The sequence below is a fragment of the Schistocerca serialis genome, chromosome 7 (assembly GCF_023864345.2).
Source record: "Schistocerca serialis cubense isolate TAMUIC-IGC-003099 chromosome 7, iqSchSeri2.2, whole genome shotgun sequence".
NCBI lineage: Eukaryota > Metazoa > Arthropoda > Insecta > Orthoptera > Acrididae > Schistocerca > Schistocerca serialis.
In genome coordinates this window covers 192,664,463-193,118,289 of record NC_064644.1, presented here as the reverse complement: position 1 = coordinate 193,118,289, position 453,827 = coordinate 192,664,463, and the positions used below count along the sequence as shown (strand labels likewise).

The 453,827-nt window shown below is 40.4% G+C and overlaps 1 protein-coding gene across 1 annotated transcript; it reads right to left on the bottom strand.

The window, feature by feature from the left end:
• Positions 1-101,855: 101,855 nt before the first annotated feature.
• On the bottom strand, positions 101,856-449,280 carry LOC126413328 (unconventional myosin-IXa-like). Its single transcript, XM_050083235.1, has 31 exons — positions 448,396-449,280; positions 428,043-428,292; positions 420,408-420,683; positions 376,029-376,123; positions 375,735-375,897; positions 357,879-358,208; positions 343,385-343,560; positions 329,584-329,784; positions 329,276-329,415; positions 316,373-316,567; positions 311,755-311,818; positions 288,765-289,046; positions 280,014-280,278; positions 278,061-278,218; positions 268,497-268,722; positions 240,274-240,492; positions 234,533-234,681; positions 234,350-234,454; positions 232,245-232,375; positions 226,170-226,313; positions 220,528-220,789; positions 210,996-211,201; positions 204,277-204,585; positions 199,348-199,613; positions 182,973-183,146; positions 170,001-170,283; positions 153,695-153,921; positions 152,616-152,896; positions 142,426-142,681; positions 133,252-133,477; positions 101,856-106,053 (listed from the first exon to the last, which is right to left on the bottom strand). Exons 1-31 carry the CDS (start codon positions 448,695-448,697, stop codon positions 105,869-105,871), a joined length of 6,546 nt encoding a protein of 2,181 aa, XP_049939192.1. The 5' UTR covers positions 448,698-449,280; the 3' UTR covers positions 101,856-105,868.
• Positions 449,281-453,827: the final 4,547 nt, after the last annotated feature.

Below are 453,827 nucleotides of genomic sequence, written 5' to 3'. Positions count from 1 at the left end.
GGTCTGATTTAGGGAAATCACAGGAAACCTAAACCTGGTTGCCCAGATGGGGATATGAACTGTCATTCTCCTGATGTGAGTCCAGTGTACTAAACACACTTTTGAACATAACGGCTAAGTACTGATTAGCTGTTTCATTTTAATGACTGGGAAAATACTGCACTGTGACTGGTTGTCTCATTTTAATGGATGCCATTTTTTTTAATTTCCCACCAGCACTATTTCTCCCACCACAGCTGTCTAGCATTTGGTTTTAATCCTCTATTGGCGCCATCTTTTATTTTTAAATTTTACACCACTACCATTATGCATTTTTAGTTTTCTCGCCTGCACCAGCTTTAATTTTTAAATTCGCTGCCAGTGCCATCTTACATTTTTAAAATTCCCACCACGGCCATCTTGATGAAATCATGCATTCAAAGTCATTGATGGCGTCCTTGCTCCTGGAATATTGGTAAGCCACGCTAACACTTGTATCTTCCAAGGTCATTTAAATACCAAGTGGTCCAGAGTTCTCATAGATCAGGTACTGACCTAGTAGTATACACTAATTTGAATAAAACATTCTATGTATCATGTGTGAAATTTTTATTGATTATGAAGTCAAGTTTTTATCCAGTTAATACTGGTTTATGTACCGTTTGTCATTTTTGTTTTGAAGTTCAAGTTACGAAGTTGTGCTGAATTTAAGTAATTGAATTTTCAAATGTGATTTTGATTATGGTTTGTTACCCAATTTTACTCTGTCGTTTAAGCCTGCTGAACGAATTTATAAATGCTGACTGTAGCCATACGGTATTTTTGTACGATTTTTTTAATGGGAGTGCTACTTTTGCTCGTAGAAAAAATAACACACGTTTTCTTAACTACAATGCATCAGGTTGAAAAGTGTTTTCTCATATTTTCACTAAACTTTGGTGGAATGTGCAGCAGTCATATTTTATGATATGTAAATGGTATGTAAATCAAATGTTGCTGCTTTGCGGTGTATGAATCACATCATTCATCTTAAATTAAGATGCTTAAATTCTACATTTGTGTGGCCATATTGTCCATAGTTTTTACAATTCTTGAGGGTATTTTCGTTCTGTCGTTGAAACTCAAAATTGCGGTTTTTTTTCTCTAGGCTCGTTTCATTTTATTGAGGTAAAGCATCATCAGTGATCTGTAAGTAAGTTATTTACATTTTGATTTGCTTTTAAGATCGAAAAACTGTTCGTTAACAATATGCTGGTTTTTACTTACGCTTATTTCCGCTTTATTTCTCTCCTACATTGTGAAATGCCATCTGCTAGCACATCATTGATGTTTTCCTTCTTGAGACACTGATATTTGTGGTCTAGTTTTTAATTTCACTGCTGCACAATGCGTTTCTTCTGTTTTACACTGCACATTTTTTGGCACACCAATGTTTGTGTTTATCTTCACACTTCTAAGTATTTATTGAGGTTTGTGTTTCGTAGTGTTGCCAACTTAACCTTGCCACTAGTTTGTCTTTCATCTATACTCTTTTGTTTTAGTTTATTATATTTCTATAAGTCTATTTAATAATGTGGCCATGTATTTATATACTCTGTTAAGACTAGGGAAGGAATAGTGATGGAGTTTTTTTGGGGGGGAGGGAGAAGCCAAAAGATGAGTGGACATAAGTGTATAGTAGTGTGATGGAGTGTGATTTGGAGAAGTAGGTGAGGAGCAAGAGTGAAATGAAATTTGGATGGGGGGTTGGGTGGGAGAGGGTGATGTATGGAAAAGGCTCTTTTCTTTTTCATGTACAAGGTAATTTCATCAGTTATATTATATAGCTCCTGGTTTCCAATATTTATTTGCTCATTGAGCAACTGTTTATTTTGTGTTAATGCTTTGTTATGTGGAAATTTTCTTGGAAAGGGAGGAGGTGTCTGTCTTTACTGATCTCTACAATGTTCATATCTTTTTGAATGTTGCTTGGTCTGTGGCGTGCTTGCTTTAGATGACCTACAAATGTTAAATGGTTTGTAGTGCATTTAAATGTTCTCATATGTTTTTTATATCTTGTATCGAATGTAGAGCCAGACATTCCAATGTATGTCTTTTCACAATCACTGCAACTGAGCTAATAGATACCAAAATGTTGGTATCTGTCTGGTTTGGATTTCAGTTTTGGGATTTGCTTTTGTATAGAATTGTTCATTTTGCAAGCAATGTTTATGCCTTGTTTTTTGAATATGTTACCGATTTTATGTGAAAATTGTTGTGGTAAGTCAATGTACTCCCCCATGAACCATGGACCTCGCCGTTGGTGGGGAGGCTTGCGTGCCTCAACGATACAGCTGCTGTACCGTAGATGCAACCACAATGGATGGGTATCTGTTGAGAGGCCATGCAAACGTGTGGTTCCTGAAGAGGTGCAGCAGCCTTTACAGTAGTTGCAGGGGCCACAGTCTGGATGGTTAACTGATCTCGCCTTGTAACACTAACCAAAACGGCCTTGCTGTTTTGGTACTGCGAACAGCTGAAAGCAAGGGGAAACTACAGCTGTAATTTTTCCCGAATGCACGCAGCTTTACTGTATGATTAAATGATAATGGCGTCCTCTAGGGTTAAATATTCCAGAGGCAAAATAGTCCCCCATTCCAATCTCCAGGCGGGGACTACTCAAGAGGACATCATTATCAGGAGAAAGAAAACTGGCGTTCTACAGATCGGAGCGTGGATGTCAGATCCCTTAATCGGGCAGATAGGTTAGAAAATTTAAAAAGGAAAATGGATATGTTAAAGTTAGATATAGTGGGAATTAGTGAAGTTCGGTGGCAGGAGGAACAAGCCTTTGGTCAGGTGAATACAGGGTTATAAATACAAAATCAAATAGTGGTAATGCAGGAGTAGGTTTTATAATGAATAAAATTAGGAGTGTGGGTAAGCTACTACAAACAGCATAGTGAACGCATTATTGTGGCCAAAATAGACACGAAGCCCATGCCTACTACAGTAGTACAAGTTTATATGTCAACTAGCTCTACAGATGATGAAGAAATTGATGAAATGTATGATGAGATAAAAGAAATTATTCAGGTAGTGAAGGGAGATGAAAATGTAATAGTCATGGGTGACTGGAAGTCGACAGTAGGAGAAGGAAGAGAAGGAAATGTAGTAGGTGAATATGAATTGGGGAAAAGAAATGAAAGAGGAGGCCGCCTGGTAGAATTTTGCACAGAGCATAACTTAATCATAGCTAACACTTGGTTCAAGAATCATGAAAGAAGGTTGTATACATGGAAGAACCCTGGAGATACTAAAAGGTTTCAGATAGATTATATAATTATAAGACAGAGATTTGGGAACCAGATTTTAAATTGTAAGACATTTCCAGGGGGACATGTGGACTCTGCCCACAATTTATTGGTTATGAACTGTAGATTAAAACTGAGGAAACTCCAAAAAGGTGGGAATTTAAGGAGATGGGACCTGGACAAACTGATTAAACCTGAGGTTGTACAGAGTTTCAGGGAGAGCATAAGGGAACAATTGTCACAAATGGGGGAAAGAAATGCAATAGAAGAAAAATGGGTAGCTCCGAGGGATGAAGTAGTGAAGTCAGCAGAGGATCAAGTAGGTAAAAAGGCGAGGGCTAGTAGAAATCCTTGGGGAACAGAAGAGATACTGAATTTAATTGATGAAAGGAGAAAATACAAAAATGCAGCAAGTGAAGCAGGCAAAAAGGAAAAAAACGTCTCAAAAATGAGATCGACAGGAAGTGCAAAATGGATAAGCAGGGATGGCTAGAGGACAAATTTAAGGATGTAGAGGCTTACCTCATGAGTGGTTAGATAGATACTGCCTAGAGGAAAATTAAAGAGACCTTTGGAGAAAAGAGAACCACTTGTATGAATATCAAGAGCTCAGATGGAAACCCAGTTGTAAGCAAAGAAGGGAAAGTAGAAAGGTTGAAGGAGTATATGGAGGGTCTATACAAGGGCGACGTACTTCAGGTCAATATTCTGGAAATGGAAGAGAATGTAGGTGAAGACGAAATGGGAGATACAATACTGCGTGAAGAGTTTGTCAGAGCACTGAAAGACCTGAGTCGAAACAAGGCCCCGGGAGTAGACAACATTCCATTAGAACTACTAACGGCCTTGGGAGAGCCAGTCCTGATAAAACTCTACCATCTGATGAGCAAGATGCATGAGACAGGTGAAATACCCTCAGACTTCAAGAAGAATATAATAATTCCATTCCCAAAGAAAGCAGGTGTTGAGAGATGTGAAAATTACCGAACTATCAGTTTAATAAGCCACAGCTGCAAAATACTAACGCGAATTCTTTACAGACGAATGGAAAAACTGGTAGAAGTCGACCTCGGGGAAGATCAGTTTGGATTCTGTAGAAATGCTGGAACACGTGAGGCAATACTGACCTTATCTTAGAAAATAGATTAAGGAAAGGCAAACCTCCGTTTCTAGCGTTTGTAGACTTAGAGAAAGCTTTTGACAATGTTGACTGGAATACCCTCTGTCAAATTCTAAAGGTGGCAGGGGTAAAATACAGGGAGCGAAAGGCCTTTTACAATTCGTACAGAAACCAGATGGCAGTTATAAGAGTCGAGGGACATGAAAAGGAAGCAGTGGTTGGGAAGGAGGTGAGACAGAGTTATAGCCTCTCCCCGATGTTATTCAATCTGTATATTGAGCAAGCAGTAAAGCAAACAAAAGAAAACTTCGGAGTAGGTATTAAAATCCATGGAGAAGAAATAAAAACTTTGAGGTTCTCCGATGACATTGTAATTCTGTCAGAGACAGCAAAGGACTTGGAAGAGCAGTTGAGCAGAATGGACAGTGTCTTGAAAGGAGTGTTTAAGATGAACATCAACAAAAACAAAACGAGGGTAATGGAATGTAGTCGAATTAAGATGGGTGATGCTGAGGGAATTAGATTAGGAACTGAGACACTTAAAGTAGTAAAGGAGTTTTGCTATTTGGGGAGCAAAATAACTGATGATGGTCGAAGTAGAGAGGATATAAAATGTAGACTGGCAGTGGCAAGGAAAGCGTTTCTGAAGAAGAGAAATTTGTTAACATCGAGTATTGATTTAAGTGTGAGGAAGTCGTTCCTGAAAGTATTTGTATGGAGTGTAGCCATGTATGGAAGTGAAACATGGACTATAAATAGTTTAGACAAGAAGAGAATAGAAGCTTTCGAAATGTGGTGCTACATAAGAATGCTGAAGATTAGATGGGTGGATCACATAACTAATGAGGAGGTATTGAATAGAATTGGGAAGAAGAGGAGTTTGTGGCACAATTTGACTAGAAGAAGGGATCGGTTAGTAGGACATGTTCTGAGGCATCAAGGGATCATCAATTTAGTACTGGAGGGCAGCGTGGAGGGTAAAAGTCGTAGAGGGAGACCAAGAGATGGATACACTAAGCAGATTCAGAAGGATGTAGGCTGCAGTCGGTACTGGGAGATGAAGGTGCTTGCACAGGATAGAGTAGCATGGGGAGCTGCATCAAACCAGTCTCAGGACTGAAGACCACAACAACAACAATAACAAGTCAAGGTATGTCATTTTTAGTAGTAGTGCAGGTTGTAAGAGGTGATGTGTTTTTATTATTTTTGTCTTATTTTTCTGTTAAGTTGTGTACCATTGTTTCTTTCTGTCCATTTGTTAATGCTATTTGTTTTGTCTTTTTGGTGATCAGAGGTGTTTAGGGGGATCCTGTTCAATCTGTTTAGCATATATCTGACTGCATCCTGTTTGTAATTCTGCAGGTGGTTTGTTATTTTCTTTTCTTATGGCTAAATCTAGAATGTTTCCTTGTTCTTCTTCTGTGGTGAACCTTGTGTTTTTGGGTATAGTATTTATGAGTTTGTGTAGTTACAGTATTCTATTTTCAGGTCCATGTATCATTCATATTACGTCATCCACCTATCTGTACCAGTAGATGATGTAGATTTTCTTTGTTTATATGTCTTCAAATACTAATTTTTCTATATGATTCATGAAAATGTTGGCTAATGTTCCTGAAATAGGTGAACCGAAAGGTCACCCTTCTTCACGTATGTAGTATTCTTCATTTAATTGCAAATTATTTTGTTGTATTATTAACTATAATAATTTTATTGCTTTATCTGTGTGTTCATGATGTAGCTAGTTGTATGTTTTAAGTTATCTTCAGTTATTTTTACAGTTTCATTACCAGGAATTCAAATTTACACACTTTCTAAATTTTAGGATAACAGTGCTGCTGTGCCAGGGATTTTAATGTCTGTATGTTCTATCAGTTGTGAGAAATTTCTGATTGTTCTATCATTTTCTGCTTTATAGTACAGGGTGAGCTGCTGTGACTACATTTGTTTTGCTAGCAGGTATGTAGGAGCTGCTCTGATATTCACTATTGGATGGACTGGATAATTTTCTTTATAGACCTTTGGTTGACATCTCATGTTTGGGGCTTGAGGATTTTTTGTACAAGTCTGTTTCTCTCTGCTGTAAATGTATACTCTATGTTTTTTAGTGTGTTTTAACATGTGATTGAAATCTGTTAGTTGTATTTGATTTTAACCCTTTTATGTTGTTTTTGCTGTTGCTTCCTTCTGTTTTTTCTACGAATTCTTCTGTTTTCAAGAGGATGATACTATTACCTTTGTCTGGTTTTGTTATAACGGTGTTTTCTGCTTGCAGTTTTTCCTTTAGATTTTTAAGTTTTTTCAGTCACAGCTATTTTTTAATTTATTGTTTTCTTTTCTAACTGTGTTGCTACATTTCTTCTTTTAATAACTGCCCAGGTTAGCCCTGTGTTCACATTACTGTTGTCATTATTTTCTTCTATAGTGCGTACACATTCAGATACTATAATGAGATCTTCTGTTTTTTATTCATTTGCTGGTGAGCCAACATTGTGTTTTAGACCTTTTCTGAGAGCTGTTTTTCTTTTTCATCTAGTGTTATATCTGTAAGATTGACCACCCTACGATGCTTTAGTCGCATTTTGTTTGTAGCTCTGCATGCTTACTTTTCGTTTTACCATCCCAAACAATTAGGAATGATTAAATCAGTATTGGTTTTCCTCAATTATACAGTACTTCAGTCGACTCAACGATCATATTCTGTGACTGACCTTTGTGACCAGAGTGAGTGAAAGGAGCGACGATGGCAGATGAAACGAATTTTGAAGAATTTGTAACTGGTAGCCATCTCTGAAGAATATTTTCATATTTTTGAAACAATCACACTCTTATAACAGTCAATATGGCTTTAAATAGTATCAAACACAATACCAGCTCTGCTTTTAGTTCTTAAGAACGCTGAATAGCTTCTTGTTTTCCAAAAATGTACTTTCGCTTAAAACGTTTCGTACTCTCAGGGCACATCTTCTGTATTTAACTGTCCCTGCTGCGTTAATATGTGTAAAAGCTGCTTCTTCCTCATGTCTGTCTAACATGTTTAAATAGTTAAACCCAGGTGATTTAATATCTGGATTCGTGAGAATTTTCAAGAGGGATTTATAGAAGATAATATAGTTTTTGGTGTATTTTTGGAATGACGAAATCGTTGGATTTCTTGCTTCTCTACTACTTTTTAAACACTCAACAGAAAAAAGTGCAAGAACTATACATCAGTAGCTGTAACGGTCTAAAACTGATTGCTTTAACTGAGTTTGAAACAAATACAAGGACGCTTTCATAAAATTCCTGCAGACAAGATGCTTGGCAGCGTTAGTACAAGGAAACAGTCTGAGCGTTAAAAATTTCACACCCCCGTCAGCTGTGTGTAATTGAAACTGCCCGCGACTTCTGAACACAGCTTGACTTTGCACATTGTCGGCCAGAACGCCATTAAAACTTTTGGGATCAGGAAACCACCACCGCCGTCCTAGGGGTCGCAAAACTAAATTGCTTTTGACCAACTGCGATGGAAACGGCTCTTTCTAGCGCCACGAACAGAACGCGTGTTCTGAGGCACTTTTAGTGTTGCTGTTAAGTTTTGTGACAGGAGCAATTTTCTGCGGTACACTTAGCTCCCGAGATGTTCCGCTCTTCCATTGTTCGTCGGATCTACTATTTTCTCTTCTTTTATTATTACATTTCGTGTGGCGTCCTTCAAGGAGACGAGCATTCTAAATACACTTTCACAATGTAAAAACGAACTTCGTAGTTTCGCCTCCTGAATATTCCGTGAATGGTTCTGGATATAGAGACGTTAAAGCAACTGTTTTAATGGAGTGTTACACTTTTCTAACGACGTACGAATCCTCTTAGTATGACTTTTTAAAAGTGTAACCTCCCACCTGACTTTGTATTATCATATTTATCTTTTGTACTATCCAGATTTCGGTTTTTATGCTATTACTAAGACAATGCTAAAAGTTGTTAGACTATTATTAAGTCGTATATGTTACAGCAGTCCAGGCCAGTACCTGCTGTGGATTGCCTTAACGGATATAACTTAATAACGGTCTAACAACTTTTAGCATTTTACTTGATAATGGCGCAAAAACCGAGATCTGATTCTACAAGAGAAAAATTAATACTACGCAATCAAAAGGCGCTTTAATCTTTTAAAAAGTATTGCATGACCGTGGCTCAATGCCACAGAATACTCTTATAGCTTCTGTGACTTTTCCAAAGATAACAAGATAATTTTCTAAATACAAGGAGAAAATAGGACGTAACACATCATAATACAGTCAGGATCGATTAGAGAACATTTTTCCAGGAAAAATACATATCATTTGGCGTCCCTCCCCCCCCCCCCCCCCCCGAAAGTTCCTCCTTTCCCTTTGACCACTTCGCTACAAATTGTGATATGCACATTATACGAATTTAGCACTTATGCGTCCCTCTATGCTTAGCGTCCCAATCGGCTTTTCGTGTCGCTTGGGACTTGATTACAATGAAAAAAGCGTTTTCCCTGAACTGTAGATTTCATTTCGTCAAGGATGAGTAGGAATTAGATGGCTTTTACAGTGGAAGCAGCATGTAGCCTGAGCCAGTGCAGCGGCACTACAACTAAGAAGCTGGTATGAATATTTGAATTGTTACTGTATCGTTTCCCACGTTATTGGCCTCTTTTATACACGGTCCCCATAGGGGTTATACAAGCCAGCAGGAAAAACGCTGTCTGCCCTGTGCAAAAAAAAAGAAAAAAAACGTACAAGCCAGCAGGAAAAACGCTGTCTGCCCTGCGCAAAAAAACAAAAAAAAACCGTAAGCACCGTTGAACAGGGCTTGGTGTGATACCAAAAATGTTGCGTCACGTAGGACAATGTCATGCCACCAACCTTGGAATTTGTATCTTGAGACTTACGTAACAGTAATTTTTTTGTGAACACTTCAGTGTAAACGTTAAGTAACGCTGAGGCACTGAAGACGTCTGAACTCCACTTTCCAAGTCTCCAAACACGTTGAAAAAGTATATCGTTCCCTTTTAAAAATAGTTTGTAGTTCAGTACCTTGTTGCAGATACAATACCTATACAGCGAATTATTTGCTCCTTTGCGCACTGCCACTTAATGGAAATATCGTTTCGATGCTTTCAATTAGTAGTCTTTACGAAATATTTGGGGCGCCCAATCTACGGACTTCGTCCTGCATTCGCAAATTAAGGCCATAAACAGTTCATCACAATCTGAGAAGATTATTGATGTCCTCAAGTTCAACGCTAGAAATAATACCTTTAGTACTCGTTACTGCAGCAATAAAAATCCTTGGTCATTTGCGCAGTAATATAAAATACCTGAGAGATATCAAAGCAAATTTTAATTCTAACTTGTAATCATTTCTTTTGGACAACTCCTACTTCGTGAACTTGTGCTTAACTAATCACTGGCAGCGTGCTTGGTACAGTAGACATGAATGTTTATTTTGTTACTGGCTGAAAAGTACCTGCCTCACTTGCTGTTTTTTTCTGTATTGGAAAATAAATGTGCAGTTTATCATCTCATTTGTGCAGCATGTAACTTACAGACAAAGTACATTCTTATAAACTACGTTTGGTGTTTTGCTTTGAGGTGGAAAAACGAATATATTTTGTGGTTGTACAAAATGCAAAGTTGTCCGTTGGAGAAACACGATTCTTTTACACTCATTCTGCGATACTGAAATGTTTGCCATTGTGCTTTATTGGGAATCATATGTGCGCTAATACTACCTGAAATCGGAGCGTTTCTAAACCCAGTGGTAAGTGGATTGAGCTGGATTTTGTGGTACTGACTTGCCTTTTTTTAAGTTAATACTTTCGCTTTTCTGATGACGTTTAGAAGCTTTTTGCGAGGTAACATTGGGTACATTTGCAAATTGTGTTGGAAAGTTTACGCTTCCGTCTTGGTTCTTAACAGTATCAGCGTATTTAAATTGAGGGGCTCGGCAGTAAACAATGGTAAGAGACAGTCTGCCAGAAACAGATATATTAATTGTAAAATGTCAGTGATGGCATGGTTTATTCACATTAGTAAAAAGTTCCACGAAAATCCGGTAGAAGCCACCACTTTGTCAACTTTCAGATTTTCACTGTTGATAGCTTTTTCGATTTGTGTCCAAGCAAACAATGGTAAGTGCCTAAAACATGGTGGCAAGTGATAGCGAAGCGTCCAATGTTCGTGTCAAAAACAAGTTTTCCGTGAGTTTTTGAATGAATGTGGAGATGACCTGGATACTTATGACTATGATAAAGACCCGGAATAAGCTCCTGAAGATGAAAGTACCTCCAGAGTTGTTGATAATCAGGTATATATGAATATTTATTTCTGCCCTCCAAGACCCAGGCTATCATCACAGGCTGCACCACCCATTCCTTCCGTCTCCATGATTTCTACTCAGTCATTTATGGCGTTCCTCATCCACCTCACACCTACCCTCAAATACCTTGGCCTCACCCTTGACCGCCACCTCACCTGGACTCACCATCTCCTTACAATCCAACACAAAGCCCACAACAGACTCTGCCTCCTGAAACTCCTGTCCAGCCAGGCCTGGGGACTGCATCCTTCCACCACCAATCCTTGATCCGCCCCATCCTTTGTCATACCAGCGTTATTTGGATTTCTGCCCCTTCCAGGTTCTATAAAGCCCTCCAAATCCTAGAACGCCATGCACTCCGACTCGCCTTCCCTATCCGCCTTCCAACCCCCAAGCACATCCTCTACAACCTCATCCTCTTCCCCCACCTTCTCCTTTTCCTTGAACACGTCAACACCCTGTATATTATCTGCCAACTCGATTCCCCCCTCCCCCTGCTGCCTCCCTTCCTCTCTGCCCCCAGCCTGTTGCCGCGCCTTTACTGTTGTGTCCTGTCATCTCTCCATCTCTACACCCTCCACCTCCTTTCCTAATGCAACTTCCAGCACCTACCCCTCCCAGATGATGAGTTTCGCCATGACGTCTACCCCTCCTTCCAACTCTAACCCCACCTTCCTCCTGCCTCCTCCTCAGGGCTCCTTTTCCTCCCCCTCCCTTCTCCTGAGTGGCTTTCCCCCTCCCACACTCCCTCCCTCTCCTGTGCTCCCCTTCAGTGTCTCTGCACTCCCTGCTGCCTTGTGTTACCTCTTCATCTCTCGCCCTGGCCGTCTCCTGCCTCTTGTTGCGTCTCCTGCCTCCTTTTTTTCCTCTTCCTACCACCTCCCACCCCCCACCCCCCTACCACCACACTTCCTCCCTTCTTCTTTTTCTCTCCTCTCCAGGCTCAAGTCCCTTGGCAGGTCGCTACCAGCGGTTTTTTATTCTTCATGAGTGCTCTGTCGTTTCCAGTGTTTTTTTTTTACATGTCTTGCTCTGTGTGATTTTTATCCTGTGGCTGACTTTTAACTTGTGTTTGCCTCCAGTGTTTTTTAAGTGCTCTTTGATTTGCCAGCTGTGTTCTACTAACTTTATGTCGACTTCTTCACTGTCCCCCAGTGCATGTGCCCATCTTAATGTATATTTTAACTCCCATCATCTCCATTTACTGTGTTTTTATGTCCCTCTTTTTATTCCCCCTTTTTATGAAATCACTCTTCTGTTTTTTTGTAATGGCAATTGGCTAAAGAGTGGAGGATAGTGCAGCTGCCAGCCCTCCCCTGCCCATGTGGGGCAGGGGAATGAAATTACAATAAAGAAAAAAAAATTATTTCTGCAAGTAAACAGTGTTAAGTTGCGTCCCTTAACATTATTTACATGAATTTATTTAACAATATGGTACCAGTAATGTTAAGGGCTACCCTTAACACTACTTACTAGCCGTAGTGAGAAATCCAGATTAGTTTTCTATGAAGTATTACCATATATGTAATTGTGGCTATGTGTTAAAACCTACCCTTCTAACAGCAATCGGTATTAAGCTATGGATCTGTTATTATGGAGTTTCTCTATTCCACATGCTTATCTTTTTCAAGATTTTTTCTCTGGAGGTGTGTGGGAGAATGTCAGTGTATATGTTACATAATGAAAACTACAGTAGATGTACAGTTTTAGGCGTTTCATTATTCTTAGAACTGTGCAGAATGTTAATCTTATGACTCTGATTTTTTTGTAGGTTCATAGGCTTCTTGGAGGTAGATGTTCCTCCGAAGAATCGTGCTGTAGTGACAATGATAACGCAGATTCTAACCGTGTTAATGATCAACAAAGCAGATGGAAAGGACGAAAGAGGCTAAAACATGACAGTGTGCAAGAACAGATTAAGAAAAACCAGAATGAAGAAAGTAGTATACGAAGTACAGATGTAAGGGTTTTCATGTAAAAAAAATGTTAAGTAAGTGTGTTTTTTGAAATTTTAAAAAGTTTTTTCGGGTTGATATTACATACTAAAAACATGGAACTACTGACGCTGTGTAATAAAGTAGCGCTGTACCCGAAAAAATATAATATTGTATGTATTTCAGATATATGATTTATGTGATTTTATTAAAATATTTGTGGTGCGATTTCTCAGAACTACTGATTTGTCTCTTACGATTTTTTAGTGCCGAGCCCTTCAATTCTTGTTCACCAGGCATAATATTCATGTTCTGTAATAGTTGACAATACCAGTATTGCCCATGTATTTGTTTTGCCATATTTCTATTACAAACTGGAAAAAAATTACTTTGTTTGTAATGTATAATCGAAAAAATTTCATTTCCATGTATTCGTGGAAACACCTTTCTAATTATGAAACAGTCGTAGAAAGAAATGTGCCTAATCTACAAATGTATAAGTACCGCTGTTCGGGTGTCTACAACGCAGTTTTGTGAACGTCTCTATGGCAATGCCACTCCATAGTTCTATTGACAGCTGCTGTTTTCGCCTACAGACGGTTGCGCTTCGCCGTTGAAAGCTATCAAAAGCGCTGCCACGTGTCAGAGATTTCCTTAAGCGGACTTGAATATAGGAATGTACTGGTAGTAAAGAATAAACGTATTAAAACTTCACACATGATGCGACATTTTTTCATATATGTCAGTGTTTATTGCGTCATATCTCCTGAACTACAATAGGTAGATGATTCTTACCAAGACAGCGATTGTTGCCTGACAATAAGGAATGAGTGCATCGAGTTGTGTGAAATCAACCCATTGTTTTAGGATGAGATGTAGAGCATGCACACACACATACATACATTCTTATAATATGTGAGAATTTGTTTGTTGAATTATGATATCAGTTGTTATTAAAATTGTTCACCCACACAATCACTCTTTGTTTGCGTAGTTTCTCTCTGTAAGGGGAACACTTTTTCATAAGTTGTTCATCTATCTTTTATCATCTGTCTTCATCTATCATCTATATTACGTTACACAATTCATCTGTTAAGATTTTCCTGGAATACAAATCAACACTGTAAGCTCCATTACCAAGTTGCATTGTAGGACCTTCGAAAGCATTATGGAAAATTTGAAAACTTTTCTCTAATTGTAGAATATTCGAAGAAACTTGATCACAGTGTAGACAATGTCAATTTTTTCCTTCAAAATACGTTGACGAGAAAGAGATATAAAATATCCTGGGAACCACCACGATGTCGTGGTGCCTCATCCAAACACTCCTATCTCCACAACAGCTGTCTCTGCACAGCCACCATAGTGCACAACGATAGGAAGCGAGGTGCAGCGCTAGACACAAAAATCTGTAATTGGTGGTGGATGCTTTTGCAGATACCGTCATCTGTATACATTAAATTTGTGTTTCACTAGTAAAATGACTAGCGGCACAGATTTATTTATTCGTATTTGTTAGTGTACAATGCAGAATTCCACCACACACAAAAAAGCATGAACAGCTGTAAACTGACTCCTTCCACATAATTTCGATAGTAGTAATGTATACGCAACTAACTAAAATGTGAGTAAATGGTTGTTCTCTCTCTCTCTCTCTCTCTCTCTCTCTATCTCCTCCTCCTCTTCCTCTCTCCCTCTTTCCCTTGTTATCTACATCTGAATTGACTGAAGCTGATATAAAAAAAGGTTAGCTCATGTATTCGGTTCATTTACCACACACACATTTACTTCGCAGAAAATCCTTCTGTTTCTATTTAATGAACTCTCTTAATGCAATGAAATAAAATGTGGTTGAAGCATGCAGTCTGTAACGGACATTGACGTGTGTATTTAAATGCAAATTGTGTTTGTTCACCTAAAATTGTGTATCTATACTGGTAAAAGTTTTGAGCTTCGGTATTTTACTATCGGCGACATTCTGAACGAGAAGTTCAAACAATGTTCTCCACCTTCTTCGTCTTTCATTCCCCGCAAACCTTTAGTTTTCTAATCCAAACACTTCCACTATGCACTTAAAACGGAATACTACGCGAATAAGTATCAAAAAACCTGTTTTTAATTTTTGTCTTATAAATTTTCTGTAGTTTCCTGCACACGATAAACGAGAAAATTGTACTGACGAAAGCCCCAAAATTATAGAAAATTTAAAGTGTCTGCACTCATCAAAATGCCCACATGCCACACAGACAACTCTGACATAAACAGAATTTTGTTCTCACTTGTTTATTTTTATGAATTTTTAGTCTTAGTTACACAACATTACTAGAGACGTAATTACATGGTAGGACTCAAAACTTAAACGAGAGTTTTGACAACTGTATAAGGGAACGGATACCTAAATTTGAAAATTAAAGACTTTTTGAAGAAAAATTATGAGTTCATTCCTGACATGTTTGATAATTATTAAATGTATTTTGAACCATAATTTATGACAGCAACATATTCTTAAAAGTCTGCTTTAAACTTAATAGTGTAAAGAACGTCCAGAAAAAACATCAAGCTTATACTTTGTTTTTATTTCGAGATATGTGAACCTATGCTGTACATCAATAATTAACGTGCTTTATTTCACTTGCAACACAAAGTATAATTTAGAAAAAAGTGTTAGACCAAAAGCTATGGTTCAACATCAGATTGTTCCCAAGAGATCTGTTAAACGATTGTAAGCATTGCATGTGATTGCAACCCTTATTCTTCGAACTACACCATTTAGAAAACTGACAAGTTTTTCAAGACTTCCCCTTGTGTTCCCGAACCAGTCCCCTCAAGCTAGCGCAAGTTAGTGTCAGCGGACTCTACACTTCAGTTCACCTGCAAGAATTTTATCTGCAAAAACTATATGTTTACTAACCAAAGTTTTCGTCAGGTTTGTCTTCCTCCATGTTATGTGTTTCTATTTCTCCAGTTTTGCCCACCGTGAATAACAGACCCATGGCTCCAAAACTTAATGACCTATACACGTTTGGCCACGCTTTATCTTAGGCTCATGCACCCGTTGATCATTCGTTACTACTAGATATGCAAATTAACAGAACATTTCAGCTCCAAATGAAATCACTGTAAGCACATATGGCCTGCCTCGTGAAAAGTCCATTACCGAATTTCAGCAATCGACAGAACAGGGTGCAACCAGCTGCAGCTCTTGGCACACGGTGGAAAAGATAATGTGTGTCGTCTGGTCCCTGATGTCATATTACATACTTGCTTTCTTCCAGAAACTGGCGTAGACTTCTGAGAAGACCAGCCTTGATCATGGAGTTTTAAGGAAGATCAAAATTGCTTGCTATTAGTGGAACTGTACGGCTACAGTACACCACCGTATGGTACAGTGGTGAAGTGGTGAAGAGGCTTCCAGTGTGGTCACAAATCCCTGAATGACGAAGAACTAACGAGGAGAACGTGGCAAGGGACATAATCTGATTTCCCAGAAACTTAGTTCAGTGAAAGAGGGATCAAAATAAGCGAACACCTTACCTATAGATATTCGACCGTTTCTAAAAAAACGACGGTCGAAGTTTTACAGGTACTCTATGTGCCTTTCAGCGCATAGTAATTCGACTGCAGCGGTGGCACAGTGGCTATAGTTGGTACAACATAAGAAGAACAGTTTCTAGCACTGTTGCCAGCTTTCAGCTATGGAGCGCTAATAGCTTCAGGAGAAAACAGTAGCCGTCTACAGAGCTGTGACTTTGGCGTTGCCATAGAGACTTTTACAAATTCCATTATGTTATCGGTTGAGGTAGGCCTGCAAAACTGTTGCACCCAGCCCACTGCAACTGTCAGAGATGAAAATATGCCGGCTGAACTATAGCGTCGACACTACAAACTTTTGCGCCCCATTATATTTTGTTTTTATTTTTGTTTCCGCTTTTCATTTATCTGTTTGTCGAAATCTCTATTTTTCGAATGTTTCTCGGATGGGAATGCACCAAATCTTCCTGCAGAATAAACATAAGAATAAAATGCAACAATTAATATAAGAATTGGTATAAGAATGAAATAAAAGAATCTGAGAATTTGAAAAGATTCTAACCCCTGGAAATACCACATACACATGTTGTTGTTGTAGTCTTCAGTCCTGAGGCTAGTTTGATGCAGCTCTCCATGCTACTCTACCCTGTGCAAGCTTCTTCATCTCCGAGTGCCTACTGCAACCTACATCCTTCTGAATCTGCTTGGTGTATTCATCTCTTGGACTCACTCTACGATTTTTACCCTCCACGCTGCCCTGCAATACTAAATTGGTGATCCCTTGATGCCTCAGAACATGTCCTACTAACCGATCCCTTCTTTTAGTCAAGTAGTGCCACAAACTTCTCTTCTCCCCAATCCTATTCAATACCTCCTCATTAGTTATGTGATCTACCCATCTAATCTTCAGCATTCTTCTGTAGCACCACATTCTGAAAGCTTCTATTCTATTCTTGTCTAAACTACTTATCGTCCATGTTTCACTTCCATACATGGCCACACACCATACAAATACTTTCAGGAACGACATCCTGACACTTAAATCGATACTGGATGTTAACAAATTTCTCTTCTTCAGAAAGGCTTTCCTTGGCATTGCCAGTCTACGTTTTATATCCTCTCTACTTCGACCATCATCAGTTATTTTGCTCCCCAAATAGCAAAACTCCTTTACTACTTTAAGTGTCTCAGTTCCTAATCTGATTCCCTCAGCATCGCCCAACATAATTCGACTACATTCCATTATCCTCGTTTTGCTTTTGTTGATGTTCATCTTATATCCTCCCTTCAAGACACTATCCATTCCGTTCAACTGCTCTTCCAAGTCCTTTGCTGTCTCTGACAGAATTACAATGTCATCGGCGAACCTCAAAGTTTTTATTTCTTCTCCATGGATTTTAATTCCTATTCCGAATTTTTCTTTTGTTTCCTTCACTGCTTGCTCAATATACAGATTGAATAACATCGGGGAGAGGCTACAACCTTGTCTCACCCCCTTCCCAACCACTGCTTCCCTTTCATGTCCCTCGACTCTTATAACTGCCATCTGGTTTCTGTACAAATTGTAAATAGCCTTTCGCTCCCTGTATTTTACCCCTGCTACCTTTAGAATTTGAAAGAGAGTATTCCAGTCAACATTGTCAAAAGCTTTCTCTAATTCTATAAACGCTAGAAACGTAGGTTTGCCTTTCCTTAATCTTTCTTCTAAGATAAGTCGTAGGGTCAGTATTGCCTCACGTGTTCCAATATTTTTACGGAATCCAAACTGATCTTCCCCGAGGTCGGCTTCTACTAGTTTTTCCATTCGTCGGTAAAGAATTCGCGTTAGTATTTTGCAGCAGTGACTTATTAAACTGATAGTTCGGTAATTTTCACATCTGTCAACACCTGCTTTCTTTGAGGTTGGAATTATAACATTCTTCTTGAAGTCTGAGGGTATTTCACCTGTCTCATACATCTTGCTCACCAGATGGTAGAGCTTTATCAGGACTGGCTCTCCCAAGGCCGTTAGTAGTTCTAACGGAATTTTGTCTACTCCCGGGGCCTTGTTTCAACTCAGGTCTTTCAGTGCTCTGTCAAACTCTTCACGCAGAATCATATCTCCCATTTCATCTTCATCTACATTCTCTTCCATTTCCAGTATATTGTCCTGAAGTACGTCGCCCTTGTATAGACCCTCTATATACTCCTTCCACCTTTCTGCTTTCCCTTCTTTGCGTAGAACTGGGTTTCCATCTGAGCTACTGATATTCATACAAGTGGTTCTCTTTTCTCCAAAGGTCTCTTTAATTTTCCTGTAGGCAGTATCTGTCTTACCCCCAGAGAGATCAGCCTCTACGTACTTACATTTGTCCTCTAGCCATCCCTGCTTAGCCATTTTGCACTTCCTTTCAATCTCATTTTTGAGACGTTTGTATTCTTTTTTGCCTGCTTCATTTACTGCATTTTTATATTTTCTCTTTCATGAATTAAATTCAATATTTCTTTTGTCACCCAAGGATTTCTACTAGCCCTCGTCTTTTTACCTACTTGATCCTCTGCTGCCTTCACTACTTCATCCCTCAAAGCTACCCATTCTTCTTCTACTGTATTTCTTTCCCCCATTCCTGTCCATTGTTCCCTTATGCTCTCCCTGAAACTCTGTACAACCTCTGGTTTAGTCAGTTTATCCAGGTCCCATCTCCTTAAATTCCCACCTTTTTGCAGTTTCTTCAGTTTTAATCTACAGTTCATAACCAATATATTGTGGTCAGAGTCCACATGTGCCCTTGGAAATGTCTTACAATTTAAAACCTGGTTCCTAAATCTTTGTCTTACCATTATATAATCTATCTGAAACCTGTCAGTATCTCCAGGCTTCTTGCATGTCTACAACCTTCTTTTATGATTCTTGAACCAAGTGTTAGCTATGATAATACACTGAAGCGCCAAAGGAACTGATAGAGGCATGTGTATTCAAATACAGAGATATGTAAACAAGCAGAATATGGCGCTGAGGTCGGCAGTGCCTGTTTAAGACAAGCGTCCGGTGCAGTTGTTAGATCGGTTACTGGTGCTACAATGACAGGTTATCAAGATTCAAGTGAGCTTGAACGTGGTCCTACAGTAAGAGCACGAGCGGTGGGACACACCATCTCCGAGGTAGCGATGAACTGGAGATTTACCCGTACGACTACCTCACGAGTGTACCGTGAATATCTCACACATCGCTGCGGCCGGAGAAAGGTCCTGCAAGAACGGGACCAATGACGACTGAACAGAATCGCTCAACGTGGCGGAAGTGCAACCCTTCCGCCAATTGCTGCAGATTTCATGCTGACCCATCAACAAGTGTGAGCGTGCGAACCATTCAACGAAACATTATCGGTATGGGCTTTCGGAGCGAAAGGTCCACTCATGTTCCCTTGACGACTGCACGACACAAAGCTTTACGCCTCGCCTCATCCCATCAGCACTAACATTGGACTGTTGATGACTGGAAACATGTTGCCTGGTCGGACGACTCTCGTTTCAAATTGTATCGAGAGGATGGGCGTGTACGAGTATGGAGACAACCACATGAAACCAGGGATCCTGCATGTCAGCAGGGGCCTGTTCGAGCTAGTGGAGTCTCTGTAATGGTGTGGGGCGTTTGAAGTTTGAATGATATGGGACCCCTGATACGTTTAGGAACGATTCTGACAGGTGACACTTACATAAGCATTCTGTCTGATCCCCTGCATCCATTCACGTCCATTGTGCGTTCCGACGGACTTGAGCAACCCCAGAAGGACAATGCGACACCCCACGCGTCCAGAAATGCTAGGTAGTGGCCCCAGGAACTCTCTTCTGAGTTTAAACACTTCCACTGGCCACAAAATTCCCCAGACATGAACATTACTGAGCATATCTGGGATACCTTCAGAAGAGGTCTCTATGCCCTCGTACTCTTACGGATTTATGGACAGCCCTGCAGGATTCATGGTGTCAGTTCCTTCTAGCTCTACTTCAGACATTAGGCGACTCTATGCCACATTGTACTGCGGCACTTCTTCGTGTACACAGGGACCCTACACGATATTAGGCAGGTGTACCAGTTTCTTTGGCTCTTCAGTGTAAATGTATGACACTTATTGCGAAACTCAGTTGCAATTTTACAGCTAAAATGACGCTCTTGTATCCTGTAATTTGATATGAAACACTTGTGTAGTAACCTTCCACGAACATGGGCAGATAAATGAAATAAAATAAAATAAAATTTAAAAAGTGGAGATTCATGCACGAGATGCCAAAAGTGAGATGCCGTGACACTAGCCACCATGCCACCACCAGGTGGCATCTGAGCTACGTAGAAAACTTTGACAGTATCTATGAATAACATAAAACATTTTCTGCTTGTTTGGACTCCTCTTGCACCTAGCGAAGTTTCTGGGAAATCGATTATGGCACTTGCCATGGTCTCCCTGAACCGCGTTGCGGCTCGTATTGTTGCTGTTAATAGGTTGGCATCGTGTAATAGGTATAGTGGCGTCTCGTTTTCTTCTTGTGTTTACTGGCACCACTACGTTTGCTAGTATTGTCTGTCTGCGAGTGGCAGCAGCAGCAGTTATCGATGTCTAGTACGGCGGTACTATCTTTGTAAGGACGTCAAGCGTTTTCTGGGTCGGAGTGTGTCGGGTAGTTCGGTTGGGACGGAGCAGCAGTGAGGTCCGGCAGCACGAGGCCATGCCGGGACCGCTGGTGGCACGCAGGCACTGCCAGATCGAGGGGCTGCAGTTGCGAGGGCCACAACCTCGCTGTCCACCGGACCCAGGACGTTTGAGTTGAGTGAACATTGACTCAGTAGTGAAACCTCCACCATTTTGAGATCACGCCATTTTTTCGCGCGTTGCTGCTCGCAGGGTCGCTGAGACGAAGACCAATGAGTGGAGTGTTTGGAGTTGGCGAAATTAATTAGCTGTCCTCCACTTCTTATCATTAATCATTGAATTCCTTGTGTTATAATTGGTGAAGTTCAATCAGCTTTATTTTTCTGCCTAGTGGCCACTAACACCCCAGTTACTTGCCCTGGAGGTTAGCATATTTTCGCGGCAGTGTACCTTTCCTCGCCTTGCTGCTGCTGTTCGGTAAGGCATGTAGTTCGACAGCCTTCTTGATTGTGGTTCGGATATTTTGTTTCTTTTGGGCTACTTTGGTCGTAGTGGTTCCTTCTGCTTCTGGATGTTCTAAACACTGGATTCTGAAGACGCAGTGCTGTCCGCCAGTTCCGCCTTGCCTAGGTTATTCCATCGTTGTATTGGCTATCAGATGTTAGGTGGATTTTTCAAGAGTTTTGGTCTGTGTTTAAACTGTCACAAGTTTGAGTTGCCATCTGGTTAAGTGAATACAACTCTTGGCTGCCTGTCTGATCGCTTACAAAGTTGAGTTACTTTCCCATGTCGATCCTTGGAGCACTGAGGCCCACTTCTCTCTTGATTTGGTCAGATTGTGATGATTTTTTTAATACTTTAATTTTGAACTATTACTGTTTGGTCCTTTAGCCGACAAAGAGTTTGAATTTCTTGTTAATAAGGCCTTCAGCTGTCAGTGTAACTTGTCTTAAGAAGTTTTAATTAGACAAAATATCTTAACACTGAAATGTTGATGATTGTTCTTCAGATATCTCTTGAAGAAGTTTAATTGCTTCTCAAAAATTTGCTATCCAGGCCTTCAGCCGTCCAACCGTTTTTTGAGTTATTACTATTGGGGCTTTCAGCCGTCAAATAATTTGAATTTCTTGTCAATAAGGCCTTCAGCCGTCAGTGCAATATGCTTAAGATTTTTTTAATTAGGCATTGTGTCTTAACAGTCAAGTTTAATAATTGTTCCTTATTGTCAACCTTATTTGCAACTGTTTCCAAATAAAGTGTACATGGCTTTAAAAAGACTGAATAACCAACGGTAACTGATCACGGCGCCGTCCACACCGAATCCTGCCTTTCCCTAAGTACCAGGTCTCACTCCCCCCGTCAGCGACTGTGCCGGACTGCAAGTGCATGACGAGCGTTACCGCCACCACTGGAGCCGCAGCCAACAATTGCGAGACGGCCGCCTGCACCTCGTCTCCGATGTCCTTCTGCCTCGGCCACTCATCAGCGTTATTTCTTCCACCTACGGTAACTGTTTATAATGTACCATTTATAATGTACCAATCCGCGACAATCACGTACCCGAGAAACGAGAAACAAGTGCCCAAACGTTTACCATGTTTGGAGCCAAAGCGACGCATTTCGCTCCCACACAGCAGAAACCGAAGCATCGCCCAAAGTGGCTTCTCATGCAACAAATAAAGATGTAATCTCAACGCACAGTTTTTCAGTCAACCCTCCAGGAATTCGCCCCCTTGGCAAATACTCGGAAGTAAAAAATAACAATGCGAAAAAATACTTAATGCAGACTAATGAAATTTCGGGAATACATTTGTCTGTGTAACGTATTTAGGTAATCAACATTGCAGGATCACAGGTTAATGTAAGCATCAGATAAACCATTGCAAATGTAAATTGCTGGTATGTTAATAACCAATGTAACCGCTAGAATGCTAAACGCAAGCATGCAAACTTGCATGCAATGTATATATGAAGATGGTATCATAGTTAAGACTCACCGGCCATTTGACCATCTTCTTCTGTGTGGCTGCACAAACAGCGCCAGAACTCTTGCGGGAATCGGCAGTAAAGCCGCGAGTAATGAGTATAATGGGCAGGGCCACTATGAATATAGTGCGGGACAATAACTTGCGAATGTGGGTCTCACGGGGAGCGTGCGAGTGATAAGTCCCTGCGGTTGCACTATCCTCTGTATCCTCGGTGACTCAGATGGATAGAGCGTCTGCCATGTAAGCAGGAGATCTCGGGTTCGTGTCCAGGTCAGGGCACACATTTTCAACTGTCCCCGTTGACTTATATCAACGCCTGTATGCAGCTAGTGGTATTCATTTCATTGTAATTGCATGCAATGTGTTGTACGGGTGCCGGAAGTCAGTTTGTGGGATGGAGTTCCATAGCTGTTGCACTCGATCGGTCAACACAGGGACGTTTAATGCTGTTTTTAGATGACGCTAGAAGTATCGTCCGATGATGTACCATATGTGGCAGATCGGAGACAGATACTGTGATTGAGCAGGCCAAGGCAACATGTCGGCATTCTGTAGAGCATGTTGGATTACAGCAGCGGTATGTGGAAGAGCGTTATCCCGTTGGAAAGGAGAGAGCTCCTGCTGTCATACGAAATCTTACCCCAGACCACAACTTCAGGTGTAAGTCAAGTATATCCAGTAAGTAGAAAGGTTCGTTGCAGGCCCTCAGCTGGCCTCCTTATAATTAACATACGGTCATCACCGACACTGAGGCAAACCAGAAAACATAACACACCTCCACCCTGCCCTCCGATGAGCTCTCGCTTGACACCACTGAAGTCGAAAATGGCGGTAGTTTGGGGTCAGTGGAATGCACGCTGCAGGGCTTCTGGATCGGAGCTGTCCTTGAAGTACCCCATTTGAACTAGTTCGTTGTGTCACTGCGGTGCCAACTGCTGCTTAAATTGCTGCTGCAGATGCAGTACGATGCGCCGGAGCCCATGCGCCAAACACGATCGTCTGCCCTCTCGGGAGTACCATGTGGCTGTCCGGAGATCGGTCTTCTTGCGACGGTACATTATAGTGAACACAGCTGTCAGCAATCGTATACAGTGGCTACATTCGTGCTAAGCTTTTCTGCAGTATTGCAGAAAGAACAATTAGATTCTCGTAGCACTATTACACGACCTCATTCAAACTCACTGATGTGTTCATAATAGCGTCTATGTCGCCTTAAAGGCATTATTGATTAACATCAACTCGCCACGTTCAATCTCAAAGTAACTAACGCTCACGACCTTTACAACACGTATTTAAATCAAACCTGATTTGCGTCCTCATAGTGGCGCTACTAGCGCCTCTCTTAATCGACTGGCGCAAACTTGGAATACACATCATCATTCAGATGTTGCACAACTCCTCCTTGGTGTTGGGATTTTTTTCGTTAGGTTAAATCTCTTCAGGTATCTACAGCTACACTCACGCTCATAAATTATGGATAATTGCAGAATGTGGTGCCACACAACGTGGCACTACACAAAAATGGTGCTAACAGCATAGGCATATACGGAACACACACGACACTGATCTGTAAGTCCACGGTATTGGTGATAAGTTGAGAAAACCGTCCCGAAACACATGTGCTACAAAACGCCACTGTTTCCTGCACATGTACCCCGACATAAATATGGGAAATGATCACCATGCGCACGTACACAGGTCGCACAATGGGTTTGCATGCTCTGGATCAGGTGGTCGAGTAGCTTCTGGGATACAGCCTCCCATTTTTGCACCCGTGCCTGTCGGAGCTCCTGAATTGTCCTAGCGGTTTGAAGACGTGCAGCGATACGTCGACCGAGAGCATCCCAAACGGGCTCGATGGAGTTTAGGTCTGGAGAACAGGCAGGCCACTCCATTCGCCTGATATCTTCTGTTTCAAGGTACTCCTCCACGATGGCAGCTCGGTGGGGCCGTGCGTTATCATCCATCAGGAGGAAGGTGGGACCCACTGCAACCCTAAAAAGGCGGACATTCTGGTGCAAAATGACGTCCCGATACACCTGACCTGTTACAGTTCCTCTGTCAAAGACCTTCAGGGGTGTACGTGCACCAATCATAATCCCACCTCACACCATCAAACCACGACCTCCATACAGGTCCCATTCAAGGACATTAAGTCATTAAGTGGTTGGTATCTGGTTCCTGGTTCATGCCAGACGAAAACCCGGTGAGAATCACTGTTGAGGCTATACCTGGACTCGTCCGTGAACATAACCTGGGATTACTGTTCCAATGACCATCTACTGTGTTCTTGACACCAGGCTCTCCTGTGATTAAGGGTCAGTGGAATGCACCTTGCAGGTCTCCGGGCGAATAAACCATGTCTGTTCAGTCGTCTGTAGACAGTGTGTCTGGAGACAACTTTTGCAGTGACTGCGGTAAGGTCTTGAACAAGGCTACCTGCAGTACTCCGTGGCCATCTGCGGGCATTGATGGTGAGATATCGGTCTTCTTGTAGGATTGTACACTGTGGACGTCCCGTACTGTAAAGCCTAGACACGTTTCCTGTCTACTGCAATCGTCGCCATAATCTTGAGATCACACTTTGTGGCACAAAGAGGGCCCGTGCTACGACCTGTTGTGTTTGACCAGCAGTCGCCCTAGTATTCTACCCCTCATAACTTCATCAATATGTATTTCTTAAGCCATTTTCAACACACAGTCACCATTAGCAAGTCTGAAAACGTCTGCACACCTATTCGCTGCACCGTACTTTGACATGCAGCAACACACCTCTGCGTATGTGGACTGCTGCAAGCGCCAGTGCGACCACCGCAGATCAAACGCACCGCATGGTCATACCCCGAGGTGATTTAAACCCAGAGTGTTGTTTCACCATGTATCAGCATTATCCTTAATTTATAAGCGCGAGTGTAAAATGTGACCTCTGGAAAGCATTAAATGGGCGACCGAAGTTTAGTCATTTCTCCCTCCTGCGTTTCTGGCGAGTCTCCCGTCTCCACAAACGCAATTCTCACGCATGGCAAGGGCGTCCAGCCGATAGCAATCGCTCTGGCGCTCGGTAAAGCACCGGCCAGCAAGTACCGTATTTGTTATTCCGAGGCCGTCGACTCTTAGTGCGACTATAATCTCCCCTCCAAGGCAGTTTCTACGTAAACGGATGCCGACTTCCCCTTTCCACTCATCCCTACAGCTCGCACGGAGATCCTAAAACTATGAGACAGGTGGAGTTACTAAAAACATGCACTAATGCACTTGATCTAAATCCACTTGGAAGGAAGAGATGAGGTGAAATGGCAGACGGACCATTCAACCACTCACAGATCTCGGCGAACCTGTTTAATCATAAGCACGAGTTAACTGGTTTCGAAATTAGCATATCGGCATTAAGAGACAATTTGATATGAGAGGAGGCAGCCGAGCCTCAGGCTGACTTCTCCCAACATTACGAGCAGTGTCAGGAGCCCTGAAAACGACAAAAAATCCAACTGGGAACAAAAAGACGGGCTTGCTAAATACTATATGCGGAGTACCGTAGGTATCAATGTTAAAACACGTATCCTTGCAGATGAAACGTCGTCCGCCCCGATAGCTGAGTGGTGAGCTTGACGGATTGCCATCCTACAGGGCCTGGGTCGATTCCCGGCTGGGAAGGGGATTTTATCCGCTCAGGGACTGGGTGTTGTGCTGTCTTTATCATCATTTCATCTCCATCGGGCGCGTAGGTCGCCAAATGTGGTGTCGAATGTAATAAGACCTGCACCAAGGCGGTCGGAACTGCCCTGCAAGGGGCCTCCCGGCTAATGACGCCAAACGCTCATTTCCTTTTTCCATGTGAAACGTCGAATGAAATCTATCATACACTTACGAAACATATCACAAAAATGCAGATCAACACAATACTGACTCACTTGGAAAGCTATAAAACTTTGAAAATGATAGAAATATACCATGATGTGTCAAAAGCCACGGGATATCTTCTAATATCGTGTTGCACTTCCTTTTGGCCGGCGTAGTGCATCAACTCGACGCGGAATAGTCACAACAAGTCACTGGAAGATTCCTGCTGAAATGTTGAGCCATGCTGCCTCTGTAGCGTCCATAATTGCGAAAAAGTTGCCGGTACAGAATTTTGTGCACGAACTGACCTTTCGATTATGTCTCATAAATATTCGATAGGATTGATGTCGGTCGATCTTGGTGGACAAATGATTGGCTCGAACTGTCCAAATGTTCTTCAAACCAATGGCGAACGGCCTAGTGACATGGCGCATTGCCATCCATAAAAATTCAATCATTGTTTGGGAACGAGAAGCCTATGAATGGCTGCAAATTGTCTCCAAGTTGCCGAACGTAACCATTTACAGTCAGTGATCGGTTCAGTTGGACCAAAGGACCCAGTCCACTCCATGTAAACACAGTCCACGCCATTATGGAGTCATCCCCAGCTTGCAGAGCGCCTTGTTGACAACTTGGGTCCATGACCTCGTGGGGTCTGCGACATACTCTACTGTCATCTCTTACCAACAGAAGTCGGGACTCATCTGACCACGCAACGGTTTTCTAGTCGCCTATGATACGACCGATATGGTCACAAGCTCAGGAGAGGAGCTGCAAGACATGTCGTGCTGTTAGCAAAGGTACTCGCGTCTGTAGTTTGCTGCCATAGCCCACTAACGCCAGATTTAGCTGCTAACGCATACGTTCGTCGTACGTCCCACATCGATTTCTGCAGTTATTTCATGAGGTGTCGTTTGTCTGTTAGCACTGACATCTCTACGCAAACGTCACTGCTCTCAGTCGTTCAAAGACGACCGTCAGACACTGCGTTGTCTGTGGTGAGAGGTAATGCCCGAAATTTGATATTGACGAAACAGCATTGGTCACAAGGACAACAACGTTGGAAAACCTGAAATCAAGACTTCAATCTGAAAAAGATCAGATGAAGAAAAATAAAGAAGAATTACAGGTTGTATTCAAAAGCTACAGCCTGCAAGAAGAAAGATGAGAATAGAAAAGTTGAGGCATCAGAGAAGTGCTTTGGATGTGGAGGTTCAGGTTAATATGTCAGTGAGTGTAGAAAGAACCTTAGTGCTAACAAGAACAAAATACAATGCTCTCCGTGCGGTAAATATCATCTGGAGAGTGTTCGCCAATAAAGGAACTTCCTCCATGTAAATACCGCAAAAATACAAATCATCCAGCCGAGAAATGTTACTACAAAAGGGAACATGAGGCGACGAAGAAAGCATCAAAGGTAACACTTGCGATAGAAAAGCAAGAAAAGAATATTGATAAAATAGATACCAAGGTTACTGTAGACAGAGGCAGTAATGAGCATATGTCACATGAAAGGAAAACTATGCCAAACGTAAACACCTGTAAAGATACAAAAGATGCAAAAAAGAAGGATATAGTGACTGACTATACAATCAAACGGTCTCAGCAATTAAATGGTAAGACAGAAAGAATTAATCATACTATATGATCGAAGTAAGGGCCATGTTGTTTGATTCAAAAGTTGGAAACAAAATGTGGGTCTATGCAATTTTGATTGCAGCTTATCTCATCTCATCTGCATCTACACGATTACTCTGCAATTCACACGTAAACGCCTGGCAGATGGGTGCATCGAACCACCTTTAAGCTACTTCTCTACTGTCCCACTTTCGAACAGCACGCGGGAAAATCGTCAAATCTTTCGGTGCGAGCTCTCCATCCCTTATTTTATTTTGATGGCCATTTCTCCCTGTGTATGTGAGCACCAACAAAATAATTTAAGACTCTGAGGAGAAAGTTGGTGATTGAAATTTCACGAGAAGGTCTTACCGCAACAAAAAACGCCCCATTCGTGTGTCATATCCGCGGCACTCTCTCCCTTATTTCGAGGTAATACAAAACGAGATGCCCTTCTTTGAACTTTTTCGATATCATCCGTCAATCCCATCAGATGTGGATCCCACACCACACAGTAATACTCCAGAAAAGGGCAGACAAGTGCGGTGTAAGCAGTCTCTTTAGTAGACCTGTTACATGTTCTAAGCGATCTGCCAAAAGATCACAGTCTTTTGTTTGCCTTTCCCTACAACATTATCTATGTGATCGGTCCAATTTAAGTTACTCGTAACTGTAACTCCTAAGCATTTCATTGAATTCAGTGTCTTCAGATTTGTGTGATTTATCGTGTAAATGAAATTTAGCGGAATCCTTTTATTACTCGTGTAGATGGCTTCACACTTTTCATTATTAAGAGTCAATTGCCACTTTGTACACCATACAGATATGTTGTCTAAATCAGTTTACGATTCGTTATGATCTTCTGACGACTTTACAAGAGGTAAATGACAGCATCATCAGCAAAAAAATCTAAGAGGGGTGCTCAGATTGAGATACATTGAGACTCTGCCAGCACTTCCGCTTAAGCTGTCGAAGATGAGGAAGCCAAGTCAATGGGGCGTCGAAAACCAGTCCTAAGAATCGATATGTCTCCACTACAGTGAGTGGATCGTCATTAAGGTAAAGCTCTGGCTCCGGATGAATGGTACGACGCCGACAGGAGTGCATGACACTCGACTTTGAGGCTGAAAACTGAAAAAAATGGTTCAAATGGCTCTGAGCACTATGTGACTTAACTTCTGAGGTCATCAGTCCCCTAGAACTTAGAACTACTTAAACCTAACTAATCTAAGGACATCACACACATCCATGCCCAAGGCAGGATTCGAACCTGCGACCGTAGCGGTCACGCGATTCCAGACTGTAGCGCCTAGAACCGCACGGCCACACGGGCCGGCTAAACTGAAAACTGAAAGCCTTGGTCTAGAGCCCATGACTGCGCCTTGTGGATGGCTCCCTGTAGGCACCGCTCAGCAGCATCAGTACTGGAGGTGTAGTAGGAAATGCAAAAGTCGTCTGCATACAGAGAAGGTGAGACGGACGGCCCTACAGCTGCTGCTAGACCATTAATGGCAATTAAACATGGAGATACACTCATGACAGAGCCCTGCGGGACCCCATTCTCCTGGATGTGGGTGGAACTATGGGAGGCACCAACTAGGATACGGAAAGTACGGAGAGAGAGGAAATTTTGGATAAAAGTAGGGAGCGGGTCTCGGAGACCATACTCACATAATGTGGCAAGGATACGATGTGGCCAGGTCGTGTAGTAAGCTTTTCGTAAATCAAAAAAGACAGCAACCAGGTGTTGTCGTCTGGAAAAGGCTGTTCGGATGGCAGATTTGAGGGACACAAGATTATTAGTGGTAGAGCGACTCTGGCGGAAGCCGCCCTGACATGTAGCCAGTAGATCACGTGACTCCAAGAGCCAACACAACGGCCGGCTTACTATACATACAAAGAACGTTGGTGAGGCTGATCGGGCGATAGCTATCCACATCAAGTGGGTTTTTAGCGGGTTTGAGCACTGGAATGATGGTACTCTCCCGCCATTGTGGGATCAGGAACAATAGAGGGCCTATAACACTTCCTTGGGAAACGTCAGATATTACTCCTGTTTTACTCGACGATCTTCCGTCAATTATTACGAACTGTGACCTTTCTGAGAAGAAATGAAGAATCCATTCATACAACTGAGACGATACTCCATAGGCACGCAGTTTAAATAGAAGTCGTTTATGAGGGGTGGTGTCAAAATCTTTCTGGATATCTAAAAATATGGGATCAATTTGACGTCCCCTGACGACAGCACTCATTATTTCGTGAGAATAAAGATATTTTCTGAATCTGTGTTGGCTGTTTGTCAACAAACCGTTTTCTTCGAGGTAATTCATAATGTCAGAGCACAGTAAATGTTCCAAAATACTGCTGCAAATCGACGTTAATGATATGGTCTGTAATACAGTGGATTTCTCCTATTTCCTTTCTTGGGTATTGGTGTGACTGGTGCAGCTTTCTAGTCTTAGGTGCCAATTTTTCGAAGAGTGAGCGGCTATAGATGGTTGTTAGTATGGAACTATTGTAACACCATACTCTGAAAGGAACCTGACTGATATACTATCTGGAACGGAGGCCTTGCGTTTCTTCTGTATTTTAAGCTGCTTCGCTACACCGAGGACGTCCACTTCTAAGTTACTCATGTTGGCAGTTGTTCTTGACTCGAATTCTGGAATATTTTCTTCATCTTATTTTGTGAAAGAATTTCGGAAAACCGTGTTAAGTAACTCTGCTTTAGTGGCGCTGTCATCAATAACATGACCATTGTTAGCGCACAGTGAAGGTATACTTTATATACGACCACAATCTCTTTGGGTTTTTTGCCAGATTTCGGGACAGAGTTTCGTTATGGAAACTATTAAAAGCATCGCTCATCGAAGTTCTTACTAAATTTCGAGCTTCTGTAAAATTTCGCCAGCCTTGCGGATATGCGTTTTTTTAAGTTTGGAAGGCTTTTTTCGTTGCTTCTGCAACACTGTTCGGGCATATTTTGTGTATCATGAACAATCAGTACCATCTCTTATTAATTTACGCTGTGTATACCTCTAAATGGCCCTCGGTACTATTTCGTTGAATTTAAACTACTTCTGGTCCACACTTGCATAGTCAGATTGGAAGGAGAAGAGACTGTCTCTGAGGAAGGTATCAAGCGAATTTTATCTGATTTTTTTAAATAGATATATTTTGCGTTTATTTTTGATGGGTTTGGATGTTATGATAATCTAGCTACAACCACCTTGTGGCCACTAATCTCTGAGTCTGTCATGATGCTCCATATTTGCTCATCATTATTTGTTGCTAAGAGGTCAAGTATGCTTTCGCAACCATTTTTATACTTCGAGTGGGCTCCTGAACTGGTTGTTCAAAATAACTTTCTGAGAAGACATTCAGTACGATTTTTCAAGAACGTTTTATGCCTACCATCGACTTTAAACATTTATTTTCGCTGACATATCGTGGGTAGATTGAAGTCATCACCAACTGTAACTGTGTGAGTGAGGTACCTATTTGAAACGACACTCGTTTTCTCTGCACTGGATCAACTGAGTAGAGGGGTCGGTAAAATGAACCCATTATTAATTTATTCCGGTTGTCACACATAGCTTTTACCCATATTAACTCGCAGAAACTATCTACTTTAAGTTCGGTACAAGGTACATTACTTCTGACAACAATAAACATTCCACTAACAATTACATTTAATCTATTCCTTTTGAACACGGTTAGGTCCTTTGTAAAAATTTCGGGCGAATTATTTCCGTCTTTAGCCAGCCTTCCTTACCAATAACGATTTGTGATTCAGTGTTTACTATTAGCGCTTGGAGCCCCGGTTTTTTTCCCAAAAAGCTACGACAGTTTACAGTTACAATATTGATCGTTGCTTTGTTTACAGTCTTCCTTTGTTCGTACTGCACCGTTTGAAACTGAAGCCCTCTAACCTAAAAAAAAACTGCCCAGTCTTCTTCACACAGGCTCCGTTACCCCTCTAGCTGCTTCCTGCGTGTAGTGGACTCCTGACATGTTTAGTGGAACCCAGAAAACCACCATCCTATGGCGCCAGTCGAGGAATCTGCAACCTACACCGTCTCAGAATCGTCTGAGCCTCTGATTCTGTACCAAAGGACCACAATCGGTTCTGTCGACGATGCTACAGACGGTGAGCTCCGCCTTCATCTCACAAGAAAGAGTGGCAGTCTTTCATTTAGATGCCCGAAACCAGAGAGAATCTCTTCCGACCAAAAGCTACACACATCGCTAGCATCAACATGAGCCACCACCTGCAGTTGGCTGCATCTTGTGCTCTTTATGGCAGCCGGAAGTAGCCGTTTCACATCTGGAATGACTCCTCCCGATATGCACACAGAGTGCATACTGGTGTCCTCCCCCTTCTTCGCAGCCATATCGCTAAGGGACCTGGGACTGATGACCGTAGCAGTCTGGTCCCTTTAATCCCACAAACCAACCAACCAACCTAAGGGATCCATTATGCGCCTAACACTGGAGCTCCCAACTGCCAATAATTCTACCATGTGTGAATGCTCAGACCTTGAGCGTGGTAAGTATTCCTCTGGAACACGGCGAGCGACTTTATCTGACTCAGATATATCGTCAGCCACAGAAAGCACATCAAACGTGTTCGTCAAATAAAATGAAGAGGCCCTCCGACCGGCCCCCTGGAAGTTTTTCACTGACGGCCACGTCTTGGAACGACATCACACTCGACAACAGGTGAGGAATCGACCTCACTGCAGGTAGTATCTGGGGTGGCCATGCCGGCCGAAGTGGCCGTGCGGTTAAAGGCGCTGCAGTCTGGAACCGCAAGACCGCTAAGGTCGCAGGTTCGAATCCTGCCTCGGGCATGGATGTTTGTGATGTACTTAGGTTAGTTAGGTTTAACTAGTTCTAAGTTCTAGGGGACTAATGACCTCAGCAGTTGAGTCCCATAGTGCTCAGAGCCATTTGAACCATTTTTGGGGTGGCCATAGTAGTGGACTAACTGGGGGTCACATGGGTCGTGCTGGACGTCCCTCGGATTGACTCACCCCCCTCTCCCCCTTTCCATAGTGATGCCCATTCAAAACAGCGTCAGGTTGCATGACCAAAGTCAACACCACCTGGAATTGTGAGTGAAGGGTCACCAACTCAGCTGGCATCTCAAACAGGAATCATGGTACCTCACCATGAACAGAAATCCTGCTACAGCTGTTGATTTTACTCCAGCTAAAATGTGATACGGAAGAAGACGAAATTTGTCAAGACTGGCTATTTTTGGATCTGTGGTGTTCACAAAACAACTTGGATATTTAAAAAAACTGAGTGCAAGAAAGTAAAGAAGTGATCTTGTAGGATATAAAGACAATGGGTATGACGTATGAAATCCAAATACTGGAAAATTTTCTGAAGCAAGAGATCTTCAGTTTATCCACTAACTTGAAAACAAAAAAGAGGAAACCAAAGAAAAAGGAATAAATCTAACTGCAGAAAACCAAAGAATGAGGAGAAGAAGAAGAAGGAGAAGAAGAAAGCAGAGAACATTTTCATGAAGACGAAGAAGAAGAAAGTAAGGAAGATTAGAAGGTCCAGAAGAAATAAGAGAAACTCCAGATGATCAGAAACCAAAGTGTCAAATAAATTTTCCAAAGAGAAATGATGTTTATGCTCATATATAAGGAGTGCATTGAAGGTGAAGACAAGCAAAACTGGATAAAGACTATAAATGAAGAAAAAGAATCATTCAACAAAAATGAAACTGGATTCGGGTGGATAAAGAAACTGCTTGTGGAATAGAAATAACTACAGGTATCTGGATTTTCGAGAAAACGGTTAACCGAAAGTGCAAAGCTAGTTTAGCTACAAGAGGATGTCAACAGGTTCAAGCAAAATTGGATTTCAAAGATATTTTTACTTCTGTTGTACAAATTAGTTCCCCAATATCCCTGTTTGCACTTTCTACACAAGAAGATTTGATAATTACGACATTTGATGTCAAAACAGACATTTTTAATAGTTGTCTGGAAATACAAGTTTTTATGGAAGATCTACATCTATACTTTGCAAATCAGTGTGAAGAACATGGTAGAGGGTACGTCCCTTTGTACCAACTATTAGTGTTTTCCCATTCCATTCACATGTGCAGTTAAGATTAACAGAGCTAAGATTAAAAGAGGATACAGAAAGTATAAAGAAAAAGGCAGCACGAAAGTCCCAGGCTTATTTAACCCATGGGAGAATGTCACAGATCTGCTGAAGAAACTGAACTGGCAGATACTCGAAGATAGATGTGAACTATCGTAAGAAAGCCTACACACAAATTTTCAAGAATCGGCTTTAAATGATGACTCTGGGACTATACTACAACCCCCTGCATTCCAGTCCCACAAGGATCGTTGGGACAAGATTATATTGATTATTGCACGCACGGAGACATTTAAACGATCTGAGGTTTGTGTTAATATCGTCTGCAAGGTAATTAATATACGACAGCAAGGGTACCAGTAAGCTTCCCTGGGGCAGACCCAAAGTTACGGGCACTTTTGCATCTGTCGATGGCTCTGCATCTAAGATAATGTGCTGCGTACTCCCTACCAAAAATTTCTCAATTTATTCACAAATTTTGCTTAATGTCCCATGTGATCGTACTTTTGGTAATAATCGTAGATGTATTATTGAGGTGAAATATTGCATCTATCAGACTGGCTTGAGACAAAGCTTTCAATATTTCATTTGAGAAAAATCGAAGTTGGGTTTCACATGATCGATGTTTTCGCAATTCATGCTGGTTGGCATGGAGGAGATCATACTGTTCAAATTATCTCATTATGTTTGAGACCAGAACATGTTCTAAGATTTTACAACAAAGGACTCCAGGGAAATTGGAAGGTAGTTTTGTGGGTCACCTGTACTGCACTTCTTGTAGGCAGGTGTGAACTGTACTTTCTTCCAAGTATTGGGCACGGTTTTTTTTTGTTCGATAGATTATAATTTTAAAAGGGGCTAATTCAGCTCCAAATTGAGTGTAGAATCTAATAGAGATTGTATCAGGCAGTGGAGCTTTGTTTCATTTTAACAATTTCAGCCGTTTCTCAGCACCACTGGTAGGAATATTTATTTCGCTCATCTTCTCAGTGGTACGAGGATTACATTAAAGCAATTCTCATGGGTTTTCTTTTTATAGGAACATTTGCCTCCCCCCCATGAACCATGGACCTTGCCGTTGGTGGGGAGGCTTGCGTGCCTCATCGATACAGATAGCCGTACCGTAGGTGCAACCACAACGGAGGGGTATCTGTTGAGAGGCCAGACAAACGTGTGGTTCCTGAAGAGGGGCAGCAGCCTTTTCAGTAGTTCCAAGGGCAACAGTCTGGATGATTGACTGATCTTGCCTTGTAACAATAACCAAAACGGCCTTGCTGTGCTGGTACTGCGAACGGCTGAAAGCAAGGGGAAACTACAGCCGTAATTTTTCCCGAGGGCATGCAGCTTTACTGTATGATTACATGATGATGGCGTCCTCTTGGGTAAAATATTCCGGAGGTAAAATAGTCCCCCATTCGGATCTCCGGGCGGGGACTACTCAAGAGGATGTCGTTATCAGGAGAAAGAAAACTGGCGTTCTACGGATCGGAGCGTGGAATGTCAGATCCCTTAATCGGGCAGGTAGGTTAGAAAATTTAAAAAGGGAAATGGATAGGTTGAAGTTAGATATAGTGGGAATTAGTGAAGTTCGGTGGCAGGAGGAACAAGACTTCTGGTCAGGTGACTACAGGGTTATAAACACAAAGTCAAATAGGGGTAATGCAGGAGTAGGTTTAATAATGAATAGGAAAATAGGAATGCGGGTAAGCTACTACAAACAGCATAGTGAACGCATTATTGTGGCCAAGATAGATACGAAGCCCACACCTACTACAGTAGTACAAGTTTATATGCCAACTAGCTCTGCAGATGACGAAGAAATTGAAGAAATGTGTGATGAAATAAAAGAAATTATTCAGATTGTGAAGGGAGACGAAAATTTAATAGTCATGGGTGACTGGAATTCGAGTGTAGGAAAAGGGAGAGAAGGAAACATAGTAGGTGAATATGGATTGGGGGACAGAAATGAAAGAGGAAGCCGCCTGGTAGAATTTTGCACAGAGCACAACATAATCATAACTAACACTTGGTTTAAGAATCATAAAAGAAGGTTGTATACATGGAAGAACCCTGGAGATACTAAAAGGTATCAGATAGATTATATAATGGTAAGACAGAGATTTAGGAACCAGGTATTAAATTGTAAGACATTTCCAGGGGCAGATGTGGACTCTGACCACAATCAATTGGTTGTGACCTGTAGATTAAAACTGAAGAAACTGCAAAAAGGTGGGAATTTAAGGAGATGGGACCTGGATAAACTAAAAGAACCAGAGGTTGTACAGAGATTCAGGGAGAGCATAAGGGAGCAATTGACAGGAATGGGGGAAATAAATACAGTAGAAGAAGAATGGGTAGCTTTGAGGGATGAAGTAGTGAAGGCAGCAGAGGATCAAGTAGGTAAAAAGACGAGGGCTAGTAGAAATCCATGGGTAACAGAAGAAATATTGAATTTAATTTATGAAAGGAGAAAATATAAAAATGCAGTAAGTGAAACAGGCAAAAAGGAATACAAACGTCTCAAAAATGAGATCGACAGGAAGTGCAAAATGGCTAAGCAGGGATAGCTAGAGGACAAATGTAAGGATGTAGAGGCCTATCTCACTAGGGGTAAGATAGATACCGCCTACAGGAAAATTAGAGAGACCTTTGGAGATAAGAGAACGACTTGTATGAATATCAAGAGCTCAGATGGAAACCCAGTTCTAAGCAAAGAAGGGAAAGCAGAAAGGTGGAAGGAGTATATAGAGGGTCTATACAAGGGCGATGTGCTTGAGGACAATATTATGGAAATGGAAGAGGATGTAGATGAAGATGAAATGGGAGATACGATACTGCGTGAAGAGTTTGACAGAGCACTGAAAGACCTGAGTCGAAACAAGGCCCCCGGAGTAGACAATATTCCATTGGAGCTACTGACGGCCGTGGTAGAGCCAGTCCTGACAAAACTCTACCATCTGGTGAGCAAGATGTATGAAACAGGCGAAATACCCTCAGACTTCAAGAAGAATATAATAATTCCAATCCGAAAGAAAGCAGGTGTTGACAAATGTGAAAATTACCGAACTATCAGCTTAATAAGTCACAGCTGCAAAATACTAACACGAATTCTTTACAGACGAATGGAAAAACTAGCAGAAGCCAACCTCGGGGAAGATCAGTTTGGATTCCGTAGAAACACTGGAACACGTGAGGCAATACTGACCTTACGACTTATCTTAGAAGAAAGATTAAGGAAAGGCAAACCTACGTTTCTAGCATTTGTAGACTTAGAGAAAGCTTTTGACAATGTTGACTGGAATACTCTCTTTCAAATTCTGAAGGTGGCGGGGGTAAAATACAGGGAGCGAAAGGCAATTTACAATTTGTACAAAAACCAGATGGCAGTTATAAGAGTCGAGGGACGTGAAAGGGAAGCAGTGGTTGGGAAGGGAGTAAGACAGGGTTGTAGCCTCTCCCCGATGTTGTTCAATCTGTATATTGAGCAAGCAGTAAAGGAAACAAAAGAAAAATTCGGGGTAGGTATTAAAATTCATGGAGAAGAAATAAAAACTTTGAGGTTCGCCGATGACATTGTAATTCTGTCAGAGACAGCAAAGGACTTGGAAGAGCAGTTGAATGGAATGGACAGTGTCTTGAAAGGAGGATATAAGATGAACATCAACAAAAGCAAAACAAGGGTAATGGAATGTAGTCTAATTAAGTCGGGTGATGCTGAGGGAATTAGATTAGGAAATGAGGCACTTGAAGTAGTAAAGGAGTTTTGCTATTTGGGGAGCAAAATAACTGATGATGGTCGAAGTAGAGAGGATATAAAATGTAGGCTGGCAATCGCAAGGAAAGCGTTTCTGAAGAAGAGAAATTTGTTAACATCCAGTATTGATTTAAGTGTCAGGAAGTCATTTCTGAAAGTATTCGTATGGAGTGTAGCCATGTATGGAAGTGAAACATGGACGATAAATAGTTTGGACAAGAAGAGAATAGAAGCTTTCGAAATGTGGTGCTACAGAAGAATGCTGAAGATTAGATGGGTAGATCACATAACTAATGAGGAAGTATTGAATAGGATTGGGGAGAAGAGAAGTTTGTGTCACAACTTGACCAGAAGAAGGGATCGGTTGGTAGGACATGTTCTGAGGCATCAAGGGATCACCAATTTAGTATTGGAGGGCAGCGTGGAGGGTAAAAATCGTAGAGGGAGACCAAGAGATGAATACACTAAGCAGATTCAGAAGGATGTAGGTTGCAGTAGGTACTGGGAGATAAAAAAGCTTGCACAGGATAGAGTAGCATGGAGAGCTGCATCAAACCAGTCTCAGGACTGAAGACCACAACAACACAACAACAGGAACATTTGAAAACTGAGTTAAGTATATCAGCTTTTGCTTTGCTATTCTCAGTTTCAGTTCCTTTTTCATCCTCGAGTTCCTGGACGCTAACTTCGGTGCCACTTGCAGTCTTTACGTATGTCCATTCCAAATTTCTTTGGGGTTTGTGAAAGATTGCTTGGTAATATTCTGTTACAGCAGTCATTGAAGGCTTCACACATTGTTCTCTTTACAGTCAAACGCGTTTCATTCAGTATATCTCTATCTATAGCCTCAATGCTTTGTTTTACACCTATTGTGCAGTAGCCTCTGTTTCCTTCGAAGTTTCTTTATAATGACTGCAAATCATGGAGGGTCCCACCCATGATGAACTTTTCTACTGGGAACGTATCTCTCCAGTCAAGTATTCTTTTAAATTTGAGCCACAGTTCCTCTACTTTCCTATGCTAAAAGTTTCAAGTTCCTCATTGAGGTATGAACCTACTGCTTTTTATCTAGTTTTCGGATCATATTATAAATCTTTTATACTTCTTTTAGTTGCTCTTTTGCTTGCGTAATCGTTGTTGCTACACCTGCCTAATGGTCACATATACCTAATATATATACATAAATAAAAGTTTGGAATATCATAGAGTTTACTATTATGACTTCTTATAGTACACCCACTGATGTTTGTACAGTACCTTCTTAACAAAATAAACTTAATTCCTTCTGAAAACAGGAACGATTTTGGTTAGTTACAAAAAAAATCATTAGAAAACAAAGAGGGAACTCTCCTAAGTGTACATCTTAAAAACAAAAACAGTGAAAATCTTTATCTCATGATGATGAGTATCAGCTTTTAGTAGTGATTGTATCATCCCAAACAAAGATGAATTCTTCCAGTATGGGGCGCGTGCTCTGGATGGGACTATCAAATTTATCTTGAGTGTGAGGTCCCTCTCCTCAATGGCAGCTTCACTGAGGTCCTGAAGATTGTCAGATGGATTCTGAGGTTGTGCAGTATCCTCCTTCAACAGACCTCAAGCATGCTCAATTGCATTTATATCTGTGGACTGTGCTGCAAATGCATTCGGTTGATGTTTCATCTTTGAAAATACCAAGATACTGCTATTGTGTCCTTACAAATTTGTCTGGGGAGGTTACAACCTTTATTAAAAAGTGATCGGTTTCGATCATCACATGATCACCTCCAGATCTACAACCATAATGATGGACAATGTGTGTGCATGGAACAGGAACTGCTGAATGACGATAACAGTTGACTACTGCCATTCAGTAGTTCCTGCTGCATGCACAGCCATTGTCCATCAATATGGTTGTAGAATTGTCAAGAATGTTCTTCAAACCATTCGCGAACCATTATGGCCCGGTGACATGGCGCATCGTCATCCATAAAAATTCCATCTTTTTCGGGAACATCAAGTCCATGAATGGCTGCAAATGGTCTCCAGTTACCCGAACTCTACGGTTTCCAGTCATTGATCAGTTCAGCTGGACCAGAGGACCCAGCCCGCTCCATGTAAACACCGTTCACATCATTATGGAACCACAACCAGCTTCGCGAGTGTCTTGTTGTCAACCTGGTACCATGGCAACTGAATTCGGTACTCATCTAACTAGTTCACAGTTTTACAGTCGTCTATGGTCCAACCGATCTGATAATAAGCTCGAGAGAGGCACTGCAGGAGATGTCGAGCTGTTAGCAAAGGCACTCATGTAGGTTGGCTGCTGCCGTAGCCCATTAACACCAAATTTCGCCGCACTGCCCTAACGGACACGTTCGTCGTACGACCCACTCAGTGTTGCTTGTCTGTCAGCACTGACAACTGCGCAAACGCCGCTGCTCTGGATTGTTAAGCGAAGGCCGTCGGCCACTGCGTTGTCCGTTGTGAGAGGTAATGCCTGAAATTTAGTATTCTTGACACACTCTTGACACTGTGGATCTCGGAATATTGAATTCCAACTACCACTCCGCTTTCAAACTGTTAATTCGCGTCGTGCGACCGTTAATCAAGTCGTAAACCTTTTCACATGAACCACCTGAATACAAATGACAGCTTCACCAGTGCACTACCCTTTTATATCTTATGTAGGCGACACTACCGCCATCTCTACATATGCAAATCACTGTCTCATGATTTTTGTCACCTCAATGTATATATTTCACTGATCGCACCGCCTCATGCTTACGTGCGGTTGAGCATGTGAAGCAATTGCTGCGTCATGTGTAAACGCTTAACGATTCATCTGTGCGTGTGCAGTGGGATTCGGAAAAACCTGCTTCAAAGGGCTCTGAGCACTATGGGACTTAACATCTGTGGTCATCAGTCCCCTAGAACTTAGAAACTACTTAAACCTAACTAACCTAAGGACATCACACACATCCACGCCCCAGGCAGGATTCGAACCTGAGACCGTAGCGGCCACGCGGTTACAGACTGAAGCGCCTAGAACCGCACGACCACTCCGGCCGGCAAGCCTGCTTCCTTTTACATAAGCCTCTTCTGTTCTACTCGGCAACTGCTCTGGTCCAAAACTGGCTGATACATGTTAGTTCTACTAACAGTCTATAGCAGTATGGTGGTTGATACCAGACGCAGATTTAATACGTTTTGAAACTTCTTGGCAGATTAAAACTGTGCACCGGACCGAGACTCGAACCTGGGACCTTTGCCTTTGCCGGGCAAGTGCTCTACTAACTGAGCTACCCAAGCACGACTCCTCCTCACAGCTTCAATTCTGCCAGTACCTCGTCTACCACCTTCCAAAGGAGACGAGGTACTGGCAGAATTGAAGCTTCGCGCGTCGGCCGACTAGTTTGTAGTTCAGCCTCTACCGTAGCGTTGCGTGTTTTCCTCGTGTCCGTTTAGTGTCGTGTTGGTCGCGGCGTCATCATACAGCTGTAATACAGAGATTTATCTTTCACAGATAATTTATAGATTTCTACAGGCAATCTGTTACATATATTAATTTTTGACCGTAAATTCACCAAAAAAGGGTCAGACCTATTATCTTTATATATTTCTTTTTAATAATTTCATATGGGTAACTGTATTCGTCTTTTACTGTATCACAGTTGGTTACTATGATAGTTATCAATATTTAAAAGTCTGCTACATGTATTTTACCTAATGTCTTTTATCAGATTATGTTTTTTGCGTAGATGATGACTACATCTAAGCCTACAGTAGCGACGTCTAGGTAGGATGTAGGCAAACAGATTTCTGGTAGCTACTGTACTTCAGTAGCCAGCAGCAATAATGGCTGTGTGGACGCTGTGGCCTATTCTACACCTTATTTTAGATCTATGTGACGATGCTATGCTGACTATATTTATATGTTTTGAGAATGCCTTTATGGCCTTATTACTTTACGACATGGTGTAGAAAAAGTACGTTTTACCGTATTTTGTCTGTACATTGGCCGGCCGAAGTGGCCGTGCGGTTAAAGGCGCTGCAGTCTGGAACCGCAAGACCGCTACGGTCGCAGGTTCGAATCCTGCCTCGGGCATGGATGTTTGTGATGTCCTTAGGTTAGTTAGGTTTAACTAGTTCTAAGTTATAGGGGACTAATGACCTCAGCAGTTGAGTCCCATAGTGCTCAGAGCCATTTGAACCATTTGTCTGTACATTTCCCAGGTTTTATGATGATACGTATTGCTGTATTGTGTTGAAATACACGACACACTGCTCACCAGGTGTATTTATTTGTATAGTGTAGATCTGAGGATGGTCGTTAAGCACTGAAACCGGTCATCGTCAAAAGAATTGATGTTGTGATCAAAGACTAGATTAAAAAACATTTAATTTGTTGATTTTCTTTTTGCAGCTGGGATTAAATGATGATTTGACTATGGTTATCTGATTTTCATGAAAATATCAAGTCAATCTGATAATTAAAAAAAAGTTGGTAGAGCACTTGCCCGCGAAAAGCAAAGGTCCAGAGTTCGAGTCTCAGTCCGGCACACAGTTTTAATCTGCCAGGAAGCTTCATATCAGCGCACACTCCACTGCAAAGTGAGAATCTCATTCTTAATACGTCTTAATTACACATTTGGTGTAAAATGTTCATTGACGTAGCCGGTTTCGTGTCTCACATATAGTTCGGACAAAAGGAAAGCAGACTGTTAGCTACTACACTAATTCGTAGAGTGTTAAATTGCCCTAGTGCAGTAATTACACAATATAGTCCAGTGGTTCAAAACGATTCACATGTGGCAAAAATTTAACATATCAGTTCACCGTATCACTGTCCTTATACATATTTCAGGAAACTGAAATAATTAACCTCGCCAACACTGCTCTGCTAACTAATCATTGTTCATAGGAGTCAATAATCACTGTGTTCCTCCAACAAGTTTTCACTCGGAATTAATTAGTAATTACTGTCATAGGAGTCAGGAATTAAACCCACGACTGAAGAAAACGAACTGTACGCGACATTTGCGAAAACTTCAGAGACACAGGAGTTGCTCACTTTACTCTCAGCCGCAGACCGCCTGACCTTAGATGTGCTAGGTCCATATGCAGTTTCGCCTATGAACTATATGTTTTCCGCTACTCATTACTGACGGCAGCCTCATTAAATAAAATATTTTGTGATCCTCAAAATATTAAACTTTCCAATTAGTGAGTTAATTAACATATGCTGCACTTCAAATGAAACATAAAAAGGTATATCAAGAAAATTATAATTCCGAAGTTCAGAATTTAGTTTTAATGTTAATTAATTCGGTAGATAACTAGTTTCATGCAATTTTAGGTTCCTTACGGAAAAGTTGGGGGTATTGCTTTCAAGTGATAGACGTTAATATGCCCAAATATGTTTCCTACCGCTCACTAAATATGTAAGCCCGTACTGCATTAATCTCTTCAATTAACAATATTTCATAGTTAATAAAGTTTCTTAGTTAACTAATTAGATCACTGCAACTATATTAGAAATTAGTATATAATGAACCATGAAATTCAATGGTACTAAACACATTTATGGATCTGTAAGACCTAAGTCGAAACAAGGCCCCGGGAGTAGACAACATTCCATGAGAACTACTGACAGCCTTGGGAGAGCCAGCCCTGACAAAACTCTACCGTCTGGTGAGCAAGATGTATGAGACAGGCGAAATACCCTCAGACTTCAAGAAGAATATAATAATTCCAATCCCAAAGAAAGCAGGTGTTGACAGATGTGAAAATTACCGAACTATCAGTTTAATAACTCATGGCTCCAAAATACTAACACGAATTCTTTACAGACGAATGGAAAAACTGGTAGAAGGCGACCTGGGGGTAGATCAGTTTGGATTCCGTAGAAATATTGGAACACGTGAGGCGATACTGACCTTACGACTTATCTTATAAGATAGAGTAAGGAAAGGCAAACCTACGTTTCTAACATTTGTAGACTTAGAGAAAGCTTTTGACAATATTGACTGGAATGCTCTCTTTCAAATTCTGAAGGTGGCGGGGGTAAAATACAGGGAGTGAAAGGCTATTTACAATTTGTACAGAAACCAGATGGCAATTATAAGAGTCGAGGGGCATGAAAGGGAAGCAATGGTTGGGAAGGGAGTGAGAGAGGGTTGTAGCCTATCCCCGATGTTATTCAATCTGTGTATTGAGCAAGCAGTAAAGGAAACAAAAGAAAAATTCGGAGTAGGTATTAAAATCCATGGAGAAGAAATAAAAACTTTGAGGTTCACCGATAACATTGTAATTCTGTCATAGACAGCAAATGAGCTGGAAGAGCAGTTGAACGGAATGTACAATGTCTTGAAAGATGAATATAAGATGAACATCAACAAAAGCAAAACGAGGACAGTGGAATATAATCGAATTAGGTCGGGTGATGCTGAGGGAATTAGATTAGGAAATGAGACACTAAAAGCAGTAAAGGTGTTTTGCTATTTGGGGAGCAAAATAACTGATGATGGTCGAAGTAGAGAGGATATAAAATGTAGACTGGCAATGGCAAGGAAAGCGTTTCTGAAGAAGAGAAATTTGTTAACATCGAGTATAGATTTAAGTGTCAGAAAGTTGTTTCTGAAAGTATTTGTGTGGAGTGTAGCCATGTTATGGAACTGAAACACGGACGATAAATAGTTTGGACAAGAAGAGAATAGAAGCTTGCGAAATGTGGTGCTACAGAAGAATGCTGAAGATTAGATGGGTAGATCACATAACTTATGGTGAAGTATTGAATAGAATTGGGGAGAAGAGAAATTTGTGGCACAACTTGACTAGAAGAAGGGATCGATTGGTAGGACATGTTCCGAGGCATCAAGAGATCACCAATTTAGTATTGGAGGGCAACGTGGAGTGTAAAAATCGTAGAGGGAGACCAAGAGATGAATACACGAAGCAGAGTCAGAAGGATGTAGGTTGGAGTAGGTACTGGGAGATGAAGAAACTTGCACAGGGTAGAGTAGCACGGAGAGCTGCATCAACCCAGCCTCTGGACTGAAGACCAAAACGACAACAACAATTACTATGCACTCACTGGGTACTAGGTACTCTGCCATACTGCCATTCTCACAGTTTAGGAAAAAACTTAGAAAATCTTGGGAGGCCGTAAAACGTAGCAGATGAGATTGGATACTCAACTTGCTGCGCCCCTGGATGAGTAATTTTTTTTTTTTTTTTTCTGTGAGGATACCTACGCATTCGCCTGCAACTGCCATGTGAGCTGTTAGAGAGCAGCCTGCCTTCGACAGCAATGTTGAGCGGTTATAGTAGGATTGCAACTTGAACGAATTTAGTCGCCAGCCGACCGACAAGCTTGGGGTTGGCCCGCTGCGTTTCCCTGTTGCGCCGAGAGCGAAGCTGGTGCTCTGGCCTTGGTCGCTTTTATTCTCGGCCGCCGGCAAAGCGCTGGCCGCGGAGCCCGCCGAACAATACAAGGAGCTGGCGGATTAATCCGCAGGCGGGCCACGCGTCTTGCAGCCGCCTCAATTTGTCACGGCCGAGGCCGCGGGCACTGTGCGGAGAGAGGCGCGTTGCTAGCCCGCGGGTCCCGATCCGGTCGTACTCTCCTCTAGGCTTGCCTTCTTAACTCCCGTACACTTTGAGACTATCGTTGACAGCCCAGTCCGAGACGTTTTTCGGGCGTGGCATCCTACATCTACATCTACATACATACTCCGCAATCCACCATACGGTACGTGGCGGAGGGTACCTCGTACCACAACTAGCATCATCTCTCTCTGTTCCACTCACAAACAGAACGAGGGAAAAATGACTGCCTATATGCCTCTGTACGAGCCCTTATCTCTCTTATCTTATCTTTGTGGTCTTTCCGCGAAACGTAAGTTGGCGGCAGTAAAACTGTACTGCAGTCAGCCTCAAATGCTGGTTCTCTAAATTTCCTCACGAAAAGAACGCCTCCTTTCCTCTAGAGACTCTCACCCGAGTTCCTGAAGCATTTCCGTAACTCTCGCGTGATGATCAAACCCACCAGTAACAAATCTAGCAGCCCGCCTCTGGATTGCTTCTATGTCCTCTCTCAATCCGACCTGATAGGGATCCCAAACGCTCGAGCAGTACTCAAGAATAGGTCGTATTAGTGTTTTATAAGCGGTCTCCTTTACAGATGAACCACATCTTACCAAAATTCTACCAATGAACCGAACACGACTATCCGCCTTCCCCACAACTGCCATTACATGCTTGTCCCACTTCATATCGCTCTGCAATGTTACGCCCAAATATTTAATCGACGTGACTGTGTCAAGCGCTACACTACTAATGGAGTATTCAAACATTACGGGATTCTTTTTCCTACTCATCTGCATTAATTTACATTTATCTATATTTAGAGTTAGCTGCCATTCTTTACACCAATCACAAATCCTGTCCAAGTCATCTTGTATCCTCCCGTACACCATAGCATCATCAGCAAAAAGCCGCACATTGGTATCCAAAAGATCATTTATGTAGATAGAAAACAACAATGGACCTACCACACTTCCCTGGGGCACTCCAGATGATACACTCACCTCCGATGAACACTCACCATCGAGGACAACGTACTGGGTTTTATTACTTAAGAAGTCTTCGAGGGACTCACATACTTGGGAACCAATCCCATATGCTCGTACCTTAGTTAGGAGTCTGCAGTGGGGCACCGAGTCAAACGCTTTCCGGAAGTCAAGGAATATGGCATCCTTCATCCATGGTTCGCAAGATATCTTGAAAGCCGTGGATCAAGGTAATCTAGTCGATGCAGGATTTCTTGGCTTCCGGGAACCATTTGACTCGGCACCATTCCAAAGTTCACTCACAAAGACACGAACATATGAGGTACCAACAAACATTGGTAAAACCGTCCACACACGGGACGAGGCAACTAACGTAGACTTGGACGCGGACAGGACGTCCTACCTCACGGGACACAACGCCGTCGGCACACTGGACGAGCTGGTTAATGTGATTTTGCGCTCTCAACGCTCTCCAGCGGCAGTTGTCGGCTTTATTGGGCTCACAAATCACACAGTTTCTTTACGGAAACGGACGCGCATAAAATAGCTGCTTTAACTCTGATAGCGATTATCGAAGGAGAGCGAAGAAAATCATGAATGAGATTCTGGAGGCCGGCCGCTGTGGCCGAGCGGTTCTAGACGCTTCAGTCCGGAACCGCGCTGCTGCTACGGTCGCAGGTTTGAATCCTGCCTCGGGCATGGATGTGTGTGATGTCCTTACGTTAGTTAGGTTTAAGTAGTTCTAAGTCTAGGGGACTGATGACTTCAGATGTTAAGTCCCATAGTGCTTAGAGCCATTTGAACCACTTTTTAGATTCTGGAGTCGGCGATTTCTTGGTAGTGCAACATTAGATAACGCTGTATAAGGATGTGAGACGCATACCGGCAGAAATTATTTGTTAGTTTGACAGGTGTCATGTATAATTTTGGTATCTGAATCGACTGTGAGCGAGCAGCAATGTTGTAAAGCTGTATCGCAAAAGTTAGGTTATTGTCTTTGGTGTGTGCGAAGGTGCAGTAGTGGTTAGCTGTGTTAAAGTGGGGAAGCAGCTGTAATGTTATGTTTCAAATGTACAGTCCCAATTTAGCGATGCGTTTAATTAAGATGATTATGTACGAGTAATGGTAACTGATCTGATAAGGAGGAAGTGTAATGGAATCTTTTATTTACGTGAAGAGAAATTATAAGGTAATTTGTTTGAAGTCACTCTTTTATTATTGCAGCGCCATTTTTCACCCACCTTCCTCTCACAATTTTTAATTGATCACAGTTTTTTCAAAAGTAGAAAAGGAACCAAGCGTGTTCCGAAAATACTTCGATTTGCAACTAACAGGGAACTCATTGCAACTCACGAGTGTCTCTGTGTAGATACAATAATTTGCCGTTTTAGCATAGCGAAGTGCAAGACAGAGCAGTACTGCAACGCGTTATCCAGATTTGCGCAGAATGAGGTAAGGACGAAATATTTTGATGTTACTTTTTATACAGTCAGGCCAACTTATGTCATTCAGAGACAGTTAGATTTTCTGTGTTGTGTATCAGTTTTAGTTCTGGAATCTGTGATCAGTTTTACAAAACTAATTATCGTAGGTTTTATCTCAAAGTTCATTATTCAGGTAGTTTATTCTGTTCAAAATTCTTGCAGTCAGATTGTTAACCTTTACAGTATGAAACACTTCCCTTTACCTTACGACAATTAATTATTATTACACGGAAACTTTGCCCTCACATTACGACACCAAAAGTTTCATTACGACAGTTCATTTATTGTTACAGCTCAGATCTTAAAATCAGAGACAGTACTTCAGTCTTATTTTGTTTATTTAGATGACTTTCAAGTCAAGTTGAATTTCCATCCTAATTTCGGCTTTAAATTTAATGTAGTTAAGGTGTGTGGTCTAATTTTAGCCTGCACGTGCATAATAACCACATTCTCGATGTTGTATTGACTATCAACACTCTGAAGGAACGTACTTCATCGCCAGGATTTCAAGATCGAGATTCGTCTCGTGATTTCATTTGCCTGGAAGAGAAGATTTTTTCGAAGCTGTTGACCATCACTGAGAAAAATATTTACCAGCAAGATACAAATATAACGCAGTCCACAAAACCGAGAAATAGGTATATATGTTTTACACGAAGTTCCCTAATAGCAAAAACTTCCAGTGCGTAACTTGTGTTTACTTCCTAAGATAGACTAGAAGTCACGTTAAGATTTCTGGGCACTGAGGAAACGTTCCAGCCGTTGGCCTATGCAACAAGATTTTCATCAAATATATTATTTACAATAAATAACATCCACTTCGTGGATATACTTCTATTAAATGAATAATAAAGACCCAGAATCATTTAGAAACCTAAAGGTGGGAAAAAATATGGAAGAAGGTGGACACAAACATGCTACTTTTCTCTTTCTGGCTCATAGCGCTATCAGCTACGACCACAGCTTCGATCTGGCAGCCAGGCCTCCACATATTGTATACACTGTGTAAATAACGTGTTTACAGATGTCATTATTTGATTTTTAACTACAACAAACTGTACCAAAACGACTCTCTTTTGATAGATCATCATTCTGCCGCAGCACTGAAACGGTGTACTGTCATACCACACAAGTCATAACACTAAAGACATCAAACATACGAATCTGATATTTAGTTTCCTGTCATTTTATTACAACAAATCGTATCTAAAAAGGTGCGTTTTTGCGAATCCTCGATTTGTTGATACTTAGAAACATGTAATATTCGTAATACGAACTCTATAATGAAGGAACCCACCAAATAACGAAATTTAACTTCATACAACATGGCGGCTCCTAAGTTCTGCTTGTGACGTAAAAACTACGTCGCATCTCATTGGCCACGCTCCTCTTCACAAGACAAAAACGTGATACGCACATTCTTCATTTCAAGCTACTCAGTGCAGTGTAACGTGGAATTCCATGCTGTGACGCCACCAGCTTCTTGTCCATGTGCGTAAGAGGAAGGCTTAAGAGACAAAATAACACCGTCTGTTCTCGTGCAGAGTAGTGGGTTTTGCTATTTTCCGAGTATACATTATCTTACATGGCGACCATCTTCCGTTCAGGATGAGAGGTTAGTCCGCGTTTAATGTGCTAACATCCTGTAAGGATTACATGAAGGGCTTATTTCAATAGTGGTACTAGTCCATTTTTGTTCACATTGAGATACAGAGTCCTAAAGTTAAATGAACACTGAAAAATCTGCAGATGAGATACCAGAAATATTCACGCATATGGCTTCTTGCTAGAGATGAACCTTTCTTTCTGTTTGTTTGGCTCATTAATTTCAGAAGCATTATAGACAGAAAAGTGGAAATAATGGACTTGTACCACTATTGAAATAAGCCCTTCACATAATACACTGAAATGTTACGCTTTCCGCACATGACAAACTGAAAGCCATGGATCAAGTCAATCTAGTCGTGCAGGATTTCTTGACTTCCAAGAAGCATTTCACAGGGTACCATTCCATGGTTGACTAACAAAAATACGAGAGTATGAGATATTAAATAAAATTTGTGACTGTATTGAGGACTTCAGTAGGGAGGACGCAGCATCTTATCTTGGATGTAGAGCCATTGAAAAAATGTAAAGTAATCGACAAAATAATTCAGGCATGCCCCAGTGAAGCATATTAGGATCCCTGTTAACCATATTGGAAAGTAGTGACCTGTCAGACAATATTAATAAAAATGTTCAAATGGCTCTGAGCACTATGGGACTCAACTGCTGTGGTCATTAGTCCCCTAGAACGTAGAACTACTTAAACCTAACTAACCTAAGGACATCACACACACCCATGCCCGAGGCAGGATTCGAACCTGCGACCGTAGCAGCAGCGCGGCTCCGGACTGGAGCGCCTAGAACCGCACGGCCACCGCGGCCGGCCAATATTAATACATTCAAGTGATCACACGAGGACTGTGAAACTTACGTAACTTCTCAAAGTAATCTCACTGTAGGTGTACACATTTTTTACAACAACAATGATGCCATGGCGGCTACGAACGCTTCTTTAGAACGTGATCAGGAACTGGAATCGCGAATTGCGAATACAGCACCACAACAGCTATACAATTTACTGGAAACGTATGAAAAATTGTGCTGGACTGGGACAAGAACCCGGTTTTCCAGCTTGTCGAAATAACTTCGGCTATCTGAGGACGCTTCCAGGACCGCATCAGATCTCCATGTCCCAGTGTCTGCTTCCCACAGTGCTCGCACAATGATGTCATTCTCACACGCGGAGACACTTACTTTTCTCGTCAGGTTGCCTTGGCTTTGGCATGAAATTCGTAAGTTAAATTCACCGAGACCCGAAAACACGTATAACCTTTTCGACTGTCAACAATAAACTAAATATTCAAAACTGCTGAAAATGCGAACATACATCACGAGCATGTAGAACGACAAGATAAAAAATGTTTTTGAGAATCGTGTGTAAAAAGTCCGCGAAATTAAAAAATTCCCGTTAGTTTTTCATCACACCTCGTATACCGGAGCCCAGCGATTGCAGTCAATTTCTCGCTAGTCACTGAAGCCTGAGTATCGCGCCATGGAATAGCAGATTACTGTTTCTTGTCCGATTTACGTTTCGAGATTTGTATTTGCCTCTGGACTGTGGTATATGTTTAGACGACTTGGTTATGCCTCGAACTTGTGTTGGTTATTCGTTCACCTCGTGATCTGTCATCCTCCTCCGGAACGGCCTGTTTCGTTCCACCTGTCTCTACGTACCACCGGCGCGTGTTGTTATAAACTTTGTTTCTACCTACGCAAGATTGGATAGAAAACGTGGGACCATTCGTGCCGCCCGTCTCATAGCCTACCTGAATACAAAGCAAACAATTGGCATTCTGAAATAACGGAACAATTTATTGCAGCTACAGGATTACTTATAACACTCTTTCTCGAATTTTTTTTCCATCTTTGTTGATACAGTGCACCCTAATGTTTGTACTTACAATTACCACAAAAAAGAATACCTTAATATTTTCAAAGGGTTACGAGTGGCAGTGACTTTGACTCACATTGTTCAATAGTTCAGTACTTCCTGTTAATCCTATTTGGTGCGCTTCCCATAAAATTGAGTAATATTCTAAGACGGGAGATACAAGTGATTTGTAAGCTCTCTCTTTTACAGACTGCGTTGTCCCAGTATCCTGCCAATACATCGAAGTCTGTAACCTGCCTCACGTACAAGTGAGGCTGTGTGATTGTTCCATTTCATATCCCTACAAAGTGTTACAACCAGGTATCTGCGTGATTTAGATGTATACAGTTGTGACTCTGTCTTTTTCTGTGGATAGGACGACACGTTTTTCGTTTTGTGAAGTGCACTTTTTACATTTCTGATCATATAGCAAGTTGCCAATCTTTACGCCACTTTGTAATGTTATCAAGATCTTACGGAATGTTTATGCAGCTTAGGTAGTTCTTCATTATAGGTAAATATACCATCAGGAAAAGGTACGAGGTTACTAAGAGGTCCAAGCAAGTTGTAACACCGCCGATTTTCTCAGCATTGGAAACATATAGAAATATGCGATTTATTTCAATATACGCTAGCACTCGCTGTGAACGCTTGACAGAGATGGTAGCACTCCACGGCAGACAGACCTCTAACGGAAGCGGCGAGAGTGAGGGCTGTTTTTGATACTAAACAATTTCACGCCGACGCTGTGAACTGTGTTTCTCGGCGTGGTACGGCGCCCGTATTCGTGCTTTCTTTCATCTGGCGGTGTTGCTTTTCCTGTTTCTCGCTGTGGGCGGTGGCAGTATTTAGATGCCGTAGGGAACGACTGACAAGAATGGGGGAATAAATACGGTAGATGAAGAATGGGTAGCTTTGAGAGATGAAATAGTGAAGGCAGCAGAGGATCAAGTAGGTAAAAAGGCGAGGACTAGTAGAAATCCTTGGGTAACAGAAGAAATATTGAATTTAATTGATGAAAGGAGAAAATGTAAAAATGCAGTAAATGAAGCAGGCAAAAAGGAATATAAACGACTCAAAAATGAGATCGACAGGAAGTGCAAAATGGCTAAGCAGGGATGACTCGAGGACAAATGAAGGGATGTAGAGGCATATATCACTAGGGGTAAGATAGATACTGCCTACAAAAAAATTAAAGAGACCTTTGGAGGAAAGAGAACCACTTCTATGAATATAAAGAGCTCAGATAGAAACCCAGTTCTAAGCAAAGAAGGGAAAGCAGAAAGGTGGAAGGAGTATATACAGGGTATATACAAGGGCGATATACTTGAGGAAAGTATTACTGAAATGGAAGAGGATGTAGATGAAGACGAAGTGGGAGATATAATACTGTGTGACGGAGCACTGAAAGGTCCGGGAATAGACAAAATTCCATTAGAACTACTGGTAGCCTTGGGAGAGCCAGCTATGGCAAAACTCTACCATCTGGTGAGCAAGATATATAAGACAGGCGAAATACCCTCAGACTTAGAGAAGAATATAATAATTCCAATCCCAATGAAAGCAGGTGTTGACAGATGTGAAAATTATCGAACTATCAGATTAATAAGACACGGTTGCAAAATACTAACACGAATTCTATACAGACGAATGGAAAAACTGGTAGAAGCCGACCTCGGGGAAGATCAATATGGATTCCGTAGAAATGTTGGAACACGTGAGGCAATACTGACCCTACGACTTATCTTAGAAGATAGAGTAAGGAAAGGCAAACCTATGTTTCTAGCATTTGTAGACTTTGAGAAATCTCTTGACAATGTTGACTGGAATACTCTGTTTCAAATTCTAAAGGTGGCAGGGGTAAAATACAGGGCGCGAGAGCCTATTTACAATTTGTACAGAAACCAGATGGCAGTTATAAGAGTCGAGGGGCATGAAAGGGAAGCAATGGTTGGGAAGGGAGTGAGAGAGGGTTGTAGCCTATTCCCGATGTTATTCAATCTGTATATTGAGCAAGCAGTAAAGGAAACAAAACAAAAATTCGGAATAGGAATTAAATCCATAGAAAGAAATAAAAATTTTGAGGTTCGCCAATGATACTGTAATTCTGTCAGAGACAGCAAATGAGCTGGAAGAGCAGTTGAACGGAATGGACAGTCTCTTGAAAGGAGGATATAAGATGAACATCGACAAAAGCAAAACGAGGATAATTGAATGTAGTCGAATTAAATCAGGTGATGCTGAGGGAATTAGATTAGGAAATGAGACACTTAAAGTAGTAAATGAATTTTGCTATTTGGGGCGAAAAATAACTGGTTATGGTCGAAGTAGAGAGGATATAAAATGTAGACTGGCAATGGCAAGGAAAGCATTTCTGAAGAAGAGAAATTTGTTAACATGAGTACAGGTGTAAATGTCAGGAAGTCGTTTCTGAAAGTATTTGTGTGGAGTGTAGCCATGTATGGAAGTGAAACATGGACGATAAATAGTTTAAACAAGAAAAGAAGAAGCTTGCACGGGATAGAGTAGCATGGAGAGCTGCATCAAACCAGTCTCTGGACTGAATATCACAACAACAGGCTGCTATTTTAACATATTGACTCTACTTTTAATGTGGCATAAGACTATTCTTTTAAAACGACGACGGATCACATAAAATACTTTTACACTAAACTAATAACAAATTATGTGATGTATGTCATTTGCCCAGAAAGCTCTCTCGTTGGAGGGTCACACAAAACTGTATTCGTAGCTATTAGTTGCGCCTGGCTAATAGGTAATGCTGAATGATACGTCAGTACAATGAGGTGACAAAAGTCTTGGGATATCTATTAATATCGTAACGGACCTTCTTTTTCCCGGGGTGATGCAGCAACTCGACGTAGCGTGGAGTCACCAGGTCGACGGAAGTCCCCTGCACAAATATTGAACCATGGTGACTCTATGGGCGTCCATGACTGTGAAGGAGTTGCTGATGTAGGGTTTTGTACGAACTGACCCCATAAATGTTGGATAGGATTCATGCCGGGCTAGCTGGGTGGTAAATTCGCTATCTCGAATTGTCCACAATGTTCTTCAACCAATCACAAACCACAATGACCCCGTTACATGGCGCATTGTCATCCATAAAAATTTAGTCTTTGTTTGGGAACATGAAGCCTATGAACGGATGCAAATGGTCTCCAAGTAGCCGATCATAACCATTTCCAGTCGAAGGTCGGTTCAGTTACGCCAGAGGACCCAGCCCCTTCCTTGTAAACACAGCACACACCGTTATGGAGCCACCATCAACTTGCACAGTGCCCTCTTGAGAACTCGGGACCATGGCTTCGTAGAGTCTGCGCCACCTTCTAACCTTACCATCAGCTCTTACCAAATGAAATAGAGGCTCATCTGACGAGGCCATGGTTTTCCAGTCGTCTAGGATCCAACCGATATGGTGTCGGGCCCAGGAGAAGTGCTGCAGGCGATGTCGTGCTGTTAGCAAAGGCACTCGAGTAGGTCGTCTGCTGCCATACCCTATTAACGTCAGATTTAGCCGCACTGTGTAACGGATACGTCAACGAACATCTCACATTGATTTCTATGGTTGTCTGTTAGTACTGACAACTCTACGCCAACGCCGCTGCTATCGGACGTTAAGCGAAGGCCTTCGATGTCTGTGGTATTTTCATCACACTCTTTACACTGTGGATTTTGGAATACTCAAATCCCTAACGGTTTCCGAAAAGGAATGTCCCATGCGTCTAGCTCAAACTACCACCCTGCGGCCAAAGTCTGTTAACTCCCGTCGTGCGGCTGTAACGACTGGAAACCTTTTCTCATGACTCATCTGAGTACAATTTGAGTACGCATTTGTATTAAACTTTGCCTGAAAATGGAATAAAGTGCAGCATCGCGTTCGAAACTAAAAAAGAGTTTACCAGTGGTAAGGGTCGAGGAGACGGTGAAGACGACGACTGCCCTGGGCGCCCTAGCACTTCAGTTACTCACGGAAATGTGAAAGAAGTCAAGAAAATGGTTCTGGAAAATCGCCGAATCACCATCGGAGGTTGCTGATGATTTCATCATATCCTTTGGCTCATTTCAAGCGTTTTTTTTCTGATGTTTTCGTCGTGAAAAGTGTAGCAGCAAAGTTCGTACCGAATGTGTTGAATTTAGACCAAAAACGACGACACGTAGACATTGCTCAGCAATTGCTGAAAGAAGTCGCCAATGATCCACAACTTCCGAAGAAGGTTTAACAGATACGAAACAGGGGTACACGAGTATGACGTCGAAAGCAAGGCCCAATCGTCCTAGTGGAAACTGCCTGAACAGCCAAGACCGAGAAAAAATTCGACAAGTTCGATCACATGTGAAGCTTCTTCTCACTATTTTCTTCGATTACAATGGGATAGTGCATTATGAATCGTACGGTGAATAAGGAATATCAGCTGGAAGTTATGCGTCGTTTGTGTGAAGCAATCCAAAGAAAATGACTAGATTTGTGGCAAATTGCCTCACTATAATGCTCCCGCTCACACCTGAATGCTTGTTTGTGCTTTTTCGGAAAAAGCAAATACCTTTATGTTTGGGAATTTGTGGTAAGTTCCTATGGGACCAAACTGCCAAGGTCATCGGTCCATAGGCTCACACATTACTTAATCTAACTTAAACTAACTTACGCTAAGGACAAAACACACACACACACACACACACCCAATGCCCAAGGGAGGACTCGAACCTCCGACGGGGGTAGCCGCGCGAACCGTGGCAAGGCGCCCGAGACCGTACGGCTACCCCGCGCGGCATCGTTATGTTGCTCAGCCAACGGCTTCGTCGGGGATGGCCCGCTGCGATTTCTTTCTATTCCCGAAGCTGAAGATAACCACAAAAGGATGTCATTTTGCCACCATTGATGAGATAAAAACAGAATCGCTGAAGGAGCTGAACACCATAACGAAAAGTGAGTTCCAGAAGCGATTCCAGAATTGAAAAATCGATATCAGAAGTGTGTTATATTTGAGGGGGTTACTTTGTGGGAGGGGGAGAAGTTGATGATGATAAGTAAATAAATATACTTGAAGAAAAACTAGGAATGAGAGGAGAAGGGCTAATTGAGCTCTGGAATAAATTTCATCTAGCGATAGCGCATACTCTGTTCAAGAATCACAAGAGAAAGAGGTATACTTGGAAAAGTGCGGGTGATACGGGAAGATTTTAGTTAGATTGCGTTTTTGTCAGGCAGAGATTCCGAAATCATATACTGGATTGTAAGGTGTACCCACGACAGATACAGATTCAGTTCATAATTAAGTAGTGATGAAGAGTAGGCTGAAGTTTAAGAGATAAGTCAGGAAGAGTCAATTCGCAAAGAAGTGGGATACGGAAGTACTAAAGAATGAAGAGAGATGCTTCAAGTTCTCTAAGGTTATAGATACTGCGTTAAGGAACACTCAGTAGGCAGATCAGTTGGAGAGAAGTGAACATCTCTTAAAAGGGCAACTACAGAAGTTGGGAAGAAAATCATAGGTACAAAGAAAGTAACTGCGAAGAAACAATGGGTAACAAAAGAAATACTTCAGTTGATCGATGAAGACAGAAATGCAACTCGCTTAGGAATGAAATAAATAGAAACCGCAGGAAAGCTAGGCGAAATGGCTGCATGAAAAATGTGAAGACATCGAAAAAGAAATGATTGTCGGTAGAACTGATTCAGCATATAGAAAAGTCAAAATAACCGTCGGTGAAATTAGAAGTAAGGGTGGTAACATTAAGAGTGTAACGTGAATTCCACTGTTAAATGCAGGTGAGTGAGCAGACAGTTGGGAAGATTACAATGAAGTCCTCTATGAGTGGATAGACTTGGCTGATGACGTGATAGGAGAAGAAACAAGAGTCATATGGAAGGGATAGGGGATTCAGTATTAGAATCGAAATTTAAAAGAGATTTGGAGGATTTAAGTTCAAATAAGGCAGAAGGAATAGATAACATTCCGCGAGAATATCTAAAATCATTGGGGGAGGAAGTGGCAAGAAAACTACTATTCACGTTGGTGTGTAGGATTATGAGTCTGGAGATATACCATCTAACTTTCGGAAAAGTATCATCCATACAATTCCAAAGATTGTAAGAGCCAACAAGTGCCAGAAGTACCGCACAATCATTGTTCCACAAGATTGCGGGAGAACTGACGGATGTTTGTTACTTCCTGCCACAACATATCGGCTCAGAGTCTTCTGGCAATCTTCAGGTGATACTGGCGAAAATTCCCTGAGCTCTGGTATTTAAGGCCCCTTCGGCACGTGCGTGGTGGATTCACTTGTTGCGCTTGCGCTGCTTGAGTGCGTTCGTTTCTGCTGCGCCGTGCGCCCTCCGTGGTGAAAACTCGCCGCATCGGTATCAATTCAATTGTCTTCTCGCGGTTCCATCACAGAACCACGCCGGCTACGGAGGACACGAAGTTTTTCGACAACTGGATTCCATACCGAATTCATTTGGTAACCGCCGTCACGATTAATAAGAGACTCATTGCCAGACAGCCATATTTCCACGGATTCACTAATAATAGAACTCCAAACGTTAGACGTAAGTGCCACAATTTTTGTCTCATTGAAATTCATGGTTTGACCAGTGTTTAGTGTTTGGCGATGGAAGACTTAACACAGCTGAAGAAAGCGAGTATGCCGCTGGTATTCTACAATGCGATACTGCACACTACGCGTTGTTTGCCCTATATAATATTTGCCGGTTTCACGAGGAATCCTGTAAACACCTGCCTTGCGCAGCTCTAGGACGACTTTGACAGACCCCAACAGCGACAAAAAAAATGGTTCAAATGGCTCTGAGCACTATGGGACTTAACATATGAGGTCATCAGTCCCCTAGAACTTAGAACTGCTTAAACCTAACTAACCTAAGGACAGCACACACATCCATGCCCGAGGCAGGATTCGAACCTCCGACCGTAGCGGTCGTGCGGTTCCAGACTGAAGCGCCTAGAACCGCTCGGCCACACTGGCCGGCCCAACAGCGACGAAATTAATGCAGGAGGGCGAAATATTGCTTTCACTTTACATTTTCTTAGTACTCTGCCTATTTGCGCTGAAATATTACCAATATATGGTAAAAAGGCAATCCAGAATGAGATTTTCACTCTGCAGCGGAGTGTGCGCTGATATGAAACTTCCTGGCAGATTAAAACTGTGTGCCCGACCGAGACTCGAACTCGGGACCTTTGCCTTTCGCGGCCAAGTGCTCTACCATCTGAGCTACCGAAGCACGACTCACGCCCGGTACTCACAGCTTTACTTCTGCCAGTATCTCGTCTCCTACCTTCCAAACTTTACAGAAGCTCTCCTGCGAACCTTGCAGAACTAGCACTCCTGAAAGAAAGGATACTGCGGAGACATGGCTTAGCCACAGCCTGGGGGATGTTTCCAGAATGAGATTTTCACTCTGCAGCGGAGTGTGCGCTGATATGAAACTTCCTGGCAGATTAAAACTGTGTGCCCGACCGAGACTCGAACTCGGGACCTTTCCCTTTCGGGGGCAAGTGCTCTACCATCTGAGCTACCGAAGCACGACTCACGCCCGGTACTCACAGCTTTACTTCTGCCAGTATCTCGTCTCCTACCTTCCAAACTTTACAGAAGATCTCCTGCGAACCTTGCAGAACTAGCACTCCTGAAAGAAAGGATACTGCGGAGACACGGCTTAGCTACAGCCTGGGGGATGTTTCCAGAATGACATTTTCACTCTGCAGCGGAGTGTGCGCTGATATGAAACTTCCTGGCAGATTAAAACTGTGTGCCCGACGGAGACTCGAACTCGGGACCTTTGCCTTACGGGGGCAAGTGCTCTACCATCTGAGCTACCGATACTGCGGAGACATGGCTTAGCCACAGCCTGGGGGACGTTTCCAGAATGAGATTTTCACTCTGCAGCGGAGTGTGTGCTGATGAAACATCCCCCAGGCTGTGGCTAAGCCATGTCTCCGCAGTATCCTTTCTTTCAGGAGTGCTAGTTCTGCAAGGTTCGCAGGAGAGCTTCTGTAAAGTTTGGAAGGTAGGAGACGAGATACTGGCAGAAGTAAAGCTGTGAGTACCGGGCGTGAGTCGTGCTTCGGTAGCTCAGATAGTAGAGCACTTGCGCGCGAAAGGCAAAGGTCCCGAGTTCGAGTCTCGGTCGGGCACACAGTTTTAATCTGCCAGGAAGTTTCAAAAAGGCAATCGTTTTAAAGTCCTCTTCCTTGCTCCGTCGTTTACAGGTCTGCAACGCTCTCTCCACTTTCTGGGGTATATAATCAAGTCAGTTCGTGTATAAAATCTTGCCCCGACAACACTTTCGCAATTATGGACGGCTACAGAGTATGGCTCAGTATTTCTGTAGGGGACTTCCGACGACTTGTTGAGTCCGTGACAGGTCGAATTTCTGCCCTACGTCCGGGGAAAAGGAGGTCCGACATGATATAAGGAGATACCCCATGACTTTTGTTACGTCAGTGTAAAGTAATGAATGTAGAAGTAAGCTACAACCCCTAGCTATCGCTGTCGCAGAGACAGTGAAAACAAGATTAGACCAATTACTGTGCGCACTGGGACTTTTAAGCGTTCATTCTTCTTGTACTCCATCCCTCGAACAGGAAACCGTGCCCAGTAGTTGGAGGAAGGCATGGATCACATCCGTCTACAAGAAGGGTGGTAGAAGTGGTCCACAAAGCTACTGTCCAATATCTTTGACATCGATTTGTAGCAGAATCTTAGAATATATTGTGAGCTCAAACGTAATGCAGTTTCTCAAACAGAATGACCTCCTCAAAGGTCTGGACTGTATGGTGGATGTTCCAGCACCTCGAATCTCAACTCCTTTATTGCGTCGGTTGTCCGTTTGGCAGAATGTGGGTGAGCGTTATCTTGCTGCAGGATGACACCTCTTCACAGTTTTCCATGATGTTTGGATCTGATCGCAGGCTCTAGTTTCGTACGCAACATATCACATCCACCATACAATACAGACCTGGCTCTAAAGCCTCGTTTACGCTGGGGCGACGTCTTGCAACATTATGGCATGCTACGGAAATGTGGCGTGCGTCGTCTTGTAGCATGCTACAACAGGCAACATCTTACGGCGTACGTTGCATGCGGCAGGTTAATTTATACCAAAGCAACAGAATTTGTGCCACACGTGTGTCGGTCTTGCAGTATAATGGATGATAAAGTGATCGCAGCGGCGACCTACTTGGTACTTGCACATGCAGCTAACAACGGAATTGAAAACCAAAGGAAAAGAAAACGATGGTGGAAGAGAAGAGTAATTAAAGAAGGTCCACGAAATAGTATCCTAGGAACTAGAAGCAGACGACGGTGCGTTATTTAGTAATTTTAAGAGAATGTCGACTGAAGACTTTAATTACTTACTGCAGTTAACTACACCTCTTACTGTAAAGAAAGATAACAACTGACAAGACAGTATTTCACCAAGAATTCGATGGGCCATCACATTACGATTTTTAGCCACTGGCGATTCATACAAGTCACTAATGTACTTATTTAAAGTATCATATTCTGCTGTTTCCCTCATAGTGACACAAGTATGTGAAGCTTTTTCATTGGTGTTGAAGAATTACATAAAGGTAAGAACGCAACATTCAATACTGATTTCATTTAAGTAATATTTTATTGACATTTTTAAGCAAATTAAAATGGATGTTAAGGAACTGTTGAAAAATACTTATTTCTAAAATCGAATTAATTCAGCTCTTCTTTTTCCGTTTGAACAAATTCATCACAATTATTATTGTCCGCATATACAATTCCACAGCTAGGTTTTGCAACCAATGTTTCGATGCTAGGAGTTTGCTGTTCATACTCCCCCAAGGCCGCTTTAAAAAGAACATTTGAAAATATGTGCTTGACATATGTGGGAAGTATATGTTCTTCTAGAGCTACAGCGCCGTCATCTTTTGATACTGTGTCCTCTGTGTCATCAGTCTGAAAAAATAGGGAAAGTAATGAGTATGTTTTACTTTTCAGATTCCAAAGGATACTGAAGAATGGCAGAAGGTAGCAAGAAATTTCGAAGTGAAGTGGAATTTCCCTCACTGCATAGGAGCCATATATGGCAAACATGTGCAAATTATGTGTCCTCCGAATACTGGAAGTGAATACATCAACTACAAAAAAACATTCAGCATTGTCCTTATGGCAATTGTAGACGCAAATTACTGATTTCAATATGTAAATGTTGGATGTCACAGGGACAGAAAGAGAGAGGAGGAAGAGATTGACTTAGAGGGGGAGTGAAATTGACCTTAGCGAAGGGGAGAGTGACGGAGGAGATGGGAGGTGATAGAGGAGAAAAGCAGATGGACAGAGAGAAGGGCAGGAGAAGATGGGGAGTGGGAAAAGAAGGAGATGGACATAAGGGGAAGGTAGAAGCATCCGGGCAATGCCGAGTTTATTTACCTCATTTATAAAATTAATAAATCTTCATATGTTGTTAATTAACAACTTTGTAAATGATTCATGTAATATACGATACTCAAACTATACTAAAATACGAGTTGAATAAAATGTAAAATTAAAATTTTTGTGTTGTGTTGTGCTTACTTTTAACACTCTTAAATTAAAAGTGAATGTTAATTTGTTAAATCATCGTATTATGACAAAGCCACAGCAGAGTGTGGCCGATTCCGCTAGTACTACAGTATATAATTGTCATTTTAACTTACAGGGTTTAGTTGAAGAGACGAGATGAATGAGACTGCTCCTGAAGATTCGAGGGTTTGCCTGTTGGTTTGTCAAGGGCGCTATGGTGCTGAGGCTTGATCCACGTTGCTGCAAATTTTTCTGCATCGAAGCAATGCAGTGGAGGTCCATTTATTGAAACGAAAAGTAGATTTGAAAGTGTCGGAATTTCTAAGTGATTTCTCTGACCAGTCAGTGTTAAATTCATAGCACTAAATCCGCGTTCACATTCAGCCGTAGATATAGGTACAACCTCGACTGCCTTCATAAGTTCCTTCACAGAATTGGGCATGTGTTGAGGATTTTCTTTATAGATTCGAAAATCTTTAACTAGTGACGCACACGTGCTTTCACGTAATTTAAAATCCATCTTATTACACAAGCGATAAATTGACATGTCACCATAAAACATACGTTCATAACCATTTGAGGGCCATGTATCTGAATTTAGTACGGCTACACCCGAAAAGAAATCCAGGTCCTCAAAGCGGTTTTTTATATTGTCTACCAAAGACTGAAAAAATTTCTTCCGAAATGTCTAAAATCTGTTATATTCATCACAAGATGGTTCTTTAATTAATACCCCTTTGAATGTGCGCTTTTCCTCCAACTCTTGTACTATCATCCTAATTCGTGGCGAGTCATTTGTTTTCAGTGTTTCAAGAGTTCTTATAGCCACGTCAATTTCCTGTTTTGCTTTAATGACTGAAGAATTTCTGTTCTGCATAAAGAATGATAATACTTGCAGAACTTCTAGGGCCTCATAAAGCATAACTAATTCCATTACAAGCAACCACTTTGTGAGATGTTTTAGCAAACCTTCAAATTTAGATCTCTCCTGAGTTGATCGGGAACCATCATGTCTCAGTTTTTCAAAACGATGGACAAGCTAATTCCATTTTGTGGTTCATACATTGAACGAAGTTAAATCCTTATGTAAATGACTACGCAGTAGAGCGGCTACGCCATTATAAGGTGCAAGCATTGTTGAGGCACCATCTGTTGCGATACCTACAAGGTGGTTTGTTAGTACATCATTTGTAATGCCATACTTTTCAAGAGCTGCTAACAATGTGCTGAAAATGCATTCTCCTGTCGCACTTTCTAATTTAACAATCTCAAAAAAATAATTGCAAGCAACTCCCTCAAAGGACAAACGCAAATATATTACTAAACAAGTTTTATTGGAAACCATTGTACTTTCGTCCATCATAATACTAAAGTTTGTACCAGATTCTACAAGAAATGAGCAAGATTCTTTTTCATTTCTTCTCCTACAAACGTAATGATATTTCGGCATGCATGGTCAGAATGAAACATATTACCGACTGATAAACCATTAAGCTTTTGTAGTTCGATTACTGCAAGATACGATTTGAATGATAATTTCTGTTTAGCTACTACATATGCACACCTGAACAATGAAGCAGTTGCGATTACTTTTTCCTGATGCTGCTTTCCCCACAACTTTTCACTTTCACTCACGCATTTTTCTAAACTTTTCTTCTCTTTTATAATCATGATTTCTACGCACTTCATGTGTGATTTGCGTTTTTCATGGTCCCCGATTTTACCATTTAGTTTTTTGGCGTTATTAGCAGAAACACCAGCTAAAAACGCGTTATCGATACGCACACGTTCACTGCTTTTCACCTTAAGTTCACGAACTTGTGAACACACTGTGCATATTACTAAGTTTTTGTCATTTACGGACAGCCACGGCTTAGTCTTTTGCCAGTTTTGGAAACGTGATAAGGCAACACAATTTCCTACTATAATCTCAAGAATACTGTTACTCCCATTCCTACTTTGAGACGTGTCACAGTTTTCAGTCACCTGAGATTCAGTCTCTTCCCCTGTATTAACATCATCATTACCGTTTTCTTTTTTACATTCACTGTCTATTTTAACTCTTTTAGCACCACTGTTAGTATCCTGACTGTCAGAGTTTGAACACGTATCAGGCTCTTAAGGAAATCAGAAATTTTGCTTTGTTTGAATGACATCCTGAAATTCCGTAGTTCTTACAGGCCCTGATGCACTCAACTCCCTAACGAAGCTACTGAAGCGGGAACGTGTGAAGATCGCCGTGTATTTGGCGGACGCGAGGCAACGAACGAACGGCACCAATTAATTTGGAGTGCGCGATGCTGGGGAGCCTGTGTTAAGCTCCACCCACGTGGTTCGCGGCTAGTGAAGTCAGACTGTCCGATCCCGTCTGACCAGTACCGTTGCTCACTTCGCACTACTTTGTGCTTTCGTCCCAGGCGCGTTAGTACGCGCCATACTGTTGCCAAAACGTGGCCTAACAGTAAATGTTCGCACAGGTACCGGGCCGGTCACCACCCTGTATTAGGGCCCGGAGTGGGTGGAAATTTCAGCCCCCAGCTCACCCAACTCTGCGGTACGACTGCTGCGCTATGAGTGCCACACTACTTCCCTCGCAAGCAAACGGATGGCGCACCTTAGACGAAAGCAACAATGACCATATGATAATGATGATTTAGTTCTAAATGTTTTGAAATGCTTAACTACTACATAACACGTTTTCAAAATTAATAAGCAAACATATTAATAGTATTAATAGTAAGACTGTATTAAAAACTTTCAGTGTTCGGCTCCACAAATTTAAATTATATGTAAAGTTCTACTCCAGTGCGTGGGAAATAAACATCCCAGGTTGGGATGCATAAACTAAAACCAGGGGAGGGGATGGTCTGATGCAGAGGGGGGGAAATTCCCCCCCCCCATCCCCCCCTGCAAATCGCACACTGAGTTATATGTAAAGAAGTACTGTCTGAAAGAAGCTGCATAATTATTCAATCAGACTTTGATAAGATTTCACAGTGGTACAAAGACTGGCAACTTGCTATAAAATGTAAAATTACCTCCGTAACAAAACGCAAAATACATAGTATCCTATGACTATAATATCGATGAGTCACAGCTGGAATCGACCAACTCATACAGAGACCTGGGTGTAATACTTTGTATGGATATGAAATGAAATGATCACACGGGCACAGCCGTGGGTAAAGCGGCTGGTAGACTTCGGTTTATAGGTAAAGTACTGGAGGCGTGCAATCAGTCTACAGAGGAGATTGCTTGAAAATTACTCGTGTGAACCATTCCAGAAATTGCTCAAGAATGTGGGACCCGAACCAACAGGGGCAGTGAAAGTTTATAGAGAAGGAGATTCTGATGAAACTGAACTTGCAGACTTGAAGATAGACGCAAACTACCCCGAGAAAGTCTACAAGTTTCAAGAGCCTGCTTTAAATGATGACTCTAGGAATATACTACAGTCCCCCAAGTATCACTCATATAGGGACAATGAGGACAAGATTAGAATAATTACAACACGCGGAGAGGCATATAAACAATCATTTTTCCCGCGCTCCCTACGCGAACGGAACGGGAAGAAACCCTAACAACTGGTACAATGGGACGCACCCCTGCCATGCACTTCACTGTGATTTGCAGAGTATAGATGTGGATGAAGATGTAGAGACTGAAACGGAAAGAAACCTAAGCAGGTAGTACCCGGCAAAGAACTCTCTGTCACGCATTTCAGTGCATATACACATGTAGATATTCGATCATAAGAAACAAACTATGATCTCCTGCTTGATAATGTAATACAGCAGCGATTGTGACATGGATTCGGCAAGTACTTGGTGGTTTGCAGAGGTCTTTAGCACAAGAAGTATACGCATAGGTCAATTAGTTCCTGTAAATTAGGAGCCGGCGGTCTATGAGTGCGGAACTGGAGGCCATTGGAGGCCCATATGCGTTCCATCAGGTACAGACCAGGCGAATTTAGTGGTCAAGACAATAATGTGAGTTCACTGTCATGCTCCTCAAAACACTGTAGCACGATTCTGATCTTGTGACACAGACAGCTTGCCCGCTGCCACCGCCTTTGGTGAAGACATAAAACAAGACAATATTCACCTAATCCATAACTATTACGCTGCTTTCTCTTACTACCACAGGTCCCACAGAAGTTCAGGTGAATGTTCCCCATAGTAGGGAGGTGTCCCCTACCGGTCTGCGACCGTGGAGTGGTACACGTTTCGATCAGGCATACACTTGGATAACGGTGTATACAAACTCGCCATCAAACTGGTGTAGCAGTTGAACGGAATGGACAGTATCTTGAAAGGAGGATATAAGATGAACATCAACAAAAGCAAAACGAGGATAATGGAATGTAGTCGAATTAAGTCGGGTGATGCTGAGGGAATTAGATTAGGAAATGAGACACTTAAAGTAGTAAAGGAGTTTTGCTATTTGGGGAGCAAAATAACTGATGATGGTCGAAGTAGAGAGGATATAAAATGTAGACTGGCAATGGCAAGGAAAGCGTTTCTGAAGAAGAGAAATTTGTTAACATCTAGTATAGATTTAAGTGTCAGTAAGTCGTTTCTGAAAGTATCTGTATGGAGTGTGGCCATGTATGGAAGTGAAACATGAACGATAAATAGTTTGAACAAGAAGAGAATAGAAGCTTTCGAAATGTAGTGTTACAGAAGAATGCTGAAGATTAGATGGGTAGATCACATAACTAATGAGGAGGTATTGAATAGAATTGGGGAGAAGAGGAGTTTCTGGCACAACTTGACTAGAAGAAGGGATCGGTTGGTAGGACATGTTCTGAGGCATCAAGGGATCACCAATTTAGTATTGGAAGGCAGCGTGGAGGGAAAAAATCGTAGAGGGAGACCAAGAGATGAATACACTAAGCAGATTCAGAAGGATGTCGGTTGCAGTAGGTACTGAGTGATGAAGAAGCTTGCACAGGATAGAGTAGCAGGGAGAGCTGCATCAAACCAGGCTCTGGACTGAAGACCACAACAACTAATATATATATATATATATATATATATATATATATATATATATATAGGGTGAGTCACCTAACGTTACCGCTGGATATATTTCGTAAACCACATCAAATACTGACGAACCGATTCCACAGACCGAAAGTGAGGAGAGGGGCTAGTGTAATTGTTTAATACAAACCATACAAAAATGCACGGAAGTATGTTTTTTAACACAAACCTACGTTTTTTTAAATAGAACCACGTTAGATTTGTTAGCACATCAGAACATATAAACAAATACATAATTAGTGCTGTTTGTTGCACTGTAAAATGTTAATTACATCCGGAGATATTGTAACCTAAAGTTGACGCTTGAAACCTCCGACGTTCAGTTGCGTGTTGTAACAAACATGGGCCACAGTTGGCGAGCAGCATCTGCAGGGACATGTTTACGATGACGACCGTGTTTACGAGTTTGGCTGTAGTGCACTGTTGTGGTTTGGTCTAGCTGTCACAGTGTCCGCATGTAGCGTTTGCTGCTATTGTTATTCTGCATTCGTCCCTGCACGCATACCAACTGTAGTACACCGTGTTACCAGACGTCTGTGATAGTGTAGTGTTGTAGGAACTGTGACCATGGTGTATTCGAACTCTGAAAAGGCGGAGATGATACTCATCTATGGCAAGTGTCGACGAAATGCAACTGAAGCCTGCAGGGTGTATGCAGAACGGTACCCGGACAGAGAGCATCCAATGTGCCGCACATTGCAAAACATCTACCGCCAACTGTATGCAACAGGTATGGTCGTAGCACGCAAACGGGTCCGTAACAGGCCCGTCACAGAAGCGGGTGCAGTTGGTGTGTTAGCTGCTGTTGCCATGAACCCACACACGAGTACACGGGACATTGCGAGAGCTGGTGGACTGAGTGAAAGTAGTGTCATGCGCATACTTCATCGTCACCGCTTTCACCCGTTTCATGTGTCGCTACATCAGCAATTACGTTGATGACTTTAATCATTGAGTGCAATTCTGTCAATGGGCATTAACAGAGAATGCGTTGCAGTTCTACCTGTTTACCGATGAAGCGGGTTTCACAAACCACGGGGCAGTGAATCTACGGAACATGCATTAGTGCTCTGTGGACAATCCTCGCTGGCTCAGACAGGTAGAGCGACAGCTACAGTGGACTGTAAATGTATGGCGTGGAATCATTGGCGACCACCTCATTGGTCCTCACTTCATTGCAGGGGCCCAAACACCTGCAACATACATCGCGTTTCTACAGAATGATCTGCCAACGTTGCTCAAAAATGTCCCTCTGGAAATGCATCGATGTATGTGGTATTAGCATGATGGTGCACCTGCACATTCCGCAATTAACACTAGGCTGACCCTTGACAGGATGTTCGATGGGCGTTTCATAGGACGTGGAGGACGCATAAATTGGCCAGCCCGTTCTCCTGATCTTACACCTCTGGACTTCTTTCTGTGGGGTACGTTAAAGGAGAATGTGCACTGTGATGTGCCTACAACCCCAGAGGATATGGAACAACGTATTGTGGCAGCCTGCGGCGACATTACACCAGATGTACTGCGGCGTGTACGACATTCATTACGCCAGAGATTGCAATTGTGTGCAGCAAATGATGGCCACCACATTGAACATCTATTGGCCTGACATGTCGGGACACACTCTATGCCACTCCGTAATTGAAAACGGAAACCACGTGTGTACGTGTACTTCACCCCTCATGGTAATGTACATGTGCATCAGTGAAAAAGACCAATAAAAAGGTGTTAGCATGTGGATGTAATGTGCTGTTCCAGTCTCTTCTGTACCTAAGGTCCATCACCGTTCCCTTTGGATCCCTACGTAATTCGGTGCTCTCCGATACACACGATCGAACAGCGGAGGAGTGGTACTCAAGCGTCAACTTTAGGTTATAATATCTCCAGGTGTAATTAACATTTTACAATGCAACAAACGGCACTGATTACGTATTTGTTTATATGTTCAGATGTGCTAACAAAACTAACGGGGTTCCATTTAAAAAAAATGCAGGTTTGTGTTAAAAAAAAATACTTCCGTGCATTTTTTTTATGGTTTGTATTAACCAATTACACTAGCCCCTCTACTCACGTTCGGTCTGTGGAATCGATTGGTCAGTATTTGATGTGGTTTACGAAATATATTCAGCGGTAATGTTAGGTGACTCACCCTGTACATAATGATATGAATATAATAGAGGGAAACATTCCACGTGGTAAAAATATATCTAAAAACAAAGATGATGTAACTTACCAAACGAAAGCGTTGGCATGTTGATAGACACACAAACAAACACAAACACACACACAAACAATTCAAGCTTTCGCAACCAACGGTTGCTTCGTCAGGAAAGAGGGAAGGAGAGGGAAAGACGAAAGGATGTGGCATGTGGGTTTTAAGGGAGAGGGTAAGGAGTCATTCCAATCCCGTGAGCCGAAACACTTACCTTAGGGGGAAAAAAGGGCAGGTATACACAGATACACACACAGGTGTGTGAATAAAATCAATATGATTAATTCTTCCAGGTTAGCAGTAACACTTCGATTTCTCGCCATGGGGGATTCATTTACTAGCCTGCAGTATACTTTCAGGATTTCTAAGCAATCTATTGCACTAATAGTACCATACGTCTGTGCAGCACTCATCCATGAGTTACAAGGATATATCAAGGTAATGCATTAACACTGCTGTTTAACTCTTTTAGTTTTGAAAGTTGTTTTATCTTCTTAAATATTTTTATAAATACAAAATTAAACGCATTTTACACAAAATCCATTAAACTAAAGTTATGTTATACAAAATCCGAAAGCTGTTCTGAAGCTATTGATGCAGCAGGAGATGGCTGAGAAGAAATAGGTATCAAGGAATCAGGTGGCGATTATACAGGAGAAGGTACTGGTTGCAAAGTGTGCAAAACGTATTGTTGAGAATGTGTGGGGTGATACACACTTTCTGGAGGGAACTGCCAGTTGTAATGCTAAGAATATGGAGCAGCCCAATCAAAAAACACTTTATCAGTGTTCACAAGTACGTCAAACATGGCACGCTGTACCGATTTCTGCGTTCCAGGCGAATATTTCTTCACTTTTGCAGTGACGTACATAAAAAAGGCATTGATTTTGTTGGGCTTATTACACGCTCTTTCTCCAATTTCTCTGCAACAGTTTGTAAAATGTCAAACACACTCCTCATCATTGAATTGTTACCGTCAGTTCACTTACGCTTAGTATGAGAGTCACTCCAAAAGAAATGTACACTTTTTTTTAAAATCCATCTTTTATTCTACATGCTTGAAAGTTTTACAGTGTGTAGATACATCCTTTAGGAAAAATATTTTCATTTCTCCACATAATTTCCATCCCTCTCAACTGCCTTGCGCCGTCTTGGAACCAGCGCCTGTGTACCCGCACGGTAAAATTCTGGACCAACCTGTTGGAGCCACTGTTTGGCAGCATGCACAAGGGAGTCATCATCTTCAAACCTTGTTCCACAAAGAGAGTCTTTCACCTTCTCAAAGAGATGATAGTCACATGGAGCCAGGTCAGGACTGTAAGGCGGGTGCATCAATGTTGCCCATACGAGTTTTGTGATCGCTTCCAGGTTTTTTTTGTTGAAATGTGGCTGTGCATTGTCGTGCAACAGCAAAACATCCTGCTTTTGCAGATATGGTCGAACGCAACTCAGGCGAGCTTGTAGTTACTTCAGTGTCATCACATATGCATCAGAATTTATGGTAGTTCCACTTGGCATGATGTCCACAAGCAAGAGTCCTTTGGAATAGAAAAACACCGTAGCCATAACTTTTCCAGCAGAAGATGTGGTTTTGAATTTTTTTTCTTTGGTGAATTTGCATGATGCCACTCCATTGACTGCCTCTTCATCTCTGGTTAAAAATGATGGAGCCATGTTTCATCGCCTGTCATAATTCTTCCAAGAAATTCATCTCCACCATTCTCGTACTGTTCCAAAAGTTTGCTACATACCATTTTTCTTGTTTCTTTGTGAGCCACTGTCAACATCCTGGGAACCCACCTGGCACAAACCTTTTTTAACACCAACACTTTCAGTACTCTGCAAACACTTCCTTCCCCTATCCCAATGTAGAGTGACAATTCGTTCACTGTGATGTGTCTGTCAGCAGTCACCAATTCGTTAACTCTCTGCACATTGGCTGCAGTGTGTGCAGCACGAGGCCTGGCACTGCAAGGACAATCCGCAATATAGCCGTGCCCGCTTTCATTACGTAACCTGCTTGCCCACCGACTAACTGTACTGCAATCGACAGCAGCATCTCCATATGCCTTTTTCAACCTCTTGTGGATGATTCCCACTGGCTCATTTTCACAGCCCAGGAATTCTATGACAGCACATTGCTTCTGACAAACGTTAAGTGTAGCAGCCATCTTGAAGACGTGCTGTGACGGCGCCACTCACGGGAACAGGTTGAACTAAGTTTGAAAACAAGCAGGAAGGATGTATCTACACACTGTAAAACTTTCAAAAAATGCAGAATGAAAACTGTATTTTTACAAAAATAGAGTGCATTTCTTTTGGAGTGACCCTTGTAGGTCTGGCAGTAGGTGTTGACCCTGCTGACTCTTGTTGGCTGTCTTTAGAAATGTTGAGTCCTGACAAGATGTCATCTTCAGTTGTAATAATGTCATCTGTCTCCTGTAATTTACAAGTAATAATCAATAGTAACAAATATTAATTATGTATTACTGGTATTACGTGACTAACATAAAAATAGAAGCCTATTAAAAAACATTAAGTCATGTCGTTGGCCTCAGACCAATAACGTAGTAATTAGTTTTCCAGTCACCAAAACAATTATCAGTCCTGTTTTACAAATATAATATATAAACTCAACCAACCCCCCCCCCCCCCCCCCATGGTTAAAGTAAGTTTAAGTATGATTTCTGTTTCAGCCACCTACGATACCTGCAGCTTGGAACACATTGGAATCTGCCTCACTGTGTTGGTGCTCTGAACGAAAACATGTTGTTTTGCAAGCTCCAATGAACTTGGGTACAGAATACTTCAATTATAAATCCAGCTTCAGTATTGTGCTTTTTGCATTAGTGGACAGGAATTGTAACTTTATGTTTGCTGATGTGGGATGCCAAGGAAGAATTTTGGATGGAAGAATTATTCAAGGGAGCAAGCTACATACTATAATGACTGGGAGCACATTGGGACTTCCGGTAGTGGAACTACTGCCGGGGTGTTCTATGCAAATACCGTATTTCTTTGCAGGTGATAGTGCATTTGCTCTAAGTGAAAACCTCATGAAGCCATATTCCGGAGACTTTGCCAAAGGAACTCCTCACAGAATTTTTAATTATCACTTGAGTAGGGCCCAATGGATGGTCAACAACACCTTTGGTACACCAAGCTCAGTGTTTTGGGTTCTAAGAAAACCAATGCTTTTGACACCTGAAAAAAACCGAGGTGATAGTGATGGCAGTCATTTTGTTACACAATTATCTAAGGACCCATTCCCAAATTTCTACACTCCTGCTTCCATTGACCATGAAGAGAATGGAGTTTTAATTGAAGGCTCATGGAGGGTCCAGGGTGAAGATAATCTGTTGTTACCACAGAGACATGTCCCCCGACAATCCATAAATTATTGTCAAAAAATTAGGGATGAAATAGCAGATTATTGTATGAAATAAGGATTCCTAGAATGGCAACACAAATACGCTTGAGTACATCAACATTTTCTTACCGTAGTAAGCCCTTTTCTTGGTATGTCCCTGTCCTCCAGAAACTAGAAAGCTTCATAAGCAAACCACCAGCTTACGTAAAAGTCGTCTCATCCTGAAAAGATAAAATATAGACTGCAATAAAACCCTGTTTAAAAAAAATACAGAACTGTAAAGTACTTGTGACTGTTATTATAAAAGTTTGTATGATGTATGTAAATAAATCACTTTAAAATGAAAATGAAGGTTATTATTTTATAATACCATTCATTTTCTTTACCGAGCGAGGTGATGCAGTGGTTAGACACTGGACTCCCATTCGGGAGGACGACTGTTCAATCCCGTGTCCAGCCATCCTGATTTAGGTTTTCTGTGATTTCCCTAAATCGCTCCAGGCAAATGCCGGGATGGTTCCTTTGAAAGGGCACAGCCAACTTCCTTCCTCATCCTCCCCTAATCCAATGAGACCGATGACCTCTCTGTCTGGTCTCCTTCCCCAAACAAACCAACCCTCATTTTCTTAATATACGGTATTTTTCCCGAATACAAAATTCTTCGAATAGTAATAATGACAGTTGTGATCAGCCACACTGCTAAACTTGTCAGCTAATTAAATTATCACAATTAAGAGATTTAGGTACATAATATCTTTTTAGATTCACAACTTACCTTTTCCTGTTCCCATGCTGTTTTTCAATTTGCCCTTCTCCTGTCGGTATGAAGACAGCAAAGATTTTTTTTTTCTGCACTGATCCGCAGATACATCCATCCCCACAGATATTTCACGCCAAGTATCTGCTTTCATGTGTTTCCTGTAATGATCCTTATGCTGAGGATCCCAAAGACTGGATTGTTTTCTATACTCATCAATTAGTTTAATTAAAGTCACTTCCGACCATTCCATATTTAATCGCTGGCAAATCAATCACAAAAGCCATTTATTGAAGCCTGACAAGATATTAACTAAAATGTGATATTTTAGTTCAACTTAAAAATCCCTCTTTTCTCATTAATATCTTGCAAAACAATATTCACATGCGCACTAAAAATGATAAATCTTTTGCGCTGCCGTCCAAATCTGAACCAAGAACATTCAAAGTGTTCATTGGAAAAACTGACAGGAGACAGATCGCGGTGCGTTGTGCATGCGCAGCACGCTCATCGAGCCCAAATATGGCGAACTCAATGCGCAAGAGCGACGCGCCAGTGTGGACGCACCGTAATGGGCAAGTTTCCTCTATCAGTGCTTCAGATACCTGCAACGGAAAATGTTGTTGTTGTTGTTGTTGTTGTTGTTGTGGTCTTCAGCCCTGAGACTGCTTTGATACAGCTCTCCATGCTACTCTATTCTGTGCAAGTTTCTTCATCTCACAGTACTTACATCCTTCTGAATCTGCTTAGTGTATTCATCTCTTGGTCTCCCTCTAAGATTTTTACCCTCGACGCTGCCCTCCAATGCTAAATTTGTGATCCCCTGATGCCTCAGAACATGTCCTACCAACCGATCCCTTCTTCTTGTCAAGTTGTGCCACAAACTCCTCTTCACCACAATTCTATTCATTACCTTCTCATTAGTTATGTGATCTACCCATCTAATCTTCAGCATTCTTCTGTAGCACCACATTTCAAAACCTTCTATTCTCTTCTTGTCCAAACTATTTATCGTCCATGTTTCACTTCCATAAATGGCTACACTCCATACAAATACTTTCAGAAACGACTTCTGGGCACTTACATCTATACTCGATGTTAACAAATTTCTCTTCTTCAGAAATGCTTTCCTTACCATTGCCAGTCTACGTTTTATATCCTCTCTACTTCGACCATCATCAGTTATTTTGCCACCACAAATAGCAAAACTCCTTTACTACTTTAAGTGTCGCATTTCCTAATCTAATTCCCTTAACATCACATGACTTAATTCGACTACATTCCATTATCCTCATTTTGCTTTTGTTGATGTTCATCTTATATCCACCTTTCAAGATTCTGTGCAGTCCGTTCAACTGCTCTTCCAAGTCCTTTGCTGTCTCTGACAGAATTACAACGTCATCGGCAAACCTCAAAGTTTTTGTTTCTTCTCCATGGATTTTAATACCTGCTGCAAATTTTTCTTTTGTTTCCTTTACTGCTTGCTCAATATACAGATTGAATAACATTGGGGATAGGCTACAACCCTGTCTTACTCCCTTCCCAACCGCTGCTTCCCTTTCGTGCCCCTCGACTCTTACAACTGCCATCTGGTTTCTGTACAAATTGTAAATAGCCTTTAGCTCCCTGTATTTTACCCCTGCCACCTTTAGAATTTGAAAGAGAGTAGTCCAATCAACATTGTCAAAAGCTTTCTCTATGTCTACAAATGCTAGAAACTTAGGTTTGCCTTTCATTAATCTAGCTTCTAAGATAAGTCGTAAGGTCAGTATTGCCTCAGGGGTTCCAACATTTCTACAGAATCCAAACTGATCTTCGCCGAGGTCAGCTTCAACCAGTTTTTCCATTCGTCTGTAAAGAATACGCGTTAATATTTTGCAGTTGTGACTTATTAAACTGATAGTTCAGTAATTTTCACATCTGTCAACACCTGCTTCCTTTGGGATTTGAATTATTATATTCTTCTTGAAGTCTGAGGGTATTTCGCCTGTCTCATACATCTTGTTCACCAGATGGTAGAGTTTTGTCAGAACTGGCACCCCCAAGGCCGTCAGTAGTTCTAATGGAATGTTGTCTACTCCCAGGGCCTTGTTTCAACTCAGGTCTTTCAGTGCTCTGTCAAACTCTGCATGCAGTATCATATCTCCCATTCCATCTTCATAGAGGATATACTCCTTCCGCCTTTCTGCTTTCCCTTCTTTGCTTTGAACTGGGTTTCCATCTGAGCTCTTGATATTCATACAAGTGGTTCTCTTTTGTCCAAAGGTCTCTTTAATTTTCCTGTAGGCAGTATCTATCTTACCCCTAGTGAGATAAGCCTCTACATCCTCACATTTGTCCTCTAGCCATCCCTGCTTAGCCATTTTGCACTTTCTGTCGATTTCATTTTTTAGACGTTTGTATTCCTTTTTCCTGGCTTCATTTACTGCATTTTTATATTTTCTCCTTTCATCAATTAAATTCAATATCTCTTCTGTTACCCAAGTATGCCTATTAGCCCTCGTCTTTTTACCTACTTGATTCTCTGCTGCCTTCACTACTTCATTCCTCAGAGCTACCCATTCTTCTTCTACTGTATTTCTTTCCCCCATTCCTATCAATTGTTCCCTTATGCTCTCCCTGAAACTCTGTACAACCTCTGGTTTAGTCGGTTTATTCAGGTCCCATCTCCTTAAATTCCCACCTTTTTGCAGTTTCTTCAGTTTTAATCTACAATTCATAACCAATAAATTGTGGTCAGAGTCCACATCTGGCCCTGGAAATGTCTTACAATTTAAAACCTGGTTCCTAAATCTCTATCGCACCATTATATAATCTATCTGATACCTTCTAGTATCTCCAGAATTCTCCCATGTATACAAACTTCTTTTATGATTCTTAAACCAAGTGTCAGCTATGATTAAGTTATGCTCTGTGTAAAATTCTACCAGATGGCTTCCTCTTTCATTTCTCACCCCCAATCCATATTCATCCACTATGTTTCCTTCTCTCCCTTTTCCTACTCTCGAATTCCAGTCACCCATGACTATTAAATTTTCATCTCCCTTCACTACCTGAATAATTTCTTTTATCTCATCAATTTCTACATCATCTGTAGAGCTAGTTGGCATATAAACTTGTACTACTGTAGTAGGCATGGGCTTCGTGTCTATCTTGGCCACAATAATGCATTCGCTATGCTGTTTGTAGTAGCTTACCCACACTCCTATTTTTTTTATTCATTATTAAACCTACTCCTGCATTACCCCTATTTGATTTTGTATTTATAACCCTGTATTCACCTGACCAAAAGTCTTGTTCCTCCTGCCATCAAACTTCATAATTCGCACTATATCTAACTTTAACCTATCCATTTCCTTTTTTAAATTTTCTAACCTACCTGCCTGATTAAGGGCTCTGACATTCCACGCTCCAATCCATAGAACACCAGTTTTCTTTCTCCAGATAACGACGTCCTCTTGAGTAGCCCCCGCCCGGAGATCGGAATGGGGGACTATTTTACCTCCAGAATATTTTACCCAAGAGGACGTCATCATCATTTAACCATACACTAAAGCTGCATGCCCTCAGGAAAAATTACGGCTGTAGTTTGCCCTTGCTTTCAGCTGTTTGCAGTACCAGCACAGCAAGGCCATTTTGGTTAGTGTTACAAGGCCAGATCAGTCAATCATCCAGACTGTTGCCCCTGCAACTACTGAAAAGGCTGCTGACCCTCTTCAGGAATCACACGTTTGTCTGGCCTCCCAACAGATACCCCTCTGTTGTGGTTGCACCTACGGTACAGCCATATGTATCGCTGAGGCACGCAAGCCTCCCCACCAACGGCAAGGTCCATGGTTCATGGGGGGAAACGGGAAATGGTTGGTTAAAAACAGCAAAGCATCTCGCAGAATTATAGCAATTCAACATTTCCATCGGCACTTTGAGCAGGAAACGTGTGTAAATAAAGAAACCACCAGGAACTGGATGTTGTTGTTGTTGTGGTCTTCAGTCCTGAGACTGGTTTGATGCAGCTCTCCATGCTACTCTATCCTGTGCAAGCTTTTTCATCTCCCAGTACCTACTGCAACCTACATCCTTCTGAATCTGCTTAGTGTATTCATCTCTTGGTCTCCCTCTACGATTTTTACCCTCCACGCTGCCCTCCAATACTAAATTGGTGATCCCTTGATGCCTCAGAACATGTCCTACCAACCGATCCCTTCTTCTGGTCAAGTTGTGCCACAAACTTCTCTTCTCCCCAATCCTATTCAATACTTCCTCATTAGTTATGTGATCTACCCATCTAATCTTCAGCATTCTTCTGTAGCACCACATTTCGAAAGCTTCTATTCTCTTCTTGTCCAAACTATTTATCGTCCATGTTTCACTTCCATACATGGCTACACTCCATACGAATACTTTCAGAAATGACTTCCTGACACTTAAATCTATACTGGATATTAACAAATTTCTCTTCTTCAGAAACGCTTTCCTTGCCATTGCCAGCCTACATTTTATATCCTCTCTACTTCGACCATCATCAGTTATTGTGCTCCCCAAATAGCAAAACTCCTCTACTACTTTAAGTGCCTCATTTCCTAATCTAATTCCCTCAGCATCACCCGACTTAATTAGACTACATTCCATTATCCTTGTTTTGCTTTTGTTGATGTTCATCTTATATCCTCCTTTCAAGATTCTGTCCATTCCATTCAACTGCTCTTCCAAGTCCTTTGCTGTCTCTGACAGAATTACAATGTCATCGGCGAACCTCAAAGTTTTTATTTCTTCTCCATGAATTTTAATACCTACTCCGAATTTTTCTTTTGTTTCCTTTACTGCTTGCTCAATATACAGATTGAACAACATCGGGGAGAGGCTACAACCCTGTCTTACTCCCTTCCCAACCACTGCTTCCCTTTCATGTCCCTCGACTCTTATAACTGCCATCTGGTTTCTGTACAAATTGTAAATAGCCTTTCGCTCCCTGTATTTTACCCCTGCCACCTTTAGAATTTGAAAGAGAGTATTCCAGTCAACATTGTCAAAAGCTTTCTCTAAGTCTACAAATGCTAGAAACGTAGGTTTGCCTTTCCTTAATCTTTCTTCTAAGATAAGTCGTAAGGTCAGTATTGCCTCACGTGTTCCAGTGTTTCTACGGAATCCAAACTGATCTTCCCCGAGGTTGGCTTCTACTAGTTTTTCCATTCGTCTGTAAAGAATTCGTGTTAGTATTTTGCAGCTGTGACTTATTAAGCTGATAGTTCGGTAATTTTCACATCTGTCAACACCTGCTTTCTTTGGGATTGGAATTATTATGTTCTTCTTGAAGTCTGAGGGTATTTCGCCTGTTTCATACATCTTGCTCACCAGATGGTAGAGTTTTGTCAGGACTGGCTCTCCCATGGCCGTCAGTAGTTCCAATGGAATATTGTCTACTCCGGGGGCCTTGTTTCGACTCAGGTCTTTCAGTGCTCTGTCAAACTCTTCACGCAGTATCATATCTCCCATTTCATCTTCATCTACATCCTCTTCCATTTCCATAATATTGTCCTCAAGTACATCGCCCTTGTATAGACCCTCTATATACTCCTTCCACCTTTCTGCTTTCCCTTCTTTGCTTAGAACTGGGTTTCCATCTGAGCTCTTGATATTCATACAAGTCGTTCTCTTATCTCCAAAGGTCTCTTTAATTTTCCTGTAGGCGGTATCTATCTTACCCCTAGTGAGATAGGCCTCTACATCCTTACATTTGTCCTCTAGCCATCCCTGCTTAGCCATTTTGCACTTCCTGTCGATCTCATTTTTGAGACGTTTGTATTCCTTTTTGCCTGTTTCACTTACTGCATTTTTATATTTTCTCCTTTCATCAATTAAATTCAATATTTCTTCTGTTACCCAAGGATTTCTACTAGCCCTCGTCTTTTGACCTACTTGATCCTCTGCTGCCTTCACTACTTCATCCCTCAAAGCTACCCATTCTTCTTCTACTGTATTTATTTCCCCCATTCCTGTCAATTGCTCCCTTATGCTCTCCCTGAATCTCTGTACAACCTCTGTTTCTTTTAGTTTATTCAGGTCCCATCTCCTTAAATTCCCACCTTTTTGCAGTATCTTCAGTTTTAATCTACAGGTCATAACCAATAGATTGTGGTCAGAGTCCACATCTGCCCCTGGAAATGTCTTACAATTTAAAACCTGGTTCCTAAATCTCTGTCTTACCATTATATAATCTATCTGATACCTTGTAGTATCTCCAGGGTTCTTCCATGTATACAACCTTCTTTCGTGATTCTTAAACCAAGTGTTAGTTATGATTATGTTGTGCTCTGTGCAAAATTCGACCAGGCGGCTTCCTCTTTCATTTCTGTCCCCCAATCCATATTCACCTACTATGTTTCCTTCTCTCCATTTTCCTACACTCGAATTCCAGTCACCCATGACTATTAAATTTTCGTCTCCCTTCACAATCTGAATAATTTCTTTTATTTCATCATACATTTCTTCAATTTCTTCGTCATCTGCAGAGCTAGTTGGCATATAAACTTGTACTACTGTAGTAGGCGTGGGCTTCGTATCTATCTTGGCCACAATAATGCGTTCACTATGCTGTTTGTAGTAGCTTACCCGCATTCCTATTTTCCTATTCATTATTAAACCTACTCCTGCATTACCCCTATTTGATTTTGTGTTTATAACCCTGTAGTCACCTGACCAGAAGTCTTGTTCCTCCTGCCACCGAACTTCACTAATTCCCACTATATCTAACTTCAACCTATCCATTTCCCTTTTTAAATTTTCTAACCTACCTGCCCGATTAAGGGATCTGACATTCCACGCTCCGATCCGTAGAACGCCAGTTTTCTTTCTCCTGATAACGACATCCTCTTGAGTAGTCCCCGCCCGGAGATCCGAATGGGGGACTATTTTACCTCCGGAATATTTTACCCAAGAGGACGCCATCATCATGTAATCATACAGTAAAGCTGCATGCCCTCGGGAAAAATTACGGCTGTAGTTTCCCCTTGCTTTCAGCCGTTCGCAGTACCAGCACAGCAAGGCCGTTTTGGTTATTGTTACAAGGCCAGATCAGTCAATCATCCAGACTGTTGCCCTTGCGACTACTGAAAAGGCTGCTGCCCCTCTTCAGGAACCACACGTTTGTCTGGCCTCTCCACAGATACCCCTCCGTTGTGGTTACACCTACGGTACGGCTATCTGTATCGCTGAGGCACGCAAGCCTCCCCACCAACGGCAAGGTCCATGGTTCATGGGGGGGGAGGAACTGGATAACAAAATAAAAACAAAAATACAATATGTACACAACATACCAAACATTTCCAGAAAGCAAGAATACTCTCTCACACATGCACACACAAAGATAACATCACACAGAAAAGAAGCAGATGGTATACCATGACCTACACACACACAAATTAACACAGAGTAACAAACATGATAATAAAAAAGGGCTTCCAAATAGCATATAAAACCACACAAAGCCTCCAGTCAATAATCAAGAGTGATAAATTCCTGGGATCAGGAATATACAAACTTGAATGTCAAAAGTTGTGATGCAATGTACACAGGAATGATATGAAGGAATTTTAAAGCATGGTACAAAGAACACATCAGGTACTGGAAGTATGAGAAAGAACATTCCACATTTGCAGAGCACTTGAGACACCACAACCACCATGCTACAAACATGGAACAAGATATGAAAATGATAAGAATGCAAGAAAACTACAACATCCAGAATGCCATTTCTGAAAGCAAACGTGTGATAAATGAGAAAATTCACATCAATTTCAGACACTGTACGACACTTAACAAAAGAAATTATAATATAAAACAAAGTTTAAAATGGCAACTAATAAAAGAAGAAGAAGAGCAGCGCCAAAAATGGAACAAATACACAACATTTAGAACAATGTTCATGAAACAACATCATAGAAAAGCAAACTGCCCGAACTGTTTGTAAGCTATACATATATCATCCCAACATGTAAACTAAACAGTATAAACAAAAATATGTGCATGTTCCAGGTCACTGAAGATGCCTTTTGAAGAATGAAGATGAAATGTGTATGGCACAAAAATTGTTTCATTCAACTGTAATCAGACAATCCAAAAGTAAAAATTATCAACATACTGTAATAAAATAGTTTTGTTTTTGTTTGACCTTGTGACACAAATGGCAGTGGATTGTTGACAGCTGAATTCAGCGGCATCACCCCAGATATTTACTACCTCATTATGGCTGTAGCATAAACCCTGGAGCCAGTGCTCTGCTGTTCCAGGAATATCACTCAGCTGCTGCCAGAATGGCAAAGACAATTTCATTGTTCTAAAATATTCACTGAAGCTGAAAATAAGACTTTGCTGCAGCTCTGATATGATTTTAAATGAAACACCATAAACAAATTTTAGATTACTTCTAAATATGTGGGATGGGCAGATGTCTGATTAAGGCCATGAATACAGATATTAACATTTGTCAATGGACGTCTGCTTAATAGCACTTTTGAATTTCAAATCATCTGTATACTAGACTGCTTAAATAAGATATCAGAAGCTGGGCCCTTACATGTTCATAATACAGTTTAGAACAAACAATCCACAATTCAATTCACACAAAACCATCAATCTAAATCCTCTTGAAAAATTAAATAAAATTTCTGTCTTTCTTCCAGCCACAATGTTCACATGAATTTTTTATTTGCTGCTTGAGTGAGCTATGGTGTGACAGTGTTCTTACAATTTGATGGCTGCTGATTCCTGTAGGTTTAATACCTCTTTGGTACCTTCTTCCTCCCATCATTCTGCAATGGATCTTCTTATTTGTGATTTTTTCCTTCATCTCCTGCTGTGCTCTCTCCTTGAGCATCCTCTTCTGGGTCCATTTACGCATCAGTTCTTCCTCTTAGAATACAACAAATAGTAGTAACCACATTGCACCAGTCATCCTCTAAAGCGTTTCATACTCAATTCTTCTTTTCTCGCAGTAACGGCATTGTCAGCCTCAGATTTGCTACTTCTGTTACCCTCCAAACCCATCCTCTACCCAACACTGACAAAACTTTTCTTTTCTTCACAATTTAATGAAACTCTGCCAATTTTAACTGCACCTGCAGCTCAGCATCTCCAGTCTTCTGAGAAACCTTTGAACAGAACTCTCGTCAGCTGCTTCCCTTGACCCATAAAAAATTAATACAGATATATATTTTCCCCCTACCAGCCCAAGCTTCCAGATGTACAATGAGAAGACATAGAAATTACATTGATATAATATTACAACACAAATATCATCAGTTTAGATTTTTCCAGCATAGCAAAATCTTGAATAGTTCTCGTGCATTCAGCTGGATGGCGGCAGCCTACAGGCACCATATTTTGCTAAGTCGACTTCTTGACATCTTCCAAAATGCCTGAAGGTAGTAAGAAGTCAGCTTGCCACAACATTGCACCTCCTGGATGACACCACTTAGCTGAATACCCAAGAACTATTCAAAACATCAGTTTACATAACAATTATTCACTACATTTTCAGACATAAGATCACAAAATGACTCAGTAAAGTTCAAAAGAGAAAAAATTAAGGAAGATATGTACAGTTTTATATTGCCCCCTATGAGATAATGTAGTAGTGGAAACACTGGCACGAAAATACTATAGGGAGGGCCAGAAAACATCTCTCTCATATGCCTCCCAAATTTTAGTAATTATTGTTTATTATTTAGAATCCCAATATTTATTGATTATTATTTAGAATTTGCTATAGCAGTAGCAGGTTTAATAATTAATGTGAAAACAGAAACACAGGTAAGCTGCTATGAACAAAATACTGAACACATTATTGTAGCCAATATACAAACAAAGCCAACACCCACCACAGCAGTACAAGTTTTTATGCCAACTAGCTCTGCAGATGAAGAGACTGAAGAAACGTATGACAAGATAAAAGAAATTATTTAGGTAGTTAAGGGAGGTGAACATTTATTAGTAATGAGGACTGGAATTCAGTAGTAGGAAAAGGAAGAGAAGGAAAAATAGTAGTTGAATATGGACTGCGGGAAAGGGATGAAACAGGAATCTGCCTCGTAGTTTTTCATGCAGCATAATTTAATCATTGTTAACATTTGGTTTAAGAATCATAAAAGAAGGTTCTATATGTGGAAGAGACCTGGAGATACTGAAAGTTTCAGATTGATTATATAATGGTAAGACAGATATTTAAATTGTAAAACATTTCCAGGGGCACGTGTGGACTCTGACCACACTTTATTGGCCATGAACTGTAATAAAAAGTGAATAAATTGGAAAAAGGTAGGAAATTAAGGAGATGGGACCTGGATAAGTTGAAAGAACCACAGGTTACTGAGAGTTCCAGAGGAAGTATTAGGCAACAGTTGACTAGAAGAGGAAAGGAATACAGCAGAAAAGGAATGGGTAGAGATGAAATAGTGAAGGCAGCAGAGGATCAAGGAGGTAAAAAGACAAGGCCTTGTATAAAACAAGAGATACTGAATTTAACTGATGAAAGGAGAAAATATAAAAAATGCAGCAGTTGAAGCAGGCAAAAGGGAATACAAACATTTAAAAAATCAGATTGACATGGAGTGAAAAATGGCTAGATGAAAGTTGTAAGTATTTAGAAGCATATCTCATCAGGGGAAAGATAGATACTGTCTAAAGGAAAATTAAAGAGGCCTTTTGGGAAAAGATGAGCAGCTATACAAACATCAAGAGTTCAGATGGGAAACCAGTCCTAAGCAAAGAAGGGAATGCTGAAAGACAGAACAAGTATATAGAATGTCTATGCAGGGGAGATAAACTTGAAGGCAATATTATAGAACGGGAAGTGGATGCAGATGTAGATGAGATGGGAGATATGTTACTGTAAGAAGAATTTGACAGAGCTCTGAAAGACCTAAGTTGAAACAAGGCCTCAAGAGTAGATGATGTTCCATCAGAACTACTAATAGTCTTGGGGCAAAACTCTTCCATATGGTATGCAAGAAGTACGAGAAAGACAAGATACCCACAGCCTTCAAGAAGAATGTAATAATTGCAATTCCAAAGAAAGCAGGTGCTGACAGATGTGAAAATTTCCAAACTATCAGTTTAATAAATCACAGCAGCAAAATACGAACACAAAATCTTTACAGAAAGTTGAGTAGAAGCCGACCTCGTGAAATATCAGGCTGGATTCTGGAGAAATGTAGGAACATGCGAAGCAACATTACCTTGCGACTTAAAGCATTTGTAGACTTAAGAGAAAGATTTTCACAATACTGACTGAGAAACTCTCTTTGAAATTCTGAAGGTAGCAGGGATAAGACATAGGGAGTGAAAGGCTATTTACAACTTGTACAGAAACCAGACGGCAGTAATAAGAGTCAAGAAGCACGAAAGGGAAGCAGTGGTTAAGAAGGGAGTGAGACAGGGTTGTAGCCTATCCCCAATGTTATTCAGTCTGTATATTGAGCAAGCAGTAAAGGAAACAAAAGAAAAATTTGAGACAGGAGTTAAAGTTGAGAGAGAAGAAATAAAAATGTTGAAATTTCCTGATTACACTGTAATTCTGTCAGAGACAGCAAAGAATATAGAAGATCAGTTAAACAGAATGGACAGTGTCTTGAAAGGAGAATATAAGATGAACATCAACAAAAGTAAATTAAGGATAATGGGATGTAGCTGAATTAAATCAAGTGATGCTAAGGGAATTAGATTACGAAGCAAGACACTTGAAAAAAGTACATGAGTTTTGGTATTTGGGCAGTAAAATAACTGATGATGGCCAAAGTAGAAAGGATATAAAATGTAGACTGGCAATGACAAGGAAAGCTTTTCTGAAAAAGAGAAATTAGTTAACTTCAATTATAGACTTAAGTGTTAGAAAGTCTTACTGAGAGAATTTGTCTGGAGTGTAGCCATTTATGGAAGTGAAATGTGGACAAAAGCAGCTTAGGCAAAAAGATAATAAAGCTTTTGAAATGTGATGCTACAGAAGGATACTGTAAATTATATGGGTAGATTATGCAGGGTGCGATTTGTGCTTTTACCAGTGGGGGGGGGGGGAAATGTCTTAGGTGGTTATTAGAATTATATATGTTACTAGCTTTGACCGTGGCGTTACACGTGGTTAAACAGCTATTTATAAATAGATGTTAATGCCAAAACTCACTATTCATGTGTATTCACTATCAGAAAAGCCATCCCTTGTTATATCTTTAAAAGTACATTATAGGTAAAGCTTATTTAGAAAATCATCTACATACAGGTATACGAGGGGAATTCAAAAAGTAGAGGCATGTTTGTGAAAAGCTGTACTTATTCTGATGACAGAGAATTGAAACATATTAATAGTATTAATAGTAAGACTTATTAAAAACTTTCAGTGTTCAGCTCCACAAATTTAAATTATATGTAAAGTTTTACTCCAGTGTGTGAGAAATAAACATCCCAGGTTGGAACGGATAAACTAAAACCAGAGGAGGGGATGGTCTGATGCAGAGGGGGGGGGGGGGGGAGGGGGGGGGGAATCCCCCCCTGAAAATCGCACACTGAGATTATGTAACTAATGAGGAGGTACTGAATAGAATTGAGGGGACAAGAAATTTGTAGCACAACATGACCAACAGAAGGGATCAGATGATAGGACACATTCTGAGACATCAAGGGATCTCCATTATAGTATTGGAGGGAAGTGCGTATGTGTAAGTGTGTGTGCGTGTGTGTGTGTGTGTGTGTGTGTGTGTGTGTTGGGGGGGGGGGGGGGGGTTGGTTGGTTGTTTTGGGGAAGGAGACCAGACAGCGAGGTCATTGGTCTCATCGGATTAGGGAAGGACGGGGAAGGAAGGCGGCCGTGCCCTTTGAGAGGAACCATCCCGGCATTTGCCTCGAGCGACTTAGGGAAATCACGGAAAACCTAAATCAGGATGGCCGGATGCGGGATTGAACCGTCATACTCCCAAATGCGAGTCCAGTGTCTAACCACTGCGCCACCTCGCTTGGTGTTGGGGGGAGGGGGGGGGGGGGGCTAAAAATTGTAGTGGGAGACCAAGAAATGAATAAGTAAGCAGATTCAGAAGGAAGTAGGCTGCAGTAGTTATTTAGAGATGAAGAGACTCACACGTGATAGAATAGCATGGAGAACTGCATCAAACCAGTCTTTGGACTGAAGACCGTAACTTTCTATTCTCACCATTTTCACTGGTATTGTTGCAGCTGAATCATACTTTGTAAGATGCTGGTAAAGTATATTGAATAAAGTTATGCCTGCGCTGCCACTACCCACACGATTGCAAGATTATTTACAAAACCACATCTAGATCCACACATGCTCAAACATTCATTTCTGCCATCCTCTAGGCCTTAGATTAAGCCCATTTCCTAATCAGCTGCCTGCTGCCTTATTTACAGACATCGAGTGATGTGGCAACTGTCAATCATTTTGACATCTCATACAGCAACAAATGCCATACAGGACCACACCCATTTGGATACTAACATGGCTCTGTAGTAGCTGCTGGTATTCCCATGTGTAGATATTCCACTTCTCCTTTCCAACAATCTGAATATGCATCCACTAATAATCACATATACCTCATTCAGTGACTGTTGTAACTACAGCATATGCTCTTAGTTTCAATGAACTACATTCACACTCTTGCATAATCAGCAACATACGCAGAGAAGTTACAGCAAAAATTCCCCGAAACAAATGTAACACCTATAAATAATGTTGCACTAAATACAATGATGTTACTTCCAACCACAGAGAATGAAGTCAATGGAACTATTCAAAAACTAAAAAATAAAAAGTCAGTAGGCTTAGATGAAGTACCAATGTCTGTACTTAAACAATGCACAGGGATTATACAGGGCCCCTTAACAAATATAATAAATGAATCCTTCACATCAGCGACATTTCCAGAGCAGTTAAAACAGGCTAGAGTTGTACCTTTGCTTAAGAAAGGTGATGCAGAATACATAAAAAATTACCAGGCCATTCCCTGCTGTCAACATTCTCAAAAATAATAAATCAATTATGAAAGACAGATTAATGAATTACCTGAATAAATACAATCTTTTAAGCAGATCACAGTTTGGTTTCCAAAGTGGAAAAAATACGGAGTCAGCCATAGTAGAAGTCACAAAAGTTGTACTTGATGCTCTTGATAAAGATGAGTGGATCTTTCTAAGGCATCTGATACAGTCGACCACAAGATTCTATTAAATAAATTAGAAGCATTAGGAATAAGAGGGGTAACTAATGACTGGTTTTGGTCATACCTAACAAATGGCTCTGAGCACTATGGGACTTAACATCTATGGTCATCAGTCGGTCATACCTAACAGATAGGGTACAAAGAGTAGAGATAACACATATTTCAAATACAATTAAACATTTAGTAAAACATTTATCAGAATCAAAGTACATTAATATAGGGGTTCCACAAGGTAGCACATTAGGACCATTACTGTTCCTGATATACATCAATAACTTTCCCAGTAGTGCTACTCATGGTGAAAAAATTCTCTTCGCTGATGACAGCAATATTATAGCCACTGAGAAAGCAAGAGAACTCCTTGCCAAGAAAACAAATGAAACTCTCAAGGAAGTTTACGATTGGTCAATAAGCAATAAAGTGACATTGAACATAAAGGAAACTAATGCCATGAATTTCAGTTTGAAGAGGAAAAATGACCATGTTAAATTAAATGTAGATGGCACCTCTGTAGACTGTGTAACAAATGCAAAATTTCTACGAATGTATATTGGTTCTCAGTTGAAGTGGTGTGAACACAAAAAAGTACTTGCAAACAGAATGCCATCAGCAAGTTATGCGCTTAGAATCCTATCATCAGTGTGTAACATGCAGTGTCTTTTAGTTACATATTTTTCATATGTACACTCAGTTCTTAGCTATGGTATTAGTTTTTGGGGAACAACTGCAAAAAATATGAGCACAGTTTTCAAAATCCAAAAAAGAGCCATAAGAATAACAACCAAAAATACTAGTTGAGCTCATTGTAAAGATCTGTCCAAAACACTGGGGATTTTAAGTGCTCCATGTGAATACATTTACCAGTCAGTTGTGCACATCAAAAATAACATTGGTAATTACTGCAAAAACAGCTCTGTCCATGACCATGCAACAAGAGATACACTCCTGGAAATGGAAAAAAGAACACATTGACACCGGTGTGTCAGACCCACCATACTTGCTCCGGACACTGCGAGAGGGCTGTACAAGCAATGATCACACGCACGGCACAGCGGACACACCAGGAACCGCGGTGTTGGCCGTCGAATGGCGCTAGCTGCGCAGCATTTGTGCACCGCCGCCGTCAGTGTCAGCCAGTTTGCCGTGGCATACGGAGCTCCATCGCAGTCTTTAACACTGGTAGCATGCCGCGACAGCTTGGACGTGAACAGTATGTGCAGTTGACGGACTTTGAGCGAGGGCGTATAGTGGGCATGCGGGAGGCCGGGTGGACGTACCGCCGAATTGCTCAACACGTGGGGCGTGAGGTCTCCACAGTACATCGATGTTGTCGCCAGTGGTCGGCGGAAGGTGCACGTGCCCGTCGACCTGGGACCGGACCGCAGCGACGCACGGATGCACGCCAAGACCGTAGGATCCTACGCAGTGCCGTAGGGGACCGCACTGCCACTTCCCAGCAAATTAGGGACACTGTTGCTCCTGGGGTATCGGCGAGGACCATTCGCAACCGTCTCCATGAAGCTGGGCTACGGTCCCGCACACCGTTAGGCCGTCTTCCGCTCACGCTCCAACATCGTGCAGCCCGCCTCCAGTGGTGTCGCGACAGGCGTGAATGGAGGGACGAATGGAGGCGTGTCGTCTTCAGCGATGAGAGTCGCTTCTGCCTTGGTGCCAATGATGGTCGTATGCGTGTTTGGCGCCGTGCAGGTGAGCGCCACAATCAGGACTGCATACGACCGAGGCACACAGGACCAACACCCGGCATCATGGTGTGGGAAGCGATCTCCTACACTGGCCGTACACCACTGGTGATCATCAAGGGGACACTGAATAGTGCACGGTACATCCAAACCGTCATCGAACCCATCGTTCTACCATTCCTAGACTGGGAAGGGAACTTGCTGTTCCAACAGGACAATGCACGTCCGCATGTATCCCGTGTCACCCAACGTGCTCTAGAAGGTGTAAGTCAACTACCCTGGCCAGCAAGATCTCCGGATCTGTCCCCCATTGAGCATGTTTGGGACTGGATGAAGCGTCGTCTCATGTGGTCTGCACGTCCAGCACGAACGCTGGTCCAACTGAGGCGCCAGGTGGAAATGGCATGGCAAGCCGTTCCACGGGACTACATCCAGCATCTCTACGATCGTCTCCATGGGAGAATAGCAGCCTGCATTGCTGCGAAAGGTGGATATACACTGTACTAGTGCCGACATTGTGCATGCTCTGTTGCCTGTGTCTATGTGCCTGTGGTTCTGTCAGTGTGATCATGTGATGTATCTGACCCCAGGAATGTGTCAATAAAGTTTCCCCTTCCTGGGACAATGAATTCACGGTGTTCTTATTTCAATTTCCAGGAGTGTAGACTCGACTCACATTTACCAAGAAAAAATAAACATAAAACTCAAAACAACATTTTCTACCAAGGAATAAAACTGTACAATAAATTACCAAAAGAGGTTAAAGAAATTGCAAAAATACACTTATTTAAACAGGCAGCTGGAAAGTACCTGTTGTGCAATACATTTTATACATTGAAGGATTACTTAGATAAAATAGAGTAGGGGTTTGATAAAAAATGTTATACAAACAAATAAATAATAGTAATAATGATTATAAAACATCCAATATTCCACATAACACCTTCACTTTATGTTTTTTCCTTCTTCTTTCCTTTCTAGAAATACTTACCCCCAAGCTATGCACAGCACAATACTGACACCTCTTCCTCTTCCTGACCTCAACATCTCACTCATTATGGAGGGATTCTGACTCAATTTTTCAGGATACAAATGGGAAGTTGCGGTACGGAAAATGGCCCAGAGATCACCAGAGTGAGTGTGAGTGAGTGTGTGTGTGTGTGTGTGTGTGTGTGTGTGTGTGTGTGTGTGTGTAGTGTTATTAAACAATGTGTGTATAGTGACTGACAGTCAGATATGGGCGAACAGTGTGGCATTACATTAATTAGTAAGTTATTTGTAAAAAAAAGTATTGTATACCAGGAGTAAATGTAATGATTGTCTCTAACTAGAAGTCTGTAAATATATGTGTACACAAATTAGATTCTTTTAAATTGATCTAAATTTGTAAATACTTTCACATGTCCTACATCCTTGTAAAGAGAGATCTGCAGATGAATAAAGCTACTACTACTACTACTACTACTACTACTACTACCACCACCACTTTCCTACATTTATGGTCACATATGCTGATTTGGTGACTGATTTGGTCAACATCTCATTTCCACTTTCAATTCTGACCTTTTTCAATGGCATTGTTACAGCTGAATAGTCCTTTGTCCCCCCTGCGGGTCTGGGGTAAGAATAGGCCCGAAGTATTCCTGCCTGTCGTAAGAGGCAACTAAAAGGAGTTTCAACCGTTTCGGCATTCCATGTGATGGTCCCCCTTGGGGTTTGACCTCCTTTTCTCAAAATTCTACAGAAGTACGAGCCTTTTGGGGAAGGACGCCTTACGTGGTGTATCACTGGTCCTCAGTGCACTAAGACCTTGGCACTCAGCATTGTAACGGCGTTGTAACCACACCCACTATTCCTCCAATCGGGCCTAAACGCCTGATGGGTTGCACATGTTCCGCCCATAGTGCGTCCCCATCTGCGCCTGCGATCATGATGGACTTTCCATGGCACCCGAAATCCAGCACGGTAGCCAGCCTGTTGTGGTGGGGTCGTCATGTACCCTCTAGGTTGTAGCCCCCTTACAACACAGGGATCGTACTGCCGATACCTGAGCTGCACTCTCCCCATGTCGGCCAAGGAGTAGATGCCCATCTCCTTGGGGCATCAGGACTCCCGGCAACGGTCATCCCGCCAGGTGGCCCTTGCTGAGGCTGGGTGGCGCCCGTGGGGAGAGCCCCTGGTCGGAGTGGGCGGTATCGGGGCAGACGTTTCGCAGATGAAACGTCAACATGTATCAAGTTGCTCAGCGGCCGAGTCTTTTTAAAAAGAAAGGTACTGTCTCTGGTTCTGGTTCTCCTGCCCTTTCCCCCTTGGCCACTCCCTAGGAGGAAGGACAGGCCTGCCGGCTTGGGGTGAAGTACTTCCCCTGCTATTTAGTCTGTTCTCGGACCGATGGGGGGACGTTCACCACCTCCAAGCCCATGTTCTTTGTCCAGCACATCGAGGACATCTTCGGGGAAATCGAGGCTCTCAGTAAAATGCGTTCGGGGTCCATTCTTATAAAGACCGCCTCCGCCACACAGTCGGCGGCGCTCCAGGCGTGCGACCGACTAGGGGACATCCCAGTGACCATTGTCCTGCATCTGGCACTGAATAGGACGCAGGGGGTTATTTTTCATCGGGACCTCCTGCTGCAATCTGATGAAGAGCTCAGGGCCAACCTGGAGCGCCGAGGCGTGCATTTCGTTCGGCGAGTTCAGCGCGGCCTGAAAGATCGTCACATCGACACCGGAGCCTTTATCCTCGCCTTCGAGGGGTACGTTCTCCCAGAGAAGGTAAAGGTGATGTGCTACCGGAGCGACGTGCGACCTTACGTCCTGCCTCCTATGCGCTGCTTTCGGTGTTAGCGCTTTGGGCACATGTCGTCACGGTGTGAGGCTGAGCCCCTTTGTGGCGATTGTGGACGTCCTCTTCGTGAGGAACATACATGCACCCCACCACCTCGGTGCGTCAATTGTCTTGGCATCCACTCGCCTAGATCTTTAGACTGCCCCGTGTATCAGAAGGAGAAGAAGATTCAAGAATTAAAAACTTTGGATCGTCTCTCTTATTCTGAGGCCAGGAAGAAGTATGACCGCCTCCATCCCATGACATTGACAACTTCGTTTGCCTCAGTCGTGTCCACTCCTTCCACAGTATCCTCACCCCTATCCTGTCCCCCCTCCACCTCCTCACCCCATCTGGGGTCTATGCCTCCACCTCCCAAATCCCTCCCTTCCAAATCCTCCTCCCTCGTGGCCCCTGCCCCCTCTGCCCCAGAGGCCACCCTTCCTCCTCCTCCCCCTCCGCCGCCTGAGAAGCGATTCTCTTCTCAGGCGTCCATCGGGGAAACGTTCCGGACCCCGGCTTCCGAGGTCCGGCGTTCCAAAACGGACCCCGCGCATGATGACCTTTTTTGGGTCTAGCCCACCATCCCTGTGCCTCATCGGACTTCCAAGATGGCCTCCAAGAAGAAATCTTTATCCCCCTCTCCACACCGGCACGTTTCGTCTGACGCTCCATCTGCGAGTCGCTGCTCCCGGCCGTCCTCAGTTTCGCCGGGATGCTCTGCTGCCAGGCGCTCAGCTGGCCTCTCGTCGGCGAATGATGCTGCCCCTCCTACGCAACCCGGGAAAGCGGCCGCAGCTGGCAATGACTCGATGGAACAGGATCCGCCTCCTGCCGGTTGTAGCATTGTTCCCTCGAAACCTGGCCCTCCGCGGCCGTCGAGGTGACCAGCTCTTCACCCGTTTTGTTCCCCCCTTTTTTCTGACTAGCGATGGCTTTGTTACATTGGAACATCAGAGGTATTCGATCTAATCGGGAGGAATTACAACTGCTCCTCCATCTGCACTGCCGCTCGTCCTTGGTCTCCAGGAAACCAAGTTGCGCCCAACTGACCGTATTGCTTTTACCCACTATACCTCGGAGCGGTCTGACCTCACCCCTGCGTACGGTATTCCGGCTCATGGTGGGGTCATTTTGCTCATTTGGGCCGATGTCTATTACCATCCCATCCCATTGACCACCCTACTCCAAGCAATAGCTGTCCGTATTACTCTTTCTGCCTTTACTTTTTCTGTTTGTACCGTCTACACTCCATCGTCATCCGCAGTTAGTCGGGCTGACACGATGCACCTGATTGTTCAGCTTCCTCTGCCGTTTTTATTGTTTGGCGACTTCAATGCCCATCATCCCCTTTGGGGCTCTCCTGCATCCTGTCAGAGAGGCTCCCTCTTGGCAGATGTCTTCAACAATCTCAATCTTGTCTGCTTCAATACTGGCGCCCCGACTTTCCTCTCGGACTCCACTCATACCTACTCCCACTTGGACCTCTCGATCTGTTCTACCACTCTTGCCTGTCGGTTCGAGTGGTATGTCCTTTCTGACACCTATTCGAGCGACCACTTCCCCTGTGTCGTTCGTCTCCTACACCACACCCCATCCCCACGTCCTTCGAGCTGGAACATACCGAAAGCTGACTGGGGACTTTACTCCTCCCTGGCGACCTTTCCGGACCACGATTTTCTCAGTTGTGACAGTCAGGTCGAATACCTCACGGCTGTTATCATCAATGCTGCTGAACGTTTCATTCCTCGTACTACCTCTTCTTCACGTCACGTTTCCGTCCCCTGGTGGAATGAGGCTTGTAGAGATGCTATCCGTGCTCGACGACGTGCTTTATGCACCTTTCGCCGCCATCCTAGGTTGGCGAATTGTATTGGATACAAACGACTCCGAGCGCAATGCCGTAGAGTCATCAAAGACAGCAAAAGAGCTTGTTGGGCCTCTTTCACCAGCTCCTTTAACAGTTTTACTCCCTCTTCTGTCGTCTGGGGTGGCCTAAGTATAAACATTTGGAGGAACAACTAATAGTAATTTTAAAGGATCTATTTGGATCTATTCGAAAACATTTTCGCAAAGCCAGCCTTTAATTAATTCCAAAGTAATTAACAGTTTTGTCAAAAGTATTGTTTGTGTAACTATATATGTTAATTTCATTATTTAAACAACTAATTTTGTTTAACCCTTATAGTAGAAGAAAGTGTTAAAAAGACACAATTTTTTGATGTATTCAGTTAATTTAATGAGTTAAGTTTTAATTGTAATTTCTGTAAATTTCACTTGGACAATTGGTTTCAGCAACTATTATTGCGAGGATATAAGGGCCCGATTTTTGATCATGAGTCAGACGAGTAACCTGTGCTAATTATAATGACAACAATGCTTAAAATTAGCTGTGGATTAAGTGTTAAACAAATAGGCCGTGTGTAAAAACCAATGACTGTCTGCTCCCTACGTACCTGGTTATTCTTCAAGAACGGTGAACTCTGTAGTTACGTTTTACTGTTCGTAGATGTTCAACAGTAAACTAAGCAGTATGGGGAGGTTCGCGTGCAAACTATTAATGAAGCTTATCGAAAGTTAAACAATGGTGCACTGGCTGAATAACTGTGTATTAATGGGGGGTTGTGAACAGTGACATTAAAGTAATGTGAAACGTAGCTGTGCATCTGTCGGCTACATTATTTACCACAGTCAGTGTTATTTACCGTAGTCAGTGTCCAAATTACAAACTCCACCTTCCAGCTAGTGTAGCAACGCAGTACGTCAACACTGAGGACAACAAACAAAGAAAATAAAAGCAGGTGGAACCACTACAACTTTCTCATCAGTGTACACCACTGATATTTCTGGTTTGCTGGTCCCTCGTCATTTATTCAGTGGTTTTTTGACAGATAATTCCACTACCTCCACTGGTGCCTTATCAGGTCTGCGACTGTTCCCATAATCTAGTGTTCCCTTGTTTTCATCCAGGCTTTCTGATAAGGCTTATCAAATAGCAAATAATTTCAAATCTTCATCTTTCATCAACTTGGTTTGTGGAATTTTAAAGGTACATCTCTCCTTCCAATTAATGCAGTTCACTATTAATTCCATCATGTATCAAATTCCTCTTCCTCTGCTTCATTTAAACTGCTGTGCCGTACAAGTCTCTTCTCCTCCTCCTCTTGATCTGAAACTTCTGCCCTTTCTCTTCTTCTTCTCCCATTCCACTTAAGCCTCCTTCTGCTTCATCATCATCATCTTCGTCTGCCTTCTCTTCTGTTTTCCCTCTTTCAGTGCTATCTTCTCTTCGATTTACCCAAGGCATCTTCTCTTCTATCATTCATACCATTCTCCCCCACTTTCTAATCCTCAGCTAGACGACCTCCTTGTTCACTGCCTTTGCTTCGTAGTTGACTGTCACCTTCCCTGTCTTCCTCTTCGCCTTCTTCATCATAAGTTCCCTTCCTTTACTCTTCTCAAATCTGATAGAAGAATTGATTACCATCTTCCAGACCCCTTTGTCTATCCTTTCCTCATCCTTTCTTGATTTCCAGTCTCTTATTCTTCTGCTGCTTCTATGTCTTCCTTGTTCTCTCTCCACTATAGTGACTCCTGCTCCCACACATTCTTCCAAAGCTTGGATTATTAGTGACTTTGCCTCCCATCAGGTCATATCACTTCTGGCTATCAGGTCATATCACTTCTCTCAGTTCGTTCTGCCTCTTTTTTCTGGACTGATCAGAGTGACATCATGCTTGCTGGTGCCAGCTCCTGTTTTGTTGTGTGGCTGACCATGACCTGTCTCAGATTCATAACAAGTTAGCAATCCAGCTTTTCTCATCACTTTTTCAATGGTATGAAAATTCTGCTAAGCACCACCTCACTTAATCAAAAGTTAATTCCTTTAAGGATAGAATCTCCTTTGTCTTACGTATTCACGTTCTTCATCTTCACTTTCTTGTTCGCTGCTATTCTGATCCTCTCTTCTGGCCTCTACAACTTTGAACGATCCTGCCTCCTACCAGTTGCCAGCGCCCATCACCACATCTTTCAATCTCTGCCTGTGTACTATTTTGCTCTGTGTTAATCTGAGTGGCATCACATTAGCTGGTAACAACTTCCAATTCTCCTCTGATAGTTTCATCTATTTGTTACTTTGTCATGACGTCAGCTTCACTGGAGGGGCATCTCTGCTGCTCATGACGCCCCACCCCCTCCCGCTTCACTACCACTAAATTCACTCAATTTGTGCTCATTGTTGCAATTTGCTGTATTCCACACCTCGCTCTTGGTTATTGCTGATATTGCTCAACAATTTCCCCTCCTTGTTGTCCTGTCTTTGTCTGTTTCCAGTATTGTAATAATAATAATAATAATAATAATAATAATAATAATAATACAGGGTCTCTGCTGTCCACACCAAATAGTTGGCCCTGTATGCCAGTTTGTATGTATGCAGACCACTACAAATTCATTTCTTAGTTTTTGAGCCTGTCCTGGTTTCAATATCTCCCTCTTCCTTCTCTCAATAGTATTCGCTCACTGTGTGGGTTTTCCTTGTTTCTTCCTTTCCCACCTTGTGGCTCATTATTATTATCCTGATTGGATCCATCTGTGTAATTTATGCACTGTTCAGGTGGTGAACAATTATTAAACTGTTATTCTGTCCACTGTACTTTCCCCACAAAACTCTCATCATCATTCCCTGAACCTCCTCACACTCTACTTCCTGTACTCCTTTTGGCAATTTCTCCCATAATGCTAAACTGTAACTCACAGCAGGGAATGCCAATGATAGAAGCATGTTCATAAATTATCTCCAGAATGTCTGGTACCAATACCTCCTGCAAATGTTCTATTTCATCAGACTGAAACTGACCTGTCTGAGAAGTTTCACAAGCCAACAAGCGGAATAAATAGGCAATATTGTGCACTGACTGCCTCATCTGTTACACCATCATCAAGGCTGTGCTGACTGCTGAAGCTCCCAGAAATGGTCAGGGTGTTTGAAGTGTGGAACACTGTGTGCAGCTATTTCCGAGTAAAGAAAAGTGTCTCGGTGAGGAGTGGTGTCAGAAGTAATTTGTTGATGCAACCAAATGATAACTACTTACTGCCTGCAGGTGAATGGCCTCACATAATGTATAATGTATAAATAAGATATTCAAAGATATGCTCACAGTACATGTTGATGTTGAAAAGAGAGAGTGGCATACACTATAGCCTGTCATGATATTTGCATACAACTCCCCAAAGCAAGGCACTACTCATTTTCCTTGTAACATGGTCAAGAGGCTGAAACAGTCTGATGAACAAGAGTAAGATTACATCTAAGGTCTCATCATCTGAAATGAAGAAGCAAGACAGCTGACAGGCATACAGACCTTGAAGACCCAGGATAAGGACTGGGACCATTATAGCACCAAACACCGACTTGTTGTAACGCAGGTAACCTGGTGTGGATTTTTACACCTGTGCAGCAAACTGATTTATCAGAAAAGTTATTAAAGTGCCACTTTGTCACACATCAAATCCTATGGGATTCTCCAGATGTCACCTACAAAATTGAGGATGAGGATCATACGTCAATAAGACAAAAGCATAATTCACAATGACGACTCATATTATATAGTTCCAAATAAATAGAAATGACTTGCATGTACTACAAACTTCAAGCATGAAATTCTTACAGAGCCAGGTGAAAAAATTTGATGGTGTCAGCATGTAGGTAAGTTGAACTTCAAAATCTGTAATGATGTGTAGACCTGCAGATACAATTCTAGCATACTTTCACTCAGTACTGTCCTCCAGCACAAATCATCTGGGACAAGTCAGCCAAGGCCAAAAAGGTATTTATTATATAGAAGTGCACAGTACAAAAATTATTTAAAGTTCCAGAATGAGATTTTCACTCTGCAGCATGGGACAAGTCAGCCAAGGCCAAAAAGGTATTTATTATATAGAAGTGCACAGTACAAATATTACGTAAAGTTCCAGAGTGTGATTTTCACTCTGCAGCGGAGTACGCGCTGATATGAAACTTTCTGGTAGATTAAAACTGTGTGCTGGACTGAGGTAGGAGACAAGGTACTGGCAGAACTAGAGCTGTGAGGACGGGGCGTGAGTCGTACTTGGGTAGCTCAGATGGTATAGCACTTGTCCGCGAAAGGCATAGGTCCTGAGTTTGAGTCTCGGTCCAGACACAGTTTTAATCTGCCAGAAAGTTTCATTATGTAAAGTTGCTGTAAACAAACTTCTTCCAGAAGCGCTTTTCAGGGACCTTCAGCATCATGGTATGGGGAAACATTGGGTATGATGTATGTCACATCTGGTAGAGATTGAGGGAACATAGCACAGTGTTACATTACTGATATCCTGCGTCCTTGTGAGTTACCTTTCATGCGACAGTATCATGAAGAACCCATATTTCATCACGTTGATGCTCATCCACACTTGGTACATGTCACTACAAACTGTCTGTGTGATGTTGAGTTATTGTGTGATGATGAGTTACTCCCATGCCCGGCATGATTCTAAGATTTGTGCCTAATAGAAGATGTGTTGGATCACTGGCCAGTGTGGCCGAGCAGTTCTAGGCGCTTCAGTCTGGAACTGCGCGACCGCCACGGTCACAGTTTCGAATCCTGCCTCGGGCATGGATGTGTGTGATGTCCTTAGGTTAGTTAGGTTTAAGTAGTTCTAAGTTCTAGGGGACTGATAACCTCAGATGTTAAGTCCCATAGTGCTCAGAGCCATTTGAACCTTCTTTTTTTTGTGTTGGATCAGCTTCGAAGCACATTCTGTTCAATGCCAGTATCAAGGACATAGAACAAGTGACTACAATTGTGGGCCAGCTTGCTTCAGCAGTGGATGCAACAGCTTTACGACCCAAGCAAGTAAGTGCACGCATCCAGGCCAGAGGGGTGCAATGTCATGCTGATAGGAAGGCATATACTATGGAGTTCTTTGTAAATTTGACTTAATTTGTTATCTTTGAAATAACATCACATACCCTACCCTCTTAACCCATGAAGTTTCATTTGGGTGCTTAATTTTTTTGTCACGCAGTGTATTTGTTACACAGTATTTCAGGCTGGCAAAATCCTTGCTCTGCATATATTGTCAAGCATTCATGCCAAACAAGTCATGTACCAAGTTTACTAAGGAATTTTTGCAGTCTGTACAGGCACAGCATCTAAACCTTTTAGTGTGTGTGTGTGTGTGTGTGTGTGTGTGTGTGTGTGTGTGTGTGTGTGTGTGTGTGTGTGTGTGTGTGTGTGTCCTAATTTTATAAGCTGTTGGATCTGAAGTCTTTACCTCTTTCCAGAGTTGGTCCATTTGTTTTTGTGGTGTTTCTTTGTGACTTTGAAATTGACAATTCTTCAAAGGTCTCAGTGAAGTTAATGAAATTCTGTGACTTATTTATTAATCTAGACATATCTTTAACTTAAAGTTATATATTTTCTACTTTGTACCTATGAAAGTACAAACTTATTTGCAAACTCCAAATTCCTTCATGGTTTAGCAATTATAAGAAAAAATAAGTATACAAGAAATTATAGGCAATGAGATATGGATGAAAACAGTTTTCACTTACCAAGTAGATGCAAATACATGGAGGAAGGGAAATTAGACATTGCTGAGATTGAGTTTGCTTGATTGTCTCCTTTTAGTATACATCATCGCCTCATTTATGTTGTGATTTAATACACTGAAGAGAATCTACATCTAGAAGGCCTGATGAAAACAGTACCTCATTTCTCCACGATGTGTAACTAGTGCTTTGACAACTGTGCCACCTCACTCACTACACAGTAAAGCACCCAGCAAAGACTAGCTTTGCAAAGAAGGTGAAATTCGTCCAACAAAACAGATATTTAGACTGCTGTGCAGTTACCAGAATTAAATTTTCACACTGCACTGGAGTGTGCGCTGGTTAAAACTGTGTGCCAGGCAGAGACTCTGTGCAGTTAAGTAACTAAGATACTCCATACCCCAAATAAAGGAGAAACAGTAACAGTTCCTTTCTGTTTCAAAGATCAACCCATCACTTGTATCTATCTTTGAAGCCATTTGGCTAGTAGTGGTTTCTATATGTATTTCATTGTACTTTTTTATTATTTGACAGAAGTGTCATGAATGTGAGATATTTAAGCTTTAACTTCTGCCTAAACTTCACCACATCTTTCACTTCCAACCTCATAAGTATGTAGTTCCAGTCCTCACCCCCACCCTTCCTTTTTAACTAGGTTTTTAAGACTACAGAGTGTATATTTTAAATATATGACATCTGAGCCCTTGTAACTTTACTTTTATTTTCCTAAATCATTGTTAGCTGCATCTATACCTGTATCAGGATAACGAAGTGATTGACAGCTAGAGGTGTAAGACGAAAGAAAAGCTGTTCAGCAAAATCATACAATGAAAACTCCAGGTTTCCCTCTGTCATGCACCTCATGGTGGTTTTCAGAGTATAGATGTAGATGTAGGAGTTGCTTATTGACAGTAGAGGACAGCTACCATAGCAACAACCAGTTGGAGCACAAGTTTGGTCACACCATCTGTCCAAAGCGTAATCATCATACTGCTCTGCTTCCTCAGCTGTCAGATCCAGTCAGTTGCGGACAACACTAGCAGCTCGTAACGTAACAATGCTGATTCATTTTCACTGTTTGCAATGTCTGTGTAAGGCGTGTTTATTTTGCTTGGCACTTTCAAAAGCTAGTTGCAAAAGTGTGCAAAAAAAAAGTAAGAAGATTATATTATCCCTTTGCTAAGCGAATCCAGTATTACATGTTAACTGGCAGCGTGAATGTATCTAGAATGGAAATGCCTAGCTGTTGCTGCCACAACGATGTTGTGCGCACGGGAAAAATGTGAAAGAACAACATAGCCCCCTCGAATGCTCGAATGTTAATCACTTCATTATTTTGATCGAAGTATAGTCTGTCACTATATATTGCACTGAGGATGTATCCTCTATAAGAGAACTTGCTAACATTTTGCAAGCTATATACATAGACCTTTCTCTACCTTCCATACACTTCAGAAAACGATTGCAAAACTTTTGAGCTAATGATCAACTGCAGCATTTTTTTTTTAATCTTAATTCTCAGAGATCATCCTTGTTAGTGGGAATACAGTTACTCAATACTGCGATCCGCAGAATTCTGTTCACTCCTCATCTCCCCATCCTGCTCACTCCCCATCCTGTTTTTGTCCTCTGCCTCTCTGCTCACATCAAGACTGTAGGTACCCTATCACAATTTTTTGAGCCTAGTTTATACTATACTTTATGGTTCATTAACTACCTCTACACTTTCTTCTATGCAAATAGTAATGAAGTATTGTTTATGTTGGGGCATAAGTCAATGTGGTGATTGTTTCACTGTTCCTACTACACACAATCAAAACCAGATGATTGCATGATGAAATATGAACAACTTGTTCAAGGAAAGGGAAGATGATAAGATGCAAGTTTAGACATTTTAATTCCAATATATATCAGCTGGCACTTTTTAAAAGACCGCATACAATTAAAGATATACATGTACATGTAATTATTGTGTATGTTCATTTGTACATAATTCCTACAAATACAAAATTATTTGTTTTGTGTAAGAATTTTCTAAATTTGTTAGAAATATACAATTTTCTACTATCACAAAATATTATATATCTAGAGCAGATGCTCTTTACATTGCAATTTATGTAAGAGAATCATCTCGTAACATTAATAGACATGAACTTACATTCTTGAACAATGAAAAAGTTTAGAATTATTAAAATACAATGAGGACAAACATACACAGATATGTATACTTTACGATATAAATAGTACTTACAACTTTGTTACAACCACATGACTTCAAAGCTTGAAAACTATAACAGTGTTATATTGATAAACAATATTTACTTCATGGTACACTACTGAACAATCAAAAATGTTGCATACTGCGGAACTCTACTGTCAGTCAAAAGATAACTTAGTCTGTCCAGCATTTCCGAGATCTGCTATAAAGGCAAATCACCAACTCATACTGCACAACAGAAACAAGTTACATATAATACAAATAAAGTAAGGTGTCACAGTAAATGGGCACTGAGATCAGTGCACATGTCAACTAATCACTACAATGCAAGAGTTAAGAGCCTCCAGTAACAGCATAGAAATGTTAACTGTGTGAAATACGTCACTAACTACCAGGTTACAGCAACACAAATTAAAATTTTACCTGCTTGCGGCTGTTTCAGGACTATCTTTGCCCTACCAAATGATATCAGACAAATGTTTCAAATTTGCAGACTTTATATGTTATCACAATATATGAGTGAAAGTTCAAGTTCTGTAATGGTTATGTCTTCCCAGGAACTCAGTTCAAGATTGGAACTTATAATAAATAATTGTCAAAAGCAAATGAAAGTTATATTCAGATGTGATGTTTAACACAAGATTAAATCAATAAAGAAACTGAAAGTACTTATTTTCAAAATCCATTCTTTGAATGTTAGAATCCAAATTGTGATCTTATTATGAACAGTCAATATATATTGCTATACCTGAACAGTGCAAAATAAATTGTTCCGTAAACAAAATACAGAAACTGGGCATTGAGTACACTAACTACCAGAACAATTAATGAAAACGTATGAGTATTATTGCAAGGATACATTAGTACGACACAGTTTATGAGTTTCAGTGCCTTGTCAGTGCCAAACTTACAGATAGTTACAGTATTTCAGCTTAGTTACACCACTACTAAAAATCTCGACAAGTATAAAGCTACAATTTATTGAATATAATACATGGAACCAAATAATGCTAAAAACATAGATAAAACACAATAGACATATGGGAAATTTATAAATATTAAATAATCAGTTCACATTTTTTTCTTTTATAAAGTACCAAGCTACACTGTCTATTACACCGGGTACTCAGTCAAAAGATACCACATGATCAACTATGGTAACAAAATAACTATCAAAATAAGATAAAACTATACAATTAGTGAAAGAAACGTATGTTAAACTGTATTTCACTGTGTGAGACAGAAAAGTAGTGTCAACTTGCCAATTCCAAAATAAAATCAAGGTGAAAAGAAAGATACAGAAACAAAGCAAATGCTCACTAAACTTCCAACTTACAAATAGTTCTTTACAGAACAGAACAATACTTAAAGTATGATGTGTTTAACATGAAATAGTATTTGTACATAATGACAGATAACCATTGTGTATCACTCAAGGCTAGGAGAGAGAAAAATAGCCAGTATGGAGCTGGAAGCACTGATCAGTATTAATTGAGATTCAAATTTCACAGTGCCAACAATTAGCTGACAGCTGAAAACCAAAAAGAAATAACAGGATACAGAAGGAAAAGAATACAAGAAGGTAACACTGAGAGGAACTAAATAAAAGGAAAACTGAGGGCAAGAAAACGTACTCTAGACAAAAAATGATACGTCATGCTTAAAATTTCCTTTATCTTCCCCCCTTTCCTGATTTTTTTTAAAGACAACAGCAGCCTGAACAATTGAGATTTGAGATTCCATGTGTATTATCTCTGTTTTTGTGCTGTCAGGTCTATTGTGGTTGCATCTGAGTGTAATTGGAAGTGGTAAGCTCTCTTCTAGCTCACAAGCTTTTTGCATATTTGACAAAATTCATGCTAAGATATTAACATTAATGATTAAATTGTGAAAACAGAACAAAATTTCTGTGTTGATGCCTCTTGATTCAGCAATAGCAATAAGTCAGCTGTTGCACCTAACTACACAGTATTTGTCACAAAGATGAAGCTTCTTATGTTTCCACAAATGTATACTTTTTTTAAATTCCACTGATTTTGTGAAGACGAGTCATAGTGTTGTTTGTGATTTAACCAGTAGTCTGAAAAAATCAAGCAAAATGCCTCAATGAATTAAAAAGTTCCTTCCTCAACACCTACTACAAAGAGAGGTGCTTCCTCAACATCTACTACAAAGAAAGGACCTACAAAGAGATGATACAGAAATCATGACCAAAATTTTGATTGACTGATTCTATTTTCCTTCACACAAAAGGACTTCATAAATCTTCAGAGAGGTTCTTATCTAGTCAAACCTTAAGGGTACCTACTATAATGGAAGCATCATAAAAGAGGACAGTTAACAAGTACTCTGAAATTTGACTACCTGGTTACCACGAAGAATGTAATAAATATTAAGATATAACTCCTTACATACACAATTCAAAGAAAATAATGGAAGCCTACACAATGATGCAGGAGGAGGCAGAGAGGGCGCATTCATTTCATAGTTTATCCTGAATGCTGGATTTTCAGTTATCATCATTTGCACAGGGGCTCAATTACATCCTCCTTCCATGCTGATGTCCTCTGTGCTGCTAATACAAAGCTTTTTCAGTGAAAAATCATTATTTTTGCCTTGCTGTGAAGCTTTATCTTTTGTACTTCCTTTGTAAGTGGAATTTTCATTGCAAGTATCACAACTAATTCATCGCTTCAGAATCAATGACACATACACTCTGACATGTCCTAAAAAACATTAACAACACATTCTATTTAAATTCTATTTCTGAATTTCATGAATAATTTCAATAATCACATATTTAAACCAGCTAAGAATTTGGTTTTTTATTACAAAATGAATTCATACATTAATAACTGGTACGAGAATGTGGTTTAATCTTTGAGAGAAAACACAAAGAAATGACTCATACAATACCAGCCATGGTTTAGTACATCTTATAAACTATATACAGATTACAAAAATAATTAAAACTGCAGGGTTAAAATATCCAGTCTTAACTTCCATGAAATTTCAATACACATCTGGAATGCACATACATTTACACATATATACAAAGTTTGTAATTTAAGTAACAAAAACAAAATGTTTATGTGCAGACGCTAAGAAGACCAGTATCTCTATTCTCAAATATAAAAATCAATGTTCACAACAAAAACATTTTATTTTCTGCACAAATATTTTAACGCAGCTAATAAAGATTAACAACAGAGCATTTCCTGCAACTATAATAGTTTTGTAAGAAAAACTTGTAAATTCTGTATAAAAATGTTTTACAAATAATGGTATTCTCACATGACATTTAAGTAGTAATTCACATCTCACAACAATGATACCAATTACAACACTTTAAGCGTAGCTTCTGTGTCTACAAAAAGAGACACAGATTTGTAACAAGGAATAAGAGTTTTACTAATTTAACTGCAAATATAATAGTGTCACAGTAAAAACACAGAAGTCAATGAATAAGGCAGTGTTGTTGAGACAGAATAATTATGTACATTTGCTAGCCATACATATGTATATAGTGTTACAGATCTTTCTGTATTTGCAGTATTCACAATCACACGAAACATATAATTTCCTGACTCACAACTACTTTCTTTGACACTGTTACATACATACACAGACACACTATACTAAGAAATAATTCCAAATCACAGATATTCAATACAAAACCCTTCAATGGCCTAATAATACAGAAGTTAGACCATGATGGGATCCTCATCACAGTCTGTGTGTGCAGGTGGTGGAAAAAGAGATACAACACTGTTGTCAGATGATGACTGTCGTTTTAGTTTCCTTGCTGATTCATCATCATCTGTGCCAGATATGGAGTAAGACACAGCAGCAGGATGTTGACGCATACGTCGTATTGTAGGCTGATGAACTGAAATGAAAATTTGGTCTGTCAGTAAAAAAATGAATGGACGAAGACCAACACTTTTTACAAAATATAATACTTCATAATTACTCCTAAACCCACTTTTCCTAATTTGTCAGTCAATTGTCCTTTTTCACATTTCTTTTTTCTTAATAGTGTTTTTGCCCTTTCTCTTTATTTGCTCGTCCTGTTCTCAGTTTTCTCCTTCCCAAACATCTCATGAATTCCTCTACTCCCCATTCTACTGGAAAAATATTTATTTGCCTGATAAGGGATGTATTACAACACACTTTCTGACAATACTACGAAAAGGATACCATAGAGTGGAGATGCTGATTCACAGAAATACTGCTAAACAAGTAAGCTTTCTGCCAAAAGGCCTGTTTCTGAATTAAAAAACATACCCACACACATATTCACACAAACGCAAATGCAACTCACATGCACATGAGCACTGTCTGTGGCGGTCGAAGCCAGAATCTGGCTTTGGCAGCGAGAGACAGTGATCAGATGTGTGAGAGTTGCATCTGCGTGAATGTGTGTTCTAACAATACGAGAGAAGGAAAGTTGCTACTCACCATATAGTGGAGAGGCTGAGTTGCGATAGGCACAATTAAAAAGCTTCACACAATCATAGCTTTCGGCCATTAAGGCCTTTGTCAGCAGTAGACAAACACACACACACGCACACACACACACACACACACTCACCCAAGCGCAACTTGCACACACGTCTACAGTCTCAGAGAGCTGAAACTGCACTGCGAGCAGCAGCACCAGTGCATGATGGGTGTGGCAACTGGGTGGGGGTAAGGAGGAGACGGGGCCAGGGAAGGGGAGGGATAGTATGGTGAGAGTGGCGGAGAGTGAAGTGTTACAGTTTAGACGGAGGGTGGAAGAGAAGGTGTTGAGCGGGGAGGGGGTAAGTCGCGGAGAGGAGAGAAATAAAAATAAAAATGAAAGAAATTAAAAGACTGGGTGTGGCGGTGAAATGACGGCTGTGTTGTGCTGGAATGGGAACAGGGAGGGGGCTTGATGGGTGAGGACAGTGACTAACGAAGGTTGAGACCAGGAGGGTTACGGGAACGTAGGATGTATTGCAGGGAAAGTTCCCACCTGCAAAATTCAGAAAAGCTGGTGTTGGTGGGAAGGATCCATATGGCACAGGCTGTGAAGCAGTCATTGAGATGAGGGGTATCATGTTTGGCAGCGTGCTCAGCTACAGGGTGGTCCACTTGTTTTTTGGCTACAGTTTGTCAGTGGCCGTTCATGCAGAGAGACAGCTTGTTGGCTGTCATGCCTACTTAGAATGCAGCACAGTGGTTGCAGCTTAGTTTGTAGATCACATGACTGGTTTCACAGGTAGCCCTGCCTTTGATGTGATAGGTAATGTTAGTGACCAGACTGGAGTAGGTGGTGGTAGGAGGATGTATGGGACAGGTCCTCACTCATCCAGCCCCCTCCCTGTTCCCATTCCAGCACAACACAGCCGTCATTTCACCGCTTCACCCAGTCTTTTAATTTCTTTTATTTTTATTTCTCTCCTCTCCGCTACTTACCCCCTCCCCCCTCAACACCTTCTCTCCCTGGTGCTGCTGCTCACAATGTAGTTTCAGCTCTCTAAGACTGCACAGACATGTGTGCAGGTTGCGCTTGCGTGTGTGTGTGTGTGTGTGTGTGTGTGTGTGTGTGTGTGTGTGTGTGTGTCTGTCTTCTGCTGACAAAGGCCTTCATGGCCGAAAGCTATGATTGTGTGAATCTTTTTATTGTGCCTATCGCAACTCAGCATCTCCACTATATGGTGAGTAGCAACTTTCCTTCTCTCGTATTCTTACATTCCATCCTGGATTTTCCATTGTTTAATATGTGTTCTAATTCAGAAGTACGCCTTTTGGCTAAAAGCTTACTTGTTTAGCAGTCTTTTCGTTGTGCCTGCCTGCAGCTCGGCATCTCCACTACACAGTGAGTAGTAATCTATCCTTTTCATAATATTGTTATACTCTATCCTCTATGTCCCATTGTTTAAACATTATAATGACAGTATGGCTTCATTTATTTCCCATGATCCACAGACCTTGCCAAGGTGGAGCGGCTCGCATGTCTCAATGTGAGACACAAGATTCACTTTGGTAACATTTTTCTGTGATGTGTTTTTGGGTCAGAGGTCTTAGGTAAAAGCAAAAAGGGTACAAAGTCAAACTCAGGAAGAACATAGCTCTAGTAACCGTCAGTACAGCAGCTGTAAATTGTCGTAGCTGTGTTGGGAAAGTACACAAGCACCAAGCGCTAATAGAAACCACTAATGCTCAAATGGTTATAGGCACTGAAAGAGAGCTGAAACCGGAAATAACTTCAACTGAAACTTTTGTAAAGAACCTGATGGTGTTCAGAAAGGATAGGTTAAATATAGCTGGCGGTGGCACGTTTGTTGCCATTGTAAGTATTTTATTTTGTATCGAAATTGAAGTACATAGTTCCTGTGAGTTAGTATGGGTAGAGGTCATTCTGGCCAACTGGATTAAAATAATAGTAGGATCTTTTTACCGACCTCCCAATTCAGATGTTACAATTCCTGAAAGCTTCAAAGAAAACTTGAGTCTAATTTCAAACACATACCAGACTCATACGATTATAGTTGGTGGTCACTTCGATTTACCCTCGATATGTTGGCAAAAACACATACTTAAATCTGGAGGTATGCATAAAATATCATTTGAAACTGCGCTAAACACAGTCCCTGAAATTTATTTTGAACAGTAAGTTCACGAGTGCATTCAAATAGCTAACAGTTGCAAAAGCACGCCTGACCTCTTAGCAACAAATAATCCTGAGCTAATAGTGAGCATCAACATGGGGACAGGAGTTCATCAACACAGGGTTGTTGTAGCAAGCCCAAATACTGTAACTCCCAAATCCACCAAAAATAAAAATATATCTATTTGAAAAAAAAAAAAAAATCATTTGATGCCTTCCTCAAAGACAATCTCCAAATCTTCCAAATTAACAATGTAAGTGTAGACCAGATGTGACTTGAATTCAAATAAATAGTTATCAACAGCAACTGAGAGATTTATACCAAATAAATCAACAAAGGACGGAGATGATCCCCCACAGTACACAAAACAGGTCAGAACACTGTTTCAGAAGAAAAAAAAAAGGTCAAATTTAAATAAACGCAAAATCCCCACGACTAGCGATCTTTTGTAGAACCTCAAAATTTAGCATGGTTTTCAATGCCAGATGCTTATAATAGTTTCCACGACATACTTGGTCTCAAAACCTGGCAGAAAATCCAAAAAGATTCTGGTCGTATGTAAAGTATGCTAGCAGCAGGAGACAATCACACAATCAGTGCTATGTCTGCATATTAGCAATGGAAATACTGTTGATGACAAGCGCTGCTAAACCAGAGTTACTAAACATACCTTCAAAAATTCCTTAACCAACAAAAACGAAGTAAATATTCCCCCCATACAAAAAAAGCTTTTTATGTATGCAAGCTTTCAGAGGCAGTAGCTCCTTCTTCTGGCAAAGGGGGGAAGGGGAAGGAAGTGGGATGAAGGAAACTGATGAACAAGTTCAGGAAAAGGTGTAGAGTTCGGAACAGTCACCCAGAACACCGGGTCAGGGGGTGAGTAGAAAAGACTGATTGTTGGGGACTGCACCTGGCGGATTTGGAAACCTGACAGCATAAACGTGAAAATGGCTCTGAGCCGTAAGGGACTTAACATCATAGGTCATCAGTCCCCTAGAACTTAGAACTACTTAAACCTAACTAACCTAAAGACATCACACACATCCATGCCCAAGGCAGGATTCAAACCTGCGACCGTAGCAGTCCCGCAGTTCCGGACTGCAGCGCCTAGAACCGCACGGCCACCGCGGCCGGCACATAAAGGTGGAAGATTACGGTAATATGCAAGACAAAAATTGCTGCTAAAACATTATACAAGGGTTAATAACAGTGAAAAGCTAAGTGCATTTTATGTAATAGGAGATGGGAGGAGGACAGCGAAAAATAGACAGGTAAAAAAATGAAAGAGGTAGAAAGCAAACAGAGTGAAGAAAGGAGTGGTTACTGTTAATAAATGTGGAGACAGAAGAAAGTAATAAGTTAAGGCCAGGTGGGTGGCGAGAACCAAGGACATGTATTAGCACTAGTTCCCACCTGCAGAATTCAGAAACTGGTGTCTGGGTGAAGAATCCAGATGGTGCGTTTGGTGAAAAAGGCACCGAGATCATGACTGTCATGTTGCAGAGCATGCTCTGCAACAGGATATTGTGTGTTACCAGTATACACCTTCTGCCTATGGCCAGTCATCCTGACTGATAACTGGGTGGTAGTCATGCCGATGTAAAAGGCCAAACAGTGTTTACACAACAACTGGTGTACAACATGTGTCATTTCACAGGCAGCTCCCCCTTCGATAGTACATCTTTTGCAGTTACAGGTGGTAGTATGAGAGTGCATAGGGCAAAGCTTGCAGCAGGGACAGTCATGGGTGTTAGAGCCATAGGCTAGGGGGAGATGGGTGCCGATGGAGCATAGGACAAGGATACTATGGAGACGGGAGGGCGACAAAAAGCTGTTCTAGTGCTTAGCCTTTCACTCTTATTAACTCATGCATGATGTTTTAGCAGTAATCTCTGTCTTACATATTACACTGCCCTCCAACCTTAAGCTCTCTGGTTTTCAAATCTTGTTTGTTGCAGTCCCAATAATCAGTCTTTTCTTCTCGTTCTGTATGGTAAGTCTTTCCAGACATGGGGTTCTGACTGACTTTTCTGAACTTGACTGCTTTTCCTCAACCTCTCAATTCTTATCCTTCGCTCCTCTTCCTTCCCCTTCAACCCTTCTGCCAGAATAAGGAGCCATTACCTCCGAAAGCTTGCAGATGTAAAACCATTTTTTATATGTGTGTTCTCCTGCCACCACTTGGTGAGTGGATTTTTTTATCAATCCAATTACATTATATTGTTGGATTTGATTATTTTCAAAGTAAATATTCCAGAATTCGAATCAAGAACAGCTACCAACATAAGTAACTTAGAAGTATATATCCTCAGCGTAGTGAAGCAACTTAAATCACTTACTAAAATCAAGTCTTCCTGTCTACATTGTATACCAATTAGGTTCCTTTCAGAGTACGCTGATGCAATAGCTCCTTACTTAACAATCGTACACAACAGCTCATTCGATGAAAGCTCCGTGCCCACAGACCAGAAAGTTGCACAGGTCACACCAATGATAGGAATAAGAGTAATTTTTACTGATAGGCAGCAAGATTTTGGAACATATATTGTGTTCAAACGTTATGACTTACCTCTATTACCATGCATCTATTGACACATAGCATGAATTTAGAAAACATTGTTCTTGTGAAACGCAACTAGCTCTTTAATCAATGAAGAGTTGAGTGTCGTTGACTATGGATTCAAATTGATTTCATATTTCTAGATTTCCAGAAGCCTTTTAACATCGTACTTCACAAGCGGCTCGTAATCAAATCACATGCTTATGGAATATCATCTCCGTTATGCCTTTAATCATGATTTCCTTTCAGAGAGGTCACAGTTTGCAGTAACTGGCACAAAGTCAATGAGTAAAACAGAAGTGATTTCTGGTGTTCCCCAAGGCAGTGTTATAGGCCCTCTGCTGCTCCCTATCTATATAACTGATTTAGGAGACAAGCTGAGCAGCTTTCTTAGGTTGTTTGCACATGATGCCGTCGTATATTATGTAGTAAAGTCATCATAAGATGACAACCAATTGCAAAATTATATAGATAAGCTATCTGCATCCTGTGAAACTTGGCAACTGACCCCAAATAATGAAAAGTGAGAGGTCATCAAATGAGGGGTACAAAAGGTTTCGTGAAAGTAGAGATTCAATGCAAGATGATCCCAGAGCTGGTTGCCTGTTTGCAGCACATACCAATGCAAACATGGAGTGCGTAATATCAGAAGAACTTAATTTGAATATAAGAGATTCTGTTACATTTCAAATACATGATAAATCACTCAAATCTAAAGCCTATGAATTCAACTAAACACCTAGGAATTACAATTACGAACAACTTAAACTGGAAAGAAAACACAGAAAATGTTATGAGGAGGGCAAACCAAAGACTTTGTTTTATTGGCAGACCACTTAGAAGATGCAACAGATCTACTAATGAGAATGCTTACTCTACTCTTGTTCGTCCTATTTTGGAGTACCACTGCACGGTGTGGGATCCTTACTCATAGGAGTAATGGAGTACATTCAGAAAGTTCAAAGACGAGCAGCACATTTTATATTACTGAGCAATAGGGGGGCGAGAGTGTCATCGACTTGACACAAGATTCAGGCTGGAAATCGTTGAAACAGAGATGTTTTTCAATGCAGTGTGACCTTCTCGTGAAATTTCAATCACCAACTTTCTGCTCTAAAGACAAAAATATTTTGTCAATGCTGACCTACTCCCTTTGACAGAAAAGTTCCAGGACAGGTTTTGAGTTTGCAATAGTAAAAAGGAAGAAATGTTGTTTTTATGTTACCTGGCATGTGTGTGTCCCTGAAATAACCTTGGCCATGTTCTGCTCAAACTCACTAGGTGGTATTGCTGTGCTTAGCAACACACTATTTGGATTCTTGGCATAGTAGTTACGGTGACACAAAGGTTGGTGATTGTGAGCAAAAAGTGAACATTAAGTTCTGTGTTAAGCTCGGGAAACTCTAGTGAAATGTGGACAATAATTAAGCAAGGGTATGCAGTTGAGGTACTTTCAAGAAGACATGTTTTTTAAGGGTACAAAAGGTTTCGTGAAAGTAGAGATTCAATGCAAGATGATCCCAGAGCTGGTTGCCTGTCTGCAGCACATACCAATGCAAACATGGAGTGTGTAATATCAGAAGAACTTAATTTGAACATAAGAGTTTATGCAAAGATTTAGAAAAATGAAAACTTAGTGCAAAACTCTTCCTCACACACTAACAGAAACAGGAAAGACGAAAAATTTCTGCCGAACTTCTGGATAGAGCCCAACATGATCCCATATTTGTCAAAGATTATTGCCGGGGATGAAAGTTGATGTTACTAGTATGATCCTCATAGGAAGCGTCAAAGTGCTGAATGGCGGAGTTCTCAATCACTGGCCTTGAAAAACGTCAAACAACAACCTTCAAGAACAAAGACAATGTTGATCGCATTCTCTGACAATAAAGAATCAGTTCACCATGACTATATTCCTTCAGGTCTAACAGTGAACCAAACTCTTTATATCGGAGACATGAAACATTTGTGACAAGCAATGCGACATCGCTGCCCTGATTTGTAGCTTTCTCAGGATTGGTTCTTACTGCATTATAATCCAAGACCCCATACTGCTTTATTTGTTACTGGTTATATATTCTATTATTGCACTGCCATATTCGCCTGACCTCTTGCCTTGCTATTTTTTCTTTTTTCCATGACTGAAAATGCAAATGGAAGGAAAGCATCTTCAAGATCTCACAGGCATCCAACATGCCATAACAGATGAGCTTACAAGCATCACAGTTGAAAACTTCCCTGCTTACTTCCAACACCACCAAAAATGTTGGCAACCATGTACAGCCAGCCAAGGGGACTACATCACAGGAGTAAGTCCAATTTTCTACTTTTAAATAAAACTGTCCTGCAACTTTTCTGACAAAGGAAGTACATATGGAGAAATGATCATCGAAATAAAATAAGGAAAGTCAGAGCTTGCACAGAAAGATATAGACACTGTTTGTTTTTCCGTGTATTGTTTGAGAGTGGAATAATAGAGAATTAGTGTGAAGGTGGTTCAATGCACCTTCTGCCAGGCATTTAAAGTATGATTTGTAGAGTAGCCATGTGGATATAAATGTAGATGTTGCTACGGAGTGTACATGCGCAGTGTTGACTGTCGGGGACATCTGTTGACTTTCGTGGTCTTATCGAGTCTGAGCTCAGTGAGTCTCCCATGGAACAGTTCTCTATCTTGTGCTATTGGAGAAAGGTAACCATGGTGCACTACAGCCTCACAATTTCACTTGGAAGTTGACACCATCATCATGTTGATACGTGCCACCACCTAAGGAATGTTTATATAAAAGCAGTTTACCAATCTGAACTGATGTGACTGGTTGCTGTTCTCAGCGCCGTACATAATTCTACATCTACATCTACATTTATACTCCGCAAGCCACCCAACAGTGTGTGGCGGAGGGCACTTTACGTGCCACTGTCATTACCTCCCTTTCCTGTTCCAGTCGCATATGGTTCGCGGGAAGAACGACTGTCTGAAAGCCTCTGCGCGCTCTAATCTCTCTAATTTTACATTCGTGATCTCCTCGGGAGGTATAAGTAGGGGGAAGCAATATATTCGATACCTCATCCAGAAACGCACCCTCTCGAAACCTGGCGAGCAAGCTACACCGCGATGCAGAGCGCCTCTCTTGCAGAGTCTGCCACTTGAGTTTATTAAACCGCTCTTCTTTGGATCTTCTCTATCTCCTCCGTCAAACCGATCTGGTACGGATCCCACACTGACGAGCAATACTCAAGTATAGGTCGAACGAGTGTTTTGTAAGCCACCTCCTTTGTTGATGGACTACATTTTCTAAGCACTCTCCCAATGAATCTCAACCTGGTACCCGCCTTACCAACAATTAATTTTATATGATCATTCCACTTCAAATCGTTCTGCACGCATACTCCCAGATATTTTACAGAAGCAACTGCTACCAGTGTTTGTTCCGCTATCATATAATCATACAATAAAGAATCCTTCTTTCTATGTATTCGCAATACATTACATTTGTCTATGTTAAGGGTCAGTTGCCACTCCCTGCACCAAGTGCCTATCCGCTGCAGATCTTCCTGCATTTCGCTACAATTTTCTAATGCTGCAACTTCTCTGTATACTACAGCATCATCCGCGAAAAGCCGCATGGAACTTTCAACACTATCTACTAGGTCATTTATATATATTGTGAAAAGCAATGGTCCCATAACACTCCCCTGTGGCACGCCAGAGGTTACTTTAACGTCTGTAGACGTCTCTCCATTGATAACAACATGCTGTGTTCTGTTTGCTAAAAACTCTTCAATCCAGCCACACAGCTGGTCTGATATTCCGTAGGCTCTTACTTTGTTTATCAGGCGACAGTGCGGAACTGTATCGAACGCCTTCCGGAAGTCAAGAAAAATACCATCTACCTGGGAGCCTGTATCTAATATTTTCTGGGTCTCATGAACAAATAAAGCGAGTTGGGTCTCACACGATCGCTGTTTCCGGAATCCATGTTGATTCCTACATAGTAGATTCTGGGTTTCCAAAAACGACATGATACTAGAGCAAAAAACATGTTCTAAAATTCTACAACAGATCGGCGTCAGAGATATAGGTCTATAGTTTTGCGCATCTGCTCGACGACCCTTCTTGAAGACTGGGACTATCTGTGCTCTTTTCCAATCATTTGGAACCCTCCGTTCCTCTAGAGACTTGCGGTACACGGCTGTTAGAAGGGGGGCAAGTTCTTTCGCGTACTCTGTGTAGAATCGAATTGGTATCCCGTCAGGTCCAGTGGACTTTCCTCTATTGAGTGATTCCAGTTGCTTTTCTATTCCTTGGACACTTATTTCGATGTCAGCCATTTTTTCGTTTGTGCGACGATTTAGAGAAGGAACTGCAGTGCGGTCTTCCTCTGTGAAACAGCTTTGGAAAAAGGTGTTTAGTATTTCAGCTTTACGCGTGTCATCCTCTGTTTCAATGCCATCATCATCCCGTAGTGTCTGGATGTGCTGTTTCGAGCCACTTACTGATTTAACGTAAGACCAGAACTTCCTAGGATTTTCCAAGCATGAAAGTAATGCATGGATAACAAAGTTACATTCTTTTCAGAAATGGTGTGCAAGTACCCAATCATTGCGTGTGCTTCATTAGTATTAAAAAATTGAAATGGATTTATTGGCAGCATACTAGTGGATAAGTCGCATCTTCCCTCATCTTATTCACTTTGAACTGTTTATTGACTTCATTTTAATTGATCTGTATACTCATATGAAGACCATTTCTGTAATATAATATTTTCTAGCTACACATACAAAATTATGTGTGTTTTGACATCAAAATAATAAATGCAGTGTCACCTTAAAACTGTTCTGAAACTGTAAAAAGATTGTAAATACTATGTATCAGTGTAACTATGTTAGACATTCCTGCTCATGAATTATAGCAGTAAGTCATATCTTACATTGGTACATTTATTGAAATTTGGAAACTATTCTTGCCTGTCCCTTCTTTGAAAGTAAAAAAGAAACTGCCAACTTCTTACTCATTATTTACATACCATAATTAAGTATTACAAAAAGTACTTGAAATAAGCTTCCCCAACAGTAAAAGCCTGGTGACCGTATGAAGTATGACCCAACTCGCGCAAAAAATTACTATTCACTGCAAGAAAAACGAACTTCCTCCTTTTCACTTTTGAAAGTAACTGAAACAATGAGAAAAAACAGCTGTAGGTACATTCCTGTGCTAGCATCAGAATACATTACACCTGCATATGTATAAAATGTTCTTGTTTGGAAAAGAAGACTCCTAAAATAACTAGCTTGTAAATATTCTTTTATACTTTATAGATGGCCGATACTAATTCACATTTTAATTCTTTTCCAAATGTATCAGTCTTTCTGATGCTTTTTATTTTGTATGGTACTTATCTTGTTTACTTATTTTGAACATTCACTGGCATTCATGTGTTTCATGCTTAATTTGCAAATTATTCACAATTACAACTCACTCCTGGGAGGAGCACTCTTATATGTATGTTGTTGTTGTTGTGGTCTTCAGTCCAGAGACTGGTTTGATGCAGCTCTCCATGCTACCCTATACTGTGCAAGCTCCTTCATCTCCCAGTACCTACTGCAACCTACATACTTCTGAATCTGCTTAGTGTATTCATCTCTTGGTCTCCCTCTACGATTTTTACCCTCCATGCTGCTCTCCAATGCTAAATTTGTGATCCCTTGATGCCTCAGAACATGTCCTACCAACCGCTCCCTTCTTCTTGTCAAGTTGTGCCACAAACTCCTCTTCTCCCCAATTCTATTCAATACCTCCTCATTAGTTATGTGATCCACCCATCTAATATTCAGCATTCTTATGTAGCACTACATTTTGAAAGCTTCTAAACTCTTCTTGTGTAAACTATTTATCGTCCACGTTTCACTTCCATACATGGCTACACTCCATACAAATACTTTCAGAAATGACTTCCTGACACTTAAATCTATACTCGATGTTAACAAATTCCTCTTCTTCAGAAACGATTTCCTTGCCATTGCCAGTCTACATTTTATATCCTCTCTACTTCGACCATCATCAGTTATTTTACTCCCTAAATAGCAAAACTCCTTTACTACTTTAAGTGTCTCATTTCCTAATCTAATTCCCTCAGCATCACCCGACTTAATTCGACTACATTCCATTATCCACGTTTTGCTTTTGTTGATGTTCATCTTATATCCTCCTTTCGAGACACTTTCCATTCCGTTCAACTGCTCTTCAAAGTCCTTTGCTGCCTCTGACAGAATTACAATGTCGTCGGCGAACCTCAATGTTTTTATTTCTTCTCCATGGACTTTAATACCTACTCCGAATTTTTCTTTTGCTTCCTTCACTGCTTGCTCAATATACAGATTGAATAACATCGGGGAGAGGCTACAACCCTGTCTCACTCCCTTCCCAACTGCTGCTTCCCTTTCATGCCCCTCGACTCTTATAACTGCCATCTGGTTTCTGTACAAATTGTAAATAGCCTTTCGCTCCCTGTATTTTACCCGTGCCACCTTTAGAATTTGAAAGAGAATATTCCACTCAACATTGTCGAAAGCTTTCTCTAAGTCTACAAATGCTAGAAATGTAGGTTTGCCTTTCCTTAATCTATTTTCTAAGATAAGTCATACGGTCAGTATTGCCTCACGTGATCCAACATTTCTGCGGATCCAAACTGATCTTCGCCGAGGTCAGCTTCTACCAGTTTTTCCATTCGTCTGTAAAGAATACGCGTTAGTACTTTGCAGCCGTGGCTTATTAAACTGATAGGTCGGTAATTTTCTCATCTGTCAACACCTGCTTTCTTTCGGATTGGAATTATTATATTCTTCTTTAAGTCTGAGAGTATTTCACCTGCCTCGTACATCTTGCTCACCAGATGGTAGAGTTTTGTCAGGACTGGCTCTCCCAAGGCCGTCAGTAGTTCCAATGGAATGCAGTCTACTCCCGGGGCCTTGTTTCGACTAAGGTCTTTCAGTGCTCTGTCAAACTCTTCACGCAGTATCATATCTCCCATTTCATCTTCTTCTACATCCTCTTCCATTTCCGTAATATTGTCCTCAAGTACATCGCCCTTGTATAGACCCTCTGTATACTCCTTCCACCTTTCTGCTTTCCCTTCTTTGCTTAGAACTGGGTTTCCATCTGAGCTCTTGATATTCATACAAGTGGCTCTCTTTTCTCCAAAGGTCTCTTAAATTTTCCTCTAGGCAGTATCTATCTTACACCTAGTGAGATAAGCCTCTACATCCTTACATTTGTCCTCTAGCCATCCCTGCTTAGCCATTTTGCACTTCCTGTCGATCTCATTTTTGAGTCGTTTGTATTCCCTTTTGCCTGCTTCATTTACTGCGTTTTTATATTTTCTCCTTTCATCAATTAAATTCAGTATTTCTTCTGTTACCCAAGGATTTCTACTAGCCCTCGTCTTTTTACCTACTTTATCCTCTGCTGCCTTCACTACTTCATCCCTCAAAGCTACCCATTCTTCTTCTACTGTATTTCTTTCCCCCATTCCTGTCAATTGTTCCCTTATGCTCTCCCTGAGACTCTGTACAACCTCTGGTTTAGTCAGTTTATCCAGGTCCCATCTCCTTAAATTCCCACCTTTTTGCAGTTTCTTCAGTTTTAATCTACAGTTCATAACCAATAGATTGTGGCCAGAGTCCACATCTGCCCCTGGAAATGTCTTACAATTTAAAACCTGGTTCCTAAATCTGTCTTACCATTATATAATCTATCTGATACCTACTAGTATCTCCAGGATTATTCCACATATACAACCTTCTTTTATGATTCTTGAACCAAGTGTTAGCTATAATTAAATTATGCTCTGTGGAAAATTCTACCAGACGGCTTCCTCTTTCATTTCTCTCCCCCAATCTATATTCACCCACTATGTTTCCTTCTCTCCCTTTTCCTACTCTCAAATTCCAGTGACCCATGACTATTAAATTTTCGTTTCCCTTGACTGCCTGAATAATTTCTTTTATCTCATAATACATTTCATTAATTTCTTCATCATCTGCAGAGCCAGTTGACATATAAACTTGTACTACTGTAGTAGGCATGGGCTTCTTGTCTATCTTGGCCACAATAATGCGCTATATGTATACATCATCAAATATTACCGAACATACTTTCCTTAAACTAATATGGCCTCAGACTCTTTTAAAAAGCAAAGGGTAAAAAAAAAAATTAGATATAGAAGGATATGGACCAATGCACCAGATAGTTCCTTTTAACAACCCAATGTTCTAACCACAAGACCACTATAGCACCTTCCAACCTGCACCTCAGTTCAAATGTAAACGCCATGAAGACTTGAACTGCCAGTAATTTTTATCTCATATTTAGTTATAACAAATTATACCAACAGCCATGTTTTTTTGGAAGATCCTCACTATTTGAAGCAGTCTACATTCCTAGGACGTACGTAGTAGTTAAAACCTATTAATATATGGCTTCTTCCACTTCTCAGAACTTGATACAACCACGAAAGTACCTATATGGATGTCCATAACATTCTACACGGGGTGTGTACACAACATAGTGGCATCCAAGACTAGTGTTATCCAGGTGAATTTAGCATCCCCTGTGCCCCAACAATACAGATATCCACTGTGCTGGTGCAACTACAACAGAGCAGTACCTGTGGGAAGGCCAGACAAATCTGTGGTTCCTGAAGAGTGACATGAAGCCTTTCTGTAGTTTCATGGGTAAGAGTCTGGATTGCACTGTGAATCACTGAAGCAAGGGGGACACTACAGCCATTACTTTTCCCGATTGCCTGAAGCTCTACTGCATGGTTTACCTATGACAGCATCGTCTTGGGTAAAATATTTCAGAGGTAAAATAGTCCCCCATTTGGGCTTCCAGGAGCGGACCACTCAGGAAGATATCATTATCAGGAAAACAAAACCGGCCTTCGATGGGGTAGAGTGTGGAATGTAACATCTCTCAGTCACATAGGAAATTTACAGCATGCAATATGGGGAATGGAAAGGTTGAGGTTAGATACAGCAGGAATAAGTGAAATGTGGTGAAGGGAAGAAGAAGAAGAATTCTGGTCAGTCCAGTACAGGATTATCAACACAAAATCAAACATAAGAGTAGTCTAATAACAAATTAGGAAAAAAGAATGCAGATAAGCAATTAACAACATTATAGTCAATGCATTATATGCAATAGCCACACCCATTAAAGAAGTACAATTTTATAGCCCAACTAGCTTTGCTGATGATGAGTAAATTGAAAGAATGTTTGATGAGACTGACTAAACTACTCAGATAGTTAAGGGAGATGAAAGTAGAGGATTGGAATATGATAGCAGAAAAAGGACGAGAAGGAGAAGTAGAAGGAAAACATCCACTTTGGGGGGGGGGGGGAAGGGGGGGGGGGACCTGGATCAGTTAAAAGAACCAGAGGTTTTGAGAGCTTCAGAGGGATTAAAAAAACACAGCAGACGAATGACTCTTGAGAGATGAAATGGTGAAAGGGTAGATGATCAAATAGGTAAAAAGACAAGGTCAAATAGAAACAGTTGGATAATGCATGAAATATAGACTCCAGCTGTCAAAAGGTTTAAATATAAAAATGCAACAAATGCAAAATACCATGTTCTAAATGTGACTGAGAAGTGCAAGAATGGCTAAGCGGAAATGGCTAGAGCACATATGCAAGGTTACAGAAGCATGCACGACTAGGAGAAAGGTGGATGTTGCATATAGGAAAATTGAAGAGACTTTTGGAAGAGAAGCAGCTGTATGGATATCAAATGGCAAGTCAATATTAAGCAAAGAACGGAAAGCTGGTAGGTAGAAGGAATATGTGGAAGGGGTAAAAAAGGGAAATTAACTTTAAGATAAGACAATATAACAGAAAAAATAAGGGAAATATACGATGGTGAGATGGAGATATGCACTGTGAGAAGAATTTGACAAAGAACTGAAAGAACTTAGGTAAATAAAAACCCATGGAGTTGATAACATTCTTTCAGAACAACTGAGATCCTTGGGACAGCCAGCCATGAGAACACTATTCCACCTAAAGTGCAAGATATATGAGACACTTGAGATAACCTCAGAATTCAAGAAGACTGTAATTATTACAATTCCAAAAAACAATGCAGGTGCTGACGTGTGAATATTTCGGAACTATCACTTCAACATGTCAGGGTTGCAAAATACTAACATTAATTACTTACAGAAGAATGGAAAAAACTAGTAGAAGCTGACCTTAGGTCAGATCAGTTTGGGTTCCAGAGATATGTAGGAATATGAATGGCAATACAGGTCCTAAGGCTTACCTTAGACGATACTTTAAGAAAAAACGAACACACTTTAAAGCACGAGTATAGATTTAGAAAAAACGTGTTACAATGTTGACTGTAATACACTCTTTGAAATTCTGAAGGTAGCAAGGATAAAACAGAGAGAGCGAATGGTTATTCACAACTTGCACAGAGACCACACTGCAAGTAAAGGTCAAGGACATAAAAGGGGAAGCAACTGTTGGAAACCGAGTGAGACAATCTGAGCATTGAGCACACAATAAAGAAAACCAAGGAGAAATTAGGATACAGAATTAAGGTTCAGGGAGATGAAATAAAAATTTTATTTGCTTTCAAATCCCTTACCACCTTTGGCAGCAAAGGTAAGGGACTTGAAAGAATAGCTGAATGGAATGGATGGTGTATGGAAAATAGCAAAAGTAAAACAAGGGTAATGAAATGTAATCAAATTAAATCAGGTGATGGGAATTAAATACAGAAATTAAACTCTAAAATCAGTAAATGAGTTTTGTATTTGGGCAAGAAAATAGGTGACAATGACGACATTCAGCAGATAAATAGTGTTTCTGAAAAAGATGAATCCTTAAATCGAAGTGTTAGAAGTCTTTTCTGAAGGTGAACAATAAAAACATTTCAGAGAAGAAGGGAATAGGTGCTCTTTAAATGTGGTGCTACAGAGCAATGATGAAAATCAGATAGGCACATTGAACAGCTAATGAGGATATAATGAACTGAAATGGGGAAAAAGAAATACATTGAACAACAGGACTACCACAACAGATCGGTTGATAGGACATATCTTGAGGCAAAAAGGAATAGTCTACTTTGTAATGAAGAGAACTGTGGTGGGTAAATATTTTAGAATAAGATCTAGTCACGAATACAGTTGTTGTTGTTGTTGTTGTTGTTGTTGTTGTCTTCAGTCCAGAGACTGGTTTGATGCAGCTCCCCATGCTACTCTATCCTATGCAAGCTCCTTCATCTCCCAGTACTTACAGCAACCTACATCCTTCTGAATCTGCTTAGTGTATTCATCTCTTGGTCTCCCTCTACGATTTTTACCCTCCACGCTGCCCTCCAATGCTAAATTTGTGATCCCTTGATGCCTCAGAACATGTCCTACCAACCGCTCCCTTCTTGTTGTCAAGTTGTGCCACAAACTCTTCTTCTCCCCAATTCTATTCAATACCTCCTCATTAGTTATGTGATCTACCCATCTATTCTTCAGCATTCTTCTGTAGCACCACATTTCGAAAGCTTCTATTCTATTCTTGTCCAAACTATTTATGGTCCATGTTTCACTTCCATACATGGCTACACTCCATGCAAATACTTTGAGAAACGACTTCCTGACGCTTAAATCTAAACTCGATGTTAACAAATTTCTCTTCTTCAGAAACACTTTCCTTGCCATTGTCAGTCTACATTTTATATCCTCTCTACTTCGACCATCATCAGTTATTTTGCTCCCCAAATAGCAAAACTCCTTTACTACTTTAAGTGTCTCATTTCCTAATCTAATTCCCTTAACATCACACGACTTAATTCGACTACATTCCATTATCCTTGTTTTGCTTTTGTTGATGTTCATCTTATATCCTCCTTTCGAGACACTGTCCATTCCATTCAACTGCTCTTCAAAGTCCTTTGCTGTCTCTGACAGAATTACAACGTCATCGGTGAACCTCAAAGTTTCTATTTCTTCTCCATGGATTTTAATACCTACTCCGAATTTTTCTTTTGTTTCCTTCACTGCTTGCTCAATATACAGATTGAATAGCATCAGGGACAGGCTACAACCCTGTCTCACTCCCTTCCCAACTGCTGCTTCCCTTTCATGCCCCTCAACTCTTATAACTGCCATCTGGTTTCTGTACAAAAGGTAAATAGCCTTTCGCTCCCTGTATTTTACACCTGCCACCTTTAGAATTTGAAACAGAGTATTCCACTCAACATGTCAAAAGCTTTCTCTAAGTCTACAAATGCTAGAAATGTAGGTTTGCCTTTCCTTAATCTATTTTCTAAGATAAGTCATACGGTCAGTATTGCCTCATGTGTTCCAACATTTCTGCGGAATCCAAACTGACCTTCGTCGAGGTCGGCATCTACCAGTTTTTCCATTTGTCTGTAAAGAATTTGCGTTAGTTTTCTGCAGCTGTGACTTATTAAACCGATAGTTCGGTAATTTTCACATCTGTCAACACCTGCTTTCTTTCGGATTGGAATTATTATATTCTTCTTGAAGTTTGAGGGTATTTCGCCTGTCTCGTACATCTTGCTCACCAGATGGTAGAGTTTTGTCAGGACTGGCTCTCCCAAGACCGTCAGTAGTTCCAATGGAATGTTGTCTACTCCCGGGGCCTTGTTTCGACTCGGGTCTTTCAGTGCTCTGTCAAACTCTTCACGCAGTATCGTATATCCCATTTCATCTTCTTCTACATCCTCTTCCATTTCCGTAATATTGTCCTCAAGTACATCGCCCCTGTATAGACCATCTATATACTCCTTCCACCTTTCTGCTTTTCCTTCTTTGCTTAAAACTGGGTTTCCATCTGAGCTCTTGATATTCATATAAGTGGCTCTCTTTTCTCCAAAGGTCTCTTTAATTTTCCTCTAGGCAGTATCTATCTTACCCCTAGTGAGATAAGCCTCTACATCCTTACATTTGTCCCCTAGCCATCCCTGCTTAGCCATTTTGCACTTCCTGTCGATCTCATTTTTGAGTCGTTTGTATTCCCTTTTACCTGCTTCATTTACTGCGTTTTTATATTTTCTCCTTTCATCAATTAAATTCAGTATTTCTTCTGTTACCCAAGGATTTCTACTAGCCCTCGTCTTTTTACCTACTTGATCCTCTGCTGCCTTCACTACTTCATCCCTCAGAGCTACGCATTCTTCTTCTACTGTATTTCTTTCCTCCATTCCTGTCAGTTGTTCCCTTATGCTCTCCCTGAGACTCTGTACAACCTCTGGTTTAGTCAGTTTATCCAGGTCCCATCTCCTTAAATTCCCACCTTTTTGCAGTTTCTTCAGTTTTAATCTACAGTTCATAACCAATAGATTGTGGTCAGAGTCCACATCTGCCCCTGGAAATGTCTTACAATTTAAAACCTGGTTCCTAAATCTGTCTTACCATTATATAATCTATCTGATACCTTCTAGTATCTCCAGGATTATTCCACATATACAACCTTCTTTTATGATTCTTGAACCAAGTGTTAGCTATGATTAAGTTATGCTCTGTGCAAAATTCTACCAGACGGCTTCCTCTTTTATTTGTCTCCCCCAATCCATATTCACCCACCACGTTTCCTTCTCTCCCTTTTCCTACTCTCGAATTCCAGTCACCCATGACTATTAAATTTTCGTCTCCCTTGACTACCTGAATAATTTCTTTTATCTCATCATACATTTCATCAATTTCTTCATCATCTGCAGAGCTAAACCTACTCCTGCATTACCCCTATTTTATTTTGTATTTATAACCCTGTATTCACCTGACCAAAAGTCTTGTTCCTCCTGCCACCGAACTTCACTAATTCCCACTATATCTAACTTCAACCTATCCATTTCCCTTTTTAAATTTTCCTACCTACCTGCACAATTAAGGGATCTGACATTCCACACTCCGATCCGTAGAACGCCAGTTTTCTTTCTCCTGGTAACGACGTCCTTTTGAGTAGTCCCCGCCCGGAGATCCGAATGGGGGGACTATTTTACCTCCAGAATATTTTACCCAAGAGGATGCCATCATCATTTAACCATACACTAAAGCTGCATGCCCTCGGGAAAAATTATGGCTGTAGTTTCCCCTTGCTTTCAGCCGTTCGCAGTACCAGCACAGCAAGGCCGTTTTGGTTAGTGTTGCAAGGCCAGATCAGTCAATCATCCAGACTGTTGCCTCTGCAACTACTGAAAAGGCTGCTCCCCCTCTTCAGGAACCACACGTTTGTCTGGCCTCTCAACAGATACCCCTCTGCTGTGGTTGCACCTACGGTACGGCCATCTGTATCGCTGAGGCACGCAAACCTCCCCACCAAACGGCAAGGTCCATGGTTCATGGGGGTAATAAGCCAGTTCAAATGGCTGTAGCTTGCAGTAGCTATTCAGAGACAAAGAGGCTTGCTCTGGATAGACTAGTGTGGAGTGCTGCATCAAAGCAGTCCTCAGACGAGAATTACAAGAACAACAACAACAATGTGGCTTTGTAGCTAAAATTTAAATACATGAAAAAAAAATTATACATGTTTTCCTTTAAAATTATGAAACTACTGAGAGTAAACTGCAAATTATGTAAATCAGATTTATATCTTACTGGCACTCAGAGGAATTTAAGAAATAAAATCCAAATTTTAAAGGATATTTATTTTTTATTAGATCACACTATCACGCAACCGATATGACTAAATGGATTACTTTTTTATGTATTTACTCGATAGAGGGTTTTTCTTACATCATATATTTCAGAAATTTTGCAGATGTCCGTAATCAGTGTTTCAAAGACATTACTACCACAGCCTATGTTCCACTTCCAAGCTAGCAAACTACCTTTTTTACTGTTAAAATTATTTTTTTTAAACACGTCAATTGGCTTGGCTGCCAGTTTTGTATGGGTCAAGATATTGAGCAGGATTCCTGCATACAGTCACAAACTACTTCAAAATTAAGTTACGATGTCAGAGAGACAATGGACAGAGCATGACAAAAAAAGACAACCAATAAAGAGTGTGTTTTAGGTGCAATTAATCTCTTCTACTATGAACCCTTTGTAGCCATCTACACTGAAAAGCAAAAGAAACTGGTACAACTGCCTAACATTATGTAGGGCCCCAAGAGCACGCAGAAGTGCCGCAACACAACATGGCATGGACTCCACTGTTGTCTGAAGTAGTGCTGGAGGGAACTGAAACCATGAATCCTGCAGGGCTGTCCACAAGTCTGTAAGAGTACGACGAGGTAGAGATCTCTTCTGAACAGCATGTTGCAAGGCATCCCAGATACGCTCAATAATGTTCACGTCTGGAGAGTTTGGTAACCAGCAGAAAAGTTTAAATTCAGAAGAGGGTTCCTGGAGCCACTCTGTAGCAATTCTATACATGTGGGGTGTCGCATTGCCCTGCCGGAATAGCCCAAGTTCCTCAGCATGCACAATGGACAAGAATGGATGCAGGTGATCAGACAGGATGCTTATGTATGTGTCACCTGTCAAGAGTCATAATTACACATATTGGAGTTCCATATCACTTCAACTGCACATGACCCACACCATTACAGAGCCTTCACCAACTTGAACAGTCCCATGTTGACATGCAGGGTCCACGGATTCGTGAAGTTGTCTCCACACTCGTACGTGTCCATCCGCTTGACACAATTTGAAATGAGACTTGCCCAAGCAGGCATGTTTCCAATCATGAACAGTCCAATGTCGGTGTCGACAGGCCCAGGCGAGTAGTAAAGCTTTGGGTTGTGCAGTCATCAAGGGTACCAGAGTGGGCCTTTGGCTCAGTATGCCCATATCAATGATGTTTCATTGAATGGTTCACGCGCCGACACTTGTTGATGGCTCAGCTTTGAAATCTGCAGCAATTTGCAGAGGGTTTGCACTTCTATTACATTGAACAATTCTCTTCAGTTGTCGTTGGTCCCATTCTTACAGGGTCTTTTTCCAGCCGCAACAATGTCGGAGATATGATGTTTTACCAGATCCCCGATATTCACAGTACACTTGTGAAATGGTCGTATGGAAAATCCTCACTTCATTGCTATCTCGGAGATGCTGTGTCCCATCACTTTTGTGCTGACTATAATACCATGTTCGAACTGACTTTAATCTTGATAACCTGCCAGTTTAGCAGCAGTAACCAATGTAACAACTGTGCCAGACACTTGTCTCAATATATGTGTTGCCTACCACAGCACCTTATTTTGCCTGTTTACATATCTCTGTATGTGAACACACTTGCCTATACCAGTTTCTTTGGCTCTTCATTGTATTTGCTACCATGAAACTGTTTTATCCTTTTGGTAAGCAGAAAACTAATTTACTATTGTCAAATACGTTAAAATGCATCACACCAAGTTCTTTGCAGAAGGAAGCAACTAGTGTTCAAATGGTTCAAATGGCTCTGAGAAATATGGGACTTAACATCTGAGGTCATCAGTCCCCTAGAACTACTTAAACCTAACTAACCTAAGGACATAACACACATCCATGCGCGAAGCAGGATTCAAACCTGCGACCATAGCAGTCGTGCAATTCCAGACTGAAGTGCCTAGAACCACTCGGTCACAGTGGCCAGCTAGCAACTATTGTGGTTGAAGCCTTCAAAATGCTAATACATTTCACCAAAAATCCAACCTCTCACCATTAGCAACAGACCACTAAAACAATGTCACTGCCTTTCATTTTTATCTCCAGCTTAGTGGAAGTACTCCAAGCACCACATGGGCTTTGTCCCTTGGAACTATGGATGCATATATAAGGGGGCATTCAAAAAGAAATGAACCAGAGGCGTAATTACAGAAACTACTACCTGTATGTTAGAAGTACTGGCCCTGTCTGTTGAGACACTTGTCCCACTGTGACTCACGGCGGTCAATGGCTGTCTCATAAAATTCCCCGGACTGCGATGTTAATCAGTTTCACACGTACAGCTGGATGTCGTCGTCTGAGGTGAATTGTTTGCTCCTCAGAGTCTTTTTAAGGGGACCAAAAATGGCGTAATCACAGGAGAGAGGTCCGTACTGTATGGAGGGTGTCCGAGAACCTCCTATTTGAATTTCTGCAATAGTGCCACGACTGTGTTGGCCGTGTGTGACTTTGCATTGTCATGGAGCAGAATGACCCCACAGGTGAGATTGCCTGGTCATTTTGATTTCGTCACTTGGTGCAGGGTGGTCAGCTGTACATCCAGCTGTATGTGCAGAACTGGTTAACATTGCAGCCCCGAGAATTTTATGAGACAGCCATTCACTGCCTTGTGTCACAGTGGGACAAGTGTCTCAGCCAGGGTCAATACTTCTAACATACAGGTACTGGTTTCTGTAATTATGCCACCGGCTCATTTCTTTTTGAATGCCTCTTATACATATAAACCAATATTACTAATTAAATTGGTAGCAAATGGCACTTCAGCTGAAATTAACTACAAATATTCTGTACTGTTAGCGGTCTTAATCATGACAGGTGATCGGGATGATGAATTGGTTTCTTTTCCTGTGTCTTATTTTCCACTTTCGTGCCAATATCTTACAATCCTCAAAAACAACACAGAAATTTCTTTGGCAAAAGTCCATTCAACCATCAAAAATTCATTTAATGGCCAGAAGGGAATCATCAGAGCATTATCATCACCATCAATTTTAGTAACTGTGAGGATATCATCTACTACTGCTGGCTTATCAGTACTATAATAATGCTGGCTTCTTACGATTTACTGGCATGTGCATGAGATGTTCATTCCAGTCAAAGTGGTCCAGTATCTGCAATTCTCATATCTTAATAAGTATAGTTAACCTGCAGTGTCTGTCTTTACTGTAACAGTTTAGTTTTGGAGCACCTCTGTAAACTATTCAGCTTTTGTTTCTGAACCCCCCCCCCCCCCCCTCAACGTTGCACTGCTGATCTTGTATGTTTTAAATCATATAATCTTGTATGTTTTGAATCGTATAATCTTGTATGTTTTGAATCATATGCTTCAGTATTTCTTTAGTTATTATTCCCTCTTCCTTCCTTGTACAGCATTCACCGTTCTATATAATTGATTCTGAACTTAAGTTTAAACAACACTGGCTAACTGACAGAATTGGTATTTGCATATCTTTCTGCATTATAATGCAGTATCTAATTATGACAATACATGTCATCATTCCATCCTGGATTTTCTGTTGTTTAAGTATCTAATTATAATATTTTTGACCAATCATGATATAATTTTAAGCATCTTCTTGATTCTTCAAAGGGTGTACAAAGGTACTGTTTGGAAAAAAAGTAGTTAAAAAACTCTTTCCACTCTTTTCTTCCTTTTAACATGCAACAATTCTGCACCCCTTCCACATACTCCGCTCAAAATAATAATAATTTCTTGAGTAAATAACAGATTTTGGCTCTGTTGAATACATAACTAACTTCCCAATTGTCTATGTATTTTCCCTATCTCATCAAGGCTTATAGTTCAGTAATGTAAGTCTATCCACATGTGAATGATCAAAGCTGAGGAGGACAACACCATCACTGCTTCACTCATAGTATACTACTCTGCTGGCACTTTCTTACCGATAATTATTTTTACATTATCAGTTGCCAGGATAGATATCATACCACAGTCTTAAACTAAACCACTTTCCATTAATCTCTAGCAATCACTTTAGCATATCAGTCCACACAATATTTAACACATTCTTCAATTAGCCTTAAAATTACTAATTTTCCTGCAGAGAAGAGAGTCATGAAGAGAGGAACAGTCACCATCCTGAGATACAGACGCAAGGATCTGCAACCATTCTGCTTTGCTCTTCTAAAGAATCATTCTTACCTTTATTGCAATTAAGGGCACTGTGAAGTTCAATCATAATCTGGTTATCTTTGAACATTCTGCAATCTGGAATCGAAACACCTACTTTCACAGCCTATAATGAAATGACTCACAGAAGGAGGAGTGACATAAGGCAAAGAGTATGCCTAATATCACAATATTAGACCCCAAACCATATGTTATCAAAGACATCAAGATATTGTCCATATGCAGTGGCTTCACACATCCTATTCCACTTTCTTCATGGATATAATTTACTTCATCAGAGGGAATAGCATGACATATAGCACCTGATCTGTGGTTACAGAAACTTTTTACACTGGATGAAAAGCCTGAAGTTGGCATTGATCATGAACTAATATGGGTCAATCCATATGTAGTGGTCCAGCGATGGTTGCTTGACCATTTTTAAATATTTTAATTTTTTATATGTGATTGCCCTACATTTGAAAAGTTCAAAACAGTTTTTTAAAATAATTTGTCTTGCACCTTTACTGGATGGCGGCCATTTTTATTTGTAGGCGCGCAACTATTTTTCAGTCTGGAGACATTGCCGAAAACTTGAATATCTCTGCACTGGGTTAAGTTAAAACATTGCAATTGACATGATTGTTTTCAGAAAAGTGTCCTCTAGAACACTGTCTATTACACAAAATACCCTAAATTCAAAAACAACCAGTCAAAATTACCTCCAAAATTTGGTATCCAAATTTTCAAAAATCCACTTTTTAGGCCCAAAAATAACAAACAAGGAGTGATTTATGAGAGTCTATTTTTTTCCTATGGTTAGATATCATACACTACTAGCCTCATGTAGAGAAAGAATAATTACAAATGTTTCCTTAATTTTTTATGAATTTTTGAAATATGAAAATTTTCATTTTTTGTAACGTTAGGGGTTAGTTATCTTAGGTGGCACTAAATATAAAAATACGATTTTTGCACAGTTTGTGCAGCTATATGATAACAACGTACTGTAAAAATTTCAACAATGATATATGATTGTGAACAAAGATATGAATTTTTGAAAATGAGGAAATAATTCACGTTACTCTACAACTGATCTTATGGCTGTTGCCTATTTAAGTGTGATATTGGCAGAATATAATCAATTATTATTGAAGTAAGGTACTGAATTATATACAAAAAGTGGAAACATCACTGAAATTAACATTTATATTATTTTGACATACTTAAAATAAATATTTTCAATCAACATCCTTCGAGATGCAACTGTTTCTAAACCTGGTGGTGAATGTTAAGAACACTTATTTCTTCAGACAGTTTCTGTGATATAGAATAAGACCTCCCAGTTGCTGTGGTAAGTTCAAGCACTAAAAGTTTCCTTAAAACATTTTTCAACCTTGCACTAGTACATTTCTTGAATGATGTTCTTGGGCCAACAGGGTGGTAAAAATGCACAAAAACATCATTGTTTTCCAAACTTATTCTTTCAACCTCAGCAAGCCATCACTGCCCATCATACACACATGCCACTATGTCATTCAACATTAAAGACAGAGATGTAATTCTGTCAAACAGCATAGCTGCAGACCCTGGCATTTGGTTATTGTGTGGGTTTTTGGCAGCTATTGTTATAATAATATCAGTTTCCCACGTCCCAACACTCTTAAAATAGTGAATCCAGACACTGCCTGCAGGGGAGATAGTGACTATTAGAAATTAAAACTATGGAGCAGCCACCAGTCAGATACAACTTTCCTTTACGAAGGAAAGTCATAAGTAACTGCCGGTTGCACCTCAATTTTAACTCTTAAAATAATTTGTTCCAGCTCTTTCCAAAGTTTGCAGCATTCAGTTTTATCATCATCATCCTTCACATTTCTCTGTCACACTATGTTATCTTCTTGGCTTCATTTTTCTTCTACTACTGTTTCCTCCTTTCCCCTGTGGCTCTCATGTATGTCTATTTGCTGTCTGCCCTTCCTGTTCTCTGATTTTATTACACCCTGTCACTTCTTATGTCTCAGATACCATGAAGTCAGCTATTTCATTGTTGATTTTCTTTCAGTATTAATGTGACTCCCTTGAAAGTGATCCCATGCTGCTTTTGTTCCTAAACATTATTCAGTCTTGTATGTAGTTCTTCCCTGTCTGCTATGGGAAGGAAATAAAAGACTTCAAACCCGATACCCAATATATTTTCACTTCTTCTTCTTCCTCCCCCTCCCCTTTCTTCTTCTCTTCATGTATTAGGTAAACTGCCTGTTACACTACTCCAGCTCTTGTTTGCCCTTCCTACATTTCTTCTTCCATTGCATTTATAACTGAGAACCTTTAGCAGAAATCTTTCTCCAACCGTGCGGTCTCTACAGTCCTTCCACTTTTTTTCATTTAGGTTACATATTCCTAAATCTTTCTTTATATCTTCATTTCTTTTATGATCTTCTCTAGTACTTCCTTCCACTATTCTTAAGTACTTCATTTATTGGGACCATATTCTACTTTATTGGTGTTTCATTGTCAAGCATGCTTCATTTCCATGGGGAAGGAGTGGTACTGCTACAATTTTGTAAAATTTGAGCTATTTTCCTTTCCTAGCTTTACGCTGTAAATTTTTTACACTCCTGCCACATATTAAAGGAAATTAATTTAATTTTTGGTCCACATCATGGCTGCATTCATGTGTGATCCTGCATCCTAGACATTTAAAAATGTTTCACTTGCTCTGCGATTTTATTAGTCAAGATTACTTTTGATCTTATTGGCTGTGAAATGTTGACACTTTCGTTTGTAAAAGTGTTAATCAATCTGCTGCTATTTCATAAAATTTGACTCAAATTTAATACCAAAGAGGTAAACAACATAGACACATAGCATTTTAAGTATTAAATTTTGAAATGGTTTTACTTTTGAAACAAGGAAAAGACACCACAGCTTATCACTGCACTGCATGGAAAAATATGACTGCTTCTACAACAAAAGGATATGTGGTAAGTCTGTAAAATGTTTGTGGCTTATTTATTATTCACATCTTTTATTTAAGTAAGTTGTAACTACTCTGTTCAGATAGCCAATGAAACTTACCATCATCATCAGCTCTCACTGACATATCATCCAGGCTACCACCATCATCAAGATCTGTCGAAAGCATATCATCATCAGAGGTGGTCCTTGTTAGACTTGGGAGTGTTGATGTCAATAATGCCTTCTCTTTTTGTATATCTTCTATGTGCTCCATTAAAAGTGCTTCCTCTTCATCTGTTTTCTTTACTGAATCACTAGCTGGTAACAATTCTTCAGGGCTGAATATCTGTACATCAATTGTAAGAGTGGAAAATTAGTACAACTAGTTATAAAATTTCAACTTAAAAAAATAAAATTAAAGCAAGCATCATCTGTATCTATACCAATTACAAAACCATAAAACAATCTTGTCTGCCTCTCTCTTTGAACATGCCAATCTCCAAAACTGCGTAAGGAAATGATAGATTTCTGCTCACTGTAAAGAGACATGTTGAGTTACAGACAGGCACAATGAAAAGACACTTACACATTAGCTTTTGACCAAAACTTTCATCAGAAAAGGACACATACACGAATTCATTAACACAAGCAAGCCCCCCCCCCCCCCACCCACCCACCCACACACACACACACACACACACACACACACACACACACACACAATTGCACCTCCAGCAGCTCAGACTGGAATGCAGCTGTCATACAGAATGGAAGCAGCAGTCTGAATGGCGGGGGGAACAGGGACCGATAGCAGACTATGGGTGTAGGAAGAGAATAGCACTGTGTGGCAGAGTGCACAGCACCTACACTGTCAACAAGTGCAGTGTCGGGAGGCTGTGGGGAGGGGTGTTGGGTGGAGACTGAAGAAGGGAAGGGAAAGGATGGGGCAGATGTGTTGGCAAGGGATGGCACACAAAGAGGGTGGGAGACAATAATAGGTAGGAGGTGACAGGACAGAGGGGATGGAAACTTTTGGGTGGAGGGTGTGGGTGCAGTAGGTTACCGGGAAAATTTTGTGAGTGGAGAATTTGATGTAAGGATAACTCCCATCTGCACAGTTCAGAGAAAGTGGTTGTGGAAGGGAAGATCCAGAGGGCTCAGATAATGAAGCAGCCATTGAAATCAAGCATTTTACAGTCAGTTGCAAGTTGTGCCACAGGGGTGGTCGACTCTGCACTTGGGCACAGTTTGGCAGTCGTCATTTATCCTGGTGGACAACAAGTTGGTAGTCATAATAATGTAAAAATGCTGTGCAATGGTTGCAGCAGAGCTGGTAAATGACATGGTTGCTTTCACAGGTGGCCCGTCCCCTGTTGGGATAGGATAAACCTATGACAGGACTGGGATAAGAAGTGCTGCGTGGGTTGACTGGGCAGGCGTTGGGATAGGATAAACCTATGACAGGACTGGGATAAGAAGTACTGTGTGGGTTGACTGGGCAGGTCTTGTGCCTGGATCTTCCACAGGGATATGATTTCTGTGGCAAGCGGTTGGAACTGAGAGCGGCATGGGGAGGGACTAGAATTTTTGGAGGTTTGTTGAGTAATGGAGGACCATTTTAGGAGGGGTGGGAAGAATATTGGGTAGGATGTCCCTCATTTCAGGGCATGAAGACCAGTAATCAATTTCCTGACAAAGGATGTGTTTCAGTTGTTTCAGTCCATTTAGTTCTTGGGGGTGGTGGAAGAATTTGGGGGGGGGGGGGGGGGGGGGGGGGAGGCATGGGATATCTTTTTGTGGACTAGGCCCAGGGGATAGTGCATATCTGTGAAGGCCTTGGTGAGACTCTCAGCATACTGGGCCGGGGAATTCTTTTCACTACAGAAACACCATCCTTTGGTGGCCAGGGTGTATGGGAGGGATTATTTGGTGTGAAAGAGATGACGGCTGTCAAAATGCAGGTACTGTTGTTGGTTGGTGGGTAGGCAGAGTTGTAGATGGAGACATCAGAGAGGAGGAGATCAGTGTCCAGGAATGTGGCACACAGGGTTGAGGAGGACCAGGTGAAGCAGATGGGAGAGAAGGTGTTGAGGTTGTGAAGGAATGATGGTAGGGTGTCTTCTCCCTGAGTCCAGATCACAAAGATGTCATTGGTGTATAGGGAGATGGCATCAACAGTGATGAATATGGGTCCAAGAGGTAAAGGGATGGTAGTGATGGAGAATCGGTGAAGGAAATGGTTGGTATCTTTGATGTAGGAGGCTAGATTGTGGGCAATTGATTGGAAGTGTTGGTCAATGATGGCCAAAATTCTTTCCGTGGGGGCATAATTGCCAGATACAATGGGGCATCTAGGATTGTTGGGTTTGTGGATTCTGGGAACCATGTAGGGGGTGGATGTGGAGTGTGTCATAGGGGTGAGAAGGGAAATGAGTTCAGGGGAGAGGTTCTGAGAAGGACCTAACGCTTTAGGCATGAAGGTTATGTTGGACTTCTGGGCTGGGATCACTCTGGCAGAGTTTGTAGGTGGAGGAGTCAGATAATCGGCAGAGGCCTTCTGCCAGATAGTCACTGTGCTTCATAACAATCCACCGTCTCATTCCTTATACACTGTACTAACTTTATCCTAACTATCGATAGCAATGGCATCTGACCACCCCTTAAATTACCCACGCGAAATCCATTTAATAACCATGTCGACCCTGCATCAATGTGGGATGCAGGCACAAGAAAAAGAAGATCATCATCATCATCATCATCATCATCATCATCATCATCATCATTAATGCCCATTGCCTGTTTCTTTACTGTTCATACAATATATTCTTCCTACAGTTTTATCCAAAGCCGGAAGTGACATTTCACTTGCACAATTTTCAACATGTGCCCTAGTGCAGCACCACAGCCAAGATAATGAGCTGACTCTTCTGCTTTTACGTAATTAATGACAGCATAAAAAAAAAGCGTGATGCATCAGACCAAGGTTGGATCATTATTCAAGCTAAATGGGGATACACTTAATGTTTGTGCTCTATGGAGATCCCATGTGTACTATGTGAAAGGATTATTGTAGTGTGTAACACTTTGCTAATAATTTTTCTTTCTTTTAAGGAAACTGTTAAATTTATTTGCCTTTTTTTTAAACACCCTGTAAGATGTGAACTAGCAATAACAAGAAAAATTTCTACAAAAAAATGAAATATGTTCATATTAAACAAACTTTTGAGTGTTTTTTGAAAGTATGTATCTTAAGTGTATCTCTGTATGTAACTTAAGTGTATCTCTGTATGTATCTTAAGTGTATCTCTGTATGTATCTTAAGTGTATCTCTGTATGGATGTGAGATGTGGTCAATAAATATTTTTAACAAAAAGAGAATATAAGCTTTTAAAATGTAGTGCTACAAAAGAATACTGAGGAGTGGATGGATTGATCAATTAACTAACTGAGAACTACTGAACTGAATCAGTGTGAAAAGAAATTTATGACACAACTTCACAAAAAGAAGGGATAGGTTGATGTAGGTCAAATATTCAGAGATGAAAACATTTGCACACAACAGACTACAATGGAGAGCTGTACCAAACCAGACTTCAGCTGAAGACCAAGTCACAACAACAACAACAACAACAACAACTGTAGTATGTACCACAATATTTAAATGTTTATTTTCTCAGTGCTGTGTAATAACAACTAGCCTCCTCTCAGTTGTCCTCACTGCCGGCCAGGGTGGTCGAGCGGTTCTAGGCGCTGCAGTCTGAGAATCCTGTCTCGGGCATGGATGTGTGTGATGTCCTTAGTTTAGTTCGGTTTAAGTAGTTCTAAGTTCTAGGGGACTGATGACCTCAGAAGTTAAGTCCCATAGTGCTCAGAGCCATTTGAACCAAGTTGTCCTCACTACATTTCTGATTTTCTCCTTGTTGTCCTCACAATCCTCTTCTCTTATAGCCATTTAAACAGCTGAGGTAGTGACACCTTATCTTGTATTGTCACTAATGTATTTTGTTCTGGATTTCATTACAACAGATCAGGCATGGGCAAACTTTGGTGACTCATCCATCTGATTCACATATATACATCAGCTTGTGGGCTGCCTCGTCAAGAGACACGATACCAAGACTCCTACCACATGGAGTCAGAACTATAGCTTCCATAACAATGTTTATGGGGTAAAGCACCCACAGGAATGGCACCTCTTTCACAACACGCCACACAAACAAATTATGCCTCACAACACATGGTTTTGGGAGTACATTCATTTTACGTTCAACCTATCCTCAGATGCTCACTTTCATATTCATGTATGGAGGGCATTATTTCTATACTTTTGATGTTTTACAACAGCTCCCTTAAATATTTCTATCATAAAATTCTGAAACGCCATTAGTAAATAAAATGTTCCTTTTACTGGCTGTAATGCTAATAACACTTCCATTATGTTGAGCTCCACATCTACATCACGAACAAAAACTGCTAATAGAACTGTGTCTAACAAATCAGTGGTCTCATCCAAAGTCATCACAAATGCTTTGCATGTGGCAACATGATTAGACAAACCGTTTTTAATGCCATCAGCCACCACACCAATACAGCAAACAACTGTCCATCTCAATAAACTTATTTGTAAATTTGCAATGTCCAAGAAGCATGCCTCAGATTTCGCCTTCAGCAAAAGGCTTCAATGATTTGCCAACTTTCTTACTCATTGTAAAATTAACTATAACTGCATTGTCACACTGTACTCTTAGTTTGGCCAACCTATGCGTTTCCGAAGTAATAATCAATACAGTAAGACCGTGTAATCCGGCACTCGATAATCCAGCAGACTCTGCAGTCTGGCATGCATAAGAAGTTATTCCTTATTTTTAGCTCAGCGCAGTTCACAGTAAATTCGACTCTTTCGAGAAACATCATAACTGTTCAGAGTGGCACCTCGTCACTAACAAATATCTGCATCACTGACTGAGTATATTCTCATCAACATAAGGCAGTTGCATTGTTAGGCCTGGAGAAAACTTAAGCTTAAACTAGTCGAGGTGGAAATCAATGTAAATAAAGATAAGTCGACAGCTGATCACTCTAAAATTGTATGAGTGATAAATTCAAAATCCACTAACAAACTGAGTGCGTTTCCAGCAGAAGGTGTTGAAGACTGGATCAACAGCGACAGAAATTTAGTTAACAAAGACAACCTAACTGACTATGTGATGTTACGAAATGTTTTCAACCCACAGGAGGCACCAGAAACTGAGAATAATGATGAAGAAATTGCTGCAACACACGTCTTGGGCTAGTGCTTCAGAAGCCTTAAACACTTTTGTGAATTTTGCTCAGAACAACCAACAATGCAGCACTTCTGAAGTTATGAATTTGATCATTATACAAAATAATCTCTGTCACAAAAGAGCTCAACCCAAGAAGCAAGTTAGCTTTACTGCAACATTCCAAAGGGCTCAGAAGAGAATTTCAGCTAAACCACCAGTGGTACATATACCAGTCCATCACATTGCAAGCCCTCAACAATGTCAGATATCTGTGCTATTCCTAAAGGCAGTGATTCCAATTCAACTACACCAAATCTTGGTAGCAACTTTTATTAATTAGCTTATTCTTGATCTTACTTAATCTATGGTGCTTATTTTATTTAGTTAATGACATACAGCAGTTACACACGGATACAGAATATTTCTAAAATTTTGTGCCTTAAACTGATTCAATAGCCCGTTGGGATATTCAACTTTTAATTCAGCTTTGTTTTTTTTTTTTACAGGAAATTAATACATAGGCCTCCTATTAATTCTTTTGTGCTGTGCTCCTACCTGTTGTGTTTAATTAATAATAGTTATTTGCCTTTGTACATTAAAACTGTAGCTTTTGCTTATATCCCTTTTCCAAAACCACGTTTTTAAAAATGACCTCGATAAACCAGCATATTTGATAATCTGGACATTGGCAGATCCCCGAGCTGGATTATCAAGGTCATACTGTATTTTGATTTTGTCTTTCTGCTGATGTCCTGTAACTTGTTGCTGAGTAATGTGTTGCACAGAAAAGTGCTTTTTCATATTAGAATCCTTGACAACTGACAGGACTCACTACACAACAAGCAAACATATTTATCTTTGTACAAGGTAAAGAAATAATCCTCCACGCACTTCTCCTGCAATTGGTGACATTCACCATCTACTTAATGCTAGACTTTTGCAAATAGTCAGTAAAGGTGCACATAAAGACTTGCACGAAACTACCAAACAACTAGCACAGAACTTTAAGCATGAACCAACAAAAGATGAAGTTTTTTTAACAAAGAAATTCACCAAACAGTTGTGCAGTTGAGAAATTATTTTATTTTATTTTCACGACCCGTTTCAGCAATTCATTATGCCATCATCAGGCCCCAACACATACCTATAAAAAATAATCGATATTGATATACTGGGGCCATATGTTTCTGGATGTCATGAATTCTCAAGTGCTTCCTATTGTGACAGTGCCACGACATTTAACAGTGCCACCACGACAGTACGCGCAAACGGCGATAAAGGCGCTCCGCAACTCGGCTGAGTGCGGGAGCGCCACCTAGCTACGAACGGCGCCGGCCGCATGTCACGGCACGGCAGTCGAATAGGAGATACTGAGTTGTCATCATGTAACGAGCTATTGTTTCTAAGTGAGTGTGTTTGAATGTCCACGCAATTATTGGTGATTAAAGGTTATAACACTTCCTTTGAAGACTTGACAGCAACTCACACGAGTGTAGTTGCAGTCAAGTCTTCAAAGGAAGCACTTGAGAATTCACGACATCCAGGAACATATGGCCCCAGTATGCCAATATCAATTATCTTAGAGAGGTGCATGTTTGGCCTGAAGGTGGTGTAACGAACTGCAGAAACTGGTAGCAAAAATAAAATAAAATAACTTCTCAATTATGTGGCTGTTTAACAAATTTCTTTGTTAATATTTGACCAGCTGCTGTCCTGTGCCCACAATGGACCAACAGAGACAGGTAAAGATTGATCAACAAGTTATAGCCCCCAATGTCATTGTTCAAAACGGCAAATTTCAAAATCAGTTGGTAATTTTCGTGTCATCCTTGTCTAAAACCAACTTTTGCGATGAATCAATGTCTAGCACAGGTGTAGGCAGTAAGCGGTACATAACACGTGTGTTCAGAATGAAATTTTCACTATGCAGCAGAGTGTGCACTGATGTGAAACTTCCTGGCAGATTAAAACTGTGTGCCAGACCGAGACTCGAACTTGGAACCTTTGCTTTTCCCGGGCAAGTGCTCTACCATCTGAGCTACCCAAGCACGACTCGCGACCTGTCTTCAGAGCTTCACTTCTGCCAGTACCTCGTCTCCTACCTTCCAAACTTCACAGAAGCTCTTCCACAAAACTTGCAGAACGAGCACTCCTAGAAGAAAGGAGTGTGTTGTTTGCACTAATCCAAAGGCATAAATCTTTCTCACTGCATCCCTTCAAGATGCTGAGCTGTTTCCACAGATCTCCGCATTCACATGACCACATAGCCCATACCTTCACGCTCACACTGGAAACATGTATGTTTCAAGACCATTAAATTTCGGGCATGCAGCCATGCAAATATAATTTTTTCCACTGACATTTTGGCCGCGTATTGTCCAGACATCCTCTGAGGATAGTTGGACAATATGCAGCCAAAATATCAATGGAAGAAATTTTTTGGTGCGGGTGCATGCCCAAAATTTAATGGACTATTCATTACGCCATGGAAAGTTGAAAATACACATCATGTTTGTCTCTGTTGTTCGAACCCAGTGGCATCAATATGGCACTCTGAATGCGTAGACTAAGCAAAACTTTCAATGGTCTGCAGCACTGAGCTGCAAACTCCAGGTGAGTTGAGTGTCAGGAGGAACATCATAAAACGTATCACATATTCCAGGTGCCTCCCCCCCCTTCCTTCCCTCCACCCCCCCCCCCCTCCCCACCACCTCGAATTTCTTCCAATGAGCCTGACAAACCAATCGTGGATCAGATCAAGCCGTATGATCAGCGATGCAATACACCACATAACTGCCCAGCAGTTAAAGCTTTATTTCATTTTCTCTGCTATTACGAAAATAAATTTCAGAATGACACAAACTTGGATTATGGTGTAATTCATATTTTTCTGTTCTCTTAAACTCGGTGGTTACAAAAGTCATACCATCTTTAAATGGAAATTCATACTGTATTGCTTGTGGGTGGGAGGATGCAATGTATTTGTTAAAATTGTAATGGGATATTTTGAGAAAAGGCGGCTGTAATCTACAGTTAACAGGAACATGGGAGTACACCTACAATTATTCTCTCACATGCACATATGTTGTTTCCAGGTACAGAGTTGTATCACTAGCACACTACAGGAAAAAATGGGAGGGAGGAGCACAATCAAACTTAGGCTCAACTAATACTTTACTTGATGAGTATAACAACAAAGTATCGCCGTCTGTTTTTTTCTTCAATTATTTTACTATTCCATTACTGGATTCGAACCGCCTAGTGGTTCATCATCAGATGGTACATCTTTATTGTTTGTCTGCAGCAGTGTGGGAGTCATATAGATGTGGCAAGATATATAAAGGAAACATGTATGCACTGAGTGTGGCGAGAATTATTCACATTATACGTTAGATTTTGTTGCTTTACTTACAGTTATTAGTGTCCGTTGGTTGGTTGTTGGTGTACACAGTATGCTGGAAAACATACTGAGTGTTTTCCACTTACGTTAATTGTATTGCACTTAGCCACAGGGAACATGTTTACACGCTTTACAAAACGTAAATAAGCCAAAGAGTATGGCTAAAGTTATGTCAAAGAGTTGTGTTAGGGCAGAGTTTCTCTTTCCTGAGCTCCTGTAATACTTACTTTGAAACCTTTGCCCAACCCCTGCAAGGCTTCCCTTCCTTTACCAGATGTTGAGGGAAACATCTATTTTCAATGTTCGCATCATCTGAAAATTTGCATGTGTTTTTGTACATCTATGAAGTTTTCATTCTTACTTTCTCAAAGGAAGCATTTGACTCAAGTCATTCAGTGACTTCAGATGGTGTACCAGGCACCATTCTGAAGTATACTTTGAGAGAAGAAGAGAGAATGTGGAGAGGTAGGAATTCACAATAATTATCTAACATTTCAGTCATCCAATACTGAACAGTATCAACAACACAAGAAATTTATTAAGAAACTGCCAAATGTGCCCTAAATGAGTCAGAAAAAGAAAAATATATTCTACTTAAAAAACCAGATGCATAAAAGGACTAACATGTACCTTGGAGCTACGAAGGGATGAAAGTCGGTGCGTGGCTGTGTGGCAGGCGCTGTCCAATGTATCGATATCAGCCAACGTTGACTTGACTTTACGTAACTGATCTGCTATGATTGTCTCCACACACTGAGTCTGTCGTCCAATGTCGTGCAGTGAATCTTGTGCCGGAACTGTTTTATTTGTGCGGAGGATGCAGGGTGCAAAAACAATTGCCAGTGAACTTGCATTCATCCGATTTGCGTCTTCATGTGATGCCACTCTACAAAATGGTGTCAGGAAAATAAGAATAGCAAATATGTGTGTATCGTATCATTGAGCACAGGTTGCAATAAGTGAGTAAGTGGAGAATACATTCAGTGCATTACAGCAGTGCTTGCAGTAAAATATGCTACAATGCAATGAATTCACGGACTCAAAGAGAAAGAGAAGAAAGAGAGAGAGAGAGAGAGAGAGAGAGAGAGAGAGAGAGAGAGAGAAATATGTGTGGAATGGATAATTAGAAAACATAACTAGTACGTTAGCTGTTAGTTCACTGTGTATATTATATATTAACTTGACAAAATTAAAATACTGAAAGTTTGCTCACACTACCATTGTGAAGATATCTAAAGATCAGCTATTCCAGAGGATGAAGTCCGATAAGGCGAAAAGTTTACTGAACATCCAAAATCTGTCATTTTTAGTTTAAAAATGACAAAAATTTATTTAATTATTTATTCCTCCAGGGATTATTACACACACACACACACACACACACACACACACACACACACACACACACACACACACACACATTACTGGTAGCATCATCTTCATTATTTAAACAGTATATAACAAAGTAAGCAATAGTCTCCTATAATAATTAAGCACTTTCTTGTTACCACACAGCATAATAGTTTAGAAATTAATGTGCAAAAAAGTAACAAAAATCTGGAATAACAACAATGAAACAGGATATTTGTTAATCAACACTGAGAGGCACCATTTAGCGGCAGGCAGGCACATTCAAAATACATTTAAAAATAGTATCAGATTAAGCCCTGAGGTGACAATGGCCATCTGCGTGTCAGTTGTGCGTGTGCAATTATTTGGTGAGTAGTAATCGATCCTATTTAATTACTAAAGTAAAAAAACATTTTCGAATCCAATTTTATAAAATCCTGGCTGTCTGTCTGCTTATACATTCTGATCAATATATCAGATTACAACAAAAGTATCAGATCTTTAAAAGAATATACACAGTCATTCTTGAAAAATAGTTACATGTTATTATGAAGTAAAACAAATCATATACACCAAAAGCATAGCAGACTTTTACTTCAAGTCAGTTTCTTATTAAGCTTGCGCAAGTGTATTTAGCACTTTCTCTGCAGTTGCTCACTGTTAATTTAATTTTACACTTTATCAAGAGAAACATCAAAGTAGAGGAAGCAAAATCTCTGTAAGCCACACTGTGATGCAAAATATCTAAACTTAAAATATTTAAGTTTAAAAGACCTCTCAAACTGACAATGTTGGACAATTAAGAGAATTTCAACGGTTGGTCGGTTGGTTGACTAGGGGTGGGAGAGAGAGGAGGTGGACACCAAAGAGCAAAGTCATTGGACTCCGATCTGAAGTGATAGAAACTAAGTGAGGAAGAATGTAAACAGCACAGTCCTGTCAACTGGAGAGGAAAATGGCCCAACAAAGTGGCAAAAGGAATGTTTGGACGGCAGAAAGAGTAAAGACTAAATAAGGGGAGGTGGGTGGGCGAAAGCAGGGGGTGCCCCAAAGGCGCTATGCACATTGGGGCACCAGCACTGGTGCTGACCAATCCTGATCCCTACACCATACCACGACCACAACACAACAGGGTCTACACCAGGTGAAGAAGACACAAGAAAAGGAAAAACAAAATGGCATAAAATAACAGACAAAACTTAGGAAAAGGGAGGGGGGAATAGGAACCTCCAGATGCACGAGAAGAACCTTGTCCTCAGATATATTTTACTTCTTCTTCTTTTTCTACTACTACTACTACTACTACTACTACTCCTTCATGGGTCGAGGAGGGCAAGTCTCGGGGAGAGGGGGGAGGGAGGGAGGGAGGGAGGGAGGGAGGGAGGGAGGGAGAGAGAGAGAGAGAGAGAGAGAGAGAGAGAGAGAGAGAGAGAGAGCAGGCTTCAAGCAAGATCCAAAAATGAGATGGGGCGGGCAACCTGGGGTGCATGGGCTGTGGATCCTGTGGCTGAGTTGTGCTGCAAGCTCGCGTATTGCACAGAGAGTGTCATAGTGTCATATTTACAGGAATTAGAAAGCAGAACTGTATAGTGGATACATATTATCACTCTCTAAGAGTTTCACTATGTTAATTTCCACTACTATGAAATGTTTATGGAACTGGTTTTGAGCAGGAGCTTTAAATCAGATTGTCGATTAATGCGACAGTGATTAGTGAATTAAACTGGCTTTGTCTTACCATAGGGTATGTATCTGAGTAATAGACTGTTCGACTTAAGGCAGTCAAATAATTAATTTTCAGTATAAGTTCATCAGAGCTGTGGCCTCTGTTAACTGATACTGGACTTCCTGTGTTTTCTATTGGCTAATTTTATTTGCTTCTCTGCTTTCATTTGCAACAAGTGTAACGGTGTAAATTTATTTTAAACTTTTAATATTGTAAGTTATTGAGTGATGCATTTTTTTAACAATGCAAATTTATTATCTAATTTTAAAATTTTCATTATTACAGCTTTTACTCCTTGGGGTTGCAAAATAACCACAAATTTAAATTACTTTTTGTTGTCCGTTGCATTTGGCTTCTACTGAAGAAGCAGTGTCTTATCAATAAATTCTTGTTGGTGTTTTTTTTATCCAGCTCACTGATTCTGAATTAACACTTTTACTGCTACAGGCATGCTCGTTGCATTCCATAGTGAGCACGACTGTTGTTGCCTAATAGCGCCATATGCACTGGGAGACGACATTCCGGCCACCTTTGCTGAATATTTCTGTGGCACTGGAAATGATGACTTTGTCCGCTGCCCTGGTCCCCTGCCCCCCCCCCCCCCCCCCCGCCCCCCCTCCCTCCAAATACAAAATAAATACAATTACTGTGACAACTTAAGTTTTTTCACTTTAAAGCTCCTCTAAAAATGAATTACAGCATAGACAAACACACAGTTTTGTCAATAATGTTTCACACCTTGGAATTATTTCACTCCTGTAGTTTTTAGTAGGATTAGGTTCCCATGATGAAAGGGACGTGTCACTTAGTGTTCTTTCGTAAATAACTCATGGAAAGGATGAATCTATGTGTGATGTCACTAGCACATCAGCAGTCATTGGGAACCACAGTAATAACTTTTTCACTCCACATATTTTGAGTCAATTTCATGAGAGGTCCTCAATAATTTCATGTACAGTTTGTTTTGTATACAAGAGCATACTGAATACTGTGTCACAGGAAAAGGACAGAATGCCAAGCAATCCACCAAGAAGCAGTGCCATACAATTACAATGAACTACATGTGCAGCACAGCCACATTAAACAAATTCTCAGTGATACACTTGAGTGGACATGCCAGCTTCAGTGAAATACTTATACAATTTTAAGAACACTTTTCAGTGAAAAAAACTGATTCTTTCATATCTTACAGCCTGATATCTTCGCTTGACAGAGGACATAATTTCTTTTCATATTCATTACAGTTATTGCATCAAACTGAATTAAGCATTACATAAAGTTCTAAGAATTTTGAAGAGGTAAAAACACATTGTGTAGATTTTGCATGTGGTTGATTTAAGTCAGACACTGCTAAGTACAAAATGTTGCTAACACATCAAAACTGTGTTTCAAGCTGACACCAGCACGGTATCTATCACAGTTATTGAAATACTGCTTTTTATATCTATGGGAGGGATGCAAGCAGTGTACTCAGTGTTCTGGCCAGAGCAACATGGATCGTGTGGTCATAACACCCATCATATTTGATAAATGATACAAGATTTCAAAACAAAGTTTTTTGTGAATGATAGCACACAAAGAGGTGCGTAGTTTGCTATATGATTAATACTCAAAACTTTTTTATCTACTGAACTACGGGAGCAACTACAGTTCTTTATGAAGACATACTTTTTTTTTCAACAATGCAAAATCCAGGGTGGAATGTAAGAATATTATGACAAGGATAGCTGCTACTCACCATATAGCGGAGATGGTGAGTCACAGATGTGCAAAACAAAAAAAAAAACTGTCACACAATATGCTTCTGGCCAACAAGATCTTCGTCAAAAATAGACGACGACAACACACACACACACACACACACACACACACACACACACACACACACACTCAAGCCAGAAGTATGGCTTCAGCTGCCAGTGACTGTGGTCATGTGTGTGAGTTGTATTTGACTGTGCTGGTGGTTGTGGTGTGGTGTGGTGTGTGTGTGTGTGTGTGTGTGTGTGTGTGTGTGTGTGTGTGTGTACTGTCTATTTTTGACTAAGGCCTTGTTGGCCGAAGGCTTATTGTGTGACAGTCTATTTGTTGAGCCTATCTGCTACTCAGCACTTGCGCTTTATGTGGAATAGCAACTACTCTTTTCATACTTCTTTTAACAGCATTCAATATCTCATCAAAATAGAACACTGTGGTATTACACACAATATTTACAATATTCTATGTGGACTACTTGGCTTTAATCATAAACTGTCTGTAATTATGTCACAAGTTGTAATCACTAAGTAATTAATTATTTCAGTTCACCAAGACTGATTTTTTATTTACAATCTTTAGTATGCTTTATAGCTGCATGTAATGGTATCAGCTTGCCAACTACTCTCCCCAGCAAAACAGTCGAAATGGTCTTTATGCAGAGGCTTCTAATAATTCTACTTTCTCTTCTAATGCCAAGTACAAGGTGGAACTGCATGTCACCATCTTCATTATTTCTTCCTTTGTACAACCAGAACATGTGCCATTAGATGGATTTCCTGCACCGTATCCTCTCTATCCCCAAGAACCAGCTGCAAACAATAACCCCCCCCCCCCCCCCCCCAACACCCAGTATCTACTGAATTCAAATAACTAAACCATATCCTTCGCCAGGGTTTTGACTATTTATAATCACACCTAGAAATGAGGATCATCATACTAATCCCATCCCTCCTATACAGTGTTATTCCGCTGTCCATCTAATCTGTACAATATTTTGGTCAACCCTACATCGCAGTCAGTTCCAACTCCTTGCCACATGTGCCATATTCCTGTTGAAGATACAGCTGCAAAACCAGCCCAATTCACTCACCCAGCTCTGCTGCAATTTCTACACAACTTTATGTCAGCAAGAGCACCAACCAGATGTAGGCCCGAACAAATGGGTATTAACGAACTGTGGCCAAGAGCATAGTTGACCATCCAGAAGAACAAACTGCTGACCACAACACATTCTATTTACACATCCTTTGTTCCTGTAATTCTCCTGATTTCAATCTTCACTAGCCTCCTGCCTTCCAACACTCCCACACTGCCCCAGGATCCTAACTTCACTCATCCTGAAGGCACACTCCAGCAATCACCCCTTCCTCTGCTCTGTCTACTCCTTCCAATCCACTCCTCCACATTATCATAATCATGCACCTCATGGCAAAGTCCTGGTGCCGTGTTGTATTCCTATCCCATACACTTGCTGCCTCTCCTTCCCCCATCAGCCTCCTTCCCACCTGCCTGTTAATCTTCCTCAATGCTCTCTCTCTCTCCCACTCCCCACCTTCTTAGTACCCCTCTCTCACTCCACTTAACACCCACCCCAGTCAAGCCAGACAACTGAAGCTCCAACATAGTGTATTCAGCTAGGTCGCGCGCGCGCGCGCACACACACACACACACACACACACACACACACACACACACACAGTGTTCACTGCCTGTCGACAATTTATCGACCTGCCAGCGCTTTCGTTCGGTAAGTCACCTCATCTTTGTTTATATATATATGTCTGCTTGTGTCTGTATATGTGTGGATGGATGTGTGTGTGTGTGTGCGCGCGAGTGTATACCCGTCCTTTTCCCCTCCTAAGGTAAGTCTTTCCGCTCCCGGGATTGGAATGACTCCTTACCCTCTCCCTTAAAACCCACATCCTTTCGTCTTTCCCTCTTTCCTGATGAGGCTACAGTTTGTTGCGAAAGCTTGAATTTTGTGTGTATGTTTGTGTTCGTTTGTGTGTCTGTCGACCTGCCAGCACTTTCATTTGGTAAGTCACATCATCTTTGTTTTTAGATATATTTTTCCTACGTGGAATGTTTCCCTCTATTATAACCATATATATATATATATATATATATATATATATATATATATATATATATATATATATATATATATATATATTTTCCACCACAACTTTCATTATAACAAACATTGCATTTTCATGTAAGATGACATGATACTGTTAAGTAGTTTAGGACCAGTACATCCTGAACAATGGCAGTGTAGTTCAATAATATGTATCATTTCATATTTAGTTTCAATTGGTCCTTATCAAGACCATTTTCTATTTGTTTTCTTCTAAATGAACATGCTCATATATGCACATATTTACGGCTTCTTGCTTCAGACTGGGATGAGGGAACGATCATATAATCGTCATCTTCATTAAAAAATATTCATTTGAAGAAAATAAAGAATTACACCTACAATTGACATTATACAATTACATAAAAAACAAATTACATAAAAAACACAATACATAATAAAACCAAAGGAATAAAAGTAGATTACCACTGACAACAATGATGAGGCTTCCTTCATTAAATCATGATTTAACAATTACTAAATACTAACATTATCTTACACAAGAGTGAACAAATAATTACTAAGTGCTGAAACAGAAAAAACTGGCAAATTGCAGATCTACAAAACGCTAAAGGCAGAATCTCTACTGTGGTTGGGAGAACTGAAAGTGCTGGCTGGAGAGTCAGGAGTCAACTCTCACTCTCTGTCACTTTCTCATCCTAGTCCTCAGTCAACAGTTATCAAAAGGGTAAAAGAAAATAGCACATTAAGTTCGACATCCTCCATCAATGTTTGCAATCCAACTCTACCAAACTAACAGCCACAGTTTTGTTGGTGGCAGCTATGTAAGTTAAATGCAGTGTTTCCACAGAAAGCATATCAGCATCAGGCTCCTGTTTGGTAATAATTGTTTCATGATGGTCAGATGGTGGCCAAAGTAGATATCACACTGTGACAACATTGTGTACCCACAATCGCAAGCTGAGGATTAAAGCTTCTCACTGCCAACTGCAGAAGAAGAGAACACAAGGGGTTGAAAAAAGTGATTAGACTTCTGGCTGCCATTTTGGTTGCTCCTCAGATAAGGCAAAACTATTGCATCACCTTTGTGAGCTTTACAAAAAAAAGCTTACGAGTCTACTGAGACACAAATCCTATTCTCTACACAAGAAGAATTTGGAGTGGATAATGAACTCATCAGTTTCATTAAATAATTTCTCATGAATACTAAATCAAAAATTAAAATCCAGGCAAAATTTCTGAACCATTTGAAATCAGAAAATTAAGTCTAGCAAGGGGATGAAGTCGCAACTGTACTCTTCACTTGTGTTTTGAAAAGAATCATGATGGATGAGGAAGTGGGCTTCAAAAGGCTGGAGTGAATCAACATATAAACTAGGAATGAGACACAAAGGAATCAATATCAACTGCCTGGCCTTTGTGGATGACCTTGCAGTCCTTGCCAAAGAATACAATCATTAATCACTCAAACCTCCTTACAAGAATATCAGAGAAGGAAGGCCTACAAATCTCAATATCCAAAACAGAACATACGACAAATATTGTAGGTTCCCCCAAATCGTTGAAATAGGATGACCCCAAATCACTAAAAATATATTTTGGAAAAATTAACGAAGTCCAAAACTTAAAAATCATTCAAACCAATGGACTGACCAAACAAGCAAACAACAGATCCCAGAAAATTAATAAATATTTAACACAACTCAAGAAGACATTCAAAACATAGAAAATTTCAGGAAAAAACACCTTTAAATGTTCCTCAGAAACATGGAAGACTCTTCACCAGGTACAAAAACAGCAATTGAGTGAGAGAATAAAAAGTATTCGTTTAAGCTTTGCTTGGTTCACAGTTGGCTGGATTAGATGCACGAAGAAGAAAAAAATTAAGAGAAAAGGCAATAAAAATGGTGCGAACATGATGTGGTAGGAAGGGAGGATAGAAGCCCACACATGCAGCAGCAGCAGCAGCAACCACAACAACAACAACAACAACAATTACGTCTTAAAATGGAGATAAGATAATGCAATCAGAAAGAGTAAGTAAGAGTGTCTTGGTGAAGCCCTCTCAGATAAGCAATATGAATTGAAATCAGAATAAATTAGGGCAAGGTCAATGACGACACGCAAGTGTATCTGGAGTTGAAAAGCAATGTTGCTCAATGATCCTCCTCAGATGGCAATAAATTACCTTCTGATGAACATAATACATGTGTAGTACTATCTCATACATACTAAACATTAGCATGTGTTCACCATACACCATACTGATACAGTACTAGTTAGCTGTCTCCTATTTTTGAACGGCAACCTTCATACACCTAGTGACCCATGAGCATTACATAATGGAGTACCATCTCATACACAGGTTGTCACCATTAGAGAGGAGCAGCCCCACAGTACACCTGGAAGGTATTGTAACTAAAGCCTACATAATCTATTTAAAAAGTTGGGACTCTTAAATCACAAACAAAAGTACGCTGTGTGTTTAAAAACTGGTTGATATTAACCAACAAACCATATGTTTCGTGTATTTATCCACTGACTCTTTCACACTCAGAGGAGTTGTCTTTCATAATTTAAACTGACAATCACTATGCACTGTACCAGTTGCTTTCGTGATTGTCATCGCCCCTTTTCTTCCTAAAAGGTGAATATTTCTACATGCACAAAGATAATGACAAAGATGATATTAATTCTGACACATTACCTCTTATGACTTATGCTGAAATCAACAGTTGACTGTGTTGTTCAATATATTTCTTTCTTTCTTTTGCTGGTGCCTTGTCCCGTAGTTTTGCAGGGTCGGCACAGTTATGAACAGATTTGGGAAGGTTAGTTTTAAGGGGTGGCCGGATGCCCTGCCTGCTGTCACCCCATACCCCCCGGGACAGACTTAAGTGTACCCCAGCTGCCTGTGTCTAGTGTAATCCATGGAATAGTGCAAACATGTTCATGTGTCTGTGAGTTGTGTAACTGAGGCAGAACATGGGGAACAGCCCAGCATGCACCTAATGGGATGTGGAAAACTTCCGAAAAACCACATCCAGGCTGGCCAACACACCGGCCAACGTCAGTAATCCTCTGGGCGGATTCGATCCAGGGCCGGCGTGCCTACCCGAGTCCAGGAAGCAGTGCATTAGTGGTCTTGGCTAACCTGGTGGGTAGGTTGTTCAATATATTTATTTTGTGTTATTTAAGTTCCATTTTGTGTGCCATTGGCCCAAACATTCAGAGTTGAGTTTCTTGTCTTGCTACCTTATCCCCTTATTTTCATCATAGTTCAGAAGGCAGTACCTGGTGAGATAATGTATTTTCTTCGTGGTTCAAACAGCAATGTAGTATCAATTTTTCTGAAGTTATGCAGCTCTGTCCCACACCAGAAGACAACTGGAAAATGCACACAGCTCCCAGGAACACTACTTTTAACATACTGTCCTTGTTTCAAAAAAACTGAAAATTTTATTAGCAGCACTTCACTGAAAATTCACAGGGGTTATACTTTATTACTCTTCTGGAAATCACTTACCTCAGGAAAATACAGTTTGCCTGTCATCTTAAATTTACAATGGACCTGTGCTATCATGGAAATAATCATCTTTTCTATTTTAAAACTGAGTGCTTTTCACAAGTCTTGAACATCATGTGACACTAAATCAAACATTCACTGATGTTGTTAGTAAAAGATATACATGTTTGTGGTAAGTTATGACAGGCTTGCTGGATGCATGTTGATAAAACCTATCTGCATGCAAAGGTTTCTGCAGGGGATCTCCTTGTCAGACAAAAAATTTATGAATCCTAGTACTATACAGATTTCTATTCGTAAGCCAGGAAAGTGTAAATGTAACTGATTCTAAAAGCCAAAATTAGAAAATAAATACAAAAACATACCTTGCAAGATGGAATACAAGCCTCTCAACAAGGTCGAAATTTGGCTTTGGTAACTTCTTAATTATTGCGAAGAGGGTCAACACACGATCATGAGGATCTGTAAGACTGCCAGCACGTAAAAAGTCTTCATAACTATCAAATGTTAACAAAGGTTCAGGCATTTCACGCAAGAAGCTCTTCAATACGGCTGCCAATACATGAACATGATAACTTCCGAAGTTGATATCATCTAGATGTTCATCTTCAATTCTTGCCTTTAATTCCTTCACTTTAGAACTCACCTGTAACAAAATTAACACCAGAAATAAAGACCTCTGACGTAAGTTTACACAGCAGTTTAAATATCAAGTATTTAAAATAAAAAGATTACAGATGATGTGGTCTTCTGATCATGTCAGCCTAAAATGTGGTACTGTATTTACTTCTACCAAAGATTTCAGTGTGATAAGCAAAAACTCAAGTCTCGTTTAGATACCCATCAGAATCCTCAACTACCTTGCTTGGGCATTTTTGTAACAGTATGCAATATTTGATGGCAGAAAGTATTTTATTTCAGTTGCCACAATATTTATAATAGGTGAGATTACAGAACATGAAGACGATAGCTGCATGTAAATTTCTCAAATGAAGATAATTTACTTGCATGAATAATTAACAACAAGAGTCCCTATCGAATCTTGCAGAACTGAACATAAAATACATTCTTCCAGAACAAAAATCCAAAGTTAACCACCTCACACAAGAAGAATAGGAAACAAACAGAAATACATGTTCAGCTGTACACAGATGATCACTGTTTCAATTAAATATCCTAAGTGTACTTGAAGTGTCAACTGATACATTGTCCAATAAACAATCATTGTCATAAGATAAAAACTAGAAGACACTTGGCAACAGCTGAATATTCTCCAAATACTTTCCAGGAATCGCAAAGGACCAATAGTATCAATTCAAATATCTGATCTTTGAAAAAGGTGACACACATCTTAGATTGATTGAGAAGCATCAGATATATGAAGCATCATATTAAGTTATCATTCAATTACACTTTTTTTTTTCTAGTGCTGCCTTATACTCACTCCAGATTTCCGATATATTCCCTCTGTATATAAGCCATGCATTTCAATGGTGGTGATTAAGCGGTCAACAACAGCAGGTACCTTCCCATCACCTGTTGCTAAGAGGTGAAGAGGAACACCAAATACACGACGGCCCTCACTAGTATACCCACTTTCACCATGGCCTTCTTTACCACAAGCCACAATAACTCGTGTATAGCACTTCTTGTGGCATGTTAACTTGCAGTCTGGAAAGGAAGCACACAACCAATTAAAAAAAAGTAAACACACGTATTTCATCCCATAACAGTATGGATAAATTTTGACAGTAAATGTTCTGAATATTAAAAAAATGTAGAAAAAGAATTGATAGCAATGAATAAAAAATTCTGTCATGATATTTAAAACTTTCACTGGGGTGCAACAGTGACTGCATCTTACAGTTCTCCCTGTAAAAATCATTTCTTCTTTGCACTGTTTCCAAATTTACATAATGTTACTGGGATTAACGTATTTCTAGGCACCCTTTCCTGAACTACTCCTAGTACGTTGAAGGTAAAAATTATGCTTTCCTCTTGCATTAAATTATTCACAATCTCATGCTGCACCAATTACTGTGTTGCAGACAATGTAAGGAACAAGATTTGTCAGTGACACACCCCACTGCTGCAAAACCACGTTTCAATTCTATTAAATTTATATCTACAGGGTGTTACAAAAAGGTACGGCCAAACTTTCAGGAAACATTCCTCACACACAAAGAAAGAAAATATGTAATGTGGACATGTGTCCAGAAATGCTTACTTTCCATGTTAGAGCTCATTTTATTACTTCTCTTCAAATCAATTTAATCATGGAATGGAAACACACAGCAACAGAACGTACCAGTGTGACTTCAAACACTTTGTAACAGGAAATGTTCAAAATGTCCTCCGTTAGCGAGGATACATGCATCCACCCTCCATCGCATGGAATCCGTGATGCGCTGATGCAGTCCTGGAGAATGGCGTATTGTATCATAGCCGTCCACAATATGAGCACGAAGAGTCTCTACATTTGGTACCAGGGTTGCGTAGACAAGAGCTTTCAAATGCCCCCATAAATGAAAGTCAAGAGGGTTGAGGTCAGGAGAACGTGGAGGCCATGGAATTGGTCCGCCACTACCAATCCATCGGTCACCGAATCTGTTGTTGAGAAGCGTACGAACACTTCCACTGAAATGTGCAGGAGCTCCATCGTGCATGAACCACACGTTGTGTCGTACTTGTAAAGGTACATGTTCTAGCAGCACAGGTAGAGTATCCCGTATGAAATCATGATAACGTCCTCCATTGAGCATAGGTGGAAGAACATGGGGTCCAATCAAGACATCACCAACAATGCCTGCCCAAACTTTCACAGAAAATCTGTGTTGATGACGTGATTGCACAATTGCGTGCGGATTCTCATCAGCCCACACATGTTGATTGTGAAAATTTACAAATTGATCACCATGGAATGAAGCCTCATCCGTAAAGAGAACATTTGCACTGAAATGAGGATTGACACATTGTTGGATGAACCATTCGCAGAAGTGTACCCGTGGAGGCCAATCAGCTGCTGATAGTGCCTGCACACGCTGTACATGGTACGGAAACAACTGGTTCTCCCGTAGCACTCTCTGTACAGTGACATTAGGGTTATCGTCAACTGCATGAAGAATTGCCTCATCCATTGCAGGTGTCCTCGTAGTTCTAGGTCTTACCCAGTCGCGAGTCATAGGCTGGAATGTTCTGTGCTCCCTAAGACGCCGATCAATTGCTTCGAACATCTTCCTGTCGGGACACCTTCGTTCTGGAAATCTGTCTCGATACAAACGTACCGTGCCACGGCTATTGCCCCGTGCTAATCCATACAGGAAATGGGCATCTTCCAACTCCGCATTTGTAAACATTGCACTGACTGCAAAACCACGTTCGTGATGAACACTGACCTGTTGATGCTACGTACTGATGTGCTTGATGCTAGTACTGTAGAGCAATGAGTCGCATGTCAACACAAGCACCGAAGTCAACATTACCTTCCTTCAATTGGGCCAACTGGCGGTGAATCGAGGAAGTACAGTACATACTGACGAAACTAAAATGAGCTCTAACATGGAAATTAAGCGTTTCCGGACACATGTCCACATAACATCTTTTCTTTATTTGTGTGTGAGGAATGTTTCCTGAAAGTTTGGCCGTACCTTTTTGTTACACCCTGTATAAACATCTCACCCAACCTGCACATAGGATACCCCTCTTTAAGAGGTAGGGGGGGGGGGGGGGGGGGGGGGAGAGAGAGAGAGAGATGAAAACACTGTTGAATTACATTTTGAGCACATACATATATTTTCTTGAAAATGTTTGTAGTTCATACTTTTCGACCACCAAATCCAGAATTACAGGATGTTTCAATTCCTTCTGCTGATTTTTCTTTTTTTGTATTTATAGTTCACAAATAGTATCAAGTTTTGATGTCTAACACCAGTAGACAAGAAGAGTATCTGACTTAAGATCGCATAACTTGCTACATCACGGACAGTTGTTAGCACAGGTGAAGTTGACTGATTACATAAGAATGCAGGCCCAACAACGAAAAGTTCTATGAACATCATCATGAAGTTAAATATCCAAAAACAAAGATGATGTGACTTACCATACGAAAGCCCTGGCAGGTCGATAGAAACACAAATACACATACATACACACAAAATTCTAGCTTTCGTAACCAATGGTTGCTTTGTCAGGAAAGAGGGAAGGAGAGGGAAAAACGAAAGGATGTGGGTTTTAAGGGAGAGGGTAAGGAGTCATTCCAATCCCGGGAGCGGAAAGACTTACCTTAGGGGGAAAAAAGGACGGGTATACACTCGCACACACACACATATCCATCCACACATATACAGACACAAGCAGACATATTTGAAGACAAAGAGTTTGGGCAGAGATGTCAGTCGAGGCGGAAGTGCAGAGGCAAAGATGATGTTGAATGACAGGTGAGGTATGAGTGGCGGCAACTTGAAATTAGCGGAGATTGAGGACTGGTGGGTAACGGGAAGAGAGGATATATTGAAGAGCAAGTTCCCATCTCCGGAGTTCGGATAGGTTGTGTTGGTGGGAAGTATCCAGATAACCCGGACGGTGTAACACTGTGCCAAGATGTGCTGGCCGTGCACCAAGGCATGTTTAGCCACAGGGTGATCCTCATTACCAACAAACACTGTCTGCCTGTGACCATTCATGCGAATGGACAGTTTGTTGCTGGTCATTCCCACATAGAATGCATCACAGTGTAGGCAGGTCAGTTGGTAAATCACGTGGGTGCTTTCACATGTGGCTCTGCCTTTGATCGTGTACACCTTCCAGGTTACAGGACTGGAGTAGGTGGTGGTGGAAGGGTGCATGGGACAGGTTTTACACCAGGGGCGGTTACAAGGATAGGAGCCAGAGGGTAGGGAAGGTGGTTTGGGGATTTCATAGGGATGAACTAACAGGTTACGAAGGTTAGGTGAACGGCGGAAAGACACTCTTGGTGGAGTGGGGAGGATTTCATGAAGGATGGATCTCATTTCATATATATATATATATATATATATATATATATATATATATATATATATATAGAGGGAAACATTCCACGTGGGAAAAATATATCTAAAAACAAAGATGATGTGACTTACTGAACGAAAGCGCTGGCTGGTCAATAGACACACAAACAAACACAAACATACACACAAAATTCTAGCTTTCCCAACAAACGGTTGCTTCGTCAAGAAAGAGGGAAGGAGAGGGAAAGACGAAAGGAAGTGGGTTTTAAGGGAGAGGGTAAGGAGTCATTCCAATCCCGGGAGCGGAAAGACTTACCTTAGGGGGAATAAAGGACAGGTATACACTCGCGCGCGCGCGCACACACACACACACACACACACACACACACACACACACACACACATATCCATCCACACATATACAGACACAAGCAGACATATTTAAAGACACAAATATGTCTGCTTGTGTCTGTATATGTGTGGATGGATAAGTGTGTGTGTGTGTGCGCGCGAGTGTATACCCGTCCTTTTTTCCCCTTAAGGTAAGTCTTTCCGCTCCCGGGATTGGAATGACTCCTTACCCTCTCCCTTAAAACCCACATCCTTTCGTCTTTCCCTCTCCTTCCTTCTTTCCTGATGAGGCAACAGTTTGTTGCGAAAGCTTGAATTTTGTGTGTATGTTTGTGTAACTTTCGACCTGCCAGCGCTTTCGTTTTTTTATATATATATATATATATATATATATATATATATATATATATATATATATATATATATACTGATGAGGCAACAGTTTGTTGCGAAAGCTTGAATTTTGTGTGTATGTTTGTGTGTCTTTCGACCTGCCAGCGCTTTCGTGTGTGTAATATAAAAAGAAACATTCCACATGCGAAAAATATATTAAAAACAAAGATTCCATGACTTACCAAACGGGAAAGCGCTGGTAGATAGACACAATAAAAATACACACAAACACACACAAAATTTCAAGCTTTCGCAACCAACGGTTGCTTCGTCAGGAAAGAGGGAAGGAGAGGGATAGGCGACAGGATGTGGGTTTTAAGAGAGAGGGTAAGAAGTCATTCCAATCCCGGGAGCGGAAAGACTTACCTTAGGGGGAAAAAAAGGACAGGTATACACTCGCACACACACACATATCCATCCACACATATACAGATACAAGCAGACATATTTAATGCCACCCATTCCATATCAAACGGTCCCTTCCCTTCAGCCTAGGCCTTCGTGGCAAACGAAAACCTATACATCGACTCAGCCAATGAACACACAAGTCAACTCCTACCCCAATCAAAGTCCCCAATCTTTCCTTTCCCACATCCACACTGGCTGTTCAGAGCATCCTCCTACAGGCCAACCGCAAATTAGAACAGCATGCCGCCGTCCACCTCAAAAAACTATCCAATCTCCTGGTTTCCCACCTCCCGAAAGGCAACTCACTCACCCTCCACAACCTTTCCAACAAACCTCAACCTCCTCTCATTGCACACAGACCCAGTCTCTCCCATCTACTCAATCTCCCGCTTCCAGCTCCACTCCCCCCAACACCTTAAAATTCTAGTCAACACAATCTGGAACCACAACACCCCAATTCAGTAATTAACCCTTCCTCCAAACCTCTCTCCCCATCCGAAACCTCTGTCCTATCCAAAGGCCTCACCTCCAGCCCCACTCCTAGATTCAACCAAACTGCCCTTGTCAAAGATTTACTGTCCTACACTCGTAGTCTCTGCTGGAAATATAACTTTGCCACGAAGAAAAATAATCCTGATCCCACTCCTAATAATCCAACTCCCCAAGACACTATCCAAATTGAACCCTGCCTGGAACAGTTCCGTCCTCCATCACAAAGGGACCCACCTCCTCTTCCTCAAAATCACCCTCTCCAAACCTTCCAGGAATTTCTCACTTCCAGCCTTGCCTCTCAATCCTTCTTAAAAAACCTTAATCCTACTCCCAACATCACCACAGCTGAAGCCCAGGCTATTCGTGATCTGAAGGCTGACCGATCCATCATCATTCTTCTGGCTGACAAGGGTTCCACGACCGTGGTACTTGATGGTCGGGAGTATGTGGCTGAGGGACTGCATCAGCTTTCAGACAACACTACATACAAAGTTCGCCAAGGTAATCCCATTCCTGATGTCCAGGCGGAGCTTCAAGGAATCCTCAGAACCTTAGGCCCCCTACAAAACCTTTCAACTGACTCCATCAACCTCCTGACCCCACCGACACCTCGCACTCCTACCTTCTACCTACTTCCTAAAATTTACAAACCCAAACATCCCGGCCGCCCCATTGTAGCTGGTTACCAAGCCCCCACAAACGTATCTCTGCGTGCGTAGATCAACACCTTCAACCCGGTACATGCAGTCTCCCATCCTTCATCAAAGACACCAACCACTTTGTTGAACGCCTAGAATTCTTACCCAGTCTGTTACCCCCAGAAACCATCCTTGTAACCATTGATGCCACTTCCCTATACACAAATATCCCGCACGTCCAGGGCCTCGCTGCAATGAAGCACTTCCTTTCACTCCGATCACCTGTCACCCTACCTAAAACCTCTTTCCTCATCACCTTAGCCAGCTTCATCCAGACTCACAACTTCTTCACTGTTGAAGGCCAGACATACCAACGATTAAAGGGAACAGCCATGGGTACCAGGGTGGCCCCCTCGTATGCCAACCTATTTACGGGTCGCTTAGAGGAAGCCTTCTTGGTTACCAAGGCCTGCCAACCCAAAGTTTGGTACAGATTTATTGATGACATCTTCATGATCTGGACTCACAGTGAAGAAGAACTCCAGAATTTCCTCTCCAACCTCAACTCCTTTGGTTCCATCAGATTCACCTGGTCCTACTCCAAATCCCATGCCACTTTCCTTGACATTGACCTCCATCTGTCCAATGGCCAGCTTCACACGTCCGTCCACATCAAACCCACCAACAAGCAACAGTACCTCCATTATGACAGCTGCCACCCATTCCACATCAAACGGTCCCTTCCTTACAGCCTAGGTCTTCGTGGCAAACGAATCTGCTCCAGTCCGGAATCCCTGAACCATTACACCAACAACCTGTAAACAGCCTTCGCATCCCGCAACTACCCTCCCGACCTGGTACAGAAGCAAATAACCAGAGCCACTTCCTCATCTCCTCAAACCCAGAACCTCCCACAGAAGAACCCCAAAAGTGTCCCACTTGTGACAGGATACTTCCTGGGACTGGATCAGACTCTGAATGTGGCTCTCCAGCAGGGATCCGACTTCCGCAAATCCTGCCCCGAAATGAGATCCATCCTTCATGAAATCCTCCCCACTCCACCAAGAGTGTCTTTCCGCCATTCACCTAACCTTCGTAACCTCTTGGTTCATCCCTATGAAATCCCCAAACCACCTTCCCTACCCTCTGGCTCCTACCCTTGTAACTGCCCCCGGTGTAAAACCTGTCCCAAGCATCCTCCCACCACCACCTACTCCAGTCCTGTAACCCGGAAGGAGTACACGATCAAAGGCAGAGCCACGTGTGAAAGCACCCACATGATTTACCAACTGACCTGCCTACACTGTGACTCTTTCTATGTGGGAATGACCAGCAACAAACTGTCCATTCGCATGAATGGACACAGGCAGACAGTGTTTGTTGGTAATGAGGATCACCCTGTGGCTAAACATGCCTTGGTGCACGGCCAGCACATCTTGGCACAGTGTTACACGGTTCGGGTTATCTGGATACTTCCCACTAACACCAACCTATCCGAATTCCGGAGATGGGAACTTGCCCTTCAATATATCCTCTCTTCCTGTTATCCACCAGGCCTCAACCTTCGCTAATTTCAAGTTGCCGCCACTCATACCTCACCTGTCATTCAACAACATCTTTGCCTCTGCACTTCCGCCTCGACTGACATCTCTGCCCAAACTCTTTGCCTTTAAATATGTCTGCTTGTGTCTGTGTGTGTGTGTGTGTGTGTGTGTGTGTGTGTGTGTGTGTGTGTGTGTGTGTGTACCTGTCCTTTTTTCCCCACTAAGTCAAGTCTTTCCGCTCCCGGGATTGGAATGACTCCTTACCCTCTCCCTTAAAACCCACATCCTTTCGTCTATCCCTCTCCTTCCCTCTTTCCTGACGAAGCAACTGTAAAAAAAAGTACATATACTTTGAATTCTCACAGAAAATTTATTTGCTGTTCTACAAGGTTCAATTTCTGGCTGAAAGTAATGTTATATTTCTTGAACACGTGGTAGCAGAATTGTGGATCTCACTACCCAACCCAGTTAGTGACAAGGAAGCTACTTCAACATGACTGGCATACATCTGAACTTTGAAGTCCTGAAGCAAGTAATTAAGTGATACTGGAAGTTTGAGAATATTGCTGCAGTTCAGAGATAGTGGAGAAGTGAGCATGTAGTGCCTCGAGAATTTCGGGGTCTTCAACCCTCTCGAACACTCGATATTTTAAGTATAAGTGTGGGAGATTGGAGCTGTGTCTACCGTGCCACCAATTTATGTGTTTCCAGGAAGGAAGTGTATTGGGAGAATACTGCAATTGTGGCGGTCGATCAGTGGAGGCAAGTGTTTGCCGCTCGCGCCATAGAAGCTGTATGTGACATACAAGGAGCAACCATACGTTATTCTTTGACAGTGTAATGATTGTAATTGTTATGAACAAATGAAATATGAAACTTCCTGTCAGATTAAAACAGTGTGCCGGACCAAGACTCGAACTCGGGACCTTTGCATTTCGCGGACAAGTGCTCTACCATCTGAGCTACCCAAGCACGACTCACGCCCCGTCCTCACAGCTTTACTTCTGCCAGTACCTCGTCTCCTACTTTCCAAACTTTGCAGAAGCTCTCCTGTGAACCTTGCAGAACTAGAACTCCTGGAAGAAAGGATATTGCGAAGACACGGCTTAGCCACAGCCTGGAGGATGTTTCCAGAATGAGATTTTCACTCTGCAGCGAAGTTCTGGAAACAGAGGTAAAGCTGTGAGGACGGGGCGTGAGTCGTGCTTGAGTAGCTCAGTTGGTAGAGAACTTGCCCACGAAAGGCAAAGGTCCCGAGGTCGAGTCTCAGTCCAGCACACAGTTTTAATCTGCCAGGAAGTTTAATATCAGCGCACACTCCACTGCAGAGTGAAAATCTCAATCTGGAAATGAAATATGATTTGACTAGAGACTTTTAATTCAGGTGTTAGACTTGCTAGAAGCAAGAACTGTCTTTGAATTTTTGGTGGTTATTAAACTCACCACATTTTAAATATACTTAATTGTATCTGACGATTAAAGACATAATTGAATTGCAAGTATTTGTATACTTATGTGAGACTTGTGGAAATGGAAATACACCAGAACTGACTGAAAGTATTATGAGAGTGCCTAGTTATTTCAAGAGCAGAGGCGCAGAGAGAGAGAGAGAGAGAGAGAGAGAGAGAGAGAGAGAGAGACAGTCTTTTTTTAATCCCTCAAATTAGCATTATTTCTTTGAAGAAGAAGTTGTGGAGACTGACGCAGCCACGTATCCAGAGAAGAGGATCGACTGTGTTTCAAGTTAGTCAATTGTAATGAAAGAACTCCTTTAATCATAAATGGTGAGACATTTGTACTTATAATGATGCAAAAGCGTGAACACAGATGATAGGACTGAACCGATAAAACATTGTTGCAAACAATGGGAAAATGTTAATTACAGAAATGGGAAAATGAAGTTTCACGATACATTGGAAACAGTCACTGGTGATCACACTCAAATGCTTCAACTGTCTACACAACTGTTACTCATAACATTCAAAGCTAGCTCTCTCTCTCTCTCTCTCTCTCTCTCTCTCTCTCTCTCTCTCTCTCTCACACACACACACACACACACACACACACACACACACACACACACACAAACAAACAAACAAACCAGCACTTTCCAAATAATTAAATGTTGGTTTCAGGTTGATAGATATGAAGACTCCACAGCTGCACAAATGATGAATTCAGGATGCTCAATAATACTGATAGCACTTAAGCAGGAAAGGTCTAAACACTAAGGCAACTTTCTCTCTTTGTGTTTAATGAGAAGTTTGCTGAAGAAAGTTGTAGAAGCACTCTACATATTCAATGAGAAGTGTGCTGGGAAAAGAATTGTAGAGGTTCACAGCTTTACAGCATTGCTTTAGTAATGGCCAGAGCTTGCAAAAAAGATGCACAGACCAATCGAGATTTTAACAATGAAATTTGACAATTAATATAATTGTACTCATTTAACAAAATTTTGTACATAGAGAAATCTTATGATGAGTAGTTTTGAACCAACTTCTGAAATGCTTCCCGTTTTACTTGAGGTATACAATTTTATTACTTCCTGCATCAGTTATTTGTGAAGATATTTGATCATTCTTCGGTTTGATGTTATGCACAGGCTACACTATTTTTATTTAAGAATGGCAAGATAGTGAGTAAAATTGCTGACATGCTCTTGAAAAAAAAGTTAAAGAAAAAATTATTTACATAAAAATGAATTTTTAACACACCACATATTAAAATTGAACTAAAAAGCATAAAATACTTTCTCCTCGGCCCATACAGATACTTCTGAAAATCTGCAATAGCGAATTTTCAATAGCTATGAAAATACAGTGTATAAAAAAATTTTAAAAAATCCAATGTTTAAAAAATCGTAACTATTAAGTTATTTGAGATGCATGCATGAACAATGTACTGTTGGAAAGAGCAAACTCTCGAGTTTTACATGGTTCCCACTAAGAAGGGGAGGCCACAACGTTTGGAATGTGGATTTACTGCAAACTTCGTACACTTGTAGTACTCCATTAGGACAAAAAAATGTTTAAGCAGTAGCGCGTACTTCTCAAGTGTCATTGAGAAAATCACAAGATAATTTCAGTTGTCAAATATATACCTGTGCCGGCCATTTTTACCATGAAGTAGCGGCAGTCAAGTGGTTAGCGTTCAGGCCCCATAATCGCTGGATCAAGTTCCGTTCGTCAGGTATTTTTTTTTTTTTTTCTTTTAATCAGATGAACTTTTGTTAAATTTACAATGTTATTTGGTAGTCTACAAATTTTTATCATCACAAATAATATAATATTCGTAACTATTGACTAGTAAATGACCAAAGGCATAAAGTGATACTGAAAATGTTTGCTTGTCCGTGATCTGAGAAATCCCTTATACCTGGAAGGAGCCCAAAACTACTTGTTACCTGCAAGTTTTGACTGGCACAGATGGCTTTCAAAGAATGAGGGGATGGCCAGGCTGGAACCGGGATAAAATGGGTATCATTTGACAGTTAACTCGCATAGTAGTGAGACCTTGCTTATGTAGCAGGATGAAATAACGTATGTGAAAATTGTTCATGAAGTATAAAACCTTACATCATGACTACAAAAATGAAAGTGTCGAGAACTGCGGACAAGGAATTTCATGAACATTCAATCCATAGTGCAGTTGCAAAACATTGGTTGAAAGATGCATTCATATATTGTGATAGTCTTCTCAAGAAGCGGACGTCGTCGATACAGAAGCATCAGCAATGATTTCTGCAGATGAAATGGTGATTGGAGAAGAACTGTATCGGGCTACCATGGAAACTTTAGGAGAAAAAAATATTCATTTTGATGAAGTAGACGAAGAAGATCAATTCCATGAAGTCGAAGAAAATTCGGCCGACAATGAAGATTATGAGCTAGTGGAAAAGCCGTCAAAAGCTGATTATGTTCCATTGGAGACCAAAATAAAAGTTGTTAAACTGGCGAAAGAACACCCTATATGGAGTCTCCAAACCCTCCAGATAAAAGGGTCTAGAAGTTTGACAAGAAAAGACGAATTGAAGAGATGGGAAGAAAACATAAAATCTGGAGGATCAACGACCGATAAATATTTGCTAATCGATTCATGGACTTATGACTGTTTCGTGGAGTCTCGCCAAAATTATCAGCAAGTAAGTGTTCATTTTTATCACTCTACATCTGTGATTCTTGAGTTTCTCCCGGCGTATTTGATAGTCAAAATATTCACGGGTGTGCTGCCGGTCTATAGTGTCCAATGGTCACAATATTTCGGCGATCGTACATGTCGCCATCATCAGGTGAACTGACGGACTGAGCTCCTGTGAACGTGCCGGCACGGAGATCCGTACGCTATGGCTGCTCAGAGGGCCTCTGAAATCCGGGAAACTTACCACGCAATTATATTACTCATTTTTATCTAGCATCATGCTTCCCTACATGAAGAAAGAAAAATTCTTATTAATAATAGATTATTGGGGGGATCAAAAGAATCATGGTTTGTACGACAAAATTTTCACCGTTGATAAAGGACTTGGAACATGTAGGGTTAAAGTCGTACTTCTGAAATGCATGCCAGTTTCCCAACCATGTGCTGTTTATTTCTGCAAGAAACTCAAAAATTTCACTAAGCATCTTCAAAATTGTTCTTATTTAATTGAAAGAGAACAAGAAATTGCTTCTCGTGAACGCACTATTAAAATACACTCGATACAGCATGATCAATTATCAGCGCCAATATTTAAGGAAATACTGCATTATGCATGGTTTGCTTTCAAATTATTGGCTGAAAAAGAGGTTTTTAAAAATGTTGTTTTTCCATGGAAAACCTCAAAAGACCTTGTGTATGTGGAAACATAGCATTTATTCAGTGTTGAAAGCGACGATAAACTGTACATCTTTCGAAAGCCGTCTATGCAGGTCAAAACTTGCAGGTAACAAGTAGTTTTGGGCTCCTTCCATGTATAAGGGACTCCTCAAATCTCGGACAAGCATACATTTTCAGTATCACTTTATGCGTCTATTAGTCGATAGTTATGAATATTATATTATTTGTGATGATAAAAATGTGTATACTGCCAAATAACATTGTAAATTTAATAAAAGTTCATCTGAACACACATATTTTTCCCATTATATCAATTGTAATATAAATAGTAAAGAATATGACTGTGTTGGGGAGAAAAACGGGACTCGATCCAGCGATTATGGGGCTTAAACACTAACGACTCGGCTACAGCCACTTCATGGTAAAAAAGGCCACACAGGTTTATATTTGATGACCAAAATTATCTTGCGATTTTCTCAGTAACGCCTGAGAATTATGCACTATTGCTTACACATTTTGACGTCCTAATGGAGTACTATGAGTGTACGAAGTTTGCAGTAACACACGTCGTGGCCTCCCCTTGTAAGTGGCAGCAGTGTGCACCCACTTCATTACTAGTAAAAATGGTGTCAGAGCAATAGAAAGTGTTTTGTGGTCTATGTTTTGTGCAGTGTGGGTCAGTAATAACTGTTCACCGTGACTTTTGTAGTACGTATGGTGTGGATCCTAGCACAGCACAGAGCATTAGACGATGGCACGAACAATTCCAAGAAACTGGTTGTTTTTGTTAAGGCAAATTGCCACGCTGTCCCCAAGTGTCCAACACACACGTTGAATGCATCCGCCATAGTTTCACAAGGAGTCCACAGAAACCTGTTTGCCATGCAGCTCGACAGCTCAACATGCCCTCCATGTCCATCTGCCATGTCTTGTATCGACGTTTACACATGAAACCATACCAAATTCAGCTACTGCAAGCTCTTTGTGAAAGTGACAAACAACAACATGTGGAATTCTGTAATTTTGTTCTCGCCAAGATGGAGTTTTTAGTGACAAAGCAACTTTCCATATAAATGGACAGGTGAGCCGTCATAATGTGGGAATGTGGGGTACAAACAACCACATGAAGTTGTACATCATGAGAGGGACTCTCCAAAATTTAATGTATTTTGCGCATTTTCACGGGAAAAAGTGTATGGTAAATTTTTCTTTGCGGAGAACACTGTTACAGGAAGCACGTATCTCGATATGCCTGCAAACTTCCTTTTCCCACATTTGGAGACTAATTTGAATGACTTCATTTACCAGAGCAGGATGGGGCATCGCCACACTGGCATCTAGAAGTGTGGGAATTTTTAAATCAAAGAATTAACAAATGATTGATTGGTTGCACTGGACCAAATGATTCAGCCTTACATTACTGGCCTCCAAGGTCCCTGGACCTGACTGTATGTGATTATTTCTCGTGGTGGTTTATAAAAGACTCCATTTACGTGCCTTCATTACCAACAACAATGAACGAACTGAGACATCACATAACGCAGCTGTGGAAGCTGTAACTCAAGACATGCTCGCTGCAGTGTAGGAACAATCTGAATACTGCATTGACATACACCGTGCATCTCAAGGGGGCACACTGAACACCTATGAAAAAAACTTTCTGAGTTTCCCATTCAACAAAAAACAAAATTCACTGTATACATGAGCTGTTAAAAAAGTAAGGTGTCTTCAAATTGAGCAGGGAGCATACATTCGATTATCGATCTTTTTCTTTGTTATGTTGGTACACATTTCCCGAACATATGCCCACAGTTTCAAGTGTACAGCATACTTAATTTGCTTCTGACAGATAGAAAGGTTAGAAGTGTTGTAATGCGCTCGGTGATTTTCGATTATTATAAAAAATGGAGCAAAGAATTTGCATCAACTTTTGTGTGAAAAATGGAATCGAGTGCTCTAAAACACTTGAAATTTTGACAGTGGCATATGGTGAGTCTTCTCTAAGTAAAAAAAATGTTTACAGGTAGTTCAAGCTCTTCCAAGATGGCCGAGAAGATGCCAATGACGAACCTCTCTCTGGACGCCCTAACACATCAACAACAGATGATAACGTCGAAGCTGTGAAGAAAATTGTTTTGGGAAATCGTTGAATTACCGTAGAGAAGTTGCTGAGGACGTTGGCATATCACTCAGTTTGTGTCACACAATTTTTTTCAGATGTTTTGCGCACGAGACGTGTGTCAGCGAAGTCTGTTACAAAACTTCTTAATCTTGATCAGAAGAACCATCGCATTAGTGTCACACAGGAGCTCTTGACTGACGTCAATGATGATCCTGATGTGCTCAACAGGGTCATAACTGGTGACAAAACATGGGTTTATGGTTATGACTTCAAAACCAAAGCCCAATCTTCCCAATGGAAGCACCCGGAGAGCCAAGAACGAAAAAAGCACGCCAAGTTCAATCAAATGTTGAAATTTTTCTCACTAATTTTTTTTCCTATTACCCTGACGTAGCGCATCGTGAATTTTTACCTCAAGGCCGTACGGTCAACAAGGAGTATTATCTTGATGTTATGCGCCATTTGCGAAGAGCAATATGCAAAAAAACGTCCGGAATTGTGGGAAAACAATTCAGGGCTTTTGCATCATGACAATCCACCTGTTCATACATCAATGCTTGTGAGAGATTTTTTTGGTCAAAACAGCACAACAATCATGCCTCAGCCATCATGTTCACTGGATTTGGCCCCCTGGGACTTTTTCCTGTTCCCAAAACTGAAGAGATCTATGAAAGGGCGAAGATTTTCAACGACTGAGGATATAAAAACTGCATCGCTGGAAGTACTCAGGGTTGTACCAAAAAGTACTTGCGAGAAGTGCTTCGAGGACTGGAAGAAGCTTTGGCACAAGTGTATTGTATCTGAGGGGGATTACTTTGAAGGGGACAACATGAATATTGATGAATAAATAAATATTGTTTCATAAATATATAAAGTCACCTTACTTTTTGAACACACCTCGCATGTTTATTAGTTTCAGAAATATAAACATGCCAAATCAGATGATTCTTTTTGATACACCCTGTATTTCTAAGATTTAAACGAAAAAACATGGGGTGCATGCCATATGTAACTGATGCACAAATAGTTCACCTCTTTATTATTCTCAAAAAATTGAGTTTTTACACTGAATGTGAACTTAGAAACAAAGTCTCAATATTAGAAAGTAAGAATAAAAGTGAGCCAGATGTGAAAAAGAAGGTATCCCCACCACCACCTCTTACTCAAAATAGGTGGAGCTGGAACAAATTACAAAGATCAGCTTTCAAATATCATACATTTCCAACGTCCGAGTGAACAATCTGAGGTTACATGAAGAGGTGCCAAAATTGGTCAATACACTTGGAATCAAGAATTTCTCCACATCTACTAAGTAGATCGACTAACTTAACAAGTGGTATAATGTGGTCTACAAAAGCATATGAAATGAAGAAAATAATGTGAACATAAAAACTACTAGCGAATGGCAAGAAGGTAGGTTAAAAGGAGAGCATTCTAATCAAAAGGCTTCTTCAAAATAAATTCCAGAAAGATAAGAACACACACAAATTATGTATATAACCGAAAGTTATATAGATTTAGCCTGCCTGCTGGAAGACCAATACTGAGTGCAAACTAAGAAAATTTCACCAAACAAAAGCGTCCAAAAGAAGCTATTTTATGTTTAGGACTTACCTTAGATGCAGGCTAACTACACATTGTGTTCCTGAGAACCAAATTAATTTCTACAATAATGCGTCGGATTACCCGTGAGAACCAAAGGCATAGAAGAAAGGTAATATGATTTACCTATATCTCTACAGCAGACATCTTCTATGTCTTTAGCTCTCAGGACCAGTTTATTGTTACCTTTCTTCTACGCCTTTGGTTCTCAGGACCAGTAATTGTGTCTAATTATACACTATTGTGGTTCTTGTGCTACTGAAACACCAGACTGCATTCATTCAGCTGGTTGTCCATATGGACATATTACACCCACAAAATTTCATCTACAACATTATCAATTATACTTACTTATGGTATCTTTAAAGGGTTGAAAATATAGTTATATCCAACTTACTTTGACAAACAAGGCCACGTTCAATCGGCCACATGAAAAATGATGTGCATATTTCACAAGCTGTTGGAATATTGATAATTGTTAAAAGAAAACAATGTCCTGCATAAATTATTGGATCTTCCATCTTCCGCTTCTTTTCTTTTTTCCTCTTAGCTTTGCTAGGCTTTTCTTCAAGATGATTCAGATTCATAAACTCATTCATAAATCCTCTGAATGCATTTACTCCCATTGTTACTGGAAAATCCTCCTTAGTATTTTCTTGGTTACAGACAGTTTGCATTATCTGAAACAAATGAAAAAAAAAATTTAAAAAAATGGGCATCTACAGTATGAAAATCCTTGATATATACAGAAAACTTTTTTTTACAAAAAATAAGAATGCTGGTAATACATTAGAATTCTGCTTCATAGTCTGGTCAGGATATAAAACAAGGTCAGAACTGAGCACTTTTTTTCAAAACTCGATACATGCAAAAAAATTAATTTTTTAGGAAACACATTTTTTTAAATATCATGTGAAAAATACTAATTACATAAATGAGACAATTTAATATTTCCTTGCCTTTTGTAGGCACAATTCCAATTATATGTTTGACTATTCTAAAATATTGTTTATTTCAGAATGGAGGGACAAAGGTACCAATTTTGATAAATGAAAAAAAGGAGGTTAATAGATTTGTTAATATACACATCCAAATTGATTTTTTCACCTCTTTTTTTTCTTTGACATTAATTACGCAGGAAGTTACATTTACTATTTTATTCATAGCTGTAATTTTCACCAACTGTAATGTATATTTTCCAGAATAAAGTTTAGTCATCAGTTGTAAATATAATTTTTATTATGCTTTACTGGTTTCGTATATATTTTCCAGAATAAAGTTTAGTTATCAGTTGTAAATATAATTTTCATTATGCTTTACTGGTTTCGTATATATTTTCCAGAATAAAGTTCAGTCATCAGTTGCAAATATATTTTTTATTATGATTTACTGGTTTTGACAAATTAATTTGTCATCATCTGAAGCTCTCTGCTGTTTTAGTAGATGTGATATCTTCTTTGTAGAAGCATAATGCCATGATATGTCCAGAAATGGACATATGCTTTTACATATGTTCCTTGCTGCTATCACAACAGTGTGACACATACACTGATGTGATTCAGTTACTGTAAATTGTCAACCTGTGTTTACAATAATCATACACAACAGTCATTGTCTTGGAAGAAACGTGAGAGCAATAGAGGAGCAGTGGCCGTGCAATGCCTATGACACCACGGTGACAAGAAAAAACATGTTATACATTCACTCAATTGGAATCTGTTAAATAAGACAGACTATTTGTAGACTTCGTCTTTTTCAATGAACTGTTCAACTCCAGTTATCCAAACTCTGGCTACGTGTACTATTGTTCTTCCCTCCATGAAGCTAGTGTAAGTGCAGCGTGAAGATTACTGGGACGACGAGCCACCGTTGCCAGGTGATAACTACTAGTCACAGTCTGTGTGTTGTGGACATGCTGACTGTATGCATTGTTTTGTTTGTGAGAGCCTTTAGTCATTCACAATGCCTTCCAGAAGAAAACTTGCTGTGTTATCATTAGCAGACAAACTAAAAATTACAGAGCAATCAGATAAAGGAGTTACAGGTAAACAGTTGACTGAGATGTACGATGTTGGTCAAGCAACAATTTCAGCCCTTAAAAGGAGCAAACCTACACTTTTAAACTTCGTGTCATGCTTGGAAACAAAGATGGAAGTTTTCTAGAAAAACAAACAAAAATTTAGTAGATGCTGTTCTCGAGTTGTTTTTGCAGCAACATTCTATGGGAAACCCAATTTCAGGTCTGATTCTTTGTGATAAAGCTAAGACCTTAGTTCAAAAGTTGGTGGTTCATCCTTTAAAGGAAGTAATGGCTGGCTAAGAAATTTTAAGTGCAGGCCTGGTGTCCGTGAATTAGATATAAGTCACAAGAAGTTAACAGTAGACTCCAAAGCTGCAGATGATTCTACTGAAAAATTTAAAGCTGTAGCAGACTCCTACCAACCTGAGTTTTTGTACAATGCTCATAAACCACTCGTTTGAAAAGCTCTACCTAGAAGCACTTTAGCATCTAAAATGGAGTGTAGTGCTACAGAACATAGTGTCAGAAAAGGATGTGTTACGGTACTTACCTGCGTGAACTCTACGAGAAGCCATAAAAAAACCCTTCGGTTGATAGTGAAGTCAAAAGCCAAAGAGTATTTCAAAATGCGAAAAAACTCCTTCTCTTTTATAAAAACCAACCCAAGGCTCGGATGACTGCAGCATTGCTAACCAAGTGGTACAATGAAATTTTCATCCATGAAGTTAAAAAGCAACAAAAATCTCTTGGAAAAAGAGACAGTAAAGTGCTTTTGATTGTTGATAATGCACCAACTCATCTCACTGCAGAATTACTAGAAAGAGGGGATGGCCAGTTTACATAACTCTTTCTGCCAGTCTGTTATCGAATACATGAAACACCATTACAGAAGCAACTTTTAAGGAAACTTTAGGTAGAGAGTGAAGATGAAGGAGGTGTGTTGGTTTTTTTTATTTTTTTTTTTTTAAAAAAGAAGAAGAAGAAGAAGAAGAAGAACAAAGATTGCGCTTACATGGTGGTGGAAGCTCAGAGCTTGGTTAAGGCAGTCACATTTAAACGTGCAGCTGACGCTGAAAGGCGTATCAACTGAAGAAGAGAAGGAAAAGGAGAAAAAGTAAAAAGAAGCTCAAGGAAAGGAATTGGAAGAGACAGGAGAAGATGAGGATGACATGTCACTTGAGGAATTAAGAAACATTCTTTGAAACTTCCTGGATGATCAGAAGTTAGTGCTTAAGATAGAGCAGAATAGATGGTGTGTGATTTGTCAGACCATATGATTTGGCTGCCCAAAAACAGACGAAGACAGTCAAACAGCTTGCTTTGAGCAAGATGTTCAGCAGGAATGACTTTCAGCACCTGTACTCAACAGTTCGCTACGTACCATGTATGTAAAGCTGTTGCATTTTCATTTCAATCACTAAAACTCTTTTTCTTTAAAAACATTTTTTTCTCCCGTTTTCAACATACAGTACTGTACATACAGTACATAATTACTGTAATTAAGATACATCGACCCTTTTTTTTAAAACATGCAGTCATCCAAATTTCTGATTAACCGAATGGGTTCGAATTAAATCAAATAATTGTAGTTTTACTATTATTGTGATGTTCCAAATGACAAAATAGGTTTGCAACAAATGATTATTGTATAAAAGAGCACAACACACGATACTTTGTTTGACACAAGTATCATATTTATTTTGAGAACTGGATTTTGGTCTTGTGCTCTGAACTTCCAGCAGTAACTGCAGCACTCAAAGAAACGAAGTTTAATCAGAAGAGGTTGGCAAGTGTGCCAAAACAATAATGTGAGCAAGACTGAATATAGGAAGTATTGGGTCCTGATCAGACTTTACTGCACCACCCGATATCACGGTAAAGAATAAGTGGAACATTGCAAGCTCATTCTTAAGACTCTATAGAGCGCAATTCAAACTCAATACTTCATGTTGAAGCATTGGTCACAGTAAAATTTAATCCATACTCTAATACTGTTATACAGGGTGGTCCATTGATTGTGACTGGGCCAAATATCTCACGAAATAAGCATCAAACATAAACACTACAAAGAACGAAACTTGTCTATCTTGAAGGGGGAAACCAGACGCCGCTATGGTTGGACCACAAGGTGGCGCTGCCATAGGTCAAATGGGTATCAACTGCTTTTTTAAAAAATAGGAACCCCCATTTTTCATTACATATTCGTGTAGCATGTAAAGAAATGCGAATGTTTTAGTTGGACCACTTTTTTCACTTTGTGATAGATGGCGCTGTAATAGTCACAAACATATGGCTCACAATTTTAGACACACAATTGGTAACAGGTAGGTTTTTAAAATAAAAATACAGAATGTAGGTACATTTGAACATTTTATTTTGGTTGTTCCAATTTGACACATGTACCTATGTGAACTTATCATTTCTGAGAACACACACTCTTACAGTGTGATTACCTGGAAATACAATACCCATTAATGCAATAAATGCTCAAAATGTCCGTCAACCTCAATGCATTTGGCAATACGTGTAATGACATTCCTCTCAACAGCGAGTAGTTCGTCTTCCGTAATGTTCGCACATGCACTGACAATGTGCTGACGCATGTTGTCAGGCGTTGTCAGTGGATCACGATAGCAAATATCCTTCAACATTCCCCATAGAAAGAAATCCGGGGACGTCAGATCCAGTGAACATGCGGGCCATGGTATGGTGCTTTCACAACCAATCCACCTGTCATGAAATATGCTTTTCAATACCGCTTCAACCGCACGCGAACTATGTGCCGGACATCCATCATGTTGGAAGTACATCGCCATTCTATCATGCAGTGAAACATCTTGTAGTAACATTGGTAGAAAATTACGTAGGAAACCAGCATACATTGCACCATTTAGATTGCCATCGATAAAATGGGGGCCAATTATCCTTCCTCCCATAATGCCGCACCATACAGTAACCCGCCAAGGTCTCTGATGTTCCACTTGTCGCAGCCATCGTGGATTTTCCGTTGCCCAACAGTGCATATTATGCTGGTTTACGTTATCGCTGTTGGTGAATGATGCTTCGTCGCTAAACAGAACACGTGCAAAAAATCTGTCATCGTCCCGTAACTTCACTTGTGTCCAGTGGCAGAAATGTACACGACGTTCAAAGTCGTCGCCATGCAATTCCTTGTACACAGAAATATGGTAAAGGTGCAATCAATGTTGATGTAGCATTCTCAACACCGACGTTTTTGAGATTCCAGATTCTTGCGCAAATTTGTCTGCTACTGATGTGCGGATTAGCCACGACATCAATTGTTGCAGGTTGTGGTTGACATTTCACATGTGCCTGAACACTTCCTGTTTCCTTAAATAACGTAACTATCCGGCGAACGGTCCGGACACTTGGATGATGTCGTCCAGGATACCGAGCAGCACATACAGCACACGACCGTTGAGCATTTTGATCACAATAGCCATACATCAACACGATATTGACCTTTTCCGCAATTGGTAAACGGTCCATGTTAACATGGGTAATGTATCACAAAGCAAATACCGACCGCACTGGCGGAATGTAACGTGATACCACGTACTTATATGTTTGTTACTATTACAGCGCCATCTATCACAAAGCGAAAAAAGTGGTCCAACTAAAACATTCATATTTCTTTACATACTACACGAATATGTAAGAAAAAATGGGGGTTCCTATTTTTAAAAATGCAGTTGATATCCATTTGACCTATGGCAGCGCCATAGTGGGCCAACCATAGCGCCATCTGGTTCCCCCCTTCAAGCTAGACGAGTTTCATTCTTTGTAGTTTTTTCGTTTGATGCTTATTTCGTGAGACATTTGGCCCGGTCACTATCAATGGACCACCCTGTATGTGGAGTGGTGCCAACATTTAGAACCATTTTCTGTGGGTAATTTATTTCAAGCGAACTGATTCAGGCTTGCCTAAGAAGTAGCTGTGTAAATACTCTAAACATGTACGAATTGTGAGACTAGTGCTACAGCAATCTCCGAAAGCTCTTTCAGCTAATAAACTGTTGAACTCTGAATTTCAAACAAGAATCTTAGAAGAATTCCAACAATAGATCCATACTTTCATCCTTTTAAAATTCAAACTGTGCAACAATTACTACTAACTGATCTAAGGGAAGCAGGGGAACTGTGTATCAAATTATTGGAAACAAGGTAAAACACAAACCCAATTTGTTCTCGGACAAAGCCCATTTCCTCTCTATGTGATGTTTGAAAACAATATTTTAAACACCATGCTCAAGAAAACCTATGATTATTGTGCCAGACACCTTTACATAACAAAGTTACAACGTGGTGTGGACTTCCTTGTAAATGGAACTCTCCTCTTATTGGTCCGTGACTGCGTAGAACAATATGGCATTCTGGGTCCACATGGAAACAAACGCGGTTTGTTTATTTAATTCAAATGGTTCAAATGGATCTGAGCACTATGGGACTTACCATCTGAGGTCATCAGTCCCCTAGACTTAGAACTACTTAAACCTAACTAGCCTAAGGACATCACACACATCCATGCCTGAGGCAGGATTCGAACCTGCGACTGTAGCAGCCACGTGGTTCTGGACTGAAGCGCAAGAACCGCTCGGCCACCTTATTTAATTCTCCAAACTAGTTTTGGCAAAATATCACCTTTATCAGTGAGTTTTTTATTCTAAAACAAGAAAAATGAACATCATTAGGTACATTACTTTAGGTATATCACATTATGAAAAAACATTCCAGATGTCTGGAACCGGACAGTACACGTTACAATATGTTTTTTTCACAATGTAATGTAAATATGATGTTAATTTTTTCATTTTTTGGAAGAAAGGCCGTATTGCCTGAAACTAGTTTGGGGAACTGAATAAACAAACAGACTCTTCATTAAGACAGACCCAAAATCCTATATTACGGTTTGGACTTCGGAAGATGGCAACAGATACTCTTACACATTACGCAGAGAAATATTCAGAGAAGAATGAAGACCATCTCACTGATGTGTTAAAAAAAGTAACTATTATACAAAATACTTTTATGCAAGCTTCAAAAAAGAGAGAGAGAGAATTGAAATAACCGTAATTAAAAAATTTAAATTGTGTTAAATTACCATTATTAAAAGCTTAAATTGTGTTGTCAATTCGCTGCACTCTGCATCTCAATATATACTTTGACTTGAATATACCATTGACTACATCTATTTTATTTGAAAATCTAGACAGTGGAAGTTATGCAGCTGTTCTAGTTTCATTGTGTATTTCATATTGAGAACAAACTATAGTCTATTTGCTGTCAGAGATCTACCATTGCTCAGGTATTCCTAACCCTTTACCCAAACTATGAGAAATATTCAAACAGATAAGATTTTGCAACACTTTTAGATGTGACGTACAGAGGAATTTTTTCAATCAAAAAGAAATAAATTGTCAAAAACCAAACAAAAGCAAGCACAAGTAGAAAACATGTACTTACCATACAGTAGAAGGACTGAGAGGTAATCTATCACTTTGGAGAAAGTTTTTTGGTTACCCCCCCTCAACCCCCCCCCCCCCCTTTCTCCTCTCTCTCTCTCTCTCTCTCTCTCTCTCAGACAAAAAGGCTAGTTGTGATCTTGAGCAAGCATCTTGTTCTTTTAGTAAGTAAACTTTTTTTTTACTGCAAATTGTGCACAAAATTGTTTCTTTTGTCGCATGTCATTAGAGCGAAAGGGGGCACAGCATATCTGCAAGCCAAGGGGGATGAGCACCGTGCCTCGAGACACTGGTTCATCAGAGCAGTTATACCATGAAAATTCCGTACCACCTAGAAGATTTGCTGTAGACCATGGAACCTCACCGGGCATGACAATGGTCACGATGTTACTTGTCAAGGGAAACCCAGAGAGGATATACGCAACACAAAACACGAAGGCTAATATGTGTTGTGAACTTTGTTAAAGTCGTATGCTGTAGTAAAATCTAACATGTAATGTAGATAACAGAGGTGAACTACATCTACGATAAAGCAGCAGCATGTGAATTTATTCAGTTGTAACTGGTATTTGAGCATGCGAATTTATTTAGTTGTAACTGATGTTTGCATCTTTGAGAAAGGAGTCTGCAGCCTCAAGATATAGATAATGGTACATGTGAGACATTCCACTCCTGCACACTTTGAAACAGGACATCTGGATGGGTCTGTGCCAGCAAAATGAAAAAAATTAAACTAAGGAAAAGAAATAAGTTTGATTTCTTCCAATGCATGGCAGTGTGAGACAGCAACCACTGTTAATAACATGAAGGTACAAACAGTCTTGATTGCAACTTATTTTATTTATCCTCCAATGACACACTTTGCCTTATACAAGGCATCTTCAGATTGGCTGGCAGGGTACGCTGTTAAGCAAATACGATGCAGTGCATACAAATGCCCCAGCAGGAAACCACCATTGTCATAATTTCAAAAAAACATTGTGCAGTGCCCACTGTGTTTCACGAAAATATTGGATTCCTGCTGTCAACCATCCTTCTGAGTTCTTGGTTTAAACTGTATTTCTAACATTGAGACTGGTTTCCCATATGGCGTGTCCCTTAGCTTGCTCAGCACCCCTTGATTCAGTACCATTCCCCATTCGGTGTCAGCCTACACGTGACAAGACAAGACATACTGAAGAACGTTTTACACTATTTCGCCTATATACATTACATTTTACAGTTCTGTCCTCACTAAGCAGTCACTCGCAACAATATTTAAGGTTAATATATGTGACTCTTCCCATTTAAGTGGTTTGTAAATTTTATCACTAAGTATTTTGTTGAACTGACAGTCTTCAGTTGCGTGTGATTTATCATGTGAGCGAAATTCAACAGATTCCTTTAAGTCATGTCACTGACCTCGCACTTTTCATTATTTAAGGTTAATTTCCAATTTTTACAGCATACAGGTATTTTGCCTAAATCATTTTGCAATTGGTTTTGATCTTCTGAAGACTGTACTGGACAGCAAATGTCAGCATCATCCAAAAACAGTCTAAGATAGCTGTTAAAAGTTTCTTCTAAATTATTTGTGTCGATTAGGAACAGCAGAGGGCATTATAACACTCCTTGGAGAAAGTTTTACACAATGACTTTCTATCAGTTACTATGAATTGTGACCTTTCTGACAGGAAATCACAAGTCCAGTCACACCATTACGTCAATACTCCATGGTAATGCAATTTGATTAGAAGCCGCTTGTGAGAAATGGTATAAACAGCCTTCAGTAAAACTTCACCAATCTTGAGGATTTAAATTTCTTTTAAATTTACCATGCTTTTTTGTTGCTTCTGCATCAGTGTTCTAACCCGCTTTGTGTCCCATGGGGGTATCAATTCCATATCTTAATATTACTTGGTATATAAATTTACCAAATGCAGTCGATACTACTACTTTGAATTTAAGTCACATCTGGTGTACGCTTACATAGTTGATTCAGAAGGAATGGAGACTCCCTCAGCGAGGTGTCAAACGAAAATGTATCTGCTTGTGAAACATATATACTTCCTTTATTTTTGGTGAGTTTGGACACTGCAGTATTCAGTCCTGCTACAGTGACCTTGTCGTCACTAATCCCTGCTCTTTATTTGCTTGGAATTACTTGTTGCTATGAAGTCAAGTATGTTTCCACAACCATTTACACTTCAAGTGAGCTACTGAACCAACTGCTCCAAGTAATTTTTGGGGAAAGCAATTACAACAATTTCAGATGATGAAACTTCTTGGCAGATTAAAACTGTGTACTGGACTGAGACTCGAACTCGGGACCTTTGCCTTTCACGGACAAGTGCTCTACCATCTGAGCTACACAAGCACGACTCACGCCCCATCATCACAGCTTTACTTCTGCCAGTACCTCATCTCCTACCTTCCACCAGAACACTTGCCTGTGAAAGGCAAAGGTCCTGACCGAGTTCGAAGTCACGGTCCTGCACACAGTTTTAATCTTCCAGGAAGTTTCATATCAGTGCACACTCTGCTGCAGAGCGAAAATCTCATTCTGGAATTTCAGATGATGTTTTATACCTATGACCAGTTTTGGACATTATTTTTGCCAATATATTGAGCGTAGAATGAAGTCACCACCAACTACAACTGTATGAGTGCAATATGTATTTGAGATGATACTCATGTTTTTTTTTTTAATGTTTCAGCAATTGTATCCTCTGTGTCAGGGACTTGGATCATTTTTGAACACCTTTAGGTCCTTTACAAAAATTTTGTCTGAACTTATCTGAGGTTTCAGCACCTATAACAATTTGAATTTCAGTGTTTTCTATTAGCATTTGGAGCTCTTGTTATATCCCAACACAGCTATGACAATTTACTACTATAATACCTGTGGTTCCTGTCCTGCATTTGACCTACACCCTTTAAGACTGAATCCCTTCTGATTCTTCCCCAACACCATCTAACCTAGAAAACCACCCAGTCCACTCCAAACAGCTCCCACTAACAGTGTATCTGCCTCCTGTGAGTAACAAATGCCTGACCTACTGGGAGGAACCCAAAACCCCACCACCTTATGGTGCAACTCAAGGAATCTGCTGCCAACATGGTCGCAGAATTGTCTGAGCCTCTAACCTTCCACTCAGCTCTGTACCAAAGGTCCACAATCAGCTTGCCCATGATGCTACTAATGGTGAGCCATGCTTTCATTTTGCAAGCAAGGCTGGCAGTGTTCACCTTCAGATATCTGCCAGAAAGCAGAGAGAACCCACTTCCAACCCCAAAGCAACACACTTCAGTAGAACCGACATGAGCTACCACCTCAGGGTTGCCACAAATTTGCTCAAGTGAAATTTCCTGATATTTTCCTTATTTCCACACAAGTTTTAGCAGTTTTCCTTGACAAATTTTGAGATCTCAAGGGTAGTAAACAAATAAGTTGACACAAAAATGTAAGGATTTCTGTATTTCTAAATGTGTGAGCAAAAATCTTAAGTACTAACATCAACATCTTGTGTAATGAACTGCTTTTAGATGGAGAAAGCAAGCCAAATGGTATATACATTTCATTCAGACCACTGATGTTATATATTTCAATAAAGCGAAACACATTTGGTGACAAAAATACGCATTTTGTTGGAGTCACAAGACAGATTTAAAATACTTTCACTGCTTTCAGAAACAGCCTCAGAAAAACGTAGGTCTCTTCAAATAAATGTATAAGGTGGGGAAGATTTGTGAAAACCAACACTGTAGGTGACCGTGAATAAAATGTTGGTTCTACTATGTTCATTATTGTAGGTTATTACCCACTGTGTTATCTCTACTATTTTACAGGTATTGTGTGATTTTTCTTTCAAGAATTACAGGAACGCATAGTGTACAAACTGCCAGTGGTTGCCACAATTTTCTTCTTCTTATTGTCCTTACTTTCTAATATATAAACTACTTTTAAAGTGCCAAAATGTACCAGAATAAATAAAATATCTATAGAACACCGCACTGTACAAATTACTTGTGACAAGACAGTCGCAATTCCTGAAATCCATTGCCCGTGGCCTCTGACCTGCCGAGGAGCACCAAAGTCCTGGGTCCATGGATAAACCATGAAAAACCACAGCATTATGCCACACACAGACAGACCCAGCCTGTCGGCAGATCGGTGACGCTAAATCTGACAGGCAGGACTAGCACGTTAGTGGGAAACTATGGGCTTCACATCGGCTGGCCCAATTCATTAGAAATACCCCCAGAAATGACCTGTGATTTTGGCCCATCATGAAAGTCCACTTGTGTGGACAGTTATTAACATGTCACAGACACCATGTTGATGAAATGAGACTGTAGTGATCACCCACGCAACAGTTAACTTGCGCAAATACTTTGAGAATCAATACGAAAGGGAATAGGTAGCAACTCACCGTAAAGATGATCACTGAGCCACAGACAGGCACACAGAAAAGACAATGACACACTCACAACTAAATTTTTGGCCATAGCCTTTATCAGAAAACGGGGACGCTCACACATTCACACAATCACTCAGACACAACTCATGCACAAATGACCATTGTCTACAGCCACTGTGTCAACAAGTTCTGTGAATCACACCCAAACAACCTACTCGTCACGCCGTCCTGCCTCTCATCGACAGCTGCTAGGTTAGCAGCAAGTAGTGATGGCAGCACTGATTGCAAGCTGAGGGGAGAGATGGGAAGGGGAGAAGCAGTGAGAACGAGAGAGTTGGGAAGCAGTGTACTTACTCAGCTGTGCCCAGCCAGCAACAAAGCACGACACCTCAGTAAACAAACAATTTTATGCTACTGAGACAAAAATTAGATTCTTCCAGTGGTTTTTTTTTTTTTCTTTTTTTCCCTTTCTTTTTACAAATTTCCCTGATATGTTTGAAATTCCCTGATTTCCAGAACTTGTGGCAACCCTGCAACTGCAGTTGGCTACACCCTGTGGTCTTCATGGCATCCGGAAACACTCGTTCCACATCTGGGAGGACTCCTCCCAGTGTGCACACTGGACTTCCTCCCCTCCTTGGCAACCAAATCCCTAAGGGCCCTCTTAATTACCTAACACTGGGGCTCCTAACTAGCAGTACGCGCACCCTCCATAAATGCCCAGATGCTGCAGATCAAGAGGCTTCCTCTGCATCTGGCTCAGGATCTTTATCAGCCACAGACAGCACCTGAAACCTGTTTGTCAGATGAAACAAAGAAGCCTTTCAATCAGCCCTTGAGGAGTCTTTCACACCTGCCACACCATCAAACAAACCTCGCTTGACCACAGGTGAGGGGTCAATTTCACTGCGAGCAGTAACTGAGGTGGCCACGGTAGTGTAACAATCAGGGGACACATGGGACGTGCTGGACAATCCCTGGATCCCTGTGTCCAGCCCCCACAGTGATGCCTTGACAACAGCCTCAAGCTGTGTGACTGAAGCAAATACCATCTGAAGCTGTGAGCGAAGGGTCACCAGCTCAGCCTGCATCCGAACACAGCACTGACAGTCCCTATCCACACTAAAGACGGCAGAATTATACATTAAATTATTACAAATACACAGTTGGTAATCAAAATGGCGATTTATGTGGTTTCCCTGTATTACTAAAGGACATGCTGAGATGATAAGCTAACAGATTATAATGTCCATCCCCTGTTCTTCTCCAACCAGTACCTAACCTTCGTGACAATGACATTAGTAAGCCCTTAAACTACGAACCTAGCTTCTTCCTGGCATCCTAAAAGATAAGGTACCTCACTAACTTCAGCTACATATAAAATCTCACCTTAAGCTCAAATGTTAATAGCACTTGTGTTACAATAAAATAAAAATGAAGAAGAAATTATTTGAAGCTATACTCACATGGAGAAAATTAGCAATCAGATCCTTATACTGAATATTGAATGCCTTATCACCCTGTTTATTTGCAACACTGTATGTAGCCACGAGGTTATCCTTGAATTCTCGAAGTGCTTGCTTGAAGACTCTGTCCACCTCACTTGGTTTCTCGCCTTCTTCACTCTCGATCTTAAAGATCTGTATAACAAGTACATCAATCAGAAAAAGTACTACACAATTGTTATAAATACAAACACCCTTTCAAAAGAAGAGGGCGGGCACAAACATATGGGATGGTTATTCAGATTCAACATTTGCTTTCTCCTTTGGCTTTACAAAGGAGTAACCCAACAAAACAAACTCATGGTCGTTACACACTTCCATCTCCGACACATTCTCATCAAACATACATGCAACCCATTTCCACATGATCATACGTTACTACGTATAACAAGATTTTAGAAAATAAAATTATGCAGAGTAATTTCAAAATACCATCTTTTATATACAGGGCTATTACAAATGATTGAAGCGATTTCATAAATTCACTGCAGCTCCATTCATTGACATATGGTCACGACACAAGATACGTAGAAAAACTCGTAAAGTTTTGTTCGGCTGAAGCCGCACTTCAGGTTTCTGCCGCCAGAGCGCTCGAGAGCGCAGTGAGACAAAATGGCGACAGGAGACGAGAAAGCGTATGTCGTGCTTGAAATGCACTCACATCAGTCAGTCATAACAGTGCAACGACACTTCAGGACGAAGTTCAACAAAGATCCACCAACTGCTAACTCCACTCGGCGATGGTATCCGCAGTTTAAAGCTTCTGGATGCCTCTGTAAGGGGAAATCAACGGGTCGGCCTGCAGTGAGCGAAGAAACGGTTGAACGCGTGCGGGCAAGTTTCACGCGTAGCCCGCGGAAGTCGACGAATAAAGCAAGCAGGGAGCTAAACGTACCACAGCCGACGGTTTGGAAAATCTTACGGGAAAGGCTAAAGCAGAAGCCTTACAGTTTCGAACTCATTGATGGGGACATGCTGCGCCGAGTGTGGGAGGAACTTGATTTTCGGCTTGATGTCTGCCGAATCACTAAAGGGGCACATATCGAACATTTGTGAATGCCTAAAAAAACTTTTTGAGTTTTTGTATGTGTGTGCAAAGCATTGTGAAAATATCTCAAATAATAAAGTTATTGTAGAGCTGTGAAATCGCTTCAATCATTTGTAATAACCCTGTATAAGTTTTGTTTGTTGGGGGGGAACTTTGAACTACGGGGTAAGCAACCAAAACATTACCAGAATATGTGAAAAGTCACAGAAACTCGTTCACAGCAGGTTACACATGCAACTAATTGTTTAATTGATTTTGCCCATAATTCAATGAAACTTGTCTTATAACTAAAAATACACTAAAAATTCAGCTGTAACTTGAATAAAACAACTTTGTGATTAACAGATCACCTGGGTGAACAGGAACAGAAATGTTGCTGAAATGTTGCAAGTCACACTTGAGCCAGTTCTGCATGACAGTTAACACTCGACCAGCTGCAACGTCAATTGCAAAGTTATTTTAATTGAAATACACAGTTCAGGATGCACAACAAGTATGTGTGTGTGTGTGTGTGTGGGGGGGGGGGGGGGGGGGCAGTCTTCTGACTTAGTACAAAACGTATTCAATTCAAGGGCAGTCTGTATTGGAGCACTTCCTATCCTCCTCAAATACCAGCAATCTGTGGAAGCAGGCATGTGATACAAAGAGACTATACAGAAAAATGCTCCAAAGTTACAATTTAATATGAACCACGACAGTGTGGAAGGACCCCACTTCGTCAACAATGGAGTTTACTCTGGCTCCCACTGCAGATTTCTGCTAGCATGAGATGGAAAAGCAAGAAATGGACCAGTAAGATAAGAGCATATTGAGGTGGAAGTTTGAAACTGAAAATATTCAATTTATCATAACTTTGCATGAACTAAATTTTATGTAACTTCTTGGGCCCCACTGATACCTGCTTTGGGTCACGGGTTGAACATCCCAGTTTTAATGCTATTGTTGACTGAATATGACATTTGATGTTAAACCTCAGTCAGGCTTGAATTTTTGAATCAAGTTTAACTGAAATATTTAAAACGGTCACAGAAAATGGTAGAAACATATTTTTTTTTTTCAAAAGCTCTGAAATATATTACAAAAAATGTGCATAAAATATCCCAAACTCTCCCATCCTGGCTGATATTGATAAGAGTTAAATCAGGAAAAATAATAATGAGCATTTATTCCTCCAGGGATTTCATATGTGCCCATTACTTCTCCTTTGAGGGGAAGCTGCACAAACAAACCTGTAGCATGGGCATGGGCACCCATATGACACCCTCCTATGCGAATCTGTTTATGGGCCATCTAGACAAAACCTTTCTAAATCACAAAAAAATCCCAAACCTCTTGTCTGGTACAGGATTACCAATGATATATTCATGATCTTGGCCCAGTGCCTGGAAGTCAGAGCATTGTGGTAAATCTAGATGAGTGACAAGTCTTTTCTTATCATTCGATATCCATTGGTTTGGTATTACCCACTTTCAATCGGGCAAGCACTTGCGAGTATGTTGTAAGAGGTGTGTGAGCTATTCCAAGTGTCTTAACAAAATAGGCAGTTAGCTACAACACAAACCAGTTTGAGGCCCACAGAAGAGCATCATTCTTGCATACACAACAATTACACAGTCTATGTGCACCCGTGTAGCTATGCAAATCACAGAAGTGCTGTGTCATCAGGTGAGGTAGTGTCCATCAAATTCAGCTACTACTGCCAAGCTGTGCAAAGTTTGTTTCCGCTCTCTCTTGCACCCCACTGGCCAGTGAAGCCATGTCAGGCAAACACTTTCAGTGCTCTACGAGGCTTCCTACCCTCATTCCTTCATAGCCTCATTATCTCTCTCCCATTTGTTTCACCTGGTCATCATCCAAACTTGGCATCTTCCTGGATGTCGACCTCCGATTGCTCTACATACGTCAATATAAAGCCCTCTAACTGTCAACAGTAATAAAGTGTGATAGTTGTCATCCCTTCCACACCAAAAGTCACTTCCATACTGTCTTGACCACATGTGGAAGGCACGTCTGCAGTGTCAAAAATTCCTTTGTCCAGTGTGCTAAAGGCCTCATTAAGGCCTTCACAAACAGGCACTATCCCCAAAATATAATAAACAGATTTCCCACGGCATATTCTCAAACACACCTAACCAACCCAACAATCCTAAGAACCACCTGGACTCCCATCATAAAACAATCAACAGAGCTTTGACTGCTTAACATCATGATCAGAAATGAGGAACACCCCATCCACAATCCTTCTCAATAATCCCAGTGGTATTACACTGCCTTGCCAATCTATGTTTTATCCTGGTCTATCCTTCTGCCACACCTACCCACCACATGCCAAATGGGTTGTATCCCGGTGGAACACCCAAGTGCAAAACCTGTCCAATACGCCCACCAACTACTTCATCCTTCTCTTCCATAACAGGCTTACCCTATCTCATTAGAATCCAGGACGTTCCTGAAAGCAAACAACTCTGCTGCAATTTCTGCACCCAGCATTTAATATGGTCCTGACCACTAACCAGCTGTATACCTGAACGAATGACCACTATCAAACTGTTGCCAAGAGAAGAATTGACAAGACGACAGCCCAGTAGAGGAAAACATTGTTGAGCACAACGTATCCATTTCAGTGTCTACTTCACAACTCATGCCATCAGGATCGCCCCCCCAAGTGTCTCTGAACTACATACACAGGAGCCGTCCTTATAGCACATCATTCATTATCACAATCCGCCTGGCCTCAATCTCAATTACCCCATGCCCCACATCCACCTTTACTCTGTACCAAGACACTACATTCATGCCTTCTGCGCCACACCCACTGGCCCAGAGTCTCCCCTTCCTCTATTCTCTCACTTCCTCTCAACCCACTTCACCATGTAATCACCATTGTGCATTGCATGAATTCACTGTTGCTGATGTGCACACCATGTTCTTATCCACGCACCTGCTGCCTCCCTTCCAGCCGTCAGTTACCTTTTTTCATTTTTTAAATGTTGTACCAAGATTTCAACTAACATGTATGCTTATTTGTGAAGAATGGACAGAAATTCCTCTTTTTCTACTTGCCAACAGTTCACAAGTGTTTCTCAAAGAAACAGTGGAAGAATTCTGCAAACTATTACTTTTCTGTCCTTTAGCTTGTTACCCTTTAAGTAATCTGTTTAATGTTTCATGACTAAAAACTCTGTGGCTATATTACAAAAAACCTTTTGGTCAAAGGTATTTTTGTCAGTGTCAACTTAAAAGAAAAACTATTTGACATTTCCTGAAGAAAGACCTCAATTATCTCAAAGGTTTTTGAAAAACAGCTTACATTAGGGTCATAGTTTAACGTCTGACTTTATTAGCCAAAAGAATAACTTCTCATTGTTCCTGAAATCACACATTATGTCCTGCATTTAATATCCCTGACAACGGAGGATATCAAAAGTGGATCAGAGGCATTACAACTCATGAGTGAGGAGTGCAGACGGTGGGTCACCTAGGCTGAACCACTGACAACAATGGGTTAAGCAACATGCCCGGCTCATTCTTGTACAGCATGCCATATGAGAAAACACTTTTTACACCTAGCTGCTTTAAATATACTGACCATACTATAAACCTGGACTTTCTGGATACCGTTACTGATATTCTTGCTGCTTTCTCCTCATAGTGAACTTTACTTTGCTTACAGACTGCATGCTTATTAACGACACAATACTTTAGATGGCAACATGGACTTACCCTATCCTGTTTTTGATGGTACATTCTCAACCACTGTCAGTGATATGGACCCCAAGTTTATGGAACTTTAGAAGCAAGAGCTGCCCGAGTGACAGTCTGCAGCTCAAAAGGCTGCTCTCCAGCAGGTTGTGGCACAACGCCACCCACATCAGTCAGTGGTCGAAGCTTCGCCCCCACCGCTGTTTGCTCCCTTGAATGAATCTTGCGAGAGCTGGGAAGTCTACTTCTGATGTTTTGAACTATACTGTTACAAGCTTAACATTTCCAGTGAGCAGCAATATTATTTACTTTTGTCTACTAGTAGTTGTTTTACGAAGTTGGGCAGAAATTGCAACCCTAGTGGTTTGTCTTTTGAGGACCACTGTGCTCTGTTAAATGAATACTACAGTCAGGAGACACACCTTGTTGCAGCTACACTGCAATTTTGGACTGTCATAAATAACATGGACAGTCTTGCTCAGCACGGGCAGCAGACATGCAGAGCCTCACACACAAGTGCAGTTTCACTTGTCAGAACTGTAATGAGAAAGTGCACATCCATACAGTTCACAGGACCGCTTACAGAGGCTGCCTCGGTCAGCCCCCTGGTGCGCTCTGGTGAGCTACCAAATAAACAGCATTATTTACACAATTGCAAACAAGTGCTCAGTTTATTCTTTACACTGTATTAATGTTGCCTGGTCAATGTGTTCAAAGCTGTGCACACACTGTATTTTACATGTTGCTCTATAAAGTACTATGTTCCATAAATCATGTTTGTTCTTGCTATAAAGAACTTGGCGACCAGAGAAGGTTACGCTTGAAGGTCTCTCGGGCATGCAGCCGGGTTGACTGGTCTTTGTAGAACGAATTTTCGACAGCGTAAGGTGCCATCATCATCATCAGGTTACTCCTGTTGACGGACGTCCTAGGCCGGCGGGTGGTGTGGTATATATACCTGTCGCCTCTCCCCTCCACTGACTCTGCGTATGGACCGAAGGATGTGCAGGCCCCAGTGGTGGGGGAAGCTTGCGCTGACGAGATGACTGATGGGAGTCAGTACGCATGCCACCTTCGGTGGGTGTGGAGCCCCGTTTCCACTGCTCCTGCAGAACTTTCATTGCTGGATTCCACGCTTGGCTAAGTTTAAATCCATTGTCCTTGTTAATAAGGTTCTCGTGCAGCCGGATTTCAATTGCTTCCTTGTATATACAGTCCCAAAAGTGGGATGTGTTGAGCAGGACTTCTGTGTTCTCGTATTTCATACGATGATTTGTCTCGAGGCAATGTTCTGCGACTGCAGATTTTGTAAGCTGTTGGAGATCGGTGTGCCGTTTGTGTTCAGTACACCTTTCCTCGATCGTGCGAATGGTTTGCCCCACATATGCTTTCCCACATTCGCACAGTATGAAATAAACTCCAGATTTCCGGAGTCCTAAATCGTCCTTCACTGTCCCTACAAGGGACTTGATCTTTGGCGGCAGGCAGTAGACGCATTATATGTTATGACATCTTAGAATCCTGCCTATTTTTCCAGATATGTTGCCTGCGTATGGTATGCAGGCTGTCGCTTTCGGTGGATCATCATGAAGGCGTGTCGAATTTGGCGGTCACGTCAGTCAACAGGAGTAACCTGATGATAATCGCACACTATGCCGTCGAAAATTCGTTCTACAATGACCAGTCAACCCAGCTGCATGCCCAAGAGACCTTCAAGCATCTCCTTCGCTGGGAAAATCTATGAACACACATGAGAGAAGGTTACGTTTTCTCCACATGGTAGTGTCAGTGCTAAGTCATCTGATAAACATCTCGATGGAGGAAATACTCCAACGTATCATTGCCCAGCAGCACGCTTTCACAGGACAGCAGCAGGCTCTCACCACCACTCTCAATCACGTGGCATCTGGGTGTTCACGGCAGGTTACTCTTCCATCAGTGCAATCGTCATCCTTTCCGGCATATGATGAATCTGCAGAAGATTGGGACTCTTACAAGACACGGTTACACCAACATGTCCAGTTTTTTTAGCACGGGCAATGCAAACCTGCGTTGGGCTTTCTTTCTTTCCTTGATTTCGCCGCACATTTGTCAGTAGTTGTGCCAACCTGTGCTTTTGTAAGATCAGTCAGCTTATCATTTGAGGAAGTGTATAAGCTCCTCTCAACCTATTACCGAGACAGAATGCATTTCACTGTGATGCATGTAGGATTTTACGTTGTCAGAAACACCCAAACCAATCTTACAAAGCCTGGGCTGCAGAATTACATGGGTTGACCTGTCATCACAACTTTGCCACTAGTACCCCTCACAAATCCAGTGCTGATCACATGGTGGCTAATATTATTTGTCTGGCCCCCGACAGGGAAGTATGCGAAAAAGCACTTCAATGTGAGAATCCAACGTCTACAGATGTACTCAACATAGTACAATCCTATGAAATGTCACAGGTCGTAGGCAATCAGACTGCTGAGCGCACGGAGGTATCGGAAGTTGTTCAGTCAGCCCATTGGGCAAACCGCAAGTGTTCAGGATGACGGGCAAGCCATTGCAGCAGTACAACCTTCAACTCAACATCGTATGGGTCTGTGTCAGTTACAGCCACAACAGCAACAGGCTGCGTCATAGCAGCAGGCACGTGCCCCTTTCTGTCTTGCTGGTGCTGCTTCATCCAACACGAGTGCGCTGCGTGCCCTAAGTGTGAGGCAGTTTGCAACAAGCACTGAAAGAAAGGCCACATTGCATCAGTGTTTAACTCCTCTTCGAACATGGTGGACACAGAAGTACCGATAGAAATAAACTATATCTCTATAATAAAAATTGTTTATTGTCTTGCGTGTGTTTAATAAACCGCTAAAATTGGACACAGGAGATGCAGTGACTTTAGTGAATGCACAAACGTATTTGGCCTTGGGCTGCCCCTCATACAGGTTTCATGGACGTTAGCTACAATAAACATTAGATTACGAACCTGGGTCAGTTCTCTGCTCCTGTCTCTTAAAAATGTGTTGTTTGCCCTTTCACCTTCCTTGTTGTGGATCATTCCCATACTGCAGACACATTCAGGTTAGACGTGTTTCTCCATCACCAATCACGTAAATTGTGTGTCAGATCAAGTTCTATATCAGCAACTGGAGTTCCTCTGCTCTGAGTTTTTGTCTCTGTTTCCCCTAGGCTAAGTTGTGCTACTGCAGGGTATATACACGGACATGGAAAATACATTCCTGAATTTTTCCCGGATTTCCAGGTTAAAACAATTTTTCCATGTTAAGTGAAAATATATTTTCCCTCAGAACTGCAAAGCTTATCAATCCTTTGAATAGTTATGGTTTTATTACAGGCATAGAATTTCCCGGCACTTTAGAAAAAGAAACTCGTGGAAAAAGACATGTTTTGGAAATATCTTTGATGTGCAGTAACATCCACGCTGCATATTTTCGTATTACAAAAGTATACATTGGAATTCCACCAAACACCGCATATTACTTTCCGAATCATTGAAATCTAGATGTACCACACATCTTTCTGAAAAGTCTGAAACATAAAACATATGTGTTCGAGGAAATGTAAGACATGTTATTTTGTCTTAAGTGTTTCAAAGTGCAGTGCCAAGTCTCTTCATACAGCATTCTTCTATTGCACGCCACTGTATTTCGCTCTGTGGAATTGGAATGTGTATATTTTGTAATGGATACCATCTAACTATATTCAGGACAGTGGAAATTGAAATGTCCTGTGGGTGTGTCTCCTGCTCCCAGTCAGCCAGTTTGACAGCCTGCCCCTCCTTAAAAAATTACCGCAATAAACAGCAAATGGGATTATTTGTAATCGGGAGAACAAGAACTCTTCAGAAAATTTGCACTCTTTTATCTCCTATTAGTTAATGACTTGCTGTTTTGTGTGACATAAAATTAAATATAGGATACACAAAGACAAGGGACAAGCAAGAAAGTATACATTTCTTCATCCTTAGCTCTTAGGATTTTTTTCTCTCTATCTTGCTAGAGCTTTACATGGCGTGCTTTCTTTTCTGCCAAAGAATCTATTACCTCATCAAAGTTCATCAAATGTTTTGCTACATGAAAAATCAAAATGTCGTTATCTAATACTGAAAAAGCCGTTAATACAAATAATACCCAAGACTGGTGTGGTTTCTCAATTTTATTACGTCTATTTTGTCACTGTCTGTTAGATAAAACAAAATAGGCCTTTCTAATATTGCAGCAATTTTGTACCACACACCAAATAAATGAAACTGTTTTGGCACAAATGGTCATTTTTATAACAGGACAGAATATAATTCAAGAAGTACCAATATCAAACGCCTATTAGGCCTACTACAAACAAAAAGCTTAAAGTTAGAAAATAGTTTCACATTTCATTCATACGCACCAGTTTCTCAAGTATGAGATTGAAAAGTAGTATTACAAAATTTTTATATAAATTTGGAATCGTCTTATTCTGCCATAATTTGTGTGATGTCCCCGTTTCTTCTCGTTCTAACAAACAACCTTTTCATCATCAATTGTGTAGCTATGCATGACATTGTCAAAATTTGTTCGCCGATTAACTTCACTAACCCTGCCAGAATCACAGATTTAGTTACCCCGCAATTATTCTCCGATTAGGCAATGTTACATGTTCGTACAACACTTTTCCATGTTAATTCCAGAATAGAATTAAAGTGGCTGTTAGCAGGCGATTGTACAACTGGTCCTTACTAGTGTAGCAATCTGGCCAAAAATTTTCTGTCAAAATTTCATTTTCTTGGGTACACTGAGAAGATAATACGTAATCTTTCTCACCTCTTATTCCTGTTAGTCGTTTATTTCCCCATTCCGGTAGTCTGAATCTATGGATTTCGCTAGTAATTAGAACAACGCTGATCATTCGCAAACCCAATCAACCATATAATCAGACAGCGAATGGCATTCATCTGTTCAGTTTTACTCTGCTCAGCTTCATATAGCCCCGTTCCCTTTTGTCTAAGGAAAGTTTATTTGTAGATGCCAAGTCCTGACAGACACATCAGGTACACTACGCACACATTCAAAAATCAACTTATGATTCATTCAGAAATCGACTTAAAATGTGTCCAAAAATGTCCAAAAACCAACAAGGATGCGTTAAAAAACCATATGAATAATCCATAGACCAACGTGCGCAGGATGCTAGGCGCTTTGTGAAACAAGTTTTTTTTCCTCAAGACTACAAATTTGGCGCCCCCTTTTCCCGGTGGCATCTAGCTGCTTGCTGCGACTGCTTGCACAGCCAACAGCCACATTCCTATAGCCAGAAGCAAGAGAATCTACTACTCAAACAAGACTCAACTGCGCATGCGCATGAGCCCGCTCGTACCTGCTAAAACAAATCTAATGTAAACAGTTGTGACTTCACGCTCATCGAAGGCAATTTGTTGTTATGAAGTGTTGCATAGTCTTCCTAAAGCCTTTGACACATTTTGCTATTGGCAGACGCTTGCATGAGCACTGTGTGTCGTTGTTGTATATGGTGCATTTCCTTTGCAATATAAGTTATTTTCATTTTTTTCTCTCATTTATGTTTTATTGTTGAAGTATTATTCTGCAGTAGTGGGATACAGTAATATCCTTTGTTAGAGTATCAGTTCTTACCAGTCAAAATTACAAAAACTTAACAGAAAACCAATACAATGAAAAATTCCCAGAATTCTAAAAAATTCCCAGATTTTGCCCAATTTTCTCCCAGGTGAAAAAATTCCTGGGTTTTTCCCGGATCTTCCGGGTCGTACACACCATGTATTCGTCTTCAGGCCCACATTACCATGTGAAAGAATCCACCCACACTTTTTTTTTTTTTGTGCGACAGGTGCCTGTTGTGTTGTTGCGTGACTCTGTTGAGGCTAAAATATACTGTTTGATGTCACTTAATGTCATTCAGACTATTTCTTTCAGAGTATGGGTTACATCACTGGTCATCGTTAAGACGCCATCGGGTATGATTTGCCTCTGCGGCAACTTCAGTGAAAGGATTAACGCACAGTCCATGATAAATACATATCTTTTGCCCCGCCCAGAGAGTAGCTCGCAAATTTGTCAGGCAGCCACTACTTTTCCAAGATTGATCTGTCAGAAGTGTATCTCCAGCTCCTCTAGCATGACGCCTCTAGGCACCTACTTGTTGTCAATGTACCTTTCAGCCTAACCCATATACGAGGGTCGTCCACAAAGAAAGTTCCATTTCTATTTCTATTCGCGCCAGTGCTACGATCGCAGTTCCTAGCATGTGCAGCAGTTACTCTGACTAAAGGAGAATAAATGTACGACATTTTCAGATCATTGCTGCCGACGTGTGCTTTGTAGTTCTTCTTTATAATGTCAGCCTTAATTGAAAATGCCGCCGCCTGTGAAATCAGACCTGTGATTCGTTTTCTAAATGCAAAGAAAGTTAAGCCAAAGGGAATTCATCGACAAATCTGTGAGGTTTAGGGACAAAATGTTACAAGTGATTCAATGGTTAGAAGATGGGTCAGTCAGACTGTTCAATGAAGGATGTGATGAAGTGCACAGCGAAGGATGAAGTGGACGTCTGCCTGCGGTTACTGATGAACTGGTTCACACAATTGAAGATAAGATTAAGCAGAAACGTAAGTTTACACTTAGGCCCCTGCTATGGAAGTTCTGCAAATCTCACTATCACTCATTCATGAAATTGTTACTAAAAAACTGAAATTTCGATAACTTTACTCACATTGGGTACCCAAAATTCTTACTGAACAACACAAAAAACAACGGATGGGCAGTGCACTTCAGTTTTTGACATGCTCAGATAGCCACGGGGTTTGAAACTTGGGTATCGTATGACACCCCTGAAACAAAGCAGCAATCAATGGAATGGAGGCACACTTCATCCTCAATGAAGGTTAAACCTTAGCAAATCTGACACCTCGAAAAGTCATGCGCACTATTTTTTTTTTTTTTTTTTTTTTTTTTTTTTTTTTTTTTTTTTTTTTTTTTTTTTTTTTTGACAGCAAAGGCATTTTGCTGATTGATTTCTTACCACGAGGCCAAACAATCAATACACATGGTTACTGCAAGACCATTAACAAACTGCACCGCGCAATGCAGAACAAGCACCGAAGATGGTTGAATACACAGGCGGCAACCTTCTATGAAGAAGGCATACAAAAAATTGTGCCACACTTTGACAAGTGCCTACAGAATTTCGGAATGTATGTAGGAAAGTAATTTAACAGTTGTAGATTTTTGTATCATAAATATTTTTTCTGTGTCTGTACACATTTGTTTGATATAACCACACGGAACTTACTTTGTGGACGTACCTCATATCAATGCCTGTCTTTTGGTGTCGCTAGCACACCCACAATTTTTTCAGCATTTTTTAGAGCAGCCAACTGCCTCTGTATCTGGCTGCATTAATTACCTCAGCAATATCATTGTTACACATACTTCCACCAAAGACCACCCAGCAATCTCAAATTTTTGTTTTCTGTTTTTCAGCCTCAAGTGCAATCTTGCCAAATCTCATTTTTTTCAGCCATCAATTGAGTACTTAGGTTTTGAGGTTTCTCACACAGGGGTCAGACCATTGTGTCACCATGTTGATTCAATTGCGGCTGTGCCACGACCAACCTCCATTAAGGAATTGCAGGTATTTCTATGTGAAGTGGCATACTACCATAAGTTTTTACCAAATACATCCACAATTGCTCAGCCACTGCACACAGTTTTGTGTAAAAATGTGCCTTTTTTCTGCTCCTCAGCTCGTGACAGAGCGTTCACTTTGCTTACATCTAAATTTCACTCTGCCCCAGTCTGACCACTTTTCGGCTCGGTCAGCATCTCGCGTTGGCTACAGATGCCTCTCAGCACAGCCTTGGTATGGTGTTGGTGCACAAATACACAGACAGGTCTGAACAACTCATTGCTTACATTTCTAAGACTTCTCCTGCTTAGCAGTGGTATTCTCAGATCGCTCTTTTTTTACCCTTCGGCTACTGCCAGACAAGGCAGCACACTATTTGTAATGGTGGGCTCTCTTCCTCTCCCATTACCATTATCAGATCTGTTACCGGCCAATGGCACAAAATGCCAAGGATGATGCCTTATATTGCCTTCTGAGCAGGTCAGACTCAGCATTCAATTAGGATGAGTTGCTATGGTTGGTGGTTTTCCCACCACTAGAGCCATGACAGTATCGGCTGCACCGCGGATCCTGTTCTTAGTCACATTGTCTCTTTTGTGCAGCACAGTTGGCCAGAAAAACCCCAGGCCGTGCCTTGGATCCCTTGCATAACAACTTCTCCCTCCAACATGCCTTTCTGTGTTTGATGGGGTGCTTTTGTTACAGAGGACGCTGCTCCCTGGTTTGTGATTCCCTCTTCCTTATGCTGCAATGTACTGCAGCTTCTGCATGTCGGTCACTGGTGAACATCTCACACCAAAGCTTTGGTTCACCGGCAAGTGTATTGGCTAGGCATAGGTGGGGACATTACACAGATTATCGCTATTTGCACTTGCTGTGTTCAGAAACAGGTGACCCGCAGGCACCTTTTTTCTCCCTGGCCGACAGCGCAGCACCCATCAGAGTGTTTAAATGTCAATTTTGTTAGGTAATTCCTAAATCAATGTTAGCTCATTGTAGTGGACACTTATTCCAAGTTTCCCCTATGTGGTACATTGTTGATCCAATTTCGCAGCGGCCACTATTTCAGCCCTGCCTAAGATTTTGTAACCGAGGGATGTCCATATACCGTGGTTACTGATAAAGACCCCGACTATATTTCTGGAGAATTTTGACAGGATAATGGTGCCTGCCATCTCACAGCTTCCCCATTTCATCCTCAATCTAATGGTGACGCTGAAAGCATGGTTTAGACGTTTAAAACTCAGATGCAGAAGTATGCACCTGGCAGGTCCTCTGAAGCTGCACCTGTGGGTCGCCCACATTACTGACAGGTGGACATCTCGTCACATAGACCAGCTGCAGCCACTCACAGTGGGGCCTGTTCGGAAGGGCCTGCCACCTCCCCTGCCCCTGCCACCGCCATTGCCTGTTCGTGTCGCAGACGATCCCGTTCAGACTGCAGAGGAGTCGCTGCCTGGTAGATTGCAATCTGCTGTTCCTTTGCCCCCACTATTTGACTGTCACTGCCAGTGCAACCACTGCTATACCTGAAGCCACTGCCGCCTTTGCCGTCGCCACCTCTGTTGTTGTGTCCTGGGCAGCCCTAGTATCTAACGCTCTCACTGACATCTCCAGTACCGATCACTAACCCAATGAGGATGGCACTAAATAGACGCCGTCCCCGGTCCTGTCCTATGCCCTCTCACGAGTAAGAGCCAACATGCCAACCATGGACCCCCCTCACCACTTCCGCCCCTACTCATCGGTGCCTGCCCGCCACATGCTGCAGCAGCCACCGTCATCGGGTGATGAAATGGACGTCAGTGCCATCATTGGTGTTTTCTGTGACTCGTAATCTCAATGCCTTGTGAGATCAGCACTGTGACTGTTTTTCCACACCGGTTATCCGATGGTCTGGAGTGCACAACCTTACCTTGACCTCCAAAAGGTAATGCTGCGCAGTTCAAATACTCCAAAATGAGATGGAAGCTTTAGCTATTGTTTATGGTGCAATAACTTTCATGTACATATGTATGCCACTAAATTTCACTTGTTGGCAACACATCCCTGACTTCCTTGTTCGAGCATCGGTCTATATTCCCAGATAAGACAGTGCAATGTCTGCAGCACTGGGATTTGTTTTTAAGTGGGCGACATTAAAAAGTCCATTTTCACACCAATTCCCAATGCACTAACACAGACATTTGTCCTCCCTCCCTCCCGGCCACCATGCAGAATTCTATCACCAGGAAACAGTTTGTTTTGCCCTGGATCAACAGAAGCAAACAATCTTGGACGAATTCCTGCGGACTGTTTATGAGGTCACCTCAGCATCCATTCCACAACCCAGTCCTGCTTAAGGTTTTGTCAATGGTCGAGAAGGGGTGGTCAGGGCATGTTTCCTATCAAGGCGACTGATTCTTCACAATTATTTCATGCTGTGCTACCAGCTCTTAACACTGGCTACAAAGGACTCTGACTTCCAGGTCATCATTCCAAACCTACTCTGGCCATGAATTCATCAGCTCCTTCATGCATCATAATGGGGGATGACACTAAGGCACTGACCAGGCTCTGGCATTTACTGGCTCAATATCAATACAAACAGTAAATGCGCTTGCTGCTGCTGTGATGTCTGCTCCCTCAATCAACTGTCCACAGCTAAATGTTCTTGACCCTAGACCCAACCTAATCACTCTTGGGAGAGGATCCACGCTGATTTCAGGAGGCCATTTCAAGATGTTATGTGTCTGCTGGTGGTGGGTGTGCCCTCCAACTTCCCATATGCAGCACATGTGCATCCACCACCACCCCTGTTACCATCCACACCCTTGCGAGGATTTTCGCCACTGAAGGGGCACCTTGCGCCCTGGTGTCGGAAAGTGGGCTCCAATTCCCACAGACTCAGCTCCAAGCTTTCTGCCGCTGGAACCGGGGTGAACATCTGATCACTGCCCCATTTCAGCCCACCTCCAATGGGATGGCTATGCAGATGGTCTGCACATGCAACACCTAGATGCAGAAGGCCTTACATACATCACAGACTGAGGAGGCCTTGCACAACTTCCTCTCGACACAGGTCCACCTCTGTCAACATGGTCTGTCTGGCCAAAATTCTGCATGGGCGCTGACATCACATCCTGTTTGACCTCCTGCAGCCTGTGCAGCATGCCCATCCTGTACTCGGGCCCACCTATTCATGGGACGCCTGTGTCTGGGCGTAGAAGCTTGTTCAGCATCTGGGGTGTTTGAAATCGTTGCCGAGTACGCCTGCCTGACCCATCACGGCAGCCCAGCTCCAACAGTGGCTGCAGTCACAACTGGCACCTTTGCCATCACCTCAGACTCTGATCTCTGGACTGGACACCAGTGTTCCCACTAGTCGGATCTATGATCCTCTCCCCATGCCTCCTGTGACTCAGGAGCAGGTGTCTCATGCTTAGCAGTTCACGAGACATTACACTCTCAAGTGTATAAACAGTTTAATACAAAATATGACTGAACAGTCTTGCCATAAAAGACTGCTTTCCTTGGTCACAAAGAAACAAGAAACTTAAGTTTCTGATCAACACTGAACATTACACAATAAAATATTTCCATTTTTTTTCATCATACTGTCTTTGATGGAATTACACCATTTATAAATATGGTAGAATTAAATTTTTGTATTCTATTACTCCCAGCAATTAACATCTGCACTGAATGACAGCAAAGCAAATACTGTATACAACATCATCACTAAGGAAAAGGGAAGGCGGCTTTCCACATAGCATCATAGTACAAAATACTTTAATAAGAATAATACTATTGATAAATTCTAAAAAGTACATAATTTGTTCCATCTAAACAGATCTGAAATGGTGTCCAAGGCTATAGGCAAGGAGGAAAGTTATATACAAGAGTGTGATAAAACATGTAAAACAGTTACACAGATGAAAAAATGAAAGCAGATTTTCTTACTTTCTTTGTTATAAAGTCCTGCATCTGCTGCAATTCTGCAGCATCAGATATAATTTTGTCAGGACTGTCAGTAAACTCTGAAGTTTTAGTAAGGCTAAATTTTCCTGTTATAGCAGGCTTAGGCTTGTTGAGGTCATATGGCATCTGTGACAGCTTCCGATTTTTTCTCCTGCCCGGTTTTCCACCTCCAGCAGGTTGTTGTAAACAAGGCATTTCCAGAACACCGCCATTCTGGATACATTTTGGATGAAACAATTTCTTGCAATCTGAAATAAGGTAAAACATTAATAAAAGGAAAATAATGTAATGGCCATTATGACAAATGTGTTACAAGAGCAAAGAATGGCTAAAACGGGGTAAAAATTTGTTGGTAAAAAAACTTCATGACAGATACCCTTGGTCAGATCAAAATGAAACTATAATAATGATGATCATTAATAACTTCAACAATAAAGCTGGTTGTTAACAAAGAACAATCAAAAAGTTCTTTAATCTTTGTAGTTAGTAAATCACTTTCCACAAGTAAAAATCCTATCGCAGATTACTTCACCAGTGGAATATTGATTTATTATTTGAAACTTCATAATAAAATGAAAGGGTGTTTTCAACCGTTCTATATGCTTCAAACTGCTCAATAGAAGCTGAAATGGAAATGATTACTACAAAAATAAATGATTATAACATTCTCCTTGCTGTACTTGGAATCTTAAAATTGATCAAAAACTGTAATGTGGAAAATCAGTCTAATGCTTGAAAAAGACCTATATAATTAATTAAAATGGTCAACAAAAGTGCTTAAGGCAATTGACAGATTAATGACTCATCCACATAGTTAAAATTATTAGCACTTAAGTGAATTCATCCTTATAGGCACTGATAGATTGCTATGGCATTTCATGTTTGTACATTATGTATGGAACATTATAGTATGCTACTCTGCCAAGTTTCATTAAATCTTAGCTCTCTTTGGGATGATGGAAGGCACCATTTCTGGCACTGTTACAAGAAGCATGCCAGCAGATACAATGATGGATCCAATGAAATTTACACTCATTTCAAGACACTACTGGAAATTGACACAGCTGAAGAAAAATTCCATACAAGATGTGTTGCATTGTGAAATTGAAGTTCACACTACTATAACAGGGTAAATATCACTGACGTTATCTGTTACCACAATTAAAGATAATTAGTGCTTTGTAAATTATAGATTGCAACGATCAGTCATCCTTTTTAAATTTTATTGTGGACATCTAGATTTTGGCTAGAAGCTAGCCATTCTCAATGCACTATTGTTTTCGCTCAATGCATGTAATGCCTGTTGGTCGGGCTTCATCCACAGTTCACTGAATACTAGTAGTTTTCAATATACTGTGGATGAAGCCCGACCAACAGGCATTACGTGCACTGAGCGAAAATAATAGTGCATTGAGAATGGCTAGCTTCTGGCAGAAATCTATATCTGCACAATAAAATTTAAAAAGGACAAACGCTGCAATCTGTAATTCACAAGCCAATATAACAGTCGCTGAGTGCAACAGCTTTCTGAATGGAAGGTAACCTGAATTAGTGCTTTATTCACTAGAAACTCAAAATTTGGTCCACAAGTATCAAATTCAAATCAATTAAAAAATCTAAATCAATTTAAAAAATCTCTCTCATTGAATTTCTTGAAAGTCAGCAGTGTACTACAAATCAGAAGAGAAAGCTTTTTCTGCAACACAAACTAACTGCAAAACCTTGGTGCATTACTAATGCCACTATTTGGGAGACTCAGTTAGGAATAGCGATGATGGAGCACAGTCTACCCCATGAACACAAGTCCTCACACCACAGTAAGAAAATATTAGTGTCAGTGTTTCAGAAATATGCAAGGTACTTCTACCATGCTCATTTCATTCATAACTGGAAACTCTTTAACCATGCATACATGCCTAGGCTTGTGCTCCTGAAAACACACATGCTTAAGAAAATACAAGATATCCTCAAATTAAGCCATTTCTGTTTAAAAACAATGGGGATCAATATTAATTTGAAGCAAAACAAAAGTTTGACAGATTTTTCTTTTTCACACACTCACTAAACCCTTACACTTAAGATCATATTCACCACAATTAGGATAAACAATGAATTGTCTTAAGAACAGACAGCAAGAGAAAAGGTAGGACAGGCATACTGTCCTCCTGCCCACAATGTCTAAATGACAGTAGTAGTGATGATGGAGGCGGTGTTCGAGGGTGGAGCTCAGCAGAGATGTTAGATAAAAACTTCATAAATTGGAAAAACAAAACAATTAAGGTTAAGATTAAGAGTGCTGTCTACATCTGATCTGCAATCATATTAAGCTACTAATGATTATGTATACAGTACAACCTTAAAATAAAAAAAGAGACTGAGTCATCATTAGTTGATAAGTGACAGTCATTTGTGTTGTGTTTTATTCTGTTTCACAGCTATCTTAGCTCCCTGCTAATTTCATGTGGGATAATGAGTCATTTAATATGAAAATCTTTTTCAGTGTTCAATTGGCCATTATACACACTATGGTAACTTGGTGGTCCAACTTGAGCCAGTGAAATGGAAATAACACAGATATCAGAGAATAAATACAGCTACATTTCTCCTTCAAAAAGAGAGCTCTTTTCTGACTATTGACAGAGCTTCAGAAGGGAATTCAGCAAATGCTACAGCATTAATACCCACACATATCATAAATATAGGAAAAAAGCATATTTATGTTAAACATGACTTCCTTCAGACTACTGATCAAGTCCTTAAGTCTGTGTTCTAAATAAAACTTACATTGATGGTAATCGCACACATCATTTGACCTGTTGTTCTTTAATTTACTTTGAGACAACTAAAGTAAACTAGAAATTCAGCCAAAATGAATTTATTAAAACATAACTGGAGAAATGGAGAAAATAATTGGAGAAGTTGTGAGCTCACAATTGAGTCACGCTTTTCCAAGCACCATTATTATACACAATAGATAAAAATCTTAACACATATTTTTATTTAACCTTGAAATAAACAGCAACTGAACTCTAGAATAATGTAATGAAATGCACTGTCATTATGTACGTTGCAAATCAGCATTACAAACCTCCTTTGATCAATAAAGTGAATAGTGGTCAGCATGTTCCCAACTGTTCACTTTCCCTTCTGGATCTTCTATTTCCATCATCATTAAGTCACATTATCGTATTGTGGTACATATATTTTAATTTTACAAAGAACTCCGTCTTTGCTACAGAATATGTAAATGCACGAAAATCTACTTGAAATATGTCACCATAACTGAAGTTCCCTCTATTGTGTTAAAGTGAGAGCAGTATGTGAAAAGGCATTAGATGATGTACTACATCAACTAATAAAACCCGGAACCTAAGGATGTATTTGTGACATTGGCAGTAACCTGACCATCCACATACCAATTGCAACCCTGCAGGTAAAACTGCAATACTCTGTTGTCTGTTGAGAACCAACAACACTACTTTCTCAGTTAACTGTAAGGGTAACTGAGCTGACACACCCTTAAGATCTTTGCTGGAAAATGGGGGCCAGAAGAAGTCAGGAACTACAAACTGCCTTAATCGAAAGAAAAATGGGACAGTCTTCAGAAGCTTATTAAATAGTTCAGTCCATAGTTATTGTCCACCAACTCACTGAAAAAGCGAAGGAAGAGGTTCATATAAATTTCAGGCTGTGTCTTGTAAAGGAACAGCTGGAAACATATAGGAAGAGACTGTGGTGTAGGACTTTGTTTCGGTTATTACTTCGAAGTATATCTCACTGAAAGTTCATTTTCATTAATCTTGCATGAAGTTAATAAAAGTATACTGTTAACAATTCCCGAAAATTTCATTCGCGCGCTAGAGCAAATTAATTGAACACTGCAATCCTGTACATATCAGCCAGTCATGTAAACTGCCGCCAGCAGACTAGTTGTGGGCATGGAAGCTATTGGTTTGAAGAATTAACACAACTGTACTTTTAACCATTAAGGGAGATGTAGTTCCAACCTGACATGAAGTTCTAACTACAGGATTAACAAAACTGCAGAACATGCTAAAAATATGGAATGTTGCCAAGCTGATGGAATTCTGAGACATGGTTCCAAATATCTTCTTACATTATATTATAATACACACTGAGGTGACAAAAGTCATGTAATACCTCCAAATATCGTGTTCGACCTCCTTTTGCCTGGCGTAGTGCAGCAACTAGATGTGGCATGGACTGAACAAGTTGTTGGAAGTCTCCTGCAGAAATATTGAGCCACGCTGCCTCTATAGCCATCCATAACTACGAAAGTATTCCCAGTACAGAATTCTGTGCACAAACTGACGTCTTGAACTGGGTGGCCACTCTGTCCTAAGGGGTCCATTTGTTGTCTGTCCCACATTAATTTATGTGGTTATTTAACGCAGTGTCACTTGTCTGTTAGCACTGACAACTCTACACAAATGACACTGTTCTTGATCGATACTAAAGACTGTCTGTGGTGAAAGATAACACCTGAAATTTAGTATTCTCGGCACACTCTTGACACTGTGGATCTCGAAATATTTAATCCCCAAACCACTTCAGGAATAGAATATTCCATGCTTGTAGCTCCAACTACTATTCCACATTCAAAGTCTGTTTATTCCCACTGTGCTGTCATAATAATATTGGAGACCTTTTCACACAAATTGCCTGAAGAGAAATAACAGCTCCACCAAAGGACTGCCCTTTTGTCTGTATGTACAAGACACTACCACCAGCTGTATATGTGAATACTGCTATCCCATGACTTTTGTCAATTCAGTGTGTTACTGGGAGTTTCAGTTTTCAGTACAGCTATTAATTTATATTGTCAGAGGTTTAATTTGGAAACACAATTTTTGTTACTGAGAAAGAAACAAAAATATATTTCTCACATACTTGTGCATTTGTGTCCTTGTGTTACAATAGCTATCATTGGTTCTGAGCAGTATACGCAACGATCTTCTTTGGAAAATTTTGTTACTTTCCGGAATGTATGCCCTGCAATTGTGAACAGATTGCCCTTCCACTCAAGGGCATCTGAAGCCTTGCTGACAGATGGTGAACCATCCCCCACACATATTGCTGGCCTCGAAGCCGGATCACTATTTCGACGACGCAGTTCCAACGTTGTAATCCCACCACTGCGTGGCCGCCGTGGAACTCCTATGCCTGAGCTTTCACTTGAAAGGAGTAGTTTAGTAGCACCTGGGGAGAGATTTATTTGCGGATTAATACATTTTGCAGTTATGAAGTTGAGACAGTTTTTGAAACCCTGTTCATCTTGGAATAGAAAAAGCAGGAAGATTTCATTCATAAAAATGAGTCACTGCAGTGAAACACTTACTGAAATTCACCAACAAAAATCATAAACTGTTAATCTGTATTACCATTTTCAGTTGTCACAGCAACCATCTTCTGACCTGTGAAGAGACTATTTCATAACTATAAAAATTCTTACACACTCTAGATATGCAATACAAAGTCACTCAGTTCTGTTTTGACATCACATTATTAAGCAGAATATTCAAGTTCATTCCAGACAAAATGAGCTCTAGTCTTTCTTAGGACATGATGGAATTACATTACAATCTTGAAGTTTCTGATCTGTGTTATGAAATACTGACAGACTACATAATCTCTGAACGCAGAAGTGATGTGCTATATGCAGAAAAATATCTCAATGCCAGCCACACCAGATTTGTTTATTATGATAGCTTACCGTCCAAAGCTTTATGAATAATATTCATCACCTCAGACAATTTTCAAACCACCAATGATTTAATACCTTTACTGCCAACAGAAACAAGAAATCCACAGGCATCCCTGACTCCAAAAAATAATGAAAATTGTCCACGAACAATATCTTACCAGGGAGCTTAAAAACTCTTTTCTATTACCAGGGTATTACAAGACTTTTGCTGAGCAGACAGTTATCAGTATTTGTATGATCCATAGGAAGACAAAATAACTATAGCCAATTAGAGAAACTATGCAGTACATTAAGAGAGACGAAAATTTGGGAGACTGAAATCCAATATCAGGAAAAGAAAATGAAGGGAAAATAGTCAAACATGGACTGGGGGGAGGGGGGAATGAAAGGCGAATCCACAAGGCACAATTCTACACAAAGCACCATTTAATCATTGCAAACACAAGGGTCATGAATCAAGGATTGCTGTATACATGGAAGAGATCTGGAAACACCAAAATGTTTCACATAGATTATGTAATGATAAGAGATTTAAAACCACATTTGAAACTGCAAAACATATCCAAGAGTACACATGGGCTGACAATAATGTACTGGTTGTGAACTGCAGAGTAAAGTTGAATAAATTGCTTAAGGGTCTCCGGAAAGGCTCAAAATCATGAAAAGTTCAATTTTTACTTTTTTGTGTTTTCTGAATCTGCAGACTATTACCTTTTAATAGACATATAATTTATTCAATTCCGAAGACTACAACTATTTTTAAATTTTTTTTGAAATGTGTTCTACATGGGCGTGACCCACTGTGGCGCTGTTAAACAGCTGTCAAATTGTGTTATTATTAACATCTGTGTTCATCAGGTACATTTTAGTGATGTGAGATAAAGTATGTGTTGTGGCTAACCTGTGATGGTTCAATATATATCGCTGGTGTGATTGTCGATTGTTTCGTGTTTATTTACTCTGTCGTTATCTCGAAAATATTCGTAATTAATTCTGTTTCTTGAGTCTCTGTTTTGTTGAAGTATAATAATGAGTAAAAGTAAAGTTATTAGAAATCCTCTGAAGGCTTTTAAGAAAAGGAGAAATGTTGGAAAGCCAAAGGTATGTGTTATTACTGTAAACAACAAAAGACGATAACCAAGTGAGTGAACCTAGCCTCTCAAGTACACCTGCCCATAGCAGTCAAAGCGGGAAAGAAAATACTTCACAGAAGAAGCTTGGTTCAATGAGTGAAAACTATGAATGTTTTATGGGTGAATCGGATGCGAATGAAATATTTGATATGTCGGTTCTCAAAGGATTTTTTTCAAACTGTGTAAGATGTATTCATTGTAGTGAAGTTGGTCTGGAACTCTCCATAATAAAGCACATAGGACTTGCTAGTGAAATACAACTGAAATGTGATAAGTGTTCATACATGACCACCTTTTGGAACAGTGTTGCAGTAACTGCAACTGAAGAAAATGGTAGCAAAATCTACGAACACAACATTAGATTTGTTTATTCCTTGCGTTCAGTTGGTAAGGGTGCTACTGCAGGTGCAATTTTCTGTGGCATCATGAATCTTCCAAATCCCCCAACCAAGTTTACGACCTATAATAAATTAATAGGGTCTAAAGTAGAAGATGTCTGTATATAATCTATGAAGAACGCTGTGGAAGAGGCAGTAATGGAAAATAATGGTAACAGAGATTTGACTGCAGCGTTCGATGGTACCTGGCATAAACGGGGACACACATCTTTTCATGGTGTAGTATCTGCCACCAGTATGTATACAGGGAAAGTTTTAGATATAGCAGTAATATCAAAGTATTGTAGATGTCCACAAAAATATAAAGGTACACATGAAAATAATTGCAAAGCTAACTATAGTGGCAGTAGTGGAGGAATGGAAGTGGCTGGTGTTGCCAGTATATTCCAGCGTTCTGAGGCGTGTGATAAAGTGCGATATGTTAATTACCTTGGTGACGGTGATTCTAAAAGTTTCAAACATGTTCAAGGACTGAAGCCCTATGGTGATGATGTTGTAGTGCAGAAATTTGAGTGTATTGGACACGTACAGAAGCGAATGGGAACAAGACTTCGGTGACTGAAAGCTTCGTACAAAAAACAAAAACTCAGTGATGGTAAAGTGTTGGATGGGAAGGGAAGGTTAACTGACAGTGTAATTGACAAAATACAGAACTATTATGGAAAGGCTATTAGGCAAAATACACAAAGTGTCGACGAAATTAAGAAGGCTGTTTGGGCTCTTTTTTTTTCATACTTCTTCAACCGATGAAAATCCCCAACATAGCTTGTGTCCCGAAGAAGAAGACAGTTGGTGTAAATATAACAAAGGATTGCTAACTGGTGAAGTGTACACTCATAAGCATAGTCTGCCTCATGCAATAATGGAGGTGATAAAACCTATTTTCAGAGACTTAGCAGCACTTGAACTGTTGAAAAAGTGTATTCACGGAAAAACTCAAAACCCCAATGAAAGTGTAAATAGTGTTATATGGTCGAGAATCCCCAAGACTGTATTTGTTGGAATAGAAACACTTCACTTTGGTGTGTATGATGCTGTTGCGACTTGCGATGATGGCAACATTGTAAGGTGCAAGGTATTTAGAAATATGGGAATGAAGATAGGTTCTAACATGGTACGAGCGATGCTTGCTTTAGACAAGGAACGCCTTCGGGCTGCAGACAGGGCTGTAAAGAGTCTAGAAATACAAGCAAGAGTAAACAGGAGGAGGAACAAGAGGAAGCTGGAGGAGGAGTTTGCAGAGGATGGAGATAATCCATCCTATGGACCTGGAATGCACTAAAAAGTTAATCCAATCTTTGTCGCTCGATTCCCAAAACTTTTATTTTCTCATACTAATTACATGTTTTCTAAGGATCTTCCAAACATATTTGTTTCAAACTTTCAGTAAATGTTACACAATACCTTCTGCATAATTTAACACAGCCTTTTTCCAAAAAACTGTATATTTTTGAATATATAAATAAAAAATTGCAAAAAAATGTTGTGAATTTTCATTACAATTGAAAAAAAATCATCTTTAATAACTGAACTAAAATTTTGTAAAATCCCTGTGTTAAGTTGTAGCCCATATTCCAATAAATAATCTGTAAAAAGTTCAACTTCCTACCTCAAATACTTTGTGAGGAAAGATGTAATTTATAAGCATTATTTTAACATTGCAAGTATAGGGCGTTCCGGAGCCCCTTAAGTTAGGAAATTAAGGGCATGGGGCCCTGAGAAGCTGAAAATTAGAAAAGGAACATTAGGAAACAACTAAGTCAATGTGGGGAAAGGATCACAATAGGAAATGAATGTATACCTTTGATAGATAGAATTATGAAGGCAGCAGCAGAACAATTGGGCAACAAGACAATGCTCAATAGACATACCTGGATAGCAAATAATATATTGAATCTACTTGACAAAAGCAGAAAATACAAAAACACAGCAGGTGAAGCTGGTAGAAGTGAATACCCATGTCCAAAAACTGACATTGACAAAAATTCTAAAATGATGTGTAGGATGGCTAGAGAAGAAAGCCAAAGCAGATAAAGCATGTATGACTAGTGGAAAGATACATACTACCTACAGGAAAATTTAAAAAAATCTTTGGTTAAAAGACAAGCACCTATAGGGCTGTATAATGGAAACTAACTTGAAGACAAAATTGTGGACGTAGCTCCTCAGACTTTAAGAACATAACAATCTCTTGCCATAGATGCACCATGCTCATAGGTGTGAATATTACCAAAGGATCAGCTTAATAAGTCATAGTTACAAAATACTAACAAAAATCATTAACAAAAGAATGAAAAGACTGATACAAACAATTAATTCTGCAAGAGACTGGCAAAGGACTTGAAGACCTTCAGAACAGAATACTGTCTTTAGGATGAGGTTATAAGATAAACAAAACATCAATAAAAATAAAGGAACTGTAATAGAATCAGGCAAATTTGATGGCCAAAAAATCAATCTGAGTTCACTATCATACTCATTAAAGAACTGCAACGCAATTCAACTTTGTGACAGGGAAATTCAGTGTGTATGATCATATGGCATGAGACTGGGATGAAGCTAATAAGAATGTTGAAATTTGTAGGATAGCTGAGTGTTACTTCTAATCACACAGTGTTACGTCTGATGACACAACCTCCAATTAGCGGGATGGATTTCATTTAAGGGCAGGATGCTGGTTATATATTCTAGATCAGCAGATAAAGAACATACATCTGTCATTTCTGACATGCTCCAGTAATTTCAGATCTAACTGAATTGGCATGGAGTGTCAACTTGCGAATATTCTGAAATGTTAAGCGCCTCACAAGACAACATACCGAAAGACACAGCTTTCCATTTCACATTCCACACTCCCCAACTATTTTCTGCTTATAGCAGCTATAGGTTGAAATACATAAAACATACCTCTGATTTCATCATTTGACACCCACGATCCATTTCAAAATGATGCACGCTTACATTAAAGATGTTCATCTAAATCTACATCTAGATCTATACATGCACTCCACAAGCCACCATATGGTGCTTGGTGGAGAGTACCCTGTACCACTATGGGTCATTTCCTCTCTGTTCCACTAGCAGACAGAGTGAGGAAAAAATAACTATCTGTATGCCTCAGTATAAGCCCTAATTTCTATCTTATTTCCATGGTCCTTATGCAAAATGTATGTTGGCAGCAGTATCATTCTGCAGTCAGCTTCAAATGCTGGTTCTCTAAATTTTCTCAACAAGATCACCATCATCTCTCCAGGGATTCCCTTGTGACTTCCTGAGACACATCCATATCACTACAGGTAACAAATCTAACAGCCCACCTTAGAAATGCTTCGATGTCTTTCTTTAATCTGACCAGATATGTATCCTAAACATTCAAGCATACTCAAGAATAGGTTGCACTAGAAACCCATATGCAGTCTCCTTTACAGGTCAGCCATATTTTCCTAAAATTCTTCCAATAAACTGGAGTTGGGCATTTTTCTTTCCTACCACTGTCCTCACATGCTTGTTCCATTCCATATCACTTTGCAACATTATCCCCTGATATTTAAATGATATGGCTGTCAAGCAGGACACTAACAATGCTACATTCAAACATTACTGGTTTGTTTTTCCTATTCACCCACATTAACTTACATGTACATAGAAAATAACGGCAGTCCTATCACACTTCCCTGGGGCACTCCAGACAATACCCTTATCTCTGAGGAACATTCGCCATCATGGACAACCTACTGGGTTCTATTACTCAAGAAGTCTTTGAGCTAATCTCTTATCTGGGAACCTATATCATTTGCTCGTACCTTCATTGACAGTCTGCAGCGGGGTATTTTGTATATCTACAAATGTGGAACCTGCCTGTTGCCCTTCACCCACAGTTGGCAGCAGATCACAGGAGAAAAGAGAAAAGCAAGTTTCACATGAGTGTTGCTTTTTAAAACCGTGTTGATTCATGGACATAAGCTACTTGGTCTCTACGAAATTTATTATATTCAAGCTCAGAATATGTTCTAGAATTCAGCAGCAACTACACTGTAAATCATCTGAAATTTCTGCTTGATCTACACTTCACTAGTCACCACAGACGACATCTACCTTCACGATAGTATTCACACATACCAGGCCACTGGAAAAAAAAAATATTTTCAATTGGTGCTCAGGTTAATGATCATTCAGTTATGCCACAGACGGGTTAATATCTTACAAAATGAATTGTTCTTAACTGTTGCAGTGAACATTACAACACTATGGTTCCACCTGTAAAGCAAAACTTTATGCCAAGTTTGTCTTTCAGGAAAAATGGGGTATTAAATAATTACAAAACAGCCAACTTTATGATCTCTAAATAGCCAGGAGTTTCTTTTGAATACATACCCGACGGGTCAATGACAACACCACCAGATAACTCCTCCCCAGCACTGCGACACACTGTTCCCCGAGGTGCCCTCTGCCGCCGCAAGCCACGAGCAGGAGCTTCAGGTTCTGTTGGTGAATGACCCTCATGACTAACACTTGCTGACAATGTTGGTCGTCGTCTTGTATCACCAAATAGTTCAACCGACACTGACCGACTTTCCCGCCTGTAAAATACATATTTTCAAGAAGCTATATGAATATTTCTTGGAACACTATAGCTGCAACAATCAGGAAGTGAGTGATACTAATGAAAGAAACAAAAAATTTAAAACTATGAAAAAAGAAGAAACAATGGAACAAAACTCAATTACATCATATATATCATCCAAATTTCTGCTCCACCTAATAGGCTGAATATTTATTGCGAAAAATTACCTTATATTTTGCAACACCCAAAGAAAATAAGCGCATGAAATTTATACACTATGGAATGTAAATATTTCAGAAGCCTTTTCAGTGTGTAGCACAAGTGCCTAAGATGACTGACATATTGTTCGCCCAGCCATGTAGCATTGTACAGCCATGCCAATTATTTTGAGTCAAGAAATAGAACATTTGCAGCAAGAAAAGTGTCCACATGGACAGTGTGATGATGTTTGGAGCACCACATATCTTCAGCAAGGGGACCATTGTTATGGACCCTTTGATATACCACCAGAGAAATGCACACAGACAGTGGTGCACCCAATGATAACACTGGACACACGAGTAGTAACTCAATCTCTCTTCCAACATGTTCTGGTTCTACTTACAGCTTCATAATGGATGTATTTGTGTATGTAGATGCTGAAGAGAAAAAGAATTCAACACTGTTATACACGCCTGGTGTAGAGAGCCATTCAGTGCACAACACAATAGCCTCTGGCTCACACAGCTGGAAATATGGACAGTAGGCATTACATTTCTGATGTGTTAAAGTCAGTGGTTGTAGTTTATCTTCAAAGTCTGCATAATGTTATCTACCAACAAGATAACACAAGACTGAATTTTTCAAGTGCTGAGCTGACATATCTCTATACATAGGATGTTCAACTGTTGCACTGGCCAGCACGTTCCCCAGACGTCTCACCCACTGAGAACATCTGTCATAGGTTGCCAAGAGATTGGCACATCACCACTCAGAAGCTACTACAACTGATGAACTTTGGCACACGATCGAAACAGCATGGAATGACATAGCTGTGTCTGCTATCCTAGCACAATTCAACAAAATGCCCAGCTGGATTGGAGAAATAGTTGCCAACAGAGATGCCTGTGTACTAAATTTTGGGCATCAGAACATATAAAAATTTAATATGTACTCTTCCTGCTATAATGAGCTATCCTTCCTGGTGTTGGAATGTTGATGGCAAGTAGTGTACTTAAACACTGATGAGCCAAAAAATTATGATAACTGGCAACCGCAAGAATAACACAGCCTGGTGGCATTGCAGGCACATGAAATGGAAAGGAAAGTATATAAGCGGAGCAGATACAAATGAAGAAACATTCTAACAATGATGAGAGACAATGGGAAACCCAATGACATAGGCAGTTTTTTTTAAAAAAAAAAGACAGATTGTTATGGCCCCATCTCTGGGAATGAGCACCTCAGTAAAGGCGAAGCTCCTCAGCTCTTCACATGCTACTGTCACAAACATCAATGGAAAGTTGTTCAGGGTGTATATGTGGACAAGGAAAAAAAAATTCCTCGATTTTTCACAGATATTCCTTTTAATTCAGTATGTTCACCAGTCCTACAAAAATTCTGTTTAAGAGTTTTGAGCTAGTATGAAATTATGGTTCATAATTTATAAGCTTTATACTGACATTATTCTACCACTTCCAATATCTTGCTAATTTTTACCGGAAGAAACTACACTTTTTCCATGCTAAGTGGCAGTAGGTTTTACGTAGATTTTCCCTCAGAACTGTAAAATTTTTCAATCCTTTCAATGGTTAACATTTCATACACTGGCATAGAACTTCTCAGCACTTTAAGAGGGGAAAAAAACTGGTGAAGAAAAAGAAGAGCAGTTTTGGAAAGACCTCTGATGAAAACAAAGAAGAGACTTTTGGAAAGACCTTTGATGTGCAGCAACATATACGCTTCACATTTTCACATTACAGAAGTGTAAAATCGAATTTCACCAAACACGGCACGTTAGTTTCTGGGGCATTGCATTATTTCACCAGCCAATGACAGCAGATACTCAAATCATAAGACATGTGCTGTAGTCAGCCAACAGCAAGACCACCGTTAAATAGTGTGAACACACAAAGAGGAAAAGTTAATGGTTTACATTAATATACTTAGTGTAGCTACAAGAAAAGCTAAGCAAATGTTAATATACCTAAAAACAAAGATGATGAGACTTACCAAACAAAAGCGCTGGCAGGTCGATAGACACACAAACAAACACACAAAATTCTAGCTTCCGCAACCAACGGTTGCTTCGTCAGGAAAGAGGGAAGGAGAGGGAAAGACGAAAGGATGTGGGTTTTAAGGGAGAGGGTAAGGAGTCATTCCAATCCCGGGAGCGGAAAGACTTACCTTAGGGGGAAAAAAGGACGGGTATACACTCGCGCGCGCGCGCACGCACACACACACACACACACACACACACACACACACATATATCCATCTGCACATACACAGACACAAGCAGACATGTCTTTGTTTTTAGATATATTTTTCCCACGTGGAATGTTTCCCTCTATTATATTCATAAGCAAATGTTAAGTTTTAAATGAGAGTCAAACCCTCTGTGATTTAAGAAATTCATCCCATATTTTCACATGTAACATAATACATCTTGTTTATAAGGAAATTTACTTTGAAAGTAATGCTTTACAAACCACCGTTCGCTATACTTTCCCCGAGACTGTTAAGAAATAGGTTCGTTTTAGCAGTTGCCAGATAGCACCAGAAAATAGGCATTATTGCGCGTGCGCAGCTGCAGTGATGTAGGAAGCCCAGATGTTTGTATGTATAAAGCATTAAGAGATCTTATTTTACGCCATAACAGAAACAGGACATCAGAGGATACTTCAGGAGCATCAGAATTTCCTAAACCATACTAAAATGCATAATTCGGCTTGAAGGCAGATTGGTTTATCCAGATTTACAACAAAGTAGGTCCCACAAGATGATAAGCTTTTCAGTGCGCTTTTCGGGATATTAATTTTCTTGGTGTACCAGTACTGTACTATCTCATGTTTGGTTCTTTATTATGGCATAATGCCATACATGGCAGAAGATGAAAGTAAGCACTTCAAATAAATTTATTGCCTCAGCAGAAGAGATTAATAAAGCCAAATTTCTTTAGCGAACTGACAAAAATAACTTCATTGTTCTGCAAGGAGATTAATGCTTAACTGCCAAACACATGGAAATAAAATCAGAAAACTGAAACTAATAATAAATTTTTGCCTTTCGTAATTATGTGAATGTATTTTAATTCACTTGATAGCTCCCCGACACAGAAATCCGTTTTGTTTTCATTTGACGTGGGAGCTGTACACGAAGAGGAAACAGTGAAATCACTTCATGTAAACACAGGTCACCTGGAGACTAGCCCCCTCCCCACTACAACTCTGACAACTCTGCGCATGCATGAATCTGGGCAGCTAGGTTGTGCCAGAAAAATTTTTCTCGTTAGCATCTGGCTGCTTGCTGCTACTGCAGATACAGCTAACAGCCACACTTCAAGTAGTCGGAAGTGGGAGAAGGTACTGCTCATATGCGAGTCAATTGTGCGTGCACTTGAGCCTGCTGGCAACTGCTCAAATGAACTTACTGTAAACAGTTGTGACGTCACACTCATAGAAAGCAATTTATTGTTACGAAGCATTGTACAGTCTTCGCCCTAAGGCCTTCGACATATTTTTGCTGTTTGCAGACGCTTGTACTCACATGGTGTTTTGTTGTTGTAAGTGGTGCATTTCCTTTGTAATTACAGTTTTATTTTGTTCCGACAGGGTAACTATCTGTGCTACAGTGGTCTGAGGGGCACAATAGTTAACTAGTGTTGATGCTTAGGCCATCAAATTCACCTGATCCGAGCCCAATGGAACAGACACGGGATGCTATCAGGAGACAGTTCTGAACCCACAGACCTCTGGCCAATAATCTACAGGAACTGTGTAATCTGTGCTTAGATGTCTGGTCATACCTCCAGAAACTTACTGAGGACTTGCTGTTGTATTGTGTCTCAAAAGTAGATCAACATGCTATTAAGCAGGTGGTCAGAATGTTTTAGATCATCATTGTAAATCTAAAAAATATTAATGTCAAGTATTTTCTAGTGATTTTCTGTTTTTCCTATCCTCTAGATATCGTAATTTCACTCTTGCCTCACTTTTTTTCATTCATTCTAACATCACATTCTGCCAACAGCCTTTTCTAGTAACACGAAAGTTAAGCGCTCTCAGGCTCGGTTAGCACTCGGGGGGTGACCGAACGGGTCTGCCAAGCACTGCTGCACCCGGGGTGCACTCAGCCCTTGTGGGGCTAATTGAGGAGCTAATTAACTGAGAAGTGGCAGCTCTGGTCGCAAAAACAGACAATGGCTGGGAGAGCGGTGTTCTGACCACACGTACCTCCATTTCCCCATCTAGTGACACTTATCAGATGACGATGACATGGAGGTCAGTCGGTACTTTCGGCCTTCTGAGCCTGTTCAGACAAAGAGAGAGGAATTTAACATTGTGTTCTGTGAGACGTTTAATGTGTTAAGTTACACGTCAACATGCAGAAACAGCAACTGCATGCTACTTCTGTGAAGTATACTAACAACAGATGTTGGACTAATCGTAAACTTCTCACACTGGTAATTCTGGGATTTATTTCTAGATTATATATGCATTTGTACAAGTGGAGAAAAGCAGCTACTTTGGAAAAAAGTCACTGCTCTTCCTCTTACACTAAACAGCTACTGTTTCATATAAAACTCCAAACAAAGCATTTAGGTAGCTTTCAACAAGCTGTTTACACACCGACAAAATTAAAACCTATTTAACATTAACATGAGAGTTACTTTGCATCTACTTTCTTGAGCTCAAATATTCTGATGAACTGTGAAAGGACTAGCTAATGAAAAATTCTTTTACTTTGTGATAGGGAAACATTCCACGTGGGAATGCTTGGGTCTGTATATGTGTGGATGGATATGTGTGTGTGTGCGAGTGAATACCCGTCCTTTTTCCCCCCTAAGGTAAGTCTTTCCGCTCCCGGGATTGGAACGACTCCTTACCCTCTCCCTTAAAACCCACATCCTTTCGTCTTTCCCTCTCCTTCTCTCTTTCCTGATGAGGCAACAGTTTGTTGCGAAAGCCTGAATTTTGTGTGTATGTTTGTGTTTGTTTGTGTGTCTATCAACCTGCCAGCGCTTTCGTTCGGTAAGTCACCAAATATATATATATATATATATATATATATATATATATATATATATATATATATATATATATATATATATATGGTTATAATAAAGGGAAACATTCCACGTAGGAAAAATATATCTAAAAACAAAGATGATGTGACTTACCAAATGAAAGTGCTGGCAGGTCAACAGACACACAAACAAACACAAACATACACACAAAATTCAAGCTTTCGCAACAAACTGTTGCCTCATCAGGAAAGAGGGAAGGAGAGGGAAAGACGAAAGGATATGGGTTTTAGGGAGAGGGTAAGGAGTCATTCCAATCCCGGGAGCGGAAAGACTTACCTTAGGGGGAAAAAAGGACGGGTATACACTCGCACACACACACATATCCATCCACACATATACAAACACAAGCAGACATCGTCTTTCCCTCTCCTTCCCTCTTTCCTGATGAGGCAACAGTTTGTTGCGAAAGCTTGAATTTTGTGTGTATGTTTGTGTTTGTTTGTGTGTCTGTCGACCTGCCAGCACTTTCATTTGGTAATGCTCATTGTCTGCTGACAACCTGTTACAAACTTTTGCAAAAGAATATAAAACTCTATTCTGAACCCCAGCTGTCTGCTGTGATTCAGTGGTGAGCCTGTCCTGTTATTCTCGTAACTGTATGTGGTGTGACTATATCTGGGTCCTTGTGTCACCAGCAAACTTCACAGTTTTTGAGATGTCTTCCAGAGACCCTGACAAATTATTTATTTAGATCAAGAACAGATGCAAGGCAACCACCGAACTTTGCAGAGCATCACATTTAATTTTTTACTGCTCCACATTTAGTCTTATAATTATCATTTATTAATATGATCTTTCATTTTCTACTGTTAAGATACGACTCCATCTATGCAAAGGTAATCCTCTAACACCAGTCTATTCTAGTTTCCCAACTAGATTTTAGTATTCACTCTATTGAAAGTCTTCACCAGATCATATATAATGTTAATATGATACTTTTGTTGTGTAGTTCTGCCAAGGCAATGTTTGTGAGATCATGCACTGGTTTCCCCATAGAGAAGTCTTTATAGAAGCAGTTCCATAAATTAGTGTGATTACTGCATATTTCAGTTGTATGTATCCCCTAACACATAGCAACATCACAACTCATTACAACAGTATCCACAATGATTCCTGACTATTACAAGCAAAATGTCATTTCTCTTCTTTTTTTTCCTTTTGTTTACTTAACATATACTTTCCAACCTAAGACATTCATTTCTTCAGTGCCCATTTCTGAAGCAATTTTTCACACTTTTTTCAGTAAGCACTCATCATTCCCACCATTTGTAATGTTTATTTCTTTAGTTTTCCCTTACCTGTGAACTCAAACAATTTCCTTTTCTTCTCAGTCCTCTTTCATTTAAACATTTACACTTAATGTAACAGATGCTTACAAATGTCTTTCCTTATAATTCATTTTCTTACCTTTTAATTCAGTTTGTTCACCAGTCCTACAAAACGTCTGTTTAAGGGATTTGAGTTAGTATGAAATTATAATTCATAATTTATAAGCTTCATACTTACATTATTCTACCACTTCCAAAATCTTGCTAATTTTTCTGTGGTCAAATAGCTTTCTTGATGTAAATTACTACTGAAAACCTATCCACTTTTAAAACACAATAGTGAAAAATCAATGTTATTCACCGTGTGAGGCACGGCAAAAAGACATTGGATTTGCATTCGGAAGGACAGCAGTTCAAATCCCTATCTGGCCATCCACATTTAGGTTTTCCATGGTTTCCCTAAATCATTCAAGGCAAACTGGGATGGTATCTTCAAGAAGGACCTCGCTAGTTTCATTCTTCAACCTTTCATCATTTGAACATGTGCTTTGCCTCAAGTGACCTTACTGTCAACAGGAAATCAAACATTAATATTCTTTTCCTTCGATCAACATTATTAACTATAGAGTGATATTTTTACATAGCTATTACAATACCAATTCACAATGAACGAAATATAAAATACCTAATTTTCTCAGTGGGCTACTTTCATTACAAATCCTATTTTTATATTTTATTAAAATCTCTTATCTACTGCAATACATTGCCAAATTAACAATTCTCATCACTGTACATGGTGGCAAACTTTCTATGTTACTCATCTCGCTCCACCGGAAGACATAACCACAACTGAGGTGTAATTGCTTGCAGTTCATATTTATGCAATTACTGACACAGACAGCTGGAACCAACATTCAAGTTTAACACCTAACAAATTCAGTCACTTCTGGTAGCCTGTTGCTTTGAACACTTGCCTTGAGGAACTGTCTTTCTCTGTCAATAACACTGCATATAGCCATGGAGGAGTGCTAAATCAAACCAGGACTGACATAGCTGTGAATTTTCCAGGCATTATATATACCTTCTGAAATGGTTCATTTTCACCATCAGGCAAAATAACAACTACTACTAATATCATCTTTATTACATTCTTCCTTACAATTTTGATTAATTAATAGCAGAAATTATCATATCTTTTAGGGCTCAGAAAACTTTTTTTTCCCCCACGAGTTGTTCAATTCATTCAATACTGGTAGTCGGCATCTGAAAAGGCATAATACAGCACTGGGCCCAGACTGGTCGAATCGTCGTAAGAGGATCCTCAACAGGTAGCAGCATTTTGCCATCTTTCAGCAGCATAGCGCCAATGGTTGCAGGCAAAAACTGTAATCTTCTATATAGCTGTCCGCAAATCATGGTCTTGCGGAAGTGTTCTTGCTTCCTGCGCACGGGGTCCCGGGTTCGATTCCCGGCGAGGTCAGGGATTTTCTCTCCCTTGAGATGACTGGGTGTTGTTGTGTAGTCTTCTTCTTCATCATCATCATCATCATCATCATCATCATCATCATCATCATCATCATCCATCACCATTACGGTCGGAGGAAGGCAATGGCAAACCACCTATGCTAAGGCCTTGCCTAGTCAGCGGTGCGGGTCTCCCGCAATGTTTCCTACGCTCCTTGGAGAATGGGACCTCATCGTCTATACAGCTGTGACAACACTGAGGCATTGCCATTGAGACATTTACAAAATCACGTTACATTATTGGTTAAGGTAGGCGCACAAAGCTACCACACCCAGTCCACTGTAACTGTCAGTGATCTCCGAATGTCGACTCAACTACAGTAAAACTATCACAGTATGTGTTCCGTTTCCGCTGGTTAGCACATCTGCAAGTGTGTTACACACTTCCACACATCTACAAACAACAATTTTCACTCAATATTTCTGCAAACATCAAATTACCTAAATAGATACATTGCAAGGATGACATAGATCAATTTAATTGTAAGTGAAAAGTGCAAGAAAGTTTACTTAATTCTGTTTTTATGTTATTGACACTTTGGGATGAGAAGTTCCACCTTATGCAAGACAACTTTTTTGTTTTGTTTCACCCATACATGTTTCAGCACTTTTGTCCTATCGTCAGTGGGTTTAATTTTTATTTTTAACTGTAAAATTGTTATTACATAACATTTGTGTTGTTTATAACATTATGTCAAAGTTCCATTTAAGCTTAAGTGGCGAAATGTGGATGTAAGCATTAGTTAACATACATTACATGATGTTATTGTCCATTTATGTTGGTAGCTATTCTTCTACACAATATACAACTTGTCATCTGCAAACAGAAAAACATAATTTATTTTTTCTGTTCGTTATCCATTTATGAATGGAAATGAGTCTGTACCACATTTTTTGTGTGTAACTTACAGTTCTGAAGTTGTAGTGTGTTCTCCTTTGTTGTTGGTGAAGTAAATAGGCTTACTTCTTAACCTATCATGGAAGGTATGTTAAACTAATGCTTACATCCACTTTTCGCCACTTATGCTATAAATGGAACTTTGATATAATGTTATAAACAACAGAAATGTTAATATTTAACAACAATTTTACAGTTAAAAATAAAAATTAAATCCACTGACGATAGCACAAAAGTGCTGAAACGTGTATGGGTGAAACAAAATAAAAAAGGTGTCTCGCATAAGGCGGAACTTCTCATCCCATTTTCGTAGCAAGAACGGACGCAACAAGAACTGCACCACAATATGACTATTTATACTTTACCTGACTGGTTTATGGACAGGTATACTCTTATGGCCATCATTTTGTAGAGGAGACTTCCCAGGAACGGAATATGGTGAGGGAACATCTTCACGCCGTCTCCATACAGGATCAGGTTCTGGTGCTTGAACTGGTGCTGGGAAGGGACTCAGGGCTGTTGTTTGCACAATGGGAGGTGCAGATCGTGTGACAGTTTCATCCACTTCTCCATCACTGTGTGGACCTGTCATCCCGCTACTTTCCCTCCTCTCTGTTATTTTATTTACTGAAACAGTAATCATGTACAAAAACGTTTAATACAATTTATTCTTATACTTATAAAACTAAATGATAGAACAATAAATGCATCCAATTTGGTTCTGCTCTCTCTCTCTCTCTCTCTCTCTCTCTCTCTCTCTCTCTCTCTCTCTCCCTCTCTCTCCCCCCCCCCCCCCCCCCCCCCCAACCCATCCTGCTCCTAATTTTAGAAATAGTTATATGAATGCAGCATGGAGGTTACATACCTCATATTCATTGCAATGTGATTAATTTCTGGTGGGTTTCTTTTTCTCCCCTTCTTAAAAATTACAATGTTGCTGCAGTTATTAAGTTATTTCATATAATCATAAAAAAGTAGGCACAGGCAAACTGTATGACAGAAACACCCGAACTGTCTATACTAGAAACACTCCAAATGCAAAACTGTGCTCTTCATAAAATGAAAAAAAAAAAAACAAAGTACCTATATATCAGTGAGTCATGGTTGGAATCTGTTAACTCATACCAATGCCTGGGTGTAACACTTTGTACGGGTTGTGGGTAAAGCAGGTGGCAGCCTTCGGTTTATTGGTAGAATTCTGGGGAAATGCAATCAGTCCACAATACAGATTACTTACAAATCATCCACATGGCGGATCCTACAGTATTTCTCTAGTTTGTGGGACACGTATGAAATAAGACTAAGAGGGGATATTGGATGTATGCAGAGAAGGGCAGCACAATTGGTCACATGTTTATTTGATTCATGGGAGAACAACAGATATGTTGCAAAAAACTAATAGCATACTATTGAAGGCATACATAAACAACTCCAAGAAAACCTACTTATAAAGTTTCAAGAACCAGCTTTAAATGATGCCTTTAGGAATATAGTACAAACTGCTTCATATTGCTCCTGTAGGGATTGTGAGGACAAGCATGCCATTAAACAATCATTCTTCCTGCATTCAATATGTGACTGGAATGGGAAAAAACCCTAGTAATTGGTACCCTAGAATGTATCCCCTGCCACGCACTTCACAGTGGTTTGCGGCATATGGATGTAGATGTAGATGGTTTGGCACATCCTCAACTCTGCTCTTGGCTACAGTCATTTCATTTCAATGGTTAGTTCACCAGTGGGCATTACCCCATAAAAAGCTACGCAGAAAGCGGAGTGGAGTTTGTACATGACATGACTGTTTTCACATGTAGCTCTTTCTCTGACTGACTTGGAAAATTAGTTGACCAACAGATCTGCCTTACGATATCCATATATACTCCAGATTCCCCAATCACCACCGCTAAGCAGCTACAAAGGAGCTTCCCCATTTATTACTTGCAGACTGCAGAGCTAGGACACTGAAGGTGCGTGTGCGTGTGTGAGAGAGAGAGAGAGAGGGAGAGAGAACCCTCTATTCTTTATTGTATTATTATTATTATTACTATTACCTTCACTTTCTCAGACGTTAAGTCCGGTTAAAAATGGAGTGACGCGGACCTTGATCAAGCGTCACTTCCTTTTAACTGCACGGTATGTGTTATATTGCATTTAGGAACTTTCGGGTAATTGAACATGTATCAATAATTACGGATTTCTGTAGCTGTATATATATGTTTGGATGTAGCTGTATTGCATTGATGTACTGGTGGATATTGTGTGGTATGACTCCTGTAGTTGATAGTATAATTGGTATGATGTCAACTTTATCCTGATGCCACATGTCTTTGACTTCCTCAGCCAGTTGGATGTATTTTTCAATTTTTTCTCCTGTTTTCTTTGGTATATTTGTTGTATTGGGAATGGATATTTCGATTAGTTGTGTTAATTTCTTCTTTTTATTGGTGAGTATGATGTCAGGTTTGTTATGTGGCATTGTTTTATCTGTTATAATGGTTCTGTTCCAGTATAATTTGTATTCATCATTCTCCAGTACATTTTGTGGTGTATACTTATATGTAGGAATGTGTTGTTTTAAAAGTTTATGTTGTAAGGCAAGCTGTTGATGTATTATTTTTGCGACATTGTCATGTCTTCTGGGGTATTCTGTATTTGCTAGTATTGTACATCCGCTTGTGATGTGATCTACTGTTTCTATTTGTTGTTTACAAAGTCTGCATTTATCCGTTGTGGTATTGGGATCTTTAATAATATGCTTGCTGTAATACCTGGTGTTTATTGTTTGATCCTGTATTGCAATCATGAATCCTTCTGTCTCACTGTATATATTGCCTTTTCTTAGCCATGTGTTGGATGCGTCTTGATCGATGTGTGGCTGTGTTAGATGATACGGGTGCTTGCCATGTAGTGTTTTCTTTTTCCAATTTACTTTCTTCATGTCTGTTGATGTTATGTGATCTAAAGGGTTGTAGAAGTGGTTATGAAATTGCAGTGGTGTAGCCGATGTATTTATATGAGTGATTGCCTTGTGTATTTTGCTAGTTTCTGCTCGTTCTATAAAGAATTTTCTTAAATTGTCTACCTGTCCATAATGTAGGTTTTTTATGTCGATAAATCCCCTTCCTCCTTCCTTTCTGCTTAATGTGAATCTTTCTGTTGCTGAATGTATGTGATGTATTCTATATGTGTGGCATTGTGATCGTGTAAGTGTATTGAGTGCTTCTAGGTCTGTGTTACTCCATTTCACTACTCCAAATGAGTAGGTCAATATTGGTATGGCATAGGTATTTATAGCTTTTGTCTTGTTTCTTGCTGTCAATTCTGTTTTCAGTATTTTTGTTAGTCTTTGTCTATATTTTTCTTTTAGTTCTTCTTTGATATTTGTATTATCTATTCCTATTTTTTGTCTGTATCCTAGATATTTATAGGCATCCGTTTTTTCCATCGCTTCTATGCAGTCGCTGTGGTTATCCAATATGTAATCTTCTTGTTTAGTATGTTTTCCCTTGACTATGCTATTTTTCTTACATTTGTCTGTTCCAAAAGCCATACTTATATCATTGCTGAATACTTCTGTTATCTTTAGTAATTGGTTGAGTTGTTGATTTGTTGCTGCCAGTAGTTTTAGATCATCCATGTATAGCAAATGTGTGATTTTGTGTGGGTATGTTCCAGTAATATTGTATCCATAATTTGTATTATTTAGCATGTTGGATAGTGGGTTCAGAGCAAGGCAGAACCAGAAAGGACTTAATGAGTCTCCTTGGTATATTCCACGCTTAATCTGTATTGGCTGTGATGTGATATTATTTGAATTTGTTTGGATATTAAGTGTGGTTTTCCAATTTTTCATTACTATGTTTAGGAACTGTATCAATTTAGGATCTACTTTGTATATTTCCAATATTTGTAGTAACCATGAGTGGGGTACACTATCAAAAGCTTTTTGGTAATCAATGTATGGGTAGTGTAGCGACCTTTGTTTAGTTTTAGCTTGATATGTCACCTCTGCATCTATTATCAGTTGCTCTTTACATCCTCGTGCTCCTTTGCAACAGCCTTTTTGTTCTTCATTTATAATTTTGTTCTGTGTTGTATGTGTCATTAATTTCTGTTTAATGACTGAAGTTAATATTTTGCATATTGTTGGTAGGCATGTTATGGGGCGATATTTAGCTGGGTTCGCTGTGTCTGCTTGATCTTTAGGTTTCAGATATGTTATTCCGTGTGTAAGTGTATCAGGGAATGTGTATGGGTCTGCAATGTAACTGTTAAATAATTTAGTTAGATGTGAATGTGTTGAGGTGAACTTCTTTAACCAGAAATTTGCTATTTTGTCATTTCCAGGGGCTTTCCAATTGTGAGTAGAATTAATTGCTTGGGTGACTTCATGTTGCAAAATTATCACTTCAGGCATTTGTGGTATCATCTTGTATGTGTCTGTTTCTGCTTGTATCCACCGTGCATGCCTGTTATGTTGTACCGGGTTTGACCATATGTTGCTCCAGAAGTGTTCCATGTCTGTTATGTTAGGTGGATTGTTTATTTTAATGTGTGTGTTATCTATTGTCTGGTAAAATTTCTTTTGGTTTGTGTTGAATGTTTGGTTTTGTTTCCTTCTATTTTCACTTTTTTTGTATCTTCTGAGTCGTTTGGCTAATGCTTGTAATTTCTGCTTCTTTTCGTCTAATTGCTCTGTCGCTTCTTGTTGTGAGATTTTACCTAACTTTTTTCGTTTTTTTTCCAAGATTTCATTTCTTATAAATTGTGTTAGCTGTCCGATGTCTTTTCTCAGTTTTTCTATTTTGATCTGTAGCCTGTGTTGCCATGCTGGTTTTGTGGGTTTCTTCTGTGTGCTGGTTGGTTCTGATCTCTGCTTAGTGTGTATATTTAGTGTAGTGAGTGCTCCTATATAAACCAGTAGTTGTAGCTCTTCCATAGTTGTGTTTTCATTTATTTTGTTGTGTACGATTGTGTTGATAGTTTTTATTGTTGTTTCGACTTGTGGGTTATTTGGTGGTCTACGCAAGAATGGTCTAATGTCTGTATTTGTGTCTTTGTATTCTATATATGTTAGCTGAAATTTTTCTTCTATATCTAACATCTGTGTCACTTCGTGTTCTATTTGTGCTTGTTCTGGTGGCTGTCTTAAGATTTCGTTTTCCTCTGATTGTTTAATTGGTGCGCGTTGTTCTTTGTTTGTTTGCTCTGGGATGTTTGAGTCCATTACTGTATTTTCTTCTTCTTCTGATTGCACATTATTTTGATCCAGTATTTGTTGTACTTGTTGTTTGATGTTTTCTAATTCTGACTGGGGTATCCTGTTATTTTTTATTATTACACGGATCTGATCAGCTAATCGTTGTTCTGTTAAAAATTTTAATTCTGGGTATCTGGTGATAAATGTTGTGTATACTTGTGATCTGTATCCAGTTGTGTTGGTTCCTAGGTTTGTTGCTTGGTAATAACAGAACATGAGGTGTCAATTAACTTCATCTGACCATCTCATCCTCTGTCTTTGTTTTCCTTCTAGGGTGGTTGCAGGAAGCATATCCTGCAAAACACCTCTATTTGGATTTAAATCATTTTCCAGTTGGCTAGCAGTGTCGTTACCATTGTGGGCGGGCATAGGGTTCAAGCGTCGTCCCCGACCATGACGGCGCTTGTCCGAGGCTTCTTTAGTTCTGTCCTGAACCAACTAATCACACTAAAAGGGGGGTTAGCCCTATTAGTGGTTTGTTCTTTTCGTCGTCTATTACGACTGGCAGAACATACCGGAGGCCGATTCTTTTCCCGGGCCTCCACGGGGTTTATTATTATTATTATTATTATTATTATTGTGTACTGTTCGTTTCTGACACATATTGTAACATTAACTTGCCAAGGATGTCTGTTTAGATGTAAAAGACAGCCTGTTAACACTCTAATCTTGCCAAATTAAATAAATGCATAAATTCAGTAAATTTAAGTAAAAGTAAATAAAAGGAGTTAAATAAACATCACTTACAATTAAAAGGGTATTTCTGTCGTCTTAACCTCTCGTGAGTAACATCAACAGAAATATTACTCATAGATGACTCACTACTCCTCTGTGAATCAATGCTTCGTTGTGAAGACAGACTGTCACTGCTACTTCCTTTTCGTATACCTGCTAAAACACAACACCAACAGTGAGATAATGTGGCTAGTCAGTGACCAAATTTACATCCTTGAATATCACTAACATTTTTTCCACATTGTATGGAAATAGCATATGAGGGGAGGATCAAACATAAATGGGATTTTTGTTCCTGAACATCAACAGTTGGTAGGACTAGCCCCGCACTTCTGCTATGCTTAGGGGGACTGTTAGAAGTAAGGAGAGATTACTGTTAAGATATTTCCGGCCATTTCGTCAGTAACGCTCATGATGTCTGAGCAACAGGTGCACCCCTCCATTGAGCAACACATAATTATCAAATTTCTTGCTTGTGAAGGAGTTACAACAGCGGAAATTTGCCATGATTGACTGCACAGTTCGGTGATAAAACACTATCAAGGACACATGTTTTTGCCTGCCATAAAAAGGTCAAGGAAGGACAAGAACGTGTGGAAAATTAGCAACATGATCGCCGTCTTCGGACAATCATTACAGACAGAAACATTCATGTGATTAAAGACATTACTGAGGAGGATCAACAGGTGATACTATCAGAAACTGAGCAAGCATCACAAACAATCTACAGTTTCGTGAAGCGTGTTCCAGGTGGGTACCTAAACTTTTGACCAAAAACCTAAGTTGAGACGTTTGGCAGTCTGTCAGATGCCTACAGCAAGGTTTGCGGAAGAAGGTGATGCATTTTTGAGTCGGGTCATCAACTGAGACAAAACATGGGTTCACCACTACACTTCAGAATCCAAACAAGCCAGTAAAAAGTGGCGGAGGAAAGGAGAGGCAGCACCAGTGAAAGTCAAAACTCAACTGTTAGCTGGCAAGGTTCTTTCAACCTTTTTTTTTTATCAGCGAGGCATTTTGCTGATTGATTTTTTGCATGAGCGATGTATAATCAATGCTGCTTATTACTGTAAATTATTAAATAAGGCAAGAGTTGCATATTGCCGCAAAACACGAGAGAAATTGATTCAACAGATCATCCCCCTCCACGACAATGCGTGACCCCATACTGCAACTCTGTCTCCGAACTACAGGAAATGCACTGGACTACACTTGATCATCCTCCTTACAGCCTGGACTTATCGCCCTGTGATTTCAATTTATTTGGACCGCTTAAAGAAGCTCTACAAGGGCGACAATTTGAAGATGACGAGAGTGTGGAAGACTTCGTGCACTACTGGCTGGTCACATGACCCAGTTCTTTTTATGATGAGGGCATCAAAAAGCTGCCCATATTCTGTGACAAATTCATTTCCAAAGCAGGAGTCTATGTGAAAAAATAAATTATAATTGCCTTGAGTTTTTCAATAAATGAATTTAAATAAAAAATAAAATCCCATCTATATTTGATCCGCCCTCATAATAAGAAAATCGAGGGCATAATAGTGTTAATCTAAGATCTGTAAGATTATATCAATATTTGGATGATTTAATTGAGTGAAAGAAAATGAGCAATTAATAACCTTTACTTAAAAAAGGACTATCAGTAATTTCTCAAAGCAAAATGTAGTTACCAACAAACAAATGTGGGTTGCATCTGTTAATGAACCCATTTTCACTAAAGGAGGGAGAAAAAGGAATAGTATGATTTAACATTCTGGTGACAACAAAGTCATCCAACACAAATCAAAAGCTCACAATGAGGACATACAGGGAAAGGACGTCAACTGCGACCTTTGCAAAGGAAACTGCTCGGCATTTGGCTTATGCAATTTCTCTTTGTTTTAATTGGTGTTTAGTAGACTTTCTCTTTCATTTGCTTCATTACTTAGTAATCAATCCATTTGATCTTTAACACTCTTCTGTACCACTTCATTTCAAAGGTGACTTAATTTTTTTATTTCTGTCTTCCTCATTGATCTTATTTGACACTCATACAGTGCTCCAAACATAGCTTTTCATGAATCTTTTTTCTGATTTCAAAGTTTTTATTTTTGAATGTCAGGAGCTGTTTCTTTCTTGTAGAAAGCCCACTAACCTCGTATTTGAAGAGCCTCTTGCCCAAGTTTAACATTTAGCCATCCCGAATGTACACCTGTTGTGAATGTTCATCTGTTGCACACTCCATAAGCTTAATTTTAATTTTGTTTATCTACAAATCAAGGCCATCAGCTACTACATAATCAATTTCATTACACACTATTCAGTTCCCCCTTACTTTCAACAATTACTGCTAAATCATCAGCAAATCATATAACACTAATTTTGTGTCCATGAAAAATAACTCCCACATTTAGCTACTCCTTCACTTACCTTACTCTCTCTTCTACATCTACATGCATATTCAGTAAGCCATCACATCATGCATGGCAGAGGGTATCCTGTATCACTGTTAGTCATTCCCATACCTGTTCCATACAAGTTCTGGTTTCTCTCATCTCTCCTTCATGATCCTTAAGAGAGATGTATTTTGGTGGCACTAGAATCATTCTGCAGTAAGCCGCAAATGACGGATCTCTAAATTTTCTCAATAGCATTTCCTGAAAAAAATGTAGCCTTTGCTCCAGGGATTCCATTTGAGTTCATGGAGCATCTCCATGATTCTCACATATTGATTGAACCTACCGGAAACACTAGCAGCATGCCTCTGAATTGCTTCGATCGCTTTCTTTAATCTGACCTGTTGGAGAGACCAAAAAAGAGCAGTACTCAAGAATGAGTTGCACAAATGTTTTTATGTAGTCTTCTTCAGAGCAACACTCTCCTCTAATTCCACCAATAAACAAAAGTTGAGCAGTTGCCTTCCCTGCAACCAAACTTGTGCACTTGTCGCATTTCACGTTGTTTTGCAACCTTACACCTAAAAATTTTATATATCTAGAAGCATATCACTAATACTATGTTCCAATATTACAAGATTGTTTTTCCCACTCATTTTAATTTACATTTTTTCAAGCTGCCATTCATCAAAGCAAATTGATATTCTGTTAAGTCATCTTGAATCCCCCTACAGTCATTCGGACACTTTCCTGTATACTACAGTGTCATCAGAAAACAATCGGAGATTGCTGCTCACCCTATCCATCAGATCCTTATGCATATAGAAAACGAGCAATCCTCTCATTCTTCCCTGGGCGCACTTGATACCTTTGCCTCTTACAAACACTTGCCACCCAAGATAATGTACTGGGTTATGTTAAGTAAAACGTATTTGAGTCTCTCATGTATCTGTGCCAGGGATGCCTATTTCTATAGCTTCCATATGAATGTGTGTGCAGTGGTCAAATGATGGTATCTCCGTACATCCTCTTCTATACATATATTTAATATCAGTGGCGAGTTTGCCTACTTTTAGCCTCTTGAATCTTTAGCGTTAAGATTGCCTACTTCACATTGTTTCACATGAGGAGTGTGGATGATCTTTGTATCTCAATAGTTGATACCACACTGCCTAAGAATCAGAAATATTTTGTTGCATGTGGAAATAGACATATAAGCAAAAAAAGGAATTGTTATAATAAAAATAAACAAACATTATTCCAACAGCACTTAGGTATATTGCAGCATGTCTGCCAATTCTGTATTGAACACACACACACACACACACACACACACACACACACACACACACACACACACACACATATTCAAGCATGCACAACTCACATTCACTAATTACTGTTGTCTCTGTGCCTCTCCCAGTACCCACCTCAGCTGAGATGCTGTGTGTGTGTGTGTGTGTGTGTGTGTGTGTGTGTGTGTGTGTGTGTGTGTGTGATCTTTACATACTAGAAAATAAGCATTATACATACATGTAACACCGTGGGAAATGAAACAAAGACTGTGTTTTACTGACAGAACATTTAGAAGATTCAACAACCCTGCTATACAGACTGCTTACATAATGCTTTTCAATCCTCTTCTGGAGTATTTCTACATGGTATGAGACACTTAGCACGAAGGATTGACAGAGAACATCTAAGAATTTCAAAGAAGGGTAGCTTATTTAGTATTATCGTGGCACAGGCAAGAGAGTGTTACAGATATGATACATTGGCTTATCCTGGTGACAAGAGAACAGGGGCCTTGAGCAGAGGTTTTGATGGTGAGGGTAAGGTACTTACAGGAGGAAGAGCGCGAACAGCCTCACTAGCAACTTAGAATATAGATTAAAGGTGATCTGGAGGAAAACACACTCATGTGGGATTTGTTGAGGTTTGGCAGTGTCCAACACAGCTGTTAGTTGCTTGAACAAAGATCTGAGTGAATTGCTTTTGATTGAAACAAAGTCTCATATCTGTGCCGTGCCTCTCGCTACAATTGGGATACAATTAACACAGCCTGCACCTGAGTAAGAAAAAAACTAAAGACCAGCTGAGCACCTTGCAAAGTGTAAGGGAGGGGGATATCACAAGCACACTAGACAAAATCCCTGTGATTACTGGAATCAAAGGGGCACATTTTTAGCTTAGAGTCAAGTTACAAACAAATAGTACTGAAAGAAATTAGAGCAGTAAAAGACCATAATATGTGTAAAAGTTTCCAGAAAAATAAAATTAATTTGTTTCATTAGAACAGCAGAGGATTGAAAACAAAGATACATGAGCTTAATGTATGCACTGAAGATGGTACAATGTTCTGTGCTTCTCCAAACACCATGTAACCACAGGGATGGAGAAGTTAAATATCAGTGATTACAGACTTTCATCATTTTTATGTAGAGTTAATGTGAAAAAAGGAGGAGTTGCAACCAATGAAAAAATTGGGCACAAAATCGAAAATATTGAAATATACAGTTTTTGTGTTGCTCAGAACCTAGAAACATGTGCTTGTGAGTAGTTGGTGCAGCATACTTCCCTGATAATCATAGTAGGCTACAGATACTCTCTAGAAAACTTTCAGCTGTTTATGAGAAAACTTGATGCATTATTGAGCTACCTGTCAGAAACTGACATAGCACATGAGTAGGAGTCAGTAAATAGGGTAAAATATTCCAACCTTTTGGGTGCACATATTGAAAACTCGAACTGGAAGAATCATATTATTCAGCTTCTCAAAACTTAAGTTCTGCTACTTTTGCTCCTCATATAATTGCTAATCTTAGAAACAAATGCATTGACTTCCTGAGATATTTTGGATATTTCCACTCAATAATGTCAATATGGGATAATTTTCTGCATTAACTCATCACTTACAAAGGAAGTATTGATTGCACAAAAGCAAGCACTATTCATCCATGGACAACACGTAGGCAACTACTAAAGGAGCAAGGCATTTTTAACTGCACCATCCATCACAATACATATATTTGCTAATAAAATTCGTCACAAATAATCCACCACAATTTGAGAAGAACAGTGATGTCCATACCTACAACAATAGAGAGAAAAATGAACTTTATCACCCATTGTTAAAGCTGTCAGTGGCTCAAAAAAGTGTTTAATATGAAGCAACAAAAATTTTTGATCAATTGCCTGATAACATAAACTGTCTGACAGGAGGGGAAGCAAGTTTTAAATCTAATTTAAAATCATTTCTCCTGGAAAACTTCTATACAACTGATACATTTCTACTTACAAACCTGAGGTCACTATTTTTATATAAAGTGTAGCTGCATTAGTAGGACTACAAATAATAATGTGTTCATTGATGTTAACGCTAATCATGTACACATATCTTGTAAACTGACTTGTTCCACGTCACTTTGATAAAAGAAGTGTTCAAATGATCTACAGAACATGTAACTAACTAACCAACCGGCTAACTGAAACAGGATACACTGCTATTCACCCCATACAGACAACTCTATGGCCACACACTATGTGCCTGTCTGCTTTACACTGCCTCCTCTATGTGGTAAGTAGCAATCTATTCTATTTCATACCGTAGTTTCCTATTTCATACCGTAGTTCTAAACTAACAGTTTCACAAGAAACAAGGAAACAGTTAAAACATAAACACAAATAATAAGAGAGAAGTTTCGCACACCTGTAGTTTTATCATCCTGAAGTACATTCTGAGCTGCTTCAGTCTTTGGTCCCTTGTTTCGTTTGAAAGAAATTTTCTTTTTCAGATGTATCACATCAAGACCAATGGATGTCTTCTTGCTTTCCCCCTGCCTGCAAGAGTTCTTTGTCTGTATTATGACAGTGGTTTAAGTTTTGTTTAAAAATTTAGACAGTAACCAATGACTGAGTCTGTGATGCAATTTCACAGTAATTCATGATTTTCCAATTATGTACACATACTTTTACAAAAGACATTTTCTCTGCTTCTGAGGCAAATAAAACATTATGTTTAGTAATTATTTGGAAAACTGTTCACATATGACTTTCTAACATCACGATCACCAAAAGAAAGAAACTAAATTTAAAATTACTGATGAAGCCCACTACTACATCAATAATTAATTTTAAAAAAATGTGAGCTCTTATTTTACTCAATAAGCTGTCATTCTGATTTAAACAATATCCTATTTACAATATTTTTTATTATATGTGCAAACTATATTTTTGTGAATTTGTCATTACACTTCTGATTTTCTCTGAAGATTGCATTTGTTATTAGGTAATTCAATAAGAAACCATCATGCATATTATTAAAATGAGTAAGACTATGCACAGCCTACTTCTATGAACAGATTAGAAAAGAAGGGAAAAAAGCTAAAATACAGGGTGATTCAAAAAGAATACCACAACTTTAAAAATGTGTATTTAATGAAAGAAACCTAATGTAACCTTCTGTTATACATCATTACAAAGAGTATTTAAAAAGGTTTTTTTCACTCAAAAACAAGTCCAGAGATGTTCAATATGGCCCCCTCCAGACACTCGAGCAATATCAACCCGATACTCCAACTTGTTCCACACTCTCTGTAGCATATCAGGCGTAACAGTTTGGATAGCTGCTGTTATTTCTCGTTTCAAATCATCAATGGTGGCTGGGAGAGGTGGCCGAAACACCATATTCTTAACATACCCCCATAAGAAAAAATCGCAGGGGGTAAGATCAGGGCTCCTTGGAGGCCAGTGATGAAGTGCTCTGTCATGGGCTGCCTGGCGGCCGATCCATCGCCTCGGGTAGTTGACGTTCAGGTAGTTAAGGACAGATAAGTGCCAATGTGGTGGCGCTCCATCCTGCTGAAATATGAATTGTTGTGCTTCTTGTTCGAGCTGAGGGAAAGGCCAATTCTCTAACATCTCCAGATACTATAGTCCAGTTACAGTAGCACCTTCAAAGAAAAAGGGACCAAAAACTTTATTGGCTGAAATGGCACAGACAACGTTCACCTTAGGCGAGTCACGTTCATACTGAGTTGTTTCCCGCGGATTCTCAGTGCCCCATATACAGACATTGTGACGGTTGACTTTCCCGTTAGTGAGGAAAGTTGCTTCATCACTAAACACAATCTTTGAAACAAAAGATTCATCTGTTTCCATTTGAGCAAGGATAAAATCACAGAAATCGATTCTTTTAATCTTATCAGCTGCAGACAGTGCTTGAACCAATTTCAGACGATAAGGTTTCATAACTAACCTTTTTCGTAGGACTCTCCATACAGTTGATTGTGGAATTTGCAGCTCTCTGCTAGCTCTGCGAGTCGATTTTCCTGGGCTGCGAACAAATGCTTGCTGGATGCGTGCTACATTTTCATCACTCGTTCTCGGCCGTCCAGAACTTTTCCCTTTGCACAAACACCCATTCTCTATAAACTGTTTATACCAACGTTTAATACACCACCTATCAGGAGGTTTAACACCATACTTCGTTCGAAATGCACACTGAACAACTGTCGTCGATTCACTTCTGCCATACTCAATAACACAAAAAGCTTTCTGTTGAGCGGTCGCCATCTTAGCATCAACTGAAGCTGACGCCTAGCCAACAGCGCCTCAAGCGAACAAATGTACAACTAAATGAAACTTTATAGCTCCCTTAATTCGCCGACAGATAGTGCTTAGCTCTGCCTTTTGTCGTTGCAGAGTTTTAAATTCCTAAAGTTGTGGTATTCTTTTTGAATCACCCTGTACACTAAATGCCTCGAGTAGCTTCCATTTTTTGACTCATTAACATGAGGTAAGTGATGTTTTTACCTATGCTGTGATTTGGCCGAGCTGTCATGCTGCGATGGTGTAGTGATACTAGAAGGATGGAAAACATTCGGTTCACTTTCACTATCTTCTTGAATACCACTGCTTCTAAAACAATATGAAATTTGACAATGAGAAATATATTTAGGAACATATACCTTTCCTTAGGAGTAATCTTCAGCTTACCCTTCTGAATCAGCAGCTTCCTTATCGCATGAAAGCCGCTCATCCAATTCTTCCTGGCTTGATTCTTTTGAAAGGAAAGCTTCATCTGTACTTTGTGTAGAATGGGCATCAGATGTGGCTATTGCTGCAGCTGCCTGTCCACGACTTTCCTACATACCGTAAAATTTATGGTTACTAGAACAAAGTTATATCTACAGTTTTAATGTAGTTCTTTTGTGAATATGTAAAAGAAAATTTCAGTATAAAATAAAAGACCAATCACCATATCATATGAACCAATAATTTCTGAAGAAATTAAAATGGATTCAAAATATGCAGGACACAATAGTGGGGTTTATACTTTGATTGTCAGCTACGTCTTCACTTAGGTCATTTGGATGCCACAGCACAGGTATTGGAAAACTAAGACATTTGTTTGTGTACTTGTACGAATCTGTGGCTGTCAGTCACTTCTGTTTTCAGTAAAAATTGATGAACTGACAACAAATACTCCTTAGTTATTCATCAATTAGTACTTCTTTTAAATTAGCGTCCAACGACTTGAAGACAAATGCTTAATTTAATCTCCCCTTAACATACTCTGACTGATTTGTATTGGGTCTAGCATTTAAGTGATCAAATGAACATCACTGTAATTGACATTATTATCTGTGAAACATTCAGGTCATAGATATTCCTTGGAACAGCAGACGGTGTGGAGGTTTCTTTGCTGCACTTGTGATGATATCAGGTGCAACTTGACAACATTCAGCACTCCATGAAGTCCAAAAGAACATATAGAACAACAATAGAAAGTAATCCACCGAACACTGATTTCAAATACAGATAACTTTAATTACCGAGATGAGTATGGCCCACTTATCACCAACGCAAAATTCGTCATGTTTGTTCATTTACATATTACTATGGTACGGGAGTTTCCGATGAGTACACTAACTTTGATCAGAATTATTACTGATAAAATCATGGGAAATCTTGTACCCTCTCGTATTCCATAATGAAACATAAGACATAATATCTGGAGTGAATTAATGTTGACTACTCACTTAAACAGAATTTAAGTGATACCATGTAATAGTACAAGATGTATTATTTAAGTAAAAAAATTAAACAGGTACATTTTTCTTAGCAGATTTATTTTTACATGAAAGCCTGCACTCTAGTCTACATTTCTACATAACTCCCACCAATATTAAGGCACTTAACACATTAAACAACCAGCTTTTGAATATCATCCTTGCAGATATATGCTGCCTGATAAGGTAACAACTGCACAAGGTACACCTCTAAACACGTGAGGAAATTCATCACTTAATGTCAAAATCACAAAGCACCTTCTCTCTCCAACATTTTCATGTCAACTTTCTGTACCAAATAGTCAGTAATGACTGAAGGTCACCCACTTTGTTTCTCATCATGCACCATTTCAGTATCATCCCATTGCTCATAATGTTTTCTTCATTCACTTCAGTGATCTGACAATGAATTTCAGTTGCTTTTGCACCTTCAGCCGTAAGAAAATGAATCTCAGCACATATTTCATAGTCATCAGGATTCTCAATAAGAGGTAGCATTTCAAACACTCACAAACAAATGCCAACATGCAGAGCATTGAGGAGAATGATGGAGAACAGTAGACTAACACACAGGCTTTCATACAAAAATAAAGTTGCTATGAAAAGTCTACTTGTTTTATCTTTACTTCAAAACAGTGCTTACTTAAAAAACACACTTTGTATGTAGATTATATGACTGAACAAACTAAACCTGATTCGATACTCAAGGTTGATGTCATAACAGAAAGGATACATGTGTTAGGCACATATTCAAATGAAAATGGATGATATATTTGTATCACAAAGGAAGGCAAATCAAAGTAAACAATACAGAAATGTTTTCTGAGTAATGGGGTTGGGGGACAGGGAAGGTAAACAGAATCTGCTACAGCAAGATAAATGCACAGGAACAGCTGCAGGAAGCATAATTAAATACATAGGACTGTTTGTATAGGCTAGTCAGATACAGTATGGGGCACAACAATACAATTGTAGTACGAGGCAACTACAGCTGTAACTATAGGCAGGGCTTACAGCAAGAAATTAGAGGCATCCTGACATTAACAAACATAGAACTCATACAGGAGTATCTGTGAGGGAGACACATTCTCATCCTACACACTGAGACAGACTGTCACTTTGTTTCAAAGGGTAATCACCTAAGCTACTTATTGGTTGTCAACCACAGCATTTCAGTATTGTTATTTGTACTCTTTCTTGCATAGTATGGCATCATAGTGTCCACATAAAGCAGGTGCACGAAGAGTACTTCGTACTAGCGCAAATGTGATTATGTAATTTTATTAAATTTACATTATTAGAGGGAAATGAGAAATGCACAACTTCCCCTACATCAGGGAAGCTTTTCATAATGAAACACTCACCATTACTATGGTGTCTCCCCTGCGAGCCATCTATGCAGCTACAGCTCAAATTATATTGCATACACTCTACTCTGCCTGATGCAAGACAACAGTAAGGCAACCCGCAAAAGCAGTGCCTTATTCTATACACAAATAAATTCTAGATCCTATTGTGTGACCTGTACAAAATGCAGTCAAAGAACATGATTTTGATTCTTTTATGCCAATGTCTACCATTATCTACTGAACAGTCTTTTCTTTTGTTTGTCAGTGAGACTGCTGAGATCAAAAACATTCTTTCGATCTTCCATGTAATATAATTCCCCCCTCAGATACTGTTCCCAGTTGATTAGTGTTCCTTCCAAATAACAGATAACGCATTGTGCTTGGTCCATCAGGTTAGATGAGCTGTCATATTTAGTGCCTTCTCATAAAATTCAAAAGCTTCCCTCTCACACGTATGTCCTTAGCATACGATTATTTTTCCATTATTTCTCTTTTACAACACACTACTGTCAACCTAGAAATCACTTCATCATTAAAAAAGATAATGAATAAATAAACAGTGATGCAAATATGATTCCCAAGTTTGTCAAACGTGTAAGTTGAGTTGAAAGTTTCAGCCACATCAGTTCAGAGCCATTAACCATATTCCTGTCAACAGAGGTCTTTTGTCATTTTACCTGAAATTTGTTCTTGAGTCAGTTGTGTGTTGTAGACAACATATGAATGAAATTGTCTTTCTGTGATATCAGTTTTATGCCCATCCACTATGTAAATAAAATTTCCCTCCAAAAGCATGTATGAAAATAAATACTAAGGTTGTTGTGGCCTTCAATCTGAAGAATAGTTTGATGCAGCTCTCAATGCTAATCTATCCAGTGCAAGCCTCTTCATATCTACATAACTACTGTAACCTACATCCAGTTGAGCCTGTATACTGTGGTAAACCACTGGTTTCCCTATATTATTTTTTTTCTCATACACCTGCCTCCATTGCCAAACTGACTATGCCTTGATACCTCACAATGTGTCCTATCAGTCAATACCTCCTTTTGGTCAACTCGTGCCATAATGCTCTAGTCTCCCCAATTTGATTCAGTACTAGTAGCTACATGACCAACACATCTAATTTTCTGCATTCTTCTGCTAAACAACATTTCAGAAGGTTCTATCCTTGTTTGCCTATCCACATTTCACTTCCATGTAAGGCTATATCACAAATCAACACTTCAGTGAAGATTTTCCAACAGTTAAATTTATATTAGATGTTAACAATGTAAAAAAAGACAGATAGCTATTACCGTAAACAAGACACGTCAAGCTGCAGACAGGCATGATTAAAAGATACTCACATATAGCTTTTAGCCACAGCCTTCATCAGTAAGTAAATACAAACACACACGCACACAAAGCAAGCAAGCACACCTCACGCACACGTGAGCATCAACTCCAGCATCTCAATCTCAGGTTCGGAATCTCAACATTTCGACCACAGATGCTAGAGTTGCCAATCTTGTGTGCACTAGGTGTGTGTGTGTGTGTGTGTGTGTGTGTGTGTGTGTGTGTGTGTGTGTGTCCTTACTGATGAAGGCTGTGGTCGAAAGCTGTACATGAGTGTCTTTTAATCATGCCTTTTTGCAACTGAACATGTCTTTTGTACAGTAAATAGCGATGTGTCTTTTCCTACATTGTTGATATTACTACCTGGTGTTTCCATTGTTTGATATATTAGATGTTAAATTATTTTACGGCATTCTGGTTCCTGTACAAGTTACAGAGATCCTTTCACTCTCTGTACTTTATCCCAGGTATGATTAGAATTTTGAAGAATGTATCCTCCTAGCCAACATTGTCAAAAGCCATCTCTAAATCTACAAATACAGTAAGCATAGGTTTGCTTTTCTTCAGTCTGTCTACTATGAACAAATTGCACGGTCAGTATTGGCTTGCATGTCCCTACATTTCTCTTGATGCCAAACTATGGCTTCTACTAGTCTTTCCATTCTACTCCAAATAATCTGTGTCTGTATTTTGCAACCATGACTTATTAAACTGATGGTTTGGTAATATTCATGCTTTTCAGCAACTCCCTTCTGTGGAACTGAAATTATTACATTCACCTGAAAATCTGAGGGTATTTTTCATATCAGGTGCAATAGTTTTATCCTGGTTGGTTGTCTAAAAGTTCTTAACAATTCTCCTTTGTTTGAACTTAGCTCTCTCAGTGATCGGTCAAATTCTTGTTGCAGTATCATGACTCCCATCTCATTGATTTCCTTTTCCCTTTCCATATATCGTCTTTAGGTTTGAGCACTTTGTATAGCCTTCGTCTTTAGCTTTGAGTCTTTCGTATAGCCTTCTGTAAGTTCCTTCCACCTATCAGCCTTCATTTCTTTACTTGATAATGCTTTGCCACCTAACCTGTTTTCTCCATAGGTTTATTAAATGTTCCATTAAATGGCATTAGTCTTTCCCATAGTCATGGATATTCTTACAGCTTGGCATTTCTCCACTAGCCATTAAAGCTGTATCATTTTAAGACTTTCTGCCAATTTCTTTTTAAGAAACATGTATTCGCCTACCCTTTTCCTATATTTTTATATTTTCTCCCTCTGTAAATACAGCTTAATTATACTTCTTACAATCAATAATAAGAGTCCTTTTCTTCCTACAGTTGGAACATGTGCGACAAAGAAAATATCTCTACTTTTATCCAATATTCTTTCTTTACAGTGATGTAAGTGTTCCCGGTCAAATGACTGCATAATCATTAAATGAAAGCATAATGGTACTGTATTGAAACTGTTATGACTTTTCTCAGATCACATTCCAGGAGCTTTAATTCTGGCAATTTCTCGTGACGACATTTTTATCACAGTTTCTCCATTACTTGTAAACATGTAAACAAATGTGACTTCTTGATAATTTACCTGATGCTCTTTATTGTGCTATCTGTCTTCAGTGCAGTATTTTTAATCTAAATCAGCTATCTCTACCTTCCTTTACACATTCATTTTCTTTACATTACAATTCAGTGCTAGTTTTCTTTAACAATTATAGAATTACATTTAGAATTTTCATTTTAAAAGTCTTAATGCAGATAAAACTAAAGATAAGTGATCAAGGCAAAGCATTAATTTCATTTTCTATTTTAAAATACAAAAACAACCATAGTCATGATAGAAGATTCACAAAAAATTGAAATACAATTAATGCTCAGAAGGCCGTGTAATGAAATACAAATCTAACAACATAACATACAATGAACAAAAATAAAGTACAACCAGCATTGTTTTGAACAGTGAAAAAAATGCTCTACCTCTCTTTGCCTAGCTCTTTCCTCTTTCTCTGCCCTAAGGCGAATACGAAGTGAATTTGCACGCGCACACGCTTGGAAAGCTACTGTCCCCTTCCGCAATCGTCGATACCATTTCATTGCACGATACCTGCGCCATGCTGTTTGTATTACAATTGCTGCAGAAACTTGACTGCGAAGTTGACAAAGGGTTCTCTGTGCCAGGTACATCCTCCATGCACACTGTAGAAAATTAATTAATAAAATTAATTAAAAAAGCAATGTAGCATTTATGATAACACCTTTTCAGTAATAAATAACTTGCTCTTTATTTTGCTGTCTGCCAGCGAGAAAAGAAAAAGTATTAAAACTTTATACTTTAAGATCAAAAGCAGTTTTGATATTTAAATCAACTTGGTAAAAAAAATTTCTACATGCTATTCATGAGGACACTATAGCTTGATTAAAATAGTTGTGTGATTGACAAATAATGTAACTGATGGCAGTAGCGGGAGGTGGGGGGGAGGGGGGCACCATTCACACCTTGCGCGCAAGAAGTCACACCTCAAGCATTACAATCATGCAAGTTTTGCAAAGAAAAACAAAATCTGGGTGTCACTGTCTTCATCAATGAAAGGGTGGGTCATGATGGTGGCAGGAATGGCAGTGACTGTCATGCATATGCTGATACTGTACTTGGATATTTAATGGCGAATCACAGGCAAGATGAATGCTCACTAACAAAATGCCAAGTAGGTCAACACGGTAAATACCATGCAATCACTAATTAACCCAACTGAACTAACAAGAGGAAATAACTATAAGGTATGAACAGACCTTGTTTAACAAATTATGATTTCAAGAGATGCACACTATTGATACTGGTTTATGAATCGAAGTAACTGTCATCTGTGTAGCCTAATGACCAGAAGTTAACTCAATAAGTAAAAAAATAAAATGCTCACCATTACTTTTAACTTCATGATCATTCTTCCATCCTTTCATTATGTCTTTTTGGTGTGTTTCATTATATTATGCTATGCTTCTATCAAGATCTGCTTTATGATATCCCATGGCAAACATCTGCTACTGTCAGCACACATTTTTTATTGTTGTTTCTAATGTTGCTTAATTTGATCTCATACAAGTTCTACCCCATTAATATAGTATGATAATGATACGATAGCAGTCTCAGAATTCTATACCACATCATTTATAACACAAAGAGGCCACAGAGGATCATTCTGATCCACACTATCTCCGATCATGTCATTCTGGCATTAAGATTTTTTTCTACTATTTAAAAAAATTACAATATTCCTCAAGTCCCACAAAGACATTTGCAAGGGAAAAAACCATTTTACTGTATTTTCTTATGTGTACTGGCTTGATAGCATGATGGTATCATCTGTCTGCCTTGACTCAAAGTATAGATCAAATTTACCCACATTTTGTTAGCTTAAACACTATCTTGAAACTTATGCGTACTTTAAACTGTATGCTAATCCCTCAGCAACAATTTATTATATCTGAAGTGGTCACTTCTTTTAAAAGAAGACAGCAGTTCGTCATGGCTGAGTGTACTTTTTCCTCATGTCAGATACATAAATATGTTGTTGAACTTCATCATCCTGAAAACCGTCAACAACATTAGAGATGCTCTTCTTCACGTCTCAAATCTTCCCTGGAATATTTTCCTTCCTTATTTTAATAATAGTGTTATTGTGAAATTGTAATATGTCTGTATTCTATCAGCACCTCCTCCTCATTCAATGAATCCTCAAATGTTACTGCAATACTCATAAGCCTACCCACTCAGGGCAACACACTATTGTTGTACAGTCACATCTCAGATCCTTCTCCTGCCCTTTCTAGCAGTATTGCAGACTTGAAACAGGTAAATACAGAAATGACATAACACAGACTGCAGCAGCACACACTGTAATTGTAGGTAATTATGTTTGTGTTCACAGCCAAGAAATAGTTACACACGATTTATGAAGAGTATTAATTTTTATTTAATATTGTCTGTAGATCAATGCTTTTCCAATTATGTTTACAAAAATAATAATATTTATGCCAATGCCCCTTCTCGAGCACACCTATGTACATACCATATCATTGCAAAAAAGGCTACATCAAACAAAAGTTCCAAATGATCTGAACAACTGTAAACTTACGCAATCCACAAATTAATAGTTCACTGATAGCCCTGGAAGATAATTAATCATCAAGCATAAGAGATCTGCAAGTCCAACAATTAATAGTCCATTGAGCAACATTATTTGCTTGTCACAAGCAAATACTACCCTTTATTTTATGATTAATGTTTGGGCTGCAGTTCCTTTTACTTGAAGGGACTGTGTCATTAAAAAAGAAAAACATAAATAAAAACTGAAATGAAGAATTTAAAATTAAAAGCGAGTATACAATGCTTACCCCACATGAAAGATGTTTCTTTGTGAAGCAGGCATATTTAAACAATCTTGATTTTTTAAAAAAAAATTAAGCTTCAAAATGCGTGAATTGTGGCAACAAAATATGGAATTTAAGTTGTATCGACTTATGAAAACAAGTCAAAGGTGGTTAAATATATTGTTCACTGGTAAAGAGAACCACATGATATACATCTACTGATTTTTAGCACTTGTAAGCAAACAATAAGTCCTAACATAAATGAGTGATGGTATAACAGCAGCAGCAGGAGCAGCAGCAACAACAACAACAACGAACAATCTGCAAGTCAACTGATTACTAGTAATTGCATTGTAATAGGCATGAATTCATGAGTGTTTCATAAGGTGTTGCGTGAAAAGTTACTGATTTACACAGATTACTAGAACTGACAGATGCAACAATAGCAAAATAATAAGACAGTAAGTTTCAATTTATTTGAAAAACTGAAAATTACTGCTTATGAATTAAGTGTAAGGTTTAGAAGAAAAAAAAACTCTTAACTTCTTCATATGCTGAAACCTAAACATGGCTTACACGTACATCCACACTGTCTCCTGCAACTTTCACAGTAAAATCAATACAGAGGGCGGAAAATTTAAGAAAGAAAATAAATAAATCAACATGATAATTAAACCAAAATTAAACCAGTTTCACTTGTCATGTATATCTGAAACAAAGCAGATCATGTACCTTTTTAAGCTACTAGAGAGAAATTATTTCTACTCATAACACCAAGTATGTCTACGACTAAAAAATTTTTATATTGTTCGAATATCTGTAAATTGTACTAATACTTTTTTCTAATTTCACTGCAATAGGAACAAATACCTCTCATATTTAGTAATGAGATAGAAACAATGATAATAGTTATTCCTAAACTATCGATTCACCTTTGACAGCTGTTGTATTAAATCATCACATTCTGCTGCAGCTCCCCAGACTCTGTTAATGACTAAGTGTGGCCTCTGAGTTTCTTTCAGGGGTACTGACAAGTTAACTTGAGCTTCCCTGCTGACTCCTACGCTCTCACGAAAAATACAGTTGCACCGTCACTCAGGTACTTGATTGCTGTTGACAAGTAAGCATACAGCAGAATATGCACCCCATATCTCTCGGTTGCTTTTCACAGTTTTGGTCCTGAAGTTGCTTTCGCTTACTTTCTCTGTTGTGGTTTCATTTTACTGCATTCAATTTTGCTTTAAGTCTTACTGTTCATTAGTAGTGGCATCACAGCGTTTTTCTCATTGTTAAGATGACATTAATAAAGATATAGAAACTGCATTCAATTTTGCTTTATTTCTTGCTGTTCATTAGTAGTGGCATCACAGTGCTTTTCTCATTACCTATTCTACAAAGAAAATGACAAACTGTTATCATTAAACTGAGGAAGAAGACAATAGAGATAATCACAAAGAGCAACAGTGAGGATGATTTATTCGATGTCCATGTGAAAAAGAACCCCTCCACAGATTCTGAAATCAACAACCCTAAGCTGTCTACATCAGCAGGTGTAAAACTAAAGTCTTATGTTTCAACAAGAGATGTAATTGATAGTTCTTCTGAATCTGAAGTATCCAAAAGCGATAGTAACTTTCAAATGGGTCACCAAAATTGGATCATGAACTGCTTAAGGGAAAACAATACTTACATCTCTGCTGAATTGTAACAACCATAATCCACCCATACAGCCGCATATATTAGCATACCACGTCCGAAATTTGGGCAGGTGCAATGGCCCCATATCAAATCCGCCCGGGGATTAACAATGTGGGCCATTGTACCAGCCTGTCTGTATGTGATTTTTTTTGGTGGTTTCCCGTATCTAACTAAATAAATAACAGGCTTGTATCCCACTCCCCCAACAGTTACATGATTACATACAATTATAAAGCGTTTAGACTCTTTCACGTGAGTATTACTACATGCAAACAGTCAGGGTGCACATATTTCCTTCCAGGGGAACAGGGTGGCAGCAGGTAGGGATCAGCCAGCACTTAAATTAATCACTCCAAATTCAATAGCAACTATGTTGAACAAAGGCACATTCACAGAGAAGATACAAAGTCAGAAAATAATTTTTACATCTACAATAATGCTATCTTAACAATGACAAATCACAGAGTGACAGGAGGAGACATCAGAGAAACCACTCCACAAATGCTCAGCACAATGTGAGGCCAGTTGCTCATGTAACCTTGGCTCAGGTCAAATCCCAAACATGGGCTATTTAGCACAGGTAGGGGCATTAGACAATAATGAAACTGTGCTCAGTTTGGCATGTTAAGAAGAACATCTGCTGCAGCCACAGTGTTCCAAGCATAATGAAACTGTGCTCAGTTTGGCACGTTAAGAAGAACATCTGCTGCAGCCACAGTGTTCCAAGCCACACATGGACCCTAATTAACTAACTCACAATTAATTTAGCTAAAAAAAATATTGCATATCATCTTTATTTTTCTTTGGAGAATCTGATTCTCAACTATATCGTTCCTGTTACTTCTAAGTTTCACATTACTCTCTCCACATTGGACAGTTGCTCGTTAATTTGTTTTACCAGTTACTCCAAACTTCACAATACAAGTATTTCAGCAATCTCCCAACTGATTTAGTTCCTTAAAAGATACACAATTCTGAAATGCAGGTCTACACAAATTTGCTCATGACTGTCGCCATTAACTGAAAGTCGCAAGTGCAATACATTTTATACTAAGTTGTGTTAAGACTGGTAAAAAAGATACATGCGTCAAAGGAAAATTCCTGAGAATGAAATAACTAAAAAAACTGGCTGAGATATAGGTAAAAGCACTATAAAGATGTGTACTACACAACATGAAAGATATATACATCTTCAGGTAAAACACATGTAGGTTAACATATAAAATTCAACACAAATCAAGAGCACAATGCAAAGCACAAGGCCAAGAGAAGTAATAGCCACTATGTATATGCAAGTATACGAGGTGTGCCAAGTCAATAATGAGACTGGTGTCAGAATTGTGGTACACTGCAAACAAAGTTACAACTAACTCTTATCCCTTCAACATACTCCCCTCCTCTATCTATATACACTACTGCAGGTGTTTCTTCCATTGTTCAAAGCAATGCTGTAGGTCATCCACTGTCACCTTCAACAATTCTGCTGTTTCTGCTTTTACCTCTCGAACAGACTTTTAATGCACTTTTCATTTTCGGGAACAGATAAAAATCATAGGGAGATAGATTTGAAGAATATGGAGGACGTTCAAGCATAGGAATGTGCTTGTCCACTAAAAACTGTTTCACAGATACGACACTGTGGACTAGCGTTGTCCTGATGCACAATCTACGCATTGTTTTTCCACAAATCTGATCGCTTCTTCCTAATTCTTTCCCTTGGCTTGATTAGGGCATCTCTGTAGTATTTCTGATTAACAGTTTGACCCTCGGGCACCCATTCGTCATGATAACAGTTTTACTTGCTTCTGAGAACCTTTTTGCCATTCAAAAACTCACACAAGTGACAGAATTATCATAAAACAACTTGTTTAAAAATGAAAACATCCTGCTGGCAATTTTTTTCATTTCATGAAGGGTTTGAGGTTAATGCACTGCTTAATTTTTAAGTTCACCAAGCTTGCAGTACTACTATAGAACAATATCTTCTACAATCAAGGCTCAAAACCAGACCAAAATGTGAAATGAACAGTGGCTGCTTTTGAAGGTTCAAGGTCAGCTGCATTTAAATACCAACCTCAACCTCACCACCTCTTTGCCCCCCTCCCCCCCAAGCGGTTGTGCAATATGAGGTGGGCAGCCTCGTTATTTAATTGCCACAGCTCATAAGTATGTATAAATCTTGTTGTAATACTTGGACAGGGCAGACTCAGTTATAAAATTCACACACTTCCTGGCCTTTGTTATATTGCTAAGTTTTTTTAACTACAGTCTATGTTGCATACACAAAGTTTCTTTAAGCTTCATTTACTTACAAAACCTTTTGAATTTACAAGTCAGATTGTTACATCTATTTTTTTTTTATTTTTTAGATTTCAGGATTATAGCAACTGCAAATACTGATCTCCTGAATGCTTGTCATTTTGTTGTAAAATGTAACAGCTTATAGACCCAGTAGATTTTATTTACTATAGCTAGACACTACTGTAATAAAAAAAAACTGAAAGATAGAGGACACAGGAAACTGTTGCCCTGTGTTGTGTTCAACGCCTGATAGAGGATAACAGTGTGTGTACTTCAGTTGTGAAAAGATGTGAAATTTCTCTTGATAATATACACAAGTTTCCTTATACTGCTGACTGTTATTACTAAATTGTGTATTACAGTGGTCTCCCTGCAAACCAATACCTAAAGTTATACAATCACAGCTACAGTGGAGGAAAAGGCATGTAGAGGGAAAGGGACAGTGGAGGAGGTACAAGTGCAGATCAAGTAAGGGAACGTGTCAGAGGTATGGGAGGAGAGGGTAGAGAGGGCTAGGCAGCAAAACACACACACACACACACACACACACACACACACACTCACACAGAGAGAGAGAGAGAGAGAGAGAGAGAGAGAGAGAGAGAGATTCACTGTATTAGTGTCTTTGTGCCCTGCAAAGAATAGAATGTGTAAAATGGAAAATTCAGTTTAGGAAACTACTAAAATTACAAGGAGACAAGAGTGGTGGACTGTGCTCACCTGCATGGGATTCAATTCTCCGCATTGCTGAAAGGAACACTTAAAAGCAGAAAACACTAATCCCAGCTTTCAGAACTAATATGTTTCTTCTTCAAGTTTAGGAAACTGCTAAAATTACAAGGAGTCAAGAGTGGTGGGCCAGTGCTTACCTGCATGGGATTCAATTCCCCACATCGCTGACAGGAACACTTAAAAGCAGAAAACACTAATCTCAGCTTTCAGAACTAATATGTTTCTTCTTCAAGGAAGGAAGTAGGATTGGTTAGATGGGGGATGATTGGTGAGTAGTTAAGTACGTCAGTGCTTCATGTAACTTATGAACATTCGAAAACTGATTATTGCATAATGTCAGGAACCTATTTGAGTTGTTCTGTCTAACATTACAATCGCAGTACATTGATGAAGTAACATTTATACTTCTGATACTATTGTCAACAGTAACATGACAAAAAAAGTTTGGTGGAATACGAACAATTTGAAGTTGTAAAGACAACCAGCCACAGTATAGTCCAGATTTTGAGGAACAGACAAGACAAACCGCAATGTGGGAGATCAGCCTACAAACTTGCAGTGTACCTCAGACGTTACAATTCTTTTGAAAATGAAGCATATAAGGCACAGCAGCATAAAAACAACAGAAAGTGAGGCACACAGCATACAAAACTAGCAGAAAGTGAAGCTGATTAGGCTAGGCGTATTCTTAGCATTGTGAAGAGTTGTCAGTAGACATCCAGATCAAATCATTAACTGTATACTGTGCTCGATGCCTTGAGACATGCGATAAATGCCTAAAGTAATTTTTTGTGTAATTGGGTAGGCACATTTGACCGCAGAAGGTATTGAAAAAGAGTGACACATAGAGGCCCCAGTGCAGTTCCCAACTAGAATACAAATGTTTGTTAGTGGCATCCATTAAACAAGTTGACAGACATTCAGTATTTGTACCCCTCTTACACTTAAAAACCTACAGGCACAAAAATGGGGAAAGGCTACCTGTAGCAGACTGATTCACAGTGCACCAACACCCACTACAAGCACACAGACTTTACTAGCTTCTGAGCTACATTTCTGCATAAATACTGCAACCTACATCCATTTGAACATGCTTACCTCATTCAAGCATTGGTCTCCTTGTATAATTTTATCAACACACTCCCTTTTATTACCAAATTGACTATTCCTTAACACCAAACCAAAACCTTCTTTTAGTCATGTTGTCCCATAAATTTTGATTCTCCTCAATCCTATTAAGTACCTCATTACTTGTTATTCAATCTACTCATCTGATCTTTAGCATCCTTCTACAAAATCAAATTTCAGAAGCTTCTTTCTCTTCTTAACTGAACTGTTTATCGCCCACCTTCAAAACAGACTTTCTAACGAATTTACATTCAATGTTTACATATTCCTTTCTTTCATAAATGTTCATCTAACTATTGCCAGCCTGCATTTTTATCCTCTCTACTTCGGCCATTATCAGTTATTTTGCTGCCCAAACAGGAAAACTCATCTACTACTTTTAGTGTCTCATTTCCTAACCTAGTTCCCTTAGTATTGCCTGATTTGACCACATTTCATTACCCCTGTTTTACTTTTGTTGAAATTGCTCTTACAATCTCCTTTCAAGACACTATCCATTCCATTCAACAGCTTTCCCAGGTCCTTTGCTGTCTCTGACAGAAATACAATGTTTTCGGCAAACCTCAAAGTTTTTATTTCTTCTCCCTGAGCTTTAATTGCCTTTCCAAATGTCTACTTAGTTTCAGTAGTTGTGAGGCCAAAGTTGTTAGCGTGGCACTTTGTGAAAGCGGTACCATTGATATTGGTGCCTTATGCCATAAAAATTAATGTAACAAACACTACAGTTCTGACTTCATGCAGCAAGAGTGATGCTATCACGCCATGTAACAAGGTGGCCTGTGAGCTTCAGTAACTTTGTGAACTGGACCCACAGGTCACCAAAGGTTGCCCATGCCTGCTCTAAATCTACAAATGCTGCAAGCATACATTTGCCTTTCTTCAACCTAGGTTGTAAGACAGTCATAGGATGAGTACTGCCTCGTGTATTCCTACGTTTGTCTGGAATCCAAACTGATCTTTCCCGAGGTTGGCTTCTATCAGTTTTTCCATTATTCTGTAATTAATTAATGTCAATGTTTTGCACTATGACTTATTAAACTGATGGTTCGGTAGTATTCATATCTGTCAGCACCTATCTTCTTTGGAACAGAAATTATTACATTCTTTCTGAAATCTGAGAGTATTTCCTCACTCTCATATTCTTGTACACCAGGTGGAACAATTCTGTCATGGCTAGCTTTCTCAAGGATCTAAGTAATTCTAAAGGAATACTGTCTATTTAAAGGGCTTTGTTTCCACTTAGTTCTTTCAGTGTTCTGTCAAGTTTTTCTCTTAGTATCATATTTCCTCCCATCTCATGTTCACCTGTTTCCTCCTCTTTTTCTATACTACTGTTCTTAGTTTGTTTCCCTATACAGACAAACTACATATTCCTTGGAGTTTCAGCTTTACCTTCTTTTGTTAGTACTGGCTAGTCATTTGAGCTCTTAATACATCTGATTCTCTTTTCTCCTAAGATCTCTGATTTTCCTAATCATCATCTATCTTGCCCCCTGTAATGCATGCTTCTATAACCTTGTATTGTTCCCTAGCCATTCCTGCTAAGTCATTTTGCACTTACTGTCAGTCTAATTTTTTGGACTTCTGTATTTCCTTTTGTCCACTTCATTTGCTGCATTTTTATTTTCTCAGTCCACTAATCAAATTCATTATCACATATGATATCCAACAATTTCTTCTGGGCCTTGTCTTTTTACCTATTTGATCCCCTGCTGCCTTCACTATTTCATCTCTCAGTGACACACATCGATCTTATATTGTACTCCTTTCCCCTGTTTCAGTCAATTGTTGCCTAATGCTCTCTCTGAAACTCTCAACAACCTGTAGTGCCTTCAGTCCATATAGTTTCTATTTCCTGAATTTCCTACTCTTGTGGAATTTCTTCAGTTGTAATCTGAAATTCATAACCAGTAAATTATAGTCAGTACATTAAGAGGTGCTATCCACGATTTTCAGGACTAGTGCTGCGATCTTTTGACTAATGGTCACCATTACCCTCGAAGTAGTTCCCATCTGCACATACACACCAGTCCCAGCACTTCTGCCACTGGTAGAACGTTTTCTGGAAGTAATGTTCTTTGAGGGTGTTTCTCACTGCCAGCAATGCTTCTTGAACCCTCTCTAGAGTGTCGAACCGACAGCCTTTCAACTTGAGTTTCAGTTTTGGGAATAGCACGAAGTCGCAAGGTGGTAAATCTGGCGAGTACAGTGGTTGGGGTACAACCGCCATGTTGTTTTTTGCCAAAAAGGTCCTGGATAGCAAGGATGTATGATAAGGCGCATTGTCGTGATGCAGCAGTCAGTTCCCTTGACGCCAAAGTTCGGGCCGTCGTCGCCGCATGTTTTCACGGAGCCGTAGCAAAACATCACAGTAGTAGGCGAAATTCACTGTTTGGTTGGGTGGGACGAATTCTTTGTGCACAATTCCCTTGGTATCAAAGAAAACAATGATTGTGCTCTTCACCTGTCTCACTTTTTTGGGTCTTGGAGAGCCCAGGCTCTTCCACTGGGACGATTGTTGCTTTGTCTCTGGGTCATAACTGTAAATCTAGTTGAATCACTGCAAGGGTCTCCGTAGAATTTTTCCTGAGATTTGCACAGAATTTGATACACACGCACTGTTATGTTCACAAATGCATCGTAAAATCGACACACACCAAACACAGAGTATTACGGAAATCAGTGGGCATGCAATACGTCCTCTGCTCTCACCACCTAGCGGTGCAGAGATCTACTACTCCTAATTTCCAGAAGGCAGCACCAGTTCCGAAAATTTTTGATTCCACCTCATATAGACACGTCTGCCCCTGGAAATGTCTTTAAAAATTATAAAACTTAGTTTCAAAATCTCTGTGTAACCATTATTAATTCATCTGAAACTGTCTTTCATGTAGTCAACCTTCTTTACAAGTCTTAAATCTAATGTTAGAAATGATTAAATTATGCTGGGTACAAAATGCTACAAGGAAGCTTCCTTCTTCATTCCTTTCTCCCAGTCCAGCTTCTCTTGCTATCCCCCCCCCCCCCCCCACACACACACACACACACACACACACACACACACACACACACACAACCAAATTCCAGTGACGAATAATTACCTTTATCCAATCATATGTTCTTTCAATCTCTTCACCATCTGTGGAGTTAGTTGGCATATAATGTTGTACTACTGTGATAGTTGATACCTTAACATTTATCTTTGCTATGATAATGCATTCACTACGCTGTTCATAGTAGCCTACCTGCATTTCTATTGTCTTATGCATTTTTACACCTACTCCTGTGTTACATCTAGGTCATTTTTTGTTGATATTGCTGTACTGACCTGACAGTATGTCCTCTTCTACCTGCCTTTCTATTTCACTAATCTCCACAATATCTAACTACAACCAAGCCATTTCCCTTTTTAAATCCTCTAATCTACCTATTCAATTACAAAATTTAACATTCCACACAACTAACAGAATGAAAGTTTTGTTTCTTCTGATGACATCCTCCCGAGTAGTCCCTGCCCACGGATATAAATGGGACTATTACAGCTACAGAATATTTTACACAAGAGGATGTCATCATCATTAAGCCATAGAGTAGAACTATATTCCCTCAGAAAAAAATTAAATAATGGCTGTAGTTTCCCCTTACTTTCAGGCATTTGCAGTACCACCACAACAAGGTCACACTGGCTAATGTCTTATGACCTGATAAGTCCACCAAACAGGCAGTTACTGAAAAGGCTGCTGCCCCTCTTCAGCATCCAAGCCTCTCCAAGATACCCTTCCATTATGGTTGAATCTACAGTACAGCTATATGTACTGTCAAGGCACCCAAGTCACTTCACTTCAGTAAGCTACACTACTATTTGTCAGAATTTCACCAGCTGGGAGGAAACATGTAGTAACAATGAAATTTATTCCATACATTAGGGAAATCAAAATACAAAAATGATTAAACAAAGGAAAATCAGGTCATTACTAAAATTATTAGAATTACAGAACTGACCATGCACTCTGAATGAAAGCAAAAAAATGCTCCAATTGCAGCCTCTGGCCATTGTAACACTGAATCAAACAGGGCTTGGATAATCTGCTAGAGAACATAATGCCACATGGTCTGCAGACACATCCACTAAGCATCGACCATGCTTACACAAGGACCAGAACAAAATAGTTGCAGACTGACCACACCCCAAACATATTCGATGAGCATGTCCGGCAAACATGCAAGCAAGGGAAGCTGTGGTACACGTCATTCTTTGAAGAAGGCTTGCACATTCCTTGCCACATGTAGATGGGTATTGTCCTGCTGAAACACGGCATGTGGAGCTTCCTGCAATAGGAGCAATGTCTCGTGTTGTAAAACATCCCCAATGTAGCGGTTGTTCTTCAGCTTGCTCTAAATATGCAGTCTGCCTGATTGCGTTCACCACAGTAGCACATAATAAGTACACAGCCATTACTGTAGGGCAATATGAATTGGGGCTCATCCAAAAACACTAGATTTTGCCGCTCAACGCACCAGAGACAATGTACACCACATACCTATGGCAGTCTGAAGCTTCATCAGTTTCGGGTCAATGCAAGCCTATGTAACAACATGTGTGCTACCAGATGGGCCCCCAGTAGATCGCATTAAAGCTTAACGCGGAAACATCCACATCTGTTCATTGCTCCAACACCAAGCCAACATTGTGGACGAAGCTATTCTGTCAGTTATCGCCATGTGGACAAGATATTGGTCATCCTGCACAGTTCTCATGTCATGTGGTCCAGTACCCATCGTCGTTGTGTACTATATGTCTCCTATCCACTGGTTCCACATAATCATCACTGTCGTAGCAGCACGCTCAATAAAAGCCGCAATGTAGTGGAGTAACAAACTCATTTCATGGAGATCAGCCATTCTGACTCATCTGAACTCTTATGGCTGTTATGGTTTATTGTACCTCCCAATCACACCAAGGGTGGTACTATTTTTACCTTATACAAGGAATTTGGTACCATTCCGGGCCTGTGTGTCGCTGGTCAGAGATGGGATGTGGTCCTTCTGAAGACTGAGTGATATTGTGGCCCAGGTGGTGAGGAGAAAGAAGTTCATGGCAAGCCAAAAGTTACGGGCAACAGGAGAGGCGGTCTAGTGAGCCATCAGGCATAGCACACACTTGGTATTAAGAAATGTGACTTGCTGGAGTTGTGCCGGTTGGCACCTCTTTGCCTATCGATAGGTTTGCTGCGGTTGATGGGCTGTGTGTTGTGCACAGCTGGGAGGATGGCTGCGCATTGAGAATGGTGTTTACATGGGGGACTGTGGAGCGACAACAAGGAATTGTGGGTTGTATATGGGGCAATATGCAACCGAACATCTGTGTAACACGTGAGGCTATAGCAGTCGGTGCTCTGCAACTGATGTTGAAACTTGCAGTGATTACAGTGGTAAAGTCTGTGGAGACTGAACTGCCTTCAGAGACAAACAGGGCATATATAGCATGGACATGATGGTATGTTTCTTTACAGGGAACATGGTAGATGGGAGCAGCTTCCTGTTCTGTAGTATGGATGGACTGAATCAAAAGACTGTTATGTGACAGGTCTTCTGAGTAATTTCGTATGGAAAGGAATCTTCTGCTCTGAACTGATATCATTTATTGCTTGTTGTCACTATGTTTTGCCAAAAACTTATGGACGATATAGTTGGGTAACAGAAGAAATATTGAATTTAATTGATGAAAGGAGAAAATATAAAAATGCAGTAAATGAAGCAGGCAAAAAGGAATACAAACGTCTCAAAAATGAGATTGACAGGAAGTGCAACATGGCTAAGCAGGGATGGCTAGAGGACAAATGTAAGGATGTAGAGGCTTGTCTCACTAGGGGTAAGATAGATACTGCCTACAGGAAAATTAAAGAGACCTTTGGAGAGAAGAGAACCACTTGTATGAATATCAAGAGCTCAGATGGCAACCCAGTTCTAAGCAAAGAAGGGAAGGCAGAAAGGTGGAAGGAGTATATAGAGGGTTTATACAAGGGCGATGTACTTGAGGACAATATTATGGAAATGGAAGAAGATGTAGATGAAGATGAAATGGGAGATAAGATATTGCGTGAAGAGTTTGACAGAGCACTGAAAGACCTGAGTCGAAACAAGGCCCCGGGAATAGACAACATTCCATTAGAACTACTGATGGCCTTGGGAGAGCCAGTCATGACAAAACTCTACCATCTGGTGAGCAAGATGTATGAGACAGGCGAAATACCCACAGACTTTAAGAAGAATATAATAATTCCAATCCCAAAGAAAGCAGGTGTTGACAGATGTGAAAATTACCAAACTATCAGTTTAATAAGTCACAGCTGTAAAATACTAACGCGAATTCTTTACAGACGAATGGAAAAACTGGTAGAAGCGGACCTCGGGGAAGATCAGTTTGGATTCCGTAGAAATGTTGGAACACGTGAGGCAATACTAACCTTACGACTTATCTTAGAAGAAAGATCAAGAAAAGGCAAACCTACGTTTCTAGCATTCGTAGACTTAGAGAAAGCTTTTGACAACGTTAACTGGAATACTCTCTTTCAAATTCTGAAGGTGGCACGGGTGAAATACAGGGAGCGAAAGGCTATTTACAATTTGTATAGAAACCAGATGGCAGTTATAAGAGTCGAGGGGCATGAAAGGGAAGCAGTGGTTGGGAAAGGAGTGAGACAGGGTTGTAGCCTCTCCCCAATGTTATTCAATCTGTATATTGAGCAAGCAGTAAAGGAAACAAAAGAAAAATCTGGAGTAGGTATTAAAATTCATGGAGAAGAAGTAAAAACTTTGAGGTTTGCCGATGACATTGTAATTCTGTCAGAGACAGCGAAGGACTTGGAAGAGCAGTTGAACGGAATGGACAGTGTCTTGAAGGGAGGATATAAGATGAACATCAACAAAAGCAAAACAAGGATAATGGAATGTAGTCACATTAAATCGGGTGATGCTGAGGAAATTAGATTAGGAAATGTGCCACTTAAAGTAGTAAAGGAGTTTTGCTATTTAGGGAGTAAAATAACTGATGATGGTCGAAGTAGAGAGGATATAAAATGTAGACTGGCAATGGCAAGGAAATCGTTTCTGAAGAAGAGAAATTTGTTAACATCGAGTATAGATTTAAGTGTGAGAAAGTCGTTTCTGAAAGTATTTGTATGGAGTGTAGCCATGTATGGAAGTGAGACATGGACGATAACCAGTTTGGACAAGAAGAGAATAGAAGCTTTCGAAATGTGGTGCTACAGAAGAATGCTGAAGATAAGGTGGGTAGATCACGTAACTAATGAGGATGTATTGAATAGGATTGGGGAGAAGAGAAGTTTGTGGCACAACTTGACTAGAAGAAGGGATCGGTTGGTAGGACATGTTTTGAGGCATCAAGGGATCACAAATTTAGCATTGGAGGGCAGCGTGGAGGGTAAAAATCGTAGAGGGAGACCAAGAGATGAATACACTAAGCAGATTCAGAAGGATATAGGTTGCAGTAGGTACTGGGAGATGAAGAAGCTTGCACAGGATAGAGTAGCATGGAGAGCTGCATCAAACCAGTCTCAGGACTGAAGACCACAACAACAACAACAGTTGGTCTTTGTCTTGGGACCCTCCAAGCAATATAGATCTCACAAAACGGAACATACATTATTGGTGTTTATTTGTCTATAGTGTTAGTGCTCATGCTGTGGTATAAGTATAAACTTCACAATATGGTGATGTGGGACTCTGATATAGTGCATTTTTGGTATTAAATTATTTTCACCTACCTGTGGGGTGCTAACCATGTCATTGGACCCCTTGTACATATTTCCGTATCTTGCTGGGCAGCAGGAGCTGTATCGTATGGTGTCTCTGCTTCAGATGAACCTTAGGTATGGTAACTACCTTTTATCTGTATGGACAGTAAACAGAAGCGCCCTAACGAGTAATGGCTGTTGATGAGTGGAAATATGCCATGCTGGTGTCAGAAGATGCAACTTCAAGAGCAATTTCACCAAAGTTCTCAAGTTACATAAATGTTTGTTTAGTACCTCAATGACCCATATGTTGTATATTAATGTCCTTTAAAATTTAGTAATGAATGACTTAGATTGTAGTTTTGGATTTTAGTTATGCTATTTTGGTGTTAGTGAAAACTGTCTCCTAAAACTATTGGGGGGGGGGGGGGGGGGGAGACCTCTATAGAAAATTATAATATAGAGATGTGTGAGTATAGAATGACAGGGAGTACATGAAAGGTTCACATTAAAATCTTTGTTTGAGTAATTCTGAGCTGCACCAATTTTCGAGCCATATATGTCCTGTCAGTATTACAGGGTTTCTGTCACTATGAAATGTAGGATAACTCATATTTCTGAGTTAGGGAACCCATGTGGTGTTGCTTTCAAATGAAAGTATAGTTGAAGCACCATGAACTTTGTCTTTCTGTGATAGTTTACTGCTCATAAACTGTTCCTGCCCTGGAACTAAATGGTGTTACCTTTTCTATGAAGATGAGTTTGGTAACACACAAGTTAAATGTAACATTAGTGTTTCAATAAATGTCACTCTGTACTCATTTTTCTGAGTTTAATTTGAGTAGTTGAAGTTCTACAACACAAATGATAGCAGGCCACAACATCTGCCAAAACAGTGCGCAGTGACAATACTCTTAGTTTCCTGATTAACTGTACTTTATTACTGACTTGCTAACTTTAATTTTATGGTGTTACAGAATAATATCACTTGTCTGGGAAAAGAGGAGCTAATACACGAGCTACGGAGATAATGTGTCCAGACACAAGGAAATATCAGTGAGTAACAGTGAAAATCGTGCCAAAATATGGAACTACCAATTGCTGTCATCCCGAAGGGCATAGAACAGGTGAGTTTGGATGCCACTGCTGTTAATGTTGCGCTCACAGAAGTTAATCAGGCAAGGGGGTTGTTCACTGATTCCAGACTAACATCTTCACAAGTTAGAAATCTGCAAGCTAAAGTAGTGCATTATTCACAGAGAATAGAGGATTTGTTGACATTACCTTCTGAACAGAGAGAGGCATTTCAAAAGCACATTGCTTAATTGCGGGAATGGACTAACATGTCGGCATTAGCGGATGGAGCAAGTGCCACCATGGAAATAGGTAGGCAGCAAATATAAGAATATGCAGTGGAACCCCAAATAAGCATGTATGATAAATTACCTAACCCTTTAGTGCAGCTCTGAACAGGTTAAGAGGTAATATCATGTGACACAGTAGCAGACTTAAGCCACCTGCTGGTTTTGGTAGTACAGATTGAGGATCAAATTGAAACAATTTGGTTATCATCACAACAAAATTTGTGGCTGTTAGTTGGTAGAGCATGAGACATTTGCAAGCAATATAATCAGGAAGCAGTACAAGGGGGCATACCTTGCAAGGGAACACTACCATGAAGAATTTTGCAGGATTTAACTACATATGGTCATGAGCAGGAAATAACCGAAAGATCTCCAGTTATGTAGATAAGGTAAAGCTGAGTTGCGCTGTGGAAGCGTGTTGGGCCCACAACCCTTAGGTCCATGGATCATAACCACACTTTGCTACCATTTGTGCCATGGGACATCAACTATTCAAATTAAACTCTGAAAATGAGTACAGAGTGACGATTGTAGAAACACTGATCTTAAATTTAATTAATATGTTACGCAAACTCATCATAACAAAATCTTCATAAAAAATGTAACACCATTCAGTTCCGGGGCAACAACAGTTTAAAAGCAATAAACCATCGCAAAAAGACAAAGTTCATGTTGCTTCAACTCTACTTACATTTGAAAGCAACACCACATGGGTCCTGTAACACAGACATATAAGTTATCCCACATCTCACAGTGACAACAATCCCGTAACACTAACAGGACATACATGGCTCCAAAACTAGTGCAGCTCATCATTATGCAAATACAGATTTTAGTGTGAACCTTTCATGTGCCCCCAGACATTCTATATCCACACCTCTCTATATTATTATTTTATAAGAGCTGCCCCTGCAGTCTTATTTGAAAATTTTCACTTTATGCCAACAATAGCATTACAAGAATATGAAACCAACAATAGCATTACTAAAATCCAAAACTACAATCAAAGTCATTCATTACTAAATTTAAAAGCATAATAAAGAGTATCATCAACATACAAAACAAACATTTATGTAACTTGCAAACATCGATGAAATGGCTCATGAAGTTGCATCTTCTTCATCAGGTTGGCACATTTTCACTCATTTAATGGCTTTTACTTATTCAGGCCGTTCTGTTTACTGTACATACAGATAAAAGGTAGATACCACACCCAAGGTTCATCTGAAACAGAGATAGTACACGATACAGCTCCTGCTGCCCAGCAAGATACAGAAAAATCCATATGAGGTCCGATGACATAGTTCGCACTCCACAGTTGGATGCAAATGATTTTATACCCAAAATGCACCATAACCCACTGCCACATCACCACACTGTGAATTGTATTCTCGTACCACAGCATAAGCACTAACCAGACAGGCTAATAACCACCAATAACATCTGTTCCATTCTGTGAGAGGTTTCAATTTTGCTTAGAGGGTCTCAAGGCGAAGACAACTATACCATCCACGAGTTTGTGGCAAAACACACTGACAATAAGCAACAAATGATATCAGTTCAGATCAGGAAAGTCCCTTCCATACAGAATTACGTGGAAGGTTTGCCATATAACAGTCCCTTGACTCGGCCCATCTGTAGCACAGAACAGAAGCTGCTCCCATCTACCACACTCTATGAAAAGAAACATTCCATCATGTCATTCCTCCCTGAAGCCACTGACTCAAAGCCTCCACAGACTTTACTACAGTAATCACTGCGGGTTTCAGTGCCAGTCACATGCAGCCCATAGACCACCACAAACTTATCAATAGGCAAAGATGCGCCAACCGGCACAGTCTTGAGTGTGCAACTGTGACCATGATTTCTGACATTGTGGACACAGTAGGCTACAGCATGACCCGCAAGTAAATATGGTTATCAGGTGCCATGAAAGTGTTCTTTGGTCGCTTACTGTAAGCTGATGTTCTGCTTTCACTTAGCCATAGTGATTGTGCTGTTTTAGCTCATTGAAAACGAGCCATTCGTAATCAGGCTACATGCTGCAGTAGCACTTAAATTGATATTGTTAACATGTTGTTGTGCCTATTATTGTAGTGTTTCGGGTGAATATCTGAGTACGGGTTAATTCTGGTATAAACTATATATATATCATGTAGTAGCTCTGCATGTGTAATGGAACTAGGTGACTGTTTACAAGCAGCTGAATTTGAGCAAGACATTTGGGATCCAACCGGGGAACCATCTAAATTGTTTATAAAATGGAAGCTACCTCTCTTAAACTAAATGTCTGACTGTTTTTAGCCTGGGTCATTTATCACTGTACTTAAATCTTCTTTAGTTCTGTTTCAACTGTTGGTTTTACTGCCATTAAGCTCTCATTTTAAGCATGGTTTTCACAGTGGTGAAGCTGCTTTTCAACTCTGAAGAGACAGAGTTAAAAAAATTTCAAACCTTGTTGATGCCTTTTTTTCCATTTGTTAATTAAATTTTAAGAGTGTGACCTGTTACAATTCTGAAGGTTCTTTAAATAAATATATGAAATTGTTGCAATTTTTTACTCAATCAATCAGTCCCAACCTTCCATCCTACTGTCCAGTACTGCCATCCAGTACACACATTTAATTTACATTTCACTGTAAATAGTAATGGTTGTTAACAACTCATCAGTGATACAGATGATTGGGAACTATGAAAAGCATTATTCGAAGAGGACAGTTTAAGTTTCTGACATACTGCTGGAACTACATGCAGTGTTCACAGAATATTTACGGTTTAAATTATTATAACTCAACTATTAATTCTGGACAGTAAATACTCTTAAGTCACAAAGAATAGCTGAAATCTGTTGACAAGATACGCAAAATTCTTACATATGATGTAGGAAAGCTGATATCTAGTTGTTCAAACAAATTTCGGGCTTGCAGCCGGTCGTCGTTCAATACTTCGCACGTTATTTCAACTGGGCCCCTTCCAGTCATCTTCAGGTGAGCCGTCGCAGACTGGCAAAAACGTCCTCCGTTCTGCAGTATATAGCGAGCGTACTGTAACTATTCTGCGCATGCGTTGAAAACTTGATAGATGAACCACATTGCCCGCCGGCAGCACCCCCTCTGGTGGAATAGCGGAACTTAGTCGCCCTCTGTGTTGCTATTTGCCACGGCCGTCAATGCACTCCGTCGTCTTCGATTTGAGCAAATCGTGGAGATGATGGGATTCCATGCACTGTCCAGATCTGTTAAATCTGTTAAACCGTGACAGCGGCTACCAGCTGGACAGTGCATGGAATCCCATCATCTCCACGATTTGCTCAAATCAAAGACGACAGAGTGTGTAGACGGCCGTGGCAAATAGCAACGCAGAGGGCGACTGAGTTCCGCTATTCCACCAGCAAGGGCGCTGCCAGGGGCAGTGTGGTTCATCTATCAAGTTTTCGATGCATGCGCAGAATAGTTACAGTATGCTATATACTGCGGAACGGAGGGCGTTTTCGCCAGTCTGCGACGGCTCACCTGAAGATGACTGGCAGGTGCCCAATTGAAATATTGTGCGAAGTATTGAACGATGACCGGCTGCAAGCCCGAAATTTGTTTGAACAGTCAATTCACCGGGAAAATTTTAAAATTGATATCTAGTTCTCAGGCTTTTTTCAACAGAGGATTTTTTTTTTTTAAGGAAAAAATAAATTACTATAAAAGATTCTGCCAAAAATGTACTGCCAATTACAATTGAAAAGATACAACACTGGAATAATAGATTAGAGAGAACTATTACACGTGAAAAGGAAACATTACAAGCACAAAAAAATTAAACATATAGCTCCTTCTGATGACCGGTATACATCAAGCATACACATTGATAACTTGCACCATAACACACCAAGTTCGTGCATAAACGAAGAGCAGTCCCATGAAACACCATGTTATGTTAATAGGATGCACTGTATTTTGAATGTCCTAGTCACATTATCGTTTTATCTGTGCCGACCACAGTATTGGTTAGGTCACACCTGAGCACTAGCTTCACACTTTTCCCAGAGCATCTTCTTATTAAAGTTTATCAGTAGCCCCACTTAAATTATTATTTGGCAGCACGCTTTTTCATTCACCTGATGAGGCATATCAAGTGGACTTGGCCTGTGACATGAGGTACACAAAAGAAGAGGTCTCCCTGCTCAGCAAAATTGACAGAGCAAATAACAATTATGTTAGATATGGATCCTTCCCACCAACACCAGCTTTTCTGAATTTTGCAGGTGGGAACTTTCCCTGCAATACATCCTACGTTCCCGTAACCCTCCTGGTCTCAACCTTCGTTAGTCCCTGTCCTCACCCATCCAGCCCCCTCCCTGTTCCCATTCCAGCACTACACAGCCGTCATTTCACCGCCACACCCAGTCTTTTAATTTATTTTTATTTATTTTTATTTCTCTCCTTTCCGCTACTTACCCCCTCCCCCCTCCGCACCTTCTCTCCCACCCTCCATCCAAACTGCAACACTTCACTATCTGCCACTCTCACCATACTATCCCTCCCCCTCCACGCCCCAGCCTCCTCCTTACCCCCACCCAGTTGCCACTCCCATCATGCACTGGTGCTACTGCTCGCAGTGTAGTTTCAGCTCTCTGAGACTGCAGATGTGTGTGCAAGTTGCACTTGCATGAGTGTGTGTGTGTGTGTGTGTGTGTGTGTGTGTGTGTGTGTGTGTTTATTGTGCCTATCGCAGCTCAGCATCTCCACTATATGGTGAGTGGCAACTTTCCTCCTCCCGTGTTGTTACATTTCATCTAGGATTTTCCATTGTTTAACAATAATGTTAATTTCTTACTCACTGAAAAATCTTGTTAAATTTGTTATATTTTCATTGGAGTTCTGCAAAAGGGTTTATGTCCTGACTGTGTTCCCTAAGAAACAGAACTCAGTGTCACAGTAAATGAAGGCTGACAGTAAATGATACATCTACAGCAGGTTGTGTTAACACTTACATAATTTTTCATTAACAACGTAGATAGGATTATACAGCAGATTACACATATTTCCAGTTTTGATACAAACACACATACTTGGTAGGTGTTTGGTTATACATAAAATCAAAACATTAAATCAGTGATGGACATGCCACACAGTTAACTTTGCACAGAACATTCTGGATGTAACATACAGAAGATAATGAAAAATTAGCAGCACTCAATCAGATTAAAAATCCTGTGATAAAATTAATGAAATCTTCACATAGAAATGTTGGCAATAAACTTACAGCACAATCCACGATACACCTTGTACAGCAATAAGGATCAGCTGCAAGAGTAAGAAAATATCACACTCTGCTTGTATCTTATCAGTTGCTGAGGTATGTTCAATTTCACATGTATAAGTCCCCTATGAAACAATATCATAATATTTTCCAAGAAAAGCAGCTTTTAGAAACCTATATAAATAGATAACCATTTGGCAATGTACTCATAATACATGTACTTAGTAAACCTAGCAAGTCTGGTAGTTTGCTTATTTTAACCACTGATTCATGAAAACATAGAGAAAAACAAATTTGATCATGCTAGATGGAAAGGTAGTAGAAAGATTAAAGTTAAATGTCCCACCAACAATACAATCATTATTGCTAGAGCTCAAGCTCAGATAAGGAACGGAAATTGGCCATGTCTTTTAGAAAGGAACCATCCCAGCTTTTGCTTTAATTGATTGGTTGGTTGGTTGGTTTTGGGGAAGGAGACCAGACAGCGTGGTCATCGGTCTCATCGGATTAGGAAAGGATGGGGAAGGAAGTCGGCCGTGCCCTTTCAGAGGAACCATCCCGGCATTTGCCTGGATTGATTTAGGGAAATCACGGAAAACCTAAATCAGGATGGCCGGACGCGGGATTGAACCGCCGTCCTCCCGAATGCGAGTCCAGTGTTGCTTTAATTGACTTAAGGAAACCACAGAAAACATGGTTGGCCGTACAGGGATTTGAAGTGCCATCCTACTGCATGTGAGTCCTATGTCTTGTAATTGCACCACCTCTCTCAATGCTGGTAGATGGTGTAAGAGAAGGTACAATGCATTCTATGCAAGAGCACACAATGAGAAGTTGGAAAGAAATGGTGGAACACAAAGGGCAGAGTTAGAGGCCAGGCCTACATAGGTACATCCAGTAATTGTCATCTTGTCGATAAAAACACACACGACAGCGGATATCTGTGAGTTATCTGCAGATATCCACAATAATTGCTCTGTATCTAAAAATTAAAGGACAGTATCATTCTTAGCATACACTTTTCATAATATTGTGTTACCTGTTGCCAATGAACACAATTGCACAAATCAGCGCCGCAATCTGTCATAAAGTTAGCTGATAATTAGCCTCTGGGGATTCTCAGAATGTTTGGAAGGTACATGTAAAGTGGAGGTTTGTTGCCATCCTTACCTTCTGGTACGACTATTTTAGCTGCACCCAAGGGACCTGCACATAGTGATTATGCATTGCTGCAAACTTACCGTGTGTGTGTGTGTGTGTGTGTGTGTGTGTGTGTGTGTGTGTGTGTGTGTAGTCTGAGAAGCACATTCTGGTTGACACCACGAATACGTGGTTGGCAATCATGTAAGGTGTGATACAGTTGACAGATCACAAGGTTCCACTGTGCTGGCATCTCTGATTATTCAAAGCTACTGACAATGCTCCTTGGTTGCCTGCCCATTTCTTTTTTCACCACCAGACATCAACTTTTCTAACGAAGCGTGGAGTGCTGTAAGGTATTTCATTTAACTTTACACTTACATATGCCCTTCCCCGTGGATGGAGTACCACTACAAATTTTGTACTGCCCTGTAGAATGATATACGCATTGTCAACATCTGGTGGGGCTAAAGACAGTGACTTGCTCTTCTTTCCATTCTGCACACTTTCAAATGTGCATTCCCTTTCCACCCTATTAGAAGCTGTCTTATATCTGTTTCTTTTTCAGTAATAGATCTCATTTATGTCATTTCAAACAGAAAGCATAAAGCAAGTACTAGGCTGTTCTTGGACAAGCTATTCTTTGGAATGTTCATTTCATAGTCCAACTTCTGTTTTGTTACTCACACAGGCCATAAATAACATTCAGCATAAGATCAGTGAATCTATCAATGTTTGTATTAAATATATTTAAAAGTGCATGATGCAATGTTTGTTACAGTGAGAAAAGTAACATGTTGCAATTATTTAGCAATGTGGTAACAGATGCATTCATAAAGCAACTATGTGACTACCATTTAACAGTATGAAACATATAACAACTTGTGTAATGACTTCATTCGATTTCTCACTGCGGGAAAAATATTTTACGGAAAAAATTTTCAAAATCTGCTTTATTAATTATGACAGTATTTTATTATTATTTGCCAACTGCATTGAAAATATGGCAGGTCACCTTGTATTAAAATACGATTATCTAAATTATGAGGCACACATGTAAAATGTTAAAAATCAGGTACGAAATTTCTTCTTATCACCTTTCTACATAAATAAGGAATAAATATGTTTTGAGACACTCTCATATGAAAAAGATTAGTTTCAAATTGATACAGCTGTCACTAAAATATGTTAATTCTCAATTCATATCAAAGCCAAATGCTGACTTCCCCAGATGAAAATTCAGTCAAGGAACAAGCCTTTGATCAGAGCAGTGGCAGCTTAAACTGCTGTGGCTGTGGATCCCGATACAGATAAGGGTCTTGCAGATGTGGTGCAGATTCAGATTGGCATTTTTCTGATCTGTTGCGACCTCTAGTTGAGTGGACAACAAAAACTGGGGAAAAAGTAATATCACTGCATAACAGGAATGACAAAAAAAATTAAGGCTAAACACAAATAAGAAATTTGAATGTTGGGCTCCATAAGGTTCCACTTCTTTGCAGCGATAGTGGAATATCAAATTATAAAGAATGTAGCAACCAGTCGCAGAAACATAATTTATTTATCTTGTTGCAAATCGATTTCGACCAATTTTGGTCATCATCCGTGCTAAAACAAATACAAGAGACAGGGCATAAGCAACTACTACTTTAACAAACAAAAAAATGACAGATGGCAGATTTCTATTACGAAGTGACACATCATAGCTCAAACACTATAATAAGACTACATGAGGTGGCACCATGTTACAATAAGTACCCTCTATGTAAAATACAAAAGTAATGTACAATACAAGCAATAAGGAAGATATCACATTACAAAAAATTATATAGTGATGGTAATTGATAATACTAATTTAAATAACTACAACAAGTGAAAAGTCTGAAAGTTGTTTGTCAGATAATAATAAATTAAATATATACATCAAAACCACAATTGTCAAAATTGTGAGAAGAGATAAACTCGCTAAAAATATAATTCCATTCACACAAATTTAGGAATGAAACTTATTTTGTCATAATGACTAAACCAAATTGTGGTATCAATTGCAATCTGCCGTTCTACATACGAACTACAAGTGCATCAAGAGGCACAAATCCAAAGTTGACACTGTTCAGGTGAAATTACAGTACGAGATAAACAATCGTATTACTTAAATAATGCGATTAACGAAGTGTTACACATATGAAGAGCCATATAAGTGAATAACGACTTTAGATCTACTATGCGAACTATAGCCTCATGAACAAATGTACCATGCGCTCTTATATTTCTCATGAGTATGGTGGTAATCAATGCAAGGATTGCTATATTACTGCCAACCACCGGCAATAAAATAGGTGCTCAAAAGCCACTCACGATCCAAGAGCAGCACGCTCAAAATATGTAAAACCAATTCTAAACATCGAAAACCATTTACCACAAAAAAAAAAAAACACTAAACTGAGCCATTCTTATTCAAAAAAAGTGGTTGTTACATGGTAAATGTTTTTCGATGTTTAGAGTTGGTTTTACATATTCTGAGCGAGCTGCTCTTGTTGTGTTGTGAGTGACTTTTGAGCTCTATTTTATCGCTGGTGGTTGACAGTAATATGGCAATCCTTGCACTGGTTACCACCATACTCATGAGAAATATAAAGGCGCATGGTACATTTGTTCATGAGGCTATAGTTCGCATAGTAGATCTAAAGTCGTTATCCACATATATGTCTCTTCATATGCGTAACACTTTGTTAATCGCATTATTTAAGTAATACGATTGTTTATCTCGTACTGTAATTTTCACCTGAACTCTGTCAACTTTGGATTTGTGCATTCAGTAACATAGCGTCATCTATTGGAAGTAACATACATGTGCCTCTTGATGCACTTGTGGTTCGTATGTAGAAAAACAGATGGCCACTGATACCACTATTTGGTTTTGTCATTATGACAAGTAAGTTTCATTCCTAAATTTGTGTGAATGGAATTATATTTTTAGTGAGTTTATCTCTTCTTACAATTTTGACGATCGTAGTTTTGATGTATATATTTAATTTGTTATAATCTGACAAACAATTTTCAGACACTTTCACTTCTTGTAATTATTTAAATTGGTATTATCAATTACCATCACTATATAATCTTTTGTAATGTAGTATATTCCTTATTGCTTGTATTTTACATTACTTTTGTATTTTACATAGAGGGCGCTTATTGCAATGTGGCGCCACCTCATGTTGTCTTGTTATAGTGTTTGAGCTATGATGTGTCGCTTCGTAATAGAAATCTGCCAAGGACAGTACTTCCACTTATGGTATGTATCGGTTAGAAAAATGGTATGTTATGACTTTGAATTTTAATTTCAGACATCTGTATATGTCGTAACTGATGTAACTATGTTTTATTGTCATTTTTTCGTTTGTTAAGGTAGTTGTTGCTTATGCCCTGTCTCTTGTATTCGTTTTAGCACCAATGATGACTGATATCGGTCAAAACTGATTTGCAAAAAGATAAATAAATTATGTTTCCATGACTGGTTGCTAAATTCTTTATAATTTTACAAATAAGAGTATTATAATGAGTCTGGAAGGAAAAAATGAAATGAACTGAGGATATTCTACAACTAGAAAAAAATTGAGAGAAGCTAGGCTAGTATAATGACGGCAAATGTGGGTTCAAGTCTTCAGATTTGTAGGGCATGAGATAAGTTAATGAGAGATTGTACATAAAAAAACTAACTTCTTCAGGTACAGAAAAGCAACTGATTGCAAAAAGCATCTGTCTTGTTCCACTTGATGCATTTACTGAAGCTCTGAGGGTTCTGTTCTGCAGCATTTTATGGCAGTTACAAGTCACACCATTACCAATTTTTGAGAAATACATATCTCCCTCATTGATAAGAAGAGATACATGTGACAGGAATTAATAAAGGTAATTTGTGAGACAGTAAGAATAGTATGGTGAGACGTCTATCTACAGTGGAACAATGAGTAAAAGAATGAACAAGAAGTATTAGAGAAGATCCATCACAAGAAAGAGTTACAAATTGCTAAGTAATAATAATCTATAATTCTCAACAGTTATTTTAATGTTCCCATTTATGATTAATTTAATCACTCTTTGTTTATACCAAATTCTTCTTACACTCCTATACAATGTTTACCTATTTTATTCTTTGTGCTCAGTTTGCCAAAGAGCATCTGACACTTCCCTTGCTATCACATTTAAAAAAAAGAATTAGATGACACACACACACACACACACACACACACCCTGAAAAGGTAACTAAGGTAAATAGGTCCTCACTTTATTAAAGTGAGACAAAAGAAATCATGAACTGTAAGTAAAATATTATTTGATACATAGGACAATTAATTTGCACATTACAATCTAAGCAAATGAAATGTCTAAATACTACTGGAATGTCACATTTCCAAACAAATTTCGCAATAAAGACTACAATACATTGCCTGCCTACCTGTATAGTGATGGCAGCTTCACGAGCGCGCAAGAAGCGTCGTCGCTCCAGTACAGACCGTGCCCATCTCTGAATGGTCACTATGCTTCCCACTATCTGTTGATGCAGTCTGTAGTCTAATCGGACCTTTTCAGATTCTCGAAGGAAGATCTTGCTTATGCCAAGTTGGTAATTATCACGATTCAGATTTAAAGTGTAGAGAAAATCACGAACATCAGCCTGTGAACTGCATCCACAGCCTCAATCATTTCAAGGTAATTAAGGAGGGAAAAAAATTTTCAACTAAAAATTAAAATACTGAACTAACAAGTATAACTAAGAGAAAAACAGTACAATTTGTTATCTCTGTATGTCAGAAACAAATAAAACTGTCTTCTGACATGCGCACCTTGCACAATATTGTTGTTAGCTTTTTATTCTTCAAAATTTAACCCAAAGATACTGAGATAATTATTCAAGTTTAAAGTACAAGCAAAGCAGTTCAAATATTTTCTGCATAAATGGACTGACAGACAAAAAGCTACTTGAAATGATTACGTGTAGTGCCACTGCTTAACTATCAAAAAAACTTTTATGTCATATTTCAAAATAAAGTAGAAGAAATTTGGGTTACTTTACTCAAACAACAGTACACAAGAACCATTTTACTATATCATTTCAGGTGTGTCACAACCACCAGGATTGTATTCCATCTTCAATTAAAAAAAAGAGATATGTTACACACTGCACATGATGAACTTGTCTCTGGGATCGCAGTGGCATCACCAGATGTAACTATGCAAACCAAGCAGTTGGGACCACATTTATGCCATTTGTCATGGAATAACTACACAGAGGGCACTTGTCACTAGGAGTTCCCTTTGATTAATCCTGCATATAAGACACCCCAGAGTTGATATCAGCCATTTATAATTCAATCAACGAAGTACATTCTCAGTATATCAGTTTGGTTTAGAGTGTTTATCTTTTAAACTCTATTTCTTACTGGTGGAACTGGACTTTGACTGTAATACTTATTTTAAATAGCTTCTAATGCACTGAGGAGTGTTCTATAATCTCCATTAATCTTGTGTGTTGGCCACCTTTACAAAAGGGTACTGCACGTTCATCATAATGCCAGTAAACCTCCACCTCCAAATTCTTTAAAAATCATAATCCCATCTATATACCATCATACCTCCCAAACTTTGTAGCATACAATGATATAATTTTGTAGCTATATTCAATGCTATATTTGGATACTATCTGCAAAATGTGTTGCGAACAGAGTTAGTAGTAAATAAACACACACACACACACACACACACACACACACACACACACACACACACACACACACCTTAAGGGGCTCCGGAACGCCCTATACTTGCAATGTTAAAATAACGCTTATAAATTACATCTTTCCTCACAAAGTATTTGAGGTAGGAAGTTGAACTATTTACAGATTATTTATTGGAATATGGGCTACAACTCAACACAGGGATTTTACAAAATTTTAGTTCAGTTATTAAAGATGATTTTTTTTCAATTGTAATGAAAATTCACAACATTTTTTTGCAATTTTTTATCTATATATTCAAAAATATACAGTTTTTTGGAAAAAGGCTGTGTTAAATTATGCAGAAGGTACTGTGTAACATTTACCGAAAGTTTGAAACAAATATGTTTGGAAGATCCTTAGAAAACATGTAATTAGTATGAGAAAATAAAAGTTTTGGGAATCGAGCGACAAAGATTGGATTAACTTTTTAGTGCATTCCAGGTCCATAGGATGGATTATCTTCATCCTCTGCAAACTCCTCCTCCAGCTTCCTCCTGTTCCTCCTCCTGTTTACTCTTGCTTGTATTTCTAGACTCTTTACAGCCCTGTCTGCAGCCCGAAGGCGTTCCTTGTCTAAAGCAAGCATCGCTCGTACCATGTTAGAACCTATCTTCATTCCCATATTTCTAAATACCTTGCACCTTACAATGTTGCCATCATCGAAAGTCGCAAAAGCATCATACACACCAAAGTGAAGTGTTTCTATTCCAACAAATACAGTCTTGGGGATTCTCGACCATATAACACTATTTACACTTTCATTGGGGTTTTGAGTTTTTCCGTGAATACACTTTTCCAACAGTTCAGGTGCTGCTAAGTCTCTGAAAATAGGTTTTATCACCTCCATTATTGCATGAGGCAGACTATGCTTATGAGTGTACACTTCACCAGTTAGCAATCCTTTGTTATATTTACACCAACTGTCTTCTTCTTCGGGACACAAGCTATGTTGGGGATTTTCATCGGTTGAAGAAGTATGAAAAAAAAAGAGCCCAAACAGCCTTCTTCATTTCGTCGACACTTTGTGTATTTTGCCTAATAGCCATTCCATAATAGTTCTGTATTTTGTCAATTACACTGTCAGTTAACCTTCCCTTCCCATCCCATCCAACCCTTTACCTTCACTGAGTTTTTGTTTTTTGTACGAAGCTTTCAGTCACTGAAGTCTTGTTCCCATTCGCTTCTGTACGTGTCCAATACACTCAAATTTCTGCACTACAACATCATCACCATAGGGCTTCAGTCCTTGAACATGTTTGAAACTTTTAGAATCACCGTCACCAAGGTAATTAACATATCGCACTTTATCACACGCCTCAGAACGCTGGAATATACTGGCAACACCAGCCACTTCCATTCCTCCACTACTGCCACTATAGTTAGCTTTGCAATTATTTTCATGTGTACCTTTATATTTTTGTGGACATCTACAATACTTTGATATTACTGCTATATCTAAAACATTCCCTATATACATACTGATGGCAGATACTACACCATGAAGAGATGTGTGTCCCCGTTTATGCCAGGTACCATCGAACGCTGCAGTCAAATCTCTGTTACCATTATTTTCCATTACTGCCTCTTCCACAGCGTTCTTCATAGATTATATACAGACATCTTCTACTTTAGACCCTATTAATTTATTATAGGTCGTAAACTTGGTTGGGGGATTTGGAAGATTCATGATGCCACAGAAAATTGCACCTGCAGTAGCACCCTTAACAACTGAACGCAAGGAATAAACAAATCTAATGTTGTGTTCGTAGATTTTGCTACCATTTTCTTCAGTTGCAGTTACTGCAACACTGTTCCAAAAGGTGGTCATGTATGAATACTTATCACATTTCAGTTGTATTTCACTAGCAAGTCCTACGTGCTTTATTATGGAGAGTTCCAGACCAACTTCACTACAATGAATACATCTTACACAGTTTGAAAAAATTCCTTTGAGAACCGACATATCAAATATTTCATTCACATCCGATTCGCCCATAAAACATTCATAGTTTTCACTCATTGAACCAAGCTTCTTCTGTGAAGTATTTTCTTTCCCGCTTTGACTGCTTTGGGCAGGTGTACTTGAGAGGTTAGGTTCACTCACTTGGTTATCGTCTTTATTGTTTACAGTAATAACACATACCTTTGGCTTTCCAACATTTCTCCTTTTCTTAAAAGCCTTCAGAGGATTTCTAATAACTTTACTTTTACTCATTATTATACTTCAACAAAACAGAGACTCAAGAAACAGAATTAATTACGAATATTTTCGAGATAACGACAGAGTAAATAAACATGAAACAATCGACAATCACACCAGCGATATATATTGAACCATCACAGGTTAGCCACAACACATACTTTATCTCACATCACTAAAATGTACCCGATGAACATGGACGTTAATAATAACACCATTTGACAGCAGTGTAACAGTGCCACAGTGGGTCACGCCCATGTAGAACACATTTCAAAAAAAATTTAAAAATAGTTGTAGTATTCGGAATTGAATAAATTATATATCTATTAAATGGTAATAGTCTGCAGATTCAGAAAACACAAAAAAGTAAAAATTGAACTTTTCATGATTTTGAGCCTTTCCGGAGCCCCTTAAAATGTTATGCCTGATGCTGCAGTTTTACTGCATAGACAGTGAAAGTACTGTAAGCAATGAACTTTTTTCGTTCATCATTTTATGTGGATGTCAACGGAAAAAAGTTGTAAAGGTTTGAAATGTGTGTAAATTTTGTTTAAATTCTTTAAGTGTTTTCATTCTCAAACAGTGGATCAATACAGACTGTGTAATTTGCAAGCCAGGACTTACAGTGCCTCAAGAGATATACACAGTTACTAAATGTAATGCTTCACATTGTATTAAATCTTTGACATAAGATTATAGTTCTGAATGAGTATATAAAACTGCAATTTAAATTCTTAAATTAGGCTAATAACTGTACGAAATATCGAAAATCAAATTTTTGTTAGTCCTGGAACCCATTAGATTGGCAACTTGCAAGTAACATCCAGAATTCAGATATAAAAACCTAAAACTGTAGCAAGTTTCTGGAATCCTACAGTCAAATAAACTGACACACTTTTTTTAACTGGGACAAATACTGAGTGTTAAGCAGCACAAAGCAACGTGCACCAGATGGAGACACACTCGTAAAACACTGTGCTCACACACCAACAAATAAAAATAGTAAGTAATGCCAGTAATGGTCAATGTTCCCTATCTCCTGCCAGAAGCATCTAATGATTCTAGTCCGTGTACAGTTGCACTGCAGTTACGTAACTGGAGAGGAAAAATTTAAGTCTGATTGGACAGGGGAAACGGAAAATAACGGATGAGAGAGTCAGCAACATTGCCTGTTTACAGGCAACAGTGAAGATTGAGATACACACACCCCTAGTTTTGTATAACTGAAATGTTATAAAGTTTCTGAGACTCCATTCAGTGCAAAGCCCAACAACCTTGGCATGATGAAAATTGTATTCATGAGTGCCCCAGTGATAAAGAACTGTTTTTCACATCAATTATAGTTTAAGACAATAGTGGAAGCCCCTTGGTGGAATCCAAACAATGGAATGACTAAAAATTACAACTCACCGCACACACTAATGAGCAACTGAATTACAGACATCTACTTAATAACATGTAGCACACAGAATCATCCAGATCAACATCTAAAGATGACGAGCATGTGACAACTCATCATAGCATGGATTCACAACATAGTGAAAGTGTTAGTCATACATTCAGGTCGGTGACTGCTTAAATGACACCAAGCACTGCCAAAGCTCTGACCTAACTGCACACATTTCATGTGACTGTATCATCTCTTCGTAGTGAACCTCAACTCCTACTGACACAATTTGGGATTAACAACACGATGTATTGTCGTACTAAAGTTACAGGGTGTGAGCTGTGTGTTGCATGCAAATAAAAAGATGCCCATGATTGGACAACTGTGGGGACAAATTTCATGCTATGTAAGCAACCACCACATCAGAATACCCCCACTATCTGCCTGAGAAGTTCCCTGTTGGTGCAGTAGATGCATCACCTCAAATTGTTTTTGAGGTACTGTTTCCTGCCATTAGCGCAAGGGTACGCAGACTTGCTAGTATTGTGGGCTGCAAACCTCTTACTGTGATTACATAAGGCCACAAGTTAAAAACTGTCAGACTGTGAGACAAGTTATTATTCCAAAATGAGATTTCCCTGCTGCATTGTCAGCTGGACTGGGCTCAAAAGAACTAAGTTCTAAAAGGGCCCATTCTCTCCACTTCAGGAGGGAATGAATGATGAAAACAAAAAGAAAAAAATTAAAAGAATGATTGGTGAGTGGTGGGCTGCCATCAGGTCAATGGTGGGCTACATGTGGCCCTTGGTCTGTGCATCCACCATTAGGCTGTACCAACAGGTACCACAATGAATTTGTACAGGCATTCATAGCTCTCTATCCACTGTGATGTGTGCTGCAGCTTGGGTGGATCTTCTGTAACACAAAATGAGGTAGTGATGTGGATATTACTGTTACTCACAAGGTGTTCCCAAGCGTTCATTTACAATTGGTTCGACTACCCCCCCAATACGACATACAGTGCAACTCTTGCCATCAGAATTCTGTTGCTCAAGCAGTGGATTGTGACAGTAGATTCTGACAGTCAGAGTGTGGCAGTTTTATGTAAATTGGGACGCTCAGTGTGACTTTTACACGGTGCCATATGAAAAGCCTGCACAAACTCTTAAGATAGAATGTCCAATGCTTAAGCCCAGTTAGAATCTATAATACAGGATATCTTGCCCATTCAGCACTCAACTGCACTGTTGAAACCCAAGACAAGATATGACAACACTCCACTTACATAACACAAACTATTGCACTCACTTTACAGCGGAGTGTGCGCTGATATGAAACTTCCAGGTAGATTAAAACTGTGTGCCGGACCGAGACTCGAACTCTGAACCTTTGCCTTTCGTGCCCCCCCCCATTTCTAGCCACTTTTTAACAACGAGCGTGTTTCACTATGGAACAGAAAGCAGCCTCAGCCATTTTTATACTGTGCCTTAACTGCGCGACAATCAGAACACAACACAACATAGGCTGTTACTGTACACGATTTTTGAAATAAAAACTATGTAGGTACAGTGTGATTAAGAGAAACATTGATGGCTGTTAATACATCTGAATATCTTAAAAGTTCCATTTAACGTAAATTAGTAATAAGATAGGGCCTACTTCCAAGAGCGTAACAACACCAGTGTACGTGTGCTAGAGCTTCTGACCAATCATTGCGTTTGTGTTTGTTTACATCAGGTTTATTCTTATGATGAACAGATTATATAATATCTATGAGTCACTGTTGGAATCGGTCAACTAGTACAAACACCTAGGTGTATCGTTTTGTTGGGATATGAAATGGAATGATCATTTAGGTTCAGTTGTGGGTAAAGCAGGTAGTAGACTTTGGTTTGTTGATAAAACACTGAGGAAGTGCAAGCAGCCTAGAAAAGAGATTCCTTGCAAATCACTTGTGCGATCAGTTTTAGAATACTTGTCAAGTGTCTGTGACCCATACGAGAAGGGCAGCACGAATGGTCAGAGGTTTGTTTAAACCATGGAAGAGTTTCACAAAGATACTGAAGAGACAGACATAAACTATCCTGAGAAAGACTATAAACAAAGTTATAAGAACCAGCTTTAAATGATTACTCTAGGGATACACTACAACCCCCTACGTAACACTCACATAGGGACGGTGAGGATAAGAGTGTTTTAATTACTGCACCTGCACGCACAGAAGCATTCAAACAATCATTTTTTCCGTGCTCCAAACTTGAATGGAGCACAAAGAAACCCAATAACTGGTATAATGGGACATACCCTCTGCCGCGCACCTCACTGCGGTCTACAGAGTTTAGATATAGATGTAGATGTAGAACAACAACAACAAATTTGACAGAAAACTACAGTCACAAACATATATTTGGTTGACTGTTTTAATTCTAAACCTGGGCCTGGGGGAGGGAGGCAGGGGGTGCAGCATCATACTGATAAATGAATGAGTTCATAATGCGAACTTCTTTGTAAATTTAACTCCATTTTGTAATCACTGAAATATCATCACATACCCTCTGAACCCACAAAGTTTCATTCCATTCCCTTCACCCTTCTGGTGCTTCACTTTTTTTGTCAGGCAGTGAATTTAATCAATTTGCAATGACACACACCGCAGAATTGCAGTTACGGTGAAAATCTCACTCACACACACACACACACACACACACACACACACACACACACACACGACCGAGCCAACTCTGTCAGATGAAACCAGAATGCAATTTGTGTTTGTGTATGTGAATGATGTGTATTTCCCTTCATTTTCCTGGTGCACACTGCGGCCAAAACCTTAAGTATAAGTGTCTTTTTAATTGTGCCTGTCTGCAACTTATAGTGTCATTGTTACAGTAAGTAGCTCTATATCATTTCCTGCATTGTTGATATTCCTACCTGGAGTTTCCATTGCAGAATAAAATACAAATAATCTTTGCATAATAGGGTTATTAAGAAACCTTCATCAAGAATTACAGGATCTGAGAGAGAACTCAACAGCCATGATTGAAACAATAAATAACTGAAGACAAATCTTGTACCTTCTAGATGTATGTGTGTTAGACAGGGCACTGGAAAAGTACCAGAGAAAAGGAAAGGTGGTCATAACATGACATATAGTCAGGAGTTTATCACAGGCACAGGACCTCCACGCCAACTGTTCCATTTGTGGTGATGGACACTTCCGTCCCCTACATTCTGGAACTATCTTTGAACCATGTTACATTCATCAATAGGCACAGTTTGTACATCAGTAAGATGAAAAAAAAAATATTTTAGGCCAAATGTAGCCTTTTTCCTTTTTTCTTAGAGCTACACTATGTGATCAAAAGTATCTGGACACCCGACTGAAGATGACTTACAAGTTTATGGCGCAATCCAACAAGTTTACGGTGTCCTCCATCAGTAATGCTGGAATTCAATATGGTGTTGGCCCACCCTTAGCCTTGACGACAGCTTACACTCTCACAGGCATACATTCAATCAGGTGGTAGAAGGGGGAATGGCAGCCCATTCTTCGTGGAGTGCTGCACTGAGGAGAGTTATCGATGTCAGTTGGTGAGGCCTGGCACGAAGTTGGTGTTCCAAAGCATCCCAAAGGTGTTCTATAGGATCCACATCAGGACTCTGTGCAGGCTAGTCCATTACAGGGATGTTGTTATCGTGTAACTACTCCGCCACAGGCCATGCATTAAGAACAGATGTTCGAACGTGTTGAAAGGTGCTACTGCCATCCCCAAATAGCTTTTCAACAGTGGGAAGCAAGATGGTGCTTAAAACATCAATGTAGGCTTTCACTGTGATAGTGCCATGCAAAACAACAAGGGGTGCAAACCCCCTCCATGAAAAACACAACCACACAATAACACCACTGCCTCTGAATTTTACTGTTGGCACTACACACACTGGCAGATGATGTACACCAGACATTCATCATACCCATACCCTGCCATCGGATCACCACATTATGTACTGTGATTCATCACTCCACACAATGTTTTTTCACTGTTCAATCATCCAATGTTTACGCTCCTTACACCAAGCGGGGCATCATTTGGCATGATGTGTGGCTTATACGCAGCTGCTCGATCATGAAATCCAAGTTTTCTCACCTCCCCATAGTACGTGCAGTGGATCCTGATGCAGTTTGGAATTCCTGTGTCTGCCTATTACACATTACGACCCTCTTCAGCTGTCGGCGGTCTCTGTCAGTCAACACGCGAGGTCGGCCTGTACACTTTTGTGCTGTAGTGTCCCTTCACGTTTCCACTCCACTATCACATCAGAAATAGTGGACATAGGATATTTAGGAGTGTGGAAATCTCGTGTACTGACGTATTACACAAGTGACACCCAATCACCTGACCACATTCGAAGTCTGCGAGTTCTGCAGAGCGCCCAGTTCTGTTCTTTCACAATGTCCAATAAGTACTGAGGTCGCTGTTATACAGTGCCTGGCAATAGGTGGCAGCACAATGCACCTAATATGACAAACATACGTTTTTGGGGGTGTCCAGATACTTTTGATCACATAGTGTATGTGGAACTCTCTCTGCAGTCCAAAATGTCAAAGTGATAATGTTCACTCAAGTACTATAAGAAGCAAACTTAATATCTTACCTGAGTAATCCCTTTGGTAGCAAAATCCGATAAAGTTGTATGAATTCATCGTATGTCAGCCTCACATTGTAACCAGCTTGCCTGATGCGCACTGTTTCCAGCATGCCCGTATACCTCAGCTGTCTTTGCACTGTCTCATTATCAAATTTATTTGGAATCTATAAAAAGGATCTAAAGTAAGTCAACAACGATAATGAAGCTGATGATGATGATGATGATGATGATGATGATGATGATGATAATAATAATAATAATAATAATAATAATAATAATAATAATAATAGTAGTAGAAGTAGTAGTAGTATCAATAACAATAAAAACAGTTGGAAAAAATTAAAAGACATGAAGACTTGAAACAAGTAAAAGTGGTCCAAATGGTTCTTGGGCTACTGGAGGCCTTGTGGAAAGTTATCAATAGGCAAATGATATCACAGCAATATCCACTTGCCAACTAAAAGAGCCATGTGGACAGGATCTGCTGATAGATCGTGTAGTCCTAGGCACTTGGGAATAAAATACAAATTGTAGCACAGTGACCTCAATTATTGTGTTTATTGTTGTCTATTGTATCACTAAATAGTAATAATAATAATATTGTCTGTGACAAAAAAGTTTATGATTAAATACAAAACAACATTTTTGATGGAATCCGGATGTTCACGTCAAATTGAGATAAAATTTCCATTTCTTTTATACTACTACTCCTTGACACCCACAATAAAACTTGAAGTTCCTAAATGAGACATCTGCCCAGATCTGACGCAATCCTTACAAGGAATCAGCAGTGGTTTTATTTAAGTGACTGTTGTGCAGCTTTAAAGAAACCATATAAATCAAAATCAGGATGACCAGACCAGAGTGGAGTGGTTTGGAATTATTCTTATGAAAAACAGGTGAATTACATAATATTTAGGCAGATCGAAAAGTTGAAATGAAAATTCTAGAAAAATTTCCTGAACTTACATATTGAGCGAATGGCTGTGGAGAAAAGAAGTGTACAGAGAGACATATTTTAGGGACAGAAATCTTGTGAGGGAAGGACATGATGTACAAGACAAAATTGTAGAAAGAACGCTATGTCATACATATGCAGCAATGAACTTGAGGATGAACATGAGTATTCAGTCAAGAAAAAGTAAGGCCATCACAACCTGTACACATTTTTCACACTGTTAAACTATCCTAATTTCCGTTACATTCCTTTTATATATAACCACATTAAATTAGCATGCACCTATGACATAAAACTACAACTTTTGTAGGGAAAGGACAGAAGAGGACACAAAAGGAAATTCTATGTCCATGAAAAGACAGTGAGTATGGTTCCACAGATTTTAACAAAATGCGTAACATTATTTACTTTATATAAAGAATGAGGGTTTTACAAGGAAGGAAGATTAGGGCTTGAGGCAGAGCATATGTTTCAAGGACGGGGAAGGAAATCTGGATGGCTGGATATGGATTCGAACCATTGTCCTCCCGAATGCAAGTCCAGTGTGCTTACCACGGCTTTACCTCGCTTGGTAAAGATCTTTTTTGTGGTAAACCATGACATTCAAACATACATTGCTATCTCTATCATTCCAGATATATATATTCTTCTATGTTCACTTCTCATCTCGTTTCTCATACTGTGCATTCCTCGCTTGTCACACAGAAAACCGTTTATGTACATATGTCACTCCAAACACTTTCTTAAAGATGACTGGCAATGTGGTCTTTCAATGCTTATTTCTAAACACACTTAAGTTTTAAGAATCAAAAATCCAGGATGGAATAAAAGCATAAATTACTACTGACCACACAGAGGACATATTGGTCAGCACACAGACATGATGAAATATTTCGTCCAATAGCTAATAAAATCTAACAGTTAACATTTAAACTGTCTGCCTGCTGACTAACACCAACTCTATGTGGTGAGTGACAAACACAATTTACACAGACACCAACCTTATCAGCATTACTCTTAATGCACCGAATGAAAAATGGATTAGCATGGTTGAGTGTATCCATAAGACTGTGTAGTGACTGCTGAAACTGTGCAGTAACTGTCTGTGGCTGTTTTCGAGCTTTTCCTGGTGCTTGTTGTTGTTGTTGAGTCTGCGGATGGCCACCTAAGTTCTGAGCTTGTGTTCGTCCTGCAAGTGTCTTTACTGTTTGCAGGTTCTTGAGGCCTTTCTTACTGCGTTCTCGTGGTCTGAAGGATTTGTTTTTCCTGCAAAGTAACTGAATGCTAGTAACTCAAAGACTCATTTGCAATAGCACAAAAACACAGGAGATAAATATATGACATGTTCTGCATTATATTATAATTACAAAACACTCCACAGTTATAAATACTTTCTCAGAAAAACCATATAAATTGTATACTAAATTTCAAAGCAAAACATCAAGAAATAATTACAAGTGGGCCAAAAATAATATTCTACAAGATCAACACATAAAATCGCAAGATTTGTAAATCAGGAAGCAAACTGTAGAATCAAACACAAATGAAGCATGTAAGAAATGTAGCACATGGAAAGAATGATACCAATAATTCCGTAAAACAAAATAACATACAAGAAAATTGGACTGGGTCAGCAAAGTAAGGGGGGTTGGAGTTAATAGGTGAAAAGTGTAAGAACTAAAACACCAAAGCACACAGTTAAGCTAATACAAGCACTTGTGGTAGTCATAGGACACTGCAGAAAATTACTCCTGGCCATGACATCAATAACAATGAGGGGGGGGGGGGGGGGGGGGGGAATATCCATGAACAAATAGTCTCTCATAATGAATAAAACCAAATGAACATTTAGATCCCACAACAAAAAATGTATGTAAGTTTAATTTGCTACATTTACAAATTGTAAGTTAGGCCTTAGATGCTACTGTAACTCAATAGATCAGGTCGTTTCTGCTTGCAGCCCCCCCCTCCCTTTCCCAGTGGGCAGCAGGGCATTCTTGGGCAGCGGTGGACAGCTGTGGATGAACAGCTGAAACGCAGGCAGTTAAGCAGCCACGCTGTAGACTGTATAATACTTCAGCACTGGCAGAGCTCACGGGAAGGGGGAGGGGGGAGGGGGAGGGGGAGGGGGAGGGGGGAGGGGGGGCACGTGTCTCATGCATGCACACTCTGCATGCTGTAGGGCGACCTGGTGGGTACCCTGTACTAGCTGCACCTGCTTGAGGGTGAACTGAGGGCAGTATTAGAAGAGCCTATATTACATGAGCAAATTCTGACGTTGAAGGAAGGCAAGGCCATTCCACTACCGGTTGGGAGCATGCTCAGAGAAGTATTGTAGCATTCAAATCAGCTTTAGGCTTATGACAGCTAAAAGAAAGGAAGGATGGAAGACTGGAGCTTAATTTCTTGTCACTGAAAATGCCACCAGAGAGAAAACCAAGTATGGAATAGAGAGTAACAGTAACCATTTGAGATTGTAGTATTTTTTAACAAAAATTTAAGGAGCAACTGACACAATTCATAGCAAGATAACAATTTATAGCAGTAAATAATGCTGTTGTCTGGATACACTTCATTCAGTACATGAATATGAATAAGAGTTTACAATGAGATGACATGTGAGACAAACAGGTATGAAACTGGCGAAAGACAGGTAAGTACCATCACAGCAGAAATATAGAAAAGATACAGCAGAACTTGAGAGAAGGAAAAAAGTGGATAAAGTGAAAAATGTGTACACCAAAAAATGACAGTGCAGAACATAAACAGACCTTGTGGTATGGAAGAGTACCTGGATGGATCCTATTTTACAGATCCAAATGATATGTTCCAGAAGCCTTTCATTTACTTAGTGACATTCTGATGTACAATGTTCTGTGGCAGTACTCAAAGTACATTCTGAAGCATCTCCAATGAATTTGGTATTTGTACCCTATTCTCAACTGCTGTTTTCTTACAAGAGAAAAGCGCACTAGGAACATGATGCATTATAAGCACAAACAGAATTTTCTCAAGAGCAGAAAGGATATTAGCATAATGTGCAACGAAGCAATGATAAGGCTACAGAACCTAGTCATTTCATTACCTGGATGTTAAACATGTATATAAAGAAAGGTTCAATTCAGAAAGTTAAAGTCACATGGGGGGAGATGAGCTGGCCACCACTTCCTCTCAGATAGTCCAACCCTACTGACTTTGTGGTACAGGCAGTTATCCTGCTGCAAGACACCATCGCCATCAGGAAAGACAAAGCATGAAGGGATGCAGGTAATTTGCAATAAGGTTCAAGTAGTCCAAAGCTTCATGGAGCTTACTTTCATAGGTCCTATGGAAGACCAGGCAAATGTCTTCCATAGTATAATACAGGCCCCACTGACTTGCTTCTATGGCATGCTGCAGGTTTCGTGTAACACTAAGAGAGATTCATCAGACCAGACAACACGCTTCCACTGATCCACTTTAAGATCTTGAAAATTTCTCATTTACTGCAATCACAACTGATAATGAGGTTAGGTCAACATGGGAATATGCAACGGTCATCTGCTGCACAGCCCATGTTCAACAATTTGTGCTGAATGGTGAACTCCTGAACACTTGTGCTGCTCCATCATTGTAGTCTGTCGTCAGACCTATCATAGATTGCAGCCTATCCTGCTCTAAATAGTGGGCCATAATATGACCGCTTGGGCTGCTACAGTCTTTAATGCGTACCTAAAGATCTGCAGTTCCATCTTACTGAATTTTCCTCCTTTGAATTCAGAGCTGTTCCAGATTGTTATCTGATAATTACGGTAAATCTTCCCAGTTATTACTCCAAAAATTACACACACAAATCAGTTTATAATTAAATTAATATTCTTAGACATAATCAATGGGAGGTTCTGAATTACTGGGGCACAGAAGAGAGCCATCAAGTTCAGCTTACAATTATCCAGTTGTGAAAGAAGAAATGAAGTAAAAATTATGCTGACTAGAGATTTTTTTTAAATTCCTTTTTGTTTATAAAGAGATGTAAATTCTCCAAACGCTTAAAATTTCATTTCACAAGAATTAACCTCTGTCTTTGAATACATAAACTGCATTTTCAGACATAATGGCTAGAAGTTAACTACAATTAATGAACATATGGATGTATTTTTATCAATTGGCAAGGAAAGTCCGTCACCAGTGTAACTTCTGCTGCTGTGGAACTGGTAAGTTTACATTTTTAGAAATAAAACTTTGGTCCTGTCTCAGATTTTATACTAAGAAAAAGTAAAGTACTGACTTTCTTAAAAGGTGAAACTCATCATCTTTCTTCAGCACAACACATGTGAAATGGAGAATTTTGTAAGGAAAACACTGCACAGAGCAAAAAAGAAATTTTGCAATATTGTATCACCCATGCAGCAATGCAAATAAATACCGCTTCAGATTCAAAACACAGAATTATACACATCCACTAACAAAAAAAAAACTACTAAAATAAAAAATGTACATCTGAATTACCTAAATTAGTATGAAGATCAAGCTCACAAAAAAAGAAGAAATGATGGCTAAGTCACCCAGGACTCAAACCAACAGAGACACAGCACAATAGAATGAGATGTAAATTAGCAATGTAACTGAACAGATGTGATCTGAAAACAGGAAAAGTTAGCATAGAAATATGAGAAAGATATGGGACAAGAAACACAGTATTATAAGCACAGGCACAGAAGGGTCAAAAAAGAATAGTTGGCAGAACATGAAACAAAGACAATAACATATACCGTAAAACTTTACAAAACAGAATGAAGAAAGGAAGAAAAACAAAAATGAGAAAGTTAAGGAAATTTGGTGGATTGGGGAAAAGCATGAAATGAAAAGAAGAGAGAGAGAAGAGCTGACAAACGCACACAAAATCATGAAACTAGGAAGTAAGATGAGAGAGGAAAGTGAGTAAGAAATGTGAGTAAAGAATTTACATACATATTTATTAACGTATGTTTGTTATATACCCCAGACTTTAAAATTATTAAGACATTCATTTGCATAAAATCTTCTACTTTTACATTAAATGTATATCACAGAGCATTTTGCTTGAAGTCAGCAAAAGCTATGCTGGGGTAACAGTGCCTCAGAAAAAGTTATTCTTACTTATCAGGCGACACAGTGTCCTACAAATAAAAACGTCGTAATTACATTTCTTGTAACAAGCAATCTTCCACAGGAAAGGTTTTTTTGTAGTTAAAATTTCATTAGATTGTGCTTAAACTGCATAACAAAGTGTGCTATGTGATCACAGAAGAGGGTACATGTCTAGGACTTAGACAAAATGGGACAGTGTTTCTGAAGTAAATGAGAATACAATTCAGTTTCCTAACAGTAAGATAATCTAACAACTGGTTACTAACTCAACGAAGTTAAAAATTGTCAAGAAACTGGCAACTCACTGAAACAACAGAGACATGTAAATGGGAACCATGAGGAAAGAGGAGGTATGAAAAAGGTTGCTTAGGTATGAAAGACAAAATGAAAAAAGAATGGGAAGAAAGGAGTGAATGGCACATACAATGGAGGAGATACAGAGAGGAAATGTAAAATAAAATGAAGTCTAGTTGGAACACTCCAGTACATTTTATTAACATGTATCATGGACTGGCATAATTCCTGCCTATTAAAGGTATTTTTTTTAGTAAGTAGTTAAAACTTTTATAGCAGTTTCTTTAATAATGTAACTGTTTTTGCCAGTATTTCATGAAATGTAACCTGCCAAAATAGGTGAAAGTGCACGTGCAGAAACAAAGCAAACTTTCTGTAAGGGGAATTTATAAAACTACATATGAAGTTTGTGGAAAGAGTTTGAAATACTTCAAATAAAACTAGGTGTATGAGGTCTGTTAAAAAAATTCCGGAACATTCATAATTTCGCACCAATGGCAAGTTGGAGCGAAACACTGTTGGCAGCCCTGTAACACGTCTGCATTTAATGTGTAACTGCTGGTAGTTTCATTGGAGATGTCTGTTAGTTATTGTTCAGTGCTGTACTAAGAAGAACATTGTGTCGCACAGCTTGCAAATTTCAGGATGGCAGAGTTAGAGGAGCGACACACCTGCATTAAATTTTGCGTGAAACTTGAGAAAATTTTTACAGAAACACATCAAACGATGCACGAAGCCTACAGTGATGAGTGCTTAAGCAGTAGTCAGTATTTCGAATGGTTCACACAGTTCAAAAATGGCCAGACAGAAGTTAGCTTTTTGACTACTATTGATGAGTTTACTCGTCATGCTGCATGCCAATCCCTGGGTGCTAATAACAAGTTTAGTCACAGCCACTGGTCTTCCCCCTGGACGCTGTTGACGATTTAGGTCACACCAGTTTCCCGGCCCCTAAGTGCTGGTGACAAGTATAGACGCGCCACTACCTGAACCCTGATGATGAAGTAACTCGCACAGCGGACTTACCACCCCATGCCTCAGTAGCCTTTCGCAATTCTGGCCGTCAAGGCCTACACAGGTCACTAACTGGTCATAAAATTTCAATAACAGAGTTTCATCTGACGTTGGTAAGGGAACTTACAGAAACGTATGCATCAGAGTGCAGAAGAGCTGGTAGGGGATGGTGTTCTGATGATAATCCTCTCAAGTTTGTGGGAAGGCATTTTCTAAACATTATAAAAAGTTAGCATTTCAAGAAAAGTATGCTAACGCATAGATGCATTGTTTGCTGAAAACATAAAGTTCATCGAGAAAGCAGGTATGAGTGTAAAACTTGCAAGGCACCATTGTGTGTCATACCCTGTTTTGAAAATCACCACACAAAAATGAATTACTAATTGCAGCACAGAAAGAATGCAATAGTGCTATCAGAAAAGAACTTTGAAAACCAAAAAAAGGCAAAAAACAAAATAAAAATATGTTTTTAACTTTGGCTGTGCAGGTCCAAAGCTTGGATCAAATAGGATGGATGACTTTGAATCTTCTCTATAACTGAATTTAGTGTGCTAACAAAAAGACAAGATTTCACAGCTTTCAAATGTTGGATAATCTGCCGAGTACTTATGTGCAACAATTAAAATTATAGCACATGAAAAAATTTCTGTGGCAGACAATCATTTATTTACAGCGATTCCAAATTATAACAGCACCAATTACCATCTACAAAGGATGGCTGCATCTGTGCCTGGATGCAACACTTTACACAGTGTACCCATTAGATGTAAAAACTGTGATGGCGGATGACTAGGCACTCAGTTTGTTATATACTCAGAAACAAGTAGTAGGCCATGTGAAATTTCCAAACACGCCATAAAACGAATTTAACGAAGTGAAGTATAATTGTTCTTACCATTGCTAACAGTAAATTCCGATGTTGTAATGCGATATGAATGCGGATCTGTATGTCGCTTTCTGCTATAAACAACATAATACAACGTTTTGAACAACAAAAGCGATGTACAGTTATCTGTAATCTATGGCTTATTTTATTCGTTCTTGAGTTAGTACAGTGAGAAACCCATTCTTGAGTTAGTACAGTGAGGAAACTACAGAGAAATGAAGATGTCACAAATGGGTATGCAAGAAAGAAAGGTAAACGACTGAGGTAAATTTAACGAATCACTTCGCTTTCGGCATAAGCTACAAAAATCGTGTAAAAAAAACTACAAGCAAGATATACAAATAATTCTTAGTGATGGACAATAGTTTTAATGATTCAGTTTGATTCTGCAATAAGTCACCTGCACAGAAACTACGTAGTAAGAGCATTTATTCTGTATCAGCCATGAAAGGTCACAGTGCTTCACCTGAAGTCGTAGCCACTTCAGAAATATTCAGCACAGGGTGAGTGAGGCAGCACGAGCCACCTCGGCCCTGGTGGCAGCTCAAGGAACAGGCACTTGGCACAGGTAGCAAGGTTATGCAGCAGGCAGCCGCGCCTCAGTGAACCAAGCAGATGGTGTGCGCCTCCAGCAGTCAAAGGGTTAAAGATGACCCTCGTTCAGGATACCCATCAAAGTCTACAAGCGACGCTCATGTCAGGAATGTCAACGAACCTGTGGATGCCGATAGAAGACAGACTGTCCAAGAGATTGCAGAAGAATGTAACATTTCAGTTGGATCATGTCACGAAATCCTGATACAGCATCTTAGACTGTATCGTGTTGCCATCGATAAGTTTTGTTCCATGTTTCATGAGTCAAGAACAGAAAGACCTTTGCCTCGCAATATGTGAAGAGCTTTTGGATCTCGCAATTGAGAATGAGATGTTCCTTAAGAGAATCATAACTAGTGATGAGGCATGGGTCTACAGTTATGATGTTGAGACCAAGGCTCAATCTTCACAATTGATTGGGAAAGGTTCTACAAGACCAAAAAAGCTTGCCAGGTGAAGTTAAATGTCAAAGCCATGCTGATAGTTTTCTTTAATTTTAAAGGATTAGTTCATGATGAATTCATGCCACAGGGACTAACTGTTGATCAATGGTACTATCAGGACGTGTCGCAACCCTGAGAGAAAATGTGAGAAGGGAATGGCCTGAAATGTGGCGAGACAATTCATGGCTCTTGCTTCACGATAATGCACCTGCATATACATACCTGTTGGTGCGTGACTATTGCACAAAAAACAAAATCACTGAGCTGCCTCATTCTCTGTACTCTCCAGACCTGTCCACTGCGGGTTTTTTCTTTATTTTCAAAGTTGAGAACCCCACTGAAAGGACGATGCTTTGCAATGTTTGATGGGATGAAAGAAAAATTCGCAGATGGCACTTCGCATGATCGAGTAAGAGGCATAGCAAAACTGCTTCTGGGAGTTGAAACAACATTGGGAGCAGTGTATCAGTAGTGGAGAAGAGTATTTCAAAGGAGATCAGGCACAATAAGTAAAAGGTAAGCACAGAAAAATTTTGTGGACAAAGTTCTGGAATTTTTTGAACAGACCTTGTAGGTGTGCACTTTGGCGAAGTAACGTACTGAAGTGCTTTAGCAGAATACTTTTTTTATTTAAGATATGAACCCAAAAAAGTGGAATCACTACATAAATTGAGTAAATTAAAACTGTGTGTGTAACCTTATCCTGGAATAAAAGCAATTTTTCCTATGAAATTGCTTATGCTAGAGGACTCAGTAATATTCTTTCTCTAATATTCTGGATGATTTATATTTTTGAGTGGCTGAAAAAGAGTGGATTGATACATCCAGATTCCAAAATTTTGCATTCCAGCTATTACACTTTACATTCATATTCTGATATACCAAACAGCTCAATATAACTTTTAAACTAATTTCACAATGATAACATGTTGAATAATAAAATTACAGCTGAGCTTATCATTTGCATAAGATAAAATTGATGAACATAACAGGTTTTTGACAAACATTTCCATGTTTAATTAAGGAGTGTTGCGAGAACTATAAGTTCAGTGGAAGTTCTGCCTGATAAATACTGTCAGTACGTATTTAATAATATTGCATTATATGGTCACAACACGTCACTGCACAGCTTTCCGATTCAAAGTTTAATGTGTGTGCATTCATCAACAGAGATGAGGGCTGCAATTAATTATATTTTTTATTCAAAAAGTATAGATCAGTGCAGAAGGCCAATGTCACAAGAAAATAAAATTAAAACTCTATTAGAAAAACAAGCGGACTTCAGAGATAATGTTACAACAATTTACTGTCACTCTGCCATCACCATAACCACCACCATTTCCCCCCAGAAAACCAGGACAAATGTCACTGCATCATGCCGAAATAGCTTTTTGTTTTTCACCATTACATACATGACAATCTGGTTGGCTCTCTCCAGAACTCTGGCTTCGTCAGGACAAAGTACTCTTCCTAATGCATGCTGCGAATCTCTCCTGCATCCACTTGAAAATTCCATCTTTACACGATTTTGCTGTTCCATATCAGGTTTCTGTGATTCACTGCCTGAATGTAAATGTGACCAAGCAAGCCTGTGTGGCAATCCTTGCTCATTTTGATCATTTTCATTGTCCTCTCCACATTGCCCCTTATAATGAGAGCTTGTGCTGATAATGGAGCTATGTTTCAGTGGTAAGCTGGAAACATTATCACAAACTGCTAAATAAAAGCTTCCATTTTAAATGGTACTTGAAACTACCCAAACTAAAATAATAATAATAATAATAATAATAATAATAATAAAATACAAAGAAATCCTGTCACAATTATAAAGATGGTACATGCAATGATAATTCCTGTGTCAAAGAAAATGATTTTATAAAATGAAATAAAGAAAAACACACAAAATATCCAAGTTAAACGTGAAGTTGTCATCATAGAGTTCCAAGAAACCAATGGAATATTTTTGTACGTAATTTATTCACAGTAGATGAGTTCATTCGTCTACCGTTTCTACTGCTGTAGGTGATAAATGACTGAGGCATCTATGTGTTCATAATGCATTTCAAATACAGCTACCTTCAAACACACCAAAAACTTGGAAAGGATACTAAAGGTTCCTTCATTCACATACATGTAACTGAACATATAAGAAAGGCCTCAAGAGTACCCACTGTATTTGGTGTTTCAGGATACCACATCCTGATGTTACAGATGACGCAAGTAACAAAGAACCATCATCACATTCCATAAAATTAACTCACACAACAAAGCCATCTTAAATAAGAATGTGTGAGAGGACAGTTTTCTTTAAAAATGAGTAGTCTGTCCACCTCAGTACAACTACTGTCCACCATTTATGAACATTTGATGCTGTTTCCATGCATTTAAGATTATATTTTGGCTTGGGTCAACTGGGCAAAATAGATTACGGAAGACATTCAATTATGGTTAACATTAAGTTATTACAGTGGTTTATGATGGAACACACTGATCTGTAGGAATACAGTTAACAGTGTGACCTCAAGCACAGTTGCTTTTTCATACCAATACACAGCTTGGGTTATACAATGTCTGATCAAAAGTATTCAAACACCCCTATGTAATGCAGAATTGACCACTAGATGTCACAACAGGCAGACACCCCAGTATAAATGTAGATGGTGAGTATTGCATTTTCAGTAGAGAAGCAATAACAGAAAAAGGTGTCTGTTCTGACAGCTCACTGACTTTGAATGTGGAATAGTCATGAAGTTACCTAAGTAACAAATCCATCAGGGACATTTCAACCTTTCTAAAGCTGTCCAAATTGTGAAGTGGAAATGCGAAGAAACAACCACAGTTAAGCCACAGCATAGGCAGACCTCACGTATTGATGGACAGGTACCTTTGACCATTGAAGTGGCTTGTTGTAAAAAATTAGCAGAAGAAATGACTCATGTGTTACACATTGCCACCAGCATTCCAGCCACAAAGACTGCATGTACAGACTTAAAAAGAATGGTGCACAATGACTGAGTAGCTCCTCATATGCCACACATTTCTGTAGTCAATGCTAAGGGATGCTTTCGGAGATATAAATAGTGAGACCACTAGACACTGAATGCGAAAAACAAGTGATTTGAAGTTATGAATCATCTTCCACCCTGTGGCAACCCAATAAAAGGATATGGGTTTGGCGAGTGCCCAGGGAACGTTACCTGCCATCATGTGTATCACCAACAGTGAGGTAGGGAGAATGTGTTGGTGCTACAGTATGGGGATGATTTTGTGGTTACGATGTGGACACCATATTGCACTTCAGGAAATGCTAAGTCATGGTGTATACACAGACATGAAAAAAAAATTGCTGGTTTTTCCTGGATTCCTCAGTTAAAAAAAATCGACATTTTCCTGGGTGAAAACGGGGAATACTTATTTTTCCTTGTTAAGTTCAATATACTTTCCCTCGGTGCTGTAAAACTTTTCAATCCTTTGGTCGGTAAAGGTTTTATACACTGACATACAACTTCCCAGCACTTTAAGAAAAGAAACCCAGAAAAAAATCACATTTTCAAAAGATATTCAATGTGCAGCAACATGTGAACTGCACATTTTTGTATTAGGAAATTATAAATATGCATTCCACAAAATACAGCGTGGTAGCTTCCAAAGCACTGAAAACAAGATTGCACTGTGCAACACATTATTGTCAACCACTCATAGCTCAAGTCATGTGATCTCGCCAGCCAATGACAGCAGATATTCAGAGCATAGTCAATAGCAACATCAGTGTTAAGTAGTGCAAACACACAAATACGAAAATTTAATGGTTTAAATTAATATACATTTAGTACAGCTACAACGAAAGCTAAGCTCTCACATTTAATATTGGTCATAAAAATTTTTTGCTGCCCCCCCCCCCCCTTCCCCCCTGAGGGTGTGGTTAGGTAGGATCCTAAGAGCACAGCTTAAATTGCACCAACTGAATATTTCTGACAAGCACAATTACAGACTCCACTGATGTGCACCAAGCATTTCATGGGTTGCCTGGCTGAATACATTTTCCATTGAACACTTCGATGTTTCCATAGAAAAGTCAATTATGTATGTTGCTCACGAATTCACCTCGCACTTGTTTTTGGAGGATAATTATACTTTTTGCAATTGTTACTGCATAACTTTGTAACCCATCAAAGAACTAAGGTAAATATGAAAAACTAACCTTGAAGCTTGGTCTCTTTTAGCATATGTTACCATTTGAGATATATCCAACACAAATGTGCCAGTACAATTTTAAATAATGGGATATAGAGATGGTCCTCTGGGCTCGAAATTTTCCTAAGTGGCAGGTCCTCGAAGTGTTAAGTTTTGAATGAGAGTTAAATGGTCTGTGATTTAAGAAATTCATCACACACTGCCACACATAACATAATTCAATTTGTATAAAAGGAAATTTACTTTCAAAGTAACACTTCTCAAACCCCCATTTTCAATATTTTCCCGTGACATCACACTCATCAAAAGCAGTTTGCTGTTACGAAGTATTGCATAGTCTTCATCCTAAAGCCATTTGAGACATTTAGTTGTCAGCACATACTTGCCTGTGAACCATTTTCTTTGCAATTAGAGTTTTAGTTTGGTGTTATTCTTTCATTTATACTTAACTACTGCAGTATTATTCTGGAGTAGCAGGGTCAGAGTATCAGTTCTTACCAGTCAAAATTACAAAAATTTAACAGAAAACCAAAACAATGAAACATTTCTGGAATTCTAAGAAATTTCCAGATTTTTGATCCAAGTTTTTCCCATTTGTCTCGTGGCATATACACCCTGTACACATTTTACAGAATTTTGTATAGCGTACCGTAGGGGGAACAGTTCAGAGACTATGATTATATCAACCTGACAAAGCACCCTGTCATAAAGCAGCATCTTTAAGGCAATGATTGGTGGATAACAACATTCAGGATCCCAGTCTGAACCCAACAGAGCACCTTCGGGATGAGTTACAATGCTGACCCCACTTCAGACCCCAGCATTTTATCAATACCATCTTCTACGGTTTCTGCTCTTTACGAAGAATGGGCAGCCATTCCTCCACTGACTTCTACACACTTCACTGAAAGTTCCCCAGCAGAGTGCAAGCCACCATAAAGGTAGAGGGTTGACACACCCCATATTATTGTCCACTAATGGATGGATAGTGTAGGTACTGAGCACATACATATCACATGTCACAGTGTAAAAGAAATTGCTTTTAATCAGTGGAAAACTATTTTTTCAACAGGATAATGCACTGGGAGTATAAAATCTGAAAATGGATAATATAATACATACTAACTCTACAGAAGAATAAGATCACTGTTGCAAAGTACTTTATATATTTCATGTTGGTGGTCTCAATAATTTTAATAATGTCTACTGAAATCTGTTCTAAATGTCTTTTACTGATACATATAAGAGTGAAAGGATATGAAAATCTTGCGTGTGGTATTTGAAGACACTGCAGGTTGCATTAAACCTAAGGGTAGGGGCAGCTGAATCACCCCTCAAACATGAACTAAAATCCAAAAGTATGAACTGAAAATATGAGATGACATGATGTTTATATATTCCTATCTGTGGAAATTAATCATTTGACGAACACGAAGAAAAAAATTAGTAACTACCAAGTGTATTTTTGACTTTAAGTTTGTTGATGGTTCCATTGTTAAGCACAATATTTTGGGCACGATCTGGCCATATTCATCTTCAGTGGTATGAGATGCACTCACTATCTAGACTACAATGACCGAGTGAGGTGATGCAATGGTTAGCACATATTCTGGAGGCTGACGGTTCAAATGCCCATCTGACCATCCAGATTTAGATTTTTCTGATTTCCTTAAATCATTCCACACAAATGCCAGGATGGCTTCTCAGAATAGGGCACGGCCGATTTCCTTCAGGATCCTTTCATTATACAAGTTTGTGCTCCGTCTCTAATGACCTCCCTGTCAACAGAACGTTACACCCTAATACTGCTTCCTTGCCTCAAATGAGTATTGGCAACATAATGTTATTTATTTAAGAGTTCAACTCTCTGCCCCCACCATATCCTCTGATCCACATATCTTTTCTCACATTGGCATTCTGTGAACTTTAAGTTCTCGTAAGACCCTCTGGCACTAAATGATGAGATTACTCATGATCTTAATAAACTGTTTGTTGTGTCCCGTGATTGGCTTCAAATAATTCCCTGTCCTTATACATTAGATTTTTCCTATACTCTTATTTAAAAAGACTTCTTAACCGATCAGTCCAATAAACTTGAATTTTTCACCATGACAGCAGACACACCAAGATAAGCCCGAAGGAAAAACTCTTAAAAAATCCTAGTGGTCTCGGCGGAGTGCTGTAATGCAGAACTACTAACAGATAGCCATACAATGCACCACAGGTGTGTCATAGCAATGAAGCAGTGCTTATGTGCCAGACGGTTGCACAAGATCAGTATCGAATTGTAATGACAAAAAATTGTTGGTGTTAGCATTCATACCACTGCCTGTGATGCAATCATGGGTAATGCTCAGTTTCACAATGCCCTTAATGGACCCCTTCCCTCCCTCCCCCCCCCCCCCCCCTCTCTCTCTCTCTCTCTCTCTCTCTCTCTCTCTCTCTCTCTCTCTCTCTCTCTCTCTCTCTCTCTCTCTCTCTCTTTTTTTTTTTTTTTTTTTTTTTTGCACGTGCTGTGCAGGTCAAACATATTTTTTTAACAATAAATTATGAGTTACTTTTTCAATATTGTGGAAAGGTAAGTTGCTAATCACCACAAAGCAGAATGCTGAGCTGCAGATAGGCACAACAAAAATACTGTCACAAATCTAGCTTTCAGGCAGTCAGGCCTTCGTCAAAATTAGACAACACACACACACACACACACACACACACACACACACACACACGCACACACACACACACAATCACAATTTCAGGCAACTGAGGCCACACTGCAAGCAGCAGCACTGGATGGGGGCAAGGAGGAGGGTGGGGCAGGGAGGGGGGAGGGATAGTAGGGTAGGGGTGGCGGACAGTCATATGCTGTTAGGGAGTGTGCAGGGATGAGGGAAAGAGGGTAGGGCAGCTATGTGAAATTGGGAGGTTAGATGGAGGGCAGTGGAAAAATGGGGAGGTGGATAGCGCAAAAGGAGCGAAGTAAAAAGACTGAGTGTGATGGAGGAATGAGGGCTGTGTAGTGCTGGAATGGGAACAGAGAAGGGGCTGGATGGGAGGGGACAATGACTAACCAAGGTTGAGGTTAAGAGGGTTACTGGAACATAGGATATATTGCAGAGAAAGTTCCCACCTGCACAATTCAGAAAAGCTGGTGTTGGTGGGAAGGATCCATATAGCAAAGGCTGTGAAGCAGTCAGTGAAATGAAGGATGTCATATTTGACAGCATGCTCAGCAACAGGGTGGTCCACTTGTTTCTTCGTCACAGTTTGTCGATGGCCATTCATGCAGAAAGACAGTTTGTTGGTTGTCATGCCCACATAGAATGCAGCCAGTGGTTGCGGCTTAGCTTGTAGATCACGTGACTTGTTTCACAGGTAGTCACTGTCTGCCACCTCTGCCCTACCACTATCCGTCTCCCTCCCTGCCCCAGCCTCCTTGTTACCCACACCCAGTCGCTGCTCCCAACGTGCACTAGTGCTGCTACTTGCAATGCAGCCTCAGTTGCCTGAGACTGCAGTCATGTGTGAGAGTTGCGTTTGCATGAGTGTATTTGCATGTGTTTGTCATCTAATTCTGACGAAAGCCTTACTGACCAAAAGCTATGTTTGTGACAGTCTTCTTGTTGTGCTTATCTGTGACTCAGCATCTCCACTATATGGTGAATAGCAACTTTCCTTTTCACAATACTGTTACATTCCATCCTGGATTTTCCATTCTTTGAATAACTTTTTCAAATTGACTGGAAATCTTACAACAAGAGCAGTCACTGTTGAGCAAGACGTAACATAGATGGAAAAATAAATTGTGTGTCACCAAAAATAACTGAGACTTCATTTTACGACATGGCAACAAAATTAAAAATTACAAAAATCTTATCCCCCCCCCCCCCCCCAAGTTAACTGCCTTTTCTCAAATTGAGCCAGCTATATGAAAGAAAATGTCAAGAAAGGGAGCCATTATAGTAAGATGGGTCACTGCAATAGGTGACAAAATGCCAGAAAGGAGCTATTACATTTGGACGTGCCCATGACCACAACACAAATGAAGTTGCCAATTTGTGGGTGTATCTATGTGGACTGTCCAATGTGTCTACAAGGAACGGTGTAGCACTCACAGCCATGTAACACAGCATGAAAACAGTGGTCATAGAAAGCTCTCAACCATTAATACAGGAGGCCCAGTGTCGTACCTTGTCAATTATAATAAACTTCAAACCTGTAGCGACGCTGCCGCGCGCTAATTCAAGTTCGCCGGTGTGTGTGTGTGTGTGTGTGTGTGTGGGTGTGTGTGTGTGTGTGTGTGTGCGCGTGCGCGCGCGCTGTGCGCGTGTGTGTGTGTTGTGCGTGTGTGTGTGTGTGCTGTGCGCGTGTGTGTGTGCTGTGCGCGTGTGTCAGTGTTGTGCTGTGTGGCCGTAATTACTGTATACGACGTTTGTGTAGTTCCGCGCCCAGCCTCTAGAGGCGCTGTGTTTTCTAGCTTTTATATACGTTCTGTTTATTATTATTATTCCTTGTTTTTTGAGTTAATTAGTAGTTCCGTGCCTCCTGGCTTGTGTGGACGAGTACTGTTTTCTCTCCTAACTACGGAAGTTTTCCGAGGATTAAGGATCCTTCTGTAGAGGCCAGAAGCAAAATTTTGTAACTCCGATCGGTCCACGCATGCCGGGCGTCGTCGGATACGCGCTCGCAATAAAGTTATTGTTGCTCAACTGAAGGTCTTCATTCTTCTGAATCACATTAAGCAAAGGTCAGACAGCCACCAGTTTAGCTGAACCCGAGAAGTGGTGACCCTGACGTGATTCAAGCAGAGACCAACGTGATTAAGAAGAAGCAGCCATGAGCTACGTAAGTAACGAGCACATAATGACTGAACAGCAGGCCCTCTCCAGGATTGCAGTCCGTTTGCCGCCGTTCTGGCCCGACAACCCAGTACTCTGGTTCGCGCAAGCGGAGGCAAGTTTTGACTGCACTGGAATAACGGTCGAAGCAACTAAATTTGCGCTGATTGTGAGCCAGCTCGACCAACGTTATGCAGCCAAGGTGCAAGACATGATCACAGCACCGCCCGAGGCTGGAGCTTACTCCAGGCTAAAATCAGAGTTGATTCAACAGATGGCCGCGTCACAAGAGGACCGGATACGTCAGGTTCTGACACAGGAAGAAATTGGCGACAGGAAGCCTTCTCAATACCTGAGACATCTACGCAGCAAAGTTGACACCGTTACTGTGCCAGACAGTCTGCTCAGAACGCTGTGGAGCAGTAGGTTGCCACCGCAAATAAAAGCCATAATCGCCTCACAAACGGACATGCAACTGGATGATGTGGCGCAGCTAGCAGACTGGATTCAGGACGCGATCACACCGGCTCCTGTCAGCGCATTCATGGCGTTGGGCAACAATGCAAACAGTACCGCGTCTGTAGCACGGGCCGACCATGGTTCACTCGCGGCCAAGGTTGAGCTTTTCTGCGCCCAGGTCAGTGCGTTGCTGGTACGTGACGACGACAACAATAGAAGAAGCCGATACAGACGGCAGCGTTCGAGAAGCAGATCTTCCGGCGGTACTACCACTCCGCAAGGCGCGGTACCGTTGTGCTGGTACCACCGACGATTCGGCGATCAGGCAAGGAAGTGCACATCGCCATGCTCGCACCCAAACACCACCGGCGGTCGACAATAGGCGCAACCGACTGCCAGTTATCCTCCAAGCGCCTGTTCATTACCAATAGGAGTTCCGGCGTAAAGTTTTTAATTGACACTGGGTCGGACCTGAGTATCATACCACAAACAGCCATACATCATTGTCGGCCGCAAACTGCCTTCCGCCTGACGGCTGCCAACAATTCTTCCATCGCAACATATGGCACACAGAGGATGGAGCTTAATCTCGGCCTACGTCGCGCGTACGAGTGGAATTTTACAGTGGCTAACGCCACAGAGGCGATCGTCGGGGCTGACCTCCTGGCGCACTACCACCTGCTGCCGGACATCGCGAACGCAAGCTTGGTAGACAGCGTCACTGCCTTAGCAGTCACGGGTTTCCGTCGCAACACCGCAACGCACAGTGCCAAGTTGGTCCATGCTACGGAGGGTGAGTACACTGAATTACTGCTTAACTATCCGAACTTGACCAGGCCGCCCGGCGCTCCCAGGTTCATACCACATGACATGATGCATCACATTCAAACGACTGATGGTCCCCCAGTAGCATGCCGACCTAGGCGTCTCGCTCCAGACCGATTGAAGATAGCGAAAGCTGAATTTGACGCCATGATTCGCGAGGGCATAATGCGGCCATCTAAGAGCCCGTGGTCCTCCGCATTACATCTTGTTCCGAAGAAGGGTGGAGCTTGGCGCCCATGCGGTGACTACCGTGCGCTTTACGCGCGAACTGTGCCGGATGACTACCGCGCGCTTAACGCGCGAACTGTGCCGGACAGATATCCCGTTCCGTTACTGAGGGATTATAATCACGCTCTACATGGTGCCACGGTGTTCACAGTTCTGGACTGCGCTAAAGCGTATACACAGATCCTGGTGGCCAATGACGACATTCCTAAGACTGCAATAATAACGCCTTTCAGTTTATTTGAAAGCAAATTTATGACTTTCGGTTTACGCAATGCCGCTCAGACCTGGCAAAGGTTTATAGACTCGGTTCTCCAGGGGCTGCCGTTTCGTTTCGCCTACCTGGACGATGTGTTAGTGTTCTCTGCTGACCATGAACAACACCGACAACATCTGCGAGAGATTTTCGAGCGATTGGAGCATTACGGTGTCGTCCTGAACATGGACAAGTGTGTTTTTGGGCAGTCGGGAGGTGACATTTCTTGGCCATAAGATTTCTGCTGAAGGCTCTCTTCCTCTGTCCGAGAAGGTAGACGCTATCTTGCAGCTACCCCGACCAACTACGATCAAAGAATTACGTCGTTTTTTGGGGATGCTCAATTTTTATTGACGACGCCTTCCCCACGCTGCGGAACTGCAGGAACCTTTGACGGCGGCATTATCAGGCCCCAAAGTAAATAGCAAGTCTCTGATACAGTGGACAGAGGACATGTGTTCTGCGTTTTAGGCAACAAAGAAGAGCATGGCCGACGCGGCGCTTCTCGCACACCCACGGCTCGACGCGCCATTAGCAATTGTCGTAGACGCGAGCCAGACGGGGATCGGAGCCATGTTGCAACAACGCATGGCAGCCACTGGCGTATTATTCCCACAAGCTTTCGCCTGCACAGAGAAAATGGAGCACATACGACCGTGAGCTCCTGGTGGTATACCAAGCAGTGAAATATTTCCGTCCCCGAGTGGAAGCGCGAACTTTCACGATATATACAGACCACAAGCCACTCACGTTCGCCTTCCGTCGGAATAGTGTCAACTGCTCCCTCCGTCAATTTCATCACCTTGAGTTCGTGGCCCAGTTTACTACAAACATTAGACATATTTCTGGGATCGACAACATTGTTGCAGATTGCCTTTCACAGATCAGCAGTGTTTCCATTACCATAGACTTTCCTGCACTGGCACAGGCACAGAGAGACGACGAAGAACTCCTTGCCTATGTTAAAGATACGGCTTCCGCATTGCAACTGAAACTTGTTGATGTTCCGGGGCAACATACACACATACACAGCTATACTGCGACATTTCTCGTGGCCGACCTCGTCCCTTTCTGACGCCGGCTTTTAGAAGACAAGCCTTTGATACAGTACATGGATTGTGCCATCCAGGGGTACGCCCGACATTCCGCCTAATATCGCAACGTTTCGTATGGCCGGGCATGCAAAAAGACTGCCACGAGTGGGTCCGTCTGATCTTGTCTTCAGTGCCAACGCTGCAAGATTAACCGCCATGTACACACACCGGTCGGCGATTTTCCTGATACCACCGCCCGCTTTGCCCACGTTCATTTGGATGTAGTCGGACAGCTTCCGCTTTTGCAATGACTTGGTTGGCAAGATTTGGCTGCCCACTACATATTACCACTGACCGCGGACGGCAATTTGAATCAGACCTGTTCTCACAGCTGGCCAAGTTCTGTGGTTACACCCACCATAAGACCACAAGTTATCATCCAGCAAGCAACGGAATGATCAAACGCTGGCACCGTTGTTTGAAGGCCACGCTGATGTACCACGAAGAAACCTGGACAACCACAATACCAGTGGTCTTGTTAGGCTTACGGATGACTTTCAAACCAGACCTGGGGTTGTCAGTGGCAGAACTGGTTTATGGAGAAACACTGCGCCTTCCTGGTGACTTTGTAGACGATGATGCCACAGAGACAGTTGCTACTGGCCAGCCGGATTTTTTGCGACACTTGGGGGACCATGTATCAAAGATTTGCCCTCCGAAAGCCACATGTCATGGCAAGCCGCCCACATTCGTGCACCAGGACCTGGAATAATGTCGTCACGTCATGCTCCGCACTGAGGGCGTTATACCGCCTCTACAAGCTCCTTATTCTGGTCCATATGAAGTGCTACGGTGCAGTGCCCACACGATGGATATCCCAGTGAACGGCAAAATCACGACTGTTGCGTTGAATCGGGTTAAACCTGCATATGTTTTTCCTGACACACCACTAGCGGCACCTCGTCATAGGCATCCACCTACCGCTGTTCCAGACACTGACGCCACATCTCTGGTGCTGGCTCTTCAACATCCGCCTCCTGACGCTGTTCCTCCTCCTCCGACAAGGACGACCCGTTCTGGACGTCGTGTGCACTTTCCGGCGCGGTATCTCGACGCTGACTCTCCGCTTCCGCCCGGGGGGCTGATGTAGCGACGCTGCCGCGCGCTAATTCAAGCTCGCCGGTGTGTGTGTGTGTGTGTGTGTGTGTGTGTGTGTGTGTGTGTGTGTGTGTGAGAGTGCAGTGCTGTGCGGTCGTAATTACTGTATACGACGACTGTGTAGTTCCGCGCCCAGCCTCTAGAGGCGCTGCGTTTTCTAGCTTTTATATACGTTCTGTTTATTATTATTATTCCTTGTTTTTTGAGTTAATTAGTAGTTCCGTGCCTCCTGGCTTGTGTGGACGAGTACTGTTTTCTCTCCTAACTACGGAAGTTTTCCGAGGATTAAGGATCCTTCTGTAGAGGCCGGAAGCAAAATTTTGTAACTCCGATCGGTCCATGCATGCCGGGCGTTGTCAGATACGCACTCGCAATAAAGTTATTGTTGCTCAACTGAAGGTCTTCATTCTTCTGAATCACCTTAAGCAAATGTCGGACAGCCACCAGTTTAGCTGAACCCGACAAACCCAGCAGGAAATGCAAAATGCTGCTTTAAGTGAATGGAGGTCCATCTCAAAGAGTTTCTGATGGAAGATAAATGTGTGTAATGGACATTGGTAGTTGTGTACCTTGCCAAACACGATTACTCACATTGGCACAAAGTGGCATGTCCTCAATGGTCCAAAATTATCTCCCATGTTTGGAAAGCATATTGTACTAACAGTACGTAATCCTGCCTTAAATACATTGTAGCAAATAAAATTCATCTTTATTCATCTTCTCAGATGTATTTTTATTTTGCAAATCATTTCGAGTTCATTCTGTCCTTTTTCATACCGCCTTTCCTCCATGTCGTATCATACATTTTCTGGAACTTTCTCTCTATACAAACTACCTTAAGTCCCCACCACCACCCACCCACACAGCCAAGTTTTAGTGTTAATAAGATTTATCAGATATCATCTGCACAAGCACATCATTACCTCCAGTAGAACCTTGCAACGAGGTACAAGTGATGCCTCTGAAACACACACTACAGGTATATATTACACTCCATAGCTTTGTGTTCATATACAGATACATCTCACAAAAATTCCCATGTTTTCCTATTAAGATGCAATTAGAGATAGAAAAAAATTAATTATGGAACATTATTACAAAACTGTACTTTAGCAGACACAGAAATACCACAAAAATTACCGCACATATTCAGCTCTCTATATTTTAGTTGTCACAATGGGTGGTCCTTTCTATCATTACATGTTTTCTAATGTGAGTCCTGTAACAAAATGCTTCTCCAAAGACCACAAAAATAAGCTAACTTGGTTACAGTCTATCAACAGCTGTTAAGTCCAAATCCTATTACAAACTTTATTGCCACAGAGGAATCTTTACAGCAGTAAGAAAAGAGGAGACAGGAAATACATTTATGTCAAACCGTGTGTCGGAGTCTCTTGTTAAATTCCAAACCACTGCATACTCTCTTAACAAAGCCAAAGAGAAAAATACAGAGGAAACCTGCTTTTACACTTTTCATGAGAGTTTTAAAAAGTGGTGTAAAACTCATGAAAATGTAAAATGTGGGAAATAACTTTTTAAGCAGTAAAAGTTGGGTGTAGGAACCTCCTTGCCCCTTACAATTTTGCACTTTATGAATAATATATGTACATAATAGGCAACAAAATACTCGTCAGGGACATGTTTATTACGTAATAAAGGTTACCTGAATGTTAAGCTGCTTACATAATTGGAACTGTTAAGTGTCTGGGAAGCTGAGGCATCTGACTTAATTTCGTTCATCATCACTGATGTTTTTGGAAAGCCTGCAACTGTGTCATTTATCATTTAAATAATGAAACACTGCACAAGTTAATACTTTTTCATGCTTAGCAAGAGAATTTATTCTCATTATCACATGTAAATATTTACATAAGTATTTTGTGTGATGTTTGCATGCGTGTTGTTCTCTCTCTCTTGCATTGTAGTCATCTTTTTGAGACTATAAGTTAACCTGTGCCTCCTCCACTATGCAAAAAAACCATACACACACACACACACACACACACACACACACACACACACACACACCCATCAGTCCCACTGTTTGTGAAACATCACAAAAAAAATACTTATGAAAATATTTGCATGACAAATTCTCAAAACACTTCATGCTAAGCCTGAAAAAGTATGTAAAGGGTGCACCGTTCTTTTATTTAAACCAGACATGTTTGAGCAACACAAGGAGAGCAAAGGTGTCAACTAGCAGTACAAGTGGTCAAAAAACAAAACATGCAAAATTTGCATTCAAATAATGCAAAGGTGCCATGAAGATAACAAAGCAGTGTAAGTGAAGTAGAGACACTTTGAAAATAATTGTGATCTGTCATGAAATCTTTGTTCGAACACAATTGGTCACTCCCATCAGCCACCATGCCAATTACAACTTGGCAACGACAGGCGACAAAGCACGAATTGTTCCGACTCTTAGCGATTCAGCTCTACTGAGCAGAGCATCATGCTGTTGAGAAAATTAACCATGTAACATTTGGAAATGCTACTTGAAGGCCAGCCTCATTCTACGTCAATTGCGTCAGCTTTTTCTCCGTAAACATTGTTTCATAAAGTGTACATCAGGCAAAAATTATTAATAGGGTAACACCAAAACAGATGCGAATTAACACTGTAAACAGGAAATTTGATAAAACGTTACTTCCGGGAATGTAAAAGGCATAATCCGTATTGCTTCAGGCAGGGGGGTTACCTTCATAGTCTGGGATGTTATTGAATTTAGCATATGGTAAAATTCAGGAGTAAGTAAGAAAGACACATTTTTTTGTTTTCTCCAAAAAAATTCCTGCCCCGAGATACAGGCCTCCATTTTGAAGATGTGAATTTCGGAAACATTTTTAAAATGCTGTATCTCTCTAACAGTTCTGGGTATTTTGTTAGTTTTTTTTTTATTTGAAAGATAATTATTTTATGATTACAATGGTATCCTCCGTTTGGACATATCTGTCAAATTTCTTTTACTGTCACGTTTTGAATTTTTTATAATTTACAATTTTTTTTTTTTTCAAAAATGCCAATCCAGAAACGTTAGATTTTTTTGTTGATTAGCACCATTTAGTACTATATTCTCTGTATAGGAGAGCTTCCACTTTTAAGTTGGACAGGTTTTATTTTTAAAAAATCATTTTTTTTTAACTTTCAAGCATAATGTATGTCTTCACTGAAGTTGTTTCTTACTAATTTCTTTGTTGCAGTGTTTATTTTTATTGTCTTTGTTGCAGTTATTTCTTATCACTTTCTTTGTTGCAGTTATTTATTTTCACTTTCATTGTTACACTTTGTTGTAGTTTCTTGTCAGTTTCTTTGTTGTGGTTGTTCATTGCAGCTTTCTGTATTGTAGTTATTCAGTGCTAATTTGTTTACTAAAGAAGATTATAAGAAATCTGAGACATCCAGTGAGTTCTGTGTTTTCGTGAGGGATTTGCCAGTTGACAAAGCTGCAGTGTGTTCCGTGAAAAGGACTATTTGAAATGTCTTCTGAGAGAGTCAAGTGTGCTGACTATTTGCACATCCATATAAGGCAAACAAAAAAACTTTGTTCAGGTTGGGAATAAGTGTTCTCATTTGAAAACTCTGTTTCTAGTGAAGATGTTTCCAGTGACGAATTTGTGTGTTCTAAATGTTTTGACAGAATAACAACAATGATAGTATCTGAACAAGGTGAAGCTTCCCATGGTTCAGATTTTTAATCAATAGAGGCACAAGCAAATACCGTGAATCAGTCAATTACAGAGGCAGGTGTTAGTCCTGTTAAGTAACCATGGTCAGTGAAGTCGAGTCATAAGCTCTATGCATCAAGAAAGTGCAGAGAAATTACTAAAGTTATGGATGAATACACTACAGCAAAACTGACCCCTCTTACTTCAGAAGAAAAAGAACCAAAGCTCTCTTGCACCCCCTGTTACGAATTTTTCACAAATATCAATTCAGCTGTTGAATATTGTGCATCCTACAGTGAAAAGCTGCAAGTTTTAATGTGAAATGTGTTTTGTTCATATCATAATGTACACAATTTCAGATCATATGTCTGATGTACAGGAGACATGTCAAGGTAACAATTAGCTTATTTGAAATTTTGTCACACTTAGAATAATACTTTGTGGAGAATTTACTGATTTAAAATTTGTCAGACTTACAGTATTTACATCTACTATAACTATCATAAATTTTTGTTCCATTTTAGGGACCCAGCTCAAAGTATCATTTCGTCCTTCATGAAATCTTCCACAGAGTAGTAGCATTGTTCAGTTAGAAAATCATGTATCTTGCTTTTTAAAATATTTATCATCATATTCATTATGTCTCACTCTTTTATTGTGCTGTGAATTTTCATGGCTATATATTAACTATTATTCCAGAAACATTTTCACAGAAAACAATTTTGAACCACATTCCATCAGTTTCAAAGTACATGGTAGACAAATCAAGAAATGTGAGGTCTGTAAAAGGAGTCTTAGGGGGAAAAAAGGACAGGTATACACTCGCACACACACACACACATATCCATCTGCACATACACAAGACACAAGCAGACATTAGTAAAGGCAATGAGTTTGGGCAGAGATGTCAGTCGAGGTGGGAGTACAGAGGCAAAGATGTTGTTGAAAGACAGGTGAGGTATGAGCGGTGGCAGATTGAAATTAGCGGAGATTGAGGCCTGGCGGATAACGAGAAGAGAGGATATACTGAAGGGCAAGTTCCCATCTCCGGAGTTCTGAAAGGTTGGTGTTAGTGGGAAGTATCCAGATAACTCGGACGGTGTAACACTGTGCCAAGATGTGCTGGCCGTGCACCAAGGCATGTTTAGCCACACGGTGATCCTCATTACCAACAAACACTGTCTGCCTGTGTCCATTCATGCGAATGGACAGTTTGTTGCTGGTCATTCCCACATAGAAAGCTTCACAGTGTAGGCAGGTCAGTTGGTAAATCACGTGGGTGCTTTCACATCTTCTAATAACATGTAACCCTCACAACATCCCCACAACGACCCCACTAAGTTTTATTTACATTCCCTCCGCAAACATGCCTTCGCCCTAGCCAGATTACACTCCCATATTTTATTTTCTCAGGCTTGTCTAGCCAGATTACACTCCCATATTTTATTTTCTCAGGCTTGTCTGGCATTTGGCATTACCCCCAAAGGCCTCACACTTAAAAGTTCCCATCTCTGGCTGTAACCCTTCTTTCCGTCAGTCCCTGTACCAGTTCCAAACTGAACAATCCATTGCTCTCACCCACCTAATCCTTCGCCTACACATCAACTCAGCCAATGAACACACCCATCAACTCCTATCCTTAATAAAAGTCCTCAATCTTTCCTCTCCCACATCCACACCGGCTGTTCAGAGCATCCTCTTACAGGTCAACCACAAATTAGAACAGCATGCCACCCTCCACCTCAAAAAACTATCCAATCTCCTGGTTTCCCACCTCCGGAAAGGCAACTCACTCACCCTTCACAACCTTTCCAGCTAACCTCAACCTCCTCTCGTTGCACACAGACCCAGTCTCTCCCATCTACTCAATCTCCCACCTCCAGCTCCACTGCCCCCAAAACCTCAAAATTCCAATCACCACAATCTGGAACCACAACACCCTAATTCAGTAGTTAACCTTTCCTCCAAACCTCTCTCCCAATCCAAAACCTCTGTCCTATCCAAAGGCCTCACCTTCAGCCCCACTCCCAGATTCAACCAAACAGCCCTTGTCAAAGATTTACTGTCCTACACCCGTACTCTCTGCTGGAAATATCACTTTGCCACGAAGAAAAATGATCCTAATCCTACTCCTAATGATCCAACTCCCCAAGACACTATCCAAATTTAACCCTGCCCGGAACAGTTCTGTCCTCCGTCACAGCGGGACCCACCTCCTCTTCCTCAAAATCACCCTCTCCAAACTTTCCAGGAATTTCTGACTTCCAGCCTTGCCTCTCAATCCTTCTTGAAAAACCTTAATCCTACTCCCAACATCACCACTGCCGAAGCCCAGGCTATCCGTGATCTGAAGGCTGACCGATCCATCGCCATTCTTCCGGCGGACAAGGGTTCCACGACCGTGGTACTTGATCGTCGGGAGTATGTGGCTGAGGGACTGCGTCAGCTTTCAGACAACACTACATACAAAGTTTGCCAAGATAATCCCATTCCTGATGTCCAGGCGGAGCTTCAAGGAATCCTCAGAACCTTAGGCCCCCTACAAAACCTTTCACCTGACTCGATCAACCTCCTGACCCCACCAACACCCCGCACCCCTACCTTCTACCTTCTTCCTAAAATTCACAAACCCAATCATCCCGGCCGCCCCATTGTAGCTGGTTACCAAGCCCCCACAGAACGTATCTCTGCCTACGTAGATCAACACCTTCAACCCATTACATGCAGTCTCCCATCCTTCATCAAAGACACCAACCACTTTCTCGAACGCCTGGAATCCTTACCCAGTCTGTTACCCCAGGAAACCATCCTTGTAACTATTGATGCCACTTCCTTATACACAAATATTCCGCACGTCCAGGACCTCGCTGCGATGGAGCACTTCCTTTCACGCCGATCACCTGCCACCCTACCTAAAACCTCTTTCCTCATTACCTTAGCCAGCTTCATCCTGACCCACAACTTCTTCACTTTCGATGGTCAGACATACCAACAATTAAAGGGAACAGCCATGGGTACCAGGATGGCCCCCTCGTACGCCAACCTATTCATGGGTTGCTTAGAGGAAGCCTTCTTGGTTACCCAGGCCTGCCAAACCAAAGTTTGGTACAGATTTATTGATGACATCTTCATGATCTGGACTCACAGTGAAGAAGAACTCCAGAATTTCCTCTCCAACCCCAACTCCTTTGGTTCCATCAGATTCACCTGGTCCTACTCCAAATCCCATGCCACTTTCCTTGACGTTGACCTCCACCTGTCCAATGGCCAGCTTCACACGTCCGTCCACATCAAACCCACCAACAAGCAACAGTACCTCCATTATGACAGCTGCCACCCATTCCACATCAAACGGTCCCTTCCCTACAGCCTAGGTCTTCGTGGCAAACGAATCTGCTCCAGTCCGGAATCCTTGAACCATTACGCCAACAACCTGAAAACAGCTTTCGCATCCTGCAACTACCCTCCCGACCTGGTACAGAAGCAAATAACCAGAGCCACTTCCTCATCTCCTCAAACCCAGAACCTCCCACAGAAGAACCCCAAAAGTGCCCCACTTGTGACAGGATACTTTCCGGGACTGGGTCAGACTCTGAATGTGGCTCTCCAGCAGGGATACGACTTCCTCAAATCCTGCCCTGAAATAAGATCCATCCTTCATGAAATCCTCCCCACTCCACCAAGAGTGTCTTTCCGCCGTTCACCTAACCTTCGTAACCTGTTAGTTCATCCCTATGAAATCCCCAAACCACCTTCCCTACCCTCTGGCTCCTACCCTTGTAACCGACCCCGGTGTAAAAACTGTCCCATGCACCCTCCCACCACCACCTACTCCAGTCCTGTAACCCGGAAGGTGTACACGATCAAAGGAAGAGCCACGTGTGAAAGCACCAACGTGATTTACCAACTGACCTGCCTACACTGTGAAGCTTTCTATGTGGGAATGACCAGCAACAAACTGTCCATTCGCATGAATGGACACAGGCAGACAGTGTTTGTTGGTAATGAGGATCACCCTGTGGCTAAACATGCCTTGGTGCACAACCAGCACATCTTGGCACTGTGTTACACCGTCCAGGTTATCTGGATACTTCCCACTAACACCAACCTGTCAGAACTCCGGAGATGGGAACTTGCACTTCAGTATATCCTCTCTTCTCGTTATCTGCCAGACCTCAATCTCCGCTAATTTCAATTTGCCGCCGCTCATACCTCACCTGTCTTTCAACAACATCTTTGCCTATGTACTTCCGCCTCGACTGACATCTCTGCCCAAACTCTTTGCCTTTACAAATGTCTGCTTGTGTCTGTGTGTGTGTGCGCGGATGGATATGTGTGTGTATGTGAGTGTATACCTGTCCTTTTTTCCCCCTAAGGTAAGTCTTTCCGCTCCCAGGATTGGAATGACTCCTTACCCTCTCCCTTAAAACCCACATCCTTTCGTCTTTCCCTCTCCTTCCCTCTTTCCTGATGAAGCAACCGTTGGTTGCGAAAGCTAGAATTTTGTGTGTATGTTTGGTTTGTTTGTGTGTCTATCAACCTGCCAGCACTTTCGTTTGGTAAGTCACATCTTCTTTGTTTTTAGAGATATATATCTTTGCTTTTACAAATGTCTGCTTGTGTCTGTGTATGTGCGGATGGATATGTGTGTGTGTGTGTGTGTGTGTGTGTGTGTGTGTGTGTGTGTGTGTGTGTGTGTGTGTGTGCGCGCGCGCGCGCGCGCGCGAGTGTATACCTGTCCTTTTTTCCCCATAAGGTAAGTCTTTCCGCTCCCGGGATTGGAATGACTCCTTACCCTCTCCCTTAAAACCCACTTCCTCTCGTCTTTCCCTCTCCTTCCCTCTTTCCTGATGAGGCAACAGTTTGTTGCGAAAGCTTGAATTTTGTGTGTATGTATGTGTCTGTTTGTGTTTGTATCGACCTGCCAGCGCTTTCATATGGTAAGTCACATCATCTTTGTTCTTCCCTATAAATTTTTAATCCACTCAACTATACTAAATTACTGCAGACAAGTGTAAATTGTTACATATTGAAACAAGCAGATGCCTGTTACTACTATCTCATATTTTAAATGAAAAAAAGTTAGAAATGTGTTTGACAATTATGTCACGAGTCTTGACGCACAAATGCAACATTACACAAAACTGAAGATGAAGAGAACATCTTACAGTTGATTACCTGCTAAGGTGGTAGTATATAATAAAGTACAGCAATTTATTTTACAGAGGTGTTGGAAACTTTAATCATGCAAGCATAATATAATTACATGAATGGTTTACAACTGATATTTATGGTGCAGCCATATCTACTATGTAGCACAAAAAAGATGTTATTCAAAATATTTCCGTAAAATGAAAGACACTGTATGACAAGTCTAGCTTCTTGGCTTTGTGGTAACTAATGGGTTAACAAAAGATTAAGTGGAAGAAAGACAAATTCATGCGTAAGTACTGGACTGAGTAATTACAAGGGCACCAGCAGGATGTGACACATCAAGTGCAATTTTTAAAATGATGGGAGAGCAACAACACTTACGCAATCCTGTTAATCGTGAGATTCACTGCCGAAAGTGTCACTAGGTGGCTACACATGGAAATGAGAAACAACAGTTATGTTTTTAACCAATAAATGCAAATTTTTAAATGTATGTAAACATTTTACTCTTCTGTATCATTTGTTGTACTGGTCACAGTAATAAAAAACTTTGTATGGAGAAAATATTCTAAGCCTAACAAAATTGTCACAATTCACAAAATGCACCTGGTAAAACAACTTCTTAAAGTTATAATACACATCTATTTTATATAATGCACAAACATGTAATAAATGGTCAACGAGTATAAAATTAAAGCAATTTTATTTAAAGAAAAAAATTCAGTGCTCTTAGCAACTACATCAAGAGATTGCATTCAAAATCTATCAAACACATGTTACGGGTTGGGCAATTTCAATACTCACAGACTGCCTACGGCACCATTTGAACATACATATGTGTAACTGTGCACAATTACCGTCACAATCAACCCTACAGAATAAAGCTGGTACAGCATCTCATTAAAAAATCTGATGATTCACACTAACACATTAATTGTTAACAAATATCTGATCACACTGATTTACCTGCCCCCCTTACATTGAACAATATGAAACAAATTTTAATTCCTGCTGTTTAAAGTTATCAACTGTTCTTTGTGCTTCTGCTACGTGGGTAAGTTCTTGAAATATGTCATACAGCGACATGTGAGAGGTGAAAAGTAATTTTCCCAAGTATAAACTACAAACTTTAATTCTAAATAACTAACTAACCTGTAGAGGTGCAGTTACATGCTGTTGATACCGTAAAAGCCCACTGTCTATTCAGTTAGTGAAAGCGTCTATAGTGGTAAAATATTTTGGGGCAACACATTTCTCATTTACGTTATTAACACCAAAATCAGCGTAGTCACAATTAAAATAATGTATAATGTGAATGAGCTGATTTTTGCTCTTATTTGGTTTATATTTCTATTTTCTCTTCAGCATATTCATCAAATATGCTAACATACCTCAAATAGATTTTTCAACTCCAATACAGGATCTGCTTAAAAAAAATAGAAAAAGGCATAGAAATATTAGGCACTTCAATAGCCCAAACAATTGCAAACCAAGTAACATGATTAGGACGCAAAACAAGAAAAGGCAAAAAGATATTAGCAGTGGCAGCAAGGCTTTCAAATGTAGATGTGCAAATATCAGTTAAACAATCAGGATCAAATTCATCATGGCTGGATAAAGAACTGAAAGACCTGAGAAAACTGTGGTGGGACGATGTAGCAAGGTCCAATGCAGCTGCTACTTATCCAAATAACCTCAACAACAAACATTTTCAGTAATCTTCAATATGATTTGAAATCTACATGTGACAAACTACAGAATCTGAAACCTAAGTTGAAGGATTTTCTCTGTTGTTCATCAAGATCAGTCACCTCAGTGACAGTGGAAGAGTAGTTTGCAACAGACATTTTCTTACTCTGTGCTGGAAACTGTCTTGTATGATATCTGACACAAAAGACAAAAGACTTTTGCTGCAAATCTGTGCATGTATCAAATTTGTTCAACCAGTGGTGGTTGTCTTCAAAGTAGAAACAACATGAGTCCACATATATGCATTTGGTCCTACCACTGCCCAAAAGATTTAAGAAAGTTGTTTTCCATGAGGTTATGTAACAGCTCAACTGGTTTTGCAGTTCAGACAGACCACGTGTCACGGCATAAGGAAAAAGATTAAGGTCGGAAAACAGTCATACATGAATACATCACAAATGCCATATGAAATGCGGAGAGAGACAGTATAATACACAGAAATGCCAATCAATTTGAGACAGTCAAAAACTAAGTATGAATTAAAAAAATTGTGCTGAGAGGAAAATTAAAATTAAGGCCTTTAAAAAAGTAGTTGCTTTAATGAAACAACTGCAGGGTGTTTCATTAAATAACGTACTTTCCATCACGAAAGAAATATATTTTTTACTTTTATCAAAGGTTATCTAACAAAATTACCTCAATCTCAAAAATCTACCAATACCCACTATGAAAACACTTAAATCTGTAGATGTGTCTTACTGCATTTATATGCATGGAATGTTGATAAGTCTAAGAAACTGCCCGAACAAAGACCAATGGTGTATGTATCAAGGTACTTAGCCTCAGAAAGCAAGATCAATCATAATAATAATAGCAACAACAACAATAACAATAATAATTACCTGATCAAATTTTCGTTGGGAGAATGATTTCGGCACCGGTTCTGAAGTCCAGGTTTGCTACCATCTGTGCATAGAGTAATTTTTTATTGGTTTAGAGCAGAAAAGCATTTTGCAAAACTGCATTCCAGTATGTAGAGAAAATTTAAGATTATCTATTCCTAGGATCATCGGAACAAAAAAATTATCACTAAAGAAGTGCAAACACTTCTAAGGAGATCTGGTAAGTTGTTTTTAATTGCATAACATAACAATCACACACACACTGACACAGGCTAACTATTGACAAAAACGAAATATTTTGGAACACCATGTCTAAAAGGAAATCATCTATGAATAACCCTTTCCCACTGATGACGAAGTTAAGTATATCACTGAGCCATTCAATCTGCCTGACATTTAAAAAAAATTAATCGTTGCAATGTACATTCTTAAATCTGTAGAAATATATTTCCCACAATTGTTTTGTACATAACACTTAAATTTTTTCCTTTGATTCCAACACACATATTTCAATGGGTATAAGCCTACAACATTCTTTGTTACACATTATCCACAGTGTTCATAATCTATAATATTGATACTTGGATATGAGTACTAAGATTGCCAAAACTGTAGATAATGAACAAATGAGTAACGAAAATTAATAATGAGTACAAACAATACTTTAGATGTTCTGAATATATTATTACACTTTTATTTTTCCATGATTCACAATGCACGTCAGTGTGCGGAGGTCTGAACATAGTCACAACAGTGCGATGTGGGCTTGCACATCTATTCGAATCAATACAGCTTAAAAGTTTTCAGTGTATCAGAAGTGCAGCATGGTAGTTTCAAACAGATGTATTTTCAATTAGCCTATAAAATGTACAGTGTAGTATACATGAACCATCCTCCCTCTACATTTAAGTGCCTAAAATGAGCATCAGAATAAGTAATTCTAATGCTGCGGAAATAACAACTGTCAACACTGTACAAAGAGCTAAAAATAACCCTATACATTCACTAAGGGATGGGGGGGAGGGGGGGGGGGTCGCCTCATACACCAGAGAGGAACTAAAATCACTTCAGAAATCTTCAGCTCAGGTTCAAACAAATACTGAAACAAGCTCAACTGATAACGATAGGTATTCATTTTTCTTAAGTGTTTAATAACTACCTGAGTAACCTACATTAATACTGATTCTAAACCATGGCACAACTTGATATTATATTAATCAATGCCACATGTGAAAGAGATGAATAAGTGGCAGAAAAATCCTTAGACAACACTTGATTGGTTTGTGTTGTTGTTGTGGTCTTCAGTCCTGAGACTGGTTTGATGCAGCTCTCCATGCTACTCTATCCTGTGCAAGCTTTTTCATCTCCCAGTACCTACTGCAACCTACATCTTTCTGAATCTGCTTAGTGTATTCATCTCTTGGTCTCCCTCTACGATTTTTACCCTCCACGCTGCCCTCCAGTACTAAATTGGTGATCCCTTGATGCCTCAGAACATGTCCTACCAACCGATCCCTTCTTCTGGTCAAGTTGTGCCACAAACTTCTCTTCTCCCCAATCCTATTCAATACTTCCTCATTAGTTATGTGATCTACCCATCTAATCTTCAGCATTCTTCTGTAGCACCACATTTCGAAAGCTTCTATTCTCTTCTTGTCCAAACTATTTATCGTCCATGTTTCACTTCCATACATGGCTACACTCCATACGAATACTTTCAGAAATGACTTCCTGACACTTAAATCAATACTGGATGTTAACAAATTTCTCTTCTTCAGAAACGCTTTCCTTGCCATTGCCAGCCTACATTTTATATCCTCTCTACTTCGACCATCATCAGTTATTTTGCTCCCCAAATAGCAAAACTCCTTTACTACTTTAAGTGCCTCATTTCCTAATCTAATTCCCTCAGCATCACCCGACTTAATTAGACTACATTCCATTATCCTTGTTTTGCTTTTGTTGATGTTCATCTTATATCCTCCTTTCAAGACACTGTCCATTCCATTCAACTGCTCTTCCAAGTCCTTTGCTGTCTCTGACAGAATTACAATGTCATCGGCGAACCTCAAAGTTTTTATTTCTTCTCCATGAATTTTAAAACCTACTCCGAATTTTTCTTTTGTTTCCTTTACTGCTTGCTCAATATACAGATTGAACAACATCGGGGAGAGGCTACAACCCTGTCTTACTCCCTTCCCAACCACTGCTTCCCTTTCATGTCCCTCGACTCTTATAACTGCCATCTGGTTACTGTACAAATTGTAAATAGCCTTTCGCTCCCTGTATTTTACCCCTGCCACCTTTAGAATTTGAAAGAGAGTATTCCAGTCAACATTGTCAAAAGCTTTCTCTAAATCTACAAATGCTAGAAACGTAGGTTTGCCTTTCCTTAATCTTTCTTCTAAGATAAGTCTTAAGGTCAGTATTGCCTCACGTGTTCCAGTGTTTCTACGAAATCCAAACTGATCTTCCCCGAGGTTGGCTTCTACTAGTTTTTCCATTCGTCTGTAAAGAATTCGTGTTAGTATTTTGCAGCTGTGACTTATTAAGCTGATAGTTCGGTAATTTTCACATCTGTCAACACCTGCTTTCTTTGGGATTGGAATTATTATATTCTTCTTGAAGTCTGAGGGTATTTCGCCTGTTTCATACATCTTGCTCACCAGATGGTAGAGTTTTGTCAGGACTGGCTCTCCCACGGCCGTCAGTAGTTCCAATGGAATATTGTCTACTCCGGGGGCCTTGTTTCGACTCAGGTCTTTCAGTGCTCTGTCAAACTCTTCACGCAGTATCATATCTCCCATTTCATCTTCATCTACATCCTCTTCTATTTCCATAATATTGTCCTCAAGTACATCGCCCTTGTATAGACCCTCTATATACTCCTTCCACCTTTCTGCTTTCCCTTCTTTGCTTAGAACTGGGTTTCCATCTGAGCTCTTGATATTCATACAAGTCGTTCTCTTATCTCCAAAGGTCTCTTTAATTTTCCTGTAGGCGGTATCTATCTTACCCCTAGTGAGATAGGCCTCTACATCCATACATTTGTCCTCTAGCCATCCCTGCTTAGCCATTTTGCACTTCCTGTCGATCTCATTTTTGAGACGTTTGTATTCCTTTTTGCCTGTTTCACTTACTGCATTTTTATATTTTCTCCTTTCATCAATCAAATTCAATATTTCTTCTGTTACCCAAGGATTTCTACTAGCCCTCGTCTTTTTACCTACTTGATCCTCTGCTGCCTTCACTACTTCATCCCTCAAAGCTACCCATTCTTCTTCTACTGTATTTCTTTCCCCCATTCCTGTCAATTGATTGGTTTATGATCACAATATTCTGAATTATTTATTTATTGTTTGATGAAATGTACACAATTCTGCTTTTCAAGTTCCATTTGCTCTTTGCCGAATAAATTTATTTCTGTTTTCTTAAATGATGTTTAAAGGACAAACATGTTGCCCTCTGAAAATTCTATTATTATCTACTTCTGTTATTTCTGCTTTTAATGTCGAAATGTTTTAAAAACTGAAGTCTACTTGATAAGCATTGGAGAGACGTACTAACTGGCAGGAAAACAAATTTATGGTTCATGAAACAGACAGAAGTGAAAGATCTAATTCTGTCAAAAATGAAAAGCATAGAGCATGAAGCCAGGTGAATAGATACTAAGAGGACAAAAACAGATAGAGACAACTTAATGGAAGGTGGGTAGATGACTCTAAAACACATCCAGGATCAATACAAATATGACGTGCTTAAAGCTATGGGTGGTGGTGGTAGTGGTGGTGGTGGTGGTGGTGAATGATTACCTACTGTTCCTCATTTAAGACTTATCTTTCACTTTTGTTCCATTTTTGCATTAAAATCCCATTATCAGCTTGCAGCATTCTTACTCAGAGAACAACATCCATTATCAGATCAACCCTCATCTTAGCACACTCTACAGAGTGAGTGGTTGTGTTTACTAATTCTTTAATTACTAATACAAAAATCTATTTCTGTATCACTTGTTTCAAAATCAGTACTGACAATATCAAAACTATTCATTTCCTGTGGTGGTAATAAGTGGCTGCCTATTTTGTCAGAAATAACAGCGTGCCACTGTAAATGGCCACTATGATTGTTAAAGATGGCAGCATCTTTTTAAACTGGACTATCAGAATACTGAGACCGCCTGGGCGTAAGTCCTGGTCCAGAAAAATTTTTTAACCAGGTCAAAGGTTTATTTTTCCGGGAGTTGTGAATTGTCAATTCTGAGATATTCGTATGTAAATGAACATTTAATTTTATAACAGAAAGAAAATCTTAAAATGACAGTGATTAATAGGTTAGAATAACACTAGGAAATGGGGAGAAATAATATCACCATTGTCTGTTTCTGTACAGAGTACATACATCTGCACTCAGGGAGACATAATAACATAGTTTGTCTTCCTTCTGAAATCACCACAAGAAGATAACTAATGTCTTCACTCCATTATCTGTGACTTAATTACAGACAAAATAATGATATTTTTTATCTAATGTAGCTACCTTCAGTCTTAAGAACACTGAAAGACATTTTAAAGTTTTTTCATGAGCAGAATTAATATATATAATCTATATATGGGCTCACCACGTGCTTGTCGATGCTTCCGACCAGCTTCATGAAATGCAAAGTAGGCCCGAAAAAAAGCACGCACAATAGCCCAACGAAAAACTGCCACTGGATCAGCACCAACTAGTTCTCGAACAAATGCCATACTGCTGTTTTTTAGTACACTGACAATATCTTGCCTCATAAGATCCAAGTTCTTCTCCCTCATCTCTGCTGCCTAAAAATATTAATTTACATTTGTAGTAATATGATCATTATTTTATTTATATACAAATTTCAGGGATACGTTCATACATGAATGATATTGCGATGCAGAACAGCCATAGTATAACTATTGTAATCAAACAGAAAACATAACATAAACTAAGCATATTTCAAGTACTTTAAGGAATGCCAGGAATAATGCTATCAATTTAGCAAAAACACAGCTTAAAATTAGAAAAGTAATCAAAGGACAAAGAGATATACAAAATATTGAAAAAAAAACTATAGCAAACAAACAAAGGAGGATGCATATGAACAGTGTGGCTGTCCCTCTTACAGCATTCATATAAACATGTAGTCTTACATTGTACCTATTTCGATGCACTTTTATTTATAAAAATTTTAAAATTATTCTCATTAGAAAATTATCTCTATGCAATTAACCTCACAGGTCATGGTGACAAAAATATTATTATACTGCTGATGTGAATCCTTATCCTGGGACTTGTTTTAAATCCATTATTCAGTTTTCAGTTGTCTGGATGATCTAAAGAGAGTGATACAAACTCTGGTTGCCACTTCTGAAACTGTTATTTTATTACATCAAAGAATATCAGATACTGGATCACTGACTCAGTACCTGCGCTTTCATACATATTTAAACCACATCAGGCTGCAATAATAAAACAAAGGTAAAAGATTAATCTCGTCCTCATTTCATAGTTTGATCAAGACTCATTATTCGATGTACACATTTTGTGTTTTATGTGTGGTACAACCCTGTACATAATACCCGGATACACGCCACTGCACCAGGCCGCTGGTATTCTACACTGAAATACTATGGTCACTCGCGAATCAGTGACCAGAGGCCACATTCGACTTATGCACAGGGTATGGCGCGCACGATTCTGTCTACCAGAGGTCTCTATATATGATTATGGTTTCGTAAGTATGTTAAAAAAGTAAGAAAAAATGTTTGATTCATAAACAACTCACCCTACTTCTCGGCAGTCTCCTTTGACGGATATACACTCGGTCCTGCAATTCTCCAGCTTTTTCATCCCATTGGAAAAATAGATTCTGTCAAACTCTGCAAAACATTCATCGATTGCAACTACCCTGTCTTCATTTCCTAAAAATTTCTTCTCAGCAAGCCAAAGTTTCAGTTAGGGAACAAGGAAAAGTTACTTGGGGCTAAATCTGGTGATTAGGATGGACGACGAACCAGTTCAAATTCCAATTGAAGCATATTCGCCATTGTTATCACTGATGTGTGGGACAGTGAATTATCCTGGTGAAAGAGCACTTTTCTGCGTGCCAACCTTGCCTTTTTTCAGCCCAAGCAAGTCCCAAACAATCCAACAATGAAGCATAATTGGTTCCAGTTTTGGTTCTCCTCCTACCCTGCAAGTAATATATGAGGATTATTCCTTGGGAACAACCCCCCCCCCCCTGCCCCCCCCCCCCCCCCCCGAAAAAAAAAAAAAAAAAAAAAAAAAAAGAGAGAAAGAAAGAAAGAAAGAAGAAGAAGAAGAGGAGAGAGGTGGCCATCACCTTGCCAGCTGACAAATTGACTCTGACTTCTTTGGTGATTTCCACCAGCCTTTGTCCATTGTTTTGACTGTCCTTTTGGTTATGGTATGTAATGAAGTTAGATATAAGTTAGATATAGTGGGAATTAGTGAAGTTCGGTGGCAGGAGGAACAAGACTTCTGGTCAGGTGACTACAGGGTTATAAACACAAAATCAAATAGGGGTAATGCAGGAGTAGGTTTAATAATGAATAGGAAAATAGGAATGCGGGTAAGCTACTACAAACAGCATAGTGAACGCATTATTGTGGCCAAGATAGATACGAAGCCCACACCTACTACAGTAGTAGAAGTTTATATGCCAACTAGCTCTGCAGATGACGAAGAAATTGAAGAAATGTATGATGAAATAAAAGAAATTATTCAGATTGTGAAGGGAGACGAAAATTTAATAGTCATGGGTGACTGGAATTCGAGTGTAGGAAAAGGGAGAGAAGGAAACATAGTAGGTGAATATGGATTGGGGGACAGAAATGAAAGAGGAAGCCGCCTGGTAGAATTTTGCACAGAGCACAACATAATCATAGCTAACACTTGGTTTAAGAATCATGAAAGAAGGTTGTATACATGGAAGAACCCTGGAGATACTAAAAGGTATCAGATAGATTATATAATGGTAAGACAGAGATTTAGGAACCAGGTTTTAAATTGTAAGACATTTCCAGGGGCAGATGTGGACTCTGGCCACAATCTATTGGTTATGACCTGTAGATTAAAACTGAAGAAACTGCAAAAAGGTGGGAATTTAAGGAGATGGGACCTGGATAAACTAAAAGAACCAGAGGTTGTACAGAGATTCAGGGAGAGCATAAGGGAGCAATTGACAGGAATGGGGGAATTAAATACAGTAGAAGAAGAATGGGTAGCTTTGAGGGATGAAGTAGTGACAGCAGCAGAGGATCAAGTAGGTAAAAAGACGAGGGCTAGTAGAAATCCTTGGGTAACAGAAGAAATATTGAATTTAATTGATGAAAGGAGAAAATATAAAAATGCAGTAAGTGAAACAGGCAAAAAGGAATACAAACGTCTCAAAAATGAGATCGACAGGAAGTGCAAAATGGCTAAGCAGGGATGGCTAGAGGACAAATGTAAGGATGTAGAGGCCTATATCACTAGGGGTAAGATAGATACCGCCTACAGGAAAATTAAAGAGACCTTTGGAGATAAGAGAACGACTTGTATGAATATCAAGAGCTCAGATGGAAACCCAGTTCTGAGCAAAGAAGGGAAAGCAGAAAGGTGGAAGGAGTATATAGAGGGTCTATACAAGGGCGATGTACTTGAGGACAATATTATGGAAATGGAAGAGGATGTAGATGAAGATGAAATGGGAGATATGATACTGCGTGAAGAGTTTGACAGAGCAATGAAAGACCTGAGTCGAAACAAGGCCCCCGGAGTAGACAATATTCCATTGGAACTACTGACGGCCGTGGGAGAGCCAGTCCTGACAAAACTCTACCATCTGGTGAGCAAGATGTATGAAACAGGCGAAATACCCTCAGACTTCAAGAAGAATATAATAATTCCAATCCCAAAGAAAGCAGGTGTTGACAGATGTGAAAATTACCGAACTATCAGCTTAATAAGTCACAGCTGCAAAATACTAACACGAATTCTTTACAGACGAATGGAAAAACTAGTAGAAGCCAACCTCGGGGAAGATCAGTTTGGATTCCGTAGAAACACTGGAACACGTGAGGCAATACTGACCTTACGACTTATCTTAGAAGAAAGATTAAGGAAAGGCAAACCTACGTTTCTAGCATTTGTAGACTTAGAGAAAGCTTTTGACAATGTTGACTGGAATACTCTCTTTCAAATTCTAAAGGTGGCAGGGGTAAAATACAGGGAGCGAAAGGCTATTTACAATTTGTACAAAAACCAGATGGCAGTTATAAGAGTCGAGGGACATGAAAGGGAAGCAGTGGTTGGGAAGGGAGTAAGACAGGGTTGTAGCCTCTCCCCGATGTTGTTCAATCTGTATATTGAGCAAGCAGTAAAGGAAACAAAAGAAAAATTCGGGGTAGGTATTAAAATTCATGGAGAAGAAATAAAAACTTTGAGGTTCGCTGATGATATTGTAATTCTGTCAGAGACAGCAAAGGACTTGGAAGAGCTGTTGAATGGAATGGACAGTGTCTTGAAAGGAGGATATAAGATGAACATCAACAAAAGCAAAACAAGGATAATGGAATGTAGTCTAATTAAGTCGGGTGATGCTGAGGGAATTAGATTAGGAAATGAGGCACTTAAAGTAGTAAAGGAGTTTTGCTATTTGGGGAGCAAAATAACTGATGATGGTCGAAGTAGAGAGGATATAAAATGTAGGCTGGCAATGGCAAGGAAAGCGTTTCTGAAGAAGAGAAATTTGTTAACATCCAGTATTGATTTAAGTGTCAGGAAGTCATTTCTGAAAGTATTCGTATGGAGTGTAGCCATGTATGGAAGTGAAACATGGGCGATAACCAGTTTGGACAGGAAGAGAATAGAAGCTTTCGAAATGTGGTGCTACAGAAGAATGCTGAAGATTAGATGGGTAGATCACATAACTAATGAGGAAGTATTGAATAGGATTGGGGAGAAGAGAAGTTTGTGGCACAACTTGACCAGAAGAAGGGATCGGTTGGTAGGACATGTTCTGAGGCATCAAGGGATCACCAATTTAGTATTGGAGGGCAGCGTGGAGGGTAAAAATCGTAGAGGGAGACCAAGAGATGAATACACTAAGCAGATTCAGAAGGATGTAGGTTGCAGTAGGTACTGGGAGATGAAAAAGCTTGCACAGGATAGAGTAGCATGGAGAGCTGCATCAAACCAGTCTCAGGACTGAAGACCACAACAACAACAACATGTAATGATGGATCCAGGTGTCATCAACAGTCACGAATAGGCACAAAAAGTCTTGCAGATTGCAATTAAACACTGACAGACATTGTGTTGAAATGTGCCAGATGCACTTTTGGTCAACTGTGAGCAGTCACGGCATCAACCTACACAAGGCTTCTTCACAGCCAATTCTCCGTGCAGGATATTATGCACCTGCTGAGTTGAGATGAATATAATCTCGGCAATTTCTCAAATTTTCATTTGTTGGTCTTGCATTACCATATCATGGCTTTTGTCAATGGTTACTTTTATGGTGACCTCAGTTAGACAATCAGAGCGGGCTTAGTCTTCGAGGTTGTTCGACCATGTTTAAAATTCATTAATCCAAAAGTAAATGGTCTTCAATGATGAAGCACTGTCAGTGTGAACTTCATCCAATTCTGTTTAGATTTGTGCAGCAACCAAACCCTTCAAATGCAAATATTTAGCAACAGTATGAAACACTCTTTCTCTATTTTCAATCGCACTTGACACACTGTACCTGTACATGGATGAAATTCTTTATACCAGAGCTTCCCAACCTTTTCAGCTGGCAGACCCCTTCTTTAGTCGAAAATCCATGGCGGACCCCTAGTCAGTCAAGAGCACAGTAACTTTAAATTTCAGAGCGAACGAAACCCATGGGAACTGAAAGCTTCTTAATGCAAGTGCCATCTTCCCAATGACCCCCCCCCCCCCCCCCCCCGAAGTATCAATAGTCTTTGGATTAGAGATAAATGAAAACAACTTGAAATTAACGATCCAATTTGAATTCCCACTGTATCCAGACACTTGCTAGTGGATTTACTCCCTTTATTCAACACACTATAGCCTGATTAAAATTACTTGGTAATTGACATTTCACACGTTGGAGCTGACTTCATCCAAGAGCAGTCAACGTCACGTCCAAACTGTTCACTGTTGACAAGCTGCCACTTGTGGTCTGTTCACTTCCACTGTTTGGCTATTGTTGTGTAAGGAGCATGCATATTTCATAACAGTTTGTGTGTGTGTGTGTGTGTGTGTGTGTGTGTGTGTGTATGTGTGTGGGTGGGTGGGCGCGGGCGGGTGTGTGTGTTTTGTTTTTAGGTTTTGCGTGAAATCCAAAGAAAAATGTTCAAATGTGAGTAAAGTCTATGGGACCTAGCTGCTGAGGTCATCAGTCCTTAGTCTTACACACTATTAACCTAAGTTTAACTTCCGCTAAGGACACACACACACACACACACACACACACACACACACACGGAGGAGGACTCGAACCTCCGGTGGGAGCGGCCGCGCAGTCCATGATGACATGGCGCCATAGACTGCATGGCCATTCCACATCACGAAAGAAAAGGGGCAATGGAATTGTCTTTAGAGGACTATTGTGACATCTGTTGTGCAATGTGTGGGAATACATTCACCCAGTTGACATGCGTTTCCAAAACCGGATTTCGTAAGCCGATGTCCCAGTTTCGCTTTTGGTTGGACAGGTAAACAATTCAAAATCGATTCTGGAAATCTGCTTTTATAAAGCCGTTTTCCAGTTCCACAATCGATTTTCGTGCTCATGTAAACAGCTTGGAAAGTCTAGTTATTTTTACATCTTTGTGTATCTACTGGGCAGCTGTCAGTCCATAGCCGGCAGCTAACAGGCGGCATTGCAACAGTGTACTTCACTTGGTAGCTGGCAACTGGCAGAAGGCGTGGCAACAGTTTAGCCACAGCTGACAACTTCAACTACTACTTGGACACTATATCGCGGCAGTCAGCAAATTAGGAAAACAAACAAACAGACGCTCTTATTTCTATATAAGAAGACAAAGCATTTCACAGAACGTAAGACTTTTTTTCCTCAAAGGAAACAATTCTGGCAGAGGAGGTTTACCTTTTACAAGGTGGCATGTGAAAAGTCCACATTTGTTTACGCTTGCAGCCAGTTGCCACAATATAGTGTCAGAGTAATAGCAAGTAATTGTAATTGAAGTATAGACAGGCTATATTTTTGACAGAGAGGACGGAATATACTACAAAGTAAAGAAATTAGCTTTAGAGATCATTTTAATTTTCATAACAAAAATATCAATGCCAACAGAATTCAATTAATAATTATTTTGTAAATAATACAAGACAGAAACAAAATTCCTACAGAGTTATTGTTCAAGCACTTTCACTGAGCTACTACTAAGAAAAATGCTTTCTTCTTTACTATAGATGAGTCTGTAGGAATAATAATGGATTCCTAATGTGATGGTTGAGGCTGCTTCTGTTGACAAAATTTTGAAAAGTTGGGTTCAATTCTTGACAACTGGAGACAGATGTCTGGTTCCGCTTCTAGACAGCTTCGGTACTTAGTTTTGTGGGCAGCATAGACCGAGAATCCAGATTCACACATGTATGTTGTGGCAAATGGAAGAAGTACACGTTTTGCCTTTTCAACCAGGGGGTAGTATTTCTTGTTATGCAAACGGAGCCACCCATTCATATTTCTGCAGTTTCTCATCTTCAGCTGTTGGGAAATAATGCTCCAACAATGACATCAATCTTCGGAGATGTTTCAGGATTTGATGAAACAAATTCTTCCCAAGCGCCAATGTTTTGTTTTCCAAAAACTCCTTGAGAAGAGGAAAACACTCGACCTCCCCCTCCCCGATACTCTCAGACCAAAAATTAATTTTCCTCTTGAATGCTCGAACTTTGTCGATAGCAGTGACCTTTGTTTCACTTTGCCCTTGGAGTGAAATATTCATTTTGTTCATTTTGGAGAAAATATCTGACAAATAGGCAAGTATACACTGCCAATTTTAGTCATTAATAAGGTCTGCTAATTTGGTGTTATGCTCCAAAAGGAAAGATAAGACTTCCAATCTTAATTTGTACAACCGAGAGAGTGCTTTCCCACGTGAGAGCCACCTCATTTCTGCGTGGAGTAGCAGGGAACGATGAAGGCTTCCCATATCTTCACACAGTATTGTGAAAAGTCTTGACTTCAACTGCCTTGATTTTATGTAGTTAATGATTTGAATCGATTCGTCTAAAACTTTCTTGAACGAAACAGGCATTTGTTTCGTATTTCGTAGCTAAAGCGTATCTGTGGAGAGCACAATGACTACTGCTGTAATTCTTGGTGTTTTCTTTTATTTTCATTATTGCTCCGACTGTAGGACCCGTCATAGCTTTTGCACCATCTGCGCACACATCTATGCAATTAGACCATGAAACTTCGTTAGTCCTTAAAAAAATCATCCAATAGACGGAATATTTCTGCACCTGTTGTGTTGGCAGGTAGTGGGTCTGCACAATAAGAGGTCCTCCTCAAAACATACAGAGTATTCATAACGGACAAAAGCCAATAAAATCGCTAATCCTGCAACATCAGTGGATTCATCTATCTGCAGAGAAAATGAATTGTCTACAATGCGAGGAACAAGAGTGTCTTTCACATCATTTGACATATCAACAATGCGTCTCTTGACAGTATTGTTTGATAATGGCACCAAAGATACAAGCTTTACTGCCTTTTCGTCTAGCATACAAGAAACAATATCATTGCTTTCCTGCAATGGTATGAGCTTTGGTGTTTTTGCCACTCAATAACTAACCAAGAAAGAAGCTTTTAATGAATTTTCATTAATTGTTTTTGCTCGACTTTTCATGCAATGCTGAGAAGCAGCAAGTTCAGCACTCTTCCTTTTGAAAAAATCGATGTCTTTAGCCTGGAAATACGGGTGAGTACCTTCAAAATGCCGGCACAATTTAACTGGAACCATTGAACTGTTCAAAAGGACTCGCACACAAATTACACACTGAGCTTAACCCTCCTTTGTCTCCATAAAGCCCATTTCTAAATAGCTTTCATTGTACTTATGCTTCTTGGTTATTCCACTTCCACAGGATATTGCAACCAATGGAGTACTTGCAGCATTTTCACATAATAAATCTGGCTGTGGAGCTTCTTGTGACTGTTCTTCCTTTGGTCGCTCCCTCCTCATTCATTTCAACTGGAAACTTCCCTTGTTGTGAAGGCGATGAGAAACTGCACCCTTCTTCAATGATCCTGACTTCAGCCACCGATCCATGTTAGAAGTAATAAACTGGACAAAAATCGACTTATGAAATAGGTAGTGCACTGACAAAGCAAGTTTAACATTTAATGATGCTTGGGGCCGCATTCGTGCCAGTGAGTGCTGCGATTGGTTAACAAAGTTCACTCCGCGCATGTGTAAAAGGTTTCAAAGCATCTAGCGCCGTGAACCGGCGCACAAACGACCCCCGTATTGTTGTGAAACAGTCGATCAGAGAAATTGCATTCTCCAGCACTAAACTGTGTATGCGTCCTCATTTAGGAACCGCAAAGGCTGCTTGGGAATACGACCTGAAGTAAAAGTACACACATGGGGAAAAAAATAGTGATGGATTTGATTTTCACATTTTTATTCAATAATTTTACTCATTATTTTACAAGATTTGGTGAAAAGTGGCCGCGGACCCCCTAGAAAGAGCCAGCAGACCCCTAAGGGGTCCACGGACCACACGTTGGGAAGCCCTGCTTTATACAATCCTTGGAATAATAAAGCTTACCAACCATAAAAATGCAAAGATAATGTTCCATTCTTTCATAGAAATTTACCAGGCTTAACGAACCACCCTCGTAAGGACGGCATGGCAAATGCCCGTCCAAGGATTCTCTTCGACTTTTTTTTTTGTACCGTTTCTGTGTTTGTTGTTTACTTGACTGGATAAATAACCTCTTGTTCTTTGTGGCCACATTACTGTTTGTGCTAGGATTATGAGAGAGAGAGAGAGAGAGAGAGAGAGAGAGAGAGAGAGAGAGAGAGAGAGCGGGGGGAGGAAGAGGGAGGGAGGGAGGGAGAGGAAGAGGCAGGGAGTGAAGGAGAGGGCAGGGGAGAGGGAGGGGGAGAGGGGGAGGGGGAGAGGGGGAAGGGGAGAGAGGGGAAGGGAGAGAGGGGAGAGGAGGTGAAGGGGAGAGGGGGGGTGAGGTGGAGTGGGGGTGAAGGGGGAGAGGTGGTGAGGTGGAGCGGGGGTGAAGTGGAGAGGGGGTGAGGTGGTGAGGTGGAGAGGGGGTGAAGGGGAGAGGGGGGGGTGAGGGTGGAGAGGGAGTGAAGGGAAGGATGGGGAGAGGGTGAGGATGGGGAGAGGGTGAGGAGGGGGAGAAGGGGAGAGGGGGGAGAGGGAGGAGACGGGGAGGAGGGGGAGAGAGGGAGGAGGGAAGGTGGGGGGAAGAAGGGGAAAGGAGGGAAGAGGGGGGCATCAATTCCACTAACCCACTGCACCCACAACATGTACCCAACAGTCTCCCCTTCTTTGGGCCCTGTCACCTCCTCTCAGTGGACATCCCTCACATCATTGTCACCGTGTGCCACACATACTCGCCGTCTTCGGTGCCCGTGTCACTTCCCTAGGTCATGCTCTTGCTGCCTCTCCCTCCTGCATGCCTATCCCAAACACTTGCTACTTCCCTCTGAGTCATCACCTACCCTTCCCCAACCCCCCCCCCCCCTCCTGCTACCTACCTCTTTCTCCCTCTACTCAACCCATCCAACACAGCCCCTCATCCCACATCCCAGTCCACATGCCAAACTGCAATTCTGCTATTGTGTGTTCGGTATTCGGCTGGTACCTTGTACTTGTTCACGTAGGTGGGGGGCACACATTTCTGAGGATTTGTCCCAATGCTATGAGATTTTCATTCTTTTTTGTGTGTCTGTCGACAGCTCTAAGTTTCTACTACTTAGTGAGTAGTGTCCTTTCAAAAATATATGTTCACTCATATGTAAGACACCATATTCACCACTTAAACACAAATATTAAACTGTGCTTTATTACATAAACTTCTGATGTTATTTGGTATTGAGTTTAAGATTAAAATGCTACTGGATTGGACACTTTTTTGAATAAGAGTTGAAGTGGTTAAATCACAATGCAGACCTGCCTTCTCTCTTAGTACATTTTATTAGATTCATGATGTATTTGATTGTTCACCATGTAGCTCATCATGGAATAAATATAGTGGACAGTAATTATCAAAAACCTGCCCATTTTAAAAAGCTCGGAAGGAGGTGCTTGGTTGCATTCTACGAGAATGCGCAATAAGATGTCATCGTCCTTTTCTTTACAGCGAACTGAGCACCCCATGCCTCAACATATTGTCTCACATAAAATATCATGAATTTCAATTGCATTAAATCTAACATAGTTCTTAACAAGGATAGCAACACCCTCTTCTTTTCTGTTTCTCTAGGATATGACATTCATTCTCTCACCCTTCCATTCATTCATTGTGTTATCTAGATTCCATAAGAAAGGAGAACATTAACATATGTGAATAAGGTGTACATTAACAAAAGACATGCAATTCTTAAAAAACTTAATCTGTACCTGAATTAATAGTAAGGTATCGTCATACTGCTTGTGCTTACATCAACTACAGGGCAGTCTCTTTGTTTGCAATAATTTAAAACATGCTTTTTAAGATCAGAGGACAGACGACGAAGCACAAGACAACTGAAGCATTATCAAATCCAGTGTACCAATAAACAACTCTGCCAGTTTCTACTACTGAACTGGCTGATACATAAGCTGCATTTTTTTCCTCAAAATTCGGCCATGAAAAGTTAGAATGCAGCTTATCTGTACAACCCTACAAATACCATTATATTTTCCTTTCTAGAAACTTCAACTATAATGCTACTTCCTTAGTTTTAAATGGAGAGACAATATCAACAATATCACTAGTATTTGGAAATTAATTGTTGTGCATGAGGTAACAATGTAACAATCTTCAGCTGTTGACATTTCATTAAGGTAGTGAACATTGCAGGTGCAGTCCCCCCCCCCCCCACACACACACACACACACACACACACACACACACACACAATCTAAAGCATAACATTTAGTCTACACCAATGAGTGGTAACAATGAAAGAAAAGCACCTACAAACCAGAATTGAGTGCCTTTTGTGTGTAAATTTCAAACTTGCCATTATCTGTTATGCAACTGGTACATCTTAAAGATACATCTGAAAATGTATGGTGCAGCATTGTATCACTTTGGAGAATAACCTGTAAACTGCATTTCATCAAGGAAACACCATAGATCACCAAAGCTGGGAGATATCCTAGACTCGAAGCTAGGGTGCTTTCATTTGCACAAGATAAAAAGGGAAGATGGGATACTTATTTCTCAACAAATAATCCAGTTAAATACCTGGGAAATTTCACACACATAACGGACAAAATCCAGAGGGAGTATCGGTTTGTATCACAAGTTTATGCTTAAAAAACAGTGACCTCTATGTGCTACAGAGAAACAGTCAGCTTTGAGAGATACTCTTATCCTCTAAAACACTTTCAAGAGTTCCATCTTTTGGTACATGTCAAGCAATAAAATAGTGGACTACGGAATAGCAAAAAATACCTCACTACAAACAACCGAAAATGAAAAACAAATAATTACTGTGAGGTTAGCATTTAATGTAGATGGAGAAAAGATGTTCCACTATGTTTTTCTGAAGTGTAAAACTTTGTCCAATGCAAATTTCCATAAGAGGATATGCCAAGAAAAGGGCTGGGTGACAACAGAATCCATGATGGTCTGGCTACCTACTGTTTGAAATTACAGAGCAAGTATGTTACTCAGTAAGTATGTTTAGATGCTTTTAAAGGTCGCCTCATAATTGTTGCTGCATTGAAGGCAGGCATAGTCATTACTTCAGGACTTCAAACTGCAAGTGCTTGATGTCATAGGGAAGTCATTGAAAAACTGCTTGCAAAAAACACTATTTTGATTGGCTTTAAGATGAGGATCCTACACACACTATCTGGCTAGATTAGAACACCATTAACCAGCCTTATGTGTGAAGTGATTCTCTCTTCATGGTTCACAACATTACTAGACTCGGGCCAAAGTATTAAAGATGTGCTGCACATGTCCAGTGCCCTGGAGGCTGATATGTGCGTGTAATTAATCCACATCAAAACATTTCAAAAATGAGATTAGGAGTGAGCATATTGCGAACAGTTTTTGTAAGTGAGTAATATGACAAATATTTCTCCACTTAGGCCCCCCCCCCCCCCCCTTTAGGTCAAAATTGAGGGTGTTGATTACATTCAGGTGCAGTTTATATTAAGACCAATACAATACAATGGCGCCACAGGGATTACATATTAATTATTATTAGTGTTTTTCACTACTGTTATTCTTCTTAGAAAAATCATTGCAAAAATTTTGGATTCCCAAAAGTACTTGCCTGGTATTTAACTTTTCCTGCATAATGCCTTACAATAAATGCTGCTTCTCTCCGCTGGGGTATTTCATAAAATGGGTTGTCTTTGTGAACGGAATTGAATTTTTGTAACAATGTCTCATTAGTCGCTCCTGGAAAACTTCAAAAAAAATTTTTTTGTAAATAAAAAGAACTCTCAGGAATAGATCACAATAAAAATGTTTAATATCAACCCTTTCCAATTCTTGTGTCACAAAATTTATCAAGTCAAGAATCCATAACAATGCACTATGAAATCTTAAATACAAAAAAAATTGTTCTTACTTACTTGCATTGATCATCAAGAACACACAACAAGCCATTTGGTTTTCCTTCAATGAGCTGAAGACAACCTGTATTATCCATAAAATCAATATTTGTCCATCGAATACCTTCCTTACGATATTCTTCTTGTTCATATTTGAAGACGTGCTGGTTAAAGTAGTACTGCAAGTGTTCATTTGCGTAGTTGATACAAAATTGTTCGAAACTGTAACAGATCATAAGCAAATATTTAGACTGAAGTAAATAAAGTGTTCACAAAAAATGAAATGATTGTATGATGATATTTGGCAGTGAGACCCCACCTGCAGTTGTTCGACTGCCTAGTGCAAGTCTTTTTATTGACACCACACCAACTACTTGCACATCAATGACGATTAAATAATGATGAGGACAACACAACAACCAGCACCAAAAAGATAAAAGCTCCAACCTGACTGGGAGAGGGGGGGGGGGGGGGGCATGGCAATTAGCCACACTGACCACTCAGCTGCAGGTGCGGTCTGTTCACAAGAACATCCAATTAAAACACAAGGGTTAAATGAGACCAATGCTGCAAAAACTCAGAAGTAACTACCGACAAGTAGTCATGTTCCACGAATGTAAAACCTTCAGTCTTCAGAATAAAAGAGATCTAAAATTAACACCAAATTTCTGAATGGAACAATACATAAACTAAGGGAAAGGCTACCACTCACCTACCGCAGACTCATGGGTGGCGCATACACACATGTAATAGAAAACAGCATTCTGTTGCGCCACAGAATAATTTCACTATCAACGCTTACATTTTTTAAATGTTCTACCTGGTGAGCTAAGAGCTGAAGTGGTCAGCTCGAGGTTAGTGTGCCAATCAAAATGTCAACACAGCATATCGCCGATGTAGTGGAAGACAAGGCACCAGGCAAGCTTTACCACAGAATCTCTAAGCACAGGAAGTAAATGTGCAAATGCCACGATGCTATGTAACAGGGCAGTATTAAGTAACACCCCATTACTTCAAGCACCACTGCAACAGTCTATAACCCTTGGTTGGCAACCACAATGAGGCAAGGCTTGCTAACGAGGCCAATAAACAAGGGTAAATTCAATAATGTACCAACAGCAACTCTGTCGTACACATGCCTCGACTCATTTAAATAATGAGCCTCTTAGAGCTCAAACACACATCCAGTCATGCTGCCATTCTGTCTGTGTCACAAGAACCAATGACAAAGAAGGTCTATCAAGTTTCACTGAAACCATGACCATCTGATCGATGATGGTCTGCCTGCTACCTCTTGCTGACTTCAACACTGAAACACAACAAAGATGATGCAAACCACTGCCTTGGTTTGTCATTGCTGCCTACTGCGACACCGCAGATGAGGAGAAGACTGGTATTCTGCCCATCTTTCACCACTGAGGGCAAACTGTGGATAACCTACAAGCTTTTATCTCCATATGGTTAAGATGTGGCACATCTGCGTGCCTCTAGTCAACTCGTGAACATCTGCTGCAGTCTTGGTCAATCCATGGTGGATGACCAGAGCCTAATCCTGGATCACAGAGTCGGTTATTATCACCTAATCACTTTGGGCTGTCTACAAGAGCACTGAGATGTAAGGGCTCCAGTGCACCACAGAAACATTCGGGATGAGCAGTGTCTGCCCGGGTGCCTGCCCGCCCGCATGCTGCTGCCTGCACAACAACACATGGCCGTCACTCATCAACTTGTGGCTGAGACGTCACATCTCACTGATGGGGCACATCATCACTACTTTGTGACTCACACTGATGTCTGACTGCCATCCAATACACTGACACAAACTAATAACTTTGTAAATTCATACTGGCAAATAAATGTTGTTACGTTCACCACTGTGTTGCAAATGACTTCGGGTATACTCTAGACTAGGCCTGTTCCATGATCTGCTCATATGAGCTGGCTCATACTCAAGCCAAAACAGTGGGCAACAGGCTCGCTCATGTGACAGGTAGTGGTTAAAGTAGTGGTGAAGGGAACAGAGAGGAGGGAGGAATTGAGACTAGATAGCTTTGCAACAAATCTTAATTCTAAAGCCAGTAACGTAATGTTCTATGGAGATACATTGCTTCATGGTAGCTCATCAATGCATTTCATGGCAAATTTATTTTGTTGGGCTGTTGTATTAACAAGGAATGACAGTGACATGAAGCATCTCTTCTAACATTCTGATGCAGTGAACAATGTGAGGCATATAAGTACGAAAGGTTTTTCCTATGATTTATGCACCCTTATGAAGAATGCCATTTTAAGATGAAATTTAAACTGTCAAACACACTTCATTATTACTTTATTTACATGTTAAATACGAAAGCATAGGATGTCACTGAATATTATTTATTTTGCTATTCATCAAAGCGTCAATGTTTGGTATCTCTTTTTGGGCACTGTTAATTCTAAGACAAGTTTTAAATTGAAGTCAGTGAGCTTCTGTCGGTAGATTTCATTCTCTTCACTGCAGAAAAATGTTGCTCGCACAAGAATGTAGATTGAAACATTGATATAATCATATCTACAGATTTGTTAAGTCATGGAAATTTACATTAAGGAAATAAGTCTACAATACTAATTTTGTTATGAAACCTATCATGCAACATTACAGTGAAGGTCTGTAAGTTCTAATTGTAGAACAATTTCCACATTGTCAACATCAACTGAAAATCAGTGAAACTGTGCAACACTTGCAAAGAGAAAAGCAGTAAACTAACTGCAGATTCATATGTTGAGTGTCCCTCCTAAAAACAAAAATATATTTTCATAGTGAAAATGTTGGGAAATTTTATTCAGATGTTTATTTCTGTACTCCCATATGACAATTTCTTTCTTTCGGTACATCACGTAACAGCTCTTTTTTTCAATTTTTGCAGCTCTGCTTCTCACTGTTCACTTTCCAACTTTTGATAATCCTTTGCAAGAAAGGTATTGTGATGTTGCTGTAAACTGAATTTTCTCTGTCTGCACTGACATGTTGCAAACTGATACGGGCCATTCCGTGCCCAGTGGTCTAATATCGAGAAATGTTCCCACATGACCATAATGGATTTTGATGAAATTTTGTATGAACATTCACACATGTTCTCAATGAACACTGGTAAAGCTTCAGTTTCAGAAATTCAATACTTGCAGAGATATAGTCACTTGTTTGAAACCATAGCACACCTTCCAATAGTGCATCCTTGAATTTTCAGCAACTTTGAGATGAGATATGTCTGTAAGTATTTGCATGAAAGAAACAAAACTTGGCCATCTTATACAACTTTTAGAGCTCTTTAAAGCAAAATATTAAGAAAAGGATGTCTGAGCGATTTTCATATAGATAATTTGAAGCAAAGTTGGGCGAAAAAATAGCTGTTTAAAAAAAATGCAAACTTTAGTTTATTATATGTCCAAAAGTAATTGTGGGATGTACCTGAAACTTTGCACACCATAACTCACAAACACAAGGTCTTAGAATATAAAATTTCATTCTCCTATTGCTTTCCATTATTTCACAAATCTAGGGTGAAGTTGACGATTTTTCAAAAAGTGCTAAAAATGGATATTTTTAGTCAAATTTTTCAAAAAAGTGTTTTCTCCAAACTCTTCTAAACTATGGTCATTAGAAAGAGCATATTCTAAACTATGTATAAAAGAGGATTTGGTTTTGCAATGCAAGCATATAAGGCCCTAAAAAGTAGCATCATCAAAAAGGCGCACTGGAAGTTTGAACACATTTTTCTGGCACTCAAATTATACCTGAAACCTTTTGTTATGCCTAATAAATGTTTATTAGTGCCTTGAATAATTGAAATAAAAAGATCTGGTACATAGGCAATGAGACTGCCAGAAAAACTTGAAAACTATGAGAAGTAGCCCTTCTACGTTTATCGTAAGCGTTCTCTCCTCATTTGTAAAAAAAAACACCGATCATAAAGAATTCAATGAATAATAGCTTCATATTTTTTGTACTTCTCAAAATGGTAAATATTTACAAGTGGAAAATGGAGACCTAATTCTTGGATTCAATTGTACGAAACATTTTTCCAAAAAAGAATCGGTTTGCTTGAATCATGCATCAAGTAATGTAAAGTTTCCAATCAATATTGCAGATATTTTAATACCTAGGTGTTGTAACATGTGAATTTTTGTCTTGAAGTTATTAGGGAAACATGTGAAATTGGTTGGTTAAACATCTAAGAGTTTTAATTTTGTATGTAATCACACTTAAATGTAGCCTACTACCTTGGTACATACATAACCACTAGTTTCACAGCGAAAATTCACAAGATTCACTGTTTATAGAGAATATAATGGCAACAATTACTTTAACAATCAGACTGTTTCATTATTGTGAGCCTTGTTTCAACAATCAGTATTTCAATGGTGTGTTTGCAGCATAGTGAGTGGGTTCTCTTGACTGAGTGTGGCTTGTTAAGTGATTCGTAAGATCATAAAAGTTTGTAATCTAATTTACAAAAAATTGCTTTGATTGTGTCTTTTATAGCATATATCTCTTATTAGATTTTTTTCATTGGTATTATACATTGTGTATAATTTCATTCAGTAGCAATTTGTCTGAAATTTAAGCAGATTATAATTTGCACTTAGAGGCCAAATACATTATTTAGTTACTGATAAGAGATGGATGCAGAAGGGAACAGCATACCTTCTTGCTCAATTTGGCAAGGAACAAAGTGTCATGTCACTTTCTTTGCCAAAAAAGCTGCTTTAAAATGGTTTGCGGATTTTAGTGATGAGGAAAGAGTTGTTGGTCCGACGTTCTGAAGCAAAGCAGGACAATACCTCTCAAGTTTGCCTACACCATGAAGCCCTGTTACTGACACAATATGAGAGGTTAAAAAAAGCTTCAATCCGTTTGGGAAGGTGAATCATAATGTTAAGGCAGGAATTCGCACTCTTGATACTGAAACAGCTAATAAGGCTTCTGATATGTTCAAGAAGCAGCTTGTTAATAAGATAAAGCCAGGTCAGAAAATTTGTCCGGCTTGCAGGACTACCTTAAATAAACACTTGGACGAAGCTTTATCAGCCTCATCATCACATTCTGATGAGGACTTTACACCAAAAGAAGAATTAAATAGTAGCTTATTGTCTATCGGTATTTCACCCCTGAAGAGAACAATAAGCTACAGAGATAAGTCCCAATACGTGAAGAAGAAAATTCAAAAGGCTCAAAATGTGATTAAAAACAGAATTGTAAATGCAATGGGAGTAAACCGACAAACTGAAGATGCTAGTGAAATTAAGGAATGTGGAAACTGTGCTGACTATGCACATTTGCTGACTGAACTGAAAGCCAAGATGCAGAATGCAATTCATAAAGAACAGATGCAAATTTTAACCTTGGCACCTGTACGTTGGACAGTCAGAAAAACAGCAGCTCAGTTCGGTGTCTCCGAAAGAATGGTGAAGAATGCTAGGAAGCTTAAGGCAGAGAAGGGCATTCTGGCACTTCCCGAAAATAGGCAAAGCAGGAAATTACCAGCAGAAGTTGCTAGTAGAGTGCGAAATTTTTTTGAAGATGATGAGTATAGTAGGGTGTGCCCTGGAAAAAAAGATAGCATTTCAGTTAGTCTTTTATATAGAAAGACATACATGCAGAAAAGATTGTTACTTTGCAATTTACGGGAAATGTATGTTATCTATAAGAATATAAATGGTCCAGAAATAGGGTTCTCAAAGTTTTGTGAACTTAGACCCAAATGGTGTGTAACAGTAGGATCAGCTGGAATGCATGCAGTTTGCGTCTGTGCAATTCACCAAAATGTTAAGCTTATGCTTAGCGGAGCTGGTATACGTGAAAATTATAAGGAGATTCTCAGCAAGGCAGTTTGCAGTTTGAACTCTAAACAGTGCATGCTACATCACTGTGAAAGGTGTATTGGGCCCAAAGCTATAGCATCTGAAATTCCCAGCTACTTCCTAGATCATGAGCCACAGGAAGTTATTGTGTTTAAGCAATGGATACATACCGATTGGGCCACACTGGATAGTAGTGGATGAATTTATTGAAGATGTAAAAAATAAAATATGGAGTCTGTCATGCCATCATTACATTGCCAAGCATCAAAGCTTGGATCTCAAAAGCCTTAAATGTCATCTGAGAGACAAAGAGCTTGTTGTCCTAATGGATTTTGCAGAAAATTATTCTTTTATCATTCAGGATGCTGTGCAAGGCTTCCACTGGGACAATAGCCAAGCAACAATTCATCCATTTGTTATCTACTTTCGTCAAAATGAGAAAGTAGGATCCGTAAGTTTTTGCATTATCAGTGATTGTTTGCGGCATGGCACTATTACAGTTCACGTTTTTATCAAGGAGCTCATCAAATATATAAAAGCACGGTTTGCACAGATATCCTACATTCATTATTTCAGTGATGGCTCCAGTGATTAATATAAAAATTTCAAGAATTTCCTAAATTTGTGCTATCATAAGAGTGATTTTGGAATGACAGCCGAATGGAATTTTTTTGCTACTAGTCACGGGAAATCACCTTGTGATGGGATTGGAGGTACAACAAAGCGGTTAGCAGCAAGAGCAAGCTTGCAACGGCCACTTAATGGACAAATTCTTACCCCCCTAGATCTGTTTCACTTCTGCTCTGAAAACATTAATGGAATTAAATTTGTTTTCGTCAGTAAAGAAGAAATTGAAAAAAAATATTGTGTCACAAGAAGAGAGGTTTAAACTTGGACAAATTGTAGCAGGCACTAGAGAAAATCATCACTTTTTACCTATTGATGAAACAACAATTCAGGTCAGCAGAGTTTCAAATGATTGTTCATCTTTTCTAGCTAAAATGGGTCACAGTAATGAAGGAGGCACATTAATGTCTGCTCTCCAACCAGGACAATATGTTGCATGCATCTATGAAAATGTGTGGTGGATTGGGAATATCTGTGAGACCTCCACAGAGCAAAGGGATGCATTAATAAACTTTATGCACCCACATGGTCCAGCAAATTCATTTTATTGGCCACCAAGAAGCGACAAGTACTGGGTTCCGGAACACCACATTATTGCAGTTATTCCAGCTCCATCAGTAAATTTGTCTGGCCGGCAATACACCATTCCTCTTGATATTCATCAGAAAATTAATGTAGCATATCAAAAATTGAAATAGGTTAGAGGAAACAATCTAAGGAACCCAAGAGTGCCTTCTAATTTTACACAGGGCACTTAAATAATTTTACTGTCAGGCTTGGGAACCTGAATAAAGAAAACCTTATCAGGCTTGAGATCCTGTGGTAAAGAAACTCACCAGTGGCTGTTGTTGCTAAGCTATCGGGCGTGGCCCTGATGGCAATGGGAATGCTGGTTTTCTCAGGTGAAATGAAACTAGCAGTGGTTAAGCCACCATGGACCATAGCACCTCAATTATACACTTCTTTTCCATCAGTAAGCTGGTGTTGTTCATTAAACAGGCAACTAATAATTAGATGATTATGCAAATAAAGTTTACGATTTACATTCATTCTTAATAATAATTGTGTGTGTGTGTGTGTGTGTGTGTGTGTGTGTGTGTGTGTGTGTGTGTGTGTGTGTGTGTATGACAGTGAGAGAGAGAGAGAGAGAGAGAGAGAGAGAGAGAGAGAGTGGGAGGGGGCGGGGGGTGACAATTAAGAAATAACATTGTTTCTATTTTTATTCTTTTGCTACTTGGACTTAAGCTAGGTCCTATTCACCAGGACTTATTATTTCACTTATCCCAGACATTAATAAACATGTATAAGGCAAAATAAAAGATTTTGGGTACAATTTGAGTGGCAGAAAAATGTGTTCAAACTTCCAGTGCGCCTCTTTGATGATGCTACTTTTTAGGGCCTTACATGCTTGCATCGCAAAACCAAATCCACTTTTATAGATAGTTTAGAATATGCTCTTTCTAATGACCATGGTTTAGAAGAGTTTGAAGAAAACACTGTTTTGAAAAATTTGACTAGAAATACCCATTTTTAGCACTTTTTGAAAAATCGTCAACTTCACGCTAGATTTGTGAAATAATGGAAAGCAATAGGAGAGTGAAATTTTATATTCTAAAACCTTATGTTGGTGAGTTATGGTGTGCAAAGTTTCATGTACATCCCACAATTACTTTTGGAGATATAAAAAACTAAAGTTTGCATTTTTTTTTAAACAGCTATTTTTTTCGCCCAACTTTGCTTCAAATTATCTATATGAAAATTGCTCAGAAATCCTATTCTTGATATTTTGCTTTACAGAGCCCTAAATGTTGTATAAGATGGCCAAGTTTTGTTTCTTTCATGCAAATACTTACAGAGACATCTCATCTCAAAGTTGCTGAAAATTCAAGGACGCACTATAGAAAGCTGTGCTATGACCTTAAACAAGTGACTGTATCTCCGAAAGTATTGAATTCCTGAAACTGAAACTTTACCAGTGTTCACTGAGAACATGTGCGAATGTTCATACAAAATTTCATCAAAATCCATGAGGGTCATGTGGGAGCCTCTAGACGACTTGGCATGGAATGACCCACACTGATGTGTCTGACTTTTACTTTGAAGTTCCTCACCCAGCCATCGTGCTACTTTTGATTGATTTAAAAACAGCTATTCTCCATTTAAGCCCTGCACCAGAAGTATATAGGTATCTCTCCTAAGAGTCGTTAGGTGCATTTTCCCTGGTGTTTTAGCATATATTTGTAATTTCTTTTTTGCAGCACGCAGCTGAATCAGCCCAGACAAATATTGCTTATCATGTTTTCGATGGGAACATCCTCGATGGATGGGAAACATTGTTTTGTTTCCAGTTACAAACCAAATTATTTTTAAACTGGTATTTTACACACCCACTCAATAGAGTGGTTCCAAACCAGTCTAGTGCAATATTCCTTTTATGGATGTGAATTAACATAGACAGTAAAGCACACAGAATAATCAGTACTCCAGCAGCGACATCACTGCTCTAGGCTGCTGCTACCATGCGGAAGCGCTGCTGTCACAGCTGGAGTACTGATTATTCTGTGTGTTTTATTGTTCCTGTTAACACATATCAATAAAAAAATAACACACTAGACTAATTTGGTAATGCTCTACCAAAGGGGCACACAAGATTCAACTTTAATAATGATTTTGTTTGAAATGGGAAATACAAAGACATTTTGTACCAACAATGGGTGTCATATAAAATATATGAGCAGTATTTGTTTGGGCTGACTTCAGCTAAATGTTGCTAAAATGAAATTTCAAATATCTGCTGAAGCACTAGCGAGAATGCACCTGAGAATCTTAGGAGAGACGCTCGGTATGTGTTTGTGTAAGGCTACACTGAGTCTAACTGTAGTCGTTCCTTTGAAGGTAGTGCATCCTCCCCGCTACGTAATGAGATCTCACTGCCTCATTTTACAGTGAGCACTCACTCCCGACGGCAAGCGAGAGTGAACACTTTTGCCCCCCTAGCCGCCTCCTAAACAGACCTATTGTGGACCACTCTCCCACATTCCCTGCTCAGCCTCCTGTACACAAAGCGAACCCAGCTCCTCGGGTCACAACACTGCTGTCAGAATTCACTGTCACCTCAGGACTTCGATGACATTGGAAGAATGCCTACAGAAATGGCAATCATCTGGCAGTATCGACGCGATGTGGTGTGGTGAGTGAACATTTTCTCTGTTGATGGCCTTTTTAGTATCTGTGTGTGTCTGGCTTTACCATGTCAAGTCGCACAGACGTCAAGTCGCACAGACATCAACAGCACCTTGACGGTGGTCATTTGTTGAATTGGCGGAGCCAATTAACTTGTCATTATTTAGAGAGAATGTCATGGAAATGTATTTAACGTCACTGTACTGTAAGTTCTGTAACCTGTCAGGGCATGAACTGGCAGGTACCAAGGCTGTGCCAGCAGCATGTAGTAATTTTAGAGGATTTGGGCATTTGGTACATGAATTTTCTGAGCAGTGTTGGGCAATGAACAGTAAAAGGATTAACGAATACTTGTTTGTGTGTTTTTAGTACAATTTCTCTATTTGTACTTGTCTGTTGTTGTAAATGGCAGTTTTAGATTACACAAAACTCCAGACGCATGTGCTGCTACTACGGGAGAGACTTCTGCCACTTTGACAGAGCAGCTGCAGGTATTGTCAGGTTTGAATTCTCAACAATAGCTGGAGAAAGAGGTGCTGTGTGAGCAGGCTGAAGCATTTACAAGCTGTGGTTCAGCAATTGCAAATTAGTATAAGTGGAAGCTAAGACAGTTGTGTGGACCCTCTCCTCCTCCTCTTGATCCATTGGCACCTACCTCAACAATGCCTTTTTCTGGCATTGTGAGGGCTGCTGCCACAGAGTGTGGTTGGTGAGATGAGACTTTTCTCTGTGTGACTAATTTATGATTGACGGAAGAGCTAAAACATACGTGTTGTACCATGGAGTTCTTAGTACACTGGATACATTCCAATAGTAAATTGATGGCTTATCACAGCATTATCGGAAGTAAAATAGCACAAGGTTGTTCCAAGAAAAATTGAGTACTTTAACGTAAAAGCATAAGAAATCAGTGGAAGCCTTTTAGGTAGGATCTGAAATATAAATGCACAGACATACCAAGTGACGCAAAATGTAGAAGTCGATAAGAGTCTTGGTGCTAGAAGACAAAAATATGGATGAGGATGTTTTTCTATGTGGTATCCCTACCGAGATATCATGTACGGTGAGGGTGGAAAATTCTGGAGACTTGGCTGTGGATCTTAGGGTTACTACGCAATTGGAAGACACTGACATCGCCAGAAGAGTATGTACAGACCACTGTGTCCTCACTTCAGAGTTAAAGCATTATAACGTGAGTGTAAAGATCATGTAGTGAAGCAATGTTGGCAACCTGAAAGATATAAGCGTGGACGAGTTCGAGAGTTCAACATCAAGCGCAGAGCTGTGGAAATTAAAGGCAGGAAAAACACTGTCAATGGAAAGCCACAGTAAAATACAAATGAGAATGTTTCAAATGTTGGTGGGCACAAACAGAAGCACAGACAGAACGTTACTGGCACGCTTTGTGGCAGGCAAGGAACATAAATTTCTGGTGGAAATTGGTGGACACGTATCAGTCATCAGTCTGCACCTCGCAGGCAGGAGGAGACTTTTGTCTGCATGGAGTCAGTGACAATATCATGTAGTTCTTAGGTATGACACTACTTACTTTTAGTATGAGAATTGGAAATTTTTGTGTCCATATAAAAGCATTACCATACATGGGTGATGGATATTCAGCAATTCTTGGACTAGATTTTCTTGACAAACATCATGTCAAAATTCGTCTTTTGAAGTATAAAGTAGGACTCACTGAGATTTTATCTTCATTGGAGGGTATAGCAGCAACCGAGGCACTGTCACAAGGAGCATCGCTAATGAAGGTGCTGCCAACTACAACTGTAAACATATGCGCTAAACATTGGTTCCCCCGATAAAATACCAGCAGGAACAGAACGTTAGCATTTATATTGATACTTATTTACCAGATGATGAATTACATGTGGTAGAGCCACTGTCGAAAAATGAAGAGTTATACAAAATGCACTGTTTCGGCACAGATGTGTAGTGTGCACACGTAGTATTAAAGGTGAATTTACAATTCCTGTAAGCTTGGATAACTTCGGAAGGGACACAGTTAGTCTGCCAAAGGGCTTAATCATTACCACTTCAGAGGTATTAGAGGTAGACGATATTGATAGGTCATGCGATGATCATAGTCACAAGTGAACTGTCAATGCAGAAGCATTACACAAAAAAGTTGGTCATTTGCAAGATAGCATCGGCACGCAATGGAAGCTTTACTACTACAATTTATGGATTTTTTTAAGATGAAGGGTCCTCTACCAGCAACATGTTATGCTACAGGTACCAATGTGCAGGTTTATAGGAAGCCCCTAATGTAAGAGTTTATAACTCAACAGTTGGCAGAGAGTATAATAGACTACAGTGACAACTTGAGGGGTGGACGCTATATGATTCAAGGCAAATGAACAGTGTGGAGCATAACTACCCCACAACAAAAAAGGAAATGCTAGCAGTTATATATGGGACTCATACTTTCACTGTTATTTACATGGCAAGAAGTTTACGGTTGTAATGGATATTTACTGGAAATCTTTGAGTTTGATGGCACATCTTATGGGCAAGACTCCTTTGAACTTTCAAGGCAAGATTCTGTTGCAACACCTTGAAGCCAACCCTCCATTCTATTTTTTAAAGTCAACTGTTTAATTTTTCAATGTGATATATGTAGAATAATAGCACCAAAAGACAATGAATTTTTCAACTGCATTCAATAACAAACACAAATCGAGTATACAATGGTCCGAGCCCCCTGCTGGTGAAGCTACAGGTAGCGAAGCAACAAAAATCCATTGAGGCAGTTCGAGGTGTTTGTTGATGAGATAGAGCTGGAGAGAGCACAGTGGAATGTTTGCGGCATATGTAAATGACATGGCAAGTGGAAAGAAAAAGAGGGGTGAGGTACTGGGGGGAGGGGGTGAAGCATCAGCACGGCCGCTGTATCACGTGTAGTGTCAGGCAAGTACCTAGTTGCCACATACCTACTCATACAAGCTGAATTCTTTTGTTTGTAGTTTTTGATCATAGCATTATTGTGTATTTATTATGCTGCTTGCTGCCTCATTTTTGGCTATTACAAACTGAGAGAAAAAATAACTTTTATAAAACCAACACTGATATGAAACAATGGAAACTCCAAGTTGGGGTATCAACAAGTTAGGAAAAGGATAGATTGCTACTCACCATAAAGAAGGCACGTTGAGTTGCAGACAGGCACAGCAAGAAGACTGTTACAATGTAACTTTTGACCAAAGCCATCTTCAGAAAAGAAGAAACGACGCGCGCGCGCCCATACACACACACACACACACACAAGCAAGCAAGCACATAAGACCATTATCTCCAGCATTCTGGCCCGAGCTCCCAGTGATTGTGGTCATGAGTGCCTGAGATGTGCCTTCTTTTGTGTGTGTGTGTGTGTGTGTGTGTGTGTGTGTGTGTGTGTGTGTGGGCACGCGTGCGCTTTCATGCAGGCAGCTTCGGATGGAACAATCTTTTCGTTGTGCCAGTCTGCAATTCACCAAGTAATCTTTACAGTGAGTAGCAAACAAATCTTCTTCTTTTCTTGATGTACTTTTCCTGATATTGTCAACACTGATACATTTACAACAGCCTTTATTTTCAGTATTTGACAAAACCTGACATGCTTTAGTCATCACATTGATATTATTTTGGCAGAGCCTCATGGAGGCCTTGCGAAGCACCATGGCTCTGCAGAGCACACTCTGAGCATCGCTAATCCATAGAGTTAAATGCAGAAGACTCTTTTTACTGCTAAAAAGGTCAGTGAGTGGAAATGTTATGCTTGGAAGTCCAACCAAAAAATGGTTCAAATGGGTCTGAGCACTATGGGACTTAACTTCTGAGGTCATCAGTCCCCTAGAACTTAGAACTACTTAAACCTAACTAACATAAGGACATCACACACATCCATGCCCAAGGCACGATTCAAACCTGCAACCGTACTGGTCGGCCAGTCCAACCGATGCATTGCAACTGAACTGTATTTCAGGTTTGCTCCTGAACATCTGAGATCAAACACAGTTTTAAATTCAAGTTAACCAATAACCTAACCAAAAACTATGACCTGAGGCAGTAAACAGTGAATAAATATTAAAATGAAAACAGTTCAGTCAAGAATCCTGAATTCCAAATGTGACAGCAGACTAAAAATACTACTCATTATTAGGACTACAAATATAATTACCTATTACACAAACCAAAGTCTTCAAACCCAAAAATATCAAGAACACCTATTGAATTTCCCTGATGATCTCGCAGTGTGTCCTTTTTTGATAACAGAGCATGATTTACTTGCATGACAATCCAATCAAACAAGGCGCCATACAAACACTTCGCCATTGCATCACGTGCAGCAATTGCCTGGAAAAAAAAAAATTACAAATCACATTCAGTTGCTATGCACGTCCACACACACACACACACACACACACACACACACACACACACACACAGAGAGAGAGAGAGAGAGAGAGAGAGAGAGAGAGAGAGAGAGAGAGAGAGAGAGAGAGAGAACAATGTCTGGTTCACTATTAGAAATTTTTATGCTAATAACAATATTTTGTCACATTTTCCTGTAAATTCATTTATTATATGTTGTTCTTTCTCTAAAGCAGAGTGTTGTTACTGTGAGGCTTAGCGTTCATTTCAAAGAGCATTACCTAAAATGCATTTTATCAGTAAAAATCTGACTCACTGTTTCCTTTCTTTTTCAGAAAAGTGATATTTCATTAATTAGTTGCGAGTCTCATAACACCTCTTCTCAAAAACAATGCAACCGATTGTTTCTGAATAAAATAAGATTTTATAAAAACTTTCAAGAATAGGGTGAATTTCTAGAAGATTACTGGAAACTCAAAGAAATGAGGTCAGTTTCAGACAAAACGATGGTCTAAAAATTAATGTCTTCATTGAAGTCACATAAAAGGACCTTTTTTAGTCTCAAAGTTACTTTTACAATGCTGAAGTTCTCCTTGGTTCATTTGTTAGCTTAATCATTTCATTTTGTACATCTAGATTTAGAGACATTTAAGGTGTTGTAATGTTCTGGGCACTATTTCTTGATGACGACGATAATGATGATGATGATGATGATGCTGATGATGATGATGTTATTTGAAGTGAGGGGTGCTCAACATCACGGTCATCAGCACCCTGACGAAAAGTCAGCATGCTAATTTCATGGGTGGGGATGAAGGCTGTCCCCACATGTGGAGCAGTTTATCGTGTATTAAAGTCTACTGCCCTTCCCAGCAATTTAGTGATAAGGCCTGACAATTCACAAAATTTCACCACCCTTGTAACACTGGAATCAGTATCTGCAAGGATTGTGGGCAGATCTCCATCAAGACTGAGAGCCCTAGTATCATTATAAAGGACCCACGTGGCCGTAATGTGTTGAACTGTAACTGGCATGCCTCAGACTTCACAGATTAGTGGATCCTCCCTCCGAAGGAGGAAGCAATGTGTTAAAGGGCTATTTCCGATGAACGGTCTAGTAAGCAGAACCTCCTTCCAACAGTGAGGCTGACATGAAGTCTGCCATGCCTTTGTGATCAATTTGAGTGACAGCAGTTTGTTTTCTGTCACCTACGGCCCTTCAGTCTCCCACTGATGCAAGATACGTCTGTCAGAAAATGGGATGATGATGTGCAATGGGATGGGACATTGATGGACAGTACAATCCTGGCAAGCTTCCTTAGCGGCTCTGTCGGCCATGTCATTGCCCTGTATTCCAATGTGGCCAGGTACCCAGCAAAAGATCACCTTCTTGCCATGGTGTTGGAACCACTGTAAGGAGTCATGGAAGAGCTGATTCATCTTGTCTACTGGATACTTTCGGTGAAGTGCTTGCAGTGCATTAAGTGAGTCTGAAACAGACAAGAAACCTTGTCCGGTGATGTCTGTGAACAGTCTTCAGTGGCATCAGAATGCCATATAATTCTGCACTGTAATTTGCAAATTGTTCTGGAAGATGCATTTTGAAGATCCTATCAGGGAAAACATTAGAACAACAGAGGACACACTCTTACTGGGATCCAACTGTATAAATAACAATAAAACTGTGGTACATACTTAAAATGGACGAAAACACAGTTGTAAAAACATAATCTGGAGTACAAGTTTTCTTGTATTGTGTAAAGCTAAAATCACTTTGGGCCTCTGAAGACGCCAAGGCAGCAATGCACTCCATCCTTGGCTGTGTATTTTGATGCCTGATAGATCCAGATGCTTGACACAGTCTGTAGCACGTGCTCCAAATGGCTTGGTTGTAAGGAGCCAATTCCTGAACAACGGTTCAAATGTGGATTGGACCATTAAACTAAATGTCAATGTCTGAGGTGACACTGATATTTTCAGCACCTGTCAAGCCAAAAGGATACGCTGCCGAATCCAGAGTGGTGGTTCACCAGCCTCTGCACACAGACTTTGAACTGGGCTGGTCCGAAAGGCTCCAGTCAACATCCGAATGCCCTCATGTTGGACAGCATCTAACATTTTGAAGTAGGAAGAATGGGCTGATCCGTAGACCATGCAGTCATAATCTAAATGTGATCGAACAAATGTCCTATAAAACTAGAGGAGCAGACACCTGTCAGTTCCCCATCTTTTTCCGGTAGGGTATTTCAAAATATTCAATGACTGGACACTCTTTGTTTGTAAGTCTTTCAGGTGTGGGAGCCATGTTAATTTCGAGTCAAATAATAAAACCAAAAACTGCACCGTTTCTTGAAAATGTAAAATATTGTCCCCCACTGTGAGCACTGGTTGGGTAAAACTTTGATGAGCACATGTGGTCTTCTTGGGTGAGAACCAAAAGACCAGTTGCCTGGCCTAGGTTTCCAGGCTCCTAATGGTCAGCTATAGCTACCTTGTTGTCATTGTAAGATCAGAGGAAGAGTAGACGACTGCTTAATCATCCACAAACAAAGACCATTTGACAAGGCTCCTGACTGCAGAGGAAATGCCACTGATACCGATGGCAAACAATGTAACACTGAGGACACTGCCTTGGGGCCCCAATTATCTTGTGCAAAGCAGTCAGACAAGCCATCACCTACATGATATCGAAAACGCCAGTCCTCAAGTAAGGATTGGATAAGAAGCGGCATGCATCCAAGTAGTCCCCATTCATGAAGTTGCAAAGAATGTTGTACCTCCAAGTAGTATCATATGCTTTATCGAGGTCAAAAAAACACACAAACCAAATGGTTCCAGCATGAAAAGGACTCCTGTATCGTCATCTCCAGTGATATTATTTTGTAACTGCACTGGGAGTGGCTCAGGTGAACTCGGGATTCGAGTAGCCAGACGAGTTGGCAGTCTATGCATTCAAGAGTCTTACTCGTACAACTGTTAAGGGCTACACTCCGGTAACTGTTAGGGGTGCTCCGGTCCTTGCCTGGTTTCCAGAAGGGAATTAATATTGCCTCCTTCCAAGTTGTGGGGTACTGTCCACGAAAACAGATCTGATTGAAACAAGAGAGGATCTGTCCCGATTCCGATTTATAAACACCCACCTACCTCAATTGTAAATCGTCTTTAATGGATCCAACTACAGCATATGCTGGGAATGTGTCTCCTAAAATAGGCAAATTGCTTAGGGAGAATAATATTAATGTCATCTTCCACCCACTAGCAAAGAGCAAGGCCTTAGTCGGATCCGTTAAAGACAATTTACAATTAAGGAAGGTGGGTGTTTATAAAATTTCCTGCGAGTGTGGCTCTGCATGTATAGGTCAGATGACACAAACGGTCCAGGAATGCTGTGTAGAACACTTAAAGACACACCATCTGCGGCAGCCTTTAAAATCAGCTGTGACAGAACATTACATTTCCATGGCACATTCAATGGAATACAATAATAGCAAAATTTTAGCACCAGTTTCCAGCTTCTGGGACTCTGTAATTAAAGAATCCATGGAAATACATCTTGCTGATAATTTAATGAACTGTGATAACAGTTTTCAGCTGGATAAAAATTAATCCAATTATTAAATTACGCGGTCACAACGGAATCAACATGTTCAGTCGATACTCAGTGATTAGTCTGCTCTTACGTCACTACTGAGGACAGCACACACAACTTGGCTGTGCTGAGCATGTCACCTCCTAACATGCACCGCAATCCGTCAGTACGATTCGTATGTGCAGAATTCGCTATAAATACCAAGACTTCAACAGGTCTCTTCAGTACTTCACCTACTCACCTGACGACGGCCAGACATCTCTGGGGCGAAATATTGTAGCAGAATGTTGATGGGATCCAACTGCAAACCCAAAAATTACTGAAAGAATTCCCATGTTTCCTGAAGATTTTAATGTGTCATACAGTTGTTCCGAGCAGAATGACATCTCCATTCCTAGCCCTTGCAGGCGAAGAATGGAGTCTTGGTTGTTCAGGGCACTTCTGTTTGCTGAGTACATATACTGTATAGACTTAAGAGCACTCAAAGAATCAAAGTGCAGCTATATAGTTATCGTGCTCATTTAAAACTTCAAAGGAACGTCATATTAAAAACATAGGCAGGAGTGCAATCTCTACTAGGCCTCAATAAATCAAAATTATTCAAGGGCCTTCAGTAGCCAAGCTGGCGATCATTCCAACCCTGGCTCAGACATTTCATACCAAATGTGGTTTCTACACATCACAAATGGCTTCGCTGCTAATGGACAATTTGTGAAAATTGCTTCCATGGTATGGCGAGTAACAGTTTGACATACTGGTGATTCTGGAATAATAAAGAACTTATATGCTTGATTCACCTTAACGAACTGCCATCAGACAACAAATCGTGGCTCCACAGCACCAGCACATAGGACGCTAGGTTTAGAGCTAGTGTTGTAAGTACCTATGGTCACTTTGATCCCCACATTGTGGATAATATTGATACTTTTGTGGGATGTCCTGCTGATCTATAAACAGTGCAGCCATAATCTAACTAGGACCTGTCTGCTCCCCAAGACCTATAATTAAGACACTTCCAGATGTTCAGTGTCAGGGGAGACCCTATCTTTAGATCCATTGTGTGTGGTAGCCACAACAGTTTCAAACCAAATATGAGCTCCAATAACCTCATTGTATCTTTCACACTTTAAAAAAACTGTTCATTTTCAAGTCAGCTAAATTAAAATTTTGTGGACAACAGTTAAAAATCAAAAAGCACACACACTCGCACACACAGATTGGAAGAGGAATAAAAAACAACTGTCCAAAAATAAGTAACATTGCACTGGGTTCCTTGTACCTACTGACTGATTATGAAGCCACAAAATTTACTGATATGATTCAATATTCATTTGGCTGTGGATGACAGGAAAAATGACTTCAAAAATTGTTGCTCCCACCAGGAGCAATGAGCATACTCTTACACAGTATTTGTTACAAACATATCTGAAGCTGCTCAGAATTATCAGGAGTTGTGCCAAGTCTATGGTCTTAGGGTAGTGAGTGAAGGAAAGGTTGGACAACAGTGTTGAGACTTTAAAAGTGGCCATACAAATATGCATTATGACTCACTGAAGACTAGTGTTTTTCCTTATGTTGGACACACCTCTATTTGCACTGTTGTCAAGGAAAAGCTGAGATATCACAAACTGTTTGTAAGCTGGGTACTGAACATGCTTACCGATCAACAAGAAAAGCTTAGAATTTCAAACAAGTGAACAGTTTTGAATTACTATCGACAAGAAGGAGACGATTTGTTTTCCCACAGAGACAGTGAAATATCAATATCCCACACCAGCACAAAATCAAAACAGTAGTCAATGGAGTGGTGCCATTCAACTTTGAAAAAAAAATTTCAAGCAATATCTTTGCTTACCCGACATCATGGAACTCGGGTGAGGAATTCTAATTAAGGTGTACTGTGAACTGCTCAACAAAAAAAATGACAACCCAGTCAAAACTGATGGCATGGGAAACTATCGTCCAAGGCAATCCTGTTGTTCAGCTCCATGAATCATTCTGAGCATAAGACAACAAAAACAGCAAGAACAATGACACGCACCAAGCGTGCTGGTGCAGTCATTAGCACACTGGACTCGCATTCAGGAGGACGACGGTTCAATCTCGCATCCGGCCATCCTGATTTAGGTTTTCCGTGATTTCCCTAAATCATTCCAGGCAAATGCCAGGATGGTTCCTTTGAAAGGGCACGGCCGACTTCCTTCCCCGTCCTTTCCTAATCCGACGAGACCGATGACCTCACTGTTTGGTCTCTTCCCCCAAACAATCCAACCCAACCCCAACAATGACACAATACAAAACAGAACTTCACATTCTCAAATTACATAAACGTTATTGTATTCAAGTAAAAACTATGTCATGACTAGGAGAAATGACCAGGTTCACATATACTGTGGATCACAGAAAGACTGCTGCTTTGAAGATCAGAGTAATAGTCAACCTCATCATTTCAACTCTCAGTGAGCATGTACAATATGGAGATTAAATGCCACAAACAGTCATAAAGTGTGACCCCTGAGGTGCTGCTGGTAACAGATCTAGCAGCATGCCTCTGAACTGCTTTGATGTCTTCCTTGAATCCGAACTGGTAGGGATCATGAGCACTCAAACAATAAGAATGGGTTACATTAGCATTCTATACACTGCCTCTTTCATAGAAGAGCTACACTTTCCCAAAATCCTCCCAATGAAAGTCTAGCATTTGCCTTCCCTACAATCAACCTGACACGCTCATTCCATTTCATAATGCTATGCAACATTATGCCTACATATTGAATTGGTGGGAATGTGCAAGAATCACCCTACTAATGCTGTAGTCTAACGTTAAAGGTTACCCCCACCCCCCCACCCATCCACATTACCTAACATTTTTCTACATTTACAGCAAGCTGCCATTCATCACACCAACTAGAAATTCTATCTAAGTTATCTCGTACACTGTTACACTCACGCAATGACAACACGTTCTTGTATATTACAGCATCATCAGCAAACAGCCATAAATCAGAGCAGCCCTATCACACTTCTCTGGGTCATTCCTGATGATATCCTTCTCTCTGAATGCAACATACTGGGTTCTATTACTTCAGAAGTCTTCGAGCAACTCAGAAATCTGGGATCCAATTTCAAACGCTCGTACCTTTGTTTAACAGTTTGCAGTGGGGCACCTAGTCAAAAGCTTTCCAGAAATCTAGGCATATAGAATCTGTCTGCCTGTTGCCCTCCATCCATTGTCAGTTTCTAACAACTGATGCTTTCTAAATCAATGCTTACTTGTGGACAGAAGCTTTACTGTCTCAAGGAAATTTATTATAATCAAACCCCGAATGTGTTCAAGAATTCTGCAGCAAACTCATGTTAAGCACATTGGTCTGCAATTACACAGGCCCATTCCTTTACTTTTCTTATTTAAAGGGAAATGGATAGGTTAAAGTTAGATACAGTGGGAGTTAGTGAAGTTCGGTGGCAGGAGGAACACGACTTCTGGTCAGGTGTATACAGGGTTAAAAATAGAAGCAAACAGTTTCTTCGGTGCTATGCCTGTCCAACGAACTTTTTTTTCATTTGCTTATTAGTGGAAAACATGAAATTTCAGTTGGTCATGGGTGCCTCTATTACACTGCTGAATTGTAACACATATGAACTGTCAGGCTCCCCACACCTGTCTAAAACTAATGTGCACCTGATGGCTTATAATGTACAAGACATTCCCATTCTCGGAAAATGCACTTTTCCTGCCACGTATTGTGTTCAATTGTAGCACAATAGTGCTACAATCAAGCGACTGTGAGAACATATTTGGCCTTGATTCATTTGACTTGTTTGGCTTTAAAATTCAGGCCAATGTGTTGCCCATGTCTGCATTCAATGCAAAAGACAGTGTCGCTAGCTTGCTGAAAGAATGCCCGGAACTCTTTCCTGACGATTTAGGCAAGGCTAACAATTTTGTTGCACATATTACTCTGAAAAACAATGCTCAGCTGAAATTTTGCCGGGCCAGAACTGTTCCTTTTCCATTATGGGACGAAGTCGCTGCTGAACTTAAAGAATTGCATGGTAGCAGAGCTATTGCGCGCATACAAGATAGTCAATGGGTAAGTCCACTGGTTTTGCTCCCCAAACCTTGAGGTCGTGTTCGACTCTGTCTTGACTTTAAGGTTGCAGTCAACCCAAGAACTGTGATTGATATGTATCCATTGCAACACCCGGAGGATCTCATGGACAGATTAGGTGCTCGTTGCTACTTTTCAAAATTGATTTGCACTACGCATATCTTCAAATACCACTAGAAGAAGAATCTCAAAAAGTGTGTGTTGTGAACATTTATTTGGGCTTGTTTAAACATTTGTGTTTGCCTTGTGGAAGTGCTTCCACATTCGCCATTTTCCAACAGTATCTGGAAAAGCTAACTGCTCGAGTACCGCACTGTTCAAACTATATGGACAATATTGTCGTAGCAGGTCGTACACTTGAAAAACATATCGCAAATTTGTGTCTTTTGTTTCGTGTGTTATATGATGCAGGACTTAAGTGTAGACTGGACAAGTGTGATTTTTTTTTTTTTTTACATATGAGTTGCAGTATCTTGGTCATGTCATAAACAGTCGAGGTATACATCCTCTTTAGTCACATTTGTTATCCATCCACGACTTGCCAGTTCCTCACAATATCATGGAATCACAGTCAGTCTTAGGGAAAATGAACTCTTATATTTGGTTCATACCAAATGCTGCACAAATCGCAGCTCCACTGCATCGCAAGAATGTCTTGTTTGTTTGGACAGCTGAGTGCCAAGAAGCTTTTCAAAAACTTACAGATGCATTGCTCAGTGATCAATGATTTGTGCACTTTGATCCTGAAAAAACAGTCTTATTGCAAGCTGACGCTTCCTTTTACGGAATCGGTGCAGTGCTTTCACACAGAATTGGTGATAAAGACATGCCTACTACTTTCGCATCAAAAGGGTTCTCCAAAGCTCAGTGTTAACTATTCACAAATAGAGGAGGAGGCATTGGCTACTGTGTGCGGTGTCACAAATTCCACCACTACTTTTATGGCAGAAAATTCTTCTTAGTAATGAACCAAAAGCCACAGCAGTCCTTGTTTCATCCGACGAAGCCAGTTCCTGTAAGAAATGCCCCAAAATTGCAAAGATGGGCTTTGTTGTTGCCTCAATACCGGTACGATATTGTATATCATCTGACGGCTAAACATGGCAAGGCGAATGCACTTTCCCGTCTTCTGACTGGCCCTGATACAGACTTTGACACTTCTGCTGAATCTTGTTGTCACATCGATGCTCAGGATTCTGAATTGCTTCAATCCTTTCCTCTGAACTATAGGAAAACTGCACAGTCAGGGGAAGCTCATTCAAATTTGAACATTTTGCTACAATACATTCACATTTCTTGGCCTCGCTCACTGCACAGCATCAAGAACTCTGTAGTGCGCCAATACTTTGCACGTCAGCATAGCCTCACTATGCAGTAAGGTGTGATTCTTGTTCAAAATGACAGTGGACAGTCACATGTGTTGATTCCTAAAGCTTTGCAAAAAGAAGTGTTGCACTTATTTTGCCAAGGACACTGGGGGATTGTTCGTACAAAACAGTTAGCGCGTCGACACTGTACTTGGCAGGGTATGGACACCCAAATAGAACAGATGACATCACAGTGTCACGCACATGTGGAAAATAAGTTTGCTCTGCCACAAAAGTTCTCTCCTTGGCCTAAGTCACGATCACCATGGCAATGTGTGCACATAGACCTTGTAGGGACTTTTTGGAACACTCATCGGTTGATAGTGGTTGACTTGTATAGGAACTTTCCTTTTGCTGTGCCAATGAACTCAAGAACATCACATAGCACAATTCAGGTGTTGTCCTCTATTTTTTGTCTCGGAGGTTTACCTGAAGTCATAGTGTCAGACAACGGCCCTTAGTTCACGTCAAATGAATCTGAAATATTCTGTGAACAGCATACAGCATCCAACTAGTGCACCATTCCATCCACAGTCAAAGGGTGAAGCAGAACGTTTTGTCAGAACTTTCAAGCAGCAGATAGCCAAACTTTGCACCGAACACACGAGGGACCAAGCACTGCAACTGTTTCTCGGCTCCTATTGTTTTGCATCCACGAGATGGACCACCGCCGGAAGAATTGCTTCGTGGCCACTGCCATCAAAAACTGCTCCACCCTCCTCAGCATCTAGTGCCAATGGAAGGCTGCAAGTATCACTTCGCGACACATAATATTGTCTTTTACACCATTTTAGCGGCAGCAGACGGTGGGGATGAGGTGAGATCCTTCATCGACTTGGCATACACATTATCTTATTTCAGACCCAGACAGATTGCAGCGCCGACATCACAATCAAATTCACCACTGTCAGGTGCACAACGATCCTTCTGTGTCTCTACCCCAGATTCACCGATCCCGAGGACACCAACTGCCAGAGGGTGTCATCACGACACCTAGGGACGGCACCATGGAGATGGAGCCTCTGCCGCCTCTCATCCTATCGATGGAGCTGAACCTGTCCGCACAACAGCAGCCGATGCCCTCTAAATCTGGTTGTGGTCTTCAGGAGGTGGACGCATACCCTTCTGGTCGTTTTCCGGGGGACGTTTCCTCCAGAGCGAAGGCCGGATGGCGTGGTACGACCAGAGGCCTGACATCCCCTGCAGCCATAGCTGAGAATGAGAATGTTCTGACGTAAAAAGCACCGGTGCACCATCGGAAACGGAAGAGCAAAGAGGGCTGTGAAGAAGATGTCAGCCAGTTATATGCTGACTGCCCCTCTCTAGGACGACACCGAGATAGCAGCGGCTTCAAAGTGAAGAGAACATAAGCGCCGCGCTGCCTGGCCGCAGCCCAATTGAAGACTAGCCGTTCTACAGGCTCTACAGCAGCAACTTAGGAACTGTACTGTTTCACTTGTATTAGGTGTTGTGTATACTGACGAGATATTGTTATTTTGTCTGTCGCCTGTTGCTTGTGACACACCATTGTAAATTCTCAAAGTTAAGTATTAACATTTACCTTACCATAATAAAAATTCATTAATACGATTTGCTTGAAATGTTGTATAGCAATCCAAAAAAGCAGGTTTCCTTGGCACCCCGTATTTGAGGAGTAGGCAGGACACAACAGAGTGCAATTTAAAGTCAAATGAAACTTTGCCCCTAATTCTCTACGTCTGTCATACTGCAGCTAAATTTTGTCCATTCATTGTCCAAATGGAATGCTAATAACTGATTATCCGCTTTTTCTAACATAAATATTCTCCTAGCCATCTTCACAGATTTATTAACTTTAGTAACCATCATCGTCATGTTGACAACATGATCACTAATCCCCACCTCTATACTGACACTGTCAGTAAGGTCAGGCCTGTTCGTAGCTACAAGGTCTAAAATAACTACACTGTGTGTGGGTTGTTTAACTATTCATTCAAAGCAGTTTTTGGAAAATGTGTTCCAAAAAACTTGACAACACTGTCTATATACCAGCTGCAGTGAATCCATAGACACCCCAGTCTATACTTGGCAGGCTGAAGTCGGTTCCAACTAATACTGCATGATCTGGGTATTTCTGCACTACTGAGCATAGAGTTTACTTGAATGATTCTACAACTGTTACAGTGGAATCAAGTGACTGGTAAAAACAGTCAATAATTAACTTAGAGTTCATCTAGGCCTGCTATTTGTGTCAAGACCATTTTACAAGCAGACTCAATTTCAACCTCAATAGACATAATATTTTTGTTGATAATAACCATTGCTGAACAGGGATAAGTAATTTGAAGTTTATTCCCTATATACATATGCGACTGCTGGTACATTTGTCTCAGCATCAACATATTTTACTTTCATAATAAACATAATCCAGGATTATGGTTGATGTGATTATGCATCATTTGGCTTCTGACAAGTAGGCACTGAACTTCAACCATGTGTCAGAACTGATTAACATAAGCTTGTTAAAGCAAGAGTGTGCGGTCATATGTTGATCTATTTACTGGAAGTAGTTGAAGGATTGTTGCAAATGGCCTCCATCTTTGTTGAAAATGCACTGTGGCTTTTATGTTAGCCAGGCTCATTTGTTACACAGTTTTCGTTTGTAATACAGCATCAGGCTTTGGAAATTTCCTGAAAAACACCCTGAGTGGTGCAGTCAAAAGCACTTTGTTGCAGACCTACCCTGTAAAAAGTTCATACAGCTGAAGAACAGTCATAACACTTATAATGAATAGAAATGAAGTAGGTGACTCAGTACTGTGACACAAGGGTGTATTTTTCAATGTTTTACTGATGCTATAGTATGTGAACAAACGAGTGATTTCTCGGAATTGATTAAGCAGATTAGTCTATGGAGATTCACTGCTGATCAATGTGCTGCCAGCACTCTGCCCATCATAAGCTGATCATATCTTGGAATCAACAAAACAATGATGATGTAGATCTTCAGAAGTCCATAAATTGGAAAAATCTGATGCAATGATCCAATAGAGCATACTGGAAACAATGAATTGGAACATTTTTTGTGTTGAAGGTGAATGTAAATAAACAAAGTGTGAAAGTAAATAAATAAAGTGTTAATTGGAAATTGCTATATCATCAAACACCCTGTGAAAAAAAATGGACAGCATGATCACAATATCTCATTCAATAGTCCACAATATGCTTGGCAAGTTTAACAATTTGTTCCTAGTATTATCCTATGGAGTTCTCCAAATAATTAGAAGTGATAGCAACACCTACATATGGATGCATTTCCGTGACACATTCTGCTGCTTTGGCCAGAGCATCAAGGTCACTGTCACACACTGCGAGGCTGTTTTGCATATCCACCTCGAAGTGAAAATTAAGAATGTTCCTCCTCGTAATATCATCCATTAGGTTGCTCAAAAGTACACGGAACATAGCCACTGGGTGACAGTATACAGTTAGTGTGTTCCTTCAATGCACATTAGCTTCTTGAGGTGCATATTCTTGATTACGGCAGAAGATTTATGAGCACATTTTTGACAGCATTGTAATTATACACACTAGGTGGTATGACAAATATCTCGGGCCTGGCAATGATATGGGCAAAAATAAACTAGCTTTTCAATTGGACAACCACATTACCATAGCCCTTCCTATACTCTTCATCCTTGTTTTACATTGCCTGCCACTGATTTCCTGGTTTTCAATCCCTTCTTTTGCTACATTTCTTTCTAGTCTTGATTTTTTTTTTTTTTTTTTTTCTGTGTTCTCTCTCCCTTTAAGTCAAATGCATTAACCTACTCTTCTGTTTTGTTTCACTCTTCTTTCCATACTCTTTTTCCTCTTTTCCTAATGCCTCAGCCAATCTAAATTTCTGGTTACATTTTTCTCCTCCTGTCTACTCCTTTAGCCTTGAACAAACTGTTTGCCTTTTCCCGTAAGAGTTTTTGCAACTCTTGTCTACTACATTCCTGTATTTTAACATAGCATCAACTACATGTGTGTCTGCACTGACCCAATCTAATGAGTTATTATTATTATTAATAATATTATTGTTATCATCATTATTATTAACAACACGAACGGCAGAGTAAAAAAAGGCAGAGGGTGGACATACCTTTCCCTGTACAGGGACAAGATTTAGTTCTCTTTTCAGAACAGCCCTGCTATTATACCAGTCAGAACAATTTTTTTCTGTCTAGACGTAAGTTAGTCACACACATTTACACTTCATAATTTTGAGTCTATTATGGAAGTGATACAGAAAAATTTCACTCAGAAAATATTTGCAACAATGTAATGGTGGTTACAAACAGTAAAAAGTGCAGGAAAAAGAAGGAAATTGATTTTAGCCACAAAACCCAGAGCTGTGAGTAAAACCAGAAGCTTGTCAGTAATTTTGTGAAATCTATGTACATGTTTTGATAAAAATAGTAATTACAACACATTTCTCTGCGTACATAAATTTTGATGTTCTACAAGTCACTCAACTGAAGAGATCTTAAAACACTGTCACTTGGTGAGTGCTGGCTAATGTCACAATACAAGTACAGTAAAAATATGTACACTGGGAGTAGGTACCCTGAGGCCCAACTACGAACCCACAAAGCATGAAGATTTGATTATTTACTGTATTCAATAACTGGATTTTTCATGACTGAACAAGATGCTGACATAGTACATATGAAGACTGGTGTACTGCGAAGACTATGCATTTCAATTAATATTAAATTTCATTATTAAAGAATAAGGTAATTTATTGAGTCAATTTCAGGAATGGTAATGTTAGCCTATTCAAAAATAAATTTCTACACACATTAAAACTGAATGCAAAACAGTGAACATTGCACTTAATGGCATTACAGGTATAGCACCACTAACTTGGGATCACTACTGAATTTACAATTATGCAGCTACCACATAAACTTGAGAGCAGACAATGTTTTATAATCTTCTGCCAATGTTACATTTATAAAAGTAAAAAATAATTATTTGGGAGTTTTTATGCAGGCCAGGGTGAGAAGTAACAGCAGTACAAATCACAGAGAATATAATGCAAAATTATTCTGAACTATGATACATTTAATTCAATTCTTGAAAGCCTTATCTTAAAGTATTTAATATAAATTCAGCTCCCATACTCACAAATATAAATCATAGAACAGGCACATATAAGGTTTACCACAAAAGAATGTAATAAAGCATTTTTGCTTTATGGCTTACCTCTGGTAGGCGAAAATTTATCACCAGTGTCTCTCCTGATGCGCGTGCACGTTTTGCCGTAAGAGCCGCCATAAGAGTCTCCTGTCGCACCCTGAGTAACTGGGATATGAGTTGTACAACTTCCAGATTTTTCACTCCAACTGCTTCATCATGATGATAGGCAGCCGATTTGCGTGGTGCGAATTCCACATTGCCAAGTAACAGTACTGCCGACAATACCGCAAAGAGACGTCTCTGTTTCTCTGCTGCAAAGCCAACCATTTCCATAGACTGTTTCAGGCGTGAAAACTCATATTTCTCATCGGCACTGTCAAAGGTGTAACAATCACTCTGTGAATGAAAACCAATAGCATTAAAACCACAATTTCAGACATTACAAGATCAAAAATAACATATACACACAATAATACAGAAATCTCTACAGAAGATGGTGTTTCTGAATGTGGAATAAATTCAAACACTGCTGAGAATAATATGTTGACAGCCACAGCACTGACAGATTTACAAAACATCTCTGCAAAGAAAATTCATTACAATGTCAAAGTGAATCACAGAAAATGAACAAATTTAAATCCAATTGTGAAGACCTTGTACAATGATGCTATCACTGAATCATGACATGTTGCATCTATTAATTAAGTACTCATTTCTTGCTGTAACAAGTGTAAAAGCAATAAGAGAAATTTTCCGTCGATTTTTTTTTTATCTTTCATTCCTCTTCTGTCTATTGTTGTTCCAGACAAATTACTGTTATGAAAAACACGACACAAAATGTACAATCTTAAGGACTCTGGACTTTTGCCATATAAGGAGGAATGCAAGACACTGTTGAACACCTCACTGCAAATGGTGCAGTAGGTTAGTTGGACATGGGAAGTGGAGGATTCAGACGTGGCTTTGTTCAAGGAACTCAAAATTGTTTTAGGAACTCGTGGAAACCTAATTCCAAATACACCAACAGAGATCTGAATCACTCCAAACTATAACTCAGGTAACTATTTTGCTGCCAACTACTGTCCAGCACTTTAATTTTATTTTATGATTAACAGAGTCCATCTTCTAGGAAGCAGGTAAGTAATAGATAGAATATTATTGCATAATTAAAACAGTGTTACAGTGGTGAAATGGCTGCCTCTCCTACAAGACTCTCAATGAGACTGGAACAAAAAATCTAGTTTTTGAAGAAGGGGCGTAGAACAAATGTGCAGAACTATAGACCTATATCTCTAACGTCGATCAGTTGTAAAATTTTGGAACAAATATTATGTTTAATGACTTTTCTGGAGACTAGAAATCTACTCTGTAGGAATCAGCATGGGTTTCGAAAAAGACGATCGTGTGAAACCCAGCTCGTGCTATTTGTCCACGAGACACAGAGGGCCATAGACACAGGTTCCCAGGTAGATGCTTTGTTTCTTGACTTCCGCAAGGCATTCAATACAATTCCCCACAGTCATTTAATGAATAAAGTAAGAGCATATGGACTATCAGACCAATTGTGTGATTGGATTGAAGAGTTCCTAGATAACAGAACGCAGCATGTCATTCTCAATGGAGAGAAGTCTTCCGAAGTAAGAGTGATTTCAGGTGTGCTGCAGAGGAGTGTCGTAGGACTGTTGCTATTCACAATATACATAAACGACCTTGTGGATAATATCGGAAGTTCACTGAGGCTTTTTGCGGATGATGCTGTGGTATATCGAGAGGTTGTAAGGAAAATTGTACTGAAATGCAGGAGGATCTGCAACGAATTGACACATGGTGCAGGGAATGGCAATTGAATCTCAATGTAGACAAGTGTAATGTGTTGCGAATACATAGAAAGAAAGATCCCTTATCATTTAGCTACAATATAGCAGGTCAGCAACTGGAAGCAGTTAATTCCATAAATTATCTAGGAGTAGGCATTAGGAGTGATTTAAAATGGAATCATTATATAAAGTTGATCGTTGGTAAAGCAGATGCCAGACTGAGATTCATTGGAAGAATCTTAAGGAAATGCAATCTGAAAACAAAGGAAGCAGGTTACACCACACTTGCTCGCCCACTGCTTGAATATTGCTCACCAGTGTGGGATCCGTACCAGATAGGATTGATAGAAGAGATAGAGAAGATCCAACGGAGAGCAGCGCACTTCGTTACAGGATCATTCAGTAATCGCGAAAGCGTTACGGAGATGATAAATAAACTACAGTGGAAGACTCTGCAAGAGAGACGCTCAGTAGCTCAGTACGGGCTTTTGTTGAAGTTTCAAGAACATACCTTCATCGAGGAGTCAAGCAGTATATTGCTCCCTCCTACATTTATCTTGCAAAGAGACCATGAGGATAAAATCAGAGAGATTAGAGCCCACACAGAGGCACACCGACAATCTTTCTTTCCACGAACAATACGAAACTGGAATAGAAGGGAGAACCAATAGAGGTACTCAAGGTACCCTCCGCCACACACCGTCAGGTGGCTTGTGGAGTGTAGATGTAGATGTAGTTTGCTATTCTGAAACTACTCCTGTGAATAGGATCTAGTAGATTCTCTGGTGCTCTGACACCCACCTGGAGTCATTGGATTCTGTGGCCTAAGTAGGGTAACTGTAAGGAAACATACAGTAACTATATGATTGGATCTCCTGTAGGTGAAGCTGAGGAACTGGTGTACATTTTATTTTGCCACTTAGTTAACTACAGCTGATTTGTGTGTAGTGACCATGACAGCTTGTGATCTCTCAAGGTTTTCTCAGTGTGATTGATTAATGGTGTGCACTCAGGTATGCAGCCAAGTTATCAATTTCATTTTCTGCACAATATTTTGAGAACTGATCCAGTCATCTTCAATTACTGTTAGTTGTGCAGTTGGTTTGTATACTCACTGTATGGACTCCAACCACACTGTCAATTATCGCTGCTGTTGCACTGCTATTTATATCAGTTTGTCTCCATACATGCTCTCTGCCCTCTGACTCTCATTTTTATTTCAGTTTTGCACTGCTACTTCATAAACTGCACATTATCTTAGCATTTTTCAGGTGGATTGAGGCTACACTCTCCAATGAATCCAGGCGGGTGTCAGAGCACCAGAGAATATACTAGATCCTGTTCACAGTAGTAGTTTCAGAATAGCAAACAAGATTTTTTGTTCCAGTCTCATTGAGATTCTTTTAGGAGAGGCAGTCACTTCACCACTGCAACACTGTTTTCCAGCTCTATTGGATGAGACGGTTGGTGAGCTCTTACTTAATTGAACATTAGACTTCAAGCCTTCTTTAAATTGAAACCACCATCACAGTTTATCATGTTTTCCAATTGTCTTATTTCAATTGACTCCTTAATTATGCTCTCCCAGAAACTTGGCATTTACACCATGATAACTGATCTCCTTGTATGTCATCTCACTGTTATTTTAGTCATGTGTACCACCGATGTTCCTTCCAGCTTTCCTCAACTACTGTTATAGTCCGGTGTACATGAGACATGTCAAATTTGCATGGAATCTGGATCCCCTATCCCTTTTATACCAACTCCTGTTTCTTTTTCTATCTTGTCATCAGCCACGCCCAGTCCGTCACAGATGACTTCAATATAATCTTTCCACGTATCTGCTCTCTCGTTTGTAATTTTTTTTTTTTTTTTTTTTTTTTTTAAGTCGGTCTTCTGCTGGATTTGATGTAGCCCACAACAAATTCCTCTCCTGTGCCAACCTTTCATCTTAGAATAGCACTTACCAATCCATGTCTCCAATTATTTGCTGGATGTATCCCAATCTCTGTGTTCCTCTACAGTTTTTACCCCCTACATATCCCTCTACTAGCAAGAAAATTATTCCTTGATGTCTTAACATATGTCCTATCATCTTGTCCCTTCTTGTCAGTGTTTTCCATACATTCCTTTTCTTGTCTATTCTACAGAGAACCTCATTACTTAGCTTATCAATCCACATAATTTTCAACTCCCTTCTGTACCACCACATCTCAAATGCTTCTGTTCTCTTCTGTTCCAGTTTTCCCAGTCCATGTCTAACTACCATACAATACTGTGCTCCAAACGCACATTCTCAGAAATTTCTTCCACAAATTCAGACCTATTTTTGATGCCAGTAGACTTCTCTTGGCCATGAATGCCCATTCTGCCAGTACTAGTCTGCATTTTATATTATACTTGCTCTGCCCATCATGGGTTATTTTACTGCCTAGGTAGCAGAATTCCTTAACTTCATCTACTTCATGATCACCAGTAACGATTACTTCACGATCACCAACCATGGTTAGTTTCTCGATGTTCTCACTTCTGCTACTTCTCATTACTTTCGTCTTTCTTTGATTTACTCTCAATCCATATTCTGTACTCACTGGACTGTGAATTCTATTCAACAGATACTGTAATTCTTCTCCGCTTTCACTGTAGATAGCAACGTCATCAGTGAATTTTAACACTGATACTATTCCACACTTAATTTTGACCCCCTTCTTGAACCCATGTTTTATTTCTGTCATCGCTTCTTCAACAATTAAATTGACTAGTAGAGGTGGAAGACTACATCCCTACCTTACATCCTCTTTAATCCAAGTACTTCGTTTTTCATCTTCCACTCTTACCGTTCCCTCCTGGTTCTCGTACATATTGTATATTACCCATCTTTCCCTATAGCTTACCCCTATTTTTCTCATAATTTCAAATATCTTACACTATTTTACACGGCTGAAAACATTTTCCAGGTTGACAAATGTCTTGATTTTTCTTCAGTCATTCTTCCATTATCAACCACAATGTCAGAACTGTCTCTCTGGAGCCTTCACCTTTCCCAAAGCCAAACTAATCATCATCTAATAGATCTTCAGTTTTCTTTTCCTTTCTTCCGTATATTTTTCCAGTCAGCAACTTGGATGCACTAGTTGTCAAGCTGACTGTGCCATAATTCATGCACTTGTCTGCTCTTGCAATCTTGGGAACTGTGTGAAAATAATCCCCCCCCCCCCCAACAAACACACACACACACACACACACACACACACACACACACACAAGTCTGATGGTATATCGCCAGTTTCATACATTCTATACAGTAACGTGTTGCCACTTCACCCAATGATTTTAAAAATTTCAATGGGATGTTGTCTACCCCTTCTGCCTTATTTGATTTTAAGTCTTCCAAAGCATGTCTAAATTCTGATTCTAATACAGGATCCCCTATTTCTTCCCTACTGACCCCTGTTTCTTCTTCTAACACATAATCAGACAAGTCATCGCCCCCGCAGATGCCCTCAACGCACTCTTTCCACTTATCCAATCTCACCTCTGCACGTAACAGTGGAATTCTCACTGGAGATTTAATGTTACTGCACTTGCTTTTAATTTCACTGAAGGTTGTTCTGACTTTTCTATATGCTGAGTTAGTACGACAATCATTTCTTTTTCTATTTCTTTCCATTTTTCATGTAGCCATTTCATCTTAGCTTCCTTGCAGAATTCAACTAGTATTTCTCCTCTCTCATTCCTACTACCATGCCAATATTCTCCTGTAACCCTTTCTTCCACTCCTTCCCCTAGAACCGCATTCCAATCCCCCACAACTATTTGATTTTCACCTCCCTTTATGTACTGAATTACGTGTTCAATATCTTACAATACTTTCTCTCTCTCTTCATTTTCTGCTTGTGATTTCAGCACGTATACCTGAACTATCATTGTCTGTGTTGGTTTGCTGTTGAATCAGATAGCAACCCTGTTACTAAATGTCACTGAACTGATCACAGTAACTCTATTACGGACACGCAACACCGTGATTCCAATACAACATTAATTTATTTCTCTCCAAGGAATGTACATCATGGAATATAAAACATTAATTCAAGGATAATCAATATTTCCAGAGTGTCTATAATTACAAATATCAACCTGCAACACCCTCCCCACCCTGGTCAACTTCTAGAGGAATGACCAGTTGAACAGGACGTGAGATTATGGATCCTTCTGAAGTTCATAAGGTTACAGTTCGTATTTCCCCATCTCTTCCTTCATGAAGATCTTCTATCCGCACCTTCCTCCACATGTGTCGTGGACGAACATCCTCTTGTAGAAGAACGACATCACCCAGCTGGAGTCTTCCTGAACCTGGCCTTGGTTGATGAGTTTCATGGAAGTTTTTGAGCAAGATCAGATATTATTTCTTCCACCTGTTCCAGAAGTGTTCTACCATCTTCTGCAGCCATTGAAATTCCTTGGACAAGTCCTTGCTAACTGGTGATTCTGGACCAGTAGGTAGTGTTGTGAGTCGATCACCTACAAGGAAATGCGCGAGCATCAGTGGCTCAGATTCCTCTCCCCCTTGCGTAATTGGTCTAGAGTTTAGTGCTGCTTCTATGCTGACCAGGATTGTGTTGAGATCTTCTTCGTCCAACTGTGACTGTCCTAAAACTTTTCTCAGGCAGCGTTTGACAGATCCCACCATCCGTTCCCAGAATCCTCCCCACCAAGGCGCGTGTGGGGCGATGAATTTCCAAGTGATGGCTTGCTGGGCGAGGTACTTGTGCGTCTTGCTTGCCATGAGAGCCTGACAGAGCTCCTTCAGCTCTAAGTGCGTGGCATGGAAGGTAGTAGCATTATCAGTGTAAATTGTGCTGGGCACTCCTCGTCTTCAGACGAACATTTGTAGGGCTTGAAGAAATCTGTCAGTTGACATATCTGAGCATAGTTCCAGGTGCATGGCTCGTGTTGTTGCGCATGTGAATAGAGCAATATACGCTTTCTTCGTAATATGTCCTTGTCTGACATATAATGGACCAGCAAAGTCAATACCTGTTACTGCAAATGGTCTCAGTGGTGAGACTCGTTCAGCTGGTAATGGAGCCTCAGTTTGTTGAACAACATGGGCTTTCTCCATCTTACAAGGTAGGCAACGGTGTAGAACATGTTTAATTGTCTGTCGAGCTCTAAGGATCCAGAATTCTGTTCTCAGTTCAGGTAACACTATGTTTACTCCAAGGTGATGCAAATGAATGTGAGTCTGCTGGATCAGTAAACATGTGAAATGATGATGTCCTTCAAGAAGAATTGGGTGGCGTTGATCTCTGGTTAATTCTGCAAATTGCAGCCGTCCACCGAGACGAATAAAACCAATATCGAAGAATGGGTTGTAGCGAGCTATCTGAGAATTACGTGGTAGAGGCATGTTGTTGTATAGTGCATGCAGGTCGAGCGCAAAATGTTGCTGTTGAACAACTTGAATCCAGTAAGTGCGTGCTTAGCCCAAATCTGATGCTGTTAGTTCTCCAGATGTTCTGTTTTCTTTTAATAAGTGCCGTTTAAAGCGAAGTACCCATCCTGTAACTCTTAACAGCTTGAAGTAGCTGCTGTACCGTGTAGCTGTTAAAATAAGAACCGTTTTTTGTACCATGAAGACTTGGTCTGTTAATTTCTTCTTTTCTGGCAAGGAGTGCTCTTCCGTCTGTAAAATTCGAGGCCACTGTGTTCTGTTCTTTGTTAAAAGCAGGTCCATGGAACCATACAGAAGCATGGTGAAGTTTATCTGCTGTGGTACCTCTGGAGGTTAGATCAGCTGGATTTTCGTCACCAGGACAGTGCCTCCACTGTGACGGATTCGTTAGTCGATGTATTTCCGTAAAACGGTTTGACACAAAGGTTTTCCATCGATTAGGGTAATGTTGTATCCATCCTAAGGCTACAGTTGAGTCAGTCCACAATGTTGCACGAGTTGCATTATAGCTCGTGGCCTTACAGAAATAATGAAGTAGTCTTGATCCAAGAAGTGTCGCTAGAAGTTCCAGCTGTGGAAGAGTTATTTTTTTGATGGGAGCTAGTTGGTTTTTACTGCAAACTAGATGGACTGATACCATATTTGTTGTGGTGCACCGTACATAAAGGACTGCTCCGTAGGCCTTTTCTGATGCGTCGCAAAAGACATGGATTTCTGGCTCAGTGTTTTCAGATACACCAACCCATCGAGGCATTTTTATGTGTGAACATGATGGCAATGTTGATACCCACATTCGCCAGCATTTGCTAAGATCAGGGGGTAAAACCTCATTCCATTCAATTCCTCTTGACCAAATTTCTTGAAAAATTATTTTTGCAGTGAGGGGGACAGGCAACAACAAACCCAGTGGGTCATATGATCTAGCAGTGTTTCGTAGTACTTCTCGCTTAGTGGCAGGACGATTGGTAACATTGTTGTGAACAACACTGAGCTTATCAGTCTGTGTGTTCCAGTGGACTCCCAGTACCTCCGTATCTGTAGTGTTTATGACACCTTCTGATTGCCATATTCCAATCAGTTGGCTTGAATTTGGGGCCCACTTTGCCACTGGTAGACTGATCTGTCCCATGAGTGATGTAAGCTCATAATATAAGTTAATTATGGCATTGTCATCTTTAGCACCTGCTACAAAATCATCCATGTACATATAATCTTCAACAAGTAAAGCAGCTTGCGGAAAATTCGTTTTGTGCATTACAGCAAGTTCTTTCAGCGTGGCTGCAAGAAAAAACAGACTGCAGGTAAGTCCAAAAGGTAGCCGGGCGAAGCGGTATGTAATCCTTTCGTCAGTTGTAATATAGTTTCCTTGTTGATCTACGATTACTTTGTACCAAAAACCTCATGAGATCTCTATCTTTCCTGTGAAGAAATAACTGTAGAAATGCTTGTTTGATATCGGCAATTAAGGCTACTCGATGTAGACGATATCTCAGTAATATTGAAAGAATGTCAGGAAGTAAATTAGGACCTATTTCTAAAGTGTCATTCAATGAACATGCATTCTGGTCATGCGACGAACCATCAAATACAATCCTCCATTTGATGACACCTAACTTTTCTTTCTTTACTGCATGATGTGGCAGATAAAATGTGTCACCCAATTTCTGTCCAGAAGGGGTGACTTCCACATGTTTCTTCTTGATGTGTTCTATCATTTGTGCCTCGTAAATTTGTTTCAGTTTCTTGCCCTTTGTAATTTTTTTCTCCAGTGAAGCAAATCTCTTCTCTGCTTGCTGAAGATTATTAGATAACATAACGTTGGGTTTTCTGGGGAAAGACACCACTCTTCTTTTGTCTTCGTTGCAGTAGGATTTTGAGAAATCTTGCAATAACGCCAATTCTTCTGATTCAGAGTTGTTGTTTCATCTTCTGTGGTTCCCATTGTTTCTAAATTCCAGAAATGTCATAAAATATTGTCTGTTGTTGTCGCTGTCTCTAAACTGATGTAGTTTGCCGTCACAAGGTTAGCCGTGGTGCTTGATTTGCTTCCACTAAGAATCCAACCTAGAATGGAAGGTACCAGAACAACTGATGACGTTAGTCGAATCGGAAGGGAATCTTTAACGATTTTCCAATAGTAATCTGCTCCGATAAGAATCTCGATGGGAAGATCTTCTGTACCATCCCTTATGTCCGCAAACTGAAGTCCCCGTGTGTACAAGTTTTCTTAAATCGGAAGGCACAGTTGGGTGCACGGAAAATGAGCATGTGCTTTCAAATGCAGTCATAGACGTCTTGGAATTAGTCCATGTACCCTGCAGTGTGAATTCTACGACTCTACAATGCGTTGAAGTTGCGGATGGCATTTCAAAGGCGTTGACAGATAGATCACAATGTTCTATAGTTCTTAAACCTAGCTCATGAATCAGGAACTTGGAAATGAAGCTTGACTGACTACCGCTATCCAGAACACAGCTTAATCCTGCGGGTCCACTGACCCAAACTCGAGCTGTCTGAAGATAAGTAAAACCTGCTGAACTTACGTCGATTCTCCCTACAGATATAGAGCTAATTTGCTGAGAAGAGGCAGCAATGTCAGTACAGATAGCATTGTGATGACTTTTCTTGCACTTAGAACACGAGACCTTGCCCTTCTTACTGCAGTTTCTAGCATTATCACCTCGGTTTGGACATATAAAACAGCGATTATCTTGCTTTAGTTTATCGATACGTTGTTGGCTGTCAGTTACTATGTTGCAGTCTTGGTCCCAATGAGAGCGAGCTACGCAAAATACGCAATATGGTTGTACCGGTACATCTCGTTTAGGCTTACGCGGATTTTTCACTTGCTTTGAATTTACGTGAAGCGCTGCTGCAGTGGGCGTGAAGCTAGGAGATGACTGATATTCTGTACGAATCTTTTGTGCAGTGAGAGCACCACAAACTACTTCTTCCAAAAAGTTGAGTAGCTTCAGTACATCTCCTTCCGCTACTTTGGTTCTTCTAGCATGAATGACCCATTTCTGGCACATTTCAACAGGAAATGCACGCAGAATTTTCGTAGTGAGAAACTTACCGTATGCCACGACGTCTTCTCCTAAGGCACACAGTGCTTGAATATGACGGTTACATTCCAGGAATGTACTGTTCAGCATTTCAGGTGTCACTGACTGTACAGGTTTAGCGCATCCAAATAATCGAGGTGCACCTGTGTAATGCGATTGCTATCTCTGTATCTATTCAATAAAATTTTCTTTGTTTCTTCATACGTGTTAGCCGTTATAGGTATTCCATCTACTAGCAACTTCGGTTCACCTACCAGATACCCTCGTAGGAAAACATGTTTGTTTACTGTAGAAAGGGATGGGTCTTTATCAATGGTCAATTCAAATTGTTCCCAGAAGCGGGACCACATTTCGACATCTCCACAAAATGACTCAAGCTTAATTGCTGGTAGCTTGACAGAGTGGAATACAGTTGGTTGTGTGACCACTGGTGGTGACGTGATATTTGTCTGCGACGTTGTGGCTGAAAGCTTGTAATCAATTGCTTTTGTAGCCTTCTGTATAGCGCGTTTGACTTTGTCTATATATTCCTCACAGCTCAGCACGTCTGCATTGTATTCATCGTCAGAGAGACAATTATGAATAGCGTCATCTATGAAACGAGCTTCTCTAGAGTTTCTTGAAGACGTTCCCTGTAATGTTCAAAATCATCAACAGGCTTTCTGTGGTAATAGCATCAACAGTCACACAAAACCACGTAGCATTAGTCCTCTCCCTAGTTCACTTTCTTTTGAAGTTTTCTAACTGTATCTCTGATTCGTCCTGCATTATGTCTTACTAAAGACGGCTGTTGTAAGATTGTTTACAAGTGCACTTAAGAATAGCTTAAACGTTTAACAAGCAGCGTATGCGCAAACGTAAGTGAACGAAAACCTTTTAACAAAAATAACTACTCTGATTGCAAGTTTCAGGTTTGCAATACAAAGCTGCAAAAATTGTTTTGAAGCAACCAGTTCATGCGATCATATTATATTGGAATGGACTTAGCTTGTGATGCGGTCCGACATCATCTCTTGTTTCCTACAGTGTGAAGTAAGCCATTAATTGTTGAAATCACGCAAGAAATCACAATTTCTCCCGGGTTTCGGCACCAAAATATTACGGACACACAACATCGTGATTCCAATACAAAATTAATTTATTTCTCTCCAAGGAACGTACATCATGGAATATAAAACATTAATTCAAGGATAATCAATACTTCCAGAGTGTCTATAATTACAATTATCAACCCACAACAAACTCTCTGCTCTATCTTCGTAGTTACAATGAACCCTACTACCATTATACCACTTTCTATTGCTGTTGATGTTAGCCATACTCCTCTGACCAGAAATCCTTGTCTTCTTTCCATTTCATTTCACTGACACCCACTAATTCTAGACTGAGCCTTTAGCAAGTGCCTTCTCACATTTTCTAGCTTCCCTACCACTTTTAAACTTCTGAGATTCCACATCCCAACTCACAGAACATCGGTTATTCAACTTTTTTTTTTTTTTTTTTTAATGATCACCTCCGCCTTGGCAATACCCTCCTACCTGGTCATCCAAATCGGGGACTAATACAGAATCTTTTTCCAATAGAGAGATCGTCTTGACACTATTTCGGTTACATGCCACATGCCCTCTGGATACACGTTATTTGCCTTTAATGAAGTGGTTTCCATTGCCTTCTGCATCCTCATGCCCTTGTTCATTGCTGATTCTTCCAGCTTTTAGGAGCACTTTCCCATCCCAACAGCAAGAGAGTGCCTTGAGGCTCTGTCTGCTCTTCCACCCTCTTTGACAAGGAGGTTGGCAGAATGAGGGTGACTCCTTCTGCCAGAAGTCTTCAGCTGCCATTACTGCTGATTTTTATCCAAAAGTTAAGCAGTCAGGGTTTGAATCTGGGACCGAGGACTTTTGATTACTAATCAAAGATGCTACGTCTAGATCATGGATGGCCTAGGAGATCAAGGTTGTCTTTAACATTACCAAGCAGACTTTTTATATTTTTTGTGTGTGCAAATTACACTGGATGCTATATTTCTGAGAGTCTACTGATGTTTCAGAAGATTGGTCCAGTATAAGGCAGATATGTTATCCTTGGCTTCTCAATTACTTTTCCACTCTCAGCACCTTCGTCGGGCATTGTTGATTTTGACTGCAACAACCGTTTACAGCCTCAGCTCTCCTCATATGACAGTATTCAGGCTCTGTTGACTGGAGTCTTTAGCAGGGAATTTCTTTGTGAAGGATGGTGATGGCTCCAATTAAGAAGACAGAGGTCAGTGCGTGTAGCTGGTGTAGGATCAATCCAGTCTTATCTTAACCAAAGCAGCGAGTAAAGGTCTTAACTAACACAGCGAGTAAAGGTAGCTTACCATGTCAGACACACTTACTGCAGGTGTTCAGGATTGGGTTGGCAATATTAACTGGTAACAAGCAGACTTCATATAGTTTAAAATATCTACCTGCCAGAAAGCAGAATTCTATCACTTCCACAAAATGATAAGATAGGAAGCATTGACATCCAGAATAATTAATTTTACTGTCAAACATATGGAAGAGGATAAAGTGAAGATCCTTGCTGCAGGGCTACATTTCATGACCATCAAAATTACTATCAATAATGGATTATATCAGCTCCACAGAGCACATTGTAGGTTCACTCCCACCAGATGAAGCAGAAGAGGTTTACCACGAAACTTGGGGAGTGCTATCACGGTGACACAACGCTTACCTCAAACATCTTCAAGAAATAGCAAGTAGGACTTAGGAATCTTCAAGAGAGCAAGGAAATTGTAATTCTGCCAGTCAACAAGGGAAACATTATTGTCCTACTGTCATGTTATTTTTGATCTTTTAAAAGATATGGCTTACAAACAGAAAAATGTCAATCCTACAAATGAAATTCAAAGGAAGATGATATCTCTTCTCAGTGTGTCAGGCTTGCTCCATAACAGTGGAGGTTATTAATGATGGAACAGTTCTTTCAGGTGGCTGATCCACACTGATTAAAGTTAAAATATAATGAAAATAGATTAATTTCACATGCAAAACTTTGCTGTGGTAAGAATTTTCTTTCTAGATAACAAGTAATGTGAATAAAATTAGTTTGTGGAAAGGAGATTTACTTAAGCAGAAAGATATAGAACTACTTCGTGACTGCTAAGACTTGGGGTAATCCACTTGCAACTTATAAGGACTGCCCCCTCCCCCCTTAGTATTTGGTACTATTTACAGCTGGTACGGACATTGTATCTTCAAAGAAGGAGTCTGCTGCCTAAGATATAGCAACACACTTATTTAATGAGCTGTTTTCAAGACAAGCAGACAATACAAATAAGTAATGACAACCACAAAACTTTCACGTGGTCCACAGCCTTACAATGCCCAAATAGCAGTAGGCACATTACATTCCTTGTTGTAGTATGAAGTTTTTTGAAAATTTTCACCCCGAAATTGTTTCCACAAAAATGCACCCCATTAGTACAGCCACTGACATTTATTTTTACCGTTAAGTGGAAAGCTTCATGAGGTGTCTATAGAACTGGCACCTACTTGATCAAACACGGAAGTGAAATTAAAGGCAGAGAAGACTGCATAAAACTTCATTCAATTGTTCATCGTCAGTTGTACTATCCAATCTTCTGTGAAATGGGGTATTCATGATTCATTTCAAAACTTTGCAAAAAAAGTTTGTTTTCTAACTCATCTATTGAAAAAACAAACTGCAGCTGTAAAAATGCAGCAGGTGGGCTTAATACCATGAAAATTATTTTTTTCTGTGATGTTATGTGCTTATCACTTTGGCTCGAGTGAGACCACATCTGTGGCATATAACAACGTAGTCCAAACAACCAGTATTTGACTCCAACCCAACTTTTTTCCATTTTTACCCCATAAAAATTTAATTTTCAATTATTTAAACTGAAATTTTTTTATTAACAATCATTTATAACAGATAGTTAATAAGTATTTATATTTGCAACTGGAATTTTGAGTGTGATGTGTAATTAGAAATAAGAAGTGGAGCATTTTTCATAAAAATTATAGTTATACATGTGTTAACCAAAATGATATTTTTGATGACTATTATATTTAAATGAAGTAGGAGTTTGAATTGAGAAAAAAAAGAGAGGGGGACTGAAGAAAGGCTCGAGCCAGCAATTACTAGTCTTGTGTTATCAACAGAGTCATGAAGGCCTTCAAAAACTGTTCTACTTTTAGTGAATTAAAATTGCTTGGAGAACTTCAAAGTGGATTTCCTTGAGAATTTTTGAGAGTCACATGTAACTGCACTTGGCAACTGATTTCAAAGTTCTGAATTTCAAATCAATGAAGATTAAAAAAACCTGATTGCCAAGTGGTCCCTTTGCAAAATGCAAAGTAATACTGATACAACTATGTACTAAATGGTAAAATGCCTGAAATACATTGTCAGAGAAAATGTGGGGAAGTGTAAACACCACATTCATATCTCTGCTCATTTTATACATAGCCTCAGCCAACTGCAGTTCCATGATATTGATATTACGGTCTGTTTCAACATGAGAGTATCAAATCTGAATCCTTGGAACTAATTGTGGAGAAGGTCGACAATAGTTACACTAAATTCTTGAAGCACATTCTCGTATCAACTTATTTCCTGTCTCTCAGAAAATATTATGAACAAACTGATGATGTGGCTTTAGGTAGTCTGGGAAACCTATATATGAAACACTTTGAAGCAAACACACTAGAGTCCAACAAGTTCAAGCCAACATGTTTCTATCAATACCTGGACTACACATTAGTGGTGTGACCACATGGAACAAAGGAACTTGAATATTTCATTGTCCTTACCCATCTAGCCCCTTCCTTGTTCCCATTCCAGCATTACACAGCCCTCTATTCCACCATCGCACCCAATCTTTTTACTTCTCTCCTTTTCCTCTACCCCCCCCCCCCCCCCCTCTCCCCCTCCCTCCGTCTAACCTCCAGGCTGCACCTAGCTGTTCTACTCACTCTCCACCTGTTGTGTACATTGTTCTGCGTAGTCAGCGCATATACAACTTTCCCACTAGAGCGCGCCCCGCTAAGCACAACAGCGGAGGCGCAGCGCTCGTCCGTCTCCGCACTACGAGATGGCGCTGTCATAGAGACGGACCAAATTCTGCTTCCGCCAATCCGTGTATTAATATGTAATGCAACCAATGAGATTGCTGCTAACGTAGAACCTTTTCTCCTCGCGGATCACACTCGCGCAGTGATACCTGAACGCGCGAGGTATTATAAAGAGTGTACAGTCTCCGATAAGTCAGTCTGCATTAGTCTGTACCAGTCTATAGGCAAGTTTCAGTCTGTGCCTAATAAGATAATCTATTCCTGTACATAGCCATGAAGAGAAATGTATAGACACTTTGTCAAGTATCAGAGATATGTGAGAATAAGATTAACGTACCAAGACCAAAGGAACTTCAGAATGTCAATTGTAAATAGCATCCAGAACCAAGTTAAGTTATTTTTATGCTTTCTATTATTTTAATAAATGTGTGTGAAAATTAATCAGTTTCTGTTTAAAGTTGGTCACCGTCAATCTGCTACTCTAAGCGTGCAAATGGCATTTCTATCGTCTGACCTAACGGCAGAAGATAAACACGCCACGATAAGACCATGAGACATATTGCTGACACTCGCCTACTTCGTTAGAGCGACAAGTCAAATAATCTGATGGTGGGCGTACCGAAGGTCTTACAGTACGCACACCACACTGCCTCATCCCTGAACGCTCCCCTAGCAGCACTTTACCATCCCCCACTCATACCATACTATCCCTTCCCCTCCTCACTCCCACTCAGTTGCCTCTCCCATCTTGCACTGCTCTTTGTAGTATGGCTTCAGCTGATAGTGACTGTGGTCGTGTGTGTGTGTGTGTGTGTGTGTGTGTGTGTGTGTGTGTGTGTGTGTGTGTGTGTGTGTGTGTGTGTTTTGTCTATTTTTGACATAGGCCTCGTTGGGCAAAAGCTTATTTTGTGACAGTCTTTTGGCTGTACCTATCTACGAGGTGGAATCCAAAATTTTTGGGACTGGTGCTGCCATCTGGAAAGTAGGAGTAGTAGATCTTTGCACCACTAAATGGCGAGAGCTGCGTATCTGATGAGTCAGTGTGCAGAGTGGCATTCAGCTGAGAGGACATGTTGCGTGTCCACAGTGATTCCTGTAATACTCTGCGTTTGGTTTGTGGCAATTTTACGATGGATCCACCAACAGAACAGCGTGTGTGTATCAAATTCTGTGTGAATCTCGGTAAAGTGCAAAGGAGACCCTTCCAATGATTCAAGAAGTGTTTTGGGGACAGAGCAAGAGCCGTAAGCGTGTGTTTGACTGGCATGCTCGGTTCAGGGCTGGCTGTACAGACGTCAAAGATTATGCTCACACTGGAAGGCCCGTTAGCCACACAATGCCAGACATTGTTGCCAAAATTCAACAACTGGTTCGTGTGGATCGACACTGAACCATTCAAGATCTTGTGGAAGAAGTGGGTATTGGTTATGGGACATGTCAACGAATGTTGACTGATGAATTGGGCATGCATTGTGTCGCCGCAAAGTTTGTGCCAAGGATCTTGACTGCTGATCAGAAGGCACAGTGATCTGAAGGGTACATGGACCTTCATGAGACCGCATTTAATGAACCAGCCTACTTTCAACTGGTTTTCACCAGCGACGAGAGCTGGATTTACGGTTATGACCCAGAGACAAAGCAACAATCATCCCGGTGGAAGAGCCCGGGCTCTCCAAGACCCCAAAAAGCGAGACAGGTGAAGAGCAACGTGAAGAGCATGATCATCGTTTCTTTGATACCAAGGGAACTGTGCACACAGAACTCATCCCACCCAACCAAACAGTGAATTCGGTGTACTAATGTGACGTTTTGCAACAGTTCCATGAAAACCTGCGGCGACGACAACCCAAACTTTGGCATCGAGGGTACTGGCTGCTGCATCACGACAACGCGCATTGTCACATGTCCTTGCTGAGCAGGACCTTTTTGGCAATAAAAGAAACATGGCAGTTGTACCCCACCCACCGTACTCACCAGATTTAGCACCTTGTGACTTTGCACTATTCCCAAAACTGAAACTCAAGTTGAAAGGCCACCAGTTCAACACTGGAGAGGATTCAAGAAGCATCGCTGGCGGTGATAAACACCCTCAAAGAACAGGACTTCCAGAAAACGTTTCACCAATGGCAGAAGCGCTGGGACCGGTGTGTACATGTGAATGGGAACTAGTTTGAGGGTGATGGTGACCATTAGTCCAAAGGTAAGGTTTTAAACAGATGGCAGCACCAGTACCGAAAATTTTGGATAGCCCCTCATACGACTCAGCATCTCTGCTTTTTAGTGAGCAGCAACCGTCCTTTCATAATATTGTTACATTCCATCCTGTATTCTCCATTGTTTATCACATAATGAAGAATTGATTTTTCACATACCAACAAAATTTCTGCTACAGCTTCCTTATTTCTTAATCCAATTGAGTTCTGAATGAAATATTTGTATTACTCATAATTTTTACAATTAGTATCATATCTTATTTAAAGGAATTCAACTAAAAGTACCTTGCTGAGATAGTGGTACTCCTCCATATCTTTTAGATGAAGAGCTTTCTTCTCTGTTTCAGATGCTCCAGCCAACAAGTAATAAAACACATGGTAATTGCGTTCATTGCGACCTTGGGAACATATTCTGGATTTCTCAAGGAGGTACTTCTGGACAACAGCACTATAAAATAAACATCGGAATAACTTATCATCTGTATTAGTTGGATAACCAGCTGATAAATCAGGCAAGAAGTCATGAATGTATTCAAAATAAAAATATAATCTTTATCAAATAACAGCTGCAGAACATACCCATGAACCATTCCATTCTCCTTGTAGTTAACTTGAATAAATTTTCCAAATCTGCTAGAGTTGTTGTTATGTGCTGTTTTGGCATTCCCGAAGGCCTACAACAAGAAAATAAAGATAATTCAACTAAGATGTTTCCACCAGAATATAAAGAGTTTAACACAAAGAAATGGATAGAACTATGCAGATAAAAACATTAACCACACATAAAACTTTCCTTTTCTCGTTGGCTTTCTCACCTTAAAAAATAATTACTCTACATCCCACGCTTGTACATCACACACAAGACATAATTTTATTGCATCAGTTGTGCCTACTGATCAGTTGGACAGTGGACTCTTTTTTGTCTCAAAGCATATAAATTGCTAATAATGACAATATATTTTTTACTCCTATGTTTCAAATTAGGAAAACAAATGAAAACAGATAAAATACAAGCTTATCATAAACAGCAAGTGCGCAGCACAGCTGAAATACTCAGTGAGGCTACCGCTGCTCAGATATCATCTAGTTATCTTATTTCTAAATACAGTACACTGAGCTCCTGCCTGTGGGAGTACGGGAAGGTGGGCGGGGGGGTAAAGGATACAAAGAAGAAGAAATGAGAATAAAAATGAAATGTAAGTAATATCTTGGCGAGATGGTCTGATCTATATCTTTAAAAAAAACTAAATGCTACAGTGATTAAGATTGGCATTGGGACACATTAAAAGTCTCCAGGACACATTAAAAGTCTCCAAATGCAGTGGAAAAAGCCCCGATTCTTTCAAGAATGACAGTGAGCAGATGAATAAAAATAAGACCCAAAAAGTGATGGATACACTAGGAACTCAAAGGAAAGAATGCAAACAACAAAACTGAAATGAATAATAGTAATAACTGGAGTTGGATTGAAAGACAAAACTTTAAAATCTATAGCTTAGTATTTAAAATAATCTTTAGCCAAGAGAAGACAAAAAGCAGGGAGGCAATATGGCATAAGAAGGGGAAAGTTACTCCAAATGTTGCTGCTGGGCAGAGAAGTCACAGGAAATGATTCAGAAGTAATAATGGTCTTAAAGATATGCAAGTATATTGTAACTTCTGAATCATTCAAGAAAGATATTAGTAATTCTCCCAAAATTTGTGGAACTAGTGAAAAGATCGGGAGAAGGAAATGTTAACCCATGGTTTAGTAAGGGTTAGTACATCACATCATCTATTGCATTTTCAAATGCATCATACACTCTAAACTACAACCATAGATAGGCAGCAACTTCAAAAACTTAACCCATGGTTTAATAAGGGTTAGTACATCACATCATCTATTGCATTTTCAAATGCATCATACACTCTAAACTACAACCATAGATAGGCAGCAACTTCAAAAACTAAGTTACACATTACATCCGACTAAGACCATTGCAGAACAGTATGTCACATTGTCAGAAGAAAGTACATGTTACGGGTTTTCTACAAAGACAGTTCTGCTGTGGTACGGATAATAGGTGCATAACTGTGCCCAACTGAAATGGTGCAGCAACTGGGAACACATTCCAAAGTTAAATCGGGGAATTATGTGGAATAGTGTGATTCTTGTGCACAAAATGTCTAATGAAATCCAGGTGGTACATGGGCCAAATGCAATGTCGTGTCTCAACCATAGTGAAATGGTACCAATAATTTGACCTACGCCGCAAAGACATGAGTGATCCATATCTTGCACAGTGCAATTGCCATCTTTTTTGGCAAGCTGAAAGAACATCTAAGGGGACAGATATTTTTCAACAATGAGGACATTTGTTCACACAGCAATTTTTGGAGCACTGTGGCCAAGGAGCAGATTTCTATCATCGAGGAACTGAACAACTGAGAGAACATTCCGAACCCTGTTTACAGGACTTTGTGACTAAGTTGAAAAGTAGTTTATGTATCTGTGACACTTTGAAGTGTAGTGCAAACATTCAATAAAAGTTACTTGGCTTGCCATAATAATGTGTATCTTACTTTCTGAAATCGCAGTGTACATCTTATTGTAACTATGTTCTTGTCTTTAATTTAACGAACAGATAATAACTCAAAATCACTCTCTCATGGGTTAGCACTTTCTTCAGCCACCCCTTTTGATTCCAATGCCCACCGATCTGGGATTGGTGTATATTTCCATTGTGAACTTGACGCAACAAGAAGTAGTGGATGAAAATCACAGCCAGAGTCATTGTAGGGTATAGCACTGATGCAAAAGAAATGATACGCGCCATTTTTCCGGATTATGCTGAGAACATGCAGAAGAGGAATTATTACTTCAAATGCAACACAGAAATGGTTCGGTCTGTATTCTAAACCTATTCGAAGAAAACAAAAGGTTTTCTAGCAAATAAAATACACTGTTATAAGCTATAGAAACACAGCATAGACCCTTAAGCGGGTCATCACTATAACTAAATGGTCCAACTGTAGGCTTTGAATGTAAGGCGGCTGAGGTTGGATTACATGTTAAGTTCTAACAGCTTATTATTATTATTATTATTATTATTATTATTATTATTACGGAAAAATTTCCTTCTATTCCGATGATGTGCAGTTAATTTTTCGTAGTACATCTGACAATTTTTTAAGGCTGCAAATCGGCGAGGTTCACTTGTAATGGAAAATATGATAAAACTGGCAACAGTATTTATGGCTAGCCCACCAACATAGGTTGGCTACGAATTCTACAAAAGTTATAATAATAATATGGTTACCTACAACCACATATTGTATTATTCTTACCTCGAGAAAACAACAAAAACAATAGTGCAGGGACTTGAACCCACAACATATACTCCCCTTGTGCGCTGATATGAAACTTCCTGGCAGATTAAAACTGTGTGCCGGACCGAGACTCGAACTCGGGACCTTTGCCTTTCGCGGGCAAGTGCTCTACCAACTGAGCTACCCAAGCACGACTCACGCCCCATCCTCACAGCTTTACTTCTGCCAGTACCTCGTCTCTACCTTCCAAACTTTACAGAAGCTCTTCTGCGAAACTTGCAGAAATAGCACTCCTGAAAGAAAAGATATTGCAGAGACATGGCTTAGCCACAGCCTGGGGGATGTTTCCAGAATGAGATTATCACTCTGCAGCGGAGTGTGCGTTGATATGAAACTTCCTGGCAGATTAAAACTGTGTGCCGGACCGAGACTCGAACTCGGGACCACTTGCCCGCGAAAGGCAAAGGTCCCGAGTTCGAGTCTCGGTCCGGCACACAGTTTTAATCTGCCAGGAAGTTTTATATTCCCCTTGCCTAATAGTCACTGGAAAATAGACTTGAATTATATTCACGAAAATGTGTCTGTGCGTAGTTAGTTAAAAGGTGAGTGACTGCATGAATGATAGTATGACACCACACACATGATTATCTACAACCACATATTGTATTACTAGCTGTGCCCATTGGTGTTACCCATGGTTATACAGCTTTTATAAAAAATGCTAATGCCAAAATTCACTACCCACACAATGAGCCATCGCTAAAGTTCTTTCTTGGAAGCCTTGAAGTGTGAGCCACTTGCAGCCCAGCAAACAACATGGCATGATTTAAAAAAAAAAAAAAAAAAAAGCACCAAATGTTGAGACAACGGGAAAAAATGACAGAACTCAAGTCACTCATACCTCACTCATTTAGTTCGTGGAAAACATTTTTATACGATGGAGTATCAAATTAACAAAATGTGCCAAAAAAGGGCGTGACATTCTTAGTGCAGGAAAGATCATTATTGCCTCTGTGTGTATGGACGGCCAGAAATGTACAGCAATACATCTGTAAACAACATTCCCCAGACTTCTTGTTCCCTGCGTATGTATACAGGTTTCTGGCTCTTGATGCATTTGAGCAGTCAACTTCAGCAGTAGTCAATCAAGACATCATCTGACTGGGAAGAAATTACATGTGGTGTTCCCCAAGGTTCCATATTACGCCCACCACTGTTTCTTGTGTATATTAATGACTTGTCATCTGTTACATTACCAGATGCCAAGTTTGTCTTATTTGCAGATAATACAAACATTGCAACAAATAGTAAATCAAATGGCAGCTAATCAAATTTTTACTGACATTAATAAGTGGTTCATAGCCAATTCACTGTCATTAAACTTTGAAAAGACCCACTATATGCAGTTCAGAACTTCCAAGAGATTTCCTTCTGGTGTGTGTAAAAAATATGATGACATGGAAATACACTACTGGCCATTAAAATTGCTACACCACAAAGATGACGTACTACAGACGCGAAATTTAACCAACAGGAAGAAGATGCTATGATATGCAAATGATTAGCTTTTCAGAGCATTCACACAAGGTTCGCACCAGTGGCGACACCTACAACGTGCTGACATGAGGAAAGTTTCCAACCGATTTCTCATACAAAAACAGCAGTTGACTGGCGTTGCCTGGTGAAACTTTGTTGTGATGTCTCGTGTAAGGAGAAGAAATGTGTACCATCACGTTTCCGACTTTGATAAAGGTCGGATTGTAGCCTATCGCGATTGCGGTTTATCGTATCGCGACATTGCTGCTCGTGTTGGTCGAGATCCAATGACTGTTAGCAGAATATGGAATCGGTGGGTTCAGGAGGGTAATACGGAACGCCATGCTGGATCCCAACAGCCACTTATCACTAGCAGTTGAGATGACAGGCATCTTATCTGCATGAATGTAATGGATCGTGCAGCCACGTCTCGATCCCCGAGTCAACAGATGGCGACGTTTGCAAGTCAACAACCATGTGCACGAACAGTTCGATGACGTCTGCAGCAGCATGGACTATCAGCTCGGAGACCATGGCTGTGGTTACCCTTGACGCTGCATCACAGACAGGAGCGCCTGTGATGGTGTACTCAACGACGAACCTGGGTCCACAAATGGCAAAACGTCATTTTTTCGGATGAATCCAGGTTCTGTTTACAGCATCATGATGGTCGCATCCGTGTTTGGCAACATCGCGGTGAACGCTCATTGGAAGCATGTATTCATCGTCGCCATACTGGTGTATCACTCAGCGTGATGGTATGGGGTGCCATTGGTTACACGTCTCGGTCACCTCTTGTTCGTATTGACGGCACTTTGAACAGTGGACGTTACATTTCACACGTGTTACGACCCATGGCTCTACCCTTCATTCGATCCCTGCAAAACCCTACATTTCAGCAGGATAATGCACGACCACATGTTGCAGGTCCTGTACGAGCCTTTCTGGATACAGAAAGTGTTCGACTGCTGCCCTGGCCAGCACATTCTCCAGATCTCTCACCATTTGAAAATGTCTGGTCAATGGTAGCCGAGCAACTGGCTCGTCACAATACGCCAGTCACTACTCTTGATAAACTGTGGTATCGTGTTGAAGCTGCATGGGCAGCTGTACCTGAACACGCCATCCAAGCTCTGTTTGACTCAACGCCCAGGCGTATCAAGCCGTTATTACGGCCAGAGTTGGTTGTTCTGGGTACTGATTTCTCAGAATCTATGCACCCAAATTGCGTGAAAATGTAATCACATATCAGTTCTAGTATAATATATTTGTCCAATGAATACCTGTTTATCATCTGCATTTCTTCTTGGTGTAGCAATTTTAATGGCCAGTAGTGTAGAAGTTGAGAGTGTAAAATTCTTGGGATTACAACTTGATAATAAATTCAGTTGGGAGCAACATACTAACGAACTGCTTAAGCGCCTAAACAAGTCTGTGTTTTCAATGTGAATGATGTCAGACATAGGAGATATAAATATTAAAAAACTGGCATATTTTGCTTATTTTCACTCCATTATGTCATATGGTATCATATTTTGGGGTAACTCCACAAACAGAGAAAACATTTTTAGAGTACAGAAGCGTATAGTAAGAGTAAAGAGTAGTGTAAATCCTAGAACATTATGTCGAAACCTATTCAAAGAATTGGGCATATTAACCACAGCTTCTCAGTTTATTTATTCCTTAATGAAGTTTGCTGTAAATAATACATCTCTTTTTCCAACTAACTGCTCAGTACAAATAAGAACAATATACATAAAGATTTAAAATCACTTACTCTTGCCCAGAAAGGAGTCCAGTATTCAGTCACGCATATTTTCAATAAGTTACCAGCAACCATTAAGAGTTTAGTTTCAGATAAGGCACAATTTAAACATAATTTAAAAGAATTTTTGGTGGCCAACTCCTCCTATCCCATCCATGAGTTTCTCAACAAGTGCAGTAGACCATTTTAATGAAAATTTATTATACTTTAATTTCTGACAATACTTGGTTGTAACAGCCAAGTAACTACCTACTGTGTGAATGATTGATGTATGGAAAGCAGATGTAAGTCTTAAGTCTGTAAATAGTGGAAGTTTAATTTTAAATCTTGTACATAATCTGACTGTTCTTAACTGGGGATCACCGAAATGAATAATTAACTTTAATTTTTGACAATACTTGGTTGTAATAGCCAAGAAACTAGCAAATGTCTGAATGATGGATTTAATGAAAGCAGATGTAAGTATTAAACCTGTAAATATTAGAAGTTTAAATTTAATTCATGTGCATAATTTTACTGTTTACTGACTGAGGATCATTAAAATTAATTAAACTCAAGTTTTTCTACTTACATTTTTGTAATGTGTTTATCTGACATGTTCTACACCCAGGAGGATTCCCTCTTTTATGGGTCTACGAAATGAATAATTAGTCTAATCTAATCTAACATAGAGCTGCCCATGTGAGAAATATACAATGCACAGATAAATACCTGCTACTTTTAATGTTTATCCTTGACTCTTATTTATAGTGATCGAGAAGGCAAATTTCAAATGGAACTACAAGCGTTTCAACTGGAAAGGCAAGTTTGTTGGGATCGTAGGAATTAATAGAACCAATGCCGTCTCTCCTTTGGCCCTCTCAGTGATGATGGTGGCCTGCACAATGTGCCTTTTCAGCTCCTTGATGAATAACCTGACGCCACAACACAATCTTGGTGCGTCCAGGTTACATAACTGTATGGCAGGCACATCCATCTTCAGCTCTAACCTCCGGGACGGTACACCAACAGCTGGCACATCCATCTTCAGCTCTAACCTGCGGGACGGTACACCAAAAGCTCTACTGAGTTTAGAAACTCTACAAGATATGTAGTTCTGTCATAACTTGTCATCGCTGTATTGATTGACACATAGATGGTCATCTCAGAATGTACTGGATGAATAATTTTTTTATTGATGTTTCCCACTGATTCGTTCATAGACGCCATGACTGCTCTCACATAACTACTCCTTGTTGCTCAAATTTTGTTGTAAGCTTTGAAAAACATCATTAACTTGGTCATCTTCCAAGCTTACAATATTAAAAAGTGACTTTCAAATTTTGTTAGGTTTTCCACAGCCATTGCCATGTGACCATCACTGATCTCGAGATGGTTTTGAATTGTAGAGCTGGACTCTCACATTAGTTGAGAGGTGTGATCTGTCTACATTTGGCCGCACTGGCGAAGCCTTGAGACATGCACTGATAACCTTGTGGCACACATTGATATCACCTGCAACAGTGCCTCACTCAATGACCAACAGCATCTGTTGGAAGTCGGTTGCATGCAAGATGATCACACCGCCCACCAACATTCAGTTACCATGAGTGTCTTGCATGCTACGATTGAGCACCTCCATCACATGCTTATGTGACAGAGCATTTGCCCCACATGATCAATTTGCAATGCTGCAACTGAGTGCCACGACAGTTGCTCTTGCTTATACTGCAAGTGGGGGTTTCCTCACTTGCAAGGTTCAGTGAGAATTTGAACACCGAGTGGGCAGTTCTTCCTCCACTGAGCAAGGTTGCAGCTACCACAGAGGACACAACAGCTACCACAACATTCCTGTCCTTGCACAATTAAGTCAGCAACAAATTCAATATGAATGCCTTTCCAGTAACCCCTGGTGTGTCCAAAAAATACAGACCCCTTTCTCCACTCTCCAATGACTCACAATTTTATTAAAATTTGCCTTTGTTCTGGTAATAACTGGGGCTCAGTTTGGGTGACTTGAGCCTCCAAGTCTGCAGTGTCGTAACTGAGCTCCCTGGGCAAATCAGTGGACAACCATCCCATCTGCTGAGAAATGGGCATGCCAAAATCAGCCATTTTCCCACAATTGAGAAAACTTTGTCCTCAGTAAGTTTCAGTGCTTCATTAAAATATTTTTTTCTTGTGGCAGCCTTTGCTCTCTCTTAGCTCCTGTGTGCGATCTCCTCCAATAATGTAGTTTTATATTTGTTCCAAAGCTGCATGGATTCAAGCACTTGCAGGTGCTAAATGTGATAGTGAAGAGCTCCCTCAACTTGGCTACTGACCAGCACAATATGTCATTGTCTCATGCACTTCCCAGAACATGGATTTTTTCTGTCCATTGACTGTTTTGAGGGCCTGAAAGCTGATGGGTCCTTAGACACAGGTCAGCAGTAATCATACACAGTAACACTCAAAATATGTCACCTGCACAGTTTAAATTCTATCCAGGCATCTGACACCTTCACACCACAGCAGCCTTCAATGGGGGCACCCTGTACACAGCAATTCCATTCTTTCCATAATGCATATCATGTGTAATATTTTGCCATTTCCACATGTCGTCTGTCTGGCACAGATGGAAAAATGTGGTCAGGGTAGTCATGGGCAGTGTCGCTACTCTACTGTGCCAGATGGCCTCTGCGCAGTAAACATGCTCACTGTTGGGAAGGTTCACTGCAAGATATGCCACTGTCAGGTGGCTCTCGCAGCAAGCCCAATATCCGCCGTACTGCTTCATTGCTGCTCACATATCAAGCCACTCTAAACATCTGCAATTCGTCTCTTGGGTTAATTTTAGCACAGCCCTACTGCTGCTGTCACTGCCTTTGTCTATGTACTTACAAATGTATTTAATTTCCTGGACCGGGTTACAAAACTTCACGTTAATGTGAGTATTAAAAGTTTTGGAAAGAAGCGGTGAGCACAGGATCACTCAAGTGTTGTCACTCAATAACAAGAGGATCACCACTTGTCGTAAGTCATTAGGATTCACATTGCCGTCATTCGCGATGGCGTCTTGAGGCTCATTCTCGATCTTCATGTACACGTCTACCACAAACTGGGACAGAAGTACACTACACTGCACCGACAAGTTGAAGTCATGTTCATGTAATATCAGGCAAAATGCATAGAAATCCATGCACAATACAAAACATGTTTTTGTTCAGGTTCAGTCATCCAGTGGCCGGATTCATTTTAGGGATACTGAACTGATATAACTTCTGCCCTTTCCAGAACATAAGAGGATACTGTAGAGCAGCTTAGAAGCGGCGTGTGTCAGCGAACTGGGTGAGGGAATCATGCTGTGCACGCATGACAATGTCCCTCAGGACTGTGGGATCAGTGCCTGCAACCACAACCTCGGCATGACCAATGCTTTGTAGAGGCATTGGTTGCATGCTGTCCGCTCGGCACGCCATCTGCGTGGATCACCACCTCACAGCTCATCAGGCAAGTTTCTGCGAGCTGTTTTAAACTTTTGCACCAACACAGTGGGCTCATGCAACATTTTTTTATTAGAGCACAGTTGCCTGTTTAACTCCCTGAATAATTTGACATGAAGTATCTGTCTCCACCTCATCATCTCCCATAAAAGTAAACTTGAATAATTGTGCTTGACTGTTGCATAGAGGTAAAAGTGACCCTATTTTATGGTGCACTTACCCCTGCACAATAAAAATCAGTGAAACCCTATGCATGGCGAGAATTTTATCTGCCCCAAAGGGGGTCACGTAAAAACTGAAATATATATTTTTTGATATGGTTTATGGAGCGCTGTGATCAGTCTCAACACAAAATAATTCTTTTAAAAGATTGACCGGCTCCTCTAATGTGAGAATGATTACCTTGCCCCCACAGTGACACATTCTGTTTCCTCCTTCCATTTCAGTGCCCAACAAAATCTGCATGCCTGTTTTTACAGTCAATACTGACAAGCCTGTGGTAACTAAAGTTGGATCATAGTTGAAATTTTTAAAAACAGAGAGTCGGTGCATATCCGCCTATTCGATTGTTTCAGAGTTATGCTGAGAAGCCGTAAGTTCTGCGTGCTGCTGGTGTCAAGACACCGTCTCCACTGCAGTCTCAGAGGCATGCTGAGAAAGGCACACTGAGAAGCCACACATGCTGAGTTCTCATGACATCTAAACCACAACTCTCGCTGTCTCTGGAGCACACAATGTGGTCACACATACTGCATTTTCTTGACACTGAGAAACCGCCTCCTGAGCTATCTCGGTAGCACATAGAGAGCCCAAGAGTTCTGTGTTAGCTTGATGTCGAGATACCAATGCTTCTGTCTCAGGAGACACACTGCGAGGTGATGAGTGCTGTTGAGCTCAAGAAATTGCCTTCTCAGGCGTGTCAGAATCATGCTAAGAGGCCATGGGTTCTGCAACATCCTGTCATGGAGCATTCAACTGCTCTGGTGTCTCAGCAGCACAATGAGATGCAATGCTGGTAGCATTCTGCTGATGTTCGGGTATCAGCCTGCATTGATAATTTAGCTACTCAAGCATTTGCCTAACACCCCACCTGCTCTAATCTGTGCCGTTCAGTATGAAGTGATGATTCTTGCTGTCTATCTCCATAGTAAAAGCTCTTTGTAAACTCTGCAAAAGATGTGACTTGCATTTGTGAGACGTTATAAATTTAAAAAGTTATACCTACACTAAAGAACTGATGTTGAAATATACCGTACCTGAAAAACCTAACCCAACAACTAACCAACCTAACCCTAAAATAATATAACTACTTCAAGAAGTACCTAGAAATATAAAACCAAAAACCTATTCAAAATGCAAATACCAAAATCCCAGAAATAAGCCAAGTCAATGATGATATATAAAGGTGGCTGCAATCAGCAGCCAAATCGAAAACACAATCAGTAATTCATTACAGATGCTGTTTCAATGCATGAAAGAAACAACAAACCTATCTGGAAAGCAAACTATCAAGATCCTAGAGACAAACAAAATCATCAAAGACCCTATGAATATTCAGATCCAAACAGAAAAGCCATGTCAATTCAAGTATCCCGAAATAATCTCAATCAAACAGACTTTCAAAACTTTCTACATGGTGCAAAATATTTTCATGTGATGACATTACAACTGTACAGAGCTAGTGAAGTTACCTTACAGGAATATTTCTGTTGTCTTGCACTTACGTATGCACATATTTCATCTGTGAAAACAGTTAAAAACTAATTTCTATGCTGAACTTAACATATTTATTTGATAGTTAATGTTCATGGATGACTTTTTAGTCATGTCGACCATCCCACGGGAGCAGCAGTCATACTGACCGTCCTACGGGAACAGTAGTCATATTGAACATCCCAGGAGAACATTAAGTATCTTTGGCATAAAAAGTAATCTATGTGTTAACACAAGGTATAAGTGGTCTCCATTCCAAATTTCATCCAAATCAGTCCATTAAAACACATACTGATTCTCTCTCTCTCTCTCTCTCTCACTCATGCGCGCACACCCACGCACGCACGCACACACACACACACACAAACTTTTGCATTTGTAATATATATAAGATTCCCATCTATATTATTATTATAATCACCACACACACACACACACACACACACACACACACACACACACACACACACAAACTTTTGCATTTGTAATATATATAAGATTCCCCTCTATATTATTATTATAGTCACTGGTAACAAAGCTACTAACTACTCTGGTGGGCAAAGTGAATGTGACAGCATCGGAGGCAGGGGCACATTAAAGCCATGGAGGGTTTCCGAGAACACCGCACAACACTGGATAAAAAATAATTTGCCTACTGGATTCTCCAGCAGCTCAGTGGAAACTGGATGTTGGCATGTAACACCACTCCACAATCAACTTTTAAATACAACATAGCAAAATCTTTTTCTAAACGGAGTACAGTTCAAATGTAAGACTGCATTTCGCAATGTGGTTGACACAGTTCGCACTGTTGTGCACAGCTTCGCCTCTCCCAGCAGAATAATTCTATGACTTATTTAGACGCAGACATCACACCAAGGTGACATGACAAGCCACAGTACTGGGTTGGTCAGGTTTTTCATGTAAAACATTGTAAGCGGATTATGGTGATGCAATAGAAACTATTACTGGGAACTTGAATTACTACACACCTAGGCCTGTGAAGCTGCCAACACAACAGGAAAGCTGGGGCAACGGTGTAATCTTCAACAGTCATGTCTTGCACCTTCATCCTGTTATAACTTGAGGGCAAAAGCACTACAGTTTCACAAACAATAGCAGGACAGGCCTGCTTATATGCTGCCAATTTTAAACGGGCATTATGCATTCACTACCAGCAGCCAATTACGAGAGGAAATTTACCCCAGTCTACAAGTTGAAATGGGTCTATAAGCTGCTGTCGCTCTACTCCTACTTCAGTAACTGTGGGTCTGCTGTCCGCAACTACGTCTTGAGCACTGCTGACTTTCTGCCTACTAACTGGTGAGCTTACTGCTGGCTAGATCCAGACCAGTGCTGGCTGTCTACTTTGGGATCCACAGTTTGAGCCTGGGCCATCTGGACACCTAGCCGCCATTGCCTGTGCCAGCAAACACCCGTTGCTCTTCATCACCAGTTGTGTGAGCACTCATCACCACTGCAAGCCGCTGCTGCCCATGGTGGGGTTCACAGTTTGGTTCTGCATGCTATAGTGCTTCCCACACTGAGCTGTGTATTTGTGCCAGTCTGCACAGCTGTCTACACTGGTCGCCACTTGCCACTCTGGTTACAGGGCTCAAATCAGTACTACCACTGCAGTGCTGACCAGACTGCCTCACTTGAACACCTCCTGTTGCCCAGGGGAATGCCACGCACTGGCAGAGACAACAGACTACTGCCGAGCTAAACACACATACCCAGTCAAGACCAGCCTGTCTCTATGAGCCAACGAGGACGTCACCTGGTACCCACCCACCACACCTCTACAACCACAACTAGGGTGGTGAACTGCAGGTCTTCCTAGCCCCTAGCAGCCCAGCTACACCAACCAACAGAGGTCGTTCACCTCAACCTCGACAGTGTTGTCTTCAGGAGGTTGTACTATAAATCAAACATGCAGCCATCAAAGGGTATATCCATTACGATCAACGACTTTACTAATTAGTATCTGCTGAGTTGGTTGGTTAGTTAATTTGATGGGGGAACCAAACGGCAAGGATATCGGTCCCACGGTCTGAGGCAGCAGAAACTAAGGGAGGAACAACACCTAGAGCACAGTCCATCAATGGGAAAGGCAAACAGTCAAACAAATAGTCAGAAGGTATGCTAAGGAGGAACAAACTGAGTACAGATGTAACCACGCAAGGGTTGTCCGCTAACACCCAAGAGGGCACGTTTAAAGCGAAGGGCCAAAAGATGACGGCACTCCAACAAAATGTGTATTACCATGACAGCAGGCTCCCCAACTACAATGTGGGGCAGCTCATTACTGAGTAAAAAACCGTGTATCAACCTGGTATGGCCGACACAAAGACAGCAGAGAGTGTATAGCGTCCCCAGTGAGGTAATAAGAAAACACTTAAAAACAGTATTTATAAAGAAGAGACACTAAAAAATTGGAAACATTCCACGTGGGAAAAATATATCTAAAAACAAAGAAGATGTGACTTACCAAACGAAAGCACTGGCAGGTTGATAGACACACAAACAAACACAAACACACACACAAAATTCAAGCTTTCGCAACCAATGGTTGCTTCATTAGGAAAGAGGGAAGGAGTGGGAAAGACGAAAGGATGTGGGTTTTAAGGGAGAGGGTAAGGACTCATTCCAATCCCAGAAGCGGAAAGACTTACCTTAGGGGGAAAAAAGGACAGGTATACACTCGCATACACACACATATTCATCTGCACATACACAGACACAAGCAGACATTTGTAAAGGCTGTCAAATGTCTGCTTGTGTATGTATGTGCGGATGAATATGTGTGTGTATGCGAGTGTATACCTGTCCTTTTTTCCCCCTAAGGTAAGTCTTTCCACTCCCGGGATTCGAATGACTCCTTACCCTCTCCCTTAAAACCCACATCCTTTCGTCTTTCCCTCTCCTTCCCTCTTTCCTGATAAAGCAACCGTTGGTTTGAATTTTGTGTGTATGTTTGTGTGTCTATCAACCTGCCAGCGCTTTCGTTTGGTAAGTCACATCTTCTTTGTGTGTGGTGTGTCTATCAACCTGCCAGCGCTTTCGTTTGGTAAGTCACATCTTCTTTGTGTGTGTGTGTGTGTGTGTGTGTGTGTGTGTGTGTGTGTGTGTGTGTGTGTGTATATATTGATATATAAAAGTTTGTGTCTGTGTATGTGTGGTTGGATATGGGTGTGTGTGCGAGTGTATACCTGTCCTTTTTTCCCCCTAAGGTAAGTCTTTCCGCTCCCGGGATTGGAATGAGTCCTTACCCTCTCCCTTAAAACCCACATCCTTTCGTCTTTCCCTCTTTCCTGACGAAGCAACCGTTGGTTGCGAAAGCTAGAATTTTTTGTGTATGTGTGTGTCTATATATATATATATATATATATATATATATATATATATATATATATATATATATATATATATATTAAGCAGACAATATATTGATTTAATATCATTGTTCGCTTTTAATGTGTAAGAGGTGATCCCGATTTCATGTCTGCCTTCCTTGAATTAACCTGCATTCAGGTAATTTACAGTTCAGCAATCACAGCGGTCGATGCACCCAATGACGCCATTACGCGGCGATATTAACTTATAAAAATTTAGCGGAAGCAAAAAACTTGCCCGCTATTAACATAATATTAATTTTTCTCCACAGCTGCACGAAGTTGCAGAAATACGTAGCTTTAAGATTCTTATTTTTAGTACCCCAGCCGAGAGCCAGAGCCTAGACTCCGACTACAATACAATGGTTAATGGAGGTAAGAAAAAATACTCTCGCACATGTGTGGGCCACAATAGTAATTAATAACTAAAGATTTTTTGCTTTAAAGTGAACTGACTAGCTGAGAAAATTAACATGAAAAGTTTATTCCATTATTCAACTTATATGCTCATGTTTTAAGATTCAGTGAGTCTAACGTACATTAACGTAACAAATAATTTAAGATTAATATTGTTAAAAAGGAGAACTTCAGGAAAGCATTTAATCGTAAATCAAAATTGAATGAAATATCATTTTTATTAAGGCCCACCACGTAAGTCGGCAACAATAAAAATAATAATAATAATGATAATAATAATATATTAAATTACGATGGCCGACGGACGCGAGATTGGCGCCCAACGTGTTGCTCAATCAAAGAAAATTCGACATTTATTAATATAATACTTATTATTGTAAGGAATGTAATTATGTATGTGTCTAATTGTTGTAAAATATTAATGCCTATCTGAATTCTTTTACATGTACAGGAACAAAACCACACCCTGAGGAGATCTCAAGAAGAAAAGTGTAGAAAAGATAAAGGATTTCGATAAAGAAAAATAACAAAGGTAAGGCCTATTGTGCAAGCATCCTGTGTAGCTCTGTGCAGAACATCGAACCCATGTGCACATGAGATACCTTCAGTGAAAAAATAGTAAGTAAAGTGCAATTTAAATTGTATTTGTGTATTTATGTGTTTATTTTTGGAGGGGATAATTATTCGTGTATGTATCAATGTTAAAGATTTGTCAGTGGCTTAAAGTGAATTTATTATGGGTAAGATAGGACAAGCTAAAGCATCCGTACCAGACGAACAAAATTTTGATAATATGGAAAGTGAGGATCATTTGCAAAATGTAAACGAATCCCAAGCCACCGCCTCGGATAACATAATTTCTGGAGCGGGGCACGAGGATCTGTGGACGGTGAATGACGCTCCACAGCAGAATGGGAATAGAATAACAACAACTCCACTGCCTGGGCTGGGGGGCCAATCGAGTGCTAGATTAAGCGGGGCACCAGTATGCTCACCGATTGCAGACCCATTTGCAGAATTTCTGTGCAGGTTAGAAGAAAGAGATAGGGAGAGAGATCAGAAACTAGTTCAGATGCTCTATGAGCAAGAGCAACGAAGAGAACAGAAAGAAAGGGAAAAAGAAAGAATGTCAGAAGAGAGGGAAAAAGAGAGAGAGACGAAAAAGTGGCTCAGATGCTACGTGAGCGAAACTAGACAGTATCCAAAGCGAACTTGCCGAGATGCGGGACGCTTGCAAAGAAATACCCGATCTTGTGAAAAGCTTAGCCGGCGAGATGCAAAAATTACAGATATCGCAGGCTAGGCTTGAAGACAATGTCCAGACTTTATCCAACTGCGTGGATAATGTGGAGATAGATGCACAGAAAAGTATTGACACATATTTGAAGGTGCAAGCTCAAAAAGTCGAAAAAGAATTTAATGAATGGCTAGAAGTAAAGGTTCGCAAGATATCTGCAAAGATTGAAAGCGACGTAAAAATAGCTGTAGAACAAGCGACTGCAGCCGCGAGTGTAAATATTGACGCTAGCGCTGCCGCATTACACACTGAATTAACACAGATCAAATCTCGTGTGACAGCGGAGGTCGCGCGGAGACTGTGTTGGAAAGCAATGTAAACAGTGGCGGACAGATAATGAATCCGACTCCGTGTACTGATTACTATAATAACGCAGACTGTATGCAGGGTGCGAGTGCGCAAACGCAACCTAATGTGAATTACAGGCACGAACAATATGCGATACCATGCAGCGCACATCACGAAGTAATGAATGCCACAGAATGTAGCAATCAGATGTGCAAAACGGAGGACAATGTGATAAAAAACAGGACATTCCAACCCTTCAATAGCGAAAAGCGAAATGTCCACCCTGTGGTATTCATTAAGAGCTTCAGGAATGTGTTTCCCAGGACAGGGACGGAAAGACAAAGAATACAGTTCGTGGTCTCCTTTATTCAGCAGCACTCTGGGCCACCAAAGTGTCCGAAAAATGTCTAACGATGCAACAGTTTGAAGGTGCTTTCTTGCAAAAATTCTGGTCCGATAACGTCCAAGAAAGACTACGCAAACAGTTGTACAGCCCAGAAATGTACAATCCTAAGATGGGAACGTTACGCAAATATTTTGAAAAGTATATAAACAAACCCAGGTACTGGGACGAGCCCATGTCCGATCGTGACATAATCAGATTAATAAAAATGAAGTTGCCCAGTGAAATTAAAAGATATTTCATCAATGTGCCGGAATACGATATAGAACAATTCATGGAAATAGTGGATTCTGTTGACTTATTGATCGAAGATATGAAAATCGAAAACAAGTGGAACCATGCAGGCTGTAATCAACAAAAAGCCGATTACAATGGCAGCCACAGTAGCGGTAGTAACTTAGTACCAAATGGTAACGGGAATAGGCAAGAGCACCGGCAACAGAAACGAGGCACAAACAATGGCAATGGTTATAACGACAACGGTTCTAGTCGTCAAAATCGGAAGAGACATTATGATGGACGCTTGACTAATGGATATAATGGTAACGGCAATCCGCAATGGCGGAACAACCGAAACCAGTGGCGTGGTTGTAATGAACCGACATCACAGTGGCAACAAAACACAGTGCCACAATGAAACACCACCCAGGTCCATCACAGAACATGTCAGGAAGTTACAACCGACCACCCCAAAACCAGAGCCATACACAGTATCAAAATACGCCATCAGGGCGGCCAACCCAACAGTAGCAACAACAACAACCAGAACCACAATGTGAGGTTAGTGGAAGTGACAGACAACTGTCAATCCACTAATGCTCGTCCGTTAAAGTAAAGGCAGCCACAATACGCTCTCTGTGTTGGCTGCAGGATGATGTAGTGAGGGCACATTCACGGATGACAGCCATAAACTTTGTATGCTGAGATACAATGAGGGAATAAAAATAGAAAAGGAACTGGTAGACATACCGCAGAAATGTAACCAAACCGACAAAAGTGTTGTGCAGGCTATATTGCAAGCAGATATGTACGGAGCACCAATACAGATAATAGTCGATACCGGTGCGTCAACCAATGTCATGAGTGCAAATTTTTACAAGTACTTCTACATCTACATGATCACTCTGCAATTCACATTTAAGTGCTTGGCAGAAGGTTCATCGAGCCACTATCATACTATCTCTCTACCATTCCACTCCCGAACAGCGCGCGGGAAAAACGAACACCTAAACCTTTCTGTTCGAGCTCTGATTTCTCTTATTTTATTTTGATGATCATTCCTACCTATGTAGGTGGGGCTCAACAAAATATTTTTGCATTTGGAAGAGTAAGTTGGTGACTGAAATTTCGTAAATAGATCTCGCCGCGACGAAAAACGTCTTTGCTTTAATGACTTCCATCCCAACTTGTATATCATATCTGCCACACTCTCTCCCCTATTACGTGATAATACAAAACGAGCTGCCCTTTTTTTGCACCCTTTCAATGTCTTCCGTCAATCCCACCTGGTAAGGATCCCACACCGCGCAGTAATATTCTAACAGAGGACGAACGAGTGTAGTGTAAGCTGTCTCTTTAGTAGACTTGTTGCATCTTCTAAACGCCCTGAAAATGAAACGCAACTTTTGGCTCGCCTTCCCCACAATATTATCTATGTGGTCTCTCCAACTGAAGTTGTTCGTAATTTTAATACCCAGGTACTTAGTTGAATTGATAGCCTTGAGAATTGTACTATTTATCGAGTAATCAAATTCCAACGGATTTCTTTTGGAACTCATGTGGATCACCTCACACTTTTCGTTATTTAGCGTCAACTGCCACCTGCCACACCATACAGCAACCTTTTCTTAATCACTTTGCAACTGATACTGGTCTTCAGATGACCTTACTAGATGGTAAATTACAGCATCATCTGCAAACAACCTAAGAGAACTGCTCAGATTGTAATCCAGGTCATTTATATAGATCAGGAACAGCAGAGGTCCCAGGACGCTTCCCTGGGGAACACCTGATATCACTTCAGTTTTACTCGATTTGCCGTCTATTACTACGAACTGTGACCTTCCTGACAGGAAATCACGAATCCAGTCGCACAACTGAGACGATACCTCATAGGCCCGCAGCTTGATTAGAAGTTGCTTGTGAGGAACGGTGTCAAAAGCTTTCCGGAAATCTAGAAATACGTAATCAACTTGAGATCCCCTGTCGATAGCGGCCATTACTTCATGCGAATAAAGAGCTAGCTGCGTTGCACAAGAACAATGTTTTCTGAAACCATGCTGATTACATATCAATAGATCGTTCCCTTTGAGGTGATTCATAATGTTCGGTATATGCTCCAAAACCCTACTGCAAACCGACGTCAATAATATAGGTCTGTAGTTCGATGGATTACTCCTACTACCCTTCTTAAACACTGGGGCGACCTGTGCAATTTTCCAATCTGTAGGTACAGATCTACCAGTGAGCGAGCAGCTGTATATGATTGCTAAGTAGGGAGCTATTGTATCAGCATAATCTGAAAGCAACCTAATGGTATACAATCTGGACCTGAAGACTTGCCCGTATCAAACAATTTGAGTTGCTTCGCAACCCCTAAGGTATCTACTTCTAAGAAACTCATGCTAGCAGCTGTTCGTGTTTCAAATTCTGGAATATTCCATTTGTCTTCGCTGGTGAAGGAATTTCGGAAAACTGCGTTCAATAACTCCGCTTTAGCGGCACAGTCGTCGGTAACAGTACCATCAGCATTCCGCAGTGAAGGTATTGACTGCGTCTAGCCGCTTGTGTACTTTACATACGAACAGAATTTCTTCGGATTTTCTACCAAATATCGAGACAATGTTTCATTGTGGAACCTATTAAAGGCATCTCGCATTGAAGTCCGTGCCAAATTTCGCGCGTCTGTAAATTTTAGCCAATCTTTGGGATTTCGCGTTCTTTTGAACTTGGCATGCTTTTTCCGTTGCCTCTGCAACAGCATTCGGACCTGTTTTGTGTACCATGGGGGATCAGTTCCATCTCTTACCAATTTATGAGGTATGATCTCTCAATTGCTGTCGCTACTATATCTTTGAATTTGAGCCACATCTCATCTACATTTGCATAGTCAGTTCGGAAGGAATGGAGATTGTCTCTTAGGAAGGCTTCTAGTGACACTTTTTCCGCTTTTTTAAATAAAATTATTTTGTGTTTGTTTCTGGTGGATTTGGAAGAAACGGTATTGAGCCTAGCTACAACGACCTTGTGATCACTAATCCCTGTATCAGTCATGATGCTCTCTATTAGCTCTGGATTGTTTGTGGCTAAGAGATCAAGTGTGTTTTCGCAACCATTTACAATTTGCGTGGGTTCGTGGACTAACTGCTCGAAATAAGTTTGGAGAAAGCATTTAGGACAATCTCGGAAGTTGTTTTCTGCCTACCACCGGTTTTGAACAAGTATTTTTGCCAACATATCAAGGGAAGGTTGAAGTCCCCACCAACTATAACCATATGAGTGGGGTATTTATCTGTTACGAGACTCAAATTTTCTCTGAACTGTTCAGCAACTATATCATCGGAGTCTGGGGGTCGGTAGAAGGAGCCAATTATCAACTTAGATTGGCTGTTAAGTATAACCTCCACCTATACCAAATCGCACAGAGTACCTACTTCAACTTCACTACAAGATAAACCACTACTGACAGACACAAACACTCCACCACCAATTCTGCCTAACCTATCTTTCCTAAACACAGTCTGAGACTTCGTAAAAATTTCTGCAGAACTTATTTCAGGCTTTAGCCAGCTTTCTGTACCTATAACAATTTCAGCTTCTGTGCTTTCTATTAGCGCTTGAAGCTCAGGGACTTTCCCAGCACAACTAAAACAATTTACAACTACAATTCAGACTGTTCCTTGACCCAAGCACGTCCTGTATTTGCCATGCACCCTTCGAGATTGCAGCACACCCCGTACTTTCCCGAGGCCTTCTAACCTAAAAAACTGCCCAGTCCGCGCCACACACCCTCCGCTACCCGTGTAGTCGCCAGCTGAGTGTAGTGAACTCCTGACCTATTCAGCGGAACCCGAAACCACCCCAACCCTATGGCGCAAGTCAAGGAATCTGCAGCCAACACGGTCGCAAAATCGTCTGAGCCTATGATTCAGACCCTCCACCCGGCTCTGCACCAAAGGTCCGCAGTCGGTTCTGTCAACGATAGTGCAGATGATGAGCCCTGCCTTCATCTCATAAGCAAGACCGGCAGCCTTCACGTAATCAGGTATCCACTAGAATCCAGAGGGAATTTCCTCAGATCCAAAGCGACACACGTCATTAGTGCCGACATGTGCCACCACCTGCAGCTGGCTGCACCCTGTGCTCTTCATGGCATCCGGAAGGACCCTTTTCACATCAGGAATGACTCCACCCGGAATGCACACAGAGTGCACACTGGATTTCTTCCCCTCCTTAGCCGCCATATCCCTAAGGGGCCCCATTACGCGCCTAACATTGGAGCTCCCAACTACCAATAAGCCCACCCTCTGCGATTGCCCGGACCTTGAAGGCTGAGAATCATCCTCTGAAACAGGGAAGGCAGCTGCATCTGGCTCAGCCAGAGACAGTACCTGAAACCTGTTTGTCAGACACACCGGGGAGGCTTTCTGATCAGCCTCCGGGGACGTCTTTCGCTGCCTGCCACACCTTGGAAAGACCTCCCTATCAACCACAGGCGAGGGCTCAGCCCCACTGTGGGCAGCAACCGGGGCAACCACAGCGGTAGACCGATCTGGGGACAGACGGGACAAGGTTGACATCCCCGTGATACCCAAGTCCGGCTCCCCACAGTGGTGCCCAGTGGCAACAGCCTCAAGCTGCACAACCAACGTCAGCGCCGCCTGCAGCTGTGAGCAAAGGGATGCCAACTCAGTCCTCATCCGAACACAGCAATCACAGTCCCTGTCCATTCTAATCGATGTTGAACAACAGTTACTGAAACACGAGTCCATGCCTAGATAACGCAAGGGAAACACGCAAAGAATGTATGAACTAACCTGTACAAATGCCTAATGGCTGCGCTACAATCTGCCTGAATTTACAATTACAGTAACTAAAACTCGAAATTACACCTCCTATATAAAACTCACATGCAATTTAAGTAAGAATCTACTCGAGTCAAAATAATAGAATACCAGTATTGCCAGTGAAGAACTGTCGTGTAACAGGTGCACAATCTCATATCATAAAGCACCAGGTACAAGTCGAGTTTACAGTAGGAAATAAAGCAATGAAAAGCTCGATCCTAGTAGTTAAGAGATTAGGTGTTGCATGTATCCTGGGGATGGAATTTTTACGCCAGAGGGATGCAAAAATCGACCTCTTGTGCGGTGAAGTAAGCCTTATGAATGAGGGTAGACGTGTAATTTTGCCATTGTTGAGGACACGGGAAATGCACGGTAAATATTGCCAAAGCTTTCAGTCTAGATTCAAAGGAATACAGGTAATGAATTTATATTCTGACTTAAGTACAAGACAAGTGTGTTATGAAGAGTTTATTATTGAAGTCAGAGAGGAAAAAAGGAAACTGATAGCCATGAAAGTCAGCGAGTCAGAACATTTGACTGAAGCACAACAAAACAAATTGACTCAGCTACTTACAGATTATGAGAATGTGTTTTCGGAAAAACCCGGTGTTATCGAGGGCTACGCCTATAACATCGAAGTGGTACCTCACGATATTTTCTGTCACGCAAACTACACCATCCCGTGGTCAAAGAAGGAGGCAGTTACGAAGGAAATAACAAAAATACTTACGAAGACTTAAAGGCGTTCGCTCAGTAGAGCAAATTTTACATATGTAACTAGTAGGTTAAGTTTATAGTGTATTTTTTCTGTGTGTAAATGTTCAGATTTTAGTGTAACATTTAAAGACAATGAGGCACACACGATTAGTACGATTCAATTTTGTAGATGTTAAGAAATAACAGTATTTTTAAGCAATTGCATTATGAAAGAAAAAATGAACGTAGGTTTAAGAATATTTTACAAATTTCATTTAAATATGCTTTAAAAATATATAATATAAAAAAAATTCAACAGCATGTAATGATGAAAGAATATTTCATTAGTGTATCATGAATATTTTTGAACTGTAGTAGTAATGAAACTTATGAAATTCAATATTATAGTGTATATGTTGTTCCATGTATTTATGTCTATACCAATCCTGAAATATGCTCAATCATAATTTACTAAAACAACATGAGTGCAGCGTGTACATCACACAAGGTACCTCATGTGTTGTGGACAAGGTACAAAGCAAATCAGTAAACCCGACTAACGCTAAGCACTGTTAAAATATAATCCCATCTGCTAAGGCAGAGATTTGCATGAATTTATCGTGTAAACAAAAGTCACAAATCTAACACTAATCTAGGAACTAGCACGCTAGGCCTAGATTCAAAAATGTGTAAAATAATGCGAGAGGCAAAGTTTTGTAAAGTCGAGTCTGGCTCTGGAGGGCAAGTACGCAATGAATAGGCAGACATGACATGGGGACTTACCTCAGATGAGACGGAAACACAATTGTATAGTCAAAAGTCTGAAGGCAAGTACAACTATAGTGGAAAATGGAATGAGGTAATTAGTGCGAGAGACTGGTAAAATCCAGCACAAGCCAAAATCCAGTTCAGACTGAAAGAAATACATTAGTGTTTGTGAACTAATCGAACCAGTTACTTTAAGCAGTGTGAAAAACTGTGAAGGTGAAACTGTGATATGGACAGTGAAGTGCTAGTATTGAACATTCAACAGCGGTGAAGATGCCAAACGCCAATATTTTGCACGAAAAACTGTGAATTTACTTACAAATGTGAACTGTTAATGTGAAGTGAACCCACAGTCAATATTTTTGGGACAGACTGTAATTTCAGTGAGTACAATAATGCAAGATTGGAATGCGATGCTTGGACTGTTGCAAAACAGCGACCGCAGAAACGGCGAATGTTATGCTAAGCTCGTATTGGGACACTCACCAGTGCCTGCGAGTGCGGCGAAAACATAAATAATTTTATCAAGACCAAAGCTGACATGTAATGGAAACAGTATCGCATCAAAACTGCATTCAAGGGAGAAGATCCATGTCATGTATTCTACAAGACAATGCTGGCTTGACACTCAGAAACTGGCGAAAACTTAACAACTGCCGCACTAATAAATGCTTCTTTCCCACTAGCGTAACCATCTGCAGTGGGAGGGAATATTACGCCGGTTGCGTGTATGTTTCATGTACTACGTCGGAGATGCGTAGCATAGCTGACTCCTGCCAACAAGCGCGAGGGACTGATATCATCCCACTCCGCCACGCCCAGCCGAGACAGAAGCGCATCGCCAACCGTGCAGCCGATCATCTGACATTCCGCGACGGCGAGAGACACGCTGGCGTCAAGCAGGCGTTGACCTCTCCGCAGCTGCCACGAATGCCGAGCACCGAACACGCCAACCGGCACCGTCGCGAGCTAAATGTCTCGGTGTAGATCATCAATGACACCGCTATCAATAACGACGATATATAAATTGTTATAATTACCTCATTTCTTTGCATAGTGCGACAAAAAATTGTTCGTAACGTATGCACATCCTGTACTCCAATGACATCCCAGAAACATGGTAGAGCACTTGCCCGCGAAAGGCAAAGGTCCCGAGTTCGAGTCTCGGTCGGGCACACAGTTTTAATCTGCCAGGAAGTTTCATATCAGTGCAGCACACTCCGCTGCAGAGTGAAAATCTCATTCTGGAAACATCCCCCAGGCTGTGGCTAAGCCATGTCTCCGCAATATCCTTTCTTTCAGGAGTGCTAGTTCTGCTAGGTTCGCAGGAGAGCTTCTGTAAAGTTTGGAAGGTAGGAGACGAGGTACTGGCAGAAGTAAAGCTGTGAGTACCGGGCGTGAGTCGTGCTTGGGTAGCTCAGATGGTAGAGCACTTGCCCGCGAAAGGCAAAGGTCCCGAGTTCGAGTCTCGGTCGGGCACACAGTTTTAATCTGCCAGGAAGTTTCATATCAGCGCACACTCCGCTGCAGAGTGAAAATCTCATTCTGGAAACATCCCCCAGGCTGTGGCTAAGCCATGTCTCCGCAATATCCTTTCTTTCAGGAGTGCTAGTTCTGCTAGGTTCGCAGGAGAGCTTCTGTAAAGTTTGGAAGGTAGGAGACGAGGTACTGGCAGAAGTAAAGCTGTGAGTACCGGGCGTGAGTCGTGCTTCGGTAGCTCAGATGATAGAGCACTTGCCCGCGAAAGGCAAAGGTCCCGAGTTCGAGTCTCGGTCGGGCACACAGTTTTAATCTGCCAGGAAGTTTCATATCAGCGCAGCACACTCCGCTGCAGAGTGAAAATCTCATTCTGGAAACATCCCCCAGGCTGTGGCTAAGCCATGTCTCCGCAATATCCTTTCTTTCAGGAGTGCTAGTTCTGCTAGGTTCGCAGGAGAGCTTCTGTAAAGTTTGGAAGGTAGGAGACGAGGTACTGGCAGAAGTAAAGCTGTGAGTACCGGGCGTGAGTCGTGCTTGGGTAGCTCAGATGGTAGAGCACTTGCCCGCGAAAGGCAAAGGTCCCGAGTTCGAGTCTCGGTCGGGCACACAGTTTTAATCTGCCAGGAAGTTTCATATCAGCGCACACTCCGCTGCAGAGTGAAAATCTCATTCCGGAAAGCAGTTAGTGTTTCCCTAAGGCCGCGCCAAGTGGGGAGAGAACAGTTGGCAACCAGTGGTACTTCAAGTATTACAGACTAACTCGTGATTGTATATCTTTGAACACTGAAAAGTTGCAACCCTAAAAAGAAGCAGCCAAAATGAAACTAATTGTATTCTACGTCCTTTTCCTTTATACATGACTATATTCGTAACCAATTATATACTATATTGTTATGTAAATAACTGCATCTGTATTAATTACACTTTGTGTGCAACAAACCTCTGTAATTACAACGATTTAAACATACAATGTGACATATGTAGACCGTGAAAGAAAAATCTGCGTGTGGACACTGTGGACATGAAATAGGAAATATTTATGTCAAAAACACGAACATTTTTTATGACATAAACAATTTGGGGGGCAATATAGCGTCCCCAGTGAGGTAATAAGAAAACACTTAAAAACAGTATTTATAAAGAAGAGACACTAAAAAATGTTATAATGTACCCATAAAATAATAATTTCTCTGTATAAGTTTCGAGTGCAAAGAAATATAACAAAATGATCTAAAGAGACAAGATACGCTCTTTTGTTAATTTTTTAGTCGTCTTTACTTCTTCTCTCGTCTTAGTTGCGTGTAGACGGACATCTTGCGAGTGCTGGCAAATGTAAGCATATTTGTATGAAATAAGCAGACAATATATTGATTTAATATCATTGTTCACTTTTAATTTGTAAGAGGTGATCCCGATTTCATGGCCGCCTTCCTTGAATTAACCTGCATTCAAGTAATTTACAGTTCAACAATCGCAATGGCCAATGCAGCCAACGACGCCATTACGCGACGATATTAACTTATAAAAATTTAGCGGAAGCAAAAAACTCGCCCGCTATTAACATAATATTCATTTTTCTCCACAGCCACACGAAGTTGCAGAAATACGTAGCTTTAAGATTCTTATTTTCAGTACCATAACCGAAAGCCAGAGTCAGGACTCCAACTATAATACAATGGTTTATGGAGGTAAGAAAAAATACTCTCGCAAGTGTGTGGTCCGCAATTGTAATTAATAAATAATGATTTTTTGCTTTAAAATGAACTGACTAGCTGAGGAAATAACATGAAAAGTTTATTCCATTGTTCAATTTATATGCTCATGTTTTAAGATTCAGTGAGTCTAACATTCATTAAAGTAGCAAATTATTTAAGATTCATATTGTTAAAAAGGAGAACTTCAGGAAAGCATTTACTCGTAAATCAAAATTGAATGAAATATCATTTTTATTAAGGCCCACCACGAAGTCGGCAACAATCAAACAATAATAATAATAATAATAATAATATATTAAATTACGACGGCCGACGAAAGCGAGAACTGGTAGATTCCCATCACGAGAGGCAGAAGGAAAATTGCGACGTGGCAGGACTGCCCTTAATCGCACTCCCCACCCCTGCCAGATTCAGCCTTTAACCGAGCAAAAAGAAAAGTCACATGAAGCTGAAACTCCATCCCTGCAGAAGTAACAGAGAACAGGCAGACGATTGACCGGTTCATTAACCAGGATACCTACGTAGCCAAGAACCCAAAGGAAATCAACCGGGCAAGCAGCATGACAAGCAAGAAGGTCATGGATCACAGAGACCAAGGGGTGGCAGGTAAAACAATGGGCAACAGCCTGCAAGCCATTCATCAAGTCGATACAAAAAAAATTTAGGTGAGGGAGGGCCATTTAATAGAGCAAGGGGACCAGTAACTGGCCATCAGTTCCACAGTGAACACTCCGCATATGGCATGTAAACGACAATGTTCTGTGCCAACAGAAGACATGAAGGCATAGCCCATGTGATCTGTGAATTTGAAGCCACCAGTGTCAAAAATAGCAGCATCCAGAAACTCCCGTAAAAATGGGCAAAACAAACAAAAGTACACCATCAGAGTATGGAGACTTTCAGACACAGGGAGAGATCCATCCGAATCCAGGGCCAAGGAACTAACCAAGTAGGGATGTTTGAGAGAGAATGTTGGGAACAGGCCAAAGAGGGATGATACAAATTGCAGAGAAGAGAATGAGGCAGAGTATTACTAGTAAACCCACCCACTGGCAGGCAGTGGGCTGGCAACATGCCACAACCACGAAGAGGATAGAATTGGGGCAGGGAGGGGGGGGGGGGGGGGGGGTGAGCAGGAAAAGAGTGAATAGCAATGGTATAGGAAACCAGAAGCTGGAATTAAGGAACTAAAAAGGTGAAGGAGGGTGGGGGAGATCCCAGTGATCAACCAGAAGACTAGAAGACTATCAACATAGGTAGTGCAAAAGGCACCTGTGGCCAAATGGATCCAAGAGGAGCAGTATGGAAGGGGTAGCTGGGTCATAAACTTGATAATCGTAGTCCATGTGGGACATAACTAAAGCCCAATAAAAGCAGAGAAGTGTCAAATGATCTGCACCCGAGAGGTGTGGGCAAGGAAGCGAAGGACACTGACTTTATGGAAGACCCAATTTTCAGAAAGTGGATATGAGGCAATCAGGTAAGATTTTTGTCAAGAAGAGGACCCAAGGAATCGATCTGGAGCACCACGATCAGGCACTGAATGTCAAGATACAGCTCGGGATTGGGACAGACTGTAGTATATCAGCAAAAATGCACCCCCCCCCCCCCCCCCTCCCCTACACACACACACACACACACACACACACACAATTTCAGGGAAGAGAACTGAAAGGGCCCACGCAGAAGTGCACCGGATGGCACCCTGGAGCTGTCACTCCAAAGAGGCCACCGAGTGAGAACTAACCTAGATACAGAAATCATCCACAGACAGTTTGGGTGACCAACAATCCGATGGGGGCCATGAGTCCATAACAGCAATGAGGAAAAGGAGAACAGTTAATACAGAACCCCATGGAATGCCATTATCCTGGGTCCGCTGAGATCTGACAATGGTGTCATCCCTAATTTTGAATGACTGGTGGGACTGGACCTGGTGAATAAAAATCCGGAGGGGGCCCCAAAGACCCCTTTCATGGAGGGTAATTAAGATAAGATGGCACCAAGCCATGTTTTAGGCCTTAAAAAGACCAAAGAAAACTGTGAAGTAGTTTCCAACCAAAGGAATGATCGATCTTAGATTGTCCCACCTGGAAGCTGCACTGTTAAGGAGACAAAAGGACCCGCGATTCAAGGACCCAACATAGATGACAAGCCACCTTCCACTCAAATAACTTGCAAGGGACGGTGGTCAGTCTGACTGGCCATTAACTATCAAGGGATGACAGATCCTTACCAGGCTTTAGGACAGGACCATAGTACTGTCCCTCCACTGAGAGGGGAAATCACCTTGGAGCCAAAAGGAGTTAAGGAGTTAAACATCCAGAGGAGGTATTGTCATTGTGGAGGACTGAGATGTCGACACAATTGGTTATGGATGGAATCATGGTTGGGGGCTGGTTCATGAGAAAAGGAGTGGGCCAGAAGAGTCCCCATTCAGTCACAGGTTCATTGTAGGATTCAAACTGATAAGGGATAAAACATAAGCGGGAAGCTTCAGCCCGCTGTATCAGGGGGAGGAAGGTGGCCAGATAGGAGGCTTGCATTGATGCTGTTGCAAAATGGACACAAGGTGTTCTGCAAGAATAGACAGATCCGTATAAAGGTCATTGAGGAGGTCAAGGGCCAGGATATAAGAAGGCAGTTGGCAACCTGGGAGGTTGCAGAGAGTAGCCCACACACATGATGAAGGGACAGAAAAATTTAGGAAGAGACAAAGTGTTCCCAACAAACCTATTTGTTCTGTTTGTTTAAGTAAAGGGCTTTTGCGCGAAGGAGGAGGAGGAGGAGGAGGAGGAGATTAGTGTTTAACGTCCCATCGACAACGAGGTCATTAGAAACGGAGCGCAAGCTCGGGTGAGGGAAGGATGGGGAAGGAAATCGGCCGTGCCCTTTCAAAGGAACCATCCCGGCATTTGCCTGAAGTGATTTAGGGAAATCACGGAAAACCTAAATCAGGATGGCTGGAGACGGGATTGAACCGTTGTCCTCCCGAATGCGAGTCCAGTGTGCTATTTAGCGCGACGGCATTTAAAGATAACCACTTGCACAAAGGCATTTAAAGATGCCGCTTAAGGCATTGTAAGGCTCAACAGTGATCATGGATGATGACTACAATGGCCATACTCTACCACGGGAACAGCTGGTGGTGAAAGGAGTCTGTCAAGCAGGGGCCGGCAATCCAGTGGCACGAATAATAATATCGCACATGTCATGGACGACTTCATCAATACAACCTAACCAAGAGGAAGTAAACACGGCCTGGGAATTATATAGAGGTCAATCAGTGTGATGGAAAGCCCAGTGGGGCAACCCGGCTTCAGGAGGAAAATAGGTATGGAAACCATCATTAAGAAGGCACAGGTCATGATCCACAAGAAACTTTTCTATGAGGGGACCCCTACTAGACAAAAAAAGCACTAACCCACAAGGGGTGATGCAAATTAAAATCCCTGAGGACAAAGGGATGAGGGAGTTGCTGAGGGAGAGCATTTAGGGCAGTGGGTGCAGGTGGACTGCCAGGAAGGAGATGGGAATTACCAATCATGACCACAGAGTCCAACTGGATCCAGACAGCAACCACTTTCAATGTGGTATGAAGGGGGATCCATGTACTAACAATGTCAATATGGACCAACATGCAAATGCCATTGGAAGCCCCCAAAGTGCTGATTCAGTTAAAACAGAAAGCACTGAAACCAAGAAGGGTCAGTGAGCCAGCATCTGTAAAATTAGATTTCAGTAGAATGACAAAATCTGAGGGATCAAAATGAGAGGCAATCGGGTCAAAGCCAGTTACGCTTCCAGGTCACCATCCGTCACCAACAAGAACAGGGCAACATACATAAACAAGAGATTAGACTCAGGTCGTGAGGGGCACCAACAAGAACAGGGCAACATCCATAAACAAGAGATCAGACTCAGGTTGTGAGGGGCATCAAAGGGGCCTTGTCCTGGAACTTAGTTTTCTCTTTTGTAGATCAAGAAGGGCTGGGCCAGGTCGGGAGCCATCTCTAGCAGACATTGAAGAAGTGGAACACTTCTCCACACATGTAGGGGGCAGCACCCAGATGAGAGGGTGTGGAGACCAGAGGGAAGAGTAAGAGAGAGAGAGAGAGAGAGAGAGAGAGAGAGAGAGGAGAGGAGTGGGACGGGAATAAGGACAAGGGAGAAGGGGGAAAGCATGTAATAGCAGCAAAGTTAGACGTCACAGATATAGGATGAAGATGGTTGTATTTCTGATGAGCCTCAATGCAGGATAAATGATCAATGGAATTAGTCCCATATTTTCTTTTCCTTCTTATAAACCAATCAGTCCAGTGAGCATGGAGAGTGATGGTCGTGACAATTAATGCACACATACAGCAGAACACAGGAGCTCCCCTCATGGAGTGGGTATCCACATAGTCTGCTGTACAGCAGGAAGACAAGTGCCCAAAACACAAACACGGAGACACCTCATGGGTGGTGGGACGTGCAGCTTCATGTTACACTGATTACACTGTAATCTTTACCTTCTCTGGGAGGGCACCCCTGAAATGCCAGAATAAAGATGCCGGTGTCAATGTGATTGTCCTTACTTTCTGAAAATGTCGAACAAAATTAACATGCCACCATTCCACATTGGCCTAGTGTTTCTCATCAGTTTGAGAGATGAGGTACCTATGAAAAATGACAGCCTGAAACATATCAAAGACTGGTGAGGATTAACAGACACTGGGATGTTGCCAACATGGTCACAGGCATAAAGGCCCACAGACTGGGCCACAGAAGTTATGATCAACAGCAACCCCTTCCATAACTTACTCAGAGACTCCACTTCGCTGAACTTGTCTTCAATTGTTTCCATGAAAAATAATGGCTTGGTAACGGTGAAAGTGTCGTCAGTTCTGGCGCAGAACCGGTGGCAAGGAAAGTGTTTCACCCCAAGTCAGCAAGCCTGGGAAGGGAACGTTGCAGGGTCATAAGAAATGGCATTAAAGGGTCTCTGTCCCATTAAAGAGACAATCGTAGAAGAACAGCCAGTTTTTTTGGAGCTTAATACATTTCATATGCAAAACATCCACTTTTACCCCACCCACCCCAATGAGGGGCTCCCCCATGGGCACCAACCAGTGACAGCAAGGGCCTTCTAGCATGGCGGCTGTTGTCAGGAATTCCAATGCTCCATGATGACAAGCAACCATTCCTAAGTATATGTGCGGATGTAGCAGCTGATCCCTGTGTTGTCAGGGTGTTCAACCAAAAAGGTAAAATGACCCCAGCTACCGTGCTTGCTATTGGATTGCTTTGTAAGTTCGTAGAGTTTCTCCGTAAGTTGAATAAACACAACAGATGCAAACAACAGAGGCTTTAGTCATCAATAATATATTCTCCTTCACTATTTACAACAGTCTGCCAAAATTGTGGCAACTTTTCAATTCAGCAACTGTACAAATCAAGTGATTTTGAGGTGAAGAACTCATCCGCACAACGAAGTTCCTTGAAAGTGTTTCGATAAAGAGTGGAAAAGGTGGAAATTTGAGGGCGCAAGATCAGGAGAATAAGGTGACTGCAGAATGATTTCCCAAGCCAACTCTTGTATAGTGTTTATTGTCCATGTAGTAGAATGCAGGTGGGCATTATCATAGAGTAGCATCACTTCACACAGTCTTCCTCATCACTGTCTCAGTAGTTAACAACAAATGCCCAAAGTGATGGTTACAACGCTGGGAAGCAACTCGTGGTAAAAGACACCGTCAGCGCTCCGCCAGATGCATAACATTGTCTTTTGAAGATACACGCAGGTCTTTGTATGGGAAGTTGCTGCTTTTTTTTTTTGGGTTCAACCATTCCTTTCTTTTTCTTAAGCTAACATCCCCTCCCCTTGAACCACAGACCTTGCCGTTGGTGGGGAGGCTTGCGTGCCTCAGCGATACAGATAGCTGTGCCATAGGTGCAACCACAACGGAGGGGCATAAGTTGAGAGGCCAGACAAACATGTGCTTCCTGATGAGGAGCAGCAGCCTTGTCAGTAGTTGCAGGAGCAACAGTCTGGATGATTGACTGATCTGGCCTTGTAACACTAACCAAAACGGCCTTGCTGTGGTGATACTGCGAACGGCTGAAAGCAAGGGAAAACTACAGCCATCATTTTTCCCGAGGGCATGCAACTTTACTGTATGGTTAAATGATGACGGCGTCCTCTTGGGTATAATACTTCAGAGGTAAAATAGTCCCTCATTCCGATCTCCAGGCAGGGACTACTCAAGAGGACATCATTATCAGGAGAAAGAAAACTGGAGTTCTACGGATCGGAGCATGGAATGTCAGATCCCTTAATAGGGCAGGTAGATTAGAATATTTAAAAGGGAAATGGATAAGTTAAAGTTAGATATAGTACGAATTAGAGAAGTTCGGTGGCAGGAGGAACAAGACTTTTGGTCAGGTGAATACAGGGTTATAAATACAAAATCAAATAGGGGTAATGCAGGAGTAGGTTTAATAATGAATAAAAAAATAGGGGTGCGGGTAAGCTACTACTAACAGCATAGTGAATGCATTATTGTGGCCAAGATTGACAAGAAGCCTACACCTACTACAGTAGTACAAGTTTATATGCCAACTAGCTCTGCAGATGACAAAGAAATTGATGAAATGTATGATGAGATAAAACAAATTATTCAGACAGTGAATGGAGATGAAAATTTAATAGTCATGGGTGACTGCAATTCGATAGTAGGAAAAGGAAGAGAAGGAAACATAGTAGGTGAATATGGATTTCGGGTAACAAATGAAAGAGGAAGCTGCCCGGTAGAATTTTGCACAGAGCATAACTTAATCATAGCTAACACTTGGTTCAAGAACCATGAAAGAAGGTTGTATACATGGAAGAAGCCTGGAGATACTAGAAGGTATGAGATAGATTATATAATGGACAGAGATTTAGGAACCAGATTTTAATTTGTAAGCCATTTCCAGGTGCAGGTGTGGACTCTGACCACAATCTATTGGTTATGAACTGCAGATTAAAACAAGAAACTGCAAAAGGGTGGGAATTTAAGGAGATGGTACCTGGATAAACTGACTAAACCAGAGGTTGTACAGAGTTTCAGGGAGAGTATAAGGGAACAATTGACAGGAATGGGGGAAAGAAATACAGTAAAAGAAGAATGGGTAGCTTTGAGGGATTAAATAGTGAAGGCAGCAGAGGATCTAGTAGGTAAAAAGACAAAGGCTAGTAGACATCCTTGGGTAACAGAAGAAATATTGAATTTAATTGATGAAAGGAGAAAATATAAAAATGCAGTAAATGAAGTGGGCAAAAAGGAATAAAGGTAAAAAGGCAAAGGCTGGTAGAAATCCTTGGGTAACAGAAGAAATATTGAATTTAATTGATGAAAGGAGAAAATATAAAAATGCAGTAAATGAAGCAGGCAAAAAGGAATACAAATGTCTCAAAAATGAGATCGACAGGAAGTGCAAAATGGCTAAGTAGGGATGGCTAGAGAACAAATGTAAGGATGTAGAGGCTTATCTCACTAGGGGTAAGATAGATATTGCCTACAGGAAAATTAAAGAGACCTTTGGAGAAAAGAGAATCACTTGTGTGAATATCAAGAGCTCAGATGAATACCCAGTTCTAAGCAAAGAAGGGAAAGCAGAATGGTGGAAGGAGTATATAGAGGGTCTATACAAGGGCGATGTACTTGAGGTTAATATTATGGAAATGGAAGAGGATGTAGATGAAGATGAAATAAGAGATATGATATTGCGTGAAGAATTTGACAGAGCACTGAAAGACCTAATGTGCAACATGGCGGCGAGTGAGTGACGTGCGTTATCTTGGCTCGCAAGTTTACGTGAAATCTGGAGGTGTTTTAAGCAGTTAGGCTAGTCTACCTATACTAAAGCCGTATATCTACCGCCGAGTGTCGTATTTTACATCACATACTGAGCACCAATTACAAGGAATCGCACTTAAAATGGAAAATCGCCGAACAACGCGCAGTGCAGCCAATGGCCAGGCCGGCAACAGCGCAGGCGTGGAGTCTACTACACCGGGAGCTGCGGCCGCTCCGCCTGGCATCATTGACATCGCCGCACTCGTGAAGGCTGAGGTGAGTGCTGCGCTGCAGGCTAAGGAGATGCTCGGGCTCGTTGTTCAAACCATCACTGATGCTGTCACTGCAGCAGTGACAGACAAAATACAGAAAACTCTGGAGGCGAATGCGAGCAAGATCCGTGCACTGGACACATCGTTAAAAGCAAGTGAGGAGAAAGCACGACTGCTCGAACAGAAACTGATCGAGAAGACGAACGAGCTCGAACAATATCAGAGACGCAATAATCTCGGACTGCTCGGCATTCCAGAGAGCAGCAGAGAGAACACAGATGAACTTGTTATAAACCTTGTCCAAGAAAAGCTAGGCGTGCAGGTGACTCTGAGTGACATTGACAGACGTCATAGAGTGGGTCGTAAGTCGCCAGGTTCTACAAAACCAAGACCTATAATAGTGAAATTTATGTCGTATTGGAAAAGATCTGAAATCTTCAGCGCAAAGAAGAATCTTGCGAAGTCGGGTCTGACGGTACGCGAGGATCTGACCTCTGAAAGACTAAACATTTTGAAGAGCGCAATTTCGAAATTTGGGCTACAGAACGTATGGACAAATGACGGCAGGATAATGGTTAAGACCGAAAACGGAAAGAAAACAATTTGCGGTGTTAATGAACTCGAAAGCCTGTGCTTTAGAAGCTAAATCATGTCTAATCTTGCTGCCACTAACCTGTATGTTTATTTTGTTTACACTGTCAACCATATCTTAACTAATGTATTATGAAATTGTTCGTTTCTCTACATAACTATTTTTTTATCTCTAATTATTTTTTCTGGTGTAATTTTTGTTATTATTTGTATTATCAACTTTTCGTTTATCCACATAACTATTTTCATCTTTAATTGTTTTTCTCGTGTAATTTTGTTAATTATTACATAAGTTAGTCTCACTTCCATCCTTAATTAGCAACCCACCATCATACTTTAGTTGTTATCCTCATAAGTGAAATTAATATCACACTCTGTCGTAACGTGCAGATTACTCCCGTTGTGTTTAGTGAAATTCCTTCCCCTGCCAGCCCATGGCTACTTCCAGAACTGTTGCAGACCTCGCTGACCTTGGCCGCAGATCCCGTTGCCTCCCCGGGGACCTACCTCCTCCCCCTCCTGGCCGCTTTCACTGCACAGAACTGGGAGGACACTCCCTCACCACCCCTCCTTCACACGCCTTCCGCATTCCTCATGCCAGGCCCTCTTGTCACCGCTAACCACGACCCGCAAACATCGGTCGGCAGCCTCCTCGGGCAATCAACACCTGAACGCACCAAGCTGCATATTGCACATGCAAATGTCCAGTCTCTGCCAGCTCACTTCGACGAGTTCAAATATATATTTCAAACTGCTGATATACACGTAATACTTTTGTCAGAGACTTGGCTCAATCCAAGTATTCCTACAACTTCCGTAAACCTAGATGGTTATATCTTTCTTAGGTACGACAGATGCAACAGACGAGGGGGCGGAGTAGGGGCGTATATACGCTCTGATTTGTCACCTACAGTACTACACACATCCGACAACAATGTAGATAAACAAGTGGAATATATGTTCATAGAGATCAAATCACTTAACAGAAAGTACTTAATATGTGTCCTTTACAAACCTCCTAAAGTAGGTGGGTTCGCCTCCTTCGAAACTGCCCTCTCTAGTCTCGAATCGTCATATGAACATGTAATTATAGCAGGTGACACTAACATTAATTTTCTGTGCAGTAGTCCTTCCACTGGAAAATTTAAGAGGATGCTTTCTTCCTCAAATATGACGTTACTTCAGCTGGCACCTACTCATCACACGACTACCAGTCACACTTTCATAGATATATTCGCAACGAAATCTCCGAACAGAATAATCCGCACCTCTCAAATATCTGTGTCTGGCATGTCTGCCCATGACATCATTTCCATGACGTATTCACTAGAATGCCCTAGAAAGAAACAAAAACTGTCTACATACTGAGACCTCAAACGCATAAATTTGCCTGAACTCGAAACTGAAGCACAAGAAATAGTTTGGGGGATGACCTCTACTCCCCTCATGAACATAAACGACAAACTCCAGGATTTCACTAACAAAATTACTCAACTATATGACAAATATGCTCCAATAAAGACCAGAAAAGTAAAAAGGCAACTTGCACCTTGGCTGACTGATGAATTAAAACAGCTCATGAATCTCAGAGATGCTGCACATCGAGCATACAAGATACACCCTACACCTGAAAATCATGCTGTATACAAGCAGAAACGAAACAAAGTCAGTCAAGCGGTGAGAAACGCTAAGCTCAGACACGCCCGTACATTAGCTGACAATAGATGTAGACCAGCTATCCCGTGGAAAAATCTCCGTAGTCTCGGTTTAGGCAAAATAAAAGTTGCAGAAAATCCCATGATCCCAGCTGAAGAACTAAACCGATTCTTCACATTCCCTACAACCAAAACTGAACCGCAAAAAAAAAACGGAGAATCACTGATTACTTCATGGGGATGAACGATTGTAGCAAAGAAAAATTCTATCTACAGCACGTCACTTGCAGTACTGTCAAGAAAGCCATAATGCGGATTAGATCAGCATCTACTGGACATGATGGTATCACTATCCAGATGGTAAAACTTATTATTGACCAACTACTGCCCTCTATAACAGACATTTTCAACGATTCACTAATCACAAGTGTTTTCCCTGAGGCCTGGAAACTGGGACAAATTAAGCCACTGCCTAAAAAGGACATCGCCACAGCACCTTCTGACTACCGCCCCATCTGCCTTCTTCCTGCACTATCAAAGGCCTTAGAATATATAGTTCATGACCAGCTCACCAACTACCTAACTACTAACAACCTACTAGACGAATACCAATCAGGTTTCCATAAACATCGAAGCACAACTTCCGCACTGATAAAGGTGACAGATGACCTGAAACTTGCCATGGACAGACAAGAAGTGACTATCATTTGCTTCTTAGATTTCAGCAAAGCATTTGATACTGTCGACTTCGACATCTTACTGGCCAAACTTAGCGGTCTAAATTTCTCACCAAGTGCAGTGCAATGGTTTCGCTCACACATGATGTCTCGTCAGCAACGCATCCTGTCTGGGAATATAAAATCACAATGGCGGCAGGTAGTGTCAGGCGTTCCGCAAGGCTCAGTATTAGGTCCTATACTCTTCTCTCTGTATGTCAATGATGTGTCATCGGTTCTGACCTATTGCAAATATCATATGTATGCTGATGACCTTCAGTTGTATCTAAGTGCGAAACCAAGCAATCTCAAGAAAGCTATTGCAAATTTCAATAATGACCTCGATGCACTGTCAAAATGGGCGCAGGACATAGGTCTAAAATTAAACCCATCTAAAACCCAAGCGGTACTTATTGGTCGCTCTAAGTTCATTAGTCCAAAACATCGGGAATCCGTACCACCTCTTATCCTAAATGGAACAAATATTAACTTCTCTCCCTCAGCAAAGAGTTTGGGAGTAATAATAGATGAATATCTAAATTGGACAGAGCATTTAACTGCAGTGTGCAAAAAAGCATCAGCATTCCCTACATGTCCTACAAAAATATAAAAAACTCTTCCCTTTCAATCTGAAAAAGAAATTAGTACAAACGCTTATACTCCCAATCATTGACTACAGCGATATTATCCTACAAGGCCTCTCTCAGGAAAATTCCCAACGTCTAGAACTGGTCATGAATGCATGCGTCCAATATATCTGTGACGTTCGACTTTTTGATCACATTTCACCAGCATATGCAAAATTGTCCTGGCTGCGTGCAGACAAACGCAGAGATTTCCATACACTCCGTCTCATCTACTGCCTTATAAATGTACACTGTCCCTCATATCTCTCCTCATCCCTAACGCTCATGTCGCAACAACATGACAGAAACACAAGTTCCCGTTATAATAAAATACTCTCCGTTCCACTGCATCGCTCAGTCACCTTCTCCAAGTCCTTTACAGTAGCAGGAACCCGACTCTGGAATAACCTCCCTCATTATGTTAGAGAACTTAAAAAACACATCTGGCTTCAAAAAACAGTTAATGACGTATTTACTTAAGCAACAGTAATGCCTTCCTCTGTACATGAATGCACTTCACCCCATTACTTCCCTCTTTCCCCCTCCTTAAATCTCCCTTCCCCAAAACTTGCTATACTAGTAAACATCTACTTTACACACCAAGATATTAATGTACATCATCACAAACCTTCATTACTATTGCCAATCTTTCTCATGTTTGTCATTATTATTTGATTTTTTTTTACTGTTATTATTATTGCTTTTATCATAATCTGTATGTATAGCACCTGTTGTAAATATACTGCCAGCATTTACTTTATTAGGTCTTAGTCACTACTCTTTTATTCATATTGCCACTAGAGTAAGCAAATTTTCTCATTTAAACTATGGTCATGATGTAACTCTGATGTGTGAAATGCTGCATGTGTGGAACACTGGTCCGATGTAAGAGAGGGCCTGATGGCCCTAATCTGATCAGGTTAAATAAATAAATAAGTCAAAACAAGGCCCTGGGAGTAGACAACATTCCATTAGAACTACTGACAGTCTTGGGAGAGCCAGTCCTGACAAAACTCTACCATCTGGTGAGCAAGATGTACGAGGCAAGCGAAATACCCTCAGACTTCAAGAAGAACATAATAATTCCAATCCCAAAGAAAGCAGATGTGAAAATTACCGAACTATCAGCTTAATAAGTCACGGCTGCAAAATAATAACACGAATTCTTTACAGACGAATGGAAAAACTGGTAGAAGCCGACCTTGGGGAAGATCAGTTTGAATTCCGCAGAAATATTGGAACACGTGAGGCAATACTGACCCAATGACTTATCCTAAGATTAAGGAAAGGCAAACCAACGTTACTAGCATTTGTAGACTTAGAGAAAGCTTTTGACAATGTTGACTGGAATACTCTCCTTCAAATTCTGAAGATGGCAGGGGTAAAATACAGGGAGCGAAAGGCTATTTACAATTTGTACAGAAAGCAGATGGCAGTTATAAGAGTCGAGGGGCACGAAAGGGAAGCAGCGGTTGGGAAGGGAGTGAGACAGGGTTGTTGCCTATCCCCGATCTTATTCAATCTGTATACTGAACAAGCAGTAAAGGAAACAAAAGAAAAATTTGGAGCAGGTATTAAAATCGATGGAGAAGAAATAAAAACTTTGAGGTTTGCCGATGACATTGTAATTCTGTCAGAGACAGCAAAGGACTTGGAGGAGCAGTCGAATTAAGTCGGGCGATGCTGAGGGAATTAGATTAGGAAATGAGACACTTAAAGTAGTAAATGAGTTTTGCTATTTGGGAAGAAAAATAACTGATGACGGTTGAAGTAGAGAGGATATAAAATGTAGACTGGCAATGGCAGGGAAAGCGTTTCTGAAGAAGAGAAATTTGTTAACATCGAGTATAGATTTAAGTGTCAGGAAGTCATTTCTGATAGTATTTGTATGGAGTGTAGCCATGTATGGAAGTGAAACATGGACGATAAATAGTTTGGACAAGAAGAGAATAGAAGCTTTCGAAATGTGGTGCTACAGAAGAATGCTGAAGATTAGATGGGTAGATCACACAACTAATGAGGAGGTATTGAATAGAATTGGGGAGAAGAGGAGTTTGTGGCACAACTTGACTAGAAGAAGGGATCTGTTGGTAAGACATGTTTTGAGGCATCAAGGGGTCACCAATTTAGTATTGGAGGGCAGCATGGAGAGTAAAAATCGTAGAGGGAGACCAAGAGATGAATACACTAAGCAGACTCAGAAGAATGTAGGTTGCAGTAGGTACTGGGAGATGAAGAGGCTTGCACAGGATAGAGTAGTGTGGGGAGCTGCATCAGGCCAGTCTCAGGACTGAAGACAACAACAACAAGCTAACATAGACACACAATCCTTGTCACCAGTAAAAATCCAGGACAGGAATGGTTGGTGTTGTGTTACAAGCCAACTGATAACAAGCAAGCAGAGATGCACATATGGGCACCCACTGATCTTTGCACTTTTGGTTTGAAGTGTGTGATACCTACGCCCAATTTTTGAACCTTCCCCACTGCATGTAAATGTTGTACACAGTTCAGTACATGGCAGTTCTCGAGTACACTGACATGGATCAATGATTTTAAATGATCTTCATCAAATCCCATAGGTCTTTTTGAATGTGGAGAGTCACTAATGTCGAAACAATCCTCCTTAAAATAAGAAAAACATTTTCTTGCCATGCTCTGTCCAAAGGCATTATTCCTCTACATGCTGGTAAAGTTTCTGGATGCCTCTACTGCTGTCACCAATCCACTGAACTCAAAAAGAAGAATATGTTGAAAATGTTCCGATTTCTCCAAATATCAAAATGACAATACACAAACTTAAATAGCAACAGTGAATTACAAGTAAAAAACAATAATAGATATAAATAAATCCCTAGCAACCAACATACCAATATGCAAGACAAAAATGTTATGAACTTATGCACCAAACTAATATATAGCGTTAAAAGGACAGTAGTTTCAAGTGGAAGCTACAAGAGGCAGTAAGGCCACATTGCCAAAGGTGTTAAGTAAGGTGTTCTTCCCCAGTTGGACCACACTATGCAGGTAAAATTTAGAAGGGGAGGTCGAACCTCAAAAAGGGGACCAAATATGCCGGTGTGGGAGGAGGGAGGATTGGAGCAGGAGAAGCAGAAGGAAGTGGAGGAGGAGGAGTAGGAAGATGAGGAGGAGGTGGTGAAATGAGGGGGGAGAGAGAGAGAGGGAGGGAGGGACAGAGAGAGAGGGGGGGGGGGGGGGATTCCTAAGGGATAGCAGAAACCAAGAGTATAGCTGGACCAATGAAACCAAGGACACCGAGAGAGGTGGAGTAGGAGGCAAGAGGGGAAGGAGCAAGGATAGGGAGGGAGGGGCACAGGGACGGGAATGCAGCCCAGGAAAGAAGAAAAGGGTCACAGTAGTTCTGAACCCATATGCTTTACGCGTGAACTGACAAAAGAGCCATGAGCCCCCAGGCGGGCACGAGGTGGAGGAAAATATGAACAAGGTGGAATCAAAATTTTTGGGACTGGTAATGCCATCTGGAAAGTAAGAGTAGTAGATCTTTGCATCGCTAGGTGGCGAAAGCTGTGTATCTGATGAGTCAATGTGCGGAGTGACATTTAACTGGGAGGACGTGTTGCGTGTCCACAGTGCTTTCCGTAATACTCTGTGTTTGGTGTGTGGTGATTTTATGATGGATCCGCAAACAGAACAGCGCGTGTGTATCAAATTCTGAGTGAATCTCAGGAAAAGTGCTACAGAGACCCTTGCAATGATTCAACTGGATTTACTGTTATAAGCCAGAGACAAAGCAACAATTGCCCCATTGGAAGAGCCCGGGCTCTCTAAGACGCTTTTGCGAGACAAGTGAAGAGCATGATCATCGTCCTCTTTGATACCAAGGGAATTGTGCACAAAGAATTCGCCCCACGCAACCAAACAGTGAATTCCATGTTCTACTGTGACGTTTTGCGATGACTCCGTGAAAACGTGTGGTGACGACGGCTCGAACTTTGGCGTCAAGGGAACTGGCTGCCGCATCACAACAACACGCCCTGGTGCATGTCCTTGCTCACCAGGACCTTTTTGGCAAAAAACAACATGGCAGTTGTACCCCATCCACTGTACTTGCCAGATTTGGCACCTTGTGACTTCATGCTACTCCCAAAACTGAAACTCAAGCTGAAAGACTGTCGGTTCGACACTCTAGAGAGGATTCGAGGAGCATCGCTGGCGTGGATAGGCACCCGCAAAGAACAGGACTTCCAGAAAATGTTTGACCAGTGGCAGAAGCACTGGGACCAGTGTGTAGGTGCGGATGGGAACTACTTCGTGGGTGATGGTGACCATTAGTACAAAGGTAAGGTTTTCAACAGATGGCAGTCTCGAAAATTTTGGATAGCACCTCATATTCTGAGCGGCACAATGCAATATTTTCCTATGAATCAGTATTTTCATAGAAAATAATGGTACAGTATAAGTATTAAGCCATAAGCTGCCATTTCAACCCAAAATATATCCGCACGTCACCTCACAGTGGCCTTGCGTCTGTGGCAGTTTAGGACTGGATGTCTTCCTGTGGACAAAAGAAGCTTCACACAATAGATGGCTGGCTCAATGCTGCCCAGTACAGTCATATTATGAGGAATGCTATAATCCCATAAACTATATATTGAGGGAATCATGTTTCCAATACAACGTACGTCAACCATGGTACAAAAGTGGCTTGCGTAACAGAATGAGATCTCTCTTCTCGACTGGCCTCCTCCTGCACCAGACTTCAGCCCCAATGCAAACATACAGCTGGAGACAAAACTGACCATGTGAGAAAACTGGCCTGGTCCCTATCAAAAACCCACAACAAACTTCTAAATGTCGCTTTAGCTGACTGTGGCGAGGTGGTAGAAAATGAGCGATTTATTGCTCACCTAGTAGACTATCTTCCTTGTAGATGCAAATGCACAATGAAGTGCAAGGCCTTTGGATGCGATAATAAGTGCCCTTTTGAGAGACGGGGGGAAAAAAACTGCAAGTTTTGTTAATTTGGCATTTTCCACATATTTAACAAATTAATGCATTAAAACAGGGAATAATTGTCAAAAGAGGTATTCGATCCCAATCCCGGTGTCATGCAGCTGGTTATCCATTACCCAGTGGACTACCCCACCACACTTCGACGTCACTGTACTAAGTGCTGCAATATTAACTATTTCTTATTGCTGTTCTGCCCTTAAACTCACCTCAAAACTTCAAGTGCCCTTTCCACATATGAAATCAAAGACATAATATGAGGCAGATTTTCTTTTGTGTTTTTGGAGAATGTGACCTTTGTGCTGTCAATACACCCCCCCCCCCCCCCTCCCCCCTAGCTCCCTCACTTTCTGTGCAATTAAATGTACATGTCACACTCCTCATGAAAGGGGCCACCACTATCATTTCAATTTGTTTGCATGCAGGTTGCTTTACAATCTAAAAGAGCCATTTCTTCTGCTAGACTTTTTATTTTTAATGTTCAGGAGCAACAGCACTCTCCAAACATGGTGATACTAATAACTATTTATTCTGCCCCATCTTCTTAACCTTCTTAGCAAAACTTCTTATGAAAGTTTTGTACCCAATGGACTAATGATGTATACTACACATTACTTTTTGCTATTCAACAGTTTAAATTCTATTATAACACTAAATGTGTAATTTTTTTTAGCAAAGGTATAGTTACTCTTACACATTCTTTCAATATTATTAAAAGCGTTGTTCATCAAAATGTTGAGATGCTTCATAAAATGAAGAAATACATGAAGAGAAGATATTCCTCAATGTCTATCTAGTCCTTATCATTCTCACAATTTTTCATAAATACTGCCTTTACTTTTAACATTTCATCTAAATGTCATCTATTATATATATAGATCAAATACTAATCTGAATTATGTTGCTGTAATTTGTAAGAACACAAAGTAAATTATCAGTTCTATGAAAGGAATGTCAAGAATTATAACCAACCTCAAGTACAGGACCAGCACTGAGTATTGTCTGCTCCACTCCACTGCCATGACACCCCTTTTGACTAAGTGCTGTCAGATGATGGAGTAGAAAATTTGTACTTTCAGTTTTTCCAGAACCACTTTCACCACTAATTACTATGCACTGATTCCGCCTTTCTTTTAACATGCAGTGATATGCTGCATCTGCCACTGCAAATATGTGTGGGGGCAACTCTGGACCCAACCGTCGGTTCTGATACAGTTTAACATACTTCGGATTGTAGATCGGATGAAACTGAAACATAAGATAATGATTCTGCATTGCAAACTGCATTCAAACATGTCGTAACATGAAGTACCACTTCGTCTTAAAATGCCACAGGAATAATAATGAGACACTGAGAAGACTCTTAAAAGTTTGTAATGCATAGCTCAAAAACTATAAAATACATGCAATTAACCAACTACGGCTATTACACAGTCGACAGGGATACAAGTTCTAATGTTAATTTACGAGACGAAGAGATGCTACTGTTAGCTTCCTTTAGATGACATTATTCAATGATCACACAGTTTATTAAATTTGGAAACTTGATATTATTTTCAAAAAGATGCCATAACAGCTATAATAATATACATCAAGCTTTCAAATTTAGTCAGACATGTTACCTATTTTCAAATTCATCGACTAAATAAATAAAAATGTAAATGTTCATTTGCTCAAAACCCTAAATCTCTTTAAGTTCTTTACCAACTGCTTTGAAATTTTCACAAATATTGCATTCGAATAGGCTCATTTATATATATATATTTTAATACATATAGTATATAAATAAAAATGTAATTTATAAAGGCGAAATGATATTACCACAAATCTCAAAAAAGTCTTGAGGAATTTACTTCAAGTTTTTACACAATACACCAATGATATATACGTGAATGTTGTATTTATTGCTTATCAGCTTATGATTAGAATACTACTGCAAATATGTATTTGCTGTAACAGTAAACAAGGCTCAAGTTCAGAGGGAGGGGAGAAGAGAACATGGACTAAGGGATGGGAGGTAATGGACATAAAAAGTGGAAAGGAGGAGATGGACAACGAGACAGGCAGGAGAAGATGGAGGGAGAGAGAGAGGGAGGAGGAGGAGGCGGACACAGAGAGGGGAAAGGAAGAGCAGATGTACAAAGAGAAGGGGAGGAGGAGAATATGGACAAAGAGATAGGGAGTAGGAGATTAGCCTGTACATTAAATGGGCTTTCCCTTTCCTTTCTTTTTCATTTAACCAGATTGAGTCAAAGCACCAAGCGGCCAGGAACAGATTGATAATCGTTGCAGCTCCAGTGTTAAGCAAGCAGATGTGCAATTCTGAAAGGGGATGTTTTAGTGCTTGGCCTCTACGAGATGTAGTGTCACCGCCCCACAGAGTATTATGGGCATTAAAGTTCCCCAGTAAGAGGAAGGGGGCAGGCAGCCGTTCCAGTAACTCTAACAGTTCTTTGTAATGGAAGGGTCCTCCTCGGAGTAGATAAACATTACAGATTGTCATCCAAACTGACAGGTAGACACTAACAGCCACGGCCTCTTGTTCAGTGGAAGAGGCTTCTGCTCACTGAAAATACTGAGCACATGAGAGTACAAACACCACTGGACACTCTCTCAACATTCATGCAATTGGTACAGCAGTGTTTGTAATTTTTCAGAGCAGGGGGATGTACAGGGCTATTACAAATGATTGAAGCGATTTCATAAATTCACTGTAGCTCCATTCATTGACATATGGTCACGACACACTACAGATATGTAGAAAAAATCATAAAGTTTTGTTCGGCTGAAGCCGCACTTCGGGTTTCTGCCGCCAGAGCGCTCGAGAGTGCAGTGAGACAAAATGGCGACAGGAGCCGAGAAAGCGTATGTCGTGCTTGAAATGCACTCACATCAGTCAGTCATAACAGTGCAACGACACTTCAGGACGAAGTTCAACAAAGATCTACCAACTGCTAACTCCATTCAGCGATGGTATGCGCAGTTTAAAGCTTCTGGATGCCTCTGTAAGGGGAAATCAATGGGTCGGCCTGCAGTGAGCGAAGAAACGGTTGAAAGCGTGCAGGCAAGTTTCACGCGTAGCCCGCGGAAGTCGACGAATAAAGCAAGCAGGGAGCTAAACGTACCACAGCCGACGGTTTGGAAAATCTTACGGAAAAGGCTAAAGCAGAAGCCTTACCGTTTACAGTTGCTACAAGCCCTGACACCCGATGACAAAGTCAAACGCTTTGAATTTTCGGCGCGGTTGCAACAGCTCATGGAAGAGGATGCGTTCTGTGCGAAACTTGTTTTTAGTGATGAAGCAACATTTTTTCTTAATGGTGAAGTGAACAGACACAATGTGCGAATCTGGGCGGTAGAGAATCCTCACGCATTCGTGCAGCAAATTCGCAATTCACCAAAAGTTAACGTGTTTTGTGCAATCTCACGGTTTAAAGTTTACGGCCCCTTTTTCTTCTGCAAAAAAAAACGTTACAGGACACGTGTATCTGGACATGCTGGAAAATTGGCTCATGCCGCAACTGGAGACCGACAGCGCCAACTTCATCTTTCAACAGGATGGTGCTCTACCGCACTTCCATCATGATGTTTGGCATTTCTTAAACAGGAGATTGGAAAACCGATGGATCAGTCGTGGTGGAGATCATGATCAGCAATTCATGTCATGGCCTCTACGCTCTCACGACTTAACCCCATGCGATTTCTTTCTGTGGGGTTATGTGAAAGATTCAGTGTTTAAACCACCTCTACCAATAAACGTGCCAGAACTGCAAGCTCGCATCAACGATGCTTTCGAACTCATTGATGGGGACATGCTGTGCCGAGTGTGGGAGGAACTTGATTATCAGCTTGATGTCTGCCGAATAACTAAAGGGGCACATATCAAACATTTGTGAATGCCTAAAAAAACTTTTTGAGTTTTTGTATGTGTGTCCAAAGCATTGTGAAAATATCTCAAATAATGAAGTTATTGTAGAGCTGTGAAATCGCTTCAATCATCTGTAATAACCCTGTATTGCTGTAAACTGCATTTCCAGTACTGCTATGCCAATTATGGAACAAGCAGCCAGTAAATAACGGAGTTTGACAAGATGGCAATAGTAGCCATTAGAGTTCCATTGAAGGAGCATTGGAACCAGGTCTCAGAAAGTGGAAAATAAGGTGCATAGGCTCAACCTTTGCAGGGATGGAGAGAGGAACACCTGAAGTCTTAGAAAGTAGTTTATCTTCCTTCTTATCCTTGTGAAACTTCAATTTCTGTGAAGATTTTCCTCATTTTATCTTCCAGGAGCGAAGAGGACCATCCTTTATTCTGCTCGCAGCCTATGGCTGCTTGCCCTTGTCTTGAGAGGCGAGCAGCTCGACATGTGTCCTCGTCCCTATCGCCGCCAGAGGATGACTGGGCATCCCTGGCTGCACCAATGGCGTGGGAAACACCTGTGCTACAGGTGCAGGGGGCATGGGAGCTGACACTCCCTCCCCAACTTTGGGGCAGGCCCCAGAATATGACCATGATCAGGAGGTGCCATGCGAGACCTTTTCATCAAGTGAGGTTTGGACTGTGGGACAACAATCACAAAATTGTGGAGACCACATCAGTCAGATGAAGTCTCTCAAACTTTTTCTTTGCATCTTGATAAGGTGGGCAGTCAAGTGTTTTATACTCTTGATTTTTTTCTCCCTCTTAAACACTGAACATTGCAGTGAACAAGGAGGGTGTGGTTCCGGACAGATGACACATTGAGGGGTTTGATCACAAGGGCCACCCCCATGGGATGCCAACCCACATGCCTGACAGATATCCTCTTTAGAACAGTGGGAGGACATGTGTCTGAACCTCTGGCACCTAAAACATCTCATCAGAGGAGAATAATAAGGCAAACCTATAAACCATGACTGTTGTGACAGTGCCACGACATTCAAAAGTGCCGCTACGTTAGTACGCGAACACGGCGATAGAGGCGCTCCGCAGCTCGGCCGAGCGCAGGAGCGCCACCTGGTTATGAACGGCGCCGGCCGCATGTCACAGCCCGGCAGTCGAGTGAGATACGGAGTTAGTACCATGTAACCCGCGAGTGTTTCTACTTTTGTATCTCCACGCACTTTATTAGTGATTAAAGGTTATAACAATGACTTTAACCCTCTCAGGCAAAATACTGCCGTCAAAGACCAGGATGAAAGCTCCAGTGTCCACTCTATTATCCTTGGGTCCCTTCTGGATGCTGTGGACAAAACCGCACCATGCCAGATTAGTACACAGCTCTTCATCAGTTTGTAGAGTTAGGTCCTGATGGGAGATAACATTGGGAATTCTACTGAGCTGGTGACTGGTTCATCTTCTATTTTTATGCAGGCCTGCAGTGCCCACGATTGGTTGGCATGTGTTGTTTTGATCAGTAAAGAACCATTTCTCATATTTTCTATTGCTCCAACCTCCCCAAACCGGTCTTCAATATTTTCAATGAAAAAAATTGGCTTCGTTGTAACGAAAGATCAGCTATCCATTCAGGAATAAATCAAGAACTCAGCAAACTGTCCACTCCCATTTCTCCTCCCCTGGCTCTCGTCTTGAGGCATGGCCAAAAATGGAAATGCCGTAAGACTGCAAGCCTCTGCATTAAAATCACTGTTCCTGATTGTTGAAACAGCCATGTTGCCACAGCCACCATTAAGTTTGATCCGTTTCACTGCAAACCATTCGCCCCAATGCCACTCACTCTGATCAGAGGCTGTCCCCATGGGTGCCACCCTGCCAAGGTAAAGGCCACCTGGCACAGTAGCTGTTGCCCGGAGTCTGGGTACATCACAACTGACAGGCACCTACTCCTTCGCTGACACGGAGAGGTTACAGCTCAGGCATCAACAGTGCAATCCCTATGTTGTCAGGGGGCCACCACCAAGAGTGTACATGACAACTCCACCATGATGGACTGGCTACCATACTAGATTTCGGATGCAAAGGTATATCCACTTGTTTGGTAGGTGCAAACGATAAAAGTGCACAGTGGAGAGTTAATGCACCGCAGTAAGGTGTCCTTCCCAAACGGCCTGCACTTCTGTAAAATTTGGAGGCTGGAGGTCAAACCCAAAATGGGGACAAGAACTTAAAAAGCCAAAAAAGGTGTGATGAGTGTGCGAGGGGTGAAGGGGGGGAGGGAGGCAGAAGCAGAAAGATCAAAAACCTTCAGAAGTCCAAAGTATAGTCAACATACCAAGGTAAAAACATAGCCAAATAAAAAGACTCCTATAAGTCGCCTCTTACAACAGGCAAGGAAGGGCGACAGGTCTATTCTAGCCCCCAGACACCACAGGGGATATCTGCAAGTAGACTTCAACATCTTTTTCCATTCTTCTGTAGATAATTTCGGTCAATATTTTACTACCATGACTTAGAAGATTGAAGGTTAAGTAATGTTCACAACAATCAGCATCTGCTTTCTTTGTGCTGGAACTATTACATTGTTCTTGAAGTCTGAGGATATTCTGCCCACCTCATACATCTTGCACACCATGTGGAATAATTTTGTCATGGCCGACTTTCCTAAGCATATCAGTAGTTCTGAGGGAATGTCATCTACTCCACAGGCCTTGTTTCCACTCAGGTGTTTCAGTACTTTGTCAAATTCTTCTCACAGTACCACATCTCCCATTTCATTGTCATCTACTTCCTCTTTCCTTTCTGTAATATTTTCTTTATGTTCCTTTTCCTCATCCCTTCTATCTTTTAGCTTCAGTTTCTTGGCTTAGTATTAAATTTCAATCTGAGCTCTTGATGTTCATACAGCTGCTTCTCTTTCCTATAAAGATGTCTTTAATTTTCTGAAGGCAGTATCTATCTTCTCCTAGATGTGCATGGTTCTATGCACTTTCATTTATTCTCCAGCCATTCCAGCTTGGCCATTTTGTACTTTCTGAAGTTTCATTGTTTACATGGTTGTATTCCCTTTTGCCTGCTTTGTTTGCTGCATTTTTTGTTCATCAATTAAATTTGATACCTGCTGTGATACCTTACGATTTCTCCTACGCCTTGTCTTCTTATTTACCCGATCCTCTCCTGCATTCACAATTTTGTCTTTCAAAGCTGCACATTTCATCTTCTACTATGTTCCTTTCCTCTGTACCAGACTATCACTACCTAATGCTCCCTTTGAAACTCTTAAAAACTTCTGGTTCTTTCAACTTATTCAGGTTTCAACTCGTTAAGTTCGTATCTTTTTGGAATTTCTTCACTTTCAATATGTAATTCAAGTGAATTAATTATGTTCAGAGGCCTCATCTGCCTATGGAAATGTCTTACAGTTTAAAATCTGGTTCCAAAATCTGTCTTACAGTCATATTGTCAACGTGAAACCTTCAGGTATCTCCAGATCTCTTCCATGTACGCAACCTTCTTTCATGATACTTAAACCAAGTGTTAGCAATAATTAAATTATGTTCTGTGGTAAATTCCATCAGGTGTCTTCCTCTTTCATTCCTTTCCAACAGTCCATTTTCTCCTACTATTTTTCTCTCTCTTCCTTTTCCTATTATTGAATTCCAGCCCTATCTCACAATCAAATTTTCCACTCCCTTACAATGGTACCAGAAAAAGTGCTTAGGGAAGTTGTTATCAGCTCACCTGGATGGTTTCAGAAAGTGTTGTAGGGCGTATACATGGGGAGTTCAATCTTAGACACAATTGGTGCTTGCTGAAAATATGTTGTTTCCTGCAGTTAAGTTGTTCAGTATCCAGAAACATCATTACCATAAATGAGTACAATGAACCCCTTAACTCAACAACATATTGATGGAGTGCAGTAAGCATACAGTTGTGCACGCCTGTTCTACATCCTTCTTCTGGATTAGAAACTGCACCTTCTTGCAATCACTTACTGTGTTTTAGTATTCCAGAGATCTACAAGAAACAGTTCGAAAACAGTCAATTGTTCATATTTGATACAGAATATGACAGGTACATAATCAGATATGGTGGCCTTCCATCTGGCTAGTGGCGTGGACTGATTTTCAATTCCTTGTTCAATTATTTATGTATCCCCCCCCTCGCCCCCAAATGACAACTGAAGGAAGCATCTGGAAAGCAGATTTTGTTCCATTAACTAATTTTACATAGACCCAACATTTTTTAAAGATTTTTTTGAGAATTTATCAGGAATGATCTCACTTTCGAATTAACAGCTGACTTCTAACAAAATTGTACTTTTGATTGTTTTGACCAAGAAATTTGGTTTCATTAAAATATTTCTTGCAGCTCTCTCAATGTACGCAGTAACTTTCTAATATAGTTACTGAACACAGAACAAGGAAAATGACAAATGTTTCTCTTAGATAGTACGGCAATTGTTGAGTACTCGCGAGACTGATCCATGAGAATGAACACGTCACAGTGAAAGCTGCGATTGGTCACAGCTCTGGAATAGGAGCGTCTGTTTGCATTATATTGATAGGGGAGGAAAAAGAACAAACACTGACTTTTCTCTCCCCCCCCCCCCCCCCCCCCCCCACACACACACACACGCACACGCTAAAAAATAAAAAAAAACCAACACCAACAACCTATGATTATTCAAATTTTTGTTGGATGATAGAAAAATGCTCAATTTAAATTACCTTAAAGGGATTGAGTGCAATAAGTATGGACCCTACATAAGTATATATATGCCCTCCATTGAACCTTGCCTTCAGGTTATCTAAGAGTGTTTGTTCATTTAAATCTGGTAACTGGCACAGATCAGGATATTCCCGGTCCTTTGGCTGATACAGAAATCTGTAGAAATAGTCACGAATAAGTTGTGGATCCATCGTGAAAGTGTCAGTCCATAATGCATCGTTGACTCGTTCTTTTTCCCTAAGGTAGAACCTGAAACAATGAAATTTCATATTCAACAAATGGTACTGTTCCAATATAGTTCTAAAACATCAATGATTGCAAAAAGTTATGCAACAACAGTAAGAAACAAGTATGGCACCTGACAACTTAATAAAATTTGGTTAACCTTAACAGTCCTGCCCTCAACTGCAGAAAATGTACATAGCTTTATTATAAAAAGCTGAACTGCTGGGGCAGCCATACACTTCTTATTACAAATCTGATGCTGACAACTGACAGCACACTTCTCTGAGACATCATACCTCATGAAATATTATAGCAAATGCAAGTGAAAAATTTGCCTTTTGCTTTGCCTAGCTGTTAATTTGGTAAGATTTGTAAATTTCTCCTGGACCCATAACATCCAATAGAGTTGTATTCTGAACACCCAAAAGGATTGTGTATCTCAGTTTCCCTGCAAAAGCCACTTCCTTTCTGATGTGTAATTTCCATTACCAGTATCCACGCCTAACGATAATTCTGTTGTGAAATGTAACATTCTGTCAGTACATATTTCAATAGAAACAAAAGTGTGCAACTTGCTCACCTACATACATCACTTTTTGGTAAATGTCTATCTGCCAGACTCTGTCTTGATGGGGTTCTAGGTTGCAATAAAATATTAACAAAACAGTTTAAACTCACCGGTAACCACAACTTCAGAATATCCACCTCAAAATACGTATGTGAACACCAAAGCAAAACACAGCTCCAGCACACATTTTCATTTTTATGTTGTTATCCCATTCCATTCTTAGTTGGCTTGAGGACAGTTCCAGTCTTATTCACTAATTTCATTATTCTTTTCTTGAGCCACACAAACCTGTTAAAAATGACTAAACACAAATGCGTTCCCCCCCCCCCCCTCCCCTGCCCTTCCGCACACAAACATACACAAACAAACCAAACAAACAAATACTACAAAAGTGAATTGCAGAGCAGTTCCACATACGATGTCAAGAAGACATGTTTATTACTTACTAATCAAATAATCATACTGTTATTAAAGATTCCTCCTCATTTGACATCTAACCTAATCATCCATTATGTATCTTGTTTAAGTTGTATCTCAGGTTCCACTGGGTGTTTCGTACATAGGATTATAAGAACATCACCGATTTCTTAGAGAAAGGTGAAACTAGGTTTTCATTGAGAATATGTAAGCACATATGTACTAAAATCTTAACATTCCCAACCAGTTTCACAGCAATTAAATTGTGTTCTTTGTTTAGGAGCTGATAGCCCTGGAATTGCACTAGCAAATCCCCATAACAACAACTTTCAGTGTACCGTGTATGCCTGAAACAGGGTGGCACATGGTAAGTCACCTGATTGAATTCTGATCCTACAAGTATACTATTGGGGCAATAGCTTTCAAATTGTGCGCCCAACTTCATGCAGCTTATGGAAATTATGCCAGATGTCGTTGCGAGTTCATTGCTTTCATTGTGAGTCCACCATTTCAGTTTGCCGCGACGGCGGACAAAGGACGGTTGACCGTCACGCAAAAAAAAGAAGATTGTGTTACTGTTTGCAGTGACGAACAGCGTTACATTGTCACAGAGAAGGTTTCATGCTCATTTCGGCACATGGTGGGCTCCCAGCCCATGGACAACACGCAGATTACATCTAAAATTCAAAGGTACTGGATCTGTTTTGGAATGTCAGCAGCCACATGTGCATACCGTACGTCTGCCACAAAACATTAAAGCAGTTCGAGTGGCTTTGACTTGTAGTCTGAGTAAATCAACTAGAAGAGCCAGTGCCGAGTTGGGAATTTCACGCCGATATGTACAAAGAATTATTCAATTTGACCTTCGCTTGTATCTGTACAAGATGACTGCAGTGCATAAGGTTACTGCGAGAGATAAGGAGCGGAGACTGCAGTTTGACTGTTTGGCAATCGAGCAAGACCAAAAGGCAGTGCTACACAGCACATGGTTTTCTGACGAAGCTTATTTTTACGTGAACGGTATTGTGAACAAACAGAACATTCGATTCTGGGCACGTGAACCTCTACGAATAATCCACAGGAAAGACACCTACGGGGAGAAAGTGTGGGTATGGGTCGTCATGTCAAGCCATGGAATCATCGGCTATTCTTCTTCGATACTACAGCAACCAGTGAATGCTGTTTGCACATGCTGCGAAACCAGTTCTTTCCTCAACTCATGGTTTCATGTCTTCCATTGCAGACACAATGGTTCATGCAGGATGGAGCACACCCCCATACTGCCAATGTTGTACTTGATTTCCTACACAAATGACTGGGTCTTAAGCCGTCGGCACACGGACAGTGCATTCGGGAATCTTTCCGAACGTGCAGTGCAATAGATGGCATGTCAGATATTCAGAGCGTGCGTCTGAGCGTTGACCAATGAGATGGCTCAACGCCACCTACGTCACACGCACGGCGTCTTCCTTCAGTACAGAGTTGTGGGGCGCCATATTGGCATTCATTTCAAGCCTATACGTATATATACAGTTTCTGAGCACCAGCAAACTGAGAATCACTGGAAAACCTGTTGTCAACTGTGTGATTCGTTCCAATAAAACAATGAGAAACATCATATTCGTGGCAAAAGAATTATTGCAATTTGCGTATTATGAGAGTAGGCTATTTTAAGGCAGCGACACTACGAAAATCCACCCAAAACGCATTGTTCTTGGTACAATTTGTTATAATTAAATTTCAATTAGTAACATAATTATCTACGATTAACATTTTCAGCAACGGCTAACATAATACTATTAGACAGATAGCATGTGTTGGTGGTTTGACGTAACGAGTAGCAGTCACTGTCCCGTAGGGAGTTCTTTGATGGGGTGGTGGTTCCCGTTTTAACACTACCAATTTTTTTCCTAACATTCACGTTTTTATTAGGTTCTGATACTTTATTATTAGTTTAATATAAGTATATGCTATAATATTTGATGTTATGTAAATATAAGTTCACCTTTTTTTGAGGGGTGACTTTGTTCGATTGGCTTAATCTACAGGACAGCTTGTGCTGTTCCATAAAAACACGGGAGAACTGCCGGATATCAGTAACTTCCTGCCACGATATTTCGGCACAGAGTCTTCTGGCCATCTTCAGGTGAATGCCACTTTAGTAGTACTGGCGAGTACGCGCTGAGCTCCGCTATTTAAAGCCTTCTGAGGTGACATTGCGCATGCGCTGCTCAGCGTGCGTGTTCATAACGGCTCCGTGCGCTGCGCCTCGCGCCCTCCAGTGCGAAAGCCTGGCGTATCGGTGTCAGATCGATTTCCATCTTTATGCAGATAACTACGTCGACTACGAAGTTTCTCTATAACAGGATTCCAAGCAGAGTTCAGCTGATTACCGCTATCTCGACTGATGAGAGTATCGTTGTCAGACAATCTTATTTCCACAGATTCATTGATAATCGAGCTGCAAAAGTTTGATGTATGGGCCAAAATTTTTGTATCGTCGTAATTCATGGAATGGTCTGTGGAAATACAATGTTCAGCGATTGTGGACTTGGTGGGTTGGAGAAGGCAAGTATGCCGTTGGTGTTCCACAATGCGTTCCTGCACAGTTCGTGTTGTTTGCCCTATATACGATTTACCGCATTCACACGGAATTTTGTAAACACCTGGTTTACGCAGGCCCATGTCGTCTTTAACGGATCCCACCAATGATGAAATTTTGGAAGGAGGGCGAAAGATGACTCTCACTTGATACCTTCTCAATATTCTGCCTATCTGTAAAGAAATATTCCCAATAAATGGTAGATAAACAGTCGACCTGAAGGCCTCTTCCTCTTCCTTGTTCCATCGTTTGTAGGTCTTCATCACTCTGTTCACTTGCCTAGGTGAAAAGCCATTCTTCAAAAATACTTTTTGCAGGTGTTCCAGTTCCGCTTGAAGACTGTCGGCGTCAGAGATAGTATGGGCACGGTGGACCAAGGTTTTGAGAACGCCCATTGTTTGTGCTGGATGGTGGCAACTAGTAGCTTGTAGATACAGGTCTGTATGAGTGGGCTTTCTGTACACCGAGTGACCAAGTGTGCCATCACTCTTCCGTCGCACCAAGATGTCTAAAAATGGCAGACAACCATCTCTCTCTATCTCCATGGTAAACTTTATGTTTTCATGTATGGAGTTCATGTGACGTAAAAATTCTTGGAGATGGTCCAGACCATGAGGCCACACTATAAAAGTGTCGTCAATGTATCGCCAAAATACTGTCGGTTTAAAAATGGCAGAGTCGAGTGCTCTCCCCTCAGCTTGTGCTACTTGTATGAAGATATTTTGCTCCTTTTTCTTTTACGTTTCGTAATTCAAATGTTGCAAAGTGATCAAGTAAGACTGGCCTTGGGGTTTTACTAAAATGTGGGAATGATGAAATAATGTTTATCTTATGCAGAGAAGTATTCCAAATTTGTACCATACTCTTTGTAATGGAACTTTTATAAGTCTGTGTCCTTATTGATTGGACATGGTACATTCCTTTTCGTGGACGATGGAGGAAATGTGCGTTTTAATAGAGCTAACGTGGGAATTTTACGCGCGCCCGTTGAGTAAATAATGTGATTTACAAACTAGAAACATCCCTCAACTGCCGCTGCAGTGCGTCGCAATCGGGTATACCACGTTGGGGCCCACATACCGTATGCACAAGTCGCATCGTTCCTGAGCTGAGCGTTCAGCAGCACGTTGAACTTGGCACGCTCAACATTAACGTTCGACAGCATGGTCCGTGTTCCAACGGCTTTAGGGTTTTGTAAAACAGATTTCCAGGACATTATGTAGGAGGAGGAATGTCACGACGTTATGTAGGAGGAGGAATGTGACCTCCCCACAACCCAGATATTAACCCATGTGACTTCTTCCTTTGGGGGTTCCTTAAAGAGAGGGTGTACCACAGAAACCCCAAAAATGCAGTGCAACTTAGGGCCAACACTGTGGAGTTGAGCCGCGCCATTCCAGAAGATTTGTGTCGGAGAGTCATCACAAATGCACGCGTGCGACTTGAAAAAGTTGTAAACCAAAACGGCAGTCATATTGAACATGTGATTCATTAGGTTGAATTTCAAAGCTGTATTCTTTATTTCTACATCATTAAATTACAAATATTGTCAACAACAAATGTGTTATTCATGAAACAAATTAAATGACTTATCGTGTACCACCCTCTATATCCATAGCACACCTACAGTTCATGTCAAAATTTCTGAAGCTGAGACTATCACAGCACTGGCAAAGTTCTGGCTTGTTCTGCTCTTGGTGTAAGCAGCTTTTCCAGTGTGGGATGCAGCTGGGAAATACTTGCACAGTGCATGATAGGATCAAGAGTTGAATGACTAGACAAGATGGCAGAACCAATGATAAAACAGAATTTGATAAACGTTGTCACGCTGTCAAGTGGATGAATTTACAAGGTCACATAATGGAACATATTGTGGAGTATGCAGTAAAAAAAGTTATAAAATTTAAACTGTACTGTAAAGTTCCTGCCTAGCCACCATCATGGAAATCAGAACTTTCTGAAAATATCCCAGAAGGTTTCCGAAACGATCACAGGATTATGATACATATCAATCCAGCACCACAGCCAGTTTTCCTCCAGTCACACTTGTTGGCTTCACTAACTCACAACCAAACTATAAGGCTGGAATATGAAAAAATATCCCATCAAATTGTCATATTCTGAGAAACAAGCAATACAAGAAAGAAAAGCAAAACCCAGTAATTTACCGTACACTGAGGTGACAAAAATAATGGGTTGGTGATATACAGATGGTGGTAGTATCGAGTACACAAAGTATCAAGGTATAAAAGAGCAGTACACTGGTGGAGCTGTCATTTGTACTCAGGTGATTCATGTGAAAAGGTTTCTGATTTGATTATGGCCACACAAAAGGAATTAACAGACTTTTAACATGGAATGGTAGTTGGAGCTACATGCATAAGACATTCTGTTTTGGAAATCATTAGGGAATTTAGTATTCTGAGATTCACAGTGTTAAAGAGTGTTCCTAGAATACCAAATTTCAGTCGTTACCTCTCACCATGGACAACACAATGGCCAATAGCCTTCACTCAATGACTGAAAGCAGCAATGTTTGTGTAGAGTTGTCATTGCTACAGATAAGCAACATTGCTTGAAATTACTGCAGAAATCAATGTGGGATGTACGACGAATGTACCCTTTAAGACAATGTTGTGAAATTTGGTGTTGACAGGCTATGGCAGCAGACGACTGACCCAAGTGCGTTTGCTAACAGCATGACATTGCCTTCGCCTACAGTGCCTCTGCTGGGCTCATGACCATTTTGGTTGGACCCTAGATGACTGGAAAACTGTGGACTGGTCAGATAAGTCACGATTTCAGTTGGTAACGGCTGTTGGCAGTGTTCAAGTGCGGCACAGATTCCATGAAACCAAGGACCAAAGTTGTCAATGAGGCACTGTGCAAGTTGTGGCGCTCTAATGGTGTGGGCTGTGTTTACTTAAAGTGGACTGGATCATCTGGTCCAACTGAACTGGCCATTGAATTGGAACGGTTACGTTCAGCTACTTTGAGATCATTTGCAGCCATTCATAGACACGAAGCCACTGGCAACAGTCACCAGTTTGGACCTACAGTGACAGACTGTAGCTACATCATGTACTCAGTCCACCTTCCACACTTGGTGCCATGGATGTGGCAGAGCTATCCCAGGCGCACTCAATCAGTGGGTTGGACTCCTGCCCAGGCAGGCAGCTGCCTTCTGCCACCAATGAAGCAGGTGCCGCCACGCTTCACACGGCCTCTCGCAGGATACAGCCATCCATCAGAACGCTATTGCAAGAACTCAGGCTGCCTTTGAGCACCGCTAATACAACATGCGTGTGACGCAACAGAGCTAACTGGGTCGCATGACACATACTGGGCACTGGTGTCAGCAATCCTGAACGCACCATCCTGCTGGACACTAGCTGTCACCTTGCTGGCACACATGCTGAAACAGGCGTTCTCATTTCTCTGTGTATGACAAGTGCACATATCTGAGTAAAGTAAAGTGTGTATTTTAATAGCCATATTTATTAGGGCTACCTCCGGCTAGCAATCCCACCACAACTTCCTGTACCAAAGCCACCCTGACAACCCCAGGGGGTGGCAACATTACAGTCGTTTAGGAACACCACAGCCAAATCTTTGGCACACTCCAAATCCTCTGTAGCAGCTGTTGCAGAGATGAGAAGTGTGCCTATAGCTGTAGCAGTTTGTCTGATACGCAGTAATTTAATTTAGTTGGTTTCCGTTTCCAAACACAGTTCTGTGAGGAAGTAAATTGTGCCTGTGCATTTTAGTGTCTTGACTAGTGTTTACTAACTTACTCTAAGTTGTTGCCACTAACTTACTCTAAGTTGTTGCCACTAACTTACTCTAAATTGTTGCCACTAACTTACTCTAAGCTGTTGCCCCCCCCCCCCTCCCCCTCCCTCAGTACATTTCTTTCAATCTTAGGCTATAGCGAGAATTCTATGGAGCATATTTTAGTGCCTGTTTCTTCTTCTCATCTTCTCATTTATATCTTGCACATATCCCAACTTCAGTAGTGCCACAGTTGGGTAATTTCCTGCCTGGTTTGGAGTGGTTTGGGGGGGAGGGGTTGGGGCGGGGGTTCTTTGTTCTTCCTCAGTGAGTTCAGATGGCTTTGTTTGTATTTTTTGAGATCTCATACAAATTTTTAAACAGTATGATATGCATAAGCACTGCACTTGTTGTTTTCAGACACAAGGGAAATTGGCCATTGTCCTTAAAAAGCTGGAAGCTATGCTAGCCATGGTCAACAGGCTTCTGCCTATCGCTCTCAAAGCTACAGTGACATCGGGACAAGACCTGGGAAATTGTTGGTGCCCTGGCAACCCAGTTGTCACTTTACTTCTGATATGCAACATCTTACCAGCCTGTCTTCACTTGAGAATGGGTGGTGGATAAAGGTGCGTTCGAGTGTCTCTGGGCAGAAGTCAAAACAGAGAACTGGCAGCAAGGCTGACTCCTTACAGCTTAAAAACAGGTATGGGATACTACCCCAGTTGATGACACTTCTGAGCCTGTGTGTGACACCTCTCATGTTTGGCCAATGGGTCATTTTCCAACCCAATCCGAACAGGTGCAGAGGGCAGTTATGCTAGCCATTGGAATCTCGTATGTTAGGCGAGTAATGGAGCCCCTCGGGGAACAGGGGCAGGTCAGGAAAGAGGCCATCCAGATGCAAACGATCTCCAGTATCGGGGGAGAGTTGTAGGGTTCCCCTTAATAAACCAGGTATGCTCTGCTCACAGGAGGTGGATGCTAGGATAGCGGATTATGTGAGGTCTGCACATTGGGGTTTTTAAGGTTAGAGGAACTTCCCTTGGGATCAGAGATGAACTGCCCGCTGAAATCAAAGATACATCAGCCACATGGTATTAGTAAACAGCAGGAGCATCCATTTTAAGGTCCCAGAATTAGTAGCGCTTACTGAAGGTTATAACGCCCAGATTGTATTAGGAGCATAAAGTTGATTGAAACCAGAAGTGAATAGCAATGAAATTGTAAATTCATATTGGAGTATTTATCAAAGGATAGCTTAGTTGACAATAATGGCAGCACATTTATTGCAGTAAAGAACTGAATAACATGTAGCGATGCTATCACGGATTCCAAATGTGACTTAGACCTCCTAGCAACAAACACACACAAGCTTTACAAATCAGAAATTGTTTACGAAGATATAAATGATCATATGCCTATGGTAACATCTGTGACTACAGTTTAAGGAATGTTACGAAAGTTAAGAAAATATTTTAATTTTTGCTTAGCACGAGTGACGGGATACAAATTGCTGAGTATCTGAGTAACATCAAATGTTCAGTGCCAGGAACGAAGGTTTGGAGCACAAACGGAAAAAATTCAAAAGCATGATTCAAACTGCCTTAAATACGTTCCGAGCAAGGTCTTAAGGGATGGGAATGACCCACCGTGGTTTAGTAGTGGTCTTAGAAAACTGCTACTTAAACAAAGAAAGCTTTATCACAGATCTGAGAGAAGTCAAAACCTATCTGGTAAACAAAAGCTGAACAAAGTGCAAATGAATATGTTACTAAAAACAGTAAGAGGTTTTGGTGTTGCATAAAATTGGTAATCAGTTCGAAGTCATCTATTCAGTCAGTCAGTGACTGTCAGACTCCAGATCTTGGCTGATATAAGTCTACAGAAGGAAAAGTTAAGTGTTTATCTTTCTCTCCGTTTTCCTCATAGTATATTTATCTAATTTTGTGCACAATTTTCTGTTTCAGAGGTTTAAATCAGTGTTTTTGTACGTGTAAATTCATTCATTCTGTAGTGCAATAGTTACTCACTGAACAGCCAGCTACATCTCTCATTAAAATATCGGCATCCATTGGCGACACATAAGGAGGGCGGAAAGTTGCATTTCTAGGAGTTTGCCTACTCTTACAGTTTACTATTCAGTTCATCTTGTTAGGATGGTTAGGACATGTGCATGCTGTGTGCAGATGCAGGAGGAGCTGGCGCTTCATGAACAGCTAAGTGCACTTTTGGCTAAGGTCTGTCACTTTCAGGCTGCTACCTCGGGGTGTAGCGGTGGCATAGAATCTGGCACTTCGCTTAGGACTCCTCAGATGTCGCTTGTTTTGCTCATGGGTTCTGCTTTCGAAGCACCTCCTAGTGCACTCAGTGTTGGATCCGCTCTCACATCAGGATGAGTGGCTGGTGGTGACGCATTTGCGTCACTAGAGGCAGAGGGGAATGTGGATACTGGCCGACTGGCCTCACCCATTCACCCTGTGAGTGGACAAGTGGCCATTCCTTCAGCAGGTGGGAGGGGTTTACCAGTTATCCGGTGCTCCAAAGTTAGGCGCATTATGGAGCCCCTTCAGCAGATAAGTGTTCAGGTCTGGAAAGCAAGCCAATTAGTACTCAGTGTATTGGGAGGGGAGATGGGTGGGGGGGGGGGGGGGGGGGGGCTGCTCATCCGAGATGTGTAGGTGGCCTTGCCTGCAGCCAACAAGCTTGCATGGTGCAGTTGCCTGCAAGTTGTGGTTCACGTCGGCACGGACAACGGCTGTCACACGAGTTCCGAGGCCATCCTCGGTTCATACAGGCAGCTGGCGGAGATGGTGAAGACTTCTGGTCTCGCACGTAGGGTGTGCGCAGAGCTCACAATTTGCCGCATTGTTCCCAGAGTTGATGGGTGACCTTTGGTTTGGAGCTGAGTGGAGGGTCTCAACCAAAGGCTTTGTTAACTCTGTGACGGTCTTGGCTGCAGATTTCTAGAACTGTGTTATCATGTGGGGATTTGTAGTACTCTCCTTGATAGGTCAGGGGTGCACTATACAAAGAAAGTAGTTATTCAGGTACCAGAGTACTTGTGGAGGGCATACAACAGTTTTATGGATAGACGGTAGTTTGAGGTGCTCTGATGAACACTCGCCAGTTGATAAACAGCACGGGAAATCAAACAGCATTCAGAATAGAGACACTACAACTGTCAAAATTTTATCAGTAAATTGTCAAAGTATTCTTAATAAAGTTTTCAAATTTACTGCCTTCCAGGAAATTTATCGCACTCAAATTATCGGACTGAGAGTGAGCTGAAAGCTGAGGTGGAAAGCTCTGAGACATTTAGTGAGTCATGGAAGATATAACATATAACAACAGATTAGAGATCATAAGAGGGGGAGTGTTCATTTCAGTTAATAAAAATACTGTCTCCATTGTGGTTGAAGCTGAATGTGACAGTTATGTTATCTGATCATGTATAACAGGTGTAGGTGAAAGCAAGTCAATTGTTGTCTGATTTTACCGGCCACCCGATTCAGGTGCAACAGTTCTAGAGTCATTCAAAGGAAGTCCTCAGCCAGTAGCACATAAAACCCAGATCACGCAATACTAGTTGGAGACAACTTCAACCTACCAAGTATAACTGGGATGTCTATGGATTCATTGTGATGGGTACACACACACACAGTCATGTGAAATACTTTTGAATACGTTTTCTGAAAACTGTCTTGAGCAGCTAGCTTGGCAGTCCAAGCAATGGAAATATCTTAGACCTTAGGCCAGACCTTATCGACAATGTTAATAAGAATTAGTGATCATGATGTCATTATACCAACTGCTGTTGTGGTCTTTCAGTCCAAAGACTAGTCTGATGCAGCTCTCCATGCTACTCTATCTTGTGCAAGCCTCTTCACCTCCGAGTAACTACTGCAACCTACATCCTTCTGAATCTGCTTAATGCATTCATCTCTTGGTCTCCCTCTATGATTTTTACACACCCCCCCCCTCCCTCCCCACTTCTCTCCAGTACTAAACCGGTGATCCCCTGATGCCTCAGAATGTGTCCTACCAACCAATCCCTTCTTCTAGTCAAGTTGTACCACAAATTTCTCTTCTCTCCAATTCTGTTCAGTACCTCCTCATTAGTTACACTATCTACCCATCTAATCTTCAGTATTCTTTTGTAGCACCACATTTCAAACACTTCTATTCTCTTCTTGTCTAAACTGTTTATCATCCATGTTTCACTTCCATACATGAACTACACTCCATACAAATACTTTCAGAAACGACTTCCTGACACTTAAATCTATACTCAATGTTAACAAATTTCTCTTCTTCAGAAACTGTGATTACAAAAGGTAATAAATCAGTCAAGAAGGCTAGGAGAGTGTTTCTGCTACACAGAGCAGATAAGCAGCTGTTAGCATCTCACTTAGACAGTGAACTGACTTCACTTGGTACCAGTAAGACACATGTGGAGGAATAATGGGCAAAGTTTAAGCAGATTGTAAACTATGGTCAGGAGAGGTATGTGCCTAGTAAGTGGATAAAAGGTGAAATGCATGAAGCATTCAACAACTAGCACCATCACACCTTAGCATAAGAGCTGGCCGACATCCCGAGAAAACACTAAGTGGGTCTACGGCTTCCATTCAGTTCCTTGTTAATCAGTCTGGTGTGGCAGTTCAAGTCAGCAAAATGAAAGCCAAAGATTTCAATTTCATGCTCAAGAAATCATTCACACAAGAGATTAGTGCACACATACTATCATTTGACCATCAGACAGACTCCTGTATGGATGACAGTAATAAGCATCCCTGTCACAGAGAAACAACTGAAAGATTCGAAAGCAAATAAATCACCAGGTCCAGATGGAATCCTGACTCGGTTTTACAAAGAGTACTCTATGGTAATGGCTGCTAACCTAGCCTGCATTTATCACAAATCTCTCGCCCAGCACAAAGTCCCAAGTGACTGGAAAAAAGTGCAGGTGACTCCAGTATATAAGAAGGGTTAAGAACAGACCCACAAAATTACAGATCAATATCCATAACTTCGGTTTGCTCCAGAATCACTGAACATATTCTTAGTTCGAATATATTAAACTTTTCTGAGACTGAGAAGCTTATGCTCACGAATCAGTGAGGTTTTAGAAAGTATCCCTCATGTGACACTCAGCTTGCCCTTTTCTTACATGATACACTGTCAACTATGGATGAAGAGCAACTGGCAGATTCCATATTTCTACATTTCCAGAAAGCATTTGACACGATGTCCTATTGCAGGCTGTCAACTAAGGCACGAGAATATGGGTTCACAGATATGTGAGAGGCTCGAAGACTTCTTAAGTAATAGAACCAATATGTTGTCCTCAACGGCGAATATTCACCATAGACAAAGATATCGCCAGGAGTGCCCCAGGAAAGTGTAATAGGACCGCCGTTTTTCTTTGTATACATAAACGATGTGGCAGACAGGGTGGGCAGCAATCTGCTATTGTTTGCTGATGATGCAGTGGTGTACAGTACGATGTCGAAGTTGAGTGACTGTACGAAGATAAAGGATTAGACAAAATTTCCAGCTGGTGTAATGAATGGTGGAAAAATATACATTAATGTGGATGAGCGGGAAAAAGAAACCTGTAATGTTCAGATACAGTATTACTGGTGTTCTGTTTGACATAGTCAAGTCATTTAAATACCTGGACATAACTTTGAAAACTGATATGAAATGGAACGAACATGTGAGAACTGGGGTAGGGAAGGCAATGGTCGACTTCAGTTTATTGGGAGAATTTTAGGAAAAAGTGGTTCACCTGTACAGGAAACAGCATACAGGATGCTGGTGCGACCTATTCTTGAGTATTGCTAGAGTGTTTGGGAGGTCGAATTGAAGGAAGACATCGGAGGCAGGCTGCTGGATTTGTTACCGGTAGGTTTGAACAACACGTATGTGTTATGGAGGTGTCTTGGAAACTCAAATGGCAATCCCTGGCTGGAGGCAGCATTCTTTTCGAGAAACACCATTGAGAAAATTTAGAGAACCCGTATCTGAAGCTGACTGACAAATGATTCTACTGGCTCCAACATACATTGCACATACGGCCCACAAAGATAAGAGAAATTAGCGCTCATAGGGATCCACAGAGAAGTCACTTTTCCCTCGCTCCGTTTGAGAGTGGAACAGGAAAGCAAATGACTTGTAGTGTTACAGGGTACCCCTGTCATGCACCGTACAGTGGCTTGCAGAGTGTTTATGTAGATGTAGATTTAGATGTAGATAATGGCACCAAAATGGAAAATAACAGAAGAAAGGCTGAAATACTGAATTCAGTCTTCCGAAACTACTTCATAGCAAAAGACCTTAACACAGTTCATCCTTTCAGCTATCGTATGAACTTTGAAATGGCAAATATTGAGATAATTGATCTCAGAGCAGAAAAACAGCTACAACTGCTTTGTAGTGGAAAGTTATCATGAGCAGATTAAATGCCTGTTAAGATTCTGCAGAGATTATGTGAAAGAACCTGCCCCCCTACTAGTAGTAGGGAGCAGTTTATGATAGGTTATTGGAGCAATGAAGGATATGTAGCACCTGCAGGAAGTACCAGTTATTTCTGTTTTCTCAAAGGGTCTTAGGAGAGGAGCACATAATTATTGCTCTACATTGCTGACACCAATCTGTTGCAGAATTACTGAAAATCACTCCTATAAGTATCAATATGTGTTCTGGAGAGATCTTGCAAAACAACTCAGCTCACTCTGTTCCTCCACGAGATCCACAGCACTCTAAACATTAGTACTCAGGTTGTTGCTGTGTTCCTTGTCTTTGGGGGAAGGCATTTGATACTGTCCTGCACTGTCATTTAGTGGAGTGGAAGAAAAAAAAAGAAGGGTTACCAAGTATTGGAGCAGATTTGCAACTGGATTCAAGACTTCCTTAAGACAGGACTCAACAAGTCACTATTAAGGGGATAAAATTGAGAGGTGAAAAGGTAATGATGGGGGTATCATTACTGTTTAGAATGTATATAAATGATTGAATATAAAGCATGGGTAGCTCTTTAAGGTTGTTTGCAGATGATGCAGTCGTCTATACGAACATAGCAACACTGGAAGACAGTAACAATTTGCAGAAGGGCCTACAGAGGATTTCAAGGACTGGCAGCTGACCCTGAACATAAATAAATTAACATATTTCACATATACAAAAGAAATCCATTGCTGTACAATGCACTATTGACAACTAATTGCTGGACACAGTAATCACCATAAAATATCTGAGAGTATCTATCCAGAGTGGACTGAGCACATTAAATGAATAGTAGGAAAAGCAGACTCAAAACAGATTCTTAGGAAGAATCTTAAGGAAATGTGATTTGTTCACTAAAGAAGAGGCTTACAAGGCACTTATCTGAATGATTCTCAAGCATTGTTCATCAATCTGCAACCTTTACCAGGTAGGATTGATAGAAGACATAGAGATGATCCAACAAAGAGTGGCGCGTTTCATCATGGGATAGTTTAATTGGCACAAGAGTTTTATAGAGATGCTCAATAAACTCCAGTGGCAGACACTAAAAGAGACGTGTTGTGTATCACAGAGAGGTTTAATACTGAAATTTCGGGAGGGTACTTTCCACGAAGAGTCAGACAACATATTACTTCTTTCCAAATACATTTTGTGAAATGACCACAATGACAAAATTCTGGAAATTAGAGCTAATACAGAGGCTCACTGACAATCATTCTTCCCAATCATTGTTTGCACATCAAACAGGGAAGAGGGAATCAAAGGTGGATGAGGGTGACATCATCCTGTGTTACCTAACCCAAAGGTGAATCTATCATTTCACTGGCCACAGTTCATTCCTCTTTTCCCATTTCCATAGCTTTTGAAGTCAACAAGACAACTGCAGCTTCCAAGCTAATGGTGTATTGTGTCTTATTGTGTTCCCTACTGGCTACCTCGGCTGCTGTCAGCTTCTTACTTTCTCTGGACTCATATGTGCCAGGTACCTAGCAAAATGATACATGTTGGCCCTGTCACTGTAGGAGATGAGGGAGTCCTGTATATTTTGCACTATTTATGCTGCTGCTTAAATCTTTTGTATTGCTTTTAACATTTTAAAGGAATCTGAATAGATGAGAAATTTATTGCTATGAGGGCATTTCACCTGTTCCACTGTCTTCAGAATCATGTGCAGTATTACACTGCATACAATGAACTCATTGAAAACATGTACCCTGAAAACATGTACTCTGAAAACCCTGAGACCCTCCCCTTGCTTTGAACAATCGATGTATAGCAACATCTGAATGCATTCTTTCTTACAATTTTGCGGAATCGAATATAATTATAGGCCATTTTTACAAACTGTTCCAATCTTGGCACAAAATGACAAAACGAGTCAAACCCAAATCTCTCTTTGCAAAGAATCCACAGAGTATCATTACTCAAACATGATTAATAAAGACTCATTCCATTATTGGTTGAGCTACAGTATGATATGCAGGTGTTTGTAGCGTAAATAGTAATTTATCTTATAGAACTGATGAGTGTTGAGTGGCGTCAGCTGTTCAGTCATTGCCCGCCAATCTCGGCACACGTTTTTTCAAATGTCTGCGAGTCGTGTAACTGAGGCGGGACACGGGGACCAGACCGGTATTCACCTAGCGGGATGTAAAAAAACTGCATAAAAACCACATCCAGGCCGGCCGGCACACCAGCCCTCATCGTTAATCCACTGGGTGGATTCAGTCCGGGGCCAGTGCGCCCACCCGAGTACAGGAAGCAGTGCATTAGCGCTCTCGGCTAACCTGGCAGGTCCAAAAAGCCCTAGTAGCTACACTAATTCCATAACAGTGCAATACATACAATATTTGCAAACACAATGGTAGCAAAATTGTGCACTCATGAATCATACAAAAGTTTGACAAAACTGAAGCAGATACATTTGTCCCACTCCTGTTACAATATTCAGTGCTTTTAAGGACCTGGGCTTCGTACTGTGAGGTAAAGGAACATGGAATGATCACGTTTCTATCTAGGAAAAAATAAAAGCGAAAAATAAAACTAATATAGAAAAAAGCAGATATCTCAGTTATGTCTAACAAAAGTTGTTCCCTATGTGGTCCATTACCCTTAGATAGTTGTCACAAACTCTCTGAAACACCCCATATCTTGCACAATATAGTATTCAGATGTTAGTGAAGTCACATTCACAAGCGAAGGGTAAGGCATGTGTTTGACGTCATCATTAATGACATGGTAACGTCCAAGTTAGTGAAAGAGGTGTTCTCAGCATTCAAAGCAGCTTAAGTTGACACAGTTTCTGAATAACATATTCCAATGAGTAACCAATGGCATCCATAACACCATGAGTAGGCACTGGTTTGGGATAACTTAATGTGTTTCTAATGAGCAATAAAGGTCAATAAAAACTAACTATGATAAGACATCAATGATAATAGCTACTGGCTAAGGTAATGTAGAGGAATATTTATAAACTAGAAATCAAGTAAACTAGGCAATCTCATATGTATTTATAATACTGAAGGAGTAAACTGGTCTCAGAATAAATGAGATGTTATAATCAGGATGATGTATCCTTATACATATAATATGGAACAGGTTAGATGCATCAAAGCAGGATCTACACTTGAGGAAAAATGAAATGTATACAGGGATATCATCACTGTGAAAAGTGTACAATTTGGTGCCTTCCGTCTGGGGAAAGAGGCGTTCTCAGCAGTTCTACAGTTTCTACATGTAAGCATAGGGCACAATTCTTCTGAGGCTTACTCCAAAGTTGTAGACTAGAGAAACCTACCCGGGTTCTAATAACATGTTATTTATACTAAAGGCAGTAATCGTTAAGAATGAAAAAATATCTGAATTTTGTATGATGACCATCGGAGGTTACTGGGTGCTCAAAATGTAACTTCATCAGTGTGGTTATGGTGACAAAGGAACATACAAATTATTGTAAAATAAATGTATGTAGAGTTTGAAAAATACTGTTATGAGTTTAAGATAAATGATACCAATAAAAAAATGGTGTACAGTAGGTTATACATCCAAAAGAAAATAAATACATGAATAAATGATACGCAAATATATCAGGAGCTGTCAAATGAAAATATCACACACTAATAAATGTTAGTAAACCGTTTTTTTAAGTACTCATCGTAACTGTTAATACTTTTATCCCACTGTGACGCAAAACGTTCAACGCCTTCATGGAGAAATGTTTGCTATTGCCTACAGAACCATAATTGCACCTAGATGTGAAACTCTTCACCCAAATCAAACTTATGACCAAGAATTGCATCATGGGGAGAGATCGGGACTGTACGGAGGACAGCAAAACTTCAGTGTAGTCAAAATAAGCAAGGCAATATGTGAGCAAGCACTATCCTGCAACAGAATGATGCTGTCTATCAACATACCTGGGCATTTGGACCTGATGGTGCATCTCAATATTATCAAAGTGACAACCTGGATATTTTTATATTTTTTGGAGCCCTGAAGAGAGACATTCAGGGCCAATGATTTGCTTCTTATGGAGTGATGCATGTCTGGGTATGCTCAGGCTTCTGCAGGGAACCGCAAACATTTTCTCAGGAAGGCATTAACTGTCTTGTCTCACAATGGAAAAAACATTAACAGTTATGACGATTACTTTTGAAACAATAAACAGCCTAATATTTTTTTCAATCTGTCTCATTTTTATATGACTGCCCCTTATAACTTTGTTGAGTAATGCTGATGTCTTTGCATTTGCACCATGGATAACAAAGAGTACAAAAAATTATGTACCAACAAAACAAAATAAGAAATGATCAAGGGAAAACGATAAATTTACTTTAGGGTGAAAATCTGTGAGACTTATATATGACCACACTCTCATTATAAGTGCTTAAGAGCTATTAATATGGGAACTAAAATTGGAATAAAGACATATGAAAAGAAAACCAAGAAAAGGCTACCAATATAGCCTCTAGAAGTGGGGCAAGATGCTATGTACAATATTAGCTATGCTTGCTACAAGAATCAGTTGTATTTACTACTGAGTAGGTAATTACTTAAGTTTAGCTATCACAATATAATTTGCCTGAGTGGAGTAATATGTAGTATTACATATCACTCTGGTAGATTGATGTGTAACTACGTCTACCTGGCCGAGAATGATACAAAGACGCAGCACAGCTGATCTACTTAAAAAAATTTTGATACTCATCCAACACAAGATATAAAGAAAACTTTATGCTCGCCTCATATCACTTAAAACTGTGTGCTCACACTCCTCTGTATATAGCCATGAAAATTCACAGCACAATAAAAGTATGCAACACAATGAATATGAAGACAAATATTTTAAAAAACAAGTCACATTGATTCCTAATTGAAAGATGCTACTACTCCATGGAAATGAAAACCAATAAAAGGCTACCAATATAGACTCTAGAAGTAGGGCAAGATGTTATGTACAATATTAGCTATGCTTGCTACAAGAATCACTTGTATTTACTACTGATTAGGTAATTACTTAAGTTTAGCTATCACAATATAATTTGCCTGGGTGGAGTAATATGTAGTATTATCACTATCTCATACTAGCTCTATCAAAAACTTCCTCTCCCAAAACACGCACCAATATGAAAGGCAACACAATAATTTGCACACATTCGAGAATAAAGTACAGCCTAATCCTCACTCCTTTAACTTTCAATATACTATTTTTACTCAGTCGTAAGCTAGCCTTAATACAGAATTTTATGGGCAGAACAAAACCAACAATTATATTACCAAGTAACATCGAGACGGTGTAAGAAAACCCCGACAGCTCATAGGGCTGTTGCCAGTTTTCACCTGTGAAAAGCTAATGGCTCCAGGCAGAAGCAGTAGCTATCTACAGAGCTGTGATAACACTGAGCCACTGCCATAGAGAAGTTTACACAATTGCATTACACTATTGGCTGATGTAGGCCAACTACAGTGCCACACCCAACTCACTGCAACTGCCAGGAATCAACGTACACTGACTCAACTACACTTTCTGGAATGATACATTTAAACTGCAAGAAACTGCTTTATTTTATTTACTACTAGTTGACATCACTGATCATCAAGTCCACACAAAATTATGAAAAAGTAACCGCATTTTTTTCCCTTCCAACATGAACTAGATGTCAGACCACGCTTGCGATCAGTGTCACTACAACAAAGATGTCAATGGGCTACACTGACACAAACTAAGCAAAGATGAGATCTTTTACAAAAATGCAAGTTCCAACTGCAAATAAAAATTGTCTGTTTGTTCAGCAACAAAAGATAGAAGAACAATACTAATTTTTCTCGTTCCATTGATCATACATGATTTATTTTTGTGTGTACAATCATTCATGCCAGTGCTGTCAGTTTTTCTGTTGAGAAATAAGTAGACACAGGCCTAACACACTGACAGTCAAACATAGCAACATTACAACTTTTACCTAATACTGAAGAAATAAAACAGTAATTAGGTTGAAAGATAAAACGGTAGAGCACTATTCAATCTCTGCACAAACAATGAGAATCACAAATATTCTCTCTTGCAAGTAAACTTAATATGATACTGTTACATAGCCTACAATGAAATATAAACAGTGGTCTATCTAAACTGATTCATCAAAGATCTCAAATAAATATAACAGCTGCAGTACAGTATCTACTACCAATATATCTAGAATATATGACAGTATGCTGCAATCACCCTCTCCAAATGCAAAAGGTTATATAAGCTTACCTGTAATACTGTTGATGAGAGTCAAGCACCCTGGGCCACAACAGCATAACAGCAACAGGTTTCTCATTCGGTCCAAGTCTTCTTTCCTTGCATTCCTGGCCAAAAGAATCACCAACCACCTCGGCAAGTTCATAGTGATTTCCATTACTATCATTTAGCGACAGTCGCTCGACAATACAAGACACTATTTCTTCAGATGTAGTCTGCTTTCCAGCTTCCACAGACAGTGATTCATAATGTTGTGAAAGAGCACCCACGAACACTTGTACTATATAGCGATTGTTTTCCACATTTCCTGACATTCTTGTGGCCTATGTTGGTCTTCTCTTCAACGGTTGAGGCACATAATGGGCAGCACATTTGATTTCTTGTGGAAACATGTTTGCAGGCGATTTGACAAGAAACATCAGCATCACTTGCTACTATTTTCTCATCGCTCCTTTTAACATTCAAATCTGATGAAAGTGTAGGTGAAAGTAAACAGACAGAAAACACCACACTCTAACCTCCAAAGCATCCATAATAACTCTGTTTAATGCCATGACTGATTAATATGAACAGTTTCCAAACAATTAATTGATGCACTCCACAGGAAAACGCCTTCGGCACTTTCAGAACAACACATGTCAATATAGGAACACGAGACAATTTTTTATGACACATCCACTTCCTAACTTGGTTGTTTGCAACAGCAGTCTCACTTTACGGTTTGATTCCAAGCAATAAGAATGTGTAACTCCGTTGTTCCAGTGGATTGACTGTTAACGCGATTTAACGCAGAATACAACACTTTTCTTCGTTCCATAAAAACCACCAGTGCCTTTATTCGACAGCAAAGAACCAAATGAAGCTTCAAATTTGCCAATTATCATATTTCTACAGGCGGAAAAACTCAAACAAATGTCACTTAAACGATTGTAAAATTTTCACATTTTGTAAAAAAAAAAGTTAATAACTGGCGTAATCAAACAACTTTAATAAAACACCACCCACCATTCCTCAATGAACAGTTACCATAATACTATGCAAACTACGCATGCGCACTGTGAAGGCAAAAGCAGGATGCGAATGATTTGTCACGTCAAGAAAAAAAGATGGGCTGATATTTATAGATGTATGACGCTTGCTCCCAGTACATTAATTGTACCTTCTCCGTATCACTGAAAAACATAGATTTCTATAATTATTTTGACAAGTTTTCGGAAACGTCCATAGATATTCTTAATGTGAAGCTAAAATGATATATCTTTCCATCATCCTTGACATTAGGATACGCCTTAAAATTATAATAACAATCGATACTGTCTAAGTGTCTAGTGTATCAATTGAAAAGCTCGATGTATGGTTGAGGCTGCTCTGAGCTGTTAATGTGTACTGCTTAACAGTACTTGTTAACTGAATGTGTCGTCAAAATCTGCCGTAGAAGTTGTTTACTAAACGTCTCTTTAAACACTCAACATTCTCTTGTTTGTTTAGGAGCTGAATCCAAAATCGTGTAAATGATATGCTACAAAATGTGCCCCATTAACTGTATTGTTGTATGGAATTTGTATAGGCTGTCTTGCGTTTTTCAACTGATATCCAGCTTGGAGCTTATTAACAGCCAACTTTCATCTGATGTGATAGTGAATCTAGTTCCGTTATCAACATTTTCTATATTTATCAGGAAAACCATCAACATCCTGCCAATGTTTTACCATGAAAATTAACTAACATTTTACGAGTTAGTGATCAGATGAAGGGTCCTTATTGAAATACATTTGCGCAAAAAGTAACTGTGATTGCCATCCTACAAGGCGACAAGGAATTTAAAGATAAATTTGCCTTATATGTATGTCGGCTAATTCAGATGTCATCGTCCATCGCATGTGAAACAGTTGAGAACTGCCGATAAGTTGTTGACCAAGCGGAAATCGTCATCGGTAACATATGTAAATGACATTATCTATACAAACTATGAGGGACAGCTTTTGTCATCACAGAGGAGAGCAAATATCTTGGAATAAGAGGGATTTATAAATTGGTATTAGGCCGGTTTGGAAAAAAAAAAAACTTTAATTCTTGAAACGATGAGAATCACTAGTCATTTGGTTAGTCATGGTGTTGATGCTGTTCATTGGCGAGGATTTTTGAGAGGCTCATTACATTCGGGACTGGTATTTTTTTAGTATGTGAAAGTGTGTTTTGGGTACTACTATCATTTATACTCTTTCATGTTCCATTCGCAAATGGTGTGTGCTTAGAACAACTGTCAGTAAGCCTCAATATGAGCTAAGCCTCAATATGAGCTATGATTTCCCTGTATTGCTCCTTATAGTCGTCTTGAGATGTATGCGAGTGAAAGTAATGTTTCTCAGAGAAATAAGTGTCCTGCATTAGCTCTTTTCCATTTCCATTTTATTATTATTATTATATTGCATAGACCCACTAAGGTTCCCAGTCCCTGCCCCAAGCATTGAAGGTCAACTGAACTTTCTGATACCGGATGTTGGTTTCATCCTGTAACATAATGAAATGTGGTCTGTAACTTCTGAGTAAACCGAAAGAGAACAGACCACTGACAGTATTGTTTTTTCTTCTATACAAGTTTTTCAAATGTAAGTTGTGGTGACATTGATCTGCAGTATAGCTAGAGATCGAGGTTAATTTAGAAAGTGACAGCTTGGCTGACTTGATGAGGACAACAAATGTGATTACAAAATATTACATGTGATGTACTGCTCTGAAGCATAGCTTGGAGCAGGGGTTCCCAACAAAATTTTCTCGAGGACCCCCTCGTCAAGCATGATTGGTACCTTGTCATATCGCAGTATCAAGTACCTAAAAAAGCCAAATTAAGAGTCTTTTTTTATACGTTTTCTATTTTTGGTACTTAGAAAAAACACTGACATTCATTATTGTCTTTGTCAGCTGCAAAGAGGCAGCGCGCGCAGTCGAACGGCATACAGCAGAACTATTTGCCTCTATCAAATTCTAGTTTTGCGCTAGAGTGTGCTAGCGTTAGTTGCCTCTAGGAAGACGCTAGACACAGAAGTTAGCATTCGCTAAAGTTCTGCTCATGCTGGAAGCAGCCAAAACAAAAAATCTTTTATGATACGAAATATATTTTTTATTCTAATAGCATCTTGCAGACCCCTCTGGCATAGCTCGCGGACTACCTGTTGGGAAACAGTGGCTTGGAGTGTAGGTTAAGTTCATTTGTGACACTTTTGATTGTGAGTTGGCGAAGCGATATTGGACGTTTCAGTTAATCTGTACACTTTTGAAGTCTTGAGTCAGTTTATTGGATCTGCTGTTGATGGAGCATTTTTTGCCCCTGCATTTGCAACTACTTCTTGAATTTCATTTCATTTGTCTTACTGCTACTGTCATATGAGTGTTCAATACCCTTTGCCTGATATGTAGTGTAGCCTAATGCCTAGGTGGGGATGGAAGATGATAATTTGGTTGAGAGTTGGTGAAACCAACAAATGTCAGTGCCAAACAAAAGGCTTGCAGTAGAAAATTGAACTAGTAGCCTAATGTTACCTTTATACCATATTTAACACAGTTTGCTGTATTTAATGCATTTTGGCATAAAAACTGTACCTATAAGATCAATTCACAAAACTATACTAGACTTTGGACAAGTTTCATACAAGTATTTTGATGAATTGTCATTGTAGTCCGAAGACTGATGTGAAGTAACTCTCTACACTATTCTACAATTCTGTCCTCTGCTAGCCTCTTCATTGCCGAATAACCACTGCAGCCTATTTCTACCTGAATCTGTTTACTGATTTCATCCTTTGGGATCTCTCTACAATTTTTGCGCCCTGCCCTTCCCTCCACTTCCAAGCTGACAATTCCTTGTAGTCCTAGGGTGTGTCCTATGAACTGATCCTTCTTTCTAGTCAAGTTGTGCCATAACTTTCCTTTTACCCAATTTGGTTCAGTAACCCATCATTAGTTACTCAGTCTACACATTTAATCTTCAAAATTCTTCTGTAACACTACATTTCAAAAGCCTCTATTCTTTTTTTTTTTTTTTTTTTGTCTCAGCTGCTTATCGTTCACATTTCACTTCATTGCAAGGCTACATTCCAGACAAATAACTCCAGAAAAGTATTTCTAATACATAAATTGAAATTTGATGTTAACAAATTTCTGGTCTTCAAAAACGCTTTTTGTCCTAGAGCTCACCTGCATTTTACATCCTCTCTACTTCAGCAATTGCCATTTATTTTGCTGCCCAAAATAGAAATTTTGATGTTTCATTTCCCGATCTAATTATTTCAGTGTCACCTGAGGTAATTCAATCACATTCAATTACCCTTGTTTTATTTTTGTTGTTGTTCATCTTACATACTCTTCGGAAGAGACTATCCATACCATTCAACTGCTCGTACAAGTCCTTTACTGCCTCTAACAGAATTATAATCTCATTGGTTTTATTTCTTCTCCCTGAACTTGTAATTCTCTCTTCAAATTTGCCCTTGGTTTCTTTTAGTGCTTGCTCAGTGTACAGATTGAATAACACTGGGAATAGGATACAACTCTGTCTCACTATCTTGTCAACCACTGCTTGCTTTCCATGTTCTTTGACTCTTCTAGCTGCAGTCTAGTTTCTGTACAAGTTCTAAATAAGCCCTCTCTCTCTGTGTTTTATCCCTTCTACATTCAGAATCTAAAAGACTGTTGCAGTCAATGTCATCAAAAGCTTTCTCTAAATCTATAAACATAGATCCCCATCAGGTGACTTTATCCAATTCTTATATTATATAGATGATCTTTTAAATGAATCGAGAGGCAGGTCAAAAAGCACAATAGTTCTTGGTGACTTTTAACATTAATTTTAACAAAAGTAATAAGAACAAGGAACAATTATTAAATCTGTTTAACTCACACAACATGCAACCTACGGTACAGGAAATTACCAGATATGGGGATGGGTCAGAAACAAGACATGGTCAGATATTTACCAACAGACAAAGCTGAGTGTACAATATTGAAGTAACAGATACAGTCTTTTCTGACCATATGGCTTTAAAAATGATGATAAGGAATGAGAAAAATAAGAAATGCACAGTCACTGAAAAATATGTACAAAGAATACTTACTAATGCAAACAACATAAGGGTTTTTAATAGTATGCTAAAGAGGGTACAATGGGGCATAGAACAAACTGATGATGTAGACAAATAGTACGACAGTTTTCTTACTGATTATAAAGTCAGTGAGAAGACAAACACAAGGGATTAAAAAATCAGCAATCACCATTAGAAACCTAAGCAAACATACTAAAATAATTACAATAATAAAACCATACTATAGGAAATATAGAAGGGTCTATAGGAAAGTTTTACATGCAGCAAAAAGGCTAAGGAGTGATTCATACATTAACATGGAAAGCAATAAATCGAAATCAATTTGGAAGGTTATAAACAATAGCA

What these genes read in the sequence shown, in the direction of transcription:
- LOC126413328 (XM_050083235.1), bottom strand. Translation starts at nt 448,697, where the DNA reads ATGTCAGGAAATGTGGAAAACAATCGCTATATAGTACAAGTGTTCGTG. An exon ending in GAGAATGGAATGGTTCATGG is followed by an intron (nt 375,898 to 376,028) that starts GTATGTTCTGCA and finishes TTTATTTTATAG; the next exon opens with TGCTGTTGTCCAGAAGTACC. An exon ending in ACAGAAATACCCTTTTAATT is followed by an intron (nt 220,790 to 226,169) that starts GTAAGTGATGTT and finishes TTACTGTTTCAG; the next exon opens with TAAATAAAATAACAGAGAGG.